Source organism: Neofelis nebulosa, chromosome 6 (genome assembly GCF_028018385.1).
Source record: "Neofelis nebulosa isolate mNeoNeb1 chromosome 6, mNeoNeb1.pri, whole genome shotgun sequence".
Taxonomy (NCBI): domain Eukaryota; kingdom Metazoa; phylum Chordata; class Mammalia; order Carnivora; family Felidae; genus Neofelis; species Neofelis nebulosa.
The window spans coordinates 54976529-55553244 of NC_080787.1; the positions used below are offsets into that span (position 1 = coordinate 54976529).

Sequence of the window (576716 nt, forward strand, 5' to 3'; positions counted from 1 at the left end):
TGTTCTTATCTATATTCCAGGAAGCATTCTTATTAGAACCATCTCCTAGAAGAAAGCAAGTTATATTAAAAGAGATTGAAACATGAGTCAGTTTTCAGTATTGCAGAAAGATGAAAAATCAAATATATGTATCTGGGAAAATTTGTGAGGAAAGGTATTAAAAAAAAAAAAGGAAAAGAAAACAGATGACCAGGAAGGGTTGGTTTTCTTTTCTGGGAGAAAGCCATTTTGATAATAATGTATGGATATAGTTCTGTCACAAAGCTGTGGTTCAAGTTTTAGTTGATAAATTGTTAAAGCTATTTGGCTCACTCTAATTTGCTGCTCTTCAATTTCCACTAATAAGTAAAAAGAAAAAGTTAAATATTTCTTACAAAATAAAAGTCGTTTTTCTCAGTGGTAATTTAAAGCATTCAAAAATATTTTCTCACAATGCCACTGATGGAAGAGTCTCAGAACTACACATTTTAAATTCTGATACATTTCCAGTATGTTTAACCCTGAAATGGAAGTTGTCTGTTTAAACAAAGTGGTGCTACGTTAGATTTGCTCAAATTGGTGGTACCGGTGTTTGGTCTGTTGGGCGTTAGGTTCTCACAGCATCTCCTCAACAGAATTAGTGGCTCCCACCATGCGTTGGCTGGCTTCTTTGTTAGGTCCATTCTACAAACATCCAAGAATGTTTAGTCCTCACTGGCCTCTCTAGAGCAAATACTTTCCCCCTTTCTCATTTCACTTTCAGCTCTGCACCCTATGTTTTCTTCTTTACGCTGCCATTAGTGTTCCTCTCCCCTATCTTGCCTGTCTTTTGTCCTATTATTTCTGGATTTTATTTGCCTTTTTGTGCAAATGCTTTTTTGTGTGTGTGTGTGTGTCTACCGAAAAGATAGCTTCCGGTGACACTTTTTAGAGGTCTTGATTGGACTTAATCCACATTTCAACTGCCAGTATTCTACTTAAAAAATGTTGTTGTTCAGTATTATGCTTTCTGAGAGATAGTAAGTTAGGAAGAAAAAGGACAAAAAATTTGGCAATTACCAAATCACAGGAAAATGTTCTTACTGGATCACCTGGGGGATATCCAGAACAGTTTGCAGAAGTATTTCTTCTCATTGTTTTTCTTTTTTCTTCTTCTTTCTTTTCTTTTCTTTTCTTTTCTTTTCTTTTCTTTTCTTTTCTTTTCTTTTTTTTATGCTTTGAGTGTCAGTGTTTAGAAGCTTTGAGTTCCTATCAAGGATGTTCTCATTTTGTCAAAAAACTTCAATTAAGTCTCTTAATTTTCTTTCTTAGATCTAATCACCCTAATGTCCAGATGAGTCATAAACTGTAAAGAGACCTCAGTCCTCTGTATATACCATCTCCTTTAGAATGCATTCATCAGAGATATTTGTGACTCTTCATAGCAGTAAAATACTGACATTAAGAAAGAGAATATCTCCTGAGGGCCCAAAGGAGCAACATGAGCCCAGGGGTTACCTGTCAAAAATTTGAAATGGAAGAACAAAACTGAATGTATGAACGTAATACATTGGAAAGATAACTAGTGCTTACTGGGGGCACTGGGTCTTCTGGAGTTGGAATGAAGAGTTCTCATGCTCCAGACACATGGACATTTTTTCTTTCCCTCCATCTGGGCTGGTGGGATAGCTCATTCCACTGGCTTTGATTTTAACACCTCTGGTAGTTTGACCTTTATCTTCTGATCTCAGTGAACATCCTAATCGCTTTTCCTTCGGTTCATTTTATCTACCTTTAGAGCCAACTACGAGACCAACGTTTTTAATACACAAATGTTTGTTATCATATACTGGTTATACTCTTCATATCATGAAATCCACTGGGAAGGCATCAAACATTTCTTGAGGGCATATGGGTATGTACATGTGTATGTATGTGTATATGTGCATATATATGTATAGAGAGATATTTTACTTATTTGGAAAGAATTGCAAGCTTACAGAAAAGTTACCTGAATAATAATCGTATGATGAACAGTTAACCCTTTCTCTACCTTCATCTATGGTTAACATTTTATGCAATTTGCTTGATCATTTGGGCATTCTCTCTTGTCTCTCTTTCTGTCTCCATCTATGCACATACATACATAATATCTGTACACACGTACATATATGCATATGTACATGTACATTTATATAATAATGTATATACACATCTACTATTTTATTTTACCTAAAGCATCTGAAATTAAGTTTCATACATCCTGGCCCTTTATCCCTAAATAGGTTCGTATTTTTAGGATAAGTATATTCTCTTACATAACCACAGGACAGTTGTCAACTTTGGTAATGTAACATTAATACTTTTCTCTCTAATTTGTATTTTAATTTTCCCATTGCCTCAGAAGGATTCTTTATAGCTTCTTTTTCCTCCAATGCAGGATTCAGTCAGGGACAGGTATTGCATTTAGTTGTTGAGTCTCTTTCATCTCTAAAACATTTCCCTAGTCTTTCTTTGTGTTTTCCGACCTTGACAATTTTGAAGACAGAGTATTCCCACTTTTTAAAAACAGGAGTCTCCTCATTTTGAGTTTGTCTGATGTTTCCTCTTGATGAGACTCAGTTATGTGTTCCTGCTGGAAGCTACACAGGTGAGGCTGTGTGCTTCTCACAGTCACATCTTTCACAGTGAGGATCCTAGCTTCCAAACACATCAACCCATTTATTCATTTACTCAATTTCACAACACATCTAGAGTAGTTTCAGAATACCTTCACCCATATCTACCACAAAAGCAAGTTATTAGAAAGAGTTCAGGGTCTCCAGTTTCCTGTCTCTCCACCTGCCCACGCCCAGGGGCCTGCAGGGCTTGGGTCAGAACTGTTGATAAGTCATTCAAATCAGTTTTGTTTCCCCTGCATTGTGGTTATGATATTCATCTGAAATATACTTCATTTGCTTCAGTTTCTTTCAGTTTTAGTTTTTCTCTCCTCCTATCCATGTTGATTTAATTCCTTTGAATGTCAAATATTTTTTTAAAGACATCAGCTGATTTTTTTTTTTTTAAGTTATTTTTGAGAGACAGAATGTGAGCAGGGTGGGGGCAGAGAGAGATGGGGACAGAGAATCCAAAGCGGGCTCTGTACTGACAGCAGAGAGCTTGATGCGGGGCTTGAACCCAGGAACTGTGAGATCATGACCTTAGCCAGAGTCAGACACTTAACTGGCTGAGCTGCCCTGGTGCCCCTTGAATGTCAAATATTAACTGCTTCCAAAAGTCAAAACTTATGAAAAAATATACTCAGAGAAGCATTCCTTTCTCCCACATCTCTTCAATTTCCTTCTCCTTCATTCCCTATAGGTAACCAACCTAATTGTTTCTGTTTTTCCTCTCCTGTGACTTAAAAGATAAACAGATATGTGTTTTCTTATTTCCTCTTCTTTCTTAAACAAAGGTATGGTACTAGATATGAATTTTCATGATTTGATTTTTTTTTTTAACTTTACAAGATCTCTTGGACATCATTCCACATAGTTCATAGAATGATTCCTCCTTCTTTTTCTACAGAGAGGTAGTATTCATTGTATGTTTGTGCCAGAGTTTATTCAACAATTTCTCCTGCTTGAATGTTTAGGCTGTTTCCGGTATTTGGCAATTACAAATAGTGCTGCAATGAATTGGTGGTGGGATTGCTGGGTTCAAGGGCAAATGTGGATGCAATTTTTGTTAGATATTGTCAAGTTCTCTTTCTTGGGGTTTGTATCATTTTGCGTTCCCAGCAGCAATGCATGAAAGTGTGTATTTCCCCACAGCCTCAGCAGCAATTGTATTGTGCAGCTTTTGAATATATTCCATTCCGATCAGTAAGAAGTGACACCATTGCAGTTTCAGTTTATATCTTATTATGAGTGAAGTTGAACATCTTTTTGCATGCTTAAAATCATTTTGATCTCTTTTGATAAGTTCCCTGTTCATATTTTTTTTGCCCATTTATCTATATAGTACTTTTGGTATTTTTTCCCTCCATTTTTAGAAGTTCTTTAGTCCTGCATCTCTAATATATGCTGCAAATAATTTCTCTTAGTTTATTCTTGGTTATTTGATGGTAGTATTTTTCGGCGGCGTCTTGCATAATTTCGATTAATTTTTATTTAACTTTATCGCCCTTTAGTTGCATTTGTATTTTTAGTTACAGTTAAAAAGACTTTTTGTGCACCCAGGTTATAGAGGAACTCACTAATTTTTTATCCCCTGTTACTTGTATTGTTTTAGTATTTACATTTATATGTCTGATTGTGAAATAATAAGATATCTATTTATATCTACATTTATATTTATGTCTGTAATCTTTTCCGGCTCCTGCTAATATTTGGTCTTTGACTCTGGTTTCTGACACAGAGCTTCTAAAAACCCTTGTAATTTCCTGAGTGATAGGAACATTTTTGTTCTAATGAGGTGACTCTTGGTGGGCTCCTAAATTGGGGCTGGTCATTAGAAAGGCCAAGCCATGATTAGAAGCCTAGCTTTCAGCCCCACCCCCACCGTAATTCTCCAGAAAGGGCTGGAAAATGAATTAATAAATGATCATGCCTCTGTGATGAGCCTCCAGAAGACTCCCTATAGTACTTGGTTTGGAGAGCTTCTAGGTTGGTGAACACATCTACGTACTGGGAGGGTGGTGCTTTCCAACCCACAGAGACAGAAGCTCCTGTGATCAGGACTGTTCCAGACCAGACCTTGGTCTATGTATCTCTTCATCTGGCCGCTCTTCTGTGTCTTTTATTTATTTTTATTTATGTATTTGTAAACTTTTAAAAAAAATGTTTATTTATTTTTGAGAGAGAGACAGAGACAGAGCATGAGTGGGGTGGTGGGCAGGGAGCAAGGGAGACACAGAATCCGAAGTAGGCTCGAGGCTCTGAGCTGTCAGCACAGAACCTGATGTGGGGCTTGAACTCACAAACGGCAAGATCGTGACCTGAGCTGAAGTCTTACGCTTAACTGACTGAGCCACCCAGGTGCCCCATATCTTTTAAAATATCCTTTATAATAAGTCAACATTAGTAAGTAAATGGTTTCCCTGAGTTCTGTAAGCCACTGTAATAAATTACTGAAGCTCGAGGAAGGGGTTGTGGGAACGTCTTATTTGTAGTCAAATCAGAAAGAAGTTGTGGGTAACCTGAGAACCCACTGCTTGTGATTGGCATCTGAAGTGGTGGGGGGCAATGTTGTAGACTGAGCCTTAACCTCTGGGACCTGCACTAACTCCAGGAAGTTAGTGTCAGAATTGCTTGGTGTGGAAAACTCACACATCTGATATCAGAAGTGTTGTGAGTATGGTAATCTTGTGAGAATAGATAGCAGTAAGAAAGAGGCATTTTTCCTCTTCACTGATTTATTTGGGATTTATTCTCATGTATGGTGTGAGAAATGGTTGTAGTTTTCTTTTTCCAAGTGGCTGATCAGTTGTCCAACATCATTTATTAGAAGGCCATCTCTGTTCTACTAATTCGCAATTTGGCCTATATCAGGTACTAGCTTTTCCACATGCAGTTAAGCCCTATCCTTTTTTTAGGTGCACTATACATCTATGGCAATCGCAATTGGGGTTAAGTAGGCCCTCTGAATTAAGTCAGTGGACTCTCTCAGCAAGGGAGGAGTTTTAAAATTAAAATTAAAATAGCAAAAGATGTTGATGGTATCCTTAGGAGATGGAATTAGGTGTCACAATTAAAGCAGGTCATTTGTTCTTACCCTCAGTTCTCAAACTTTGTTAAAGTGCAGATTTCTGAGCTCTTTCATTAAAATTCTAAGTACAAGCTGAAGTTAGGGCCTTGATACAGTATCTGCTTAACACAGATGGGTGGATAAGGTAGGGGGAGTCATTGCATCACTTTCATTCAAAAGCACAAGCTTTGAGGAAAGGGTCAGCCTACGTGGGATATATATGCAATGCAGCAATGCGTGTGAAGGGTGATAGTTAAATTATTGTGATAATGACAAAAGAAAATTCAGGCTTTCCACTATATACAAAACATGAGAGCTTTTCAAAAAGTTAGAAGTTTAAAACTGAGGCTGTTGGAAGTAAATCCACATTTTGTGATCTTTCTCCATTCTTTAGATTTTGTTCCCAGTTTCCTGGGCGTGAGATTTAGGTCTGGGATTCTCAGAGTTCTTTAGCTTTTACATATTGCTCAGGAAGATCAGGACTCTTCATGGGACTGGTGGTTCGGTTAAAGCTTTATTTGGGCCACAATGATAGGAAGGTTGCTCTGATCTTGTGAGGTTAGCAATGAGATTAAATAAATGAGTACTCAAGGGGCGCCTGGGTGGCGCAGTCGGTTAAGCGTCCGACTTCAGCCAGGTCACGATCTCGCGGTCCGTGAGTTTGAGCCCCGCGTCAGGCTCTGGGCTGATGGCTCGGAGCCTGGAGCCTGTTTCCGATTCTGTGTCTCCCTCTCTCTGCACCTCCCCTGTTCATGCTCTGTCTCTCTCTGTCCCAAAAATAAATAATAAAAAACGTTGAAAAAAAAAATTAAAAAAAAAATAAATGAGTACTCTTATTACAGTTTAATATTATGTATGTTATGATGGAAACATCAACATTGATTTATACACTGCCTCCCACCATCTGTAATGGTGAGTGATGAGTAATTCCGAAATGTTCTTTCAAGAGTCCTATGTGGTTGAGCTTGGAAACAATAATTGATACACCTCTCTATTATGCTTTGATTTTACATATTTGTCCATATTGTGTGTTAGAAAGTATAAGAAACACTTGCTTCCATTTTGTGGGGCTGTTTCACTGAATCTCCCCATCCAGACTTGTTTTCATCTGTCCATTTCTTTGTCTCACAGAATAGAGTCCATTGTGGTTCTAATCTCTGTTGTGCATGTTCTTTATGAATAAAATTTCAGGCACATGGAACATACCTGTGCACATTTTACTAGGAGATAGTGAAATCTCACTGTGCAGGGACCTCATTCCCAGTGTGATGTTATGGTTCCCACTCTTTTCTGTTTTAAAATATTATGTTAACCTAGTATTCTGGATGGGGGCTTTTTTTCCTTATGATGAGTCATAGTGATGTATGACAGACATAGGATGGCTAACTTAGACAGACTTGTTGGCAAAGGTGTGAATATCTGCCCTCTGGCCTTTCCTGGTTCTCATCTGTATTTTATAACAAAAAACTAACAAGGATTTCACTTTGGTGAAATATGCCTACTAAATTATGCTTGCAGATAACACATTTATCAATTAACATTTGGGATTTTGATTAAATCATTTTGTGAGTGATTCTGCTTTAGTGACTGTTAAAGAGTATATTTTGAAAGGGAAAATATGTTTTGGTATTGCGTACTTTGAGGTTGCTCTTAAGTTTATCAAAATCCATGCAAATTATAGAATGGCCTTTAAAAAAATTTTTTTTAATGTTTATTTATTTTTGGCAGAGAGAGAGACAGAGCATGAGCAGGGGAGGGGCAGAGAGAGAGGGAGACACAGAATCTGAAACAGGGTCCAGGCTCTGGACTGTCAGCACAGAGCCCAATGCGGGGCTGGAATTCACAGACCGCGAGATCATGACCTGAGCCGAAGTTGGATGCTCAACTGACTGAGCCACCCAGGCATCCCTAGAATGGCCTCTGAATGTACAAATGAATCCTTTTGATCCCAGCACTTACTACCATATGGATACACAAAATAAGGCACATATCAAACATTGCCGGTAAAATCTCAAAGTCAGGCTGATGCTCTCGAAGTCCACCCTTTTATTGGCTTCCTAATGGGATAATTGTCTCCTTTCCCCCATTCCACTGCCTAAAACATTTGCCCCATTGTTTTATATGGGCTTTAGTCACATCTCTATTGATGGTTGCATTTCATTGAGTACTCATCTTCTATGGGGATTCCTGGCATTTGGCTCACCTTTCTTCATTTAGTCTCCTCACTTTGCAAATCTCTAATCTCTTTGGTCATTAACCTCTTGTTGTCTCAAAGGCACCTTGGATTATCCTGACTCATCCTTCCACTTCAGATGAGGACCCTGTCCTATTATTACAAGACCCTGGTGGCTTCGAGAAGGAAGAGGGAGCCAGTGGTAGTGTTCTCCCCTATTCTGACTGTTGCAATAATGCTTTTTAGTCATCTCACTACTCTCCTAGAAAAACATGTAATGTTTTCCCCCTTATGTTTTTCTAATATTGTACTTTTGAGTCACACTGCCTTAGTCATAATTTAACAAGTTGTTGGAAATTATTTTAAACAGAACAAAGAAAATCCAACTCCATTTGGGTTAGCTTTCATTTGCAAATTTTATTTGAAATTTGAGTTAAAAATTGTGTAACTCAGAATCAAAGTCTTGAGGAAATAAAGTTGGCATGTTAAAAATCTCCCACGTTTCAAGTATATTTTATTTTAAGTATCTTTTATAAAAACTCCATATTCAGTGACTCTAAAGTAACAACGGAAGTGTTTCCATTCATTATCTTCACCTGGAAAAAAACACCTTTTTAAAAGTTATTGTATGGGTTTTTACCTTCCTCTTTTGCCTCATTGCTTTATTCATTTATCATGTATTCATTTTTTTAGTCCTGTGTGACTGATGGTTTGCTTTGTATACAAATGCCCTGGCTCTTAAAGTCTGTTAATTTCCTGTTGGAATAAAATACCTTTTGGGGCCCCTGGTTGGCTCAGTGGGTTAAGCCTCTGACTTCGGCTCAGGTCATGATCTCACGGTTTGTGGGTTTGAGCCCCGCGTCGGGCTCTGTGCTGACAGCTCAGAGCCTGGAACTGCTTCGAATTCTCTGTCTCCAACTCTTTCTGTCCCTCCTCTGCTCATTCTCTGCCTCTCTCTCTCAAGAATAAATAAACATTAAAAAAATAAAAAGAAAAAAAATACCTTTCCACTTTAGTGACTAACTTTGGATGAACATATATTTGTTTGGAGAACAAATAATAATAATTTAATCCATTATGTGTAGTTTTTCTCTGTAAGGTTCTTTATTAATTCATATGTGGTATTATATCTTTTATTCACCTTGACCAGAACAGATCTCTTCTCCTAGAATAAGCTCTTTTCTTGAACAAATGTTGCCATTCTTTAAAGTACTTTAGCTTAGAGTTAAAAAAAAAAAAACAAAAACAAAAAACAAAACAAAACAAAAAAAACAAACCAGGGCATTGTTTTCAAAAAGGAAGTCCAGACATTATTAGATGGCAGAGTTTGCTCAATGATTCAATGATGTCAGATATGACCTCTCTGCAAGTCTCTCAGCTTTTTCCTTATGGTCATAAGATGGCTGCCATCAATCCAACCATCATATCTACCTTCAAGGCCGGAAGAAAGGGAAAAGAACTGCTTTATTTTATAATTTAAGGAATAGCTGTGAAAGTATTCTCAGGAGGATCTGTAACCTGAAAATAGAAATGTCATAACTTTTCTATTTGGAACAATATTTTACCTTTCAAGTTGGTTATCTGAAAGTCTATAAAATATATGTTTATTACATCATTATTTAGCATAAATTCATTTAAGAAATACTGTGCACCAACTATATGCCAGCTAGTATTTTTAAAGTTGAGACTACAAACTTTAATAAAACAGAGAGTGTGCCTTCAAGTACCTTCTACCTCATCAGGAAGAAATGCAAGAGAATAGCCGTACAATGCTGTGTGACTGACAAACCGTAGAGCTTAGCACTGCAAAGTACAGGACTGGTGTAGAGTTGCTGACTGATATCTGGAACAGATGGACTTGGCCTGAGATCTGGAGCATGAAGATAAGAAAATCAATAAAAGTGAGGGGAGTTTGTGAAGGGTATCCAGGCATCAGGACCGGCATGTGCAAAGGCCTGGACGTGACAGAGCACATATTTTACTGAATTCTCTATGGGTGAGTCATAGACATGGGGGGTGGAAATTTAGGCAAACACTTGATTCAGTACTTTGGTCTCCATCCTATCATTGGCTAATTATGCTATTGTCCTTTACTTTGACATGATTCTACTTCCTTAGCACTCACTTTTGGTTCCACTAACCTGAAACCTTTGGACTAGCAAGTGAAATATTTTCTTATATTAACACTGCTATTCAGTAGAAGCTATATATTGGTGATTTGCTGGCCTAATCTGACCTGTAGACATAATGGTGTGTTTGTTTATTTTTTTCTTTTCCTGTACAGCATAAAAAATGAATTAGTTGCCGACATTTGAAAATCAGGAGTTTCCACAGAAGAGTCCGGTTTGTCTGGAAAACTCAGAAGACCTGGAAATACTGGGTCTGTGTTCTTATATAGCAGCAATAAGCTGCAGCTGAGTGAAGGCTGGCAGCATCTAGTTCATCACAGTCCTCATTTCTTATTGTTTTAAAACATGTTCACTCGAGTAATTTAAGGTTGGTTGGTTCCTGAAGACATTTATATTTGCTACCTCTAGTATAGTCCTTAAGCTCTGTATATAAGTACGTGTATTATAAACATATTAATATACATATACTTATATATATATATAGTGAGAGAGAAAGAGAGGGGAGATTATATAATTCATATATATAGTTTATATCATGTATATGTATATATGTATACAGTTTATATCTTGTATTGATAAACTTGTACACTAGCAATTATTATCAAGGGATAGTGACATAATTCTGTTTCCATTGGCACAAACTGACCTCTTGGTCAACAAGTTTACATTGGCCACCAGCCTGCCTGAGTTAACAGCAATAAAACACCTTTATGTTATGAATCTTGTTTCTAATTATCCTATGCAACTTTTGTGCCTTGCAAAATTATTGCTATCTGATAGGCATTATAATCCAAAAAATACCTGAGCAAGTTATAACAAGGGAACATAATAAAACCATGAGTCATAAAGCATGATGTCTAGTTGGCTTGTGCTAACCCATTTAATCTCCTTGGCCTGGAAAATAGAAAATATCTACAATGTCATTGGCTTTATCTACCTGATGAGGTTATTACTGATATTCAAATAAAACAGTCTATGTTAATGTCACGGGCACTACAGGTAACTACTGAGGACCTGTTGATGAAAGGGGATATTGTTTATTATCATTAGTGGTCTTGGGGGTCTTGAGAAAATGTCTTATCAAAAACCAAGTTTCAACCTCTATGACTTCATTTTTTCTTAAAAAAATTTTTTTTAATGCTTATTTATTTTTGAGAGAGAGAGAGAGAGCAAACGTGCAAGCGCAGGAGGGGCAGAGAGAGAGGGAGACACAGAATCCGAAGCAGTTTCCAGGCTCCAAGCTGTCAGCACAGAGCCCAGCGTGGGGTTCGAACTCACAAACCACAATATCATGAGCTGAGCCAAAGTCAGATGCTTTAACCAACTGAGCCACCCAGGCACCCCCAACCTCTGTGACTTCTAATAAGAAAAACAGGATGTCAAAGCGTGAGACTGTATACTTATGGAGTCTTTGGGGGCTGTGGCCATAGACAGGCAGTAGACAAGGGTTTAGAGACTTTGTGCATTATGTTTTGCTCAGAGGGTGGATGGCATTTATTGAACTTATTTCCTGGGCAGTATTAGACTTCCACAACAAGAAAAGGTAGAGATTATTTGGTCTAGTTCCCTCATTTTAATGAAGAACAAGTAGGTTTTCAGAGGGACAGAGTGACTAATTAGTACCAAAGACAGGACAAGAAGCATTGGATGCCACAGTTCTCAATCCAGCGACACTTCCGTTATGCTTGGGGTATCACTTACAAGAAAGTGATGCCCACATGGGTTTACATTGAAAGCTGTTTGTTTTGCTGTTTTTAAAGGAGACTAGAGAAGACCCTTTTCTCTTGTGCCCTTTAAGGTTCTTTTCTTTCTTGTGAGTCAAATAGAGTAACCTCAATAGTTGTTGGCCTAGGGGATCAATAGAACTTCTAATAAGGTTTCGTTTTCAGTGGTTGGAGGAAACAGGAGCAGAATTTCTGGATTGGCTCAAATTTTCTGGAAAGCAAAAATCCCAAGCGGGTCTTTATTTTGACTGCTGAGGTCATATGTCTTCCATCCTCCAAATACAAGAAGAATCTTTACAACTGATTCTTTACAAATCTTTACAAATGATTACAACTGAAAATCTGGTGTGATTTCTCACACTTAGAAGAAAACCTTTCAGAGGTGGCTCAAGTTGTGTATCATCTCTAAGAACTGTTCTCCTTCTAAAAAGTTGTGGTAGCACTTCCTATGAAAAGTATTTCCATATTTGAAAATTTTAAGATAATAATAATTCAAAGTCACGTTGTCAGTTTAATATGTTCCTGTTAGAAATGCTAAGTTTTGCTGTAAGCGGCAAAGTGCTCCCCCCAGTGTGTAGGCTTTGATAATGCTACAGTTGGACTATTCGTATAGTTTTATAAATTATTGTTGTAAATTATGACATATTTACAAATGATATTTTAATATTAGCTTATGCTAACTCTAAAAATGAATTCTTTATTTTTATTTCATTTTTAACTTTTTTAAATGTTTATTCTTGAGAGAGAGACAGACACAGAGCATGAGCAGGGGAGGGGCAGAGAGAGAACGAGACACAGAATCTGAAGCAGGCTCCAGGCTCTGAGCTGTCAGCACAGAGCCTGACACGGGGCTCGAACTCCAGAACCATGAGATCATGACCTGGGCCAAAGTCAGATGCTTAACTGACTGAGCTACCAGGTGCCGCAAAAAAAATGAATTCTTTATAATTGTTTAGTGAATTGTTAAGTCCTCTTTATTTTCTGTCTTTCCAATCATTTTTTTTTTTTCTGCCTCCACCATATCTTCCATGGACTTCTATAATATAGTTTCCTAACTGATTTTCCCGCATTTGTTCTTTGTGCTGAATTCTGCCCTTTGACAATGTGTTTAAGCTTGGGACTAAATTCCCTGAATCTGCTTCCCGTTGTGTTTCCTATAGAGTTGGTCAGGAGAGGAGCTTGTGTGGAAATCTTGAAGTGGAAGTCCTCCAGACTGAGAGATGAATAGATACAGAAGTGTCTGGGTGTCCCAGCTTGTCCTCCCTGTTCTTCACGTGGCCCTCTTACCTTCCTGACTGCTGGACCTGCTGACAAGCTGTGGCCTCACGCCCACCATCAGATGCTTGGCTCTGGACCCCACTGGCCATGATTCTCGTAGGACATTGGTCTCCTGAGAACCTCATGAAGTCTTTTCCTAGCCCTGCTTCAGAGGCTTAGCTGTGCTCAGTGCTGTCTGACGGATGGTTAAGGACTCTTCTGTCCTCCAGCTCTTCTAGACCTTTCTTCCTCTGTTCCTCCTGCAGCTGTGTAAGCTTTAATTCCTAGAGTAAATTCCTTATTCCTGTAACACTCATAGTGGTTCTGCTTCCCCAACTAAAGCCAGACTGATCCACTCTTGGGCTCATCCATTTCCTTTCCCAGAGCAAAATTTGTACACTGAAAACAATCCTGTACTGACCCAGCCCACCCTTTCCCCATTAATCCTTGATCCTCATCTTCTCTCTTTCAAAACCCCCACTTTGCAGATTTCAGAGCTTCACCTCTCTGGGTCCTGACCACCCTGGGTGTACTTCATCCATAACTGCATACTTCGCAGTGTGGGGTCCCTGCTCGGATCCACTCTAACACAGCAGACTAGGGTGGGTGGGTGGGGAACAGATCTCAATTCAAATTCTTGTTCTGCCCCTTTCTAGCTGGGGCCATGGCCAAGTCATTTGATATTTATTAGGCACAGTTTCCTAACTCACAAAAGGGAGATAATAGAATTGGAATTATGGAATTGGTGTGAGATTATGGAATTATGGAATTGGTGTGAGATGTCAATACAAAGCTCTCCACAAATATTGACTTCTTCTTTCTTCTACTTCTAGTCCTCCACTGCCCTCCAGGGAGGAGAAAGACATGGACTCCTTGTCCAGATATTTCACTGCCTCTAGCACTACATCAGCAGGGAAGGCCAGCATGTGGACCATGGACTAAAGTGCTGAGCACTAAGGTGGAGACAGCTCGGTTCAGGGATCAGGGAACACTCTGTCTTTTAATGTGAGTGATTGTTCTTGTGGGTGATGATATTGAAGCCACTTAAAAAACAAATTGTTGACAAAATGGGGAGACAGAAATTTTAAAACAGGACTTGACTCTAAAAGCAATACTAATTATAAATGCTTATATCCATAGCTTATTATTTATGCCTATTAGTAAGCATTCAGCACAGTGCCAATGACGTGATTCGTTAAATATATGACACCACTAACCTGTGTCATCCAATTCCAATAAGTGCCATCCATGGACACGTGCCCATTAAAATTCATGGTTCAGGTAACAAGTTCATGTGCTGACAACCTAGAACAATTAGGGGGAAAGAGTTCCCTTAAGGATAATATGGATAGGTAGTGATCCCTTTTTACATTTTATTCCTCAAAGAGTACTGTGAGAGAACTGTTTTTCTTATTCCCATTTTTCTGATGAGAAATGAAGTCTCAGGAATATAAATAAATGCCTAAAGGCACAAAGACATAAATGGGACTCAACTAATACTCTGTTCCAAGCTCTTATTTGGATCTAGGTGGCAAAGCCCATCTGTTGGAAGATGTTTGGTGATGCACATAAATAAATGTCTTAATTAGTGGCAGGAAAATGTGAAGAGAGATGGATTTGTGTCATTCAGGATTTGCAGGTCTATGCTTGAGTTTTAGGTCCTGGGGCAAGGGTGTGACTTATTTGTCCCCAGGCCCAATTTCCTCAGAGGCTTTTGCTTTTGACATTTGTGTCTCCCTGCACTTTGAAATCTGTAGACTTCTTAAAAGCTCCAAAAGTTTGAAAATAATTTTTTGGTCTCTCTGGAAAGTTCTAGCATCTTTGAGCTACTCAAATGGTCTACTGCTGTCTTTACTATTTCACAGATACCATAATCTGTTTCAAACAGTAGTCGTCCTTATCAGCAGTGTGATTCCGTGCACAGGGAGACGGGTGGGTCCTCATGATGGCTCCAGAGAAGGGGAGGCTATGAATGATCTGAATTCTGAAGACAAGACTCACACGTGCTCCATGTCTGTCTGATGTGATGGTACTGAAATTCATTTGCAAGGTGTGGAGGAGAATGAAAGTCATTTTATCACATTTCAAGAAGGGAAATGGGATCAAAGAGACTTGTACATGTTTTGAAATCTTGAGAAAGCTGGATTGCATTATCCTCTGCAAGGGGGTTTGAGTCACCCTTTTAACTTCCTGGTTTAGTAGTTCTTTCATGCCCCCTAAAAACAATGTATCAATCATCCAGTGAATAGTGTGCCAATTAATTTATGGACATGGGGATTAACATGCAATCTGCTAATGCTGTGTTAACAAGTTTATGATTTTCATAAAATACATAGACCAATTTTGAGTTTTATCAACCTCGGTGGTTGAAATTAAAATGGAAATAGCAACATTTGTTTTTTGTTCTCCCTACAAAGCAACTAATTATTTTCCTCTGGGTAATGATGATTAACAAAATTCCTCTCCTGTTCCTGATCAGTGCACAGCTGGTACTCAGATAATCACAAAGACTGGGTTTTATGTGGTGATATTAACACCCTGCCTAACTTGAGAAGTACATTAACTATGTACCGTTGTCTCGGTTCCTTAAATCTCAATGATGCCTTGATGAACTTCTCAAATTGGGAGCAACGTTTATATTAGTCAATTGTCATTGAGAGAGACAGAATGTTATCATGACGGTCTGCTATTGAGTGTACATTTTGTCTGCTTCAGACGTTGCAGGTGGGCTTGCAACTTTGATATATCTGAATAAGGCCCACAGGACATCTCGTCCTATCGTATTTGTTGGCATTCTTCTTTCAGTTAAGCCAGAATGTGCTTGATAGACCTGGGCTTTGGAGCTAGAATGTGTTCAGAGCTACTCACTCCCATTCCTTGGGCTTTCCTGGTGTGAGGTTTGGACGAAGGTGGGCCAGAGGACCCAGAGGGAGGTTATCACTGAAGAAGTTCCGGAGCTAAGCAAGGCAGCCCTCAGCAGAATCCAGGGTGCGTCTCTGTGTCTACAACATGTTCTCTTCATCCTTTGCGTAACAATCCCTTTAGAGACAGGGACCGTGTGTCACTTCCTTTTTATCACCAAGTTTCGCATCGTGCTCAGAAGTTAATAGGTGCTCAGGGTTTGCTGGATGAATGAAGTGTGGTACAAAGGGAAAATTACGTGTTTGATTCTGCTACCGAAGAAGGTTTGATGTTAGCTAATTGGCCAGTGTGTGGTGATTGTGTCTCAACAATCATATAGAAGAAGCCATGTTTGCACTCGTACTGCCTTCAGAATAACAGTAAATGTTATGTCTTTCTTAAGTGTCCTCTATGGCATATTTTAAAATACACTTTGTGCTGGTGAGGATATGTGAAGGGCACACTTCTGTAACCCTTTAGAAAAGAAATGTAGCACTATTTGTCAAAAACTTGTAATGCTTTTGTTGTTTGTTTTTTGTTTTTTTTCTTAGTCTGGGAAAATCCAGCGCCTGGAAGTCGGTTTTAATAAAATAATTGAAAATAAAGAGATAGATTTCTGCACACCGAGATGCTCATCTCAGATTTGTTGGCAACCACGGAAGGACTAGAAACAACCTAAGTTTCCAGCAACATGGGGATAGTGAAATGTGACATATCACTAAATGGGGCTTTTGATATAAAATGCTTTTCAAAATTTTATAGTAAGATCATACATTATTATGTTAAGTCCTAAAATTGTCACATCATTATCATAGTTAAAATATACTGTATATAAAAAAAAATGCCTGGAAGGAAATATTATTAAATCTAAGAATAGAAATAAAACTAGAAGAAAATCCACCAAAATATTAACATTGGCCTTACTTTTTATTTGTTTTATTTTCCCAATTTTTAGTAGACCCCCGCAATTATGTCTCCTCTAGTCTTTTGTGTTGAGAATTTGTGACCCTACTTGGCTTCTGTCTCCATATTCCACTGCCATGGCAGATTGGCTCAGAATGGACACCCGACTCTAGTTGGGCAAATTGGTTTCTCTCTGCTGGGAATGTAAAACTGAGAATTCAGGGAAAGGAAGTCAGTTTGTATGCACGAATTTTGAACTGGAGGTGCAGCCACCTCTCCCCTCTTGCACAAAGAAAACAAATTTTCAGAAAATGAAGAAGAAAGAAAAGACAAGAGATCAGGGGATCCTAGAGAAAAACTGGTTTCTGATGACTTTCTAGGTTTTAGTCTTAGCCCTCAAGAGGCCTGGCTGAATGCTATGAGATACCCTTGTGTCCTTATACTATTATTACCATTTTTAGAATTTTTTCTCAATTTGGTTTCTATTACCTGCAATCAAGTATAAGTAAATGAAATGCCTTTACTTTTTGGATATTTAAAAAAATATATAAAAAATGAGGATGTATTACTATTAAAGTATTATTATAATGAACATAATTTTTATTAGTTTTGAAGGACAGTAGATGTTTTATCAAGCACTTTTGCTGATACATTGTTTGTAAAAGTAAGAAGCATAGGTCATTCATGCCATAGAATTACAGTGCTTCTTCTGGTCCTATTTTACTGATTTTTGGGAGGTTTGATAATTTGATTTGACTCTAACATACACTTGTTATTTTAAGAAACCCTAATATGACAAATTTCAATTTTAAGATGATAAAGGACAGAACCATCCGTTAAGGCAGGTTACATCCAGCCACTTCTCCTTACCTTTGCCATTATCTGACCTGTGTCCCTGACTTTTGGCCAGGTCTGACAAAAATTGTGCTGGCCACCAGAACACCATTAGAAATGCTCATGGATAAAAAATTGATGACTGGATACATTGTTCATAATGTGTTATCCAATAAAAAAAATACAGGCTATAATCCTAGTTACACTAAAAATTATAAATACACGAGCAAACTTGGAAATAAATATACCTTAATGTTAACTGTGGTATATTTGAGTTACGGCTTTACAGGGAATTAAAAATTACCTTTTTGTATTTTTTGTATCTTCAAAATTTTCTACAGTGTGTATGAATTTAGTTAGTAATAATATTTTTTTAAAAGTTAAATTTTTAATGAAAAAATACCTTAGGTACCAAAACAATCTTGGAAGTCTTTTCTCCTGATTCTGTCAGGTGCAAGAGTTTAATAAAGAAGGAGGGGGGAGGTGCCTGGGAGGCTCAGTCCATTAAGAGTCTGACTCTTGGCTTTGGCTCAGGTCATGATCTCACGGTTCGTAAGTTTGACCCCTGCATTGTGCTCTGTGCTGACAGTGTGAAGCCTGCTTGGGATTCTCTCTCCCTCTCTCTGCCCCTTCCCTGCTTGTGCAGTATCTTTCTCTCTCTCTTTCTCAAAATAAGTAAATAAACTTAAAAAAAAAAAGAAAGAAGGAGGAAAGGAGGGATAGAGTTTGGGCTGCCTCAGATACTCTGTCCATTGGATTTGGGCCCTCTGGTTGCTCTCTAAGGGAACATTTATCAGGACAAAGTGGCCTGGGATATATGTTCCCAGTCCAGACAATGCAAGGCTTACAGCAGTTAGTTGCTGAGAGCTCTGGCTTAAGGGTAAGCCTGGCTCCACTCTTTTCTATGTATGCTTAGGCTCTGTCTCAGTCTCCCATTCTGTACAATGACGCAGATCCCTCGTGGGGTTGTTGAGAGCCTAAGATGAGATGGTACTATATCAATTGCTTAGCAGAGTCACTGGCTCATAGCAAGTGGTCATAGTGTTTCCTGTTGTCACTGATAAGTAACAGCTGTCAATTGCCCATTTGTAGTCAATAAACCTTCCATGTCCACCTACCATTCCTCAGACACGTTGTCCATATTCTGGCCTCCATTATTTTAGTTTGCACCTGACAAGTTCTTCTTCCTATTTTCTCTATCAATTCTAAAAGTAGTTACTGCTGCTTCAACTTTCATACCTATAGAAATCACCTGTGGGTATTGTTAAACTGTGGATTCTCAGTAGGTCTAGATTCTCAATCGGTCTGGGTTGGTATCCAAGATTTTGAATTTCTAACAAGGTAGGTCCCACATGAGGTCAGTGTTGCTGTCCAAAGACCACTCTTAGTAACAAGGACTAAGATGGCCCAGCTGAAATCCAACATCTGCGTGAAATCATCTCTAGTGTCTCTAACCAGAATGTCCTCTTCTTTGGCTTTCAAAGTAGGTCATTTATACTCTTAATTTAGCACTTAATACATTAAACCTGCTTTGGTGCATTGCTGTATGTGATTCTGTTCACTCTTTGATGTTTATTTATTTTTGAGAGAGAGAGAGAGAGAGAGAGAGAGAGAAACAGAGCATGAGTGGGGGAGGGGCAGAAAGAGAGGGAGACACAGAATCTGAAACAGTCTCCAGGCTTTGAGCTGTCAGCACAGAACCCCACGCAACGCTCGAACTCACGGACCGCGAGATCATGACCTGAGCCGAAGTCAGACGCTCAACTGACTGAGCCACCCAGGCGCCCTGTTCTGCCCACTCTTAACTAAGCTCCTGATGGTTGACTGTGAGCACCAGCATAGTGGTGTGGATGTGGTGTTCAACTGATAATTGTCAAATTATTAAACTGAATGAAAAAGAATGAAATGATAGCTTAATGAAAAAGAATGAAATGATAGCTTGTGTTTTACATGAATATTCACTTCGGAATTGTCAACATAAATCAATTTAATTAGTGGAAACAGTGAAAGAGAGTAGGTTGCCAAGATTTTTAAATGGCGAATATATGATTGCAATATTTCCTTTTTCTTAAAAATACATTATACGTTATAGAATTCAGGGTGAGGTGATGTACTGGATGGGATGACAAAGACAATCTAGGATGATACATTTTCCACCCATCAAATGAATGGGTAATAATTTGTTTTTCAAACTCTAAGTTTCTGGGGCCATGGTTTAAAAGCAGCCTCTTAAGTAAACCAGAAGCCAAAGTTGGATAACCCCGTATACAAGCTGGACGTTAATTAGTGGTCATTGGGGTAACATGGACTCACTCTGTTGAGAGTAATTAGGGAAAGGAATTTCTAGGAAATGAGGAAGGTACAATGGAGGTCTCTGTTGAAGGAGGTCATCAAGAGGACGTGACCTCTGCTTGACCTTCGGGCTGAACTCAGGCAATTAGAGGCTCCTCCCCTGTCCTTGGAATATATGTTCGGCCTATTGTTCCCACAGAAGGAGCCATTTCAAGGACACAGGGTTGAGGGAGCAATGTGTGGGGGAGACCAGCTGGACGGTACATGTTACTGAACCCCATTAAGGCTTCTGTATAATAAGCTTTTAAGATTCTGGTGGGCAGGTGCAGATACCTACTTATCTTGCAGACACACAAGTAGGACATACAAACCTGTATGTAAGTTCCCTTCCTTATTAAACTTTCCACCTATTGATCTGGAGTAGCCTGCCTCCTCCTTCAGTCTCTCCTTGCCCTCCACGTATGGGGGCCAGTTTGTGAACCAACAATCTTCCCCTCTCTGGAGATTCTCTGGTGGCTGGATAGCTCAGCAATTGTGCTGACCGTGGAGTTTGTTCAATCTTGCATAGGCACCTGCTACATAATTCTGACTTTCCTTCCCCAGAGCAATTGGCAGTTCATTTCAGGAGGACTTTCCATTGTATTTTAAAAACCCGGTCGATACAAATAGAAAAGAGACTCCATTTTCAGTAACCTTTTACTCTCCTACCACTCATGTCCTTAGGGAAGCTTAAAGAATTTTCATCAGTACGCTAAAAAGTAGATAGTTGGATATACTGCAAAACTTTTTCAACACTTAACTTTAAATCCCTGCTACTGCCAAGATATGCTTACAAAGAAATCATCTGGGGACACTTATCAACTACTGTTTTTGTGAAATGGTCCCCATGGGGATGAGGTTTACGCCTAACTTTTTTAAATTTAGTTTCTGTATCTTGTGCCTGATATCCAGCATTAGTTACAGAGTAAACAGTACTTTCCAAAGACTGACAGGGTCAGCTGCTCCGGGAATGTGGCCGGTGACCTCCCCGATGGATTATTGTCCTGCAGGCTGCTTCCAAGTCAGTTGAAAGGTAAGCATTCTTTCTGTATAAGTGCACACTGCTTTGGAACATGTTTCAATTTCAACTGAAAAATCTGAAAGTATATCCCGGGCACGCTGTTTCAAAGGGCATGGAGCTGTTACTGAGGGGGCAAAGTGATTTGTCATGTCAACACAATGGCCACAGTTAAGCTTCTGGGTTTAGGGGACGAGTGAACTACAGTGGTGCATCTGGTTGCTTTGATTAAGCCCTACAGACACAGGAAAACTTCCATCCAGAGCTCTTTTCTCAGCACACATTGTAATTCGAATATTCAAAAAGTAAAGCCTTCCATTCCTGAGTCCTTTTTTCTGAAGTCTCATCAGTTTAAGTTGGCTGTTGTCTCCACCCCTGAAACGGCAATGGTGGTGGTGTTTGTGTGTATGTGTGAGAGAAAGGGAGACAGAAAGAGACATTACTGGCAAGTATATCTACTATTCAGAAGATCTGGCAATATAGTGAGTGTTGCCAAGTGCGAGAGCAAAAGCTTGTTCAACCCACACATCATGGCTGTCACCATGAACAAGAGAAAATATCTCGTAAGTCCCTCGAAAATTTTAGATACTGAATACAGAATAGTGGAAACAATGGAACATGCTGGAATTGGATTCCCAAGGGCTTTTAATCAGCTTGTATGTTGTAGACTCTTAAGGTATGGATTTAGTTTTATAACAGAATTACGGTTATTTATAAATTATTATATTGGTATTAGTTTTTTGTACTTCACATTTTAGTTTTTGGTAAATATTGGTAAAAGGATTGTTTTTTGCAGATGCATGCATTCAAAAAGCTAGCACTTTCAAAGTTCTTGGAGCTCTCGCTTGATTGAACTATTTTCTAATGTTCCGAACAAATGCTCTGTCATCAAGAAATGATTTTATCAAGAAAATGTCTCTTTCCTTACATTGACTAAAATGTCTTCTCTACAGTCATTTTTTAAAACATGGCCCAGAACCAAAATAGGGGCACAAATAGTATCAGAAGATGTAAAAAAATATCATATTCCAGTAGAAAAGGTTTATGTTTCACTGAAGGGTGGCAATTACAAAGGTACAAATTTGTTAAGCTGCTATTATCGTAATTATCCTATACTGATATTTTAGGGTTTGCTTTTGTGTCCACTTGGCAGATTCAAATGACAGAAATGTTTATTATATAGTTATAATTTGATTTAAAAATTCCTCCGTAGACATCATCTTTTCATAAACTGTGAGCATGTACCGTAACTCTCAGCATCCTGTGCCTCTGGCCTGCAGAAGCCGGACGGGAGGCTTACAAGTGGTGATGGTGAAGATATTAAAAGTCTTCCTGTGTTTGCCTGTTTTCCAGATGCACAGACAGATGAGAAGATGAGAGGAAGTTTCTGGAAGAAGAGTTCACAGATGCTGCTTGAGAGTTTACAGTGGCCATACCTGATAAATAGACTCAGGTAGGGTTGCTGGGAAAACCAGAAAATTCTGGGAATCATTATCGTCCCTTTGTTTTCACCACCAACACCTCCTCCCTGCCCCAACCCATCCCATTTGAACATCAGACAGAGCCTTCCAGACACATGGGTGTAAATTCTGAACTAGGAGCAACACCAGTAGGTCAAAAGTTAGCTGTTGGAGATGAGTTTTCAGTGCCAGGTCTAAGCTAGATTTGTATTTGGCTGTTGAGTACCATGGGAAACACATTTCTGGCATGGTTTTGCAACAGGCTGAGTTACCTGCTTAGTGTAGTATCCTGGTGCACCTCTAAATGGGTATGGGGGTTACATGGGCTTCTGATTTGACTGTGGAGAGCGTACAGGACCTACCCGTGCCCCGCAGGTGCCATGTGGACTGATCAACCCATATAAAAGGCATTCATTGTCTCAGAAGAGGATCCCCTTTTTGATAAAAAGCTCTTTAGCCTCGGAGCACTCAACGAGGAAGAGCCTCAGTTGTCTACGCCAGGCTGTTATTTTTCCCAAAGAAAACAGCATTTGCTTTTCATGCCTCGTGAGTGTCTGTCTCCTTTGTGAGGTTTCAGAAGTAGAGCACCTACCTGTGCTTTTGCTGTGGAGGTGAAAGCTGCTTAAATGGCAGGGGCGGGGAAATCACCATTAAAAACAAAACCCAGTATATTTCATTCTCTGACCCTACAGGCGCACAGGCCATTTTAAGAGTTGCAAACCCCACTCTCCCCGTTTTTGAATATAGGCACAACATCACAAAATCCGATCAGCTGAGATTTCATCCACCATAAGAGGCGCATGACGCTGATGCAAAGTAATAGAAGAGGTGCCAGTATCTTGAAGTAAATATCATTTTCTGAGGGTTGTTTCACTTTTGAATGGAATTCTTGCTTGCCTATGGTGGCGTCGATTTTAATTTCCTGTTTGGAGTGACCTGTTACTCATATTATGTTTCTGGGAAAAAAGTGATAAATTTCCAGCTTGAAAAGGAATTACGGATCTTTCTCTGTTTTTTTTTTTTTTTAAATAATAGCTTTATTGAGATATAATTCACTCTTTTAAAGTACATACACAGTTCAGTGGTTTTTAGTATATTCAGAGTTGTGTAGTGATCCTGACTATCTGATTTCAGGATATTTTCATCACCTCAAGAGGAAGCCCCATGTCTGTTAGCAGTCACTCCTCACTCTGGTCCCCCCCAACCCCTGGCAAACACCAGTTATCTTTCTGTTCCTATGGACTTGCCGATTATTCCAGATGGTTCATATAAATAATCGCATAATATGTGACTGGCTTCTTTCGCTTATATTTTCAAGGTTCATCCATGTTGTGTGTGTGTGTCAATACTTCATTCCTTTTTATTGATGAATAATATGCCACATATGGCATTTCACATTATTTCACCGTTCAGGTGTTGTTTCCATTTTCTGTTATGAGTAATGCTGTCATGAACATGTGTGTGCAAGTTTTTGTGTGGACACATGTTATTCTTGTGTGTATGCCTAGAAGTGAAAATGCTGGGTCACATAACTATATAAAATGTTGGGGAACTGCCACACTGTTTTCTAAAATGGCTGTTTGTGGGGCGCCTGAGTGGTTCAGTCAGGAAAGCATCTGACTCTTGATTGCTACCCAGGTCACGATCTCATGAACCCATGAGTTGAAATCAAAAGTTAGACTCTGCACTGAAAATGTAGAGCCTGCTTTGGATTTTCTGTCTCCCGCCCCCCCCCCCCGCCCCTCACCCACTTGTGCTCGCTTTCTGTCTCGAAAATAAACATTAAAAATAATTTTAAGTGGCTGCTCAACTTTATAGTCCTACCAGCAACGTAGGAGGGTTCCAGCTTATCCACTTGTAACTAGTGCCTGTTACTGTCTGTTATTTGATTTTAGCCATCCTCGTGGGTGTGAAGTGTTCTCTCGTTGTGGTTTTGATTTGTGTTCCCTAATCACAACATCTTTCCATATGCGTGTTGGCCATTTGTTTTCTTTGGAGACATGTCTATTCAAATCCTTCAACTATTTTTAAACTGGGTTGTTTGTACTTTGTACTGTTGACTTGTAAGAGTTCTTTACAGAGTCGAAGGCTTCCTGCTTCTTAAGTCTGTTTATTTCTCCTTTGCTCCAATAGTTAGTCATTTGAGTAAGATAAGTGAACAGTCAATATTGTGTTAATCTGTAACATGATTTGTGTTGGATAAATGCATTTTGTTCCTTTGTTCCCTACCAAAAATTATATAAATAATAGTATATGAAATGTCTTAAGTCACATCCATTTAATACTTTCCTTCCTGCATCTCCTTTCCTCCCTTCATCCCTCCTCCCTCTTTCCTCTTTCCTTGTTTGCTTTTTTTCTTTCCTTCCTCTCCTTCTAGTCCTCTTTCCTTTACAAAAGTTTATTTGGTCCCTACTATGTTCTAAGTGCCTGGGTAAAGTGTTACATAAAGCGCCCTCTGGTGCTTATACTCTACTGGAAGAGACAAATGACAAATAAAGAGTTATGGATACACTTAAAATATCATGTGAAATAATATAATGCCAGAGGTGATAAGAGCTATTAAGAAGAACACAGCAAGTGAGTGGACACAGAGTTTGCTATTTTAGATGAGGTCCCTGGGGAAGATCTAGCTCAAGTGAGAAGGGAGCCACATGACTGTCTGGGGAGAGAGCATTCCTGTCAGAGGAAGGAAAATACTGGTAGTGACAGACAAGCGGAAAGGAGACCAGTGTGGTCTAGTCTGGGCTATTTGACCAGTAAATGGACAAGTGCTAGCTTTAGCATAGGCATACTTTCACCTAAAAAAGAAAAAAGAAAAAAAGCCCTTGTTTCTAACACATATCTAGAATATTTTTAGGGATACCTGAGTGGCTCAGTCAGTTAAGTGTCCAACTCTTGGTTTCGGCTCAGGTCATGATCCCAGGGTTCGTGGGTTCAAGCCCTGGAATTGGGGCTCTGCACTGATGGTGCTGAGCCTTCTTGGGATTCTCTCTCTCCCTCTTTCTCTGCCCCTCCCCCATGTGTGCCTGCTCTCTATCAAAATAAATAAGCATAAAAAAAGAGAAAATATCTTTAAGCCTACCTTTGTAAATGGATGGAGTAGATAGCATTCACCATAGAGTGCTGGTGTTATTCACCCACTTTCCCTGTCATGGCTGGGATGGACCTACTTGTTCAGAGGTGCTGATGCACACAGTGGTTAGGACCTTGGGCCAGCGAACTTGAGTGTCACCTGTTAGTTGTGTAATTGTCTTATTATTTTTTTAAATTTTTTAAATGTTTGTTTATTTTTGAGAGAGAGAGAGAGCAAGCATGAGTGGGAGAGGGGCAGAGAGAGAGGGAGGCACAGAATCTGAAGCAGGCTCTAGGCTCTGAGATGTCAGCACAGAGCCTGACATGGGGCTTGAACTCACAAACTGTGAAATCCTGACCTGAGCCGAAGTTGGACACTTAACTGACTGAGCCACCCGGGTGCCCCTGTCTTATTATTATATATGTTTAACTCAACAAATACCATAAGCTGGGTGACTTACTAGAAATATCTTTCCTCCTATCCTGGAGGCTGGAAGTCCAAGGTCAAGGTGCTGGCAGCATTGGTTTCCTCTGAAGGCCTCTCTCCTTGGCCTGTAGAATAGCTGCCTTCTCTCTGTGTCTTTACCTGGTCTTCTCTATTTTTTTGTATTTTTGTCTTAATCTCCTCTTCTTATAAGGACACAAGTCACACTGGATTAGTGCCTACCCTGATGACTTCATTTTACCTTCATTATCTCTTTAAATAGTCTATTTCCAAATATAGCCTTATTCTGAAATGCTGAGTAACAGGACTTCAACACGAATGTGTGTGTGTGTGTGTGTGGGGGGGGGTACAATTCAGCCCATCACAATGGTGAAGATAATAGTATCTACTATCTAGAATTGTTTTGAGAATTAATTGAGATAATACATGTAGAGCCTTAAAGGAGTTCCTGGCACAAGGTGAGTACTATTAAAGTGTGATAAGTAAAAGTATTATTATACTAGTTATATCCAGTCATGCCTACATTGAGAGTTTGTTGAGGAAAGAAAAGTAGAAATTATATCTTTTAATCCTATTATTTTTATTTATTATTTAAAAGAATCTGTCTGTACCTGGAATAATCTTCACCTGTTACAGGTTCTCAGGACATATTTGCTGAAGTGAAAATTTTCATCCCCGTTGGGGGACATCACTGGCACATCCCTCTAATTATCACTGTTCTTCCCCAACCAGTTCTGCACCCACCATTCCTCTGCTTCTAACTGGATCCCAGATTTCACCTTCAGGCATAAAACTAGCAAAGTGGAGTTTCCTTTTGCAGCCATAGCATGCTTTTTTATTTTCCTAGAGAGATTTTGGAAGTTCCATTTACATAAAATTTCAATGATTGCCTTGCTTTTGACACATACCAATCTTGCATGCTAGTCAACTTCTAAAACATCAGTTTTCAAACTTGTTAGGGCAACAGGCGTGTATGTTTCTTTTTCTGGAATGCAGAGTTGAGCCAAGAGGGAAGTCCCTTTTGCCCATGAGTCTGATACAGTGTTTCTGAAGCCATCATTCTGAGGCAGGGCTAGCTAGGCTTATTTCTTCCTAAATGTTTCACTTATGAGATCCTCAGCCCTTTCATCAAGATGCAGAATAAACTCCAGAGCAACTCTGCCTGGCAACAGAGAACCGACTGTAATCACTCTAAAGGGTGGAGCCTCACAATACTTTTCCTAAAATGTTTTCTTAAAAAGTAAAGGAAAAACTGATAGGAAATTTGAGTTAAGGTCAGAAACAGGTGTTAAAATGTTTCAAAGAGGCCGAGGGATTAGACTACCATAGAGATCAGTGTTAGCTTACTCCCAAAGCCATTTTTATTTTTTATTTCCATCCACATATCTGGTTTGCTGCAAAAAATATGGAGAGGTAATTACCATCAAGTTACATAATTAATTTTCTTTAAGACATGTAACAATTTTCAAAGAATTCTGTAAACATTTGTTACATTGGAAAAATGAATTTCATCTCCTATGTCCTGACTTTGTTCCCAGTAGAAAAGCCAAGATAATGAAGAGAATAATCATTTTTTTTTTTAATGAAGGGAAACACCACTTTTATTTTACGGTGTTTCTAAACATCATTTGCCAGCTTTTCAGAATAACATTAGCAATACCCCTTGAATATATATGTTGTGTGTTAATAGTTTTAACTAGCTATTTTTTTACCCCTGTAAGTAGCTTTTTAAACTTTTGAGCTACAAAATAATGCATAAATATCTGGACTATGAGGACCCAAACTGGAATTTGGAAGAACTAGGCTGGCTGATTCATATTGGCTACATGACGATTACATTTGTCCTTTGTAAACTGATTTATTAGGTCTGTGTTCTAGAGTATATTTTATTGTGCTCCAACGCTATGAATGAATTCTTTGATAGTGGCTTTTTGTCACATGCATCTTTCATGGTTCAAGGAACCTAACCTGTTGGAATATTCTCCTGTTGAAGAGTTTGCTTTTATATCTAGTGACATTTATCATTATCTAAGGCCAGCTGCCTGACTTCTCTTCAGTGCTCTGTTTATGGGGTTTGAACATCTATAAATGGAAACACTAGCTAACCAGAAATTATCGCCAGGGCTTTCTGATAGTGTCCTGAGCTCTCACAACTTGGAATGTCCTGCAATATCTAACATGTAAGCACGTCAAATCATTTTCTAGACAGAATCTGAATCTCTTTTTCTGTTTCTCTCTCTCTCTCTCTCCCACTGTCTCTCTGTCTCTCTCATTCTCTTGCAACATGGAATTTGAAAAGCATGAAAAAGGAAGCTTATTAAATGAGAATTTAGAGGAGAAACTGACGGTAAGATGTGTGAGATTTATCACAGATTTATAATGTAATTGACAGTAAAAAAGCAACTATCACAGACTGAAAAAGTTGTACTAACTAGCTTGTATTTCCATGTGTTTTTTTTTTTTTTTTTGTTTTTTGTTTTTTCTGGTCAACCGTCTTAAAATTAATGAGTTCATGGGTTTTGCTGAACACAGTGTGATAAAATTATTAATAAAATTTCAGTACTACAATGTGGGCAAAATGGATTTTAGTTGAACGATGTAGTTTACCTTCCTTTTTAAAACCAGAATCTATTTATTTTGAGCCCTTGTTGTGATTGTTCAATACTGGAAGATTATTTCATTAATTGAGATGAAGCTGAGCAAAGTCCAGTTTCTCTCAGAGATATTAGGAATGTGTAAAGAAAAATATATAAATATCCTAGTCTATTTTAATGTTTTATCAAATAAGTTAACAAACTTCTAGTGTAAGGGTAAAGTCTCTGAAAGTTTTAATTTTTTTGTTATGAAAGTTATAAAACAAGTTTACCTTGATGCTAAGAAATTACATGTCAATGAACAGTAGTGTTCACCTGTTTTTGCTCAAACACAAAATACACCATAAACTTGAATAGTAGAATGTGCTGTTCATGGCTCACCTGATGGGTGTAGGAGGCTAATTATGCTTGTAAGTTTACTGTGGCTATGGAGTTAACGTTACAACAGGGCATGGCTAATTTTAACAACAGTACAAGTAGCAAAACGTAAAACTATGTCAACTTTAAGACTGGGACTTCTGAAAGTCATGAGAATGCATTGTTCTGGATGTTTGAAATAGAGATTTATATACTCTTAATATGATGTTAAATCTTGAAAGAGGAAGAAATAAACCGGAGGGTTGAAAATTCTTGAAGTACATTAGAATTTCAAAGCTTTGAAGAAATATATTGACTACAATATAACTGAAAGGATTCAGATCATCATGTTAAATATTAGCAGTGGATCTCTGTTCTAGTGGTTGTCTAAACAAGTAATGGTCACTATTTGGCTTTTTGACTATTTTGGAAAACTATGGTTTATTATGAACTGACTGGGGTTTTGAGAGAAAAAGGTCTGGGTGACAGTTCTTACACCACAACTTCAAAATGTAGGACTGTGGGATTTTGTTGAGGCTTCTGAGTCTCTGTTAACTCACTAGTAAGATGGCGAGACATCATACTGATTTGAAGGGTGTCGTGAAGATGATAAACTATAATGTATGTGGATTCCCTGCTCTGAACTGTTATTTTCAAACTGGTGTAGGCTTGACTTGCTTAGAAAGTACATACCCAAAGTTTATTACTATGGAAAGAGAAATCTGAAATGTGATTCAAAGTAAAAGGAAAACTCAGATATACTAACCATCAAGGCTTAGTGGCTGTAAACCCATTATGCAAACAGAAAGAGAGTAAATAAATACATGAGTGAGAGTTGCTATGAATTATTGTGAAATTTGACCCAGAGGTTTTTGGCAATCTTTTATGGGAAGTTTTGCAAAATACGGTGGATGTGGGGCAAGTGAACAAAAATGAGAATGGTCTCTAATTTCACATTTTACTTTCTGGAGGGTCAGACATTCTGGATTCAGGACTCTATCTTGAACGCAGGTATAAATATAAAAGTGAGCAAAAACCTCTCCTTAGAGGAAGCAGCTATCACAAAGTTTATGAACATTTCCCTGGAGGAGAGCTCTAGGACCAGCCTCTGATTAAGTTCAAGAAGAGTGGAGGGAAACACGGGACAAATCAGAAGGCATGGGAATATCTAATCTGTACTGAGAAGAGATGGTTCTTGCAGAAGGGGGAACACATGAAAGTTTCGTAGTCTCTATAAGCACACAGAGCTACATCTGTAACTCAGATGTCTTTCAGATAAAGGAATTCTGCCACTGTTAGCAAGAAAATGTTACCTTATATTCAGTGTCTCTAAGAGAGCAGGAAAATATGTAACATATCTTTGAAAGTTTACTATAGAAATGTGGTTAATCCTGGTATAATATAGTATGACTGGCTAGGTTGCCAGATACAGTTAAAAATGTATTTTTGAGGGGTGCCTGGGTGGCTCAGTCAGTTGGGCGTCTGACTCTTCATTTCAGCTCAGGTCATGATCTCACAGTTTGTGAGTTTGAGTCCCGTGTTGGACTCTGTGCTGATGGTATAGAGCCTGCTTGGGATTCTCTCTCTGTTCCTCTTTCTCTGCCCACACACTATAAATAAATAAATAAATAAATAAATAAATAAATAAATAAATGTATGTATGTTTTTGTAGAGTTCACTAGGTTCTGAAAATTATTAAATTATTACAAACAGTAAAGTTTGTAAAAATATGGCTTTAAAAGGAGAGAATATTTTTCTATTAAAATATTTAAACATTGGCCCAGTATAATATTGCTGAATTATAATATGCGTCTTCTTTAAAATGAAAGGTGTACTTCTCATAAAGATCTGTATTATGAACAATGTTATGAAATATATGACACAATTAAGACATTTACATGATTGGCTGAATTTGAAAAAAAATTCCAAGGTGAGATCTATAGCAAATAAGAAAATCAAAAGTCTTACAGATTTTTTTTAAACAAAATTTTTTAATGTTTATTTATTATTGAGAGACAGAGACAGAGCATGAACATGGGAGGGGCAGAGAGAGGAGGAGACACAGAATCCAAGGCAGGCTCCAGGCTCTGAGCTGTCAGCACGGAGCCTGACGTGGGGTTCGAACTCACAAACTGTAATATCATGACCTGAGCTCAAGTTGGATGCCCAACCAACTGAGCCACCCAGGCGCCCCTGGTCTTACAGATTTTTAAAATTCATCAGTTTATTCTACTGAAGGATCTACACAAAAATAAAATAGGATTCTTTACTACATATCCATTATGGATCTCGCCTTATAGGGGGGAGAGAATTGCTACCTTTAGCTATTGACCTTTTTTTTTGCCCTGAATTCGTTGCTCTTTGGTGATTAAAATAAAGATTCCTGGGAGCTTGGCAATTAAAGGTGCATCAATAAATAATCAGATAAGAAATATGATACTCAAATCCTTCAAAATGTCCTAAATTTACCAAACCAATCTATTTTTCACAAATTGGTTGATATTATCACAATTTTTAAAATAATTTTTTAATGTTTATTTATTTTTGAGAAAGAAAGAGACATAGTATGAGTTGGGGAGGGGCAGAAAGAGAGGGAGACACAGAAATGGAAGCAGGCTCTAGGCTCCAAGCTGTCAACACAGAGCCCCACATGGGGTTTGAACCCACCAACCGCGAGATCATGACCAGAGCTGAAGTTGGACACTTAACTGACTGAGCCACCCAGGTGCCCCTGATATTGTTCCATTTTTTGACACATGAAAAGAAAAATCAATTAGCATGGGCTTAAAAGGACATTTCCATCCCTTGATAAACCAACAACATAGTAAGCTGTGGTAGATATTTTAGTCATCCCTGATTCTGCAAAATCCAAATTATTCTGAAGGTAGTTTTTGTGGGGGTGCAGGGAGGGAGAGAACTATTTTGTAACAATACAGTTTTGTTTGCTTGGTTCCACAATAACTGATGTTGGAACTGAATGGATCTTTTGTTTTTCCTGATGAGGCTTGAGTAACTATTGTATCGTGAGTTCCCCAAAGTACATTCCTTAAAATTCTGATTTTCCATACTGTTCCATGAAAAGAGGTTCTAATCTATGCTTAAGAATATTCATGAAACACTGTGTTCAGAATGAACTGCACAGTCTATTTCCTTTTGGAGACTCCTAATGTATTTTAACACACTGAAGGCCATGAGACCCTCTGGAGGTTAATCTAGTATTTCTTAAACTCCCTACCAGTGTAATGCATTTTAATGTGTTTACCATGACAATGAATATTCTAACTAGTGTTCTCTAGTTTAGGAAGTAGTGTGTCAGTATATTAATTGTCTGATTTTATTTATGAGCTTCATTTTCAGAATAATGATACACAAAATAATAAATTTAAGCTGGGTATCATATCTATAACATGAGGTTATTTCTGGAATAGTGTTGAAAGTAAATAATTTCTGTTTAGTACATTTTAATAAATAAGTAAAATTAAGGAAGGACATCCTATTTCCTCAAATCTTTTTCTTTTAGATTATTAAACAAATCAATGAAGCATTTAACTTCAACTATAATTTCTTAATGAAAAGGAACAATTCATGTATTAACATAGTAAAAATAGTCATGCACTTCAGGGTATTCTGAAATAATGATGGCTCTTTCTCTAACAGATGAAAGCACAAATAGACTTTATGCATAAATCTAATAATTTCTATCCCATAAGTATAATATGTCTCAAGAGACAATTGTATGTTTCCAAGTAATAAATGCTAAGTCTGACAAATATAATGATAATAAGAAGGGTAAGTCATCCAATTCATTTTATGTTGAAGCTTCGTAGAAGCGAAGTAACATAGTAGTCAACCTCTGAATGTCATAAATATTGCTTTTTTGAGTAAAAAAAAATATGAATACTGAGAAATTATGTCATCTGACAGATTTTTTTTAACATGATGTATCTAATTATAAGGAGATGAAACTTAAATTTTTAATAATTGAAATTTTACTTTTTATATTTAAAATTTTTCAACTTATTTTGAATTTTTTGGGGAAAAGTTTATCCAGTGATGTGTAAATTTACCTGTGATCTCACAAGAAACATTATTTTAGTTTCATAAAAAAAGAGATCACACCATTTCTTTTTGAGACAATGAAAGAAAAGAAACTGAAGAAAAAAACACAGAAAAACTGAAATTCTGTGACAATTCAGGGAGTGCACTTCTAAAGTAAGGTGCAATTAGTTATTTATAGCTTCATTAACACAAATAAAATTAATTATTTACTATGAAGAAGTTTGTTAGCAAACAAAAAACATGGGACCGGCACTTTGGTGATAGTTTCCAATGTTAGTATCTGATGACAAATGTGGCTTTTGTTGGGGGACATCTTCATAGGTGCAAGCTTGTGTCTATTAGGTAGAAATGTCCTCAGCAAAAGGAGGATGAGCCTTTCAAATCAGTGGACATTTCTGAATGCCTGTGTTGAACAAGACAGGGTCCTATGGACTATAGTGGACATGATAGAGTCTTGGCCACTGAAGAGATTATTATATTTTATCATTTTTTTAGTAGGTTATGAAATAATAATGGTAAATTTTAGTAGCTCGGAAATATTTTAAGTAGAGAAAACATAAACATCCCAATTCTCTTTTCTCACATAGACTTGAGACAGCAAGTCTGTAATTATTCATCAGAATGTCTTAACAATGGAGCTATTGTAAATCATTTTATATAGTAACATATTTTATTCTGTCATAATATTGACTATTAGCAGTCACTCAAAGGACGTGACCCCTGGTTGACCCACAATCTGGACCCCAGCAATTGGAGGCTCCTCCCCTTCCTACCACCACTTTCCTTGGAATATACATTCTGCCTATCATTCCACATGGGAGCTGTTTTTAAGGAGGTAGCCTTGAGAGAGTAAGGTGTTGTTGAGACCACCTGGATGATCGTGTCTGAACCCGGTTAAGGCCCCTATGCAAACTTTTATGATTACGCCAGTTGGGTGTGGAGATCTACTCATTTTGTGACGCCTAAGACAAGTTTAACAAGTAAGTTCCTTGCCTATTAAACCTGCCACCTAGCAGTCTGGAGCAGTCTGCCTATTTGGTCTCTCCTAGCTCTCCGTGTGTGGGGGACCAATTTCAAATTTCACCTGGGAAGCTCTCAAGATTTTGAATCAACACCACTTATCTACTTATTTTTCTAATTTTGTCTAACTAGAGTCATGGGTAACAGATACTCAGTAGGTGCTGACATACTTGAAAAAAAAACTTTAGACTATGGATGTTTCTGATGTGTCATTCAGAGCTGATTTTTAGTACAACTTGAGTGTTGATTTTGATCCATACCTAATTCCTGACAAGACAACATCATATAATAAAATAAGTGGTAAATTTAGATTCATAATCCTCTTGTGGTCAGGTCCTGGATCTATGTATCTTTATCATAATGGATTGCCCTGGATCCTTTTATGCTAATTTTTATAGTGACGAAAAGGAAAGAAAGATGTAAACAAACAAATGAACAGCTACATCTCCTTCTCTTTGGCATCTGATTATTTATTTTAGAAAACTCTTTCCATTTCTCTGCCATTTGTAAGACTGGACCAATGACTCTTGCTATGTTCTGGATTTTACTGATAAAGTTGCTTTGGGTGCCCATTTTGTTGGAGGGATCATTTTGACGGTAGAGGATATAAGTTAATTTGTCCCCAAACCATCTTTAAGAATGCTGCTGGTCTCCTTAACATGTTTGTGGTGTCTACAGTACATTCTGTGTCTCTGTGTGGCACCTCTCCCAGGATGGCCCATTCATGAAAAGTATATTTTGCATTGATTAATCCTTTTTCTCCAGAGAGGGCTAGAGTTCTGTAATTAGTTGACATCCAAAATACTCTGGAAATAATTATCTAAAAAAAAAGAGAAAACAGATGGGCATTAATAAGCAACATGTTATAGTGTTTCAGTGAGTATCCTTCAACTGGAAGGCAAATGCAGGAAATCCAGGACTAGGATTCTCTGCGTTTCTGAACTCAGTGTCACTTCTGAATTTTTAGTAAGATTAATTTATTCCCCTTTCTTATGGAGATAAGGACTCCCTAAGAAGTCAGTAAAGCGGTTGTAGGATTGATCAGTCAGCACCAGGTATTAGAGAGTTCACAGGTTAAGATAATGTTCTCCAAAGAACTGAGACATCCCTCCAGCATTATGAAGGATAAGAAGATTTTGATTTTACCCCAGGTGAAGTATAATCGCAAAGAATAACCATTAAATCTAATCATTTGGCAGATCAAAGTAAAAGTCTAAATAATTGCTCTTAAGTCTCATTTTGCATAAGAAGTAATTCCACCCTAACTTCTTTCTGGACTCCTTTTCATAGAGCTAGTAACAGAATTTTAATAATACTTGAAGACTCTGTAGCTTGGAATAAAAAAGAAAAAAGGAGGGAGGAGACAAGATGCCATGGATCATTGGGATCCATAGGAAATTACTAAGCAATAGGAATTGAAGTCTTAATGGGTATAATTGCAGAAAGAAGACTGGAAAAATGACGAGTTAGGGTAGGTGAGCCCATGCATGTGTTCTGAGTACCATCTTAACATCTATGAAAATCGAAACACAGAACCTGTGTGTGTGTGTGTGTGTGTGTGTGTGTGTGTACTTCTGACTCCAAAGAAGGGGTCTTCTCTCTTTTTCTAAGTGCCATCTAGTGTGGTAAAAAGTGTGTTGTATCTGAGTCGAGGAGACCATTATTGGTGTTCAAGTTGTGTTTGTGCGACTTTACTTCAATCACATAACCTTTGGTTTCCTTCTCTACAGCCTGAGAGATTGGGTTGGATTAGCATATATTCTCTAGCCTTTTATAAGTCTGTAGGAAGTATCCATTGGCTGTGTGGTTATTAAATCCTTTCCATACCAAACAATGCCTATTTACACAAACATTAGAAACCTTGAAAAATATTATATTTTTATGTCCTCACTGACCAAATGTAAAGTCGAAGTCCTTGTTATTAGTTTATTTAGACTGTGGTATAAAAAGTTCACAGTTCAGTACTCATGAGTTGAATTGCACAGATTTTTTATGTTTACGCGAAGAAGCCACAAAGATTTGAGAATGGGATCATGTGTGAACCTTATGGAATAGATTAAGAAAGTAGCATACAAGTGGCTTAATATTAATACCAAAATATTGTCAGAATAAAGCATTGTATGTTCTCATAATACTACGTAAAATAAAGTAGATGCTGTGTTTTCATCGGGAACAAAATTTTAGAATACATAAAGTCTGTGTTTTAAATGTTATTTCTAAGATGGGTTTCTTTAGCTCTTACTCATTCCTTTTTGTAGTTCTTACCACTCTCGGCAGTGTGCCTGACACAGATATCTTGCTTGGTCCCTGTGCAATTCTAATTTTAGTCCCTTTGCACTGCTGAAGGTTGAGGGAAAAAGTAGACTGCACCGAATGGCAAAATCCTCACCACCGTTTCCATTTTTCTTTTTCCTTTAAGAAAAATGAGGGCTGTGTCAGTTAACACCCAGGGACGGGAGGGGAGAGCAAAGTGAAACTGATAAGGAGCCAGATTTCTACTTTATGGTTCAAATGAAGTTCTTGAAGCCATCCAGTCCTTTGAAAACCACTGCTAATTAAAGCAGTGTCTGCTGATAATGTAAGTCTGAGATGCACTGTTTGAATGGATCTTTTGATGCAGCTCTGTGTGTTGGTGAATAACAGAAGGGAGATGGATTGCAGGCTTTAAGCGAACTGTGCTTTCACACTGACATTTATAACACACTGTACGTGTGGCGAAATATTTTCTAGGTTCTCATTGTGGGAATTACAATAACTTACATATCTAGTTCTGCCCCAACTACGGCTCCCCTCAGGGAATGACAAATAGACTGTTGTATTAGTGATGTAATTACATTACAGAGTTATGGGCTTTATTTTGCTACATGATCTTCATAAAAATAAGGAGGTGATTTTTTAAATGGTGAGAGGGTGTCTGTGGTTTAATTGCCAGTTTTCTCCTTTATTTACAATCTAAACATTTCTCAAGGGTACTTTCCTCAATTTTCTTCTCAGCTAATGGGTGTTGCCTTGTGTATGTAGCTTCTGGGGAAGACGTCACCCCCAGTTTGTTCTTCAAAATAGGCTTCCTGCCCTTGTGGATGTCAGAAGGCAGCAATTCAGAGACCACCTCATGCTTTTAAATACTAACTTGATGACATTCATCTCAGGAGCAGATGAGAGAGCCCCTAAGGTTGCTTTCCTAAACCTGTAATAATTTCTCTGGGATATCATGTCGTAGTGGGAGACCGAAGGAGGAAATGTCAGCATGAATTAATAAGCTTATCACAGAGAGTGGGGAGTTCTTTTAGAATATGTGAAGGAAACATGGGAAATAAAGTAGTTTTGTTCCAATTTTGTTTTTGTTCCAGTTGAGCTCAGCTTTAAATCTGGAAATTCCTGCATGTTTTGTTGTTTTATCTGCTTTTGCTTATCGATTCATCCATCCATCCATCCATCCATCCATCCATCCATCCATCCATCGATCCTGGGGGTCCTCTGCTTGCAGCTTGCTGACCTCCTGGTGGCCGGGACTCCTCTGCATGGTGTATGGAAGTAGAAGAGGGAGTTGGTCTTGGAGATTTGCAATGAATTCTCTTCTTTGCAACCCTATTAAAGTCATGACCCTAGTGGAATTTGCCTGCCTTGAGTCTGGTGCATCCTGCAGGGTTTGGAAAGATATTTATTAGGGTTCCTTCCCTGACTGTAGCTCTGTTTCATAGCATAGCCATATACCTTCATTTCCTTTTCATCTTCCAGAAATTTACGAGGTACTTTTTTGTGCTGACTGCTCTCCCCTTCCAAATCTTTTATTGTTGTGGGTTTATTCTTTTAAATTCCTTCTATTTTAATGGAGTCAAGAAAAGGATTTGAGAGAAACTGATGTATTCCATCAGCCATCTTGAACCAGAAGCCCCTGGATTTCTTTTGAAAGCTCGTCCTCAATGCTTTGTGTTTTCAGTAGGTGATGAGTGTTGTGGAATACCTTTATTCTTTATTGAGAGATACATGGCATTATGTGGAACTATTTAACATAGACTATGTTAAACGGAATGCCAAAAAATATTCTGAGCATATAACTAAAAGTATTTTATGCCATTTCTAAAAGTTTGAGTGTTGAAAATTAAGAAGTTTCTAGTTTTTACTCTTCTTTGTGCCATAGTGATTTTGGTGGTTAAATGCGAGGACTCTGGGGTAAGAATTCATATCTGGGCTCTCATGTGCTCAAACTATGTGAGCTACAGTTCCCTCATCTGTGAAATGGGATATGACTTACCTCCTGGGGCTGTTATAGGGACTGAAAATGAGGAAATATGTGGAAAGTGCTGTGCGTAATACACACTCAGTAACTGGTGGTCGTTAGAGATAGAATCATAGTGGTGCCCAAGTTATCCCTTGTGTCTGGGAAACCCTAGGTTATGATTGTAGTTTGTTTTCTTTAGACAGACCACGTGTGATTTCAAACTCACTCTCAGGCTAGAGGCCATGCTTACTTTCCCACAAGGAAGGGTGTTATCATCCAAGTTTTAATTATTTTTTTTTTTTAAGTTTATGTATTTTGAGAGGGAGATAGAGAAAAAGCGTAGGAGGGGCAGAGAGAGAGGGAGACAGAACCCCAAGTAGGCTCCACACTGTCAGTGCAGAGCCTGATGTGGGGCTTAAACTCACAAACCGTGAAATCACCACCTGGACTGAAGAGTTAGGTGCTTAACCAGCTGAACCATGGAGATGCCCCAAACTTTAAGTTTCAATTTTATGTCTGTCCTGTGAAGACTGACAAAGATTCAAAAATACATGGTGCCCTTTGTGAAAGACATTATGGCCCACTTTCCATGGGGAATAATTATGTTATATGAATGTAAGTACTATATAAACATAGGAATAAATGGCTACATTGTGAGTTGCAAATAATTAGGATCAGACCTAATATGTGACTCATATAATTAATAAAAATTATACTAGTAACAGCTAGACTTACCAAGTCAGGATAATTTTCAGGAGGGGAAGCATATAGGTAAGTAGAAGGAGAGTTGAGGAAGGCATCCTGATGCTTGTGTGTGTGCGTGTGTAAAATGTTCAAAAGAAGAACATAAATATGGTTGACAGTGCTGTCTGATTCAAAACAGTTGCAAATCTAGAAACTATTTCATTCAGGATATCATAGTTTGTATCTCTTACCTTCATCTGCACGTAAGATATTTTCCCAGGAAAGCAACACTTCCGACAATTGGTTAATTTTTTATTTAAGAAATTTTCTATACAACATACAGTTTCATACTCTACAAGTAGCACTGTAAATTAGTACCACTTTTCTGGAGCATGATACAGAGGTATTAAATAGTTACATGCTAGCCCGATAATTTTACTCTAGAAATCTGTTTGAAGTGAAGAACTATACAAACATTTGGTTATGATAATTATTACAACATTATGTACAAAAGTTAAAATACTGGGCACAGTAGGGGAATTAGTTACTAATCTACTATAGAATACAAGAAAATTTAAGAATAGTGGTATAGTGGAATATATATCACTTTCTTCCTACAAGGATACAGATGTTATGAATGATTCTTTTATGGACCCTCCATGTTGGCAGACCCACCAACATGCAATCAGTGAATATATTTGTGCAGCACATCTCTTGGAGCTAAGGCATAGAATCTTAATAATGCAAATAAAGGCTACAATACCACGGGTTGAGTTGAATTTTTCAGTTTTACTGAAATTTCAAACAGCGTGGTATTTTTCTTCACAATAATCTCACATATTTATGACTCTGCTGAATTGATGAGATCGTATCAGAGAAGAATTCAAGGTATGTCGTATTTGGTGCTCTATTCTTCATTTGACAGCAGATTTATAGAAACCTTGAGTGCTTTTGTCCCTTTGCCTGAACAGCTTTGGCCACCAGCAGACTGTAAAGTCCTCTAGGTCAGGAGCTGTATTTTCCTGGTACTTAGAACAGTGTCTGATACATGGGAAGTGGTGTTCATGGATGAACTGCATTGGCATGATGGTGACATGTCTCTGTGTGTGCATATGTCATTCACTTTATCTGATTTGATAAGTGACAGGGATCCCAAACTGATCAATCAAGTCAATCACTTTTTTTTTTAATGTTTATTTATTTATTTTGGAGAGAATGTGAACGCATGCTCCAGAGCCGGGGGAGGGGCAGAGAGAGAGAGAGAGAGAGAGAGAGAGAGAGAGAGGGAGAGAGAGAGAGAATCCCAAGCAGATTCCATGCTGTAGCACAGAGCCCATCATGGAGCTTGATCCTATGAACTGTGAGATCATTACCTGAGCTGAAATTAAGAGTCAGACGCTTAACCTACAGAGCCACCCATGTGCCCCCATGTCAATCACTTCTGATGGACTTGTAAGTCAACCTTATCAGTTTTGCTTGTGAGTAAAAATGGAAAGTATTGTCTTCCATGAAATCTCTGTGCAATGTGAGGAACATTAAATCTCAGGATGCTGGGTGCTCACACTTTTGGCAGAGGCATCAGCACCCTCCACTCAGAGTCCCAGACTTTGGTGTGGTGGCCATAGGCGTCCAAGACATTGGTGGCAGAATTGTAGATTTTTCCATTGGCAATAGCACTGAACAGTGTGACAGCCAGAATGTGACAGGAGGAAAATGGCAGACTCCATATGTTAGCCAAAGCACTAGTTCATGAAGCGATGACAGAGGTTGTGGAACTTTCTCAGAGTGGGTAGAAGTCCAGCCATAGAGATACTATTTTAATACCATTCATAATGATGAATTTGACCTCATTTTAGCACCCCCCCAAACAGGTTATATTACCAATTCCCTTGTGAAAATTAAGTACTACCAGAAAATGGTGTTTAAGTATTAGGTATTTTCAGATACCTGGAAATTCTTTACCACTGGCAGTTAGGATTAATGAGATACTTAGGAAATTGATAGAATCTGCATTTTCCTTTGAGGATTTTCATGTTTATTTTTGAGGAGCTTATACTTTTGCTTAGACCTTTTTTCTTATCCTACCAAATTCCGGTGCTGAGGGGTAGATTCTCCTCAGTCATACTCTGCAATGGTAGCTGCAGAGTATGGAGTATAATAGAGTGGAGGATTTCCAGATAGGTGGAATTTTTGTGCATTTGGTTTGGGTTTGTTTTTATAATACTTGAGATGTAAAGGGGATTATTTTTTGCTTCCCAGTATATTTAAATTCCCCAGGTACACTTTTAGGTTGATACTTAATAATAATTGTAGGAAGAAATGAGCTTATTTTCATTCTAAAGGCACTAAACATGCTGACATTTTTCTCATTACTCTGTTTTTGTTGATGTTTCACCATTGATAATGAGACAGCTATTGGTGGTTTAATCCAGTAGTCTAATATATGTTAAGACTTTATTCTTCCAGAGGATTTCAAGTTGAATTTTTAATGTGACACCCAGCTTGAAAACCAAGTATCTTTTGACTGATAGTTTATGATAAATGGGATAATCTGGCCCAGGTGATGATTGTGAAAATAGCTGGAGCATGTTTCACATTCCAAGAAGTAGACGAAGCACTTAACTTGCAGTCAGCACCGCAACTCTAGAAGGTAAAGGATATTGTTTTCATTTCACAGTTGAAATAACTAAGTCTTAAGTCAGTTTTCCAGGACATATAACAAGCCAGTGGAGGAGTTTCACCTCAGGATAATCTGGGTTTAGAACCTGCTCTCCTAACTGCACCTCTACCCCTCTCATTGACAGCTCCAGAACCTCGGCAAGTCTATTCACTTCTCTAAATATCAGAGTTTTTGACTCTAAAATGAAGATAACAGTAGTGACCATATCAAGGGGTTATTGTGAGAAATGACACATGCAATAATTTTGATAATTTCTTTCCCTGAAATTCCAACCAGTCACCAAAGTTTTAAAGGGAAAATGATTAGCCTAATTCATGTGAATTTGTAGAGCTGTTACAAATAAACCCAAATATATTGACTTAACACAGTAAAAACTTATTTTCTTCTGACTCGACAGCTCTGGGAGGTTCCAGGCCAGCCCTGGATGGAGGGATGAGGGAAGTGAGGCCTCAAATATGTTCTGCCCAGTAACTACAGAGTAGAAATCTCAACTTTGTCAACTGGGGGGTGAGGAATGGGGGAGGGGCACACACACATCCTTGAGAACTTGTGGATAATGCCAGGACTTAAAAAATGTTCATTTAACAGAGTAGAAAACTAGTTGCCAAGGAGTGGGGTGGGGGCACAGGTGAAGTAGGAAAAGTTGGTTAATATGAGGGAAACAAACTTTGTTACAAGATGAATATGTTCTGGGGATCTAATTTATAACATGGTGACTAGCTAACACTATATTGGATGATTGAAATGTGCTAAAGGGGTAGGACTTAAATGTTCTCACCAAAGGGAAAAAAAAAGGTAAATATGAGAGGTGATGGATGGGCTCATTAACTGGATGGGGGAATACCTTACACAATGTGTATGTATATTAAATCATAAACTTGATGTGTGGACTTTAAACACCATATAGTTTTATTGGTCAATTTTACCACAAAATAGGAAAAGACATCTCTCATAATACCTTGTGAGAGTCACAGGGGCATAGTAAGTGCTTGTAATACTTATTGATCTTGATTTTGGTTGACCCTTGAGATGATGAGTAATCAAAGGACTTGGGCAGTGAAAGGGGGTCTCTAATAGGTCACATTATTTTTTTCCCACACCGTGTTCTGCTTTTGTTTTTATTTGATTGGCAATGCAATGTGTACTCTGCAAAGGACTGGTGATAATATTCACCATGTTTCTATGCTGGGGGCATGTCACGCAGCTGTAGTTCCACCAGCATTAATCCTACATGTTTGGTGTCTGGAATCTTGCCAATCTTCCATGTCTCTCCTGGATTAACTCTATAGCCCAATGTGATTAAGTGGGTTCATATAGAGGATTTCTTCTCAAAGGACATTTGTAAGCCACTAAAACTGAGTAGATGCTTTTGTGTGTGTGTGCACGTGTATGTGAGAGAGAAAGAGATTTGTTGGTGCTTCTAACAAGAATATTGTTCTCTGTCATGATTTTGAATAAAGATGATGTAAATGGAAATGTTTAATAAAAGGGGAAGGATAGTATGTTAGTCCTTGGGAGGCTTAAGTTTATCAGATTTGTTGAGAAAGCAAAAGTCAGCAGCCTGGGGATACATTTTGAAAGGGGAAAGATCATTCTGAAAAAGAGATTGATGGATATCATAGAGAAGAATTGTGGGTAATGGTCAAGGCAAAGTTGCCAGTGCAGAGTGCTTAAAATGTCATGATGTCATGTTGGATTCAGAGATAGAATCATGATTCCAGTGCCTTCCAGCTGTGGACTTGTCTTTGGCAACTTCTCTTTAGTGAATCTTTGTTCTAAGTGTTGTTACTAATATTTGCTAATATTTTTATGATTTAGTGTGATATTAATAATTGCACCACCTAGATTAATGCATATGGTATTCAGAAAATGCTTGTTCACCACTCCCCTCACTCCCTGAATCCCTCAGAATTCTGCCAAGGGTCAGATGTGGTCCTAACATGTGGCATGAGTACCCATAAAATGAGCGAGAGTAAAAGAACATACTAGAGTATTGAATATGTCCTCTGATAACTCATCAGTACACATTTGTTCTCTGATATGGCTCCAGTCTGAGTTAAGGCTGTTGGTTTCATAGTGAGGACTTCTCTTCTGTATGGTCAGGGAAATTGAGCATGATCCTTCAAGTCAGGGAGTGCATGCCACGGGGGCACCTCATTCATTCATAATGGTTTCTAGAGGACTGAATGCTAAAAATGGTTTGTGGGTTACTGTTTCTCTGTGACAAGATTTCACGTACTATAAATGAGAAGAAGGAAAACAATGCAATCTCTGTAAAATAATTTATTAAGTATATTTAATGACTTATCCTTTTTTGATATTGTGCTCTTCCTGTTTTGCTTTTAAAATTTTCTTTATATTTATGAAATGATTATGAATCCTTAAAAAAGTTACTAATCTATGAATTACAAAAGTCTGGAAAACCACTTTTTCTAACATTTTCGTCTCTGCTTTCAGATGTCTTTAGAAAGGTCTGCTGGATTTTTTTTTTTTTTGTCATTACCAAACTGTGACTTCTTACCATGTATCATATCCCATTTTCTTTTGCTTCTTTCAGAGTCCTCATTTTCTCATCTAGCAAACAAATTGATCTTTGTCATATGCAAACACTAAAATTAAATTTTTTTCTATCTTATAATTCTTGTCCCATGTGTAAGTAAGTAGTCACATTTACTTTTCACATTAAGAAATTAGACTTAACACTAACAAAGGTTTTGAGCACATATTATGTAGATAGGCACAGTCCTTGGGATTTGTATATGCATTGTCTCATTTTTACGTCATCATAGCCTTGCTTCATGTTCCCTAAGACTCTGAAATTTCTTTTTCTCTTACAGAACTGGATGTGTTGTCAAGTGGTAACTGAGAAATTGTATTATATTAGGTGTTTAGAATTGTTTTTAGAGGAATTCTTATTTTTTAAAAAATATTTATTTTGAGAGAGAAAGTGCATGTGTGCATAAGTGCAAGAGGGACAGAGGGAAAGGGAGAAAGGGAATCTCAGGAAGGCTCTGTGCTGTCAGTGTGGAGCTTGACATGGGGCTCGACATCATGAACAATGAGATCACGACCTGAGCCAAAATCAATAGTCAGATGCTTAACCAACTGAGCCAGCCAGGTGCCCCTGGAGGAATTCTTATTAATGGAACTTCTGGTTAGAATTAAGATGTGTGTTTCATCAGAACTCAACTCAAAGAGAATCTCAAGAAGACCACGGTCCCATCATGTAAGTTAATAAAAGTAGAGTTACTTTTGGAAAATTTACCTCTGGTTGGTGTAGAAGATGCATAATAATCATAAAAATCTATACAACCAATTTGAATAAATTTTAAAGATTGACATGCTTTGGACTTTTGAACAATAAAAATATCACTAATAATGGATGTGAGCAAAATTGTATGAGATCTTTGGAAATTGATGTTTCTAGTAATTTTAGATCATGTTATATAAAAAGTTAAGTGGTTTATGTTTGACTTTCATCTTTGTTTCCTGGGTAGTTTGTTAGAGAAAGTGGTACTGTGTGATGACATTTTATGAACTTTAAATCATTCTCCTCTGAAAATCATGCTGGGAGCTGCCATTTAAAAACAAACAAACACAAATAAAATAGCTCAAGAGGAATAAATATGTTGGATTTAAAATGAGTGAATGTTATTGAATTGTATTAATGGCCCAGACTGATATTAAAGCCAGAATTTTACCTGTCTTTCCAAATGAAAAGCCTTCTTAACATGGTGTGAGTGGAGGCAATTGTGTCTCTCAGGTTTAAAGATGAAAAGAAATGAATACTAGTAACAAAAACACAAATTAGAAAATTTTCTTTGGCCTGGTGCTGAACTGTGAATTTGGTTTCATATGAGGGAATAGATGTTAGCTGCCTATATGAAACTGAGTGACGTTGGTTTACTCAGTGACCTAAACAAGCAAGATTATAATTAAGAGCATAATATTTTAATTCTGTCCTTAAATCTCCCAGTCTCTTTTGATTTATCTTATAGTCACCATGCTGCACATTACATCCTTAGAGCTTATTAATCTTATAACTGGAAATTTGTACCTTTTGACTGCCTTGACTCCTTTCCTCCAGCCCACACCCTCTAGAATGAACTATAAAATGAAATTTAAAAGAATAGAGGTAATGTAATATATACAGCATGAGTGCTGTGCTATAGTGAGTTATATGTTGACTGGTCAGCCATGATAAAATGCTAACCATCTTTAGCCCAAAACTGAACAATAACCACAGATTTCTTCACTTGAAGATAGCTAGAACGTTTACAAATAAGAAAATACCTGCTCAGCAGTGACTATGACAATGCAAACATCATACATTTGACCTGAAAGAGGGTTTGACAGCACAGACACTTGTTAGCAAGTTACATTTTGTGCATCGATATCTATCTATACATCTATATCTAACTCTGTCTCTATATATTGATATATTAATACAGTATAGAATATAGTATGTTAAAAGTTAAACTGAAGCATAAGGGTTTGAGCAGACATTGGTTTGAGTTTGGCAGTGCTAAAGTGGAAGTGGTTAGTGGTGCTCCACCTGCAGGAGCTGGGGAGACTTTTTTTTTTTTTTTATGAAATTTATTGTCAAACTGGTTTCCATACAACACCCAGTGCTCATCTGGAGAGACTTTTATAGCATGAGGTGGAAGCAAAGCAAGGAAATTATTTTATCAGTTAAAGCGTAAAAAGTTGCCTTACATGAGAAAATCTACTTGGCTCTATGTGAAGGGTTGTCCTTAGCTTTAGATTTCTTCACCTTGAGGCATGACAGGCTTAGGTTTTGGTTTGCTTACATGGGCTAATGCATGTCAGCCACCTGAGTCTAATGGCCTTCTTGTTAATTGATTGAACAAGTAAAATCATTGAGATTTAGATATTGCCTCTCATTATCATTTTTGAACACTTACAGTGTATAAGGCTATTTACTTTCATTCATTAGTAGTCCATTCATCTGTTTAAAAATATGTTTTGAGCATCTACTGTGTTCTTGGTCCTGAGCACATAGAGTGGAAATGACCAACTAGGTCACAGCCTTCGTGGGACCAGCATTACAGAAGAGGGGAATGATAGGGCTGGCAGTAATCCATGTAAAAAAATAGACAAGGTAATTTTAATTAACAATAATGGAAAAAGAAAACAGGATGAAGGAATAGAGATTGTTAGAAGTGAGAGGGTAGATGGTGGCTATTCTCTTTCTCAAAATAAGTAAATGAATTAAAAAAATAATAAAGGGACCAACAGTATCCAGAGTTGGTGAAGTATCTATCACAATATGAATGTAAGTGTTTTATAGTCTAGTGAGGCCACTTTCAACAAAATGTGGTAGGCTCCTTGTTCGTATGTAGCGAGTTGAATGGTGCCTCATGCTCCCAAAAGATAGGACGAGCCCGAACCTGGTAATTTGACCTTATTTGAAATAAAGGTCTTTGTGGGTGTAATTAAGTCAAGGAATTTCAGATGAGATCATCCTGGATTAGGGTGGACTCTAAAGGACACTCTTAGAGTGTCCTAAAAGAAGTGGAGAAGACAGACATGAAAGAAAGCCATCTGATGATGGAGGCAGAGGTTGTGTTCTGTTGCTACAAACCAAGTACCTGGAGCCACCTGGAACTGGAAGAGGCAAGGCTTTCCTCCTAGAGCCTTCAGAGAGAGCATAGCCCTGCCAACAGCTTCATTTTGCAATTCTGGCTTCCAGAAATGTGAAGGAACATATACACCTATTGTTTTAAGACCAAGTTTGCATTATGGCAGCCCTGTGAAACTAATTCACAAAATATATGAGCCTTTCATGTAATAGCATTGTAATGGCAAAAACTGGAAACTAAATGCTTGTTATTGTGTGGCAGGTTAACTATAGGTCATTAAAAAAAATGAAATCTAGTTATATTGGTAACTCATCAATAATGTATTGTTAAGAAAGATGTGAAAATAACACAACTATGTATATTTCATTTTTGTTAAATAAAACCAAAGCACTGTGTTTGAATATACATTTGACATAAAGTGGCCCTGAATGTGAGGTGATTCTCCATTTTTCTGATAGGGACACCAGAATTTTGGGGCTAACTTGAGTATGTAAATCTTTAGGGATATAGATGAAATATCAAAAGTCTATGCATACATTATTAATTTAGGTAAACATACCTTTTTGACAGCACATACATAAGATAATATTAACCTAGACACAGGTCCCTGGGTGGCTCAGTTGTTTACGCATCTGACTCTTGACTTCAGCTCAGGTCATGATCCCACGGTTCATAAGTTCGAGCCCTGCATCCGGCTCTGGACTGACAGTGCAGAGCCTGCTTGGGATTCTCTGTCCCTCTCCCTCTGCTCCTCCCCTGCTCATGCTCTCTCTCTCTCTCTCTCTCAAAATAAATAAATAAAGAAAGAAAATATTAACCTAGACAGCTTTGTTTTTTCTACTCTTGCATTTCTTTTCAATTTTTATTTTGTTTTCAAAATTTTAATTATTTTTCATTGAAGTATAATTATCATACAATGTTACATTAGTTTCAACTATATATTATTTTATTTTTGACATGTTAGGAATTACTTGAGATCATTTCAGGCTTTCTCTAAAAACTGCTGCTCTAAACAAACTTAGTGAGTTAGTTACAGTGGCTGAAGATCACCCCAAATTATGGAATCTTCTCAAGCTGTTTTTTAGGGGTAATATAGAGAAATCTGATGGAGAATGATTATAGACATTAGAGAAAAATAAAATCATTTCATGCCTGTAAAACAAAATCATTTTCACTGAGCTCAGTCTGGTCAATAAACTGTTATTTAGCATTTGTATATAAATTGAAAACTATTTGGGAGGATATAAACCAAGCTATGTCCAAGTTAACAATGGTTACCATGAGGAATTGGATTAGCAACGATCAGGTTGTGTTTGTGTGTATGTATGTGTGTGTTTGTGTGGCTTTCACCACTTAGTTACATACTTCTGTGTTGTGGGACTGTATTGCATGGCATACATTACTTCTGAAATACTAATAACGCTACAAAAATCACAAAAAAATTAAAAAATATACCAATCTTCCAAGATCCAAGCTCCTTTTAACCGTGTCCTCATTCTTATCCAGAAATGATTTCTCCCCACTAAATTCTCCCAGTGGATTTTCTGTCTCTCTTTTATGCTATTCCTTCCCAACACATGCATTTATCCTTTGCTAAATAACCTTAATTTGTTCCTGAGAACCCTGCTGCAGAGTGAAAAGTTATTGAATAAATATATCTAGTAATTATTTTTCTTACTCTTAATTTTATCTTAAATTAGCATACAGTATAATTGACTTTTGTATGCAGTTCTATGAATATAATACATCTCTAGAATTGTATACACTGCAACTGTATACATTGTAACAGAGCAATTCAATCTCTTTAAAAAACTCCCTTGTTGGGGATACGGTATGAAATTTCAGATTGCCCTTTTGTAGTTACATCTTCCTCTTCCTCTCAACCCCTGGCAACAAAATAAATCTGTGGATCTATTCTCTGAAACCATAGTTCTATCTTTATGACAATGTCCTATCAATAGAATGGAATAGTATGTAACATTTTGATACTGGCTTCTTCCACTCAGCATAATACCTTGGAGATCCATGTAAGTGGTTGCATGCCTCAAGAGATCAATACTTTGTTCCTTTACTGTTAGGTAAGATTACATTGTACAGGTGTTTCAGTCTGCTTAACCATTCACCTACTGAAGGGCATTTGGGTTGTTTCCAATTTGGGGCTATTATGGATAGGGCTGTTACAAACAGTAGTGTACAGATTTTTTGTGTGAATGTAAGCCCTTATTTCTCCAGGGTAAATAACTAGGAGAGGACTTTCTGGGTCCGAGAAGTGTACCTTTATAGGAAACTGTCAAACCGGTTTCTCATAGTGGAAAAACCATTTTGCCTTCCCACCGGCGATGTGTGAGAGTTCTGGTTGCTCTTTATCCCTACCTGCAGTTGATATTTTCAGAATTTTTTATTATAGCCATTTTAACAAGTGTGTGATGGTGTCTCATCATGGTTCTAACTTGCATGCCTAATAGCTAATGATGTTGATAATTTCCTGTGCAGATTTGACATTTGCGTATCATTGCTTAAGTGTCTCTTCAGGTAGTTTTGCCATTGCCAAAGGATTGGACCATTGATTAGTTTAGACTAGTGTTTTTCAAAGGCTCACTATTGGCATTTGAGTGGTTAATTCCTAGTTTTATAGGCTGTCCTACTCATTGCAGCTCATGTAGATTCCCCGGAGTTGGGACACAAAATCCTCAAGGCACATGCCATTGTGATGACCAAAAAATGTTTTCACATTTCCAAAACTCCACTAGGAAAATGGCAGCATCTTTGTGAAAACCACTAGTGTAGAAATTAAGATTTTTTTCACTGTTCCTGGAATCAGGTCAATTTTCTCCAATTCATGTGGAGTTTGTGGGGAAAGAGTGGGGACCTTAACACTATCAGCATTCTTCTAGGGAAGAAAGGGTATGAATGCTGATCAGACAACCAACATTGTCCACTGTGATTTAACTCAACTTCTTTCTCAACTTTCTCTGTGTCTGTGGTTTTTACTCACAGCCTTTCTGTGAATAAACAATTGACAACAACCTCTCTGGATGGTCCAAACATTGTCTGGATCAAGTTCTTCTCACTACCCATTACCTCAGGCAGTGTGTGTGTGTGTGTGTGTGTGTGTGTGTGTGTGTGTGTATGTGTGTGATTTTATAGCTAGGAGATGTATGAGAAGGGTCGACCAGCCCCTGTTGTCTTTCTCTTCCTCCTCTTCCTCCTCTTTTATTTCTTCTTCTTTTTGCCTTCAATAAATACATTTACTTATTTATGGCTGCATTTTCCATTTTCACTTATTCCCCTAGTAACCAATTTTAGGATCCCAAACAAATTATTCTTTTTAAAGTCATGACTCTTAATGACAATAGTAGGCAGAGAATTGAACAGTATAATAACTGAAGTTATCATCAGAAAGTTGTAGTCTAGTTGGGGATAAAATATGAAATTACATAGGGACATTTAGAAAAATGTCTACAAATGAATATTCTGTGATAAAAGCTAAATATGTTGGGGAAACACAGAGCAGAGGAATTGTAGACAAAGTGCAGGGTCAGCAGACCGAGAGTCACAGGCTCTGTCCTGACAAGGGGCAGCTTACTGAACCTCTCTCCCTCCACTTCCTCACTTACAAATTAGGAATGAAGTTCCTTCTCCTATAAACCTGACATGATGCCTGCTAAGGCACCATGGTAATATCTATATACAATTTACACAGACATGTGAATATACGTTATATATATGTACTGCATAAATGTATATATGTATATAGGTATGTGTATGTGTATATATAAACCTACACATAAACTGGTAATAGATATCACAATGTCTTAAAAGTTGGAAAGGTAGGAATCTATCCATTACCAGCATCATCATCATCATCATCATCATCATCATCATAATTTTATTAGTCAGTGTTCTCCAGAGAAATAGAACTAATAGGAAAATTATCTATTATCTATCTATCTATCTATCTATCTTCTACTTATTATCTATCTAGTCTATCTAGTCACCCTTCCTATCTGCCTGTCTTCATAAGCAGAGATGAATTATGGGGATTGGCTCATATGGTTATGGAGGCTGTGATATGCCACAGTATGCCATCCGCAGGCTGGAGAACCAGGAAAGGCAGTGGTAGAATTCAGTCCAAGTCTAAAGGCCGAAGAGCTGGGAGCTCTGATGTCTGAGGGCAGAAGAAGATAGGCATCCTAGCCTGAGAAGAGGGAGAGAATTCTCCCTTCCTCTGCTTTTTTGTGCTATTCAGCAGTCAAAGGATTGGATGATGCCTGCCTACCTTGGTGAGGGCGGATCTTCTTTCCTCAGTCCACTGATTCATATGCTAGTTTCCTTCAGAAACACCCTCACAGACACACCAACGAGTAACGTTTTGCTGGCTACCTAGACATTCCTTAATCCAGTTAAGCTGACATATAAAGGAATCATCACTATCATCCTCATCCTCATCAACCCTTAATAATGGATGTTTGTCTGGCTTGGGAGGCAGGAAAAAGATGATGAATGGGAAAAGAGACGTAAAATATAACAGGGAGTAAAGTATCATCTGGAAAGATTTAGAGCTGGTTATGCGTGTTTGGTATAAACTGTAGGCAAAAGCCTCAAGACACTGAGAGATTTTCTACCAGTGTGCTCTGAGATTTCTGCAAGCACAGCTCCTCACCACATCCCTTTTTTCTACAATACTCTTAAACCTTCTTTAGACCCAGCGCTGCTTCCTTTGAGGTAGCCTCAGTCAGAAGAATGGGAACATGTACTCCCAAATGCTTTGTGTAGCCCAATGCTGTCTCCTCCAAGCTGGACCTCTTTAGAAAATATCTTAGCTTTATCTTTTAAAAAGAAGGCATGTACATTTTTCATTTTACTACATGGCATGTTTGTATTCGTTTTAAAGTGAAAGTCATGTTTTAAATTAATAAGGGTTTTTACCTATCTCCCTTGTGATTAGTTTAACTGTAATGAATCAAAAAGATCAGTTTTGAAAAACTGAGCTGAATTGAAAAAGTTCAGCATAGCATGTCAGGCCTGGTGTCTGTAGAATTTCTCTTTTTGGTGTTTGAATTTATTCCAGATATTTTTATTCTTGCTTACCCTCAACCCTCTCTAAGGATAGCTGCTCTACTCACAGCTCTATGACTTTAGTGTTTTGTGCAAAGGATATTCTCCAACCATCTCTATGTAAAGCAAACTGATCCAGGGGACCCAGCCAACTCAGAGCCAGCACAGATGTGGGCTGGGTTCACTTTTAGTATTAGGGACTAGGATGCTAGTTTGGGATAAGCTACCATGTAGAAAGAAGTGAAGGAGTTCATATGGGAGACCAAACCTTGAGCAAGCAGTGGAAATCCAGTCTTAACTATTTTTTAAAATTTATTTATTTGTGTGTGTGTGATAGAGAGAGAGAGAGAGAGGGAGAGACAGACAGACAGACAGACAGACACAGAGTGCGAGTGGGGAAGGGGCAGAGAGAGAGAGAGGGAGACACAGAATCAGAAGCAGGCTCCAGGTTCTGAGCTGTCAGCACGGAGCCCGATGTGGGGTTTGAACCCACGAACTGTGAGATCATGACCTGGGCCAGAGTCAAGCCAAAGTCAGATGCTTAACCGACTGAGTCACCAGGTGCCCCCAGTCTTAACTAATTTAAGGGAAAGTCAGATGACAAAAATGCTAAAGATAGCATTATAGAAAACCTAGTATGGAAACAGTGTGTGGAATGGAAGAGGATAAAGAGAAACTGGAAGCTGAGAGCTGTGTAGAGCCTCACTTACCTCAAGACTGTGAAGTCAAGGTGGACTGGAATGGGGTATTGGCTGTGGCATCAAGGAGATTCAGATCTCTGAGAAGTTATGTGTTTTGCTACTTAATCTTGAAGGGTTACCAAATCGACGATGACATCAGTGCTTCTTTCTTCCTTTCCGAGTAGAACACAAGCCAAATTTCTTGGAATTTTTAGAAAGAGCACTTACATTATCATTATGTTGCTAGTACAGATTTAGCAATTGACAGCCAACACAGTAAACAGTCTGGTCATTTTAAGCATTTAGTCCTTAAATTTGACAAACGTGTCAATTACCTTGGTGGTTCCTTGTTCAAGAATTAAAAGCCACAGTCAATTTTAAATCCTGCCACAATTCTTTAGCAGCGAATGAAAACAGAATGCCAACTAGCCATCCTTCAATGCCTTGCCTTGAGTTGTTGTCCGTAAACATGATGTGTGTTATTGATGAGACGTGGAGCTCTATTTCTTTCCAATTAAGTGTGATCGCTCTGGCGCAAATAGGACACTGTGTGTCCCAGGATCTCTCAGTATTGTTTAAAGTGTACACTTCAGGTTGTTGTTTTTTTGTGTTTTTTTGAAAAATGGCAATGTTTAGGAAGTAATTCAAGCCAGTGGCCCCTTGCTGGTTATTGTTCATGGCTAACAATAACCATTGTTAAATGCATGGCTGCTTTTGCCAACTAAGTTTTGGATGTTTGAAAGCAATCTTTTCCATTAGTGAGTGGTAGGCTTTTTTTCCCCCCAACATAACATTATTTCCAAAAATGACCTTAAAGTTCATTCTAAAACCATTAATTAATTTGCACTTCCGTTATGAAGACTTTAGGGGGTATTGAGCCAGTGAAATGAATGCCACATATATTAGAAAGAAATAACCAGACCTGACCAGGGGAAAGGACTTAGGAACCAAGAATTTCTATTTGAAAGCTCCTTTAAAAGCTTTTCTTTAGCACTGCTTAAGGTGCATTAGTTTTCTTCCAATCTGCAATGGGATACAGTAGAATAAAATTTCCTGTTGAGGTTATATAACAGGAAATCATTTGTGGAATTATTCACAAAATTTGACCTGTAGGAAATTCTGGATTTTTATTTAAAAATGTTATATTTATTTTAAACCGTTATTTTAAACTTGGTTTCAAATTGTTCAGTTATACTTTCCTCATTAGAAATTCATGAGGCATGGTATCACAGTATCCATGACCAAATTTTGAGAGCTTTAAATTTCTCAAGGAGTATGTTCATGGCAAACATATAAATTTGATTTCCCAATGAATCATCATGACCTATTTTTATTATGCAGTTAGAGTTGCCGTGGATGCTGAGAGAATAATAGCATATTTAGCAGAGACCTCTAACTGCATTTTTTTAAAGGATCAGCTGTATTTGGTGGCAGGCTCTATCTAGGCAAGATTATTAAGTGAGGAAGCTGGTATTTTTATTCTTTCTTTGACCAGCCCAATCATTGGTACCTATATTTCCCTTATTTCCAGTGTCTTCAGAAACTCATATCTTCTTTTTCCCAAGAGTCCACCAACATATGCTTTTCACAAATGTTGGATAACTTAATTTATATTAGCTTTAAATGTTGACCAATGGAATGCTATTCTTAAGGGATAGGCGTTATTCTTTTGGGAGGAGTGGCTATCATTTCTAAGACAAAACCTTTTTTTTTCCTTTCCTAGAAGTTAATAACTTTCACTATGGAAAATACAGTCAAACAAAAAGAAAAATTCACATTATCTTATCTCTCTGAGACGACTTCTGCTAACCTTGATATCTATTCTTCCTGTAAAAAAATGGAATCATCGGGGCGCCTGGGTGGCGCAGTCGGTTAAGCGTCCGACTTCAGCCAGGTCACGATCTCGCGGTCCGTGAGTTCGAGCCCCGCATCAGGCTCTGGGCTGATGGCTCGGAGCCTGGAGCCTGTTTCCGATTCTGTGTCTCCCTCTCTCTCTGCCCCTCCCCTGTTCATGCTCTGTCTCTCTCTGTCCCAAAAATAAATAAAAAATGTTGAAAAAAAATTTAAAAAAAAAAAAAAATGGAATCATCTTGTTTGCAAGCTTTAAACTGTAGTTTTCTCTTAATTTATGATATTTTCTATATTTTCAAACATGTTGATAAGCTGTATTTAATATTTTCATGATTTTGTACTACATGACTATATTCTAAGTTATTTAAACAATCCACTATTATTTGACATTAAGATTGTGTCCATTATTTCACTATTATAAGTTGCCAAAATTAACATTCTTTTGCCTATGTTTTCAAATGATCATATGAGGGAACACCTTGGATATGATACCTCATTGTCAGTGAGTCAGGGACAGAGAAATTTCTTCACCCATGAAATCATATCTGCTTGTTGCAGATGATGGCCTTTGTCCACTCTTGAAAATTAACTAAAATTGAGCTAATTTGGCATGCATTGAGGGAGAACAGGAATAGCAAATGTTTGGAAGTGCCTTATGTTAGATTGAAAACAAAAAAAGTAAATTAACTGTTCCATGTTCAACCCAAATAACCATGATGTTTGGAAATAATGCAATAAAATGACTTTATAGAATGTGGAATTAGATGCAGAGTCATTCACATGAAAGTTACTCATGGATGAAACATTCATGTTTGTAGACTATTTCTTTGAAGCTGTAATTCATAATTGGTATCAAAGTTAGATAGTGGGTGGATCAGAAACTTTACTTGAAACAGGTGCGAGGGAACTGAACAAGATAAATGGTCCGTGAATGGAAAGGAGAGGGGTCTTACAGAGGCATGACCTGTGGGATTTGACACATCATTGGCCACTAGGAGAGGATAGAGGAGGCACGATATGAGCCTGGAGACAAGACGAGGGCTGTCTTATTCATTGAAGGAGAGCAAGGTGTGTGGATCTGAGACCATTTCTGCTGCAGGCAGTTAGCCTGAGTCTGCCAAATTAGCCATGTGAAGATATCCCAGCAGGGAGTTGGAAATACAAAATGGGAGGTAGAACAATAAGTAATAATTTTTACCCGTACAGGGAATAAGTACTTCCATAGAGAAAGAATGCCTACATTTGATGGCTGAAGTAAAAAAAAAAAAAAAAAATGATGGCCGATAGCAGGGAGTAAATAAGAGGGGAGCCCAAGGACAGAGCCCTGGAAATTGGTGAGGATTAAAACTTGCTGGCATATTGACTTGCTGTCAATGCTGAACTCCAGCAAAGGCCTTCCAACGGAATGTGGGTATAGAAACAGAGAATAATAAGAAAGTAATACCAACAACAAAAGGAAAGTATAGCATGTGTTGAGAGTTTACTGTGGGACAGCTACCGTGATAAGCATGTCAATCGCATTAGATCATTTAATCCTATCAGCAATAGTTATGAAGAAGAAGAGATTGTCATGGTCCTCCTTTTATAGAGGAAAACCAGTCGACAGAGATAAATATTTTTCCTAAGGTCACAACATATGCCACACATAAGATACAAACTCAGGACTGTGCTCTGAACTTCTCTAGTGACTGTATTGATTAGCTATACATCCTCCAAGGATTATACAATAAACAGCTGGTGAGAAAGTGGGGGCAGATGATCGGGCTCCTTTTGCAGAAGCTTAGCTCATTACTGAAGAAAACCATGCCAGTTCTGTAGGAATAAAGAAGATGATAATGTAAAAAAGAGGTACTTCCAGAGTTAGGCATTGAAAGAGGAATCATTCATTCCCAGTGAGAGTCCAAGATGGTGACATCTGTCAGTAGGTAGTAGAAGTACAGTGGAAATAAAAGTGATCTTGACTGAAAAGATCAGATTCTAACTTGAGGTCAGGGTTCTGAAAAGGTTATATTATATATGTCCCCCTTTAGGACATAGAAGAGACTAGCTTAAAGATGCCCAAATCATCAAGGATGGCAGGCAATGGTCCTGTAGCCAGAAGATGACAGATCTGTACCATCTGTCATAGGCTGGGAGGAGGTGATGCTTGTGGTGAATGTAGATTTTGAGAAAACAGAGTATTTTTAGAACAATGATCATCAATCAGCAACTGAGGGATGCCTTGACATGCCCCCAGTTTCCAGTAGGTGGGTGTTCACGAAAGAGGGTGATGGCAAAGTGTAAGAGCTGCTGTGTTCCATCACTCTATCAGAGAGACGTTTAAGGGGAAGGGGGCCAGGAGAGGACACAGGGCAGCTTTCAGTTATTGCAGAAGAAGTCAAAGGAATGATCAAGGCACAAGGTAAACATGTTTCTCCTCAAGAGAAGAGAGTTTCCACAGGGTACAGATGAAGGTGCCAGGCTGAGCCTCCAGGGGCATTGCTCTGTGTCAAGTATAGGCTGGTACGAGTTCCCCCTTACCCATGGTTTCACTTTCCACACTTTCAGTTAGCTGTGGTCAACTGCAGGCGGGAAGCAGATGATCCTCCTTCTGATGTATTGTCAGAAGGTTAATAGCAGCCTAATGCTGTGTCACAGGGCCTACCTCATTCACTTCATCTTGTCACGTAGGCATTTTGTCATCTCACGACATCACAAGAAGGGTGCGTATAGCACAGTAAGATATTTTGAGAGATACCCCAGTCACATGAGTTTTATCACAATGTATTGTTATAATTGTATTATTGGTTCTTGTTAATCTCTTACTGTGCCTAATTTATAAATTAAACTTTCTCATAAGTATGTTTGTGTAGGGAGGAAACACTCACTGTGTTTTCAGGCATCCACAGGGGGTCTTGGAACGGATCCTCTGTGGGGTATGGGGAGCTGCTGTACCTGTTAGTTATAGGAAAAGGGCAGGATGGAAGAGGAGTCCTGAATTGTCTGAGTTTCAGATGATACCTTTCTCTCTGAAATTGGCAGTCTGCTCTTCAACAGCCAAGACTCAGTATTGAGAGCCGCTCCCGGAGAGAATAGGGATAGCGAGGAAGGCTGGAATGTCATGCTTGAAAAGGAAATGCTGATGTTACCCTGGGTCATCTGGATAATTTTAGACTCTCCTTGAAGATCCATGGAATAAAATTACAAAATTTGTTTAAAAAGAATTAGACAACAATGGCTTGAATATGAGTAGACATGGTCTTAACATGGAATCAGGGTTCTCAACCTTGGCTATGAGTTATAATCTTCTGGGGCTTTCAGAAAATATCTGACACCTGAGCGCCTGGTTGGCTCAGTCGGTTAAGTGTCCAACTCTTCATTTCGGCTCAGGTCACGTTTGCATGGTTTGTGAGTTCAAGCCCTGCTTCGGGCTCTGCTCTATTAGCACGGGGCCCCCTTGGGATTCTCTCTCTCAGTCTTTCTCTCTCTCTGTCTCCAAATAAAGAAAGAAACTTAAAAGAAAAGAAATGCCTGGTACCACCAAAGACCAGTGGACAGAGAATCCTTGTGTATGGGGCTATGGCATTGGCATTTGAACAATCCTCTTCAGGTGGTTCTAATGTACTGTGAAGGCTGAAAGCATCTGCCTTCTCGAAAGAGCAGGGAACCAGGAGCGTAACTGAACACACCTTTTATAAATGTGAACCCCTGTGTGTGTGCTCACACTTCTGCTGGGTCAGAGGTCTAGTGTCAATAAGTCCAAATATCATTTGTTGGCTGGTATCATTGGCTCATTATTAAGCTGCGTAAGTGTTAACACACATTTCTGCTGGATTGGTGCTGATGGTATTTGTTTTTATGTCAGTATTACTCTAACCTTCATCTCCCACAAAAATAAATGTTAGATGAAAGGAAACAAATTGGGCAACGCCCTGTTTACTTGTAGGGAGAGGGTAAAGCATGATGAAGGTACAGGCTTAGCACGGAGAGAAGCTTCCTTACCCTATGGTGCTCAGCTGCATAGCACCACCCACCCCCAACACTACCTCCAGGTTGTCTTTAAGCTGTTATTCAGAATTGTGTAAATTCAGCTCTCATGTCAGTATACCTTGCATACAACTGATAGCCTGATATAAACTAGTTGTGGTTTCAATGAAGTGACCATTCATTTTGAAGAGTCCTTGTGAGGTAATGTCCAAAAGAAATGAAAATTCTTTTTCCTCCAGTTATTTAAAATGTATATTATATGAAATTTTATTATGCTCAAGTTCAACATTGCATGTATTCTCACTGGAATGTTGATGATTGCATAAGAATTGTCTCGGAATTAAATGAATTTACATTTGACTCTTGGTTTCTGGAGAGTGTGACTAAATTGTATAGTAGATACGGTTTTTCACAACGGGAAGTTTTGTTTTAGAACAAGAGAGCATTTATTCATTCATTTACTCATTTTTGTTCTGAGTAAATATCTGAATGCTGGTGTCCACATGAAATTCACTTTCTGCATTTAAAGAATTAAGCCCTGTACATACATAAGTACATACATGTATTTTTACTTTACCAAAGTAACATATTGTAACATACAGAGAACTCTGTAGTAAAGGTTTAAAGCACAAATAATCAAAAGAAAGAAAATAAAAACACTGTCAATTTTTTTACCTCACCATCTAGAAATAACTGCTGCTAATGCCTTGAGTACAGTCTTCTTGCTTTATACATACATGCACACATACATATACATGCATACGTATTAATTCTGTATATAGTGTTTACTAACCTGTTTTTTCCCCCCACTTAACATATTTGAACACTCTTGTTATTAAGTATTCTTCTATAAAATGAATTTGCAAGTATAGAATTCCATGGTTTGGATATTAGAATCTTTTTTTTAATAATGTAGGTTTTAAAAAAAAATTATTTTGAAAGAGAGAGAAAGAGCACAAGTGGGGGAGGGGCAGAGAGAGATGGAGACAGAGATTCCTAGTGAACTCGGTGCTGTCAGCACAGAGCCTGATGCAGGGCTTGATCTCACAAACTGTGAGACCATGACCTGAGTGGAAATCAAGAGCCAGACACTTACTCCACTGAGCTACCCAGAAGCCCCTGGATGTTATAACTTACTTGATAATCTGCTGCTTGACATCTAGATTGTTTAGAATTTTGTTTGTTGTTGATTTTGCTAATATAAACAGCACTGGATTGAATATCTTTGTGGTCCAACTCCAAGTTCTACCATTTTATGCCAGAACATAAAAATGGTAGAGAAAGTTGTCTTTTGCCCCAACATGGTTACAGTAGGCAATGGAGTACATTTTTTCTATCCTGTCTGGTTGCATGAGCATCATGGTATCAGTCCCCTAAACTCTGAGAGTCTAAGAATTCCAAAAGCCTACTGAAGACAGGAAGAACCCCTGGTATTCTTTGCCTCACACTATTTTTATGACTTATCTTTCACATGAATGCTTATGGATCTGTGACTGCTGTGTTTACTAACATACCCTGAACTTTCACGTTTCTGTACTCATGCTGTTGACCACACCTGAACGCTTTGGTTCTGCCATATTTCCAACTCAGGCTTTTGAAAGTCAGCCCATCAGTAAAGCCAGCTCAAAGGTCACTTTTTCAGGAAGTCTCCCCAAGTCCTTCAGGAGGAATTCATCTCTATCTCCTTTGTGCTCCTGGCTTCACTAACATCCCCCCACATCCACACCCCAGTCTCCTTATTGGACCTAGCACAGTCCAGTATTAATATGTAGTATTAACATTTTAAGTTATAACTAGTTAACATTTGAAGTTATTTAATAGCTAATGTGTAGTATTGACATTTGAAGAGATATATCCTACAGTAAATATGTTTTAGTCATCCTTTTTTTTTTGTCTATTATACATTGTATAGCACTTTTCCACTTTTTGGATGCTTGAGATCAATGTATGTTCATTGTTTTAAATTTTTTACTGTTTATTTATTTTTGAGAGAGAAAGAGAGAGAGAGAGAGACAGAGCATGAGTGGGGGAGGGCAGAGAGAGAAGGAGACACAGCATCCCAAGTGTCAGCACAGAGGCTGACACGGGGCTTGAACCCACTAGCCATGAGATCACAACCTGAGCCAAAGTCTGACGCTTAGCTGACTGAGCCGCCCAGGTGACCCTCAAGGTATGTTCTTTGTATTGAATTAATAATTTAATTTAAAATAAGCCATTTCAAATATTAATTTTTTTCCTTTCTTCACTGAAACACAGAAGAAGGGAACGGGTGGTAATAACAGAAATGGAAAAATCCTAATTTGTGGATTACCTTAATCTTGTCTGAACAAACTATAAAACCCAAAACATACAAAGCACTCAAACTCACCTTGAGAGCAGCCTATTCATTTTTGTTTCTCTTTACCTATTCCTGAGATCTTCCAATGCCTCTCTTAGGCCTTAATTATTCCTGATAGTGTCACCCATTTTGTAGATAATTTGGGGGGGAGTATAACATGCAGGAGAAAGAAAATCTGAATTCTGATCTCAGATACATAAATGAAGAAGAGTTTAATCATGAGAGACACTTTAACTGCCCTAAATCTCAGTTTCTCTAGAAACTAAGGGACCAAGAATAGATCTTTATGGTTTGATCTAATTATAAAAGTCTATAAGTTTTTAATGTTGTTAATTTCTATACCCATTTCTTTATGTATCTGTATTTAATGAGCACTTAACATGGACTAGGCACAATGCCAAGCATTTTACATGTTTGTTTTTAATTGTTGGTGACAGAAACCCAACTGAACTTTCTTTTGATAAAAGGAATTCATTGGTTTATTAAAAGGAATTCATTGGGGAGACTACAGGTATATGGGCTTCAGGCACAGCTGAATTCAGGAGTTCAAATGGTGTGTTCCGTGTTTTGACTTTCTCCCTCATTGCTGTTCTTTCTTCATCTTCTGGCTTTTCTGAGGTGGCTTCACTCTTAGGTAGGCTCATGGGATATGGTATGAAAGATGGATGGTGACAGTCTCAAGCTGGAAAATTATGAGTGAAGATTCTAAATTACCAAGTTTAGATCTGAGACATAACCCTGTGCCCAATCACTGGATCCTGGGAAAGAAATATATGATCGTCCTAGGCTGTGATGCATGTCAAATGGGGTGGTCCTGGGACAACTGTGATAAATAGTCATACCAGAACCAATGAGGTGTACAGGAACAATAGAGTCAAGATAGTATATTAATCTCCTCTCAAAATCATGACACTCCTGGGGCAGAAGAAAACTTAAAGTTCATCTATCTATTGTTTATCCATTGAGAACATCTATATTTTTTCTGCAAATCTGGCAAAAAAAAATTAGGCTATGTGTAATAACCTTGATTTCAGAGGGTTAATCAGAAGTTTTGCTTTTAAAAGACAGATATTTATTTTATATGAAATAACTGAAACAGTAAATACTTATCTATGTAAAAATGAATTCACATAGCCAGGAATATTTATATAATGTGTTAAAAATCTCTTGAGTTATAATCACTAGTCTTACCACACATTCATGAATGCTCTTCTCTTGCTGCTTTACAAAGAAATTAAAAGAAAAACTTGTTCTTCTTGAAAAGGAGAGAATGATGGTTCAAAATAGAAATGTGAAAAAATATTGTGACAAAGTTTTAAGTATATAGTTCTGGAATGAGAGAATAGAGTACAGAGCTGAATTTTTATTGGGTTCTAAGATGAATTTGACATATATTTTACAGAAAAAGGGATAGGTTTATAGATGAGACCTCATTAATATGCCAGCTTATTTTGATCCAAGAGGAAGGTACATGGACTGGGGGCTTGTATGCTTGGTTAAAATGTAAGTGGGTGCCATATGCAATGAATGGTCCCTCCAGAACATCATTGACTAGCAGCTCTAGGAGGGGTTCTCGGTAAGTGCTTTGTATTCATCAGCTTCTCACAAAGGTGAGCACTTTGAGTTACTCCTTTTTGCAATGAAAGGACCTACGACTCAGAGCAATAATGTGTCACAGAGCTAGAGAGTGGCAGTAGTAGGACTTGAACCTAGGTCTGCCTGGCCCTGAGCCCACATCCTTAAGCATCACTGTGTTATCTAGTGGGTTGAACCAGGCAGAATTTCCTTTTTTTTTTTTTTTTTTGTGGTTTAAAATAGTTATGTATCAATGATTTCATACGGCGAAAGAATGTGCATGGCACTAGAACTTTTAAATGTTAAAGAGATGATCTTTATATTTTCTCCCTTTAAAACCTCATGTGAGAAGGGTAAACATTCAAAAAGTCTCTTCTTTCATAGTTCAGAGAAAAAATTCTTTCTTTTCTCCTAATTTTCATTCTAGGTGAATGCAATATAAAGTTTGAATTAATAGTCTTACTTATCGTAAGCAGGGAATTGCGCAAAAATCTCATTATAAAGTTCAAGTGACATGATATTAATTTCTTGATTTACCATAGCAGTTGGTTGTGAAATTAAATGGAAGAAAGCAATGCCAAATTATAGAATGCTATCATGATTCCTTGTTTTGTGACTGTGGGCAAGTAACTGAACTTAATTCAGTCACACCAATTTAATATGGTTTATAGAGTTCCTGTGAAAATGAAATTAGAAAATTGAGGTAAAGGACTTAGTACAGTAGCTGAATAAATTTTCCCTATTATTGTTGTCATTTTATTTCCAGATTTTTAAGTGTGCATTTGGGAATTGTATCCATTTTTACGTGTGTATTTGGGATATTCTGCGATGGTTTGCTGATACATGTCAGCTAGGGGCTAATATAAAAACAACATAGGAATGAGCGCATAAGCACTCCCAGGCTGTTGAAGCTTGATTCTGCTACCTAAGCCGGTGGTGCTGTTTATGATCAAAGCTTCTTTCAGAGTTTAAATTTAATTTAATGGAAAGCATCCAACTTTGTTACCTGACCTGCATGTGAGAAATTTAGGCCCGTGCCATTCAATGATGCTCTGAAGTGTTGCCTATCTGCATGTTTGCTCTTTCTCCTAAAAAAGACCCAAGATGTGAAAGTTTGTAGCAGGCATAGCGACTTTAAAAGGCGCTCTCTCCTTCCCTTGCTGAAAGGCTCCTTCTTTATCAGGGCTCTCACTAGAATTTACATCCACAGTGAGTCAGGCTGTTAAGTTCCGTGCTTCCCGGCAAGAGGAAGAGTCAAGTTCTGCAAGCTATTCTTAGCTGTTCCCCACCCTGTAATGCAAGACACTGGATGAACTTGTGAATGACACGTTGTAATGAAGACAACCAGGGTGGATTGTGTCAGCTTGAGTTACCAAGTCTCTGTTTTCTTTGGTGTGATTAAGGAGGGTGGGGTGGGGGGAAGGAAAAAGAAAAAAACAACAACAAAGTCTTCTTGCAATCCAGTACCTTCGCCGACACAGCACCATGTGATGGAACGTGCACTCAAAGTCGAAACATGCTTCTTTGCAATCCGTTGGATTTCCACGCCACCATTCTTTACCTATAATGAGCACTAAATTGCAGATTCCAAAGCAGTTATAATCTGTATTTCATTTGCAAGATCTCATTGTGATTGAGAATAATTTTGATAGAAACAGTGGCGGTGCTTTTGAATGGCAAGTAGATTAGAAGATTACATCACCACATGCATCAACAAGATAACATTTTCCCTTGCAGTTTGGCCGTTAAAGTCAACACACACGTATAAACTGCCTTTTCTCTAAGGAGATAACCGTACCCTACCCATTTTCCCCAGAATCCAGACCTTTCCTAAATTTAGCAGAAGGAATGCACGTATATTCCTTTGTTATCTTTTTTTTTTTTTTAATGTTTATTTTTGACCGAGACAGAGCATGAGCTCGGGGGAGGGGCAGAGAGAGGGGGAGATACAGAATGGGAAGCAGGCTCTGAGCCAGTCAGCGCAGAGCCCGACGAAGGGCTCGAACTCACAGACCCCGAGATCTTGACCTGAGCCAAAGCCGAAGTTGAAGGCTCAACCGAAGTTGGAGGCTGAACCGACTGAGCCACCCAGGCGCCCCTCCTTCATTACATTTTTATGTCTGTTTCTTGAGTACACTTTTTTCGTTTATATGACTCTAGCACATATGCCAGACATATAGCAGGTACTATGTATCTGTACGAATATTCAAGTAAGTGTGTATCAATGGAAAATGGGATCATATTATGTATGTTCCTTTATAATCTGGCTTTCAGAATCTAGTAAACATCATGGAACATGATGTTTACATCTATTAATTGTAGGGATACATATTTTTAGTATGTGTCACTTCACAGCAGAATCATAATTTATTTATCCAGTCCTTTTTCTTGGACAGGGAGTTTATAATTATTAGAAAAAAGTTACATTGCAGTCTTTCTTTACTCATTAAGTCAGTTGGAAAACATTTACCAGTTGCCTTCTTTAGGCTAGACCCTGTTTAAACTCTGGGAATATCATAGCAAACCAACATCTTGGTGAGAATAGAGAGATAGTAAAGAAAATAAGTAAGAAGAATATATAATATGGGATCAAGCTGACCACTTATGAGCTGCTAGTTTTCTTAGTATGACACATGAATAAATGTAATTATTAAACATACATAAAGAAATGTTCAAATGTGATCAGTACTATGGAGAAAGTTAAACACAGAGTGTTGTCAAGAAATTTTAAATAGAGTGTTCAGGGAAAGCCTGTAAAGGTGACACTTGAAGGAGAAGAGCACCTTAAGGGCAGGGATCATGTGTCTTGCTCATCCTTATGTGGTGACCCCTGCCCTCATGAAGCTTAGAATCTAAGGTCTCATGTGATCTGGGTTATTTCCAAGTGGTGAGATTTAGGACGATTTCTGTATTGTGTGTGTGTGTGTGTGTGTGTGTGTGTGTGTGTGTGCATAAATATAAACATATAAATATTTTAAAATTTTTCTACAATAACCACATGCCACTTTTATAAGAAGAAAAATGACATCTTAAAAAAAAAAAAACGCCTACTTAAATTAGTTTGTTAGCATGTCACACTGTAGACACATGCCAGGACTGGAAGCCACCTCCTCCCTGAGCCTTATTCACCTGAACTGCTGTTGTGCTGAGGCTCATCCGTCACACGCACAGGCAATCCTGTCTTCGCTCTACGTGCAAGACTCTGCATTTGCATCTTTAAGTTTGGGCCCTCGGTTGACCAAGTTTGGGAAATTGTACGATTTCGTGAGAAAAACTGAAGCAGGACTCACTGCACGGCAGCTTGAACGTGAAAGGTCAAGCAGACCTTGGGGAGAAATTCACAGAGGCTTTTGCTCGTCTCTTTTATCTTTTCTCCCCACTTTGGGAGGACACTGCTTTCTCCCGTTGTTGGAGGTCATTCTGCTCCCTGCATCTCTGACAAGCTGCCCTAGGAACCCGTGTGCCAGAGAGTACTTGTGGAAGTAAACAATGGGAGACCCACGAGTGAGAGACCCATTCTGCTTCTGAGAGAATGCTTTTATATTTTTGGGTAGTGTGTTTTTAGTTCACTCTGTTATACTGAAAAAGCCCAAATCTCCTCTATGTAAAAAAGACTCTAAGCCCCGTCTCTGGCAGCTTACCAGTAAGAATGCCTTTATTTCTATAGCCATTGTTTAACTTTGATATAAAATTCCTAGTTCTTTTTAGTGAAATATTTCTTTTGCAGAGTGAAGAAGCAAGTTTAAAAAGTACTTTTAAGGAAGAAAGAAAGGAAAGAATTTGCTTAGCAGTTCATAATATGTATGAGTTTTATTCACTCCTGGGATTTGCATAGAAGCTGATAGATTCCAAATCAATTTTACATCTCTCCTGTGATTTTCACAATGGTCTAAGGTAGGAATGTTATTTTTGTATATGCTCTATAAATGAGAAAACTGAGATACTATAAAGATAAGAGAAGTGCTTAAAGGCATAAGGTTAACATTTATTGAGTACTTTCCTGTATCAGGTAGGATTCTGAGGACTTTATATGTATTTATTCATTTACTTCTCACAATAACCCAGATGCTTTTGGTATTATTTCTATTCTCATTTTATAGATCAGGAAATGAGGCATTGAGGAATTAAATGACTTGGCCCAGGGCATGCACAGCTGGTTAGTGGCCCAGAACTGGTTCTAACCCAGAACACTGGGAACTATTTAGTACGGCTGCTCCACTGGAGTTGATGGGAGACTGGGTCTATCTATGATCATGAGTCTTGGAAGGTCTCTAAGCTCTGGAGTTGTTATCCCTGGCATGGGTACTGCCTTGGGATGCATAAGGAAGCCAAATTAATTTTGGTATTTTTATAACTATTACAGTAAACTCACCATAAAATGTATTCGTAGCTACTCTATTACATTCTGTTATCCATGAAGGATAATGAATTAATGAAATACCTGTAAATGTGCATTCACAGGAATAGTAGTTGTTTTTTGGTAGTAAGACCAACATTCTTAGGAAATGTTGAGGATGCAGATTTCCTCAAAATTTCCTCCTTCCTGCAGGAATCTCTTTATGACAGCCATGACAGATAGAAACTTATCTCCACTTGATCAGTCATGGCAAGTCCCTTACTTTTGAAGCATTTTGTTCTATTTAGGGATAACTAGTTGTTGGGAATTTCATACATATCTATATCTCCCAACACACGCACACACACACACACACACACACACATGCACATAGGGTCAAAATTTACATCCTGAATTTAGTAAAATGTTTTGCTTTAAGGGTTCCAAGACACAGTTTGTAATCTCTGCAATTAAATAGAGCTCCAGTTGCTCTGGTTTTATCAAGAGGGTTTAGGAGATCTTCACACACGGAGACAGGGAGGTAAAAATAGAAACAAAATGATCAACAAATGTACTAATAGTTATTAACAGGAGAGAAAAATCTGACCTGTCACAATACACTGTTAACTTCCATAGTTACTTCCACTTTATCTCTGAAACTTTCGCTATAAAGCTAGGTTATAGAAATCAGACTAACGGCTTACAGGCTTGAAACAAAAAGAAATTTGCGCTGTATGTAAAAATGTGTGTGTTTGTGTGTGTGTGTGTGTGTGTGTGTGTGTGTGTGTAAGGGGAATGAAAAGAGAAAGATGTAGGAACATTAATTGCGCAAATTAATTGAAAGGCTATATTTATAACTGGGTCTTTCTTTTCAAATGCCAACATTTCAAGTATTAAAATTCAGGTTGATAAGTAATTATCAAGCATCTTCCAGACGTCAGACTTTGTGTTAGGTACTGGGAATGAAGTGGTAAAAACACAGATACGTTCTCTGTTCTCTGTCTTTAGGGCATTCATTGTGCTTGCGCATGTGCCTGCCAAGGGCATTGGTGGGACTGAAGTGTTGGCAACATTCCGCTTGATAAGCTTGTGCCTTGGCGTGGGGCCACACCTGCTCAGGGAAAAGGGGACCTTTATCTAAGCAGCTCAGATGTGCAGTATGGGTTTATGGCCACCTGCCTGCCTTTATAGGGCTTACATTCTAACAAGAGAGGCAGTCTTTAAACAAATAACTATGTGATTAGTTACAAAAGAGAAGCATAAGACACAGAGTTATTTACCTGAGGTCAAAAGGCCAGGGAAAGCCCCCTGCAGAAAGTGACATTTAAGATGACTACTAAAGAATATGAGTAGGAATTGAAGCCACATTGGTTTAGATAAAAATAGCCAGCTCCCTTCTCCATACCTCATATAGAAAGTTGTTGGTGGCACTGGCCCTTCAAACAAATACCAAATATTGGCTTAAAGACAGTTGTAATTCACAGTGAGTTAGGGTAGGAACCGGATATCGAGGGGAGGACAAAGAAAGATAGAAGGAGAAAAAGGAGGGACTAAAGAAAAAGTTACATGAACATTGACTTACCTACTTCTTTCACTGCAGTAAATTGGAGCTTAAAACCCTATAGCTGAACCTGGCTGGTTTCAACAATAACAACAACAACAATAACAACAAACAGGGAAAGTTCTACCAGTCAGTAATAGTATTATTATTATTATTATTATTATTATTATTATTATTATTATAATTTAGAAACTGATGTTTGGTTGGGTATGCTTTTTTTATTTTAAATAAGCTCCATGCCCAGTTTGGAGTTTGAACTCATGACCTTGAGATTAAGAGTCAGCCAGGCACCCCGGTTGGGTATACTTTTTTTAAGGCATGGAGGAAAAAGAGAGAATAAGAGGGAGAGGGGGAGGGACGGGGGGAGAGAGAGAGAGAGAGAGAGAGAGAGAGAGACAGAGAGACAGAGAGACAGAGACAGAGAGAAAGACAGAGAGAAGAATATGTTGACTACTGTATCTTCAAAGATATGCAGCAGTGTTCTCAGACACCTTTCTCCAGGGACCTAACTTGCTTTCTCTCCTTCCCTTCCTCTATTCCTTCCTACCCGAATGTGCTACTTCTCCTTTTTTGGATAGAGTACAAGACCGTGTTTAGGCCTCACATCAATGCACGCTTTTAATCGAAACCTGTCAGTGGGGAATCTGGTAGTTGGACAGTTATTAATAAAATGGCATTTTGATTTATCTTTGTGTGTGACGCTCCCTTGGAGTTCCTTGGAGTTGAGGTGATTGGCAAAACTCAGGCATTTTTGCCAAACACTAACAAAACACTGCTACTGAGTCCTGCTCATATCCCGTCTTTATTCTCAAAATTGAAAGGAGACTAATGCATGAGGAGGAAAAATACTTGAGTAAATAGGATATGGATTAAAACTTGATAGCAGTCATTAAAACTTTGGAATGTGAGTGTCAGAAGGGAAATCATAATCTGCAACATTTTCATTTTATGGAAATGTTATAGATACGAAGGTACAAAGTTGTACGATTAGTGAGCCAGTGACCCTGGATTCACCAGTACATATGGGTTTAAATATCTTGCTGACCATAAATAACTACGGTCGTATTTATTTTTAGGATTATTGGCATGTTTAAAGGCTAGCATTTATTTATGGTGATTGGTTTATTGACGTTAATGGTTGTTTAGAAAGTAAAAGAGAATGGTAGCATATGCCTAACTTTGTTCTTTATTACTTTGCTTCATGAATGGAGTGATCATTCTGTTAAACTGGTCAAATTTAGTTTCTTTTCTTCAATATGTGTTTCCTCATTTAGTTCTCAAAATATTTTGAAACTTGATAGAAAATGAGATACATTCATTCATAATGGTATGTATTGATTTCTGTGAAAGATCTGTTGAAAGAGTAGACTTTGGTTAAAGGTTTTTAAGACTATTTTTAATGCTCTTTTCCAATACTATTACACTCACTTCATAAACGTAGGGAATTAGAGTAGTGGAAAAATTTAAATGACATATGAAATTACTATGTGTCTGGAGAAATCTTGGATAGCTTCAAATATTCTCCCAGAAATGCCTAGATACCTCCAGAAACACTGAAAGCTATAGTTATCTGCTCTGCTTTTTAAAGATGACAATATTATGTCTTAAATATATGGCACTATTGCCAAAATTATAAAGTACGTCATGCCTAAATGACATTTTCTTGAATCACAGTTATTTTAGCAACTCTTTCTTCTTAACAAGTTCAACTGAGATGTAAGAAATCTTGAGAGACTTTATTTACCTGATTGTAATTTGACCTTTCACTGTTAAAGCCAATATTCATAAATGTCTCCTAAGGGCCAGGTCAGAAAAAAAAAGGAAGCAAATCTCAGCTGAAGGAGAATGTTCGTGGGCTACATGTTTAGTGATTATGTGTGGAGGTCAAACTTGTCAGATGTGACTCCCACTTTGAATTCTGACCTGAGCCATGCTACCTCTTTTACTCTGCCCCCAGTCATTCAGCTAATACATATTTTAATACCGTGTAGATATCTTTAGATGATATTTTAATGATTTATTTACTTTTGAGAGAGAGAGAGAGAGAGCGCACGCATGCAAGTGGAGGAGGGGCAGAGAGCGGGGGTGGGGGGAGGATAGAGGATCTGAAGCGGACTCTGTGCTGACAGCAGAGAGCCCCATGTGGGGCTCAAACTCACAAACCACAAGGTCACAAACCTGAGTGAAGTTGGATGCTCAACTAACTGAACCACCCAGGCGCCCTGATATCTTTAGTTGAAAATGAAATCTAAGGGATAGAGGTGGGAAACATTTTTACTATCAAGGGCAATATATTAGTCAAGGGCAATGTGAGTAACAATTATTCTAATTTCTTACTTTTGGAACTAGATAGCTGCCAAAGAGAATAGAGAACAAAAGTCATTTCACTAGGGCAGTACATTAGCAGGAAAGGACTTAGAAAAGAGGAGAGGGAAAAAAAGCAAAAGAAAGAGGATCAATCACAGTATGAGGATAGAAAGAAAGACACATCGAGAAAAGAATACAACATATGCTTGGTAGAGAAAGAAGACACAAACCAATGCATATTTAGCAGTAATGTTCTGGGGAGGAAAGTTGGTGGGCAAAGAGGAAAGAGCGCTAGTGACGTTCACTGGGGACATGGACTGAGGTTTAGACTTTTATCCATTCTTTGGGTAAGGGATTTTAAGTCTGTGTTGTGTTTCACATTTCTAGCCATAGGGGACAATGGTGACAGTGGTGGAATGTTTACAAAGTATCGAAAGGGGTTGGGATCTCTGGGAGAAGTATCTGGGATACGAGGAACAGAGGAACAGTCACCCACAATTTGTTAGCTTCACTCATCTAAGCAGCTTTCCCGACTTGGTTTTGTTTTGCAAATACCTTACCACATTAGTGGAAAATGGCTGACTCAGGAAGAAGATGGAGGCAGGAGCAAGGAGATGTTTCAGTTAATGGAAGACAAGGACCAGAGAAGCAATAGACCAAACGTTATCAGGAGGGCTGACTTCTAGACTGTACCTGCCAGCTGTATAGTTGGTTACTTAAAATGTGAGTTTATTCCCTTATCCATAAGGGAGAGTAAAACCTTGCTTTACTGGCTTGCCTTGAAAATCAAATGTAGCAGTGTATTTTTTTCCTAATTATAAAGTGGACAACATAAGAAAGTAACCACTGTCACTATTATTCCACTGGGCCTAGGGCTTTATACTGGGCACCAGGCTCCAACTTTTGAAGAGTTTATGTAATTCCAGAGACAAAACCTGCAAACTGAATTCAAATGGCATTGCATAAATGAGACTTTTATGTCTAGCGTCAGGATACAGGAATAAATAAGACATCACCTCTGCCCTCAGGGCGTTTAGATTGGGGAATTAGTGTAAAAATAAAATAAATACACGTTCTATTTTAATGATATTAATGTGGATGTGAAGGCCAAAGAGAAGTGATCAGAGTGTTCCAGGGTTAAACACGAAAATATTAAGGGACGTGGAAGTTAAAGAAAAAGTCAGTTTAGAAGTGTAGTTAGGTTATAGCACAAGGATTGCCTCGGGATTTGTGACAATCCCATTACTTGCTCAAGTTGGTTCCATATTTTTTAAACCACTGCCTTTTAAAACTCTCTCCTTTGAAATGTACTTACTTTTGGTCTACACATTTTAAACATTTCATTTTAGGAGATTTCTGAAATCTTTTCCAGCTGACCTGATTTTACATTAGACACCTTTGTGATCAAAAAGGTAATGGCATACATAGACATAAATTCCAATGCTTCCCTGTCTGAATAACAGGGACAAATGAACCAAAGCGGAGAACAAATTACTTTCAATATTAGAACTGTGTGGACTTTTTTGTAATGTTTCTTACTTCTAACCCCAATGCTATCCTAATGTGTTAGTTCTCCCCCACAAGCTGTTCTTCCTGGTTCTCTTTTTCTATTAAGGATATTCTTATTATTCCAATCACAAATTTCGCTTCCTTTTTTTACAACCCTTACTCCTTTCTGCCTTTCTGTTGTCAAATTCTGACTAAAGCTTTGTTTTAAATATTTTTGATTTCAATCCATCTATTCTCCACAGTTCCTATTTTTGGGATATTTTAAGGGACTTTTGCAAATCTCTCTCTCCATTCCATCATGCATATCACAGCCAGGTCAATAAATCAGGCTATTTACTTACTTAAAAACTTGATGGTTTTTCTCCATGGTTAAGTCAGAATTACTGTAGACTTTAAGATGATCTATGATCTAGACTAGTCACCAGTCACTCACCTTTCTGAAGCCTCTACTGTAATCTGATTTACACACTTTCCCTAAAAGGCAGGGGTGGGGAGAGAGAGAGAGAGAGAGAGAGAGAGAGAGAGAGAGAGAGAGAGACAGGCTTTTTCATTTTCCTTCCTAGGAGTGTCCTAGGATGAAGGGGAGGGAAGGGAGAGGTGAGGACGAAAAAACAGAGGTGGTACTTACCATCCCTCAAAAGAATTCTGCTCCAAGCCACGGTTGTTCCTGGCTTAACTTTAATATCTATTTCTCGTTTTTTTTTTTTTAAGTGGAAAAAAAATACTAAAGGAAATAAATGAAAGTAGAGAAAGTCAAGTTTAGAGTAGCTTTGTGAATAGTTATCAGATCCTGTGCCTGCCACGTAGTGGGTGCTCAATAAATATTTGTGGAATAAATAAATGAATGTTCAGGACCAGAATTGAAATGGGTGAAATTGTGAGTTTTTTTCCTTCTTTCCCTGATCACTCAGTTCCTCTACCTTTCCCCATCACCTTGTTTCTCCTTTATCCTGAGAACTCCTGATGCTGTCTGCATCAATGTGTACGCACTTGTGTGTGGGCATGTGCACTTTTAAAAGTTAACCGGAGAAAAAAATTACATTTAAAGCTTACTGATTTTGTGGGGTGCCTGGGTGGCTCGGTCAGTTAAGCAACCGAGTTCGGCTCAGGTCATGATCTCTCAGTCTGTGAGTTTGAGCCCTGCATTGGGCTCTGTGCTGATAGCTCAGAGCCTGGAGCCTGCTTCGGATTCTGTGTCTCCTTCTCTCTCTGCCCCTCCTCCACTCACACTCTGTCTCTGTCTCTCAAAAAGTAAATAAACATTAATTTTTTAAAAAATAAAGCTTGCTAATTTTGTAATATTTATAGGAAATATTTTGCATATGATAAAGATATTATGACTGGCATATTTAACAATGGTGTGTTAACTTTGTACATATAGTTAATTTTCTTGTTTATCATTTTGGTGTAAATGTACTGCAAATAGGAATTAAGCAATTTGAATTATTTGGATTTATGTAGTCAGATATTGTGAAAAATTGCTCAATATAGACTCACTCTAAAAATCAAAACCTTTTAAAAACATACATGATCAGATGGCTGGAGAAGGCAGATGTAGGGCAGTGATGTGTGTGTGTGTGTGTGTGAGAGAGAGAGAGAGAGAGAGAGAGAGAGAGAGAGAGAGAGAGAGAAAGCTTTCTTAGTACAGAGACTGAAAATCTTGGTCCAAATTTTATTGTCCAAGGCAGGTATTTGTGCTTAGAGAATCCATTTTTAGAATTCCACACTGAACTTAATTAGTACAAAGAGTTAGAAAAGACGTTCATAGGTTTAAATTAAATAATGTGTTTTTATCAGAACTTCTAATTAGTGTTTCAATGGAAACAAGTTAAATTTACTTTGGAATTGTTCTGTTTGGACATGCTTGCTGGAAGTTATAGTACTAATAAGTTCTGATTTTCCAATGACTAAAAACTGTTTTTAGTTTGGAAATAACTCAAATGTGTGGAGATAATTTTGACTTAAAAGACTGGAAGGAAAAGATAAAAAACAAGAGGGAGGCAAACCATAAGACCCTCTTAAATACAGAAAACAAACTGAGAGGTGCTTGGAGGGGAGGTGAATGGGGGGCTTACTAAATGGGTGATGGACATTAAGGAGGGCACTTGTTGGGATGAGCTCTGGGCGTTGTATGTAAGTGGTGAATCATGAAATTCTACTCCTGAAATCATTATTACACTCTATGCTAACTAACTTGGATTTAAATAAAATTAAAAAAAATACTAGAAGATCATAAAAATGGAAGCCTGAGAAATTATGGGGGACCCTGCCTAATTTTTACTCATCTATTTTTGCATGTTAGCTCCAGTCAATTCCCAGGGCCAAAGTTAACAAGGTACACATTTGTATGGAGGCCGGGGCATGTAATTGTGTTTATTCAATTCTGTGAAAAGGAGCATTAGAAGTTTGAAGATTTTCATAGTATGAGGCCACTGGCTGCTGACGGCTAAAAGAAAGCAGCCTGCAGTTTGTCTCCCTTCAACTTATTCCCCCATATCATCTTTGCCTGATAGCACGTGGGTATTTATTTTATCTGGATGATAAGGAAGGGTGTGTGCTACAAGAATCTTTAGACTCCCTAGTTTCTTTCAAAACTCTCAAACTTTGGTAACTGCAAGTTATACATTTGTCTCTTGTGTTGAGTTAAGGTCAGCTTGTGGCCAATATTCATTGTGTGTTTGCTATTGTTATTAGGACTAAATTAAAAAAAAATCATTTCTTCTTATGTCAAAGCTGCCTCTAGTTAAAAAGAATCGAGGGTAGAGTTCTCCTATTTCTTTTGAAGAGAATCTAGATGCATATTCAAATATAACTACTAAATATATAAAGAGAATAGTGCAAAGGGTGGATGCTTACTCTAAATCATTATTTCTTCCCAGAGAAAAGCAATCACAAAAATTCTAAACCTTAGCATAATGACATTAGAGAATCTATAAGGAAGGATGTACTAGTGAGACAGATTAATTCTAAGTGAGGTTATAAATGTGGGATGCTCCAGGCAGGTCAATCTTAGATAGCATTTGAGACAGATGGAGATTTGGGTGCCCTCCATTCTCTGGGTTTCCAGCTGTTCTTTCCACGGGTTGCCCAACCCCCACCCCCGGAACATCATCCAGACCACCTCTGACTTACCCCGTCAGTATACGTTTTTCACCCCTCCTTGTCCTCATGTCAAACTTTCTGAGAATTTAATATTTTTACCTATTTAAATAATCTTTTCGATAGTAACAAAATTGATTTCCGACTCTGATAACTTTATATGTAATCATTTTTTGATGATCTTTTCCAGTTTCCATATACACTAAATCATATACAGTTATAATCAAAAGATATCTTTTGATTATATATATAACATATATATTATTAATATATATATTAATTATATATATAGTTATTATATATATAATTTTGTATTTTACTTTGTCCATTCAGTATCATTCTCTGTATCCTTTCTACATTTGACTGTGGAGTCAGTCATTAAATTTCTATACACATCTTGAACAATTTTGCTATTCTTGATTATTTGGGTTGTTTTTATATTTTCTCTTAAAGTGCTCTTATAAATATCTTTGCTCTTTTTTTTTTTTTTTTACTTTCCGATTATTTTCTTAGAACAAATTCCAGAAGTTATTATTAGAACAAAGACATACGTGTTTTTTACGTATCAGGTCAAAAGGATAAACACTGTTATGTATCAGCATGCATGGATATACACATTAGCCAGGCATCCTTCTAAAAGTAACAAGCAAACTTCTATTTATTAGCATTAAATGTGTACAACATATTTGTCTCATAAACCCTCATTAGCCTAGTACCTGTGGTTTTAGGAAATAAGTAATTTGACTAACTCAAATTAATGTATGAATGACTGATGGTCTTTTCTTCCCTCATTTTAGAAAAAAAAAATGTAAGCAACATGTGTGTGCACATGGATGTACAACCCTCTGAATATTTACAGGCAAGAAACTTTCCTGGGTATTCAAATCACACCACATAGCAGAGTGCCAAATTTGCTTACTTAGGGAGGCCAGTTTATTTTATATTTTTATTTTTTTAAGATAATTTATTGTCAAATTGGCTAACATTCAATGTGTAAAGTGTGCTCTTGGTTTTTGGGGTAGATTCCCGTGGTTCATCGCTTCCATACCACATCCAGTGCTCATCCCAACAAGTGCCCTCCTCAATGCTCATCACCCATTTTCCCCTCCTCCTCTCCCCCCCCCCCCCCATCAACCGTCAGTTTGTTCTCTGTATGTAAGAGTCTTTTATGGTTTGTCAGGGAGGCCAATTTAAAGCAGAGTTTCAGTAGATACTTACCAAGGGAAGGCAATCAATGTTTCTTCCAGGGTTATATTATAATTTAATGAGAAATACACTGGTTTTGCAGGTGATCTGTTAGTTGCAAACACTTATGGAGACTTTTATGTGTCAGCAGCACTGAGCCAGGTGCTGTGACAGCTGCAAAAATGTAAAAATCACACCCTCAGCCTTTCACGACTTTTTAGTCAGATAAGGGAGATACCACATGGCCACAAATCAATATAGTACTAATTACAAAATGACGTCTCATCCAAAAAATAATGTGGGAGGTAAGTGGAGAAAGAGATTACTTCGATGAAGTGATAATTTATCTTAAACCTAAATATTCAATGTGAGTGATATACAGAGGAAGAAAATTCCATATTCATTTCCATTTTAAGGCCAATGAGATTTATTTTCAAAACTCATTATATAAAGTTTGTTGTTTTTTTTTTTTTTGCCTTTATCGGTGGCATTGACACATGAAAATATTTTGGAACCCTTATGAAATTCCAACATCCTTGTGGAAAGTGAACACACTATAATTTACCAAACACATTTATTTATCAAGGCATGATCTCTTCCGGGGAAGAGGAGGGCTGAGATTAATGGGAGAACTGCTCATGAATTTTAAAGTTCATTTGATTTTTAGCGTGTCATTAATTCAGTATATAGTATGTATTTGTAGATGAATTAATCAAATGTACTGAAATTAATAAAAAGATATGGACATCCTGTTTGATAGTTGTCATGGCATTAAATGTGGAGCCGAAACCGTACACAGTTTATTAAGGAATAAAACAAAGGGGGCAATTTGAAACTGGCACTTTAATTCTCTCTCTTAGAACCACCCCTAATTAATCTTCAGTAGCTACTGCAGAATCCTTAAAGTGGAGGGTTCTTTAGAAATAGACATAAACGTTTTCCTTCTTTAAAATCACTGGCTCATTCCAGTTCAATCCCTAGAATTTGATCATTTTTTCCAAGTTCCACGCTAACTTTTGCTGTTCTAAATGGTAATCAGCATTTTGGTATTCTCTTAGGTTGAAGGGCTAATTGCCTTAAGTGGATTCTGTATTTTAATACTCAAGTCACAGAATTAAAAGCTGTCCCACACATAGCATATACCTTAAAGTTGTAGGCAGAGACTGAGGAAATCCAGGATGCAAAGCAGACTTTGACTATTTCACTGTAATAATCAGGATAGATGTAAGGGGTGGGGAAAAAACCTTTGTACAGTTTGGATCAAAACAGTATTTGTTGACTCTGTCATCCAAGCCAATGTTGAAAACCTAGATTTCAGCTGAGATTGGGATACACTTGAAGCTGGGATTTATAGCAGCCAGGTTATTCTCTGGGTACTCGTCTCTGGTTCTTTTTTCCTGTCAGTGTCTTTCTTTCCCACCACAGACTGAGGTTGCCATGTGGCTAGAAGCAGGCCACCAGTGGCTTCTGAATTTTATGTCTTAAAACTCTGCCATCCAAGGTGGGGATGGGTTTCAACAATCCATTCCCCAATTAGAAAAATCCAGAAGGAAGCTCTCGTTGTGATCTAGCTTAGATCATCTGTTAGTTTTGAAAATGCTCCAGTGACATAATTAATGGAGCACTTTCTATCAGAAGCAATGTCAAACACTTTAAATGACTTTTTAACTTTGTTTCTCATAATAACTCTATGTATGAGTCAGGAATTATTATAATTTTTTATTTGATACATGATGTAATTGAGGTAGAAAGAGTTAAGTGACTTGCCTAAATCTCACAGCCAGGATTTGGGTTCAGGATTTGTTCCTGGGTCTTGAGCCCAGGAACAAATTGGCCTCCATTGCATCTGTGGTTAACCCCCTCTGGGTCAGGTGCGCTCCTCCTCGTCCATTGCCAGGTGGAGGGATGATGAAAGAACACATCAACTCCCAGAGTAGTCGAGGTGGAGGGAGTTGGAGGTGAAGACATGAGAGAGAAAGGACAATATTACAGATGTCCTCTATATTCCTACCATCACCTGCGGAGATTCAGGTGGCATTTGTTACCCCAGCTGGTGTTGATGCCCTTATTAATACAGGAACATACTTGATGAGTCCCTTTACGTTTAACAGTAAGAATCCTTATTGTGTCCCCAGGTCTGCAGCCCAGAGATCACAATTTCACCTAAGTTTTATTTTCTTTATCATTTCATTTATTTACGTATTAGAACTCAGAGATATGTTTGTTTCTTCTCGAGATAATTTCAGAGTTACTCATGAATGTTATCCTTCCCTTCTCAATTAAGTGAATTAATCGTTCTCATTGGGATATTTACAGATAAATAACCCAAATATATTTATATATACGTGTCTAGGTAGTGACCTTTACAATTGCTTGCTGATCAAAATAATGCTTCTTGTTTCAAAATTTATTAAAATACTAAAAGATTTCAGATAATTTGTCTTTTAAAAAAGACTCAAGGGTGCCTGGGTGGCTCAGTTGGTTAACATGTGACTTCGGCTCAGGTCATGATCTCACGGTTCATGAGCTCAAGCCTGGTGTTGGGTCCTGTGCTGACAGCCCAGAGCCTGGAACCTGCTTCACATTCTCTGTCTTCCTCTCTCTCTCTACCTCTTTCCCACTTGGGCTCTTTTTCTCTCTCAAAAATAAATAAATAAACATTTAAAAACTATGGAGGGCTAATGTTGCCTACATAAAAAAAATAATAAACATGAAAAAAGACTGAAATCAGCTATATTTATATTTCAAGCATAAGAGACTAAGCTACAGGGGGAGCTTGAATTGCATCTCATTGCTCTTTGGTACCATACTGTTTCATCAATATAATTCTTTGAAAAACTGTTGCAGAAAAAAACACTGGCAAAATGTGGAGCGGTTGAATTCGAAGTTTTGGCTTACTCAACAGTCTATTTTGCTAATTTTTAAATCTCTGTGGCAGTGTGTCCGCCACTATACAGTTCCTCATTTTGTTCCATTTTTCCTCCTCTCTGTACCTTTTAGAGGTAAATAACACCAAATGATTATTTTTACTCTTTAATGTTAACTATTTACAGGTGGACCATTCCTGACATTTTTGTACAATTGCTTTCCTGTTTTACCAAAGACAGCTATTCAACTCATCCCAAGTCAATTGCCCTGCCTCATTCATTATCTTTGCTGTTTCTTCCTATTTATTTATTGACTGGTTGATTTTTAATTCCAGTATGGTTAGCATGCAGTGTTATGTTAGTTTTAGGGGTACAATCTAGTGATTTGACAATTCTATATACTACTCAGTTCTCATCATGGTAAGTGTACTCTTAATCCCCTTCACCTATTTCACCAACCCCCCTCCCTCCCCTCCAGTAACCACAACTTTGTTCTCTGTGTTTAAGAGTCTGTTTTTTGTTTGTCTCTTTTTTCACCTTGTTTATTCTGTTTCTTAAATTCCACTTGTGAGTGAAATCATACGGTATTTGTCTTTCTCTGACTGATTTTTCTCACTTAGCATTTTCTCTTCTAGATCTATCCATGTTGTTGCAAATGACAAGATTTCATTCTTTTTTGTCGTTATTGTGAATTGTGCTGCAATCAACATAGAGGTGCATATATCTTTTTGAATTAGTGTTTTCTTATTCTTTGGGTAGATACCCAGCAGTGGAATTACTCGAACATATAGTAATTCTATATTTAGTATTTTGAGGAACCTCCATACTGTTTTCCACAGTGGCTGCACTACCAGTTTGTATTCCTACCAACAGTGCAAGAGGGTTCCTTTTTCTCCATATCCTTGCCAACCCTTGTTTCTTGTGTTTTTGATTTAAGCCATTCTGACAGGTGTGAAGTGGCATCTTGTAGTTTTGATTTGCATATCCTTGATGATGAGTGATGTTGAGCATCTTTTCATGTGTCTGTTGTTCATCTGGATGTCTTCTTTGGAGAAATGTCTATATTTTAATTGGATTATTTGTTTTTTGGTGTTGAGTTGTATAAATTCTTTATATATTTTGGATCCTAATCCCTTATCAGAAATATCATTTGCAAGTATCTTCTCTCATTCAGTAGGTTGTCTGTTGTTTCTTCTTCAGTTTTCTCATTTACTTAGTATCATGTCGAGACTCAGCTCAACATGTCAGATTTCCATTTCTTTCTTTCTTCACCTCCTCCATGGTTGATATTCTAGGTAATGGTAGGTTGCTAATTACACTTCTTTGAGCAGAGATTCTCTGCTAACTTTTTGGTGACAAAGACATAGTAGGTATATCAAACTAATGATTTCCAGGTTGACAGTTTATGTAATATGCTTCTAGGGCCATGTTGCTGCTTTTGTTTCTGGAAAAGGTCAAGTTTACTACATGTAAAATTTGCCTTCTAACCTTGAGGCACCCTTTACACAGTTATTATGGTATCTTGTAATCTTTTGCTGCCCTGATAAAAGAGAAAATAAATATAATAAACAAATTCAATGTATAAGGTAGTGATTTCTAATCTTTTTTGAGCCATGTACCCATTAGTCAGTTTGAGAAAACTGATGGTCCCCCTCTTAGCATATTGTTTTTGCATGCATACTATAAAATACATCCAATAAAGGAAACCACTTATATTGAAATACAGGCATCAAAATATTCTTATATTCCTCTTTATTCATTAAATAACAAGATTTGGAGATAGGTCTAATACCCATTGTAATTTCAAAGCAGTGAACAGTGATACTTTATATCTGTAATACTTGTGATATAAAAATACCTCTAATTTTTATAGGTATTCAAATCACAGGTAGTGGTTGATTGATTGCATTCATAATTGAAGGAAATGCACTTAGAGATTAATTAAAACAAAATGTAATATTTTCCCCATGATGGATACCTTGAATTCTATCCATGGATCTCCTGAATGGAGTTAAGATGAACACTTTGGATAGACTTAAGAACTGTTACAAATTGTAGGTGTCTTAGTGTTTTACTTCTCTCTTAGGAATTTGCATCTTAAAATAAGGCCAGGACAAGAAAAATTGCTTACAAAAAATAATAAATGTATAATAATAGAACTTCAAGCATTGTACAGTCTTTTTTTTATGGGCAGGACCTTTTTTTTTTTTTCTGTAACAGTGGTACATTTTTTTTTTTTAATGTTTATTATTGAGAGACAGAATGAGAATGAGCCAGAGCATGAGCATGGGAGGGGCACACAGAGGAGGAGACACAGAATTTGAAGCAGGCTCCAGGCTCTGAGCTGTCAGCACAGAGCCTGATGTAGGGCTTGAGCCCACCAACTGTGAGATCATGACCTGAGCTGAAGTTGGACGCCCAACCCACTGAGCCACCCAGGCGCCCCATCAGTGGTACATGTTTTAACAAACATGACAAACTGAAACACACATGAATGCTGTTTTTTATCAAAGTTGCACATCCATGGGCTATAATCACAGTTGCGTAATATTTCTAACTCCAGAACCTCTTTGGGAAAAATTCTTTCTCAACTTTCTTTGTAGAGAGAGTCCTAATCTTTTGAGTCCATGATAAATTTTTTTTCAGTAACAGATTTTATTTTTAGGAAGAGTCCAAGTCATGATGAAGTAAACTGTTTAGGATTAAAATTAAAAGGGTGTAACTTTTTTATATATAAATGTTTATTTATTTTGAGACAGAGAAAGAGAGAGAGAAAGAGAGAGAGAGAGTGAGGGAAAGAGCAAGCACGTGAATGCATGCATGAGCAGGGGAGGGGCAGAAAGAGAGGAGAGAGAGAATCCCAAGCAGACTTGTCAGCACAGAGCCTGATGCAGGGCTCAATCTCACCACTGGTGAGATCATAACCTAAGTTGATATCAAGAGTTGGACGTTTAGATGACTGAGCCACCTAGGGCCCCCTATAAATTTATTTTTAAGTTAATTCTAAAAGAGATTTCCAAAATATTTGAAGACTGGCAGAAACATTAAATAAACATATGGACTCTCCAAGGTAACTTCTTTGTAGATAACATTCGTCTGACCTCACAGGCTGTGTGTTATAATGTGGGAGCAGAGAGACCCTCCCACGGAATTTAAATTCCATGGTTTAGGCATCTGTCTTTTTGGCTTCAACATTAAACTAGTTCTGGTTACGTAAATTCTGCCAAATTCCAAATGAAATGATTCACAATTTATGGTCATGTCCATTAGTTAGGAACTGTGTTTCAGAATTTTCTAGGATTCTGATGCTTGAAGTGTACTGTGATTTACATTGAGATGCCACTGTGGTATTGTTTGAGAAGTCTTTAGCAGAACAGAAACAAAATCTTGTCTAAATTGGTCATCAGAAGTAATCATGCTCTCCTTCCCTCCATGAGTATTTTGTGTAGGTGTATTGAGTGATGGATTTCATTCCTCTCTGCTTCCAAATGCCTGAGTGACAAACAGCCCATAGAGGCAAACAGACCTCTCTCCAACCATTCCTTTCTCTCCTGCCCCAGGGGGTACTGATGATTTGTCAGCTTTTGGTGGACACTGGCAGCCTTGAAATCTCTGGAAATTTTTGACATCCCTCCCTCAAAACTTGCTGCAGATTATCAGAGGTAGCGGTCACTCTCCCTTCTTCTGCCAGAGAGGACTCAAGACACTCCCCCGCAACCTTGCCCAGTTTCTGATCTGTCTTCCTCTTCCAGTGTGGTCATCCCACAAGAAGGGGTAGGAGTGCCGTGGGAGTGGACTTGGAGTGTCTTCTTGAAGTAGCAAGTGGACCCTTCTCATGTGTCAGCTTTCTGCTTTGCACAGTTGCTTCTGCAAGAATATTCTATTACATGCCTATTAAATTGAATTTTCAGTACGATAGCTCTAATTTTATTATTTAAAAAAAAATTTTAAATATTTATTTTTGAGAGAGAGAGCGAGAGCGAGAGCGAGAGAGAGAGAGAGAGCGTGAGCAGGGGAGGAGCAGAAAGAGAGAGAGAGAGAGAGTTACAGAATCTGAAACAGGCTCCAGGCTCTGAGCTGTCAGCACAGAGCCTGACGTGAGGCTCAAACTCACAGACTGTGAGATCATGACCTGGGCCGAAGTCAGATGCTTAACCGACTGAGCCACCCACACACCCAGATAGCTCTAATTTCAAAAGGCAAATTGGCTTTGTGGATTTGACTGAGAATGTTAGTGTATTATTATGGAAAACAACAACAAAGTAATTGGCAAGTAAACTTTTAGTTTCTCCAAGTTGAGAATTGCTGTAGTTTACTTTTCCTCTGGTTAGTCTTCAAAGCACATTTTGTAATCAATTTCTGTAAACCAGATCACTGAGTCTGTGGGCTCTAGAATAGTGATTCTCAAATTTTAGAATTTCCTACAAATTTGTTAAAACATCCACTGCTGGGCTGCACCCCTAGAGTTTCTGATTTAACAAGTCTGTGGCAGGGCCTGAGAATTTGCATGATGTCATGCTGCTGGTCAGGAAGCAGATTTTGAGAACCACTGGCCTGGAGGATGGGCCACAGATCTAGAATTACTGTTAAACTCTAATATAATTTGAACCTCTAATTTTCACGGAGTATAAATTTTATTTTTTATTTTATTTAAAATTTTTTTTTTTAACATTTATTTATTTTTGAGAGACAGAGACAGAACATGAGCAGGGGAGGGGCAGAGAGAGAGAGAGAGAGAGATAGAGGGAGACACAAAATCCAAAGCCTGATTCACGTGGGCTTGAACTCATGAACTGTGAGATCATGACCTGAGCCTAAGTCTGCTTCTCAACTGACTGAGCCACCCAGGCATCCCAGGAGTATAAATTCAAAATTCTTCTAGCAAAGACACAACTGAATGTGGATGCGTCCACTTACAATTTATATTTCATTACTAATTTTCAGGCTTGTTATCAGATATTAACTCCATGATTTATTTAAAAAATTTTTTTTAATGTTTATTTATTTTTGAGACAGAGGGAAACAGCGTGAGTGGGGGAGGGGCAGAGAGAGACACACACACACACACACACACACACACACACACACACAGAACCCGAAACAGGCTCTAGGCTCTGGGCTGTCAGCACAGAGTCCGATGCGGGGCTTGAACCCATGAACTGTGAGATCATGACCTGAGCTGAAGTCGGACGCTCAACCAACTGAGCCACCCAGGTGCCCCAACTCCATGATTTATAATGAAACATTTTTACAAACTGGCAATAAGTGGGCGAGTATTCACGAATTCACATTTTTAATCTGTGCTAAACCAACCAAAGTCAACTTCCTCACAGCCATTACTTTTTTTTTTCTAATTTTTTTTTAAGGTTTATGCATTTTTCAGAGACAGAGAGAGACAGAGTGTGAGGGGGAGAGGGGCAGACAGAGAGGAGACACAGAATCCGAAGCAGGCTCCCGCCTCTGAGCTGTCAGCATAGACGTGGGGCTTGAACTCACAGAGTGTGAGATCATGACCTGAGCTGGAAGTCAGGTGCTCAACTGACTGAGTCACCCAGGTGCCCCTCCTCACAGCCATTCCTTTTGCTTTTGAGCCACACTCTTGTAGGTAATGTTTTTCAGCAGTTGTAAAATCTCAATTTCCACCAAGTTTGTTATCTTGTTAGTTTGAAGTTGATAATTTTTTTTTTTTTTGAAGCACTATTGATAAATGGCTCCCAAGATGTACCTGCTGTGATGGGTGGAAAACATAATTGATTTTATAGTAGTGTTGAGTGCTCAGCTCTGGGACCTGCTTACACTTTGCAGATGTGTGAATTGAATCAGAATGAAAAGTTCTGTTGCTAATCACCACAAGCCTCCAGACTTGGTTTGGGAAGTGAATGGACCTGGGATTGCTTTGCATTCTGGAGGAAAAATGAAATCAAAGCCATAACATGTTTTTTTGTTTTTTTCTTTTTGTTTGTTTTTTTTATGTTGGCTCTCATGTTCTCACTTTAAAAAACACATACCTTTTGATCACTGTGCAGGTATCTTAGTTCAGTTGTCTTCCTGAAAGATTAATGCTTTTGGGTTGAGGAGGTTTGCACCTAAGTAAAAGTAGCCTGGGTTAGGCCTAATTCATGCAAAGTAATGAGTATGTGTCTCTCTTTTTTTTAATGGTTATTTACTTTTGAGAGGGGAGGAGGGGCAAAGAGAGAGGAAGACAGAGGATCCGAAGCAAGCTCTGTGCTGAGAGTAGAGAGCCAGGTGTGGGGCTCGAACCCATGAACCATGAGCCCATAACCTGAGCCCAAGTTGGACGCTTAACAGACTCACCCACCCAGCTGCCCCAATGAGTATGTCTCTTTGTTCCAGTGTTCATACTGGAAACTTCTGCATGCTGTAAAGTATTCACACAGCTGGGAAAGCAGAGTGGCATCTATGAATGAGCCCAACCTTGGGGACAACGGTCTTGGGTTCAAAGGCCAACGGTGTCATTTGTTAGCAATGCTACCTTGGGCAGGTATTCAGTTTCCTTGTCTGTCAAATAATATACAGCCTACAGGCTCTGAGGGATTAGAAACTCTTGATGTAAAACACCTGGTGCACAGTGAAACAGCCAATAAATGGAACTTACTATTATAGACAGAAATTCTTAAATTTGCTCATAAATTTCAAATTTTCTGACTTCTTCATTTGCAAAAGCACAGCTGCTGTATTAATTGAGAAAAAAATGTCCTAAGTCCCTGAATGATAATCAGAGAAATACCTATGTGCTGCCTACTGAATTTTTTCAAGATAATTTATGCTTATTTTTCCTTACTCTCATCTACTGTGTACAGACGAATTTGTGATTGGTTTGTGGAATTTTAATAAGCACATTAGAACTTTCGCCAGTTTGAATTCTTTAAAGCAACTTTTAATGACATGACAGTTATAAAGGGAATTGCTATTAGGAGTCTGGTATATGTTGAAAATCCCTACCATGGTGCGTAGCACATACCATTTACCCAATAAATAGTGATTATTATTTGTGACTGTAATATTTAGAGGTTCCATCATACATGCCTCCAGACTGAAGATGTTTTAAAAAAGTTAGAGTGCTATTTTTTTCTGACCAATTCTTTTATTTTTTTTTTAATTATTTTTTTTAACGTTTATTTTTGAGACAGAGAGAGACAGAGCATGAACGGGGGAGGGGCAGAGAGAGAGGGAGACACAGAATCGGAAACAGGCTCCAGACTCTGAGCCATCAGCCCAGAGCCTGACGCGGGGCTCGAACTCACGGACCGCGAGATCGTGACCTGAGTCGAAGTCGGACGCTTAACCGACTGAGCCACCCAGGCGCCCCAGTGACCAATTCTTATATGGGTCCAGAGTCAGGATGCAAGATAAGGATACCACTTCAGAGAGATCTCCCAAAGAGCTGTTTCCTCTTATTCCTTATGGCTTCCTGGCCTCCTGGCCCATGAAGGCGGTTTTCCCAGTGACTGTGAGAGTCACCACCAAAACAGCTGCCTCACAGGTAACTCTCTAGTCTGCCGGGTAATACCTCCCAGAGGCCAGTCTGCAAAGTCCACTGAAGAGCTGCATTTATCATTCAAGTTTCACTACACTTAAAAGAAGAAATTTGATGGGGCGCCTGGGTGGCTCAGTGGGTTGAGTGTCCGACTTCAGCTCAGGTCATTATCTCGCAGATAGTGGGTTCGAGCCCTGCATCAGGCTCTGTGCTGACCGCTTGCTCAGAGCCTGGAGCCTGCTTCAGATTCTGTGTCTCCTTCTCTCTCTGCCCCTCCCCCACTCACACTTTGTCTCGCTGTTTCTCAAAAATAAATAAATGTAAAGAAAAATTAAAAGAAAGAAGAAATTTGAATATGGACATTTAACCCTGACAGAGCCATTTTATTATTATTATTAATAATATTATTATTATTTATAGCTGACAAATGGTACAAAGGACAGGAAGAAATTAACATGGATCCCAGTTAAGAATGTTGTTCAACAATAGGGTACATTATTTCACTGGTTTTTAGCCTACTTAAGCCTCCTGCTCTGGTGAGTCTCAGAATGATACGTTTCTGACTTCTCGAAAGAAACACTTAGCTCCATGCACCCGCTTATCCTTCCTCCCTCCATGAGCTCACAATGCATGGAGGTAACCAAGAGGGGTGACTTAGGGTGGAGAGCCCCAAGGCCCTTCACTATAATCCCCATTAGCCTTCCCCAAATCACCCCAAATAATTGGAAATGTCACTGAAAATCATGCTGAATGTGCACTTATCTGCAATGTGGGGACAATGTGTTTTTCTACTCAGTTTAAGTCAGGTTGGTGTCTCTGGGCTTTGTCCAAACAGAGCAGCATTTGGTACCTTACACTGCTCCTCCCTCTACAACTGCAGTGGAGGAATTTTGGATCTATAATTTAGAAAGTCTCCTGGACCAGCTTTTTGGAGGAAATCATCTCTAGGGCACTGCAAGTGGGATTTAATTAATAGAAATGCAATGTCACACACACATTTTCTGAAATAAGGCATGTTTGTAACTGATGTTTGGAAGATCTCCTGCTGGAAATGAAAAACAGGCCAATAGATTGTCTCTAGGTGGTCTTTTCCAAGCTTCAAAAAGTACATTTTGCATAGCGTCCTGGAGGTATTGCCAAGATCGAAGCCGGAATACAAGTTCATCTAATATAGCCCTGCATGAAAAATGTCCATCATGTGTATTCCCCAAATGAGGTAAAACAACCGATCATCAGGACTGGTTAGTATTGTCTCTAGGCTTGGTTTAGGCTACTATTTTCTGGGGGGAGGTTGGGATTTGTCAGATACAAGAACTTTAATGGATTTTTAGTTTTAAAAGGATAAAAGGAGAAAGAAAATCAAACTAAAACCTGCTTCTTATAGCAACTGGATTACTATTTCCTAGCTCTTCTATTTATGAGGATCAAAGGACTGAAGTTTATGATCTACTCAGAGTGCCTTTTGCATTAGCCTGAGTGAGGAAAGAGCCCCTTTCATCAGACTTACTCTTCATGTTGATTTGCCAGGCACTTTTACACTGACCGTATTTCAGACTTTGTCTCTCTCTGCTATACAAAGCCCAAATTATCAAAGCTGTGATATTATCCTGTACATATCCTAATCAGCTCCAAAAAAATGATCAATCCTCTTGACTGTTTGTAATTGTCTATTTATACCAGAGGTTGGCAAATCTCTTGTGTAAAGAGCCAGGTAGTCAATATTTTAGACTTTGTAGGTCATCACCGCTCAATCCTGTGGTCATAGTGAAAGACAATATGTAAATGAGTAAGTCCGACTGTGTTCCAATTACATTTCATTTTCCCAAATAGGTGGCAGGTCAGAATCGGTCTGTGGGCCTTAGTTGTAGATCACTGATTTAAACCATTACCGGCAAGTCTATAAAAAAGTAGGTTATCTTAAAAGCTTCAATACTCAAAATAATTATTAGGGGTAATAGTGCTTGAAATGCATAGCAAGCTCAACTTTTCCTTAAAAAAATTAAAAAGAGGGGTGCCTGGATAGCTCCGTTGGTTAAGCGGCCTACTGCTGTTCATGATCTCGTAGTTCGTGGGTTCGAGCCCTGCATCAGGCTCTGTGCTGACAGCTCAGAGCCTGGAACCTGCTTCTGATTCTGTTCTCCTTCTCTCTCGGCCCTCTCCCCAGTCACACGTGTCTCTCTCTTACTCAAAAATAAATAAGAAAAAAAAATTTTTTTTAAGTTAAAAAGAGTAGGAGGCTTTTAAAACCACATTGTCTACAGCAGCCAGAGACTGTGTGTCTTATTAATATTAGGGAAAGACGAATGCCATACATCAATACTCATTGATGAGAAAGGACAATCTCTCCTTAAACTTAGAACACTGACGGATCTTGGCACAGCATTTCTAAAGTTTGCGCGCAAGAGAATGCTTTAAGGAACAGATGGATCAAGCTCAATCAAGAGCATTTGTCTTTGAAATACATGGCTCAGGACATATGTTTTCCTGCCAGACATATAGTTGGATTGTTTAAACTATTATGGAGCATTTTTCCATTAATGAGAAAATAGCTTTACGTGTGGGTCAAAATGAATAGTTTTCTCTATCTGGAATCCACTTTGCTGTGGTCTAGGTTGTTCTCGTTTTCGCTCAGCCATTTAACAGAAAAATGCAATCGTGACCTGAATAGGTTGTGTGCCCACATGACCCACTGTCATTTTGGCAGAAATGTTGCAACCAGCTCCATCTGAGGCTCCTGACCGGCAGGGGGTTCCCTGTGAGTGTACGTGCTATGGCCTTTGAGACACCCACTCCTTCTGACTTTCACAGATTAGGTTACCGGTGCTTGAAAATGGATTTGTAATCAAGTCATTTTCTCTATTTTCTCCCTAAAAATTTGTGCTCCTAAAATGCCACACAGGTTCTAGGCAGTGGAAGCAGTGCCCTAGCATTTGTTATAGTCTTGGCACCATGCATAGAAATAGTGTTTCCAAATTTAGCAACTAGAAACACAGGAGGCCCAATGGGGTGTGAATTGCAGATAAGTGACAAATAAATTTTTTTTTTTAGTATAGGTATTTATGGCCAATGAAATACTTGGGACATACTTATACTAAAAATATTATACTAAATGTTTGTTGGGACATAATTATACCAAAAACTTACCTGGCATTTATCTGAAGTTCAAATTTAATCAGGCATACTAACATACTGAGGCATGTTCAAGTAAATGGAGTTTTAGCCCATACTAGGGTTTATACTGGACACTGCTACAATTTAAAATGCAAGTGCTTCTGGGGCGCCTGGGTGGCGCAGTCGGTTAAGCGTCCGACTTCAGCCAGGTCACGATCTCGCGGTCCGTGAGTTCGAGCCCCGCGTCAGGCTCTGGGCTGATGGCTCGGAGCCTGGAGCCTGCTTCCAATTCTGTGTCTCCCTCTCTCTGCCCCTCCCCCGTTCATGCTCTGTCTCTCTCTGTCCCAAAAAAAAAAAAAAAAAAAAAAAAAAACCGTTGTAAAATGCAAGTACTTCTAACAGACAATTCTTTTTTTTCCTTCCGTTCTGAACATGAATGTTTATGCTATGTATATAATTTTGTTCTTTTTGGAAGAAATCTAAATCATAGTAAAACATTATAAACTGAAACTTGACTACAGTCTGTATATTTATTGTCTCAAATTTAAAATACATGTAAAAAAATCACAAATTTCAGAGGATACAAAGTAATACATTACAAAGGATCACTACCTCTGTTGTGTATAACACATAAGTTGCATTCTCTCTTTTTTTTAGGATGATGGAATTTTAAAATTTATTTCATTTAGTTTTAATTATTTTTATTATTTTTTAAAATTTGCATACAAGTTAGTACATACTGCAACAATGATTTCAGGAGGAGATTCCAGTGGTTCATCCCCTATATATAACACACAGTGCTCATCCCAGCAAGTGTCCTCCTTAATCTAGCAGACAATTCTTAATACCTTGATGGTGAGTCTACCTTAGTTGAATGTCTACCTCTAAAACACCTTTTGAATGCAAAAATGGGAAGAAGGCTTTTATTGTGGGAATATTTTTCCATAATTCAGGATGGGCCAGAAAAGTTTAAAATGATTGAGTATACTCTCTATCTTAATGATATATTTTCTTTTTCATTCTAAGACTTATGGCATTTTTTTTTTGAAATTAGATAAAAGAAAAAAGAACAAATCAACGAAAGAACGAAGGACACTTATACTCATCCATACTGTGACTATCCAGAGAAAAGCACCATAAACCACTGTAAACAATTGGGGGTTTATCAGCACAGCCTTTTGCAAGTAATGTACATAATAAGTAGGGCAGTTAAGATATCTTGAATATTCAAAAGTACTTCAGCTCTGAAATTTCACCTTTACCTTTGATTTCCAAATAAGTAGGTTTGATTCTCCTTCCCCCATATTGTGGGAAGTCCAGGGCACCCAGAATCTTTGAAAAGATTCACCCAGAGCATGTAACCTCGGTTTCATAGAATCTCTTGCTCCCTGTTTCTCCTTTCAGGGACTCTCATCCATCCCTCTAGCTGTCACACCTCCTCTTTTCACGTTGTTTATTACCATTAAAAACTGTCCCTTGACCGCCTTCCTCTGAATAACGTTAACACAAAGATGCTGGATGCATATAAAAAAATATTTTATAATTATTATTGACTTGTACAGAAGGTTAGAAAGTTACTGGAGGTGAATTATACAGCATAGCACAGGACGGCAGGTAACTTAATACTGACTACTAGACATCCTGTTCTTAGAAGTTTCTCTGCCATCACCAGCTGTGGGGCTTTTTAACTTGGGCTCTGGCCACCTGCCTTATTATAATTCCTAACTCATTGCCCCTTTCCCATAGCCTCCTTCTGCTTTGTCATTATCGTTCTAGAGCCCTGACATACCCTTCCCCAGACTGTCTGCTTCCTTTCCCTTTAGATTGGAAGCCTGAAAATTCTCGTTACTTTATTATGCAGAACACCTAGTAGATTCTTTGTTTATCTTCTCCCTGCCCTGGTCTTTCTCAGTGCTCAGACTTTCTCAAAAAAAGATTCTATTTTCTTATATTTACATTTTAAATTTATATTTTTCGTACATTTATATTCTGACTTTTACAACCAAGTCAGATTAGTCCCTTTTATTAACCTTTAAATATCTACCTATCTCTAGAGATAGATATATAAATTTTTGAGAAAAATTTAATTTTGTATAAATTATTTATACATAATTTATTATATTTATGTAGGTATAAATTACATATAATTTAATTATATATAAATATGTATACACACACACACGTGTGTGTGTGTGTGTGTGTGTGTGTGTGTATGTGTATGTGTATGCCAGCTACCCAAAGAACCAGAGAAAACTTTGAAAGTATGCTTTTTCTTTAACTTGAGCCAAACTAATTATTCTTGAAGACCCTCTTCATGCCAGTCATACTTATGGGTGAAAGAACATTTATTCTCCTCCTTTTATGCCCTGCTTTTCCTGATCTTGCTCACCCCAGTCTCACAGAATCTGTTGCAAATGAACTATATTTCAACTGTCAGATTCATGGTATTATGATTCTGTCTAAAGTGCCCTTCAAGACTCAAGTGAGTCTTATTTTACTTTATTTTGGGGATCAGTCTCCCCACTGCCCTGATCCCCTCTGGCACTGGCACATCACTATGTGGTGGCCTTATTTATTTACTAGTCTTTCTGGGGTCTTCCTGCAAGCAAGGGTTACGTTTAACTCAACTCTCTCCGTTTGCTCACCACAGTGCCTAGAAAATAGTAGGTCCTCAGTAAATAACTTGACTGCATTGGTGAACCACTATATGGAGGAGTCAACAGACAGATAAAATCTCTGTCTTGCAACCTCTCTCCTTGACTACCTACTGATGTGATCAAGCATTGCTTAGTATCACAGGAAAGATTTTGTCCTGAAAGCAAGTTGCTGTTTAATTTTGAGGAGGAGGATTCTGGGGGAGGTGCTGTCTTCATAATCTGAAAACACTCCTAGATTTTCATTGGTAGCAGTGAGAAGGAGAACCTTCCATGCTTGTGAAAATTACATGGAGTATTTGATATTAGCACCTGTGTTTAGAGTTTCAGTTGTAAACAAAAGAGTAGAAAGCAGTGGAAGCTCTAAATCAGTGTTGCGGTCAAAATGTTTTTATAAGAAAATTTAAGACACTCTGACTTCTCCATGATAGATTTTTTTTTTTTTTTGATACCCATAATGAATCACAATGGTTCCAGTGTTATTTATCTTGAAGCAGAGCTGTTTGGTCCTTCACCTGTGTCTTCGAGCTTATTATTAATATGTTAATGTAGTTTGGACATACGACAAAGAGAAATAATGAACTTTCCGTATTAATGGAAACTTCTTATCTACCCCATTCTACCTTATTCTTCTCACTCTTGGCCAGAGATTACTATCCTGGATTTAATGTTTATAATTCTCATAAGAATTTTGTGATAACACTGCATATAATCTATACAATTATATACAATTGGTTTTGCATTAAAAATATTACACAAATTTTATCATGGGAGTTAATTTTTATAATTTGTTTATTTTCACAATATTATGTTTCTAAGAGATAGTTATGTTGATATGTATAATTTTGGTAACATTGCTTTGTACTATTTCAATGGAGAGATGTGTCTTATCTATTCTTAGGATGATGGGCATTTATTTTATTTTATTTTATTATTTTATTTTACCCTATTCAATTATTTTTTAAACTTTATTTATTTATTTTGAGAGAGAGAGAGACAGAGAGAGGAGAAAACAAGCACAAGCAGGGGAAGAGCAGAAAGGGAGAGAGAGAGAGAGAATCCCAAGCAAGCTCTGCAGTGTCAGCACAGAGCATGATGCAGGGCTTGAAATCATGAATGGTGAGAGCATGACCTGAGCTGAAATCAAGAGTTGGACTCTTAAATGACTGAGACACCTAGGCACCCCAAGTTGATAGTCATTTAGATTATTTTCTTCTTGTTTTCCTGTAACGTAAAGCATCAGTAAAATATTTACGTACATGATTTCTTGGGCCAGGTGCAAGAGTTTCTCTAGGGTATGTACTTAGGGATGGGGTTGCTAGGTTAAAGAGTATATTCATATTCTCCTTTTCTGGGATATTGCCAAATTACTTTCCAAAGTGGACTTACCAATTTACTCTCCTGTTAGCTATATATGACATTACCTGTTGTTCCACATCCTTGCCAGCATTTGGTATTGCCACTTTAGTGGATAGGAAATGATACTTCATTATGATTTTAATTTGTTTTTTCCTGATTACTAGTAAGAATGAATGCCTTTTTATGTTTTGTTTTTTTGGCAGTCATATTTCTTGTTCTGTGAATTTCCTACTCCTATAATTTGCTAATTATTCCATTTTTAAAAGATGATTTGTAGAGCCCTTAAAATATATTTTTGACTTACAAAACCTTTTTTTGATTTTGTGTTTTGCAAATATCCTTTTCCCATCTATGGGTTAGCATAGTAGTTTTGCCATCTACTGATTTCCATAGCAGTTAACTCATTGTGTAATATTTGGTGTTTGCCTGTCTCTCTCATAATGCTATGAAGGCAAGTGAGAGCAGGGACAGACTTTTTCATTTTTATTTCCTTAGTCCCTAGCATAGATAACACCCAGTAAAATTGCTTGAATTTACATGAGAGTGCTGCTTAACTTAATGTAGATGCTATTTTAGATTTGAGTTTTTTACTTAAGGCTTTCAATCTGAGGGCATTTATGTCAACATTGGCATGTGATACATACAGATGCTTGTTCATATACATATACACATATACATAACACACACGTACACACATACATACATTAATACCACTTGAAAGAGCAGCACTTGTGCAACCAAGTCAGATTAGTCTCTTTAATTACCTTAAAAACAGGGCGTCCCTCAATTTCCAGGCAAATAATCTCTTAGAACACTGCTCAGGTCAAGATAGGGAAATATATTCACATGGGATTGAAATAACAGACGCATTGCTATTTCTAGTCCAGCATTGTTGCAGAAGTAGAGACTAAGGAGGGCGTATTTGCACAATGCCTTGTCATCTTTGCAGCTCATCAATATCAGCAGCTGACACAGGCAAGTGTTTGTCAATGAGTTCTATTGGCTGACGCTGACCTTGCCGTTACAACCACTGCTTTCTTGACATCTGCTAGTTTGACACGTGGCCCCAGACTCTGTGTGCAGCTGGTATCTTGGACTTGAATGTACTGTGAGTTCTCTGGCACTGTTAGTGCAATTCCTTGCTTTTGTCACCATGTCACACCTTTGACATCAACGAGAGCTGTGTACTGTATCTGTGTTTTTTGTTTTGTATTGCAGTAGCTATGTTTTAGTTGATGTGACTGTTTTTAATGGAAGCAGACAACAGATGTTAAATTAGCTATGGGCTGATGCATGCTCAAATTTGGATTTGTCCCAGGAAAAGTTGGTTTTACTGTAACTTAAATAATAAAAAAAATATGTAAATTGTAGGCTGGAGTGAGCATTATGAATTCGAAGAATTGCTTTGCATTTAGGTCGTAACTATTTCTTAAGATTAAATTTGGGATTATAAACTTTAAAAATTTTTAAGAGTTATAAGTAGGAAGAACTTAGGAATGTAAAAATGTATCATGATTGAATGCTTTGCTATTGAAATACATTTGAAAATGCTTTTCTAACTTCTTAACATGTTCTTAGTTATATGTTGGGATTACGAAATACCGAAGTCATAGTTCTCAGTTTTCTCCCTTTGTCCTTCCTTGAACTTTCTCTCTCTCTCTCTTCTGGCCCCCCTTCCTATCCCTCTTTCCTAACTTGGCATCCAAACATCCCTACATTCTTCAGGTGAAACTTAGTGCTCCAATTATAAAGTTTCATTCCTTGTTCTGCACCCCCCAACCCCCCAATAATGTCCTTTGAAACTAAGGGTTATCCACAGTACTAACTGGAAATAGCATTGCTGTTTATGGTGCTCTACATAATTATGTTTACTGTTGGGTGTGGCAAGCCTTGATGACGGACTAATAAATGGGTACTGAATGTTCCTGCAGCTTTTATTTGTGAGGCATTGCTCATGCAGTCAGGGTCACATTACCTAGATGTAAGTGAAGTAAGACAGGGAGAAGATTTATCTAATCTACCATGAATGCATTCCTGAGTGATTTGATTGTTTCTCTATGCCTTCCAGCAGGTGGATGATAGCTAAGAACCTTTTTTTTTTATTTGGTTAAGAAGGAGAGAAAAGTACTCTTTGTCTTGCAAATTCAGGCATTTTTTTTCTTCTCTAGAATTTCTCAAATCAGGAAGATTAGCCCACTTTTAATTGCTTTTTCAGTGTATTCCCCCCAGGGTAGCACAGCCATAACCACTCCCCATATATCCTGGCCATTGAAAAAGCCTTTTTTTTTTTAATCTCAGAGTCATGGGGCAGTTGAATAGGGAATTTTTAGTCCACAAGTTCAGCCATCGTGAATTTCTGTAAAATTTTGTCTCCGTCTTACTTCTTTTCTGTATAAGAGTTATATGTTAAGACTTGATGCTTATTTAAGATGATGCCAGAAGTTACTCCAGAACTGTGTTCAGATTCTGTAGCCAACACCCACTTCCTGAAGATGCCATAGCATGGATAGATCTGATTTCAAGTCCGCTGCACTTCTCCTGTAGATAACGATTGACAAGGCATTTCATCCATGGGAGACTTTTCATTGTTAGTAAATCCCAAGCTCCAAATGCAAGTTCCTTAAATGGATGGTAGAAGGACCTGGGCAGGCTAACTGAGAGTCAGGTTCATCTCTACCTCCCTCCTTTCTCTAGATTCCAGCCTCACGGTTTCTACTGGCTCCTGTCCCAAGTGGCATCTCTGAGAAGCATTGTAGGATAACGGTTAAGATTACAGTGCCAGAAAGACCTGGATTTGAGTTCTAGATCTGTCATTTACTTGGTGTATGACCTTGTGAGAGGTTATTTAACCATTTCTCAAAATTATAAAGACTTTATTTTTTAGAGCAATTTAAGGCACACAGAAAAATTGAGGGAAGCTACAGACATTTCCCACATACCCACTGCCCTCACATATCCATAGCTTCTCCCATTTTTTATATTCCTCACCAGAGTGGTACATTTGTTATACTTGATTAATCTATATGGAGAGGTTATAATCACTCAAATCAATAGATTACCTAAGGGTTCACTCTTGGTGCTGTACATTCTGGGGGTTTGGACAAATATGTAATGAATGTATCAATCACTACTGTGTCATAGAGAGTACTTTTACTGCCTTTAAAAGCCTCTTTTTTTTTTTTTTTTTTAATTTTTTTTTTTTTTCAACGTTTTTTTATTTATTTTTGGGACAGAGAGAGACAGAGCATGAACGGGGGAGGGGCAGAGAGAGAGGGAGACACAGAATCGGAAACAGGCTCCAGGCTCCGAGCCATCGGCCCAGAGCCCGACGCGGGGCTCGAACTCACGGACCGCGAGATCGTGACCTGGCTGAAGTCGGACGCTTAACCGACTGCGCCACCCAGGCGCCCCGCCTCTTTGTTCTATCTATTCATCCCCTCCTTCTCCATCAACCCCTGGCAACTACAGATCTTTTTACTGTGTCCATAGTTTTGCATTTTCTAGAATGTCATATAGGTGGAATTATACAGTATATAGCCTTTTCAGATTGGATCCTTTCACTTTGTAATATACATTTAAGTTTCCTCCATGTTTCTTCATGGCTTGATAGTTCATTCCTTTTTGGCACTGAATAATAATATTCCATTTTTGTTGCTTCTAAGTTTCAGCAATTGTGAAGAAAGCTGCTATAAACATCTGTGTGCAGGTTTTTGTGTAGACTTTTTTTTTATTGACATATAGTCGACACAAAATGTTACGTTGGTTTCAGGTGTACCACATAATGATTCAACAAACTTATATGCTATGTTATGCTCATCACAAGTGTAGCTATCGTTTGTTACCATACAACGCTATTATAATACCATTATATATGCTATATACCAATATATACCATATATGCTATATACAATATATGCTATATTCCATATGCTGTACCTTTTATCCCTGTGACTTATACATCCCATAACTGGAAGCCTATGTCTCCCACTCACCTTTGATCCTTTTAGCCATCATCCTAACTGCCCTTCCCTCTGGCAACCATCAGTTTATTCTCGTACTTATCAGTCTGTTTCTGCTTTTTGTTCGTTTATTCATTTGTTTTGTTATTTAGATAACACATGCAAGTGAAATCATATAGTATTTGTCTTTTTCCCATTTATTTCACAAATGCAAATCAAAACCACGAGATTTTACCTTGTACCTATCAGAACAGCTAGAATCAAAAAGACAAGAAATGGCAAGTGTTGGTGAGGATGTGGAGAAAAAGGAACACTTGTGCACTATTAGTGGAATGTAAATTGGTACAGCTACTATGGAAAGCAGTACTGCATTTGGAGGTTCCTCCAAATATTATCCAGTGATTCCACTAATGGGTATTTACCCAAAGAAAATGAAAACACTAATTCAAAAAATATATGCACCCCTATGTTTACTGCAACATTATTTTCAATAGCCAAAATATGGAAACAACCTTGGTTTCCATTGTTAGATGAATGGATAAGAAAGAGGTGGTGTATATATATATACAATGGAATATTACTCACTCATAAACGAATGAGATTTTGTCATCAAACGTGTTTTTAACTCCTTTGCATAAATACCTCAGCCTGCAATTGCTGGATCATAGCAGAGTATGTTCAGTTTTGTAAGAAACCACCAGAGTATCTTCTTAAGTGGCCATGCCATTTTTCATTCATACCAGTGATAAATGAGCATATCTGTCGCTCTTCATCCTTGCCAGCATTTGGTGTTGCCAGTGTGTGTGTGTGTGTGTGTGTGTATTCATATGTATATATATATATATATATATATATATATATATATATATATATGTGTGTGTGTGTGTGTGTGTGTGTGTGTGTATACACATATATGTGTGTGTGTGTGTGTGTGTATATTTTTTTGTTTTGGTTGTTGTTTGTTTGTTTTGTATTTTGGGCATTGTAATAGGTATGTAGTAGTCTTTCATTGTCTTAATTTGAATTTTCCTGATGACATATGATGTGGAGTATCTTTTCATATGGTTATTTGCCTTCTGTATCTCTTTTGCTGAGATGTCTGTTAAGGTGCTCGGCCCGTTTTTTTACAATTGCTTTTAACATTTATTTATTTTTGAAGGAGAGAAAGGGAGAGCATGAATGGGGGAGGAACAGAGAGAGAGGGAGACACAGAATTCAAAGTAGGCTCCAGGCTCTGAGCTGTCAGCACAGAGACAGACACAGGGCTCCAACCCACGACCTGGGAGATCTGATGTGAGCCAAAGTCAGATGCTCAACCGACTGAGTCACCCAGGCACCCAATGTGTTTGGCCCATTTGGTGTTTTTTTTTTTTTTTTTTTTTTTTTTTTTTAATTTTTGAGTTTTCAGTGTTCTTTGTTTATTTTGAATAACTGTGCTTTATCAGATGTGTCTTTTGCAAATATTGTCTTTCAGTCTGTGGCTTATCTTCTCATCTTCTTGACCTTGTCTTTTGCAGAACAGAGGTTTTTAATTTTAATTGTCAGACATAGCAGTTATTTCTTTCATGGGTAATGTATTTGCTATTGTATCTAAAAATTGCTTACCATATTTGAGGTCATCTGGATTTTCTCCTATGTCATTCATTGTTTAGGAGTTTTATAGATTTGAGTTCTACATTTAGCTTTATGATTCATTTTGAGTTCATTTTTGTGAAGGGTGCAAGGTCTGGGTCTAGATTTTCTGTTTGTTTGTTTGCATGTGCATGTCCAGTTGTTCCAGCACCATTTGTTGAAAAGACCGTCTTTATTGCCTTTGCTCCTTTGTTAGAGAACAGTTGGCTGTATTTATGTGGGTCTATTTCTGGGATCTTTATTCTGCTATACTGATCTATTTCTCTAATCTTTCATCAATACCATACCAATTGATTACTAAAGCTTTGTGGTAAGTCTTGAAGTTAGGTAGTCCTCCAACTTGCTTCTTCTTCAATATTGTGTTGGTTATTCTGGGTCTTTGCCTCCCCATGTGAACTTTGGAATGAGTTTGTTGACGTCTACAAAATAACTGCCTTGGATTTTGATTGGGATCACACTGAATCTCTAAATCAAGTTTGCAAGAACTGACCTCTTTACAATATTGAGTCTTCCTTCTATGAACATAGAATATCTCTCCATTTATTTAGTTCTTTGATTTTGTTCATCAGAATTTGTAGATTTTCTCATATAGATCTTTTGCATATTTCAGTGGATTTATATATATATAATACATATATATATATGTATTATATATATATACACATATATACACATATATATATATTTCATTTTGGGGGTGCTAATGTACACGGTATTGTGTTTTTAATTTCAAATTCTTCTTGTTCATTGCTGTTATATAAGAAAACAATTGACTTTTGTATATTAATCTTTCATCCTGCCACCTTTCTATAATTGCTTATTAGTGCCAGGATTTTTTTTTTTTTGATTGATTTTTTTTTCTGACTAGACAATCATGGCACCTGTGAACAAAGACAGTTTTATTTTTTCCTTCTCAATCTGTATACCTTCTAGTTCCTTTTCCTCTCAAATTGCATTAACTAGAACTTCCAGTACAATGTTGAAAAGGCGTAGTGAGAAAGGACATCCTTACCTTGTACCTTGTACTTAGTTGGAAAACTGAGTTTCTCACCATTAAGTATGATATGAGCTGTAGAGTATTTTTGTAGATATTATTTATCAAGTTGAGGAAATTCCCCTCTATTCCTAGTTTACTGAGAGTTTTTATTTTTAATCATGAATGGGTGTTGGATTTTGTCAAATGCCTTTTCTGCATCTATTATTGATCTTGTGATTTTTCTTTTTCAGCCTATTGGTATGATGGATTACATTAATTGATTTTTGGATGTTGAGCTAGCCTTGCATAAGTGGGATAAATATCATTTGGTCATTGTGTATCATTATTTTTATACAATTTTAGATTCAATTTGCTAAATTTTGTTAAGGATTCTTGTATCCGTATTCATGAGAGATCTTGGTCTGTAGCTTCCTTCCCTTCCCTTCCCTTCCCTTTCCTTTCCTTTCCTTTCCTTTCCTTTCCTTTCCTTTCCTTTCCTTCCCTTCCCTTTCCTTTCCTTTCCTTTCTTTCCTTTCCTTTCCTTTCCTTTCCTTTCCTTTCCTTTCCTTTCCTTTCCTTTCCTTTCTCTTCATTTCTTTTTTTGTAATCTCTTTACCTAGTCTTGGTATTAATATAATGCTGGCCTCACAGACTGAGGTAGGAAGTATTCCCCCTGCTTATATCTTCTGAAAGAGATTATAGAGAATTGGTATAATTTATTCTTTAAGTGTTTGATAGAATTCATTAATGAACATACCTGGGCTTTCTGTTTTAGGTTATTAATGATTCAATTCCTTTAATAGATATAGGCCTATTCGGATCATCTGTTTCTTTTAACATAAATTTTGGCAAATTATCTATCCAGGAATTAGTCCATTTAACCTACATTATCAAATTTGTGGGCATTTGGTATTCATAATATTCCTTTATTATTCTTTTAATGTCCATAGGCTCTTTAGTGATGTCACCATAAACCATCTCCTAGATCAAGCAATAGAACCTCACCAACACCCCAGAAAACCCTTATTCTCCTTGCCTTTGAAGAGGTCATTGTGTACGGAGCTGCTTACCAGTGGTTGGCCTTATACAAGAATACATTTTCTTATTCAGGTTTAAAACTTTGGAACAACCTCTAACTCCTCTTTCTCTTTCATACTCCAAGTCCAGTTTATAAGCCTCATCATGGCTCTATTCTCAGAATATATCCAGTCTCTGCCCAATTCTCACTTCCTCTATAGCTACTCTCCTGGTCCCAAACTCATGCTTTCTTGCCTGGATTAGTGCAAAATCATTGCCTACTCTCCTTGCTTCCACCTTTGTCCCCTTTTGGAGTATTTTCTTCTTCTTTTGTTTTTTTTTAAATGCAAACTTTTATTCTCTTGCAAAGCTTCAGATTTCTCCATTCTTGTCCTTTCCCAGAATATTGAATCATAACAAGTCAGTTAAAATAAGTCAGTGCAATTAATACCTGTTGCCAAATAACTGTATGTTCAAAATAAGAAAGTAGTGATAATTCAGGTGCATTTTTGTTTCAGGCTAACAAAGAATTCATTACAGCACAGTAAGAAGTGACATTTGTGATTTGTTAGGACTAATATATTTTGTACAAAATTTTTAATGCATATATTCTTTTCATATTTTTATCTTTTTATTAAAAAAGTCAAAGCTTCAGAGAAGTTCCAAGAAAGGTACAATGGAGACAAAAGACTTTTCATCTAGATTTATCAGTTCTTTAAACATTTTGCCACAGTTGCTTTATATCTCTGTCTGTCTATCTATCTACCTACCTACCTATCTACCTGCCATCATCATCTTGTTCATTTTTTTTTAACCAGTTGAGAGTAAACAGTGGACATCATGATATTTGATCCTTGAATACTTCATCATGGATCTTCTAAGAATATTTTCTTGTGGCACCTGGGTGGCTCAGATGGTTAAGCATCTGACTCTTGGTCTTGACTTAGGTCATGATCTCATGGTTTGTGAGTTTGAACCCTGCATCAGTCTCTGCACTGATAGTGTAGAGCCTGCTTGGGATTCTCTGTCTTCCCCTCTCTCTGCCCCTCCCCTGCTCTCTCTCTGTCTCAAAATAAAGAAATAAACATTAAAAAATAATATTTTCTTGTATAACCCCAGCATAGTTGTCAAATTTAGGAAATTTAGCATAGATACAATACTGTTTTCCAACATAGTTTCTATATTAATTTCCTCCACAGCTGGTACCCCTGCTCCCAAAATCATCCTTTCTTGCCTGGATTCATGCAAAAGTAGTGTACTGTGCTTTCTAGCATTGTTTCTTTTCTTTTCTTTTTAAAAAGTTTTTAAAAAAAAGTTATTTAAACTCTTGGAGTGAGTTTACTCGGAGAGTAAACTCACAGAGTGTGAGTGGGGGAGGGGCAGAGAGAGAGAGGGAGACACAGAATCTGAAGCAGGCTCCAGGCTCTGAGCTGTCAGCACAGAGCCTGATGCGGGGCTCGAACCCATGAACTGTGAGACCATGACCTGAGCCAAAGTCGGGTGTTTAACCGACTGAGCCACTCAGGTGTCCCTAGAATTGTTTCTTTTCAATCCAGAATGCAATCCAGGGTCCTGTGTTATGTTTAGATGTCTTTTTTGTTTCCTTTATGCAGGACATTTTATCAGCTTTTCTGACATTGATATTTTGAAGGGTACAGAATTCTTTTTGCAGTCCTTTGATTTGAGTGTGGTTTTTTTGGATTGTTTCCTCATGATTAGATTGAGGCTATTATTTTTGTCCAGAATGAAATATAAGTGATATATTCTTCTTACCATATCACATTGGAAGACACATGGTTTTAGTTTGTTCACTTAATGTTAACATTGATCACTTGGTTAAGGTGATGTCTACCATATTTGTCTATTGCAAAGGTATTATTATTTTTTTTGTAATTAATAAGTGATCTGTGAGGAGATACTTTGAGACATACATCTGTTCTTAAATAAACTTTCACTTGGTGGCTTTGGCATTCATTGAAGAGTCTTTCCTGAATCATTTCTTATAGTGAGAGCTCTAAAGTTGTGATTTTTGTAACTGTAACATTGCTTCTATTTTTAGTTAGTGATCTGCTGCTAGGGAGTACAGAACTACTCCCTACCCCATCTAGTTATGTATGCGTGTGTAATTTTTAGTATCATTTTGCACCTCTCTTGACTCAACTTTGGAATCAGTCATTTTTCCAGATTTGGTTAGTTCTAGGGGGATATGGCATAGAGGAATCAAGATTTGGGTGCCTTGTGTGTTTACTGCTTCTTGGGTGTCGTTGCTTCTAGATCCTCTCAACAGACAAAGCTAGGAAAAACAAATGTCTTTAACGCTATCCCTAATAGCCAACAGATCAGGGTTCTTTCTTATTGTTCCTCTTCATATTTGTATCTGTTTTCTCTCACAGTGAAGGGTTTACAACTGCATGCATCACTATGGATTAATTTTACGAATAAAACATTTTAAAAGTTTGTACTGCATCCATTTATAGAGTAAAAAAAAAACACATGTGACACAAATCTATGCTCTTAGAAGTCAGAATAGCAATTAGCCTTAGCAAAGAGATGGTGACTGAAAGGAGGATGAAGGTTTTGGGGTCCTGGTGAGGTTCTGTTTCTTGAGCTGGGAGATGATTGTAAGGGTATGGTCAATTTTATAAATTCTTTGAGTTGTACACTTATATTTCCTGCATTTTTTTGATATCTAAATTCAACCTCAAAAATTACTTGGATTGCTTTCTTTTGTTTTCCTTTGTGTGATTATGTTGTCAGTTCTATTTCTGATTAGGTTAAATTTGTCGTTGTTTATATTCACTTTTTGAGTCCTTTCCCATTATTGTTAATTTTATTTTTTCAGACACATACAACATTAGCATGATTTCAAAAGTCAAAGCTATATAAAAATGTGTACTTGGAGAAGTACCCTTCCTCCAGTATCCCTCCTGCTTTTCCTTCCCCTCCCCAGTAATCAATTTGTTCATTTGTGTTTTATCATTTTCTGTTTTCTGTTCCTAATATAGCAGCCAGAATGATTCTTTCAAAGAATAGCGAGATCATGTTACAGCGTTGTTCCCAATATTCCAATAGTTTCCCATGCCACTCGGAGTGAAGATTAAAGCCTTTACAGGGGCTAAAATGACCCAAGCAGTCTGGCCCTATCTTCAAGTGCCACAGTCCTCATCTCTCTACAGCTCTTCCCCAGGATCACTCATCCTAAGCCACCAAGCTCTGCTCTTCACCCAGATATTCTCTCAACCTTGGGTCCTGCCTTTTGCTACCCTTTCTTCAATGAATATTTCCCCCTAGATAAATGCATGACTTTTCTCACTTCCTTCAAGTCTCTTCTTAAAAGTCACCTGGGTGGCTTTCCTGTCCAGTTTATTTAAATCTATTGTACTCCCACCTCTCCATTCTGGCACCCCAAATGCATCTTCACGCTTATTTTTTTCTCAGCACGATCACAGTCTAATACATAACTTATTTGTATTATTTATTGTTTCAAGAAAAGGAAGGGTTACTTGAAGAAAAAAAGAAATAGAAAGGAAGGAAATCAGGAAGGAAAGATAGGGCAAAGGGGGAATAAATGCAGTAAAAGGAGCCAAGGCATTTCAAATAAGTTGGGACACCCTTGAAAGCTCTTGGTGGCTTCCCCTGAGTGCACCTGCTTCTTCAACACGGGGCAACTGCTCTCTGAAGTGTGTGACAGTGAGAAGGAAGAGAATCCAAGCTCTCAACCCACATGGGTACATTTGTTGGAAGAACATTACCTCACCTTCAATAAAAGAAAGCAGATTTGGCCTGGGTGATGCTGTTATTTACTGAACTGATTAAGAAAACTTTAAAAAGCACACGATATATTCAGATGCTTATGACGGAAATTCCTTTTTTGGACTCTTCTGCAGTGTGAGATCCTTGCCCTTTGCCAGAAGGCCCATCTGCCAAATGGCAGCCAGACTTTCTATAGAGCCTAAACTCTCCTTGGGGAACGTGTCTAAAGAGAAAACACCTGGGTGGGCTGAACTTACTCTTTATTGAACTCAACTTCTTGATCGAGCTGAGCAGCTCTCTTTGGGAATTGTCAGAAAGGGCCAGGGTATTATTTTCACTTTAGCTCTTGTTCCAAAGAGGAAATGTTCATATGCTCATGCTCATGTGTTTCCCAAACTCCACTCATTTAGTTTATAGCAGGTGGTTTTAGAATTGAAGTAAAATAGCTTATCTTTTCTGAAGAAAATCCAAGGAAAAGAGAGAAACTTCTGTGCAGTCTCTGAGGCATCAATTTCCCTGATATGTCAAAGGTCAGATGCTGAAGGTTCAGGGAAGAAAGAGATGAGCATATGGCCTGCGTAGGAGATCTGAGAGACAGGGCAAGGCACATCCATATAGGACTGGCAAAGTGTTGACTTATTTTACCCTTCTTTGCTTCCCCTGGGGTTTTGGGGCAGATGACACAATCTTGAAGCCAGAATTGGATGAGGCCAAAGAGCGTGACCAGCCATAAAGACCGTGTCATGATTTAACCTTATACATGAAGATAAATGCCACTCACCCATCCTCCCTGCCTCTCTAGCCTCTTTTTCTAAATCACAGGGCATCAGAGAATGCCTCCTGAAGCACATCTGGCTCTCTGATGTCAGGCAAACCTGTTTCTCAACTTGGGTATTGTGTACCCATCCCTGTTAAGCTCAAAAAACGTTGTGGCATTAAAGTCCACTGCCATGCTTGAATAGCTAATTGTACCTATTGAAGTGGTTTCTAACTGGGTAAGCACATCTCAGTGGTGGTGCCCGGTTAACCATTAGGGCATCAGAAGAAATTATTAATCTGTAATAATTTTAATTTTCACCACTTCGTTATCCACTTAGGTACATGTTTTACGTGATACATCTGTGCAGGGATACAGGCACAAGATGATCAACAAACCAACAAAATATGCATGTATGTGTCCAAATTAATTTTTTTAGTGCGTGCATACTGTGGAAATCTTGGAGACCACTGTGTCAGTAATGATAGACTACCTCAATTTAAGTAACCTTTATGTACTGACACCTTGAGACTGAGACTTCCCCTTCAGTAAGTGTTTAACAAACACTTTAGTGCTTTCTGTATCCTTAACATGGCTGAGGATGCTGACTCACTGGGAGGGATTTTCTTCATTTATTTATATATTTATTTTAATTTTTTTTTTGATGTTTATTCATTTTTTGACAGAGTGTGAGTGGGGAGGGGCAGAGAGAGAGGGAGACACAGAATCTGAAGCAGGTTCCAGGCTCTGAGCTGTCAGCGCAGAGCCTGGCGCAGGGCTTGAACTCAAAAATCATGAGATCATGACCAGAGCCGAAGTTGGACACTTAACCAACTGCACCACCCAGGTGCCCCTCTTCATTTATTTTTTTAAATGGGCATGCTCATTCTTATGGGTGGCAACTCAATACATTTCCTCAAAATATTTTCATTAAGAGTTCCCCCTTGTCCCCAAAATAAACATTTATTTTTGAGGCCCATTGCAAAGAATCGGAATTGTTTCCAGTGGAACCCAGAGAGAAAAAAAAAAGAAAGGAAATAAAATATTTAGACAAAACTATGGTGATTTCAAAGAAAAAAGTATATTCAGAAGTGTAATGTGGCCACCTTTCTTTTCAAAGACAGCTGAGTGTCTCTAATGGTTTTAGTTGGATTAATAATAAATTGACTCAGGATTTAAGAGGCATCTACGAATTTGCAGAGATTGTCTACACCATTACCAACGCAGAGTTATATAACTTTAATTATTAAACAGAGAAGTCCTTTCACAATAATAACATTTCAACACAGCAAAAATGCCTATTTTCAGGACATAAATACTATGGGGAACTACCTTAGCTGAGCTTGAATTTTATATTGCCAGATTAGTTTTGTATTCCAAGGCCACATAATTTTACTCCAGGGGTTCAAAGCCTTACTTTGTCTCTTAATGGTGTGCAGAATGTGACTGAATATACATTTCAGCTCTGAGCAGTTACAGGTTAGCTCAAGTCCCTGGATTTCAGGACTAACTACCTCTGATGGACAGTGTATACAACACAGGTCTAATTTGGAGACTGTCCCTTCTATAGAATGTTCATCCCTGACCATTTGAATCTTTCAGGAACCAGACTCAGAATCCTCTTAAAACAACATCTCAACAAAACAAAACAAAACAAAACAAAACAAAACAAAACATTATGTCCCATAACACCAAATATACTTGAGGAATTTGCTAAAAGCCTAAATGAAACCCACATATTTGAGTTTATTTTTTAAATTCCAATTTCTATTGAACAAACTTATTAAAAAAAAATTTAGTTTGCACTGCTGTCAAACTTAAACAGTTTTAAAAACTATAAGACTGCAGTAAAATGAGAACTTTCTTATGGGAAAAACAAAGCAAAACAAAGCAAAACGATGGAACTGCAATAGAACAAGCCATCAGTATTTTCTCCCAATGTAATTAGACTTGACCCAGTACATTTGTCTTAAGTCTCTGAATTAAACAGCACTAAGGTCCTCATGGTGCCCATACTACCACATTTGATTTTCTCATTAATCTATACTGATAGCACCTCTCCCCACTAAAAAAAAAATGTTTAATGTTTACTTATTTTTGAGAGAGAGAGTGAGACAGAGTGTGAGCGGGGGAGGGCCAGAGAGAGGGAGACACAGAATCCCAAGCAGGCTCCAGGCTCTGAGCTGTCAGCACAGAGCCTGACACGGGGCTCGAACTCATGGACCTCGAATTTCTGGACCTCGAATTCATGGACCGCGAGATCATGACCTGAGCTGAAGTCGGAAGTCCAACCGACTGAACCACCCAAGTACCCCAAACCTCTCCCCATTTTAAATAACCTTGTCTCTATTTCAGAAGCAGCATTCACAGAGGGATGAAAATGAGTCCAATAATCTGTCGGTTCTTCTTTGTTTTCTGATTATTCTTTCCTTATGCTTTTGCATGCTCAATGTGTGAAGAAACATGAAGGCAGGGGTCACATTTTGACTTCCCATCATCAGAGGCAATCTGATCCTTGAGGGATTTAAATTTTCTCCTCAACTCTTCCATCAGTAATAATCCCTGTAGCATGTCTCTGCTGGCAGAAGTGCTCAGACAGCTGTATAAAGTGTGCCCGCCAGCTCAGAAAGCCATCTTAAGATACCAAAGATATGCCCAAGAGTTACATCAAGGATGTCTATTCTCTGTAGGAATAAACTAGACTTAAAAAAAATTACTCAGTCCCTTCTGGGAACATACTACTGCCTCCATTTTCCGCACGTTTGACGTTCTTCTGTTTTTCACTATAATTTGTTTTTATATTCACTTTACGTACAGAGCAACTTTCTTTGACCATTAATACTTCTGACTCCAAGTCAGTCATTTTAACCCTCTCTATCTGAGCAGCTGGCTGGAATGGGAATCAGTCTTCATAATGGAATAAGCACCACTTGTATACAGGGCACTCTATCTGGGCTAAGTGTTTGTGTGTACGTGTGTGTGCGTGAGAGAGAGAGAGAGAGAGAGAGAGAGAGAGAGAGAGAGAGAGAGAGGATCACAAATACACCACACACGTGGGTGGTAGTATGGCAGATTTTGGTGTTCATGACTTTAAAATTCTCAAGTAATCCCGAGGTGTCCAGTTGTGGAGTCATGACGTCATCTTCAATCATCTCCTCCTCAGATCAACGCTTGTGGTCCTTTTAAACCCGAGGCCTCCAGTTATACAGATCCCTTTTAATTATACTCACACGTGTTATTTGAGAACTTGAAAACATTCAGCACGTTCAAAAATTTGTATTTACTCTCCTACTTCTTCATGCTTAACTAACTTCATGACTCCTACTTTTAATACTTCAGTTTTCAGAGCCATATCCATATGGAGCAACATTGGCACTACACACAAATTGTGTTTCTGAATACTAATCCATGAAGATGGTTTTCAGAACGGAAATTGCAGCTAAGTGAAGCGCTGATAATTTGTCAACCGGGATACTTTTTACAACGTGACTCGACTCAGATCCGAAATTAAATACCTGGGAGAGAGGATTAAAAATAGAATGGGTTTCAGTTTCAGAAAGTGAATTCTTGAAGTGTCTTTCCTGTCCTTTTCATTCAATCTATCACACACCCTGGCACTACTATTTCTGCAAATGAGGGAGGGTTTCCTCTGGGGCTTCCAGATTGCAATGGAACCAAAAGGGCTGAATTCTTTTGGCTGGATTTTTTTTTCTGCAGACTGGTGATTTGCTGTTTCAGTGCAGATCATAATATATTGGCCTAGCCATAGCATATACTGTTTTATTTATGTGTAGGCAAATAGTACCAAGAAAATCAGGCAGTTTTTGAGAACTTATTTCTTTATTGATCGTATTTTCCCCATCAAAATATAATGTATCATTAATATTTATTAATATACTAATAGTGTTATAATAATGATATAAATAGCATTATCATGCATTCATAGTGTCCTAGTACCGAAGAATTCATGATACAAGAATAGAATGGTTTTAAACAGTTTCTTAACAATTGCAGAAATTTAAGGTGCTGAGAGGGTTTGTAAGAATTACAGTTCTATTGATTTTACAGTGCTTCAGTGTATGGTTTGAGCAGTTTTACTGTAGAACAGGTTACAGAATTATTGAATCTTAGAGCTGTGCAAAGCCCTCAGATCACCTTGTCTAATGGTATTTGAGTTTGTGAACTACAAATCTACTGTGTGTGTGTGTGTGTGTATGTGTGTGTGTGTGTGTGTTCATATAAATCTGAAACGGTCTCTGAAATAGTGCTTACTGGGATATTTTCTATTAAATTCGATTCTGTTCCATTCTCTTTTCTACTTCATTTAAACAATGCAGAGCAGAATTCATTCATAGCCCCACCATGCAGCTTGAAAAACACAGATTTAATAATCTAGCAGCTGTGTTTTACAGATAAGGAATCTGGGGTCCTCAAACATGAAGTGACTTGTCTAAGGTCAAACAGCTCATTAGCAGGTAACGTGACTGACTGTTCATTTAAAAACACATATGGAATTTCAGATTCAAGTCATTCAGCATTCGGCGCTTACGCGACGCTTTATGGCGAATCCAGAAAGTACTTCCAAACTGCTGTGCTGGAAGTCAGGGGGCGGGCATTTCCTAGTACCACTGCGCATGCACTCACACACTTCCTGATCTTTTACAGGCCCTGTGGCACCCCAGGTCTGGAAAACCTGACCCATATTGTTGGTTTTTGGTTACCTTCGGATCTTTAGTACAGCTGTGGGAGAAACAAGAAATTCCTGCGTTTGGCTGTATTTCTAACTCTAAGACTTGGGGAACCTTCATGGACTCCCAAGGCCGGAGAAGTTTCAAGAGCAGGTGCCAGGGGAACTTCCGGCTCTGCTCCAGGCCACTGTCACAGGGTGTGACTTTGGGCAAGTCTTTTAACATTTTGTACCTTAATTTTTCTCATCTGCAATATGGGGCTAATAGTATCACATCATTCTTCCTCCCCAGCTTTTATTTTGAGGACCAAATGAGAGAAGAGAATGGAAGCTTTTTCAAAGACCAAAATGATACGTACAAAAAAGAGGATTAAAAAAAATTAACTACTTGCCAAAATTCAGTATAATTTTTCCTTTATTTTTAGAAAAATAGGCATGAAAATGATTATTTGTGATTGTTCTTGTATCTGAAGAAATGACATTAGTAAAATCAAAAGCTGGGTTTGCTAGTTATATTTTTCCATACATACCAAAATAAATGGAGCTACTAAGATGTTTTTATGTATGTCTCCTAAAAGTATCTTGATAACAGCCAGGGGTACACGTATTGCACTGAAGGTGGTGGCGGTGAACAGCAGATGGGAAACTAGGATCTAGCCCCGCCCTCCGCCTGCTCCCTGTGTGAACATGGACAAATAGCTCCGTCTCAGACAGGCCTGGTTTCCTCACTGTAGAAATGAGGATCTTCACAGTGTTGTAAGGATGTTTAGGACGTAATGCAGGGGTTGGTAGACCAGCTCTACTAGGCCGCACCTGGCCCACCATCCGATTTTGTAAATAAAATTGAATGAGAACATCAGCATGCCCACTGACTTGCATATTTTTTATGGCTGCCTTTACCCTCAATGGCAGAGGTCAGTGGTTGTGACAGAGATGGTATGATCCAAAAAGCTTAAAATATTTGCTCTCTGGCTCCTTATAGAACAACTTTGCCAACTCCTGACGGTTATCTGATAAGGAACGTAAAGAACTTTACCGTTTCTGCCACATGGTAAATGAGCCTGGATAATTTTCTTATATCGATGGCCTAAAACTTTTTTCTTTTTCCTTGGTATCAAAATTAATTCTCAGGAAAGTACCTGAAACTTGCTATAAGATAAAAGAATGAACCTCAAGGTGTTTTAGGCTTAATCAGCAGGTGGAGGGAGGTATTTGAAGGGCAAATCAGAGTTGCTCTTTGTCCATTTCTGCAAAAGTGACCACTAATCTCTTCATCCTTCATTTTTTCATTCCTCAAACCCCTTTGAAAGTATCTGTGGAGTGTTCCTGAGGGATTTTTGCTTTTTCCTAAGAACACATTATCACTGTGGGCCAGACACCTTCACCTGGGTGGGTCTCTGGGATGAGTCCAAGTCATTTTCCTTTTCCCCATTGATTTCTTGGGGAAAATGTTTCCCTTGTCTGAAAAAATTTTTTTTGTTAGATTTACAAGCCTAAAGAAAGGGGAAGAAATAATTTCTGGTTTTTATTCATAATTTCTGAGCTATGCTAAGTTTTCCTATAAAGTGGGTACTTTTGCTATCTCTTTGGCCTAAAAAAATGTAACCCTTTCTTACCACCTATGGATCCCAGCTATGTCTCAAAGTAAATTAGACGCACTCAGAAGCTCAGCATCTGTTTCTTCTCCCAGTTATACATTCAGAAATAGGATCTGTCTCTCTTTTGAAAGCAGTTTCCCTAGCAACTAAACCACCCTTACATGATCAGAGCAGTTTGTCACTTTTGAAGTTTGACTTTCTGTCAAGGCCTTCTGGCTCAGGGGGATGAAGAATACAACATCCAAACACAAATATTTCAAAAACACTCACGTGGGGAATTACAAATGGCAACTGCATGTAGGTGACTTTTCTGTAGACTGTGTGTCAGTCCCCAACACCAGCACCCTCCCTAAGCGACCAGTGAAGATAGCGATCTCTTGAAGTAGCTATCTTTGTAATAGAGAAACAGATGGGAGTGATTCTTAAAGTGGCTAAATTACCATAAAGATATATTCTGGGAAACAGCGGGTAGACCAAGATAGGGGAAGATTTGCAGCAGGCAGCCACACAAAGTGAACTCACCTTGTGATTGTTCAATCATTCTTATCTCAAGGATAAAATAAAAGTAGCGGTCACAGCTCAGCTACATCCTTGGAACACAGACTCTTGCACCCTCTGCCAGTAAAGGGTATGGACAGAGCAAGAGGGTGGTGGGTCTTGGCTAAGGCTCAACTGGCTTTTCATTTATTATTTTTATTAGTTAGCCTTGGTTACTTGCCCTCTTGCTGCTGTCCTGTGTGCCACTGACCAGAGTCAGCACCTCATGCAATTCCAGGTCTCCTTCTCCTCCACCGTCTTCTTCCAGGTCCTGTATCTAATGTAACTAGAGTGCATTGGGGGGTGAACAGTGTTTGGGGCAGAAGCGGGGAGTAAACAGAAAAGTTGCCTGTTTTTTTTTTTTTTTTTTTTTTTTTTTGTCATTTTCTACTTACCCCTTTGCAAAGGGGAGAGAGAAACTTATGAGACATATAAAAATGTATGAGACTTTTGGAGTCCACCAGCTGAGCTTGGAGTGAAAGAGAATTGGGACATATGAGAGGAGGGTGGAAACAAAGTGGAAGCTTAGTTTCCTCACAATGAACTTGCTTTCCTGATCTCAAGACAAATGGCAGGCTTTCTTCCTTGGAAGACTGTCCACTGAGATCTTGGGGACTCATTATATGGAGTTCAATGAAAAAGGCATGTTCTGCAAAACAAGGGACTTAAATCTTTTGTAACATCAGTGTTGATTCAAAGCAACTTCTGAGTACCTTTCTAAGGCATGAGTGGATGCATTTTAAGAATGTCATACAGATTATATTTTTTAGGTTAGGCAATGAATAGGTTGTATAAAGTATTCTACAAATATTTATCACACCTCTTGTAGGTTTAATATTAAAAGTGGTATTGGGGGAAGAGAAGCATAAAGTCCAGACCCAGGGTGGTGGACACAGATGTGGCATCCTGCTTGCCCTTTGAGGCAGGTCTTGTTGCCAAGCAGTAGAAATTGTGGCTGGCAGATGGCCTGCAGCTGTGACCTCCTCCCAGGCCACCTCCTCCTGGGGAGATGCTTCACTGAGGTCACACCTCACTAAGGTAGCATTCATGGGGTGAAGACCTGGCTTCTTGGGCTGGATGTGGGATGCTCTTGGTAATACTCATTCCCCAGCTCCCTACCAAGCAGCCAGGGCTCTGTCGGATTTATATCATGGTTCAATTTCTTCCTCTGCCGGGTCCTGTTTCTGCCCCTTTCCTCTCACCAGTGTTCATCCCTCACAAATAACTGGCACCCCAAACTTTGTCTGGGGATCTATTTCTGGAGAACCCAGCCTGCAACACCTGGTTAAGAATGATCTTACAAAGAATTCAAAAGATGAGATTATCTGATGGGCACAACTGATAATGTGGAAAAGAATATAAATGCTACAACCTTCAGATGAGAGGGAGAGGGTTGAGCGCCTCAAAAATCAGATATAGGTTCCTGGTAGGTTGGAACCTCATAGGTTCAGCAAAGCCAAGATATGTGAGGGTGAGAAGAGAACCAGGTAAGAGGAAGAGTCTGAGCCAAAGCAGCTCAGGCAGACCATGCGGGAACCACTGGTTTGGCTACAATGAAGGATGCATGTGAGGTAAGAGTTAGACATTGAAATGTTAATTCACTTAAGGTTAGAGCTTCCTGTAGACCAGAAAGAAATTTCACAATAGATATTTACTTCTGTCTTGCATAACAAACAAACAAACAAAATAGTTGCGAGGTTGCCAGTCCTGACCTCTATTTGGGGCTCCTTCTGCCATTCTATCATCTCCAATGTAAAGCGGTAAGGGTCTAATATGGCTCTAGAGATCCAGCCATCACACCCAAATTATAGAGAACATGATGGAGACTGAAATCAAGAAGGAAATGCCACACTTTTTAAAAGAGATTTACTTGTAATTACATTTCATTGGCCATAGCTTAGTCACATGGCCACGCCTACCCATAAGGAAGGCTGCAGAATATAATCTTTAAACTAGGCAGCAATGTATATGGCTAAAAAAACTTTTTAAATTACAGATGAGGAAGACAATAATTATAGTTGAGGAAGACATATTTTCCTTCAGATGATGGAAACGATTGAGATAAAATAATCAAAAGGCTAAACTATGGTGTCTTGAAAGTGATGGTGGCAGTAAAACATTTCTAGAATTTATGGAGAAGGAATTATTTTATGTATGTGTATGGAATGTCAAAATATTTTGGATGTATTCAATTGGACATTAATATTAATAATCAATCGTCTAACATGCCAAGTCTTTTCTCTGTCCCAGGAACTATGTCAAATGCTTTATATCTGTTGTATTACTTAATGGAGGCAATGGGGTAAATTTTTTACATGATCCATTACAAATGAGGGAATGAAGATTTTGAGAAATTAAGAAAACGGATCAAGGTCATGCAACTTGTAAATGGCAGAGCCAGGACTCAAACCCTTGTTTGTCAAGCTCCCCAGTCCAACTACTTGCTTGTATTAGAGCCAGCTTGTATTAAAGCCAGCAAGTGAAACCCCAAAGAGAGGAAGCTGAAGCTGGGGGGAGAGAGAGAAGTGGGAGTGAACTTGGAGAGCCAACCAGCTCTCTGGAGTGTTGAAAGGACAGAATACAGGACAACCATCAGGGAGGAGAGAACTCAGGCCAAGGAGAAGAGGCATTAGGTGCTGAGTCTTTGAGCTCTTTCTCTTGGAGGACGAAGGGTAGGAGAAGCAAAGGAGTGACTGGAGAAGAACCAGGGCAAGGAGTGCTCAGAGAAGGCCAAGAGAAAAACTCTCTTAATGTTGAAAAGAGCCAACAATGTGTATACCACAGATATTCAGAAAAAAGTCAATGATTTGAGAAGCAAGAGGTCATTCATTGATTATCTTTAAGATTATCTGTAAGAGGGGGCACCTGGGTGGCTCAGTTAGTTAAGGGCTTGACTTTGGCTCAGGTTTATGGTTCGTGGGTTTGAATACCATATTGGGCTCTGTGCAGACAGCTCAGAACCTGGAGCCTGGTTCAGATTCTGTGTCTCCCTCTCTCTCTGCCCCTCCCCCACTCACGCTCTGCCTTTCTCTCTCTCTCTCTCTCAAAAAAGTAAACATTAAAAAAAGAGTGTTTTAAGTGGGATGCAAGAATGGGTGGAGGAAGGTTGGAAATAATGAATGACTGTTTAAACATCCATGGTCATCCTATTGTTAGTACTAGCTGATAACAACACTTAATATTTATAGAATGCTTACTCTCTGCCAGCTACTGTTCCCAGGGTTTACGAATTCATGTAACCACAGCCCTGTGAGGCAACTATTCTCATTATTCCTATTTTACAGATGAGAAAATTGAGGCAGCAAGAAGTTACATAATCTTTCTGGCTGCAAGCTCATGGTTACTACTCTAGAAAGGCCAAAGGTTTCTATCAAAAGTAATGAATTGGCAAAAGGCCACAGGTTATTATTTTTTTTTCATGTTTATTTTCAAAGGAAACGTTAAGTGTACTTAGTGATTATTCATTTTTCTTTCCTCAAAAAAAAACACCCTGTTTTGTAAAGGAAGCAGTTTTGCTTTATTTTTTCTGATGTCAGTCTCTAAAGGAAAATATTTTTAAAAATAATTTTAGTGAAATTTGAAATCCTAAGGGAAAACATGTTGTATTTTTCTAGTAAGCCTATTGAGAGAATTGAAATGATACATTATGGACCTTAGTAAATGTCTTCAGAAAGAAAGGGGGCATTCTATCTTTACAGGAAAACATTTTAGTAACTGCACTGGAACAATGATTTTTTTGTGTGTCTCAAATTCCTCTATGCCTACGGACTGCTCAACTGAATGTCATTAGAACCTTTAGAACTTATTTTTGCATAGTTTGAAGCTTTACGCATCTCCTACACAGTCACATGTTTATTTGAAAAAAAAAAGTATGTATACATATCTGTGCATAATACAGTATGGGTGGCGTCTCGGGAGCTAAGACTCACAGATCGTCACCTGCTCAGCGTCCCTAACCCTTTTCAGGTAACCAGACTTGTTCACGTCAATACGTGCTTTCAAAAGACTGAGAAGTGATTCCGAAGTATTTTTGCCAGCAACACTGTAGTTAGATTTTTGGATAAAATAATACTGTGATATCAACAAACAAAGACTCTTGAAAAGGGATTCTGTGTAGAATGTGTTGATAATTAGAGCAGGCAGATCTGAAGGGAATAGGTTTGCCTTTCTATGTAGACTTGCCAATTAACAAAATCAGAAGTAAAGATAGTTTCATTGTCTACAGAGATGTAAACTATAAAGGCAAAAAAAATTGATCAGAAAAAATAAAAGTACTGATTTTAATGAAAAGTACTTTGGAGTATATATTCAGCAGTAATAATTTTATGAAACTTAAAAATAATGATTATGTAACTGGCATTATTGGTTTTAAATATATAACTAATGTTAGATTGCTAGTTACTTTGTGCAACTGAATATTACACCATACAACTACTACAATAACTGGTTGTTATTGAAGATTTTATCAGATGGTTGGTATCATGTTGGAAATATTCCATGTATAGTTTTAGTTAATTATCACAAAATCCCTAAGAGTTAGATAATCTAGCTTCTTTATGGAAATGAGGGGGCTATTTTTCATTGTAAATTTTTTAATAGTCTTTTTTAATCTGTTGGCAAATTTAGTAAGTAGGTAAAGTGCTTTTTTCATGTAAGAAGGTTGTTATTTCAGTTTCCTTTTCACAATGTATAAAAGACCTTTAAATGATCTATGTTAGTGACTTGAAATTTTTCCTTCTTATATCCTATGTATTTTTCCATCACACACTGTGACAGGTAAATAAGAAAGAGTTTTTTCTTCATGTTGTCTTCTCTACTGCCTCTTAATATCTCAACTTTGAGATGGTAGCCATTTCTGACCTAGGAAGGTTCCTATCATCTAATGGGGTTTAGTCAGAGAAGTGACAGTGGAAGGTTAAATTTCAGTTGCATTACCATTGAGTAATGTGAGTCATGGGGAGAAAAACTTTGTGTTCTGTCTTCTATTTCTTTATACTTGACCCATAGCACCTTTATTTCTTACCTCTTACTTTTGTGAGGGTAAGCATATGCTATTAATTAATTCTTTCAACAATTACATAATAGTACCTACCAAATGTTAAGCACCAGGGATGCACTGGTGATCCAAGACCTCATTAACTCCTGTCTTCATGGAAGACTGCATAGGAGCATGGGGCCCAGGACATCTCTCATCTGGTGGGAATACATTGTAGTCATCAACTGCTTTTCCCTTGGTTGAAAATTACTAAGTGTCAACCCTGAAATCAAAAGGAAAGACCGTCCTAATATAATTTGACTCATATGCAACCCTTACCCACTAAATTAATTTTCTACAAATGCATATGCACCTTCTTTCAAGATAATCCTTAAGTCTCTAAGTGGTGATTGATTCTGGAGGCTATGGAGCTAATTTTGGGTCTATTAACTTGCTTGTTGACTGTTGTGTAACTCCTGATGAAGCTGGTTTTGAGCATTTGTGGGCAAGCCACAGGGTTTGTAGAATATCTTTAGGATGATGGTAGATGAGGGTCAAGATGGTTAAAATCCAGCTTTGTGTATTGTTTTGGAGTTAAGGGGAGGAGGAGGACAAGACTGTGCAAGTAAATGTGATAGTATTATGACACTTGCATCACTTAGAAATCTTTGTTAAACCTCATCCATTTTATCTATCCTAAAAAGACAGAAAGAAATCATACACATTGTGTGTCTCCTGTGTGGAGAGCCATACACTAGGGTTGTAACATGTCATCTCATTTTCACATTCACTCTGAGATTTGGATGCTTTCATCATTCCTATTTTATAGATGAAAAAACTGAAGTAGCTTATATAATATCACCGGTTAATTATAGGTAGATTTATTATTTGAATCTGATTCTGGCTCCAAACTCTATTGTTTCTATTAGTAGAATTAATCAATTCTAATAAGTTAGTAGCTCAAACATTGTTTTAGATGTTTCTGAAGATAACTATTGTCTAATAAATATATTGAAATACTTATCATAAACACAATTTGCCATATTTAAATATTCAACAATATTTTTCTGTGTCCATATTTTACTATCCATATTGAAATTTATGTAGCTTTAGCACTTATACCGATGACAGTACAATTGTATTTTCTGGTGATATCTCATTTCCATTTTAAAGTTGTGTTGCAAAGTAAGTATGCATTGCTTTTATTGTTAGAACTGACATAGACATCGTAAGAGAATAACAGCTATGAAAGGCAGAAAAGTCAGAGTATGTAGCCACATTTGGAGAATGAATACTGGAGGCTTGGAGAAAATGTTCACCGTTGCCCAGTTCTTCTGGGTAGAAATGATGTTAAAAACACAATCCTTGCTGGCTACTGCATTGTAATGTCCTGTCCTATCGCCTTCCTTATGATTTTTCTATGAACGAGTGTTTCTAAGGTAAAGCTGGCAGAGCAGTCAGCAAATAAGAGTCAATATTACCCTGGGTTCTAGCCAGGCAGACCCAAGTTCAAATCCAGCTGCATCACGTGCTGGGTTGAGCAAATAATTTAATCTCCCTTAGTCTCATTTTTCTTGTCTAACGGACATAATAATTCTTTTTCTGGTTTGCCGTGGGAAATACCAGCGATGGTGTATATTAAGTGTCAAGAGCAGCATCACATCAAACTTGTTCAGTGGTATTTACATGTATTGGAGGAAGGATAAAAACCTGTACTCAGGATGAGTGGGTGAAGTGTGTGAGGTAGCCAAGGTGACAGTCCATGGCTGCCAGGGGTGGGAGGGGAAATCTGGACCAGAGATACTTTTCCCTATTTTTCTTCATGCGCCCTGGCCCTTCACACACCCTGATAATGCTGATTCCTTCCATGTGCTCCTAAAACAGTCACAGTTCTTTTTTTAAAGTTTATTTATTTATTTATGTTGAGAGAGAGAGAGAGAGAGAGAGAGAGAGAGAGAGAGACAGAGTGAGAGGGAGAGAGAGAATCCCAAGCAAGCTGTGTGCTGTCAGCATGGAGCCTGAGGTGGGGTTCGATCTCGTGAATTCTGAGATCGTGACCTGAACTGAAATCAAGAGTTAGATGCTTAACCGACTGAGCCACCCAGGCTCCCCCAAACAGTCACAGCTTTGACATCCAGTGTGGGTTGCTATTTTTATATGTGCTCTATCTTCAAAGCAACAAAATTATCCAGTGATATGGATAAGTTGACTCTTATTTCTCTATGGGTCCTGACACTGTATGTTCCTTGAAGACAGAAATCTGTCTTGCCTTCTGTAAATCTTCCATACAACTATCATGAATGCACATAATAATTTTAATTGTTTAATGGACATTTATTGATCCCCTCTTATGTGTTAGGCACTACATTAGATACTTTGGGTACAGCAAGGAATAAAATAGAAAATTCCCATTGTCCTGGTGCTTATGTTTCAAATGGGGAATCGGATACTAAAGAATTCACTATATAATCCTGTAATTTTAATAGCAGCAAATGCCATGGAAAAGTACAAGTTGCTAAGAAAGTGTGCGACAAGAGGCTGTATCTAAACTCCGCAGTCAGGAAAGGAGTCTTTAGGTAGTGATTTTATGAAGTATATTGTGTTTCAGAAATTGTGTGGCCCTCATGTTGCAAATTAGAATGATTCATCTTGGAATCTCTGAGTTTCCTAGGACTCAGTGTGGTACAGAGTGGTTAACTAGGGAGGAGATTGCTGGAGAGTGTTCCAAGCAAAGTCGGGAGCACCGGTCAGTCACCATGCTCCATTTTTTCAAAGATAATACAATAAGCTCTTCATATCACCCCTACCCTCAACCAGTGCCCAATTTCTATTTATGAAAAAGGAGGAATAACTTACTGAACACATGAATTGACAAATTTCCTGTATGTCATATTATATCATGCCACTTTAATCTCACAACAGTACTGAGGTATTATATCTCAATATTGGAAATAAGTAGGCCGATTATGTTTGGTTTGCCCACAATAGTCCCATTTATGCCTGTTGTCCTAAAGTAATTACTAATAATGCCCTCCCCCTTACCCTTCAGGCTCAAGGGAGTCCCACTTTGTGTGATAAGTTCTATGGTCATAAATAAATGAAGGTCAGGAAGATCAAGGATCTACTTTGGGTCACATAGCTAGTAAGTGGGGAGGGGGATACCACACCAGTACTCTTACTTAAAGCTCATGTTCTCACTACTGTATTGAAAATGCAATTAGTTCTACACTTACATTGTTCTCTGTTTTATTCTTCCAATCAGTGGTAGGTAGCCCACGACAAAACTAACAGAAACTGGCTGACATCTTTGTGCAGTGATTCTGCTAAGAGTCATGTATTTCTATAGAGTTTATAGGAGAGGAAATGATGTATCAAGATAAAATATAAAATACGAGTAGTAAGTTGTAGTTATTGTTGTGATGTGCTTGTCTTTATACTTGTATTAAGCCTATTCTTTACATTGCTCAAGTATGAGAAAGCTAACTTAAAAAGCTGGGGTGCCTGGGTGGCTTAGTTGGTTGAGCCTCTGACTCTTGATTTTGGCTCATGTCATGATCCCAGGGTCGTGGGATTGAGCTCTGCCTCGGGCGTGGAGCCTGCTTAAGATTCTTTCTCTCCCTCTCCCTATGCCCCTCCCCTGAGCATATGCACACGCATGCTGTCTTTCTCTTTCAAAAAAATTCAGTTGCTTCTGAAAGTCAACATGTGGCTCTAATGATAAAACATTGGTAATTGATCTTTTCTCCAAAAAGATACCCTGTGGGTGGTGAGGGGGGTGCAGCCCATGACTTGCCCTGGTGGGTAGCACCTAACTGTAAAGATCGTAGAGTTTTTAAAATAATCAAATCCTTTTATGGTTGAGCCATTTTAATAAAACTTTGGAACACAGTTTTCCTCACTGTCTAAACTGAGGAATACAGATAAAATTTTCATCTGTAGCATATGATGAAGGCTTTTGAGAGCATTCTTCATACATAAAGATACTTGAAACATGGAATGCTATTGCTTCCTCTTTTATTTTAAATGAAAATGTGTATAAATCAAATTATACTAACAGTCATATTAAAAACAAATATTACTTTGTCATGTTTCTTTATGAAATTATAATGTAAACTGTAAAGATGCTGGTGTCACTCTCTGCACTTAGAAATAAGATTTTATGAGCTATATTCTGAGTCAAAATTTGTTTCTCTTATGATGTACACAGAAATGATTCACTATGGAATCTCTGAGTATATCTATTAAACAATATGTCTTATCTCTAAATGTTTACCTCACAGTTTGTTAGTGCTTCTTTGAATATATTTTGAGACCTTCTGGTCAATTCATCATTTATTTAATTCATATTCCTGTGCCCCTGAATGTTGCTAGTGAAGTAGGTGGGTTTGGCATAGGTGGGTTTATAGTTGGTAGACCTGGAATATATACAGTGCCTTATGTTTCTTTCTTTGTAACTCAGAGATCATCTGCTGATATCCATCTAGCTCATTGTGTTCTCCTTCCAGGTCATGAGTAGCACTTCATGTAGTAACTATGTGGAAACTCTTTTTTGTTTGTTTGTTTGCCCAAACTACCTTCTTTTTATAGATTTATTAACTATCACAGCAGAAAGAAGTCTGTATGGATTGTCCAGTTCAGTAGTTCACGCTATGAGTGGGATGTTGGTATACGTCAGGCAAGGAAGAGGTTCTGTGGCCAAATAAATGTGAGAAACTATGGGCTAAACCAAGCTTCAAAGGCCTCTTGATTGTGAGACTCCTTCTAAAGGAAGATATGGAATATACCAATTCCTAAATTTATTTTACCACAGAACCCCTTTGTTATCCTCCATCTTCAAGGCTGGTATTCTAAAGAAGGGGCATCAGGCAATACTAATTGGGGGTCTTATTTTATAAGGAAATTGTCCCTGAGAAGTTAAGTGACTTACCCAAGACCTCACAGCTATTTGGTGGAAAATGTGAGATCAGAACCTATTTTGTCTGCTTCTGACCTGACTTTAGTCAATCCATTGCTTTGAACATCCTGCCATCTTCTGTTACAGATATTTGTATGTAAGAGTCATGGGGAGGCAGCTGGCTGAAATTATCTCCATCTTGCTTCTTCCTTTAGCCCCTAAACCTTTGGTTCTCAGTAAGGACCTGTGAATACCAGCAACAACCGTTCCAGTGGAACTGAGAAACTTGAGGAGATTGGGCTGATTCTGTTTACTTTTGGACAGCTGATTCCAAGTTTACCAGAATTATTATCCTTCTCATTAGAAGAAAAGTATAAGAAATGTCCACAAATAAAGAGATCACTTTCAGTCAATAAGTTTATTGGAAAAATATCTATTGAATGCTTATGAGTGCCCCATACTATTCTAGCTGCTAGGAAAATAATAGTGATCAAAGCAAAAATCCTTGCTCTCATGGAGTTTAAAATCCAATAATGAAATCAGATAATGAGCAAGCATTAAAAGCTGGTTAGTGCTCTGGAGAAAAATAACATGGGCTAACAGGGACAGAGAGTGCTAGCAAGACCTTAGAATTGGGGTGGTAATTTATTACAGAGATTAGTGAGGAATGTTTTACAGTTTAACTAATGTTTGAGGAGAGACATGAAGAAGTGAAGGAACTCATGAGCTTGGGAAAAGCATCCCAGGGAATGGGATTAGTGTGCTCTAGGAATGCAGGGAAATCACTGCAGACAGATATGAGGGAGCAAGCTGAGTGTAGTAGTCGCCAGATCACGTTGGCTGTAGGCCATTACAAGGATACTGGCTTATCCTCTGGGTGACAAAGGAAGCCATTGGAGGGTATTGCATGGAAAAGCGGCATGGTCTGACTTCTGTTTTAAAGGCTCAGTCTTGCTCCCGTGTGGACAATAACTACAGGGAGGTGTGGCAACAGATTAGGTTCCCAGGAAGCAGACTCTGAGGTGGAGAGTAGCATGCAGGAAGTTTACCACACCTGTGGGAGTGGGAAGGCAGCAAGATTAGGCAGGGAGAGAATTGGGTTGCAAGGCAGACTGAACAAAAGCTTAACTGACCTCGTAAGATCGCTCTTTAGAGTTGCCCTAAATTGGAACGAGAGTGGCAGGCCTTTATATGGGTGTATCAAGTAGCCATTGGATGCAGGCTGCCCCGGAGAAGGGGGGAGTGGCTTTGGGCAAGACGCTTTATTCAACTGAGAGCAACACTTGGAGAGGACAGACAGCTGAGCACTGTTTCAGCACCTCCAGCAGCTGGGGAATAGTCCTTCAGCCTGAAGGGAGGTCTAGATGGTTTATCAGAGCATCCCTACAGGAGGCAAAGAGGAAGCAGGGGAGATTAGTTAGGAGGAAGTGATTTGGAAAGGAGATGATGGTAGGTTCTGTTACTAGGATGTTAGAAATAGAAGTAGGGTTCTGGATTTGTTTTGAAGGGAGACATACTGATAAATTGGTGGTGGGGGATTATGAGAAATCAAGAATATCAGAATATTCACCAATACTGATATATTGATGGGGGATAATGAGCAACCAAGAAAAGTGATGTAAGCTTATCATTTTTAGCCTAAGCAATGAGAAATAGGAATAGCTATATGCTGAGGCAGGGAAAACTTGGGGGCTGTGGCGGGCAACAGTTTCAGGAGAAAAACAAACAATTCAGTTTCAGATGTCCATGAGATATCCTAGTGAAGATGTTAGCTGGATACATGAGGGTATTACCCAGAGAAGCCATTCAGGCTGGGGATACAAATCTGGAACAAACGTTATTTAAGCTACAGAACTGGATGAAATTATCCAAGGAGTGACTTCTGGGCTACTTCAAAGCTTAAGGGTAGAATAGCACAAAGCAGACAGGGGAGTGTTTTAGGGGATGGGAACAGGACTAAAAGGAGATGGTGTGCCCGAAGCCAAGTCAAGAAAGTGATTCAACAAGGGGAGAGTGGTGACCAAACTCTTATTCCTGTTGGATAAATGTTTCTTATCATTGTCTCTTTTCCCTTCAAATTCTGCCATGTGTAAGGCCTATTCATTTTGTCTGAATATTTAACTATGTCACAGTCTTACTTAGGTGCTAGGTTTTCCTCAATACTTTGAAGCTCCTAGTGTATTTGAATTAAGGAGGGCTACTAGTATCCTATTAACTAAGAGTATAAACCCCAAAGAGGAGAGAATCTATGAGTGCGGTAGTACAAGGAATAGATGCAATCCAGATGAGACCAATACAAATGCTTGATATAGATGGAGCCAAACTTAGGCTGTGATGGAATCTCACGTATTTTTTATATAACTTTTTTAATGTTTATTTATTTTTTGAGACAGAGACAGAGCATGGGCAGGGGAGGGGCAGAGAGAGAAGGAGACACAAAATCCAAAGCAGGCTCCAGGTTCTGAGCTGTCAGCACAGAGCCTGACATGGGGCTCGACGCTATGGACAGTGGGATCATTATCTGAGGTGGATTTGGATGCTCAACCAACTGAGTTACCCGGGCTCCCCAGAAACTCACATATTTTTGATGAGAGGTCAGAATTCCCTTTAAATATAAGACACTCAGTTCTGAGTCTGTGAATTGGGATGGCCCTGATTAGCATCTCTGGAATCACCTATTGCCCTGGAGACAGGAATCCAAACCGCTGGTGATTCCCATTTGTGGAGGAAAAATTCCACCCACAGCTAAAACAGAATAAGTGTCCTCATATTGATCACCAGAAATAGGAAGTAAGAGTGCAGAAGCTAAGAGTGAAATCTCCCTGGGAATGGCTTGACACCACTTTCCCATACATCTATATTCAGCACATCGCCTTGCACTGTCCTCAGACCTCCCTCATGGCCCGTGTAACTTGTGTCTCTTCATAGGACTATAACACATGTTGAGAATAGAGTCCAAATCTTCTCTATCTTCATGTCCCTCAGAGCTTAGAATAGTCTCTGTACTCAATAGATATTTATTAAGATAAATAAATGGGTTTCTACTACCTCTTTTATCAAGCACAGAGCATAGGAACAGACAAATGGGTGTCTAGCCTTGGCAACTGGATCTGTTTAATTCCATGCTTCTTGGAAAACTTTTGTGTGCTAATCTACTTTCCCCTCAAATTTGTTTCCCATATCAAGAAGAGGGACTATTTATTCCATATTACTTATTTTAAAAGCAATACCTGAAGAGTCTTTTGGCTGGAAGTTACTGTAGTAATATCTGTTTAATAAGAAGGTGAAAGGTGTCCTAATTCAGCCATCAATAATGCCAAAACTTAAAGAGAAGTTGGAAACTGTTGCAAACTTTGACAAACTTTATTTACTTTGGGAAAAACATTATTCAATGGAGTATTTTTTGTTCTGCAGTGGAAGAGAGATCATTGAAAAGTGTGTGTTTATACAACAAGATGGAGAAATAAACATGTATGTTTATGTGATGCACAACTGGCTTAACCTAATTGAATAAATGCTTATATAGAGCTGTGAAAAAAAAGTTTGTATTTATAAATGCTTCAGGGTTTTGGGAAACCCTAACTGACATTCGTATACATAGGAAAGTGGTTGTAATTGGAGAATAGACTCTCTCCTCCTCCCCACCCTTCCATCCTGTGTAAGTAACTTACATGCTCTTCATCATCCAAGACTGGGGCCTGATTTTTGAACCATGCCATTATTTTCTATTCAAATGAGGATGGTTTCTATAGAAATTGTCCTAAATACATGTGCTCTTTGAGGCTATATGTAGTTACTAACCAGATGGCTAAAGCATGCTGCTAGAATGCATGACCATTATGTTTTTTTAACTAACAATTATTACTTCTATCAATATAACAAATAGTCTGTAACACCAACAATTATTAATAAAACAAGAGAAAGAAAATGACTAGAGAAAAGTTGCCAAGGAGACACAGAGCAAAATAGAGAAATAATGGGTGAATTTAATTGGTTCTCACGTTGTAAAATGATTCAAGGAAGAGTTTAAATAGGGCAAAAGATAAGGGCTAAAATATTTATTTCCTCTTCCAAAGTTGACTTGCCAACATGTGTAAGTATTGCTTTAGTTGGGGGAGGGAATGAGAGAGAAAAGACCAGAAGGTGGACAGAATGAGGTATGGGAGAAGAGCTTCATAGTTGTTTGAGTCTGCTTGGCATGAACAGATCGAAATATTGACAAGGGACTGGACTGCTACTTCCCCTTGGGGAACCACTCACTGGAACTGAGGTGTGTGGCCTTTAGGGTTTATATTATTTCACCTTCATCCTCGCCAGAACCCTGTGAGATAAGTACTCTTCTTATCCACATTTCACAGGTGAAAGGACTGCCTTTGAGAGGTCCCCCTGGGTCCCATAGCCAGTGAATGACCGACTCTAGGATTTCATCCTTTATGAATAGACTTGCTGCTTACTGCTGTTCTGATAGGTGCCTTCACTCAAGCTTTTATCTCTGCTTTGAAATAACTGTTATTCTATCCCACATTCCTAAGCCCCCACTCCCCAATGCTTCTAAGTGTGGCCCCAATGCCACTTTATCCTTGAATTAGTCCATGTGGCTGTGATCTCCCCTCCCTCCAAAAGTTTCTCCAAGTCTCTGCTACTCAAAGTGTCATGAACAAGCAGTGAAACATCAACTGGGAGCTTGTTAGAAATAGAGAATCTGGGGCCCATCCCTGATGTCCTCAAGCTCTCTAGGTGGTTTATGTGTAAAGCTTGAGAACTTCAATATGGAACTTCTCTTCTCTTCTCTTCTCTTCTCTTCTCTTCTCTTCTCTTCTCTTCTCTTCTCTTCTCTTCTCTTCTCTTCTCTTCCCTTCCCTTCCCTTCCCTTCCCTTCCCTTCCCTTCCCTCCCCTCCCCTCCCCTCCCTCCCCTCCCCTCCCCTCCCCTCCCCTCTCTTTCCCTTCCCTTCCCATCCCATCCCTTCCCTTCCCTTCTCCTCTCTTCTGTTCTTTTTTGCTTTGTATTTCTATTATTTGTATATCTGTTTTATATTCTTAATTGGACTGTAAGCTCTTTGAGGGCAGGAGAGTGTTATGTTTTTTTTTGAGTATCCATAATTATACTTGGCATAGAGGAACACATAAATTTGTTTAGTGACGTAACAGCACTTTTATTTGGAAATTTAGATAACTTTCTAGGTCAAAAAGTTCTATGTTATTTGGAAGAATTTTTGCCAGTGTGCTAGTAGAATCACTTTTGGCAATTACCTTACTTGTAATATTTCCAAAAATTCAGGCTTTTTTGTTTGTTTTGTGTTTTTTAGAACCTTTTTTGAATGTTTGTTTTTGAGGGAAAGAGCCCACAATCAAGTGGGGGAAGGGCAGAGAAAGAGGGAGACAGAGGGTCTAAAGCAGGCTCCAAGCTCTCAGAGCAGAGCCTGATGCATGGTTCAAACTCATGAACTATGAGACCATGTGCCCCTTCAGACTTTTGATAAGGTTGAAAATTAAGAGATATAATCCAGATCTCGAAAATAAAATCTTCATTGCTTTTCATAGCCTTTGGTCTATAATCAGCCCTTGGGCCACACCACCTTTCATTGCCAAAGCACAAACGTAGGTTTGTGCTTTCATTGCCAAATCCAAACAGATTTGGAGAAAAATCAATATATAAAAAATATAGAACTACTGAAATCTGAAGACTCCAATCAGTTTCGTGTGTGAAGTTTTGTCTGCAGTCAGGACACTCAGCATCTTCCAGGAACCTTGGAATGGAATTTTTTCCCCACAAATATTTGATTCCAAGTTTTATTCTAGAGCTGATTTGATTAATAGCAGAACTTCAGTCACTACAGATGCTCCCGCTGCTTGCATTTACATGCCCACGGCCGATCATATTATTGATTTTTTTGAAATGATCACTGTGTGTTGTGTCGTTCTTTATTTAGACACAGTGTTTGCATGTATTTGTGTCTCTAAATGTTCTCAGTGCGTGTGACCACCTGGTTCCTGAGATTGGCAGATGCTTGGGCCCTTCAATCAGCTTCTCGTTGCGGCACAATCTGGCTTCTCTCTTCTTTTTGCAGAATATGTAATTGGAATACTTGCGTGACAAGAAAAGAGGGCAAACACATATAGGTGGCATTTTTTTTTTTTTTAATTTCTACTGGCTCCATTTCAGCAGTCGGTATGACCTCTCATGAAGTGCCAAATCTAAAAATTGTCTAAACATAAATCTACTCTTGGGAGCTGACAGGATTCTTCAATTCAGGGAGGATTCCACTTTACCTCTTTTTAGAATTTTTTTTCCCTGTGTGAGTGTGTGTTGTTTTAGTGAGAGGCTCCCTTCCCACACCTCAGTCATCGGTTTGCTCACTCCCTTGTGTGATGAATCAATGCTTCCAGAACAGGGGCTTCCGAGGGACTGCGAGAACAATTACTTCCAAATGAACTCGTGCGTCTTAGCAGGGAGCATTCAGACCACACCCCAGGTAAAAGGAAGTCTTTCCTTAATGTTTTCAGGAACTTTTAAAGGCTGTGCACTTCGTTGTTTGCTGCAAGAGGGCTTGAGGGAGAGCTGCCTGGGTATAGATAAATTTGACTGTATGTCAAAATGAAATGTTATCTACAGTTCGTGGAAGGGGCCAGCAGATAAAAGCGAACTGCTCACTGGCTAACCAAGAAAATGCTCAGGACTGCCCTTGGCATAGTGTTGAAGCTGACACCCAGGGATGCCTCTGCTCAACAGGAGGCTGGTGGACATCTGTGAGTGTGGGTGTTGACATGGGAAGGAAGAGAACTTTTAGGGAAATAGTAGACAGGAGGGCATTGCAGCCTGAAACTGAGCAACGGAGCACTTAACCTGCGTGGTGTGGGAAAACACAATTTCCTAAGTTCCTATTCGCCTGTCCGGGGAGAAGGGGACAGTCTCAAGAGATGTCGAGTGCTTGAAACCATTTTTAGGGCGAGAGTTTAATCCATCTGGGTCTAATTCTATTATTAAGGTAGTTTCCCAAGAACAAGAACTAAGATACGTTTTTAAATGGCATTGGCAACTGAAAGTGTTAACTGGCATTTAACAAGTGCAGTGGTATTAACGTGCATCTGTTTCTGCTTTGTGTGGAAAATGATTTTTCATCACCATAGCGATTCATTTCTGGGCTCCCCTGGAACTTGGCCACCGTGTACAGGAAACAGAAAAAAAAATTTTTTTTCTTCTTTTCTGAACTGGGGATTCAGCAGTCTATCAACTAACACGTGGCTCTACATCTAAATGTTACATAATATAATTTCACATCCTTTTCCAACCTAAATTCTGTACAAAAAAAAATTTGTACATCATTGGTTAGATAAGAGGATGCTAGGTAATAGCGATGAAAAGAGCCCCATGCTAACACTGTACTCCCAGCTTAAAAGCAGATACCGAACCATTGCCCTTTTTGTGGCTGTGCTTCTGAGGATATGTGTGCAGACGGGAATTTATCCCTGATCTTTTTCTCCAACAGTAACCTTGGAAGATGAATACGTCTTTAGCCCTATTAGATTTTCCCTTTTATGTTATTCTTGAATGACATCATGTATTGGTTCAACTAAAATTAAAAAAAAAAAAAAGTTGTTCTCCTATACCGGGAAAGACATTTTATGTAGGATATGGCTATGTCTGTAGGAAAATATGGCAATAAAATAGAAAGGAATAATTTTATTTTGCTGTTGCTTTCATTGTCAACGTGTGGTTATGCTTAGAAATTCATTTGAGGGCATTGTATTAAAAGCATACCTTATGCACTGAAACGTTAGTGTTCACTCATACTTTGTTTCCATTTTATTCACTAAAGTTATAGCTATTACCCTTTAAAAAGTCTATAATTTATGGGGTATCAACAGTAGAGATCTATTTGTATTTTGGAGATTTAAGTGGGATTGCATTGTACAAATTGTACAAGGCTGGAGAAATGAATTTTCGTCATTGTGTGTGTTTTAGAAGGCAAAATCACTTACTGTTAGTAATGGTTGTATGTATTTCATACTCATGGGGCACTTAATACTGAACCCTTTCATACATTGGTATTTCAATTTCATGGGGATAGAGCATAAGACAGACTTGTAGTCATCATGTGGGGAGATGATGGGCCTATAGAACCTGGGGATAAGTTCACAGTTTCACTTCTTTTTTGACTCCTAAAGCACTGTCTTTATTTCCTACCCACATGAAATTCTGCGATGAATTATCTGAACTACCTCTAATGATTTTGTTGCTAAAACCGCTATCTATCATGATATTTATGAGATTAGTCATGTAAAGAAGCCTTCCTAGAAAATAATCTATCTAGTAAGTGTGTCATATTGTTGTTGCTGATAAGACTAATGGGCTTCCCAAATCTCACAAGGGATCTAATGTTCCTCACTACAGAGGAGAGTATTGATTTATTATTTTCGGATGGTTAGTTGCAACCTGGCAATTTTGACATGACTGCAATGAAGGAATAATGACAACTATCTTTAAAGGCATAAAAGAAGGTTAAAGAGTGAGAGATGGTTCAGAAAGGTTTGTCTGTGTGTTTTATATTCCCTAAAGAATTGTTTCTAGAAGGCATGGCTGTTTTAGTATTTTTAGTTATCAGAAAGCTGTACCCTATAATAAACTGGCCTACAGTTAGTTCATTAGACATATAACGTGGGTGAAATCTCCTGTAAGGATATCCACTTCTCTTTCTTTGATTACATACTCACAAAGAAAATACCTATTAATAATCTAGTGTGTCAGATAGCCTGATCCAGGTACCTCCTGACCCCAGGCTCACTGAGTGCCATCATGCTCTCAGTCTCTCTGTCCAGTCCAGTCTTGTCATCCATGGTGGCTTTCATTTTCACCAGAATGACTTTGTCAACCTTCTTGTCTCACAGTTACTTGAGCTTCCCAATCTCAGTGCCTTTTCTGTTTTTTTTTTCTTCTGAGATACTCAGTCTCAAGGTCAAAGCCTTAGACCACATAATTGTCCAGAATTACCATACATCTAAATCTTAAACTCTCACATACCATACTCTAAGCCCAAGTCATTCTCCCCAACACTCACCATGTTATCAAATCTGGTCTCTGAGTGTCAGAGACCACTGGTCCCCTGAATCTGAGGGTTCCTCTTCTGTACCTCTCCAAACTTCACTGCATGGTGTTCGCTTGCTCTACTCTCACTAGAGCCCTCAATTTCCTCATGCTCACAACATCCTTTTGCCAAAACTGCTTCTGAACACCAGCTCTGTAAGTGCTACCATTGTTTTTTCTGTTCCTGTGAGGGGTAGTTTGACACATCCCTGGAGAAGATATCAAATGTCCAAGCAAATTGCTTCACTACTACGGGCCCTCGGCATATTCTGTCTCTCCTTTTGTTTATAGTCAGGCATCTTTCCTATTGCTGTCAATGACATTCTAGTCTTTTCTGTTTTCCTTAAAATCCCCTGTGAGTTTTTCTAGTTCTTCCTTAGCTGCTTGATAACTTAGAGTTCCAACTCTGGAGGCTTCAACCTTGGACCTCTTCTTTTCCTATTTGTGCTTACTACCTTGGTGATCTGGTATTGTGGTTTTAAATACCATGTACAGGTTAACAATCCTAATAATTTTATCTTTAGCACAGACTTTCCTCTAAACTTGACTTCCATACCCACAATTCCTGTATTGGCATATTACATGGATCTGTATTTGGCATATTACATTTGATCTTTATTCTCAGACTAGCTTCACCTGTTGTTTTCCCCATTTTAGTGAATAAAATCTCATTTCTTGTGGTTATTCAGGTCAAAAATTTTGTACATGTCTTGATTCTTATCTATCTTTTATATCCCACATCTAATTTTTAAGATAATTCTAAGTTTTCCTTTGAAATCTAGCCAGAACCAAGGTACCTGGGAGGCTCAGTCGGTTGAACATCTGACTTTGGCTTAGGTCATGATCTCACAGTTCCTGAGTTTGAGCCCCACGTGGACTTGTTGCTGATAGCACAGATCCCACTTCAGATCTTCTGTCCCTCTCTCTCTCTGTGCCTGCCCCACTCATGCTCTCTCTCTCTCAAAAATAAATAAAACATTACAAAAAATTAAAAAAAAACTAAAATATAGTCAGACCCTTAACATTTCTTATTGTGATTACTGCAACAACCCAAGTTCAACCTACCATTTTCTCTCCCATGGGTTACTGCCATAGCCTTATAGCCAGTCTTCATAGCTTCTGCCTATTGAAAGTAATATATATTTTACATATTTATTTTGTTTACTTCTTTCTCCACAAGAATGTAAACTCTATTAGTGTGCTCACCATTACATCGCCAACACCTAGAGTGATGTCTTAGCATTTAGTAGACATTTAATAAGACCTTGTTGAAAAATTGAAAGTAAGTAGAAGGCATAATACTCAAGTGAGGGTTGATTTTAGTAGGATCATAGTGGCAGGACTGAAGGCCACTCGAAAGACAAGGATGTGGGTGGGTGAGTAGATGTAGTGATGGGGACCTTGGAAATTCTTGTCTGACTGCTCTAGTTATCTCAGTGACATAAGAAACCAAGTCATCGGGTCAGAGTTAGACCATGGAAGAAGATATTGAGGGTGTAAAAAAAGGAGAGGGTGTGAGTTTTCTAGGCAAGTGGGAGAGTGAATGGACTATAGAACTATAATATGTTTATAGAGCAACATTGAAGGGCCTGCTTGAGGCTCAGAGTCATAAATTTGAAGTGAAACCGGTAAGCACAGTTATGTGATTTCTTCCAATTACATACCTTTGTGGTGAAGGGGTAGATTAGGTAGCAGGTTAGATTTAGTGAGGACTGTGATTTGTCCAAATGGGAAGGATGATGTGAGAGAGGGAAGGGCACTTGAGGAGTATGCATGGGGTAAACGCAGTCACTGAGGCTGGCTAAAATAAAAAAGAAGTATGGGAAAACATAATGTTGGAGGGATCAGTAGATTTTCCTTCTGGTGGGGTCTGAGAAATGTTGCAGCTGGTGTATGAGAGAGAGGTGTGGAAAGAAAAGAAGTGGAGATCAGAGAATGGAAAATGTGACATTACAGAGGGCTGGTGTCTATTCGTTGAGGCTAGGGATTGAGGGGCAAGAAGGAGCAGAGGCCAGGTCAACACAATATGAGGAAAATTACCCATGGGCTGTGATACTGGGTATTAAGCAAAGCATAGTGTTAAAGGGAGTGGAATTGAGCCACGAACTAAATCTTCAAAGAAAGAAGAGCTTGCTTAATTTGGGTGTGGGCAGATGACAGTGAAGATGAGAGGTCATGAGTGGTATAGACTCTTGACATGAGATTCACATCTGGAAGTTTCTAGGTAGGAGGAAAGAAGAATGGTCTGGAAGTAGTAAAGGGGAGTGAGGAGGACACTCTTGTACTTCCAGGTCCAGTGTGAGGGAAAATAGCAACCATTGAACAAGCTTCTTAGAGACAAAGCCCCTCAGAGGAAGCAGTGGTTTGATTAGAGTGAGGATGGAGAAGAGCTTAAGGACATGGGAGATTGTATGATGGCTGACTGAATTTCAGAATGTGTGTGGTAGAAATACTTCATGAATTGGGATGGGGCACAGATGGGAAAAGAATGAGGGGGTGTGCATAGCACACAGGAATTGTGGGATGACTCCAGCCTGGGTTCCTCATAGGGGCTGACATGGATGGGGTTAAAGGGAAGGCCACAATGAAGCCTGAGAGGTCCAAGGCACAGAAAGTAGGCACAGTTTAAAGGGAGAGGAAAGTGAGGGTCCTGCCGGGGTGTATCATATTTCTTGTGACAGAGGCATGGAGGTAGCCGAGGGGCAGTGTTACTCTGATTAGATGAGGTTGATTTTACCATCAGTGTTGATTATGCCACCTTTCTGCTTCCACCACTGCACCACATTCGTGAGATTTTCTGTATCTTCATTCATTTTCTCTGGACTCAAAGGAGGCCATGTTCCTTCTCCCATTCTCTTAACATATTTTGCCTGCTTCCTCCAGGACCTTGTTTTGCTTTCCTTCTCTTCTGGCTCCTTTCCCAAGTCTACAGACATGTTCAGGTCCACCCTATTACATGCCAGCAGAGGCACCTCTTTGACTCTTCTTCCCTCACTAACTCCTCTCAACCTCCCTCTTTACTCTTTATCCAGATTTCTAGAAAGAGAAATTTACAGCTGCATCTTCTCTTTTTCCCTTTCATTTAGTCCTCAATCTATTGCTCTTGGTTTTCTGTGCTTGTCACTAGTCACATGTCTTTTAAAACCAGAGTTATTGGGGGCACCTAGGTAGGTGTGCGTCTGACTTCGGCTTGGGTCATGATCTTGCAGTTCATGAGTTCAAGCCCCTCATTGGGCTCTCTGCTGTCAGCACAGAGCCCACTTCAGATCCTCTGCCCCTCCACTGCTTGCACTCTCTCAAAAATAAATAAAATGTGGAACAAAAACCCAGAGTTATCTATCTAAAATTCTAATGTGACTACTTCATTTCCCAATCTACGGTGCTGTAATTGTTCTTTGTTGTCAATCATACAGAATCCAAGTTTGATATGTACCCCCCACTGCTGCTGCCCTTCCATGATTTCAATCATCTGGTTTTCTTAGCCTGGGATATCCTTATCTTCCTCTTCCCTGGGACCAAATTTCAGGTGTTGCCTTTTACAGAGCTTCCTAGATTGGGTAGGCAGGCACCGCTCAACACTTTTCCCTTAGTGGTTTGTGCATCCCCTTTTTTCTTCTTGTGTGTGGTCTACTGACTATTTCTTATTCATTATGGCATCCCTAGCTCCTTGAGTTCCTGCCACACAACAAATAGTAAACACAATCATTCTGGTGCAGCCACTCTGGGGAACAATATAGAGGTTCCTCAGAAAACTAAAGATAGAACTACCCTACAATCCAGCAATTGCACTATTAGATATTTACCCAAAGGATACAAAAATACAGATTTGAAGGGATACATGCACCCTAATGTTACAGCAGCATTATCAACAATAGCCAAATTATGGAGAAAGCCCAAATGTCCATTGACTGATGAATTGATCAAGAAAATGTGACACACACACACACACACACACACACACACACACACACAATGGAATATTACTCAGCCATCTAAAAGAATGAAATCTTGCCATTTGCAATGACATGGATGGAACTAGAATGTATTATGCTAAGCAAAATAAGTCAATCAGAGAAAGACAAATACCATATAATTTCACTCATATGTGGATATTAAGAAACAACTGAAGGTTGATGGAGGGGAAGTGGTGGGGAGATGGGCTAGATGGGTGATGGGTACTAAGGAGGGCATTTGGGATGAGCACTGGGTGTTGTCTGTAAATGATGAATCCCTGAAAACTACTTCTAAAACCAATATAGTACTGTATGTTAACTAAAATTTAAATAAATTAAAAAAATAAACACAATCATTCTTGAATTATTAAAGCATGAATGAAAGAGAAAGTGTGTCCTCAAGGAGAGACATTGGTGTTCTAATCGCTAAAAAAGCATTCTTTCAATTTTAAATCCAGTTTTTAGTATTCTCATTAGTGATACATGTTGGAAGTTTCTTGCATGGTTGTGATTATGAGTCAAATTGAAACCGTTAACCCGGGGTTAAATGAATAAAAATCAATTTTGAAACAGACTAGATGCTGTGTTTGTGATGATCCTACTGAGGTAGAAGTGCCCTATAATATTCCAAAAGACCACCTAGCCAATCTACTGTTTTGTTGCCATCCCCCTACAACAGAATCTTTCTGGGGTCGTACTGCTTTCTCTGATAAATGGAATCATAAAAAAAAGGGGGGGATCTGATCCACTGTGACTGTTTTTATAGCTGTTTTTTTTTGGCAACCATACACATGACCACAGGATAATAGGCAATTTATCAAAATAACTGAGATAAATATCATGGGGTATAGAAAACAAAGTCAAGATAAAGCTTTGACAGGACTGAAGGTCTAATTTATTACATGTCTCATAGGTCTCTTCTGGTGATTCTGAAGCCAAACCTCTGATCTTCACTTTTGTCCCCACTGTCAGAAGACTACCAACCCACTCTAAGTTGGCTGACACCTCTAAATTCCTTGTTAAAATTCCTGAGGAACCAAGTGATAAGAATCCAGAAACTGTAAATAGGGTAGGATTACTTTTATTCTTTTTTTTTTATATTAAGCAACTTTATATTAAACATTCAATTGTCCATAATAATGACTTGGAAATTTGTATGAATGTTTATTTCCTTTGCATAAAGTGAGATGTCTGTGAAATGTAAGGTTGACTAAAAATATAAGTGTGTAATAGAAACTGAAACATTATCATACCCCTGCTTCTCTCTAATACACTATTCTCAACTCATGAGTTGACACCCTGTTCTTTGCTATTCACATGACACATTCTGCCTCCTGGCATTTTCCCTTCTCCCAAACATGTCTTAAAATAATAAAAACAAAATTTCCCAAGAAGTTTGAATTTATCTTGATAGAAAATACAAAATAAAATGGTGAGACATTATTGTTTTACATGCAATAAATCAGCAAAATTTAAAAAGTGTCATATCCAGTACTGGGACAGTTGTGAAGGTATTGGCATGCTCATGCTTTGCAGCTAGCTCTATGAATTTATACAACTTTGGTGGAAAGCCCTTATCCATAGTTTTAAAACTGTCATAATTTTCAATAAATAACTCTTAGAAATGTAGTTAGCCTGGTGGCCTGGCTAGTTAGCCTGTAGTTAGCCTGGGTGGCTAGTTAGCCTGTAGTTAGCCTATAGTTAGCCTGACCTGTAGTTAGCCTGGGTGGCTCAATTGCTTGAGCATCTGGCTCTTGGTTTCGGCTCAGGTCATGATCTCACAGTTCATGGGCTTGATCCCTTCATTGGGTTCTGAGCTGACAGTGCAAAGCCTGGTTGGGATTCTCTCTCTTCCTCTCTCTCTCTGCCCATCCCTGGCTTGCTCTCTCTCTCTCTCTCTCTCAAAAAGTAAATAAATAAACATAAAAAAAAGAAATATATTTTAAGGAAATAGTACAAAGGCAGAAAAATGTCATTTAGGAAAACAATTAGGGAAAAATAAAAATAGTCTAATAGCTAATAATCAGAAAAAAAATTAAGAATATGATAATAAATTACTTTTACAAGGTTATAATTATAGTGATTATGTAATTCCATGGAAAGTATTAACTTTATAATAGTAAGCAACAACATAGGTTATAAAATTGTATTTATACACTGATTATGCTTATCCAAAATGAGACCAAAACTGGAAATAAAATTAAAACAGACAAAAAAACCCTGATAATGACTTGTGTTAGCACAATGACAGTTTGGCTAAAAAACCCTTTCTCTTTAAAAAATATATTTAAGGGGTGCCTGGGTGGCTCAGTTGGTTAAGTGTTCAACTCTTGATCTCACCTCAGGTCTTGATCTCAGGGTCCTGATTTCAAGCCCTGTGTTGGGCTCCGTGATGGGTGTGGAACCTACTTAAAAAAATGTATTTTAATACTGTCTTATTATGAATAAAATGTGACTGGGGGATTTTATGGTGTTCTTGATTCACTAAAAAGGGGCAAAATAATCTGATTCACCTTGGGTGTATGAAAACATCTTATCTAGAAAGCTATAAATATATCTGTGATCCTGAGATTTTTCAATGCTACTGCCTTATTTCAAAGACCATTAAGGCCACATTATTTCATGGAGATCCTACACACGACAATTGGAATGTCCAGGAAATTTCTCTCTAAGAGTTCTCAAATATGTACACACACACACACATAGTTATGGGATCCTTTGTTATAGGTGCTATGAGCATATGAGATGACTGTGGACATATATATTAATCTTGGTTGCAAACTTCCAGAGCTTCCTGAGACATTGATATGTATTTGCTGATTGCACTGAAATGCACACAACTATATCTTTAGAATATTCAAGATTTTTCTTCCTATTTTTTAAATAGTTCAATATTATAATAGGGCAGGCTAAATAACCCCTTGATAATTTATATATTCAACCACTGTTTACTGAACTCATTATGTGTTTGGTGCTGTGGATTCTGAATTAATAAAGTCAACTCCTGTAACTCATTATTGGGAAGGCATACAATAAACAAAGTGAAAAGCATATAATGAAATCTCAGATAATGATAAAGCTGTACAAAAGTACATCAAACTAAAGGAATAGAGAATGATGGACTATGGGGAAGGGAATTATTTTAGATCACTAATAAGGTTTTCGAAGACTAGTTCAATTTTTGCCATCTTTTTAGTTATTGTTACTTTTTATAATAAGCAATCTGTCTCTGAATCCTTAATTTTCTTAAAAGTTTATTTATTGTGATAAAGAGAGAGAACGAACAGGGGAGGAGCAGAGAGAGAGAGGGAGAGAGAATCTCAAGCAGGCTCTGCACTGTCAGCATGGAGCCCACCTTGGGGCTCAATCCCACAAACCGTGAGATCATTACCTGAGCTGACAATCAAGAGTCAGATGCTTAACTGTCTGAGCCACCCAGGCACTCCTGAATCCTTTTACATTTAATTTAAACTTCTTTCTAATTTGGGTTTTTATTATTGTATAGCATTATAATTTAATATATGAAATGACCATTGTCAGAGAAATCCTAATCAGAAGCAATTTATGTTTATCTTGACTAAATTATCATCAGCTGAGAAATGTACAGTGGGTATATAAAATCACCATTTTAGTTATATATAATCAGTAGTTTGACTTCTATTTTTACACATATGATATATATGCATATAATAGCACGTTAAGTTTACTACCACAGTTGAAATTTCATTTATTTTAGTTTATTTAGTGTCTTCTTTATTATTTTTTATTCTGCAGTAATTTTAGACCTAAAGAAATGTTGCAAAGAAAAGGATAGTGACCACAGCATGGTTATCAAAGCCAAGAAAATAAATGTTGGGTCTTTTAAATACAATCTTAATGTACAGTACAGCTATCATTTTAAAAAAAGATGCTTGATAGTTTGATAAAGCTATCGTACTTTGGTCTTGTAAACCCTCTCTGTACTCATAAAAAAAATGGATGGGAAAAGATTAGAATTACAAAATAAAACAGTGGTGAAAAATACTTTGTACTAAAAATACTTTTTTTTCCTGGTGTCTGATTCTTGAGTTCCTCCCAATTAGTTTAGATTGTTTTGTTTGAATACTTACGCATTTTGTTCTAGTTTTATTTTTCCTCTCAGACTTTCAGAGAGATTTGTACTATTTCAGGAACTTTCAGTGGGGTTTCCTTTCTCTCTGACTTATACAGGTTTTGCCTAACCATTAACTACACACTTGACCAACGCCCATTTGTTTCATGAATGCCTTCATGGGAAACATTGCTATCTCTATTTCTTTTTTAAGAAATTATATCATGATTTATTTTAAAGCAGGTTTACTTGATATTGATTCTGAGCTTGAAGTTGTTTGGGCTTGGACTAGGACAGACAACCGGGCTAGTAAAAGTAAGCCATTAACTTCAGGGGTGCCTGGGTGGCTCAGTTGATTAAGTGTCAACTTAATCGACTTCAGCTTGGGTCATGATCTCATGGTTTGTGGCTCAAGCCCCGCACTGGGCTCTGTGCTGACAACTCAGAGCCTGGAATCTCCTTCAGATTCTGTATCTACCTCTCGGCCCCTCCTGAGTTTGTGCTCTGTCTCTGTCTCTCTCTCTCAAAAATAAAAATAAACATTAAATTTTTTTTTTGAAAAAAAGTAAGCCATTAATTTCAATCCAGTCTCTCCTAAGTCAACCTGATTTTTAAATATATTCCTAAAAATTCTAGTCTTTGGAAATCATAAGCAGGTTAAACTTTTAAGAGTACAGGCAAAACAGAAGCCAGTGTCAAACCAATGTCAATGCTTTTATGTCTCTACATTAATTACAGTCTGATTCCAATGAGTACTTGACCTTGAATGCTGGGAGCCAACGGGAGAGAGACCAAGGAACATTGATTTATCCTTCAGAGGTCAGTGAAAATATTTCACAAGGAAGGGGACTCAAAGCAAACGAACTTCAAGGAATGCAGCAAAGTGACCTCTTTAAAGCTGAATATGTCTTTGTTGTGGACTCGGAAGGGGAAGATGAATCTACCAGTGGAAAAGGTGAACAAGGCCCCCCTGGAGGGATGGGCACCACAGCTTCTCGGCCCAAGTCTCTAGCAATTTCCTCCACTCTGGCCTCTGATGTGGTACGTCCCAAAACACGGGGGACAGACCTCCAGGCCCCATCACATCCTGAAATGTCTCATGGGATTGCCCCTCCACAAAAGCATGGGCAGGTAGGTTTTTCTTCTTGTCATAGAATAAAAGAAAATGTTTACGTACTCTTTATCCTAGGCTGTCTGCAAAGGCCTTCCTGTTTGAAGCAAATAAAACTCTCAAAGAGAAAAGATACTAAAAAACCAAAATCCCAAGATCATAAATCATCAGAGTAAATATAGATAATTAATTCATAAGACAAAAAAGATTATATAATTGTACTGCGAATTGGCTGAAGAGAAAATGTAAAATATTCAGCTGGAGTGGATCTGGGGGAATGTTATCTCTTACTTTTGAATAATTCTTGGAAGAGGTTGATACTGGGACTTTCTTAGGAGACAGTGCTGGGTTAGCTGGCTGCATCCAAAAGCATACTTCAGATAGGAGAAAGATCCTGTGGGAAGACATCAATTGAATATCAGATGTAGACACATTACTTTTAAACTGCTGAAAGAGTAGTAAAAGGACAGGCTAGGAAATAAGAGTGTGTAAGAAAAAAGAAATCTCACCTGTGTGTCTTATGGAGAGAATCTGTTGTAGTCCTGGAACCCACCAGTGCAGGGCTTGCCTCAGCGAAATGGGGAGAAGATTCCACCCCAAAACTTAGCAGCAAAATTGAAGAGTTTCTTTAAGATGGAGAACCTATTTAAGACCCATTTCTGTGACGGGCAGGAAAGAAAGGAGGTGGATAGAGAGGGATTTTGAAGGGAAAAATATGAAAGATTTGCCATTGGCTGGCTAATTGTCATAATGAAATTATAAAATGGTTTTGACAAGGCCTAGGTAGAATGTCAGGAATGCAAAGGCTGGCTTTGGGAGTGGATAGTGGATGCAAAGTTCTCTTTTGTAAAGCAGGAGTCAGTATCATGATGTCCTATTTAGGATCTGTTAGGCAAGGCACTTGCAAGCATCTCAAAGTAGTTGGGAGAACATTTTTATTGGTGAGTTGGCCCTTTGGGGCTGATAAGACCTACGCATAATTGTAGAGTAGGCATCTTATTTGGGTGTCACCCTATCTTCATTTCTGCAGCTTTCACTGACTTCCTGATGCTTAATTTATGTCACTTTTAAGTATCCAGTATCCTTAGGCTACTCTTTTGTGGTAGAAGACTCTCAGTAGGGTACCCTCATCTTGGTCTACTGGACTAAAACATTTATTTCCTCTCAAAATTTATTCTCAATGATTGGAAATGTTCTAATTATATAATTAAACATATTCTCAGCAAGCAGTGTTAGGCTTAAACATTTCTTACTTGCCTCAGGAAAGATGATGGAATCACCAAGTTGTAGACATGGGGGCTCTCATAGTCAGGGGAGGGTAATTTTATCTGCCCCCTGTGAAGAAGAACATAAAGGCATGATAATAAAAAATAGAAGAAAACAAAGAAAATATTCTTAATGAAGCAATTTTTGGATTTTTGATTCACTCCTTCCCCCAATTGTTAGATTTTTTCCCCCTGAGTTGGTCATTTAACTTGTTTTTATGTGATCAAATATATATAAGTCAAACTAGAGACTGGATACATACCTTGGGATCTTTTTTCCAAAATATATTATTTTGCAGTAGGTTATAGTTCATGTTATCAAAGCTCCTAATGAAAAGGCAAAGTTCAACCTAATTCACTAGTAGTGGCTGAAAATTACAGTTACCACTAATGGAGGAATAGTAGACCTTGGAAAGTTTGGGAATAGCCATTGTTCCTGTTTCCATTTCCTATAATAATCCATTTGAGTGATGAATAGTAGAACATCATCAAATAAAAATAAGATGAAATAAGGTAACTGTTACCCACAAATGTTTACATCATTTACAATGATCCAGGCACCAAAGAAGGCATTCAGAATTTTAATGTAGTCAGTAGTAGGAACAACAACTCTAAAGAATATCCTGATTGGATTACTTCATGCCAACAACGTCAATTTTTCAATCAGAAATGTAGTCATTTAAGTGAATTAACTGGTAAAAATGAATCCATGTATAGAACTGTCTACAAATTAGCACTATTAGCAACAATTTATTAAGCTATCCTAGAAAAATGCCTTCAGTTCCTGGTTTGGCTTTTACCTTTTCAAGAAACTAGCTTAGATGTCATTTTCTGTTCACATCTTGTACTTCTCTTCCTCGGTTCTTCTGAACTATCACAAGAGTACACACTTTGTAGCTTTCCATCCCTGAGCCCCTGATTCCTCTTTGTAAAGCTTATTTCTTCCCCAGACCCATCTCCGTTTTGGCCTGGGCTACTTAACACTAAGCTCAGCAGAAGGAGCACCTCTTCCACTTTCCATATATATTTTTAGCCTTTTTAGAAAATCTCTATTATAACTCCTTTTCGCTGTGTTGTAATGACACATTAGTTTTTCTTCCTCAGTAGGCAGAGAACAACTTAAGTCAAGCTCTATCTCATTTATTTCTGTGTTTCCAGCACTTACTACAGTGTCTTTCACATAGGTGAGGTTCAGTAAGGTGTGTAAAAGGAATAAATATTTAAGTATTCACAGCTTTGGAGTCCTTGCACAGATATTGACCCCTTCATGAAGTCAGCTTTGGTTCTCTGAGTCAGAATAAACTCTCCCTCAATATGATTCTGATAGCTTTTTCTTTTTGTCTTTTTTTCTTTTGGTACATCTTTTATAACAATTATCCTATTTCAGCATGTATTATAACTATTTAGGTGCATACCTTATCTCCCCTAGCAGATTGTAAAGTCTTTAGAGGTAAAAGTCCATGTTAAATCCATTTTTATTAAACATGTTGTTCCCTATAGTGATTATTATATTATCATGAATATAGTGAATATAAATATTGGGTTGAATATATTTATATCCCAAATACTTTCACTGAAGTGGCATGTTTAAATAAAAGCACATTATGTTAAAAAAATCACTAGACAATTAAAAACTTTAAAGTGTAGGTCAAAAGTAAAAATGCTGTATAAAATAAGCAATTGAATTAAAATCCTCTCAAATAAAATTCAGAAAGAAAGAGTAATATTTTTGAGTGTTGACATCTTGAATGATGATATAAAAGTCTAAGAATCGTTTTACCTAGAGATAGTATTAAGAGTTAACAGAGAAGTGAATATACACATAACAAACAGTGGTTTGGCTGAAAGACATATGATAAAGCCTGTAGCTGAGGCAAACAGTGGGAATTAAAAAAAGAACTTACAGGGTAAGCATTTTTCATTGACATATATGGGAAAAATCAAGGATGAACGAAATTTATAGCCAGGGAAATTGGATGAATGCTGATATCATTAGTTAAGGGAAATGTAATAGGTCTTGGGAAGGGATAGCAAGAGATAAGACATCTGATGCAGAGTTTGTGATGCCTTGGTGGCACAGCATGATTCCCTAGGAAGGAGCTGGAAGTATGAATCTGGAAAACAGAAGAGGAATGCGGGACTGGAGATTTTGCTATATAAATTGATGAGGGTGGAGGTATTTACTCATGGAAAGAATGTAGAACAAAAAGACATAAGATAAAAACCAGGAAAGGGGCGCCTGGGTGGTTCAGTCAGTTGAGCGCCTGACTCTTGATTTCAGCTCAGGTCATGATCCTGGGGTTGTGGGATTGAGGCCTGCATTGGGCTTTGCTCTGAGCCTGGAGCCTGCTTCATATTCTCTCTCTCTCTCTCTCTCTCTCTCTCTCTCTCTCTCTCTGCCCCTTTTGCCCACTTGTGCTCTCTCTCTCTCTAAAACAAACAAGATACAAACCAGGAAAGAGCAAAATGTGAAGGGTCTATGAAAGACTAGAAGCCAATGACAGGGACTGAGGTGACAAAGGAAGTTGCAGAAAGGGGTTTCATGCAATGAAAGCTGGAGGGATGTTGAACAAAAAGAATAGCCTATAAACAACATCAAATAAATTAAAAAAATAAAATATAAATAATGCATGAGGAAGAATAAAATACAAAACAAGGTCAGATAAAGTAGGACCCTCAAAGCCTATTAAATCTGGGAATCAGAAGGTCATTTGGTGACCTTAAGGAGAGCAGTATGAGGGGGGTGATAGGGACAGAAATGCAGCTAAGATAGGGATAGATGGTAAGGAAAAGAGACCATGTACTGGAGAGATGGTATGGGAAGGCAGGAATGACAGAGGCATCATACTGGCCATGCTCCTCTGGACAGTTACTTGGAATCTTAAACCTTAGTTTCCTCATTTGTAAAATGGGGTAATGATATTAACCTCCTTTGTGAAGATTAAATGAGATAATATATGTAATGTGCCTAGAACAGTGCCTGGCTCGTGGTATGTTCTCCACAGGTGATTTACTATATTTAAGAAGTTTGAGAGGGGCCCCTGGATGACGCGGTCAGTTAAGTATGCGACTTCTGCTCAGGTCATGACCTAGCAGGCAGGTTCATGAGTTCAAGCCCCATGTCAGGCTCTCTGCTGTCAGCACAGAGCCTGCTTCTGATCTTCTGTCCCCTCTCTCTCTGCCCCTCTCTCACTTGCACTCTCTCTCCGTCTCTCTCAAAAGAAATAAAAAATAAAGAATTTGAGATGGCAGCGTGTTTGGGGGTGCAGGGTAAGGAACTTGTAAGGAGGCAGAGGTTTTATATTGGTTCAACTGTAGTTTGGGCATAAGAACAAAGGAGAAGACATGGAAAATGAGGTAAAAAAACTGGCTGGGGTTAAATAAAGGCTGTTCTTACATAAAAGTGTGGGAAATTAGGACACTGGCATGCATATTTATTAAGTACCTAGATTTTATGGATCCATGGAAAAGAGATTACAACAAATTATTTGGCTAGGGCATTAGACATAGAAGCTTTCCTTATGCCCCCAGGCTTTAATCTGCTCTGTGCTGGCAGAACCCTTGAGATCCCCCCAGTGGTAGCAGGTTGTTTCCTCTGGATGAGATCAATTGTGCCATTAGCCTAAGCGGCAGAGAAAGCACATTAATGGAAAATCAAGTTGCTTTGACGATTCCAGCAGAAAGTTGATGGCTCCTATTAACAGGAGTGTCTCCTGACTTGATGTCAGAATTCAATTTTTTTTCCTTTTTGGCGAAATAAAGACTGAACCGGATGTCAGAGTCCCTGTTCTCCCCTTCCTCTGCTCATCTTCACTAATCAGAGTCTAGAGCAGAGCAGCATGGATGGCTCAGTCGGTTAAGCTCCTGACTTTGGTTCAGGTCATGATCTCACAGTTCATGAGTTTGAACCCCCATTGGGTTCTGTGCTGATAGCTTGGAGGCTGGACCCTGCCTTGGATTCTGTGTCTCCCTCTCTCTCTACCCCTCACCTGCTCACACGCTGTCTCTCTCTCATTCTCTCTCAAAATTAAATAAACATTAAAAAAATAATAAAAAAAGAACAAGGAGGGACAGTCACTGATGAGGCTTTCTTCAAAGAAAGGTGATGAGACTCTAGGTCCTAGCAGTCTGTCATTCTGTTCTTATATCCACTAGACACTTTGTTTCTTCATTCCTACATGAAGGTAATATGCCAGGTACAGGAGAGTAAGGGAATTAATTGTAAAAGACAGGACCTGTCTTCAGGGGATTTGAAAAAGTTGCACCTGAAAACAATGACAATGAAAAGTAACACGTTCTAGGAACAAGGGGAGATTCAGGGGGAGGATGCCTAGATCAGCCCGCACCATCAGGAAGGTTCACACTGTAGAAGCCCAATGTGAATGATGAATACAAGTTTTCTTGGCAGATACCTAGGGCCTGGACATTTCAGATAGTGCGAACAACCAGGGAAGTGCCAACTTAAAAGAAGCGGGTAGAAGAAGACAAGGACTCTGGAAAGGACTCATCAGAAGACAGGAGATAAAGTAGGAGACAGTGATGAAATAAAAGCCACAGATAAAACAGCTTTAAAAAGGAGAGAGAGATAGGAGGTCAGATTCTATAGAGAAATCAGAAACGATAAGGCATTTGTTTTGCCCTAGTGCCTCTTGGGCATAGAAAAAAAAATCACTGTAGACATTGGTGTTAACAGTTCCTGTGGAAGAGTAGGGGATAAAAACTCTTTAGAGGTCATTGGGAAGTGTGTTAGTTTTCTATTGCTGCATAACAGATGACCGTAAATTTATTGGCTTTAATAAAATACTATTTATTGTCTTAAGGCTTCCGTAGTCAGAAGTCTGTGCACAGCTGAACCTGTTCCTTGCTCAGGGCCTCCTGAGTTTGAAGTTAAGGGATCAGGCTGCCCTCTCATGTGGAGGCCCTGCAAAGGAAGGATCTGCTCCTCAACTCCCTCTTGTTATTGGCAGAATTCTTTTCCTAGAGGCTGTAGAACTCATGGGAGCTTACTTCTTAAAGCTGACAATGAGAAAGCAAATCTCTGACACTGTAATCTCTAAACTTTTGACCCTCTTTTAAAGAGCTCATTTGGAGCGCATCTGTGAAGCGTCTGACTCTTGGTTTCAACACAGGTCGTGATCTTATGGTTTCCCGAGTTCGAGTCCCACCATTGGACTTCATGCTGACAGTGCGGAGCCTGCCTGGGCTTCTCTGTCTCCCCCTCTGCTTCTGACCCTCTCCCACTTACGCTGCCTCTGTCTCTCTCAAAATAAATTAATAAACTTAAAAAATTAAAGAGCTCACTTAATGAGGTCATGCTTACGCAGGATAATCTGTTGGTTAACTTAAAGCCAGCTGACCAGGGACTTTAATTACATCTGAAAAATGCCTTCACCTTTGCCACATTCTATTAGAAGCAAGTCATGGATTCTGCTCCTTTGAAAAGAGGGGGGGATAATAAAAGGGTGGGGCTCGTTAGGAAGTCTCTTTAAGGTGTGTTGGGTGAAGTAAGGAAATCAATACAGTGAGTGTATGGTACAGGTGTCAGAAGAAAACAACATGGGTCTGAAATGAAGGGATATGCAGGATCCACAAAACTCTTGGTGCACATGTGTGCACATGTTTTTATCAGTTAGCATTTGCTGCATAACAAACCAAGCAAAATGTAGTGTTTTCAAACAGCTAACATTTATTTGGCTCAAATAGCTACAGGTCAGAAGTTTGGCTGTGTTCAGGTGGGTGGTTCTGCGTATCTGTGATAGGGTCAGCTAATCTTTGCTGTGGTTCACTTGTCTGCAATTGGCTGCTCGGTCAGCTGGTAGCTGGTTAGCTGAGATGTGGTTTTGTATCCTCCGGTAGACCAGCCTGGGCGCATTCACGTCATGGTGATGTTCTGTCCTCAGCAAGCCAGTAAGCTCCAAGGCATTTGTGTCTTTCAAGCCATTGCTTCTTGTGTCACATTTGCTAATGTCCCACTGGCCAAAACAAGTCTTAAGGCCAGTTGAGATGGAGGCAGGTGGGAAAGGAGGACTTTGCCTTTTTTATGAAAAGAGTAGAGAATCTGGGGCATTTTTATAATCTACCGCATAATATTTATTACTATGTTTTTAAAGTTTGGAAGCATTCTGCTTTATATTTATGAGACAAATGAGACAGCTAATAAAAAGGAAAAAGGATGGCTACGTAGCACAAGGGGCATAACTGATGAAATAAGATTCCAAAGAAGGCAAGAGCTGCTGTGATTCAGAGTACACAGGGAAAATTTACCTTTTAAACAATTGAAAAGTCAACATTTTCCCTTAGAAGGAAGGAGAAAGAGTAAGAATAGATGTAGAAAACAATAGATTTTCCTGTTAATCTCAGTTTTCCTTGGAGAAAGTGAATCTAGGTCATCTATTGAGTACAACAAGAGGAGTGGTGAGAACAGGGTTTATGGAGAGTGTTAACTTTTGGAAGACCTGTTGTTCAGGGCAGGATGGGAAGCTGAGGACAAAACAAAAGAAAACAACAACAACAACAACAACAACAAAATACTGAGAGACACAGGGCCCAGTTGAGACTGTAAGACCTTAACTTTATGATGACAATCTAAAGTGCCTTCTAGCTCATATGTGAGAGAAAGATGCCTTCCTCTGCACAGGTTCAGGGAATTCAGTTCCACTCTCAGCTGATATCTGCATAAGGGACAAGTTCCTAGGTCAAGTGTAGTGGCCCTGCCAATCAAAAGGGCTGTGTTATTTTTTATTTCTTTTTTTCTCCATTGTTTTTTTTTTCTTACATTCCAGCATAATTAATGTGCAGTGTTATATTGGTTTTGGGCGAGCGGTACAGTGATTCTACAATTCTAAACATTATTCAGAGCTCATATGATAAGTGTTCTCTTAATCTATTTCACCTATTTCACCCATCCCCCAGTCTCCCCAGCCCTACTTTCTCCCCTCTGGGAGAAATTTGTTCTCTGTAGTTCAGAGTCTGTTTTTTCTTTTTTATTATCTCTTTTTTGTTGTTGGTTTGTCTTGTTTCTTAAATTCCACGTATGAGTGAAATCACTTATTTCACTTAGCATTATACCCTCTAGATCCATCCATGTTCCATGTTGTTCCATCCATCCATGTCTTCTTGCAAATGGCAAGATTTCATTCTTTTTTGTGGCTGAGTAATATTCGTGTGTGTGTGTGTGTGTGTGTGTGTGTACCACTTCTTCTCTATCCATTCATCTATCTATCAGTGGACATTTGGGCTGCTTCTTTAATTTGTCTACTATAAATAATGCTGCAATAAACATAGACATGCATTTATCTTTTGCATTTAGTGTTCTCATATTCTCTGGGTAAATAACCAGTAGTAGAATTACTGGATCATATGCTGGTTTTATTTTTAAGTTTTTGAGAGACTTTTATACTGTTTTTCACAGTGACTGTACCAGTTTGCATTCCTACCAACAGTGCATGAGAGTTTCTTTTTTTCCAGTCCTCGGCAACACTTCTTTTTTCTCGTGTTTTTGATTTTAGCCATTCTGACGGGTATGAGGTGATATGTTATGGTGGTTTTGATTTGAATTTCCATGATGATGAGTGATGTGGAGCATTTTTTCATACGTCTGGATGTGTTGGAGAAATATCTGTGTATGTCTTCTGCCCATTTTTAATCGGCTTTTTTTTGGTGTTGAGTTGTATAAGTTCTTTATATATATTTTCTGGATCATAACCCCCTATCAGATATATCATTTTCAATTATCTTCTCACATTCCATAGGCTGTAAGTTAGTTTTGTTGATTATTTCCTTTCCTTTCCTTTGCAGAAGCTTTTTATTTTTATGTAGTCCCAATAGTTCATTTTTGCTTTTATTTCCCTTGGCTCAGGAGATACCTCTAGAAAAATGTTGCTATGGCCAATGCCAGAGTAATGACTACCTGTGCTCTCTTCTAGAATTTTCATGGTTTTGGGTCATTAATCCATTTTGAGTAAATTTTTGTGTAGGTGTGAGAAAGTGTCCAGTTTCATTCTTTTGCATGTAGCTGTCCTGTTTTACAAACACGATTTGTTGAAGAGACTGTCTTTTTCCCATTTCCCATTCTTGCCTCCTTTGTTGAAGATTAGCTGGTCATATAATTGTGAGTTTATTTCTGGGCTCTCTATCCTGTTCTTTTAGATTCATGTGTTTATTTTTGTGCCAGTGCCATACTGTTTTGAGTACTACTACTTTGTCGTATATCTTGATATCTGAGATTGTGATACTTCTAGTTTTGTTCTTTTTCAATATTGCTTTGGCTATTCAGGGTCTTTTGTGGTTCAATACAAATTTTAAGATTATTTGCTCTAGTTTTGTAAAACATGCTATTGGTATTTTGATAGGGATTGCATTAAATCTGTAGATTGTTTTGGGTAGTATAGACATTTAACAATATTTGTCCTTCTGACCCATGAGTGTGGAAGGTCTTTCCATTTCTTTGGGTCACCTGTTTCTTTTATCACTGTTTTGCAGTTTTCAGAGTACAGGTTTTTCACCTCCTTGGTTAAGTTTATTCCTAGGTATCTTATTATTTTTGTTTTTTTATCCATTTCATTACCCTATGTCTTTTGATTGGAGTGTTTAGTCCATTTACATACAAAATAATTATTGTTAGGTTCATACTCATTGCCATTTGTTACTTGTTTTATGGTTGTTTTCATAATTCTTCTCTGTTTCTTTCTTCCCTTGCTCTCTGCTCTCATGGTTTGCTGGGTTTCTTTAGTGGTATGCTTGGATTCCTTTCTCTCTATTTTCTGTATATCTATTACCAGTTTTTGCTTTGTGGTTACCATTAGAATTATATATAACATCTAATACATATAGAGTCTATATTAATTTGATGGTGGCTTAAGTTTGCACCCATTGCAAAAGCACTAAATTTCTACTTCTCTCCCCACCCCCACCCCCACATCTTAGGTATATGGTGTCATACTTCACATCCCTTTTTCTGTTAATCCCTTGACTGCTTTTTATAGATATACTTAATTTTACTGCTTTTATGCTTCCAGCTTTTCATACTCCTACTTATATCTTTCCTTTCCACTCAAAGAGTCCCCTTTATATTTCTTCTAAGGCTGGTTTAGTCGTAATGAATTCCTTTAACATTTGTTTGTCTGGGAAACTCTATCTCTCTATCTATTCTGAATGATAGCTTTGCTGGATAGAATATCGTTGGTTGTAGGGTTTTATTTCCTTTCAGCACTTGGAATATATCATGCCATTCCTTTCTGGCCTGCAACATTTCTGCTGAAAAATCCACTGATAGCTTTATGGGGTCTCTCTCATACATAACTGTTTTCTTTTCTCTTACTGCTTTTGAAATTCTCTCTTTATCACTACTTTTTGCCATTTTAATTACTATGTGTCTTGGTGTAGACCTCCTTGGGTTAATTTTTTGGGGGTCTCTCTGTATCTCCTTGATCTGAATTTCTGTTTCCTCTCCCAGATCTGGGAAGTTTTCAGCTGTTATTTCTTCAAGTTAATTTTCTTTCTCTTTTCTTTCTCTTCTCCTTCTGGGTTCCCTATAATGTGAATGTTATTATGCTTGATAGTGTCACTGAGTTCCCTTAATCTATTTTCATTTATTATTATTATTTTTTTTTCTCTCTCTTGTTCAGCTTGATTGCTTTCCATTACTCTTCCTCCAGGTTGCTGATCTGTTCTTCTTACTTCTTCTTGTCCACTATTTATTCCCTCTAATGTACTTTCAATTATAGTTATTGAGTTCTTCATCTCTGATTGGTTACTGTTTATATTTTCTGTCTTTTTGTGGAGGGTCACAATGAGATCCTCCACTTTTTTCTCAAGTTCAGTGACAGTCTTTATGACCATTACTTTAAATTCTCTGTTAAGCATATTCTTTTTTTTTTTTTTTTTTAAATTTTTTTTTTTTAATGTTTTTTATTTATTTTTGGGACAGACAGAGACAGAGCATGAACGGGGGAGGGGCAGAGAGAGAGGGAGACACAGAATCGGAAACAGGCTCCAGGCTCCGAGCCATCAGCCCAGAGCCCGACGCGGGGCTCGAACTCACGGACCGCGAGATCGTGACCTGGCTGAAGTCGGACGCTTAACCGACTGCGCCACCCAGGCGCCCCTGTTAAGCATATTCTTTATCTCTGTTTTATTCAGCTCTCTTGCTGTGATTTTGTCCTGTTTTTTTCATTTGGGATATATTCCTCTGTCTCCTCATTTTGTCTAACTCTCTGTCTGTTTCTCTGTGTTAGCAAAGTTGGCTATAAGTCTCCTAGTCTTGAAAGTAGTGGCCTTGAGAAAAAGAGGCCCCTCAGTGACCTACAGTGCAGTGTCCCTTGTTCACCAGAACCTGGAAATTCAGAACTGTCTTTTATATATGTTGCATGTTCCCCTGTTATTGTGACTGAGCCTTCAGCTTAGTCATTTTCAAAGGCTCTCTTTGCCTGTTGTGGACAGAATTAGGCCCCTATGTTGTTAGTGGGTTGGTCTGGTGTTGCCTTGGGCTTGAGTTGAGTCGGACAAGATGCTTGCCAGTGCTGTGGTGGTACTAAATAGCAGAGTGCTTTTGCTGTGTTATTCTCTGCAAAGCTTTGTTGATGGGCATTGCCTGCATTTAGAGAAGATATCTGCCTCCAGCCCATTGTTACGGCCAGAGTTGAATGTTGTGTGTGATTTTCTTCCCCCTCCCTGGGGAAGGAGGCATTTTGAGGTGGTGCTGGCCCCTTTCAAGGCTGCTTTCACACTGCCATGCTTGCAACATGGCTTTGCATGGACTCCCTCCAAGAGCATGTTGGATGAGGTGAGTTTGCAGAAGAGCAGGAGGGTGGGGCATCCTGTTAGTGAGCTAGGTGAATAGTGTTGGTTCTATGCTGGTTCCTGCACATATCCCTGTATGTAGGCTGGGGGGTAGGCTCTTTTGTTTTTAGAGGTGTCTCCTAAAGATACCTACCCCTCCAGCACATGCTCTCAGATTAGTAAGCAAATCTGTGTACCCCAGGAATCTTTCTGTTTCTTTTTTTAAATTAAAAAAAAGTTTATTTATCTTCAGAAAGAGCATGCAGGAGAAAGGCAGAAAGGCTCTGTACTGGCAGTGCAGAGCCTGACTTGGGGCTCAATCTTACAAAACCATGAGATCATGACCTGAGCCAAAATTGAGAGTCAGACACTTAACCTAGGTGGGACACTAACTAGGTGGGAGCCACCTAGGCATCCCAACTCCAGGCATTTTTCAAACTGCTGCTTTTATGCTGTGTCTAAGCAGGGCTATTGTTGTGCTGTCTCTTTAAGGGTTGGAACTCAGTTTCCTATTGTTTTTCTGTTCTCCCAGAGCTGAGCCTGCTGAGTCTTAAATTTCCAGGTGTCAAGCCCCTCTGATTGTAAGCACTCCTGAAGTTAGGCTTCCTAGTTTTCAAAGCCAGATATTATGGGGATTTTTCTTCCCACTGCAAGTACCTTGTGCCCAGGGCACGTGGTATGGGGTCTGCTCCTTTCCCCTCTCAGCACTCATGGTGTCCCTCCCTCCTAAGGACAGTCCCCTGGGTCAGTTTGGCTCCCAACTGTGTCTCTACTTTCCCTAATCTCTTTGGTGTGGCCTGTTCTCTACAATTAGCTGTGGAGAGTCTGTTCTGCCAGTCATCGGGTCTTTTTCTGGGTTATTGACACTGATGTGGGTGTTATCTAGGTGTATCCCTGGGATAAAGTGAGCCTAGGATCTTCCTACTTCACCATCTTCCCGGGAAGCCCTTTGTTATTATTATTATTTTCATAGCCGCTTTAAGTAGATTAGGTGTAGGAGCATAATGGCAGCAGGATTGATTTAAGATTGAAGATTTGGCAAGTGGATTAGAAAAAGAACAAGGTAGCTATAATGTTGACAATACTGGCCAGAAGATTGAGATTGAACAAAGTATTTCTAAAACCTGAGATGGAAAATAGTAGGAGATGAGAGAGATGAGATGAGATAGCAAGAGAGGGACTCTGTCATGAAGGAAAGTTACTTAGTTCACATTATACATGGAGAAAGTTTTGATGACATCTTGAGTGTAGGTGTGCTCTGATTAGATTTTAAAAAGTTGCTCTAATGCTAGGTTAAATGGGAGTGCAACTAGAGGTAGAAATACCAGAAATATTACTTAAATTGTTAAGGTTTGAAAGGCTGAGAATCTATCTGCCCAGTGATATTATGAGTGTTCATTAGTGAGATGACCCATAAATAGGTGTGTTTAGGAGGCCAAGGTGTTTTAATGTAATTACTGCATATAAGCTCAAAATGGAATCTAAAGTTTTACCTTGCATGGCTGTACAGATTTAGGAGCAAGATTTAGGAGCAAGTACTATATGGATCAATTTCTTGTGCCATCCTAATCTTGGGAACTATTCAGACAGCAGATCAATCACTCTTGCTTTTATTCAGATGCTTTGGAATCTAAGACTCATTAGAAAAAATTGAATATATACGGAAGCACTTAATTTAGGTTGACTAAAATTATAACAGCTCCACAAGAGAGATTGGTTGTTAGAATAACTGTTGGGTTCTGTTATACAGGATCCAAGAGTGGATTTAGCATTCAGATCATCCACTTGATGAGAGCAGAACACTACGAGAATCTTCTCTTACTGAGATTATTGGTGAATGTATTCCAGAATTCAGGATAGTCTTTCTAGAAGAAGAAGTTAGGAATAACTTTGGAAGAAGTATATGGTAAGGGAACTCAAGGAATCAGAATAAGGCTGTGAATTGGAGAACATAGTTGAAGGTAGCTTTGGAGAGGTGTTTAAAGCAAAGAGATCAACAAAGATCACGTTAGAAATAAATGATGAGGAAGACAGAGAATAGCCTTGAGGAGAAGGAATTAGAGCATCATTAACAAACCTAGAAAACAAAACAAGATGTTATAATGGAAGAGGATGAAGGGATAGAAATTTGTAGACATCATTAGAGAAGTTAACTATCACTGGTAAAGGATCTATAGGGTAGTGGTAAATGAAGGACCTATTCTGAGCTGACTGAGCATTTGAGAGGTATACATTCTTTCTTTCTGCACAAAGTTATTCATGTCTTTAACTACTTTTTTTTTTTTAGCCCATTGAGAGGAATTTAGGAAAATGAATCTTTTTCATTAAAAAAATAATTCTTCACTCCTGGGAATTTTATAAAAGTATGGTGCTGTATTTTTTAATTAATGTAAATTAGGGTAACATCTGCTGTATTTGCAAATTAGAAACAAATATATTGCAAATACTTGTTAATATATTGAATAGGAGAATACAATAAAAATGTATGTAGGTTAATACACACACAACAAACATTCTTAAACTTTTCAGAGTTGTTTACTTAGAAGTTCTTCAATAATCAACTATTCAAAAGTGCAACAAAATGGAATTATTTATATTAGGTAAAATATGACTCACTACAGTAGAATGTTTGGTAATTAGAAGCCATAGTCTTGAGAAAGTTGAAGGGAACAGTTTTTTCTTCTGAATGAGACCTTCAAAATTATAGCCTTATGATTTTAACATCATAATTTCATGGATAATCTGGATGAATTAATGAATTTGTTGTATAAATTGAAGTTATCTGGAAATATTACTGAAAAGGGAATGGAATTTTGTGACTGTTGTTATTAATTTACAAAATTCTTTACCAAAAACTATAGCACAACATGCAAAGACACCCTGCACAGTCTTGAAATTTCTTCATTCTTTTTGTGAGAAGAGCGCAATCATTGGAAATAATCACAGAAGAACTTTCACTTATGTCTAATCACATGAATCAGTTATATGAACACTGGCTAAGCAGAATTGTTTCTAAGTAAAGCTGATGTGAGGGAATTGTTAAGCTTCTTTCTCAATTTGATTGAATTCTGCTTGATTATCAAATTATCCCTGATTTTCAGATATTCTGGGTAATGCCAATGTATTCAAATATTAATTGTGTAATAAGAATTCTGCGTTGCAAGTACACATATGAATTTACACATAAAAAGAAAGGTCTATTTTAGGTATGTTTACTTGAAACTTAGAAGGTTAGGGTGAGTTGTTTGCATTTATCAGTTTTAAATATTTTTAGGATTCAAAAGTATATGATATGAAAATCTATCTTTACAGTAGATCTGATGGACACTTAACATATTACAAAAAAAATCAAGAAATATCTTTTACTGAATTTGTAAACCAGGCTTTTGCTAAGTTTAATTGTTGGGTCATATATTTTCTTTCCACGTAAGGCAATATATAGTATATACAATAAGATATTATATAGTATAATATCATTTAACAAATATTAGCATTTTGAATAACTGATATTTCCTAAATTCTCTTATAAGTTGATAGAATCAAAGAAATAATTTTGCAGGGAGACCTGTGTTTAAAGATTTGGCTTCGAATCATTTATAATTTTAGCATTTGTCTTTAGTACTGTCTTAAAGTACTGGATGATCTTTAAAATAGCACAAGAGTACATACACCCAGTTATTTCACAGGCCCTTACAGACTCTCTTGAAAATGATCGTTTCTTTCTTCCTTCCTCCCTCCCTCCCTCTCTTTTCTTTCTTTTCTTTTCTTTTTTCTTTTCTTTTCTTTTCTTTTCTTTTCTTTTCTTTTCTTTTCTTTTCCTTTTCTTTTCTTTTCTTTTCTTTTCTTTTCTTTTCTTTTCTTTTCCTTTTCTTTTCTTTTTTTCTTTTCTTTTCTTTTCTTTTCTTTTCTTTCTTTCTTCTTTCTCATTTTGTTTTGTTTTGTTTTTAATATGTCAGGTGATTGGTGGGTTGCATTGTTTAAGGCAGATTACATTTGTAAAATACTCTGGCTTCTTTTGATATGAAAGCATACCTATCTTTTTCCAGTAGAAGCCATATCATTTATTAAATGTTCATTCCGGCAAATAATTAGGGAAACATGTTTTTTGCTCTCTTATTTCAAGCCTTGGTTTCACTATCTCAATTTATCATTGTTGATGTTGATCTTGTTGATGTTGGGTGCTGCATCTTTTGAGTTCTGGTCATTTTTTTTAACTTGTACAACATGTAGAAGTACCTCAAGTTTTTAGAATTTTAAACATTTTAAGCATGTTAAACTTTTAGGGATTGTAATCATTATTATATTATTGTAGTCATTGTGTTATTATATGATTGTATTATATACTATTATATTTTTACAATGGAAGAAAATCTATTTCAGTTTTCAAAGTGAAGTTTGAAACTTACTTTGATGGTGATTTAAATCTTTTCAAGTCACACAATTCCAAGTCAAGATAACTATTTTAGATTTTGTCAGTGAATTATTTTCCAAATGGAAACATCCATATACAATTTTATATTAATGTCCTTACAGGGAATAAATGAGGCATAATATGTAACACTTCACAGTTTATTTATATTTTATTTCAAATTTAAAGCAATGAGCAATGCCTCATTTGCAAAACAGAATTTCTTCCATTTTTATGGAGGTTTAAGGGGCCTGTTTTGTGTAAACTAATAGGACTGTTTGCATTAAACACACAAGTGACAAGAATATTTTGATAGTTTCACAAGTAATCTCCTATTACAATCTGTCTATTTCTCTTTCCTCTAGTTAACTTCTCCCACTACCTCTGAGCAGCTTGCCTGTAAACCACCTGCTTTCTCCTTTGTTTCTCCAACTAATCAGAAAACGCCACCTGACCCAGTTAACCTCGACGGAGCCTCTGTGCTAGAGGAATTCCACACTAGGAGGCTGGATGTCAGTGGGGCCTTGGTGGAAGAAACAGCCACGTATTTTCAAACTTCTGCTCACTCTTCACCCTTTTATGCATCGAAGGGCACCTCCTCGACGTTACAGTTTCCCCATTCCACTCAGTTATCAGGTTCTAATTTATCCAGTCCGAGTGCAGCAGATCAGAAACCTGGACTGGCATCTGAAGCTCTGAAGAAGACAACAACTTTAAGTTCGCACGTCCTTAGCCCCAGAGAAAGCCCAGGAACCACTTCTCCTTCACCATCCTCCAGTGCTTCTCTGAAGTCAAATTCGGCCTCATACATACCAGTCCGTATTGTCACGCATTCACTCTCTCCAAGTCCAAAACCATTTACCTCCTCTTTCCATGGCTCTTCTTCCACTATCAGTAGCCAAGTGTCATCTAGTGGAAATCTCTCAAAGTCAGGGGTGAAATCCCCAGTGCCCTCCCGGCTTTCTCTTCTCACTGCCATCCTCAAGTCAAATCCTTCTCACCAAAGACCCTTTTCCCCTGCATCCTGTCCCACTTTCTCTCTTAACTCTCTGGCTTCTTCCACACTCACTCTGGATCAAAAAGCAAAACAAACCCCACCCACACCTAAGAAATCTCTCTCTAGTTGCTCCCTGAGAGCAGGGTCTCCAGAGCAGGGGGAACACCAGGTTTCCGAACTTAGGCAGCAATCCTTCCACTTACCTTTTCTGGCCAAATCTACTCCCCTTTCTCAGGCGTGCTCCCTTTCTCCCACAAAACATGACAGTAGCAGCCTCATTTCTTTGAATGTAGAAAAAATGTCACCCACTTCTTTGAAGAGCAACCCAACCCTCTCCCTGCTACAGACTGATACATCCAGTTCTGCAAGACTTCCTCCTGTTCCACCAAGTGTTCCTCCTGTTTCTTTGAAGGGCAAACACGATGTTGACCTCAGGGGCCCAGAAAAGCCCAGGAATATTCACATACATCCTACATCAGCCTCCTCTGCATTATCTTCTCTGTCTCCTCCCACTAACCAAAGAGCCATGCTCTCCTCTCCAGAGAAATGTTTCCATCCTTCCCCAGCTCTTTCAAACCTGATAAACAGATCCAAGAGAGCAGCCCCACAGCTAGGTGGCCAGGGGCAGAACCTTTCAACTCCTCTTTCAACCCCTGTCTCCAGTGCTAGCTCTGCCTCTCTTCCCAAACTGGGGTCCTCCCCTCTCCCTCGTGCTAATCTGCCGACCCAGGCGCTCCAGCTCAGTCCAACACTGTACCCAAATTGTGGCAGTGGTACCTTGCCTTCAAGACTTGGAAAATCTGAAAGCTCAGTATCCAACCACAGGTCATCTGTTTCAACCCGATTACCTCCCATCTCTCTAACAAGAACCAAGGAGCTGATTTCACCTTATGCATTGTCCATGACAACAGGCCCTGAAAATAAGAAACCCAAGGTATTCTTTTGCATGTTGCATGTTGCATGCTTATTTTGAAATATGGGAGAATCTTTTTTTCCAGAGGAAAAATAATTATGATATTCATTCTGCTCTTACAAGACTTATAGAAAGTGTAAGTAGAGCTAGGATTTGGTATATTTTAATGTGTAGGTGAATTATGATCTTTCTAACATGTGCATGTTTTGATAAAACTCTTTGATTTTGCAAATCCTCCTGTTACAGTAACTTCTTATATCTATGACTCCAAAGTATTTTTTTCTTCAGGCATAATGAGTTATATCATTGATCACAAAGATGGGATGGATATAAAGCAGTTGGTTTGAATTTGAGACTATGATAAATTTCTGATTATTTAATTTCATGGACCCTATTGTCCATCAAAACATCCTGTGCTGAGAATAGTAGACAGGATCAGTGTAAAAATTTCCCCCTTTACCAGGTTGATTTCTTTTTTGCTCCTCCTGAGCACCACCTAAAGTCCATACCAGTATGGATTTAGCTATATACATATAGAGCAAAAATAAATAGAAATTTCCTTTATATGTGAATATTATATTTGATTTATTTTGAACTCTAAATACTTAGTAATTATGAAATACTGAAAGGGTAGGTAGGCTGGGTATAAGAGAATAGAATTGAGAGAGGAGAAATACTGACTTCTAAATGCTCTGAAGCAGCCCGTTGAGCAAGAATGGGGTACCGGCATACATTCATTCATTTATTATTTTTATTTTTTATTTTCTACTTTTATTATTGAAGTGTAATTGACATACAGTGTTATATTAGCTTCAGCTGTACAACAAATTGATTCAAAAGTTTGATGCATTGCGCAGTGCTCACCACATAAGTGTAGTTACCATACAATGCTCTTAGACTATTACTGACTATATTTTCTATGCTGTATTTCCATCTCTGTGGTTTATATAACTTATAACCGGAAATTTGTACTTCACCTCCCCTCTGACAACCATCAATCTGTTCTCTATATTTAAGAATCTGTTTTTTTGTTTGTCTTTTCTTCCGCTTTGTTTTTAGATTCCACATATAGATGAAACAATGTGGTACCATGCACTGTTTGTGGAAATATAAATTGGTACGGTCACTGTGAAAAACAGTATGGCAGTTCCTCAAAAAATTAAAAATAGCAATACAATATGATCCACTAATTCCACTACTGGATATTTACCCAATGAATACAAAAATGCTAATTGAAAAGATATATACACCCCTATGTTTGCTACAGAATTATTTATAGTAGCCAAGATATGGAAGCAAGCTAAGTGTCCATTTACAGATGAAAGTACAAAGAAGATGCAACACACACACACACACACACACACACACACAGACATTATATAGTTGTAAAAAAGGAGGAGATCTTGCCATTTGCAGCAACATGAATGGACCTATATGGTATTATACTAAGTGAAATAAGTCAGACTGACAAAGAGAAATACCAAATTATTTCACTCGTATGTAGAATTTAAAAAGCAAAAGAAATGACAAAATAAATTAAAAAGAAGAATCAGACTTGTAAATACAGAGAACAAACTGATGGTTGTCAGAGGGAAGTGGGGAGGAGGTTGGGTGAAATGGGTGAGATACAGGCTTCCAGTTATAGAATGAGTAGATTATGAGAATGAAAGGAACAACATAGGGAATATAGTCCACGGTGTTGTTACAGTGTTTTTTGGTGGCACATGGTAGCTGGTGACACGTGGTAGGTGTAGCATAACAGATAGAGATGTTCAGACACCATATTGTACACCTGACACTAATGTGACATTGTGTATCGACCTTATTCAAGTGAAAAAACTTATTAAAAAAACCCATACTCTGAAGACTGGCATTTGTTTTAATACGAGAAGGGAAACATATGAAGATGTAATTCATAGAGTTCATTTTTCCTGGTAGAAGGGCAACTCTGCTCTAGAGCGTGCCAGCTTCCCAACTATTCTCAAGTACTTAGGATGTGGATCGTATAGAACCAGAATTTGGTTGTTGTGTGACTCAAATGAAATTCTGAAGTGCCTGTATGGGGGGGGTGGGGGTGGGTGGGGACTACAATTTTTAGGGCAGTGCAATCAAGTAGCAGTTCGAGAAGTTCCAAATTCCATGGAGATTGTGCTCAACTCTGTCATTGTTTGAATGATGAACTTAAGATGGGAAAGATAAAACAACCCTCAAGTCAAATCCTATCACGTCCAATCTATCGTATTAATGATGTTGCGGTACAATTCAACGTAACAAACATGCATAAAACTTCTGCTGTATGCCTACCGCCATACTAGCTTTTTTGGGGATGTGTGTTTGTGTGTATGTGTGTTTTAAGGAAAGTAAGAGATAATTCTTTGTCCTTAAAAAAGAAATTTTATTCAGCAGAAGAAAATATACAGATACATGATGTGGAGAAGCTATATAGAGTTATTAAATCCATAATAAAACTAAAAAACAAGTATATAAGGTAGTATTAATATAGTATAGTACATATTATGTACAATTGCTCACTGAATTCAATGTAATAGAACTATTATTATGGGATATGGTTAGTGAGGGAACTTATAACAAATGGCAGGCCTGTGGGAAATGTTTAGGATTTAGCTTAATGAGGAGGGAAGGAGCTGGCATTTCAGAAATAGTGAATAACCTGACCAAATATACAGAAGATGAACCCAGAGGAGTTTATGTGAAGACATAGGAAGATTGGGCTTATTATTAAACTGTGACAATTATAATAATAATTATTTTAAGAGCTACCACATGCTTTCTGTATATAAAATTTCTATATATAAAATATACAAAACAGTTAAAAATTAATTAGAAAAGATTATGTCAGGGGCACCTGGGTGGCTCAGTCTGTTGAGCATCCAACTTCGGCTCAGGTCATGATTTCATGGCTTGTGAGTTCAAGCCCCATGTCGGGCTCTGTGCTGATAGCTCAGAGCCTGGCGCCTGCTTCGGATTCTGTGTCTGTCTCTTTCTCTCTGCCCCTCCCTCACTCATGCTTTGTCTCTCTCTCTATCTCTCAAAAAAGAATAAACATTAAAAAAAATTGGAAACAATTATGTCAGTTAACTTTTATGACAATATGAGGTTGGTAGTACTATGTTCTTCATATTATATACCAAACACAAAGCAATAACTCCTATTAATAATCATGTTAGCCTGATTTAATAATTCTCATGAAGGAAATCATCATTATGGAATCATCAGAATTATAAATTTCTATAATGTTTGGGTCATTTAAAAATGTATTTTTAGGGCTCCTGGTGGCTCAGTCAGTTAAGTTTCCGGTTTCAGCTGAGGTCATGATCTTCATGAGTTCAAGCCCCACGTCTGGCTCTGTGCTCCGGCTTAGAGCCTGGAACCTGCTTCAGATTCTGTGTCTCCCTCTATCTCCGCCCTTCCCCTGCTTGTACTCTGTCTCTGTCTTTCAAAAATAAATAGTAAAAAAAAAAAACCACAAAAAAACAAACAAAAAAAAAAACCAAACCCCAAAACATTAAAAACTGTGTTTTTAGAAATTATTTAGTCCTTGTATTTTACATTTTCAAAGCAAATGGGATGGAGAAAAATCTAACATTTTCTATAATTCTGAATCAAAACTTCTTATTTATTTGAGGTAAAATGACCTGGTGATTATCTAAAAATACATTTGTGTGATTACGGAATTCATTTGTGATATATTAAAAACAACCTGGTGATGTAAACAGTACTGTCTCCTGAATTTATTAACAATTATTTCTTAAACCATACTGCCAATATGTTTAAATTATTCATTACCTTTGTCAAAAGTGATTTTACTTGAGAGGCTTCTTCTGAGTGTTTCTCTTTGTGGTTTATTCTGCTTAGTTCACGTTTTGTCTTGTTTTTTTTTGGAGAGTTGGAAAAGGGTGAGCTCAGAGGGCTTTTGATCAAGTCAAGTTCTTTTTTGTCCTAAAATCAAGTTTGTTGAAGATCTGTTCTCCCACATCTCACTTACTGTTCCCAATATTAAAGAATTTTCAACATTTGCTTTATTTTTAGTTTTAATTCCTAAGTTAAAAACATCATGCTTATAGAAGTGCATTATAAATTTGCTGAACATGAAAATATGAGGAATCATGATAATTTATCTATTTTTACCCTTTTTATTGAACAAAAAATGTTTCTTATAATGGGCAAAATTCATGATAACTTCTGCAAAAAATAGTTGCTCCCTGAGACATGCTGTTCTTAGTTATATTTATTTCTTCCTTGCTTCTTGCTCTTATCTCTCCAGGTAAAAATCAGCCTACTTTTTTTTTTTTTAATTGCAAACTATTATTTGCAGGATTTGTAACTTCAGTATAAAAAATTCATTAAAATGGATGCTGGAATAGATAAATCTTATCCCAGTTTCCTTTGATGTTTGACTAGTTTTGCTTGAATTGCTAAGATTATTTTACAGATTGATAAGAGGAAACAGACAAAAGCTTTGGGATATCAAAGAACTCATATGCTCCTATGGATTGTTTCTTGTCTTGTTCCTTCCACTGTGGTGCTAATCCAAGCACAGGGCTCTCTTTGAAATCAAAGAGCTTCAGATTTAGATCAGCTTCACTCAGCGCCAGATCCCAAAAGGAAAGAGGTCCTGGAATACAAATGGCCATCAAATTAAAACACGAATGCTTGAAGGGTATTAGTTCAAAGTGTGGGCCCTACTGTCCTTTGATATTGAAATAGAACGGAACAGCTAGAGTATACTGAGCTAATTTCAGATATAAAGCATGCTTGATATTTCTTTTTTATAGATAGAATCTTAAGGTTCTGAATCTGTTTACATTAGTATGGTATAATTGATATACTTTAATTTCAGATACAGTTTTAAAATATTAATTCACATTATAATCATGGTCCTAGACAGGATGAGCATCTCTCTGGATGTTGTTCAGTCTACTCTTTGATTAACATCTTATATTGTTTGAGACGTTTCTGCCCCTTGGGAAAGGGAATATCATAAAATTAATTCCCGGAGTTGTATTTGGGTTCCCAATATATTTGGCCTTCATTTATAACTTAATTTAAAGTTTTCTCCTAGGGAGTTAGCATGGTGTTCCCTAAGGGGATTTGAGGCCCTTACCTCAAAACTTTAAACATCTTGCTACTTACTGAAGATGGTTTGAAGCTCTTTTCTGACTATGAGAGCTCCAGTGATGTGCCTGTCTTGGCCTTACAGCTATTTGGACACATAGTTTAGGGATCAGTTGGGAGCTTTTAAATGTTTCATGACCTTTTATAGTTGGTGTTTTATTTATAAACCTCATTCCTTGAAGACATCAAAACATTTCCAATTACATCACCCTGAAAACTTGGTGACAATAGTCTCCATGTGACTGTCTCCATTTCTGCTGATCCACATGTAATCTGAGACATGAGCAATATGGAATGTACCCCCATGAGCTAAAATGGTCAATCTGGTTCAAGCAATCAATGTGCATTGAGTGCTTATTATGTTCAAGACACGTTACAAAGTCAGGAGGATGTTGCAACAAATAAAATTGCAAAAATGCTTCCTCACAGAAAGGTCTTGGGCGGAAGAGAAACAGTCAGCAATTACGACTTCCACCTCCCCGACTGCCATAAGTAAATTTTCTTGTGTGTGAGATAGTCATACACGGTATGGAGAAAAGTGTAGCAGGGTATGGGGTAGTGTCACAAATTTATACTGGCGGTCATGACAGGTTCCTTTGGGAAGGTGACATTGGGGGGTGATGCTCCTTAAGAGAGTATAGCCAGGAAAAATACCTGATGCCAGAGAGTGCTTGGCAGGTACAAAGGTAAGAGAGCCAGTATCACAAGACTGGAGTTAGTATAAGGAGACTGTCAGAGGGACATGTAACTGCGAGCTGGGTCCTGTGAGGTCTTGCGTGCCACTTCTTAGTCACTGATTTTTAATTTGAGTAAGAAGCCATCAGAGGGTTTTGAGTAGATAATTGGCACAATCTTGTCTATCTTGCGGCCGTGTTAAGAATAGACTGTAAGAGGGTGAAAGCTGAAGGAAGGAGAATTTAGGGGTCTGTTGGAACAATCCAGGCAAGCGACGATGATGGCTCCGGTGAGGTTCTAGCAGTGAAGGTGAAGATGATGTATCCGTATATATTTTGTAGGTAGGGTAACAAACCTTCACAATCATAGGTGAAATGATAGAACAGCTGAAACTAGGTATATGTATCTTCTTGTTTGCTTTTCTCCTTTTGTTCCTCCTCCACCTCTTTACTTCACCTCTTCTACAGAATTCTTGGTGCCTTTGTGGAGATTCTAGATTTTCTATGATTCTCCCATCCCTGCTATGTGTCACTTACATTTCTGTACTAACCAATTCTGGGTCCCATTCCCTTTGTTTCTCTCCAGCTAGCCTTTGTTAATTGTGCTTAGCAGTGATTCACACTCAAGTGTCAGTAATTGACAAAAACCTTTTTTATCCCTTGAGGAATTTTTGCATTTTAATTCAGGGAGGGACTTGTGCAGTTTAACTTAAGCAAGGTATTAAGAAAAAACATAGGGATGGGGTGTCTGGGTGGCTCAGTGGGTTAAGTGTCCCACTTAGGCCTAGGTCATGATCTTGCTGGTCTGGAGTTCAAGCCCTGTATCAGGTTCTGTGTTGACAGCTTAAGACCTGGAGCCTGTTTTAGATGCTGTGTCTCCCTGTCTCTCTGCCCCTCCCCCACTCATGCTGTCTCTGTCAAAAACAAACATTAAAAAATAAAACTGAAAATAAATAAATAAAATAGGGATTCAAGGTCAAGAGTTCAAATCCTGAAACTTCGTTTCATTGAAGGGCTTTGACAATTTAATATATTAGAAATGCCTTCAGGGCATACTTTGAAGTGGGAAGAGGGTCTCTAATCAGCCAGGCTTGTCTAAGACTTGAACAGTAGATGAGGAACTAAAATTTTGTTTTTTCATGTCCTCTGAATCTTTCTGCAATTTTCAATAAAATACTTCAGGTTAGGTCAACAAATATGTGCTGAATATCTGTTCTTTGCCAGGTTGGTATACGATATTGGAAATTGTATAAAATATCTTCTCTAAAAAGACCTCTCAGGCTAATAGGGATGGCAAAATATTGTAATACAATAATATATTGCATATTTAGAGTACTAGAAACACAGACAGATAAATCAGCCATGGAGACCGCTACTGGGAAGAGAGTTGTTCAAGGAAATTTCTCCCTCTCCCTGCCCTGCCACCCCTTCCCCACTGCTTCAGTTCTCAGGATCATCATAGAGATTATACTCTGCCAGTAATCCAGATGTAAGGGAGGTCTCTGGGCAATTGGATCAGGGCTTGGGTTAAGCTTTTGTCTCAGGGAGATTCTGACTCAGGCAGTACATGCATGGTCACTGATGAGCAGGAAGGGCTCTCTTGGAGTGCCTGGGTGACTCAGTAGGTTGAGCGTCTAACTTCTGCTTAGGTCATGATCTCACAGTTCGGTTTCTGTGTTCAAGCCCCGTGTCTGGCTATGTGCTGAGAGCTTGGAGCCTGGAGCCTACTTTGGATTCTGTGTCTCCCTCCCTCTCTGCCCTTCCCCCACTCATTCTTTCTTTCTCTCTCTCTCTCTCTCAAAAACAAATAAACATTAAAAAATTAAAAAAAAAATTTAGAATGATGATGCTCTCATTTATACTTGTGGATGCTTCAGGAAAGAGAAGTTGGCCCTGGTGGTAGGGAAGCTCTTTTGTTCAGGATTCTCTCTTGTTCATGTAATCTGAGGTTCTGCCCTTCACCTATGCTTAAAGTGTAACCATGAGTTCAAATTTCTAATTATCAAGGCAACTAATATAGTTTGCTTTGAAATCTCATGGGTCCTTATTACTGGAGCCTGTGGTGGAATTTTAGCCATCAACAATAGTGGATGTGATAATGGTGAGAAATATTTTCTGAAGGGCAAAGGTGTGTTTTTGCTGTTCTCACTTTCATACCTGGGATTTATGTTGTAATTATCTAGGATAAATAGAATTTATAAATAGGATTAGCTCTGAAAAAACTTCTAGGGTAAAATACCATTTCCTTTTCCTAAACCTAAACTTTACTCTGCCCCTTTATGTGGTAGATATTTAAGAAATATTTATTGAATGTTGACCAAAAACATAGATTACAAATTGAAGAGATACAATAGGTATCACTGAATGTTTTCTGGATTCAGGGTCAGGCTGGTCAGTTCTACCTTCTACGATTAGCTGATGGTGATTCCAGCCGGTATTACTACAACTTACTATTCAAGTTATATTTACCTTGACTAGAGTGATTTGTAATTTTAAAACAAGGAAAGGGAACCAGTGAATTTAATTTAACACCTGGAAGACTTGGAGTGCTAAAGAAAAACTATATTCCAAATTAGAATATTGTTAAGAGAAACCTGAAGAGATATGGTGAACCCAAAAAGTATCTCTAATGGCAACAAGAATGATTTTCAGACTGAAAAGGAAAGACTACATATGTCTTAGGCACACATAAAACCCCACAGATGGGAACTAGAAGGAAATATCTATATGCTCTACGTTCCTATCTCCTGGTTTAGATAAACTGTATCTCAAACAAACCAAATTTCTACTTCTATTGTAAATGATGGGAGATAAGAGATTTGCCAGAAAAAGAAACGAGCCATATGTTCTATTTATCACAAAAAAGAGGAAGGTAAATTCTGAAAATGATTGTCTATATTCTTAGTTTGTGATTGTTTATAGAAGCAGTTATGACTGAAAATCAGACATTTTTTTCAATCAACAGATGTCAGTTGGATTGCCTTCCAAATTCTAGCTTTTGTGATTTTTTTTTGCTATATCATGAATAAAGAGAGATATGTGAAGTGTAATGACATCTCCAAACTCAGATTTGTTCTGAGTGCCCAATCTAAAGCATCGTGCATGTTACTTTCTGTGCCATTATTCTATTTTAATTTTCTGTGTTATTACTTATCTCGCTAGGTTATTTCTTTTGCTTTCTTGTTTCTTGGCTTATGGTTTGTCTCTTTGGGTGTAAGCTTAGTGTTAAGCTCTAGAGAGCAAAGGCTTTGGATGTTTTGTTCACTGCTGAATCTGTAGTACTTAGAGCAATATAAGTCACAAAGTAGATAATCATTAATATTTTGTTGAATGAATCCATTAGTTGAACTGCCATATCCAAATAGATTTACAGGATAGATTGATGTCCACCAGGTTGGTAGAACCCAGGAGGCAAGAGGTCCTGATCCTTGGTATATGACTTGAATGAATAAAAATGACATGCCTAACAAAATGGTTGATGAAATAATTATAAAAATTCTTATCTTCATAGTTTACAATAACAAACCAAAACTGATCAGATGAAATGGGATAGAGATAATGCCTGAAGTACTATTTTGGGATCTAGAGAAGAATAACATAACTGCAGGATGGGGTTTAATTTCAACAAATGTTAAACAAAAAAGATGAAAGGATTAGGGATTTTAGGTGGTAGCATACTCAGTGTGATCCAACAATATGAAATGACTCCAACTTCACTCTCCTGTATGTATATTCTTCACTTATGACAAAAGCAAGGAGACAGTTCCAGTTACTATCATCTTCATTGTATTAATTGAGTTTATTATCAATAGATGTCACGGAGGTGATGATTATATTCTATTTTGTGTTAAAAATACATCTCGCTAAGTGCACACATTTTCAAAATGTAAAGGAATGTTGACAGAAGAAAGTTATGAGGATAATGAAATCTTCAACTGAGGATCAGTGAGGATGGGTTGGAGGAAACAGCAATACCACTCTCGTGCAGAAGGGAGCTCTTCACATGTGTCATCATTCTAAGGTGGGGAGAAAGGACCAATGGAGTAAGGTAGCAGGAAGTACATCTGGCTCAGTATAAGGGAGAGTTTTGTACTGATTCCAACAATGAGGCCTAAACATGTCTTGGGAGATAGACAAGTGTTCATGTGGTAGCTGAACAGAGGATTGATCAAAGAGATACATGTCTTAGATGAGGGTGTTAAGCCAGATGGCCCTCAAGATCACATCTAATTCTAAGATTCGGTGGCATTATGTGTGTGATAACAATATATCTCTTTGTAAAGGCTTGTCCAACTATATACTTTAGGGCATTTGGGGATAGAAGAACATTGTAAATTATTGTGTGTCCTGCAATGAGAGGCAAGGGCATATGGTAGATAATTGCACAATTGTTGACTAGTGTGTCTGCATCCAAATCCCAGCTATGACTTACTACCTAGTGACCTTAAATAAGTTACTTAACATCTGTGTACTTTAGTTTCCATATATAAACTGGATATAATATAATCTACCTAATAGCTTGGTTGTGATAATTAAAAGAGATAATACACATAAAGCTTTTAGAATGGTGCCTGGCTCATAGTGATTATTAGCTATTATTATTATTATTATTATTATTATTACAACTATTATTAGAGTTAAGTATTCATAAAACCATCATGGAGTATTAATGATACAATGTTATGTATTACTTGTCTGCTTAGGTATACTTTGAGAGAAAATGTTATCTTCTAGAGGAAGCAAATATATCTTCTAAAGGAGGCAAAAAGGCCTGAGTTCCATACCTGTTTCTGTTCTTTATGGACTATCTTAGGCAAGTCACTTAGCCACACTATGCCTCCTTTCCCTAATGGTTCTGTAGTTACAGGGCTTCTGTAAAAGTAAATGTAAAATTAATTTGCTTAGTAATAAGTGCCAGCTGTTATTCTGCACAAAGAGATGACATTTCATTTTCAGTTCTTATCCAAAATATGTCCTATGTAGATTATAGCAGTGCAAGGTCAGTATAGAGCCCGGGGCTTGAAGGGCCCTGAGACTTTTTTCCTCCAAGTCTGGCATTTTGATTTTTCTCTACTTCACCCTCTTTATAAGGAAAATGAATGTGCCAGCCTCTTACCTTCCTCACACTATTTTAATGGAAGATTACTTCAATTATATCTATAAAACTCACAGGTTTTATTTTATTTGACTATCATGTCTTCTTCTGTAGATCCTGTGGTCTGCTTTCCAGGGGACTAAGACAGCTTAGAGCTGCGTGCCAATTTCTAGCTGGGTCTGGGCCCTCTGGGGAAGCTGCCTGAGACAGGGGCTTTTGAAGTGATAGGAGCCTTGAACTTAGTTAAGCAGCTTGGGACTCAGAGCAATATCAAAACTGGGCTTTTGATTATGCATAGTATCCTGATGCATACAACTTCCTCATGCTCTACCCTCTCTCTCAAATACTCCCAAACTATATTACTCTGAGTTTTATTAAAAGCTCAGGATGTTTTAGCATTTGATTCATTAATATAATTGTATTAGAAAGAGCAGGAGATGATGAAGTTTAAAAAGGTGAATTTATGGGGCACCTGAATGGCTCAGTTGGTTGAGCGTCCGACTTCAGCTCAGGTCATGATCTCACGGTTTGTGGGTTCGAGCCCCGCGTTGGGCTCTGTGCTGATGGCTCGGGGCCTGGAGCCTGCTTCAGATTCTGTGTCTCCCTCTCTCTCTGCTCCTTCCCTGCTCACACTGTTTCTCTCTCAAAAATGAAAAAAAGATTAAAAATTTTTTTTTAATAAAAAAAATAAAAAGGTGAATTTATGATCAGAAGTTTGGCCTTCTAGCTTTTTCATTATGGAATTAAATTGCTGATATTACCTCTATTCACAATATGCTACTTAATAAACACTGATGGTAAATTTTATGTGTTCTGACCCTTGTTTTTATGAATGATGCAAGAGAATGTATCAAGAGTGCAATTAAATTTGTTGGAAGAATGTTTGTTAATTATGGCACTATAAAAAAGAACCAATTTCCTTTGAGGATCAAGGAAAAAAAGCCCACTCACATTTATAGACTATGAGGGGCACACTACTCATGAGATATTTATATATAACTTTGCAGAAATGGATGTTTTTAAGTTCTGAAACTGTATAGCACATAATTGCCTATAATCCCTAGGCTGATATTTTACTGTGATGTTTCTTTTTTTCTCATTCTAATAAAATATTAACATGGTAAGCTAATTTGTTTTCTGTCAAAAACAAGTTGTAATAACTGTTTTCTTCATTTGATAACCTGTCATTTAACTTGGTAGCACTAGTCTAAAATTATGTTCTATTCTTCCCTCTTTTCATCTCCACTCTTGCTTTCTGGTTACTCATTCTAGCAATACAAGACCAAGTCAAGCTACAAGGCTTTTGCAGCAATCCCTACAAACACATTGCTTTTGGAACAGAAGGTCAGTGTTGGTTCAAAAGCAGAGGGCATTTTATGTTTCTAGTGTCAGTTTTGTTATATGTTCTAGAAATGTCTGTTTTAAAGTTCTGCTTTTACTAAAATTTGCTTAGTTTAGGGTGACATGATGAAAGCATCTTGGTGAATAGAATTTACACATCATTGTTTTATCACCAGCTGTTAAATATGAGCCTAGAATTTATCACCAGAGGCTAAATATGAGCCCAGAATTGTCCAGTTCATTGTAAAGCAGTCATGGAAAACCTGATGCAGATTTTGATACATCCCTGTCCTTTGGAATTTTAAGTGATTGTTGTATTCAAGAGCTTCCACCTCTTTTCACATTGATCAAAAGAGTGGAGGTAAAATGGGGTTACATGTGGGCGACTTGGTCAAGACTTGGTCACTAGTAGTGGCTTCCATAGGGTGGAAATGTATTAGCTGAGTATCCAACGTAACGGCTTTGATCCCGGCATGGGCTAAACCTCTTTGTCCATTCTCACCAGCCATTGATCCTCCTTCCATGAACGGGAGGGAGGATTGAGATCACTTCCAGTGACCCAGCTGCTTTCACATGCCTTTAGGGCATTTTTGCTTTGCTATTAAAAGTCATTAATTATAAAATTATAGGCTCCTGCTTCAGTAGGTAAATTAAATTAAAGCCTCTTGTTTAATAAGCACATTACATATGCTCAAATGAAAGCCACATGGAGGATTATATCAGAATGGAAGTGAAATCAATTACCAAGTGTATGAAATTATTCATTCCATGTTATTTTTATGGTATTTATTTAAGCAATTTACCTCTCAGTGCATTAAGCCTATTTTCTTCAGCGTAATTATAGTATTTCAAATACTGTTATTATCATTTGTCAAAATGTTGATGTTTGCCAACCAGGTGGTATTTTGACCACTGATTTATGAATATACTTTCTTGTTATGTCAGTATGATCTGGGAAATAAAATCTTTGCATGATCTCGTCTAAAATGTAGTAACTGTTAGTGGGAGATGCTTTGTAGCATATAGGTGGGCATTGGTGGGCAGCACCTCTGCTGTCATATATCTCTGAGAGCTAATTCCCAATTATCCACATGTGGCCCAGAGTCTATGCTCTATATGTCTGAATGCTTTCAATTAGGGGGTTGAGGAGTTGCTGGGCTGCAGAGAATCTGCAACGTTTTCTCCAGCTTCTCTTCTGAATCTCTACCTTTCTTAGCTCATGAAAAGATGAGATGGGCCTAAAACACTGACTTTAGGAGGCTCAGGAGGATGCAGGAAGTGATACTTTTGCCAGTTGTCCCTTATCCTATTGTCTTGGGTTGTCACGTTGAGTCATAGCGGCAATATTTTCTCACCGCAGACCCTCTGCCCATTTTAGATGGACAGTTTCTGAAATCTGGTCACAGTGTCTCCCTCCACAGAAATGGGAGAAACTCTCCTCCCAGCAGCTGGCCAGCCAAAGAGAATAGACACCTGTCGGTGTCCCTCCATCATACTTGTCTTACCTACCCTAGCACATTCTCCTGTACCTGTGTGCTACCACTGTATCCATTTTCTGTTTAGAGAAATAACAGTTAATTCTTCTTGGAAGACTTTTGTAAGATAAGGCTGGATATCATTATTGGTTCCAGAATCTCTGTCTACCAGCTCTCTTTTCTTCCAATTAAATGGATTTTAGAGGTTATAACCTATTAGTTGGTCATTAAAACTGAAAAACCATTAGTTTAATTTCCAATTTCATCACAAACCCATTCCATAAATGTGTACTGTGGCATCACTATGTATTGAGCCTGATGCAGTTTCATATAGGAGAGGTTTTGTGTTTTATTTATGTATGTATTTATGTTTAAGGATATTGTCTACATAATTTATTCTTTTTAATGAAACAGAACTGCAATACCATTTTAAAATAGAAGTCTATGTTTCATAATATTTTTCTTCATTTATTTTTAAGTCAAAATTTATTTATTTATTTAATTTTTAAATTTTATAATTTATTGTCAAATTGGCTAATATACAGTGTGTAAAGTGTGCTCCTGGTTTTGGGGGTAGATTCCTGGGGTTCATCACTTACATACAACACCCAGTGCTCATCCTAACAAGTGCCCTCCTCAAGGTCCATCACCTGTTTTCCCCTCTGCCCTACCCTCACTCCCCAAAAGACCTACTCTTTTAGGAAGTATATTTTTATTTTTTATTTTTTAGCACAACAGAATATAAATGTCATGATGTCTAATTTAAAATAGTGTTTTTCTAGGGAGAATTGAAACACTAGTGTAGAAACACTAGTGTGGGTAATTGTCTTTTGGCTAAGATAAGTTGGTTTTGGACCATAAATTCTTGAATTGTTCAAAGGTCATGAAACTTGGCACATGTCTGTTTTTTCTTTAGAGCCTTTGTATAATTTAATTTATTTATTGTTGGCTTTTCCATGACGTGTGTTCCTTAATGAGGAATTTTAATTTGTAAGAATTTTTAAATAACAAAAGTCTTATCTTTATATTTTATCAGCATTTATTTCCATTTTCACTAATATTTCTTGAATGATATTATGGTGCTCCTTTCATGTTCTGTAGCTTTAAGAAAAAAAAAATCTGGGGTCACCTGGGTGGCTTAGTCGGTTAAGCATCCAGCTTCAGCCTAAGTCATGATCTCCTTTTGAGTTCCAGCTCCACATCCGGTTCTGTGCTGACCGCTCAGAACCTGGAGCCTGTTTGAGAGTCTGTGTCTCCCTTTCTCTCTCTGCCCCTCCCCCACTCACACTCTGTCTCTCTCAAAAATAGACATTAAAAAAATTAAAAAAAATAATAAATCTGATAATGTAGGTCTTTTTATCCATCTGTTTATGTAATAGAACTCTTTCTATGCCGTTAAAATCAAAAGGACTTATTTCTGAATTGAGTAGGAAAATTAAGACTATACTTAGCAGAAACTCATCTATTTTGGGAAGGATGAACACTTTGGAATATTTTCTGAGATCCCTTTACTATCACACAGAGTACCACAAAAGGAAGGGTGCTGCAGTCCCATTATAGTATTCTGTTAGGATTTATGCGGTGGAATGCCTTAAAGATAGAGCCAATGCATTTAATTTAGTTTAACAATTATTCTCTCCCCTAACCAGATTAAACTCATGGTTGATATTTTATACCACATTTTGTTTCACAGTATATGGTATAATTAATGAGGAATCAGAATCGCTTTAAAAAATAATGCTATCTTTTTAAAACGCAAGGTTTTCTCCACATTGAAATACAGGCATCCCTTTCAATCAGATATTAAATTCTCATGGAATCACTGGATTGGTTTCAGCTTTAATCACTCCTAGACGAAACCCATAATTTTCAAAAGAGTACATTTTGTTGGCAGCGGACCTGAGGTTTCTGGTATTTCTGTTTTGTAATTTATTGTCTGCATCACAACTTAAATTTATAGCTTATTCTGTATTCTATCATTTTTCTCCTTGTGAACATTTAGGAAGAAAGCGTTTTTAGCTTAACTAAGGCTTTATAAGAAGAGATAAATGTAAGACATATTTTAACGTGTTAGCTTCAGAGTCTCTGGCTTCATCTCCTGCCAATAATCATCCTCTCCAAGACTGAGATAAGGATGAAATACAAGTGATTACAAAGCAGGAACAAAGTAATCAGATCAGCTTACATTTGTGACTGTCCATGAACCTTATTATGATATATTCAACAATATAATAGAGGAAACAACATTAAACATTACTATTTCGTCTTGTTATGTGTACTATTGTTCTGTTCAGAGAGTGTCAAAGGTCTTTCTCTTATTGACTAATTTTTCTTCTTCTCATCTGAGCCTGATAGCAATAGGTAAAAAGTTAAAATTAAACTGAAGGACTCATGTTAGTATTCTAATTAATGGCTTTTTATTTTTATTCTGAAAATATATTAAGAAAAGGAAAGATGAATAAAGGAGTATTTCCACAAAATAAAATAGTATGCATCTTTATTGTTTCACAAGTGATTAATATTTTTCCAGGAAAGCACTTTTTTTTTTTTTTTTAGAGCAGCTGAAGTTCTCCGTTCCTTTCTGCACAAGTATTCCTCAGGATAAAATCAAGGTTAGAGTTAGGTACAATTTTCCAACAAATAGCATTACTATCTGCCAATTTCAAGACACATTTAATTCATAAGCTGTGTGAGTTTGAAAGAAGAATGATAGGGTAGCTCAATTTTATAAATAGCACATATAAATTGTAGGGTTAATTATTTAAATAAAAGTTAAGGTATAAAAATAATTTTATTTTTCCTGGTAGAAGGAAGTTAAAGAGAGCCATTTTGAAGGCGATTGTAAAAACTGTGCTATAAAAATGGAAAGGTAAAGATTTGAGATGTCTTGTCAGTTTTCAAATCAATTTATTCTAAATTGACAGCTTAAATTTTTTAAACATGAGTTGGTAAACTTTAATCTGATTAAGCATACGTCTTTGGGTGAGAATATTTTAAGGTCTCTGAATGTCTCAAAAATTTAACAAAATCTGGTTCCTAGCTTAGCATATGGCCTATACTAGAGAGACATCTCTTACTTGATGGAAAAGTGCCCAGGACCCACAACTATTCCAGTTGGTTCTCTTCAGGCAGTTGTATACCATGCACATATCTCTTTTAAAGCACTTGCCAAACCATAATTATGCATGTTGGTGTTTTTTTTTCCCCCACTACGAACTATTTGAGAAAATATAGTAGTTTTTTGTTAAATGTTCATTGAATGAATTACTTTGGTTTGCAACTGGGTAGGTCTCTAAAATTTCCAATTTTATTTCATAGGATTATAAGGCAAATTTTTGCTCAGAGGATTATAAAAATCAAGGAGCTTAGTGTTTGATAACTGAGACAATGATAATTAAAAATCTATCTTTAGGGTGGAATAAGCTTCATAAATTCTACTTCCATGGAAAAACTATAAAGAACTTTCTTCTATAAGGGAATTGAGTTGATTTTAGATTTGATAACTTTTAACAATTAGAAATACAATCACAATACTTGCCATATTGAATATTCTAGTGAATCTGGCACTCAGCTAAATACTTTACTGTCCTCACAACTCTGTGAAGATTTTGATGTTCAAAGATACCAAGTAAATTCCCCAAAGCATCAGAGCTCGTAAGTTACTGAATTGGACTTTATGTGATTATCTCCCAGCCTTTCCCTGTTCACCAGGCAACAGTGACAGTGACCAGCTAAAGTGAAATATTGACCAAGAAACGATGATTTTGGATTTCTGTCTACAATACTTTATTTTATTACTTGATAAAATATATTTAAATCCTCATCCAATTAGAAACCAAATCTTCTTTGTTTTTTAATGAGGAACAATTAAAGAGACTTGGAAATTACTTAGCTCTGAGACTTGAGTAAGGGAGGTTTACAAACTAGCTCAATCCCTTGAGTTACTGAAAGAGATGAAGCGCATTCCAGTGAAAGAGGTTTGGGCTGGAAACAGGCACACCTTTCTGATGTCCTTAATTAAATGAAGGAAAAGTATGAATTCTTCTGCCTCTGAGCCTAGATGAATGGGTTTTTAAAAGGCTGTAATGGTTTGCACAAACTCCCTTCCTTCTGTCTGGTAGGAACAGACAGTCAACCCTTCAAAGATTTTGGGATTATAAAAGCCAAGTAGATTTCCTCAATTGTTGAAGCTTTTACACCACTCATGAAAATAATGTAATGATAAATATCTCTATATCTTTAAAGAAGCTGTGCTTTTAAATATAAATAGAAAACCCTTTCGGCTTTCAGTGTACATTTCCCCTTTTTCTTCAGATCTGAATGCTATTCAGATCTGAATCTCCAACTATATAATCAAAGTGAGATTTATTTTCCTGAGACTATCTCTAATCCTACAAATGGTTTTGTACTAATGATTGAAAATCAAACAAGGCTTTTGTAGTCTTCAGAGGATTTATTCTACCAAATACATAGCTGGTCAGATTAACAAAGTATAGGAATGCTTAGGTTTAGCATGAATCATTTTGGCGGTGGTTAATTTGATTATGACTAAAACAGAGTCACGAGCCCATGAAATCTTTGAAATCCAAACTAATTAGATAGTTTAGGCATCACAAAAAGTTTATGAGCCCTGTTCGATTATTTTCCCTTTAGAAGTAGTTTACTTTCTAACTTCATTTAGAGTACAACTGATTCATTCTGTCTTCAGATTTTTAGACCTTAATCCTACTTCCAGAGTGGAGGTTAGACTGATTAAATATCTCTGACTTAACAGTGCTTAAAGTTCCATCAGAGATCTCCTTTCAGGTGAGAAACACCCATGATAGTTTATTGGCATAAATTCCCACAAGAACTTTGATTTACAGTGCTTGGTCACAGTCCTTGGCTCTTAGTTATAATGTAGTGCTGAGCTTAGAAACTATTTTCTACCAAAAATCCTATTTACTAGCTCTCATTTTGAAAACAGGGCCCCACGGTTGGTTATTCTGCACAAAATATAATGACTTTTAATGACAATATTACTGATAACTTACATTAGTTAAGAATCTTTAAAAATAGAATTCAAAGCATGTGCCATTTATGTCTCACTTGGTTGTAGTCCAATCTGGCAGAAAATATATGTTTTTAATAAAAATATTTTATTGGAGAATGTTCTGACACAACTTTATTCAAATTAATAAATCTAAAAAAAAACCATCAATACACTGCTGCTGGCTAAGGTGTCAAAAAGCAATCTATGATTACAGTTCTTTTTAATGGAGATTTAATATATTTTTATTAAAATATATTTTGTATTACAGAGAAAAAAACCCTACTCTTTGTGGCTGCTAGAAGGAGTGAATCAAGATGATACATTTGACAAATAACTACTCATCAATTAAAAAAAAATCAATTTTAGTAAACTTTTAAGCTATTTAAACTCAAAATAACCTTTCATCCAAATTTTAATGCAGTCTGAGTATTGCTCTATTTCACAGTTGCAGCATTATTCACCTAATACAGTTATCTTTCTTGATTTTCCAAGGGCTCTGAGTAGTTTTGTCATTTTTTGAGTAAATTTCAATATTTTAAACAGCCTATTGAAAGTTGTGTTTGCCTACTGTAAGTTCTCACAGAGTAACTAAGATGTTAACCTTATTTGATTTTGGCTGGAAAAATACCTGCTCATTACACTAACACGGATCATATGCTCAGATCTTTGATGGTAACAAATTTAACTGAAATTTAACTGAAAAACTAATGTATTCATTATTTAAAATATTCAAATAGTTTAAGCCATTTCTCTAGAGCATGTTGCTGAGTATTAAAATCGTATTATTTGTATGATTCATTTATTCATTTCATTCCATTCAGTTGTTAGTTTACCCTTTCAATTCATCCTAAAATCTTTATTGATTACATTTCATTGGCTGTAACCTGGGGCTGCAATGATAAATACCATATTTTTCTGACTGTGATGGAGACAAATGGTTGAGCTGGGTATAGATACTGTTGAAAAGTAATTATGCAATTATATGCTTAGAGTATGTCAGAAATGATATGGTGCCTGAGGAGGAAATGACAGACTTTTCCTGGTATGAAGTCCAAAAATACATCATAAGACAATTTGATTAGGATCTTTAGGATGCATACGAGTTTTCTAAGTGAGCTGGGAGTGAAGGAAGGACAATCTAGGTGGAGTTAGTAACATGAAGTTAGAAGGTGACCACAAGGTCAAAGAACTCCAGTGGTTTTTTGTGATTGAAGGACAGCATGCAAGTGAGGAGTAGGTAGAAGGCATGGCTGGAAAGGGGAGGAAGGGCTAGATCAAGCTTCTCTCCTGAGGAGTTTGTTCTTAGTCCTTGTCCTTAATTTCAGACTTTTTTCTTCTCCATAATTATCATTATAATTAGAAGCCATGTGTGACATGAAGTCTAAAATTAAGACCCCATCTTATGTGCCGTCTTGACATATAGTGAAAGAGGGGCCTCAAGTAGCCTAATTGCAAGTTCCCCTCCCACTTTCCACCCACAGATAAGGTCCCCTAACCCTCCTTATCAAGCTGACCAGGTGAAGTTCCTGCTGATTCAGACAAGCCAGTCACAGCCTTCTGCAAACCAGGGGACATGTATGTCACCCTCTGATCCTACAAAGCCTGCTTCTCCCTAGTTATATACTTTGTTCCTGAGCACAACCCTCATGTGGCTGAGCGTGCTGTGCAGCATTCCCTTCCCCTGGGCTGTGAGTACATGTGACTAATAAACTGTTGTTGATTCCATCTGCCCAGTGGTAGAGGTCAGGTATTTGGCCATCCCTATAACAGTAAGGTTGGGACCCTTCCTCCTTACTCACTGACAGGGTAAATAGATGATTGTAACGCTGTGTCAGGGAAAAATTAAACTCTCTGAACACCAGCTAGGAGTTATCTTTACAAAATTTTCTGTTCCTGCTCATTGCTCATGACTAGTAAGTTTAGGGGACAAAGGAGGAAAGCGAAATAGAAATTCTTATGATAAGAAAGAGGCAATCTCACATGTTTCTATTAAGTTATCATAGACAATGTTTTATATTTTGTTATTTAATGCAGAATAGTAAATTTTGCAAAGAAAAGTTCCAGACAATATTTTGCTTTGTGAGTTATTGAAATAAGAAGATGATAAATTCTTATTTTTAGAGGTAACTTTTCTGAATTCTTAGGAGGTATATCCTAGGCCAAAAAGACAACTAGCATGTGGACATGGTTCTTGTTGGTGAAGATTAATAGTTCTGGGTCTGTTATATCACTGGCTCTGTTAGAAGAGGAAAAATTGATTCTGCTGAGCCTTAGATTCCATGGTTCCACAGCTGATGTGACACTTTCTGGTCAGGAAATGGATATATCGACTGATAATGAAAAAGTGAGGAACAGAAGTAAATCTAAAGAAGAGGACAGGGCAGCCTATAATTTTCAGTTGAATACAACAGTTTTATGTGGTTCATCCCAAATATAACGCTGAATTCACAAAAAGTAGGGGAAATCCTCATGGGTCGAATACCAAAAGCAAGCTGAAATTCAGAATGTTTGGTTATTCTGCCAGTATCATGCTCACTAACTGTGGGGATTGGGTTTTACTATGAACTCAGTGAAGGGAGAGAAAGATTTGGAGCTGAGTGATATGAGGACTGGAATTGCCTCCTCTTCATAAAGCCAGGATCTTTGAAGGGTTACCCTCTAAATTACAAGATGGATAAGAAGAAAATTGCAAAGGGAAATGACAAGCAAATATTCTTATATCAATCTGGACTCAGTGTAGGAAAAAGGAATCTTTAACCCCAAGCCTACCCCGAAGTGGGTTTGAGATTTGAATTTACATAATCTCTGCTTATTAGCAGAAAATTTGTGCCGAAAAATTAAACTTAGTTTACCTCATGATGCTTATAGAAATTGAAGAGTAGCTTGAATTGGACCAGCTCTTGTGGATAACAATGATAAACTGTGGGCAAAATACAAAAAATAAAATTGTTTAAAAGTACTGGACCAAGTGATCAGTAGAAACTGCAGTAGAGTCCATGCTTGTAAAGACATAATGGAATTGAATGCTTTTTGAGATTTTATGAGTTTTGCACCTAAGGGAAGCTCTACCATGGAGCAACTAAAACTCAGCAAGAAACCAGCAGACTTACCGAATGAGGAATCAGAGAAGACAACATAAGGTTACACAGGAGCTAAAAAGTGAGGGGAGAAGCCAGGAAAAGAATGAGTCACAGAAAAGAAGCCCCGTATGTTGCATATAAACTCTGCCCATACCCGTGGATGACCACTGAGTTACACATGTGCCCATTAAGCCCAGCTAAGTCGAGGTAAGGATAAATTACCTGAATGGAGATTCTAGCTGCTGCCCATCAGCAGGAAGACAGAATTTGGAGCCAAATTAACCATCTGCTAAAACTAAGCAACAGTGACAAAAAGATTCTTCAGGGGACCATAATAGAATTTGGAGTCTTTATAACATGTCATTCAAGATAGCCAGGCTACAAACATTTCTAATCTCTGGACATACAAAGGAACAGGATAATGTAAACTATACTCACAGAGAAAGTATAAGTCACAAAGATTGACCCAAAGATGTTCCAGGTGTTGCAGTTAGCTAGCAAGGATTTTAAAGCTATTCTCAAGGGTATAAAGGAAAATATGTTAATAATGAATTATATAGGACTTTCCAAAACTAGAAACTATAAAATATACTCAAATGGAAATTCTAGGATTGAAAGATGAAATATTGATGAGGCAACTGGGTGGCTCAGTTGTTTAAACGTCCAGCTAGCTCTTGATTTCGGTTCAGGTCACAATCTCACAGTTCGTGAGTTCAAGCCCTGAGTCGGGTTCTGCACTGGCAGTGTGGAGCCTGATTGAGATTCTCTCTCTCTCTCTGTCTGTCTCTCTCTCTCTCTGCTCCTCTCCTGCTTGCTCTCTCTCTCTCTCAAAATAAATAAATAAACAGAAAAAAAGAAAAAAAAGAAAAAGGAAATATTGGAAATAGAAAATTCCCTGGATTGGTTTAAGATAAAACTGGAGAAGCAGATGTGTTGGTGAACTTGAAGATGAATTGCTAGAAATGATCTGATCTGAATAAAAAGGGAACACAATTAAGTAAATGAAAAGAGTTCCAATGACCTGTAGGATGGTATCAAAATGTAATTAGAGTCTCAGAGGGAGATGAGAGAGAGAATGGAGCAGAGAAAATATTTGAATAACTAATAATCAAAATCTCTCCAAATTTAGTAAAAGATATAAATGTATACTTTTAAGAAGCTCAGATAGTCTCCAAAGTGTTTAATTCAAAGAAAACCATGACTGAGCATATCACAATTCAACTTCTACAAATTAAATATAAAGAGGAGATCTTGGAAGCAATTAGGGGAAAATAATGCATTACATACAGAGGAAGAACAATACGATGATGGCTAACTTCTCCTAAGAAACAGTGGAGGCCAGAAGACAACAGAATGACACCTTTATTTTTTTTTTTTTAATTTTTTTTTCAAAGTTTTTTATTTATTTTTGGGACAGAGAGAGACAGAGCATGAACGGGGGAGGGGCAGAGAGAGAGGGAGACACAGAATCGGAAACAGGCTCCAGGCTCTGAGCCATCAGCCCAGAGCCCGACGCGGGGCTCGAACTCACGGACCGCGAGATCGTGACCTGGCTGAAGTCGGACGCTTAACCGACTGCGCCACCCAGGCGCCCCCAGAATGACACCTTTAAATGCTGAGAGAGAAAAAGAAAACTAAATTGTGTAGCCAGGGAAAATTCCTTCAAGAATGAAGACAAAATGAAGACATTTTCAACTAAAAGAAAACTAAAAAAATTTATTAATAAATTTTATAAATTAAATAAATTTTATAAGTAAAATTTATTAATCATACAGATTTGTATGACAAAGTATGCTGAAGGAAGTTTGCCAAGCTGAAGACAAATAATGTTGAATAGAAACTCAGAACTGCAGGAAGGAATGCAGAGCATGGAAAATAATAAATATGTGGGTAACCACAATTTTCAAAAATTCCTTTGAAATACCTATAACTGTTTAAAGCAAAAATTTTAACATGATGATATGTTTGTAGCATAATTAAATGTATTTAAGGCAACTGGAACATAAAAACCAGGGTAGGGGGTGAAGACTACACGTATTCTTGTATAGTACGTGAATTAAATTTAGATTTTGTATTGCTTAGTTTAGACCTTAGGACAAATGGAAAACTTTCCAAGACTAATTTGTAAAAACCAGCCTATAATATTTGTATTAGTTTTAATGTAAGCCATACTCACTGCCACAGTGGACAGACCCTGATATTTCAGTGGCTTAGCACAATCATTGCTTATTTCCTTCCCATGTCACAGTTTGGTAGAGTTCATTTTGGCTCTCTCACATAAGCCTCAGTAATTGAGTGATTTGGGGATGTAACCTGCTTCCATCTTGCATCTTAGTTATCTGAAGGTGAAAAGAGAGAAGCCATATCTGTTTCTAGCCGCCTTGTGCCAGAGGTAAGTAGGTAGATGCAACCTTAACAGAGGTTGTATATGACTTCTACTCACATTTATTTAGCAAGGATTAGTTACAAGCTCATACCTAAACTCTTGAGACCAAGGAAATGTATTTCTGTGTTCGAAAAAAATCAAAGTACTTGGTGAACACCTAACAGTGTCTGCCACAATGTCCAAGTTGGTGGAGGGAAAAATGAGTAAGTAAAAACCTCAAAAATTTAATCAGTTAAAACATTCAAAAATTGAATAAAAATGAAATAGAAAAAGTGAAACAAAAATAAAACAGATATGTTGGAAACATTTAAATGTGTAAATAACTGTAATAAAAGAAACGTTAACCTCTTTAATTAAAAAACAATGGAGATGAGACTGAATCAAAAAATGAATTCTAGACATCTGCTTTTTATAAACCACTGATTTTTAATGTTCGAATGCAGGATGTTGAAAATAAAGAGGCAAAAACTGATAAACTAGTAAAATGCTAATTAAAGCATTTGGTTGTATCAGGCAAAATAGATATTAAGACATCAAGCATTACTGGGGAGACAGAGGGTCACTTCATAATGGTAAATATTTAATTCATGAGGGAAGAATACTTCTAATTATGAATGTAGCTAATAAAATGGCTTCAAACTATGTTGAGCAAAAATTGCTGGTATCACAGGGAGAAATTAACAGACCCATTATAATTCCCTGAGATTTGATGATGACACTTTCAGTTACTGATAGAATAAGTATGTAGAAAGCCCAGTAAAACTAGAGATAATTTGAACAGAACAATGAATAATTTCGATCACACACACACACACACACACACACACACACATGCACAGAATCCCACAGACAACCTCTAGAAAATAGATATTTTCTTAAATATAAATGAAATATTTACAAACACTATGTCTTATGCCATAAATCCCAAACTTCACAGCAACTTACTATTATGAACAAATTCCTTGGCCATAACATAACTAAATTAGTAGGGAATTCTGAAATTGGAAAAAATCCTCATATTTTTAAAAATTAAAAGGGAAAACTACTTTTAAATAACCCATGAATCTAAGAAATCTTAGCAGTAATATTTAAAGATGTATTGAGAATGAATGGCAATGATCACACTACATATTTTAACTTGTGATATGAAACAAAAGGAATACAATGAGGAAAATCAGGATAAACCCAAAAATGATAGAAGGAAGGAAACAGTAAAGATGTGAACAGATATTACTGAAATGGGATATGAGTATGCCAAAGAAGATCAAAGCTAAAATTTAGTCTAAGAGAGTAGGAACTGATCATTCTCTGGAGAAATTGATTTTTTTTTAAAGTAGGTAGATGCAAATAAATATGAGAAATGATAAAGGTGTGGTGCCAAGATGGTGACCTCGGAGACTTCTGAACTTCCCTCCTCCCACAGACACACCCAATATACAGCTATACATGGAGCACTTTCTCTGAGAGAAGTCCAGAGATTCTGTGAGTGACTCCAACACACTGGATGAATGACACTATCAAAACAGGTAAAAAGAAAGAAAGAAAGAAAGAAAGAAAGAAAGAAAGAAAGAAAGAAAGCAAGCAAGCAGGCTGAAACACACTCTCCTTAAAAACTCTAATCCTGGCATAGCTTCATGCAATTGGGAGAGAACCCCCACCTCCCCACTGTGGCATGAAGGGTTTAGAACACATATCTAACACCCCTACTTTTAAGACTCTCGCCCAAGGGAGTGAGTGACTTATTAGATTAGGAAGGAGTTTCTGAAAGGAAACACCAACCACAACGGAAAATGATGAAAACTTGACCACACTGCAATGAAAACTTACATGTGTTGACAAAAGACATCATGACAATCATGAAAAGGGGAGCCAAGACTTTGAAGATGTTTACATGACATCTAATTGACAAGTATTTTGCATGCAGATTATATCACATTTTCCAACAAATGAATAAAAATCAGACCACCCAACAGAACAATGAGCAAATATATAAAAGAAAACATGAATAACCAGTAAATATATACTGGCCTCTAATATTTTGTAATGCTTTACTTCTCATTCTCAATGGAGTAGGTACACTATATAGAGGGCCATCTTATTTTCTCCATTTATATATCTGAAGTACATCACAATAAATAAAAAAGTGTGTTTCAAAAGAGGTTTGAGTGTCATTTGAGTCCAAATCTGGTAAATAAGGTAACCAAGACTTTTTGGATATAAATGATTAAAAATGAGGCAGGTTTGGGGCATCTGGGTGGCTCAGTCAGTTGAGCATCCAACTTCAGCTCAGGTCATGATCTCACAGTTTGTGAGTTCAAGTCCCGCGTCGGGCTCTGTGCTGACACCTCAGAGCCTGGAGCCTCCTTTGGATCCTGTGTCTCCCTCTCTCTCTGCCCCTCCCCTGCTCATGCTCTGTCTTCCTCTCAAAAATAAACATTTAAAATTTTTTAGAAATGAGGCAGGTTTTTTTTTTCTTGTGTGTGCATGTTTTTTGTAAACTGGCTCTGAAGCATTTCCTCAGACAGTTTTTATAATATAATAAGAAACGGCTACATCATTGTTTCTGTGTGTGGCTTCCCAAGGTGACTTCTTTGAAGGGGACAAGGCTCATTTGGATATACAAGATGTCCAAGTTCAAGTTTGTATGTTTAAAGTCTCAGCCACCTTTCTTTATTTCAGAAACTTATATTGGAGATATTAATTACGTTGGAGAAACTAGACAAATATGGAAAATGCTTCCATGCCAAATAATAGCGCATCAAATGATTCAAACATATTTTTTTTTTCTTTTTTGAGATGTTGAGAACTACAGGGCTTTCTTTGAAGATACTTTTCTACTACTTCTGTATTTGACTAAAAGCCTCACATGAGAACTATTTCATTTATGACTAGGCACTCGATGAGCCAGCCAAGACTGAAAGTGTCTTCAAGGACAACACACTAGACCCGCCTCTGGAGGTAATGACTTCAGACTACCCATGCTTTTGAAACAAAGATCCCGAAACTCATTGCTAACTCAGTACTGGTTTCAATTCTTCCAGTTTTGTTTCCCTGCACAGCTCAGACAGCAAACTGAAGAGCTCTGTGCTACCATTGATAAGGTCTTACAGGATTCCTTGTCTATGGTAATGCCTTAGACTAGAATGTGCAATTCAAACATTTGCTTTGCTTCTCTTCATTTTCCTCTTTTTGAGTAAGATGTATCATAGGCTTGTCCTTTTTTTTTTTTTTCCCAGAATTCTTCTGATTCTCCTTCAAGTTCCTCACAGACATTGTTGGTTTCTGACACAATGAAAGTATGTATATATTTAATTTAATTTACTGAAAATTAAGAGTTAGCAGATCAGTAGTTTTCAACTGCAGGTTGAGGCTCCATAGTGAATTGGGAAGTTAATTTAGTTGAATATCAACCAGCATTTTGAAAAAAGAACAGTAAGAATGTAAAATACCAGACTCTGTTCCAAGTAGTGAGTGGGTATTATTTACATATGTTTCAATTTGTTTACCTGTACGTATAGAAGTATGTGTGTACAGGGTTGCAAAGTAAATTTATTTCTAACTATGGCTTAAGTTCAAGACAGTTTGAAAGTCAAAGTATTAGACTATGTCCTTTTTGCTGGCATTTTAGAAAGCATCTTAAGAACAGCATATAGAATTTGTGGCTTATTCTTATCTCATACCATATTTTCAGTAGTTAGTAATTGATTATCACTTAGAATTACAGAAGTGGAAAAGGAAGTAGACTGAAGTTACATCAGGCTAAGAACTTTTGACACAGTTATTATTCCTGGAATTTTTTTTCTTTTCGTTGACTAAGTTTATTCATTGTTCTTTGACTCAGAGGGACAGAAACCTGGATGCTTTAGATGGTTAGGATACTACTAAGTCATTAATTGTTGTAATTGAGTATTTAATTATTTCCTTCTTGTAATGTAGCCATTTTCAATTGTTGGAATAAAAGACTACATTTCCCTAAATTACTATTTTCTGAATGCTTAATACAGATCTACTCATCACATTTTCAAAATGGCTGTGTTTTTTTTTTTTTTCCTTGTCAGGATTTTTTTCTTTTTTGTCAGTCTTATTTTTACTCTTGGAATTAGTATTAATGCTTTTTTCACGTTCCTCTTAAAACTTGTACATTGTGTATACAAAGCAGATTTTATTTATTAAAAAAAAATAATGAAGGAGGGGCAGAGAGAGAGGGAGACACAGAATATGAAGCAGGCTCTAGGCACTAAGCTGTCAGCACAGAGCCTGACGCAGGGCTTGAACCCATGGACTGCGAGATCATGACCTGAGCCAAAGTTGGACACTCAACCGACTGAGCCGCCCAGGCACCCCCAAAACAGGTTTTAAATGTACAGAATTTCTGGGGTGCCTGGGTGGCTCAGTCAGTTAAGCATCTGACTTGGTTTTGGCTCAGGTCATGATCTCACAGTTCATGAGTTCAAGCCCCGTGTCTGGCTCTGTGCTGACAGCATGAAGCCTGTTGGGGTTCTCCCTCTCCCTCTCTCTCTCTGCCCCTTCCCTGCTTGTGCTCTCTCTCTCTCAAAATAAATAAATAAACTTAAAAAAATAAATATACAGAATTGCTTATAACTAAAAGAGTAATTTTTAATTAGAATATCATAGACAATTATCCATTAATAATGACTTAGAAACTCAGTAACCTATAATCATCAATATTAAGAAATTATATTTTAGTGGGGAGTACCTACAAATGGAGAATTGTGATTTTGTATTTATCTATTTCATTGTGTATTCTTTAATCTAAAAATATGAAAAATATGAATTAAAAATATGAAAATTTTTAATCTAAAAATCATTTAATCTAAAAATATGAAACATTGATTTGCCAGAGACTATATAAATTTTAAAATATATTTTTGATTCCATTTGTTAGACATATAAAAAGTACTTTAGGGGCACCTGGGTGGCTCAGGTGGTTAAGCATCTGACTCTGGATTTCAACTCAGGTGATGATCTCATGGTTCATGAGTTTGAGCCCTGCATCAGGCTCTGCACTGACAGCACTGAATGTGCACTGATTCTCTGCCTCCCTTTGTCTCTGCCCCTCCCCTGCATGTGCTCCCTCTCTCTCTCTCTCTCTCTCTCTCCAAAATAAACATTTTTTTAAAAAAGGAAAAAAATATTTTATATTATATTTTATAATAAAAATAAGACTTAAGTGGTAATATGTGAATAATAATATATATTATTGATTTATTTAACAAACATTTAATGCTCATAGTATTAAAAATATTCTAGGTAACTAAATTTAAGATAACTATTTCATTCTAACAAGTATTTATTAAGTGCCTTCTGTGGGCCTGGTGCTGTGAGGCATTGGGGAGATAATGGTGAGCAAGACAAAGTAACCTAAGGGGAACCTGAGGGGGATACTTTGGCTATAGTGATCAGAAAGTAGACTTCAAGCTGACAGCAAAAATGAAAGCATCCTCCATAGAAAGATCAGGGAGATTAGTCCTCAAGCAGAGGTGTAAAGCATGTGCACATTTCCTGAGACAGGAAGGAACTTTGAGTGCATGAAGGGGAAGGCCAGCATGGCTTCAGTATAGTGAGCCAGGGATGAAGTGTGTCAGATGAGAAGGGTGGGCGAGGGATAGTGATAGTTAACGCACACCTTGGAGATATTGCTGGTTCAACTCCAGACCACTGCGATAAGGGGAATAGTACAGTAAAGTGAATCAAATCAATTTTTTAGTTCCCCAATGCATACAAAATTTATGTTCATACTATACCATAGTCTACTAAGCGTGCAAGAACATTATGTCTAAAAAACAATGTACCTATCTTAATTAAGAATACTTTATTGCTAAAAATGCTAACCATCCTTAGAACTTTCAGTGTGTCATAATCTTTTTGTGGGTAAAGGGTCTTGCCTTGATGTTCATGGTGGCTGACTGATCAAGGTGGTGGTTGCTGAAGACTGGGGCGGCTGCGGCAACTTCTCAAAATAGTACAACAATGAAGTTTGCTGCATCAACAGACTCTTGCTTTCACGAATGATTTCTCTGTAGCATGTGATGCCGTTTGATAGCATTTTACCCATGGTAGAATTTCTTTCAAAACGAGAGTCAGTCCTCTCAAATCCTGCCACAGCTTTATCAACTAAGTTTAGGTCACACTCTAAATCCTTTGTTGTCATTTCAACAGTCTTCCCGGCATCTTCACCAGGAGTAGATTCCATCTCAAGAAACCGCTTTCTGTGCTCATCCATAAGAAGCAGCTCTTCATCTGTTCAAGTTTGATCATAAGATTGCAGCAATTCAGGCACATCTTCAGGCTCCACTTTTTTTTTTTTTTTTTTTTTTTTTATTTTTGGGACAGAGAGAGACAGAGCATGAACGGGGGAGGGGCAGAGAGAGAGGGAGACACAGAATCGGAAACAGGCTCCAGGCTCCGAGCCATCAGCCCAGAGCCTGACGCGGGGCTCGAACTCACGGACCGCGAGATCGTGACCTGGCTGAAGTCGGACGCTTAACCGACTGCGCCACCCAGGCGCCCCCAGGCTCCACTTTTAATGCTCATTCTCTTGCTATTTGTACCACGTCTGCAGTCACTTCTTTTTGCTGGTGGAGGATCTTGCTTTGATGTTGATGGCTACTGACTGATCAGGTTGGTGGTTGCTGAAGGCTTTGGTGGCTGTGGCAATTTATTAATGTAAAATGATAGTGAGTTGGGGTGTCTGGGTGGCTCAGTCAGTTAAGCATCTGACTTCTGATATCGGCTCAGGTCATGATCTCGTGGTTCATGAGGTTGAGCCCGTGTCAGGCTCTGGGCTGAGCATAGAGCCTGCTTGGGATTCTCTCTCTCCTCTCTCTCTGCTCCTCCCCACCAGCACTCTTCCTCTCTCTCTCAAAATAAATTTAAAAAATAACCATTTAAAGTAAAATTAAATAAAATAAATTAATAGTGAAGTGTGGCACATCCATTAAGCCTACATTTCAGGAATGATTTCTCTGTGGCATGTGATGTTGTTTGACAGCATTGTCCCCATAGTGGAAATTATTTTAACATTGGAGTCAATCCTGTCAAGCCCTGCTACTGCTTTATCAACTAAGTTTAGGTCCTATTCTAATTCCTTAATTCTCGTTTCAACAATGTTCCTGGCATCTTCACCAGTAGTAGATTCCATTTCAAGAAACTGCTTTCTTTGCTCATCCATAGGAAGTAACTCCTTATCCACTCAGGTTTCATCATGAGCTGGCAGCATTTCAGTCACATCTTCAGGCTCAACTTCTAATTCTAGTTCTCTTGCTGTTTCTACCACATCTGCACTTACGTCCTCCACGGAAGTCTTGAACCCCTCAAAGTCATCTATGAGGGTTGGAATCCACTTCTTCCAAACTCTTGTGAATGTTGATAGTCTCGTCTCTTCCCATGAGTCACGGATATTCTTTTTTTTTTTTTTTTTTTTCCAACGTTTTTTTATTTTTGTTTTTGGGACAGAGAGAGACAGAGCATGAACGGGGGAGGGGCAGAGAGAGAGGGAGACACAGAATCGGAAACAGGCTCCAGGCTCCTAGCCATCAGCCCAGAGCCTGACGCGGGGCTCGAACTCACGGACTGCGAGATCGTGACCTGGCTGAAGTCGGATGCTTAACCGACTGCGCCACCCAGGCGCCCCAGTCACGGATATTCTTAAAGATACCAAGAATGGTGAATCCTTTCCGGAAAATTTTCTTTTCCCCCCCGCTTAAAAAAAAAATGCAACAGAGGTGATACATAGTATTACATTAATCTTGGGTTGCAACATCATGATTTGACAATTCTATATATTATGCTCTGTGACCACGAGAGTAGCTACCATCTGTCATCATACAATGCTGTTATGGTACCACTTACTGTATTTCCTGTGCTGTATCTTTTCTTCCGGTGATTTATTCATTCTATAACTGGAAGCCTGTATCTCCCACGCCCCTTAATCCATTCTGCCCTTCCCTCTTCCCCCTCCCCTCTGGCAACCATCAGTTTGTTCTCTGTATTTAAAAGTCTTTTGCTGCTTTTGTTTGTTTGTTCATTTGTTTTTTAAATTCCACATATGAATGAAATCATACGGTCTTTGTCTCATTTATTTCACTTAGCATAATACCCTCTAGGTCCATCCATATTGTTACAAATGACATAAGACTTTAAAGTCAACATTACTCCTTGATCCATGACCTAAAGAATGGATGTTATATTAGCAGTCATGACAACAGCATTCATCTTGTTGAACATCTTCATCAAAGCTCTTGGGTGACCAAGTACTTTGTCAATGAGTAGTGATATTTTGAAAGGAATCTTTCTTCCCGAGCAGTGGGTCTCAATAGTGGGCTTAAAATGTGCAGTAAGTCATGTTATAAACAGATGTGCTATCATCCAGGCCTTGTTGTTCTGTTTATAGAGCACAGCCAAAGTAAATTGAGCCTAATTTACTTCTCAAGAATTATTCCTAGAATTTTCAGAATCATCCATAAGCATAGTCTTCAGTTTAAAATCACCAGCTGCATTGGCCCCTAACAGAAGAGTCGGACTGTCCTTGGAAGCTTTGAAGCCAGACACTGACTTCTCCTCTCCAACTATGAAAGTCCTAGCTGGCACCTTCTTCCAATAGAAGCTGTTTTATCTACACTGAAAATCTGTGATTTGGTATGGCCACCATCATTAATTACCTCGGCTGGACCTCTGCATGACCCACAGCTTCTATATCAGCACCTGCTGCTTCACCTGGCACTTTAGTGTTATGGAGATGGCTTCTTTCCTTATATGTCATGAACCACTGGCTTCCAACTTTTCTGCTGCAGCTTCCTCACCTCTGCTGGCTTCCAACTTTTCTTCTGCAGCTTCCTCACCTCTCTCAGCCTTCACAGAATCGAAGAGAGTTAGGGCCTTGCTCTGGATTGGGCTATGATTTAAGGGAATGTGAATGGCTGGTTTGGTCTTTTATCCAGATCACAAACTCTTTCTCCACATCAGCAATAAGACTGTTTCTCTTTCTTATCCCTCATGTGTTCACTGGAGCAGCACTTTTAACTTCCTTCAAGAACATTTCCTTTGCAGTCACACCTTGGCTGTTTGGCACAAGGGGTCTAGCTTTTGTCCTATCCTGGCTTTTGACATGCCTTCCTCACTAAACTTAATCATTTCTAGCTTTGATTCAAAGTGAGAGATGTGCAACTCTCCCTTTCACCTGAACACATAGAGGTCATTGTAGGGTTTTCGGTTGGCCTAATTTCAGTAACGTTCATCTTGGGCAAGAGGGAGGCCCAAGAGGAGGGAGAGGTATTAGGGAATGGGTGTTGGTGGAGCGGTCAGAACACACTCAACATTTATAGATTAAGTTTGCCATCTTAAATGGGCATTGTTCGTGGCACCCCAAAACAAATATAATAGTGATACCAAAGATTACCGATCACAGATTGCCATAGAAAATATAATCATAATGAAAAAGTCTGAAGTATTGCAAGAGTTACCAATATGTGGCACAGAGACGCAAAGTAGCAAATGTTGGAAAATGGTGCTGATAGACTTGGGGTTCACAGAGCTGCCACAGACCTTCAATTTGTGAAGCACACAATATCTACAGAGAACAATGAAGTAAAGCACAATAAAACAAGGTATGCTTGTTTTTGTCATGGTGTGAAGTTTGGATTTCCAGGAAAATGGGAAGATATAAAAACATGGGGGAATAATATGAGGCCATATGGAAATGATCATGATGGCTACTGTGAGTAGGCCACTGAGGTTCGAGGGCTGTCAGTGAGGACGGCCTGGATGGGGTGGGCCCAGGAGAGCTAGAGAGAAGCATGTGGGTTTGTGAGAGACATTTTAGACTTTCTGTCGGTTTGGATGTGAGTGGTCAATGAGACAAGAATCGTGGATGGGCTCCAGGACTCTGCCTTGAGCATAGACGACTATGTGGAAGGCATGGTGAGATGGAGGGAAGAGGGTTATGTTCATTTTGGATACGCTGAGTTTGAAATGCGTATCGGAGAGACTTAAACTTTGTGTCTGGAGCTAGGAGGGAGCCGAGGATGACGTGCACATAATGTTGCAAGAGCCCTATGCAGAGCTCCAAGGAGCAAAACACGGCACGTCCAATGAAGGAGGTGGCGGGGAGCCAAAAGGGGACAATGAAAAGAAATGTCCATTGTTGTAAGAGGAAAATCAGAACAGTGTGGTAACATGGAAGCTACAAGAGGACAGTACTGAAGAGAATGTAATTGTGGTAACTTCTGCCAAGAGGAAGACAAAGAGAAAGCTGGAGTAGTGTTTATTAGGTTTGACTTGTATATTCTGAAGCTACATCGCTGTTGCTTATGTGTTGGTGTTCATTCTCGTCCTTTTGATTTTATTACCTTTACCAGCATATATAATCCTTTTGAATCTGAGGTTGTTCTTCTTAATCCAGTAAGAAAATGGTGACCCCTGGTAGGTTTTATACATATATATATATATATATATATATATATATATATATATATTATATCATGTTTTCTTAGATATAGCTTTTGTCACCATTTTCTATTACTTTTTTCCTTATTTTTTACTATTTTCTACTAGTTAAAAATCTTCTTGTCCCCTTTCATCTTATTATTTTCAGAACGACTTATTTCTGGATTTCACGTTTGTTCAATCCAAAAGTCTATTTACCTGGGAGCTTAATTTTTTTTTTTTTTTTTTTACTTTCCTGCTTTCCTTCTATATTTGACATTTACTAATTTGAATTTTTTTAATTTTTGACTATTTTCCTTACATTTTTGTTACTTTTCTTAGTTACACATACATTTTCAAAGGTAATAATTATGTTTATTTTCCTATTAATTTTAAAGCTTATAATATCTTTGTTTAAAGTTAGGAAAATACTATAGCACTTTTTCCTTCCATCCATTTTTAATTAAGATACACACAGACATCATTTAGTATTGTTTTGACTTTTTTAACTGAATTTTTATGGTTATGTTTCTTGATCTCGTCTTTATTTAGATCCTGATTTCTCACACATGCATAGCTTTCTCCCAGATTTATTTTTTTTCTTTGGTAGAATCTTGCTGAAAATTATATACAACAAGGTATTTTTGTGTTGATTCTATGGCCTATGTTTTTGAGAATATCTTTATTTTGCCCTTTCATTTAAATTATAGTTCTGTTGAACAGAAAAGTATAGGTCCCATCTCTTCAGCACTTTTTTTCCCTTGGTTCTTTTTCTTCAACAACATATTTGTAAAGTATTTTGCCAGGATGATATTTACTCCTCTGTTACAGAGTGGTGGCTTACAGAGGGGCTCTGTAATCTTTTAGATTTTTTTTTTTTTTTTTTGGCTATCCAGTTCTTACCTCTTATTAAGTTTTTTAATTTTAATTCCATTATAGTTAACATACAGTGTTATACTAGTTTTAGGTAAACATTGTAGGGTTTTTTTTTTAAATTTTTGTTACCTTTATCTATTTTTGACAGAGAAAGAGAGAGACAGAGTGAAAGCTGGGGAGGAACAGAGAGAGAGGGAGACACAGAATCCAAAGCAGGCTCCAGGCTCAAAGTCAGCACAGATCCCAAAGCAGGGCTCAAACTAGGCAACAGCGAGTTCATGACCTGAGCTGAAGTTGGACACGCAACCGACTGAGCCGCTCCATTTTTAATTTTTTTTAATCCTTATTTTTGACAGAGAGGAAGAGACAGAGTGCAAGCAGGAGAGGAACAGAGAGAGAGGGAGATACAGAATCCGAATATGTATACAATGTAGTTCTATACATTACTCAGTGGTCATCATGACAGGTGCCCTCCTTAATCCCCATCACCTATTTAACCCATTCCCCCACTCCCTTCCCCTCTGGTAACCATCAGTGTGTTCTCTGGAATTAAGAGTCTGTTTCTTGGTTTATAGAATTTTATCTTTATCTATAATGTTACTGATTTTTCCTATAATGCAAGTATGCATTTTTTCTCTTGTTTATCTGGATTGGTACTCTCTGTGACTTCTCCTATGAAGTCTTCAATCTTTTCTGCTCCTCAGATTCAGGATAAATTTTAGTCACTAATTTTTCAAATGTTTCTTCCTCCTGGGACTCATAAAGTGATTTTGTCACTTTTGCTTCTGTATTCTTTAAGTCTGAATCTTTATATATATTTTTTCTATTTATTGTTTCCTAATTCCTTCAAGGGGATTCCTTGATGTGATATTTCAGTTCTAGAATTTGTTCAGTGTGTCTCTTCTGTCCTTTAATCCCTGTGTTATTATGTTGGATATAGTTCTCCTTTTTTTTTTTAAGTTTATTTATTTATTTTGAGAGAGAGGCAGAGCACACAAGTCAGGGAGGGGCAGAGAGAGAGGGAGAGAGAGAATCCCAAGCAGGCTTCCCACTGTCAGCATGGAGCCCAATGTAGGGCTTGAACTCATAAACCCTGAGATCATGACCTGAGTCAAAACCAAGAGTCAGACTAACCAACTGAGCCACCCAGGTGCCCCTATAGTTTTCCTTTTTAAAGCCATGTTTAGGGGCACCTGGGTGGCTCAGTCAGTTAAGCATCTGACTTTGGCCTAGGTCATGATCTCGACGTTCCAGAGTTAAGCCCTATGTTTGGCTCTGTGCTGACAGCTCAGAGCCTGGGGCCTGTTTCAGGTTCTGTGTCTCCCTCTTTCTCTACCCCTCCCCTGCTCATGCTCTGTCTCTCTCAAAAATAAATAAACATTATTTTTTTTTAAAAAGTAATGTTTATTGAGGTATAGTTTACCCACTGTTAAATTTACCCTTTCAGTGTATAGTTCTATGCATTTTCACAAAGCATAATACAGTTGTGCAACCACTATCACGTCTGAGGTACAAAACACTTCCATCAAATGTAAAAGTTCTCTTGTGCTCCTTTATAGTACATCCCTCCCTGTAACCCAAGTTCTGTACAACTACTGATTTTTTCTCTGTTTCTATACTTTTGCCTTTGCAAGAATGTCATATAAATAGAATCATACAGCATGTAGTCTTTTGACAAGGCAGTTGAGATTCATCCATGTTTTTGCATGTATCAATAGTTCATTTGTATTCCACTGCTGAGTGGTATTCCATTGTATGGTTGTACCATATGTTAACTATTCACCAGTGATGGACAACTGGGATATTTCTACTTAGGTTCTATTATGAACAGAGCTGCTAAGAACACTTATCAACAAGGTTTTGTACGCACATGTGCTTTCATTTCTCTTGGGTAAAAACCTGGGAGAGGAATGACTGAACCATTGTTTTTTCCTGCAGTATTTCCATTTTTCAGATGTCTTACTGTTTTTCCTTGGGGACTCAAAGTTCTCTGAGCATATAAGCTACCTTGGCTGCAAATATGCCTGATGCCTGAGATGCCAGATACTAAAGCTTGGTGCCTAGGATTTACCAGTCCTGCTGAGTTTTGTCATTTGTTTATGTTTTATGAAGAACAGAAGGAACATGAGTCTCAGGCTGTAAAAAATATCTGATGTCAACCATTTCTCCCACACCGCGCTCCCACCACCCCGGTCACAGTATCCCTCATCTTTGCCCTCCCACCCCGGTACCTTCCAGACTCTCCTTCAAATAGCTGTTCCCATTGTCTTCCCTGAGAAAAGCATCAGGAGTTGACCAAACCTATGCTTAACTGTCCCCTTCTCCCCAGCCAAGCTGAAGGACCACCTTGATATTGTCCTCACAGATACTTCTTTTCACCACCCTCACATTTTGATCCCTCACATTACCCCTCTGCTCTCCTCACCTCTGATGTTGGAAAGTGTTGTGAGGTGAGAAGGCAGAGACACAGTATGTAAAACAAACACACAGACAAAAACAACCAGTTTGAAAGGTTGGGCTGTGAAAGGAGGAAGGAGATTGGGTCTGGGAGGGTGGGGAACAGGTCAAAGAAGAACTTTTGGTTTGCTTTTTAAAGCTGAAAATGGCAAGAGCAAGTTGGCATGCTAGTGGGGTAGATGCACTAGAGGGAGGTGCTGATTATGCAAAAGAAAGGGAGACCCTGAAGGATGAAAAGTCCTCAGAAGGACGTGGAACTTACAGCCTGATTAAAATAAATGTCCTTTGATAAAAAGGTGGAGGGGCACCTGGGTGGCCCAGTAGGTTAAGCGTCCCATTCTTGATTTCACCTCAGGTCATTATCTCATGGTTCCTGAGTGAGTTAGGCGCCACATCGGGCTCTGGGCTGACAGTGCTGAGCCTGCTTGGGATTCTATCTCCCTCTCTCTCTGCCCCTCCCCCGCTTGCTTGCTTTCTCTCTCTCTCTGAATAAAAATAAATAAATAAATAAACTTCAAATAAAAAAATCTGGGAATGTCCACTATGGTAATAGGACAGAAAACAGAGGACATGTCAGATACAGGTGCAAAGCATGTTTGTAGGTGGCTGATGGCAAAATGAAGAATTTTGTAACTCATATTTTTAGTTACTCAATAACTAATACTTTTCAGTGAAGAAAGGTTTAAGATTATTAACTGAGATTAAAAAGCAACCATATGATGGGGAAGAGCTTGAAAAAGGAAAAGTTGAAAACCATTATGTGTTCTGCTTTCGATTCTTCTCTCATTCCCTCATAAACCCTTCCATTCAGGCTTTGCCCCCACTGCGCTACCCAAACTACTTTCCCCAGGTTCCCATTACTATAAACTCAGCCCTGGTCGGGCTGTCATACCCACAGAAAATGAGACAGGTGATACTCCCTCCTCTTTGTCACACATTCCTCTAGTGCCTTCTAGGACACCCTGCTCTCTCAGCTTTTGTCCTACCTCACTCATCAGTATTATTTCTTAGGCTCCTTTGAAGATTCTTCCTCTTCTTCCCCAAACTATTAATGCTGGAGTGCTCCAGGACTCTATCTTTGGGCTTCTCCTTCCTCTCTACATTTACTCCTTTGGTGTTCTGAAGATCAACTGTATGCTGAGAACTCTCGACTTTACATCTCAAGTCCAGGATTATCTCCCAAACTCCAGCTCCCAAATACCCACTCTCCATTTTCATTTAGATTTCCAATCAATATCTGAAAAATTTAGTCTAGATTTCTTCGCACAAAAACTATTCCAGGGGCGCCTGGTTGGCTCCGTCAGTAAAGCATCTGACTTCAGCTCAGGTCATGATGTCACAGTTCGTAGGTTTAAGCCCGTGTCAGGCTCTGTGCTGACAGCTCAGAGCCTGGAGCCTGTTTCGGATTCTGTGTCTCCCTCTCTCTCTCTCTCTCTCTTCTGCTTGTGCTCTCTCTCTCTCTCAATAAACAAACAAACAAACATAAAAAAACCCCAACTATTCCATATCCTGCCTACCCATGTCTATCTATAGACTTCTCATCTTCCATTTGCTCAAGGCCAGAAACTTTGGTGTCAAGTTCTAATTTTCTCTTTCTCTCATATTCCACATCTCTATTAGAAACCCTGTTGCCATCGATTAAAAATACATGTAGAATATGATTATTTCATAACTTCTGTCCTGCTGAGCCATCGTCATGTTTTGCTGGATAGTGCAATAGTTTTTCCCCTTCAACCTTTGCCTCACTGTAATTCATTTTGAACACATCAAAGAGTGAGATCCTTTTAAAGCATAAGTCAGATTATGGCTCCCCTCGGCTTAAAACCAGCAGTACCTACACATTTTCTGTAGCTATAAACCAGAGTCCTTACAAGTTCTTGGAAGGGCCTCTATGCTCTAGTCTCTGGAACCTTCCATCAGCCCCTCCCCTGCTCTCCTGCTTTCCTCACAACACCCCAGCCCTGCCTGATTCCTTGCCGTGGCCTCGAATGTGCCAGGCATGCTCCTGCCTTGGCACATTTTGTTCTTTCTTCAAATCAGTTGTGTCACTTTTTATAGTTTTTAGTTCCTTGTAAACATTCGCAAGCTTAACTTTTATCTCAAAGGAAGCATGATTAAGTATGGTTGTTTTTGGTCTGGCTCAAAGAAAAGAAATTTCTGGATTCTCTGTGGGTGTTTTTTGGTTGTTCTTTACTTCTGCCCATTTTCACATTGTCTTACCTGTTTGTGTATCTGAATCCGATTGTGTGTTGGATATGCTACTTGGAAGTTTATTTAAATAAATTATTTGAGGGCTAATATGATATCATACTATGGATAGTCTTTTCTTTGCTTCTATTAGACACCAGGAGCATTAGCAAAGAAGGATAACTTAATTTAATTTAAAGTTTTGGGTTAATTTTTTATAAACAGTTGTCAATGGTTTGAGGCCAAGCTGAAGACTATATGAGGTCTTCGAGATCAGTCTTACTCCTGGGGCTCAATCTAATTTTGGTGGGTCATGGATTTTGACTTTTATCTCCCTACATCTCTGAAATTGTCGAAAGTTTGGATCAGCTTCTCGAGCAACTCATCGTTATTGTCAAACATCTCTAGGTCAAAAGCTGGTCTCAAATACTTGAGTCCTCTCTTTGGATTTCCATCTTCTCCTTATCTTGCCCCCATAAAGAGAATATAAAGAGAATATTCTTTATTCTCTTGTTAGTTCATTGACATTTTTAATAAATAATATGTCAATATTGTTTTGAATATTTTACCCATCTTTTGTCTATTTTGGAAGGATTGCTTTGAGTTCTTGAACCACCATTCTCAGATGTGGAAATTATCTTTGAGCACTTTTAATTTGCTCCATCTAGTTGAAATGCTCTTTGTTTAGATGTTCACATCTCCAGCTCCCTCAGTTCCTTCAAATCTTAGCCCAAATGTCACCTTCTCTAGACTGATCCTCCTATTTGAAATTGTAAACCCTCAGCACTCTTGACCTTCTTAGTATCTGGGTTGTCTAAAAGAAGTAAGCTATTTGGCAGAAACAAAGAAGATTTTCTCTGGAGGAATATATTACCTGAGGCTTCAAATTATTTCTATTCTTTTGTTGTTGTTGTAAACATACGATGTAATATGCGGTATGATTTTTTTCTAACATATGGTACAATTAACTTATTTATTATTATATTGTTTGTCTTCTCTCCTGCTAGAATGTAAGCTTACCAAGCATAGGGCATCTTTGTCTATTTTGTTTACTGATAAGATACAAGGTGTAGAATAGTTCCTGGCACACAGTAGATATACAGTAAGTATTTACTAAGGAGATGAATGAATCAAATAGGCCATCTCATGTCAAAAAGTGGGAAAGTGGGCCTACAAGAGAAAAATTATGGGCTCACTAGGCAGAATTAAATGCTCACTTAAGGCTAATGACCATTAATTTATAATGAAATCAATTAGCTTGGTTGAGAGTTTCCTCAGGAATGTTTTGCTTCTCAAGTTTAGAGAAAATGGATGATAAAGTCTATCCAGGGTTGTTGTTTTCTTTTCTTTTGCTTTCTTTTAAAGGTGAGTTTGTCACAAGGGGAGAGAGAGGCAAGAGAAATTAAGGTGTTAAAACAACTGAGAATATGAAATATATGTAAACTAAGAGGTAATAACACCACAATGGAACTGGTAAAGCTCATTAATTTCGAAGTCTCAATGAGGGACATTGCACTGGGGACATTTGAGAAGTCAAGTGGTGAATAGGAGCTAGAGTTCTCAGGGTAGGATGCTAAAAATTGAAATTTCACAGATTTCCCATTTTATTTGTGAAGGCAAAGTCTAGGAATGGCTTTGAGAGTGGAATGGAATGGATGAGAATACATTTGGAGTTGGGAAGCTCAAAATAAGTGAGAGGGGTAGAGACTTCCGTGTACATTTTGAAAATGGCAAAAATCACACGAGGGTCCATTATGATCCATGAATGGATGTAATCAATAAATAAGGCAAAATTTACCAGCAAGCTGGTAGATAATGGCACTAAAAAGAATAATGAAGTGACATAGTTTAATAAAATAATTTTCAAAGGGACAAGGCTTTTGTATAGAAAAGAGACAAGAATGTTTAGAAAGTCTTAATAGCAACAAAAGGTGAACGCTTATCCCAGAAGTTGAATTACTTTTAGTATTTTTGTGGTTACTTCAGTAGTATACTTATTTTTATTTTTTTACAGATGCCTACAACTCTTCCGAGAGCAGCTGGTCGAGAAACCAAATATGTAAGTCCCTTCATAATGATACATCCTGTTTTTTTAATGGGTACATGTGTATGCTTTGAAGGGAACTCAATTATACGGTCATTAAAATTGAATTAGTTGATTTTTTCTTAAGTGGAAAGGGATAGGATGGTGTGATCGGTCCAGATGTGGAATATCAGGTTATGTCAGGTAAGTTTATTGAATAAATTCCATCTTAAGTGAGGTCTAGTTTGATTAGCTTGGCTAAATAAAGCAGAACTCCAACACCTGCTTGCTGTCTTTCTAATTATCGAAGCTTAGACGACATTTTCATTTTTGTAATGGTTTATTGTGCTTATTATAAATGAGCCAGCACATATACTCGAAACATTAAGATTTGTCTATTTCCAATGGGATTGCCAGTTTTGTTGGTTTTGACTCATTTGTTGCTTTCTTGCATTTAAATTATTGTCAAATAAACTAATTTCTACTTATGAGCAAAAATTAACTAATAGATGGGTAGATACAGCCTCACCTACTTGATCAATTATATGGAGCTGTCCCTGAATGCCTTAGGAATACAGATGTAGCCTCACCTCATTCCTACTCTTTATTCACCTCATGCTCCATCATGTGGCCCACTTCTGTTTCTGATCAACTATATTCAACAGAAACAAGATTGTCTCCTAAGCAAGTGTTTAGTTTTTAGTTAAAAAAAAACAAGTAAATGTTTTCTTTTAGGTTATGCCTTATATTTTCTACTATGCTTTTTTCATCATCATCATCATCATCATCATCATCATCATCAAAGAATTAATATTTATTATATATTTTGTGATATATCTTCTTTCCAATTTATGTATTTCTGTCTTTATTTGGGTCTCCCTAAGGAAAATAATAAGTTGGATGAAATCACTGAATTTTATCCTACTCAGGAAATGACATATAGAAGGTATGGATAAGAACACTGCTTAGAGTATTTTCATTCTTATGTTTTGTTTTTATTGGAAGCCATTTGGAGTAACATAAGAGTAGAGACATTTGGTAGGCTGTAACCAAGTTTAAATCACAGCATGGCTGTTTGCTAACTGTCTGATCCTAGAAAGTCACTTAACTTCTATGCCTTAGTTTTTTCATCTATAAAATTGGGAAACTAATAATTGCCTGATGTACAATTTATATTGGTTAGTATATGAAAAGCCCTTAATGTGGTTCTGACATACAGGAATAAATAATAGTTCTTTCCTTTTTTCCTCTTATCTTCCTTTGATTTCCTCTGCATCTATGCCTCCCCCTTTCTCTTCTTCCTCCCTATCTTGGGAAGAGTAGAAGCACCATGATTTAGCAGACTTCCTTGATTCTAAAGTTGGGTGCAAGAAAAGAAAGTTCTCTAAAGATGTTTCAATACTTTTTGTGACTCACGCATGCTACAAGAGCCAGACCTAAGAAAAAATAGCTGAAATGTTTTACTCTCTCATCTTCCTTTCTCACCTATTCCTATCTGTCACCAAAGTGCCTCTGATTGAGACTCATTTACAGTAAGGTGGTAAGGGGCTGATACTTCCTCTCACCCCTCCCCAGGGGTGGTTAATTTGATAGCAGTTGGAATCAAAGTTGGAGGGGCTGCTTCAGTCTCCATAGTTAGAGTTTATTTCAAATTATTCTTCAATCAGTTATCAAACTTAATTAAAATAGGTTAACATTTGCCCCAAACTTTGTGAGAGCATCTGAGTCACTGAAAGTTAACATTGAGTCATCAAATAGATTGAGTGTAGACTAGAGCAAATATGAACTCTGATTCAGATAAGATTTTTGGCTTTGATTAAATTTGGTTTCTTGAGTGATAAGCTTTGTTTTTTGCTTTCTCTTACAATGTGACATTTGAATTGTTCTTTGTGACACCTCAAATGTGTCTGTCTCTTTTGGAAGATGATAAAGGATAATTTTACAATGGAATGTAAAACCCAGTTTTTTGGTGCCAAGGCATAAGGAAGTCACACTTGTAAATATTTGGCTGCAGTTATTACATTTACTAAGTGATGTCTGATACATTTATTTTGAGGAGAAAAAATGCAATTTCATCTATAAGTGTTGTTGGTCTTAGGTGAACAATCAATTTTAAATACAGTATGTTCTGATTTTATATGTTCTTTCTTCTAGAAATTCTAATATTCGTATTTGCTGAGCTACAAGATGCCTCACCTTAAGTGTGGCTTGAATAGATTTGACTTAATTAATTAATTAATTAATTAATCTTTTACTATATATTTCTCTTTCTCTCCCGTGGAAGCTCAAAAGCAAATCTGAGAGGTCTTTTCACAGTATCTCATGGTCTCTCTTCACACTTTGAAGCAACTAGACATCTTCACAGTATGTAGCTGCTGGGACTTGGTGTGTCATTGACTTCGTAGAAATTCTTAGATTAGATTCAAAAACAGAGATCACATAGTTTACCAACTCCTGCACCACAGAGGAAAAAAAGAGAAGACTTAAATTCAAGCCAAGAAACAAAGTTTTGTGACATTTCAGGGTATTCTCAAGTAGATTAGCACAGACTGCTCAAAATTCTGACCTCTGGGGGCTCTCTAAAAGTATAGTATACCATCTATGATTCATAACTAGTAGAAAATATAGTCAGAATTGTTCATCTCTATTATTCAATAAGCTTTTACTCATTGACTCAACAAATAGTTACTGAGTGTCTACTATGTCCTAGTACTCACTGAGAAGCTACTGGGGTGAGGGAGCAACCCAATAATAAGATCCCCATTTCTGCAGCGTATAATGGGGGAGATAGTAAACACTTACAATAGTAAATGAGCAAGATACTTTCTTGTAGAAATTAGAGAAGAGCTGGCCATAGAACTGACTGATGTGAAAGCAGACTTACAAAGTTACTAGTTTTCAATGTATTCATACATCTATTGGATTTCCAGTTTTCCTGGGAAGATTATAATGGCTTTATTCAATAACAAGAATTTGTATGACTAATTCCTCTTTCTTGGGCTTTTGGTGAAAGGGTGCCTTTTCTCCATGGGGAAAAAAAAAGAAGAAGAAGGAGAAACCAAAATGCAAATCATTTAGTTTCCTCTTCTTATTCTTCATTGTACATATTGTTACATTTCACATAGTCTGTTTTCTAGGATGAGACAGATGCAGGAAAAGCACCATCAATTCAGTCTAATTAGTCAAAGCTTTCTTCAATTCATGGTGTACTTGAATTGCAAGTTATTTTAAAGTAATTTAATTGAACTTTTCTTAAGTGTAATAGAATTTAAACTAGGTTAACAACATGTCGAGTCACAGTGATCTCCACAGGTCAATTGCAAGATTGATTATCTTAATTTGTTATTAATATTACTTTCAATTGGTTTGAGCTCTTATCTTTCAAGTGAAGTTTAAGTATTTCATTTAACCTTATACCAGTCTTATGAGGTGGGTATTATTATTTCAAGATATTCATATTATAAAGAAGGAAACCAAGTCTTAGAAGTCAGAGTAGGCAAAATCCTACCCAGGTCTCCCTCATGTCAAAGCCCTTACCATTAATACTTGTGTGAGAATTGGGGCCCCTGGATGGCTCAGTCAGTTGAGCATCCAACTTTGCTTCAGGTCGTGATCTCATGGTTCATGACTTTGAGCCCCGCGTCAGGCTCTGTGCTGACAGCTCAGAGCCTGGACCCTGCTTCAGAGTCTGTGTCTCACACTCTCTCTGTTCTTCCCCTGCTCATGCCTTGTCAATAATAAATAAAGATTGAAAACATTAAAAAAATACTTGCGTGAGAAGTACAGAGAATATGGGAATAGTTTGTTTTCCTTAAATATTTTATCCATTAGTATTTATATTCTGGGTCGAAATTATTTCTTCATGTTCAGTAATCTTCAGTGTAAACTTTGAATGTTTTCAAATTTAGTGACAATATCTAAAATGATGTTTACTATATTTCTAACGTTTTAAATCACTCTCATATAAATTAATTCATAGTTTATCAGATGTTTAAGAGGTACTGTTTTTTATGACACTTTAAAAAAATTTCTTTCCCTTTATGTAACAGAATGAATTTTCTATTTGAATTTCTATTTGATTCTGTTTTCACTTTACCACCTTTGAAGAGGAATGTCCTTTTTGCTTTTGCATTACATTTGTCTTAGTAAATATTTATTTTTCATTAACTACTACTGGTATAAATTCTTTCATTCAAGTAATTCAAAGTCACAGTATGCTTTCCTAATAAACAGCAAACTCAGAAAATAAGGCAAGTATTAGTCCTATTACTAGTTTATCAAAAAACCCTTAGTTGGAATCAAAATCTATAGATAAAAACTTATTTTATCAACTCTTTACATTTCATGAGTTACTTTTAAGAGCCAGAGAAATAACAGAGATAGGTCTATTGAATATTATATGGTAAACAGGTAAGATCCCATTTTAATGAGCCTGAGGGACAGAAAAAATTCATAACAATGGAAGCATATTGCTTTCAAAATATCACAATATATTAAAAAATGTGTCAAACTTTATTAAGAATATTCCCCACTATATATACAGGTATTCAAATAAAGGTCACAGTCTCCAATTTAGTCAGCTCACATACTCCCTTTGTTGGTATACTTGGAAATGTCGCTATGCGGGAGTGTTCCAGAGGCGCTGTATGCTTAATGCAGTCACAGAGCTTAAGGTAAGAGGAGACTTCAATCTAGTCCATTTCAATCCAGACCTCAGTCCAGATCTGCTTCCGTAGGATGTGACCAAAGATTTGATGAGTTACAGGAAGAATTGTGAACACTTCAAGCAAGAAATTCCACTCTTCTGATTATTCTCATTTACTTCTTTTTTTCGTTCAGAAATATTTCTAACGTATGCTTATGTGAAAAGGGATGAAGAAAGAATTAAAGATAATTATCTGTGTTCTAGTAAGTGAGGAGGAAGAGAGAAGATTTAACGAGACACTCTTTATGTCTTGCATCCTTCTCATCATCATTTTAGACTTTACCAAACACAAAGGTGCCATATTTCAGCCAAACTTCCCCTTGATGTGACCTTTTATCTCCTCATTTGCACATATAAACAGTGTCTGTCACTGGTCACTATGCCCACTTATCCTGCCTACTGATTATGTTCACGATAAGCTGGAATCATCATTCCTTAGCATAAAGACTCAAACTTTTTAAACACTTTCAAATCTACTTTTTGTATGTAGGTCTTTTAGGAATGTATTACTAACTTATAAAATGGTTTCTAATGAGATAGTCATACAGGGTAATGTCTATAGATAGTTAGAATAAATAATGTGAAGCAAGAAAGATATGATGCCTCATAATGTATGTCTAGGGGCTTGGTGCCTAACATGCATACCACTGGATTCATTCTTTTGTGTCCATCGCGACTTATGTACAAATAATAGGAACACTTGCTAGGTGAAGGGAAAGACAGTATTTTATCATTTTATCATTTCATATTTCCTCAATACCAATCTCAGTATTCAGTGATTATTAAGTGTTCCGTTAATATTTTAAAATTTGTCTTACTGCCTTGTGTAGAGTAGTCTTGCCTGGGAGAAGTATTTAGTTAACACATTATCACTAATTACAGTTCTTTGAGCCATGAGAAAAGGAAATACAAGTTAATTAGTCAACAGAGAAAAGGTAGAAGAAAGACATTTTAGTGAAATTGAACTGGTTGTTATATCAGGTGAGAGGGATGTGGCTGCTGAAAGGGGGGAAAAAGAAACAAACTAACAAAAAAAAAACCCCAACAAGCCAAAAGTGGAAGTGTAGAGTGTAGAAGGCAAAGGCAACTGGAACCACTTGATCTTGTTCCAGACCCTGGGGAGGGAGCTGGTGTGATACCAGCCAAAAGGACATGTGTCATGAATGGGGAAAAGCTGCACATTGCAAGCGAAAGCAATCTAGACACTGACAAAGGAGCTTCATTGTACTTCCTGGGCCTCGATATCAAGTCTTTGGAAAAGCAAAATGGTTTCTCCAAGGTTGGCTTGGCACAGTGGTGGCCTTCTGTAGGAATTTATTTTTCAGTGGACTTCAAATTCTCCTTTCTTTTCTTTGTCTAACTCTTTTGCTTTCCATATAATCTAACTCTTTAATACATTTTCTTTGAGGTAAGAAATTTTGACTTTCACATTTTTTTGACTGTTGGTTTCTCAGTTTTTAAGATGACGATATATTGGTTAACACGGATCCTCCTTTCTTACACTTTCCTTTCCTTTTATGGTTAAAATGATGTTAGAGGCCATAGAATAGATTATAGGATTTTGTTTCGCACAACAGCCATTCTTACATTCCACAGTATCATAGTTCCTCACAGTTAGTATTAATGTGGATAGACATGAATAACTAAAGTCTTTAGTGTTGTTCCAATACAATTTCCAGTTTAGTTTTAGGTACATCAAGTTGCTTCTCTACCTTCATTTAGCTAACCTGTGAACAGTGGTTCAGAGAGAGCTGCCTTCTCCCACCTTTCACTGCTCTAATCTCAGCTCACCAGACAATCTTTCCTCACTTTTCGGAAAATATTTGCTACAGTATTAATAACATAGTTATAGATGCAGCATTGAATAAACGCTGCTAACCTGTATTAGGAAAGCAAAGCAAGGCTTCTCAAAGGGCTTGACATGGTTAGGTTGGTTGAAAGAATCTGGTTGTACTCATTAAACACATAAGCCAATATTCTTTTTCTTGGATAAAGGATCCCTAGTGGCTTTATAAGTATTTACTCCACCCTGAGGTTCACATTTAATTCTATCCTTTCTCTAGGAATAGTTTCTCATAAAAGTGATGTGAAACCCATTATATTAGATAAAATAAAAATGGAATGGGGATGCCTAAAGCATCTTATTATAACATTGTAATTCCTAATGATGGAATTTGAGGGACTTATGGAGACTGAATACAAAGATATTTGGGTTTTCCCCTTATTTAATTAATGTTTTTCTTGAGCATTTTATTTTTTCCCTATGATCACTTCGTATTATTTAGCACCATATACTACTAAATGTTAGTAATGTAGTTAAATTGTACAAATATTTTGTTTTTAACATGTAACCTCTTCTTTCCTATATTTATCGAGATGAAAATTTAGCTGTGTTGTGCTTTAGTCAAGATACCCACATTCAATTTAGCATATTTCACAGGAGCTATTAATTTAACTTAGGGGATCCATAGATTATTCTCTCATTATTGCAATAATGAAAAATTAGCTATAGGGAAACAGTAAGACTTTAGAGGAAATAATTATTACTTATATTACATCGTGAGGTTAAAAGCAAATCCCCAGGTGAACTGAATGTGATGGGCATTCTAAAAGGCAGTTTTCTGCAGCACAGAATAGCCATAAACCTCAGCATACACTCGCCTGGTCACCAGCAATTAGAGATGGGAAACATTTAGCCAAGATACCCTGCTGCCATAGACCAACCATGGATGACAGCAAACAATGATAGTCCTTGTGAAGAAAGGCATGAGTGAAAAAGCAGAAAACAAACAATGCTGGGCACAGTGTGAGAAGGGCTGCAGGTGCCTTGTGAGTATGTTTGGTGATTCATACTTCTATATACTTGGCAATACCATAAGAACCACTAAGCTCTCAGTTTGCTGTTATCATTCATATCTCAGAGAGTAAAAACAATATTGACACACCTCTAACAAACCTTGAAAACATTTGCAATTTCAACAAGAATGTAAATATCTTAGGAACACAACTTTATCATATTTCAGCCAAGTATACTTGTAATTAAGCATTTGTATGTTGACTATTTCCTGTCAAAGTTGAAGGCTGTTGATGTGGAAGCTCAGCCTCCCATTTAAATGCTGAAATGCTTGATAAAATGTAATTATGAAAAATGTTTATGTGGAGTGCCTGGGTGTCTCAGTCTGTTGAACATCTAACTCTTGATTTTGGCTCAAGTCATGATCCCAGGGTCATAGGATTGAGCCCCACAGTGGGGTCTGTGCTGAGTGTGGAACCTGCTTAAGATTCTCTCCCTCCTTCCCTCTTCCCCTCTCCCCAACTCATACTCTCTCTCTCTCTCTCTCTCTCTCTCTCTCTCTCTCTCTCAAATTAAAAAAAAAAACAAGTTTATGTAACCCAATCTAAAGTAAAGAAAGAGAAATATTTGAATGCCATAAATGGAATGGTAACTCCAAGTGGGGGTGTTAAGATCTAGCAGGATGTAGGCACATCAGAACTTATGTGCTAGGAGCCAGGAGCTCAGATTTTAACTTTCAGTATTTAGTAAGTCTAAAACTTGTAAATGAATCCTTTGTGTACATTCAGGAGCCCAGAAGTCCACTTTGGCCATGAAGCATGGAATAAAAAAAAAAAGTATAAATGCTTCCACCATCTCATCCAACACTGTTAGTTGGTAAAAGAGCCATCAATGAGAAAATGGTTCTAAACTTCTGGAATGTGAAGATGTCAGGTTCTACCACTCTTTAAGTTTAGGAATATTAAGATGATGAAATACAATGGAAAGCAGTGAAAGTCCTAGAGTTCCCACAAGACAAACATAAAATGTACTGTAGGCACGGTTTCCCTGTCCAGGACTTCTCAGGTACATATAGGAATCATCACAAACATTATCTTGACTGAAAATGAGTTCAAAATCAAAAACAAATAGCCATAAAATGGCTAAAGAACATCACGGAGGAGAGGCATGAGGGAGAGTCAGCTGATATAAGAAATGGGAGATTTAGCAATAAGGAATTATAGGTAAATCTGAAATGAATTAATTGCTATAGTAAAAACGCTAAAAGAGTTAAAAGGAGTTATTGATGCCATCAAAATTACTTGAAAAAGAACCAAGTAGAACTTCCAGAAGTTAAAATAAAGTCATCAAAACATAAAATTCAATTGTCATGTTGAATGTATTAATATACAATGCAAGGGAAATTAGTTAACGGTTAAACTTGTATGAAGAAAGGATTCAGAATGCAGCATAAAGGGACAAAAAATATGAAAGGAAATTTTATAGAAATGGGGGATGGATTGAGCAGACTACATATATATTTATTAGAAACTTCATAAACAGAGATAAGCTATAATGTAAGCAAAGCAGTATTTGAAGAGGTATTCATGGAAGATTTTCCAGAATTGAAGGATATGCATATTCCAAATGAAGAACAACACCAAATCCCAAAAAAGACACATAAAAAGAAATCCACCCTCAGATACATCATAGTGAAGTTGCGGAATGTCATGGAGGAACATCTTAAACACTAACCAAATGTGAAGACAGATGATCCACCAAAGTTATGACATTTAGAATGACAGCTGTGACAGACGCCAGAGCTAGTGGGGTAGTGTCTTCAAAATGCTGCGAGATAATAACTATTCACCGAAAATAATGTGTCCAGAACTCTTGTCGAAGAATGAGAACAAAATAGAAACATTTTCAAAGTCAAGACAATAAGGTCTGAAAGAACGACCACAGCATTTACTTCCGTAAGAAGGAAACCAAATCCAGACGGAGTGAAATTCAGGAACCAAGGCTGAAGAAACAATATTAGCCTCCTATTTACTGGAAAACAATTTTAAAAACTAAATTGTTTTCTTTTCCAAAGCATGAAAACTTTCCTTTGTATATGAAGATACTTTAAGTGAACATCTGTTATTTGTGTCGATTTGCTGGAAACAAATATAAATATCCAACAATGCTAGTATGTTTAAGCAAAATGTGGAGTATATGCAGAGACTGAAATATTATGTCATCTTGAAGAATTTTTGATGTCTTGTGATTGTGCTTATGTTAAGATGTTAAGGAGAAGTAACACATAAAACATCATGCTATTATATGAGCTGCATAAGAAAACATAGGAAAAATATTGTAAGGCAATGTATGCAAAATGTTCACATCATTTTCTGGTGGCATAATGATACTTTTCCTTTTACCTCATTCTTTTCAAAATTCTACAATGGACATGTGTTCTTTAATAATAAAAGAACTTCAAAAAACTTAAAAATATGGATTTTTTGTGAAATTATGAAGTTCACTAAATAAACACCATGTTTCTAATTTTTCAGGCAAACCTGTCCTCCCCATCCTCTACAGTATCCGAGAGTCAGCTGGTATGTATCCTCTTATTAAGTCATGGACCTACTTTCGAAAATTCTCATCTCTCAAGACAGATTTTTCTGAGTGAAAGTGAACAGAGAACACATTTACTGCATATATTTGTTTGCCTGTCTAACAAAATTTTACTGATGCTTTACTGTAGTTGCATGGTGGTTGTTTTGTAGCTTACCAACATATATAAAAACCATACATAGACCTTATTTGCCAGGAACTTGCATCTTAGTAGTTTAGAGAGGGAGAGCGCTTACTTCCTGATAGGACAGAGGCAAAAAGCATTCAAGGACAGGTCATGTTTGATGATGTAGGGCAGGTTCTGGACTTTAAGAAATGAGAAATGGGATATTTCAGACAGGAAGGTTAGCATGTAAATGGTGTAGATCAGTAATGAGCAGGAGAAATATCATGTGAACCACAATGGCAAGCCACAAATGTAATTTAAAATTTTCTAGTAGCCACATTAAAAGAGTAAAAAGTAAAACACAGACCACATTTATTTCAATAATGTATTTTATTTAGTGATAGGCAAATACCATTTCACCAAATAATCAGTATAAATGAGATATTTTATATTCCTTTTGGGGAGCTAAGTCTTTGAAATATGCTATGTATTTCACATGTACAGCACATCTCAATTTGGAGTAACCACATTTCATTGGCTTAATAAAGGGCTACTGTGTTAGTACTGATCTAAACTCTAGAATCTGTTATTTATAGATACAAATTTGATTACATAGAATTACTTTTCATCATAGGGTTTTGTATTTTCTATTCTTTTACAGTGGTTAGCAAATTGAAACCATGAAGTAAGTTGCCTAGACATTACTAAAGATTTCTCTATATCTTTTAATCTTTATTATTTATAATTATGAATTCCTGAACAATAGTCACCTTCAGTAGAATTGCAAAAGTTGCTAGTAAAGCAGTTTGAGATACTAAGAAGGCAAAATCACTGTTTAATACTGATTTTTCCCCTTTTTAAGCAATTGTTTTTGTGTTCTACATCCATAGCCAACAACAAGTCATCTTGTCATTGTTATGCCAAAATGATATTATTTTCATTTGTAATACTGAAAACCCATAAAAAGTATAGTTTGACTCTTAAAAATAGCCTGATTAAACAAACTGCTTGGGTATATTCATGTTTATACATATGGTGTATATATGGGGTGTGTTTGCATGTGTATGTGTGTGTCCGTGTATAAATAGTGTCCATTAGTTTAGAAGAGTGGCTGGCAGCATAGTATAGGTGAAAGCATGCTAGAATGGGGGCCAGAAGAACCATCTTTTATTCCTTCTCTGGCACTAGCTACTGGGCTGACAGCGGATAAGTCACAAATCTGAAATCTAGTCCTCAGTTTCCTAAATGAGCAACAAGGGCATTCTATTACCTACTTTCCAAACCCTTCCAGCACTGTGAGTCTATGATTACTAACAGTGTGATGTGAAGGAGTTGCCATGGAAACAAGCATTGAAATAACATAATAAAGTTGAATGGTTTCCCAGTTTATATATGGAAATATTACCACAGCTATTTTAATATTTGAAATAATGATATACTTGTTTCTTGAGATAAATGAGTGAAATATATGTATACATATACACACATACACATATATCTCAGTTCTTGGCTTAATATTATAAGAAACAATTTCAAAGAGGCAAATATATATAATGACTTCATAAAAAGAGACACATAAAAACAACTCACTGTAAATATAATAAACCGTTTCTTGCCTAATAAAATAATTCTGTGAATTTTAAGTTTGTGTTCTTTAGGGAGAAAAATACAAAGCACTGTTTGACTGACTTTAATGATAATTTCTTTGCATTTGCTTTAGACTCTTTCTCTAAAGAGTTCAATGAATTTCTTAACCAAGTTTTAAATTAAATTTTAATCCCCAAATTCCCTTGAGATATAGGTTGGTTTGTGAAGGGATTATTATCAAGCAAGCTTATCACACACAAAAAGGAACATCTGGATTGATATAATCATTCAATTTAATCACTTTGACTTCTATTTCATGATACTAACCCTGTGTTTCGTTACTTGGGGACGGAATAGGATAAAAATAATTGTATGCAAGGAATGCCATATGACATTTGTTTCTTTAGGGATTTATGATATTTTTGCTCTTAAGTAATATATGAATGAAATTATAAGTTTTCATTTTTATGAATGAATTTCCAATATTTGCTATCTCAAACCCTCTTTAGTATTAACTTCTAAATAATTTGAGTAAGTGAGAATGCCTTTGGAAAACAAAACTACACACACACACACACACACACACACACACACACGTATATGTGCATTTGTTTATAGCATCACACATATAGGTACCATATAATAGGTAATTTGATATTATACATTGCTTTTTATAAAATATGTGTGTGTGTATGTAGCACATAAAAACAAAATTTTGGGAAACATATGATAGATTATAGTTAAATTATGTAAGTAAATATGTTTTATATAAAATAAGCCATTAGTTAAAATTATTTTAGTCCTATTTTAGGGAAAAAATATAATAAATTGGTTGATGTGAAAATATACGAGAAATCACTGTGGTGATACAAGCTTAATACAGAAACCATTTTGCTTTTGAGATTTGGCATTTTCAGGATATGCAAATTTTTTATACTTTTTTCTTTTAACTTGGCTACCTAGTTGTTTGTTTACACTGCAATTGTGCCAATTCAACATTTGAAAGAAAAAAAGAAATGACCATGTCCCTGTGTCCCTTATTCTTAAGATATTTCCATTGTTTACTCTGGAAGCCAAACTATTTAGTATTCGGCTCAGGAGAATGGAATGGATATGGAAAAAGTTCACCAACTGTGCCTCAGTTTCTCTTCTTCTGTTAAACAGCATCACAGTGCATGAAAACAGGAAAGGGGCTTAGAGATGAGGGTGTTGGAAACACCCATCTATAAAACAGGAGATTGGAATAACTACTCTGTCAACCCACAGGGGGACTGCAAGGCTCATGTATCATAATATGTGAGGTTGCTAATATAGCCTGGTACCTATGAGAGGTGTTATTACTGCACACATGACCTCTGAAGTATTATCTCAAAGATAATATTTTTTATGGATAAAGAAACAGAGGCCCACACAGAGTTTAAATGGATTATCTCACATCACAGTGATAGTGACCATTTTTGTTCTGGGTGACTTTCAAACAAATCATTATGAATTTTAGATAATTAAAAAAGAATAAGGAAAGGTTGATGAAGGAGTTGGGAAATTTGGCCTCCACAGAAGTATGAAATTCACTGGGCACTTCCAGTGTGGGCCCTGTTCTAGCATTTTCCCATAGCCTGAAAAGATATGATCACTTATGAAAGAGGAGGAGACTGGGTGGGGTCAATTTGGATGTGGATATTTCACACCTGTAAGTAGACTACTCCTAGCATAATAATGGGAGCAAAAGGAAAGGAGATATAGCATACAAAGCTTTGCTAATTCCTGAGCTGAGTCCTCACAATATTAACAGAGGCCAGTGGGGCCTTTTCTTTGGATGAGAAAATAGTTTAGGTTCTCCAGGATGGGTAGGACACTGGCCTCCCTTGGTGGTAGCTAGGGAAGCTTGGTTTAGAAGACATTTGGCTTTTGATTTTGATATTTAATGCCATTACCAAATGTTCATTGTTGCCCAAGATGAATACCGAATCTGGAGAGTACAAAACAATAGTTTAAAAAAATGAGCCACATGGCTATATACAGGTAAAAGCAAAACGCTGCTTACTGGAACATTATAAAGAGGAGTGCTTAAGCTTTCAGATACTTTGTTCCCAGTTCTGAATGCCAGCTGATGTGTCCTGCTTTAGTGGTGCATGAGTCATTGTTCTGAGGGCCCTTGAGGTCACTGTTGTTCAGAAAATGCAGCTCTGAAAGCTTTTGTGTAGAACTGATGTCTTCTTCAAGCTGAAAGGAGGTTTGTCCTTGACCAGTTTTCTTTGACACAACACACTTACGTGCTACAGCATTTATCATCTACACCTCTTACATTTTGAGTCATGCTATTGTCTTTTCTTCAACCATTGGAATACTTCAACCCAGCCAATCTGTGTTGTTGTACACATTTCATCAAATGTTTCTTGAGCTAGGGGATGTGGTTTATAGTAACTGGAGTCCTATGTATGTTTTTATTTTTTTAAAAATATTTTAGGTAGGTACTTTGCTGGATGGTGTAGATCATTTAGAATCAATACTTTATGTTATAAATGCAAAAAGAAGAGGAAAGTTTTTCCCTTTCAAATTTATTTTATGGTGTTTTTTTTTCTTGACAAAATTCTGTCATGAACATTATCCTGTTAGATTCTCGCAATTGGCAGGAATTGTTATTCCGTTATTCTGATGAAAAAAAACTGAAGTCCACATATCTACAGTTGTGTGTCAGTAGTCCCATAGCTAATGAGTGCTATGAAAATCTTTCTTTTTCCCTCAGTCTTGGAAATTTTGCTCTGCACTATAGTGTTTTGAAATATGGGATATTTATTCAAGGGGTAGAAAAGGCTTAATTGTTTGCTTCAAGCATATAATATTATTTATCTTAAAAGAATGAAAGCTAATCAACATTTATTAATTGAACGAGTGAACCAGCTAAATCATTTAGATAATATTGCTTTTGTCAACAGTTTTGACTGGTAGTATGTTTTTGAGTTTCTATGAGCTGGTTGCCACAGAAATTCTAAAATATATGCATATGTATAAAACACTGGGGACTAATGACAAGACGGAAACAAATGGGTAAAAGAAACACTGTGGTACTTTCACTAGCTCTTTGGATCCATCAAATTAGTAGAATTTCTAGCCAGTTCACAGAGTTTGCTATATGCTGTGTTTATTACGTTCTTGCTTTTTATTGTACATTTTATTTCTTCTAAAAGATAAAAATAGACCCGTAAGAATGGAGACCCTGTTCTTTATTTCTGTTCTTCCCTCATTACACCAGTGCAGGGCTTAATACTGTCATCAAAGGCAATTAAACACAGTCCAATAGTTGAAGTTACTAATTTAAGAAGAAGCTTGCTCTAAGAAGCCATTATTTTAAAATATTAATAATGGATTCTCCAGGTCAGTGCTGGCAGCTAATTTTCAACTCTGGTCTCCAGCCAGAGGCAGTACCAACTTGTTGTCCTAGAATTATGATTTCAAGTTCCAAAGGACAGAAATAATGTTTATTTTCACGGTGCCCTGGAGTAGCAATGTTCCAGCATAAGTGTACACTTGATGAGTTATAAAGACAAATTAACAGCAGGCTCAGACCAGTGTCCCATGGGCCGTTAAAACCTTTCACAGGCCCCAGGAACTCTACATACTCTGGACTTTTTCCCCCTCAAAATTAGCAGTAGGTTTAAATGTGATCTCCTTACTTCTACCCCACCCTCAAATTCTTCAAAAGAGCCGATATCTTTCTCTTTTGGTATTAAAACTTTTATCGGTATCGCTATAAGCAAATGGGAGGAACGACAACAATTGTTTTAAATGGAGAAGTTGAAAATCTTGTAAAGTTCCCAAACAAGTGATCTCTGGCTTTGACTTCTCATATCCATCAGAGATGGGAACTTCAGCCTCTACTCTTACCTCTGACGGTGGAACTCCTCAATCCACTTCCCTTCTTCTGGTCCTCTATTGGTGAAAGACCACATGGATCTTCTAGCCTGAGGATTTCTCTCTTCCTGAGTTATACTGAAATCAAAAAGTCAATCCAGAAAAAGTAATGGGAGACCCCAAGCTGACAGTCAACACCCCTTGAGGCCTTCATATTGGATAATAGGCAGCATCCTGAGCTCTTTCTGGCTGTCAATTAATTTATTCATTCTTCAAGTAATGATTTAGCTCCTTCTAGGTTCTAGGCACAGTTCTAGGTGTTGGAGATACAACAGTGAACAAAGTAATCATCTCTGTCCTCATAAAGCTTACATTCTAGTGAAGAAAGCAAAACAATAGACACATAAACAAATGTCATATTACAATAAGTTCTATGAAAAAAAATAATAGTAAGGGAGGGAAGGGGAAATTGGCATTCCAGGGAGAAAAGAGTTCTGGAAAAAGCAAAGAGCCCAAGTGTAAACTCCCTGGGGGGAGAGTATCATAGTGTCTGTGCTAGAGTGGGGAGAGTGGTGGGGACGTGACAGGGGTCACAGCAGCAGATAAGATTGGGAAGAGAGAAGCTAGTGGGGCATAGGAAAGATTAGGTCATATAGCACTTGGTAGGCATTACCTTACAGGCATGGCAAGGGTTTTGGCTTTCACTCTACGTGAGAAAGTGAGGCATTAGAGAGCTTGGAGAGGAGTCAAGTGACACGACTTGACTCATAGTGTGATTATTTGGTGACTTACTCAACTGAGTTGTCAGCCCTCTGAGAACAAGAGTTATACACACTATACTTCCTGACATAGATTAGGTCGCAATTGGCAAAATGGCTCCAGAGAACGTCTGATTGATGTGTACTTCAGAGATCCAAAACAATGGTTATTTTGTCTTTGAGGTGCTTCAAAAATGTCTTATATTCAGTGTAGATCAGTTCTCTCTCAGTAGGTTCATCATAAAGGATTGAAATTTGCCATTTAGAGAAATTTCTCATTATTCTTTCTGTTCCTTTTTTGTTAACTATGGGAGTCATTGCCCGTTTTTATTTCTCCACTTAGGCTGGTAAGGAAATTATGGAGTTGCTTTTCCTGGCATCATAAGAATAACAGTTACATGTATTAGTCATGAGTCTAGCTGGATCTATGGATTCTATTTAGAGAAAAATGAAAGAAGGGCCACTTTAGGCTTGTTTAGTTGCTGGCAATGACAATCTTATAGTACCTCACCTTAACAGACTCTTCCAACTTGATTAATGTAATTACCTTTATTTTTGTTTGGACACAAACTTATGCCAGAATTAGAGAACAAAAGTCTACTTGAAGTCTAAGGATATCAGGGGGCTATATGCAAGGATGCAATGTAGATTAGAAATCAATAAAAGACATTCGCCTCTAAAGGCTTTCTTTTAGTCTGGAGGCAAAGCTCAAAGTTAAGCAGATGTCTCTGGGATGGCAGACCAAGGAAGATCTATCTTTAGGTGGGTTGCACAACATTTTAGTGGAATGAGTTCTAGTTGAGGGCACATGAATCACCTAGAGATTTTGTTAAAATGAAGATTATGATTCAGTAGTTCTGGGGTAGGGCCTGAGATCCCGCACTTCTAACAGGTTCCCAAGTGAAGCAGATGCTGCTGGTTTACATACCCCATCTTGAGTGGCATAGTGCTAGCAGAACTCTTATTTGGATAGATCCATTAGTTTACTTTGTGTTGGTAATTTAATCTTCAACAGATACAGATTACATAAGCATTTGACACTGAGGAACCAGCAGACAAGAAGTGCAGAGAAGAAATTAACTAATATTCCAAGAGATCCTTACCTTGCCAGCAACAGCACTGGTTGCTTTACTTAGGCTATTTTATAGATGTTCTAAAAGGCACCTTGAGACACTTGTTTGGGTGATGGATTTGCATATGCAGAGGCAAGACTTATGTAAAAACTCTATGTGGTATGATGACGGAGAGGACAGGAATGTAAATAATAAATGTGCCATTACTCATTATTAAAGGACCTACTCATGGATGATTATAATCCTTTAGCTGAAAGTCCAGACAGGGAAAAGATGGAGAAGTTACCTTGAACAGCTTTTTTAAGGTCATACAGTCTATGAATACTATTGCAAAAATTAAAGTCTATAAGCTTGATGCCCTCCTCCTGGCAATATCATGCTGTTTTCTGTGAGTGTATTTTTAACCAAGTCCAGACAGAGACATCAGTACAAATTTTATGTCTTGGCCATGCAAACTACAGAGTGCTTTAGTAAATGCAATTTGGTATGGGGTGTGTGTGTGTGTGTGTGTGTGTCTGTGTGTGTGTGTGTGTTGTGTGTGTGGGGGGGTGAAAGGAGGATGTATGAATGTGTATATTGAATAAGAAAACATCATATCCTACAGTATTTTAGGAATGGTCTTTTGGCAGGAACTTTTTTATATGCCATATTTAAAGAAAGAAAAACCGGATTTAGTAAGACTAGTGAAAAGAAAGGTAAAATGACATCAAATGAAGTAATAGTGGCCAAAGCCAAGTATGTGTCAATGGACAGTAGAAATAAAACAGAAGCAATGAATTTAAAAGAAATCAAAAATTTAAAAATATTGGAACTTTGTTATTGATTGGACAGAAGAAATTATGGAGGTGGGTATTTAAAAATGATTTTAAGCCTCTGTCTATGCTGTTTCTCCATATGTTTCTGTCTTACAGTAGGCATAGGAGTAATTAAAATCATGGGTTTGATGATTAGATCTGACCTGGATTTAAATCTGACTTCTTCACATATTAACTGCATGACTTTGGCATGTAACTTATTTTCTCTAAGTCTCTCACAGGGTTGTTTGTAGGGAATTGATGAGATAATCTATCTAAAATACTGAATATAGAGCCTGATCACATATATAGGTAAGATATAGAATCTGGATATATGGGAGAATGATGGTGTCATTATCTGCAATGAGTCTTCAAGGATTTTGATATTGATTTCAAAGCATGTGAAATGGTATGAGCAAGGTGTAGAGGCTGTCATGAATATGACTTGTCCATGTACTATGATTTATGGATAGTGCATGAGGTTCAGAATTGGGCCACCAGTGTTCAATTTCCAACTTGACCATAGTGACCAAATACTGATCTCTGGGTGAGGAGGATATGGTTAAAATTTATAGAATGGGAAATGTGAACAATGTCCAAGGCAAACTATGTCTAGTTTTATGCTCAGAGTTGGCTTCCATCTCTATAAAATACTACTGAGTGACACCAAGTTAAGATGCAGGAGAAAAAACAGGACTGAGGAAAGAAGTGACAAATACAGTGTAAGAATCAGGACAACTCTACCAAGGCCAAGTAGGCAAACTAGAATGAGGAAGCCTCAGACTTCAGGGACACAGAGTCCAAGAAAAGAGCATGTGGGACATCCAATAGAGTAGAGGAAATAGGGAAATAATTATTGTCAAATTATCAGACAACCATCAAATTCAGGAAATTCATAGGAACTAAGGAGCATAAAGGCTGGTAAGGAAACATATATGAAACATGGGTGATGATTCTGATACTAAAGCTACTTGCTATCTAGAGGAGTCTCTTTTTTGGTCTCACCCTGGAGGTTGATGATCCCAAGAGAGAAGATCTGAGTGAAAGTCTCCAGGCTAGGATAACCCAGATTATCAGCCTGCCAGCAATACAAGGGTCAGGGTCTCTGGCAGAGGGATTCTCTTAGCATATCAAGTGAATTTGGTGACATTTCTCCTCTCTGCCTTCATCTTTTTGCCTACTCCCACCAAGCTTAGCTCCTAAAGCTCCATGTTGGTTTTAGAACCTGGTAGGCCCCGAGTACTAAAGTTGTTGCATTGATTTCCTACCTCACAAAGGAGCAGAAGAGAAGGAGAAGGTAGAGTAGGAGAAGGAAGGGGAAATAAAACAGGAAGTCAAGTGAAAAAGAGAGACAAGAAATCTGGACAACTTAGGATCATGACCCAAATATCAGGTGTCTCCCTCATTATAGGTGGTTATAGAAATCAGTAGCTGCTGAGGCTTTGTTCTTATGCTGAGTTACTGCAAGGATACTGCTCTCATACATATACTCCACTGTGCGACTTCATGCATAATTGGATGTTACTTGCTCATTTTTTCCCCTCTTGAGAGAAATCAGAGTTTCTTAAGTGGGAAATATTTCTCAGCCTGGGGAAAATAGAGACTTTTCTCACTCTGTACTTCCCTAGTTGACATAAATATGAAAGGCAACTGGGAAAATATCGATTGAAAAAGTATTGCAGAGTGGCATTTATTCAAGCCTCAAAATGTATCAGGTGGTTTATAGAGCAGAGAGATAGACATAGTCCCTTAAGGCTTAAATTGTGAGCATCAGTGTTGATTGAGGAGAGCTAATTTACTATATTCAGAAAGGAAATGGTGTTGAGAAGAATGATTACGGCAAAATGCTCAGCCAGAGAAAGTGTCACAACTTTTTATTGAATTGTTGTTTGGGATGTTTTTGTAAATTTATCAATCATTTTGTGACATTTTACAGTGTAACAAGGTTTTGGTGTTTGTGAAACATCATTCTGAAATTGCCCCAAAGTAGATTTCTCTGTCTCTCTCATCAAACTGACATTGCGTACAAGTTTACGAATCTTGAATGACTAGTCTAGCTAAAACTCTTTTGGTTGCAAGTTACAGAAGTAAATTTGAGTTTTAAAAAGTAGAAAATCTTGTGTTAAAAAAAGGAAAGTCTCAGGGAGCCTCAGGACAAGAAATTCAGCTGGGCCCCAGGAATGTTTTAGAATTCAGTTCTGGAAAGCCCCCTAGTGTCTCTTCTCTCTAGGCTCCATGCACTTTGCTCTCTTTCTTGATCTCATCTGATATGCTTTTTATGGCAGATTAAGTTCTTTCTTATAGTTCCCAAATTGACATATTATAATTTCAACCTTCCCAAGAAATTTCAGAATGGTCTATTCCTTTTTCACATTCTTAGAAGGGAAAATCTGGTTTCACCTCCCTAGCCTTTTAGGTCAGAAGGCCATCCCTGGTTTCATTATACATAAAATGAACATAGTTTCCAGGGACCCAGCTCTGTGGATGTTGGGGCATGGGGGGTAGTTTCCAGAAAAATAAATTGTTAAAGGCTTTGAGACTGTGCCAAATTCATCTCTCCTTACCAGAATGAGAATGCTGCCTGGTGCTAAGGACATTCTCCATAAATATTTGTCAGATGAAATATTTATTGGCTGAATGAACTGGTGAGGATATAGGAACACATTTGGCTAGATAAATGAGGAAGGTTTTTGCATTTTGAATGTCATGATAATAGATCTTTATGAGTTCATTGATGTAATGGTTAACTTTAAAGTTATTTTAGTTAAAATCATTTGATTTCTAAGCTGATCTATGTATCGGTAAAATCATTTTAAAAATAAAAATTATAATTTTTTGTGAGAACATTTGAATAACTTAACAATATACATATTCATTCATTTTAATGGTATTTATTTCTTTATTTTTAAAAATGTTATTTGACATTCATGAAGACTAAGCCTGGAGTGATTCGCCCAGTACCTGTAAAATCCAAAATATTACTGAAAAAAGAGGAGGAAATTTATGAACCCAACCCTTTCAGTAAATACCTGGAAGATGATAGCGACTTCTTTTCTGAGCAGGTGAGCATACATAAGACAAAGTCTTTGATATTTTGACAAATAACTGTATAAGTAATGGAAATGCCTCTTGAGTATAGTATGTGCAAGAAAATGTTCATTTGATTGGAGTATCCTTAGTAATAAGAAAAGCTCTAATTTTTGCATAATAAAAAGAAATTCATATATTCCTAGGATGATATCTTGAAGTATTTCAAATTAAAAAAAAAAGTTTTTTCTACCTACTGCTGGCATTGTTTTGGGAACCACTCTCCATAAAAAAAAGGCATCATGAAGTCACTGGTTGGATGGGTCATATAGGTGTTGCATTCTTATTTCTAAATTCCTGCATCTTTTTTTAAGAGCTGCAATATTTGATATTTAGCAAAGGATCTATTGTACAGATGCATAGTAACACAGTAGAGATGATACGAACCCCTAAATTGAGCAGTAATAGGGGATAGGAGTTTAATATATTTTAAGGCTTTTTTGGTCATTTGGTTTATATGTAAAAAAGGTATATTGTCTTCCTCTTATATATCTTATATGTTGGAGGAGGTATAATGGAAGATTTTTGATGGTAGTTTGTAAGCTATTAGGGAAACATATGAAAATACACATTTATGTAGTATAAAAGTCCATAAATTATTTCAGAGAGAAACTCTGCATCTTTATTTATCCTATTAAAATGCAACAAATAGGCATGGGTTGTATATTTTATATCTCAAATACCATTCTATGGATAAGCAGTGGAAGCAATCTAGAAACCTTTCCCAATACAACCAAGGAATGTAAAAACACTACCCTTGGTAATGTGTAATAAAATATACTGATGAAGGAATATAAGGTGATACACTCCTTTTAAATTTCACTTTGGAAATGATAATTAAGAATATTCTTGAAATATTTGTGGATCATAAGGAATATCTTATCTTCCACATACGAGCTCTATAACATCTCTCTAGCCGTCAGTTTCTTCGTGTATAACTTGAGGCATTCAGATCAGGTACTTTTTAAAGATCCTTCAAATTAAAAAATCTGAGTTTCTTAAAATCTAAGATTAACACTGATTGGGTCAGAGGTCCCTGAGTAGCCTTATAAAAATTCCATAAATTGTTATACTTTTTAATTATAAAATGGAGGTGATATTTCCTGTTTATTTATATGTATTTTGTAAAGACTGATATGATTTGATAATTAAACATTTTAGAAGGCACTAATATCATTGAACATGATAATTAAAGGCAGTTATTTTCATTATATAGAATAAAATGTAGTAGTCAATTTAAATTAGAGAAATCTTATTGATATAAATAGGATTGTTATCACTAATTCTACATGTAACAGAAATGAAAATTCATCATTAACAAAAACACTTGTTAAATATCTATTGCTTGCATGACACAAATATGTTAGAGGCTTAATGTGACATTTTAGACAGTATGGGATCATTATAAAAAGTATAAAAAATAATGTAGTCAAATGACAAAAATGCCAACAGTTAAAATAAACTTCACATATTATCCATGTAACTTACATTCTTCAAAATACCATCTAATGCTGTAAAATAATGATTTTGTCCTTTTATATTAGTATAATTTCAAATTTATGCATTTTACTTTAAACAAAACTCATTGTAGAATATCAGGTTATCTATTTATCACAATTTGCTGTCCTCAGAAATGATAAATTCTATTTTCAAGTTTAAGAAATTGTCACTAAAAGGAGTTGCCATTTCTTTTCATTGCTTTTCTTAACTATACAGCAAGTTTAAAGCTCTGTTTATGCACAACATAAGCCTATGAATTTCCAGATAATTTGTGGAAAATTTGAATTCTTTTGCAAATATGGAGGTGCCACAGACATAATCGTATTTATATATATTTTTTCAATCAATTTATTCTTGTTTATATCCCAACTTCCTTGTGGAACATAAAAAGGGGTCTGCAGGCTGTCAGAATTGAAAGAAGTATGGCATACTACTTAAAAGTGAATTCCAAACACTGTCTGGTCTTACTCATTAACCTTGCATGAGAGGGAAAATAATAGAAACTTGGGGTCCTTGCATACTGGGCAACTACATGTACTATCAACTGGTCTCTTTATATTGAGTTCTAACTACCATCTTGGTGTGTCCAGAATCTACAATGGAGAAAGATAGCAAAGGCACATCGCAAGCGTAGATGCTTAGATCTACTTAAACTATCAATTGAGTAAGAGCAATTTATAATCTCAGCATTGCCACTTCATTAGAAGTTGAATAGAAGACAGTGCACTCAAGTTCACCAGTCACTATTGTGTTCTCCTTTACTACTGCCACAGAATAAATTGAATGATTCTAAACTCAGTTGATCTCACCCACCCATGTAATGGAAAATTCTTTAGCCAGACATTTGGGCCAAATTGAAGCAGCTCACATTCACTAATCTGCCTTGTACTGGGGACAGTTCCACATGACAGGAGATGCTGGATGGGATTGTTAAGTCAATAAATTTCCCCTAACAGCTTCACTGCCATAAAATATGATTTCAAAACTCTCTGTTACAAAATGTCAGACACTAAAGATGATGAGACCAGACGGAAATGTATTTACTGTAGCTTAAGAAGGTACAAGCAGGCAGCCTTTTGAACTGATAATGAACTGAAAATGTGCCTGGAGACAGCCTCTGAGTACTAAAAGCAAAGTTTGAAACCAAATGCATAATCAAATAATTGAGACTTATTAATCAACAGCTTTTACATCAAAATGGCATAGGCCAGGAAGCATCATTCTGTATTAGATGGGTTTTGTAACAAAGACTCTTCAGAATGAAGCTTATGCTTTTTTGAAATTACCTTTAAATCCATTATTGTATCAATCTGTGGTCCTTTTGACTTATTGCAAAATATCTCACACTCCACATTTGTATTTAAAACTATGGTGATGTACTTTGAAGCATACTCTATGGATGATCAAGGTCAGAGTTGGAAAGTAATTAACAGAATTGATTGGACAAATGGGCATCCAGAAGACACTGAGGCTTAGAAAATCAATTCACTGATGAGAATTAAGATACTAAGGAGCCCAGTGATTTTTAGTTTATCTGACTATTTGTGAGTTGGCAAAATACATTGATTGTTTTCTGGTCATTTAGTGTATCTAATTACATAAAGGTGATTTCTTCACTTAAGATCCTCAATTTAGTATAAAGAGCAATTGCTAACCTCACTTGTATAGAATGTTATATGGAATATTCTCTTGCATTCTTTATAAATTAGTAACTGAATCCATAATATTAAATATGCCATTTTCTTCTTAAACCTTAGAGAATTATATAAAAGAAAGCTTTGAACAGAATTAAGGAGGAAATATTGTTAACTCATCTGATTTTCCTGGAAATTTTCTTTTTAATGAGGAAGAACACTTCCCAGATGTGTGCCTCTTCATTTTTATTTTCCTTCTAATTTGCTTCAATAAGCAAAAGAACATGTTTTGTGTGAAAATGACCATTTAGTGAATTTCCTCCACACCACTTCACAGAGAACATAAAGGAATAATTATAAGAAATTTTCTTTTTTGCAGTATTTTCAGTCTTTCTTTTCTTCTGATTTTTCTTAGACATCTGACTTCCCTACCAAACTCTCTGTTTGACATTCAGCTTTGATGATTATGTGGGTGACTTTCACATTTCTATCTAATTATTCATAAAGTTGGATTTCTACTGTGACCTTCCCCTTCACTTCCTTGTGTCGTGCACATGTTAATATTACAGAGCAAGTACTCACCGTTGTCCTAGGTGAAACTGACAATACCGCCTTTTATTCCAAATGACTTCTGGCTTTGTCATAAATTGCTGCTTTTTCAATAATTGTTTCTCAATCAAGATGGCTTGCTTTTTTTGTCATAAAAATATCTCTTATCATTGCTAACCTTTAATTAGAAATATTTTTGAATTTAAAATGTTTAACCTATTTAGGTCTAGAAGTGATTAAGTGGTTTTCTGAATTGTTTTAAGGGAGGGAGAATTGAAATTCCTTCTGTTACATTTCTTTTGGAAGGGTTAAGACCAGAGATTTGGTTTCTCCACATTTTAGCAAGTTTATTCAAGTAATGAAATCTTTGTGAATTTTTTCTTCTTTGTTTTGTCTTCCTCCCTCCCTTCCTTTCTTATTTCCTTCCTCCCTCCCTCCCTTCCTCTCTCCCTTCCTTCCTTTCTTCCTTCCTTCCTTCCTTCCTTCCTTCCTTCCTTCCTTCCTTCCTTCCTTCTTTCCTTCCTGTATATGTAATAGGTAATAGACAATTTATCATAAACAGGTAGTATACTGCATGTAATAGATAGTTTATCAATATAATAAACTGTTTTCTTTTAAAAAAAATGTTCTAGAGAGACGGTATTTGCTTTTTCTCTGGAATGTAATCAAATAGGATCACCTCTTCAAATTAAAAATTTCATCTCTCCCCCTTTTTTTTTTTTTTTTTGGTTTAAGCTTCCTCTTGACCTTGTGTAATTATTGAAGTTGGGAGACTGGAATCAGGGTTGCAATTTTCTGTTGCAGTTGTCTACAAGCTAAGAGAAACTTATTTTCCTGTCCCCCTTCCTTTGCCTTCTATAGGGTTAAAGTCTAGAAGAGAGTCTTACTTGCTTTAAAACAAGCAAACACACAAAGAAGACCCATTGCCGCTTTGATCATAATAGATAGAATTATTCTAATAATTCTAATAATTAGTTAAGCAACTGAATTCTAATAATTAAACTCTGAGGCAATAGTTGCTTAACAAATATTGGTAGATATGGGGTATCTGACCATACCCTAATCTACCAGGGAAACAAAGACAATCTGAAAGCTTTATGCAAATGTGGTCTTTGATGTTTTGTTAATTCACGATGTCCCCATCTATCTTTATTTAAGAGGAATGGCACTGTCTTATTTAGAAACTCTCATGTAAATCATGTTCCAGTTTTAAGATAAGGTCTTGTGAAAATTAAATATTCTGTGTTATTTTTCTCTGATGAATGTCAAAAGAGAGAAGGTAGCTGTGTAAAAATATTTTAAGTAATATCCAGAGTAAACGTTAGTTAGAGATTAGAAAATTGTATTTACTGGCAAGGAAAAAGATACCTTCTTATGCTTTACTTTACAGAAGTAAACTCCCTGAGCTTTGAGTCAAGGTCAGCCTGTAGGTAGAACTCTAGATGGTAACAATCACAGGCCTTTGGCATGGTTTTGTCTTCTGACATGCAAGACAGTCTGGAAAAACTAGTGCTCCTCAACCAGGACACTGTCTACAATACTCCCCTTCTTCTCTCCTTACAAACTTTCGGTTCTACAACTGCCTTAAAATGGTTTGGACGGTAGTTATTAATAGTGTTACAAACAAAAATAAAACCCGAGGCCCAAAATGGTATCACTTAGAGTTTCCAAACCCCTGCTTAACACGTAAGTGATTTGTAGTTTCAACCTCCCTGGAAAATGTAGTCTTACCTTGCCAGTCAAGAATTTTTCAATCTGTGTCAATGAGTGCCTCTGGAATCATTTCCACCCACCAATGAAAGGGGAAGTAATCTACATGATAAGGATACCTTGCTTTTCCCTTGAAAGCCACCTCCAAGGAACATTCCCTTTCTTTGCTAGTAATGTTCTTGCCCCACCCTTCTTATAAAAGGCTTCCCTTTTGTAGAACTCCTTAGAGCTCCCCTCTACTTGCTAGATGGAGTGCTGCCTGGTTCATGAATCATTTAATAAAGCCAACCAAATCTTTAAAATTTTCTTGATTGAATTTTGTTATTTAACAATAAATATCCTTAGGAAATGCAATCAGAGTGAGAGCCTTTTGATTTTCTTTTCTCTCTTGAACAATTTTCTTTGACCCATGACAAGTGGAATCAAGGTAGAAAGCATAGAGGGGGACCTAGTAAAAGTTGGATGTATTATCTGAATATAAGTGCTAAGATTGATGTGTTTGAAACACATTATACTCTCTAAAGCACTAGGGACATTGTTGCTTATTTTAACGTGTGGGTGAGATTAGACAGTCTTTGATGACAAATGTAAAGGTCACAGCAAGATATATAAGTCTGAAAATGAGTTATGTGAAGAGAGTTGGAAACCTTCTCTTTTCTGTGATCCAAGATAAAATAATTTAAGGTGGGTAATTTAGGCAGAGAAAACAACAAATCCAAATGAGAAGAGCAACCAAAAGAATGTTTGGAGAGAATGAATCAGAGATAAAAATGGTAAAAAAAAAAATGGTTTTTTTGAATTTCATTAAAGAGCCAAACACAGCCTGAGTGAGAAGTCCAGCATATGGAAAATTGAATTCCGGCTGGTGAAACAGGTCATTTACAAAAAAATATATAGGAAAAAGAAAATGGAATACATTATACAAATGCAAAAATGTAGTTTTCTTTATTTCAAAGTCTACATGGAAAGGAAGATCTGTAGTAAATTTATAAATTCAAAATTGGTGATTCCTTAGGGATGAAAGAGCTGGCAGGTTTTTTGACTTTTTTGAAATAATGTTCTAATCTCCAAATATGGACATCCTAAGAGAAATATAATCTCTTGTAGCCAGGCCATCCAAATATCAATTTGTCTAATGGACCTTTAGACGTGTAATATGTTTTTTTTTTTAAATCTTTACTCTTTCTTGAAAATAGAAAATTGCATTTGGTCTTAAAATAAACAACTCATGAGAAGCTGGATTGTTGGTTATCTTTATCTAGTAGAGCTGAGAGGCTTAACATACTTTACCTGTTCAAATAAAACCAAGTGTATATGATACCATTGCATTTGGTACGTTCGGAAAAATAGAGGTGGTTTTTTTTTTTTTTTTTTTTTCCAATCTTTGGCTAATCCATTTCTGGAAAATATTGGGTTCTCATGAATTGCATTTGATAGAAGAACTGGCCTTTTGCAGGGTATTGTAGGGTCAGGCTAGTTTCACCTCTGAATTTAGAATCCCCATCCAGGCAGGACCTGATGACCTTATTTGTTCTGATGTATAATTGAATCAAAAGAAAACTAGAACAGCTTGGTTTTGCTGGAAGAGTTCTGAAATCTGGTTTGTAGTTGTGGAAGTGTGATTAACCAGCTCTACCCTTTGCATTTGTGAATCAGGAAACTCATCCATGAAGTAAGGGGATTGGGTGAGCCCAGTGGTTCTCAACTAGGGTGACATTGCCCTAAACGTTATTGGTTGTCACAACCAGGGATGCCTCTGACATTTAGTGGGTAGAGACCAGAAATGCTATTAAACATTCTACAATATACAGGACAGTCTCCCACAACAAAGAATTTTCCTGCCTGAAATGTCAGTAGTGCTGAAATCGAGAAATCCTGGACCAGACCATTTCTTGGTTCCCTTCCAGCTTAAAGAATACTATGACTAATGAAGCTCAATTATACCCTGCTAAGGGCATTTCAGTTCAACTGACAGTGACTAGGTGTCTTCTTTTTTTGTCTTAACTAAGAATTTTTCCCTATTTGATTTGTACAAAGGAGGTAAGTAAGCCTCCATTTATGGAATCTCCCACGTTCCATGTAGCCTCTACTTGTAATGATAGCCCTGTTAGATAAAGGGAATACATTTTCATTGGCTCTAGATATTTCAGCAACGTTATGGCTTCCCCATCTTCCCAGACATTTATTCCTCATTCTTGTATTTCCCCACTTGTTAGATTTCAAGAAAATCAAACAAAAGGAGAAATTTTTGAATATCAGCCAGCCTGTATGAAAAATGCATGCTGTTAGATGGAGTCATTCCTGATCCTGGGCCTCATTACATACCTGCAAAACGTGGGCATTGTACAAAATACTTTCAACAGTGCCCTCTTACCCTGAAATTCTGTGTCTATGTCTTTAAATATTATTATAATATAATGAATAGTATTAAATATTACTTAAATATTATTATAATATGATAAATATTATTATTAAATACTATTTAAATACTATTGCATGATATTTCTCATCCTTAGGTGATTTGAAAAAGGAAAAGAAAAAAAGAGCAAGTGTTACTTAGGTCATACCTTTGGAGAGATGGAAAGTCTTCTACTCTCCTGCTTAGGTCAAAATCATAACAAATTGTTCTTATTGCCTGGCATGCAGTCCCTGCAGTGTTATGGTTTCCTGATGAATGGTGTTGCAGCTTCTCTCCACACTCATTCCTTTCTCTCTACTCATAGCATCCAACCTTTTAATGTTTGTGCCCGGCTCTGCAATAGATAGGAGTGACTCTACTGGAAAAGGAGCAGATAATATCCCTGCAGCATGAAGCTTAGATTCTAGGGGATTCTACATACTCTGAACTCTGACCTCAGCCTCTTTTTGCCACTCTTAACCTTCTCTGCAATCCTCCATACCTCTTCACTCATAACTGTCCACTGCACACTCAGGCTGCACCTGCCGTGGGCTGCTCCTCTGGTCCTCTGATCCATTAAGGGACTGATCTTGACTGCTAGTAACCGCAGTCCTTGACTCTTCTGCTTCCTGCAAAGGAAACTTTATGATAGAATGCAATGGAAAGAACATGGATTCTATGTGAGCCTAGAAACTGTGAACTTCAATTTCATCCTAGAAAAATGGGACTACAAGTTCCATTTGTAATGGTATGCATATTAATACCCATTTATGATTCCATGAAATAGTCACTGCAAAAGGGCTCTGGACACTTTCAAGGGAGTGCACATTTGAAATATTTATTGTTATTGTTTCCTTTAACATCACTATAATTTTGGAAGAAGGGCACTGACTCCTTGCTAAAGGGTCACCAAATAGCTTCTCCTTCTCCCCACTGTTGGGAGAAGTCACAGAAGTCTCTCTTCTATGTTGCTTTTTGACTTCTTCAATATAAGTTGTTCCTCTTCACCAAATACATGTAGGCGGGCAACCTAAGACAAGAATTAAACTATGTGTATAGAAAAACATAAGACTCAGCATGTTAACGCTCTAGTGCCCACTGCGATTGATTACAGAATATTTTCTTCCTTGTCCTTTGAACACGTCGCCATCAAATATCTTCACGCTGATCTAGTTCATCTGCTCTGTGAAGCTTGCTGTTAGACAGTCACAGACTCTAAGCCCTAAATAATCCAAAGCCTATCTTCAAAATTATATTTTAATCATTTAAGAACTTTTTTGGGTGAAGGGGATTTGAAAAAGCTAAGCATATGCTATGTCTTTTCATACTTCGCAAGTTTACATTTTTTTGGTTCAAATGAGGATTTGAAATAGATAAGTGTGGCTTTAAGTACGTCTGTTTTTAAAATGCATATGAATTCTTCAGAATTAGGACTGATAAACAAGAAGTTATGCCATATGTTCAAAATTAAGAGACCTAATTTATCTTGGCTTGATCTTCGGGGAATGTAGATAATTACTGTCTCTTCTTGGTAATTTGGGGTTTCTGTGACAGTGTCTGTAAAATGCTGATACGCCTTTGGCTGAAGGAGTCACTGGTTACGAAATACGTTGTAACTGTTCTTGACTTTATGAAGGGGGAGGGTGTTGTTTCAAACCGAAACTGTAGCACAAATGCTATAATTCTGATTTTTAAATTGTTACAAGCTCCAGGCAGGAAAGGAAAACTGAAAACAAGGGCTGTATTTAAAAATAAGAGGTAGAAGGGAGAGAGGATGTGGTTAAAGGCTCCAGCAATGTCACCCAGTGGTGCTCTGAGTTTCCAGGGGCACAAATAGCTGCATGTGTGAAGTGGGGACAGAGGGAGCAGAGAGAAAGTAGATTTTCACCCTTTACTTCGGAACCACAGAAAAGGGGGTAGCTTTCAAATGCCAGGATGGAACAAAAGAGTCTCAGATGTGCAGGCTTTAATGAAAAGAGTCCATAGTGCCTTAAAAATGCCCTTTGGTGTTGCAATGAAAACAGCTTTTGAAGTTAAATAGTTTGACTTGATGGCTGAATAGAAAGTAGGCTTTTTCTAGAGTTGCAAATGCAGTCGATATGGCTATAGCATTCATTTTTGGATGTCTGTGTCAATACTTAATTCTTCAGTATCTCCAGTTCTCTTAATAGACACAGCAAAATTCATGTATTCACTGCATATTGTCTGCTAAATTTTTCTCTAATGAACCAAGGTATTATTTGCTTCATAACTTCTTGTGATCTTTAAGGTTTTTAGGATATGATATAATCAACCAAAATAATTAATCCTTTTCTAAAAACCAAGCTCCTAAGTAAAGCTTATTTTACTCTCAAAAAATTTGTGCTGAGTATTTTTATATTGAAAATGACAATTCTCAAGTAAATGAAAAACAGCTTACAGCATTTTATTAGAAATAACTGTTAACATATCTCACTGATAGAAACACGTATGAGACAATTTTATGACTCCTGTCCTTCCCTCAAAAACTAGAACATTAAAAGATTCATCTATTGAATGCTAAAGCAGGGTAGATGATGTTCATTTTCAGGAATCATTTAGAATAGTGATCTCCAAAGTAGTATCTACCAACCTCAAGATAATTCATTGGGGTGGAGATAGGGTATGAGTCAGACATGGTAAAGATTTTATTGACTTTTTCAATCTAAAACAGGGGTCACAAACTATTACCTGTGGGCCAGATCTGGTCTACCGCCTGTTCCTATAAATACAATTTTCTTGGCATACAACTATGTCTACTCATTATGTATTACCCAAGGATGCTTTCATGCTACCATGGTAATTGTGACAGAATATATGGTTTGTAAAACCTACTACATATACTAAGTGGACCTTCACAGAAAGAGTTGGCCACTTCCTGACTTAGAATTATAGGAAATATTTTAAGCTTTGCTGATTTATATGGGTTTACGATGGTGTCCTTTGTAAGCCTGAGAGCCAGATAGTCACAACGTATGCATTTTTAAAGTGAGATTTCTGGGAAAGTGTCAGCTCTCCAGTTTGGTGCATTGAACAGAGAGCCCTCACTTGGCTGTTGCTTAAGCCTTTTGTCCTTGATGGAAGTTCATGTGCCCAGTTGGACATATGATTTATCACATTAACTATTTTTAAGTAAAATAATCCTCATAAAATTAACAAGTGATTTTACTTTAAAAAACCTCCCACAAAATAATCTAAATTGAATATACCACTAATATAGGAATACATAGCAAGACATGGTGGAGATGATATAATATCTATATGTAGTATAAGCTTTGTTAATAGCCATATTATTAATTCATTATTAATAATAATATACCCATTCCTACATTTATAGTTTTGAGTTTTAACTAATAATTATATGATGGCATCATAAGATAGTTACAGAGTAGGCATCAGGACATGGAGAAGCTGTGTAATTTCAGTACTGTTTAAAGACATGAGGTATTTAATATTACAATGTTTAAAGTTTTATGGAAGTCAGTGATAAGCATCTTTTTTGAGGAATATTCATAAAGGAAAAATTAAAAACCCAATTTAATTGGAAATATATATGTTCTTCCTGCTGCATAAAGTACTGTAAAATAATACACAGAAAACTATAGAATGATACACTGAAATTCATTCCTTTGATACCATTAGAAATGCTTTGAAAATGCTTTGAAAACAGCTCTGAATATTTAAAGCAGTAAGTAGTGAGCAAGTGACACTATATTGTAATTTTATGATGCAGTTAGATCAAAGTATAGATTTAAAACTAGTCTCATTATATAGCATTTGTGTTCTAGATATAAAATAAAAAGAAAGTGACACTTTGGGGACCTAAAAGAGAAATAAGTCAGAGAAAATTTACTCCCTAAAGTGAGTGACTTCTTTATAATAAAATTACAGTTCTATGGGAAAACTGTGAATGTATAATCAGCAATAGAGTATATGAAAACATTGTAGGTATGAAGTTGAAGTTACATCAACATCCACAGATAGTTATGATGACAAGGATGATGTAGGTGTGCACACGCGTGCACTATGTATACAGAGAGCCTGTTACATATGTTACATTAATATATAGTCAAGATTCCTATATATAGTAATAGAAACATAGGGATAAAGCTATGTGTGTATATATCTTTGTAATAATAAGATGGAGATTATATATGTAATATATATGAAATACATAATATTGTATATTTATAATAATGAGATGGAGAAGGACCAATAAAATCTTTGGAGTCATTCGGAGGTTCTAAAGTTATCTTATGACAAAGTATTTTAAAAAGCAACAAACTTCAAGATACATTATGACAATTTGGCTTTCCTAGCCATCTGTATAGTGAAAGATTTGTTTTTCAACAAAATTTTGATTAAAGAGGAAATTCAAAATAAAATTTCTACCTGGGAAGAAATGAAAAAAAAGTAATGAAACTATTGTCTATTAGAACTTATGGAATACAGTCAAAATAGTCCTTGGAAGAAAACGTGCAACTCTAAACATGGTTAATGAATTAAAAAGAGAATAAAAATAAATCAATAAGGTATACAATGTATAGAATTTAAGAACAATAAAGTTTCCTATGCATAAGGAAAACAAGAGAAATAAATTTATAAGAATTGGCAAAAGAAAACTGGAAATCAGAAAGGCCATAGAAATCATAAACATAAAATGTTTTGGGAAAATACCTATAAAATAGTAGCAGTAGAGTAACACAGAAATTGTAAAAATACTTTCAAAATTCTGAAAGAAATTATTCTGCAACTTAGAATCCTATATCCAGAAAATTAAATATAAGGGCAGAACAAAATTTTCAACATGCAAAGGTCAAAACTTTTCTTCTAATATTCCATTCCCCCCCCACACCCCCACCCCCGAAGCTCCTTTAGGGCCCAGTGAATATGAGAGGAAACCAAGAAAGGCCTGGCATACTGGAAACAGCAGATGGCACATAACAGATAGGCAAAGAACATTTCCAAGGTGATGGTAAAGAGAATTGCAGGATAACAACTTAAGAAAAGCATAGAAGACAACTAGCACAGATTGGTGCCTCAGGTGACATAGATGTGGAGGCTGTCACCACCAAGAATCCCTTCTCCTCTGCACTGTATTATCAACCAGACAGTGCTCAAGTGAGCCTGGCCAAGATTCTTAGCTCTCTATGACCTGTCCAAGTGCTGATACAATTCTGCTGTCCTCTCCCTGCCGAGCTGCCTGAAATAGCTGGTATCATCTGACCCCACAGAATTTCAGAGTTGACCGACTCCTGAGAGATGGAGGTTGGCCATAGTGAGCGTAGAAACAGGAAATGTTTGCTGCCTGATTGATTAGGCCTTAGCCCTGCCAGGTTTCCCCCATATAAGAAACCCTCTGCTTCCCCTGCATGACTACAGACTTGGCTTCTGACATCCTCACAATGGATCTTGAACCCTCCAAGAAAAGTTGAGGCCAGAATATAAACCAGATTGTTCTGATCACCTTTTCCTAAGCACTGTCAACTGTCAATAATAATGTCACCTTTTTTTTTTTTTTTTTTTTTTTTTTTTTTTTTTTTTTTTTTTTTACACAGCTAGTCTTTGTGTTTGCTACTCGGTTTTCAGATTAATCACTTCCCACCCTGATTAAGAAGTGTAATTAATTGTTGATAAAATAATGGAATAGTTGATTGAGAAATAAAACAAAATTAGAATACATTTCAATCTAAAAGCCATCTTTAATTCCATCTTTAATGGAATACTACAAGCATTCCATTAAAGTTGCACAATAACATGACTATTATTTAATAATGTTAGCAGTATTGGCCAATGGAATTAGACAAAAGAAAGGAATTACAAGTGTAAAACCTGGCAAAGAGGTGGTAAATTTATCACAATGTTAAGTGATTTGCTATTTTGGGTAATATACCTGGAGCTTCCACGAGAATTCACTGAGGGACAATTACATCCGTGAGATAACTCAGTAATGTGTTTTGGTAGGACATCCAAAGCTTTCATGTACTGACATAGAAATATACCAAAGCTGTTGTTAAGTTGGGGGAAAATACAGAGAAATAATATGTAGAATGTTGTAAATAGGATGCTATCTTTTTTTTTTATAATTATGTATGCTTGTAGGGTGTATGAGTGAAAATATTTGTATTTGCTTGATATGTAAAATAAATACTGCAGCACAAACAAGATACTAATTGGTCACCATTTCAAGGTTCAGAGGGTTATAACCTCTCATTTCTACAAAGTTAAAAGATCTAGGATTATAATTTTCTAACTGTTTAAATTTTCTGAGTTTTTTAAAGTCAGTTTTTGGGGCGCCTGGGTGGCGCAGTCGGTTAAGCGTCCGACTTCAGCCAGGTCACGATCTCGCGGTCCGTGAGTTCGAGCCCCGCGTCAGGCTCTGGGCTGATGGCTCGGAGCCTGGAGCCTGTTTCCGATTCTGTGTCTCCCTCTCTCTCTGCCCCTCCCCCGTTCATGCTCTGTCTCTCTCTGTCCCAAAAATAAATAAAAAAAAAAAAAAAAAAAAAAAAAATAAAGTCAGTTTTGAATTTAATGCTTAAAAAAAGAAATAATACATCTACTGATACAGCAAACACATCAATGTACATTTTAGAAAGCCAATCAGTGCCTTAAAAATACGTTATTGGAAAAATGAACTAAACCTACATAACAAAATATTAAGTGTACAGTTTTAAAGTTGAGTTTACTCGCATGCTAAATATAATTTTGAACAATGTGTATTATTTTGTACCAAATTTCCATTTCACACAAAACCAAATATACTCATTCATTGCTCATGGAGTAGAGAAATAACTGAATACATTATTGAACTCATAGAAAACATTATATGCCTCTGAAATTTCAGCCATTAATGCATTAAGCATCTATTGTATTAGGCATTGTACTTAACTCTGAGGCCACAAAAGTGAGTAAAGCAGATTTCATTTTATAAAATTCACGTCCTGAGGGTTTTTACTATAGAACAATCACTGCCAATTTACTTCCTTACATGAAATATTTCAGAAATATAAGAGGTGCTTATTTATCTGCAAAAAAGCAGCCCTATCTTTCACAGATACATACGTATCTGGGCCCTTTCTGCAGCTTTTCTTTGTAGGCTCAAGACTTCCCACTCTTATGGCTTCCTTGCCCCTTTCACAATGCCTGGTCTTCTCTCTGGTCCTACTTCCTCAAAGTCTTTCACATTCATCTCCTCTCCAGGTTAAAGACTAACCCAAGGTAAGGCCGCATTCCCTCTCTCTACACTTGAACTCATCTGTATGCACAATCTCCAGTTTCTCTCCAAAGCAACACACTGCCTGGCATAGAACTCATGGTTCTTTCCATTCTTGCCTATCCTGATCCCTTGCCGGTCCTCGGCCCAATTTGGCCACTTACTGTACCACTAATTAAACCAACACTTCCGCTCCGCTGCTTGCGCATTGATATCCTCTAAGATGCGCTCCTCTGTGTCCCCCATTTCTTCCCGACCAGATCACAAGTCCTCTTAAAATAACTTCCACTGTTACCTACCTCTTCAATGAAGACTTTTTAAATCTCATCCTATCACCTTTGGGATCTCTCTCCTTCCTTAAACTTTTCTCCTCTTGATACTTTCAAAAATAACGACCTTGACACCCTTCAGGCGACACTACAGGTGCTTGTTTAGTTTGGCAGAAGAGGCTGGAGGAGGAGACTGACAGGAATTATTGAAAGAGACAAACAATATACTATGAAAGCAGGTGTCTGGAGAAGGGTCCAACTTTGAGGAGAGGTTTCCTTCTTAGTAGTAAGAGATTCTTTTTTTTTTTTTCTTTTTAAGTTTATTTGTTTATTTTGAGAGAGAAAGAGAGTGAACAGGGGAGGGGCAGGGAGAGAGGGAGAGAGAGAGAGAATCCCAAGGAGACTCTTTGCTGTCAGCACAGAGCCAGACTCAGGGCTTGAACCCACGAACTGTAAGATCATGACCTGCGCCAGGATTAAGAGTTGGGACGCTTAACTGGCTGAGCCACCCAGGCTCCCCAGTAGTAAGAGATTCTGACATAACGTCTATTATACTTAGACTTAATTCCAAGTGAGCTTGACTTTTGTCCACTAACATGTTCTTTATACCTTTCTTGTTCCCAGGATGTGACAGTTCCTCACAAGCCTGTTTCTCTCCACCCTTTATATCAGACTAGACTCTATCCTTCTGCTAAGTCCCTGCTGCCTCCACAGACTCTCTCACATGCTGACTGTCTTACCCCAGGACCCTTCAGTCATTTGTCCTCCTTCTCACTGAGCGATGAACAGGGGAATTCTCACACCCTGTTTAGTGGCAACACATATAATAAGGTGAGAATTCCCTGCCAAGGTGGGAGCTGTTCTGTTCTGTGCTGTGAAACTTCTTTATGCTTAGCTTTTTAAAACTTAAGTGTAGAAACATATATATTAAGACTATTAATTATTTGTGTTAAAGCCCACGACCTTACAAAAAGATAATAATCAATCTTGAGAAGTTAGTAAGTATTTATTTTTGCTTTCAAAGTCATTTCCTGGTTTTGTATTCCTCCTTGCCTCTTGTGCAAACCCCAAAGTGGAAATCCTGAGAAATTTTCCAGAACCTTACAAGGTGCCATTATTAATTTACCTTATAGTCTCAGTTCAATGTTCTTTAAAAAGCTTCTTTAAATTGCGGTGCCTTAATCAGGAGGCACTATCACAGCTAATGAGCAATGAAATAATTAGAATTTCTACGAATATCTGTAAAGTAATATTAACATCTTATTTTATTTTATTTTATTTTATTTTTTATTTGAGTATAGTTGACACAATGTTACATTAGTTTCAGGTATACAACAGAGTGTTTCAACAAGTTTATACCTTGTGCTATTAACGTTTTATTTTAAAATGTGTCTATCTGCCTCACAACGCATAGTGATGGGATATGTAAAATGAGGTGTTTGATATTTTAAAATATGTATACATATTACACATGTATATATATTACATATATAAATATTTTGTATAACTATAAATATATACTTAAATACATATAATATATTTTATTTATTAATTAATTTATTTTTTAAGTGTTTATTTTTTGAGAGAGAAAGAGACAGAGTGGGAGTGGGAGAGGGGCAGAGAGAGAGAGGGAGACACAGAATCTGAAGCAGGCTCCAGGCTCTGAGCTGTCAGCACAGAGTCTGACGTGGGGCTCGAACCCCAAGCTGTGAGATCATGACCTGAGCTGAAGTCAGACGCTTAACTGACTGAGCCACCCAGGCGCCCCTAAATACATACAATGTATTTTAAGTGAAAAATATTTATAGTTGGCTTTGGAATGCAATCACAAATGTTTTATTAGAAGCAAGCAGTCAACGGTGCCGCACAAAGCTTTTATATAAAAGTACCTGTTGCTCTTCTGACCATTACCATAAGGCCATCCTGGCTACTTACAGACTCTCAGATTCTGAAAACTTTATAAAAGAATTGATTAGTTAAATTTAACCTGCAATTAATTTTTTTTTGTAAAACTCAAAATCTTGTTTAAAACCATTTATTTTGCAAATCCTCTATATCTAATGGAATATACCCCTGTACTTGGAAATCAATAAAGGCCAGAATCAATATGTTCCAGAGTGTAGTTGTACAATATTCCTTGGGCCCCCCTTTTTTTTTTTGAGGAAATGTTCATAAACTCAGTCTAAAGAGAGTCAGTCATCTAAAAAGTGAACATTACTATATGAATAATATTTTATCTTTCATATTTAATAGCATCTATCATTAGTGAATGATCAACCCTGAATTAAACTTTAAAATATCCATTTTCTGAAAACAGAATGTTTTTAGACAAGGTTCAGGATGACATTTTTATGACTTTTGTTTGTTTCTTATACTTGGTTTAGAAAAAACAAATATTTCAGGGAAAGTATAATATTCTTAAAATATTTTCTATTATTTGAAATTGTCCCTGATTTAATCCTTGCCAACATTAATGAAATCCTTTTAGCTATAGAGTTAATGATTCTCAAAATAACATAACAATTGTCTTATAAATTATCATCTATGATGGGATTATAATTGTATTTTATACATATCAATTGCATTAAGTAGCTCATTCTTTTGATATTTTGGTGCTGTTTTCTAGAACCATTCAACATTCACGGAGGTTCAAGGATAGGGTCAGTATTTCATCCGTATTTTAACCTGTACTAGTGAGGTTGTAAAGAACAATATAGAAAAGTGATATGAGGTTGGACAACTGTTTTCATTTTATACAGTCTTCATAATAGATTTTGTCTTTCAGAGTCTGAGATTTATTATACTGAATAAAGAAACAATAGCATCAGAAATAATAATAATATAATCATAGTGTAAGACAATATTTCTTGATGGAAGATTCAGAACATCTAATAGCCTTATACTTTAATTGTTCCCATCAAAATATACAGATTACCCAATTTGATATCTATGTTTACAAATTTTGTGTCATAAATATTGGGCCAGTAGCATACCAGGTTTCAAGAATTGTTTTTTTGACTTGAAATAGTTTCTTGCCTGCAACTGTAAAACATAATCTGCTATCTAAATTACCTTCTCTTCAATACCTAATGTCGTTGCCACACCTGGTTCCCAACATTAACTACTAGGTTTATCTCCAAACTCAAATCTTCCCATATATCCCCCTGGAGAGCCACACTGAACTTGACTTAACTACCTTTGATGGTCCCTCATCAACTGGGGCTACCAAAGGTGTTTAACAGGTTTTATTATTCTTCTGTTGAATCTGTACTACATTCTTTCTTCTAAATCTTCATCCCACTCCGAGTGTCCTATATCTTTACCTTAATCCCTATCTTCTCTTAGTTTCAAGATAGAGCTCCATCATATGATGTCATATTACATGTGATGATGCTCAGGTACTTTCCTTTTCATCTTGGAATAAATTAGGGGGTCCTCTTTTTCTTGAGGTCTCATGAAGGGAGTTATTACTCTTCTTTCTTTAATATCTCAAAGTAATATAGCCCAGTGGATAAGAGCAAGATGTCTCTGGACCGTCTGTCTAGGTTCATTTCTTGACCCCACTCCTTCCAGAGAGTGACGTTGGTTAAGTCATTTAGGCTATGCATGCCTCCATTTACTCACCTGCAAAATGAGGATACTAGTAAACACACCTTACTAGAGTATTATGAGATTAAGATGTACTAATTGATGCAAAGCACTGATACTGGTAGTATCTGGGACATAACAACCATATAAGAATTAGATTTTATTACACCTTCTTGGAGTGCCATTCTTAGCATGCTCTTGGATCTTCATTTGTCCTGTATTCACTGGACGCTTTCCCTTTTGTATGCAGAAACCTAAAAAAAAAAAGACAAAATGAACACATCTCCCTCCTTTTCCTTGATAGTGTTACAAGCGTAGTAATTTCAAGAGTTTCTTTCTCTCAAAGTGATCAATAGCCATTATCTTCATTCTCCCTCTATAAATTCGCGCTTTAACCCATTCTTGAAAGCATTCTGTCTCTTTGTTTCAACCACTCTATCGAAACTGCTCTCTGGAGATAAACTGCTTGTCAGCAAACTCAGCTGAATTTCCTCAGTCCTCTGTCTCTTTTATCCCTTGCGGCAGCTGACACAGTTGATCATGCCCTTTTGAATCTCCCTCCTCATCCCACTCTTGGGATCATGTCTACATTCCAACTCCCTGACTGCTCCTTCTTTGTTTTCTTGTGGACACTTCTTCTTCCTCTACCCCTTCTCTCTAATTGCCTCCCTTCAGATACCCACCCACTCACAGGCTTCTGTGATTATCTTAGTCCTGATCATTCTCAAATCCACATTTCCTATTCTGTTTCTCCTCTGAGATTTAGTTTTATATCTTCAGCTGCTCTCTTGTCAGTTCCCCTCGGATGTCATGTTGTCACTTCAAACTCATCATTCATTATGCCTCGAATGAGTTCTGTTCTGGCTTCCTTACTTCTGTCGTTAATAACACAGTACTCAGTCCTCAAACTCAAAACTTGATTCAGCCATTATCCTTTTTCTGCTTTGACCACATAGCTGATCATTCACCAAATTGAATGGATTCTTCTTTTGTTATGTCTGTCATGTTGTTATCTCTCCCTACTCTTTCTTATTATTCTACTTTCCTAACCAATCGACTTCTTTCCCTCCAGGCATGCCTTGGGAATTTCTTACTGTTTAACTTGCTCCTGCATTCTTCTCATGTAAAATACCTTCCTGTTTTTCACCTTACTTAGGCAAGGCAAACCATTCTTATCCTTTAGAGACTAGTCAAACCATCCCTGCTCATCTGTGAAGTTTCCCCATTCATCAACATTCAGGGATCTTTTTCTCCTTTTAATTTTTATAATCCTTGCCTGTGCCAACGTATCTCCTGTATATTACAAGTTACCTTGTATTCATTTGTTGTGATTGTCCTAGTGTCCATCTAGGGCGTGACATGCTTAATATGATACTTTTCACATTGTAGGTATAGCCATAAATAAATGTGTGTTCATGATGAACAAATCCTAAAATGATGCAGGTTATTCACTAGGAGCCTAAGATGCTTGAATATTTGGGATTATTTCCATTTTAAGTAGAAACTAAATATGAGTCAATTTATGGATTTATCAGTACATTTAATACAATTTCACTCAGTTGAGAAACTCCCTTTTTCTTGGGTTGTGTGCAATTTCCAGGGTGTTTATGGAGTGCTTCAACATAGGAACATAGGTGGGGTGGGGAGGTGGAGGCAGGGGGCATCTGATCTTTCTTTGCCATATGCGGGTTCTGGTATCTACTGGGGTGTTTTCAGTCCTGTCTGGTATATGACCATCAGTCATATAATACACTGCTGTTTCCTCCTTTCTTCACCTAAATGGCATGCCCTCATTGGTTCTAGATTAGTTACTTCTGAGCCCCTATAGTATACGTGGAAAACACAGTTACCTGCATCTTGGGAGCAGGTAAATTCTGTGAGGTCCTCTTAGAATCATCGATTTAGATAATCTACATATCCTTCTTTACTCTTCTTTTCCTGCCCCCTTGTTTGTAGAAAGTTCTAGGAGTCCGTACTTAAGAATTTGCCTGCTCACTAGAATTTATTGGTAACCCTGAAAACAATACTCACTGCACTTTACTGGTCATCTGTGGACATGTGAAGAACAATGCAATATTTGATTGGCCTGTGCACATGTTCCCAGTGGGGTGAACAAGGTGATGTTCTGTTTTCTTGTTTTAGCTCTCATGCTATAAGCAATCATTCTCTCCATGTCTTAGCACCACAGATTTTGAATTTCTGTGCTTTTTCTTGGTGATTTCACTATTTAAAATGGCCTCTCAGGCATAGTGCTGAAGTTCTGTTTGGCATTCTATACATTAGAAGGCTATGATGTGCCTCGCAGAGAAACTATACATGTCAGGTAAGCTTTCTTTAGGCATGAATTATAGGGCTGTTAGCTGTAGGTTCAATGTTAATGAATAATAATATATTAAATAAGATATCTTTAAACAGAAAGACACATTAAACAAGACTATATATGATTGACTGATGAAAACTAATCAGACTCGCAGGAACTTAATCTTATATTTCATCCTGGAGCAGTGGTTCAGGATTTGCTAATTCCATATTTGCAGTGACTTAATACAACATAACTATTGTGAATAATGAGAATCAATTGTGTCTTTTTTGATTTCCCTGAGAAGTTTCATGTATGAGGAGTTAGTTTGGGAGGTGGTTCTAGGAAACACCAGTTAAGGAAGTAGGGAACTGAGACAAGGAGAAGGTGTCGAATAAAGGGTGTATCATCAAACAAGTTACCATGTGGGAATTAGAGCTTGAATTTGCTGGTGAATTCTAGGAGCCAATATGGACAACTCAGTGAGGCAATCTGAGGTGGAGTGTGGGGGAGAGGGCGGGCAGGGTGGGGAATCCTGTTTGTCTTTGTTTGAGGGTTGTGCCTGTGGGATGGGAGCATTAATCCCAGAAGAGCCCTCAGGAAAAGAAAAGCAGGGACTAGTCAAATGAAGTTCAGAGTCTGGTAATAAAATGTTAAGGCCTGAGATGACATAGGTATGACAGTAATTTATATTATATATATATATTCACAAATCTTATGTTTATGTTCTAAATGTGGGGTCCAGGATCCTGTAAATCAAAACTTTGGCTATCAGAATGCAAGAGAATTTTCTTTAATTTTGACATATTATGCCGTGGGCCATATATCATTGCTGATACAATAAAGGGTACAGAGGAGTTATAGGTCTGGGTGTGGAGGGTCATTATCTTACAACTATCTCATCCCCAGTCATTTTACCAATTTTTCCTCTATTTTGTAATTTATATAAAAATGTTTATCTTCAAAGTTAATAACACCTTCCACAGCATATCTGCTGATGTCTAGGTCACAGCCTAGTGGATCCACCCTCTATTTTTTGTTTGTTTGTTTGTTTGTTTGTTTGTTATTTTTGAGAGAGATTGAGAAAGAGAGAGAGAGAGGCAGAGAGAGAGAGGGAGAAAGAATTCCAAGCAGGCTCCATGCTGTCGGCATGGAACTTGACACAGGGCTTGATCTCACAAACCATGAGATCATGACCTGAGCCAAAATCAAGGGTTGGTCACTTAGCTGACTGTGCTGTCAGGAACCCACACCCTCTATTTTTGAGAATTCAGTTCTTTTAGAAAGATTACTTTTTCTAAGCACCACTCAGACATCACCACAGAGGTCTCAACTACTCTCCTGGCCATCAAGTAAGAAAACTAATCTGCATATAAGGTATGTAACTGAAAGCTGATCACTCTTCATAACCTTTATTCTTTCTTCATCCTCTGCCTCATTTCTTCTGTGTTGTATTCCCATTATCTCTGAGGCGCAGCTCTCTTTTTAATTTTTAAGTCAAACCCAAATCCCCATTCTTCTGGCTTACTTTCGTTTTTCCCACTTATGCACTCAGTTTTCTGTATTTTTTCCTCTTTTCTTATCCCAGCTCCATTTTCTACCTTGTTTTTAGCACAACCACAGGCCATGTGGACAGGAAGTTATCTCTTACTGCCATCTCCCCTGGGTCGTTCTTCTTCCGACTTGCAGTAGAAACGAACAAGAAAACACATGGTGGACCTATGAATAGTACTGAGAGGAGGGAAGGAGAACTAGACCTTCACAGTCAGGATGATTTTTCTGATGTGCTGGCAGGAGTGAGGCTGGGATTTCTTACTCAGGAAGGCTCTATTTACAGTGAAAGCTTGCAAGGCTTTATCCGTGAGAACAGCATCTTTATAGACAGAGAGACAGCTTTGAAGCCCCAGGAGAACATTGACAGCCATTCTGAGGACATCTTCTCTTTCAGTTTTTGAAAAATTGTGTTATCTGGAGGACTAATTTGTGACTGTGCAGCCATTTTATTCACTTTTGGTTTCCTAAAACGCATGATCCTTGTACCTTGTTTGTGGCCATTTACCATTTTCTTTTATTTCTAGTCTGCTTCTGTCTCATCAAAGAGATAAGTGTGGCAGGTTTCCTCACATAGGCATCCCCCCATTGGTTCCACTGCTATTAAATTCTACTGTATATTTTCTTTCTTTCTTTTTTTTTTTTTAAACATTTATTTATTTTTGAGACAGAGAGAAGCAGAGCATGAACAGGGGAGGGTCAGAGAGAGGGAGACACAGAATCTGAAACAGGCTCCAGGCCCCGAGCTGTCAGCACAGAGCCTGATGCGGGGCTCGAACTCACGGACCATGAGATCATGACCTGAGCTGAAGTCAGCTGCTCAACCGACTGAGCCACCCAGGTGCCCCTCTACTGTATATTTTCTATGCATGTGTTGGAGCCAGCTTTTTCTAACACATTCAACTGGAGTATTTCAGTGCTTATCTCTGGAGTAGCCCCTTGAAAAAAAGCTTTCACTTCAGAACAGGAGAGCATTAGCTATTCATCTCCTACCTCTGTTTTTCCTGCCCAAGACCCTCCCAGCCCTGATCACTCCAGCTTGCAGACCCCAGGCTGTGATCAGGACTGCTGGGGGTCAGGGCAAGATGTGAAGATCTTTCACGGAGAGAGGAAAACATATATTCCTGTGTAAGATGACACCTGTCCTGATCCGTCCTGGACATTTTTGTAAAAGTGTATCTATTCTATTTTTCCTATTGTTTTGGAAAAAAAATACTTTTAAAAATAGTGTTTTTTTGAAAATAAATATCTTATAGATCTGCTAGTGTAACAAACCATTTGTTAATAAATAGTTTTAATATTATATGATTTCAATTATTTCTTTGCTCCTTGTCATTATTAGAAGTGTCCAGTTTGATCAGTAAGTAGACCTAGGGCAACAAAACTGTAGCCTCTAAAAAAGTAAGACATCAGTTGCTGAATTAATCTTGTTGAATAAATGAATTGTTCTATGGCCGTGTTTAGAAAAGTAACCCATACTCTTGTTTTAGTTTCCTTATTTATAAAATAGCAATAAAAATAGAATCTCTAGGGGCACCTGGCTGGCATAGTAGATAGAACATGCATCTGTTGATCTCGGGGTCATGAGTTCAAGCCCCACTTTGGGTGCAGAGATTACTTAAAGAAATTTAAAAAAATGTAAAAAAAAATAGAATCTCTATCATAGGATTTTTACCAAGATCAAGTGGCAACCTGAAACTTTCATGTTCCAACTTAAGTTCTCAGTTTTATATATTTTTTCAGCATGCTACCTGTTGTTTGTGGAATTTTGGTGCTGAAGTGAAGAAACAATCCATCGATATAACTGGGAGGACATTACTCTCATCTAAAATGTGTTTTTTCCTTGTATTACAACCTATTCCTTCCTTTAATGCTTTCAAGTTTATTCCCATATGTATTTGCTTTACCTCTGATTTCTCACTCCCCTTTCCTTTTTCTTCATAGTCTACTATACTATTTTTCATTTGTTTGCATATTTTCTTCCAAATATTGCATTATTATTTTGTGTACATTTAATTTGCAGAAATGATATTGTTGACACAGGTCACTCTTTTTCCATGAGTTTCTTTTTCCTCTGGAATAGTAGGATATTGGGTTTGGTTCTAAAACTCTTACTCTAAGATCAAAACTGGGCTATATTTCATGAGAATTACATGGGGAGCTTCAGAAGAATGCAGATTCCGGAGACTTACTTAAAACTCCTAAACTCAGGGGCACCTGAGTGGCTCAGTTGGTTAAGTTTCTGACTCTTGATTTTGGCTCAGGTCACAATCTCATGGTTTGAGCCCCTCATTGGACTCTGTGCTGGCAATGTAGAGCCTCTGTGGGATTCTCTCTCTCTCCCTCTCTCTCTGCCTCTCCCCTATTCGCACATACACTCTCTGTCTCTCTCCCTCTCCCTCTCTCTCTTTCCCAAAATAGATGAATAAGCTTAACAAAAAAAACCAAAAAGCAAAAACAAAAAATCAAAAAAACAAAACAAAACACTCCTAAACTCATAACTTCCACTGGACTGGATGATCTTAAAAGTTTTTACGTTTCTGAAAATTTTGAGCTTTCCCTATGGTAGCAAATTATTCCTCTTTCATCTTTTAAATTCCATCATGATTCAACAAGAAGATAAACTTCATTATGAGAAATAAATTTACAAAGAAAAACTATATCAACATGTTAAAAAGTGCTTGATTATAATGGTTGATTTTTCACATAAAACTTTTATCAAGTAAAAGGAGACACAAGTATTAAATGGTATATATACTACCTTAGGTCACAGGATTTTTTTTTCTTAATTAAAGAAAGTCATAAAATGTTAGGTTGAATTCTTAATCAAAATTGCTCCCATGTGCTTGTAACATCTACCATTGGGCTGAGTGTTTATACGTCCAGTATTCATGGACTTACTGAATCAGAAGGTACATTTTTTTTTCCCCAGAACACTGCTTCAATTATTAAAAGTCATTTCTCTTTGAAAAAGTACTGTAGCTGCCAACATGTACTTTATGATTTACTTTTTAAGAAATTAAAATGCCTTTTTCATAAAATGAGGTTTTAGAATATACTGATCCTTTATATTAGAATTATGTTCTTGCTAAGAGAGGTGAAACATTTAACTTGAAATGTATCTTATCTTTATGATGTGTCAACACAGTATTTACTGATCCGTTTTTATTAGCCTCTTTTCCAAGCAGCTGCTCTTGAGATTATAGATTAAGAATAAAGAGGAAATATAACTTGTCTGCAATGACAAAATGAGAGGAGAGTGAACACAATGGAGATATTTCAGTCCAATTCCATTCATTATTTGTTTTTTTCTACATTAAGGATCACTCAGAATAAGCCGAAAGTGAGAGACAGCTATTTGAATAGTGTCGGAACCTTTTTAGCCAAATGTTTTATGGTTAAGAAATATACAGTTTAGGGAATAGGCATAGGAATGTTACACCTAAATGTAATAGTGAACTTATCAGGAGATTCAAGTTCTATTGTCTTTTATTTTCACAAAATGGAGTATTAGGGGTTGGCAATGGACTCTGGAACCTCTGATGAGGTTTCCTGGTAGTGCTGTACTATGTGAATGAACTAGGAAGACAGAAGAAAGGAAGGCAACTTTTATATCCAGGATGGGTAGGTAGGAAAGGATCCTCCGTAAAATGGCTTTAGCTTGTTCCTAGGTCAAGAGCATGCTTCCTTTAAACCCGTTGGGTCATTCACCCTATAAACGTTGAATTTTCTCACTTTCTTTTCCTCCATTTGTTCTCCTACTTATTTATTTTCAAATTCAGTCAACTTGTAAAGTTTCTATTGTGTCCATTATTGAGACTATCTTAACTGGTGATATCATTGCATGGCTACTCAGAAAACTGACTTTATGAATCTACAGACATGTGATAAGTGAATTAAAATTTTAATATAGGGATGTTTCCAACGTGGGTTAAATTTTTTAATAGCTCATCTGAAAGGAGATTTTTTTTTTGAGACTTCCTCTGATATTTCAACAGAGATTAATCAACAGAAGTTAAAGCAGATTGTGATTTAGCTGCAGAAGGGAAAATCTAAAGCAATTCTAACCTTCACCTACTGGTTCAAAGGCTGAGGGGGCTTTGAAATAAAAATTTGTTTTTTTAAGGTAAGCTGTAAATATTTAGATCTAAAGATGTGAAAAGTCTTTTCCAGATGTATTTTAAGAATAAAGTAACACTCCTTTGAGAGAAGCCGTTTACAATTGCACCTAGCTTCAAAATGAGAAAATGAGCACTAAGTTAAGTGATTTGGTTCAAGGTTACAAAAACCTTGTCTAAGTAAGAGCCTAACTCCCTACTGGTAATAAGGAGCATAAATTTTGCAGCTTTTTTATTCCAACATGAGGTCTCGGAACCCTGGAGTCAGGAAGTTGACAAATTACTTATTTCACAAAGATTTACTAAGTATCCCTTAGGTGTCTCTGCTGGCCATACACGGAGATCAAGGTCAGAGAAATGTGAGGGGCCTTTGCCAGGTACGTTCTTCTCTACTTGGGAGAAGCAGAAATTAAATATGCAAAAAAAGCCCATTACTTAATGATAATTGTGGCAAGTGTCACGTAGAAGACAATCAAGTAGTTATGAGTATCTGTTACAGAAGTCCTGCTCTAGTCTGATGAATTCAGAAAGACGTAATGAGGCCACGATGTCTGAATCCAGGTCTAAAAAGAAGCCATTTGGGGACCTGCTGGGCACTCCAGTTAGAAGGAACAGCAGGAAGTTTTCCAGGCGGGAAAGAAAAGGAACAGGGCCAAGCGTGAGGAAATGGAAGCAGGCCAGCATATTGAAGAAGCAACTGGAACCAAGACCTATCGTTTGAAGTTAGCCAGAAGTAAGACTTTCAGACAGCTTCTGCATCCCTGGGGGCACTGGGTTAGCTGGATATGTGAGCAGAAGGCGGGGAGTGAGTTGAGGGGTCACTGAAGTTTTGTAAGAAAGAAATTCATACTGGGAAAAAGTAGGCATACGTTCCACTTTATTTATTTATGTTTATTTTATTTTATTATATTATTTTTTAATTTAACTTTTTAATTTCCGTATAGTTAACATACAGTCATATTAGTTTCAGGTATACACTTTAGTGATGCAACAGGTCTTACAGTACTCAGAGCTCACCACGCTGAGTGCACGCTTAATCGCCTTCACCTATTTCACCCCACCTCCTCTCTGGTAATCACCAGTTCTCTAATTTTTAGAGTTTTTGTTTTTCTTTCTTTTGTTTCTTATAACCCACATATTAGTGAAATCATATGGATTTGCCTTTCTCTGGCTGACTTATTTTACTAAGAATTATACCCTCAAGATCCATCCATGTCGTTGCAAATAACATGCCACTTTATAGACAGCATTTTAGTTAAATTTCAAAGCATAATAAAGTAGGTTTTATCCCCTTTATTTCACATACAAAGAAACTGGGCTCAGAAAGTGTAAATAATTTGTATAAAATTCCAGCAGACTAGCTCAAAAGCTGGCACTTGACTAATTTTTCTTAAGACTCTCCCTTCAAAACAAAACAAAACAAAACAAAACAAAACAAAACAAAACAAAACAAAAACTATCAAGGAAATAGCATCATCAGCTTTACCAACACCACCACTCTGGAATCATAGACTTCTGTCTGGCCAAATAACAGAGCCATTTACCTCAGGACAGGAACTAACCACTGAGGTCACGCGCCTTCCTTCAGTTCACAGATGAGGAAACTGGAGACAAATGTTGCAGAATAATACTCCTAACACACCCAAGGCCATGATGATGTGAGTTATTGGAAGAGACTGGGTTTATCATGAAAGGCCACAGTGCTTTTCACCTTACAACCCCAGGCTGCAACCATGTTTCTGCAGCAGACTCAAAGGTTAGTGCCTAAGAGAACCACTGTACATCTAATACTTTGACAGACTGAGGCCGCCATATTTACTGAAAGAAGTCATCTTGAGGGGCCCCTGGGTGGCTCAGTTGGTTAAGCATCTGACTTTGGCTCAGGTCATGATCTCGCATTTTGTGGGTTCCAGCCCTGTATCAGGCTCTGTGCTGACAGCTCAGAGCCTGGAGCCTGCTTCAGATTCTATGTCTCCCTCTGGCTCTCAGTACCTCCCCAACTCGTGCTCTCTCTCTCTTTCTCAAAAATAAATAAATGTTAAAAAAATTAAAAAAAAAAGAAGTCATCTTGAACTTTAGAGGCAAAAACCTCATTTTATCCTCCTCCTTGATAATATCTGTTTTTGTTTCATCTACATAATTAGAAATCCTTCTGTGTGAATAAACCAAGAAAATTTATTTTCTATCATCCCAGAGAGATAAGCCACCTTGCTCTCAATTCCAAAACTTTTCTGGAAACTTTGGGAGTTTCTGGGAATTGGATAACTATTCTGATATTGTAGAATAGAAAACCTTTGAGGTGGGTGGAATAGGAGAAAAAGCCAACTCAAAATTGGTTTTTAATGTTTTTAGATTTTTCAGGAAACCAAAACAGGGGCACTGTTTGCCTATGCCAAATTGTTTTCAGAATGGATGAATCTGTATATGTTCATAAAGAACATTCTGTTCAAAATGGGTAAATGCAAATTAATTGGGCTTTTAACATTAAAAATGAATGCCAGGGAGCAGGTATCTTAAGACAAACAGTTCTGAAAAATCAAGTATCAATCATATTTAGTTACGTTCTCCACTAGAGGGCAAGAAGGACATGTCAACACAACAGATGCCTTAATGACAGGCTGGCATTTGAGACCAGGCATGTTTCAGGTTATCTAATCACCAGTGTTCATTCTGAAAATGTACTTAGTGTAATCACAAACAGTTGACTTTTAAATTTCTTCTAGGAAATCAAGAACAATCAATTCTTATACCTCTGTCTCTGAGCTCATTTGTTGTCATCTATAGCTGAATTTTTTCATTGTAACATTTTTAATAAAATCATTTTAAAAATTAAGAACTTACTAATTCATAAGAACTGTGCAGTAGGAGGCAGGCTGGATGGCAATTTTAGTGAGGAAAGGTACACTTGGAGAAAGATGATTTTTAAAGCTCTTATAGAAAACATACTGGCTCCTTAGAATCTATTGACCATACTTGTGTTTTATAGGCATAAAGAAAATAAACTGCCATCAAGTTGCACCTTGTTCAGATAGAGGCACAAAGGAAAAATGAGTTCCTTGTATATCAGAGCACTCAGCTGCCACCTGCCTCTTCCCCAGTGCATGGTATCCAGAGCTGTTTCCTTGGAAACAGAGCCTGAGACAAGGGTTCAGGTGTTTGTGATTTACTGAGGTAGTGCTATTTCCTGTAAAAGAGAGAGTGAATCCTCATTGAGAAGGACAAGTAGCAGAGCAAATGTGTTCTCAGGTAGAGGTGAGCCTTGGCCTAACTCATAGGGAGGGTAGCATAGATTGCAAAGTTATCCGCCCTTGTGGAAAAGGTGCTGAACTTTGATCCCCACTGTCAGTCAATCTTTGGTTGTGGACCATGATGTGGGAGAGTGTCAAGAAACTCAGCTGAGGGCTAAGGGCTGGTATCCTCAACTGAGGGCAATGGTCTATAGAAGGAGGCAGCTGTAGGCCCTGAAATATGATAAAAACCCTTGTGGAGGCATTCATCTTTGTAAACCGAGTTTTTATAAATTGAGTCTACACACACACACACACACACACACACACACACACATATATGTTTACCTTTGAGCACAGGTATTTGTCTAAACTTCCTTTAATGCTATGACTTATTTTTCAGATGTCTTTTGTATGAGGTGGATCCACATCCAACAGTTCTTGACCTACAAGAACATCAATTTTATCAGTTTGATATGGTTCAACCTACTTTTTGTCTCATTGCTTTATTTCATTATTCTTTTACTCAATGTAACAAAAACCACATATACCATGTGGTATGTGCATCATGGAGGAGTCTCTTATTTTGAAACTTCAGGGAAGAATGTTCCTATGTGGCTTCATCTTGCTTAATGTGGTCACTGTTTTACTCCTTTCACTAAAATATAAGCAGAACATTTTTTCAGATTTTTCAATTTGTTGAAGTTTACCCACGTGTGACCGATTCAATACAACTCAGAACATTTTCTTTACAGCTATCAAATAATAGTACCCATTTGCCCTCAATAAGCCTTATGTTCCATATGTTCTGTGAATCAAGTAGAAACATTTTGTGGAAGGAAGATATGACCATGGGGTTGGACCCTTCTTTAGGTTGTTTAAAAATATTTACTTAGCTCCCATTGGTCATTGAAACACTATCTTAGTTCTATTGAAGCATTAAAATGAAGCATAAGGTCTCTCCTTTGCCCTCAAAGAATCAGAGGTCAAACACTAATCTCAATACTTTGTATTATTAAGAATATATACTTACGATGGTCAGATCTTCTTGTCCATTGAGGTTTTTTTTTACTAGTATATAATGTATTTTCTTGTCTCTTATAATTTTTTTCTTAAGGTCCATCCATTTATAAATATAACATTGCTATTCCAGTTTTATTTTGTCTCATTTTGGATAGATAAATCTTTTCCTCTTATTTTCAATTTTTATACGTTTTCTTGTGTGTGTGTATTTTTTATTGACCAAATATTCTCTGGTCTTGATTTTTAATTGTGCCTATAGAGATTTCTCTTAATGTATGAGATTATCTCACTACATGACCTTAATATTGTCATATTATTTTACATTTTCCATTACTACAATTTCTTTTCTCTCCAGCTTTCCACCCAAGAGATTTGGTTTTAGTTTACTAGTTTAAAAGTGATTCATTCTATTTTGTTGTTATGATTGCCCTTAATTTAGGGTCCACATTCATGTTCATATATCCTTATTAATATCTAAATCTTCTAGTAAGACAAGTCTCATCTTGCCCCTTCCATTACCTCTCATCATGTTGATATATTTCATTCTCAATTTTTATTTCTGCCATTTTATGGTTATAATTTCTGTCTTTTACATGGTCTTTCTTTTTCCTATTTTCTTTGTTTAATGGCAAAACCATACTCAGAGTGCTTTATTACCCTACCTTCCTGAATTTCCTACTTCACCCTCCTGCATTTGTTTCTCTTCTTGATCTAAGAAGGCCTTTAAAGCAGTCCTTATTTGGCAAATATTCTGAAGCTTCCTATGCCTGAGAATGCATTTTATGCTTCAAAATTTCAATAACATTTTAACAGTTTATCAAACTGTAGGTGATAAAAATATTAGACAAATATGTAGTATTATAAGCATTTTTATCCTAATTTGCAAAAGATCTCACTCTTTGGAATGGCTAAAACCTACTAACATAACATAACTAAACATAGGGGTTTTCTATGGACTTCTAACTTAGTAAATACCACATCCATTATGGTTTGAAGTTTGAATAAAAACTACCATGGCTATTAGGATGTGCTTTTGCCGGGAAGATAGCAAGGAGTAAAAGGAGACAGATTCTCCAGGGATGAGATTTTAGAGATGAGATTCTCCAGGGACGAGGGCTGCCTCCAGTATGTAGCCTGTCTGCCCCACTTCCTTGGAGGTGGACTCCATTCCTCCATCTTTATATACACTGCTTCACACTACATTTCAGGAATGACAGGAGCCCCTCCTAACACTCTTACCTTGTCTTCCATACACCTTGAAACTGTCACTACACTCACTCACTACCCCCATCTTGCCCCACCTACATCCTGCAGTGCCTATTGTAACTTGGTCTTAGATTGCAGCCATTCCTGACATATTCTGACAGCCTTGCTTTCCCGATCTTAAGTCATACAGTCCTCAGCTCATTTGCTCTCTTCCTCTTCAACCTCTCCTCCTTACATTCTCAAAGATGCTGCTGGGAGTGGAGTGTTAGGGGAGAGCAGAATGGGGTCTGGTAGGGGGGTGTTTGGAAGTCAGGGAGAACACAGTTTGACCCCATCATGTTTGTGCCTGCTCCTCCTAAGAAACACTTTTCCAAATTTTTGTAATACATCGATTGACATCTGTTGACACACTCCTGGGTCCTGGGATAGGTTTCTTGCAACTTGGGAATAACTAGTTGCAAATTAGGAACAGCTGGAATTGGACTGAAAAATATTTATGAGGCTGAATCTTAATACCGAGCTGTATTTTTTATTTGTCCCATTGGAATATAATAGCTAATAGCCCTTATGTTCTATGGAAAAGAAAGAACAGGGGAAAAAAATATTCCACCAACATTATCTTTTGTGAAGAAAGAGTCTTTTGGTTTATGATTGTATTAGAATTAGTATGATATCAACAATTGAAAGCAATGTTTTGCTTGTAGTACTAAGCAAATAATTGTGCCCTTGAAGGAAAGACAGAGAACAAATATGCTTCCTTGTCAATTCCAATTTCAGTTTCCCAAATTTGAATCCCGAATTTGAATGGTGTTGGAATATAGATGTTGTTCCATTTTCATTACAACCTGGAAGCTGTGCAATGAAAAAAGTGAATGGTGTAGTTCAACCCCTTAGGGAAGTCATTTTCTAGTTGAGAAAGAAGGAAATCTAGATGAAAAATGTGAATAAACACAGGGATGTGGTATTTGTTTTCAAAACAGGCTGAACACAGAGTAGATGAGAAAAAAAAATTCCATTAAACTGCCCTTTAGAAAGTGGTCTTTAGAGGAAGGAATTCTAACTGTCCCAAGTCTATCCCTCCTGGGATGGAAGAGAAAAGGCAAACAATAAAAATAGTTTAATTTGGAAATTTTCAACCATATCTAAAAAGACTTATTACAAAGATCAGAGCAGAAAATTCCTGTTTTCTTACTGGTATTAGATTTACTGGTACTTAGACCCCACAATAATGATATTAATGATCAACACTCAATAGGAAGTTTTCTCTGGGTTTATAAAACAATGAAAATATACCAAATGCCAACTGAGTATATGACAATACTCAGGGAATACACAGAGGAATGTTGTGAAACTTTGTAGTATTTATAAACGTTCATACATACAAGGAGCAAGTAGCACAGTTAAGAACTGATATTAAGGATTCCAGATAAGATTCTTTTTTAGTTTTAATTTTTAATGTTTATTTATTTTTGAGAGAGAGAGAGAGAGAGAAGGAGGGAGAGGGAGAGAGAGAGCACAAGTAGGGAGGGGCAGAGAGAGAGGGAGAGGGAGAATCTGACAGTGCGGAGACAGATGCGGGGCTCAATCCCGAGAACTGCGAGATCATGACGTGAGCTGAAATCAAGAGCTGGACGCTTAACCATCTGAGTCATCCAGGTGCCCCTCCAGTTGAGATTCTGTGGAGAGTTCATCTTTACCATTGACGGAGGTACAGCTTCTAGCTCAGCTGTGGCTCAGTGCGGGAGATTCCAAGAAAGAAGCACTTCTTTTTTTTTTTTTTTTTTCTGAGACAGCATCATTTATCCATCAACAGAGTTCCTTTTATATGTCACAGACTCACTGAGTTATCTGAGTAGAGGAGGTACCAGAACTCATCTAGTTAGGGCCCAGAGTTTAAAGATGAGGAAACCAAGGCCCAGAGCCAACGTGATGTTCCCTAAGTCACACAAGGAGTTAGTGGCATAGGAAAAAAAAAAAAAATTAAAGATTTTATTTTTGAGTAATCTCTACACCAGCATGGGACTTGAACTTACTACCCCAAGATCAAGAGTCACATGCTCTACCAGCTGAGCCAGCCAGTCACCCCTGGCATGGGAAAATTTTTAATACTTTTGGGCATCACCAAAAAAGAGATGCTGCATCTTTAAATTCTAAAAAGAAATATTTAAATTACTGATATTCTGTAGGTAATTTTTTATGCTAGTGCAGAAGAGCTCTTTAAGACATATGGGTAGGAGTAGTATGTTTCTCCCTGTCACTGAGAGCAGGTTTTTCCTCATAGCACATGCCATAAACTGCCCTCAGTAACAGAAAACTTGGATCACTCCCATGTTTTGTTCAAGGCATAGACTTTTTAAAAAATTTTTTTAATGTTTATTTATTTTTGGGAGAGAAAGACAAAGTGTGAGTGGGGGGAGGGGCGGAGAGAGAGGGAGACACGGAATCCAAAGCAGGCTCCAGGCTCTGAGCTGTCAGCACAGAGCCCAGTGTGGGGCTTGAATCCATGAACCACGAGATCATGATCTGAGCTCAACGAACCACGCTCAACCAACTGAGCCACGCAGATGCCAAAGGCATAGACTCGAGCAATAAGGCGGATCCAGTGTTTGGTATACAACTGCTAGGGTATGATGGGTCCTACCCTCCGGCAGCTCGAAGTCTTTATGGGAAATAAGACAAACCCATATTTCATACTCTTCATTCCCTTACCAAGCATTTTGAAGGACTTCCACCTTTACGTCGTAAGTGGAGGTGGTGCCTGAGAAGAAGTTTGCAAGACATTTAAGCAGTTCAAGAGAAACTAGAAATACAAACCTGCAGGTAGAGTTGGTAGCCTCAAACACAACTAAATTCATTTCCTTTTTGGGCAAAAGAATTGTGAGTGTTAGGGTGCCTGAGTGGCTCGGTCGGTTAAGTGTCCTACTTTGGATCACGTCATGATCTCAAGGTTCATGGGTTCGAGCCCCACATAAGTCTCTGTGTTGACAGCTCACAGCCTGGAGCCTGCTTTGGATTCTGTGTCTTCCTTTCTCTCTCTCTGCCCCTCCTCTGCTCATGCTCTTTCTCTCTCTGTCACTCAAAAATAAACATTAAAAAAAAATAAGAAAAAATTTAAAGAAAAAATTGTGAGGGTCAAATAGAACACATGTGCATGATACTTCTAGCTCAGAATTCCCTTGACTTGCAAAATTTCATACAAATGAGTTCTTTAGGAATGCAGTAAATGCGTCCTAATTCTTCACTAATTCAGAATTCTTTAATTTTGCAAGTCAGAAAATCCTCTTTTCCATAGCCATCTCATTCATTCTTTCTTTCCTTAATTTATTTACCCAGTAATCATTTGCTTGTACTCTGTGCTGAGCAGGTCCTGTGCCAAGTGTAAAGGTCCTAAAACTGAATGACACAATCCACGTGATGCCCAAAGGCTTACACTTTCATAATGACAGCATTATATACCTATGAAATACACGATTTGCTGTAGGTATTGCTAAAATAGTTTCTCACATCTATTTTGAGGGATGTTCTTCAGACGGTTACACTGTAACTTGAGTGGTTCACAAGTCTACACCAGGAAACGGAAGTGGAAGTTACCATTTACCAAAGATGAATGGAGTGAAGGAGATTTAGGAGAAGATATAGCTCAGCTAAGAAGCAATCTCAAAGGACTGAATTCTGAATAGCATTTGTAGCACTCTTGCCAATTTTAAAATGTTAACATTTCTCACAAATCTTCCTCTGCTTCATAATTTCTGGTAGCCAAGAAAACCACCTTCATCTTCATGTGGGAGGCCACCAAAGTTAGAGCTTTGAATTCCATTTCTCATGTGGAGTCAAGACTTAAAGAAGTGGTTTAACCACATTTTGCATGTTTTCTTTTTTTCTGGTTGTCGCGGTTCTGATTTCTTCAGTTGGCTTGAGCTCATTTATCTGTCTTTGTTAGAGAAGTTCGTGTTACCTTGGGAGAAGAAGTGACATTTATGAGAAAGCCCCACACTGGTGACAAACACTTCGTAAGGCTTTATATTAGTGTGGTGGCAGCTGGGATCAAGAGTGTAATAAAAATCAACTGAATATTGTATTCAAATACCACTTGTTGATTATCCCACAGTAGTGAGTGAGCAAAGGTCCAATTAATCTGTGATACAATATCCAGGACATGAGTTTGCATCCAGGATAAAAGTATGTTGTGTCTCATTTCACCTGAGCTTTCTATCTCACTCATCCTTCTATGCTGAATAATGCTCTGATGATAAAATTACTAACTTTTCAGTTTCTTTTTGAGGCATAATAGTAATATGCTTTCCAGAACACTTAGCACCAAATAAACAGTCTTGAATGACTCTGTCCTTCACCATACACCTACTCACTGCATAGCAAGCCACTCACCTATGTGGAATTTATTTTGTTTTATTTTTTAAGTAGGTTCTATGCCCAACACGGGGCTCAGACTCATGACCCTGAGATCAAGAGTCACACATTCTACCGACTGAGCTAGCCCAGGTAGCCCTGTAGAATTTATTTTAATGGTTTAGCTTCATTGTTACCATTCTTCTTGTGAGAAGATTTTCACACAATATTTTATTGTCCTCTGCACTTAGCATCTCTAGCCCTTATGCGGTACACAGTCTCTCTATTCAGCAGAGATAATCAACACTCAACATTAATTTTCTCCAAGGCTTCTCAGTGTGTCTTCCCTAATCAGTAGGGAAGTCATATCAACGTGTCTACCTGATGCTTCTTCACTCATCCTGGGACATAGGGGGTCTAGAGTTACCCAGGAAAATCTTGAGTCTGTTCCACACTGTAAGGCAATGCTTTAATATAAACCTTCTTTATTCTCTCTCTTGGATTATGTAAATCTTCCAAGCCCCCCGACCTCTCACTCCACTTCCACAACCTTCCATATTTTGCACATCACTCACAATGACTTTCTTTCTTTCTTTCTTTCTTTCTTTCTTTCTTTCTTTCTTTCTTTCTTTCTTTCTTTCTTTCTTTCTTTCTTTCTTTTTTTCTTTCTTTCTTTCTTTCTTTCTTTCTTTCTTTCTTTCTTTCTTTCTTTCTTTCTTTCTTTCTTTCTTTCTTTCTTTCTTTCTTTCTTTCTTTCTTAATGAAAATCTGATCACACATGCCCCTTTCTTGCTTAAAGTACTTCACTGGTTTCTCATTGCCTGGAGAATGAAGTCAGACTCCTCATCTGACACATAAGCTCCATTGTATTATGTCTCTGGTGTGGCCTTTCATAACTATACCAGACACTCCTGACTGCATCTGATCTCTGAATGAGGCACTCATGTCTTTAATATGTGGCTCTTCCTTTTGCAAAATGATGCACCCCACTCCCTTACCCTGGCACCACTGTCCTGTCTCCTGAGTAACTTCCTGGCATATTACCACTTTACCCTTGCTTTGAAAGCACCGTCTCTGAAACTTTCATCCTGGATTCCAGTCATGGCTCTGCCGCTTTCTAGTTCTGGACCTGGACTAAGTCATTCTGTCTCTGAGTGCTTTGATTTCCTCATCTGTGAAACAGGGTAATACCAGTGCTCACTAGGTTGTTGTGAAAAGTAAACTAATATGTGTAAGGAATTCTTCATATGAGTGCATAATAAATTGTTATGGCTAAATCCATTAACCTTCAAAGATATTATTATCACATTTTATTTTACATTTTTAGTCAGCTTGAGGATAATACAAAGGCAAACCCACTGTGATAAAAAAAATCATAAAGAGAAGAAAGCATTCCAAAGCCAAACATAAATGATTAGGGAAATACCAGTTAATTTGGATTCGTCATTTTCTGTTCTCGTCTGTTGATTAGGGTAGTTAACACACAGTTTCTGAAATTAAAGATTAAAATGAAATGGATATAAATGAATGAGTGCCTATATTGGAAAGAAGGAATGGAGTATAAAAATAGGTATTACATAATTATTCAATTACTTTTCTAATCTTAGCTGAAAATTTTATTGGAAGGTTTCCAACGTTTTTAAATTTTTGGATATTTATCCTATTATATCTTAAGCAACTAGGAGAATGAAAATTTGCCATTGTGCAACTCTACTGATTTATATAATTACCCTAGAGCTTGGCCTAGGTATGCTAAAGATTCTGCTGCCTCCAGGACCAATTACCTGGGTTTAAGGTTTGAAATGGTACATAAGTCCAGTCCTGAGCCATACTTAGGATCTCAGGAGACCTCAATGAATGAGAACTAAGCACTTCCAGATGATTTCTGGAATGCTATTTAGATCTCTAGTTGGCTCTGGGACCAGATCATGCTTCTATTTAAAGCGATGGTCTTAGGCAGCTAAGAGTCTTGATGTTATGATACCCAGAGGATTTCATAGTTGGGAACAGAGTGTAATGTTTGGGATTTAGTGAAACTATAGCTTTAAATAAAAGCAGGCTCCATTTGTGAAAATCTGCTGGAACAGAGGGAGGGAAGCCTGAGGAGATGTGGAACAGGACCTCCTTGGCTATCCTAGCAGCCAATGATGGCACCCTCCCTGGGCCAAGGCCAGATTGTTGGGCTCCTCTGAATTTTACTGGAGGATTAGGAACTAGTCACTGTTCTACTGATTTACTGATCAAAGCAGGACCCTAGTGAGAGTGAAAAGGGGGGGGGGGGCAATTATTTTCATAATCCTGATTTGCCCAGGACAATAGTAGGAACAAGGAGTGGTCTGGCAAATCAGGTACTGTGGTTCCCCCAAAGTTGAAATGAGGAGAGATGGTGAAAAAAGGGGGGCAGATTTATTATGAGTGATAGCTCGCCCCTGCCCTTCGTGTATGTGGGTCCCTTATTCTGCCTCTCTCTTTTCCTGTATTCCCTCTGCCTTTTTCTATCTTAATAGGTTTAAATGTATGTATAATGCTTAGAAGACCCCTGCAACAATAAACATTTCTACATAAGCAAAAAGCCTCTCTCCTATTAAAATGGCACTGTGTTGTAAACTAATTGTAATACCCTCATCCTGTAAGATTGCAATGCTTATGAAGTCCCTATACATTGAGATTCTTAATGTTTGCAATACACAATGCTTTATATTCTGAGGAAGCATTTACTCTCTGTAGACACATCTGCATATACTGGGATCTGAGCATGATTGGTTTCTTTCGCTTTGGAGCTTTTAAATTTGAGGCCTAATGTGAGGATTGAGACATAAATATAACTTTGTTTCCTCTCTGTGAAATCTGCCATGTGTTTTAACAATTCATTTATTCAATAAACAATTAATAACTATCTATGCTATATGCCAAACACTGTTAAGAGTTTATGTGAGACACAAAGATAAATAAGATACGGTCTCATGCTCAATGTATTCACCACTGACACCTTTTTTTTTTCTATGTCAAGAATATCTGCCCATGTTTTTAATAACAAATCAAATCAAATTTAAATTCAAATCAAATGTTTACATTTGGAAGAATCTACTGTGGTCAGCGATAATATACTTATGCCATTGCTTAAATATCTATTTAAATGAAATTTAAACATTTATTTCTCCTTACTCCTACCCCTGATCACATCCTGGGCAACTTTTCTGTGAAGCTGAGTCATCCAATGGTGGCTATTCCTGAACATGAAATTCTTGATTCCAAAGAGGTAAATGTAAGATACAATTAGAGATATAGTTATCCATTTCCATGTGATATTAGGTTGTGGAAATAAATCTTATTTTAAAAAATATTAATAGTTAAAGTATTTTTAATATTGAAATTATTTAAATATTATTAAATTATTTAAATATTAAATTTAAATATCTAAATTTTAATTTTTTAAATGTTTATTTTTTTTTGAGAGAGAGAGACAGAGGATGAGCAGGGGAGGGGCAGAGAGAGAGGGAGACACAGAATCCGAAGCAGGCTCCAGGCTCTGAGCTGTCAGTACAGAGCCCGACTCGGGGCTTGAACTCACGGACCACAAGATCATGACCTGAGCCAAAGTCGGAGGCCTAACCGACTGAGCCACCCAGGCACCCCAATATTTACATTTTTTAAAAAAGAAAAAAACTAACTGGCCCACTTTGTGTTGTTCAGAAGCAACTGATAGCTGAGTAAGTACATTCTTGCTGCTTGTCGATGTGAAAGGTGGTTCTAGAGGTCCCCATGTGTGTAGTACCTTGATCATAAACCAACTCTTTCTTTCCCAATATCTGTCTTTGTGATTTCCACTTTGGATACATATGTGAAACACTGTTGTCCTGTCTCGACCATCAAAGAGTGCCCATAATACTTATGGTGGGTGTTGTGAATCAGCGGCCCCAATGTCTCATGGTGTCTCAGTTATAGCTCATTGGAAGGTGTCTGGTGAGCTCACTGAGCACTGCCCCTGATCCTCTGGTAAATTCTGCTCATGGCAGGTAGCATATAGGCAAAAGCATACCAGTTGAAACATACCTGTCAATTTTCATACAAATGTGCAGTCACTTCACATTTTGTGCCCCTCTTCGTAGGGGCACCTGGGTGGCTCAGTCTGTTAAGCCTCTGACTCCTGATTTCAGCTCAGGTCATGATGTCACGATTCATGGGTTTTAGCCCAGGTTCAGACTCTGGGCTGACAGTGTGGAGCCTGCTTGGGATTCTCTGTCTCTCCTCTCTGTTTGCCCGTCCCCTGTTCTCTCTTACTCTCTCTCTCTGTCAAAATAAATAAAGTTAAAATTTTTTTTTGTATTTTTATAAATGCTGTGCCAAAGAGGCAAGGAAAAATTGTGTGCAGAAATTTTTAATTTTCTCTTAATCAAGAGCAAGGATAATTGAATAATGTTTTCTTCTTCTACATCCTCTAAAAGTGGTAAATGTGAGGGAAAATAAGTAATTTTTAAAGGGCTTTTAAGAAGGGGGTGAGATATCTCATGCTTTCATTTCAGATACCCTTGGATAGTGACTTCTGCAGCCTCCAAATTTAGAAAAAAATAAGCATAATACAAAAGAGAAGTATGAATAATACAACTGCAAATAAAATGTAACTTTTCCCAAAGCATATTTTGTACAATTTAGGGCACATTACCCACTTTTCGTAAACTGAAATTCCTATTCCTGCAAATTTGAAAACTTTCCTCATATGAGACCATGTGGCTCTCTGCTATAACATTAGTCGTTAAAACATAAAACTGTGTTATGAATAAGTATGGATTTCTACCCTTGATCACTTCTTTGATTATTTTTAAATAGGATTATTGGTTCAATGACTATGGACATATGGAAAAACTTTAATACATATAGCCAAATTGCGTTCCTAAAAAATTGTAACAATTTACCCTAGGAGGAGCCTGTTTTTATAGCTGTTTTCGCATATTCTTGCCAGCATTGAGAATTATCATAATTGCCAATTTCTTGAGAGCTTACTATACATTAAAAAGTATTATGCACTTTACATGCTTTATTTTACTTAATCTTCACAAAACAAACATAAGTACTATTATTGTTCCCATTTTACAGGTGAGGAAACTGAGGCTGAGGGAAATCATTATATTGCCTAGAACCAAATAGCTGGGAAGGGTCCGCTCCAACAGGAATTGAATCCAGATCTGACCGCCTAGAGCCTGAGCTCTTAAGTGCTCTACTACTCTGTCCAGCTTTCTACCTAAATCTCTCTATCCTATCGAAATCTTGCTTCCTTTTAAAGTCCTATTTTAGAATATTAATAATTTAAGAGAAGAAATTATCTTTCATCACATTATTTGCATTGTAAAAATTCTGTACTTTTCTGTGATTTTTGTCTGTTTTGTTTATGCATTATGCATTTATCTACTGGTATTCTTATTGACTTGTGAACTCCCTTCATATATTAAAGATATTCACTCTTTGTCAGTGTGCTAGCCCTTTTAGGGTGATAGTGGCAAATTGTGTAACAGTAAAAAATCAGACAAACCATTATGTCCAAAGGTGGAATGACTGAATAAATTTTACACTGATTTTGGTGAGTGTTTTCATAACTTTCCCATTTGGCCATTGAGTTGACAGCCTGCTCTGCATTTCTTGTCACTGATTAATTAGCTTCTTGACTTCAGTAACCTGCAGAGGCTTAGCTTCTCTCCAGCTTTTAAGCCATTCCTTCTGTCATCTGATCTTTTTTTCTTTTTTAAGTAATCTCTACATCCCTCTCTCTATGACCCTACCCACTCGCACTCTGTCTCTCTCCCTCAAAAATAAATAAACATTAAAAAAAGTTAAAAAAATAATCTCTACATTCAACGTGGGGCTCGAACTCACAACACCAAGATCAAGAGTCATGCACTCTACCAAATGAGCCAGCCAGGTACCCCCAAATTTTGCACATTTCAGAGGAATGTAAAAAACAATAGTGACAATCAAATGTTTTCTTTCTTTCTTTCAAACATAATAATTTTGGCTCCAACTCAAATAGCCTGTTTCTATGCAATAAGAGTGTTTCTACAGAGTAATAGAAAAATCAGCTGGTTATTTAAATAACAAAGGCATCCAGTTCAGCTAGTAAGTGCTGAATTAAGAACCTTTGAACGTGTTGCAGAAAAGGATAGCTTGGATATCATATTTGTATTTTTGCATCAAATATCATAATTCTAGGGACAAACTTAAAATCAAGCTAGTGGATAAGATTAACCAAAAGTGATTTCAACCTCAGATTTCAAACATATGGGAAACAACATAAAGGGAACTAAAGTTTGAAGTTTAACATTTGTGAGATAGTTACTGTTGGTGTTAAAAGACATGTAAATAATTAAGCAAAAGACCATTTTATGCTTCCAGTGTGCTGTGTTTTACTTGTTGGTAATACTGGCATGTTTGGAAGCAGTTTGACAACTTTTTATAACTCCTTATGATATGTGGTCAGACTGTAATATTGACCCATATATTTTCCTCAAACCCTCTCTTTTTATTTATTTACCTGCAAAGCACCAACCAAGAAAACGATCTGTTTTTATACAACAATTCCATTTTTGTTTTAAAAGTTTTTATTCATTTATTTTGAGAGGGGGAAGAGGGGCAGAGAGAGAAGGAGAGAGGGAATCCAAGCAGGCTCCGGGCTCAGCCTGGAGCCCAACATGGGGCTCGTTCTCATGAACCATGAGAACATGACCTAAGCTGAGCTCACGACAGTCACTCAACCAACTGAGCCACTCAGGTGCCCCTAAAACAATTCCATTCTTATGACTTTATGGCCTAAGGAGTAAACCATTCCAGTTATATATGCAGTGCAAATAACGAATTATGGAAGAACCTTGACTGGATCTCAGAATTTCCCCCTTGGTTTTTCCTTCATTTCTGAAGGTAGCGGCTTGTCTTTCTTACTGCCAGAGAATCCCACCTAGTATTTTCTTTCAATCATGTTATTTGTAGATACTAGTTTTTAAAATTTGCTTTGAAATTAATTTAAAAACAAACAGACCTCAAATATATCTGATTTGATTTGCTCCTTGTTTTTATAAATCATAAGATTTATAAAATAACTTTTAAAAGAACTAACTCAACACTTTCACTTACAATCTAATTCAGTGGTTCTCAACTCTGTCTGAACATTAGAATTCACTGGGACTTTTTAAAAGCCTCAGTAGCAGGGTTCCACTCCAGGCAAATTAAGTAAAGGATCTCTGGAGGTGGGAAAAGACATTGATTGTTTGAAAAATCTCTCCCGGTGATTCAAATGGACAACAGGAGTTGAGATCCTCAAATTCTAGCTCCTTTATTGGTAGTTTAAGGAGGGCAAATTGAATAAGTTATTCAATCTTGGAAACCAACATTTGAAAGTAAAAGCAGGAGAATCATAACAAAAGTTTGTTTTGGAGAATGCTTTGAATTAATTAAAAATCAGGTCACATCTTTCTGTCTAGTGTCATAAAGATTTAACCTGTGCTTTAACCTGGTAGATTAACTTTGAGATCTCTGCTCTATGTTGAGATTCACTGCAATTTCTTTAGTAAAACCTAATATTTCTTTCTATTTTCTTTGAGAGTCCCCACAAGCTTTGGAAAACCCATAGGCTGGGCAGGGGATAGCATTTGGCACAAGCTGAGTGTGAGGGTGGGGTGGGGGTATTACATTGCAAAGAATTTTTTTTGGCATTCTATATGGCACTTTTAAAAATAGTTGGCTAATGATGAGCTGTTATACAAGCAAAGGAGGTCACTTTCATACACGTCAATTGTTCACACCAATACAGTAGTTTCCAAGTAGGTGTATAACACCATCTAATTTATAGCAAACTCCCTGCGTGCGGTAAACGATTTCTGAGTAGAGTTACTTCAAAGAAATTAAATTCTAGTAGCAACAATTATTTCTGATTATATTCATCATGTCTTGTGAATTTGGCAACACTTTGATCCACAACCATTCCATGACCCACTTGTCCTTCCACAGGCTTAATTGTGAAAGTCATACTGGGGAATGAGATAGAAAGAGACCTGCTGCTCCTCACATCGCCTGCTACATGCAGCCCTAGGCCTATTTTATTTTTAACTTGAGGGTCGATTGATTTCCAAAAACATGATTAGATGCAGTTGATTCTGACCTTTTGGATCCACTTGCTAATAACACAACTTGAGAGCTAATCATTCACCAGCTGCCCATAAACACACACAAGGCAAATTCTTCTCCTATTTTCTCATTCCTTCTCTCTGCAGATTTTTTAGACATTTAAGACTTAGCAAGATAACAATAGTGCTAGCAAGGTGACTAAGACTTTCTGGCTGCTGTGGTGCATATAAGCCTTTTTGTGTTCATTTTATTTTGAATTCCAGAACCTCTGTTGATGTTTAAAGTTCTAATCTTAGGGAACACACATCTTGTTCCTTTATCTTTATCCTCCAGATGAGAACATAGAAAAGGGGAAGTCAGTGTCTTGTCCATGGAAGCCACTCTCATTTTCTGGTTTGATTCAAAGGTAAAAATGAAATTATCAAGAAGAATGGGCCCCCTCTACTCCCTTCAGGCAATTTCTCATAAATGTTATTTCTCAAAATCAGGCTTTGATAAATTTTGGATTGCTGAGTTCAAGGTTGTAATCTCAGGCAAGAACTCAGAATCTGGATATTATTAAGTGTTGATTAAAAAAAATTCCTATGCTTTGAAAGACAGCTGGCTAGAGGGCCAGGATAAATTTATCTTATAAACACACCTACTGTGAACACCTGAATGGGTAGCCCCCCTGCCCAGGCATCCAGGTAGACAAGGCAGTGATAACCAGAAGGACATTCCTACCTCCAGGCGTGGCAGAAATGGAACCCATCAAAATGACTTTCCTGGGTTGTAAGCCTCCTGCCTGTTTTAGGGAAACATAATTTTTAAAAATTCTGCCAATCCAGAAATCATCTTAAAGATAGTAGAGGAAGGAAACAATTTTGTTATTGAATAAGCATTAAACCAGAATGTGATATATATATCGCAATCACACGGAGATTGCAAAGACAGGAAGAAATCTCACGCTGCATACAGCCAAGTCGATATAACCCATTATATATATGTTCTCAAGATAAACCATAATTTTTTTTTTTTTTAATTTTTTTTTCAACATTTTTTATTTATTTTTGGGACAGAGAGAGACAGAGCATGAACGGGGGAGGGGCAGAGACAGAGGGAGACACAGAATCGGAAACAGGCTCCAGGCTCCGAGCCATCAGCCCAGAGCCTGACGCGGGGCTCGAACTCACGGACCGCGAGATCGTGACCTGGCTGAAGTCGGACGCTTAACCGACTGCGCCACCCAGGCGCCCCAAGATAAACCATAATTCAATTCATCCTCAAGTAAGATTGGTCAGTAGCAATTGGGGTTACTACCTGTGTTAGTTAATCAGCTTTACACAAAGCTACAATACACTTTTCACGTCTTTATTACAGGAGGTAGGAATCAGCTGGGTAGGCTCTTATCCTCTCTCAGAAACTAGGAAATGCGAGTGCTATCTCACTTGGACATTTACATTCAAAGGACATGGTTCTCAAAGTCTTGAGAAAGACATTCCTTGGTCTTAAAGCTGACAGAATTCCTGTCTAAATTTCAGAAGAATTTATATACATTTCAACAAGAGGAGAATGTATTTACAACAACAAGGTTTTTTTTAAAGATTTTTAAATTGTTTTTGAGAGAGAGAGAGAGAGAGAGAGAGAGACTGAGAGCAAGCAGAGAACAGGCAGAGAGAGAGGGAGACACAGAATCAGAAGCAGGCTCCTGGCTCTGAGTGCTCAGGACAGACCCGATATGAGGCTCAAACTCACAGACTGCGAGATCATGACCTGAGCTGTAGTTGGCCGCCCAACCAACTGAGCCACCCAGGCGCCCCTGCAACAAGTTTTTAAAGTAAATGCTCTATGAAGGAGAGATGGAAATTGCTTCCCTTATTTTCAACATGGAGAATGAAGTCTTTTCTTTTTCTTTTTTTTTGTTTTTATTAAAATTTTTTTTAATGTTTATTTATTTTTGAGACAGATGGAGAGAGAGAGAGAGAGAGAGAGAGAGAGAGAGAGAGAGTATGAGTGAGGAGGGGCAAAGAGAGAGGGAGACACAGAATCTGAGGCAGGTTCCAGGCTCTGAGCTGTCAGCCCAGAGCCTGACATGGGCCTTGAACTCAAGAACCATGAGATCATGACCTGAACTGCAGTTGGATGCTTAACCAACGAAGTCAGCCAGGCATCCCTGAAGTCTCTTTTTTTAATTTCTCTTTGTTCTTACACTTGGTTGACAAGGGGGCAGAACTGAAATCTGAGAGAGTATTACTCTAAGTAGTCATTAAAAAGACACAGGTCTTACTTATTATTTCTTCTCTAGGGATGCAGTTGAATATACTATGTGAGAGGTGCAGGTTTGACAATTTTGGGGGCTCTCCTTCCAAGTTGTCTCGATATATTCATGTTGGGTTTTGTATAGGAGTGAGTCATGGTAAAGCTGAGCAAGTCAGAAACTCCTTGGACTTCCATTCCTGCATGTGCTAATTTTTCAAGATAAACAAACAAAATAAGATCGGGCTAATCACTATTTGGAGCTAGGGTCATCCAGATATTAAGTGTTTTGACCTCAGATTCAATGTTTTGCTCTCTAGCCTCCCTTATACCTACCTTCTCTATCTATCAAGCTATGTTTATAGCACTGCTAATTACTGAACATTTTATAGTTTCTGGCTTCTGGATAATGAATTCTCATACTAGATCTTGTGTTCTCACACCAGAGTTAGTAGTTATGTCAATGTCCAAAACATATTTAAAATCTTTCAGAAAAAAAGTGAGTGTGCAGCAATAATATTATACACATTTCCCAGAAATGGCTTTTTTTCTGGATACATGAAATATGGCTTCATACTTACAAGGACACGTATGGAGGTCATTTTGCTTTCATTTGGCAGAGAAGAGTATACATGAATGGTTTTGTATAAAAAGGGAATAAAAAATTTACACAGCACATTCTTCTAAGAAATGCTTTCTGTAACATTAGCTTAAAGTTTTACAGCACTACATTACTTATTATCCAAAGTTCACTCAAAATAAATAAAACAATTGGAATTTGAGTCCCTTCACAATTATGATTTTTAAAAATGCCTTCAGCTCTTATTTATATTTTCTTATTTCCAAAATAAGTGTGTTGTTCAACTGGCAGCATGATAAAAAATCCTGAGACTTAGTGCTAGTCTGAAAAATAAGGATTGATTGATTTATTTTATTAATGAACTTCATCTTTCTGAAATGTTGGACCTCTGTTTTTCCCAAGTTACTTGACGCCTTGTATACTGAGATGGGCAAGGGAAACTAGAAACTTCATGAAATGTTGAAAATCCTGACTCCGCCTGTCATAGGATAATGTATCATTTCAAACCAGCTGCTTGACTGTGATGCCAAATGTTACTTTGATCTGCCAGTGGGTTCAGGAAGAACTGAGAAATAGTGCTGAGTTTGCCAGTGTGACAACAGACGATGGGCTACCTGTTCCTCTTCCATCTGACTCAACTATTTATGTGATGATGAATCTTATATTGGAAAGAGAATTCCAAGGGCATTTCGTCCAATATTTTACTGAATGTTATGATCCTGTCTGCAATTATATCCTTATGCATCTTCTGTTTAAATACTTCTGATGACAGACGGTTGATCATTTACAAGCCAAACATAATGTGGGTTTCCGTAGATGGCTGTAACAGACTAATAACTACACCAGCAGCAAAGACAAATAGAAAACACTGGATGGGCTAGGGTTTAGTTTCAAATGCTGTGGCTTGGCCATGATATTTAATCTTTGTGCGCCTCAGTTTCATTCTCTGTAAAATGAGATCAAGGGATAATGGAGAAGATCTGCATTTATGCATGCAAAGTGCTTAGCATATAAAATACATAACACTTCATAAGCATTAGCTAAAGGATGATGATTCCTTTAAATCTCTTGTAGTATTAGCTACCAAATGTCGGTGCTTTCAGGAAAATCAAATAAATGGTAGTTTTTCTTTGTTAGAAAGAAAAGGAGGAGATGCGATTTAGTCATTTTCTCCTTTTATTTTAAAGCTTCATAGAATTGCAGATGATGAAGGCTACAACTTACTTATTTTATGACTGATTTTCTGTAGCCAGAACAAATCAGTACATTAGTGCAGGTACTCCCTTGTTTTTGTAGCATTTTCCTTACTTCCTCCTTCTCATCTGACAAATGTGGTTTCTCCTAAATGATACAGACTGTAACCACGTTTCGCAATTCTGCCTAGCTGCCTGGCCATATTGTACTCAGGTTTTCTACCTGCTTTACTTACCTCTTACACATAGCTCGCATTTCTCTTGGAGCCAGCTTTCCCAGACCACTGTGTCATCACCCTATGATCCAGCCCAGAGCATAGCAGGCAGAGTTACTTATAGAAGAGCAGTGGACCTCTTTGCTTCTCCACCTGCCATTTTGGAATGCTCCACTGACACCTGGAAGTATAAACTTATGGTCATTTTCCTCCATTGGTACCATTCGGTCACAAAGTTGGTTCAGAGTAATGTTTGAGAAGTAAATTTTTCTTCTGCCCTCATCTCTGATACTTTCTTTTAAACTTTCTTTCTTGACTTGTATAATCTACTGATATCCAGCCCACTCAGTTTAGTTTACATCACCTGTTCGAGAGACTCTAACCCTGTCAAATAGGAACATGGAGAGATTGATGGATCAAGAGATTATGAAAATCCCTCCTGTGCCACACAGCAGCATTATCAAGCCAATTGACTCAATATATGAAACGAAAACAACAGAAGGTTCATTTGCGGTCTCTGTCTTTTGTAGTGTTCCATTTTGCAAAAGCTGGGACTTATTCCAGTCCCACTTCACTTTACCTCCTTGTTTGAGATGTTACATTCTAGGGAATGATGCAGTCATCAGTGCTAAAGGAAAGGGTAGCAGCCAAGTGATTGGCAGGTGACAGCTTGTGGGTGGAATATGGCAACGCTGTACCTTAAGGCTGCACCAGCCCCTCAAAGCCATTGTAACCCCTTGAACGAGGCCAGAGCTGCTCTTCTGAGCTCTCAAGAGATCAGTCTAATGTGAAGGTACAGCTGTACCTGTACAGCTACAGGTCTTTGTTATGCCATTAATTGTGGAATAAGAAAGCTCCCAAGGGGGAAAAATTCCTACTGTAAATATTTTTTAATATGAGACTCCATGCCCAAATATTAATATATAATATATAATTAATATATTAATATTAATATATAATTTTCAGATTTTTAACATGTTATTTATCTCATTAAGCTGACTATTATTTTCTCTTATCTTGCAGCAATGAAGTTGGAGCAGAAGCTGAAAACACAGGCCAAGCTGAAGTTTTGTGGAATGCTGGTGCTAATCACTTGCTAGATTTGATGTGTAATTTCTTTTTTTCCAGTATGACTGTTTCTTTGATGAACTGCAGTGCAGAAGTGGAAGTAAAAAAAAAAAAAAAAAAGGTCCTGCAGGCATATAGCTTCACAGTACCCTACTAACCTTCAGCACAGGAAAGATTTATCTACAGCTTCTTCCACCACTGTTAGAGCCTTTAATGCCTTCTATTAAGCTGACAGCAATACTAACATGGCCCTATATTTAGCAGCCGAATAAAGAAGAATCATGGGTAAATAGAAGAGCGGTTGTGACTATTTTTCAACACCAGTATTATTTAAAGCACACATTACTTACTGAATCCGGTCTTATTTCCCTTTTGATATATTTGTTTTACATGTAAAGAAAATGAACAACTTAAAAAAATAAGCCCATGCCTGCCTTCAGGAGATACTGATATTGAGGGGTTCATTGGGGTGACCTTGAACATGAGAAAGTCGGTATTTCACATAACACACCCTGGTTTCCTGTTGTGTTTGGGTTTAGGACAGACTCTGTGCTGGGGCAGCCCAGTGATGTTGAGCATCATGTTGTGGGGATGTCCTGAAATCCCTGGTTTCTTGGTTTGTTGTCACATGATTCTTGTGATTCAGAATCAGTTCCTACTGATAATCTTGGGAGCAGTAAAGACCGTAGAACAAACCCACACTGTGATGACAATCCTGGGAGCCCACCCTTCTGTGAACCCAGTGCTCACCATATTGGCCGTGCTCAAGTTCTTTCATCTCAAGTAGTCTGTCCTAGCCTTGTCTACATGGTTTCCTTTTTATAGCCTTCTGTCCAGCTGGGAAGCCTAGGGCAAAACACACTGATGGAGAAACCATGGCAATTTGAGACAGAGAGCTCCTGGTAGCAGGTGTGCCTTGCTATTGGCTCCTTTACTTACTTCTTGCACATAATCCTTGCTCCCTTGTAGCCAGCTCTGTTTGAGTCACAGCTCTCTCAGACAAGTGCTTCATTACCCCATTATCCTGGGATAAGGCAAGGCAGGGAAAGTTGTTTACAGACGAGTAACTGGCCTTTCTCACCAGTTTCTCATTCTCCACCTGCCATTTTGGAGTGATCTGTTGTCAGTCATCAACTGGCACCTGGAAATATAAAGTTCTCATATCTTCTCCATTAGTGTATGAGGCACAGGAGAGCTTTAGTAAAGGTCTCTGCTCACCTCTCTTCCCCAAACAAACAAGCAAACAAGCAAACAAAACTACTTCTCTATCAACCTGCTAAACTGTGTGAGGCATCACTTTAGATTATTAATAACAAATCTCTAGTATTCACTGTGTTCCATCATGTGTCAGCCTCACACCAAATGCTTCATGTGAATTTTTAAAGTTTATTTATTTATTTTCAGAGAGAGAGAGTGTGTATGTGTGAGCAGGGGAGGGGCAGAGAGAGAGAGAGAGAGAGAGAGAGAGAGAATCTCAAGCTGGCTCTGTGCTGTCAGCATGGAGCCTGACATGGGGCTTGAACTCATAAACTCTGAAATCACGACCTGAGCCAAAACCAAAAGCCAGGCACTTAACAGACTGAGCCTCCCAGGTGCCGCAGTGCTTCATATGAATTTAACTTAACCTTCACAATGAGCCTGCAAGGTAGGTAATATTATTACTCATATTTTACGTTTGCGAGAACGTTTTCCAAAAGATTAAATCAAGCTAGTAAGTGGTAGAGGCGGAATTCAAATCCAGATACTCTGACTTGAACACTAGCCATTTATTGAGCCATTCATTCCATTCATTCATTTTTGAAAAATGTTTATTTCTTTATTTTGAGAGAAAGAGAACATGAGCAGGGAAGGGGCAGAGAGGGAGGGAGAGAATCCCAAGCAGGCTCTGTGCTTTCAGTGTAGAGCTGCCCCCCCCAAATTTATGACAGACTGCTATTATAAGTTTGGGCAAGTCCTTCTATGCAGATGATCGATTATTTTTTTATAACTATCTTCCCTTCCCATGCTATAAGCACATGTTCTTATGTGTTTGATGTATATTCTCATCTTCTTTAATTACACATTTTGAAGATGTGCGTTGGTTTTGCCTGCATTTATAAGAAATGTAAATGATATGTTTATGTTCTGTTTCTTTTTTTTTTTTCATCCAGCACTATGGTTTTTAAGCTCTATTCACAATGCTCTGTAAATGTCAAGTGGATTGTTTTCCACCTGAAAACAATGTGGTATGCTTTCATCACATGTCACCTACCCACCTGTCCACTGGTGGTCTTTCAGGTTGTTTTCCTCTGCCAGATATGGTTGTGATGCACAACCTTGCATGTACTCCCTTGTAGATCTTTGTGAAGAATTTTCTGGAGTATATACGCAGGACTTGAATTGTTTAATCATAAATATACATGTATTTAATTTGACTAAGTCTGTTCAGAATGCTGCTCTTTAGAGTGGACATACCGACTAGGAACAATACATTAGGTCTGTTTATATCCCTGTGTTCTTCTCCACCTGTGAAGGTCTGAACTTTGAAATAAGCTATATTATCACTAAGGCATCCTCTAAGATGGGAGGTTGATTTTAAATGATGTCCTATTTATCCTAAGTTTTCCAAGTCTCAGAGACTTTTTATACTCCAACTCATTGCAATTGTCAGTCAGATATGGGCTCCATTTCTTTCTTTCCTTCCTTCCTTCCTTCCTTCCTTCCTTCCTTCCTTCCTTCCTTCCTTCCTTCCTTCCTTCCTCCCTCTTTCTTCTTTCTTTCTTTCTTTCTTTCTTTCTTTCTTTCTTTCTTTCTTTCTTTCTTTCTCTCTCTCTCTCTCTCTCTCTCTTCTTTCTTTCTTTCTGTCATATAATTTATTGTCAAATTGGCTTAACATACAACACCTAGTGCTCACAAAAAACTTGAACTGCAAGAGTTATTTGAGGTCACCAAATTAGAGAATGATAAACAAAGAACACAGTTTTTTGATTTTCTATTGTGTTGTTTCTGCCAAAAGTTGCAACTGAACATCATGGTCTAACCTATTTGATCAGTTTCTCAGCAAAATCAGTCTTAAGAGCATGAGTACAGGAGGGGCAAATGCTGATAGTGGAGAGAACTTGGAGAATTAATTGGGTGCTTTTTAGTTCAGTTAATACGAGCATTTAGTGCCCTGAGTTGCTTAGAGCACAATGGCTGTCTGTGAGGGGGAAGGGGGTGAGAACAATGATATGGAATGGACAGATATTGAGGCTGTCGATTTGGGTTCCCTGGGAAGCAGATTCTGAGACAAAGATTTAGTGTAAATAGTTTCTTTGGAAGATGATCACAGGGAATACTGGGGAGGGTATGATGAAGTAAGCCAGGGAAGAGAAGGAACCAGAATCCATTATGAAGCCAGTTATTGCAAAGGCAACTGGAGCTCATTCCCATGGGGACTGCAAAGATACAATGTTGAACATGTCTCCGAGTTAATTCAACTCAGAGGAAAGGAAATTGGGGTAATTATTCTAAAGTTTGACTCTCAACCTTTACAGAGCCATAACGTATTTCTTTGTAAAGCTTTTTTTTTTTTTTTGACTTTTCATTGTGCAAACCTAATAGGACTCATTATTTTCTTGTGGTATTTTAATTTGGAAAAAATGGAAAGTCTATTGAATATTGTTCTTTATGGTCTCTGAAGTAAAGTGCAAAAAAGAAGAGTTAGTTGAAAGCTTAAGTAATAAAGGAATATTTTCAGAATTTTATTTATTGGACAAACAAAAATTTCTACAATTAAGACTAGGAACAAAAATCCTTCTTTTACTAGACTGCCTTGGATTTCCACATTTGAAAGAATATTTATCTCCTAGAAATTAAATCAACTGTGTGAGAGGATAACTTCATTTGTAAGAAGAAAAGATTTTTTTGCTTAGAGCAAGTCTAGAGGTCTTGGAATAATTGAATAGTAATTAGGAAATATTAATGAATTTGTTTAAAATATATATTACATGTTGGGGACTTTCCATATGTTTCTGTGGTATGTTGTAAAATTAAACATAATTTTCCCCTCATGTTTTAGAATGTTATTATCAGTTTATTGAACCAGAAATTTATTTTTTTCCCTTTATTTTATACTTTAATGAGTACACCTTAATTTCTCATGAACATTTTCTAATGGGTTTATTTGGAATTGTTCAGCATCAGTTAAGCACTTAAGTCCAGATTTTCCTTAACTGAAAACTCTGGGGATACATTTAAAAACTGAAACTGCACAATAGGTCAAGGAAGTTTAGTAAATTAAAAAAAATACAAATGACAAAAATTTCCAGGGGGCTGCCAATGGTGACTCAGAAATATTGAACAGAAATTAGAAAATAAAAACAATGGATGATTCAACTAAGAAAAAAATAGAAGAAAGAAAGAAAAGTGAAATCCATATGTAATATTTAGCTAAGAACATGCTTTGTGGAAGTAGAAATAGTACTAACAGAAAGGCTAACAATTGAGGTAGTAATGGGAATGGGACTGGGACTGGAAATTATTGCTCACACAGTTGAGGAAGCATTTTTAAATAACCTTGAGCTGAACTATTTTACTCAAGAGTGTAGGGATTCCAGCAATTTTGCCAACTCTGTTTTTGGATCATAGTTCAGCATTTTTTAAAAATTTAAATCAATACTAGTTCAGGTAAAAACTGTAGCATTTTTAAAATTTAAATTGTTACAAGGGTAGGTAAAATTGTAGAAAATACGGAGAAATTAACGATAGTTTAATGACATGTGTTGTTTCCTGCTGTACAGATAAAGTATCTGTAAAACTTTTTACTTGAGTCATTTGATTAGAAAATTAGGGAGATTTGGAAGAGTATGTGGTAGGGGGTGCTCTGATTTTTTTTTTTTTTTGTAAAGTTGGTCTCCAGTTATAGGTGAATTCAACAGAATTTGGGGAAGTTATACCACCAAGAACTTAAGCTCTTGTTAATTATTATATTCTGAGTTTGTAATCCTAGGGGAATATTTCTTGTCTACACTTTTTTTTTTGCACAAAATTAATGACATTTTCGTAAGGGGGAGAAAATTTAAATATGTATGTTTCCTCCAAGTTTTCAGTCCTACCACTAAGCACAGATTTTACTTGCAAAAAAAGAGCTGAATCTCTAAATAGAAATGTATTGAACTGCTACAGTAATTTTTGTTGAAAGACCTGCCCTGACCTGGGGTAAATGGAGGAGTTTTAGAGTACAACATCTTTAGTGTTTCTAAAAACAAAAATTGAAAATTAGAGTTCCACTTAGTTTTATCTTTTACTCAAGGAGGAAAAGAAAAAAAAAATAACTTCATCATGTTGATAAAACAATGAAAAGGCATGTGAAGTAAGTCATTTGAAAGCAACATTTAGCTTAGAGCAGCCAATATTTATAGTATTAGAGTGCATTTTAAGTTGAAAATGTTTAATTATTTTTCATGTTTTGAGCTTGCCTAGAGATTTCACCTTTCACACACACACACGCACGCACGCACGCACACACAATTATTCCTGAGGTTCTATTTATTGCAAACATGGATGTTAAGATGCCATGCTCATGTAGGAAAGAAAATGGAGCAATCTTAGGTGAAAACTTTCAAGATAAACTAGCTGTGACTTCTTGGGTACTTATCAGTCTTTGTGAGGCTTGTTTTTCCATCTGCAAAATATGTTTCAGACTAGCTTTTTCTTCTCTTGGTTTCCTTTCAACTAAAATAATTATGCAAATTTGTCACTCAGTTTTAGGTAAATCACCTCTACATTCTAAAATTGAGGAACAGAATAATTTGGGGAACATGGCATTATGTTTCAGCTCTATGGGTCTGTTACAGTCCTAGCTTTATCTTTCAGAGTGATCAAGACCACTTGTATCAGAATGAGTGAGGGTACTTTTTTAAAAAGCCATTCCTTTTCCATAGCTATTGAATTAGAATATATTAAGTGGGGCCCAGAACTTGGCTTTTTAAATAAGATCTATGTGTTATTATCATGCAGGCAAACTTCTGATAACCGTAGATTCTTGGATCAGTAAATAGGTAAGCCGGAAGAATAAGGATGTTCCATATGATTAGGGTAAGCATGTTAGGACTTTGTTTTACTGGCAGCGGGAGGGCAAAAAGAGAGAACCTATATTAAGTGTTTTTACATCAGTCAAATAAGGGTGAATAATATAGTCAAACTGAGTACAGTTATGCTAAGTATATGATAGAACTAATAAGTGATCTAAAACTGTCAATGTAGTACTGAATTTTGCAGAAGAAAAAAGGACTCACCATTGTTTGGGTTGTAAATATTAATAATTTAGAATGGTTCTTAAGTCAAATATATACAACGGAAAACTGGAATAATTAGAAGGAACAGTTTATGTTCTTTATTATCCTTTGATATGCCAATTGGGACTAAGAAAGGAAAGAACTAACATCTAAGCCCAAGATCAGAGACAGAATCATCTATATATTTTACCTCATTTCAGTTTAATCATTCCCAGAATCATACAAGGTGAACAGTATTGCCTCAGTAACAATGAGAAGTAAGCTGAAGCTGAGTGAAATTAAATCTCAAAGCTACGTAGCACGTGGCAGGATTGGATTTGACTTTTGGTCTTTTTTTGGTTGTTCTTCCAAATTTCTTTACATTGTATACATGTTTTTCATTTTTTCCCTGCTACATGCCAGAGAATACTCCTTTGGAAAACATGCCGCCTTGTTTAAGGACACATCACCAGGAACTACTGAATAGAGATCATAACAGGTGGGAACCTCTCCACCAGCTTGGGTTGCAAATAGTTTCCAATTGGTAGCTCAAGTCTGCACTTGCCCTCTGTGTAAAAAAACCTGAATACCCATTTCTTGACATTGTGCTTTGGTTCCCTTTGCTCACAGTCTCCTTCAAGTAAGATGAACCCCCTTTGGGAACCTAGCTTTCACTTCTCTAAGCCCATCTTGATGGGCAGAATATTTGATCAAGCAGTTCTTCCCCAGTTAGCAAAATCTGCCTCACGGTGACTTGTTTCTTAAACTATGGAGAACTAATATATTTTATTTTGTTTTTAAAGAAATTCTGCCTCACTTAGCACTCCATCATGATAGAAGAGGATTTAGAGATTATATATATTTCAGTGGTGTGCCAGCTGTCTTTCACTCCTTTTTCTCAGATGCTTCACCACTCTGATGTTGAAAACTGCTGTTACACTACACTGTTCCGTGAAGAGTCAAGAAAGCCTGGTGTGATTCATTTACCATTTCAGAACACATTTGCAAAGTCAATCTCAATAGTATATATAGAATGCCACCTCTAGTTAAGCCTGGCTTGAACACATACCTACTTGAAAAAAGAAATTCAATGCCCTCTCCAAGATTTCTATAAATTCTCAAGGACATATATTTTTCATAACCTCCTCTAGAGCAAATTCCCAGCTTCTATGGAATATTCACGCTCTACTCTTTATCTTGCTGCTAGGCTCTTAACGTGTCTTCAGTGTGGGTCACAATCTATTTACTTGATAATGTCTGGCCAAAAAGTCCCCTCCGACAAGGTATGCAGTAGTGATTTACTGGAGATTTGTGGGTTAATGTTGAGGAATGGGGGAGACAAGGACATGTACCATGTTATCAAATGGCAGACTATTGAATTTTGGATTTTAGACTTCCCTGTTCCTGAAATGGAATAAACCACTTACACCAAATTGGTGTCTTCAGTTTCTACCTTGGAGTTTGGGGTCCTTCTTCCATTTTCTGTCCCCTTAGCCCCATTCCATGCTCAGATTTTTTTCTTCATTTTTATGCACCTATTTTAATATCTCTTTTACAGATCTTCTCCCCACCCAGCCAAATAACTTATTGATTTTCTTAAATAAATATGGTTTCTTTCCTCTGAGCCCCTCCCGGAGGTAAAATAATAATAATAATTTATACCATAAGTATGAAGAAAGTAGCATCCAAAAATTTCAGCCAGAAGTCTACCACAGCTTTTTCCCCTTCTTCTTCCTTTAGATAAAGTGAAAATATTACAAAATGTAAGTGAATCGGAACCTTCACAGTAAAAACAAAAACAAAAACAAAACTACTGTGTTTGTGTTCTCTGGAGTTGTTTGTTCGGGCATCCTCTGCCCAAGGAGGCAGTAAGTGGATACAGGGTTTCCATGACAAGTTGTTCTTCAGGCCCTTTCACCCTTAAACCTTCCACCTTCTTAATCCACTTGGTCACTGACATGTCCAGACTCTCTCTCATTGTCAGGCTTCCTTCCAATAGCAATTTGGGTCTGAATCGCATCCTGGGCTCTAAGCTGACACTTCCCTCAGGTGCTCATCCCTTAACACTGTGGACCTATAATCTAGAAAATTTGTCATATTCTGGTCTCTGATGCAGCTGTGGGGATTTCAGTCCCCAGCACCAACCCACACAGGAAAGGGGCAGGGGCTCATGAGACCTGAACCATTTGGGAGTCTCAATTGTGTACAGCAATATGTAACTGGAGTTACATATGAATAATAAGCTATGTTGAAGGTGACCCATGCTGTCCACTCTATCTTAGAAATAGGTAGTAATATTGGGAGAAACAGTGAAAAGTGCTGTTGAGTGAAAATGCACTTGACTTTCTGGAAAAATGCCCAGAAAACTTTTCAGTTTGTATTGACTGGCGACGCGAGAGTTGTACCTACTTTAGAGGATTTAAATGGAAGAGAATATGTGAGGCTAAGGTTTGCCTATCAGCTCTGCAACCCAAAGTTATTTTTGTTTCATGAGACACCTTTTTAGGCTTATTAAAAATATTACATGTCAGACCATTTCCTTGGTAAATGCTTTATCTCTACAATTAATAAAACATATAAATGGAAACCTGCAGCTGACTGAATGGTCCTTTCAGTTTGCATCCGACTTCCATTTATTCTTAGAGCCAGAACTTTACTAAGAAAATGTGCTCTGTTCACTTGATAAGCTTCTGTTGAACTACCCAAGAAAACGAGTTTCAGATATTTCCTACAAGGAGAACTTCTCTTTGAGGCCAGCCAGACACAAGCTCAGTGAAGGTTTTCCTGGCAAACACTTCCCAGCCACCTCTCAGGGCATGAGAGCTTATTAGTCAGTCATCTCATGACTGGGGCTCTGGCAGTGTCATGGCCTGTTAGCACCTTCACCAGATTCAGGGATGGGAGTTGAGTGGCCAAGGGAACAAAAGAAGGTGGGCTGTCAAGTGAGACTTTCATTTTTAATCCAGTCATATTCCACCAGTCTCTAAGTGCTTCCAAACTTACTTCCCAGTTCACACACACACACACACACACACACATACACACACACTTTCTTTTCCTCATATACACACACACACACACACACACAAATAGACACACTCCTATACTTTATCACTAGCAGCTGAATTGTAAGTACTTTTTTTTCATTCTGGTGGCTCTAGAATAATCCAAACTTCCTTTCAAATATTTTAGGACCGACCAGTGAACACCAGTGTGATGGTATATGTAAGTCTTTGAAGATATACAAGGTGTAAAGTTTTCAGATAACTCTTTTCTGCCAGAATGGTAAACCTCTGATATAATCTCCCCCCACCATCTCCCATTTGTTCTCATGGAAGAATCCTTTCCAGATCATTGTCTTGAGCTATTGAGTTTAGATTTGGCTTCAGAATCTCCATTAAGATTTCCAGGAAGCCATAATTAAATGGTAGTTTACATTCAAAATGAAATGTGTTATGGCCCATGCTCTGAAGTGTCTCAAGTTAGCCTTTTGACAGTTCTTCCCTCCGTACTCTTCTTTTTCTTCAAGAGTCATTCTCTCTGCTTGTCTAAACCAACTCAGATCCCCAGTACTCCGTTTATCCCTGGGCAAGTGGGGTTAATGACTTGGGCTCTGCACTGTAGGAAAATGAGCTTTGGGGTCCTTTCCTCAAAAAACATGTCTGAACTCCTGTTTCGTTGCTGCAATGAGTCAGAGTCATCATTTGATGACTCAAATGCCACTCAAGGCCACTCAAACCAGGCCTCCTAAATTTGTAGAAGAAACTTCATTCCCTTCATCCCTATTTTTTCTTTCCCCCATTCAGTGTATCTTGACTCTCTATCTTATGCTTGGGTCCACCAGGTACTCTGGGGTGCCTCACGGTCCTGTGGCAGACCCTAGTTGTAGGAGAGTGAACTGGTGAGCAGATCACTCTGGCTGCCTTATGTGTTATTTCTTTCACAGAATCATGCAAGATTGGATTCTTACATGGTGCTGAGATGCTGATTTTTGCTGACTCCAATTTCTTATTTAGATGAAGGCTTCCCCACAGCCTTCCTGTAATAACATCATTTGTGTTATACTGCATCTTTCCTTCCTACTAATTTCTAACCCCCCTTTTTACTGAAGAAAAGAAATATTCTTTCCCAATATTTTTGCTTCCAAAATTAAAACTTACTTGTCCTAGTTCTTGGTGTTATTGGAATCCACCATCATTGATTTCTTAAGAAGGGACATTGACCTAATTCAGGTCAATGAGATTAAGGAAAAAGTCTACTTGGGGCCTTCTAGTAAGGATTTTTTAGCTCTTAAAAAGGGAAACAAGTTACAACTTCCCTTGTTAGTTGAAAATATCCTAAGTTGAAATTGTATTTAATACACCTAATCTAGAAAACATCAAAGTTTAACCTAGTCTATCTTAAATGTGCTTTGAACACTTACATTAGCCTAAAATTGGGAAAGAACACCTAACACTGTGTGTTTTATAGTAAAGTGCTGAGTATCTCATGTAATTTATTGAATACTATACTAAAAGTGAAAAACAAAACTGTTGATGGGTACAGGCCTACCTCATATTATTGTTTTTTGCTTTATTGTACTCCACAGGTATTGTGTTTCTTAAAAATTGTAGGCTTGTGGCTACCCTGCATCAAGCAAGTCTCTTGTACCATTTTCCTAACAGCATTTGTTCACTTTGTGTCTCTGTGTAGCATTTTGGTAATTCTCACAATACTTCAAATGGTTTCATTATTTTTATATTTACTATGGTTATCTATGATCAGTGATCTTTGATGTTACTTTTGTAATTGTTTTGGGGTGCCATGAACCACACCCAAATAAGATGGCAAACTCAATCAATCAATGTTATATGTGTTCTGAGTGCTCCGCTGGCCTCTAAGTGTTCAGGTGAAAGGAAGAGTCATACATCTCTCACTTTAAATCAAAGCTAGAAATGAGTAAGCCATGTCAAAAATCAAGGTATGTTGAAAGTTAGGTCTCTGGCACCAAATAGTTGGCCAAGTTGTGAATGAATGTAAAGGAAAAGTTCTTGAAGGAAATAAAAAGTGCTACTTCAGCAAATACACTCATAATAAGAAAGCAAAGCAGCCTTATTGCTGATATAGAGAACATGTTTGTGGTCTGGATAGAAGATCAATCCAGCCACAGTGTTCCCTTAAGCCAAAGCCTAGGTTCAGAGCAAGGCCCTAACCCTCTTAAATTCTGTAAAAGTTGAGAGAGGTGAGGCAGCTGCAGAAGCAGAGTTTGAAGCTATCAGAGGTTGGTTCATGAGCGGTAAGGGAAGAACCCATCTCCATAACATCAAAGTACAAGGTGAAGCAACAAGTGTTGATGTAGATGTTGCAGCAAATTGTTCAGAAGATCTACCTAATTAATGGTGGTGGCTACAGTAAACAGCAGATTTTCAATGTAGAAAACGGCCTTATTTTGGAATAAGGTTCCATCTAGTACTTACATAGCTAGAGAGGAGAAGTCAATGCCTGGCTTCAAAGCTTCCAAGGACAGACCGACTCCCTTGTTAGGAGCTAATGCAGCTGATGACTTTAGGTTGAAGTCAGTGCTCATTGACCATTTGCAAAAATCCTAGGGCTCTTAAGAGTTATGCTAGATCTACTTTTCTTGTGCTCTATAAATGGAACAACAAAGCCTGAATGACAGCACATGTGTTTATGACATGGTTTACTTGATATTGAAATTATACTACTGAGACTAATACTCAGAAAGAAAAAAAAAAGATTTCTTTCAAAATATCACCACTCATTGACTATATACCTGGTTATCCAAGAGCTCTTATGAAAATGTACAATGAGATTAATACTATTTTCATGTCTGCTAACACCGCATTCTGCAGCCCATGGGTCAAGGAGTAATTTTGCCTTTCAAGTCTTTTTTAGTTTTTTTTTAACGTTTATTTATTTTTGAGACAGAGAGAGACAGGGCAGGAACAGGGGAGGGTCAGAGAGAGAGGGAGACACAGAATCTGAAACAGGCTCCAGGCTCTGAGCTGTCAGCACAGAGCCTGATGCGGGGCTCGAACTCACGGACCACAAGATCATGACCTGAGCCGAAGTCGGACACTTAACCGACTGAGCCACCCAGGCACCCGTCAAGTCTTACTATTTAAGAAATATATTTTGTAAGGATGTAGCTGCCATAGATAGTGATTTCTCTTATGTATCTGGGCAAATTAATTGAAAAACTTCTGGAAAGGATTCACCATTCTAGATGTCATTAAGAACATTTGTGATTCATGGGCAGAGGTAAAAATATCAAAACTAACAGGAGTTTGGAAAAAGTGGATTCCAACCATCATGGATGGCTTTGAGGGGTTCAGACTTCTATGGAGGAAGTAAGTGCAGATTTGGTAGAAACAGCAAGAGAACTAGGATTGGAAGTGGAGCCTGAAGATGTGCCTGAATTGTTGCAAGCTCTTGATGAAACTTGAGTGGATACAGAGTTGCTTTCTATGGGTGAGCAAAGAAAGCGGTATCTTGAGACGGAATATAGTCCTGGTGAAGGTGCCAAGAAGATTGTTGAGAGCTAAGTATTTAGAATAGTACCTAAACTTAGCTGATAAAGCAGTAGGTGGGGCTTGACAGGGTTGATTCCAATATTAAAATAATTTTCACTGTAGGGACAATGCTATCAAACAACATGACATGCTACAGAGAAATCATTCCTGAAACATAGAGTTAATCGATACGGCAAACTTCACTATTATTTTGTTTATTTTTTTAAATAAAATGATTATTTTTTATTTATTTTGAGAGACAGAGGAAGAATGCTGGTGGGCAAAGGGCAGAGTGAGAGGACACAGAGAATCCCAATCAGGCTCTACACTCAGCACAGAGCCTGATGGGGGGGGGGGGGCTCAATCTCACCAACCATGAGATCATGACCTGAGCCGAAATCAGGAGTTGGATGCTTAACCGACTGAACCACCAAGGCACCCCCCACTCAATGTTATTTTATATTAATACATTACAGCAGCCATCATAGTCTTTAGCAATCACCACCCTGATCAGTCAGTAGCTATCAAAATCAAGGCAAGACCCTCCACCAGCAAACAAAAAATATGACTTGCTGAAAACTCAGATGATGTTTGGAATTTTTTAGCAATAAGGTATTTTTAAACTAAGGTATGTACATTGTTTTCAGACATAAGGCTATTGCATACTTAATAGATACAGTATAAATACAACTTTTATATTCACTGGGAAACCAAAAAATTTATTTGACTCACTTAATTGTGATATTTGCTTCATTAACAGTGGTCTGGAATTGAATCTGCAGTATCTCTGAGGTGTACCTATATATCTAGACTTGTTCAATGTGGAACCAGAGGGCTGGATTAGTGCCAGAGTGAGGGAGTTCACACAGTCATGTTTTATTGTATCATTAAAAGGTTCAGAAGAGGGCACCTGGGTGGCTCAGTTTGTTAAGAATCTGACTCTTGATTTCTGCTCAGGTCATGTAAGATCGAGTCCTGTGTCTGGCTTCGTTCTGACAGCATGGAAACTTCTTGGGATTCTCTGTCTCCCTCTCTCTCTCTCAATCTCTACCACACTTGTTCTCTCTCTCTCAAAACAAACAAACAAACAACCAAACAAACAAAGAAACAAACATTAAAAACGTCTCAAAAGTGAGGGTTGTTGTAACAAGTTTTACCACTGGAGGGACTTGAGAGTCTGGATGGGTACATGGCAACAATTTGTATTGAGAAAGATTGCCCTTGGTAAATTGAAAGCTTCAATTTTTTTTTTACCAATATAAGAACATTAGACTATTCTCAGAACTGAACAAAAGTTGAACATGACAATTTCATAAAGTCTAAGTACATTTAGAGGCTGAATTGTATTTTAATAGCTTGCTTAAACTCAGGAGGCTAATTTGAGGGAAGTCCCCTCAGGCCACATGAAGGCTCACAAATCCAGGGGTCCCACCCCTGCTGGCACAGTCTTGCCCTCTATTTGGGGACACTCTTGTCCTGCCTTAGGCTCAGCCCTGATTGTGGTTTGGGCTTGTCTCCGAATACTTGACAGCCTGTCTCCGTCCTCTCACAGAGACCTCTTCTTGGTGGACTGGGTAGAAGTTAGGACACTGTACCTCTGATTCTTGGTGTGAGTGTGGCCAACTCACTGGCTCGACTTGGGCCTCAGTTGCCTTGTCTGTGAAGTGAGTATTCCACCCCTCCCTTATCAAGTGACACCTCAGAACCTTCCTGGAATTTATACTCTGAAATTATCTGATTAATATGTACTAACTACATTTTGCTAAACATAAATGATTGTATGAAGTTGTTAACCCTGTCCAGTAGGCTCAGGGAACTGTGGTCCAAGCTTCAAAGTTCACTAGAAACTATTCATTAACCAAGCTGTCCAAGTCTTGTGTTATATTACGTTATTTTCCTAGGCACTGTTTAATGGAATTTCTGAATAAGTATGTCTTAGAGGTTCCAACACTACACACAGTTACCCATCTGGTCACTCTTGCTTTTGAAGTTCTACTTCATGAGCCTTATTATCTCAGGGCTTTCCCCCCTCTCCTTCTTTGCTCAGATGCTGATATTTTCTTCCCCCATATGATTTATTATATTATTTGTATTTTATACTTTCTCCCCAAAATTCTTCAGAGCTTGAGTTTTTTTTCCCCCTTTTACATTCTACAGTGCATTTCTGTGGTCAAAACAATCAAAGCAGAAGGACAGTCTTTGGGCTAAGTCTGGACTGCATTTAAATTCTCTTTTTTTACTTATTAGATTTTGGGGAAGTTACTGTGTGTCTGAGTCTCTGTTTTCACATCTACTAAATGGAGATATTACAGAATACTTTTTAGTGTTGTTTGAGGATTAAGACTGGTTTTCTGTGCCTTTCTTTATATTACTAATAACATTACTAAGAACAAGCCCCAGTAGAAGTCTTTATCCTTTGTTTTTAATCGGGCCTTACTCATACTCAGCCAAATTCTGCATTAAGAGAGTAGCCCAAGTGAAGGAAGAGGAACCCTACGTAAATGCTCATTCATGCTCAGGAAAATGGTGTTTGAAGTTTTGCTTTAGAATATCATTCTTCTTTTACACCTCCAATATCTACAACATACCTAGGCATGTTTGAGAATTATAGGTGTACTTTCCTTTTCCCTGTTTGAGCGGAACACCTATTAATTTACTATCTCATACCCTCCTTTCTAGGAATTCCCCAACCCTTGTACACTGACTCACTACACAGTTATTGTGGGAGCTGTGGTGTGCATACATGTGTTATGATGATGTCCACAGGTCACCATTTGACTGTACAGAAATGAAACCCCCACTCAAGAACCTAGCTCAGTCCATATTTAATTGGTCATGATGGGTACACGTCTCAGGCCAGATCAATCAACTTCTCCAGAGATGTGGTGGCTAGATATCGAACAATCTCAAAAGTTTTCCGAGCTGTTTCTCACAGTGGATATAGGTAAATAAAACAACAAAAATGTGATTTGCAGTGAGAGTCAAAAGAAGGCAATGCATGGAAAGAAACAGAGATGAAAATAGTTCATCTGAATTGCTTCTAGCCTCCTAGTCACCAGTTCCATTGACTTCCAAAGGGCTACCTGGCTCCCTGCCTGCATAAGCTCTCCACGCACCCTTCTAATGAATGTCTTTATTTTTGCTTAAACTAGTTCAAGTTGAATTCTGTTACTTGTAACTAAAAGAAGTGAAACTGACTGATAAGATATTAAAACACAGCCTGCTAGTCTGGGTGGCCACTGCACACCTAGAGACAAAGGGTACCTTTTTGTAGATTTCATTGTGTATTTTTCCAGCATCATTCTTTACTCCTAGTAAGTATGGTTCTAGTGATGTTCAAATCAGGTTTTCCAGTGCACTTTAGCTTAGCTTAGACTTATTAAGGATTGAGGTTAGGAGTAAATTGGAATGCTTTGTGGAAAGTTCTGTTAAAGCATGCCCTAAGAAGAATTTGCCTAGGTTTAAAGCAGAAGACTCTAAATGGAGCTCAAGTACTATATTCTTAGGATCCATTTAAGCAACCATAGTGTGTGACAACCATAACCCTTCTCTCATGTTAGAAAACTAACATGATAGAAAGAGTAGAAAGAGTGTTTCATAGTAATAACAGGTCACTCAGATATGCAGAAAGTAGCTGGTGTTGTACTGCAGTAAAAGTATGAATTCTGGACCACCCTGTCTTAGTTTGAATTATGATTTTGACACTTAGCAACTGTGTTCTTTTGGACACGTTATTTCAACTCACCTGTAAAATGGGACCGTCTACAATAGTAATCTTCTAAGATGCTATGAGGTAGTATTCTTAATAAGTAGAGTGGCTCAGGGCACCTGGGTGGCTTAGTGGGTTAAGCTTCTGACTCTAGGTTTCAGCTCAGGTCATGATCTCCCGGTTCGTGAGTTTGAGCCCTGCATCAAACATCTGTCAGCACAGAGCCTGCTTGGGATTCTCTCTCTCCCTTTCTCCCTGCCCCTTTTCTGCTTACTTGTGCTCTACATAGATAAATAAATAAATAGTAGACAGGCTTATAGTAAGTCATAACTCAATCAATATTTGTTATTAATTTTATTATTACAACTATGTAGTCTTAGCCAGGGTTAAGAATTCTTGCATACCTCAGTACCTAATTGAAATAAATGTCTGGAAGTTATTTATAATTCTGAAGTCTAATCCCCATACATATATATTTCTGTGTGCTGGTTAACATTAGATTTTAAACTTAAAAAAAATTAGGGTCACCTGGGTGGTTCCATCTGTTAAGCCTCCAACTCTTGATTTTGGCTTAGGTCATGATCTCATACTTGATGAAACTGAGCTGCACGTCGGGCTCCATGCTGATAGCATGGAGCCTGCTTGGGATTTTCTGATTCCCTCTCTCTCTGTCCCTCCTCTGCTTGTGTCTTCTCTCTTTCTCTGTCTTTCTCTCAAAATAAATAAATAAACTTAAAAAAAATTATACCAGTGCACCTGGGTGGCTCAGTTGGTTAAGTGTCCCACTCTTGATTCCAGCTTGGGTTGTGAACTCATGATTCGTGAGTTCGAGCACCACTGTGGGCTCCATGCTGGCAGTGGGAAGCCTGTTTGGTATTCTGTCTATCCCTCTCTCTCTGCCCCTCCCCTGCTCCCTCTGCCTCGCTCTCTCTCTTTCAAAATAAATAAACTTCAAAAAATTTATACCACAGACAGATGATACAAAAGAAGAAAATTTAATTTTCTATCTTTAGCAGTTTAGAGTCGAATGGAAACTCTGATGCAATAGTTGAAGAAAATGAAAAAATAAATAATAAATATCAAAAATAAGTACATAAAATATATGCCACAAGTGTAAACCAGTGCTAAAAATTAACAGTGTGTTCACATATGTACAAAGATCTAGCCTACTTTTGTTACACTGTATATTCAAATGTGTGGATTGCTGGTGAAAACGGAGGAGACGTTGTCCACAGAGGATGAATTTTACTGAAATTAAAAGAGAATAGAGGCGAGAGTTTAAAAAGATAAACAGATGGAGGTCTTTGGGACAAGAGAAGCATCATACATAATAGACCCGCACTTGGAGGTAGAGATACTCTGAACGTCTTTCAACAAATAATGTTTGACCACCTGCCATGTGCTGTGCACTATATTAGTCACTGAATTTGCAAAGACAAATAAAAATACTTACAGCTGACAGGAAACACTCTGGAGTGGCAGACACATGAATAGATGTGATGGGGGGGGTAATTCTTGGCAAATATTAAACCCCCACATTTTCATATTATTTCTAAGTGTGTGTGTGTGTGTGTGTGTGTGTGTGTGTGTGTTTCCTGCAGCCTTCCCCCACATCAAGCTGAGCTACAGACTTCCTGCTCAGGGGAATGAAAAGGAGGGTATTGCTTAGAAAAGAGGCCACTGATTAGTCTTAAATTTTATAGTTGACTTTCTTGACCCTTTTTGGAAGTTAGTAGCTCTGTAACAGATCATAAGAGAGGAAATCATTATCTGAATTACTTTATCCTTTCCTTACGAACCAAGAGGTAAATGAAAGATTGGATTGAAAAGGTAGATTCTCTATGCCAGGGGCAGAGAGGTCTCAGCACGTTTGGGAGGATGTAGTGAGTCAGCCCCTGACCTTGAGGTCAGTGAGAGAAGAAAAGGGAAAGATGTAACATGGGCAAAGCTGAAGATTCTGAAGAATCCTAACCTTCAGCTTGTTGCCACATGGTCTGTAAGTGATTGGGTGGAGGTGGCTACAGAAGGAATCCAGGCAGAACTCCATCTCCCCAAGGCCCACTGCAGAGTTCAGGGGATTCAGAGGTTCCCAGATTAATAGGAGGTGCTAATGATCCTGGAGAGCTGTAAGGGACACACCAGAACAAAACAAACAAACAAACAAACAAACAAACAAACAACCTATGTATTCTGGGCTTCAAGGCCAGAGCCAAATAACTGGGATCTCAGGTTTTTATGGTAGGTCCATCACGTCGCCTAAAACTCGATGTCATTTTATATCTGAGAGTAGGGTTTTGCAGAGGGAAGATATATATGTAGTCCCTAATATGGACTTGACAAGAGGACTTCTTTGTAGATGGAATGTTCTTTGTTGACACGATGTGATGGCCAAGTCTTTAAGGATAAGTAGGAATTATTTGGGAAAAATTAGGGAGCTGGGATTGGCATTCCAGGTCTCAGACACCACATGAGCAAAGGTCTACAAGGAAGAACATATTCTTGGTGCTGCATTTCAATATTTATTTATTTTTGAGACACAGAGAGAGAGAGCATGAGTGGGGAGGAGCAGAGAGAGAGGGAGACACAGAATATGAAGCAGGCTCCAGGCTCTGAGCCATCAACACAGAGCTTGATGTAGGGCTCGAATTCACAAACCTTGAGATCATAATTTCAGCTAAAGTTGAAGGCTTGAACGACTGAGCCACCAGACGCCCTGGTACTGAATATCAAATGGTTGCAGCACAGAGTTTGAGGCATGTTTTAAGTTCTGCAGGAAACAGACTCTAGGACAGAGATGTCTGTATAGGAGGTTAAGGAGCAATGCTTTTAATTGACAACACATGTCAGGGAGTTGGGGGAGGGGTGGGTAGAGGTGGGAGAAGCTGAATCATGAGCAGTTAAGGCAGAAATCTCAGGCTGTCCGTTAGTGACTACTGGAACTGGGATGGCTCTTTAAATTAGTCACAAATTGAAGCAAGGGGAGGGCTTTTGCATTCTCCATTGACCTTGGATAAAGGTTGCCACAAAGATGAAGGCGTAACTTTGGGTGAGGCATCTTCCTTTGGTGGAAAACAATTTCTGGAAAAGGGTTTCAGCTGTGAGCTATCAGTTGGCAACATTTCAGTATTTGGAGAAATAAGTGCCTCAGAGTTGAAGGGGGAGCCTGGGCGGCACATCACTACAAAGGGTATGTTCGCAAAAGCTGAATTTAGAGAAGTAAGCCACTGACCAGGTAATGCAGGGCCTTAGAAATCATGTTTACAGATTTGGGCACTTTCTTTTTTTTTTTTTTTCTTTTTTTTAAAGAAACAGGGAGCTATGGAAAGGTTTTAAGCAGGAGCTTAAGTGTATACAATCATGTTTGCATTTGAAAAAGATCACTATGGCAGCTGTGTAGAGAATTGATTTGAGAGAGAATCCTGAATATGGGGAGGTCTGCAAGGAAGTTGTCGCAGTCATCAGAGAGAGACCTGAGGAGAGTTTGGATTTATAAAGTGCAGGTGGGAAGAAAAGTGAACTGATTCAGGAGATACAGAGAAAGCAGAATTAAAGAGAAAGCGGAATTAATGGTGCATACTTATTGATTGATGGAATGTGGGGGTGATGGAGAAAGATAGATGAAACCATAGTTTCTGACCTGGGAATCCAAACTAGGAAATTTGGCTAAAGACAATGCCATGTGGTGTTCATGCCCTATTCCTTCTTTCTGACACGCCAACATCTATATTTGGCCACAGCCTCGCAATAGAGAGGGACCATGTAACTATCTCTGGCTAAGGAAATATGGATGGAAGCGATGTATGCTATTTCCAGGATGAGGCAATGGAAACCCCTGTGCCATTCTCTCGTCTTTTAATTCCTCTTTGGTGAGAAGCAGGAGGGCCATATGTTGAGATGATTGAGCCACATAATCAACGCAGCTGAGACCCCTGAATCACTCCATGGAGGACAGCTGCTTTGGATTGTTGCCCAGTCAAGAGAGAAGGATCTTGTGTGAGCTGGCGATAAACTTTACAGTGGTATGCTTCTGAGATTTGGAGGCTGTTTGTACTCACAGAATAAGGCTAGTCTGTCCTGACAAATACTGCAACACCCAGTTCACCTGTGTCATGGTGTGTGTGTGTGTGTGTGTGTGTGTGTGGCAGGGGACACACAGGGGAGTGGATAAGGCAGAATGCAAATTGAGTTTTTAAAATGTTGAGTCCAAGGGGCGACTGGGTAGCTCAGTCAGATAAATGTCTGACTCTTGGTTTGGGCTCAGGTTATGATCTTACGGTTTCATGAGTTTGAGCCCTGCATTGAACTCTGTGCTAGCAGGTGAAACCTGCTTGGGATTCTCTCTCTCTCCCTCTCTCTTTGGTCCTCCCCCACTTGCACTGTCTCTGTCTCTCTCAAAATAAATAAACTTAAAAAATTACGATGTTGGGTTCAAGATAACTGAGAAATATTTAAGTAGACATGTCCAATATGCAGTTAAAGTGTGGACAAGGCATTTGAAGCAAAATCTATGCTGGAGAAACAGATTTTGAAAGGCACAATAGCCAATAAATGAAGTAATGTGAGGGATGAGATTCTTAAACACTGCAATCTAAAATGATCTGAGCATATTATTTTCCTCTGCATGGTCTTTTTGGTTCCTTTTAGAAAGCAATGGAATTCCAGAAAACTTTATCCTTTACTTTTAAAATTACATTTATTATATAAGCCAATCTCATTATCATCATACATTATACAGCTGTTTTTTTCCTACTTCATCATACCGTAGGCATCAGGGTGCCGTGCTTGAATGTAAGTAGAAGAGTCAACTTCATAGCAGAGCAAGCAAGCCAAACAATTATCATTAAAAACCCGCAATCAGTTTCTATCTTCCTTGAAGTGATGTCTCAAAGTCCAATTAGAAGTTGTTTTGAAAAATTATCTAAAGGGATCCTTTGGTTGCACAAATGTTAAATAAGTACCAATACATTGCTGTTGACAACTATAAATTCATCTGAATGTTGCTATTTTAGACACAGAAGCTATGAGAGGTTTTTGGTAATGTAAATTTTATATGATTGGAATAGGCTTTATAATGCTACCGATTTTTTTTTTTTTTTTTTGCTTTGGGGGGATAGAAATATAAGACCAGATCTGCTATAAATTCAGCCCGCACTGTTCTTGAACTCTTGCCTATTATTGTTCATATGTACATTTCATTCCTGCTTAACATTAGTCACTAGATGCTAAAATGACTCTGAGTTCAGCAGCAAAAATGTACGTGCATGAGATTTGCACCATGTTGCAAGAGTGGAAGAAACGAAGTCGTTTCTGCTTGGTTCACCCTAAATGTGGACTAAACTGTTGATGTCCCTGACACAGATAACCTACGTTTTTTATATTTATATTTTATATTTATATTTATTATCATTTCACTGAAAAATTGAGTCACAGGAAGATTAAGTGACCTGTAAAAGGAATGGAACAAAATATAACGGCCAAAGCTGGAGCTCAGGTTTGGTTTTCTTTGATTCCAAATCCCACAATTTCTTTTCTTGACCACACTGTTTTAAATGAAGTCATTTCACATGTGTTATGTATATCCCTCTATATTGCCGTAAGAGATGTGTTCCCCTCCCTCCCTCCCTCCCTCCCTCCCTCCCTCCCTTCCTTCCTTCCTTCCTTCCTTCCTTCCTTCCTTCCTTCCTTCCCTCCCATCCTTGGAGCTTTGAAACATTTTAGAAAGATGTGTTAGTTTCCATTTTGCCTTTTGTTTGCGATCATGGAAACACTTTCCTTCCCCCTCTTCTGGTCTTCGCTAGAGCAGCTGCTCAGAATGACTCAGCTTTTCCAGTCAGAAGTGGTTCCTGCCTCATGGTGTGGAGGAAAGATCCAACCCTGGAATAACGCACCAAAAGTTACCTCTTTCTGATGGGGGGAAAAAAAAGGAGCCCTGTCCTTGTCTGGAACCATCATCCCTTTCTCAACCCACACACATCTATCTCACTCCATGTTTCATGTCATTTTCGTCATTCTGTTCTGATTAAACATCATGCTTTTTGAATGGGTCGTTATCGCTGTCTCTGTGAGTAAATGGGATGTGAATACCCTGAGGATCCTCGCTCATGAATGCAAACTCTCTTCCATTCTACAAAGGGAAGAAATACAGTTGCTGAATATTAATAGCTCACCAGAGATTAGAATTCAGAGATTAGACAAGATCTGCCTTGTGCATTTATTATCCAAAAGTGAATGATAGGAAAGGGAGGGGCAGAGCAAGAAAATAATTTAGAGAGGAAACTAATATATATGGAGTGCCTGTTTGTATCTGGTACAAGAGCTTTTCTACTTATAAATTTTCAATTTATGGGCTCTTATTATGTGAACAAAATTATGCTGCAATTAAAAGAACCCACCACCAATAGATGGGGGAGGTAGTAATGTTAGGTCATGTTAGTCATTGTATTTCTTGAATCCTAGACAGGAAGTCTGCCTTGCATGTGTTAGTTTTGAGATAATTTATGATCATGATTAACCCCATCATAGCAGATAAATGCAAAATAAGTGCCAAAAAGAAAATTCATGATGGGATGGAAAGTAGATATAATTTTTATAAATTAAAAGTGATAAAGAGATCGATAAGTATTGCATAAGTGTATGAAATGACTCATTTTTCAGTTAAGGATGAATCCAAAGGATGTATCACAAATCATAAAATACTTGAAAGCCCTGTGTCTGTACCATTGAAATTAATAGACAAGAGATTAGGAAAAGTGATTGAAAAAAATGGAACAGTGTTTGGGCATATGGCTCCAGCAGTTGTTTTTCAGCCTGACCCTATCTCCCATCATAATTTCTCAGGATAAGACCTTCAGACTGGCTTGCTTTTATTCTTTATAATTTTTACTTTCCAGGTGACTGTAATCTGCAACCAACATGCAAACTACTGAGTTAGGAGTTCAGAAGTGAGGCCATGGATTTGTAAATGAAAGGGCTTTAAGCATTGAGCGTACTCTGTTGTAAAGTTAGGATGATCCCCGCAAGCTGGTAGAGATTCTACAGGCTTGAAGCTCCTTCAAATTTCACAATTTAAAACCAGTGATGAGGCAGTAAATACTATTGCCATATGCTAATAAATTTTCTTTCACCTGTGTACAGATCATCATGAAAGTGGTTCATCTTATTGACATATTTTCATATAGATTCAATAGTCATATTTTGAAAAAGATTTCCAATTGAATATATATATTGGCAAAGAAGGTAAGATTATGTTTAGTTTTAAGTTATTTTAGGGAAATGTGTCTAGGACTGCAAACTAAAACCTTCGAGTCTCTTTGGATTTTAAACACATTGACCTAAGATCAACGTTGTGCAACCTAATTCTTTGCAAGTAAAGGAGCTTCTGCATGATTACACTACTCTTATAGATCATTTTATTTAATCCTCAAAGCACCTTTGTAAGATTACTATTTTGATATTTGAGTTAAGCAAAATTATAAGAATTTGACCAATGTCTGGTAAGGAATTTCAATTTCATTCTGACTCGAATCCAAAGCTAAGAATCATTCTCATCTACCATGATGTCTCATAAAAATGCATCAGGGACATTTGGAATTTCTTATAGTTCATGAAAAAAAAAGTGATTAAGGAAACTTTTAGTGGGGTCCATGAAGTTCTAAAATAAAATTGTTTACAAACACATTTAGACTATTCAAATATCTTACAGAGTCATGCTTCAGCCCTGCCTGACGATAGGTGATGTCATTCACTTTCATGACTTTGACCATCAACTGTATGTTGATGACCTCCAGAATGACACTTAGCAAAGATGGAAGCCAGCGCCTCATTAGACATCTTCATCTGGATAACTCATCAGAAAATCAAACAGTAACTTGCAAACTGAGCTAAACTTTGCCCGAAACTGCTTCTTCTATAGCTAATGCTACTATCTGGTCATTTACACCAGAAATCTGAAACTCATGCTAGACAACCCCTATTACTTTATTCCCATATACATTTAGATAATTTATAAGCATTAGCTCCTTTATATGTCTCTTATTTACTTTCTATTTCAGAACCATTTCTCAAGGGCAAGTTCCCATGATCTTTTGCCCAGATGACTATGGTAGTTTCCGGACTAATCTCCCAGCCTTCAATGCCACCCTCATCCGATCCAACTTCTATTCTAACATAATTATCTACCAAAAATGCTATCCTGGCTACATCTTTGTCTTGTTATGGATCTGGAATAACTTCCTATTGCAAGGATTCTTTATTTACAAGTGTCAGACAATGACTGGTTAAAGTTCCCCCAAAAGGATTTTTGAAGGATAGTGATATTAACAGAAATTAAGGAAAAACTGATCAGGGATCTTAGTAATTCATGGGCAGTTTGGGGAGTCTCAGTATCTGAATGGCTCAGTTCCATCTGGCCTATATACCACCACTCCAGTCAAAATTCAAATTCTTAGGAGAAAGTGACTGGCTCAGCTTACATCGTTGGAGACCTCTGGGAGGTGGTGAAGTTAAAAAAGACTGATGGTTTCACCAGGACTACATGGAATGGGAGAAGAGCAGATCTCCAAAGGAAAGTTTACACTGTTACTTTATGAATTGTTGGGTGAGCAAAAACAACTGACTCCTATCCCCTTTCATTTTTAAAGTGAAGTCTATGCTTAGTAAATTCTTGTCATTCAAGGTCTAAAATGATCTGGCCCCTACCAGTTTTTCAAATATATCATGTGTTTTCTGTTTCTCAGTCTATAATTTTGAAACACTTTACATGACAGATATCCCTACTTGCTCTTTAAGACTCCCCTGAACTGTAATTTCCTCAGTATTGTCTTGCCTAATTCTACCTGGAAGGATTGACCACTACCTTCTTTTTACTCTCATTAAATCCTCTTTATGTCCCTATAACACTTAACAAGTCTCACTGCAATAAATGTTTGTTTGTTTGAACAAGTTAGCTTCCCTGGCAATACTGGGTTGTTCTTTAAGTATTGGGATTAGGTTTTATTAATCTGCATTTGCAGAATTTAGCTATATCTAGAATACATTTGGAGTTCAACATATATTTTTTTTAAGAGAGTGAGTGAATATAACTGCCTTTCCTCAAAGCTACACAGCTAGAAGTGCACTAAGAGAATGATCAGGCCTATGTGTTTTAAATGCCTATTGTGAAATAAAACTTTAATGTTTTATTAGTTCTAGAGGTAGTTTTTAGTATTCTCCATTGTTTCCTGTTTAAATATATTGAAATTAGAGTTTTTATGTGAAAGAAAAATTTGTTTTTACTCACATGCACAACTTCTTCATCTAATAACTTTTTTTTCCCTGTTAGCTTTTTTTCCATTGTAGTTTCTTACTATCCCCTTTGCCTTCATGCATTTTCCTTCATTTTTCCTTTTTTTTTTTTTTTAAGTTTATTTTTGGGTCTGGTCATTATAAGGTTCGGATGGCTCCTCTCTTGTCCACATCAAGACAAAGAACTGGCAACATAACCTATGTAGGAGGTCTTGAACCAGACGTGGTGGGGAGTAAAATAAGGCCTTCATCAGGACTTCTCTCTCTCTTGCTTCCAGGCCCAAATGGATGTATCTCATGGCTCATTAGAGGTTTCCTTTGGTGCCTGATGGTCTACATAAAATATCCTCTCTAGCTATCTTAATCTGCAAATACAATTCTATGTTTGAAAATTAAAAAAAAAAAACGGAAAAGGATGTTAAAATTGCTATTTTTCAAAAAAGTAAACAGCAAGAGAAAAGTAAGCGTATTTAATTACTGTAAAAGGTTAGAAGGTTTTGAGCAAAATTTCTAAAGCCTGGATTTGGGCCTAGAGTCAGTTGGGGACCTATTGCAAGATCCTCTTTTCCATTTCATGGATCTGCTACATTTTTCATTCTTTTCAGTGTTCTTAGTAATGTATCATTACAGACCAAATCTGCATTAATAGGTAAACTTCACAGAAGAGTGGAGTTTCACTTGAGTGTTTTTACAATGGACATTCAATCAGTGAGAAGCCCTATGATCCTTCCCTAGATCTTTACTCCCTCACATACTTTCTCCAGGATTTAGACAAGGTGAACATTTAGACAGAAAGGCTGGATAGGGCAGGGAAATATGCACTGAGCTTGGAGTCAAACACTCCATCACTGGCTGTGTGCCTTGCATAGTCACTTGAGCCTCAGGCCTTCATGTATTAAAAACTAATATGGGGCAGGGGGGTGCCTGGGCGGCTCAGCTGGTTGAGTGTCAGACTCAATTTCAACTCATGTCATGATCTCAGACTTGTGGGATAGAGCCCCACTTCAGGCTCTGCACTGAGCATGGAGCCTGCTTAAGATTCTCTGTCTCTCTCTCTCTTTCTCTCTCTGCCCCTCTCCCCCACTCACATTCTAAAAAATAAAAATAAAAATAAACTATTGTAAGGGTAATAATTATAACTGCTGCCATTAAGGATGGTTGCAAGGATCAAAGAAATTGTGTGCATACACTAACATACAATATGCATTGTGTTTTATACAGACATATATATGTATACTAAATGTATATGGTAATTATAATGTGTCAAATCCTCCAATATGTCTCACAGCCTGATCCAAAGACAACTGTACCTTGTAGTCAGAAGTTTTCTTTCTGTTTCTTTGAAATCCTTTATTCTAAAATTTAAATGAACTCAGTGGAGTAGAAATAAAAAGACGGTAATAATTCATTGATGGCCCAATGTGTGAAGAAAGAACACTTCATTTTTAGCAAGTCTTATCTCTACCCTTTCTTACATCCTCACCAGTCCCTCATGAGACCATCTAGGTCTCTTATCAAGGTGAAGGGTTCAAGCCCCAAACCCTCAAAGAGGAGTTAATGTTACTTAAGCACTTCACCAAAGAGCATTAATACCACTGGACAGATCCATAATTCACAGGAATAAATATCTAATGATAGAATTTAAGCCAATAAGATAAATTATTTTCAGCAAGCCCCCTTTCTGTTCTCTGTCTCTCCTCCCCTTTCTTCCCCTCTCCCATTCAAGTTTGTATTTCATGGATTTAAGCATACCTGCAAACTTTCATTTATGAAAATAACTAAAATTTCCAGTGTCCAGGCCATTTTCACAATATCCAAGATCTTGTGTTAAGAAAGTTATTTGATTTACTTCATTATTCCCAAGGAAAAATCAGAAGGTTCTGATTCTCTCCATTCTTCTTTGTGCAATGGAGGTTATAAAAATCACAAGAAGGAATGTGGCACTTTTCTTATCTAAAATATAGCTCATCCAAGGATAATGGTCAAGTTGGAAGAGGATGTGGCATTGTGGACTCTAACCTTTCTAGTTACACACACACTGAACCCAAAATTTTGAAATAACACCTCTCTCTCTCTCTCTCTATATATATATATATATATATATATATGTTATATATATATATATATATATAATATATATATATATATGTTATATATATATATATATAATATAACACCTGTCTCTATATATATACTGCTGTCATTAGCTGTTATCTCAAAGTGGCCATTTATTTGAGGTCCAAATGATCAACATTTATATCAATCCAAATTGCAAGTAAACATAATAATTTTACTTTTTCTGATTTCCTGTTCTCTGAAAATTTTTTGTAATATTATGATAGGAAAATATAGGATTCAGGAGGAAGAGAGGGAAAGGTTAGGACCTGGGGACCCTGGGTGGGGAAAAACACATATTTTGGAACAATGCTGGGAGCATCTGACCAAAACAAACCATCTCAGGCATAAAGTCCCTCTTAAGAATGTAACAGATACCAGCTATTCCCCCTCAGGTTACCCTCAGGAATTTGGCAATCAAAATATCTAACTAAAAAAGGAAACCATAAAACTTATGTTACATGAGGAACAGAATGACCAGTCTAACTCCTCACACAATGGAGTAGAGCCAATCAAGAAGGAACAACCCAGTACCCAGAGTTATCCATCCAGTCAGGGTAGAACCTGAGAAGGATCAAGGGGGAAGGGAATGAAGGGGTTGCCAGAACCTTATAAAACAAAAGCCCTTGCCTATAGTCGTGGGTATTCACCTTCCAATGCCCCCTCTTTATAAAGAGCTTTCATACTATTCTTACTTTCTGATCTTACATTCTAATAAACTTTTGCCTGCTGCTCATTTTGTGTCCATTCTCCAAAGTGGCGAGACACTGAACCCTGGGTATTGAGGTTAAAAAATCCTGCAACAATATCTGTAAATGTGATAAACAATATGTGTTTATCAATGGTGTCATTATTGATGGTTTTGGTCAGACAATTCTTTGTTGGGGGTTCAGTCCTGTGCATTCTAAGATGTTCAGCAGCATCCCTAGCCTCTACCCATTGGATGTTTGTGGAACCTCTTCAGTCAGGTCAGTAGAAACTATCTTTAGAAACTGTTAAACTTCTCCTGGGAGGCAAAGTTACCCCTGTTGGAACCACTGGTCTAAAAGAATACATTGGTAATAGAACTTGTGTCAAATATGTTCTTTCAGTGTGAAGTTACTTTGCAGAGATATTTTAAAGCTTTTGTCAACATAGAGAAGATGGGTTGGTAAAAGCAAGATATTATAATTCTGTTAGATAGACTCACCAGATGGTGGTAAAGTACAGTTATTTAGCCATATGCTATAAAGAAAAAGTTAAGGAGCCACCATCCATCTCTTCTGATTATGGAACTCCCACTCTTGCCTTAGGAGGAGGGCTATATACATGTAGATATCAGAGATAACTCTTCCAAAGAGTGAGGAAAGTAGGGTGCTTATACACCAACTCCTCTAGGCATTGTTTAGAGATTGCTTCTGGGTCACACCGAGGGTATTAATTCTTTGTTACTTCTGACTTGTTATGCAGTGGGGTGGTGGGGAAGGAGTGGGCTGTGGCCATTAACTCATATAGTGGGAATGTCAGCTCTCTTGTCCTAAAATGGTAAGGATGATAGGAATATGGGCAGAGTGAAAACAATGTATGATACAATCCTACTAACAAATTTAAGGAATTGGATGATAGACAGGTTGATGTATAGAAACCAAGAGATAAGGGAAGGAATAAGATAAAGGCAGCAGACTAAAAATTATAGGTGGAAGAATTGCCTAAGAACAGGATGATACTTTATGTTATGAGTCTGGAAGGAAGATGGGAAAGATGGCTGAAAATATAGATAGGTTTATGGGTTTGATTATAGGAAGGTGTGTGATGAACATTTTTTCTCTTTGTTTTCTTGGTAACCTCAGAGAGGAGGTCATCCCTAGAAAATGATGATCTCTAGTAAGTTAGGAAAGTAAGGTTTGTAATGGCCACTAAGGGAGATAGGTTAGGGAAATATGAATAGTATTTAAGAGCTTAGCTGAGACAACAATACAAAAATGTGTAGTGGCACCAATTCTATGGGCCCTTGATCATCTCCAACAATACTCAGTAGATGTGTGACAAGGGCAGAAAAAGCACATTGTAGGATTCATTGACTTATTGGATAAATATTTACTGAGTGCCTAATATGTGTCAAGCACAAAATGCTAGAGATAAGACAGTTAACAGGCAAATTACAGATAAATAAAAATTCTGTGATTTTTGTAGAACTTAACATTCTGGAGGGAAAATACAGAAAATAAGATCAGTGAATTAAATTATAGTATATTAGTGTTAAGCACAGAGAATGGGGATATTGAATGCGAGGGCTGGAGACAAAGTGTCATTTTATTTTATTTTATTTTTTTTAATGTTTATTCATTTTTGAGAGACAGAGAGCGAGAGACCATGGGTGGGGGAGGGACAGAGAGAGACCCACACACACAGAATCTGAAGCAGGCTCCAGGCTCTGAGCTGTCAGCACAGAGTCCAACGAGGGGCTCCAACCCACGACCGTGAGATCATTACCTGAGTCAAAGTTGCTTAACCGACTGAGCCACTCAGGCGCCTTGAGAAAGTGTCATTTTAGACAGTGTTGGCAAGGTTTTTCTGAAAAGCTATCATCTGAAAAAAATACTTGAAAGAGGTGAGCAATGGTGCCAAGTGGATATCTGCTAAGCATGTTTTAGGCAGAGAGAGAAACACAAGTGTAGAAATCCTAAGATAGGAGTGTGGTCCACATGTTGAGGAATGGCAAGGATAGTGTGATCATTTGGATGAAGATGAACAAGGGGTAAAGTGATATAAATTGAGCCAGAGAGACAGCAAAGGTAGAGGTCCATCTTGTAGAAGGTCTTATAGCCCATGGCTTTTAGGTTCATTTGGTTTTGGAATTGTTTGAGGGAAGATGAGGTATGAGGACTAGAGAAGAAAAGAATTGAGAACATTGATGAACACATAGTTTAAATCAACACTGAAGAGGCACTGTGTGGCTCAGTCAGTTGAGCGTCTGACTTTGGCCCAGGTCATGAACTCACCATTTGTGAGTTCGAGCCTCACATCGCGCTCTGTGTGGAAGTACAGAGTCCACTTCAGATCATCTGTCCCTCTCTCTGACCCTCCCCCACTTAGGCTGTCTCACTCAAAAATAAATTTATATCATCACTGAAAAGGAAAGGGAATTCAAGAGTAAGCAGCTATAAAGCCTTATAAATAATGGGAGGAGAGTCAGGAAAGAACGAGGTTAAGGGAGAAAAGAGTTCCTAGGCAGACAATATACTTATTAATGGTGGGTTTCATTTATTTAGCATGTGTGATTGTGCCAGATACTTTGGGTATTATTTCATTTAAATCTGCCACCCACATGACAATTTAAATACAAATTTTACAGGTGAGGAAACTGAGGCATAGAGAGATTAAGCCAAAGACGTGCTGCTAGTGTGGTGACACAAGATTTGAACTCCATTATTAGTCTCTTAGGCTCCAGTTTGTAATATAGTGTCAAATGCTGCAGAAGATTCATGTATGCTAATGACACAGGTGTATGGGAATTGGAAGTTAGGGGGTCCATTGGTCACATGTGGTGAGAACGTTGACAGAATTTTGCTGTAGTTTGGTGACTCATTTTGGGATATGAGAGTGATTATGGAGAGTGATGCCAAGATCATGTAAATTTGAAGCAAAAAACATAAAGGGACTTACACTAGTTTATAGCCAGAGAGGAAGGGGCAAGAAAATATGAGTGAATGTTGTGCGAATTGTATAATTTATGGGGCAAAGTCAGGGAACAAGTCTGAAGAGTTGGAATGATGAATTCGCTTTGGAGAAGATCCTTGTTTTATAGGAAAATAACTGAGGACCAGAGAAGGAAATTGTGAACCCAAAGTCATAAAGCCAATTAAACAGTAGCCAGGGACCATAGTCCAGGTTTCCTGATTGTCAAGACAAGTCCTTTCTGCTAGGCCATCCAGCCACTTGTGCTGAATCATCGTCCACTGGTTACTTATCCCAAATCCAAAGAGAGCTATTGTAGTTAATGAATAAACACAGCATAACAAAACCCACTGTAAATGCACAGCTCTACAGAAACACTAAAGACATCTTGACCTTTGGGTTCCCTTCATGACTCCCTCTCCTGGCAGTTTCTTTTTTTCTTTCTTCTTCTTTTTCTTTCGTTCTTTTTTTTAAGCAGCATAGAGATTGACTTTTCTTGACTATAACACGTCTTCCAGGTACTGCAGGTTCCTACACCAATGCCAAGTAGGAACCTGGGTGGAAAGAACTAAGGTCACCCTCAGGGAATTTCTAGCTGAATTAGGCTCCACTAAACCTTGAAATCAAAATGCTTCTGGTAGGTAAATGGGCTACAGATGGGAAATCAAGCCAGTGTGTGACGGCATGATTTAGAGCAACTGTTACTGATATGACAGATCCTAGCAGGCAGCCTCATGAAAGCCTGTATTTTAGTTGCAGTGCAAGTAGGTGAAATGAATAATTGTGTTTTTGACTTTCCAATTTCCTATACCTTGCCAGTGGTTATTGCAGCTATAATTTGGGCCATGTGTATTCCAGAGAGGTTTCTGATTTAAGAATCTAGATTTTTTTTTGAAGGCAAGCAATATTTGATGTATTTCATCTATGATAAGATTTTATGTATTTATTTTTATGGTGATGGATATTTTTTGTGTCATATAAAATACTACACATTTTTAACTGAAGAAATGACAAGGATCTATTTTTAACACTTACATTATCTTGGGCAAATATTGAAATTCTTGTTTAATGTTTAACTACAAGAAGTATACTCAGTTCAAGTAAAGGATCCATTTCAGGATTCAGGCTGAGTTGTCTTGATAATTAGAATTCAGGCTCCAAGGAGAAGCCCCAAAGCCAAGAGTATTGGATATAATACAAAGTGGGAGCCCTACCTGACCTCTAGAGAATGTGGACCGGATATAAGATCTTAATCTTTTCCTATCTTACCACAGAAATTTGGATGGAGAAACAGTATTTATCTCAAAGAGAAGGAGCTGATTTCACTAGGAATCACACCATTTTGGAAAGTCCTCGATTCAAAAGATCCACTTTCAAAGGACAATACTGTAGAAATTTTCGTTGTTGTAAGGATAGAGATGATGACTGTGCCACTCAGTTCCATGAGGCAAATGCACTGTGTTACTGTGATAAATTCTGTGAAAGGGAAAATTCTGATTGCTGTCCTGATTACAAGTCATTTTGCCATGAAGAGAAAGAATGGCCTCCTCACACAAAACCTTGGTATCCGGAAGGTAGGCTTTGGGAATGTGTTTAAGCAGTCTCCTAGTTCATTACAAGATCTGTCCAACTCTCTTTACCTCTTCTTCTTTCCTGTCTTCCTCCCTTTTTTAAGATGAAGTGAAAAATGAATATTATGATTAAATAAATTTCCTTTCAAATGTTAAAGTGCTTTGGTTTAGATGCAAGATACCGCATTGTACTAGCACCTTCAAGAAAGTTCTGGTGTGATGGCCATGAATGCTGGTCTGAATCATGTTGTGAATACTGACTCAGTGTATATAAAGGTTACTTAAAACTCTTTCTGTCTGTCTGTCTGTCTGTCTTTCTAAAATGTTTTGACAAAAGGACTCTTAAGCTCTGAAGTGTTTTTGTGTGTAACCTTTTAGGGGATCTCATGGTCACAGGCCTGGTCATTGGCAGATTTGTGTAACATTTTGCTTATTATGTCACAAAACCAATGGACCTCTTAGCATTAGAACCTGTGGTATAGCAATGCCAGTAAAACCAGTGCAAAAACAAAGTCAAGTCAGCTACCTGCCTAAGTAATACCAAATAGACTTTCATGTGTATTTCTATTTTGTTTTGTTTTGCTAATGTGGGAATTTTTACACCATTGAAACAAAGGAGAACTTCATATAGAATAAGTGTAAAAGTCGAAGATTGAGTGCATAACTGCAAATAACTCATAAGAGGGATGATGGTAGGTACTATATTGGTCTAATTATAGGAAAATGGTTATAGATGCTGAGCAATCAATATATCCAAGATTTGCAACAAAACACAAAGCAACACACTTTTTATACTTAAATAAAGCCTTATTTTGTTGTTGTTGTTGCCCATCACATCAAAGCTCCTCAGCAGAAATGCAGAGTTATGGTGACTAGAAATTACAGTTGAAGACAATTTAGGATCAACTAGGATTTGGTGTCCTTATTTCAAATTTCGGATGCTATTGCCTGCATTCTCAGTGATGTGAGTTTGCTGGTAAAACATGTATGTAATAGGTTAAAATTTCCACAGAACTATCATTTAGACAAGACCTTTGCCTCTACCAATGTACAGCTCAGAAAACATCAAGTATTTATTTTAGCCTAAAAAAGTGGCAGATCCTTTACCAAGAATGGTGACTCTAGTCATTCATAAAAAAATTATTCTAGAATATCTTCACTATGCCAGGCACCGTACTTAGTGCAGGGACCACAATGGGGAAGAAAAAGGCAAGATCTTACTCTCTTTAAATGGCAGTCACGTTGCCAGGGAGAGGGTAAGATTCACTATACCATTGTAAATTGTGATAAATTCTCTGAAGGAAATATTTAGGGTTCTGTGAAATATATGAGAATGCAACATTAATATGTAAAATACAACATCAGCCTGAGGAGAGTGGCAGTGAGGGAAGACATTTAACAGAGACTCCAGGAGTGAGGAGAAGTGAGCTGATTTCAAGGAATACTGACAGAAATGTGTTGTGGATCAGAGAACAAGGAGCTTGGCTTGGTCCAGGAACTGGAATGAGGCCACCATTTCTGGAGAGTAATGGTTAGCGGAGGTTTGGAGGTGACATGAGATGAGGTTTGAGAGGCAAGTAGAGGTCAGATTATGCCAAGATGTATAGGCTACATTAAAGATTTGAGATTTTATTCTGTTGTGAGGACTCATTGAAAGATGTTAAGTGGGAATAGGGGTGGCCTCATGGGTGTTGAGTCTCAATATTACGTATAAGCTGTAGTGCTTTTGATGCGCTACAGTGTATTTTAGCTTATATGAAACATGTAGCTCATTTAGGAAAGGAGCTTTGTTGTGAGGATAGAGATGATGACTGCTCCGTCAATGTCCATTTTTGCTGGAGAGCTAGAATTCTGCTACAGCTTTAATTTAGCATTATGATTTAGGTAGAATTTATATTCCAGGTATAGTTTTTATTCCATTTGTTATGAAGGGAAGCAATTAATCATTTTTATTTAGTAGTAAAAAGTTCACATTAGACTATACTTCTATGAAGGTAATTTGTTTTCTTTTGTTTTATCTTGTGAAAGTAGCTGGTTGAAAGAAAATAGCACTACACAATATTAAAAATCGTATAAAATTAAAATAAAAACACAGTGGTATATTATTTATACCAATTTGTGCATGTATAATGTGACTTTCCTCTGAGATGCTAAGTTGTTCATTCACTGATATACTAAATACTATTTTTCAGTTATCTAATTACATGGTGTTATATCTAGTTCTTTATACTGCAACTGTCCCAGGAGCTCTTTTTCAACCAGTGACTTAAAACTATGTACAATATCTTAAGAGTTATAAAAGTAAATATGTCCTTTTTGTATAAACTGGATTAGGGCATACTGGTAAATATCTCTCTTCTGTGTGTGTGTGTGTGTGTGTGTGTGTGTGTTTTCTTTTCCCCCTTCTCTGATAGTAACTCCTAGTAATTACAGGGTTTCAATGTCAAATACAGGAAAAAAAAAGTGGTAAGAGTTTGAAAAAGAACCAAAATGGATTTTTCAGATGAATCTTCTGGTGTAGCATATCTTAGAGAAAGAGTCTAGTATACCATCTGTTGTAAACAGACCTAAGTTAATTTGATTAACTTTTATGTTCATATTGGTAAAAAAAATGTGTGTAAGCCACTGACACATCTGAATTGGATAAGGGCTGTTTGCTCCTTAACCACATTGTAATGAAGAGAAGTCACAGTCCAAATTCTGCCATATACTGGTAGTTACAAAAATCTGTATTGGTAAGCAGACATAGACCAATTCATGCAACCTGTGTAAGCTTCATGAAGTCTCAAGACCCTGTCCTTAAGAGGTTCCCACATCTTCCTCACTTGAATAACTTATTGGAGGAACATGTGATAATAACAGCAGTATATCATAATATAATATAAGCAGTATAATAATAGCAGTAGGATTCTGTTACCTTTACAGTGGGTGTCAAGGAATGAGAATGCCTCCTACCCAGTGGCTGGAAGTGTAGAACTTTTTAAAGATCAATCTTAGGGTGGCACCAGGTCTATTAGTAAAGGCTTTTGACCTTAAGAGAAACATATACACTGTTGGGTATAAGAGTGGGGTATGATTTTTAAATATTTTAGTTAATCTGCATAAATTCAATACTATTAATTTAATCAACAACAGCTGATTACTTATATCCATCATGTTGATTCAAAGCCACTAATTTTACCAATGAAAGCCCATTTCTGATGTTCGTTACACTGATACTCTAGTGTGCATCCAAAAATGGATAATGGAAGCACTTGTAGCAGCTGCCCTGGAGTCTGGCCTTTCAGGGTGAATGCTAGTGTCCATGCCTGGGATGTGGATTCCTGATTGGAGCAAGTAACTGCCTTCCCTAAAATGAGGTTTAGACCAGTGCAGATATTATAATGCATTATGATGAATATTAAAATAAATTACAGACATCATATCATCTTTTTTTTTTAATCAGTGGGCCAATTATTTCACTCTCCAAATGTCTGATTTGCCTTATTTTGGATTAATGACTGTTCAGTTGCAAAACTCTATTAATTTCAACAGTCATTGGCTTTTTTTTTTCTTTTGTCGAGATGTTCTGTGGGTAACCAATTTGATTAACTCACTCTGAGGTGCTGCATACACGTGTCATTGAGAAAATAAAGCCACTGGTAATTCTCTCATCTCCATCATCCTAAATTTCAACCTCCCTCCCTCTGGGTTACTGCCTACACTGAGTCGGTTCCTCCTCTTGAGCTCTGAATCCTGTCCTGTCTTGTCTTTTCAAGATCTTCACTAGTAAAATCCCCTCTCTCTCCCTCTCTTTCTCTCTTTCTCTCCTAAAGCATCATTTTCACCTCCTTCTTTCTTGGATCAACGATCAATTCACAAAATATGTTTTTTCTAGTTCCCAGCTTTGAAAAAGCCCTCCCTTGGCTCCATGTTCTTAACTAGCATCTGTCTCATTTCCTTTTTTTCTTTTTTCTTTAATGGTAAAATAGCTAAAAGAAACATCTGCTTCCTGACTTCCAAGTCTCTATTCAATCCATTCCCACAGGATGCCATTCCTTGCTACTTCACCAAAATCCCTCTTGGCAGGGTCAAAGACTTTCACATTGTCAAATGCAACATTCACGTGCCTGTTCTCCTTTTCTTGACCTCTCAGTGGTACTTCACATAGCTGACCACCCCTGCTTATGAAATACTTTTTCTCTTGCTTCTAAGGTTCTACTCTCGCGTGAATTCCCTATTTCCTCACAGGCCACTGGTTACTTTGTTAACCCAGGTACTAATTTCACCTTATCTTATTGAAGCTTTTCATATAATGATAATATACCATTTATCTCTTTTGAGTAGTTTATATAATCTGGTAAACTAGTTAACAACTAGTTTTAGTTAACTGAGAAACGTGTGGATTTGGAACGCAAATGGCTACAATCTTACTGGGTCATGAACTTTTTTCCTGATCCAAATCCTGAACAAAAAAATAGAATTTATCTTTAAAGGGTGAATTCAATGAAACAATTTCACATTTTGGTCCAAAACTCTGAGCTCCTTAACCTTGTCATACATGATTAGTCATATTCACTTGAGACTTGTTTATAATTTTAAATGAGAAATGCCTTAAATTTATTCAAGTGCTGTTTTATTGCTCACCTATTTAAACACATTATTTTTTCAGTGTGGTTAGTAATTAATTCTGTTTTTTAATCTAGTTTTCATGCTTTATAAACCCTTTGTTGAAACATACTGTGCAGTTTTAAAGATAAAAGGTCATGGAAACAAGCTTAGAAAAATTCTATACGTAAACCTTGACACAAACCAGATGTGAATTTTCATCAGGTTGGCACCAAGTATTTTTGCATATTTGAGAAACTAAACTGAATTTTAGGTTACTTGTGCTAATGCACTTTATTATTCCATTTAGAATTTTCATTTGTTTACATGTTATGTTAACAGGTTGCCTCAGAGATGGCCAACCTTATGAAGAAGGATCAGTAATTAAGGAAAACTGCAATTCCTGGTAATGAATTTAAGTGGCACACAACTGAATTCTACTGTTGGTGTATGTTTTCTTCAAATAAAAGGAGTATTGTGAAATAAAACTGATATTTAAATACAGATAGAATCATATGTCCTAGGATATCACATATCTGTAGCTTTATATAAGCATGTTTCATTTTAATGAATGTTGAAACATCTAACCACAGATATGTCTTTGAATGCCATAGTTTGTTGTTCATGACAGTGGCCTTTATTATACAGCAGGCCTGCATTAAATTTACCTCTTAATTATAAGCATTCTACAGGCAAGATATGCTAGAGGCCAATCGTGTTTCTTTGATCACAGTAACAACATATAAAAACAGGCTGCCTTGAAATGATTATTCCACAGAAAGTTTCCGAATACAAATACACTGAATCTACTGTCTAAATTATCTTATGTTTTCAAAATTCATTGACTGTGTGGTCATTTCATTTATTAATTGCCTAGGGCAGAAGTTAAGAGTATATTGAGTGGTAGCTAATGCATGTATTATTATTTTATTTTTGTCAAGAATCAAATAGGCATGTGGCTATCATTAATCAAGAATATGTTTTATGCCTTAACAATGTACAATTCTGGTTACTCATTTTATAAATGTACTCCATAAAGGGTAGGCCACTTTTGTGATTTTTGTATCTTTGCAGCACATGCTCAGGACAGCAATGGAAATGTTCCCAGCTTGTATGCCTTGTTCAACCAGAACTAATTGAACGTGTCAATAAAGGAGACTATGGGTGAGAAAAATCTTGCTTTCTAGATTTTGGCAGTCTCAGTTACTTCTCAGGTTTCAAACAATGTATTTCTTATCATTTACTTCTAAAAATGGTCACTATTTCAAAAGAAAGAGTGGGAGAAAAATGGGAAGAGAAATAGAAAGACATGTAAGAGTGGAATGCATGTAGTTAGATCTTAAATAGTTAAAAATTAAAACGCACAAAGAAATATAGAACAGGGTCATAAATTGTCTAGGAAGGAGCAGTGTCGTGGTGTGAATGAGGGGAGTAGAGGAAGCTTTGGTTTGGATAAGTATTTGGGTAAAATTAGGAAGAAGGCAAAACATTGATTTATTCTTATAAACCATATATCTCCCTCTGGTGCTGTCCTGACCCAGCCAATCAGCCTGGGAGAATCAGAATGTAAGAGGTCAATATTCAATCTTGATGATTCCCCAAATAACCAGTCATCTATACAATTTCACTGACATGAGCTCTGTAGCCAATTTCACTTATAGTTGAATCACAAGACAAGTTGAGCCATTTTACTTTGCTAATAGAGTAAACATAAGGCTCACTGATGCTTAAACATAGGAAATAATGGTTTGATGCTCTCTGAAAGATTAATAAATTAGGTGGCTTCTCTGTTTACATAGAGGGAATTATGATGTCAGTGTTAACACTGGTTTTCTTTACTCAGCTGAAAGGAAGAGAGATAGCTGGGTGGTGTCCACCTCAGGATTTCTCCATTGCCATTGATCAAATCTCTATATTCCCTTAGTAACATTTTCCACATTCTGGAAAGGACTTCACATAAGAAGATCTATTATCAAGGAACTATAAAAATGATTAAATCCTGAAATACAATTTTAAAACTTAGAAGTATCAGTTTCCCCGAATGAGACGACAGGACAGATATTTCCCAACACAGTGATGACACTGAATTTCAACGTACCCCATATATCTTCTTGGAAGACATGAAATTTAGAAAGTTACAGTTTTTTTGACATTGTTACTCTTCAACCGTGCTCAATTCCTGTGTGTGTGTGTGTGTGTACATGTGTTTAACCAATATTTTAGGTGATAATATGACATTTTAAGTATTTCTAGGGAAAATATAATTTTCTGTGGCTAAGTGATACTTAAATCACTAAAACAACATAAGAGTGTGTGTCATCATAAAAAATGATCTGAATTGCCTTCTTAAAATAATTCAAATGCTTGGCCTATTGAGCACATATTTCCAAGAAGACATCAGCAGCAGCCTGCCTTTCCACCATCACAGAACTCACCGGGAACCACAGTCAAAGGCAATGTGGAAAATACACATAAGATACAGAAGCTGGTAGGAAGAGAATTCTTTTTCTATCATTTGTTCACTGTGAGATAACTCGAGGACTAGTTAGGAGGCCTGGGCTTCCCTTTTGTAGCAAACACAGATGACCTTAAAAGGACAAAAAGTGAAGTATAATTGGAGTGAAAGGACACATCCATTGTCCAAAGAACAAAAGTTGATAAAAGAGACAAGCTATGAAGAAAAGGAGTGAAACTAAAATTACTACCAGAGGAGAAAAAATGGCAGGGGGAGTCCTTGAATTTAAAAGCTTCTCTGGCACTTGGGTGGCTCAGTCTGTTAAGTGTCAGACTTCAGCTCAGGTCATGATCTCGCGGCTCGAGAGTTCAAGCCCCGCGTCGGGCTCTGTGCTCACAGCTCTGAGCCTGGAGCCTGCTTTGGATTCTCTGTCTCCCTCCTGTTCTCTACTCCTCCCCCACTCATGCTATCCCTCTCTCTCAAAAATATATAAATATTTAAAAAAAATCAAATAAAAGTTCTGGCACTCAGATTTTTTTCTGTTCCTGATGTTCAAGTTGTTTTCATGTGTGAAATGAGAATCCTATTATTCAACACTTACTAAGTGGTTTTCAAAATAGCCTACATGCAAATATATACTCTCTTTGCCTTAAAATACTTATTTTTTTCTCATCTTGGTGGTGTTTTAGATCCAAGTCTTTATTCATTCTACATAAGCTACTTGAGTGCGTACTTATTCCCTGTGTTATTTTTTCAATGCAATCAATTAATATTAGCAAAATGTGTTTCTTTTGGGGGCACTGCTGATGATACAAATAAATAATTTCTGTCTTACAAGGATTTACAGTCTAGGTGAGGAGTCAACATGTCATCAGTTTGTGAAAGGATTTCTAAAGATAGGGCCGTATGTAAGTGCCAAATTAGTACAGGTATAATAATCAGCAAGTTAGTGGAACAAAGGGAGATAGATAACTTTCAATTATCTGATGTAGTACAGCAAACCACTCCAGAATTTAACAGCTTAAAACCATGACTTTTTCACTTGTTCCCTTCGGGAACTTGGGACGGACTTAGCTGAGGCTCTTCTCCTGATCTCTGCCACAGTTACTCATATGTCTACAGGCATATGGAGCCTCCACTGGGGCCCAGCTGTGGAAGATGGCCTCATTCCCCTGCCTGGTGGTTGGTGCTGGCTGTCGCTGGGCCTGTGTGTCTCCAGCAGGCTAGCCGTGGCCTCTCTACATAATGCCAGGGTTCAAACAGGGCACAAGGGGAAGCTGACTGCTTTTCAGGCCTAAGTTTGCAAGTTGTACAGAATCAACTCTCTTGCCTTCTGTTGGGCATAGCAAGTCCCTATGCCTGCCCATATTCAAATGTTGGGGAAATAGATCCACTTCTTGAAAAAAATCACAAATTATTTGTGACCCTTTATGATCTACCACATCTCTAAGCTTGATTTTTTTTTATGAATTGAAAATTTAGTTTTTTGGATAAGTTACCTTTGATTTTTCAATAGTTTCTCAAATCAACATACCCCAAACCAAAAGGATTTACCACTTCCACCTGTCCTTGGTGACTGGATTCCCCTCTGCCTTGTCATCCAAGCCAGAAAATCAGAAATTAGTTTGATTCTTCTTTCCTCTTCACTGGCAGTCACTAGTCTCTCATAATATCTGCATTCATGGTTTCTTTAAGATATTTGTGTTCTCTGCCCCTCTGCTATATTCTAGTGCATTTATATTTTTTACATAGTTAAAAAAATTTTTAAGTATGTTAATTTTGAGAGAGCAAGAGAGAGAGTGTGAGTGGAGGAGAGGCAGAGAGAGAGTGAGAGAGAGAGGGAGAGAGAGAGAGAGAGAGAGAGAGAGAGAATCCCATGTAGGCTCCTTGCTATCAGCACAGAGCCCAGTGAGGCTCAAACCCATGAACCATGAGATCATGACCTGAGCCGAAATCAAAAGTTGGATGCTTCACCAACTGAGCCACCCAGGAACCCCTTAAGTGCAATTTTTTATCAGGCCTCATTTGAGATGACCTGATTTTTCTGTTTCAGTCTCATCAAACTGAAACCAATCCTTTATACCTTCATGGTTATCCCTCTAAGTCAAAGCTTTGATTCTGCTATTCACTTTTAAAAAAATCCTCAATGATACTCCATTGCTCATAGAATATCATTATACTCCTTGACAAAAGTAACATTCTGGCCCAAATACTGCTTTACTACCTTATTTTTTACAATCTTTCCCGTTTCTGTCTCTCTAGGCCCTTCTATAGGCTTAACATTAAACATATCTGCTCTTTGCTAAATGTGCTACCCAGTTTCAAACCTGTATACTTTGCCTTTTTTTTAAGAATAAATGTCCTCTTTGAAACCTGCTCATCAAACTCATTCTCATCCTTCCAGACTGGGCACGAAAGTCACTTTCTGTAAAAAAAAAAAAAAAAAAAAAAAAGCCAATTCCTTCAGGCAGAGTTGTATTTGAATCCTCTACTCTGATCATACCTTGACATACTGCTAATAAATGACACATACTGAAGTCATTTCTATCGTTGCAGTCTTTTTAGGGTCTGAGCTCCTGGAGAGAAATTTACTTATTACTAAGCTCTAAGAATAAGATAAACTAAGAATGTTCAGTAAATGCTAAATTGGATTGAAGGAAAAGTTATGAGTCTAGATCAAAGAGGATGGAATAGAATAGTAGTCTTTTCACACTGTTTTGAGCATAATTCACAGGAAAAAGTACATTTAACTTTGTGATTTAATATGCATACATGTGCACATGCATACCCGTACAAACAAATGCTATACATGCACACACTTACATATATAAAAATAGTACTTACCCTCACTATGTGCAATAAACTAATATTTCCCATTATTTCTCCTGTATTCTATTTATTTTTTAAAATAACAATCCCTGCTCATGAAATTGAGTAATTAATTAAATGACCACAAATGTATCTGAATATTTGAAAACTACCAGTTGTAGGGCACCAAAAACATACTTTACTGATGTCATGGTTTTGTCTATGGCTGGTCCTAATGGTCTCTTAAATGTGGGGCAGTATCTAACATAGTCAAAGATTTCCTTTGGTGGTGGAGATTGCACTCTAAAATTGTGGCTTACCAAGTGTTCGCAATGTTTTTTGCCCTAATGAATGGGCAAAAAAAAAATGTGACACATATGTACAATGGAATACCACTCAGACATCAAAAGGAATGACATCTTGCCATTTGCAACAACGTGGGTGGAACTAGAGGGTATTATGCCAGGCAAAAATAAGTCAGAGAAAGACAAATATATGATTTCACTTATATGTGGAATTTAAGAGGCAAAACAGATGAACATATGGGGAGGGAGGAAAAAAAGAGAGAGGGAAACAAACCATAAAAGACTTTTAATGATAGAGAACAGAGGGTTGATGGAGGGAGATGGGTGGGGGGATGGGCTAAATGGGCAATGTATTAAGGAGGGCACTTGCTGTGATGAGCACTGGGTGTTAAATGCAAGTAATGAATCATTAAATCCTACTCCTGAAATCAATATTATATTATATGTTAACGAACTAGAATCTAAATAAAAATTATAAAAAAATAAATAAGCTTGTGGCTCACAGTTGCTTAAGGTTTTATTAACAGATTTAAAAAGAGCATTAACTTGGTAGACATATTACTGAACATCGAGTTGTATTTTCCATCATGCATGATAGTATATCACATTATAAGCAATTTTGGTAATTAGCACAATAGGATTGAATTTAGTTTGATTTAACTACTGAAAATATATTGTCCTCAAGTTGTAAATAATTCAAACAAGCAATGACTAAATTACTATCATCTTTCTCATCTCCTTTCATCTCTAAAGAAAGTTTTTGTTGAGGAGTGCCTGGATGGCTCAGTTGGTCAAGCAGCCAACTTTAACTCAGGTCCTGACTCATAGTTCATGAGTTTGGCCCCGCGTTGGGCTCTGTGCCGACAGCTCAGAGCCTAGAGCCTGCTTTGGATTCTGTGCCTCCCTCTCTTTCTCTGTCCTTCCCCTGCTCATGCTGTCTCTTGCTCTCTCAAAAAATAAAATAATAAAATAAAATAAAATAAAATAAAATGACCCTTAAAAATAAATTTTTTTGTTGAATTTAAATTTCAATGTTAGATTTTGAAAACAAAGCTTCTTTTCCTATAAAAGGGCACAAACATTGTCTCTAAAAAAATAAGTACTTTTTGCTATTTAATTTCATATCATTTGAATTTATACCATCATTAATAATAATGAAGATTATTGAGCACTTATACAAATTAATTCTTTAATATATGATAGAATATTTCTGTATTTAAATAAAATATTTAATAAAATTAATAAGCACTGAAGTATGTTTTTAAGCATAATTATTTTATCCTCAATTTTTCATGGATACTTCCTTTTACATGGTCAAATTATTTTTAAATATAAATTATGTATAAAACAATTACCTTGTTTAATCTATAAGTACATTTCTGTACATCCAAGCTTCTTTATTTTGATGTTTATTTATTTATTTTGAGAGAGAGGGGGTGGAGACCAAGAGAGAGGAAGAGAGAATCCTAAGCAGGCTTCATGGTACCAGCACAGATCTTGATCTGATCCCATGAACAGCGAAATCATGACCTGAGCTGAAATCAAGATTTAGACACCTTACCGACTGAGCCACATAGGCACCCTTCAGGTTTCTTCCTAAAATTCATTTTATGACATTTAAATGAAACTGTATATATTGGTTTTTGCCACTTAATCCCATATGATATGTAAAGATTCATATTCTTAAATTTAGTGTATATTGATATAGCCTTAGGTTCCTCATCTAAGTCATGAAAATCTATTGAAATAGACATAATTTAAGAAATGCCTTATATGTTTTACTATAAGAGAAAGCAATAATGCATTCTTTATATAAAGGATATCTAGCTTACAGTAATAGTTCTGATGTTATGTAATTTCAGAAATATAAGCAAACATGTATTTATAAAAGTGATATTACATTACCTGTACCAATTTTTCTCTTTCATTTGGAATGCAGATGGACAGCCCAGAACTACAGCCAATTCTGGGGAATGACTTTAGAAGAAGGTTTCAAGTATCGTCTTGGCACCCTGCCACCTAGTCCTATGCTTCTGAGTATGAATGAAGTGACAGTAAGTGTTCTCTGTTTGATTCAAGTATATATGTGTTTGTACAGGCATGTTTGCATGTGCATTTGAAGATTTTTTAAATAACTAAAATCATGAATTTTGAGCTTTCAGAGTTAAATTTTGTCATAAAAATAGAAAATCTTTACCAAAATGGTTGTCACCTTCCTCAGAAGTTTCGTGTGAACTCTGAACATTCACCAATGTCTAATAGAGAAAGTCTCCTGCCTTTAACAATGATCGTGTATTCATTTGCACACTAATGATTTCATAGAATTTCATATTTCAGATTATTAGTCATTAAGTGACCCAGTGCTCAAGCAAGGCATTAGTTGTCCATATTTTTCTTTTTTTCAGTAAACACAGATATCTTTTGAATTCATCAAAACAGAGTTCTGCTGTCTTGGGGCTAGCCATTATCACATGAGGCTAAGGTAAATGGCAGTAACTGCAGACATGTATGTTATGGTAATTTGTAAAGGTGCATCCTCAAAATTTCCACTACAGGAGCACCTTCAAATTTTGCCAGATGACCTCACAAACTCCTTCGTGAAATTGCTGCATTTCCTACACTCTTACACTTTGCACTATTGTATTGGCTTTCCCCTTCATTTTTAAGAGATGTTGTCATCTGATAATAGGTATCTTATATAAGAGGCTTCTAGGTCTCCAGGGTCACAGACCTCTAACTCGTAGAACTGCAGATCGACTACCAGATGTGTGTTGTGTGGAGCACACATACTTTCCAGCTGAGATGTTGACTGTATTCAAAGGCCTGTACGACTGCCCTGGGCTGAGAGGTGCTCCTAAGTGGCTGGAGGCTTCAGTGCAGTGCAGGCTTCAGGTCCTGGCTGCCTGGAAGCTCTGTGTCTCCGGAGTGAGCAGGGCTGTTGTTTGCCATTGGATGAGGTGTAAATCCACAGGTTTCTCATGAAGCATTTAATGTACTTTGCTTTCAAGAGATGTGGTCCCCTGAGTTCCTATACCAATTCAAATTCCACAAATGCGTTCTACTAAATTATAACCAACATCAGAAAAGATCAAAATAGCCACCATGTATTGAGTAGTCGTGTGTTAAACGCTCTTAGAAACGCTATCATACGTTATCTCCTCTAATTTCCTCAGCAGCTTGATGAGGTGGGTACTATGATTATCTACATTTTAAAGAGAAGAAAAGTAAGATTGAGGGAGGTTAAGTCACACTGAGATTGGGAGAAGTGAAAAGCCACCACAGAATTACTTAAATTGCAGAGACAGGCCATCTTAAAATATCTGGGCTCCCAAATTGTCTCTTAACGTTCCAGTAGAATCAGTTAGCTTTGGCCAGCTCAGGTTCAAAATAACAAAAAGCAGAGCTAACTTGATGAAATGATCAGCTGTAGAGATACTTTTGGATCTTTCCTAGAATGAGTAAGATACAAAATATTTAGAGATGTGGCTCAGATTCATGGTTTTTAGTGACCTAATTCTATGATCAGTTGGAAGTGTTATTTATTTTTTTTCTGGCTGCTTTTTTTTTTTAATTTATCACCATCTGGGGAAAAAAAAGAGGCAGTATTATTCAAGAAAGAATAAATTCATTCCTTTTATAAGGATTGTTTTATCGCTTGCTTTTATTAAGGGCTCCAGTCAGTCAAATACTCATTTGGGTGTCTATATACATTTTCTCTGTATTATTTCTAACATTTCCTTTTTAAGATTTAATTTTTGCAACTTGGAATATTTTATATTCTAGACATGAGTTGTGTTCCTTTCCCAAGTTGCCACTCACCACAGTATAGAAAAGGAAATCTAATTCTAATTCATTTATTAGTTGCTGGGGATTTGTTTGCATAAAAATCGTTGTGGAGATATTTACATGAAAAATCTTAATGATTAGTACTTTGGGAGAATTAAAATTGCCCAATGCTCTGAATTAATGGAACACAGTTGCCAGCTTATTCCAGGAAAGCAATAAGGAAAATCTGGCTGATCTGTAAGAGTTCCATTACCCACTCATGATGTAAGGTAAGGAAATAGCTTCTTATTTCTAGGGTGTAGTAGCTTGAGGACTGAGGGCCTTTCAAAAAGTTTCCAAGTGTTGGAAGTGTCCTAATATATGGATATGGAAGAAAATCAGAAATATAACAAGTACTTCTAGGAAGTGAACTGAGTTGAATTGGTTGCTACAGAAAGAGCTACAAAATATGTCGATTCTCAGTCTGGTGACTACCTAGAAAATACCTCAAGACATCAACCTGCCTCTGAGTACAATGAATTGAATTTTTTTCTTTGTGGATATGCTTCTGGATAACTTCCCCCCCCCACTACCTTTCCCAGATATATACTTTTTAATATCATTTTCAACATAGGATGATCTATGGGTAGAGCTAGAGTAGGCAGTTGCCAATAGTGCGAATGATTTTAGTAAGAAACTCCACTGCATCCCCACTCCCAAAACTTCCTTTCCTTGACAGTTTTACCTGAATGAGAGTTAGGGTTTATAAAATTCTTTTTCCAGGGTGGAACAGATGAGCAATGAGTCATTCCTGGTTTCTGGGAAGGCTCTTCTGTTCCCTGGCTGGATTCCTGGTTTCATTCCTTGGTTTAATCCACTATTCCCATAATGTGTCTGCTGAGCACGAGTTAGAGAAATGCCAGTAGGCATTGTGCAGAGTGTTCCATGATCACATAAATATGCAAAATTTGTTTAATCTATAGGAGCTTATTCAATTCAAATGAATATTTGTAGAGTGTGGTTAGTAACAATGAAGAATAAAAAGATGTTGAGAGTGTAGGATTGGAAAAAGTTAGCTTCAGGGTTTTAGGGAGCCCTTCCTGGATGGCAATCTTAAGTGAGGACAGACAGAAGAAAACATAAACTTACTGTTTTCTCTGGGTACAGTCAGAGTAGATGGGAGGAAGTGAAAAAGGGAAAGAAAGAAGGCAGTTTAGACCATACAACTCCTTGATGTTGAGAAAGACTCACTTCACCCACATTAGAATTAATTATGTTTGATGTCAGGTCAACAAAAGCTGGCTGGTGAATGCATGCATATTTTTATTTTTTTTTTCTTGATGTTTTTCTTAGATTGGTATTGTTCAAAGCAATACCTTGATGGAACAGTTCTGTTCATAATGGTTCTACGCTAAAAATTTTATGAACGATTAGATGAATCAACAATTCTCTGGCAGTCCATTGAAGCTGTGTATGTTGTATGAATAGAATCACAATGTGACTGATTGGAAGCTGGCCATCAGAAAGCTCCCCACAAGAACTTCAAATTCTGCCCATTGAGTCTTTTGTCTCCTTGTAGTATAAAGCAGGCTGTGACACAGCTTGACCCTTATTTCAATATTTCTTGACATTTGTTCCACGGACCACCAATCTTCCAAGATTGGGAGTAAAGATGTACCATCTGGTGGCATTTGGGTGGCTCAGATGGTTAAGCATCTGACTCTTTTTTTTTTTTTTTAATTTTTAATGCTTATTTTTGAGAGAGAGAGAGAGAGAGAGAGAGAGAGAGAGCAAGTGGGGAAGGGGCAGAGAGAGAAGGAGGCACAGATTCTGAAGCAGGCTCCAGGCTGTCAGCCCAGAGTTCGATGTGGGGCTTGAACTCACAAACGGTGAGATCGTGACCTGAGCCCAAGTCAGACATTTAACCAACTGAACCACCCAGGCACCCCAAGCATCTGACTTGATCTCAGCTCAGGTCATGATCTGGTGGTTTGTGAGTTCCATCCCTGCACTGTCAGTGCAGAGCCTGCTTGGGATTCTCTCTCTGCCCCTCCCCACCTCTTTCTCTCTCAAAATAAATAAATAAACTTTAAAACAATAAGTTAAAAGATGTCCCATCTGTGGTCAAATAAATTTGTGAAATTGTGCATTATATTTTCCTTCTGAAAATTCACACTAGAGGAGAAGTACATTTAGGGATAAATTAGAACTTTCTCAGTGTCTCAGAAAGCAAACAATGGAAACAACCAGCTATTATGACTATATGCAAAGCTGGCAATGGCTGAGGTCCTTTTGAGCCAGCAGAAACATCACTATTGAAGTCTGTTAATAGGCACGAGTAAGCCAGTGTGTTTACCCATGTGGGCACCATTCCATACACCAAACATGATGAACATGAGCTTTGGAGCCAGTGTACTTGGGTCTCAATCTGGCTCCTTCACTTATTGTCTCCATTTTCTCCTCTTTGAAATAATGACAGCAGTACTACCTTGCTCATAACAGTTGTAAGAAGCCATGAATTCTGAAAGAGAAGTAGTTATTATATACTATATTGCATATATAACAGAAATGTTATTCTATACTGTATAAAGTTGTTCTTTCTCCTTTAGTTTAACCATGGGAGAAGAGTAGGGTCAATTTCATAAGAAAAAGTTATCCAAAACTTCATCACTTGGAGATTTTTATTTCATAAAGAAAAGGTATAGTTCTGGAAATATTGGCCCTATTGGACTTTACATATTTCTGGCGAACCTGAAAATTTTTCTACTATGCTCCTAAATCAAATCAAATCAAGTCAAATTAAATCTAATCTAATCTGATATGATCTAATCATCAGCTTTGTACCTGATTGTTTTTCTAGACATAATGTCCAAGTGCTTTTGAATTTGGGAGATAACTTCAAGAAGCTTCATTGCATTATATTCTATTATAAATATTACAAATATTTTGATTTAAAAATAGTATTTTCAGACAGAAATGGGGAAATTGAGAGTTCATTTGTATACTTGGCATAGTTCAAAAAAATTTTAAATAGTTTTGTTGTTGTTGATTCCCCAGGGAGAACAATAAAGTTAACCAAGTTATGATAGATGTTTAAAAAAATTTTTTGTGAACCTTATACCTTACTAGTATAACATCTTTTCTCAGTCATTCAATATAAATGATTTTGGTGTATTTTAGTTGGTATTAATAATAAAGGAAAAACGATGTCTTTCTCTATGGTTTGTTGGAAGTTAAAAGTAAAATAATATTTTATATAGTAACTTTTAAAGCCACCAATCACTGAAATGAGAAATGAAAATTTACTTAATCATCTGGATACCTGACCATTCTAGCTAAAACACAGTATTAACTGACTGGATTTATTTCTCTAAGTGATTCGTTATAACAGGAGGAATTTGTTTTTTCCTGTCTGAAATATATTCAACAACAGCAAGTACTGGAGGGATGAGAATTACCTTTGCAAAAAAATCAAAGTGAATATAATGAAGTGTAGCTTTTAACCCTTCATAGGCTATAGAAATTTTTTATTTCATTAAAAATAATCTACTTGATTCCAGAAGTGTTTGTCACCTGTGTGAACAGAAACCTCTGTAGAAAATGAAACACTATCTAGAAACATGAAGAACAGAGTTACATGTTTTTGTTCTTTCCATAATTTTAAACAAAAATGAACATTTGCCCCATAAAAATGATGGTTAGCTCCCACATACATGAATATAGGCAAATGGCATCAGGCTTGAATAATAACTGTAAAATGCAGGTGTCAGTGATGCTGCATAAGAGGGGCACGGCCAGATATCTATCTGGTGGAGTCTGTTTACGTGTATATTTTCGTCAGTTCATCTCAGAATCATCTCATCTATGTAGGTAAAGAGCCTGGGACAGATTAGGATGCCAGTTCTTTCTGTCTCCAAATTAAGAGTTTTAAAATTCAAAGAGCACCAAAGCATGTGCTTATGTCTCCTTCCTTTCCCTCCGTCTCAGAATGGAACCCCACAGCCTTCGAGAAACTTTAGAAAATACGCATACTGCCTCTCTCCTTATTCAGCTGAACTTGTGGTAGAATGAGTGTCTTATCTCTCAAGTCAGTTTTTGAGTTTTTAGTTCTCAGTTTTATTTTTCTGTGCTAGTTACAATCTGGTGTGTAACACTGTGATATAATTGAATGTGACTCGAACAACATTGGGAGGCTGAATTGATCACTGCAAGGCAGCTCTCCAAAAAGAAATGTGAAAATTTATTTCTCCCTCCTTGTGAATAAATATTTGGTGCTGTCACAAGAGTAGATTCCTGAGGCGATCTGGTGTGTTGGTAGAGCAAGCACCTGCTCTCTGGGTTACCCTCAAACCTGGGTTATCTAGTCCATTCTGTGCTTCTTCCCAGAGCACGTTCTTTGCTCTGCTTCACAAGCAAAATGATGTGAAATGAAATGAAATAAGATAAAATACTTTGCATTGGGTCATGGGCATTTAACATCATGCATGTTATTTCCATTTCCTAGAGTCTCACAGCACTTAGGTAGCTTGTAAAAAAAAAGTAATGAGAAAAAAATCTATTTAATTTTCAAAACCGGTGTTTCTCAGAACTGTTAGATTAACCAACTCCTTCTTTTATAATTATCTATTACAATTCCCCAGAATTAGTGTTCTAAGAAACTCATTTTAGGAAGTATCATAGTTCATCAATTTCTAGATGCTTATTTTCTTCACTTTTTTGCACCTCTGAAATTGGGATGCTTCTTACATTTGATAATGTCCTGGCTTCAGTGAAATATGGGACTGTTGTGGCAACTTTAATGTCTGTTATGTGTGCTATTATAATTATGATTAAACTCATCTGAGAATGACAAAAATTCAAAAGGATAGTGGCTTAAATATCATGGAAATTGACCTATCACCAGCAAATCTGGAAATGGGTGGTCTTCCTCTAGAATTGCACTCCATGGTGTTGGATACCCAGGCTTCTTCTTTCTTGTTCTGTTTTCCAGAGTGTTTCTATCCAAGGCCATGTAATCATTCAAGAAGGCTTCTCCATGTCTAATTTCTGCTAGCAGGAAAATAAAAAAGAGCAATAAAAAGAAGTAAAAGTGAAGTATCATTTATCTCTGAAAGAAAATTCTCAGAAACTGCCGATGACTCTTAGGCTTATATCCCATAAGGACAGAACTTAGTAAGGGGACATGCCTAGAAGCCAACGGGGGCTAGGGAAGGCAGTCATTTTTGTGACCTGCACGTGATGAGCTAAAACTGTTATTTCTTTTTCTTTTTAAAAATTTTTTAATGTTTATTTTTGAGAGAGAGAGAGAGAGAGACAGAGAGAGAGAGCGAGCATGAGCAGGGGAAGGGCAGAGAGAGAGGGAGGCACAGAATCCGAAGCAGGCTCCAGGCTCTGAGATGTCAGCACAGAGCCCCAATGTGAAGCTTGAACCCACAGATGTGAGATCATGACCTGAACCAAAGTTGGACGCTTAACCGACTGAATCACTCAGGCACCTCTAAAGTTGTTATTTCTCTGAATGAAGGGAATCCTATGGAAAGGGGGAGGATTGGAGAATTAGCACTACCTCCATAGTGTTATCATGGAATACTGATATTTATAAGTAGATCACTAAATAAATTACCGTATAAATAGAAACTAGAGAAATATCCAAGCTAATTCTTCCAGAGTTAAAGGACTGATGACAAATATTGCTAAAGTTGAAAAATTCATTTTGCTGTTAGCAACCAGAAAATTTGCCTATCCTCTCCAACATCAAATAGTTTAGAGGAAATTTCTTGGTATTCATGGCCTTGGATTGTGAAGGTCAGAACAAAATGATATTCTCTGTTGCCTTCTTTTGATTCTCAGATCACTCTGATTATCCAAATTTAAGTGGAGGAAAGTGCCAGAAATAGAGGCAGTAACTCACATAGTGGATATTGTAGAGATATGGGCTTCTAGTAAGAATGTCCAGAATGTCTAGAATTTGACTAGAGTGTTCTCAAGCTGGTCTGTGATTATGTTTGCATTACTCTTTCAGAGATTTTGATTCAGTTAAATGCAGGAAATACTATAAAAAATTCTCCAGTGTTCACCATTGCATTTGACTTTTGTATTTGTTCACAAGATCTTTAATTTTTAACTTTAAATAGAAATATTGAAGCAGGGAGACCGTTCAAATTTAACTTCAAATTTGACTAATGTTAATTTAAAAAATGGCTATATTATGACCGAAACTTTTTCATCATTACAGTTAAAAAATTTAAAAATGCCCACTTGCAAAAGTGTAAATATTTTTAAAAATAAATTTCTATCTTATTTAAGCCACTGTCACTTTGAAATTTCTGTCACTCACAGCTGATAGTCTTGCTTTTTTTGCTTTATTAAGCATCCTTTAACAAAAAAATTAGCATTTGTTAAAGCTCAACCTCTATTATCAATTCCTAAAAGTTATTATTCTCTGATGCCTACCTTAGTTTATAAGCCCTTAAAAACACTTTTACATCACAGACATGCAATAATCATGGAATAATGGGATAAAAAATTTGCTTTTTGTTTATTATATCAGATTAGCTGATATCATAAGGCAAATAAAATTGTAAGATAGTATTTGCCTGTTGATCTTCAAAGCCTACTGGCTTATTCTTTGGAAAAGCAATAGTAAATAAGTGATAAATTTCTGAAAGATCCAATAGGTGAGCTTTATGAATTGGATCTGGCTTAGTGGGTTGGTAAATATGTTTTCAATAAAAATGTCATTTTGCTTGTTATTTCTCTATTGCCTTATTTTATTGAGGAAGATTGACAATTAGTATTATCTTAAAATTTTATTCAAATCCAAGGTAGTTAACATAGAGTGTAATAATGGTTTCAGGAGCAGATTTAGTGATTCATCACTTACATATGACATCCAGTGCTCATCCTAACAAGTGCCCCCCCTTAATGTCCATCACCTATTTAGCCCATCCCCCCACCCAGCACCCTCCTGCACCCCTCAGTTTGTTCTCTGTATTTGTGAGTCTCTTCTGGCTTGACTCCTTCTCTGTTTTTATCTTATTTTTCCTTCCCTTCCCCTATGTTCATCTGTTTTGTTTCTTTTCTTTTTAAAGTTTTTTTTAATGTTTGTTTATTTATTTTGAGTGAGAGAGAGAGAGAGAGCGCAAGTGGGGGTGGGGCAGAGAGAAAGTGGCGGGGAGAGACTCCCAAGCAGGCTCAATGCTGTCAGCACAGAGCCTGGCATGGATCTTGAACTCCAAACCATGAGAGCATGACCTGAACTGAAACCAAGAATTGGACGCTTAATGGACTGAGCCACCCAGGCACCCGTATTCATCTATTTTGTTTCTTAAATTCCATGTATGAGTGAAATCATGTGATATTTATCTTTCTCTGACTTATCTTGCTTATTATAATACATTCTAGTTCCATTCATGTTGTTGCAAATGGCAAGATTTCATTCTTTTTGATCGCCAACTAATATTCCATTGTATGTGTATGTATATATATATGTATATACAGTATACACACACACACACACACACACACCCCGTACACCCCATATCTTCTTTATTCATTCATCAGTCAATGGACATTTGGGCTCTTTCCATACTTTGGCTATTTTTGATAGTGCTGCTATAAACATCGGAGTGAATGTGCCTCTTCAAATATGCATTTTTGTATCCTTTGGATAAATACCAAGTAGTGCAATTGCTGGGTCATAGGGTAGTTTTATTTTTAATTTTTTGAGGAACCTCCATATTGTTCTCCAGAGTGGCTGTACCAGTTTGCATTCCCACCAGGAGTGAAAAAGTGTTCCCCTTTCTCTGCCTCCTTGCCAACACTTGTTCGTTTCCCAAGTTGTTAATTTTAGCCATCCTACAGGTATGAGGTAGCATCTCATTGTGATTTTGATTTGTATTTCCCTGATGATGAGTGATGTTGTATTTCCCTGATGATGAGTGATGAGATGATGAGCATCTTTTCATGTGTCTGTTAGCCATCTAGATGTCTTCTTTGGAAAAGTGTCTGTTCATGTCTTTTGCCCATTTTTTCACTGAATTATTTGGTTTTTTGGGGATATTGAGTTTGATAAGTTCTGTACAGATTTTGGATATTAACCCTTTATCTGATATGTCATTTGAAAATATCTTCCCCCATTCCTTTGGTTGCCTTTTAGTTTTGTTGATTGTTTCCTTTACTGTGCAGAAGGTTTTGTCTTGCAGAAGATTTGTCCCAATAGTTCATTTTTGCTTTTGTTTCTCTTGCCTCTGGAGACATGTCTAGTAAGAAGTTGCTGTGGCCTAGGTCAAAGAGGTTGTTACCTGTTTTCTTCTTTAGGATTTGATGGTTTTCTGTCTCACACTTAAGTCTCTCATTTATTTTGAGTTTATTTTTGTGTATGGTGTAAGAAAGTGGTCCAGGTTCATTCTTATGCATGTCACTGTCCAGTTTTCCCAACACCATTTGCTGAAGAGACTGTCTTTTTCCCATTGGATATTCTTTCCTGCTTTGTCAAAGATTAGTTGACCATATGTTTGTGGCTCCATTTCTGGTTTTTCTATTTTGTTCCATTGATATGTTTGTCTGTTTTTGTGCAAGTACCATACTGTCTGAATAATTACAGCTTTGTAATACAGCTTGAAGTCCAGATTGTGATGCTTCCAGGTTTGGTTCTTTTTTTCAACATTACTTTGCCCATTTGGAGTCTTTTCTGATTCCATACAAATTTTTAGAATTGTTTTTTCTAGTTCTGTGAAGAATGCTGGTGTTGCATTGAATGTATAGATTGCTTTGGTTGTATAGACACTTTAACAATATTTGTTCTTCCTATCTATGAGCATTGAATTCTTTCCCATTTCTTTGTGTCTTCTTCAGATTCTTTCATGAGCTTTCTATTGTTTTCAGGGTACAGATCTTTTATCTCTTTGGTTACTTTATTGCTAGGTATTTTATGGTTTTTGGTACAATTGTAAATTGGATTGATTTCTTGATTTTCTCCTGCTTCATTACCGATATGTAGAAATGCAACCAATTTCTATACATTGATTTTGTATCTGGTGACTTTGCTGAATTCATGTATCAGTTCTAGCAGTTTTTTGGTGGAGTCTTTTGGGTTTTCCATGTAGAGTATCATGTCATCTGTGAAGAGTGAAAGTGTAATTTCTTCCTCTATGATATGGATGCCTTTTCTTTCTTTTTGTTGTCTGATTGCTGAGGCTAGGACTTCCAACAATATGTTGAGCAACAGTGGTGAGAGTGAACATCGCTGTCGTGTTCCTGACCTATCAGGAAGCTCACAGTATTTGCCCATTGAGGAGGATATTAGCTGAAGGTCTTTTGTATATGGCCTTTCTGATCTTGAGGTTTATTCCTTCTATCCCTAACTTCTTGAGGATTTTTACAAAGAAAGGATGCTGTATTTTGTCAAATGCTTTTTCTGCTTCTGTTGAAAAAGAAGCAGAAAGAAGCATTAATTCTTTTATTAATGTGATGTATCACGTTGATTGATTTGTTGATATTGAATCACCTTTGCAGCCCAGGAATAAATCCCACTTGATTGTGGTGAATAATTCTTTTAATGTATTGTTGGATTTTATTTGCTAGTATCTTGGTAAGAATTTTTGCAAATATGTGCATGAGGGAAATTGGTCTGTAATTCTCCTTTTTAGTGGAGTCTTTGACTGGTTTTGGAATCAAAGTAATGCCTGTCTCATAGAATGACTTTGGAAGTTTTCCTTCCTTTTATATTTTTTGGAACAGTTTCAAATGAATAGGTGTTAACTCTTCTTAAAATGTTTGGTAGAATTCCCCTGGAAAGCTATCAAACCCTGAACTCTTGTTTGGTGGGAGATTTTTGATTACTGGTTCAATTTCTTTACTGGTTATGTGTCTCTTCACATTTTCTACTTCTTCCTATTTCAATTTTAGTAGTTTATATGTTTCTAGGAATTTGTCCATTTCTTTCAGATTGCCCAATTTGTTGTCATATTATTGCTTATAATAGTTTCTTATTATTGTTTGTATTTCTTTGGTGTTGGTTGTGATCTCTCCCCTTTCATTTGTGATTTAATTTATTTGGGTCCTTTCCTTTTCCTTTTTGACCAGTCTGGCTAGGGGTTTATCAATTTTGTTAATTCCTTCAATGAACAAGCTCCTGTTTTTATGGATGTGTCCTACTGTTTTTTTCTTTTATTTGATTTCGATATCATTGATTTCTGTTCTAATCATTATGTCCCTTCTTCTTCTGGTTTTGGGCTTTATTTGTTGTTCTTTTCCCGGCTCCATTAGGTGTAACATTAGATTGTGTATTTGAGACCTTTATTCCTTCTTTAGGAAGGCCTAGATTGCTATATACTTCCCTTTTATGACTGCCTTTGCTTCACACCAGAGGTTTCAGACTGCTGTGTTCTTGTTTTCATTGGCTTCCATGTACTTTTTAATTTCCTCTTTAATTTCTTGGCTAACCTATTCGTTCTTTAGTAGGATGTCTTTAATCTCCAAGTATTTATGGTCTTTCCAATTTTTTTTTGCTTGTGGTTGATTTCAAGTTTCATAGCATTATGGTCTGAAAATACGCATGGTACGATATTGATCTTTTTTGTACTTGTTGAGGGCTGATTTGTGACCCAGTATGTGATCTATTCTGGAGAATGTTTCATGTGCACTTGAGAAAAATGTGCATTCTGCTGCTTTAGGATGGAATGTTCTAAATATATCTGTTAAGTCCATCTGGTCCAGTGTGTCATTCAAAGACATTATATCTTTGTTGATTTTCTGCCTAGATGATCTGTTCGTTGTAGTAAGTGGGGTATTGAAGTCCCCTACTATTATGGTATTAATGTCAATGAGTTTCTTTATGTTTGTGATTAATTGATTTATATATTTGCATGCTATCAAGTTGGGTGCATAAATATTTACAATTGTTAGATCTTCTTGGTGGATAGACCTCTTAATTATGATATAATGCCCTTCTTCATCTTTTATTACAGTCTTTATTCTAAAGTCTAGTTTTTCTGATATAAGTATGGCTACTCCAGCTTTCTTTTGACATCCGTTAGCATGATAGATGGCTCTGCATCCCCTTACTTTCAATCTGCAGGTGTCTTTATGTCTAAAATGAGTCTTTTGTGGGCAGCATACAGACAGGTTGTGTTTTTTTTTGTTTTTTGTCATTGTTGTCGTTTTTGTTTTTTTTTTTTATCCATCCTGATACTCTATGTCTTTTGATTGGAACATTTAGTGCATTTACATTCAGAGTGATTATTCAAAGATATGAATTTAGTGCCATTGTGTCACCTGTAGAGTTGGTTCTCTGGTCCTTTCTAGTCTTCTGGTGTTTGTCTTGTTTTGTTTTTCTCCATTCAAAGAGTTCCCCTTAAAATTTCTTGCAGGGCTAGTTTAGTGGTCATGAACTTCTTTAATTTTTGTTTGGGAAACTCTATCTTTCCTTCTATTCTGAATGACAGCCTTGTTGGATAAAGAATTCTTGGCTGCATATTTTTCTGATTCAGCACGTTGAATACATCCTGCCACTCCTTTCTGGCCTGCCAAGTTTCTGTGGATAGGTCTGCTGCAAACCTTATCTGTCTTCCCTTGTAGGTTGAGGACTTTTTTCCCTTGCTGCCTTTGTAATTCTTTCCTTGTCTGTGTATTTTGTGGATTTGATTATGATATGCCTTGATGATGGTTAGTTTTTGTTGAATCTAATGGGAGTTCTCTGTGCTCCTTGGATTTTGATGTCTGTACCCTTTTCCTGATTAGGAAAGTTTCCAGCTATAGTTTGCTCATGTAAACCTTTTCCCCCTTTTTCTCTCTCTGTCTTCTCTGGGACTCCTATGATTCAAATGCTATTCATTTTTAATAAGTCACTGTGTTCTCTAAGTCTTGTATATTGATCTTTTTCCTTTGTTTCCCTCTTTTCTGCTTCATTATTTTCCATAATTTCATCTTCTATATCACTGACTAACTGCTCTATTTTGCCATCCTTGCTGTCATGGCATCCATTAGAGATTGAATCTTGGTTACAGCATGTTTAATTTTGGCATGACTAGCTTGTAGTTCTTTTATCTCCAAAGAAAGGGATTCTCTGGTGTCATCTATGCTTTTTTTAACTCTAGCTAGTACTCTTATAATTGTGGTTTTAAATTCCAATTCAGACTTCTTACTTATATCAGTATTGATTAAATACATGGCTGTCATTTCTTCCTGTTCTTTCTTTTTTTTTTAAATGTTTATTTATTTTTGATAGAGAGATAGAAATGGGGGGATGGGCAGAGAAAGAGGGAGAATTTGAAGCAGGCTCCAGTCTCTGAACAATCAGCATGGAGCCTGGCACAGGGCTCAAACCCACAATCTGCGAGATCATGACCTGAGCTGAAGTTGGATGCTTAACCAACTCAGCCACCCAGATGCCCCCTTCCTGTTCTTTCTTTTGGGGTGAATTCCTCCATCTTTTCACTTTGGAGGAAGAAAAAAATAATAAAATTAAAATTTAAAAATTAAAAAAAAACACAAATAAATCAAATAAAGGATGCAAGATCCTAGGTGTGTTTTGGTCTGCTTGTTGAGAGCAACTTGACAGAACAGAGAAAAAAGAGAAAGGAAAAACCTAGTTAAAATTAAAAAAAAAATTAAGTACTAAAATAGGATAAAATAAAATAAAGAAAGTAAAATAGAATAAAACAATTAAAAAATAAGAACATAAAAATAATTTTTTTTCTTTTGGTATCCAAGAAAGGGAAAGAAAAGAAAGAAAAAAGAAAACAACCTGAGCAAAAACAGAAGTGAAGAAAACGAATAAATAAAGGAGCCAGCAGACAGAATGAAAACTGAATGCAGTTACATCATTTCCCCTAGAAATGAAACTTTGAAGCACACTATAGTCTGTAGACTAATCAGCAGGTGGAAGGGATTTGTCCTGGTCTTTTGGGGGATGTACCACAGATGGGCAGGGCTTGGTGTAACAGCTCCCTTTTCCACTTGATGACACTGCATAGCTTATTGGGGTCAATCCCTGTGTGTATTCACACGCTAGAGGTGAAAATGGCTTCACCCAGTTCCTTACTCTTGGTGCAGGAATGCCACACCTTCACTGACCTGCGATCAGGCACCCCTCCTTTGTCTCAGGCCTCCGTCTATCCCACTTCTCCCCTATCCATGTCCAAGCTGTCTGCCTGCACCTCTCTCCAGAGTTTTATCTTAGATGGCGTGTCAAAACTCCACACTTTAGAGACCCCTGTGGTTTGGATGCATGCAAATTCTCTGGGGAAAGTCCTCACTGAGCAGTGGCTGGTGTTGGCTTGTCTCAGAAAATGTTTGCACGATGGCACAGCAGCAGAGGTTTATGGTAAATCACCCCACACAGCCCTCTGTGGTTTGGTTTTGGTGCCCTCTGGCATCTTTGTTCCAGTGTCAGTAAATGTGGCTTCTCTCCAGGGTCCACTGGGAATTTTGCTAGTGGGAAGGCCATATGGCCTCTACTAAATGCACTCCAAGCAGGGAAACCGCTTCTCGCTGTGTGGCACATGGACCCCTCAGTCCCTGCTGCCTGCTACTGGGGATTAGCCCTGCTTCCTCACCAGAGCATCACCAGGCACTGAAATCTGAACCTTCAGACTCTGCACTCCACTGTTTATAGAATCCTGGTGCTATTGAAACTCTCTTCTTTCTCCCAAAGGTTTTGGGGAACAAGTTTCTTGTTCAGTCCACTGAAAGTGTTTTTACTCTTTCTCTCTTTCTCACCAGATACTTTTGGTGGGAGTGCTTTTCTTGCATGATCCTGTTGTGCTTTATTCTCTCCCTTTCTCTTTCTCTCTCTCTGTCCTCTCTCCATGAAAAGGGCTCCCTACCCTTCACAGGTCTTCCTCCTTCACCTCTCCACAACCATGTACCTGCCAAGCTCTGGCTCAAGTTATGCAGATTGTTGCATTAATCCTTAGATCTATTTCCAGGGTGGTCAAAATGGTTTGATGTTCATCTAGCTGTGTTTCAGGGATGAGACAAACTCGGGGCCCCTATACTACTCCACTATCTTAACCCCCGACCAGTATTTTTTAAAGCAATAAATTGTAAAAGCAATAAAAGCAGACTGGTATTTATAATTTAACTTAATGTGCCTAAAGAGGAAAATCATTTTTTAAGAGATGAAATCCACCAGTTAGATCTATATCTCCTCATTATTATGAGGTATTTATTGAATACCTCCTGTGTGCAAAGAATTCTGGTAGGCTTTGGAATATGGAAGTCAAATTCTAAATAATTCAACCAGGCTGAAATGTGTTCAATGTAATGGTTGTATATTGCCTTAACAGAGTAGAGGGGAAATGTCCTAGCTATGTTATTAAATTGTAATTCTGAAGTGGTAAAGTAACAACTCACACTGCACCTATTTTTCTGAAAACTTGAGACAACTTAGTATTATAAATGTTTAAGAGCTCATTGATGAGCCAATGATAATAAAATTGGGAAGTATTAGTAATTAATAAGATAGGTATATTTCCATTTTAGTTAGAAAGACTCTTTTGGAGACTGAAGCTCTATCTCTGGAACTCTCTATTCAGAGCATAAATTGATTGAGCTTCAACTCTAGGTTTCTGCAGTGTGGTCAGTCTAATGGTATAAGGATCTAACATCACCTGGATTTCCATGATACTTCTCTTAAAGGTATCATGCAGACACTCTACTGTGATCTGCTTGGCATTTTCTGTACTTTTCTTCCATCATCTAAATAATATTTTTAGTAATGGAACTCAAGATTTAATAACTTTCTTATCAGGTGATAGTAGTTTCTTTAAATCAAAACTGAACTCTCTAATCAAAATTCAAGTTTATAAATATTTTGGATGGGTACCTTTTTAGGCCGACATGTAAATTCCAAATCTTTCTTTAGTCTTTGAAGCAATTATATACTTGTCAGAAGTAATTTTGTTTGCAAGATCTTGGATCAGTAACCTGACTTGCTGAATGCAATGCACAATTATAAAACTTTTAAATAGGTAAAATTTTAGCTTTTATAAACATTTTATTTCTCTTTCAAAATATCAATATATTTCTGATAAAGTAAGGAAATGATAAATGGAGCTTAGTTCTAAATTCCAAAACCTGAATCTAGTTTCAGGGATATTTCTTATTTAATTTTAGCATGTCATTTAACTTTTGGAAGTTTGTCTCTTAATTGATAAAATAGAATAAAAATTATTTGCCATGGTTATACAACTTAGAGCTATTGCGAAGATAAAATACTGATTGTTAGAACACTTTGAAAACTTTAAAGCACTATCAAAAATGTGTGTGAATGTGTGTGTATGCTTAAGTGATAAAAATTAATAAATCCTTATTTGGTTTGAGTCATTATTTTTCAAGTGAAGGTTATCACTCTTTAGAAAGTTTGGGGAAAAAAACAGGGTATTGTGTTTGAGATTTTCTTTGAGTGACTTGAACAGAGCAAGGTATAACATTTAATTTACATTCTTGGAAAGACAGCAGCTGAAATCGACTCTGTCAGGACTCGAACATGGGCTCTGAAGAAACAATGGTATTGTACATTTGGCATTCCACACTTTCTGAAACCCTTTCAATCTTCAAGGATTTTATAAATGTCAACCAATTCATCCCAGTTTTGCTTCTTAATGTCTTGTGTAAAATTGGTGTGCCTTAGGGCTCCAAGTACATTGCCACATATGCATTGTTTCAAAATTAATTTCATACAGAGTCACACTCTCCAACATAAAAGAGACCTAAAGGTAAATGTTATTTATGAAGTCAAATTTAAATAACACCATGCATCTTTCATATGAGTGACTCAAACTCTGATTCAAGAAGAAGAAACATTGGCCAAAATTATTGCTCTGCATGGTAACCCAGAAAAATTCTACATCTTTGTTCTTATGATTTTGCACTATGTTCGGATTCCCTGCATTGAATTAATTTTTAAACATCTATGAAATAGAAATGCCACATTACTAATGCTTTTCAGGGGTGTCATTCAGAAAACGTGAATGTACAAAATTAAAAAAAATAATGATAAATGTTATAAAAGTTCATGTCATTTTCTTAAAATGATTATTGGGATACATTTGAAGAAATCTGACACGTCTGCCTCTCTTCCTTAGGCTTCTTTACCTGCAACAACTGACCTTCCGGAGTTTTTTATTGCTTCTTATAAATGGCCTGGATGGACTCATGGCCCATTGGATCAAAAAAATTGTGCTGCATCATGGGCATTTTCTACTGCAAGTAATAAAGTCATTTTGATTACTTCATTCTAATTCTCCATTTGATTCAAGATTCTGGGACAGTAGTTAAAAGATTTTTAAATTTAGAATATTTAAATGTTAACATTTGGTCAATTTAAATAAAGTTTTATTCTGACCAGAGAAAGCAACCTGAAAATTATATAAATATCCATTTTCACTCTGAAAATTGGTCTTGATTTTTAGGGTATAATTTTAAATGGAGAATAAATCAAACGAACAACAAAGAAAAGTTTCCAAAACTTGTTTGTCCTTTGAGAGTTAAATCCACATGATAAGAGTAGAAGATACCTCTTTATTCATAGTGTTATGGGTAATATTAATATGAACTTGCACATACCTATGTAATTCTCCTATTCTTTTCTCTTTATACAATTTGCAATAATATGCTTAATTATTAAACTACTTTGATGTAAGGAAACACTTCAGAACAAAATAATAATGGATTAAATAGGTTTTATCTCATTTGAGATAAAAGCAAATTTGTAACTTCTGACTCTAAATTGATAAGAGTAGTTTCCAAATTAATATTGCTGTTACTTCAAAAGTGTAAGGAATACTTCTTTTATAGCTACTTTCATATAAGTTCACAAGTCCAGTAAATCAATACTCAGGTTAATTTCAAGATTTAGTCTCTAAATTATCCTCAAAGGAGTGTTGGTTAGATTCCAGCAAATAACATAAGCCTAACATGATGTTGGTTGGCTACTATCAAAGATCTTTATAAAACTATGTTCTAGGCTTTGAAGATGATTCCAAGAATTGTAAAAGCATTGTAAAATAAGAGCATAGGCTCTTAGAGAAGTCAGCTCTGAAGGGTCATACTCCTTGGGACAGAAAAGTACTGATAAATTGGTCCACATATCACTGCTTCATAGTATCAGCTAATTTGTTTTAGAAATGATGCCTTTCGCCAGGCTTACCTCTGGAGTGGCTCCATCTGTTAAGTCTATGCTACTTCCTACTCTAGAACAAATGCTCCCTGGATTTCTGATATTTGTCCTTGCTTGTTAGGGATCCGCATGGAGGACCTATTTGAGACTTGTTTCACATGGGTGGAAAAATATTTAATAATATAAATATTTTATCATTTTATGTTCATGTGGTTCATGTATTACACCTCTTAGGTGATGTGTAAGAATTTTGCTTTAAATTTAAGTTACACTGGAATTTCTGAAGATGTCTTAGAAAAGATATTGGTGGTTAGATAGTGACAGCAACTTGCTAGGCTGATTTGAATGGTGTATTTTGGTGTCCCCTAGTCACATCCCCAGAGATGGGCGCAGGTCAGGGCTAACTCTGGATTTGTCCCCCTTCCTAATATACCAAAATACCAGGAAGAGGGTTTTCAACACTTTTGTGGTTTCAGATGCAATGGTTTTATATCCTGTGTATTCAGTATGACAAATCAGGCACATATTATTTGTTTATTTATTGTTTTGAGTGTGTTAAGCATAGCAAAGAGTAAACTAGGTTCTCTTAAAGATCTAGAAAATTATGACAGAAAATATAGTTACAATAAAAACGTGTTTTTGCAAAGAATCTAAAAACTATAAAATGGAATAAATAAGATATTTAAAAATAAACACATATGAAACAATAGTTATGCAACCAACAAAATTCAAGCAAGATTCAGAAGCTGAAGTGGTGAAGGAGTTTGGAATGGCAGGGGTGATACCTGTCACAGAGCAAATGTAGAGAGAGAGTAAAATAAGCAGGTCAAATGATAGGGTGTCTCACGGGTAAAGGCCAATAAAAGTTTTCACAAAGAGGTGGAAAACAATTTGCTGAACTGAGCCATTCTTAAGTCTGACTTATTTTAACTATTTCAAGTTAATTTGTACTAAACATTCACTGAGGTTCAGAAATGTCTGTATAAGAGGAACATACTGTGTCCAATTGGAATTCAAAATATTTATCCTTGAGTTGAAATCTACAGATTCATAGGGCTAGAAGGAATCTTAGAGGTCACATTTTTCAAGACTCTGGTTTTATAAAATAGGCACAAATAGATAAAATGACCTACCCAATCTCAGAAATGATCCTGGAAGCCAGGTTACTGACTCCTTGACTACTGTTGTCAAAGTGTTCTTTGAACTGGAGAATAGTTACACTAATATTTTCAAGTTTACATTTGATTCTGAGCCCTGTACTGAAAGTCAAAGCATCAGAAAATTTCTATTTTCTTCAATGAAATAGGGAATTATTTCCTTGAGAATAGCAGAGGTGATAGTAGAATGTCATTTTCTCTTATGAAATTTATCCCAACACAGTAAGAGATGGGAATCGAGAAGGAAGTAGGAGGTTATAGATTGGACAGATATTGAGCATTTAAAATGTGCCAGCAATTGCATTACAGAATTATACATATGCTATAGTTACATAAAAACCACGTACATACAGAAATACATATGTAAGTGAATTTTTTAAAAATGAATTATTTTAGGATAATTCTAAATTAGCACCTTGAGAAATTCCATTATATGGACAAGTTTGATGAGCAAAAGCTATAACATCTCCTGAAAACATTGGATGGATAGAAGAAAGCCTATGGCATTGTTGCCTTTAAATAAAAGTAAGTTTAAATATCAAGAACAAACTATACCAGCCATCCAAGAACAACAAAAATTTGTACCAAAATGGCACCCATCCCAATTTTCTCATGATCTTGTCATTCTTATTAGTTTATCGAGGTAACATAATTGAAATGATAATGGATTATCATTTTATCCAATGGTGGATTAATTTCCCTAGCCTATTATTCTATGAGGGTATCATTATGATTTTTGTTCATCACTGTAATTTCTATACTTAGTTCAGTGCCTATCACCTAGCAGGCAGCCAGTAATATGTTGGGAAAAGGAATGAACTGATTAGCCACAACCATGCTAGAGAATTTTATATTGATATAAATTTATACCATGTATAAATAAGGTGAATTATGCTCTGTAGTTTTTAGATATTGTATAAGATTTATATAAGTATGGATTAGTTTATGAATGGTTTCCCAAGTGGTTAACATGGATACCAGTTTAAAAACCAAGGATTCAATTCATTCCAATATATCATATTAATATCGATGAATTTCCAGTTAATATTTCTATAAGCTTTTCTGATTTCCTCAGTTTAGTTTCACTCATTTCAAAAGTTATATATTTATCCATGACTGTACATGAGGTACAGGAGATAAAAATGTAACTGAGATGTGATTCTTGCCCTCAAGGAGTTATACTTGAAAGATTCCTTAATGAAAAATTCATAAGTATATAGAACGTGAAAGGAACAACGAACTAGAAAAGAACAAGGAACTAGAAAAGTCTTTGAATTTAATAAGACGATTGAGCAATACCACAACTGGATAAAAATTATGACCAAAATTATGACCCTGTTGACTTTGCTGGTATGCATGATATATTAAGGACATTGGCCTTAATTTTAAATTATATAAAGCTCTGGCAACTAGGATTCAAAAAAAAAAGGCTATGTAAATTATTAAAAATGTCATATGCCCTTTGAATATTAATCACTATTCTGTTTGAAACAGGTGTGGCAGCTGACCGAATAGCAATTCAGTCCAAAGGTCGATACACAGCTAATCTATCCCCTCAGAATTTGATCTCTTGCTGTCCCAAGAACCGTCACGGATGCAATAGTGGAAGCATCGATAGGGCTTGGTGGTTCCTGAGAAAACGTGGGTAAATAGCTGCCCAACATATGTTTGTAGTATTCTTCTGAGTTCTGTTCGGAGTTAAAAGAAGGAAACAAATGAATGTTAAGATTTTACCAAAAAACATATGTGCTACACGTATATAAATGCCTGTATTACATTTAAATATACACTGTATTTGGTGTCTACTAAGATTATAAGCTATTGGAAGCCATTACTTGAAGAATGTATATATTTCCTGGCCAAATGAATAGAAGGATTCAAGGAAGCATTGTCTCCTGGTTGCTCTGAGCCAAATGGCTTTACTGAGTCCCCACGGGAATAGAGTAGTTGATATTGCTCATACCTCTGCCGAGTCTTCATTTACCCAGGTAGATGGGTAATGCCAGAGAAAAATTAGATTAAGAACGAGATGAATAAAATTAGTAATTTATCGTTGGGTTACCATCCCATTTAATGAGGAAAGGCAGGTTGTTTTTTATGTATCTCATGTAATCTGATATCTGCTGCACAAGGGCTAATCTACTTAAAACCCAAGTTATCAAGGTAAGGACACTGCAGCTGATAACGAGTAGTGTACATATGTATTGCTCACCTGTATTTTTATCATCCACTGAGTGCTCTCGGTTTGCTCTAGACCAGTCAGGTAGTATGAAAGTGTGGGTGTCAGATATTGATGGGTGGCAATAAATTTCTTTAAAAATTTTTCATGCATGTTGCTTAATAAGGTGGTGCTTCGAATGGACAACTTGGACTGATACCTTTTGGTACAGTGGTGCTTGATTGGCTTCTGTTTTACACTGTGGCAAAAATTAACACCCTTTAGAAGCTTCCAAACATAAATGAACTTTGAGACCAAACTAAATCTTACTGTATTGGTCTGCTTAGGTTACCATAACAAAATACCATAGACTGGGAAGCTTGAACAACAACCATTTATTTCTCACAGTTCTGGAGGCTGAGAAGTCCAAGATCAAGATATTAGCTTATCTAGTCGTGGTGAGAAAACCTCTTCCTAACTTGCCTTTTTGCGTCTTCAAATGGCAGAAAGAGAGCACCAATATCTCTTCCTCTTCTTATAAGGGCACTAAAGCCAGTGTCAGGGCACCACCTCATTGTTTCATTTAAAGCTAGTTATCTCCCAAAGGCCCCCTCCAAATACCATCACCTTAGAATTAGGGCTTTAACACATGAATTGGGGGTGACACAATTCAATCCATGGCACTTATTATCCCAAAGTAATACATATTATGCAAGAATTTTTTAAGCGTTCTTTAACAGCTTTCCTTTCATCATGTTCCTTGCTCACATTCTCTTACTCTGTTGAACACTACTGAATTTTTTTGAAGCAATCATATTTGATACTTCTATGGCTAATTCAAGCTAAATATGTATAAAAGCAATTTTATTATTTTCCTTATGATCTTCTTCTATATTCAATAAATTACATAGCTTTGGTATCAAATAATTTTTGCTTTTTACTATGTTCAATTTCAAAATCAGAAATAAAAATTATTTTCTTTATCTTTTGTACAATGTATGCATCTGATAACTTTCTACTTACTATATAGTATTTCTCCCAAAATGAACCACATAAACATAATTTAGATCTTATGAGAAGGTGTTTATAACTTCATAAAAATGTAAAAGCAAAAACAGAAACAAAACAGCTTTAACTCTGAAACTTACATAATTCATCAAAATACCCCATCTCAACATAATAAAATCCTTGGTTTTTTTCATATTAAGTTTGGCTCTTCTACATTATAACTAAATATTCAGAATGAAGAAGCCTTTCCTGTATGAATATTACCATAGATTTTATTGACAGTCACTTTTCATTTTCAGGAAATTCTATACCATAGATAAATTATTTATTAAAGTAGGTTGAAACAAGACTTTTAAAATTGTAATAAAGAAAAATGAGGGAGCAGGGAAGAGTGTAATATATTGAACTGGTGTATTAGATTTAATCAACCCATTGAAAGTTACACATGTAACTTAGTAAACTTCTGGAAAATTTATAAATATTTAATTAAGTAAACTTGTGCATAGATTCGATATTAGGGCATTTTCCTAAGTACTACTTTCACTTCTTTGCTTATTCCTCATAGACTGGTATCCCATGCATGCTATCCACTTTTCAAGAACCAAAATGCTACCAATCATGGTTGTGCCATGGCGAGTAGGTCTGATGGGCGGGGAAAACGGCATGCCACAAAGCCATGTCCCAACAACATTGAGAAATCAAACAGGATCTACCAATGTTCTCCCCCATACAGAGTCTCTTCCAATGTAAGTCTAAATGGCAAGAATTAACAATGGTTAACTTTCTCAAAAATATATAGCTCTGCTGTTATTAAAACTATTTAAAAACTATTATATTCTAAAATGATGCTATGTTTCGAGGGATAATTTTTTATATTCTTAAAGTGTCCATTAAAGACTCTCAGATTTCTGATCTTTGTAATATTAGCAGCATGAATGATTATATGATTTATATTTCCATACTTGACAAATAAGAGCTAAATCATACCTTTTTTTCAGTGACTTTTTTGTGGCAGTAGCTCATTGTATCAATCCTTTGCCTTACTCCACAAAATGATTGAAGTAGGTACAGCCAAAATGGGAACATGACTCCCTTAGATTCTAGTTTTTCATGTTGAAAGCCCGGACAAATTTAACTCCATCATATCAGTCTTACCCAGACTTGCTCACTTTCAGAATATCTGAACCTTCAGTGGCTTCTAGTTACTTGCAGAATAAGTTTGGTATTCTTTTTTTTTTTTTTTTTTAAGACAAAGTTTATTTATTTATTTATTTTGAGAGAGAGAGAAAGTGAGAGTGGGGGAGGTGCTGAGAGAGAATCCCAAGCAGGCTCCTGCACCATCAGTGCAGAGCCTGACGAGGGGCTAGATATCATGAACCGTCAGATATGACCTGAGATGAAATCAAGAGTCGGATGCTTAACTGTCTGAGCCATTCAGGCGACCCTACGGTTCGGTATTCTTATAATGGCATATAGGTCTTCCATGATTCGGTTCTGACCGAATCCTTTACACACTCTGTCCTGCCAGCATCTACCCCTACACCTGCTCCTAATGCTCTTGATAAATAGGATTACTGTCCACTCCATAAATACATCATGCTCTCTCATGCTTCCTTCTTAGCTGCACGATCATTCCTCTGACCCAAGTGGGTATCCCACGTGTTTCCATCTGGTAAAAGCCCACACATGTGTCAAGGCCCAGGTCAAAACTTCATCTTCTCTGTGAACTTTTATTAACTCCTACATAACATTAATTTCCCTTTTCATTTGCACCCCTAGGAACTTTGTGCTTATCTCTGTAATGTAACTTATTATATCATAATGCAATTAGTTGTGCTATTCTCCATCTACTCCACCAAAATGTAAATCCTTTGAGGACAAGGGTCAATATTTGTTTCTGTTCCAGTTTTTGGTATATACTCTGTGACCAATGTGCATATATGAATGAATTAAAGAGTAAATGAATGACCTGCGTTCTTACTAGGTGCTGCATTACACAGCACTTAGTAACAACGTAGAAATATTTATATACTAACCTACACTGAGGTACCTCACTAAACAATCACCTGAGGTTGTTCCTGTGATCAAAATAATGGATAAACTGATAAAACATGGTTTTAATTAATTATTTCTTATTTGTGACCACAAAAGTTATTATTTCAAATAACAATTAAAAATTAGTATTGGTGAAAATATTATTGGTGAAAGTCAGTAAAACACATGGGTGCATCTTGTCTTTAGCAACTTGATCAAAGTGGTATTTCACATGTGAGTATTTCAAGCCATGATTAAGAGTAAATTATAAGTGGTTAAGGCACACTGGATTGTAGAATTCTTAAATTGATTACATAATATCTAACATTATACACCAAATAGTAGGTTTAGTATGCTCTGATAACAATAATGATGTTCAATGATGTTTCTCCTTCTAGGAAACTGAGATAATGAAAGAAATCATGCAAAATGGACCAGTTCAAGGTAAGCTTGGATGAAATATGGTTGTGTCTTATTTCTTTCTTTAATAAACAGCATTACATTTTATTTCATGTAAAAGGAGCTAAATAAAAGAAATTTTTTACTTTTAGAGTGTTCATAAAGTTTCAACAGTTCTAAGATCAGTGCAATTATAGGATATATGCTCACCAAATGACTTCATTATTTGCCATTTCATTTTAAGAAGATAGACACATTCATAAATTGAATTTCTAAATACTAGTGGCACATTTCATGAAAGTCTGCTAAGTCTTTCCAAAAGGGATCATGGACCAAACAGGCAAACAGGCAGTCAAACATGAAATGCTTAGTGGCAGAGCTCACTTAATTATTCAGTCATATTTAAGTATTAAGTATTAGAAATTTTCCCATCTTCATGTTAAAGGGGTTAGGTAATGGATTGGAAAAAAAAATTAAGAATTAGCAGTAGAAAAAAATATAAATACTTTCCTTTTTCTATAAAGCCAAAAGAAATCAAAGAAGCCAGTGTGCTTTTGTGTTTTATAACATGCCTTCTGTTTTGATCAATTTTGTAAATGTGTTAGGGATAGTAAATTAACAGTAAATAAGAAAATAATACCCTGACTTTATATTGACTTTGATTTTTAAGATATCATCTCCGAGACATAGTTCCTCTGCTTATCTATTTCATTTTGCATCACTGCAATGGATGAAGATAAGTTTATAGAGCATGTTCCCTGTGCTAAACATTGCCTGGAAATGCATGGAAGGACAAACCTAGCGAGGCCTACAATGGAATTTCAGGTTGTGAACACATGAAGGGCCCAAAATGTATTATCAGTGCAGTGGAATGAATCAAATAAATTTAAATTAACCAAAGTTAAATTAAAACATTTGATATATACTTAAGGAATTATTGGCCAGCACCTGCTTTTGTTTTCCTGAATGCTGACCTAATTAGTATTGGTTCAACATCTAGCAGGAACCATGGGTTTCAAAGTTATTTTGGAAGAATTATTACTGATCATTATCACCACTTAACATTTATTGGGAAGCCAGAGCTTCCACTAAACATGTCCTGAATTTAAGTCGAAAAATCCTGAGACCTTACACAAAACATGAAACGAATGAAGAGAATTGTTTTTCCTTGTAATTATGTAACTTTTATTGACTGTTATAAGAGTGGGAGATTCATGTATGATTTACATGCATGCTTCATTAAGGTGAGTTCTTGTGACAAATTTAAAAGGAGCACAGGCATTAGAACTCAAGGCTGAATACAAAATTCCACCTTTGACCTTTGCTCCTTAAATGATTTGGGGCAAGTTATTTAAGCTCTCTTTATCTTCAGATCATTGTAGTAATGTTTCCAGTTTCTCTCTCTTTTAATCAGTCAGAAGAAATTTGGAGCATAATTCTTTTTTTTTTTTTTTTTTTTTTTTTTTAATTTTTTTTTTCAACATTTTTTATTTATTTTTGGGACAGAGAGAGACAGAGCATGAACGGGGGAGGGGCAGAGAGAGAGGGAGACACAGAATCGGAAACAGGATCCAGGCTCCGAGCCATCAGCCCAGAGCCTGACGCGGGGCTCGAACTCACGGACCGCGAGATCGTGACCTGGCTGAAGTCGGACGCTTAACCGACTGCGCCACCCAGGCGCCCCTGGAGCATAATTCTTTAAAATTGAGAACAACTTAGGTTTGTTTTTTAAGGCTCAAGTACGTTAATGTTCATGAATTTCACATATGAATCAAAAATGATCAAAAGTAAGAATCAAAAATAAAAATCTGAAAACAGTGAAGTTGAAATCCAAATTATTCCACAGTCATTCAACAAATGTTTGTCAAGACCCTTCCTCCTGCCAGCCTGAGTCAGGAGCGGAAGATAGAGCTGAATCAATGTGGACTCCTTCCTGCGCTCATACCTTGTTATAATTCTGTGTGCTAAAGTTGGCCGCAGTTTTCCCAAAGTGGAATTGCACTACAGTAACATACAGTCATGTCTTTATGGGTTTATCAAGTCTGAAGGAAGGAGCCACCCTCAAGTTGATCATGATCTCTCACCCATGCTACTTCGCTTGGCACTCTTTTTTTTAGCAATGAAGTGTATATTTTTTCATGGTGCTTAGGCAGAGTTGAGAAGAGCTGAAGGGGTCAATGGTTCTCTAGAAGGGAAAAACCCCTGGCAGTATCTTCACATTTAGATAAATGCTGGTTGACTCATCTTGCTGTACATGCAACATGTTGCCTCATTTTCTCCTCTCTCACTACAAAAGAATGTAAAACGCAATAGAATGCTGAATAAATAATACTGTGTGCAGCCCTCTAAAATCTATAGAATTGCAAGTAATTTTAGGTGCTGAAAAGAGAACTAAAGAAGATCTGCATTAAGTACAGTTACATAAATTCTTAAAATCCTATGGGAAAGTATTGTAAAGCAGATAAAAAAGAGTTAACTGCTTTTGAGAATATTTAAACAGCATCAGGAAAGGTATGAAACATTAAAAAAAGAAATAAAAGGTGGAACATTAAAAAGTTATATTTGACTTTGGAGTTAAAGCTTCATTTTAAGATCTATCAAATGCCTGTGACCTTAGTTTTTATTTTATTTAAAAAGCATGTCAAACTAATACAGACAAGCATTGTGCACTTATCAACATATGCTTATCTAGTCCCAACTAAAAATATTTTCAGTGCATGTCTTCTAAAACTTTAACGCCTTCACCCTAAATTATCCTAGCCATTCAACAAAGCAGCGCGTGATACAGAAAAGAAGTAATCTAAGCGAGGGAATGAAGGAGAGCTTTATCAAGTATAAGCTCTTACTTTCTAAAAAAATACAACAGTGGCTTAGCTCTTCAGAGCCGGGAGGATGAAATCTTGTCAGAGCATTCTTTTGCCAAGGGTTTGCTTTTTATTCAAACTCACCAAGGAAAGGTTTGTATTTACTTGCAGGGATTAAGGACAATTACTTTAAGCCCTGTTTGCTGGGTTCACCCTTCACTGCCAGGTTAATTGGAGTTTTAAGAGGCTCCTGGTGAAGCCCCAAGTTCATGGAGAAACAGCAATCACTAGCCAAGTGTAGGGGGGCTTGCCTGCAAGGGTCTCAATTCCTGGTAATAGTGCTTCTGTCAATTAGGAATAGATGGTGTTTTAAAGGTAGAATGTGTACTTAAGTAATATTCTAAATAGCTAAAAGCTGTTTTTATAAGAGAACCAAAAAAAAATACTGCAGCAATTAAACTAAGTACGAAAGAAAATTAGGCTGAATTGCAAAGTTTCTTCTTTAGACTCTCATGGCAATTGAACCACTGATTGTTCTGTGAGAATTTTAGAGGTTTTTAAAGAGAATTGTGTCAAACTGTTGCATTTATTTTGTTGGGTTTTATTTTAGCCATAATGCAAGTCCATGAGGATTTCTTCCATTATAAGACAGGGATATATAGACATATTACCAAAAAAGCAAATGAAGAATCAGGAAAATATCGAAAGCTTCAGACACATGCCGTCAAACTCACTGGGTAAGACAATTCCTTAAAAATCTTCATTTAATGCTTTTGGAAAATGAAACTGAAAATAAGTGTATATAGTGCATACAGGTACCAGAATTCACCTTGGTATGAGAGGTTTCCATACAAATTAAAAATTATCCAAACCTTGGCACTATTTACTTGTTATTTTAAAGTCCAATTAAGGGGTCACTCAGGGGGTAAAGATGACCATTTCCTGTCTCTCACTTGTGAGCGTGTTCTAAAGATCTGTTTTAAGGGCAAGGAAAATATATTATTGGAATGAATTCTGTATATGGCATAAGCAAAGGAAGGGTACAAATCCAAAGTATATTAGAATTTGGGGAGATGGTTTTAGATGGAATTACAAATGGTAACGATTAAACAGAAAGAATAGGGTCACCTTTAATTCAGTACAAAATTATTTTTTAAGTTTATTTACTTATTTTGAGAGAGAGAGAGAGAGAGAAGGAAAGAGAGCGTGGAGGAGGGGAAGAGAGAAAGGGAGACAGAGAGAATCTCAATCAGGCTCTGCACTGTCAGTGCAGAACCCCCACATGGGGCTCAAACTTGCAAACTGTGAGATCATGGCCCAATCAAGAGTTGAATGCTTGACCCACTGAGCCACCCAGGCACCCCCAAAATTATTTTTTATATTTATGTGAGAATTGTAGAAATTACACTCACCAGTTTGAGAGTAAAATATATTCATCTCCACCAGGGCAAGAAATAACTTCAAAATTTGGTTGCATTTCAAGAGTAAGTAATTTCACAAATGGACCCTAGTCAAAAGGAGAGTGTGGTCATCTGAGGCCACTTTCCCCAGTGTCTTCTCCAACTCATTCTGACTCTGCCCCATCTTTAAGCTCTTTCTCCTAATGTCTCACTCCAATTCAAATGAAATACTACAGGAAAGGTTTTTGTGTCTTTTTCTTTCATTTCCATCCAAACCCTCACGTTTCTCATTTTGCCATCATAGTAAATGACTTTATTCCTGTTGAACATGTTCTTCCTCTCTAAATTTGTTTAAGCTTGCACAAAAACAACCTGAGCTACAACCAAATCACCACCTCCTTCTTACTGATCTTTCAAATATTCTGAGTCAACTCTAAGGACTGTAGACAAGTTATCTTCTGTGATGTCTCTTTGTCATCTCTCCTTCATTTTAAATACTCTTATATTTCAATTATAAAGTTACCATATTTCTTTGAATCTAAGCTACTACTAATTTTATGACTTGTCTTGATTTCCAGGATGTGAAAATATGTGTATATTAGAATTGAAATATATGGCATTTCATGTTAATATAGGATATTGAGAAACTACAGTTGGGAAAATGTAACGATAATTTCACCATCCAGAGGTAACTTTTCTTGAGAGTTTGGAATATTTTTATGTTCCTCCTAGGTGTGTGTATGTATATGTATATGTATATGTATATGTATATGTATATGTATATGTGTACACACACACACACACACACACACACACACACACAGGGAGAGAGGTGGCTAGGTAATTAAATGTCTATCAGAAGAAAATGAGATAGGGAAGTTCTTAAAATTTTATGACAAATGAAACATTGCTAGAGTATTCATTAGCAACATATATGAATGCATTTCTCAGTATCCCTTTAAATCCTGGCTGTTTTGCTTTTCCATTTTAATAGATTATTCTGTATAGTTTTGGTCACTCAACACTGCTCTTCTTTCGAGGGTAAGATAGTTTCTGATTACCCTACATTTTAGGTTATATGGAACAAGGTGTTTGCCTTTCAAAAGTCACTTAAAAAATAGGGGCAACTGGGTGGCTCAGTTGGTTGAGCATCGGACTTTGGCTCAGGTCATGATCTCACGGTTGGTAAATTTGAGCCCCGCATTGGACTCTGCTGTCAGCATGGAGCCCACTCTGGATCCTCTATTCCCCTCTCTCTGCACCTCCCCCAATTGTGCTCTCTCTCTCAAAGATAAACATTTTAAAAAAAGGTAAAATACAGGGGCTTCTGGGTGTTTTAGTTGGCTCTCTAAAATAAAATTTTTAAAAAATGCATACATGCTCATTAAATTATTATACAGTATATATATGATAAAAAATGTATTACCTAAAAAGAAGACAGTAAAAAAAAATCCTCCCAAATTAGATTAATCTCACTATTAACGTTTGGTGAGGAGCATGTCAAGTAATTCTCTGTTTCTCTCTGTGTTGATGAAAAGAGAGACAAACAAAAATAGACAATATAGGATAATGACACTTAAAAATACTAATATTCAGGGGCCTGGGTGCCTGGGTGGATCAGTTGGTTGGGCATCAGACTTTGGCTCAGGTCATGATCTCACAGCTCATGAGTTCAAGCCGCGCTTCAGATTCTGTGTCTCTCTACCTCTTCCCTGCTCATGCTCTCTCTCTGTCTCAAAAATAAATAAACATTAAAAAATTAAAAATACTAATATTCAGGTTACTTTTTCTTGAATTTAATGAAATGAGACTTTTTGGTACTTCAACACAAGAAATGCTAGTTCCTAAAAGAACCATTTACACTTAAGAAAAAATATATGTTAAGAGAATTACAGATTGGAGCAATAATTCATTTTTTTTTTTAAATTTTTTTTTCAACGTTTTTTATTTATTTTTTGGGACAGAGAGAGACAGAGCATGAACAGGGGAGGGGCAGAGAGAGAGGGAGACACAGAATCGGAAACAGGCTCCAGGCTCCGAGCCATCAGCTCAGAGCCTGACGCGGGGCTCGAACTCACGGACCGCGAGATCGTGACCTGGCTGAAGTCGGACGCTTAACCGACTGCGCCACCCAGGCGCCCCAATAATTCATTTTTAATTACACATTTCAATTTAGGATTATATCTGTTATTAACAAAATGAGGAAATTTTTAATTTTTTCTTTTTTGAGAGAGAGAGAGAGAGAGAGAGAGCGAGCGAGCGAGCTTGGGGGAAAGGGGTAGAGGGGGGGAGAGAAGGAAAGAATCCTAAGCAGGCTCCATGTTTAGTACAGAGCCTGCCATAGGGTTCAATCTCATGAACCGTGAGATCGTGATGTGAGCCAAAATCAAAAGTTGGATGTCTAACCGACTAAGCCACCCAGGCACCCAGGAAATTTATCATTCTTATACTTCTCCCCATCTCTCTTGCTCTCGTACATCTTATATTTATTAGTAGTCTTATTATTTTTACATATTGCAGGATTATAGAATTTACATTCTGCTCTGAAATCATACTATTAATGGTTGTTTAAACTTTGTTGTATGTTAATAGAATCAATGATAAGCACATATTTTTTATGATGGCTTTTCTGTCCTTGAATTTAATTTGTATCAGGTATTTTGTTATTTAATACTACCAGACAATCATATTCTGGATTCCTGTTCTGTTTATTGCCCCTCCCTTCGGTTGATTATCTCAAAACTTTTCCTTTTTTCTTGAATTCCCAATTCCTACATCCTTGTGTTCTTAGCCCATAACCCTGAATTCTATTTCACCAAAAAGATTAAAGCAATCCGAGAACAACCCCCAGTATCACAGATACCACACACCCACATAGCTTTCCTTCCACTCTTTCTTCCCACTTCTTACATAGAAAATGCTCCTACCTCAATCCCTCTTGCTGTATTGTAGACCCCAGGCCCTCTCCACTATTCAACAATATGCAGAAGCAATTTTCCCTTTTTTTCTCTCCAGTCCAGATCTCTCTCCTGAACTCCAGATTCATACATTCCATGGTCTACTTGACACCCCCACCTAGATTCCTAATAAATGATTCAAATTCAGCCCTTCCAATACTGAACTCCCAATCTTCCCCTTTCTACTTTCTGAACAGTATCTATCATCTATCGTCATCTGTCATCTACTGATGACAATGACATCTTTCCATATGCTCTGGCTGGAAACTTTGGAACCCTTGAAATTATCTTTTATTCCTTTCCTTGCAACTCACTTCAAATTTCAGAAACTCTGTTGGATGTTCCAACTTACATCTAGAATCCAACCAATTTTCATTGTCTGAACTACCCCCACCCTTGCCTGAACCACCATTACTCATTATCTTATACATGGGTCTCCCTGCACTTACCTTTGCCCTCAATAGTCTATTCTCAACAGAGAAATGTTCCTTTTAGAACATTAGATCTTGTCACTCCATTTCTCAAAACTCTGTAATTTTCTCAGTTCCCACAGAGTAAAAGCCAAGGTCTTTACAAAGGTCTACCTGATCTGAGGACTCCCCCATCTGCCTGCCAACACCCCCCTCAACTTTCTGGTCTCAATTTCTGTTAATCTGTATCTTGTTCTTCCTGATCTGGTATCCTTTAATGTTTCAGGAATCCACACCCCATCTCTCTCCCTCTGCCTAAAATGCTTTCTATCGTTTCCATGTCACCATCTACTCTTTGCTTAGATCTCATCCTCTCAGTGTGGCTTCCTGACTGTCCTATTCATTGCTGCTACCTGCCCTCTCCTTTAGCACTTCTGATACCCTTTCCCTAATGTATTTATTTTTTTAATAACAATGATCACTTTCTCATCTACTATTTAACTTAACCAGCTTTTGATGTTCATTGTGATCTCTGTCTCCCCTTTCATGAAACTCTGTGAGAGGAGGTGCCTATATTATTCATCAGTGTTGTCAAACCACCTAATCCACTGCTGACCCATCATGCATTTAATGGTTTTCCTATCCAAAGAATGAATATTTTTACCATATGTTCAACGCTAGTTCTTGTTCAGGCCTCATCTTTAAATGAAGCAGGTCTTTGTTGAGAAATAGAGTGAGGGGAAGTTGCAGGAACGAGCTGAGGCACTCCTCTGCTTTAACCTGAAGTTTGTAATTCTTGGGCCCACGCTCGTCAGATCAACTCTGTCCTTAGTCCACAGCCCAGAGAGTTTGGTGGGACTCAGAATAAATCCCTTGTGAATATCTTTGCTGCCATATGCTACTCTTTGACTTTATTTTTGTTTCATCTGGCTCCATCTTTCAACCATTGTCTCTGGCGGTTTGCCCAGGACTTCAGCAGCCCATTGAGCTTCCAGTGTGATTTCTTGTTGAGCTGACTTTCTATGGGTCTAGTGGGAAGGGACTGAAGTGTGATCTCCATGGCCTGCTCATGGCCCTCATTATAAAGATCTTGAGAGGTATTTCTGGACTGCCTGGCATACTTTTAAGGGGAAAATGTACTTGTGAAGGTCTGGAGACGAACGGGAGAGTAGTGGCAAGGGTTGTTACTCAGTATCTACTCTAGTTTGGGTACAGAAAAAAATGTATTTTTCATTATTACTCAAAATTGCTATTTGGGATTATAGCTCTTTGGCTCACTAAAGATAGAAAGTAGGTACTGATATTTAAAAGTCTATTTTGTCTACTTTGTTTTTTCATTCCTAATTGATGTATGAGTTTTCAGGAAGGCAAATGACATACAAATGCCTTTGCACTTCCACTATAACTAGAAATTCAGCTTTGCTTGAGTTCCGTTTGCCTTTAGTTTGAAAGTCATATTCCTTCAAAACCTCCCTTTCCTATGTATTTTCATTATTAATTTTTGTCTTTTCTAGTAATGTTCTTGATTTGGAAAAATTTTCCTAGCACATATTTGGTGATTGAAATGATGTTTATTCTCATTTAGAGAACTCTGAAAATGCCAACATTGATGCAGAGCCTTTGTTGATTTATTGGAGCTGATGACTTATCATCTGTACTCCCTATTTTAGCCATGCTGGTCATGTTTTCTTCACTCTACTCTTAAATTCATTCATGCTGGGGTTGAACAAGATATAAATGTGTTTATATTTAATTACACAGACACTGTTTGTGTATCTTCCATGTTCAGTATGTCAGTTGCAGTAATGTGTTCACTTTTATAAACTCCTAGGAAATGGAGACCTTTGTAAATTTCCCTCACATGTGTGGCAATTAGCAAGGCTTATTCTTCCGGTAGGCAAATTGCTTTTGGAGAATATGTTTATTTTTTGGAAATATTTCAGGTCACCTGGGCATTGTTAGGTGCCCTGGAACAGTAGATTTTAATTCATTTCTCCATTAGTAATTCCTGACGGTAATTACTGCATTCAGAAAATTAATGCATCAGTGAATTAGAGAGTAATCAAATAGCCCAAGTAAGTTAATGTTCCTTATCAGAGAGCTTAATATTCTCCTATGAAGTACCTTACAAATTTATCACAACAAATTCTATTTGCTGCCCTTTCTGTAGAAGACAAAGCTATTAGATTTAACTTACTTGAACAAATGAATTTAAACTTCTATCAAGTGCCCAGCTCTAGGGAATACAAGGAGGATTAACACATAGTCCTGCTCTTAAGGAGTTTAAGGAATGAAGTAGACATATTCATGATTGACTTTAGCATATGGTAATAAAAGCTATGTATTTCCATACATATAAACACAGAATTGTGGTAGATAGAAAAACACTTGTAATGCCTTCCTTTGCTCCTTATAATCTTATTTAACTCCTCTCTCTTCCCTTTCCGAAACATTTGTTCACCCCCATTATGGATACTATGTTGTAAAAGGACTTAATTGAAAAAAAAATGCCATGTGTTTTGAGATATGGCATTATTTATACACCAATACGAAGAAGAAAATATTACCACTTAAACTAAGAAACCCACTGATTGTTAGATGTATTTCAACTTTAGAGGTGTTAAAATGTGGGGTGTGTGTGTGTGTGTGTGTAGTATTTGAGATTTTTTTATCGTGGCCAATGTTCTTTATATTATGATCTTATTCCACATCTACATATCATTACACTATCTTATGTCTCTGTCTATCAAAGGTCCTGAGCTTTCTTTAATCCCTCAGTCAGAGGTTGATAAAGTAGTGTAGTTAACACATTTACATATGATCTCAAGAATCACTACTAGAACTAAAATTTTAAAAATATCCAGGAGTTATAAACTTTAGAAAATTAAAGGAAATTATTGGGATAAACATTGACTTTTCCTCATATTGTCATCCTGCTATGGGAAAGAATTTTCACGAGGATACAGTGGTCTATATGTCACCAAAAGAGAAGGATAAAATAATTCTAGGATGTATTTTGCCATTGTTCAATAATGTCTTAGGTGAAAGTTCATTTATTCAACAAATATTTATTGATTATCTGAATGTTCTAAGAATTGTTTTATGTGCTAGTGATATATCAGTAGACACAGATCCTGAACCTCATTAAACTTATAGTCTACTAATTGACATTTAGCTATTAGGCAAAAAAAAAAAAGTGTTTTGGTGCTAAACATTGTGTGTGTGTGTGTGAGTGTGTGTGTGTGTGTGTGTGTGTGTGTGTGTGTATTTGGTGTCATTGATTTTTGTTTTTGTTTTTTGAGGTCTTCTCATTTGTAACAACTTGGATGGATCTTAGGGGTAAAACACTAAGTGAAGTAAGTCAGACAGAGAAAGAGAAATACCATATGGTTTCACTCATATGTGGAATTTAAGAAAGAAAAAAAGGAAACAGAGACAAACAAGAACCAAACTCTGAAATACAGGGAACAAACTGGTGGTTACCAGAGGAGAGCTTGGTGTGGGACAGGTGATATAGATAAAGGGGATTGAGAATACACTTAGTGTATGAGCACTGAGTAATGTATAGAAATGTTGAATCATACTGTACATCCGAAACTAATGTAACTCTGTTAATTATGCTTAAATTAAAAAGTCATATCAACTTTTTTACTTAAAAATATTATATAGTAACCCAGAGAGAAAGGAAACAAACTAGTGCGAAATGGTAGCTGGAAGAAAAGCAAACACAGCAACAGTCCAAGAAGAATAGATTGAAGAATAACAAAGGTGGTTTGTGAGTAGATTGTCAATGATAACTTCAAATTTTTTTAAATTAAATTGAACGTGTAAGAAATTAGGCAAAATGATAGAAATTGGGCATATCTCCCATACATAACTGTGAAGACATCTGGTTTGAGTGAATCATCAAAAAAAATCAAGTCAGAGCTGTCTGTAAACTTTAATGCAAATTCATTATATGACTTAAACTGGGTACAAATAGAATGCTTTCTAAATTTCTTGTTTCTAAAAAATGTTGAAAAAAAAAATTAAAAAAAAATAAATAAATAAATTTCTTGTTTCTATATAGTCAATAAATATTGTTGTTCCTGATTCTGTGCTGAATAGGACACATGGTGAGAAAAACTAAAAAACAAACAAACACTCCTTGTCTTCACACTACAACCAGATATTAAAGAAAAACCCATATGATAGATTTTACAAAGACAGGGTAGAGAGTGGTAAGAGAACTTACAATGCTTGAAATAGACTTGAAGATCTGAGAAATGTCCCTGAGGCAGAAATGTATGAACTGAGATGTATGGGCTGAATAGATCCAGGCTAAGGGGCAACTTGTAAAAAGACTCTACATTCAGAAAGATGCAAAATGTTATATAAATACAAAGAGCATCATGTTTGCTGAGTCGCAGAAGGCAGGGATTTGTAGCCCACTTTACAGAATGTAGTCAAGTATGTTAAGAATTTGGTTAAGGATCTTGAGCAGTGGGAAGTCACTGAAGTGTTTTAAATAGTAAGGTGGTAAGATGGTGGAGGAGTTGAAGAGACATGAATGGATCAAGAAATACTTAAAGAAAGGGACGTCTGGGTGGCTCAGTTGGTTAAGTGTCTGACCTCGGCTCAGGTCATGATCTCATGACCCGAGAGTCATGATCCGAGTCATGGTCCGAGAGTTTGAGCCCTGCATTGGGGGCTCTGTGCTGACAGCTCAGAGCCTGGAATCTGCTTTGAATTCTGTGTCACCCTCTCTCTCTGCCCCTCTCCTGCTCACACTCTGTCTCTCTCTCTGAAAAATAAACAAACATTAAGAAATTAAGGAAAAAAAGAAGGATTTAGGGAGAAAAGATGGCAGGTGTGATAGTTTTGTAATAGAACATGGAGAGTGAGATGAGGAAGGAGTTCACTATTGGGCCTGATGATTTTGAGGTGTCTTTAAGATATAAATATGCAGATAGGCATCAGAGAAGCAGATATACTGATCTCAATGTCATAGGAGAGATAAGGTTTAAAGATGGATGAGACTAAACAGAATAAGAAAAAAAGCAAAGATTGATTAAGATTACACCATGGGAAAATCCAATATTTAATGACTGGCTAGAAAATGATGCATCTACAAAGAAAGAAAAGGAGAGGCCAGCACATTTTTTAATCCTTTTGTTTGTTTGTTTGTTTGTTTAAATATATCCAAGAAAGCTATAAAGCTGTAAGAATTCGAATCCAGAGTAAGTGAAGAGATTGGTCTTAGAAAGAGACTGGGTGGCAACCCTCTTACATGAGGAAAGAAGGCAGAGAATCTGAAATTAGATGAAACTGTTTTAACGTTTAAGATAGTGGTAAGTTGAGCAAAATTCCTATAAAATTATCCTTTCTAAATTTTTTATTTATCTCCAGGATGTAGAAGGTAAGTTTATCTGTAGAGGGAAGAGGTGGTAGAAGGGTCACATTATCAGACATTTGAGGTATAGAATGGTGATATATGGCAATGGTCTTCTAAATGTTTAGGAGAAGCAGTTGCCCAGAGGAACCTGAAGAAATCACTACACATTGATAACGGTACCCTTCAGCCCTCTCGTGTATGTTACTGCAGTTGTAGTCAGCTAAGTGTTTGCAGGGAGAAACAGATAGTTGAATTCATTCAGTATGGGCAGTTTTCCAGATGAGTATAATGAATGAAGAGTCAGAAAAAAACAAGGGATTTAGGTATGAGTATTGACCTAAGTATGGGTCAAACGGCAGAAGACTTAAGACCGATGAAAAGGGAGGGTTGATGGACTTGGAGAAAATAGAAAAATCGGGATGAGAGGTCATGATGATTTTAATTTCAGTGATTTTTATGATTCTCTAATTTATTCTTTTAGATTTTTAAATCATTATTTATGAGAAAAAATATTACCATGTAACAGTAAGGCAATAATATTTTACAGATTATGAATACAGTGTTAAAGGGTAATTAAAAGTCATAATTTTTATGTTGGTGACTAATTATGTTAATAATGATTGTCTACTTTGTAGTAATAAGCCTTTGATTTATATATAGCTGTCCATCCACTGATCCCTCCATCCAGTCAAAGATACTTGCCATATAGGAAAGTATAAAAATGTTTCAGAGTGAGGTTTCTAGTATATTTTTCCATATTTTCTATACATATCATAAATAACAAGATTCTGTGAGCATTTTTCCATATATTCTATGCATATCATAAATAATAAGGATTCCATGAGCATTATTTAGTGCTATTACAAATTATTTGACATAGCTTTAGGGGGGCCACCACTCGTTTTTCCCCATTCATCCTTCCTTTTTTTTTTTTTTGCCTCTTCCTTTCTGAATAAAAACTAAATATTAAGCCTGAATTTTCTTGCTTTAACCTATGGCAAATTGAGAAATTCTGAGCAGATGTTTTAATTAGAGGTTTTTAATGCATGGCAAAGTCTAAGACAGTTGAAAGAACATTTCAACAGCACTTATTTCAAAAATCCAAATAAATATGTGATAATTAGTATAGACAAAAAAAAACATTTCATTTGGGGGTTAGGATATCTTTGAACTGCCAAATGCTTAGTTCTTTTTTGTTTTTTGTTTTTTTTGGTGGGGGGGGCTACTGGTTTGAATAACAGTAGTTGTTGCAACAAATAGATGTTCAAAATTTCTTGTTCACATAATAGTTCGAGATGGGTGATCCCAGTTTCTGTGTAGCTCTCTTCCACATGGTCTCGGGGCCCAAGCTCTCTACACGTTGTCACTCTGCCATCTCTTAGGGTCACATGTGATCTTATTCAGCTGATGGAAAATGAAGAACATGAGGAGGGCTTCTTATATTTACTTAAAGCCTTGGCTTAGTATTGACACTTATCACTTCATTCACGCTTCTTTGGCTAGAACTCATTCACATGGCTCCCCCTGACTGCAAAAATGGCTGAAGACTGTAAAAAAAATGACAGGAACATTTTAATATCAGAATAAATAGAGTTATATTTTGGAATAGAATTCCAAATTTTCATAAATCTTAAAGAAAAGAAAAAACCAAAGGCACAAATTCTGAGTTTGTGGAGAGCTGATGTCGTCCACATCTGCCAGACCCTCTGTGATTTTGTGTTCTGTTTTTAGAAAATATTCATTGAAAAATTTTGACAATCACTGCTTCATATTGAATAAATTAATACATGTATTTGGTACCAACTTTACCCATAATCACTAAAGTAGTACTATTGCATAACCCTCATACTTAAAAATCTTTATGAGATGAGAATTATCATTCTATTCTACCAGAAGTCAGAGACAGAATGTTAAAACAAAACAAAACAAAACAAAACAAAACTTTCAGTTCCTTTTGGCTTCAATAAGAATATCCTACCAATACTACAAGGAAAGTCCAGTGCCAAGATTCATTCGATGTATTTTTACCACATAGGTTTTCTGAAGCAATTGCTATATTTTATTTTACTAAAACTTCTCTCTTGTTTTAAGTTTTTATTTTTTAAGTAATCTCTACACCCAATGTGAAGCTCGAACTTAAAACCCCAATATCAAGAGTCTCATGGTCTACTGACTGGGCCAGCCAGGTGCCCCATTACTAAAAATTTTCTTAGGATAAAAATAAATGTATCCTTTTTTCCTAACCTCACTTACTTTGACCACACATATTTAATCTGTACATAAAGACTTCTGCTTGATTTTTCAACAAGAAACTTTTTTTAAGTCTGTAATATGTGTCAGGTGCCGTGTTAACGGCATTAAGAATACAAATACCAATTATATACTGCCCTGTCCTCAAGTAAATTGAGAGAGAAAGAGAGAGGAGAGAGAAGCAGGTGCTAACACACAGTGTCTTAAGTGTAGAGATGGAAATAGGATAGGAATTTATATTGAGTAGTGAGGATGTGCATCATATAGGAAGGCTCATAGCTCCCAATTCAGAGGCCAGAGAAGACTCCCTGGAAGAGGTAGCTCCTTCTGTAGAGCAAGTGGGGGTTACTAAAAGTATATGGGAAGGGAAGATCATGTTTCAGGAAAAGTAGGTAGCAAATGAATAATCTCACAGTGAGAATATTTAAGGAATTGGAAGGACTTTAATATGGGTTGAGTGTAGAACAAGGAGGAATCCAGTAAAAATATAAGACTAAAATGTAGCCAAATGAGAGGGTCATTCTATTTAACCATAAATTTTCTTGGGGCACCTGGGCGGCTCAGTTGGTTAAGCATCCGACTCTTGATTTCAGCTTAGTTGATGATCTCATGGTCCATGGATTCGAGGTCCGCGTCTGGCTCTATGCTGACAGCACGGAGCCTGCTTGGGATTTTGGCTGTCTCCTTCTCCTCTACCCCTCCCCTGCTTGTTCTCTCTCTCACCCTCAAAATAAATAAAAATAAACTTTAGAAAAAAAAATCATAAAGTTTCTTACTTATCCCAAGAAGCCCAGCCTGGCTCTGACTGCTTCACCCTCTGAGTTTGTTTCACATTCCACCATTATCTCTATGTTAATTTACGTGTCTTTTCAGTTTCAGCAACATTGCTTCCTTTACAATAAAATTTCCCAAAAGTGTCTATGTGACATCTCTACACCCCATATCCTGTGAAATGGTGTTCCCAGTACAGAGACTAAGATAAGTCTTTCACATTTACAAACAGTTCAGTTTAGCATCTTAGTTCTGAGTCATTCTACTCTGAGATGAGATAGATTTGAGAGCAGCAACGCCAGAGAAAAGAAATGGGATTTCAATGGGATTTAAAACAGGGTTTAAAAAGGAAAAGTAATCTTTCTTTCTTTGCACTCTATGGCCAAGCTGAGCTCTAGGAAATACATACATACACTTGGCTGACCTTCAAGTGTTTACAGTCCAGTGGTGGAGACATTCCTGTAACCATAAGTTATTGGTTATGCACCTGTAAGTGCATTGGTTCTGAAATGAATGGAACAGGAAAGTACAGAGGAGCACAGAGGAAGGGAGCCTCACCCAGGGGGAGGCAGGTTCATTGGAGATAGCACAAGTGAGGAGCAAAGTAGGAAATGACCTTAAAATAAAAGTGAATAAATAAATTGTCCCTTTGCATTTCCCTGTGAACTCTTTACTCTTGCCCTTTATTCATTTTTTCTAATAGTCTTAATTTTTTAAAATCTGAATGTGTATGAGCTCGTCATGCATTGAAAGCATTGATCCTTTTACATTATTGACTAAACTCAGGTTTATTGTTGGCTTTTAGAAATTTATATTTAATGGTTTTGACCTGGACAATACTTTTAGCTTTTATTCTACCCCTTTAAAGTTTTATTTTTAGGGGCGCCTGGGTGGCTCAGTTGGTTGGGCGTCCGACTTCAGCTCAGGTCATGATCTCACGGTTTGTGAGTTTGAGCCCCGCGTCAGGCTCTGTGCTGACAGCTCAGAGCCTGGAGCCTGCTTTGGATTCTGTGTATCCTTCTCTCTCTGCCCCTCCCCAACTTGTGCTCTGTCTCTCTATGTCTCTCAAAGAATAAATAAATGTAAAAGAAAAAAATTTAAAAAAATGGTTTTTAAATTAATTAAGTGAAAAACATACCTGAAAGATATTTAGGTAAATGATGTATGGTGACGATTTAATTTTTTCTCCTCCAAACTCTGAGCTAAAAATATCAAGGCCATGTAATGAACTACCCACTTCTTCTTTACTCTTTATAATGTATTTTTATTGCTTATCAAATTCTTATATAAATTGCTTATATAGGTTGTGCTGTTCAAAATACTCATCTTCTATTATTCAACATCTACCAGTTTATTTTAATACCAGATGGTGTTTGCATTGCTTCATTGATCTCATTTTTTCAATATTTACCCAGTTATTTTTCCTGTTTATTTTTTCCAATGAGATAAAAAAAAAACAAACCTCAGAGCATCTTAAATTAGAACTTGTTTTATTTATAAAGAATATAGCATAGGTTTGCTTGTTTTTACTTTTTAAAGGCTATTATTAAGAACCCTGTATTTATTTTTCTTTAGGGAAATGCTATTCTTCAAGAATTTTGTTTTTATAATATTCCTTTTTTCTCTTCTATATATCCTGAGATTTTCATATATTTCATAAATGCAACTTTCAGAGATGAGGCTATTTGGCTGCTAAGCTGTTATTCTATTTCACTTATATTCCCCAGGTTGAATTATTTATTTATCAAAAGTTTATTTTGAAAGAGAAGGAGAGGGAAAAGGAGAGGGGGAGTGAGAGAGAGACAGAAAGAGAGAGAGAGCATGCAAGTGGGGGAAGGACATAGAGAAAGAGGGAAAGAGAGAATCCCAAGCAGGCTCCGTGCTATCAGCACAAAGCCCAGTGCAGGCTCTAACTCATGAACCATGAGATCATGACCTGAGCCAATATCAGGAGTCAGATGCTAAACTGACTGAGCCACCCAGGCGCCCCTTAAGTATTTCAATAGTACGTAAGGTTAAAAATAAAAGAAATGTTAAAATAATAATTTGATTAAACTGACTAAAGAATTTACTAATTTCCAAACTTAAAATATTTTGTCCATCTAAGATCTACAAAAGACCATGGATTTTATATACAAAATAACCTAATGTAAAAGAAGAGGACATAGGGATATAGATTTTCCAGAGATTACATGCTGGTTAGCTGCAGAACCAACCCTAAGTTCAAGCCACTTCAATACTAATCTTCTTTGATAAACTACTGGGACACAGCATAGTGTTAAGAGTATGTGTGTTGAAGTCAGGCACATCTGAATCATAGGACTGACATTTGTTTAGCTCTATTTAGCCTTTTAGAAGCTGAGGATAAAAGGGTGTTTGTGAGGAATAAATGAGACGTGGATGCAGTATTTGTACACTTGGTATCTGAAAGCATTTAATAAATGTTAACTACTATTAGTGAATAATATCAAAAGTAGGAATCATTTGGGCTATATTTGTAAATGGATATATATATATTGTAATGACTTTTTAAATTTGCTATACTTTGCCCCAAATCTATAACATTTTGAAATAGGTTAAAATTTTTATATTTTTATTAAAAAATTTTCTTAATGTTTATTTATTTTTGACAGACAGAGAGAGACAGAGAAGGAGCAGGGGAGGGGCAGAAAGAGAGAAAGACACAGAATCCAAAGCAGGCTGCAGGCTCTAAGCTGTCAGCAGCAGGCTTTAGCCTGACGCGGGGCTCAAACTCACCAGCTGTGAGATCATGACCTGAGCTGAAGTCAGACGCTTAACCAACTGAGCCACCCAGGCACCCCTGAAATAGGTTAAAATCTTTAAATGACACTCTCAAATTATGTTATTCAGATTCCTCCCTTGTGAATGAAAGATGAACTTCTCATCTGAGAAATTTACCTGATTATATGGAAAATAAAACCATCATGCACATAATAAACAAGTGAAATCATCTAAAAAATTCTTTATTTTATTTTATTTTTTTTTAATTTTTTTTTTTCAACTTTTTTTATTTTTTTTTTATTTTTTTTTTTATTTTTGGGACAGAGAGACAGAGCATGAACGGGGGAGGGGCAGAGAGAGAGAGAGACACAGAATCGGAAACAGGCTCCAGGCTCCGAGCCATCAGCCCAGAGCCCGACGCGGGGCTCGAACTCACGGACCGCGAGATCGTGACCTGGCTGAAGTCGGACGCTTAACCGACTGCGCCACCCAGGCGCCCCTAAAAAATTCTTTAAAAACTGACTCAATGTTCCTTTTCTAATGCTTTCAAAAATGTTAAATTTATGCATTATAATATAACATTGCGCAAGTTTATTTCAAGATTTCTCAAGCAAAGCCACGATTGCTATTTCTTTTTAAAGTTTATTTGTTTATTATTTATTTATTTTATTTTATTATTATTTTTTTTTTTTTGAGAGAGAGAGAGAGAGAGAGAGAGCAGGAAAGGGGCAGAGACAGAGGGAGAGCAAGAGAATCCCAACATGGGGCTTGATCTCACAAACTGTGAGATTATGACCTCAGCCAAAATCGAGAGCTGGAGGCTTAACCCACTGGGCCACCCAGGCCCCTCCCAATTGCTACTTGGTAATTGACTTCAGAATGAATTTTGCTGGGGAATGGAATGTGGAATTACATTGTGCAATTTGATGTTTTCCAAAATTTGGATGAATTTCATTGAAAATATTAGCTTCAGTGATACTACTTGGTTTCTATAAATACTTTTACTTTCCTAAAAGTAAATACTTTTACTTTCCTAAAAGATACAAAAGTTTTAGAGAAAATTAGGTAAAATATCTTTTATGTGTTAGAAATATAATTGGAGGTTTCTTGGGTTCTAGCAAAGACATCTGATTAAATACTATTCCTTGATTTTCTTGGGGGAAACCTGGGCAGAACATGGATTTACATTTTTTGAATAACAGTTAAAAACCCTTGATTTTCGTGTGAAAAAAAGATTATATTAGGTAATAGAGAAAACTAGTGAAATTTGGAAAGGAAATTAGCTTTGGTGTACTGATAGATACAGAAAGTATTCTATTGTGCACATCAAACTGACTCAAAAAAAAAGCTTATTTCATGTGTATTAAATTGTCCAGGATTTCGAGAACTCTCTAGCTTGGATAGAGGACTCGCCATTTTTTATTTCCTTTAAATTAAATACTTCTGAAGTTAAATCTTTATGTGTTGGTTCTTGAATAAAGATCAGGGTGTTTTGTTTTGTTTTGTTTTGTTTTGTTTTTGTTTTTAAAGCCAGGAAGCATCTTTCTATCCTGAGTTTTAAAAGTTTTGGTTAGGGGTGCCTGACTGGCTCAGCCTGTAGAGCATACAATTCTTGATCTCAGGGTCTTGAGTTTAAGCCCTACATTGGGTTAGAGATTACTTTTAAAAAAATACTTTTGATCATAATGAGTTTTAAAAATGTATTAGAAATTGTTAATATATGTTGAGATAAGTGAATGCTTTTCAATAGATGTAATGTTATATTCTATCAACGAATTTATGAAGTTAACCAGTTATATTTCTAGAATTTATTCTAGAATGCTCATAGGCTTTATAAACCAATGTGCATGATTTGTTAGCATTTTATTTCAAGTTTTACAATTTTAGTTATCAAGAAACCAAAAATAAAGTTTGTTTTATATTATCACCTTTTCAGATTTTGGTAACATTACCATAGTCTCATAAAATAAATTGGATGATTCTCAGCAACTTTCAAACTTCTGGAGATAAATATAAGGAAACTTTTCCTTAAAACTATCTGATTCTAAAGCTATTTGGGGGGTAATAATTATTTTATACCTTTACTAGTGTATCTTACATTCATTTACTTAATCTGGCTTTCAACTCTTTGATTAAATTGATATTTTTTCCATAAAATTAACTCTTTGAGTTTGGTGAATTGATTATCATAATATTATGCTGGCAAAATAGTTATAGTTGTTGCTAACTGTTTTTTCTAGTGTTTAAATTATTGGCCCTGTTCTAATGTTTCACATACATGAACTCAACAGCATAATCCTACCCTTTATACAGTTAAAAATATTCTCAAAAGATGTATAACTAAAAAAGCATTTTAATAACAAGATTCTGATATTTTGGCTCAAAAACAGTGGATTATATTTATGTTTATATTTACTTATATAATATATAGAGAGCTTCCTATATATGTTTATGCTTTTTTTCAAAAAGTTATTATATGGAATTCTTAAAATAAAATTATACACAAAGTTGAATCATTCGAGTGTGAAGAAAAAGATAATAAAGGAGAAGTTACCCAATTTCATAAAGTGTGAAATCAAAACCAACAAATTTTTTTAAGTAACAGAATTAAATATTAATCTTATAAAAATGGAGTCCTCAACCATCAAATTTATATAAAGTAAAAAGCATAATAAATTATCAGGAAAACTGTCGTAAAATACTTGCTGAGGAAAACAACAATATTTGCTGAAGTTCTGGTGTCTTGTTTCAAGATACCATGGAGCATTGTGTGAAGTTTTATCAAATGAACACTTTATACCTTTATTTTATTTTCCTGAAGAATCAGTTCTGACTCACCATAACCTTAGACTCACGTGTGAAATATGCTATTGAAACTAGTTTCCTTGTCTTACCTGCTTTCCTTTTAACTTGTTCATAATACTTACACTTTATTTATCTTGTTACCCATATGTCTCATGTCATCAGTGGATAAAAGCCAAATTTTCTTTCAATCCACTGAGAATACAAATTCAATTGCATAAGAGAGTTCTCTTAGTTAATAATTTTTCTGAGGTATTGTCTTTTTTCTAAGAGCATAGGATAATGTTTTATATACCATGAATATGTGTTTGCTCTCACGTAATTTTTCCCTTTTACCTTCTCCATGAACTAAAAGAAATCTATCCAGACTCTGTGGTTGCCAACAGACAGGGTCGTAGGTCACTCTTCGCCTCACTCACTATCTTCGTCTCTGGTACAATCCCCAGTCTGTATTCTGAATTGAAGTACAGGTTGACATGTGCAGCTCCTTGCTCCATTGTTGTGTTATGTTGACGCTTCTGCTCAAGCTCTACCGCACCAATATGGGACATGGTGCTAAGTGCCTATCGGTGTTCATCACTACTGGATAAATGTTCCTGCTCTACAGCCAATTATTACACTTTCTTTTAAGGATTATGTTGCCTCAAATGTTTTGCTTCACTATCTCCTCTTAGTCACCATCCTTATGTCTTTTGGGAATTTCTAGGAATGGCTTAGGATAAACACAAATATGGATAATGCAGTTGAAAGACAAGTCTTTACATACACAAGTAGGTATAGAACAAAGATTGCAGAGCCTTGTAGTTATGGTTAGACTTTTGAACCTCACCTGAAGCTTTAGAGAAGTTATTTTCAAGGGCTTTCAACAGGAAAATTCCAAAATTTGCATTTTTTAAAAAAGGTCACTATATGTGATGCTTAGAGAATGAAATTATGGGGTTGAAGGTGAAACAGGAAGATCATTTAGGAAATTAATGTCAGAAGCTCTGATCAAGAAATAATGGTAGCTTGGACTGGGTTGGTAGTTCTAAATATGAATCAATGAGTGTGAGATATATCTTTTTTGTACAATTGGCAAGACTTGGTAATTTGTTGAAATGGATGTTGATTGGAGAGGTAGGTGTCACAAACAAGTCCCAAGTAACCTTCAAGAGGAAGAGATTGCACAGATGCTCCATTTATTGGAAACAGAAGAAGGATCAAGAATTCAACTTAGATTACTGAATTCGAGATTTCTGGAGACATTGAAATGGAAAGGTGAAATAAGCAATGATGTGTATTTCTGGAGTGAAACCATAGATTTTATGAACTCATAGAGAAGCCATTGAAAATGACTAGCATTTAGATGGTAGCTGAAACCGTGGGAAGGGATAGAAGGGTTGCAGATCAAAACCTGAGTAACTCCAGTATTTCAAGGTGAAATAGAGAAGGAGGGGCTAGTCAAGGAGACTAGGCAGAAATCATGAGATGGGGGACCAAGCTAGCTATCACACACACCTGGGGAAGAGAATGTTCCAAGAAGGCAGGAATGGTTAATAGTATAAAATGTTTAGAGGTTACAGAAAACAGATACTGAAAAATGCCCTTTGGGCTTGGTGATATCATAGTCTTCAGAAAAAGAAAGAATAAATAGCGGTTGGTTCTTCTTGCTAAATCTTTGCATTTGTGTCCATGATTATAATTGCAGGTGCAAATCACATTAAAATATTTTTGATCTCCATCTTAAGTGCTGCCAGATTTGACTTCTCCTATGTGGGTTTACTTAGCATTCATATATGTTTTTTTTTTAATTGTATGTGAATTAAACTTGATGATTAAAACCCCTAATTAGTTAAGATTATACAAAGGCTAAAAGAATCCTTTGGCTATTATATTGAATGGCTTCCAAGAATATTTTAACTTTTTGAAAAAAAGTGTAATTATTTGAATTACTTAAAAATGCCTCCCACATGGATTCTTTTTTTTTTTAAGTTTTTTTAATAAAACATTTTAATGTTTATTTATTTTTGAGAGAGAGACAGAGTCACAGAGCAAGCAAGGGAGGGACAAAAAGAGAGGGATACACAGAATCCAAAACAGGCTGTCTGTGCTGTCAGCATAGACCCCAATGTGGGGCTCGAATTCACCAACTGCAAGATCATTACTGGAGGCAAAGTCGGGTGCTTTATCAACTGAGCCACCCAGGTGCCCCTCCCACATTGATTCTTAACTGAACATTTATACCAATTTTATTGTGCAATGATTATTTACTAGACACCTGGCTAGATGCTGAGGATAATGATATGAATAACATGAAGAGCCTTAATAAGTAAAATAAAAATAAGACCTACTAATTTGGTGCAACGATGAAAACTATCAATCAATCATTCAAAAACACCACTGGGAGGTTCTGTAGAAAGGGACCTGGGGATGGTGAAACTGATAAATGAGTTTTATTTTTCTTCTATTTTCAGTCCTGATTGAATCGTGTTGCCTTTGTATGTCAGTACTGAATCAAAGTGACAGAACTGTTTGTGCTCCATTTGTTTTCTCTTGTTTGACATTGGTGTCTCATTGATTTGACATCTCAAACACTGACCAGGTCCATTCTACTCTATAACTGCTATTACTACAAACTGACCTTTTTAAAAACAAAACAACAGTAGCCAAAAAAAAAAAAAAAAGCCCAATTCTTATTTAGGTGCAGGCATGGTAGGAGCATTGTTTTAAAAAGAATTCTTAGAGGGGTGCCTGGGTGGCTCAGTTTGTTAAGTGTGGGACTTCAGCTAAGGTTATGATCTCACGGTTCATGAATTCCAGCCCTGTGTTGCACTCTGTGAGGACAGCTCAGAGCCTGCTTCAGATTCTGTGTCTCCCTCTCTCTCTACCCCTCCCCAGCTTGCACTCAGTCTCTCTCTTTCTCTCTCAAAAATAAATAAATGTAAAAAAAAATAAAATAAAATAAATAAATTCTTAGAAAGCTCACTTGACATACATAAGAACATGGTTTATAAAACATATATAATAGGGGTGCTGGGGTGGCTCAGTCAGTTAAGCTCCAGGTTAGGCTCAGGTTGTGATCTCGTGGTTTGTGAGTTCAAGTCTTGCATCAGGCTCTGTGCTGACAGCTCAGAGCCTGGAGCCTGCTTCAGATTCTGTGTCTCCCTCTCTCTCTGCCTGACCCCTGCTCATGCTCTGTCTCTCTCCTTCAAAAATAAATAAACACTAAAAAAAATAAAACATATATTACATTGTATATGTACACACACACACACACACACACACACACACACACACACCCATACTCACATAGACACATAAAGGTCTCTAAAATAATTTTTGCTTCAGTACAGTTTGTGGGGGTAATGCTACAGAGCATAAAGAACTGTGTTTTGGAGTCAAGTTTAGATACAAATGCTAATGCTGTCCTTCTCTTTGGGTGATATCTGGCAAGTTACTTAATCTCTATACATCTGTTTGCTCATCGATTACATTGGACAATAATTTAATCAAAAGACAGGATTAAATATGACACAGCCTGTGTGCCACCTAGTCAACTACTCACTTCATACTTTGTTTAATTTTTTTTAAGTTCATACTTTTCTTTTTTTTATTACTCTGAACCTGTTTTCAGAGTTATTTTTAGAAACTATAATTTGGAGCTGATTTAAGTATGGCATTAATGAGTACTTATCTATGATATACCCCTTTACACTTATTATTTCAATTTATTATTAAGAAAATTTTTTTGATCCAGTTTACTTGGGAAACACAAGTAGGTGAATAAGGATGAGATGGGAAGGAGAAATGTGATTGTAAGAGCAAATGATTAATTTCGTTGGTAAATGTGATAAAAGTGTCATGGCCTTAGATAATATGATTGTTTTTGTACCAAGAAGGCCATATAAGTAGTAGGAGTTTGGTCACAGACCCTTTAACTCTATTGGATTGTGTAAAATCAGCATGCTTGGAAAGAATAATTTCTTTGTTAGTAAACATGAAGGAAAGACAGTATATAAACAAATGGTTCCATTGAGGGAAATGATTATAGGCAATTTATTAGATTTATGAAGAACTGGGGCAATGGGTTATGCCAGGGCTGAGAATGGCTTTTAGTAATCGGGAAAGTATACTTTACCTTCTTGGTGAATGAGTGTTAATGTCTGCGGATACTTCGAGCTTGGGGGGCCTATGTGATGGCATTTTACTAGCCCCCAGTAGAGTGCTTCCTTCTAAATTTAGCTTCAATTCTTTTTTGTGATTTTGTTTTATAAACTAATACCTTCTTTGGTAGGTGTTCGCCTCAAAATTTCAAATGTGACAGAATTTACATGGAGGTTAAGTAAAATAAATGTTTATGGATTTCTAGAGATGTGTGGTGGGGGAGGGGATATCAGGAATAGGAAGTACAGTGGCTTCTGACTTCTTTCTGTCAGCTGGAGTATGGAACAGTTGTTCCTTGAAAAAGAGAGCACTTTCAGGGTAATCACTGTAATTTTTAGAAAGCAAATTATTAAACGCTTACCTCTTCAGAATCTAGGATCAAGATTTTATCCTGTGTTCCAGGAATATGATACATATGACAATTCTGATGAATGAATGGATTGGCAGGTTTTTTTAAAAGGCATGTGTTGCTATGGCAATTTACAATGTCTTCTCTAAACAGAAACATGTAGGATATAACAGACTACTTTAGTAAGACTAAAAAGAAAGTCAGGCCAAGTCTACATTACAATAAAAAGGGAAAGGTTGCAGAAATATAAATTTAAATATAAATTTCTGAATGAATACTACTTGTGATATTAAGTGACAGGTTTGATGATTTATTTTGAGCCTCAAATGAATGCAGTAAATATTATTTTCCATCCCCATTATTGTTATGATTATATTCATTAAATTTCAGGATACAAGTGAGATGGTTAGGTATGATGAACACAACATTGACTGGATTATTGTTATAATGGCCAAACTGTTCTTTGTGCCTTCAACCCTATACTTTTCCATTTTAATCTATCTTTATTCACCATCACCAGTTTTACCTTTTTATGGTTGTTTACAATCCTCCTCCTTCCAAACCTTTCGTGATACCTCTTTGAATGCGCACGGAGTAGCTCTAGGCGTTATTTCATGCTCTTTTCTCAGGCCTCTCCTCCTTTTCTCTTGGCATTATCTACAAGCTATTCAAGGCCTGTATGCCTTCTCTCATTTCAACTGTAAATGATTCCACCCATTTCTGTCTTCTGCTAGTCCTATTGTTTATTGCTTGTGTTATTAGTTGTGCTTGTACCAATTTATTCACTTTCTGTATAGCTTGAAATGTTACTTAACCTCCTTAAGCCTTAGTTACTTTACCTATGAAGCAAAGAAATTGGAGTGGAGGGGCACCTGGATGGCTCAGTTGGTGAAGTGTCTAACTCTTGATTTCAGCTCAGGTCATGATCTCTGGTTTGTGGGATTGAGCCCCATGCCCAGCTCCACACTGACAGCAGGGAGTCTGCTTGCGATTCTCTCTCTCTCCCTCTCTCTCTGCCCCTCTCTCTCTCTCTCTCTCCCTCTCTCTGCCTCTCAAATTAAATGCATAAAGTTTAAAAAAAAGAAATTGGAGGAGAGTCAGATTAATTCTTTGTGCCTTTTGGTCTTGACAACTCAACTCTGCCATTAGCTCACAGAGATAATATGTAAATAAATGAGCTTTATTTTTCCCATAAAATTTTATTTATGAAACAGGCAGTGGGTCAAATTTAGCTTGAGTCATAGCCTGGATTATACTATAATCTCCGAGTCTCCTTAAGTGCTGAGATTTTATGAGAAGATCAACCATTTCTATTCCTAACATCTAAAGGACTGAAGTTTTCCCTTGAAGTATATCTTCATAAGATACTACCCTAGTTAATTGTCATTGTTGATGATGGATAGTTTTGATCTTGTACTCTCTCTCCTAAGGACATTTCACATGATTGTGAACATCTTTACCTGTATTCTGTCAATATATTATATACAGGGCTTTCATTCTCTTAGTACCCCAGCAGACCATTATGACCAGAGCATATCTGGGCACAACTGTGTTGTTATTTTCTTCTATACTCCTTTTTATAGGTCAAATTATGTGTGGTATTATACTTACAATATTTTTGCTTCCTGAAATATCAGGATAGAATAGGATAAGCAATATATCAGCAACTCAGTAAATAGTATTGGTAAAATGATTAATTAATATTAGGAATGCACAATCATCTCTGACATTTTCATGCAAAAAATATTTGATTTTTCACAAATCTCCATCTGCTTCTCCAAACTATGACAAAATTGGTAGTCCCTTGGCAGAACATATCAATAAAAGTATCTGATCTTAGATTGAGTAAACCTGACTTGACTTAATTTTGCTTCAGTAGAAAATGAAGGGAGATGGGGAATGCCCTCATCTGATTTTGCTTTCCTGTACAATCTATTTTGTTTCATCTTTGAGCTAGCATTAATTAGTACCCCCTAAATCTCTCTATCTTGTTCAACATTGCTATACTCACTAGGCATGAGTATTTTTCTGAATGAAGTTACAAAGTGTCTCTGGTAGAACATTCATAAGGCAACAAAAGTCTGCTTATCTTTGCCTCATTCTTACTGTACTAATCTTCCAAATGTTTGTGTAAAGGGAGCTGAGAGTCTATCTATCTACAATCTCACCTTTAAAAACAAAATTCTATATCCAGAGTAGTCATATCATTGTTACTGGTTTGAGGCTCATCTGGTGGGTTTTTTTATACTTATATCCTATCTGACTTTCATTTCCTTAATAAGAAGTGTTCCATATCAGGCTCTCTTATATATTTGTTCCCTGTTTTCCTCCTAAATTTCCTGTTCTAGTAGGATGTACTGCATAAGATTTCTTTACACATTCACTGTCCAAAACTTTCTTTTTTATCTGTGTGGATCTATAATCACTAATACAGAATTGGTCTGCCCAGAAAACATGAATTTGAATTCCTATTGTCAGTCTACTGGGCCCAGAATAGACTGGGCTGGGATCCCAGAAGTGGTAAATTGTCAGATGCATTGCAACATTTCGGTCTAGATGATTCTGCTACAGTGTATTACACCTACCATCAATATAAAATAAAACTTTTTTTTTTCCTTGCAACTCCAGATTCTTAGATGAATGTTAGATCTGCTTTAAACAACTTGATTCTTGAACAGAGGTGATCTTGACATGTGAGTTAAGAGATAATATTCTCAGAGAAGAATTCCACAATCTTTAGAAAGGCTCTTTCACAATTTCTTTATATAATAAGCTTTCTTTGGTTCTTACACTATTTTACCTGTCAGAAGCCCTGAAAAGTCATGCATTTAAAGGTTAATATGCAGAATCACTGTAAGTAGAGAGAACTCAAAAGTAGATGAAGCCACTCTGTAATTACAGTCTTAGGCAATGACACGTTGACCTGATCATCAGGAACACATCTCTGTGCAATGTGAAGTGCACATAACAACACTTTGGATGCACCTGTTCATTCAACGTTGAAATCCTAGAGTTAATCTTGACTCTGTCTTCTCCCTATCAATATGAACTGGCCAACAAATTCCATCACTTTTTTAAAGTTTTTGTTTAAATTCCAGTTAGTTAACACACAGTGTACTATTATTTTCAGGTGTACAATTCAGTGATTCATCACTTACCTACAACGCCCGGTGCTTGTCACAAGTGCCCTCCTTAATCCCCATCACCTATTTAATCTACCCTCCCCCATAACCCTGGCCCACCTCCCCATCTGTTTCTTCCCTATAGCTAAGAGTCTTGGTTTGCTTCTCTACTTTTTACCCCTATGTTCGTTTGTTTTGTTTCTTCAATTCCACATATGAGTGAAATCCTGTGGTATTTGTCTTTCTCTGACTGACTTGTTTCACTTAGCATAATAGTATCCACCACTTTTATCTACAAAATAGCTCTTGAATATGTGTCCTCCTGTTCATTCAATTCACGTCAATTCACTTGCTGCCAGTGTAGTTCAATTCACTTGCTCAACAAATATATATTTAGGGTTGACTCTGAATGTCAGTCACTGTTCTAGGTGTTGGAGATACAGGGGTTAAAAGAATGAACAATATTTCATTTATGGATCTTACATTCACATTCAGAATTTCATTATATCTTGCATTAATGACCAACATTCATCTAATGCTGCCTTCCTTCCTCTGGAATCTATCTCCATGCTAACACCACAGTTGTCTCTCTGAAAGACTATCTGGATAATGTCATTACCATATTAGAATGACTCTTGGCCCCAACTTTATAAATGCTAAGGTTGGTGGTTATGAGTTCTCATGATGGCCTGAGATAAATGTGCTTTCCTAACTTGATTTCCTGCTGCTCCCTTCACTGTTCTCCAGTCCCACAGGACTAAGTGCTGCTCTTAGAATAGGCTAAGATGAAGTTTTACTGGCTCTTGCTTGACTTTGCACTTACTGTGCCTAAAACTCTACACTTCCATTTGTACCTCAAGAATTTCTACTCAGTTCTGTGAAGGGAGCTGTCTTTGCCTTCTGCAGACAGCTAATTTCTATGTCTGCAACCAGTAGAAAAATAAAAATAAAACATGCTTTTATAAAAGCAGCAATTATGGATTCAAATGAATTTTGGGTTCAAATTATTTTCTACTTATGTTTTATTTGCCTCCCATTAGATATATTTCTCATTCCGTACTGGAAGCCAATAGGTCTCAGACATCCTCAGGGAACGTGTTATGACAGCAGCCCAGATTTTTTCAAAACAAGCATTTTCCCAGGTATCACTCAATTTTTAGAGAAAAGAAGTATCAATGGGTCTTAAATAATTGAAACAATCACTCTCATTAGATTGTCAGCTTCTTGAAGGCAACAGATATATCTTCTTTGTACTACACAATAGTTTGCTGAATAAAGGCAGAAATAAGTGGATGAAGTACACAAGACACCCTGTGTTTTTTTTTTTTTGAAAGAGATATTTATGGGAATATACATATTACTTTAAGAAATTTGTACCTTCGGCTCTCTTAGTTACCATATCCAATATGACCACCACTGAATGTATGGCCCTCAAACAAAAAAATCAACCAAAACCAAGGGACAAACAACAACAGCAACAACAACAGCAACAGCAACAGCAAGACTATGATTTAAAATCCTATTCAAAGTAGTTATAGTAGTTATTCAGGTCCAATAATTTTAGTATCTAGAAATAGCTTAAAATATGGTTTTCAGAAAATGTAGTATTGATTAGCACAGTTATCTGAAAAGAACAAAATCCTTGTTAAAGAGAACATGTATAATGAAATTCATAACATTAGTACCTGAGCGATACAAAATTTTACATCATTCTTTAATGGGTTTTAAGTTTCACTCCACAGAATTTATGGTCTCTCCAGAAAGACTCTTGATATTAGGCAAAAAGTAGTATTTCCAGAGCTATCTAAAAGTGGGCAAATAAGATGAATACAACAGGAAGAGCTTAAATGATCACATGCTTGAAGTGAGAAATGTAAACATAGACTCACCATCCATTCTCAGGCGTCCTCAACAAATGCAGTACAATAGTTGGCCAGATTTTTCTCAATAGTAGCATTTTTCCAGATGTCACTAAAGTTTGTGAGAAAAGAAGTATTAATGGGTATTAAATAATTGGAACAGTTTAACTTAATGGGGTAGAAAAATGCAAAAGAACAATCTAAAGTTCATGTGAAGTAGAAGTTTTTGAAGAAAAGCTACTATCAAGATCTTTGAAACTTGTGACCCTATTGTATAATTTGTTTTAAATTAGCAGGGTTAAGGAAACATTCTCAACAGATTAAGGTTATGGTCCTGGTCTAACTAAAATGTTTATGAATAGTCCTTAAAATGAAATTGTATAACTGAATAAAGAAGAGTATAAATAATTTAGAGTCTGTATGAATGTAATGAAGACCCTTATGTCCTCAAAGATAGCCATTGGTTTACAAGAGGATATCTGTGAAAATAAATACTATTTCTAGAAATTTCAGCCTACTGGTATAATGGCAAGCCAAAGTCTAGTACCACAATTCAGAAATATAACTGTAACTATATACATATACATATATACAGAGAGAAAGAGAGAGAGGGAGAGAGAGAGAGAGAGAGAGAGAGAGAGAGAGAGAGAGAGAGAGAGAGAGAGAGAGAGAGAAATGCCCTTCATAGACCAAGAAGAGAGGAACTCTCTCCTATAAATGAACAATATAAGTAGTCTTCTTGCTTTGTACTAATTAACCTTTATTTTTGTTTGGGTAAAGGTTTTAATTACATGAACTTGCTATGATAGTAGTGGGAATTCTCCTAGGGCAAAGTGATCTTTCCCAGCCTTTCAGAGGCCATGAGATATTTAGAAAACAACCCATAGGTGTATTTCTCTGTAATACCCCACTGCGACTTTATGGGTTGATTACCATCTTAGAAACTGTGTAAAAAAGATACAGGCAAGAAAAGATAACTGAAATTTGCAGTGCAAACATTAGACCCAGTGATGGATGGACCTTGCTTGTCACTTGACATAGAGGCTGTAACATAGGGAACTGTACAATAGCTTCCTTGGTGAGGTGTGATATTTTCTCTTTATCTGAATTTTGCATAATGGTTAGTATCTTTTGTATATAATTTCCTTTCACAAGCATCCTAGTTTCTGAAACTCTGAAAGTCAGCGGCCTTCCTTTCTTCTTCCTCTCTCGCCTCTATTTCAAGACTTCATTTTCTTCTCTGTCCATTTTGAGAATGTTTGTAATACTCTGAATGTTGGCATTCTCTCTGAGCTACAAAAGTATTTTAACTAATGCCTGTAAAGTTGTAACAAGCAGTAGTGTTTCCTGAGGCGTATAGCAACCCCAAGACATTGATAGATTTGCAAAACAAGAATTATTGCTGTCTATTATATCATTGAAAATATTATTTAGATAATCTCAACAAAATGTAGGGAATGTATGAAAAACACGAGCCATTGAACAAAAGTTAAAATAGTCATTTGTATTTCTTAGATGTCTCTAAACTGAGGTAGTTTACTTGAGTTTAGCCTGGGTGGCTCAGTCAGTTAAGCGTCCGACTCTTGATTTGTTTGGTGATACTAGAATAAGACAAACAATTACATTATTTTTTTTAATTTTAATTTTTTTTAACATTTACTTATTTTTGAGACAGAGAGAGACAGCACGAACAGGGGAGGGTAAGGGAGAGAGGGAGACACAGAATCTGAAACAGGCTCCAGGCTCTGAGCCATCAGCACAGAGCCTGACACGGGGCTTGAACTCACGAACCGCAAGATCATGACCTGAGCCGAAGTCGGACGCTTAACCGACTGAGCCACCCAGGCGCCCCCAAACAATTACATTCTTAAGTGTCTTCTCCCTTTTGAGAAAATGTTCTGTTTGCTTAAATTTAGTCTCTGATCTGTTGGTAGTGGAATTATGTGTAGTTATTATTTTGCTAAATCTTAACCCCACGTGCATTTGTCAATTTTCTGTCCCCAGTGTCTCAGTAGTTCTGGGAGTGTGAAGGGGCCTCTGAAATGGACTAGATAACAAACGCAGTACTCATCTTAGGGCATATTATTCTTGTGTGTCTTTTTACCTCCCTCTGTTGAGGACTACTTTGTCTTCCCACGCACAGTCGTCAATGCGTTGGAGCCCAAGAAGTTAGAAAGATCTTAGAAAAGGGGAAGGACACATTTGGGTATTCCCTTCTGAGTGGTATTTAGTGTGTTTTATGCAATATGTATCTGTAGTGCAGTAGCCGTCTCTGGTTTTTAAATTTACCTGAATCCAGTGTGAGAGCTGAGCTTGGACAGATCTGAGTGACAGAGAATTATCCTTTCAATTGTTCCTCCTGCCTTTTTTTTAATGTTTCTTTATTTATTTTTGAGAGAGAGAGAGAGCACACGTGAGGGAGGGGCAGAGAGAGAGAGAGAGAGAGAGGGAGACACAGAATCCAAAGCAGACTCCAGGCTCCCAGCTGTCAGTGTGGGGCTTGAACCCATGAACCATGAGATCATGACTTCAGCCCAAGTAGGACACTTAACTGACTGAGCCACCCAGATGCCCCAACTCCTACTGTTTCTTGATCACGGCTTAATTACTGGATCAAGCTTGTCCTGTCTGGATACCTCTTTTTTGCTTGGGCTTGCTTTCTTAGAAGGCTCTATCTTTCCTCAAACCAAAGTGCCCTGAACTTCTCACCGTATTTGGTGGAATCTCAGATATGGGATTCCTCTCCTGCCTGTTTTATTTTGGAGAGATACATCTTAGATGTCCTTAGATACATCTAATTTTTTCTTGTATTTTATGTAAATAGCTAAAGTAACTAGTAGCCGGAGCACCTGGAAGGAAGTTTGATTGAGGTAAATGCTTTCTGAAATTGTTAGGATAGTTACGATGAATGAGTAGAAAATGGGCAACTTGAAGTTTCAGATATGACCTACTCCTTGAAGTACGGGAATGACCTTTGAAGATCTGGAGGCACTTATAATTTTCACTGGTGATAGCTTTTTTTTTTTTAATTTTTTTTTAACATTTTATTTATTTTTGAGACAGAGAGAGACAGAGCATGAACGGGGGAGGGGCAGAGAGAGAGAGAGACACAGAATCGGAAGCAGGCTCCAGGTTCCGAGCCATCAGCCCAGAGCCCGACACGGGGCTCGAACTCAACGGACCGCGAGATGGTGACCTGAGCTGAAGTCGGACGCCCAACCGACTGAGCCACCCAGGCGCCCCTCGTGATAGCTTTTTATACAAAAGTTACAAGCATGTAAATACAATTTTAAAACTGCAGAATAGGGGCACCTGAGTGGCTCAGTCAGTTAAGCGTCCGACTCTTCAGCTCAGGACATGATCTCATGGTTTGTGAATTCAGACCCTGCGTTGGTCTCTGGGCTGACAGTGTGGAGCTTGCTTGAGATTCTGTCTTTCCCTCTCTCTGTGCCCCTCTCCTGCTTGTTCTCTATCTCTCTTAAAATAATTAAAAAATTTTAAAAATTAATTAAAAAAAACCCCTGCAAAATGTTTTTCAGAATTAAACTAGCTTGAACTTACCCATTAAACTGCCCAGAATATTTGAAAGCTTAAACTATTCCAGTCTACTATCCCTGTGTGTAGCAGAAAACCAAGAGAGAGATGGGGACCAGGGCAATGAACACTCCTAGCCTCGATCGGAAAAAAAATGAAGGAAATTTGTTCTTCAGTGTTATCCCAACTTCCACATCATTTTTCCCCCTCCTTTTTTGTGTCAAATGATCTAAATGCACTAATGTATTTTCTTGAATGCCATGATCTCCACCATAAACCTGCTTTCTTAAGGCAATACCTCTGTGCTATGGTGCCATCATTTTATTCTGTACCCTATTAAAAGCAGCTTTCTGGCAAATGGACATGTTGAAAATATTTGAATGGATGTGTATCTCTTCCAGATATAGGATACAGGGATTTAACTTTAAGGAACTCTGATGTTGAGATCTGGACTACTAGAGATGGACTGGCAGGGCTGTATGTGGGCAGAATTGTAGTCTCACAATCCATCAGAGCACATGAACATGGTAGTCCACATGGTTCCTCCACATACCACTGTTGCTGTTCAGGACATGCTGCAGTTGGGGACTGTACATTTATTAGAGAGAAACATGCATTAGAGAGAAATATAACATGAAGGAGAACATGGGATTTGGAGCCTGTGCCTAACACCTCCCACTTTGTGATATCAGACAAGTCTTGTTATGTCATTAGTAGACGGAACATGTTACTAACATCTCCATCACTGGATTTAGTCAAGAGAAAACATGAGATATTTGGGAAGTTTGGATTCTTTGTGGGTTGTTACATGCCACACTGAAAATGGACCAGTGCTAGGAGTAAAACATTGGCTTTCCATACCTACATGTGTGAACAGAAAGTCCACATTAGGTACCTACCCATTTTATAAAATAAGACACACACATACATATTTCATGAAAAATTATTTTATTGAGGACATTCATCTGTATTTATATTATGCTTGTTGGCCATCTTGGAGATTTTTAGTTTATGCCATTTAGAGTAGAGTTTCAGGGAGCTAGATGTGAAGGGGAGACATCTTTAAATACTTTAAAAACCTCCATGCCCCAGTTGTCCTACAGTTTATTTTCTTTGACAAATGAGTATGATTTTAAGCCATTTGGACATAGAGGAATATATTGTGAGCAAGTAAATAAGGTTATGGTAAAAATGAAAACTGTGCAGCCACATTTTTGTAGGACAATGATGGCACTTCCATAGTAAAACAAGATGGAAACATTTTATCAAAATGCAAATCAAATATTTTTAACCATGTCAATATGTTTTTATTATTATCTGTAGATGGGGCACACTGAAAGGGGCACAAGGACGGAAAGAAAAATTCTGGGTAGGTGCCTCTTTCCAACTGCATTTCTACTGTGATGTGACTATTTTAGAATCATCTGTGTCTCTACCTCCTGGTTTGTGTTATTTAGTCACTCTAAGTTACAGTGATATTACTTGTAATAATGGTATTTTCTCCGGCAGAAAATTCTTTATAATCATTTGTATTAAAGTAACAGTTTTCCTCAGTTCCTCTTATTTCACATTATAGAAGAAGAAAAAGTGTTTTTTCTTCAAAGCAAGAATCAACAGGAAAACATTTTGTTTTGTTTTCATCCATGTTAAAGTAATGGCTAGACTTCTATCATATGTCAGTTTTGTGTTCTCACATTATTTTTGCTATGGATGGTGCCTTTGTAATGTTAGTATCAATATTAGGTACTGATATAAAGTATACATATTTCTCATAGTGGTAAAGTGCTTTATTTTTGCTTTTGCCAATTATAACAAATACATGTTCCTTCACTGAGAAAGAAACAATGTCTAGTATAAAAATTAATAGAAGGTTACACATAAGAAACATTTTAAAGAGGACTGGAACATATTATCTCAAATATCCAATTAATTACAATGAACTTTGATGAATTGTTCCAGGTCCTTATATTATATGCATTTTAATTTTAATTTCTGCAAAAAGGCAGAAATAGAATGAATAGGTAATGGTAATTATTATGAAATTCGAATTTGAATATATACAGTAGAGAGCATATTATAACTTATAGACCTAAATATTAGGAGTGATAGTCATCACAGTGACTCATATGTGGTCACCTCTTATATTTGTCTTGTTGACAAATCGAAGTATTTTGCTTTTAAGTAGAATGATGCTTCTTTGTATTTAAACTGAGATTTCTTGGAGCGCCTGGGTGGCTCAGTCAGTTAAGCATCTGACTCTTGATTTCAGTTCAGGTCATGATCTCATGATTGGTGAGTTTGAGCCCTGCATTGGGCTTTGTACTGACAGTGTGGAGCCTGTGTGGGATTCTCTCTTCCTCTCTCTCTCTCTCTGCCCCTCCCCTGCTCTCGCTCACGTGCTCTCTGTCTCAAAATAAATAAACTTAAAATAACCTTAACTTTCTTAAATATCATTATCTTCAAGAAAAGAAAATTTGCAGTAGCCAATAATTAACATTAATGCTACATAGTTAAAATTCATAATTTGTGAAAGGGGATATGTTGTTTGAATGCCTACAATTAAGTTTCTATATAGGATTACTACTAAATGAGTTTAAACAGTTATTCAGTATCATAATAATATAATATTTACAGGCAAAAACAAATAATTTGGTTAATGTATTGAATTCACAACAGTTTTTAGCATTTAGCACCTGACACACCTGATAGCTATTTGTGGAGTGAATATGAATGAAAGTGCAAACAAACAAACAAACAAACAACTTTCTGTGACCCTCTCACCTTCAACCTCATCATTTCCTCCCTAGAGCCTCATGGATGGTGTACACAAACATGCACATGCATGCATACACAGACACACACACACACAGACATACACAAATGCACATATACTCGCTCATTCTCATATATTCAACACATACATGCATGCCATCCTTTTAGATTACTTTTGTTGCAATTCCTATCAATTCTGAACTTACTACTTATCTAAAATTTTCTAAGAAAACTATTTCATGGGCATAAAATCAGGATTCCTTTCTGCTGTGACTCTTTTAGATAAATTGATTAATATCAGTGGTAGGAATATAAGAATCAAATTTAAAAATTATCATATTTTATTAAATTGAACATTTTAGTTAATATTTTCTCCACCTAACTGTATCCTCATCTTGGGCCAGTATTGTGTCTGCCTTACTAACTACTGTATCCAAAGGACAGAGCAGAGTGACTGATACATAATGGGTATCTACGCAATGCTTGTTGCTTGACTGAATGAATAACATTGATCTATGCAATCAGGAAAAATTAGTCAGGTCACTAAAATAGTTTTCATTTTATATAAAAATTAATATTTGGGTTAATTAAAATATGAAATTCTTACTTAGTACTACTGTTTTGCTAGAATTATGAAGGGTCTGAGATGTTATCCTACTTGAATTAAGAAACATGGGTCAGAAGAAAAGAGTACTTTACTGATGCTTACATCCAGATCAGTAGCCAGATGTCACCACATAAGTCCTCACACTTCAGTCTGGCAGTGATAAGAGGCAACAATGTTTTTCCATACAAGTAGCAGCTGATACCTCATAAATGAGGGACAGAGAACAATGGATTTTCTCCATTTATATAGTGGAGACAGGCAATCTCCTCCTTTTCTGCAAGGAACAAAAAAAAATATTCTATTAAAATGAGATGGAAAGGGTCCTATGTTCTTACCCTTTCCCTTAGGAATAAAATATGTCTTTGCAAGGGTCAGATGAATACAGATAATGTCTCCAAATGCTGAACTTCATCCTTTTTTAACATGTAAAAACCAAGAGAGATAATATTCCAGTACTTCTGGCACCATGGGGCTTAATTTAAGACCTTGTCTGGTCTCTGACTCTTTGGCCCTCTTGGGGAGATAAGAGAAGTTTTATTACCCTTTTGGATCAGATCAATTAACTAGACAAATGGCTACAGATCTTATTCTCATTGAATGTGAAGATAAAATATTTCTGGCAGAAGTGAAAGCAAATATTCTGTGTCTCTATATCATATACACCCTTTGTGTACCAGTAGATTAGAGGTTTTTTTTGCAAGGGCACTGAGAAGTTCAGAAAAGTTTTATTGCCCCACAATTATATATGAACATTTTAAAATATTTACATGTAGGCCTATGATATAGTAAATTAAAATTTTAAAAAGAGATGACTTCCACTACTGAGTAAAATTTAATACATAACAATAAGCCATATATACCACTAAATAAGTTGAAAATAGTATCAGAATTAATTTTCCAAACCATATTTTTATTTTATTTTTATTTTTTTTTAAATATATGAAATTTATTGTCAAATTGGTTTCCATACAACACCCAGTGCTCATCCCAAAAGATGCCCTCTTCAATACCCATCACCCACCCTCCCCTCCCTCCCACCCCCCATCAGCCCTCAGTTTGTTCTCATTTTTTAAGAATCTCTTATGCTTTGGATCTCTCCCACTCTAACCTCTTTTTTTTTCCTTCCCCTCCCCCATGGGTTCCTGTTAAGTTTCTCAGGAACCACGTAAGAGTGAAAACATAGAGAAAGACAGATGCCAAACCATATTTTTATAGAAAAGAGAGAGCTGAATATGGGGACAATTTTCCATACTGTGAACATTCGGTAGGTCTGGGTTTAAGCTGAAGGTTACATTTCAAATAAGAGGGGAGAGAGAGAGAGAGAGAGAGAGAGAGAGAGAGAGAGAGAGAGAGAGATACCTCTGGGAGATAGAAAATCCAGCTGAATTAGAATTTAGATGAACCCCAAACACAAAGCCATCTCTTTCCATGGAATATTTAATAAGTTGCTAGAACAGTGTGAGTAGCTAAGGAGGGGAATGAGAAGGCAGAGTGAAATCTGCAGCCTTGAAGATATTGTAGTAGGAGTCCCACTGGAAGAGAGCCTGAAACACACACATCATAGGCATAAACCCCAAATATAGGAAGAAAACCAGGAGTGGAATGAGTTTAACAAAAGCTTATCTCCAGCCCTGACCTGACTCAGTTTCTGCACAAATTGAGGTGATTAATTCCTCACCATATCTCTTTAGGAGAAGAAAGGGCTAAACTTCTTAGGAAAATAATACCCAGGTCAATCTATAATTATTAGGACAACATGTCCAGCTTACATTTAAAAATTCTGAAATATGTGAAGGAGAAAAATGTAACCAATAACTAAGGGGAAAAACTATCAATAGATAATACTTTAGATGTTGGCTTTAAAAGAGCCATTGTAAAAATCATTTTAAAAATATGGATGAAAGATGGAGACTTAAAAAAATTAATATTCATTTTTTGAGAGACAGAAAGACGGAGTGTGAGCAGTGGAGGGGTGGAGATAGAGGAAGACACAGAATCCAAAGAAGGCTCCAGTCTCCAAGCTGTCAGTGCAGAGCCCAACATGGGGCCCAAACTTACAAACCACAAGATCATGACCTGAGTTGAAGTCAGCTGCTTAACTGATTGAGCTATGCAGGTGCCCCATGAAAGATGGAGACTTTTAACAAAGGACTTAAATATATATATATATAAATGGATTATTGAATTTGTGAGTGCAATGTTTGAAATTAAGAACTTGCTGGATGGGTTAAATGGTAAACAGAATTAGTGATCTTAAATAAAAGTCAATGAAATTTGTAGTACATAGAGAAAAACAATGAAAGAAGGAAATACAGAACAATGTGAATACAAAGGGTAGGACACAATCAACAGTTTAACAGACGTGTAATTGTATTCTCAGAAGGATTAAGAGAGAGAGAGAAAGAGAGAGAGAGAGAGGGAGAGAATGAGTCAAAATCAATATTTATTTATTTATTTATTTAATTTTTTTTAACGTTTATTTTTGAGACAGAGAGAGACAGAGCGTGAACGGGGGAGGGTCAGAGAGGGAGGGAGACATAGAATCGGAAACAAGCTCCAGGCTCTGAGCTGTCAGCACAGAGCCCAATGCGGGGCTCGAACTCACGGACCGCGAGATCATGACCTGAGCTGAAGTCGGACCCTTAACCGACTGAGCCACCCAGGCGCCCCGATATTTAACAACTTAATAGCCAATAGTTTTCCAAAACTGAAGGACATGAACCCAAAAATTCAGAGAGCTCAATAAACTCCAGGAAGGAGAAATAAAAAAAAAACCAAAAAACAAAAAACAAAAAACAAAAAAACTATGCCCAGGCATTTAATAATAAAACAATTGAAAGTAAATGATAAAAAGGAAAATTTAAAAATGGTAGAGCTTTTTAAATGATAGGTTAACCTCAGAAAAAATAGCCTAACTGATGGCTGGCTGGGGAAAGGATATCTTTAATAAATGATGTTGAGAAAAGTGTATTCACAAGCAAAAGAATGAAAGTGGACCCCTTTTTCACACCATTTACAAAGATTAACACAAAATGGGTTAAAGATTTAAGTGTAAGACCTGAAACTGTGAAGACAACAGGGAATCACTCCTTAACATTGATCTTTGCAATGACTTCCAGGATAGGACACCAAAAGCACAAGTGGCAAAAACAAAAATAAACAAGTGGATTACATCAAACTAGAAAGCTTCCACACAGCAAGACAAAAACAAAACCAAAAGTAACAATAAAAGTCAACCTGGAATGGAGAAATTACTTGTAAATTATGTATTCGACAAGGGGTTAATACCCAAAATATTTAAGGAACTCATACAATTCAGTAGCAAGAAAACAAATAATGAGATTAAAAACAAGCAAAGAATCTGAATACGCTTAGTTCCAAAGAAGATATAAAAATGGCCAACAGGTACATGAAACGTGCTCAATAGCACTAGTCATTATGGAACTGTAAACCAAAAAAACTACCATCAAATATCACTTCACACCATCAGAATGGCTAAAATCAACAACACAAGAAACAACAAATGTTGGTGAGGATGTGGAGAAACGGGAACCCTCTTGTACTGTTTGGTGGGAATTCAAACTGGTGCAGCTACTCGGGAAAACAGTATGGAGACTTCTCAAAAGTTAAAAATAGAACTACCCTGTGATCCAGCAATTACACTACTAGGTATTTACCTAAAGAATACAAAAATACTAATTCAAAGGGATACATGAACCCCAATATTTATAGCAGCATTATCTACAATAGCCAAATTATGGAAACAGCCCAGTGTCCATCAATAAATAGATAAAAAATATGTGCTATATATGTGTAATGGAATATTAACCATGAAAAAAGAATGAATTCTTGCCATTTGCTTTATAGCTAGGGAGTATTATGATAAGGAAAAAGTCAGCCAGAGAAAGACAAATACCATATCATTTTACTCATGTGTAGAATTTAAAAAACAAAACAAATGAGCAAAGGGGAAAAAGGGAGGGAGCAAACTAAGAAACAGACTCTTAACTATAGAGAACAAACTGATAGTTATCAGAGGGGAGGCGGATGGGGTGATGGGAAAATAGGTGATGGGGATTAAGGAGTGCACTTGTGATGAGCACCAGGTGTTGTATCAAAGTTTTGGATCACTATATTGTATACCTGAAACTGGTATTAAATTGTATGTTAACTAACTGGAATTTAAATGCAAACATTTAAAAAATTAACACCAAATCCTTCTCAAACTTTTTCAAAAATTTGAAGAGGAGGGAACCCTCTGAAACTCTTTTTACAAGGCCAGCATTACCCTGATACCAAAGCCAGAAAAGGTCACTACAAGAAAATAAAATATCCCTGATGAATAAAGATTCAAAAGTCCCCCCCCCCCAAATAGTACTAGCAAACTGAATTCAACAGTACATTAAAGTGATCATAATTGTGAACAAAAGGATTCATGCCTGGGGTGTAAGTATGGTTTGGCATAAGCAAATCAATAAGTGTGATACATTACATTAATAAAATGAAAGATAAAAATTATATGATCATGTCAATAGATATAGACAAAGCATTTGACAAAATTCACATTCTTTACTGATTAAAAAATCTCAAAAATTTGGTTTAGAAGGAATATACCTCAACATAATAAAGGCCATATGTGATAAACACAGAGTAAATATCATATTCAATAGTGAAAGATTGAAAGCATTCACCCTATGATCAGGAACAAAACAAAGATGTCCACTCTTATCCTATTCAAGATAGTACTGGAAGTCCTAGAAAGAGCAATTAGACAAGAGAAAGAAACAAAAGGCATCCAAATCAGAATAGAAGAAATAAGCTGTCTCTCTTTGCAGATGATATGATCATATATATATAAAATCCTAAAGACTCCATCAAAAAAACTATTAGAAGTAATAAATCAACAAAGTGGAAGGATACAAAATCAACATACAAAAATCAGTTGTATTTTTATATGCTAATGGTGAACTATTCTAAAAAATGTTTCATTTATGATAAAATAAAAAATATGTATTAGTATGCACTTAACCAAGGATGTGAAAGATCTGTATAATAAAAAATTATAAGAAATTGATAAAAGAAATTAAAGAAGACACAAATAATGAAATGATATCCCATGTTCATGGATCAAAAGAATTAATATTGTTAAAATGTCCATACTACCCAAAACCATCTATAAATTCAATGCAATCCCTATCAAATTTCCAATGACAATTTTTACAAAAATGAAAAATATCCTAAAAGTTGTTTGGAGCCACAAGAGACTCTGAACTGCCAAAGTAATCCTGAGAAAGATTACTGGAGGCATCACAAATTTTGATTTCAAATTTTACTTCAAAATTTTAATAGTCAAAACAGTACATTACTGGCATAAGAATAGACACACGGACCAATAGAACAAGATCAAGAGCCCAGGAAAAAACCCACTTACATATAATCAACTGATATTTGACAAAAAGACCAAGAAGAGGCAATGGAGAAAGGATAGTCTTTTCAATAACTGGTGTTGAGAAAGGTGTTTAACCATATGCAGAAGAATGGAATTGAAACCCTATTGTACTCCACTCATAAAAATGAACTCAAAATGGATGAAAGACTTAAATGTAAGACTAGAAATTACAAAGATACAGGAAGAAAGCACAGGGGAAAATCTCCTTGATGTTGATCCTTGCAAAGATTGTTTGGATATGACACCAAAGATGCAAAGATAAAAGCAAAAATCAACAAGTGGAACAAGGGCTTCTGCCTAGCAAAACAGTAAGTAAACTAAAAAGGCAACCAATGGGAGGAAACATTTGCAAACCATCTATCTGATATGGGGTTACTATCCAAAATATATATATAGGAACTCATGCAACTTAATAGCAAAAACCACACATAATCCAACTAAAAATGGGCAAAATAAATGAATAGACAATTTCTCCCTGAAATAATACAAATGGCCAATAGATAGGTGAAAATGTATTCAATATCATTAGTCATCAGGGAAATGAAAATTAAAACCACAATGAAATATTACTTCTCACCTGTTAGAATAGCTAATATCAAAAAGACGGGAGAAAACAAGTGTTAGCGAGGATGTGGGGAAAAAGGAACACTCATGCACTGTTGATGGGAATGGAAATTGGTGTGGCCACTATGGAAAACAATTTGGAGTTCCCTCAGAAAGTTAAAAAATAGAATTACCATATGATCCAGTAATCCCACTTTTGGGAATACATCCTTCAGGGCTTTTTCTGCTACATTTACTTAGGGACTAACTCCCTTCCAGTCTTCAGGTTAATCGTTATATACTCCATTAATGTTTTTCACCCCCTACCCCAAACACTTATTCAGGCGAGCTCTAAACCCCAGGAGACATTCTGGACCTAGTCTAACTTTTTAGTTAATCTCATATTTTAAAATAAAAAATAAAAGTAGAAAGAAAATGTTTAATTCTTATTGAATTTACTTCCTGAATATTTCTCAAATACTTTCTCTATTTCTCTTCCTAGTCCTCCCGCCCCTGTTAAGACATCAGACTTAGTGGCTAGTTTACTAGCTAGTCTCCCTGCCTCTTGTGTTTACCCTCTTAAATCCATCCTTCTCATATCACATGGAGTAATATCATCAAAATATAAATTTGTCCACCTTGCTCTCCTACTGGAAGTACCTTAAGACCTTGTCATCATTTTCACCATTATTTTCTCAGTATGTATTTCCTTAACTCCCTTTCAGCCTCATAACCCACCAGCCTGCTTCTGTTTTATGATCTAATTACAATAATTTCATTGCTTCATTTCAGGGCTTCATGCTGCTCCATGCTTTGCTGTTGTTTATGCTTTTACTGTTTTCCTTTACCTGAATCTCCTTTCCTCCTGTTTTTATCTGGTTCATTTGTTCCCAGGTTTTAATATGGATCACATATAGCACTTCTTCCATGATGACTTTTCTGAACCACCCAAATAAATGAGATGGCCCTCAGCTGTCTTCAGTTGCACCCTGTGCATAGTTCTACCCAAGTACTTGGCTTATGTTGTTGTCCTTCATTAGTTTAGCTTAAGCTCCCTGAACACAGAATAAGATATTATTTATCTTTGTTCCCCTGGTGCTTAGCACAGAGCAAATCACATAGGAGACACTATAATTGCAGCTTGTCTGACATCTTTTGATATGGCATTACAAATATATGTTACCATTATACGCATGGGAACTGAGAGGTTTTATACCAAGTCTAGTTATTGTGAACTTGAGTGTGCATGCATATTAAAGTAACTGATAAATAGTATAACTGTTTTATTCTTATTTAGAAAATATTTAGGCTCTTAATAATTGTGATCTATAATAAGTCAAAAGTATTTAAAGCTACATGAGTTCCTTGTGTTTTTATAGTCAGGATTAAATATCCAACTATGATATTCATCTTCTCTCTCTCTCTCTCTCTCTCTCTCTCTCTCTCTCTCTCTTTTCTGCAGATTGCTGCCAATTCCTGGGGAAAGTCATGGGGAGAGAATGGCTATTTCAGGATTCTTCGAGGAGTAAATGAATCTGACATTGAAAAGTTGATTATCGCAGCTTGGGGCCAACTGACAAGTTCAGATGAACCATAACATATCATTAAATTTCCATAAGGCCGTGCACTTAAGTAACCCCTCAAATTGAAATTAAGCAAAGTAAGGTTCTCTGTGACAGTGGAATCTTTGTCTCTCCACATTGTTATTATAATGTGCCTATTTTCTTGTTTCACCCCAGGCTCCCTGCTTCTGCTTCCTTCATATCACTAAGTATATAAAAACACTAACAGAGGACAGCAGAGTAGCTAAATGGCTTTACGGTTCTCTGGCTGTCTTTTTCTTCCTCTCAAGATAGTATTCTTTTTGACTTTGATAGTTCACAAAAGTGTAATAGTGCTTGTCTTTTTTTTTATTTTTTTTTTATTATTTTTTTTTTTTTTAAATTTTTTTTTTTCAACGCTTTTTATTTATTTTTTTGGGACAGAGAGAGACAGAGCATGAACGGGGGAGGGGCAGAGAGAGAGGGACACACAGAATCGGAAACAGGCTCCAGGCTCCGAGCCATCAGCCCAGAGCCTGACGCGGGGCTCGAACTCACGGACCGCGAGATCGTGACCTGGCTGAAGTCGGACGCTTAACCGACTGCGCCACCCAGGCGCCCCAATAGTGCTTGTCTTAAAAGTTCATGGTATTCCTTTGTAGAAATGAAGTAGTTTCTGTCTTTAACAAATGAGGATTTCAGACCAAAAAAAGCAATGGAAATACCAATTTACCATTTTCATGATTTTGTTTTCAGGCAAATAGTGCTGTCTTTATTCAAATCTTGCTGATAATTTGCCAAAAGCAATGGAAATAGATTAATTGTTTCTCTCAAAAAGCTAACATTTTGTTTCTTTTCATTTGTCTTAACCTAACTTGCAATCTTAGCTAAAAAGGAAAGTAACTCTCCATAGGAAATAACTATTCTTTATGGTAGTTTACTCATTATACTGTGTAATGGCCTGTGCTCTAAAGAAGTTGGTGTCTGGGAGGGAAAATTCACACCTCCTCTCTTGGTTCTTTTGGTTGGTGTACTAATTAAATTAAAAAGGACAGAGCAACAGAAAAACAAATGGAATTATGTATATACAGGGGCCCCATAAGAATATGAGACTCAAACAGGGGACTGAAGCAGGCAGCTTTTATACCTCTTAGACAATATAAATACATACATACATACATACATACATACGTACGTACATAAATTTCTGAAGAATTGACAAGACAAAGAAACCTAAGTTTGGGTACTAATTAGTGAAGAAACTAAACAGACCTTGTTCACATCATTTGCTCAGCCCTGAATATCCCATCCCTGGTGATCAGAATGTCTGTTTATTTCCTGGTTCAAGAGGGTATTTTTCACATAGGAGATTAATTTGCTTTTTTCAGGGGGACAGAGAGGAGTGTCATTGTACTGGCTATTCTCAAACAACTTTAATTCAAAGTAATCTGTATGTCAAAGTAGTATATTCTGGCCTGAACCCCATCACTGGTTAAGTAATGGGAAATCTTAGAGGCTAACAATGGAAGTAGAGTGTTAACACACACACACACACACACACACACACACACACACACAATTTTAGAAGACAGTACACTTTGTATAAGGTCTATTTAAAACGAGTTGCAAAGCTGTATTTGGAAATATAACATATTTACCCCTGAAAACAGCAACCTGATGCCATGAGTCAGAAAGAATAAATAGACTTTTATCACAACCATTTCACAGTTCAGTACTCGAGATTCTAAAAAGTAAGCTAAATTGGCACTAATTTGCATCTAATTTTTATTTTAGTTCTCTATAGTCAGAGAAACAAAAATAGCATCCTCATAACGGTTGGGAAAGGATAAAATCTTTTAATAATTCACTGGCATCTTAAATGGCAAACTCATAAATGAAAAAGCAAAGCTGATCAGTAAGTGAGCATGGCCAATTATTATTACAACGGTGGGCTATCCATGGTCTTCAACTTCTGGACACTCTGTCATCTGAATTTTCATTGTGGAACTTTTCTGTGCTTTTGTGCCCAAAGGTGTCCTGATTAGATAAGCCATACAAGTTGAAAATGTAAGGAAGCAGAGCACAGAACGGTGAGTGTAGCTGCGGATTCTTTCTCCATTAATCATTGCAGCTTCATCAGAAGCAGTTCTATGCATGTAGTTCCCCCCTAGATTATACCCACAGGACTGATTCCCCTTGTTAGGATTGGCCAAATTTACCCCAGTGGGCTGAGAAATAATCTGGTTTTGTCTCTGTTTGGATTCCTCTAGAAGCAGCCCCTGAGGCAAAGGTTTGAGTGCATATAATTAGAGCAGGGAAGGGAACACTGAAGAGAGTGGGTAGTGATGTAGGATCACCGAAGGCAGACAACAAAGGCTATGTTACCAAGCAGATGGTACCACAGGTAATGTGTTCTGATCTCACCCAGGAAGGATGTGTGTTGGTTGAGCACTGCTCCACAAGGCCATGAATTTCCTGGTTGGTCTGGTCTGGCAGGTTGTGCAGTTAAGAGAAAAACCAACAGGCAAAGAAAAGCAGTTCTGGTGTTGGATGTCAGGCTGATGGCCACTGAAATGGCACAGGTGAGGTGATGTGTCTCTGCCACAGGTGTTAACACATTTTAAAACATTCTTCAGATGATAAAGACTAAGGAAATAACAAATGACAATGCATTACAATGCCAGATGACTAACCTCGCTAGTAAAAACACCTACGGGAATGTGTTGATACAACCTTTTCCCTGTTAGGTAAATGGATAAAAGTTGTTGGAATTGATTTTCTCATTGTGGTTTGTGAGTCTAGATTATAGGCCTAGATTGTGCTGTTTTAGAATTTACCACCTTTCTGAGGATCCCAATTGATAATGAAATTAATCCCAGAGATTTGAAGAAAAAAAAAAGAAAATATCACAATAGTAAGCCCCATAGGAAGACACAAGATATGTTTTTCCAGCAGTAAGACTAAGATCTAAAGAAGAGGCCAAGACTAGTTGGGACAGAAGCACACCGGTGAGACAAGGAAAATACTATTCCTGAGGTTTGTGGAGTCAGTGTCGTTCTCTGAGTGATGCTTCTTCTCGTTTTTACAACTTAAAAAAATTTTTTTTAAATGTTTATTTTTGAGAGAGAGAGAGAGAGAGAGAGAGAGAGAGAGAGAGAATGTGAGTGGGGCAGGAACAGAGAGAGAGGGAGACACAGAATCTGAAGCAATCTCCAGGCTCTGAGCTGTCAGCACAGAGCCCGATGCGGGGCTTGAACTCACGAGCTGTGAGATCATGACCTGAGCTGAAGCTGGATGTTTAACCAACTGAACCATCCAGGGGCCCCTCATTTTTATAACTTTAAAGAGCATGTTTGGCTCTCTTTATTATCCAAAGGCCCTGAATCAACCTTCAGAAAATAGTGGTTGGCATAGTATTTCACCAATTGTTGGGACTATTTGCAGAATTGATTTGATTGATGACTGGATGGTTTCTCCTTTACTGTGGCTTTCTAGGCCCATGGGTATACCTACTTGCCTCAGCTTGGAATAAGCAATGAGAAAGACCTCACGTTTGGTGCATATTTGTATATGTACCATATGTACCATATTTGTATATATGTAGTCTTTTTGTTTTGTGTTAAGAGTATATGAGGGAAACATTGTTCATAAAGATTACTTAACTCATCCAGAACAATATATCTCAGATTGGATAACACTGTGAGCACTATGACCTTGTTTTCTTCCTGTTCAATCAGAAGTTTGTGCCATTTACACACTTTTTGTGGGTTCCAGTTGAAACTTGCTATTGTGTATAGTGTTTCCTGGAAAAAGAGGAGATCGTTCCAATATGGCACATTGAATTAAAACTTGCTCTCTCCACCCAGTTGAATAATGCTTTTTTCTTTGGGTGTCATTAGGAAACGTACTCAAGAAAGAAGTGGGAAAGACTTTGAAGATAGAGCTCATGCCTTGTCCTGCTTTACAATGTTTGAGTCTTATCTCGTTCTATTGTAAACAATGAGAAGGCTTCCCCAGGTTTTAAAATACATATTCACAAATTGTCTTAAGGCATAAAGTGAAAAAAGAAGCATAAAATGGAATTAAATTTGGTATTCACCTGAAAAGAAAGGGAAATTCTTGTAAGTGTTTTTAACAGAAGGAATATAATGAAAGGAATTGGTTACATAGGCAATGGAGGAGCAGAGAAGACAATAGAGGATGGTGAACCAGTCCAAGATGAACAACAGTGGGAAGCTGTCATCATCCCCCGAAGGAAGAAAGTCAAGCAGTGACTACTGGAATCTAGGGGCTGGTTTTCTTGCTGGCAAATGGAAACATGACTGACCAGTACGATGGGAGGGGAAGTTATGAAAAGACATGGAATTGCCCGTTTGCCACCTTAGACAGAAAGGAAGGGCGATGAACACTGAGGCATATCCCTTGCTCACACCTTCCAAACTGTCATCATTGCCTCTCACTGGCTGATGCTGCTGAAAGATAACCGTTACAGGAGGTTATGAAACTAAACTAAGCTGTCAGGGCCAGATTTTACCCTTTACCAGATGCAGAAGAGAATAAAGGCAAAGGACAAATAAGAAGATAAACACAAAAAATACATATTTGATTAGTTCCATATAGATATGGAAATTAAGATTACGTAAAGAACAGTTTCCCAGTGATTGATTAGCTCATGAACTCAGTTCCTCTGTTAACACATGTATCTTAAGTACTGAAATGCTTGATGCTATGTGCTTTTGTTGTTGTTGTTCTTGTTGTTGTTAAACTCTTTGACCTCTAGGGAATATGCTATATTCCCTATAGGGAAAAATTCCCATTTTCTTCCCAGTAATTTCTGGGGACTTTGTATGTTGTTTTAACGTCATTGTCTACGATTATGGTAATCTGATCTCAAGACACTTATTTTTCTTTGGGTGGAAGTTGATTCCATTTTCAAAATAAACAAAAAGGAGGAAAAAGTGAGTTTTATCTCACAAACTGCCATTTTATGAAATGTTTCAAGAGAGAAAAGCATTAGTCTGTCAGGTGCCACCAAATCAGAAAGGGCACACAGACATTCCCTCCCCAGAAAAGTCAAGGAAGGTGGAAAAGAAAAAAAAAAGTCTAATGCTATCAAGAATGGATGATTGAATGAAGGGAGAAAGCTTTTCTATCTTAAGCCATGAACAATATTGAACATCACTTTGCTACCATATCTGATAGAAATAATTAAAAAGTCATTGACAGATATATCCAATAGAGGGCGATTTCTCCTGAGACACCACCAGTAAAACTCCCATTATTTAGAAAAAGAGTGGCTGGCAATACTCTTCCCTCTATCTTCTGTCCCCTCTCTGTAACCACCACCCCTGTAAAAACAAGCTGTTTTTGTTTCTTCTGAGATCGTAAGGGGAATAAGTGTCTGTCTAGTTGCATAGAATTTAAGATTCATCTTGCATTATAGCCACCATTTTAAAGATTCACAGTTCACAGGCCACTGTAAAGTCTGGCAAAGCAGTACCTGGATTCAGTCCTCATTCACCTTGGCCAGGTACTCTTCTGCAGTGACCAACAAGTATACTTAGATACAGTGGCTCCACATATGACCACAGACTCAGGGACAGTTCCTGCCCTGTCTTATCTCACAAATGACTCTTTTCACAAAATGAACTTTGGCAGACACCGACCTAAATACAGTTTTGAATGATAAGTTCCACAATCAGCTTTTAGGGAGAAATTGGTATACCCTAATCTCTGAGTATTAATATGGCAGGAACATTTAAACAATTTTTTTAACGTTTATTTATTTTTGAGACAGAGAGAGACAGAGCATGAGCAGGGGAGAGTCAGAGAGAGAGAGAGAGGGAGACACAGAATCTGAAACAGGCTCCAGGCTCTGAGCTGTCAGCACAGAGCCAAACGCGGGGCTTGAACTCATGAACCACGAGATCATGACCTGAGCCAAAGTCAGACGCTTAACCGACTGAGCCACCCAGGCGCCCTGATGGAACATTTACCTTTATCTACAAATCAGCTTTGGTGCTGCTCTCAGAAATCAGTCTTAGGCTGGGTGTACCTTAGGTCTGAGCCAGTCTGAAATGTCTTATGACAGTGCACTGGTATAGAAAGCCCAAGATTGTGGTGTATTAATATCACTAAAATATGTGAGAAAACTGTGCTTCAATGAAGCGTGTTTTAAGGACAGCCCAAGATTCCAGTGATCCTTACAAAGATTTCCTACACTTACCCAGTGAAGGACAAAAATTATTGTCTGTGAGGGATACATCTCAAGAAGGTTATGAATGTCCAACTCTTCATACTAGACCTCATTTGATAGTATGGTACAGAACCCTGAGTCCAACTAGCTTAGGCCAGAAAGGAATGACATTGACCTATGAAATGAAGGTGACCAAGAGGGGGATCTAGCTTTACACATGGTTGGTTCCAGGTGTTTAAATGATTCCATTAGCAATCTGTCTTTTTCTCAAGGTCTCAGCTCTGTTTGACTCCATATGGCTTCTTTCCAGGGACATTTCCTCTGCAGGGCAGTAAGATAGATGCTGGAAGCCCCCTGTCAACAAATTATAGTCATTGAGACTCAGTTTTTGAATCTTTAAAGTGGAGTTGTAAATACTTATAACCCTTGCTGTCATGAGCCATAATTGAGAGTATGTGCAAAGTATTTTGTGTGATTCCTGTCATGGAGTCACTTGTAAATAGATGATAGCTATTATCATCACCAATATCATCATTACCCTTATGATAATTATGGTAGAAGGAATCTTAGAATCTAAGCTACCAATAATTCCAATCCTCCACTGTATAAGTTATAGATGATGATTTTTTTTAGAGAGAATGGTATATAAATGGAATATAATGCTAATTTATATAGTGATAATTAAAAACGAGTTCTTTTCAGATATCAGCATATGGCATCCTTCCCTTAGCTCAGCTTTGTACATGAGAGTTCTTACAAATCAAATAGCCATCAGGATACGGAGCACACATGGGGGAGGAGCTGAGCGGGGGGTGCGGGGAGAGAGAGAGAATTTCAAGCAGACTCCACACTCAACGCAGAGCCCAGTGTGGGGCTGGATCCCACAGTTGTGAGATTATGACCTGAGCCGAAATCAGGAGTCAGTCACTCAATGGACTCAGCCACCAAGGGGACCCATAGACTTCTGGTTAATGACTAAGAGCCATCATCTTTCTAGACTGCTCACTTTTTCTTCAGGTCAGTCAAATCTTACAAAGCTAGATTCCCTCTTGATTACCCCTACTTTATAGGTCAGCGTTAGTAGGTGGCTTTCTTTTAGTATATGCCATAATTATTCTCACAACTGGGTCATACTTTGCAGTACTTAAATCCTTGCATCAGGGATATCAAAACTGTACAAGTCATTGACCTACAACTTTCTTTGGAATAACAAAAGCATAAATGTTAAATCTTCCAATTTTAAGAACATATTTTGTGTATGTTGATCATCACAAGAGTTTGGTAAGATGATATCCAGTAAACTATAAGTTGCTCTAAGGTAAAGACTATGTCTTATTCCTCAGTATTCCTGTGAACAGTACAAACACAGATTATATACAACAGATGTTTGCTAAGTGAATTATTAAGTGAATGAACATCGAAAGCATCGTTTTGGAACAAATCTGCTTTTTACTTATTCTACTTTGTCATTCCTGCTTTACTTCCCTGTATCCCCCACTACAGTATCATTTCCCGGAGGGCATGGAACAAACTCATGTAATTCCCAGCCCTAGCACAGTGGCTGGAGTAAATAATTTTTACTGACCAATTTTTTTAAAATTTATATATATTATATATATAATATTTTGAGGAGGTTTTGTTTCTATTTACAAAAATCATTAACATTTTTTTCTTTAGAAAGTGTATAACTTTCTTTTGGTTTACCACAAATCGTTTCTTAACTCATTAAACATAGAAAATCTTTTTGAATGCAGTGAAGTTTAGTTCCTTATGTACTCAGTGTTTTGAATTATTTGCCTTGTCTGTTCACTTCCTTATCCTGTCTTTTGGTGAGCAGTGTTCTAAATTTCATGTAGCAAAATGAAGCAAACTTACTCATTTCATGGTTAATGCTTTCTGTGTCTTATGATCTATTTGATCTTGAGTCACTTAATTTTCATATATACATATACACAAATTTACATATTTATATAATTTGTATAAAATTATATTAATATATATCATGTAACTTATATAATTATATAATATATATCTGTATAAATAACATATTTATGTTATATATGATGAATATAATATATGAATATAAATATGATGGCGATATATATAATAAATATGTATAATATACATAACAAAGTGACTTAAGAACAAATAGTTGGTAAGACACAGAAAGCATTAACCATGAAATTAATAAGTTTGCTTCATTTTGCTACATGAAAGTTAGAACACTGCTTCCATAAATAAACAATATATAAAGGAAACAGACAAGACAAATGAGAAAAATATATTTGTAGCAAATACAAGTAATAAATGTATATGTGTATATATATGTATGTGTGTATACATGTATATGTATTTCATGTTTTTGTATTGTTGGAATATATTAGTTTATATTATTCATATTATTAATATTTTAATCTCTCCAGATCTTCATTTACTTCTTACTTTTCCTTCCTAATATTATTCATTCTTTAATTTATGCATCTCTCTTTCTCTTACTTTCTTAAACAAGTTTATCAGAGACTTGTCTGTTTCATTTTCCTTTTCAAAGAAACAAATTTTGGTTTGATTGTATTCTCTTCTGTGCCTTTGTTTTCTGTTTAATTAATGACTGCTCTCATCTTTATTGTCTTCTTCCTAATTATTTGCATTTATAAAGTTTTTAAAATTTATAACTATTTTGTATCTTCTTAGATTGGATTTTTAGTTTTTTAATTTTGAGCTTTTCTTGTATTCTAATTTAAGTATTTATTAAGTACGGTGCTCTCTAAATGATGCCTCTCAGTATAATCATTGCTTCCTTTAACTGTTTATAATTGCTTGTTTTAAAAGAAAACACATTTTTGGGGTACCTGAGTGTCTCAGTTAAGCATCTGACTTTGGCTCAGGTCATGATCTCATGGTTCATGGGTTTAAGCCCTGCAGGGCTAACAGTGTGGAGCCTGCTTAGGATTCTCTCTCTCCCTCTGTCTCTCTGCACCTCCCAAGCTTACTCTGTCTCTCTCTCTCTCACAAAATAAATAAACTTTATATAAATATATAAATACATAAATAAATAAAACATATTTTTTAGATAATCAAATGTGAGAAAAATTGCATCAACACCAATTATATTTTATTTCTCATGTACTATCTAAGATCATCTCTATTCAGTGAGTTTACAAATGTAATGCAGAAATAATTTTATAGCATAATATCAACACTGTGACTTGATAACTAGCTTCACTGAGGTAACTTGTGTTGCAAGAAACATGTTTTACTCATTTAGATTCTAATATATATTTGAAACTAGAAAACTCACAACAGGTTACTTCACAGATACATTTACTCATGAAAGCCGTGTTCCCAGGGAGAATCATTCTCCATGCGCAGGCTATTACGTGTTAGTTCTCGATTTTCAGGTGATAACCTCTTTTTCAAGAAGTACAAGCTATAGATCATTCCCTCCTTAGCCCACTAGTTTCCTACAGTGACAAAGAAAATAAAATAGCAAGAAAGGCAGCCAAGATGTAAATGACTTTGGCATTTAAAAGTCAGTTTCAGATTTTGTAATATGTTATATCTCCCTTTAAGGTATTTTTCTTTTATTTGGTATGTTGAGCTCCCAGGTAAGTTCTCAGTAAAGAAAAGAGATATTTACTCAAAGGAAGGAAACTTTATTCTTATCACTGCAATTACTATTGATAATTGCCATTTATAATCTCTTTAGCATTTGACCAACTCTGTCTAATCTATGTTTTTGATTAATGAATTAACATGACATATCTTTCTTTGAAATAAATATTAATTTGAAATTGAAATAAGTCCATGGTTGAAAAAAAATCCATTTTGGTTACTTGTCAGAATACTTTACATATTGTTATGCATATGAACACTACTTAAAAGGATTATAGAATGATTAAGATGATGTACTTACTAGTTGAAAATAAGAATAGCATTTTTCCTATTTTAATGTAGTGTTGACAGGCACCTGTGAAATAAATTATCAGGTAAAGTAGCTTTAAGAGCTTTGGGAAGTTACAAATCTCTATTATTTTATTTTTTCATATTCAACCGTTAATATATTAATCCTACTAACATTCATTTGAGCCTTTGCTATGGACTGAGTGGTAGAATAAGTGCTATTCATACAGTCTCTTACTTTAGTAGGTGTTCTATGCAGCTCAAGAAGATACAATGTAAAGGGGGCATAGGTTATATCTCCTTTAATCACAGAGTGTCTTTCTTTGTGTCCTAACATGTTGCCAGATACCAGGAAGGCAGAGGGGAGAGAACACAGATCTCCCCATATCTTTGAAGCTGTTTTCTCACTCCTGAAGAGCCAATCCCGCAGGTGGCTAAGAGTAGGCAGCTTGCCTTCAGAGTAATTGTTTGTAAGTCCAGTGTCTGTATTCTCTGAACCAGCCATCAGAATGCCCAGTTACAAGTGCACTTAGCGAGGTAATGAAATAGTCTATTAGACATTATGACTGTTCCAGAAAATCTGGGATCCATGGATACTGTGTGTGTAGGCCTCTAAAAAGGCAGAATTAAATCTCTGCCAATTTTCAAGTTATCTTCCAAAGATTACCTGGGACAGGAGTAGGGTGGGAGTGGGAGGTGTGTGTGTGTGTGTGTGTGTGTTTGCATGTGTGTGTGCGTTTGTGTGTGTGTGTTTGTGTGTGTGTGGTGAGGGGAGGAGGGTTTTAATTGCCAGATAGAGTTTGTAAGTAAATACATATGATGTTATTTGAGGAGATGGAAATGGAAGTATCCATTTTCCGGGATTCTCAGGGCTTGCTGCTGTAGGGAGGATGGCCTCAACATTCATTTGTTGCCAGTGGTTTCCATATTGTGATGTCTCCTATGGTGAGAGCACACACATGCGCACACACGTATATGCACGCATGTACACAGGCTTTTTGGAACATTGAAGGTAGGGGTTCTTTCATGTTTAAGTCTGGGAGTTTATTATTTAAATAGAAATTTATTGAGGGCCTGCTCTGTGTTAGACTCTGCCAGGTACTAGGGATATTTTGGGCAAAAAGTCAGATTTCATTCTGTCACGAAAGCAATAGACGTTAAATAAATAATTATAATACATTCTGAGGAGTATTTTGATGGAAAATTCTACATGACCAGGGGCTGTAGCAGGAGAAACTAGTAGAATTTAGTGTTGGTGTTTCCCAAGGGATACAGGAGTGCTGATGCAGAGGGGCACTTGTACCCCAATGTTTATAGCAGCACTTTCAATAGCCAAATTATGGAAAGAGCCTAAATGTCCATCAGCTGATGAATGGATAAAGAAGTTGTGGTTTATACATACAATGGAATACTACTTAGAAATGAAACAGAATGAAATCTGGCTTTTTGTAACATTGTGGACGGAACTGGAGAGTGTTATGCTAAGTGAAATAAGTCATACAGAGAAAGACATATACCATATGTTTTCACTGTTATGTGGATCCTGAGAAACTTAACAGAAAACCAGTGGGGAGGGAAAGGAAAAAAAAAAAAGCTTAGAGAGGGAGGGAGCCAAAACATAAGAGACTCATAAAAACTGAGAACAAACTGAGGTTTGATGGGGGGTGGGAGGGAGGGGAGCGTGGGTGATGGGCATTGAGGAGGGCACCTGTTGAGATGAGCACTGTTTGTTGTATGGAAACCAATTTGCCAATAAATTGCATATTAAAAAAAAAAAGAATTTAGTGTTGGTGAAGGTGTCTTCAAGAGGAATGTTTAGGTTGATACCTGAAGGAAAAGTAGGAGTAGGCCAGAGAAAGTAGGCCTACATGGCAAATAATTACGTTTTAGGCAGGGCTGGAGGGAGGAGTTATGTCAAAGAAGTCCAGTAGTGGTGCTTTGTAAGTGGGTGAGAGAGACCAGCATCGAGGCTTCCAGAAATGAAGACAGCAAGCAGACTGTAAAGGGCTGTAAAAATTATGTTATGGAGTTTTGCCTTTATTCCCAAAACAATTTGTGTGTGTGTTGGGGGGGGGGGATGTTACAAGATTTAAAAAGTCACCCTAACTGCTGTTTGGAGAGTGGATTTGAGGAGGGCAAGACTAGGGACAAGAACACTGGTCAGCAGTCCACTGTGAAGCGTGGGGCTAAAGATGGCAATAGTTCAGACTAGGGAAGTAGAGAAGAGAAATGTCCAGGTCTGCAAAATGTTTAAGGATCTTGACTGAGGACCAGTGTGGTGAGTGAGGGAGAGAGGAGATTCTAGAATGACTCTCAAGTTTTGGGTTACTCAACAAAATTAAACCTCAGGGATTTTCAGAGTGACTCTCCAGGATTTCTTGAATTTGTCCTTGAAATACTGCTTTGAAGGAAGAATGTTAATTTGCTGAGTGTGATTCTTCTGCATCAGCCCATCTGGTACGTACTTCAACAGATACTTTTGAGGGCCTACTTTATTGCAGAGTGTTGAGAACAGTCCTAGTCACATAGGGATGAAGAAAATGGACATGGTTTTTATCATCTAGTGAGAAAACAGATAAACAAACAAACAAAAAACAGCAAATATGCTTACCATTTAAGGACCATAAAGAAAACAGGCTTCAATGAGGAAAAGTAATGGAAACAGAGGAAGGAGGACCCACCCGACAGTGTGGGCATACATAGAAAACTTTTTGGAGGGGAGGCAGAGTGTGGAGTGGGGTGGGTTGTGATGGGGGATGGACCAGCATAATTTTGGTAACGTAGCAGAGGACAAATTCATGTGGATTGGTGGAGGCCTCTGCAAAGAGGTTGAACGTTATTCTCAGTGCAGTGGGAAATCACTGAGCAACTATTATCACTTTAACTGCTCTGTGGGAATGGGCTGGAGACAACTAAAGACAAGGAAGGAGAACCAGTAAACAAGCTATCGCAGTAGTCCTGGTGAGAAGTAATAGAGGCTCAGTTCAGGGCAGAAACTAAAGACTGGGAAATAAGGAGAAGTAGAAAGAAAGAAGAGTTAGGTATGTCATTAGGCAAGACCTCTAGGTTTTTCCTGGAGGAAAATCAATTGGATTTTCAATCAATTGGATTGATAGTGGTGTCACTCACTGAGCTGTGGAGGAATGAGGAAAAGCAGGCAATGACATAAAACCAAGAGTTGACGTTCGGTTTTGTTAAATTGGTATGGCCACATTTACTGGCCACTCCACAGTCCTGGAGTGACATAGGAGAGACTGAAAGACTCCCTGTCCCATTTACAGGCAAGAGAAGTTAGTAAAAGTGGCCTCTAAGTTTGGATGAATCAGACAAAATGAGAATAGACTGGAGACTGACAGTGAGATGGACATATCAAAAGACTGAGGGATGATTCTGCCTGAGACCAGATAAGAGAATGAGCATCATTTCAGCATATGCCAGGATGAACAGATACAGATGATGAGGTCTAAATACCTTTCTCCCCATCCCCCTACCATACAATGCTCCAAGGCAGACTAAATGAGTCCTAGGAATTAGTTAGTTTCCAGAAAGCAATCAGGAAAGAGAAAAATAATCAACTGATTTTGAAATAGAAATGATTGTGTACAAAGAATTGATTAATATTACATTATTTACCCATATATTGGATGGACAATTGAGTAAAAATTAAACAGTATCACAAAAGTACTAAAAATGTGCTTTATGTATATATGTGTACGTATGTGTGTGTGTGTGTGTGTGTGTGTGTGTGTGTGCCTGTGTGTGTTTGCATGTATAGTGTATATTGTTTTCATTGTTGATTGGAACTTTCTTGAAAGGGAAACTTTTATATCCTCAACTGTTTTTAATATAATGTTAATTCTAAACGGATATTTCATATATGTTTGCTGATGAATGGCCAACATTTTAAAGCACTGAATGTTAAAGAACTGATGCAAAATTCTGATGCGCATTCCAGTATATGGCCAAGTTTAGTACCAGCAATGTCTGTAGAATGAGATGATTTTATTTAATCAAAACCCCAGAACAACAAGAAACCAATAAAAAGTGGGTTTTAATAGCACATGGTGGAATTTAGTAGAGTCTCATATGATGCAAATACACAGAAGGTTTTTGCTAAAATTTAGATGGCTTTCCTTGGCCACATACACAAATATTCTCTATTGAATGAAAGTCTATGTATTCTTTGTAATCTATGCAGGAAAAACAGTCTAATGATAAAAATAGTCAAAACTGACCACTTGTGCTATTTTTGCTCTAACAAATGCTAAGTTAACTACAAAAATTTGATTTAAAAAAGGAAAAGAAAATAAAAAAGCAAACTTCTGAAACTCCATGCTTCTTAGTTTGTATAAACCCTAGGTAAAATAGCAGAGCAGCATGAGTTCTGCCTTTTGACTTTGTAATGCTCTGTATGAAACCTAATTTAGACTTGGAAAAAATTATATCATCACCCGAGCTGGCTTTGTACTCAAAGCATTAATGAGAAATGGAGGACTTTTCAGTAAAGTGTAAAGAAAAGATCCTTAGAAATGGGGGCAAAATAAAAGATGAAAAGTCTTTGATTTTGGCTCTGTAGGGCGATTGAGAGCTCATGCAAAGAAGGCATTGCTTATTGTGTTAATTACCTAGCAGTATGATCAAAATTCTTCTGCACCTTCCCTGCACCACTCTCTTATGCCCTTCTACTTTTATTTTTGGAAAGGAATTTAAACTTCTGAATAGATTCAGATGGGAGTCATTCAAGAATTAGTAAAATGGAGAGGGCAAATATGCAAAAAATGATAGATTCTCCCCTCCTTTTGGGTATTTTCCAAGTGAGAGCCCTAGAAGTGTGTTTGTGAGTGAGTGAAATATTATGTTGCCCCTATATTATTATAATTTGAACTCTGTTGATGAACTATTTCAAAACCCAACTGAGAATGTTGATCAGAGAAAAAGCTGTGCTGAAATTAAATATCATCTTTAATGGTAATTCAAAATAATTACGTGTATCTATTTCTTAAGAAACCAATCAGGGGTGCACTGATCCTGTGGACTATCTAATATATTCCAGCATATGACACATGAAGTGGCAAACCTACTTGAAAAACTTTGGTACAAAATATTATAATATAGAAAGCTGCCTGAACATTTTTTTCCTGCATAGTCAAACAGGGCCTCAGTGCCATACATTTTTCCAGAGCTTTACTTAAATTAACTTGTGTCATTAAATGATCTTACCAAATTAAATTTCCTTTTATTTTTTGGAAACCAAGGGAATATGAATTTTTGTTTATCTTCAAAAACTAGAATGTCAGCGCAAATTAGAACAACCTAGACAAGACACTTAATTATTTACATCACTGGGAAAAGTAGAGATGGAACCAGGTATTGGGTCAACTGGATCCAGAGCCTAAGTGGTGACCTCACCATTCTCTTTCCTTTTTTTTTTTTTTTTTTTTCAACGTTTTTTATTTATTTTTGGGACAGAGAGAGACAGAGCATGAACGGGGGAGAGGCAGAGAGAGAGGGAGACACAGAATCGGAAACAGGCTCCAGGCTCCGAGCCATCAGCCCAGAGCCCGACGCGGGGCTCGAACTCACGGACCGCGAGATCGTGACCTGGCTGAAGTCGGACGCCTAACCGACTGCGCCACCCAGGCGCCCCATCACCATTCTCTTTCTATCTCGTGTCTTCTTTGCTTTCTTTTCCTCCACCTCTATAAGCTTTGGCCTCAGTACATGCCAAAAAAGTGAACAGACTTTATCCGTGTAGCAGAGGAATTGATCATTAGTAGTTTTAGGCTCACAGCATCTTAGTGATCCCAGGGGAGTGGTTCTCAAAAACGTTTCCCTGGAACTAGTAGCATCAGCAACACCTGGAAACTTATTAGAACTGCAAATGTCAAGTCACATCCTAGACCTACTGACTCAGAAACCCTGGACCTGCACTCCCCATCCTCAATCTGTGTCTTAATATACCCTCCAGGTGATCCTGAAGTTTACTGACGTTTGGAGAGAACCGTTGCCCTAGAAGAAAGAGACAGTCTCCCCCAGCATACAACAATCTCAGGGAGAGGCTCACATTGACTTGGCTTTAGTTATGTCTCAAACCTTTGGATGGATGAGTAGAGTCATGGAACTAGAAAAAAAAATGTAATAAACTTGGCCTGAAGTATATGTTCACACCCCTGACCACGGCAATGAGATTCTGTCTTTGGTAACCCCTTCAGAAATATATGAAGCATGAAAGATGATATCCTCAAAGACAAGGATGAATGCCGTTACCCAGGAAAAGAGGGAGGATGCAGGGTCGACAGAAACACGGAAGAATGGACCTTCTTTTCCAACCCAAAGGTGATCACAGTTCAGTATTTGTCTTATACATTCCTTGAAAAGAACACAGAACATGTGCTCATGCTATCGATTCCATCTTACCAACATTCTTGGGAAGCAAAAGTCACGCATATCAGCTTTAGCTTTTACTGCCCTAGAAAAATATAACAAAATTTAAATGATTTGTCCAATGTTATTCATGTAATAATGGAATGAAACTAGCATCCAAAAGTACAAACGAGCAACTCAGGAAACATACTCTGCCAGTTAGACAAGGCAGACCTCCTAGCAAAACAAGATTTTGCTGGTATGATCCCATGGTTGATAGTATCTGGATAGTAATATTCTCCCCTTTCCCTCATTATTTAACTTTATTTATTTTTAAAAATATTTATTTATTTTGAGAGAGAGAGAGAACACAAATGGGGGATGGGCATAGAGAGAGACAGGGAGAGGGGGAGAGAGAGAGAGAGAGACAGAGAGAGACTACTAAGAGAAACTATGCTGAGCATGGAGCCCACTGGCAGGGCTGGATCTCATGAACCATGAGATTATGACCTGAGCTGAAACCAAGAGTCAGATGCTTAACCTACTGAGGCACTCAGGCATCCCTGATTATTCAACTTTATGTGTTCAAACCAACATGTAGGAGAGAGAGAAAATAGATCACAGATTAGATTAATTAGTAAGGCAAAATAACATCTCTTCATTGATGAAGAATATCTTCCAAAACAAACTACTTGGAAATAGCAGTTTGTTAAAGTAAAAAAAAAAAAAATTGCTTACTCTCTCTCTTTCTCTCAAAATAAATAAATAAACATTAAAAAACACAGAGGGGTACACGGGTGGCTTAGTTGGTTAAGCGTCCAACTCCTGATATCAGTTCAGGTTGTGATCTTATGGTTTGTGAGTTTGAGCCCCATGTCAGGCTCTACGCTGACAGCGTGGAACCTGCTTGGGATTCTTTCTCTCCTTCTGTCTCTGCCCCTCCCTCTCTATATCCCTTTCAAAATAAAGAAATATACATTAAAAAACTCTGGGGAGCCTGGGTGGCTCAGTAGGTTAAGCGGCCGACTTTGGCTCAGGTCATGATCTCGCGGTCCGTGAGTTCTAGCCCCACGCTGGGCTCTGTGCTGACGGCTCAGAGCCTGGAGCCTGCTTCAGATTCTTTGTCTCCCTCTCTCTGACCCTCCCCTGTTCATGCTCTGTCTCTCCCTGTCTCAAAAATAAGTAAACGTTAAAAAAAATAAAAAAAAATAAAAAACTTTTACCCCCCCAAAAATGTGCAAGCTTAGAAGTCTATAGTGAAGGAAAGCAAATAAAGTTTAGCACTGTACCTTAAGCCTAACAAAAGTGCAACTGTGAAAGCTGAGAAAGCAATATGCCTCATTAACCATATCCCTGTCAAACAGATTTGTTTCGACTAATTCCAGAGATACTTTGACGCTTTGAAGAACGTTAAGTTTAGAAGTCTCCTTTGATTACTCTCTGAAATAACTACAACTAAAACATATGAACACCTTTTACAATTTTAAAATAAAGCTTGCTTCAGAATTTCTTGCTAAGGGAAGATTTGACAGCCAATGGGCTATGGGTAATCTACATGCAAAAACTTAGTAGATGGTTAGTACTTAATTTTTTCTTCCTATTCTATATACATCTACAAATGAGAGCAGTATTTTTGCACAGTTGTAAAGGACCATTTGTCAAAAGTCTTTTAAACATTTTCCTCACATTTTGATAGCCTTATTGAATGCTGCCTTCTCAAGGTAGAATGCACAAACTTATATTCCTCAGCTTCCCTTCCCATTAGTGTGAGACAGATGATATAGTTTCCTCCAATGAGACAAAATCTCCCTGACCTTTGGTTTGTAATTGGGTTCGGTGAACAAACAGACTCGAAGTGGAAAATGTCCTTTGCTGGCTTAGGTAGTAGAATCAGATGGTTGTTTCTGGGGTCGACAGAGTGACGAGTTCCTAATCGAGCCTGTTAAGCATGGTGTTTCTGGGGCTGGAAGTGGGTAATACGCAGCATCTTAAATTAAAAATTTCAATTATAGCAGAATCAAAATTGTTGCGCCATCATTAGAGTCTGAAGCAATCTGCTCAGGTCAGGTCTGTAGTAGATGTTTCTGATGTTCCTAATGATTCTTTGTGATGGTTCAGTATAGCTCTATAGATGCCTTACTGCTTAAACTAGCTAAGGTGGATTCTGTTGTCAGAAACTAAGAGCCCTGGAACAACACAAAGAAATAAGGCATTCTTAAAGATGGTTGCATGTTGAACTATGTTGTAATCTGACCATTATTTTTTTACTTCTTTTAATACTCTGTAAATGCATACCTTTTCATTAATTATATTGGTTTTACAAGCTGGACATTTACAGGATGCCAAGGTGATTTGTATGTCTTCAACTGTACCGTACTACAAGGAACTTCCCCCTATTCTACTAAGGAGATATATATTGTATATTAATTTTGCCTCTTCTATGAGATTGGTCTAATATGCCATTCTTAAATGTTTATCATAGGTATGGATCAAAAATAATTATTACAGAAGGAACAAAAGGACCCAGAATGATAGTGCTGTAAATATAATGCCTTCAAGAGTTAAGAGGAAATGAGATTTCATAAAATACTAGTTTAGGGATGATAAATTATATTCTCCTCCCTGCTACATGCTTTTGAGCAAGTGACTTAACCTTCCTGGGAGTTAGTGTGCTCTTTCTTTTATAAAGTAAGGAAAATAACATATTTTTTCCTATCATATTGGAACTCTGTGTTGAGAACTCAGTTTTAGAGTATATGGAGTCAAAAAGTAATACAAATTACCTTTGGTTTGAGCATTGCATCGTGCATAAAACAAAAGGCTGTTTCTCAAAGAAAAAATAAACAGGAAAAGGAATTGCTATAATAGGAAACTGCAGGCAGATACTCTACATTGTGTTTTGAAATGTAAATAATTTATATTAAGGCAAGAGAACATGAGCTGTTCCAAATAGAAAAAAAAAAAAAGAAACTATTTGCTTGAATATAAGAACTGATTGGAGCAAAAGTAATTAGACAATGTTAAAAAAAAAAAAAAAAAGGACTCCTGAGTGGCTCGGTTTGTTAAGTGTCCAACTCTTGGTTTCAGCTCAGGTCACGATCTCGCAGTTTCGAGAGTTGGAGCCCCGCATTGGGCTCTACGCTGATCGCGCAGAGCCTGCTTGGGATTCTCTCTCTTCCCTCTCTCTGCCGCTCCTCTGCTCACCCTGTCCCCATCTCTCTCAAAATGAACAAACCTAAACAATATTTAAAACAAACAAACCTGCTTTAAATACTGCTATCTGATTTCAGATCTGAGGTCTGGACTAGAAAGTCAAAACCGCAATCAATAATCTTTTATGTGTTGATTTTTCTGTCGCAAAGATAAAAAAATATCAGGATTATACTTCGCTCCAGGTAATTTCTGTTTAAGGAAGCAGGCTTCAGGCTGTGAGCTGTCAGCACAGAGCCCGACGCGGGGCTCAAACCCACAAGCAGTGAGATAATGACCTGAACCAAAGTTGGATGCTAAATCAATTGAGCCACCCAGGCACCCCAAAATATTTCTACCTGTTGACCAACCATGACACTGTGATGTATTTCTTCATGAATACGTTCTGTATTATCAAATAAAAATCTATTGGCTCCTGAGATAACCTATGTTAATGTATAGGCTACATAGTTTTAGCTATTCCCACTTACTCTCTCTTGTTTGTTTGTATGAAATATGAACACTTATTGGAAGAGCATGTAAAGGGATGTGTGAACTCATCTTATGACTCACTCTCTTTCTCATCTGTCCATGTGCCATGCCATGTGCCATGATGGGAGGTCAGTTTCTTCTATTTAATTGTTAGGATTTTTTTCCCGCATTCTTTATAGTCCCTTCCTTAAATCCTGTTCTGGATCTCTCTATTCTTGAATTTTTCCCCTTTCACCAAGTCCTTATGGGATGGTGGGACATGAATCAGGCTAGAAAAGAATCAAACCTAATGTTGTTTTTTCACAAAAAAGAACAGAAGTCTTTCCCCAGATACACTGTTCATAGGAAGCAGCTGACTGCTTGTAGGAGTTTTCATCTGCTTTCCAAATATAGCTTCTTTCCCATCTTTCATCTAACTCTGACAGAGATTTCCTGGGGATTTGACACACTTAAGATTGTACTTATTTAGGAATATATGCTTTTTATATATTTGTGATATGAAAGGAATTATATGTATTGGCAATTACCAATTTCTTTTTCTGCATTTAAAAATTGCCTTTCTAGCTTTATGAAATCAGAAACAGTTTAATAAATACTATTCACATTCTTCATTTTATGTAATGGGGCAGACACCATGCATTAGAAAACACAACGAAATGGACATTGATTATCCATAAATGTGAGGAGAGAGAACAGCATGGGATCCTGTTTGCCCTTTGATGAAGTCGTATTTCTCACAGGATTTAGGATTTATATGGAGCTAAGAGGTCCACACAGTTGTGGATAAAGACTTCAATACAAAGGGACAAAGTGGAGGCAGTTAGCACCCTGCAGACCAGCGAAACCTCCATCAGGCCCACAAATACTAATCACCATGGCTTTTGGCAACCGTAAATGCAGAAAGGGAAAAGATGACTGAGTCCCAGTGAAAATTTACACAGCAATCTTGAAATCCAGCGATAGTTTTTGGACAGCACATTATCACAGTACAGCCCACTCACTGAATTAAATCTTTTTTTTTTTCATATCATTGTCTTAAGAGAGTTCTCACATTTTTCTGATATAATTTTAAGACAGTTAAATGAATCATTGAAATAATTTGCCTATCCATGTTCCCAATGGTTGGCAATAAAAGCTACAATGAACTGTACAACTGGCTTCTGTTCACAATTTAGAGTAAAATATATATAAGTGTGCCATGGACTGAATTACACTTGGACTAATCTGACATTTTTTTTTTTTTGCCAGTAACATAAGAGAATATTTTGATTTTTTTCTTTTGATCTCATTGAACTACAGATGTCTCATATAGTTTAGTTTGTATCTCTTGAACACAGCTGAAAATAATTGGAATGAGGGACAATTACAAAATTTCATTTGACTTTACAGATAATCAGAAGAATTAGTAAGTTCTGTCAGTGGAAGCCAAAAAAAAATTCTCAGATGGATGCATAGCACGTTCTTTATCATCAACTGGTCAGGTTATTGCTGTTCTTTGCAAATAATAGTAGTCACGACAATTATACGTGACTTACTGTATTTGCTGATCATATAGGAAACACTACATGAAGTGAACTGGTGCTTTATACTGATTATTTCTCTCTTAATTTTCATGGCACCTCTTCTTTAATGATAGCCATTTTACTGGTAAGAAAAGTGGGGTTAAGTAACTTATCAAAGTTGCATGGCTTACATGTGACAGGTCACGATTTGCACTGGATTTGCTTTATTCTCATTTTCATATACTTAATCATTTTGTTATACTACATCAGAAAGTAAAGAACTCTATTTAGATCCTTCATGTTATGAGGGTTCAGTATAATTTTATATGTCCATTATTTCTCCTAATGGCTCTCTATAAATATTTAGCATTTAAATATATTAAGAAGTGATCTCACTGAGTGGCTCATACAGACCATAAGAACAGCATACAAATTGGATATTGTCCACCCCACAAACTACTGCTCACACAGACCACTAATCAAGTATTAAGTGTACGCTGAGTATATGCACTATTGCAAAATCCTCTCCTTATTCATCCATTTACCCATGCATTCATATTCCCCCTCAAGAAATACTCTATGCAAAGCACCTTGTTATGCCGTGAGGTGCTTGCATGTTGCAAAGTCCCTCACTCTTTCTTCAAGGAGCTAGGATTGTCTTGAGAAAAATGGACATTCCCTCAAATAACTGGCATACAAGTGCAATGGAGGAATACGTTATTTAAAACCAAAACTTACCCTACCTCTCGCGGCCATCTAAGATGGGAGCAGGGGCAAAATTTTCATCAGTGAGAAAATAAATCTCCCTATTGCTCTCTTTCCTGTGCAGAGACTGGTGGAGGAAGGGGGCCAGCAATGCCCCTGACAGTTCTTCTTGGCTATTAAAGGAAGAGACATTAATGGGTTTTTGGATCTACAAAAGTAAACCCTACTACCCCGATGAGGTGGCCAAGAGCTAAATTACTGGGCCCGGTAACAGGAAAGTGAATGAGTTTCCTAGCAGAGCCAGAGGATCTCTGGTAATCCAAGGCTGCAAGGAGAGGACTGAGGGCAGGGGGTTGAACAACCTGCAGGTCTGGAACAGTCAAGTCTGCCTACAAAATGCTGGTATATCATTTAAACTTCTTTTTTTGAGCAGGGTAAAGCAAAGAGAGGGATCATGGAAAAGTGACAAAGTTTTCCATGTGGGTCAGGACTGAAAAGAGGGAAACAGATTGAGATGCACTCACGGAGCTCCAAGTTCACCAAAACAGAGACTGGGCAGAAGTTCCTGTGAGAGAATGTGCCTTAGGTAAATACACAGAAGTTTTCACAAGGGACTTCTTAGACCATGCACTGAATGTGGAATGACAAACATACTAGCTTTACATTTTAAAGGGTAAGGTGACCTCTTAGTACATACAAAAGTCATAGATGGCAAGTGCCAAAGGAGAGAGAAAGAAGGTTCTATATTTTAGGGAAGCATAAAAAAAAAGCAATGTTCTTTAGACTGTACTTGGCAGAGTAGGTCTACCTCAGACCATGTAATGAGATTCAAGAAATCCTGATAGACCCCTTGTCTATGTCCAGGAGCTGACTTCGAGGGCCGCGGCATTTTTATTTACTTATTTTTATTTACAGAATCAGGAGAGTGAAGGCTATATAATAATCCTCATTACTATTTTCTTCTAGTTGGGAAAGAGAGGCAGAAGTGGAATGGGAGAATATTGAATCTTGAGGTAGGACGCCCAGATCCATAAACTGGATGTTCAGAAAAGGGATGTAGAGCCAGGCAGGCCTGGACAAGATTCAGTGCTTCATGCTGCTGCTGAGGGGGGAGAGGTGCCCTCAGAGTCAGGAGGTACCAAAGGAATGGAGTAGAGGTTTCAGACCTAAACTAGTTTACGTTCCCTTGAATACCTAGAAATGGTTCCTCATAATTTTTTTAAATTTTCATTTAATGTTAAAATTGGAACATGAATATTTATTTTCACCATGAAAACGGCCATAACTTTTGATTCTTTGTAACCAAGATAAATATTTGCTTTGTGGAGTTCAAAAACAGAATGCATCTTGATTCATATTCATTTATCCTTTATAAAATTGATGCTTTCTTTGAAATACTTTTTTTAATTTTTTTAACGTTTTATTTATTTTTGAGACAGGGAGAGACAGAGCATGAACAGGGGAGGGTCAGAAAGAGGGAGAAACAGAATCTGAAACAGGCTCCAGGCTCTGAGCTGTCAGCACAGAGCCTGACGCGGGGCTCGAACTCATGGACAGCGAGATCATGACCTGAGCCAAAGTTGGCCGCTTAACCCACTGAGCCACCCAGGCACCCCTCTTTAAAATACTTCTAATCTGAGTGCAATTATGAGGAAATTGGAACTTTCACAGGCTGTGACTTTTTATGTCTGTCAGAAATGCAATACTGGTGGAAAGACAGTGATTTGATGTATCTGATTGCTCATACACTCAGCATCACTAGTGAGCCAGGTAATATTTTAGTAAAACTTTGTAATTAAAATTATAATTTTGTTTTTCAGGTACAGATTTAATTGCCTGCTCATAAAAATGTTGGGTCAGGATATTAGTTTAAATTAGTAAAGCCTGCCAAAATGTTATGTTTCAATGTGAACCATACATTTAATAACTCATTACATAATTTGATATTACATGTTATCAAGTATATTTGTTACCTCAGAAAGAAACGTCCAGGCATTATTATGCTACAGTCTTCCAAAATGCCTTACGCTGTCCACCTTTCTCAGGCTATCTTCTTCTTTTTTTTTTTTTTTTTTAACTGCCATTTGAATTCTCTTTGATTGTTGCCTAGTGAAAGCTGCTTATCTTGCAATATCCTATGTAAATGGCATTTCTTCCAGAAAAACTTCCCTGCTCACCATTGATCACGAACCATCCCCTGTTGTACATCCCTTCTAATCATACCCCGTCTCCCGTTATGGTAATTGACAGATATTGTCAAATCTCTTATTTTTCTGTAAACTCTTTTGGGGACAGATGTCCTCTCCATCTCAGAGTCTTTTATAGTGCTTTCTATATAACTGTCATCAAAAACGTTTATTACAAAAATGAATACATTTTTATCGTTTTGATAATTAGTGAACCATTAAATCAAGTTATTGAATAAACCTTTATAGCTTTCAAATTACTAATTTGAATGCAACAACAGTGGTAAAGGTTTCACATGTCTGGAATAGGTTGTATTTCCAAAAAAAGACTCCATTTGTTTGATTGGTGGGAGTATTCTCACAAAGTCAGCTGTAACTAACTACATTCTCCTAGCTTGCTTCCAGTGATATTAGGGAGGAGAAGCTGCACTGGATTGAGTATCAAAAAAACTAAATTCATCTAGCCAGCTTTTGTTAAATTATCTTTTAAAATATTGTTTTGTAATCTATTCAGAAGCTATTAGCTTCAAGTAGAAGATACGAATAATATATTCCGCAAGCACCTGGATATAGCAGAGTTATTTGTATTTTATTCCCCTTCTTATCGAGAGAATTCTTTGCCATCATGTATGCTCCTAGTGTATGTTGATTTCTTTACAAACACAGCAAAAGGAGACATCTGTACCTTCACTGTTCATGGCAGTTAGAAAGTACATACCTACTACTCATAAGTCAAACCGAAAAGTGGGCTCCTAGCCTTAAAAATCAGAAGTGAAGCAGTAAAGCAGGCATCAGTTCAGATCAGCCTTTTTCTAAATATAAGAGCAGTGACCAGAAATTACTCCTTCACCAAATACTTAGGCACTTGCCATCTCTGTAACTATGCCCTGGTTTGTGAAGAAGTATCAGTTACAATGAGGCTTTTCCTCTGTTGATAACTTCACTTCATGTTCAGTGTGTAAAATGTAAATTATAAGCCCTCTACAACCATGCCCAGATTATTTTCTTGGAAAAGAAAAACCTGAGAAATCCTTACATCAAATCAGGAGACGGTGGACATACATTGCCGAATAAAAATTTTAACTTTAAAAAGACTGAGTTCTGCCATACTTTTTGCTCCTTCTTAGTTACGTGATCCTAGACAAGCAAGCTACTGAATATCTCTGGATTTCTATTTACTTTTCTGAAAATAGAAGAAACTAACCATTCTGGCGCATTCACAGTTCTGAGGATCAACTAATATAATTGACATGGAAAGTGTTATGAATTGTATCTCCCTTACAAATGTAAGGTTTTCTTCTTCCATTTCCTCATTTTCCACGTGTGTGGGCCATGGGATAGGACACATGTTGGCATATTCAAGACACAGGATAAATCTGAAAGTTCAGAACTTCATTTTTTGACTGAAACTGTGACTATTTATTAAAATTTCAGAATCAACGGTGATTAAAAAAAAAAAACTACCCACTTCAAATGTCATGGAATTGCCTGAAGGGATTATTGAATGGAATAGATGAGCTAATCACTCTTTAAATTTTTCTCCAACTCTAATTTCTATTATGCTTGCCAAGTATTGTTAAAAATTTACAGAAATGGGCAAAATTTTTGCATTTAAGACTTCGTGATTTTTTTAATTCCTTTATTTAATTTTTTTTTTTTAGTTTTTATTTAAACTCCAATTAACATACACTGTAATATTAGATTCAGTTGTACAATATAGTGATTCAACATTTCATAACCACCCCCACCCCCTGCTCCTGGGCTCATCACAAGTGCTCTCCTTAATCCCCATCACATATTTCACTCATCCCCCCCACCTCCCCTCCAGCAACCCTCAGTTTGTTCTCTACTTTTAAGAGTTTGCTTCTTGGTTTGCCTCCCTCTCTCGCTCGCTCTCTTTTTTCCCTTTGCTCATTTGTTTTATTTCTTAACGTCCATATGTGAATGAAGTCATATCATTATTTGTCTTTCTCTGACTGACGTATTTCACTTAGCATAATACTCTTTAGCTCCATTCATGTCATTGCAAATGGCAAGATTTTTCTTTTTTATGGTGGAGATATATGTACATATCACAACTTCTTTATTCATTCATCAGTCAGTGCACACTTGGATTGGTTCCATAATGTGGCTATTGTAGGTAATGTTGCTAAAAACATCGGGGTGCACGTATTCCTCTGAATTAGTATTTTGTGTATTCTTTACGTAAATACCAAGTGGCAAAATTGCTGGATTGTAGTGTAGTTCTATTTTTAGCTTTTTGAGGAAACTCCATACTGTTTTCCAGAGTGTTGGGAGAAGTTTGCATTCCCACCAAACATGCAAGAGAGTTCCCCTTTCTCCACATCCTGGCCAACACCTTTGTTTCTTGTGTTTTTGATTTTAGCCATTCTGACAGGTGCCAAGTGATATATCATTGCAATTTTGATTTGTATTTCCTTGGTGATCTGTGATGTTGAGCATTTTTTCATGTATACTGGACATCTGGATATCTTCTTTGCAAAAGTGTGTATTCATGTCTTCTGACCATTTTTAATTGGATTATTCATTTTGGAGAGTTGGGTTTTATAAGTTTGCTATATGTTTTGGATACTATCCCTTTATCAGATAATCATTTGCAAATATCTTCTCCCATTCTGTATGTTGCCTTTTAACTTTTTTTATTGTTTCCTTCACTGTGCAGAAGCTTTTTATTTTGATGATTTCTCAAAAGTTTATTTTTGCTTTTGTTTCCCTTGCCCAAAAACTAGTAACCAAAATAAAGAATGCTAGATGTGCCTGGGTGGCTCAGTTGGTTAGGCGTCCAACTGTTGGTTTTGTCTCAGGTCACGATTTCATGGTTAGTGGTTTGTGAGGTTCAGCCCTGCGTTGGGCTTTGCACTGACAGTGCAGAGCCTGCTTGGGATTCTCTCCCTCTTTGCCCCTCTTCCACTCATGCACACTCCTGCTCTCCCTTTCTCTAAAAATAAGTAAATAAACATTAAAAGAAAAGAATTCTAGTATTTTTAATGGAAATTATACATATATTTATTGTAAGACATCCAGTTTTTAGAGAACCCTGGGTACTTCTATACCCAATTGCAACAATTATTTTGCAAAATGTATCACGTACCAGATATTTGTAGAGGTACTAATATTACAGGCCATTAGATCTGGAATCTGATAAGGACTAGAAATCATTGCTTTTGGGAGAAAACATTGGCAACGTTTAGAGGCAGAAAGGTTTAGTTATTAAAAGCAGGGCTTCCTGAGTTCTAGCCCCACATCTGTCACTTACTAGCTATCTGATCCTAGACAAGTTACTCTAAGCCATACTTTCCATAGCAGTAAAATGGTACAAGAACAATAAGGGGGAGTAATAACATGTATTGATTTGTGATTACTTTCTCTTATAATGCCTTCATCTGATTTTGGTATTAGGGTAATGCTAGCCTCATAAAATACATTGGAAAGCATTGCCTCTTTTTTTTATTTTATGAAAGAAATTTTGAACTGTTAAAGCTTTCTTAGATTTGTGATAGAATTAATAGTGAGACCATCCAGACTTAAGTTTTCTTTTTTTCTTTTTGAGGGGAATTTCAATTACAGTCCAATTTCTTCAATAATACAGGGATATTCATATGTTCTATTTCTTTCAGTGTCAGCTTAGAAATTTGTGTCTTTCAAAGGCTTTGTCCATTTCATTCAGGTCATCAATTTTATTGGTATAATGTGGTTCACGGTATTTCCTTATTATCCTTGTAATATTTTTGGCCTTTCTGGCCAAGTAGCTTCACTCAGTCTTGATAGTGGTATCATTTATATCTTGCTAGTATGTTTTCTTTTTTCATGATAAATCTATTCAGAGGCTTATAAATTTTACTAATCTTTAAGAAACAAATTCCTGTTTCATTAATTTTCTCTATTGTTATTTTCTAGGTAGTTTGTTTTCAGTCTTTATTTCCTTCCTTCTATGTATTTTGGATGTACTTTAAATTTCTTTTCTAGCTCTTTAAGGTGAAAGCATAATCTATGATTTTAGAACTTTTTCTTTTTTAATATAAGCATTCAGGGTTATATATTTTCTTTTAAACAGTTTTATATACATCCCACCACTTGCCTTTTCTGGAGTTTTCATTTTCATTTCATTTGAAATAATTTATTTCCTTTGTTTTTTTCATCTTTGATTCATGGCTTATTTAGAAGTATTACTCAATTTCCAAATATTTTCTGCTTTCCAGGTGGTCTTTTGTAATTGATTTTAAACTTAATCTCACCCAACCCCTAGCTAATTTTCAGATTTGTGAACTAAATAGATACAAGTTATTTTGAGCCACTGAGCTGTGATATAGGCTTCCTGCAGTATCCAGCTACTTCAATCAATTAATCGCCAATCCTTTGCTTATTTATTTCTATTAAATTTTTATGAAAATAAATTAAATATTTCCCCTTCTAAGTTTTATCTTTCCACTATCCACTTGTGCTCTAGATCTCATTTTCTTCAACCTTCTCTGGAACCTCATTCTAGATGTTGTCACAACTTCTTTGGCATCTCTAATCTCACCCTAATAGTGAATCACTATCTGCATTTTGACATGCTCAAGTATGTTTCATCCTGAAACCATAACCCTGCTTGATTCCATGTCCTCTTTCACTTAATTCTCTTGATTCTCACCTTTCCTTCATATCGAATTGCATGAAAGACTTATCTATACTCATGGTTTCCACTATTCAGTCTTCAGACCACGAGGCAGTCTGGATTCCCCTCTGACAAGTTCACCATTAGGCAAACATTTAACCTCATGCAAATAGTCTTGGAATGAAGAAGAAACAAATACATGAAAAAACTTATGTTGCCTAAAAAGCTCAAATATGGAAAAACAAAAACTACCATCAAAAAATTATCTATGACCTCCCATGCTTACATCAATAGATTATATAATATAAGCTTTTCAAATATTTATAAAATTTAAATTTTTAAGAGAAAATTTAGTTAAAAGAATATGGCTTAACTTTTAACAGATAAAGAGTCAAAATTCCAGAGGAGTAAATGACTGTGTTTTAATACCGTAGAAAAAATGGAATATAATTTTTATTTACAAGAATCCGGGGAAGATGTTTTCTTATCCTTTGAAGCTATGCGTGTTCATAACAAACACTCATGAGACACATAATAACATTTGATAACTAAACATATTTATAACATATAAAGCAGTTACATAGGTGATAAGGCAGATCAATCCATTGTAAAATTCATTTAAATAGGATGCATTTTGATAGTATTTAAATAGAGAGCACTTCAGATGTTTGAATAAAAACACTTGCCTTTTCACTCTTTCCATCCTCTTCAACAAAGTATAGATGTACAAAAAGAAATAAGCTCCTAATGGCAAAGAGAATAAGTATCATCAGTAAATGAAAGATTTGAAAAAAATTACTAGAAGATTAAAATTAAGTGGGAAGATATAGACCAATGAAACAGGTAGAGCAAGCAGTTGTTAAGACTATATTATAAAGGACTGTGAAGGGGTAGAAGCCAAGTACGTTAGAGAACGTAAAACAGAAAGTTCAAATAATTTATAATAATCAGATAATTTAGATAAATATCAGAAAATAATCAGACACAAAAAATATGTTTAAAATATTTAAAGACATAAAGGTAAATGTTGAATATATGATGTAGGATAGAGGTTATCAATATTGTCCTGACAGTTTTGAAAAATACCCCCAAATTAAGTATATAATTATGTCATAATGAAGAAGAGTAGATGAGTTAAAAAACAAGTTAGACACAATTGAAGAAAGTATTAACAAATTGGATGAAAGATCTGAAGAAAATACTAAGAAAAAGAGATGGGATATTAAAAAGAGGTTAAATCAAGTTAATAATAGAACGAAACATTTCGACAATTATTTAATCTCAATTCCAGAAGAAGTGTATGTAGAAAAATATAACATGCAGAGTGATAATGGCTCAAAAAATTCCAGAACTGATTGAAGATTCAGATTCAGGCACTCTATGAAATTTTAAACATGATACACACAAGGGCATTCAAAGGTAGATGCATCAGAGTGAGCATGCAGAAAATCATATACAAACAGAAGATCTTAAAGGCTGCCATAGAGAAAAGACAAATTATCTACAAAGGAGAAGCAGTTAGACAGATGACTTTAAATAAATAATAGAAATAATAACTAAATAATATGCTTTAAATAATAGAAACTAAAAACAAACAAACAAAAAACTGTGGGATAATAACTTCAAAACAATGAGAGAAAACCCCTACAACCTAGAAATGCTAGAGTATTATAAAATGAAATAATATGTTTAAAATGGGAGTAAAACAAAGATTTTCAGACAAACAAAAATGAGTTAGTTACCCACATACTCTTACTAAAGGAAATACCTCAGAAGAAATAAAACGGATTTCATAAGGAAAGCCTTTAATGCAAGAAAGGATGGTGAACAAAACTCGTATCTATGTGAATAAATACAAACACTGACTATATAAATTAGTAACTGTATCTAATTTGAAGTTAAATTTAAACAAGATAAACCTAAAATACTAGTTATTAGAATATAAGGGAGAAAGGGTGATGAGTTAAAGCTTCTAATAGTTTTGACTGTAGGTAAACATGCTGACTGTTTCTAAATTTTGTTGACTTAAATATATATGTTAAACATACCAAATTAATGCTAACATATGGAAATATATTTTATAACTGACAAACCTGTAGAAGGGGGAAAAAAGAAAATTCATTATAGAAAAAGGTAAATAGGAATGGAAAATGCCAAAAGAAAAACAGAAGAATAGAAAGTTCATTATAAGATAACAAAATCAAACACACCAGTTTTCTTATTAAACAACCTCAATTTTTCAATTGAAAAATCGAATTTGGGGTGCCTGGGTGGCTCAATCTGTTAGGCATTAGTGTCTTGGTCTTGGCTCTGGTCACAACCTCACGATTCATGAGATCAAGCTCTTACTTGGACTCTGTGCTGGCAGTGGAGCCTGCTTGGGATTCTCTCTCTCCCTCTCTCTCTGCCCCTCCCTTGCCCACACTCTCTCCCTCTCAAAAATAAATAAGTAAAAACTTAAAAAAAATAAAAATCAAATTTGACAGGCTGTTATAGAGAGTATTGAATGCCTACAATGTGCAAGAAAATATGGAAGTAAGCAAGCATGGCTAGCATGCACAGAGACATAAGACTTAATCCCTAACTAGGCATAAAAAAAATTCTATTCACAATTAACCATCTTTTTATATGAGTAGGGTCCATTCTGTATCTTCTGGCATTTCAGCCAGAGTAGGTTCTAAAGAATGATAATGGAGCCACTTCTGGGAGCTCATGGACCACAGTAAATCACACTTTGCATCCTTTGTACTAAAATACATCGCAGTAAAACAGAGTAAAATAAACTTCAAGAGGTTTCTTTGAAGCAGAAAGAAAACCTCTATAGGGCAGTCTGAATGATGAATATGGTGGTTGCCTCAACCACACTTCTGGGAGCTCCCTAGTTCTTTACCTTCAGGTCTCCTCCACCTTCCCTGACACCCAACTTGAGTACAGATGTTAAATAAAGGAAAATTATTTTAGAAGAGGAGAAAGGAGGCCAGAAAATGTGACCATATTAACATTTACACAGAACTTCATAAAACAAGTTGTCTTAAATTTCTTGAATAAAATATCTTGTATCTAAAATGAAAGTCCAATGAGTCAGAGCTCCCCATGGAATTTTGGCTCCTGTCGAAAGCACACAGAGTATGACAAACCATCTTAGAAATTTTTGCTTTCATATGATGCAATAGCTATTGGACTCTTGCTGGACTCGCCATTGCACATGTAATAGGGCGATGCTCTAATCCAGCATGACAAATCCTATTTTCCTATGTGCAGGTGATTTGGACAGAAAATATGGGTCATCCCAAGCAAAAATAGAGATAGGTGATTTTTAATAAGACTTCTGCTTTTTATCTACCTTCCATCATTTTAATGTGCACAGAGTGTATCTTCCTGTAATAACTTACTCACTAGAGCTTTCAATCACATCCAGTGGATGTTCATCGATACAATGAAGTCTGCTTTAAAAAACAAATCCTGAATTTTCACTATTATATAACACAAATGTGTCTTTTACATTACCTTCATTTCCTTTGAGTTTTGCCACCCTCGTTTGTGCTTAGTTTCTTTCTAAACTTTTTTAAATGCCAAAATGTTTTTGGTTTACATTGAATGATAGCTGAATACTTAAAGTGGAAAATTTAATCAGGTCTTAGCTAAGCGTACTTCCTGAGAGAGACCTTCCCTGACACTTCTGTTCATAGTAAGCTCTTACTCTCGGTCCAGCCCCTCATTATACTGACAGGCATTTTTATTTCCTTTGTAGACTTCATCATATTCTGAATTTTTTTCAATATATGAAATTTATTGTCAAATTGGTTTCCATACAACACCCAGCGCTCATCCCAAAAGGTGCCCTCCTCTATACCCATCACCCACCCTCCCCTCCCTCCCATCCCCCATCAACCCTGTTTGTTCTGAATTTTTTAAATCTATTTTTATTAGACTTTTCCTCCCACAGTGTATAAATTTCTTGAGATCAAGAACATTGTCTTTCTTGTTGATTTAGTACCCTCAGAACCACAGGCAATGCCTGATACATACTTGGTTTTCAACAAATATTTATGGAAAGAATGGAAAATATATATATATTTGTCCTACCAATACACTGCAAAAGAATTAGTTGTCATTGCATATAAATATGATACTTTATTTTTTTAATTTTTTAAGTTTATTTATTTTGAGAGATTGAGACAGTGTGAGTGGGGGAGGGGCAGAGAGAGAGAGAGAGAGAGAGAGAGAGAATCCCAAGCAGGCTCCACACCACTAGCACTGAGCTCGATATGGGGCTCGAACTCCCAAAATCATGAGATCATGACACGAGCCAAAACCAAGAGTTGGATGCCTAACCAAATGAGCCACCCAGGTGTCCCCTAAATATGCTATTTTAAATTATACTGGTTGCAAAACATTTTTCTAAAATTTAGATGAAGCCTCCTAAAATCCTAATGTTACATGTTTCAATTAGACCAGCTGGTCTGAGTCTTCTTGGAATTTATAGAAATACAGGTTACCTGTAAGGATGTCAGTATTTGATCTTTGAACCTAAAATAATGTTTATGTATTTTGAGACAGGGAGACAGAGAGCATGAGTAGGGTAGGGGAAGAAAGAGAGGGAGAGAAAGAATCCCAACCAGGCTCCACAATGTCAGCATGGAGTCTGACATAGGGATGGAACCCACAAACTGTGAGATCACAACATGAGCTGAAATCAAGAGTCAGACGCTTAATCAACTAAGCCACCCAGGAACCCCAAGTATTTGACTTTTAGTGGTCTAGTTTAGTAGTCTCTCAGTTACAGTCTGGAATAAGTCTTTATGCGAAATGTAATGATATAGCTTTGACTGCCATGTTATCTAGCAGTGTTTGGAATTTAGAAAATTCTCAACCACTGTCCATTTGTGTTCTCACAAGTAGATAGAAAAACTAAAGAAACAGCTATCATAAAGCCCATAAAGTTTATTTTGCAGATAAAATATGAAGTAACTTGAGGGTCTTGCCTAAAATGTTTTGAACTGGAATCCAACATTATATAAAGTTGTTGATTTATTTGATGGGAGTGAAGGGTGGATTGAGACAAGAAGGCACTAGTACAAGAGTGGAATACAGACAGATGCAGCAATGTCTCATCATATTGAGAAAAATATATATCAATGAAAAATTAAGAGTTACAATGTATTCAAAAATAGTCTAGCACAAAAATTGGAGGGGTTTTGTTGTTGTTGTTGTTGTTGTTGTTGTTGTTTTAACTTTCATCAGTAGCCTATCCATAGTAATGACTGTTTAGGGTCTGGAGTAGGAGTTGAATGAGGTGTCTCTAAATTTTAGAGTTTTGGATCTCGTTATCCTAATGATGTCCAGCTATAACATAAGAAGAGAGCCAATTCTGTTTCCAGATTAATTCAAGGAAATAATCTTTCCCAAAGAATTTTACACATGATTCCCTTTCTATATAGATCTGTTTGTGTCATTTATAATTTTCATCAATAATCATATCCTAAAATTTGAGCAGACTTGGGGTGCCTGGGTGGCTCAGTCGGTTGAGTGTCCAACTTCGGCTCAGGTCATGATCTTGCGGTCCATGAGTTCGAGCCCCGTGTCGGGCTGTGTGCTCACAGCTCAGAGCCTGGAGCCTGTTTCGGATTCTGTGTCTCCCTGTCTCTCTGACTAACCCTCCCCCACCCCGTTCATGCTCTGTCACTCTCTGTCTCAAAAATAAATAAATGCTAACAAAAAAATTAAATTTGAGCAGACTCACTGGGACAAAAAGCCATAGGGAAGCTTCTAATGTTGTTATTTCAGAGTCCTACCTTCTTTTTGACATTTCAGGACTACACCACATCAAGGAAGTCTTGTGGATTATTGAGGTCTTTCGATATTCCAAGCTTTTCCTACTTTATGTTTTAATTGTATATGTGTCCTCCCAAAGCCCAGCAGCCATTTGTCAAAAATGCTAGGGAGAGGTGAAATTCCTTCTCCAGAGAGCAGTAAACATTACAAATAAGAAGAAATGTAGAAAGTGGTGGAAACAAACAAGGGCATTATGCAAATGATGGATTACCCTTGTCCATTCAGCTTTCTGCAGATTCCTGGTTAAGACACAGAAATGGGAGAAACCTTTTTGGGAGGAGAGTGTGATATCTTCTGCCCATCAACATAAAGAATTACAAATTGTTTTAAGCATATGAACTCTATATAGTACTATTATGCTGCTATAATGTTAATAGCTTTCACAATGAAGACTCACATCACTGAAAAAAAGACTAATTTCTTTTAGCTAGCTTCTATTTAATATTTGTAATATTAACAGCACTATTTGTAATATAAACCTTTTAGCTTAATAAGAGGAAGCCCTGAGCTTTTAATATATACCAATGGTAGTTTATAACATTATTTATTTTCTGTTAGAGAGCTGTATGATGTTATGTAAGTTATTAATTAAAGAGAAGTATGATCTATCATGCAAAATTGCTGGGAGGGTTAGATATAACATATACATAGCTCATGGCATAGTGACATATACCACATTGATGTAGTAATCACCTCTATCATCACCCTTACCAATTCATCTGCTTTTATGAATATATGACAACTTAAGTGTTTTTCAGTTAGTCATTCAACATTTTGTTTATTTATTAGCAGTGAACCCATTATGTCTCTTGAAGCTCCCGTTATTAAAAACAATCCAGGAGCATATTCCACCAAAAGGGGGTTAGTACTATTTTCAGACACGAGGAAGACAGAAGAATAAGTGATCCATTGTTGCCATCAGTTCCTTTCTGTCAAACAGCTTGGAAGCTGATGGATGGCCTAGTATGTGGGATGATGCTTCTTGATAGCAGTGGGGATATTCCTGCTGGTCCAACCCCTGCCAGCACCGCAGTGATGTTCCACAGTGAGTATCCACAAAACACAGCCACTATGCCTGGGATGCTAATGAAATCTCTCCTACTTTGTACTTTGGTTTTTACAGTGTCAGACTTGCTGCTATTCAAGTACATTGTTGGAGTTCTCCTCTGACAGCCGACTTGGCCAGGAGCCGAAGGCAGGACCATTGTCCATTGCGGTGTCCCTAGCACCTAGATAGATCTGTACTTGGTCCTTCAGATGGATGAATGAATGAAGGCATGAATTAATGAATGAATGAATTCACTCAGCTCTCACTGAAATTGAATCTTAATGGCACATGACTAAAGGTCTTGAGTGTTTCTCTTCCAAAATGCCTTAGGCAAATCGGTCCGTCTCTTCCCCCATGATGAGCTCTGAACACTATAAGAGGCCTGCTCATTTCCAGCTGTGAAAGTTTTGCACCACATCCTCTTTAGTGTTATTAATAACAGGGAAATTTTTATTTACCTGGAAATTCCACAGTAGACTAATATCTCATATTTAATGAGGCTAGCTAGCTGCTGCACTAAAATATTGTTTCAAGAAAGAGAATGTCAAGAGATTTCTTAGAACTTTCAAAACACCACAACCTCAAGCAGCTACACATACACTCAAAAGTTATGACCATTTGTGGCTAAATTACATGAAAGCAAAACGAATAAGCAATAGGAAATATGCAAACAGGACCCTTGTTTTAATACCATATTGTAGGAAATTCCATTTGTGACCAGGCTTTGAGAGGTGCTTAAAATGGGGGAGATTGTTGACAAAAGAGTGTATCAAGGTAGCTTTATAAGTTCAAATTAAAAAAAAAAAGATTTCCGATCATTAGTCTTAATCAAACTGTCTCTTCTCTCTATAAAATATTCAACCAGAAACCTGGATCGCTTACAATGGATGCTGGAAAAGGGGTTTCTACACTGGATTAGAATCCATGACCAATAATATGCCTCCCAATGTAAAGAATCTACCTACAACTGGTATTGTGGTTTTAGTGTAGTTAGTATTCATTTTCTTGTGTAAATTGCTATTACACACTTCAAATCAATTTCTGCTTAAAATTAAAAACAAATAAAAGATGTTAACAAAGGCACATTTGAATCTTCGCCCAATGTAGTCATCTATAGGGCAACCACATTGCCGAATGCTTCTGTGGTTGGCTATCAATAACAACTGCTTCTTATGAAAAAAAGGATACCTGGGGGAAAAATTTGAATTTTTTTCTTCCATCATTTCCTTTTTTTATTTGTTAATGCTTCATTTCCATCACCCCCCGCCCCTTTTCTAAATGCTTGAGGACATTTCTATAAGAGCAAGAAGCTTTTCTCTCACTTTTCTTCCATGGTCAGAATGTGCTCAGAAAATGATTATGGTTGAGTTATGAGAGGAAAGGTTTCATTGACTCCAACTGAGAGGAGACTGGGCTAAGACGGCAGGTCATACACTTGAGTATAAATCAAAATCATCTGGGGGTCTTGTTAAACTACAGCGTGGGGAGGCCCCTCCCTGGAGTTTTTGATTTAGTAGGTATGCCTAATGAGTGCCTAGGTGCTGCTGCTGCTGGTGGTGGTCTGGAATATTCTCTGAGAACTACTTCGGTAAGGACTTTCATCTCACAGTTTTGTCTGGGACTAGTTTGAGCTGTAGCTGTGGGGCAAGTGTACTTTCCAGGTTCTATCCAGGTCGCGATACCTTTAAAATATTCACCTCTTTCCTTAATCGCACATGCATTGACAGTAAATTTAAGTCATGTCTTTATTTTTTTTTGTGAAGCAGTCAATGCCAAATACATTTTATGTTAGGAGGGAGTGGGTAGGTAGAGAGAAGTGGCAAAATACGACTTTCATCTTGTACTTTGATTGCTTTCAGTGATTCAGTTGCAGGTCATAGAGAATTACCATTTCATCAATAGGGAGTGTTTTTCTACATGGAGATATTCCTCCTTTCAAAGTAATGTTGCCTTGGGGATTTGAAGGTCTACTGAATTCTGAATATTTTACTTGGCCTGGATACATAACTGAATATTTTATTTTGTCAAGCATATGTGTGTCTATTCAGTGCCTTCAATGATTCCCTCTTTACCTCTGCTGACTCCAGAGGTGACCTATACTGCAGCTAATCCCCAAGTTATCAAGCACCCCTTTCAAGTCTGACCTTTTTAATAACCATTTCAAACCTTTTTCATGTTTGGATGTCCTCGTGGTCTTTTGTCTCTTGGTTGTACTCTGACTTAATAACTGGCCTCTGTGATGTGATGCTTCTGTTGGATTGTTTACTTGGCTCTAGCATTCAGGTGTTCCCCTGGTTCTGTGCTCTGAAGACTGTATCAGTCTCATTTCCTCCTGTCCAGCTCAGGCCCCAGCACTCTATCCAAAGTCTGGGTCTCTGTGTTCCTATTTCTCTGTGGGTTGGGACAGAGCTTGCTAATTTTATTTTATGTTAACTTACAGTTTTACATTTGCCAGGTGAGAAGACATGTTGCCTACTGTTTAGGATAATAAAGTTATATCTAGTGTTATATGTTATTGAATTTAGCATTCATACACACTTCAAGATTGTTTGAACTCAATATATATTCATTACCACATTTTTAGTTTCAAGTGACAGAAAACCAAACCAAATCTAACTTAAAATTAATTTTATGGCTCACCTAAGGGGAAAAATTGAGAGAAAGAATGGCTTCAGGTGAAATTCAAGTCAAAATTTAAAGTAATAACACCAAGACCTGGTTTGTCTCTTTGAGTTTTATTAGTTCCATTCTTCTGGTTCATTCTTTTCTCCAGGAAGCTCCGAGTTATTGCACCAAGTCTAGCCATATAAACTCACACTTAGATGTTCATTGGAAAGAGAGAGCATTCTTTCTCTCAGGTTTCTATAATCTTTGAGATCTGCTCCAAAAGGCTTGACTGGGATCCTGTGCTCACCCCTAAACCAATAGCTGTAGCCACTGCGGACAGCAGACTGACAGTGACTCATTAGTGCTAATGAGTCAGGCCTAGGAGTCTGACCTGGTTGCCAAGCTAGGAAGATTCTCAGTGATACCACCTGATGAACTGACTGCTGATGAGTGAATCCTACACAAAAATAGAGGTTCCCCTCCCACGTATGGTAATCAGAAGATGGCTGAAGGTTTTAAAACCTCCTCGTTACCTCTTGATCCTTTATTCTTTCAGTCTCAGACCACAAAATGATACCCCTCTCATTTTTTAGAATGCAAAAAAAAAAAAAAATGTTCCTTGTTACCAAGATTTATAAGATATATTCGATTTAGAGATAAATTTTTCACACAACAGAATTTTTTGATTATTTTTTCGGCTATGCATACTTAAAATGTAATCAATCAGAAGTAGAGTTTGGATGTGAGAATTTGGGGAAGAAAATAATTACATCAGTGGCAGTTTGAAAAAAAAAGAACAATATTGTTGGAATCAATAGACCATCATGAAAACTGTAGGATCTCTCCTGTCAAAAATTTATAAAAGAGGAGATAAAAAATTAACTGAACAATCAGAAATAAGGATAACACACTTAATGTGCCGATTATAAATTGTTCTAAGAGCATATTCTTGCATCTTTTTTTTAATGACATATACTTGACTTACAACATTCTGTAAATTTAAGTAAGGTGTACCTCGTGTTGATTTTGATAGATGTATATATTACAATTACCACCATCGCCTTGGCGAACATTTTCATCATGTCATATAATTATTCCTTTTTTGTGTGTGGTGAGAACATTTAAGATCTAGTCTCCTAGCAACAGTGAAGTATATAATACAGTATTGTTGACTACAATTTCACTGCTGTACATCAGATCTCCAGAACTGACTCATCTTCTAATGGCCTTTGGACACTTTGACCCACATTTTCCTAATTCCCTTACCACCACCACTCCTGCCCCTGGCCAGCTCTGGTTACCACCCTCTATTCTCTGTTTTAGATTCCACATATAGATGATATCATACATTATAAATCATATTCTTTTTAAGGTGTTTTTCACATCCCCGCATAGCTTCATTTGAAGAGTCTATTTTAAAATAAAGTCGGAAGCGCCTGGGGCTCATCCTGTTGAGCTTCTGATTTCGACACAGGTCATGATGTCGCGGTTTTTGATTTCGAGCTCGCCATCAGGCTCTTTGCTGTCAGCGCAGAACCTGCTTCTGAGCCTCCACCCCCGTTTCTCTCTGCCCCTCCCCACTTGGGTACCCACCCTCTCTTTCTCTCAAAAGTAAACGTTAAAAAAAAGACTCTTTACTACCCTGTTGAAATTTCCCCATTTCATATCCCATATCAATCCCATATCTATCCCATAGAATTTAATCCCAAGTCCTTATGTGGCCTACACATCCCTGAATGGTCTGGTCTTCTACTTACACAGCTGAAGTTTCTGCTTCCCTCCTGTTTACTCTCTCAGCTTGAGCTGTATCAGCTGGCTCTCAACATCTCCCAGTGTCACACCCACCATACGGGTGGCTGCCATAAAGCTTCACAGGCCCTGCTCCTTGTCCCCTGACATATCTATTTGGCTGACTCCCTCGGTTCCTCCTTCATTGCATGAGTCTCCACTCCACTTTCATCTCTTCTGAGCCCCCTTCTATGTCCACCATATTTAATGTGACACCCCTCCCCGCAACTGCTGGCTCCTTATCCTTGAAATCTGCTTTATTCCCCTCCCACCCCCGCCACGGACCTAAATATATGACATTATAATCTATGCAATTTTTCCTTTAATCAATGCTCTCCCATAACTAAGATTGTCAGCTCTAGAGAAGCAAGGGATCTGTCAATTATTTTAGTGCTGTGCCCTCGGCTAAGAGAACAATTCCTAGCCTGGAGTTGCCTCTCTTTAATTATTTGTTGAGTAAATCAGTGAATTAGCTTCATGCTTCACCTTCTTTCTTAGTAGTTTGTGCAGATTTTCAAAGTGAAATTTTACCACAAGGTGGTAATTGGCGAGTTGTATAAAAACATCTCTGGCAGTTAAAGAGTGTTAGAATTCTGGTTCATGTACGTTTCCTAGGAGACAGATATTTTCTTCAGCAACATGGTTGAGTCACAGTTTAAGCCTCTGCTGTCATGTTGACATCCAGACCTGGAAAATGCTTGTTTTCTCCTTTTGAAGATGTTGGTAGTCCAGTCCTTCTTTACTGTGAGGAACCAAGAAATGTTAATACTAATAAAAACATTATAACTGTTTTGATTATATATATTTTTTCAATTTGTGCCTCCATAAAGCCTGTGAATCTTTAAAAGGAATGATTATGAGCTTAGTAAGGATGAGAACTTTTATAAGACACATCTTTTTAAAAAATTTATTTATTTTGAGAGAGAAAGAGAGCATGTGAATGTGCATGCGCACACACGCAAGTGAGGGGGTTGGGGCAGAGACCCAGGCAAGCTCTCTGAGCATGGAGCCCAACTGGGGACTTGATCACACTACCATGAGATCATGACCTGGGCCGAAATCAAGAGTCAGTGCTTAACTGACTGAACCACTCATGCACCCCTGTAAAACCATTCTTGGAACAAAAAAATGATAACATGGTAGAACACTGCCTTTCCAAAATTCATTTGTAAATTGAGTTGTTTCGGAGTTGGAATACTTTCCCGCATGCAGACAAGACATATATACTAGTTAGGGGCACAGCCTGGTGAAGCTGTCTACGCCTTAGTTACCTGAAGTATCGTTGCTATGATGTAATTTATACTTGATGCTATTCATCATATTGTTTCTGTGAGGTATTTCATTGCTCATTATAGGCTTCAGAATTAAGACGTTCAGCTTCCCCCATTTGGGCTTCAGGGAACTGGGATTAGAAACTCGCATAAAACACTTCACATGTTTATCCCTTATATCTGGGTGTTCTGCATTAATTAATAAGCCAGTTGCATTTCTCTCCCCCACCCCCAATGGAGAAATTGGGTGAGAGATAGTCAATATGGAATTTTCTCTTGTGGGAAGGTCTAGATTTGAACCCACATAGATAAGGATTAGTTGCTTTATAATATTGGAGGATTTGGGTCACCTGGGTGGCTCAGTCGATTAAGTATCCTACTTTTGACTCTTCATCCAGCTGAGGTCATGATTTCATGGTTCGTGAGATCAAGCTCCAAATAGGAACTCTGTGTTGACAGCGCAGAGCCTGCTTAGGATTCTCAATCTCTCTCTCTCTCTCTCTCTCTCTCTCTCTCTCTCTCTCTCCCTCTTTCCCTCCCCCCTCCTTTGTCCCTTACCCCTCTCAAAATAAATAACATTTTAAAAATATATTTGAGGATTTGACTATGCATGTGAACATTAAACCAAAAAATTGTCACGGATTCAAGAGACATAGCACTGCCTCGTACAAATTTTCATTGTCATACAAGTTACACAGAAGAATGAGACTGGGGGTGGGGGAGACATGAAGTAGGAAGATGAGAGGGATAAGCTTGTTGAAAGCGCAGAGCTGTAAAGGAAAATGGAGGTTTAGCTACCTTTTCAAACTTTTAGGATGTATCTATTATTAGATAGTATCTCCAACCCTGTTGCAGACCTAAATTCTTAAGGAAAAGAAACATAAATTTCAGAAAATCAGTTAATCATTTGTCTAGAGTTTAGATCTTTGTGAAACTAGTTCGTAAAGATTGGGGGGGAAAAGCCTTAGGCAAAGATCTGCCAGAAACTTTCTTTTCCTTTATCCTACAAATCCATGAGGGCAAGGACATCTTGTTTTGTATACCACTCTACCCCGGTGCCTAGAATTGGCCCACATGATACATACTCAATGAATATTTGTTGAGTATTTTCATAAGACGCAATGCCTTTCCCTCACTAGAGGCCAAAGAGGGGTGACAGTCTCTGTTTCTATACCTGACATCAAATATATGAGCAGGTACTTGTACTTGCCCTAGGTACAGCCAGAGAACAGCCTGACAAGGAGTTTGAACCTAGAGAAAATGATGCCAGTCAGTTTAGATTTTATTCCCAGTAACATTTGTGGTATCAAATGTCTGGAATGGTGGTTTCAAGTCTCTGCCATGGTGGCCTGAAAGTCCTGCAGTATCATGGTGAAGCTGAATCTTAACCCTTTTCATGGTCTTGGGCTGTGTTTCTCACCATCTATCCTTCCTTGGGTTCTAACAGTTGTTTAAAGCTGCTTTTCTAGCTTTCCTATGGGGTTTTTGTGGTACCTATATGATTATTTTACTGAATAAGTTAGCCAGGATTGGTTTCTGTTACCCACATCCAAGAACTTTAATAGATTTAAAACAGGAGAGAAGAGATCCACAGAAATGAGGAGTTAAAATTAGAGGATGAACAGGAACTGACGCTTTTCACCGGAGCTGTGGGGATTAGAGAAAGCATCTCAGTCTTCGGAACTGGAGAAAAATCTGAGAGAAACGGGTTTACAGGTGGTGGGTACTTGATAACAGGGTCAGTTAGGTAAAAGGCTATTTATAGAATCCAGCTACTAGGTTAAGGCAGAACTAGGGGAAATTTTTTATTATGACTGACTCATTATGAGTTTCTGTTTGCACCTCTGGAGTTCTGATTCCTGAGATGCTTCAAATCAATATGTAGACAAACCTTCTCTGTTTCACTTCCAGGGATAGTGTTACTATCATCTTCCAGTTACCCTACATCAAAGCCCCAACATCTTTAACAGCCTCCCACCTCTACTTCCTTGAGTCTTTTATTCAATTTATCATTTCTCAATCCCTGCTCTGCCTTGGATCAAGTAATTATCATCTCTCCTTTAAATTATTACAATAGTTCCTTAGCAAGAATTGCCACACCTTCCAAACAAGTTCCCAAACATACAATAAATGCTCATTAATTTAAGAATCATTATTCTGACATATTAATGGGATCTTTTTCTCAACTGCTCTGAAAAATTTTCAAAGTGTGCTTATTTTTTAATAGAAAGTAATGGAAAAACTTTATAATGAAATTTAAAGTTCTTGTCATTTTCAAAGTAAGAGTTGGGAAGACCATGTTGGGAACATCATGGACACTTAAATTTTTGATACTGATAGAAATATATATGGTTAAATGTATTTAAATATCTTCGATATTTATAAGACCCTTTTATGAAATGAAATAACCAGACTGTTGGAACGCATGAAGTAGCAAAAGCTCTAAGAGATAGATGTATGAAAATGCAGAACAGAGACCTTACTAATATTAAAAAAGAATTCAATATACAATGATTAAAAAGGTACAGAAAGAGTACATATTCGGGGGGGGGGGGAGTACAATAAACCATGAAGAAATAAAGATAAAATGTTATATAGCAGAGAAAATAGCCAAGGCAAAATTGTTAGATGCACAAAGAGAAACTGACAAGATGAAAATCCTAGTGGAAAGCTTTAACTCTGCCCTCAGAATTTATAATTCATGTAGAAAAATAAAGAATACCTTGCTCCATTTTCTTCAAGCTTCTGATGCCACTGAGAAATCGTAAGTTGTTCTGGTGTAAAGTATTTAAATGTGAACTACTTTTCTTCTCTCTCTGGAAGTGTTTGAGTTCTGTTTATGCCTGGTTTTGTCTGTTTTAATGATGATGTTTATTGATGTGGGTCTTTCTGCATTCATTGTGCTGGTTGCTAGTGGAGTCTGTTCATTTTAGAAACTTACCTCCTTTAGTTCTGAAAAATTGTCTTAAATTATTCATTTGAAAAATTTTGGCTCTTCTGATATATGTTGAATTTTTAAATCTTTCTATATTATTACCATTTTCTATTATTGCCATGTTGTTATTTTTGTTCTTGTTGTTTTATTTTCCCTATTTCTTCTGATTTTGTTATGCCCTTATAGTCTCATTTTCCAAAACCTATTTCTTATGCTTTGAATATCCTTTCTTTTAAAAAATAGTTGTTCTATTAGTGTTTCATAGATAAAACATCTTTTTCTTATTTTCCAATGTAGCATCTATGGGTATTTATAAGTTTTCTTCGATCTCTTTAATGAGTTTCTTTGTGTTTGCTTGTTTCCATGTTAGAATGTTTCCTTAAATATTCAATATATCCTTATATCTGGTCATATTTAAGAGTAAGGCACTTAAAAATCATTTGAAAGCTTCATTTATGTGGGTATTGTTTGTTTACAATAGAATGGAATAATGTAGGCTGATTAAACAGAGACCCTACAGTTATTTTCTGTATGACCCTGAACAAGTGACCTAACCTTTCTTCTCCTCATCTGTAAAGTGGTAGATAATAGAGCTCAGTCCAAAAAGTTGTTTTGAAGATCAAATGGAATAATAAGTATAAATTTCTGAGAATAGGGGCACCTGGGTGGCTCAGTCAGCTAAGCATCTGGCTCTGGATTTGGCTCATATCATGATCTCACAGTTTGTGAGTTCAAGTCCCACGCTGCGCTCTGTACTAACAGTGTGGAGTCCGCTTGGGATTCTCTCTCTCTCTCTCTCTCTCTCTCTCTCTCTGCCTTGCCCCTGTTTGTGTTTGCTCTCTCTCTCTCTCTCCCTCTCTAAATTAATTAATTAATTAACGTTTAAATTTCTGAGAATAGTGCCTACCAAAATTCTATATAGATTTTTATGATGTATATGTTTTGTCTGTAACACATTTAGAAGCTTGTTGAAGGATGGGTGGAGGCTAAATCTTCTATATTTCTTTTTTTCCCTCCCTAGTCCATGGGGTTGTGTGGTGAATATGGTGGTTGAGAATATGCATTGTAGAGAATAGATATGTTTCTAACTCCTGTCCTGCCTATCCCTATCCCTTTTTCTGCCTGTTTCTTTGGGCAAGTTACCCTAGCTCACCGCTCTTCAGTTTCATCATTTCCAAAACCGAGATTACATAGTACCTATGTCACAAAGTCATTTGTGAGGAATAAATGAGATACTACCTCTAAAGTGTTTGGCACACCATAAATGCTCAATAACCTTCACCAATGATAATATAATAATAGTGGAAATTATAACAGCAAGTATGTGTGCTTGGTAAGACTTACTTGTTAACTCATTACATTTTCAGCTCCAGTGTCCTTTTTTCAGATTCTTCAAAGCCATTGATAAGGACAGAGATGGCATGTATTTATCAGGTAAATGGGAGAATAAGAATTGTAAATCATATAGTGTAGACTAGAGATTTGCAAACCTTTTCTGTAAGAAACAGATAGTAAAAATTTTAGATGGAGGCCATATGGTGTCTGTCACAATCACTCAACTCTGCCACTGTACCTTGAGAGGAGGCCAAGATACTATGAGAATGAATGGATGTGTCTATGTTAAAAATAAAACTGTATTTACAAAATCAGGTGAGAGAGGAAGGAATTTGGCCTGTGGACCTTAGTTTGCCAACCTCTTTATACCACAACACTCAAGCCAAGAATGGAAACAAGCAACATAGTCCTGCCACTGTACCAACAAAGAAGCAAATGTTCTGGACACTGTTTTGCATAAGGGAGTATTTGGCTTTTGTTCCGTACCTCATGTAAAGAACTTCAACTCTTCCCTTTCTAATAGTCCTGGAGTATCTTCCTCTAAGGGTACTTTCGGAACCTGTTTACATGAAGACCCTGTGGTGTGGCACCGATACGTCCATGGTAGGATGATTAGCACACAAATTTTGTTTTGTTTTGTTTTGTTTTTTCACTTGATTGTTTCATCTCTAAAGTTGAAGTCAAATTCACATATCTCAACAACCACTTTGAATCTATTTACAAATGATGAGAGATGTACTAAAGGCTTTTCCCCCTCAAATTAGTCTTTTAAAAGACATTGTGATTTTAAGGGACTCTGGAAAAGGAGATTATGAATCATTATGAAAAGATGACTCACCTAGAGGAAAGCAAATCCCCTGTAAAGGAGCAATTTGGGAAAACATTCTTTTTTTTTTTTTTTAAAGTAAAATGCATTTATAAAACCTAGTAAGTGTCTGTAGTATATGTAGAGGAAATTATATAACATTAGTGAAATATTTTGCTCATTCAATATATATTTTGGCAGAATATCTTTTAACAAATGATTATAAGTTCATTTGGTGTTTAATAAGGATATGCTAACTCTATTTACCACAGGCCAAGGGCATGATTTTTTCTTTCCAATTATTCCTTATGGTAATAATAATTCTTAAGCTGCACTTTTATTAAATGGAAATATGAGGAAATAAAAAAGCAATTGTTCTTAATCATCAATCAAATAAGCAATTGGTATTCATTATTAAGTCCTAGACAGTGTTAAGTGCCTCACGGGATTTAGAAGTGCATATTATGGCCCCTGCAGTGATCACATAAGAATAATAAGTGCAGGATTTCAGAGGAGAGAGGATATCAGGGTTAAAATATTTGAGTAGATTTGGGACCTATGGGACAGAGTTCAAATGAATAGAGAAGGAAGGACATTACAGAATCACCATGAGCTAATACCTGTGTATGTCCTAGCGGCGAGAATGACAATGACTGCAGCATTTGTAGCAGGTGAGGAGGAGCAGGAAATAAAATACATAAATTGTCTGATTTGGAAATCAGCTGTAGGAGTATTTTGTTTTAGGAATGCCTGTGTGTCTGTGTGTGTGTCCACATACATCCAAATATACACATGTATGTGCATATATATGTTACATTCCAAAATTTTTAGAGCTTCCGACAGATAATCAATAAAAACGGACAAGAAAAAATAATTGGGGGAGTCAGGACAAAGGGAAAATACATGGGAAGATAATGACTCAGACATGGTCACTGTTCCTAAATATTTATTAAATATATGACATAATAAAATTGAGGCACTATAAATAGCATTATGATATTAGACATGTCATTTAACCTTTTTTCATTTGTGACACAAGGAACATGATAATGACTATTAACTGTGCTAATACATGAAGGGCTCATAGAACAATGCCTACTGCAGAGTAGACTCTATATAAGTATCAACCATTGTTATTTTTATAACATTTTTTAGAAAATGTAAGGGGAAAAAAGTTGGATGGAAAGGAGTTGATTTCCATGCAAAATAATTTAGTTTTGTGTCATTTACTAGATTTAGGGACTTTATAGAGCCCCCTGTACAGCTTTAAAATAATTCCCATAGAAATATCTCTAAAGAAGTGTAACCTGGCAAAATACACTATAACCTAAGATAATTATTCATAATATTTGACATTCACGTGTATCCCATTGTCAGCACATTCCTCACTGCTTCAGATGATGTTTGCATTTTTAAATTTTTTTTTATTTTTATTTTTTAACATTTATTTTTGAGACAGAGAGACAGAGCATGAACGGGGGAGGGTCACAGAGAGAGGGAGACACAGAATCTGAAACAGGCTCCAGGCTCTGAGCTGTCAGCACAGAGCCCGACGCGGGGCTCGAACCCACCGACCGCGAGATCGTGACCTGAGCCGAAGTCGGACGCTTAACCGATCAAGCAACCCAGGCGCCCCGATGTTTCCATTTTTATACCTGGTAAGATCAACCTGAAGTGCACTAAAAGAGGCCTATAATAAATATTCAAGCCATATGTTGGAGTATAATACCATGAGACAGAAAAAGGATAACATGGTCAACAGTTACATTTTCCCCTGCATTTAAAAGGTGCTCTTTCAGTTTAGGCTGATTAGTGATCAGATGCAGGGAGTATCAAACAGACAACCCTTGGGACAAAACAGAAGACCCAAAATTAATTGCTGTTCATGAGCTCGTTCTGACTATACGTGTGAGAGTGTGTGTGCACATGGGTTTTACTTGTGTGGACACTACTGTTGGCTGGCTTTAAATAAGGAGGTGAGTCGCATACTTGCTGAACACAGGTGGCAAAGGTTACAGTTCTATCTGTGGTTGTGTCTAATTTTATGGGAAAAGTTTTTGTTTCGTTTGTTTGTTTGTTTTTTTTTTTTTAAGAAACATTATGTCACAGGAAAAGTAACTGCTATTTGTCTCTCAGTATCTTAAGACATTACAGAAATTTGGCAATCTGTACATATATAAAGTATGTATTGACATAGCTCATATCAGAAATATGAACATGTGCCCTGGGTACAAGTAAAACATCCTATGTTTATAGCCTGTTCATGAACTTCAATGAATTAACCAATGAATTAGTAGTAAAATATGTACAAAGTACAGAAAGTAGTGAAGAGAAGATACACCTCTTCCTGTCCTCAAGAAGCTTAGATTCTGGCTAGAGAGAGACAAACTGCCTATTCTGGAACCATGAGCAACAAAGTACAGAATCTCATGTGAGTCAACTGAGTAACACAAAAATAAGTTTACTTCTTAAATGATATCAGAATAGGGAGAACCCATTCACTGTAAAAACAAACAAGTGAAAATAAATAAGGTGAGTACTCTAGGCAAAGCTAGACTGAGATCATAATTTTGAAGAATGAATAGAATTTCATTATTTAAAGAGGTGAACAGTCATGTAAAGTGTAGGTAATTATGTGGGAAAAGGAACTGGTGCCTAGGTGTGCTAGGCAGACTTGGAGGATGGTGAGTAGGCCTGACTGCTGGAGGGGAAGCTGTGTTTGAGAAATGAATGACCACCATTTATTGAGCAGTTGCTATAGTTACTATATGCCAGGTATGCACTTTATCTCACTTAATCTGGCCGTCCGTGCAGGAATTGGAGTACCTTATCCCTGTCGACATGTGAAAACACTGAGATTCAGAGGAGTTGGAGCACCGTTGTCCAGTTTGCACCTCTAGCTGAGATGTGAGATAAGGGGGTCCGTCTTCAGATCCCAAATCACGTCCATCACAAGCTTTCATGTGTCTCCCTAGAGTGGCAGGTCCAGAAATGTGGATGTTATCTTGTATAAATTTAGGAACAGAGGAATGACAAATAATTTATTTAGGAAGAGTTGACTGTCACAAGTTTCTAAAAAGGTTTCCTACACAAGGGAAATCAAATTATTATCAGAATCAAATTATTTAAGGCACAAACAAGGGCTTTGGGTCAAAGACAGAATGGAACCAAGACTGTTGGCTGGTATAGGAATCAAAATTAGTGGTAAAATAAAAGCTGAAAGAAATGAAACTCAATTAAGTTGAGTTTAAGTTGATAACAGGATGTCCAGTAAAATGGTCTTTATATAATTGTAAATATATCATTGAATTTTGAAATGATGTGTGGTTTGCAAATATAAATGGGGAAATCGCCATTAAGGAATCCATTTTGTGCTATGAAATGAGATGAAAGCAGCTTGAGCACTGAGTTTTGGAAAAGGCACAGAGTTAAAGGAGAAGCATTAGATGGTAGAGGAGGAAGAGGGTGGTGGCTGGAAAAGTGGGAAGAGGACGAACCTTAATGGCGACAGAAAACAATCTTTTAGGAAGGAAAGGTAAGAGTTAACCAGAGTTAAATGAAATGCAAAGGAAATATACCAACGACAGCAACACACAGGCATAAAACCACTGGGCTATTTAGCAAGGCTGTCATCAAAGACCATTTTGAGAGCCAAAGCATAGGAAATGAAAAAAGAAACTTTCAGGAAATTAGAATCCTGACATTAGGGATAGGTGGAAATAAAAAGCAAATTAAGATTAATATGTAGCCTAGAAGAACATCAAGGTCAGATGAAATTCTTTCTGACCACCTTCAACTCGCTCAGATTACAGGAGACTTTAGCTTGTTTATGTATAGCAGGAAAAGAGTGTGTGGAGGTGAAATAGAATAGCCATAGTAGCAGCAGTAACAGTAATAGAAATAATAATTTGAGCACAATCCACTTCCCTGGACAGAGAACAAAGGAAAGCTGTGTGAGGACTGGCTGTCTAATTTACAAGCTTTGAGATATTGTACAAACTCTTTGATTACTTTTGAGTCTTAATTTCCTCATCTATAAAAATAAAATAAAAATATCCATTCACTTATTTACTCATGAAGTGTTAATTAAGCAACCAGTGTATCAGACACGGTGTTAAGGATCAGGATACGGTCTTCAGGGGATTAATAATTTAGAGAAGAAGATGAGGAATAAATTACTAATTAGATTATAGAGTTAAGATTAACAATCCAGAGTTGAATAGGGTGTTGTGAGAACACAGGAGCGTGACATTTAAAATAAATGTCTAGAGGTAATTAGAAAAAGAAAAAAACAGAAGTATGCATTCTTTTTTTTTTTAATTTTTTTTTTCAACATTTTTTATTTATTTTTGGGACAGAGAGAGACAGAGCATGAACGGGGGAGGGGCAGAGAGAGAGGGAGACACAGAATCGGAAACAGGCTCCAGGCTCCGAGCCATCAGCCCAGAGCCTGACGCGGGGCTCGAACTCACGGACCGCGAGATCGTGACCTGGCTGAAGTCGGACGCTTAACCGACTGCGCCACCCAGGCGCCCCGAAGTATGCATTCTTTAATGAAATTTCTCCTCCCTCACTTTTCCTACTCCCTCATTTGTGCCTTCTGGGATAACATCCTGAATAAACTGACTGCACCTGAGTCTTTGTCTCAGGGTCTCAGCGTTAGACTTTGAAAGCCTCATATTGGAAGTAATTGAAGAGCAATCAGACAGAAGCCAGTGAAATTGGTTATGCAGGAATTAGAGTAACCAGAGTGAAGACCAATGAGAACCTGAAGTAAGATAATGGCAGTAGGAATACAAAAGGCGATATTCATTTATTTTATTTTTTTAGAAAGAGAGGGCATGAATAGGGACAGGGGGAGAGAGAGAGACAGAGAGAATCTTAAACAGGCTCCACACTCAGCACAGAGCCCCATGTGGGGTTTGATCCCACAACCCTGGGAATATTACCTGAACTGAAACCAAGAGTCAGGTGCTCCACCGACGGAACCACCCGTGGACCCCAGGAAGAAATTAATTTAAAAGCTATTCAGGAGATAAGTCTCAAGGGGAAATTGTAAAATATGAAATTAAAATATCAAAAAGGAAGGAGGAATCAGGGATGAGTTCATATTTTATGGCTTAGGCCGGTTGGTAGATGATAATGGAGAGGCTATAGCAGGAGCAGGTGTGTGTTTGTGCGTGTCTGTGTGTGTTTATTAGTGGAGAGTACATAATGACAAGCTGGTTTTTGGCATGTTGAGTCTCAGATGCCCGTGGAAATTCTAAGAGGAGATGCTCAGTAGACTACTGACCACTCAGTGGGACACTCTTGAGACAATTTAGAGATATATATTAGAGAGCTGTTGCCTATGGGACCACTCTTGCCCAACTCGGGATGAGAGCTGAACAAGAAATATTTTGATTTTTGTCTTCTTGATAGACACTTGTTATAATTTTTAAGGCTTCTGAGAAGATTGCAGGTGACCAAGAAATATTGTTTTGTCCATGTGGTCAAGTCGAAAGTTAATCCTTGCATTAATTTTCCCTTATTTCCTATTTCATCCTATTTCATTCTCTGTTCCTCATACCCGCTCTCTGGGATCACATTCCTCATAAGTTGCCTGCACACCATCTTTTTCCTCAGTGTAAATTTGTAATTTATAATAAAAAAAGTATATAGATAGATAGATAGATAGTCTTTGCCCCCATTTCTGACACAGAAGTCCTAAAACCCTTGATTTTCCTAAGTGGTGAGACATAATGAAGGTGTCTTTTGTTACATTAATGAGGTGATTTTTAGACCTTACTTACTTACTTACTAGGTGCCTGGGCACCTAGGTGGCTCAGTGGGCTGAGTCTGACTTTGGCTCAGATCATGATCTCCTAGTTCCTGAGTTTGAGCCCTAAGTTAGGCTCTGTGCTGAAAGCTCAGAGGCTAGAGCCTGTTGTGGATTCTGTGTCTTCCTCTCTCTCTCTCTCTCTCTCTCAAAAATAAATAAACATTAAAAAAATCATTTAAAAAAATGGGACAAGTTCTCTGGAGACCCAACCTTGTGATCAGAGAGTTGGAATTTTCAGTCCCATCCCCTCCCCCTACCTCCAGTGTGACAGGGGTGGAGCTGCAAGTAGACTCTGTCACCAATGGCCAAGGACTCAATCAGTTAGGCCTATGTAAGGAAGCCTCCATAAAAACCCCAAAGTATGGGATCTGGAGAGTTTCTGGGTTGGCAAACATCTCAGGTGCCAGAAGAGTGGTGTCTGGAGAGGGCATGGAAGCTCCACACACTTTACCCATTTCTTGTCCTATGCAGTTCTGCCATCTGGCTGTTTATATCCTTTTATAATCAACTGGTAATCTAGTAAGTACAATCTTTCTCTGAGCCACTCTACCAAATCAATCAAATATGAGGAAGTCATTCAAACCTTCAATGTATAGGGAGTCAGCCAGAAGCACAGATAACAACCAAGACTTGATATTGGCATCTGGAGTTGGGGGAGGGACAGTATTAAAGGACGGAGCCCTTACTTAACTTGTGAGATCTGAGGCCATTTCCAGGTAGATAGTGTCAGCATTGAGTGTAATTGTAGGCATGCAGCTCGTGTCATAAAATTGCTTGGTGTGTGATAAAACCCCACACTTCTGGTGTTACAAGTGTTGTGTGAGAGTAAAGGAGACACACACAGGAGCAGTGTACATGTTTCTAAGACAGATACCTAGGCGAAAAGGAGGAGCGTAGACATAGGTAATTTTGTAAGGGAGAAAATGATTTTTATTCCAGCTAAATGCTCTTGGTTAAATATAAGGCAAGTTGATGTGTTGAGGTTGAGGGAGGATGTGGCTGAACAATGGTTTTCTGGGAAACGCAAAAGTTGAGACTAGCAACTGAGGAGAAAGGAGTATGTGCTACTTAGTGATGCTTAGGAGGCTTCCCGGGAGGCTTTTGAGATCCAGCTGGGCTAGAAACCATGAATTTTGTGTGACATACATCCTCCCTATTAGGTGCTTTTCTGCAGCAGAAACATGAATAACTAGGACATAGCTTGCTCGGGGGATGAAATTTTAAAAGGTTTGTGTGATGGCCAGAAAACAGTGCATAGAGAAGGGATGTGGAGTTTAATGATCTGGGTGTTGGGCCAAGATTGAATGGAAAAGGGAGTGAGTCAAGAACAAAGCTGATAGATCTGTAATAAATGATGTAGTTGAGAGACTGCAGAGTCTGCTATGGCCCTCAGCTGAATGACTTATAAGGTTGGTAGAGACAGGCAAATATGAGTCAAAGATTTTAGAAGTAGAGCAGATTTGAGTTGTGATAAGGTCCAGGGTGTGACTATGCAAGTGCACTGAGGATGGTCACTGGAGATTAAGGTAGGCTGCTGAAGAAGCCCTCACCATAGACTTTGACATCCCCCTGGACCACTATGAGACCAGAAGAGGAGTGGGTGACTCCAGGCCACGTGCAGACCATATGTCCTGGTACAGAAAGTTGGTAGATTATGATAGCAATAAAAAAAGAAGACAACAGTGATTCGGTCAGACAACAACCTTGATGAGGTTTAGAGATGGAAGACCAAGAAGAGATGTAGATTTCCATTCTGTTGATTTCTGGTCTCTGCAGAGTTCAGTGACAGGAAATGTACAATCAAGCCTGATCTAGGATATAGGAGACTAGCATTCTTTCTACCTTCAGAATTGTTAAGAGGACTCGATTTGTGTGAAAACATTTGCCGACAGCGGGTTATATATCCTTATGTAAGTTAATAAAATGCAGAGAGGGAGAAATTGAGGAAAGAAGGTCAAAAGGGATACTGGATGAGATCAGGGTACATAAATAGAATTTGAGAGCAATGCTGGAAAGAAGGATGACGTCTTTCTCTCCGGGACTGGAAGGTGATTTGAGAATGTAAGAGTAGAAATAGACACCACTGTCCTCGTCCATCCAAGAACACCTTTCAGGTCAAGTCTGTGCAATTTGCATATACCTGTTAAAGTGACTAGTTTATGAAATCCATAAACTAAAACTTTAGTTTAGTCCAAAAGACTGGCTTAGATTTTAAAGCCATTCAGCTTTTGCATTGATCTCTAATAGGACATTTCTACTTAGAAGGACAACAAAATGGCTCTGGCCTACAGCTGTCCAGATATTTAGGTAACAATATTTAAACATGTTTTCTAGTTTTCTAGAAAACCGCACCTGATCATTAAGCACCAACAGGACTGTAACAATAAAATGGAAACTTGTGCTCTTGGCTGATGCTGAGCAGCAGGGTGAAACTTGTCCTTTCCAAAATTATAGTCTTGGCTCATTGTATATCCCTTTACACTTTGTTTTGCAATTGTAAAAGTAAAATTAAATGGAAGGAGTTGAATTCTGGAAAGAACATTAAACGATTCAGAACTACCTATGTTTCTCTATTTCTTGGTATTTCAAAGGAAGGTAAAATATTTTTTAACGTGCTGAAATGATTTTGAACTCAACATGTGTTTATTTCACACGTTATTACTGTCATTCAAAATATGAATTATGGGATTGGGCAAACACATTTTCTTTGGAGATTTCCTCGCAAAGATTTGAATTTTAAATGAAGCCTTGCTTTCTTGCTGTCGGCAGAGTAGAGGTGTGAGACACTAAGGGAGATCTTAGTATAAGATGCCTATTTTTCACATGTGTAAATGCCCTATCTTGATAAAGACTGGCCAAAGTGCAGAACGTATACAGTTAGGTCTATAGGGAATTGACACTCAACTTAGATATGACTGTGACTATGAGGCCTTGCATCATGGTGATTAAGATTGGAAACAAGTGGAATTGCCCTGCCTGGAACTGCATGATATATAACCCAGAGCAAGTTAATTTCTTTGTGCTAGAGTTTGCTCATCTACAAAATACAGCACTATCAACTCATAGTGCTGTGATATGTGTAAACTGAGAAAGAAGACATGACAAGGCACTGGAAACAGTATCTAGCACATACAAGTACTCAGTCAGTGTTATTTTTATTAACTTGAATGTCCAGTAGGCTCTTATGCAATGTCTTATTAGAGATTTTTTTTTAATATGTGAAATTTATTGTCAAATTGGTTTCCATACAACACCCAGTGCTCATCCCAAAAGGTGCCCTCCTCAATACCCATCACCCACCCTCCCCTCCCTCCCACCCCCCATCAACCCTATGAGAGATATTTTAAAACTATTTGTATCCTTGACTTCCATCACCCCATTCCCCCCTCCCCATAGTACCCACAACCACCAATTTGGTCTGTGTTTCTGTGAAATCATTTAAAAAATATTTTAGACTCCATCTTTATACCAAACAGAATTTGTCTTTCTCTGTTTTATTTCCCATAGCATAATTCCCTCGAGTTTCATCCATGTTTATCCATTAAATCACAGGATCTTTTTCTATACCACATTTTCATTATTCATTCATCTGTCATAGGACACATAGATTGTTTCCATATCTTGACTGCTATGAATAATGCTGTAATGAGCATGGGTGTGCAGATAAGTGTTTGAGATACTGATTTTAAATCCTTAGGATATATACCCGGGAGTGAGATTACTGGATTATATAATAGCTCAATTTTTAATAATGTAATATGGCTTAAGGAACCATAATACAATTTTACATAATGGCTTCATCAATTTATATTCACACCATCGGTGTGTAAAGTTTCACTTTTCTCCACATTCTCAGAAACATTTGTTACCACTTGTCTTTTTGATTATAGCCAGCCTAACATGGATGAAGTAGTATCATATTGTAGTTTGGATTTGTTTTCCTCAGATGATAATTGATGTTGGGCAACTTGCATATACCTATTGGTCATTTATCTGTCTTCTTTGTAAAAATGTGTATTTGCCCATTTTTAATTGAGTTATTTGCTTTTTTTTTCTGTTGAATTACATGAGTTCTTTATAAATTTTATTAAATCCCTAACAGATATATGGTTTGCAAATATTTTCTCCCAATCAGTGTGTTGACAGTTTCCTTTGTTGTGCATAAGTTCTTTAGTTTGGTCTGATTCCACTAACTAATTTTAACTTTTGTTGCCTGTATGTTTGGTATCTTATCTGAGAAATCATTGCCATGACCAATGTCAAGGATGTTTGAGCTTATGTTTTATTCTAGGAGTTGTATGGTTTTGGGTCTTATATTTAAATCTTTGATTCATTTTGACTTAATCATCTGAGTGGTGTAAAATAGGGGTTCATTTACATGTTTAGGATGTGGATATTTAATTCCTTAGCATCATTTACTGAACAGACTATTCTTTTCCTTTTGTGTGATCTTGGTGCCCTTGTCAAAAATTAGTTGACCATATATGCATGAATGTATGCCTGGGCTCTTCATTCTGTCCCACAGGTCTATATGGCTTTTTATTCTAGGACCATATGACTTTTATTTATTTGTAATTTTCTTAATGTTCAATATTTTAATATTATATATCTATTAAATGATATTATGCTGAGTGCTTAAACACTTAGAAAACTGTCATAAGCTGAAGACAAAATTTTTCAGTTATTTAGATCTTGATTACATTGTAATCAGATTTCCCAAACATGTAATTAAAATTAACAGCATACCGGGGCTCCTGGGTGGCTCAATCAGTTAAGAGTCCAACTCTTGATTTCAGTTCAGGTCATGATCTCACAGTTGATGAGTTTAAACCCTGCATGGGGCTTTGCACTGATAGTGTATAGCCTGCTTAGGATTCTCTCTCTTCCTCTCTCTATGCCTCTCCCCACTCTCACTCTCTCTTTCTCTGTATCTGTCTCTCAAAATAAATAAATAAATAAATAAATAAATAAATAAATAAAATTAAAAGCATACTGTAATAGATTTAATCCTTGTAGTCACTTAAAAGACACTTAAAAGTTTAAATTTTTTAAATAAAAATTGTAAAGATATTAGTTACTATTTAATCTAATTTAAAAATCATCAGTATAGTGCATATAGATCTGTTTTCTAATGATCTTTTTTATTCTCATTATTGGTAAACATGCTTAAACTGCTTCTTATGCCTCCTTGGGTAACAGTCATTTCATCAAACACATTGCTGTATTTTCCTTAGGATATAGCTATAGCCATCTTCTAAGCTAGGAAGAAATAAAAGATTATTGTCTCACTGAAGCTGAGGTTGCAAGTTCTGGCCAATCGATTGATTCTGGGTTGGCATATAGAGCTAATTGTATTTTCCAAACCTTAGCAGGAGTGCTTCAGGCTAGGCACTTATACTTTTTTTTTTTAAATAACTTCACTGCTCATCTGAGGGACTCTGTAAGCCCAGATATGTCCATTGAGGCTTAGCTTTGCAGATCCTGCTCCCTTTTCTACAATCATGCTGAGAAATTTTCCTTAGCCCATATTACATTAACACTGTTAGTGTAACTATTGAAAAATTAGGCTGGACTAGTTACTATCTCATTACTAATAATTTAGGGGTTTTACCTCCAGAAAACAAAAGGTTGAGTACAAAATTACCTCTCTTCTTGAGAACATTTGTCCAAGCCACCATTTGAGGACATGTTGCTAGTCCCTCTTTTATTTGGTCATTGTGTGACCTATTGTGCTGATCAGCCATGGTTCTTACTTGTGATTACTCAGTTGGCCAGTCCTGTCTGTTCTTTCACAGGACTTTACAACTTAGAGTTTCCTCTTATTATTCCTTTATTTAATTGACAGAGAAAGGTTTATACCTTATAAGTGAAATGTACTTAATAGTAGAACAGAATACTCAAATACTACCACTTATTAAAAAATAAGTATAGTTATATATTAAAAATCAGTATAATTATACATAATACATATATATAATGCCATTCTTTTGCATTATAAACAATTGCTTAAAAACATGGCATTTATTTTCTTATTTTGAGTATCCTTTTGTATGTATGGCTTTTCATAAATTCAACCTGTTCCATTTACATATGTATATATGTATATATATATATTTTTTTTTCTTTTTTTCATTTAGCATCACCATCTGAAAGTGGTAGTTATGAAAGGTGATTCCCTTTCTCTAAACTTGTGAAAAGATTCTTGCTTTTTCTCAATATGGTCCTGGTCCACCTTGAGTTTTCCCTGTAGTGAGAAATAGAATGAGTTTCTCTCCTTGTTTTCTCTCTTGTAGTTGTATTAGAGGTGCACATGGGATTGCCTTGGTTATACCATGGTAGGTAGTCAATATGACATTGTATTAGAGTACTTTAGTGAGAAGAGCTGCAAATGACATTTCTTTTTTAAATCATGAGTTCATAATGTTCTCAATTTTATAGTTGTTGTCTTCCTATATCCCTCTTTCTTTGTTGTAAGATACCAGTTTTCCATTTCCTTTCTTTACAAGATACCTATCACAATTTTTACCTCATTACACAAATTTTAATTATACTTCCTTCTTTTTAAAATCATTATAGATTTAATTAACCATTTTTTAAAAATACTTTATTGTGTTTACTAAAGAAACTCCATATTTTATAATTTGTGGTTTTCTCTATTATGTTCCAGGTTTATACATCAAGACAGTTCAGTTAGATGTCATAAAATAGGAAATCATAATAATTGCTAATTTTCCCCAAACTGCTATATATACTAATGCATTCTTTCACAAACATATTTACCAAAAGGAATGAAATGTTCTATATATTATATATATTTTGAAGGTCAAAGGACTTTTATTATCTGTATATTATTGGTTGACTATGCATTTTGTTAAACTATATTTCATGTAGTATTAGCAGTATATCCTATCTGTGTAAGTGAATGAATAAAACTTGTACACTCTCTACACTTCAATTTATCAGCAACTTGAAACAGTTTGGGATTGAAATTGTGTAATTAGTTTGGCTTCATCACAAACACGTTTTAGACATGAAAGAACAGATCTCACCAAGAGTAATAACAAGTCCGTGACAGCCCTATCAGTTGGGCAGACGACAATAATTCTGGCTAAGTGTCCTCTTCTAGACCACTTGGAAACACAGTGGGTATAAAATTAAAAACTGGAATGAAACATGAAATCTCAGAATTAGCTGGATGTCGAAAATAACAGAATAAGAAACTAGCATGATGCTAAGTTTAATTTATAAATTTTAAAGCATTATTCTGGGGCACAGATGGTTGGTTTACAAATTCAGCAGAAGTGGTTTTGTCTGGTGAAGAGAATTTCCTATAGTTGTAGCATTTGTAGCCTTTTAAGTTTAAATGTCATTTAGGATCTTAAAACATACAACAAGAAAATCTTAGACTGGCCCTTATTTTCTTCACTGAGAAGTATAATTTGACTTGAATTACATTTTGCTTTGAGATAAGGTAAGTTTTAATAGGTCTTGTACCTAACAGGATGAGTATGAGATGACCTCATACTCTCTCTCCTTCCACCTCCTTCGTCTCTCTCTTTTGTTAAATTAGTAAGACATATCACTGGGGAAAATGGCATACCACTCTGACTTCATTTGTGATACAGAAAATTAATGGACACATATTGACATGTAAGTGTTATAGAGAGAATTTCTACAGTTAGAAAAAAAAAAAACTAGCAGCCAAATTTGCACCCATTCCCATCCTAACAGTAGAAAGCATATAGAAATCTCTTCAGAAGAAGTGCAATACATATTCAATATATAACAAATATTGTATATTAGAGAGTTTGCCGTGTCAACATTTTAGTGATTTTTCTGCTATAGTTACTTGTGGTTGTAAAAATTATATTCTCATTTACTCTTTGCCTTTTCACAGCTGTTCACCAAAAGCTAACAAATGACAGAATAAACTATTTGTCATGAGGTCAATGCATCTACATCATACAGAAAGCCATGTTTTTCCTTAGGAACAGAAAAGAGCTAAATCTCCTTTTGGTTAGGGGCATTATAAAAAACAATTCTTCATATTTGTTTGTTTTTTGTTTGTTTGTTTGTTTGTTTGTTTTTGAGCAGCCAGTGTGCTGAAAATGTGTGGTCACTTTCCTCTCCTGCACAGACTCTCTTGCACCATGGTATTCAGGCACTGTACAGTTATTTGTAAAAGGAAGTCTGTGTTCTTTCCTATACGTTCAGGGAAGGGACTATGCTTTTTTAGACCATTGGAGCCAATATAGATTACCCATGACTTTCTGAGAAGTCCTATATAATCTAGGAGGAAGAAAAAGGAACATATTTAAATTGTAAGTAATTCCCAGTTAGCTTAGAAAATGGGTTCTAATTAGCAGATTCAGCAGAGTAGGAAATAAAGAAGTGGTTCTCAAACGTTGGCATGCGTCAGCGTCGCCGAGAGTGTTTTTAAAACACAAAAAGCTTAGCCACCTCCCAAACCCATCAGGTCTAGGGTAAAACCTGAGGAATTGTGTTTCTCACAAGTACTAGGTGGCTCTGAGGCTGCTGGTCTGGAGACCACCTTTTGAGAAACATTGCATTCAAAAATTGGTGCTCTGTGAATCCATTTGATTGTGGTCCCCAAAGATTAGTAACTTTTTCTTATCATTCTTCAACTCACTGAACACAATTATTGAACACAACAAACTCTCACTAAACTTGTATTTGTTAAACATTTAACTCAGGTGTTATGTAGATAGCCCCTAGATTCCTATGTCCATGTCAAGTTCTAATTTCCACCATTTGCCCTTATTATATTAGCCAGTTTTATTTTCTTCATAGCATTTATCAATATCTAAAATCACCTTGATTATGTGTTCACCTTTTATTTTCTATCTCTACTCACACGTTTGCACTGGTATTTAAAACCTGCATCTATCTTATTTGTTGTACTCCAGTGTAACATCTAATAGTAGATATTAAATAAATAGTTGGGGAATGAATTAACTAGCTAATGAGTTGGTGTAAAATCTATCTCTCATATCAATTTTATCAATCTAACAGTGTTGCAGCTTATGTAGTTTTGACTTAAGCAAAGTCAATTCAGCCTTAAATAATATTGAAAAGTAGGTAAATAGCTCGACTGGGTTTAAAGTATGCAAAGAAAAGTATTTCTGGGGAAAAGGATTATGGTAAATATGTAAATATTTATTACAGCTCTTTCCCTAACCCCATCCCTATTTTATAGAAACTTCCTGTGCCCTAATACACTTTCACTACCTTCCTATCTTCTCCCTCCCTACTGCTCCACTGTCACCTTTACCAACCTGGTACTTACTTCTTTATTCCCACTGGGATATAAAGCAGCTGATTGCACCTTGATATGTTAACTTTTCCAGAGAATACATGGATTTTATTTTATTTTGTTTTATTTTAAGTTTATTTATTTATTTGAGGGTGGGGGGAAGGGCAGAGAGAGGAGAGAGAATCCCAAGCAGGCTCTGCACTGCTAAGGCAGAGCCCGACGGGGGGACTCTAACCCATGAACCATGAGATCATGATCTGAGCTGAAACCAGGAGTCAGAGACTCAACTGATTGAGCCACCAGGGCACCCCCGCCCCCCACCAGAGAATACATGGATTTTGAAATCAAGGTTTATTCATTATGTTATGAAGTTAACACATATTTATTTTGAAAACAGTAAAAAATAAAATTACATTAAAAGGAAGAAATAAATGAGCTCTTTGTATACAGCCAGAGATGACTAACAGCACCACTGTGGTTTTTTGTTTCTCTCAAGTTTCTTGCTCTGCATTATTCTAGCTAGTAATGATCAAATAGTGTGTGCATGTATATTTAGATTTTATTATATATTATATATTTAATAAAATTAATATATATTTATATATATTTATATATAATTATATATTTATAAAATATATATAAATATTTCATATATGTTTGATTTTAAAATCAAGGTTTATTCATTCTTATTAAAGTTACACATATTTATTTTGAAAATTAATTTTAAAAATTACATTAAAGGAAGAAAAAAATCAGCTCTTTGTGTACAACCAGAGACGACCAGCATCAATACTGTGGTTTCTTTTCTCTCAAGTCTACTGCTATGCATTTTTCTTATGATCAAATTGTGTGTGTGTGTGTGTGTGTGTGTGTGTGTGTAATATACCATACATAAAGACTTCCAACTGATTATAAACACAGTGATGGTCAAGTCATATTATAAAAATTCAGAAAATTTTAAAGATGAAATTATTTATAATTTTCTCATTCAGTCGGGATACCAATATGTTGGTTAATTTCCTTGCAGCCTTTTGTCTTTGCATGTATTTAACATGTTTAAGATCATTTCCATTTAGTATTGTTAATGAAGGAACATTCATAGTCAATGACATAGCAAGTGACATAAAGAAAGTCTTGTTGATGACAACATCTGCCACAAAACGATTTATTAGTCTTCCCCGGTTAAAATAAAAATAACTTATTGCTGGAGGTCATTCAAAGATAATGAAAATTATTACTTAAGTTCTTAGGTAATGAAAATTGCCATTGTAGAGCTCTATGAATCTCATCTTCTGTGGAAAGAGGGAGAAAGAGATTAATTTTACTTTACAACTCACTCAGCATAGTGTCACAATGGCAAAAATACTTGAAGTTTGGAATTGAGTAGAACCAATTATTATTTTAATTGGTTATCATGATTAACAAGGTATTTCATTTGAATAAAGCATGTGGGATGATACACATGATTCCTGGTATGCAAAAGAGGTTGTAGGAAAGGATAAAGTGCTAATATAAGCTCTGAGCCATATTTTATAAATCTCTAATATGTACATAACAACATGTATTCCACTGAGCTCCTAAAGTTATAAAAAAATGATTTTGAGTTGCTGATTTTTTAATTTATCCCTTGTTTTTAGGTTACTTTATTATTATTTTTTAATCCAAAGAGTTGGTTGCAAACATCCTAAGCCATAATATACCTGAGAGTATCTTTCAGTAGCATTCCATATGAAAGAAAATTAAGCTGGTTATATACTTCCTGAAGTAACAACCATCCCTTTCCATAGTTCCTATTGTTGCAGTTGAAAAACTTGAGCAATTCTGTCTTTTTTTTACTGGCAAATTTTTCAAAAATTTGTTCTGACTATATGAAGGATTTTTTAATATACTTGGACACTTCGAATCTGGAAATTCAGATGATTTTTCAGCTCTGAAAAGTTTTGTTTTAATTATACAATTTATTTACTTGCATTTTCTATTATGAATTTGCTGGTTTCTTATTAAATAGCAGCCAGTCTTTAGCAGGCACCATTATAGTTGTTGGAGATGATCGTGTACAAGATAGAAAGATCCTTGTTTTAGTAGATCTCACATTCATTCGATCATGAGGAGATGAAAAACAAGGTGAGGGAAATAGGGTAAATTGATCGAAAGTGATGATGACAGAAGAGGGAGGAGGTGGTCAATTTTAAACAGAGTCATAAGAAAAATCCTCTCTGAAAAGGTAGCATTTGAATGGAGGCATGAGGGTGTGGTAGACTGTCCAAATAAATGAAATACAGTCATAAAGTGAAATGAAATAAAAATCAAAAGCCATCAAATGAAGGATGTCACGTACGGTAAATGAGACATACCATGGTAGGAGCTGAGGTCTGAGAGGTAGGATCACAAAGGATCGAATAGGGAGAAAGAGTATGAAATGAGAAGCCCCTGAAGAGTTTGAAAAAGTGGAAAGATGTGATTCTGGCTTCATTTTCTAAATATTTGCCCTTGTTACTATGTCATGAATGTTTATAAAGAGGCAAAAATATATGCAGGAAATCCAGTTAGGGGTTTCATGCAGCAATTCAGGTGACACATAATGGTGGCTTGCACCAGGGTGATGGTAGGCAAGAGAGAGCAGTAGATGGATTGGGGGACATATTTGGGAGGTAGGACTGACAAGATTTGCTGATGCATTGACTATGGCAGTTGAGGGAAAGAAACGTTAAAAATTGCTACTCGGTTGCTTATTTGTACAAAGGGATGGGTAATGGACACTAGAGGAGGGAAAAGTTTGGGTCGATGGAAAGCCAAGAGTTTTGGAATGTGGGCAGAGTGTGGAGTGGAATGGTAAGATGACATGAGAGGCATTACTAACATTGAAAATGCAGTTGGGTGAATACATTGGTGCTCCTGGCATCTTGAAGGATTAAGGACATGGTGATTCCAGGTTGGGCAAACTGGAAGAATTGAGGTGGGTAATCAGCAAAAGAAATACCAACTGTGATTTTGAAGTTGGGCAGTTGTCGCTTTAAGAAAATTAAGGGTATGACCATACACTTGGCCATTATGAGATGAAAAAAATTATCACAAGCACCTAGAAAGCCAAATGAAAGGTAAAAAAAAATGACTGAAATGAGTGTTGATATGATGAGAAATAATTTCAGAAACACTGGTGAGAGAGGAGACACTTCCCTGTACAAATAAATATGACAAGTACGAGGGGATGGCAAATGGCAGAGTTGCAGAACCTGACTTTCAAAACAGTTCCGATTTATGAAAGTAAAAGACTTAAAATGGTTTGTAAATGGTAGTCGGGAACAAAGAGAAACTTGGCTTATCTCTCTGCACCGGGATACATGGTTGTATGAAATAAAGAGCAGCCTCAACATGAGTTATTAGTTAGTTAATTAGTTAATATTTCCCAGGAAAAATTTCAGTAAGGACTGCATATAGTGAAGATGTTAGTGACTGACCATGAATCCCAGAGGGTGTGGAGGGAAGATTTGAAAGGGCTTGGACTTGAGCCACTATTTTCTGTTTTTCATAAATACCACCTTTTCCCATTTCCATTACCTTATACTTTTGACTTTCACATCGAATATTTACACTTTATAACATTAATTATGCTTTTTACTCCTTGTATGTTTGATTTATACTATGTATTTTTTATTTATGCCATTGTATTTTTTATTCCTTGAAAACCTCTCTTCTTTTATTTCATCCTACTTCCCCACCCCCTCTCATTTTGACATTTTCACTTCTTAAGGATATCTACTTTTACCAATAAGTAATATCTTCTGGAATCCCACTGAGAGTGCCCAGTGTTTTTCTATAACTATCTTGTGCTTCTTTCAGAAGACAATTTTCAGATATTTACTTTTCACTATTTTCAGAATGATGCTTATTTTATTATTATTATTTTTTTTTTTACTTTTGTAAAATATCTGGTATCTACGGTAGTAATTTAGAATATTTATAGATGGGAAAGTACTGACTCAGCAAATTCCGTGTCTAAACGGCTATCTTGGGCATCTATGTTGGTTCAAAATGGGGCCTTCGCATATTTTCATTTTCAAGAATCATGATACACTAGAGTAAAATAAAGAAGTATATAAATAACTCCAATTCTGGAAGTAAGCTGTATTTAGAAACTTTTCCTCTTTCTGCTATATCTACCCTGCACTACAGGGACTGACTCCCGTGAAGCAATGTGCCAGTTCCAATCTAATCCCCACCAAGTTCAGTCTCCTTGTTTTGTTGTTGTTTTGTTTTATTTTCTTTTGTTTTCAAGCATTTCTGTCTCTAAGTGGTACAGACAGAGAGGATTGATCGAAGTATAAAAAGGGAAAGAATCTACTAGTTGCCTTAAACATGTAGCCATGAGTTGCAAAAATGGCTGCCTTTCTTTTGGTTTATCTGAACAAGAGTTCAAAAAAGAGAAAAGCAGATAGGATCTTTCAAAGTATTTTAAAGCAATAGATTAAATGGCATCATATCACAGGTTCCTCTACTTATTGAACTTTACAATCCAGTTCCACTGACTTCAAATTTTGCAAAACTGCGGCCATGATTCTGTGATTTAGAGGATGATCAGTCTCAATATAGGAGTCAGATTTCAGATTGTATGTGTGTGTGTGTTTGTGTAACTTCTGAAGTATTTCAGAGAAATATTGCAGGATTTGTGTATAAGTGCCCGTCAAACAAATTGGCAAATTGGACAATTGGAATTCTCACCTGGGACCTGCTTATCAGTGGAAACATTTTAAGTCTGAAAACTGAGACTCTGATTATGTACTTTTACATATAAAAGAATAGATGGAGAGTTGTAAATATAAGATAGGGTGGTCTCAAAAGATCTGAAAATATACCACATGGGTGGTTACATACACACATCCCATCCCACAAATATAGACATAATATTTTGTGGGTGTATAGAAGGGAATGCATGTTCACACAAACTAATTCTTTTATAGTATTTCCTTACATCCAGAAACAATCAAATCAAGAAAATGATTATTAAAATTACACAATAAAGAAATAAAACTCGGGGCACCAGGGTTGCTCCTCAGGTGAGCACCTGAGTCTTGATTTCAGCTCAGGTCATGCCCTCCGAGTCATGGGATCGAGCCACATGTTGGGCTCCATGCTGAGTGTGGAGACCACTTGGGATTCTCCTCTCTCTCACTCTGCCCCTCTCCCCCACTTGTGCATTCTCTCTCTCTCTAAAATAATAAGGAAAAAAAAATCAAAAAGGAAGAAAGAAAACCCAAACTATCAGTGGATGTTAGGTAATGAAAAAAAAAAACTGGAATGATTAAAAAACCTGAGATAAGATTTAAGAAATAACACAAAAATCCAGTGAGAAACAAGAAAAATAAAATCAATGCAACAGTTTCTCTTTGTGAATTCAACATATTTTCCTGTGTTGCAACTTAGAGCCTGAACTTAGAATATTTTTGGCTAGAATATAAAACTAATCCATTGCTTTGACAGCATAGGCAAACCAGTTACTCCTCAAGTAATCTCAGCAAAGGAAGCCTTGTGGGAAATGGGAAAGGGGGGCCTGGGGGTAACAAGTTACTTCTATACCAGAAAAAGTATATGAGTTGTTTTAGTGTTGCATATTTAAGTAAGAATATTCTTGAAATTCCCATGAGACATTGTGTAAAGTAAGTTAAAATGTCCATGACTTACCAAAACATAGAAAAATGTGTTTTCTATATAGTTACAGTTTAAAATAATTAAACTATCTGCAATTTGTTTTTTAAGGATTACCTTTTACCATTGGGCTTTTCTGAGAAGGCATAAGAAAGAGTCGTGAAGTTCTTGGGCCAGCTGTTACTAAAAAACACCAGGGGGACACCAGGGTGGCTCAGTGGTTAAGCCTGGACTTCAACCCAGGAGTGCAGAGCCTGCTTAGGATCCTGTCTCTCTTTCTCAAAAGTAAAAAAAAAAAAAACAAAACAAACAAACAAAAAAAAAAACATTAAAAAAAATACCAGGGACTATGTTTTGGTGTACCTCCAGTTTCCTCTGAGCTCTCTAGGGATTCAATGGGAACTGGGTAACATGAGAGAAAATAAGTGAGGACTTTCTTTCCAAGCACATTCAGGAAGATAACACTTTTATTTACCCGAAGTTCACGTAGCATGGGATGTCATTCTCTACTCTCCCTTTCCCTCCACCTCATGTGGCTTCAAGTGAAGGCAAAGAGCAAAAACAGTAACACTACCATAGCCTGCTCATCGGATTCAGTGAAATAAAGCATTTCTGTGGATGATTACAAGATGTTTCTATGGAATGTAGAGGATAGACATCATCAGAAACATTTTTTAAAATACTCTTTCTTTGGTTAATGAAGCACTATTGACCATTCATATGAGCTGAAATATGAGCTGAAGCACTATTGGCCATTCATATGAGCTGTTTCCCTAGAAGGAATTTCTGGATCCTACATAAAAGCCATAAGGAAGCGGGCACCTGGTTAGTTCAGTCAGTTAAGCATCTGACTTTGGATCAGGTCATGATCTCACAGTTTTTGAGTTCGAACCCCACACTGGGCTCTCTGCTGTCAGCAGAGTCTACTTCGGATCCTTTGTCCCTCGCTCCCTGCCCTCCCCCCGCACGTGCACTCTCTCTCTCAAAAATAAACATTTAAAAGAATTAAAACAAACATTAAAAGAATTGTAAGCCATGAGGAGAATGTAAATGTGGAAACTATACAATAACCCTTGTAGTAACTTATCTATGTCTCCTCAACCCTCACTTGTCATTTCAATATCCAGCAGGAAAAATATTGAACATACCACTCTCATATCAGCTTATATTCTTTGCCAGAGATACCACCACTTTAGTCACTCAGAAAAAATGACTATCAGACAAAAAAAAATGTAATATTATTTATTGGGTGTCATGCCCTATTCTAAGTACTTTATACAAATATGTTTTTTTAGAAAACATCAACCCAGAGAGGTATGTATTGTTGTTATTCCAATGTGGATGTTCCTGAAGTTTCCTTTCCCAGGTGTCCACCTTTGTGTGTAATCCCCTCTCAGTGAGTACAGGTGGAACCCATGATTTGCTTCTAACTAAGAATAGGCAAAAGTGAAGGGAGTTGCAGGTGAAATTAAGATCCCTCATCAGTTGACATTAAGTTAGAAGGAAGAATAGGATAGGTAGACCTGATCATATCAGGTGAGCCCATTAAAAGAGTTTCCATCCTTCACGTGAGAGAAGAGACCAGAAGTAGGAGAGCAGCACTCCTGCTTGCCTCCAAGCAAGCAGCCGTTTGCGTACTGCCTGTGGAGAGTGGTCGTCTTCAGAACTGAAGGTTTTGGTCTTACATCAAGAAGCCGAATTCTGCCAACAACTTGAATTAAGATGTGACGATGGCTCCAAACTCCAGAAGAGAATGGAGGCTGGTCGGCCCTAGGTTTGTGGTAACTTGTTACGTACTGTTGGGTAATTGATAATCCCATTTTACAGATAAGGAAACTAAAATAATTTGTTCTTGACTGTAGCTAGTTCTTGAAACCAAGAATAAGTCCCAGGCAGCCTGAATCCAGAGCTGCATAGACAACCACTTTGTTATCATTTTTTAAAGTTTATTTCTATTTATTTTGAAAGAGAGAGTTAGAGAGCAAGTGGGGAAGGGGCAGAAAGACGATGCTCTGCAAGGCTCCCAAACAGGCTGCCCTGTCAACACAGAACCAATGTAGGCTTGGACTCACCTGAGATCATGACCTGAGCCAAAGTCAAAAGTCTGAGGCTTAACCGACTGAGCCACCCAGGCACCCCTTGCTATCGTTTTTAAAAACTTGACTGAAGACTAACAGGCAACATGAGCAGCAATATGAAATAGGTAAAGTTGAATGTATAGTGTATGTATTTTTAATTTTTTTTACATTTATTTATTTTTGAGAAACAGAGTAAGACAAAGCGTGAGCAGGGGAGGGGCAGAGAGAGAAGGAGACTCTGAAGCAGGCTCCAGGCTCTAAGCAAGAGGTCAGCACAGAGCCTGATGCGGGGCTCAAACCCACAAACTGTGAGATCATGACCTGAGCCAAAGTCAGACGCTCAACTGACTGAGCCACCCAGGTGCCCCGAATGTATAGTATATATTAAAGACTGTATATCCAAGTAGTAAAGTCTTCCAGTAAAGCCAAATTATTAAGGAAAAATGGATTCATTTTTTTAAACAAATTGATTTGAGAAGATTTTTCCGATTGTAGACTATTGTGATCTAAAATAGAATGGTCTGCAAATCAATTGCTAATTTAATTATTACAGCTTCTTTTTCTCCAAGTGTTTTTGCTTTCTATAGATAAAACCTCATTTAACAGTTTTAATGGAAGTAAAATTTTTGCTTAAAGAGGTATTTTATAATAAAGCAGAAATCAAAATTTTCAAAATAGAAAATATTTATGGTAGAATTGCAAAGTTAAGGAGCAAGTGGGTTTATTTGGGAACGAAACAGTTAACTACGATGGAAGTAATTTTAAATAGTAAAATTTTCGAAAGGAACTTGAGTTTCACAAGGGATTGTTCTTGACATTTAATATTCCTTCATATCTAAAAATTGAAAGACCTATTTTTAAGTCCTTTGGTATGTTAGAGAAAGTCTTAGTTAATTAAAATTTAAAGGTCTATTGTAAACCGATAGGCTGTGAGTGATTTTTGACTATAAATTGCTTTCTTGTGAGTTAGTATCTAATGCTTTTGTGCTAGCCTGTTAATTAGAGCAAGACATCTTGATATATATATATGACAATTACGGTTAGTGAATCTGTTTGGAAAAAAAAAATCTAACATTTCAAGGACTCAACTTGAGTACTAGGATAGTTTGGATAAGCCAACCAGTGTAAAAAAATAACTCCAAGACACTGGTACAATTGTCTTAAAGCACATGTGTTTAAAGCCATATTCTAGTTCCTGACTAATACACTTTTGATAAACCACTAACCCCCATTCTACTTGCTATAAAATACTAATTAAACACTTGTGGAATACCTCATTCCTTTAAATGATCACTATAAAGAAGTCACCAAGTGAATTGCAATAAGATAGTATATCAAGCAAGTAGGCAACGTACTGAAATACTATAGGAACACAATTGTATGTCCCTCAGACACCACTGGAAGGAAATAATTTGCTAATAGAGAGTGCTTGGCTTGATATCTTATTTATCAAATTAACAAGTTGTTTTATAACCTCTGCATAGCATTATGTTTGGATTCTTTTTGCATAGCATCATTGGAATAGGTAGAAACCACATAAAGTAACTAGTATTTCAATTTGTACTCAATTAGTTAGGTCTATCACAAATATACAAAATAAATCATTCACATGGTCTAAAATACTAAGAATGGTTGGTATTGTCGACTTACCTCATCTTCAATCTTTTTCTCCAAATTTTCTTCCCTCTCTTTTCCCACTCACTCATCTGTTCCCCACCCCTAATGTCTAGGACAATGTTCTTTGGCTATCATGGCCCTACATTAGGTATAAGTAGTGAATAAAAATAAATCCTGAAGTTGAATTAATGGGGATGAAATTTGTCCACATCATTTGAGGATAACACTGAGGCCTCTTGTTACACGGGCCATGAGGGGGCTTTCTGATCAATAACTCTGTAGGACTAACATGTACAATGGACCACTTCTTTTTGACTTCTGTGTTCAACTGTGGCTGATCTCAGGCCACTGAAGTCTTTTATCAATTCCTCTCCTCATTTGGTGCAACAGACTCATGGCCTTGACTGCTTTTTATTCATTTTTAATGCCTTGGAGATGTTGGTGAGGATGATAGCTTGGACTCTGGCCAGGTCTTTGTCATTTAATACTTGCAGTCAATCAATGTTAAGTCTCCAAATGAAATGGCATGATGCAACTTTAAAATAAAACAAGGCTCATTTGCACAGCCAAATGCAGAGATAAAGTGAGATTATGCACAAGTGGTTTCTAGTTCTCAAGTACTTTTCACAATTGTATTAAATGAGGCTGTTCTTAAGTGAGGGCTAAGCCTAGAATATGAATGGCTTATATAAATCTTAGAGCAGTGTAGTTCCTCCTATGACCTTTCCTCTTTCAGAAAAAAAAAAATTCAGGGGAGATACCAGAAATCACACTATTGTCTTTGATTAACTTAAAAAATTTTTATGCTAAATAGACCTGTCTTATTTTATTTGCCTATAGAAGACTTCTATGTTTCTCCTATTCATCACTGGCATAAAGTTAAACACCAATTAGTTTATAGGCTATTTCTACTTTTGTATTTACTACAAAAGCTCCATTTTCATTTATTTACATAAGCAAATTACTAAGCAGAAAGCTCAATGTTCCATGTCAAGAATTCACCAAACATTGCCTATTTATGAAGATGGCCTCCTTCACAAGCCTGCTCTCTTTTTTTTTTTTTTTTTTTTTTTTTTTCTGTGTTTACTTACTTTGAGAGCAAGAGAGAGCAGGCATGAGCCAGGGGCAGAGAGAGAATCCCAAACAGGCTCCATGTTGTCATTGTGAAGCCCCACACGGGGCTCAAACTCAGGAACTGTGAGATCAAGATCTGAGCTAAAATGAAGAGTCAGAATCTTAATCGACTAAGCCACCCAAGTGGCCCCTGCCTTTCATTTTTAATAGTTTCAAACAAGAGTGTGTAGGAAAATTACCTGCAAGGCTTGTTAAAACACTGATTACTGAGCCTCACCCCCAGAGAGCTGATTCATCTGGTCTGGGGTAGAGCTCAAGAATTGGCATGCATAACAAATTTCAGATGTTGCTGATGGTGCTGGTGTGACACTAAATTGAGAACCACTGCTACATTAGCTTCCCTGTACTTCTCCAAGGAAATATTTTAAAACGAATTTCTACTCAACAGTACATTGACTAATCAAATCTGTTTTTAGAAAGATTATCCTTTATGGGAGAGAATTATTCTTGTGATATAGCCTAGTATTAATAATAGCTAAAATTTATTTTTAAATTACCATCTATTATAGCTACATTTTTGGTAAGCGTAGCATAATGTATAAACCTGTTGAATGACTTGTATGCCTGAAAACTAGTGTAACATTGTCAACTACACAAAAATTTCAATATGGACAATGAAATTACATCTATCTCAAAGATAAATGTACCCCCCCCATGTTCATTGCAGCATTATTTATAACAGGCAATACATGGAAACAACTTGAGTGTTGATTGATGGATAAATGGGTAGAGCAAATGTGTGTGTGTGTGTGTGTGTGTGTGTGTGTGTGTGTGTGTACTTGCACATACACACGCATAGGAATATTCAGCTATAAAAAAGAAGGAAAACCTGCTATTTGTAATAACACAAATGGCCCTTGAGGGTTTTATGTTAAATAAGTCAGACAAGGAAATACAAATACTATATAATCTCATGTGGAATCTTTGGGGGCAGGGGTGGGGGCGGAGGAACTCAGAACAGACTGATGGTTGCCAGTGGCAGAGGGTAAGGGTTTGGGATAGGTGAAATGGGTGAAGTTGCTTAAAATGTACAAATTTCCGGTTAAAGGATAAAAAAGTTCTGGAATATAATGTACAGTATAGTGACTGTAGTTAATATTTTATTTCATATTTGGAAGTTGCTAAGAACATAGATCTTAAAAAATCTCAAGAAAAAAATGTAACTGTAAAGATGGTTGTTAACTCGTTAGGGTAATCATTTTTCAATATGTACCCAAATCATTGTGTTGTACACTTAAAACTGATAAAATACATCTATTATATCTCAATTGAAAAAATAACCATCTGCTATGCAGTGTTCTAAATATCCTGTGTGTTCATTTATCACAATAATCCTGAGCTTAGTACTATTATCCAATTTACAAGTGAGAAAAGTATATCTTCAGAATTTCAGACCACACAGTTAGATGTGGTACATCAGACATTTGAAATTGATTGCTTGATTACTAACTCTAGAGCTCCCACTTTTAATGACTAGACTATTGCTATGGATTGAATTATGCCCCTCTAAAATGCATATGTATTGAAGCTTTACCCCTGCCCCCATGAACTGTATTTAGAGATAGGATTTATAGGAGACAGGTGAGGCTGGGTGCAATCCTAATCTGATAGGTTTGGTAGCCTTCGAAGAAGAGGGAGAGGAAGGTCTCTCACTCTCCAAAGTGCATAGCTTTAAGGCAGAAAACTTGACCATAGGGGCACTCATATCAGAATTCTAGTCTTTAAGACCTGTGGAAAAATAGATTGCTGAATTTTGTAGCCACACAATCTATGGTATTTTGTTACAGTAGCCCAATCTGACTGACAACTATTTTGCTTTAAAATGTAGATTATATTTTAATGTATGCTCCAAAAATGTATTTTTTTAAAAAATTCCTTGAACAGTATTAGTCTATCTCTAGTTTGTATATATTTGTCTTCAATTAAGTAAGGGCAAAAGGCACACAAAACTCTCATTTTTTCTTGTTTTTTTTTAATGTTTATTTTTGAGAGAGAGAGAGAAAGAAAGACAGAGTGTGAGTGGGGAAAGAAACAGGAAGAGAGGGAAACATGGAATCTGAAGCAGGCTCCAGGCTCTGAGCTTGAACCCACCAACCTTAAGATCAGGACCTAAGTGGAAGTCAGATGCTTAATGTACTGGGCCACCCAGGTGCCCCACAGCACTATTTTTTAAGAAAAGTTTGTGCTTGGTTTCCTTAGCTCCTTGGGGTATGGAATTATTTGAGTCATAAAGTTACTCAAGATAATTTTAATCTTGAATAAAAGATACTATTATTAGATTAATTTTCTATCACATAACTTTACTATGAATTTGATTATTGCTTCTGCTATAATTTAAATCATGTTCTTGACACAAAAATGCTTGGTCATTCAAGCATTTGATTTGGATTTGGATTTTTGAACTTTTGTTTTGTTTTAAGTTTTTATTTATTGTGAAAGAGAGACCACAAGCTGGGGAGGGGCAGAGAGAGGGAGGGGGAGAGGGAGGGATGGAGAGGGAGAATCCCAAGCAGGCTCCATGCTGTCACTGCAGAGCCCGATGTGAGGCTCCATCTCAGGAACCATGAGCTCATGACCTTAGCCAAAATCAAGAGTCTGGTTCTTAACCAACTAAACCACCTAGGAACCCCTGGACTTTTGAATTTTAAAGTGATACTTTGGTTGAGGCAAATTTTATTAGGGCAACTCTAAGTGTTTGTTGGGTTGTTCAGAATTGGAAAGTAGTTCCCAGAGGAAACAGAACTGGCTAATGAAATAGCAGAATGATCAAAATTAGTAAGATTTCCTACATGCAAGTAGGTAGCAAGAGGGGAAACTGACAGTGTTTATGAAATATAGATAGAAACTACTTAGGGCAATATAAATTAGCCTGAACACAGCATTAACAGGACATATTTTAGTTAGCACATACTTTATTGTCCATAAATTAAAAGTTTTCATTAAAGAATATCTATAGCAATGTGCATAAATGTTAAGCATACAGCTCAGCAAATTGTACTTTCAAGTTAATTTATAGAATATTACTATAGAACATTCCCTTTTAAATTTCCCAATCAATAACCCCAAATACCCCAATTACTATTACCATTGATTGATTTTTGCTTGTATTTGAATTTCACATAAGTACTCTTGTGTCTGGCTTCTTTTTTTTCCTTTTCTTATTTAATTATTATTTAAATTTACATCCAAGTTAGTTAGCATATAGTACAACAGTGATTTCAGGAGTAGATCACTTAAAGCCCCTTACCCATTTAGCCCATCCCCCCTCTCACAACTCCTCCAATAACCCTCTGTTCTCCATGTTTAAGAGTCTCTTATGTTTTGTCCCCTCCCTGTTTTTATATTATTTTTGCTTCCCTTCTCTTATGTTTATCTGTTCTGTGTCCTAAAGTCCTCATATGAGTGAAGTCCTATGATATTTGTCTTTCTCTGACTAATTTCACTTAGCATAATACCCTCCAGTTCCATCCATGTAGTTGCAAATAGAAAGATCTCATTCTCTTTTTTAAGTTGTATTTATTTTTAAGACAGAGGGAGACAGAATATGAGTGGGGATGGGGCAGAGAGAGAGGGGGACAAAGATTCTGAAGCAGATTCCAGGCTCTGAGCTGTCAGCACAGAGCCCGATGTGGGGCTCGAACTCATGAATTGTGAGATGATGACCTGAGCCGAAGTTGGACGCTTAACCAACTGAGCCACCCACATGCACCAAGATTTTATTCTTTTTGATTGTTTAGTAATACTCCATTGTGTGTGTGTATGTGTGTACACACCACATCTTCTTTATCTCTTGATCCATCAATGGACATTTGGGCTCTTTCCATACTTTGGCTATTGTTGATAGTGCTGCTATAAACATTGAGGTGCATGTGTTGTGTCTGGCTTCTTTTGTTCAAAGTAAAATTTGTGAGATTTGTGCATGTTTTCACATGTAGTGGTGGTTCCTTTTTTTTTAATGTTTGAGAGAGCACCCATGAGCAGAGGAAGGGCAGAGAGAGAAGAGAATCTCCAACAGGCTCCATGCTGAGCAATGTGGGTCTCATTCTCACAACTGTGAGATCAGGTTCATTCCTTTATTTATTTATTTATTTATTTATTTATTTATTTATTTATTTATTTATTTTATTGTCCTGTAGTTGTCAATTGTGTGACTATCCCACATTTTATTTATTTCAGTCTAGATGATATTTCCAGTTTGGGGATTTTTATTAATTGCCTGTTTGAAAACATTTAAGTTTTTACTCTTGTAGTAATTTCCATGTATACAATACATCAGCTATAGTCACCATGTTATATGTTAGATCCTTAGACTTTATTAATCTTGCAGCTGAAAGCTTACACCCTTTTACCGACTTCTTCCTATTTCCCTCATCCCCCGGCTATCACTTTACTACTCTTAGTATAGATTGCACTTTGGTTTTTGTTGGTTTATCTTTGTGTGTGTTTTTAACTTCATCTACAAATGATATAATGTAGTATTTGTTTTTCTCTGTCTGAATTATTTCACATAGCATAATACCCTCAGAGTCCATTTTGTCACCAGTGGCAAAATTTCCTCACTCATGAAAGAATGATACTTCACTGTATATATGCTACATCTTTATATGTTGATGGACACTGGGGTTGTTTCCTTACCTTGGTTATTGTAAATAACATTGCAATAAACAGGAAGGTGCAAATAATCTTGCTTTCATTTCCTTTGGATGTATACCCAGAAGTGGGATCACTGGATCATATCATAGTTTAATTTTTTGAGGAAACTTCAAACTGTTACCATAGCAGCTGCACCAATTCATATTACCACCAACAGTGCACAAAAGTGCCCTTTTCTCTACATCCTTGCCAACATTTCTTTTTGATGACAGCCATTCGAACAGGTATAAAATGACATGTCCTTGCAGTTTTGATTTGGATTTCCCTATTGACGAGTGATGTTGAGCCCCTTTTCACATACCTGTATGTTTTCTTAAGAAAAGTGTTTATTCAGGGGCACCTGGGTGGCTCAGTGGGTTAAGCGTCCGACTTCAGCTCAGGTCACAATCTCTCAGTCCGCGAGTTCGAGCCCCGCGTCGGGCTCTGGGCTAATGGCTCAGAGCCTGGAGCCTGCTTCCGATTCTGTGTCTCCCTCTCTCTCTGCCCCTCCCCCGTTCATGCTGTGTCTCTCTCTGTCTCAAAAATAAATAAACGTTAAAAAAAATTAAAAAAAAAAGAAAGAAAAGTGTTTATTCAGTCCCTATGCCTATATTTTGATGAGGTTGTCTTTCTGCTATTAAGTTGTCTGAGTTCTTTATATATCTGAAATATTAACCCCTTGCCAGATAAATGATTTGCAATTTTTTTGTCCCATTTAGATTTCTTTTCACGTTGATGGTTTCCTGTAATGTACAGAAGCTTCTTAGTTTGATGTCATCCCTCCTGATTATTTCTCCTTTTGTTGCCTTTGCTTTTGGTATCAAATCCAACAATTCATTGTCAAGACCAATTTCAAGGAGATTACCCTCTCTTTTCTTCTATGTTTCTATAGTTTGGGCTTTGTTGGTTTCTTCAGATTACATGTATAAGGGATCCTATACAGGTTTCAGGTCATAAATTTAATTTTTCATAAATTTTGACTTGATTTTTGTGTATAGTGCACGATAGTCCATTTTCATTCTTTCACATGTGAATATCTGATTTTTTTTTTCCACCACCATTTATTCAAGACCCTATACTTTCCCTGTTGTATATTCTTGGCTATTTTGTTGTAAATTAATTTACCATATATGCACAGGTATATTTCTGGACTCTGTTCTATTGGTCTATATGGTTTTATGTCAGTAATATAATACTGTAGCTTTGTAATACAGTTTGAAATCAGGAAGTATGATGCCTCCAGCTTTGTTCTTCTTTCTCAAGATTGTTTTTGCTATTTGGAGTCTTCTATGGTTCCATATAAATTTTAGTATTTTCTGTATTTCTGTGAAAATGCTGTTGGAATAATGATACACATTACACTGAATCTTTATATTGCCAAGTATAGACATTTTAACAATATTAGTTATTCCAATCCATGAGCACAAAATATCTTTCCATTTATTTTGTGTCTTCAATTCCTTTCATCAAAGTCTTGTGCTTTTCAGTGGATAGCTCTTTCACTTCTTGGGTTATGATTATTTCTAAGGATTGTGTTTTTTAAGTGGTACTGTAAATGAGATTATTTCTTTTTAAAAATATTTTGCTATTAGTGTATAGACATGAAAGCAACTGTTTTCTGTATGTCTCTTTAATAAATTGTGGTGGGAAAAGTTTGTACTCATATACCAAACAATGAAATTGAACTCCCATCTTACATGACTCAAATTAACTTGAAATAGATGAAAGACTTAAATGTTTTTTTCTACTGCTACCTGAAGCTGCCTAGTCCTTAGCAATGATATTTTTCCTCTGTGGTCTCTTTTGATATTCATCAATTATTCCTGATGTTGGCTGCATTGCTTACAGGGAAATAATTGAACTTTCATGGCTGTTGGGCAGGAAGAAGCAGTTTTGATACTTGGTTGTTTTTTTTTCTGAAACCCCATACAAAGCTTCATAATTTTTGGAAACAGGAACCCTACAATACTCTTTGCTTTCAATTACGGGGTAATGTCAATTCAGTGTTGTATTCTCATGCTCTGTTTGATGTACACCCACATTAATTCATTCAAATATACAAAGTTACTGCACTGATCAAGGCAATAGAGATAGAGCTATGGTTAAATAGTCACTCTGAGCTGAAACTTACATCCTAGTGAAATGAGGCAGGCAATGAGGAAACACATGAGTAGATAATATTTTAGATTGTGATGAGTGCTAGAAAGAACCACAAAGCAGAAGAAAATCAAGATGGGGGAGGGCAAGAAAGGATGACTATTTGATACAAATCAGGGAAGACGGCTCTAATAAAATACTTGGACAGAAGCTTCAACAAAGGACCCTGTAATTCTCTAGTGGAAAACTGATACAGCCCGAGGAGATGTCAAAAGGCCTGAGCCAGCAGTGTCTGTCTGGGTGGTTGTACAGTGGGGAGAAATGGGACACACATGGAGTCCGAGTAGTAGCCAGGGACCAGATAATGAGGGTCATAAACTTCTTGGGTTTTCTTGAGCAGGATGTTTCACTTGGTATCTGATTTTTCTCCAAGTGACCCAAATTTAAATATCCATGGCTGAAACAATTAGAAGTTTATTTTTCTCCCATGTGGAAGTCTCTAGGCACACAATCCAAGGTTGAAATTTTAGCTCTGAAAGTCCTCTTGGGGTGATGTCCTTCTACTTCATCATTTGAGCCTCCTTCAGACTCTAGGCAGCCAGATGGAGGAAGCAATTTAATACAAATCATAGAGCAACCCGAATTTCCTGTATGTAGAAATGACTTGAACGTGTTGGTAGAATGGACCCTTTCTTTGTCTATTGTTGGGGAGAGTGGCTCTTCAGTTAGAAAACCGCACACCATCACAAAACACACATGTAAACACATCTTTTCCACTTATTTCTGGGCTGTTTTCTACAAAAAACTTAGAGGTAATATAACACACATAGGAGTGAATGATTGATAAACTATCACTTCAGAAGTTATCTGAATTGCTAAAAAAGTATGCAAATATTACTATGCAAATAAATATTTCTGATTAGAAGAATATCTGAGAAATTAAATACACGTAATAGGTGTATATATGTATATATACACAATATATAAATTATATATGATTTTATATGTATGGTATCTGAAATACTTAGGTTTATGTATAGATAGAAATACTTATCAGAAGGCTTTTGGGTTGCCATCTCTCACTTCTGGCTATTTTCTGTGACAACATAACATCCAGAATAGGATTAAATGCCTAGAATTGGTGTCCTTTTGCAAAAGGCAAACTTCCTTAACCTTGAACTAGTTTTCTATTTCATGGGTCCATAAAATTTAAGTAACATCTTTGTGGAGTAAGAGTGTGTTAGTATGGAAAGTATTTAAAAACATGAATAGCAGTCCTGGAAGATCACCTATTTACATTGTATTTGTTATAAAACTTTTAGTCTTGAGGTCAGATGTGTCAGAACAATGTACCAGATAATGTTTTTGATACTTTACACTTTATAATATATCAATGTTTCTGTTCCACTTAACTTGCTAAAGTGTAACCTATCTCAGTAGCTATTTACATCCTTCTAAAAGTGGTATGATTTTTCAGTGTGGTATCTTGTTTGGATTTCTAGGTGTGCTCTATTACTAAATCTAACAACATCCTGAAAATGGTGAAGTTAGAGTGTGTGTGTGTGTGTGTGTGTGTGTGTGTGTGTGTGTATTTTTTGTCAACTTTCCATATGAAGGAAGGCCACTCCTAGAATTCTTTTATTGTTGACAGTGAAGCACTCTTTCTTATTCCACTCAGATTAAAGGGAGAGGTGGCAAACCAGAAGGAGCAAGCTAAGGAGGCTCTTGAACTCTATTGGAAAGAGTTTCCCATGCAGATTGTGGGGCAAGTTACATATCAGCTTAATGGCTTAGCTTTACAGAAAGGGTGTTCTGTTCCATGTCAAGTGTTCCAGAATGATTCAGAAAATACATGTAGAACTTTAAGATGGGTTAGAATTCTTAGCATTTTTTTTGCAAGGACTATGCTTATGAACCATGAAAAAGTAACAGGCATGAAACACGATAATTATGAAATGCAGTACGCCATTTTTTGACTGAGGTACATTCTTGCTCATTTGTCCACACATTAATTAAGTGTGCAATCCTGGAAGGCTTCCTGTGTGCAGGGCACTGTGCTGGGTCCTTCCCTCAGGCTCCTTAGATTTTGTAGGGAGACAGGACATTTGTAAGGCTAAACAGGAATAACTAAAACTCCAGAGTGTGTAAATGCTGTGAAAGATAGGCCACTCCGTTTGCTGTATGACCCTATTTTAGGCTGTTTATTAGGGAAAACAGTGTTTTTATGCAATGACATTTAACACTCCAAGGACTTCATTAATAAAATTGGCAGAGGTGGAAATATGGTTCTTAGAATCTCTCTGTCTATGAAGGGAGAACTTGTTAGTGAACATGCAGAAGGAAAACATGGGCTTGGTGATTGCAGTGTAACTGGAATAGCGTTCCATCGTGGTGGTCTCAAAGCAGCTGTAATTATGTTGTGAAAAGGAGAGATGGTATAAGGAAGCAAAAGGATAAATCAGATGTGCAAATCATGTCTAAGAAAAATTTTCACTGTGCCTACTGAAACTAGAAACTAAAAGTTAATAAAGCAAACACCTACTACTTTCTTCAAAGAATGGGTTTGCTAAAGAAACCACAAGCCTAAGCAAAACAAAACCTTCATCCTAGCATCAAAACAACACGAAGGCTCCACTTCTGCATTAGCAAGAGTCAAGTTATGAAAGTTCGAGAAGCCCCCACGAAGAAATTTCCAGGAGACCCTAAATAGTATGCCTCCAAATATCATACCCCCCAACCGTCAAGGAGAAAAATGAATAAGAAAGAACCTTCCAGAAGGTGGATCAAGAGTCACAGAAAACAGATTTCTGATTAGAACCTTATTAAAGCCATTTGCAGTTGAATAATCATTGCTAGATGTCTCTCTATTCTATTGGGAACTCTTATTGAAAATGTTGTCCCAGGGTGCCTGGGTGACTTAGTCAGTTAAGCATCTGACTTTGGCTCAGGTCATGATCTCATGGTCTGTGAGTTTGAGTCCCACGTTGGGCTCTGTGCTGACAGCTCAGCTGGAGCCTGCTTCAGATTCTGTGTCTCCCTTTCTCTCTGCCCCTTCCCCACTCACACTCTGTCTCTCTCAAAAAGAAATAAAGTTAAAAAATGAATTGAAAAAATGTTGCCCCTGTTATTGCATAGTATATGGAAAAACAGAAAATTTGATTTATTTTTAGAAGTTCATAGGTCACCATATCTAAACCTGAAGGATAGAATGTTTCATTTAAAGATCCAGGATTGTGCTAGGTGCAGGAACTATATGGGGCTATGTTTTTTTTCTTCCTTCGGGTAGTTTCTATGGGTTTGAAGAAGGGAGGCATGAACATATTGTAGCCAGAGGTATAATCATTGGCTTTATTGATGGATAAGTTCGACTGTGATGAGGATTGTTCAGAATTTTGTTAGGGCCTAAAGTAGTCAGTACTCTAAGTCTATAGTAGGCCCACCCTAAAGTGTTTGGAGAGCCTCAGTCAGACACGGAGGGTGCTCTGGGCAGTGTCCCTACTGTGGCAGATCTGCACGGCTCTGTCTGCCAGCATTGTGTGCCCTCTCGAATCTCATAACTTTTGAAGGAGTTTTTCTGTTGGGTGTTCTTGGAGTCTCCCATCCCACATTTGCAGAGGTACCCGAATAGCCCAGGAATCAATCTGAAAATGCCAGAGCCTTTTAAAAACAGAGAAAAGTAAAAAAAAAAAAAAAAAAAAAAAGTAACAGAATTCCCCAAAACCCATATGCTGGTCTAGAAGATGGAGAAGGTTCTGACTTCAAAGTACCTACTATAGGAAAATAAACACCTTAGTGAGCCATCACCTGTGCTACCAGGGTCAGCCTCCACAGAGAAGAATGGTTTAGGAAAAAATAAAAGTGCATGGGAGAGAGAAATGAAGTAGTGTTCACCTTAAGATTGACATTCTCCCTCACCCCCAAAGGAGGGACATTGAAAGTCCACCTAAATTGGTGTTCAGATTCCAGAAAGCATCCTGGTAGTTGTTAGTAGTGCCCAAAGGAAAAGGCCTTGTGCACAGAGAGGCAGTCTTGGAAAGGTAACGTAGAGGGAGAAGCAGAGGTAAAAGGGAGAGATGCTTGTGGAGACTGAGTAGTGAGGGGAAAGGCAGGGAAAATTTTAGAATACTATAAAAAAAATGAAAGCACATTGAACTGTATCAGGCCTCTCTTCCAACTATTCTTCTAAAGCAAGATAATTGGGGTATCTGGGTGGCTCTGTCGGTGAAGCAGCTGACTGTTGATTTTGGATCAGGTCATTATCTCACAGTCTTGAGGTCAAGCCCCATGTTGGGCTCTGCGCTGAATGTAGACCCTGCGTGGAATTCTGTGTCTCTCTGCCCCTCCCCAGCATGTACTTGTGCACACACACACTCTCAAAAAAAAAAAAAAAAAGGCATCAGTAAAGAAATAACACTACTATACTGACAAAAAGGGATACTTTCGAACTACTGTGATTTATTGTGGTTTATAAGATTAAATTGTGTATATAACTTGCATATATATATATATATATATATATAGTCTAGATAATTATAATAGAACAAAATGAGAATGCAAACAATTCAGCTGATGAGAATTCTAAAGAAAAAATTGAAGAGCAGAAGAAAATTAGGACATTTTAGACTGAATTAAATAACTTTACACACACACTTGAATGTATATTTAAAAATACAGATTTGTAAATCAAAAATTCAAAAACTGGAGAAACAGAAATGAGAGGACATGAGGATTGCTCCAATTCAGGAAAAAAAAATTAGAGAACAAACAATGATACTAGATACTTAAGGAAGAATAAATGTAAGTATAAGCTTCAAGTTATTTAAGGCTAGGACAATTCCATGGGGGAAAGAATAGTCTTTTCTACAAATAGGGTTGGAATAATTGGATATCCATGTACAAAAGAATGAAGTTGGATCCCTATAGTGCACCACATATAAAAATTCAAAGTGGATAAAAGACTTAAATGCAAGAGCTAATATATAAAAATCTTAGATGAAAATAGGCATAAATCTCTGTGACCTGGGATTAGACAGTGATTTCTTAGATATGATACCAAAGGCATGGTCAACAAAAGAAAAATTAGTGAACTGGGCATCATCAAAATCGAACGTTTTCATGCAGCAAGGAACATTATCGAAAGATTGCAAATATAACCTGCAGGATGAGTGAATGTATTTGTACATCATGTATCTGATATGTGTTTAATATCCAGCATTTGTAAATCACTTCTGTTCAACAGTAAAAAGTCAAATGGAGAAGACCTTGAACAGACATTTTTCAAAGAAGATGTACAAATGCTCAGTAAACACATGAAAATATACCATTAGAGAAATACTAGCCACTTGGCAAATCAAGAGGACAGTGATGTCATTTCAGATACTGTGTAATAAAAAATATACGGATAATATTGGTAAAGATGCAAAGAAATCAGGACTCCTATATGCTGGTGATGGAAATGTAAAATAGTTCAGCCACTTGGGAAACAGTCTGGTAGTTTCTCAAATGACTAAATGTAGAATTATTACATACTTTCTCTTCTGGGTATAAAGCCCAAGAGAAATGAAAAGTATATGTTTGTGCAAAAATGTGTGCCTGAATGTTCATAGCTGCAGTATTCCCAATAGCCCCAAACTGGAAAACACAAATGTCTATCAGCTCATGAATGGATAAACAAAATAGGTAAATTACTACAATGGAATATTCAACAATAAAAAGAATTGAAGTATTGACACATGCTAAACACAGATGAACCTTGGAATCACTATGCTAAGAGAAATCAATCACGAAGGGCTTCCTGTCATGTGCACTTACAGGAAATGTCCAGAATAAGTAAATCTATAGAGACAAAGTTTATTGGTTAACCTGGGTCTGGGAAACAGGGAACTGATGACTAAGGTGTGCAGGGTTTCTTTTTGGAGTAATGGAATTGTTCTAAAATTGTGACGATGGATGTACGACTCTGAATATACTAGAGGTCACTGAAGAGTACACTTTATTTTCTTAAATTTTTTTTAACATTTATTTTGTTTTGAAAGGCAGAGAGAGAAAGCATGAGCAGGGGAGGGGGCAGAGAGAGGGAGACCATCCAAATCGGGCTCCAGGCTCTGAGCTGTCAGAACAGAGCCTGACATGGGACTCAAACCCAGGAAAAAAAAATTAGAGAACAAACAATGATACTAGATACTTAAGGAAGAATAAATGTAAGTATAAGCTTCAAGTTATTTAAGGCTAGGACAATTCCATGGGGGGAAGAATAGTCTTTTCTACAAATAGGGTTGGAATAATTGGATATCCATGTACAAAAGAATGAAGACCATGAGAACCATGAGAACCATGAGAACATGACCTGAGCCGAAGTTGGATGCTTAACTGACTGAGCCCCCCCGGGAGCGCCTGAATTGTATACTTTAAATGGGCAAATTATGCAGTATGTGAATTGTATTTCAAAGCTGCTAACAACAAGTTTTAGGAAAAAGAACAGGAAACAGTTAAGGTAGTGAAGAGGAGATAGGAAAAGAAGTAAAAAGGTGAGAGAAAATGTGGCTGAAAAAGAAGACAGGAAAGAAAATCCAATTTTTATATATTTGGAGTCTCTTATGAAGAATGACAAAACAATGGACCAGACTTTAGTTTTCAAACTATAATCCAAAAGAAATTCTAAAGAAAAAGTGACCAAAACCTACATATTGACAGGATTTGCAGGGGACTGGTGAAAACTGATTCAGAGTAATCTACTTTGAGACCTATTCTAGCAAAACAATTAGATGTTGAAGATTAAAAAAAATTCTCAGGGCTATCAGAGAATATAATCAAATAGCCTTACAAGAGCAAGAGAATTAAACAGGCATCAGATTTCTGGAAAAAAATGTGCAGAGCAAAGCCAAAGCTGGACATTGTTTTCAAAGCAAAGCTTGCAATAAAGTTTGCCAATTTTATGGATGCCATTTGATCAGTTTTGATAAGTATATACAGTTATGTGACATTACCACATTCATGCTAGAGTACATTTCCATCACACAAGAAAGTTCCTTTGTCTCTTTGCAGTTAATCCCATACTGTACCGCTTAGCCCTGGCAACCATTACTGTGCATTTTGTCTCTATAATTCTGTATTTTACTAGAATTTTATGTAAGTGGTATCTTGTTGTATGTAGATTTTTGTCTCTGACTTCTTCTTTTGCTTAATGTAATGTTGCCTATATGCTACTTCATTTCACACCACAAAGTATTCTACCGTATGAATTAGCACACCTGTTAATATGTTCTTTACGTTTTGAACATTTGAGTTATTTCTAATTTGGGGGTTATTATGGATAAAGCTGCTTGTATAAGTGTTCTCCTGTATATCTTTTGTGTTCTCTTGGATCATTACATAAGAGTAATTTTGCTAGGTCATAGGTTAAGTGTATGTTCAACTTTAGAAGAAACTGCCAAATAGTCCTTCAAAGTGGCTGTTGCTTTTTGCAATTATACCAATAGTCCATCAAAGTCCAAGTTTCTCCACATCCTCTATACTATTTGGTAGTATCCATCATTTTGATATGAACTACTCTAAAGGTTACATGATAGTAACCTCATTATGTATAGTGATAGTAACCTCTCCTTATGGTTTCAATTTGCATTTCCATAATGATTAATGATGTTTAGCATCTTTTTCTTACTGGTCATTTTTTATGTCCTTTTTGGTGGAGTCTTTGCCTATTTTTTAAATTCAGTTGTCTTACTGAAGCATGAGATTACATATGCTGGATACAAGTTACTCATTAAACATTTTGCAAATATTTTCTTCTAGTCAGTTGCTAGCCTTTTCATTTTCTTACTGGTATCTCTTTTTCAAGATCCTGAGGTATATTTTACATAACATATTAATGCATTGTGAATAAGCAGTTTTAATAAATTCACACTTGTCATTCATTACTGTAATGTGGTTTAGTAACACTAACATTGTATCAGGAAATTCCAGTATGCCAATTTGTTGTTAATTCCTGTTCCCACCTGTAGCCCTAGGCAATTACTGACCTGCTTTCTCTTCCTCTAGTTCCCTTCCTTAGACATTTCATGTAAATGGAATCACACAATACCTAGTCTTGGTTTCTGACTTTTTATATTTTTTATATAACATAAAATGTTTTTATAGTTTTAATTGTTGGAAAAATCAAAAGAATGAGATAACTTTAAAATTTTATGAAATTTTGAATTTCAAGATTTTTAAAAATCTTATGAAATTTGAATTTCAGGATGTGTTAACAACACAACCATACCTGTTCATTTATTTCTTGACTGTGCCTACTTTTGAACTATAGTGGCAGAGTTTAGTGGTTACCGTCCAGGCTCTAAGAGCCATAAAATCTAAAATCTTTGCTATATAGTCTTTTACAGGAAAAGTTTGCTCTTCATGGCTTCTTTGTTCCATATTCTTGGCAAAACTTCGTATCGTCAATCATTTTTACAGCAACTCTCATAGTGGTTTTCACTTGCCATTCCCTAATGAGTTGGTATTAAACACCCATTTTATGTGCTTATCAGTCATTTGTATTTACATATGCCTATATGTGTACGTGTGTAAAGTGTTTATGAAGATCCTTTGCCTGTTTATTATTTTGGTTTTGTTATATTGAGTTATAAGATGAACATTCTGGGAGTTCCGGAAGATGGCGGCGTAGGAGGACGCTGGGCTCACCGCGCGTCCTGCTGATCACTTAGATTCCACCTACACCTGCCTAAAGAACCCAGAAAACCGCCAGAGGATTAGCAGAACGGAGTCTCCGGAGCCAAGCGCAGACGAGAGGCCCACGGAAGAGGGTAGGAAGGGCGGCGAGGCGGTGCGCGCTCCACGGACTGGCGGGAGGGAGCCGGGGCGGAGGGGCGGCTCGCCGGCCAAGCAGAGCCCCCGAGTCGGGCTGGCAAAAGCGGAGGGGCCGGACGGACTGTGTTCCGCAAGCGCGACTTAGCGTCTGGGAGGTCAGAAGTTAACAGCTCTGCTCAGAAAGCGGGAAGGCTGGAGGACAAAGGGAGGGAGAGCTGCTGAGCCCCCGGACGGACGGCAGAGCTCAGCTTGGCGGGGAACAAAGGCGCTCGCCAGCGCCATCTCCCCCGCCCATCCCCCAGCCAAAATCCCAAAGAGAACCAGTTCCTGCCAGGGAACTTGCTCGCTCCGCGCAAACACCCAACTCTGTGCTTCTGCGGAGCCAAACCTCCGGCAGCGGATCTGACTCCCTCCCGCTGCCACAGGGCCCCTCCTGAAGTGGATCACCTAAGGAGAAGCGAGCTAAGCCTGCCCCTCCCGCCCCCGTGCACCTTGCCTACCCACCCCAGCTAATATGCCAGCTCCCCAGCACCACAAGCCTGGCAGTGTGCAAGTAGACCAGACGGGCCACACCACGCCACAGTGAATCCCGCCCCTAGGAGAGGGGAAGAGAAGGCACACACCAGTCTGACTGTGGCCCCAGCGGGGGGCTGGGGGCAGACATCAGGTCGGACTGCGGCCCCGCCCACCAACTCCAGTTATACACCACAGCACGGGGGAAGTGCCCTTCGGGTCCTCACCACTCCAGGGACTGTCCAAAATGACCAAACGGAAGAATTCCCCACAGAAGAATCTCCAGGAAATAACAACAGCTAATGAACTGATCAAAAAGGATTTAAATAATATAACAGAAAGTGAATTTAGAATAATAGTCATAAAATTAATCGCTGGGCTTGAAAACAGTATACAGGACAGCAGAGAATCTCTTGCTACAGAGATCAAGGGACTAAGGAACAGTCACGAGGACCTGAAAAACGCTTTAAACGAAATGCAAAACAAAATGGAAACCACGACGGCTCGGATTGAAGAGGCAGAGGAGAGAATAGGTGAACTAGAAGATAAAGTTATGGAGAAAGAGGAAACTGAAAGAAAGAGAGATAAAAAAATCCAGGAGTATGAGGGGAAAATTAGAGAACTAAGTGATACACTAAAAAGAAATAATATACGCATAATTGGTATCCCAGAGGAGGAAGAGAGAGGGAAAGGTGCTGAAGGGGTACTTGAAGAAATTATAGTTGAGAACTTCCCTGAACTGGGGAAGGAAAAAGGCATTGAAATCCAAGAGGCACAGAGAACTCCCTTCAGACGTAACTTGAATTGATCTTCTGCACGACATATCATAGTGAAACTGGCAAAATACAAGGATAAAGAGAAAATTCTGAAAGCAGCAAGGGGTAAACGTGCCCTCACATATAAAGGGAGACCTATAAGACTCGTGACTGATCTCTCCTTTGAAACTTGGCAGGCCAGAAAGGCTTGGCACGATATCTTCAGTGTGCTAAACAGAAAAAATATGCAGCCGAGAATCCTTTATCCAGCAAGTCTGTCATTTAGAATAGAAGGAGAGATAAAGGTCTTCCCAAACAAACAAAAACTGAAGGAATTTGTCACCACGAAACCAGCCCTACAAGAGATCCTAAGGGGGATCCTGTGAGACAAAGTACCAGAGACATCACTACAAGCATAAAACATACAGACATCACAATGACTCTAAACCCGTATCTTTCTATAATAACACTGAATGTAAATGGATTAAATGCGCCAACCAAAAGACATAGGGTATCAGAATGGATAAAAAAACAAGACCCATCTATTTGCTGTCTACAAGAGACTCATTTGAGATCTGAGGACACCTTTAGATTGAGAGTGAGGGGATGGAGAACTATTTATCATGCTACTGGAAGCCAAAAGAAAGCTGGAGTAGCCATACTTATATCAGACAAACTAGACTTTAAATTAAAGGCTGTAACAAGAGATGAAGAAGGGCATTATATAATAATTACAGGGTCTATCCATCAGGAAGAGCTAACAATTATAAATGTCTATGCACCAAATACCGGAGCCCCCAGATATATAAAACAGTTACTCATAAACATAAGCAACCTTATTGATAAGAATGTGGTCATTGCAGGGGACTTTAACACCCCACTTACAGAAATGGATAGATCATCTAGACACACAGTCAATAAAGAAACAAGGGCCCTGAATGATACATTGGATCAGATGGACTTGACAGATATATTTAGAACTCTGCATCCCAAAGCAACAGAATATACTTTCTTCTCGAGTGCACATGGAACATTCTCCAAGATAGATCATATACTGGGTCACAAAACAGCCCTTCATAAGTTTACAAGAATTGAAATTATACCATGCATACTTTCAGACCACAATGCTATGAAGCTTGAAATCAACCACAGGAAAAAGTCTAGAAAACCTCCAAAAGCATGGAGGTTAAAGAACACCCTACTAACGAATGAGTGGGTCAACCAGGCAATTAGAGAAGAAATTAAAAAATATATGGAAACAAACGAAAATGAAAATACAACAATCCAAACGCTTTGGGACGCAGCGAAGGCAGTCCTGAGAGGAAAATACATTGCAATCCAGGCCTATCTCAAGAAACAAGAAAAATCCCAAATACAAAATCTAACAGCACACCTAAAGGAAATAGAAGCAGAACAGCAAAGGCAGCCTAAACCCAGCAGAAGAAGAGAAATCATAAAGATCAGAGCAGAAATAAACAATATAGAATCTAAAAAAACTGTAGAGCAGATCAACGAAACCAAGAGTTGGTTTTTTGAAAAAATAAACAAAATTGACAAACCTCTAGCCAGGCTTCTCAAAAAGAAAAGGGAGATGACCCAAATAGATAAAATCATGAATGAAAATGGAATTATTACAACCAATCCCTCAGAGATACAAACAATTATCAGGGAATACTATGAAAAATTATATGCCAACAAATTGGACAACCTGGAAGAAATGGACAAATTCCTAAACACCCACATTCTTCCAAAACTCAATCAGGAGGAAATAGAAAGCTTGAACAGACCCATAACCAGTGAAGAAATTGAATCGGTTATCAAAAATCTCCCAACAAATAAGAGTCCAGGACCAGATGGCTTCCCAGGGGAGTTCTACCAGACGTTTAAAGCAGAGATAATACCTATCCTTCTCAAGCTATTCCAAGAAATAGAAAGGGAAGGAAAACTTCCAGACTCATTCTATGAAGCCAGTATTACTTTGATTCCTAAACCAGACAGAGACCCAGGAAAAAAAGAGAACTACAGGCCAATATCCCTGATGAATATGGATGCAAAAATTCTCAATAAGATACTAGCAAATCGAATTCAACAGCATATAAAAAGAATTATTCACCATGATCAAGTGGGATTCATTCCTGGGATGCAGGGCTGGTTCAACATTCGCAAATCGATCAACGTGATACATCACATAAAGAAAAAAAAAGAGAAGAACCATATGATCCTGTCAATCGATGCAGAAAAGGCCTTTGACAAAATCCAGCACCCTTTCTTAATAAAAACCCTTGAGAAAGTCGGGATAGAAGGAACATACTTAAAGATCATAAAAGCCATTTATGAAAAGCCCACAGCTAACATCATCCTCAATGGGGAAAAACTGAGAGCTTTTTCCCTGAGATCAGGAACACGACAGGGATGCCCACTCTCACCGCTGCTGTTTAATATAGTGCTGGAAGTTCTAGCATCAGCAATCAGACAACAAAAGGAAATCAAAGGCATCCAAATTGGCAAAGATGAAGTCAAGCTTTCGCTTTTTGCAGATGACATGATATTATACATGGAAAATCCGATAGACTCCACCAAAAGTCTGCTAGAACTGATACATGAATTCAGCAAAGTTGCCGGATACAAAATCAATGTACAGAAATCAGTTGCATTCTTATACACTAACAATGAAGCAACAGAAAGACAAATAAAGAAACTGATCCCATTCACAATTGCACCAAGAAGCATAAAATACCTAGGAATAAATCTAACCAAAGATGTAAAAGATCTGTATGCTGAAAACTATAGAAAGTTTATGCAGGTAATTGAAGAAGATATAAAGAAATGGAAAGACATTCCCTGCTCATGGATTGGAAGAATAAATATTGTGAAAATGTCAATACTACCCAAAGCTATCTACACATTCAATGCAATCCCAATCAAAATTGCACCAGCATTCTTCTCGAAACTAGAACAAGCAATCCTAAAATTCATATGGAACCACAAAAGGCCCCGAATAGCCAAAGTAATTTTGAAGAAGAAGACCAAAGCAGGAGGCATCACAATCCCAGACTTTAGCCTCTACTACAAAGCTGTCATCATCAAGACAGCATGGTATTGGCACAAAAACAGACACATAGACCAATGGAATAGAATAGAAACCCCAGAACTAGACCCACAAACGTATGGCCAACTCATCTTTGACAAAGCAGGAAAGAACATCCAATGGAAAAAAGACAGTCTCTTTAACAAATGGTGCTGGGAGAACTGGACAGCAACATGCAGAAGGTTGAAACTAGACCACTTTCTCACACCATTCACAAAAATAAACTCAAAATGGATAAAGGACCTGAATGTGAGACAGGAAACCATCAAAACCTTAGAGGAGAAAGCAGGAAAAGACCTCTCTGACCTCAGCCGTAGCAATCTCTTACTCGGCACATCCCCAAAGGCAAGGGAATTAAAAGCAAGAGTGAATTACTGGGACCTTATGAAGATAAAAAGCTTCTGCACAGCAAAGGAAACAACCAACAAAACTAAAAGGCAACCAACGGAATGGGAAAAGATATTTGCAAATGACACATCGGACAAAGGGCTAGTATCCAAAATCTATAAAGAGCTCATCAAACTCCACACCCGAAAAACAAATAACCCAGTGAAGAAATGGGCAGAAAACATGAATAGACACTTCTCTAAAGAAGACATCCGGATGGCCAACAGGCACATGAAAAGATGTTCAACGTCGCTCCTCATCAGGGAAATACAAATCAAAACCACACTCAGATACCACCTCACGCCAGTCAGAGTGGCCAAAATGAAGAAATCAGGAGACTATAGATGCTGGAGAGGATGTGGAGAGACGGGAACCCTCTTGCACTGTTGGTGGGAATGCAAATTGGTGCAGCCGCTCTGGAAAGCAGTGTGGAGGTCCCTCAGAAAATTAAAAATAGACCTACCCTATGACCCAGCAATAGCACTGCTAGGAATTTATCCAAGGGATACAGGAGTACTGATGCATAGGGGCACTTGTACCCCAATGTTTATAGCAGCACTCTCAACAATCGCCAAATTATGGAAAGAGCCTAAATGTCCATCAACTGATGAATGGATAAAGAAATTGTGGTTTATATACACAATGGAATACTACGTGGCAATGAGAAAGAATGAAATATGGCCTTTTGTAGCAACGTGGATGGAACTGGAGAGTGTGATGCTAAGTGAAATAAGCCATACAGAGAAAGACAGATACCATATGGTTTCACTCTTATGTGGATCCTGAGAAACGTAACAGAAACCCATGGGGGAGGGGAAGGGAAAAAAAAAAAAAAAGAGGTTAGAGTGGGAGAGAGCCAAAGCATAAGAGACTGTTAAAAACTGAGAACAAACTGAGGGTTGATGGGGGGTGGGAGGGAGGGCAGGGTGGGTGATGGGTATTGAGGAGGGCACCTTTTGGGATGAGCACTGGGTGTTGTATGGAAACCAATTTGACAGTAAATTTCATATATTAAAAAATAAATTAATTAATTAATTAAAAAAAAAAAACATTCTGGATATAAGTCCTTTATTAGATAAATCATTTGCAAATATTTTCTTCCAGTCTTGGGTTTTTCACTGTTTTGGAATAGTGACTTGAAAAGCAATAGTTTAAAATTTTTAAGATGTGTAATTTATTCATATTTTTCTTTTATCCTTTGTGATTTTTGTGTCGTTTTTAGGAAGTCTTTGCCCATTTTATGCTTTTTCTTTTTAAAAATGTTTAACATTTATTTTTGAGAGAGAGAGAGAGAGAGAGAGAGAGAGAGAGAGAGAGGAAGGGAGGGAGGGAGACACAGAATTTGAAGGAAGCTCCAGGCTCTCAGCTGTTAGCACAAAGCCTGATGAGGGGCTTGAACCCACAAACTGGGATCATGACCTGAGCTGAAGTCAGACACTTAACTGACTGAGCCACCCAGGTGGCCCAATGATTACCTATTTTAAAGTCACAAATAGTTTTTCCTACTTTGTGTCCTACATAACATACAGTTTTAAAATTAGGTTTGAATTTTTGCATGAGAAGTGAAACTACGGCCAAAGTTCATGGTTTTTGCACACAAATATTCAGTTTTTTTAGCACCACTTGTTCAAAGAATATACTTTCTCCATCAAATTACCTCGACACTTTTTTTTTAAATTGATTTATTATGTGTGTCGGTCTTCTGTATCAGAACTCTGCATTCTTTTTTATTGACCTGTTTGTTTCTTAGCCCAGTGATACTTTCTTAACAAAATAAAAAATCCTAACTAAAATGGTATTAATTCCAAAATTAGTGTCTTAATAGGGAAGCACTAGAGGTATTTGCACTAAGATCAAGAAGATGATGGGCATCTGGGTGACTCAGTTGGCTGACCTTCGGAACTCTTGATCTTGGCTCAGTTCATGATCCCAGAGTCATGGAATGGAGGCCCATGTCAGGCTACATGCATGAAGCCTCTTTAAGGTTCTCTCTGCCTCTGCTCTTTTCCCCCACTCGGGAACTCTCTCTCTCTCCAAAACAAAAAGTGGGGGGGGGGGGGGAGATGACAAGAACTATCTTCACTACTATTCAGCATTTTACCGAGATAGTAGTTAACATCCTTAGACAAACGGGGAAAAATATTGGCAGACTATCTGGGGGGGGGGGGGGGGGGAACAAAATAGAAATAGTTCGGTTTACAGATTATATGATTGTGTACCTGGAAAGCCCTAGAGAATTTTTAAAACTCATTCTGACTATGAAGAAAGCCAGTAAATTAGCAAGATCTAAAGTTAACACACAGAAATTTATAGCATTCATGTACAAAACAATAACCAGATATTTTCTCTAAAGGACTGAATGGAGGCTTTTCTATAAAGTATCTTATATTAAGTATTTTAGGTTTTGAAGGCCATACATTCTCTACTGCAATTACTCATTACGTCATTATAGTATAGGAGTAGCTACAGACAACATACAAATAAAAGAGCTCAGCTTTGTCCCAATAACATCTCATTTACAAGAATAGGCCAGATTTGGCCTTCAGGCCATAGTTTGGCAACACTTGAGATAGAGATACAGAAAGAAAAACCTTTACAATAATATAAAAAATAATAAAATTTTTGTGTAAGAAAAGAGGAAATAAAACATTTTGCACATAGTGACGAATTTGTGCAAAATAAAATACAAGGCAAGTAGAATAGAGTAATGAGATCGGTTATCTGCAGGAGATGGTTGAGGACAGGATAGAAAAGACGAAAGGAAGAAGGGAGAAAAGACCTCTCAAGACTATACCTCTTTGTACAGATCTGATATTTGGAATCTTGTTCATGTTTCACATAATGGACAAGTGAAAATAAGTGAAATCAAGAATAGGGAAGAATCCCAAATTGAAATACAGACAGAAACAAATGAACTGAGCTATATTAACAAAGGAACAGCATAACCACACAAAGAAGAAAAAAAACTAACCTTTAGAAAAATTTAAACATAGAATTCAGATAATATATTCCCATGTTAAAGACACAAAAGAACTCTGGATAAACATTGAAATCCAGTTGGTAGGCTTTTTTTTTTTTTTCTCTTAGAAGCATGGGTTAGAAATTCTGGAACTATGTTTTGTATATTTTAGGATTGAGCAAACTAGATATATTGTGGATAATGAGATGGGTTTCTCACTGTTGGCAAAATAATTTACATATACAGAAAGAGAAAGAATGAACCCTCTGCGGTGATGAATTAAAGTTGGAGATAACAAAATCTCATATTTTTTATTTTATTAATTTTTAACGTTTATTTTTGAGAGAGAGAACACAAGATGGGAAGGGACAGAGAGAGAGAGAGGGAGACACAGAGTCTGAAGCAGGCTCCAGGCTCCGAGCTGTCAGCACAGAGCCCGACTTGGGGTTCAAACTCAAGAATTGGGAGATCATTACCTGAGCCAAAGTCAAATGCTTAACTGAGCCACCCAGGTGCCCGATGACTCATGTTTTTTAAATAGACAAATATAGAAATAGATACAGGTGTGCCTTTGCATCATGTGTGTTTGTATTTCCCAGTTGCTCTGCTCTGCTGAGAGGATCTAGAAATGACAATCAAGTAGCAATTAACACATCTCACCTAGATCTCAGACCTTGGTTTCTAAACATCTTTTCCATTAAAAAAAATAATAAATAGATCGTTTTGGAGAAATAACAGATTCCAGTGCTGCACAGCAGGAAGTTCATGATGAGCATGGAATATTTTAATTTGCCAGAATACAACAAAATATTAAAAGAATGATGAAAAATGTCAAAAGGATTCTGGAGCTAATTTCAGGGGATTCTCACTAAATATAAGAAAATCAAAATAAATAATACTAAAGAAAACCCACAAAATAAAACCAGGATCCATGAGCCCACAAAGAAAGAGAGGGAGGAAGAGATGGAAGAAAGGGAGGAGGAGAGAAAGGAAGACAAAAACCTTCTATTAGAGTACCAAATAATAGCTGTGACAGAATGTAACTGTAAAAATCACCATTTTGCAAACATTATAACAATGACTTATTCAGGGAAGAATCATGAATGGATGGTAAAAAAGTTGAAAGTTTGTGTAGTAACAGATACGCAATCTCAGATTATCTTCCCACGACATGCTTGTTAATTACAAAAAGAAAAGTAGTACCATAATAGCGCACCTGACAAACACCACTTTTACTAAGTGACCAAAATTAACATCAGCAGTCATGGGACAGATCAGCATGTGCTTCTGGATAGAATGCACTAAGAGCATAGGATCACGTTTGTGGGATGCCTGCCAGGTAGGTATCTGACTCAGGATGTTTCCACATCAGACAAGCTCAAATGAAGTACATTTTACAAAACTACCGGCCCATGTCTCGAAACACACTGAAGGTCTGAGGAACCTGTCAAGTTGAATGTAGACTGAAGAAACATGACCCCTAAATGCAGTATGTGACCTGGGAGTTTCGTTTGCTATAAAGGATGCTATTGTGACAATTAACAAACCCAGAAGATGGGCTGTAGGGTTGGTTGTAGTGTTGTATGGATAGTATGATCCTGCTTTTGAAAATAATACTGAAGTTCTATGAGAACAGTTTCCTCCCACCATAGGAAATAGACCCTGAAGCATTTAAGAACAAAGAGGCAGGATGGCTGCAAGTTATTCTCAAATGATTTAGGAAGAAATTCTATAGAGACAAAGTAGAAGAAGATGGATACAGTAAAATAGTTATTTTAACATTTGTTTAACCTCAGTGAGGGGTATAAGAATTGTTTTTGTTTTTGTATTCTGGTCATGTTTCCATAAATCTGATGTGTCAAAAAAAATTAGAAAAAGGAGAGCCAGGATAGCCCCTTCCATAGTTCTCCCTGAAGGCAGGCAGCCTGCCTACCATAGGCCCTTGCTGGGAGGTTGAAAAGTCCATTCTTTGAATACAGATTGAAATATTGTTTAATATATGAGTCTAGACAATGTAATTTGAGTCCAGATTGTTTACAACTTAAAGTGACCAAAGGATTTTCTATTCCCTCCAACTCACCAGAAAAGTCATAGGTCCTACAGGGTTTTTTTCTTCTGGTGGAGAAAACTTTCTCCACTGAAAAGATTTTAAATAGATGGTAGAAGACAAATAAAGTTACGTTTCGATTTCAAAAATAAATAGAATACTGATGCCAAGCAGATGTCATTTCCAGGTTCTGTCACTAAAGTGATAACACTGGAAAATTCCTCAAAACTTGTGTACAAGTTGATGAATTCTTCAAAAAAAAGTTACTATAACCACTATCCACACAGTTTACATTTATACCAAGTAATACGAATTAATTATTTTTGCCCTATTTAAGGAAACTGAAACCATGCCATGGAAATTTGATACTTTATAAAATTAAGGTATATAATCCATGAAGGCTGGATCTTTTATGGAGGTGTTTACTCAAATATAACCACATATCTTATTACTTTAAACTCTACTTCTATTTCTCATTTCCATGGGAGGTTTGTCAAACCAGAAAAGAAAATAAGAAAAAAAAAAGCGCCCCCTTTCTCAGAAAAATTGTTCCTGACAAAGAAAGAAGCAGTTTCCCATTCATTTTATCCAAAGTAACATAAGCAAAATTTGACTTTCCAGAGAGTAGGTAATGTGTGTTGTTAAATCTCTTGTTTTTGTGTTCTTGTTCTAAAAGTTGGTTTTGTTCTATTTCAGTGTTCTATTTTGAATATAATAATCTATATCCCAGTTGAAGACATCTACTTTAATGTCTATGCTGTGACTTATTTAAATACAGTTTTAAAACTGTGAAGGGAGTTTGAGAGTTGTAGGTATCTTTAAGTAAATAGGGGTTATTTTTGGATGTTGTTTATCTAAATGTAAAAAAAAAAGTCCATGTTTTCATTAATGACTACATTAGCCATCTGTCCATGTCTTGGCTCAAAGCATTCATTTTCATATTAAATAAAAAATCTTCATCAGTTAGTTTGCATTCTAATTTTGTTTGATTCTTTTAAGGACTGAGGCAGTTGGCACATCAAAAAGTCTTAAAGTATGGGATGGGAATAAACAGCTAGCTCACAGATGATTTTATGTACATTGTGTTTTTATTTACCATACTTTGAGGAATGTCATTTTAGAAATCTCCTCTGCAAAATAAGATAACTAGTAAGAAAATCTGGTATCATATTGATAATGAAATCCAGTTTAAAATTAAAAATGGGGGCACCTGCGTGGTTCAGTCGGTTGGGCTTCTAGCTTCAGCTCAGGTCATGATCATGCAGGTTGTGAGTTCGAACCCCACATTGGGCTCTGTGCTGACAGCTGAGAGCATGGAGCCTGCTTCGCATTCTGTGTCTCCGTCTCTCTCTACCCTCCCCTGCTTCTCTTTGTCTCTGTCAAAAAATAAACATTAATTTAAAAAAAATTAAATTAAAAATGCATTTTGAAACTCAAATCTTTTGTTTTTACCAGACTTATATTGACAATATAGTTCTATCTTAAAAGTGAGATAAAACTCTTGTATTTATTAGTATGTATAATATTTGCAACAGAATAAACAATAGAAGTATTAACATGGAAAAATATTTGGGACAATTTAATACAATTTCAAAAAGAAAAGATTTCTTGAAGAATAAAAGTGCCTCTTTTTCCAAAATAATCTGTGTAGTTACCTTATTGCAATGGAAATCTTTTTCTAATCAAAGTATTTCAATGAATCCATCAATGGAAGAGGGTGTATAACTGGTATACTTTTATTTGGTAAATTCAAATTTGGAATAGTCACTTCTAAAGATAGTCGATGGAAAAAATAAAGGTTTTTACATATACTCAAAACTTTGTATGTAGGATTTTGGCTGACAGGACATTCATTGTTATACTATTTTTAACATCTCTTTTTCACGTGTGCAGGTTGTTTTGCTTGTACAGCATATTTTGCCATATAACCCAATTAAGATGAGGTGGTATGAATAATGATAAGTGAGCACAGTGACTGGGACAAGGCTTTGATCACCTGAAAAGCGCAGTCTGTCTAAACCGTGTCAAGAAAAATGTATCCTTAGCTATCAAACATAAATAAGTACAGACAGACAAAGGAATATTTTATTACTGGGTGATATTCTTTATTCTCAGAGCAGACCTCTAAAGAGCTAGACTGGATGTTAATGAAAACTCTTTGTTTACTTTAACTTCCAGTCTACCCCCATGCTTAAACTAAAATTCCTTTCAGTGCAATCACTTTCAAGCCTTTCTGCTTTTGGGGCACTACACTCTAATTTTTTTCCTCCCCACTCCAGTCTGCTGCATACACACACACACACACACACACACACACACACACACACACACACTACACTGCAAATTTCTCAGTCATCTTTATTGATTTCTTCTTCTTTACCCAATTTCTAAGTGTTTGAGTTTCCCACCTTTGGAAGGCCTAGACCCTGGGTGTTTGTTTCACTTAAATCCATTCTTTCTCCTATAGTTACCCCTTTATCCAGGTATCTGATACTAAACACTTCCTCAGTGCACACAACTTCCACACTTTTATGTAGTCCTAGTGTCTCCCTGGCATCCAATCTCCTAATCAGGTTCATTGCCAAAGAGACAACTTCACTGCCAACTTTTCAAAAAGGAATTTTTGATATTTTGTTTCTCCATATTGTTTTCCATCATCTTGGTTGTTCTCTGTTTCCATGACTCCACAATCCAGCTGGAAGTTCAAGCACAAACATAAATAAGGACTTCTTCTTTATTCCTTTTTCCCATCTCCTAGTGACAGTCCAGCTCTAACAGTCTCCAATTCTACCTTCAAAATACAACTCCTATCTATGTTTATCTCTGCTGACAGGGTGCTAGTCCAAGCCATCTTTCTTCTTCACTGCCCTTGTTGTTCCCTCTTTCATCACCTTACCAGCTGGCAGGATTCTGGAAGGAAACAGGTGGTATAGAACAAGATATAAATATATTTAAGGAACCAACAAGGGATGGGAAAACATGTCTGGGCCAGACCAAGGTCATATGGAGGAAGGCAAGAGAGTGGTCCCTTGAGCCTGTTGTGAGCAGTTAACAGCAGTTACCCCCCAGTACAGCTAAGTTTTTGGGAAAGAACAGGGGGCTGCAAACTTCAGCTCAGCAGGTATGTTGTTGAAGGCAAAAGCTCCCCCGATTTATCTCTCCTTCCACCCTCTGAACTCTTCCATTGACCAAATTTAATGGAATCCAAAAACCCAGAGGATCTGATTGACACTGTCTATAAAGATCAACCTCCAAGGATAGACTAGAAAGGAAGTGGATAAGGAGTCTTGGAAAATAACCAACACACTTCACCACAGTCCTTTTTCCACACGGTAAAGTGACTTTTCAGTAACCCCGTTCATACCTTGTGAATTAAACATGTCAACCACCCATTCCTCTTAAAATGAAATTCAAACTTCTCGCCCAGGCTCCATTTGCTTCTCTTTTCATTTAGACTAAGTAGTGTTTGGAGGCGATGTAAAGACATTGGCTTTTATAGTGAATGAAATGGGAGGTTACTGGCAGATTTTTATCAGGGGAATTTCGTGACCTAATTTAAATTTTAAGCAGATCACTGTTAGAGTTGCATTGAGAATAGGCTGTACAGAGATGAAGAGAGAAGCTGGGTGACTATATAGGTACCTACTACTGTGGCTAGGTTGGAGATCACGGTGGCTCAGACAAGGGCAATGATGAGAGGCATTTGGATTTGGGATATTTTGAAGGAAGAACATGCAAGATTTCTTGATGGATTGGCTACAGAATGTGAGGAAAAGATGTCAAGGATTGCGCTGGTGTTTGAGCACCAGATTACAAATCGTGCTTGGTTATGTACTTTCCTTAACAGTTTTCAAATTGTTTCACATGAAAGGATTTTTATCTCCAATATCAAGGCTAGCATCTTGAAATAAAGGTCTTAATGGGATTGGCTTCAGTTTGCTTATCAATGTGTCTGGCACTTCATAGGCATTCTGTAATTATTTGCTACATGGGGGAATGTGCTTTATTCTTTTTAATGTCAGCCTTGATGATGCACTAGTCCTGACATATCAGTAGGGCTGTCTCAGATTATGAGCCAACAAAGAAACCAACACAAATTTTCGGCTGATGTACAGAGGAGACATTGCAATTTACCAGCTCTTTCAGGATATAGGAAGTTTTCAGTAGGGGAAACAGAAAGCTCTAAAAGTGTGACTTTTGTTTCTCCTGATGCATTCAGCCACATACCAGGCTCAGAGAAGGTATACAACTATTATTTAGTTGCATTTAAACAAAGGAGTTAATATTTAGAAATTTTAAAATGCTTTCAACACATATTTTGGTGAATTTCTTTGAAATAAATCTTTGGGCTTCTTTCTGGATCCCTACCTGTGATTCATACTTGATACTTAACTGCTTAAGGGACAAGCAATGCATATGTCACCCTGATCTGGTTAAATAAAATTAGCATTAGGTATGGGTGCAATTGTAATAGATCCAAATAAATGTATTTATTTTAAAAATCACATAAATATTCTTTGGGAAATAAAATATTCTAACGTTTTTCATCTGAAAAAGTTCTTGTAGCCATTAGCAAAATACATGAACGTATCTAAGATTATTTTGAAAGCTTTCCATGGCTACTTTGGGTTGTTAAAAAAAAATAGACTTTCTACTTGGTGTTACTGAGTATACACACTTCTTAAAAATTTACAAAATTCTGTCCCATATTTAAAAAACATTATGGTTGTAAAACTACATATAGTTTTCAAAATTATACAGTTATAGGGGCTCCTGGGTGGTTCAGTCGGTTGAGCCTCCGACTTCCGCTTAGGTCATGATCTCATGGTTGATGAGTTCGAGCCCTGCGTCAGGCTCTGTGCTGACAGCTCAGAGCCTGGAGACTGCTTCCGATTCTGTGTCTCCCTCTGTCTCTGCTTCTCCCCTGTTCATGCTCTGTCTCAAAAATAAAGATAAACATTAAAATTTTTTTTTAATTATACAGTTATATATGTACAACTATACAAAAATATACATATATATATAACAGCAAAAGAATATTGTGCACATGATATTAATAGTTTTAATTTTATTCAGTTAATTCAGAAATTATACAGATGATGTTTAAAATTTAGTTATAATTGAATTTTTTAAAACAAAAAGACCTGATGTGTAAATGAGTTTGGATCTAGTCCTGTTGAACAGAAATTAATAATGCTTAATATATTTTTTTACTCAAAATAATCTCAAGAGTTTTAGTCTAACATAGCAATCACATAAGACTCTTGTTACTAAAATTACATGAGACCATTAATGTATTTAAAATGCATAATAAATGTGTCCTATTTCTTCACTATATTATGAACTATTTTTATTATAATATTATATAATAATATATATTATATATATAATTATATATATTATATATTATTATATTATATTATTATATTATATATATGATATATAATTATATTTTTAATATAATTAAAATTATTCACATTTTCACATTTTCAGCACACAATATATATTCCCTTTTTGAAAGTGTATTTCTTTTCATTATGCAGCTGATTGTTCAGTGTCATACAGGTATGAGGGGGATGCATTTAGTTCAATTCACTGCTTACTATTGATTCCAGGCCTGAGATTTAGTGAAGTCACACGTGAGCTTCAAGATTTTTATCCTATAGAGGTACAGATAATTTCTGCCTGGTGGAATAGAAAATCCCAAAGGTTACAGTTGGACCCTAGGAAATTTAACCAGTTTTGTATCTACATCAATAGTCTTATTCTGATATTGCCTGTTAATATTAAGCTTCACAGCTTCACAAATGCTCTTTGAATCAGGTGTGCATGTGTGCATGTTCCTTCCAATAGAACTACCTCTGTGAGGCAGGCAGTGGGCTGGATTTGGCCTGTAGTTTGTCAATCCCTGCTACACAGTATTTCACTGTAGCACAAGGCTTTTAGCAACCATGTGAAAATAGTCACCTTCTCACTACCCAGGTTTTCTCCCTGTTACCAGGCAGGTAAGGTAATTTAGCTTTCTTCTGGACTCAGGAGCTCAGAACTGAGTTCTGAATGAAAAACATTGATGAGCTCTAGGTCATCTATGACTTTTAGATACCAAATCTCCAAAGTACCTTGATGTTAACATCTGTCCTTTGTCTGCCCTTCTGTCCCCACTTCAGCCATATTGAAAGCAATGTCACCTGTCCTGAAGCTTGGAAATCTCTTTGAACCAGTTTTAGCATACTACTGTTTCTTAATTAAGTGATTTAAATAAAATATTTGATGTATTTATTGTGCATTTACTTAAGATTTATGAACTTACCTACTTAAAATTATTCTGCACCAGTGTAAAAAAAAATTGATATAAAGCTGTTGTTAAATGTATCGTGCATAATCTCTTAGTGCAAAGATAGCCACATTTTTTATTAGAATTATTTTCCTTTTTTCTTGTCCTTCCAGAAATGGGTTGATAAGTGTCCTATCAAAATCCATGTCCATCTGGAACCTCAGAATGTGATCTTATTTGGAAATAGAGTCTTTACAGACGTAATTAGTTAAGAATCTTGAGGTAAAATTATCTTGGATTGAGAGTGGGCCCCGAATCCCGTGAATGGTTTCCTTCTAAGAAGAGATGAAGACACAGACACAAGAAGAAAAGCCATGTGAAGGTGGAGGTGCAGAGTGGACCGTAAGTCAACAAAGTCAGGAAACACCAGGTGCTGGAAGAGGCAGGGAAGGACCCTTTCCTAGAGCCTTCAGATGGAGGATGGTCCTGCCAAAACCTTAGTTTTGAACTTCTGACCTCCAGAACTGTGAGTAAATAAATTTTGGTTGTTTTAAGCCTCCCCATTTATGGTAATTTGTTATGGCAGCTCTGGGAAACTAATATACTTTCTATTTTGATTCTTCTTCTTTATATGGGTTTCATGAGGAAGCTTTAGGAGCTTCCTTATCTGTAAAATAATCCCCACGTGCCTCAAAACAGCCACTTTTCACATTTAAAAATGACTTCCACCTATTTCCTTCAAATGAAGTTTTATGTAGCAAAACTTATAATTGTGAATTTATATATAATTAGGAGCTTTTCTTTTTTAAAAGAAAATGAGTTTCCCCCAGTAGTATTTTTAAAATATTTTTTAAATGTTTACTTATTTTTGAGAGTGGGGTGGGAAGAGGGGCAGAAAGAGGGGAGATGCAGAATCTGAAGCAGGCTCCAGGCTCCAAGCTATAAGCACAGAGCCTGATGCAGGGTTCAGAATTCACAAAACATGAGATCATGACCTGAGCCAAAGTCAGTCCATTAACCAACTGAGCCACCTAGGCACCCCTCCCCAGTAGTCTTAAAAACAATTTTAATATCATTTTAATATGTATAAATTAGTCCCTCCTATAAAGTTACTGTAGTCCCTTTGAATTTTTCCCTATTTTTGTGCAGTCACATTTTGCAATTACTTGCTTTTTTAGGTAATGTCAAATATATTTGTCTATTTCCTTAAAGGGTTATTTAGACAAATGTAAAATGCCCGGTCAAGAGTAAGAACATTTGTGGGGGGTTTTGGCCTCTTGATTTATAATGAAAATCTCTTCCCTTGTATATACCAAAAAGCATTCAATTTTAGCATTTTAGTTGCTGATTTATTTTATGAAAAAGAAAATTGTGTTATTTATGCATTTAAAAATTATTAGCAAATTTTAATTATTTAAAAACATTTATTAGCTCTTTGTATAGGCTACTTTTAAAATTTATCTGCTTGTGATGTTTGCCAATTTATAATTTGGGGTTTGTATCTGTTTCCTGCCCCCCCAAAAGTAGCATACGCTGCTTGGCTTGACCAGCAGAAATCATTGACTCACAGTTTTAAAGGCTAGAAGAACCCTATCAAATTGTTGACAGGGTTAGTTGTTCTGAAGACTATGAAGGAGAATCTGTTCCATGCCTCCCCTCTAGCTTTCAGTAGTTAGCTGACAATCTTTTGTGTTCCTTTGCTTGTAAAAGCATCACCTGTTGTGTGACTGCATGTTCGTAAGGACTTTCTTTGTGTAGGCATGTCTGCCTCTGTGCCTCAGTTTCCCCTTTTTATAAGGACACCAAGAATATTGGATTAGGGCACACCCTAATGATTTTATTGTAACTTGATTACTTCTGTAAAGGCCCCATGTTCACATAGTCATGTTCTGAGTTAATAGGGGTTAGGGGCTCCAACATATCTTTTTTAGAGGGACATAATTTAATGAAGAACAGAGTCGTAGTGCTTTTCTTTTCTTTATAAATATTAAAAATATTAACTATCAGTAATAGTTTTACAAATATATTTTCCAGGCTTGTATGATTTTTTAAATTCTCTATGATTGGCACTTATTGTGTTTCATTTTTGCTTCTGTGATCTTGTTTGTATATATTTTACAAAGAGATGTTTTATATTTTTCATGGTCAAATTAATTTTTTCCTTATTGTTTTAACAATTGGTCTTAGAAAAACCTTTAGTTAGATATTTAAAAGTTATTAAATTCTATTTTATACTTTTTAAATAAAATTTTAGCTTTTGTTACCTTTAAAATTTATTCTGGGGCACTTGGGTGGCTCCATTAGTTGAGCATCTGACTTCAGCTTAGGTTGTGCTCTCATGGTGAGTTTCAACCCCGCATTTGGCCGTCTCCTGTCAACGTGGAGCTTGTTTCAGATCCTCTGTCCCCCTCTCTCTGCCCCTCCCCTGCTTACACTCTCTCAAAAATAAACATTAAACAATTGTTTAAAATTTACTCTTCTGTTCATCTGCAGTAACAAAGGTCCAGTAACACATATAAGCTTTTCCCCTTTAACCTAGATTCTATTTTTTAGTCCATATTTCAACTGATCTGACATGGGAGTCTTGGACCTGTCCCCATGTAGGTGTGTTTGAGGTTATCGAACTTGTATGGATTTTCGTTTCTCCCTTTGAAAAAATGATGACTGTAAAAAGTATTTTCACAGAAGGATGTCTTGAAAGCTAAACTTGTATGACTCTACCAAGCCAGCCTCATGTAAAATGCAGACAGTACAATTGTTTGTAGCCAAAATCAGAAGGAGGCTATTGCATGATTAAAAAAAAAAAAAAAAAAAAATGAGGAGGACTGGCAGTCACATGGCAGTTTCAGCTGCCTTCATGTCAGTTTTCAGAAAATACATTTATCCCTTTTAGAGCTTCCAATTTAAATAAGTTGAGCTGTTTAAAATATTATGATCTTGGGGTTCCTGGCTAACTAGTTGGAAAAGCATGCAACTCTTGGTTTTGGGGTCATGAATTCAAGCACTATGTTGGGTGTAGGGGTTACTTAAATAAACAAACAAATGTTAAAAAATATATTATCACCTAAGCAGATGAGGAATATTATTGGAAAATACAGGGAGAAGGAGATGTGATAGAAGCATTAAATGTTTCAATGATCCCTGTGGGATGGTTGATAGAAAAACAAAACTGGTGGACGGTAAACAGGAAAAACACCTTTTCAACATTTTAAGGGTTGATTTCGTATTTTAACTACAGAATTTATTGGTATTGCACGTTAAGTTGGTGTATTTATCACAAATCAATTTCTCCTGCTGTGTGACATTGATATTGCTGTGGCCAAATATAAACAAGAATAAACAGAAATCAGTAGTCAGATTTTGCCATGTCTGTCAGAAAAGCTATTAGTAATTATAAAATTAAAAATTCAAATTGCATAGATTTCCTCCAGTTATGGAGGGAAAAGATACAAATGTGAACAAGTTATCTAAATGGATGTTCATTCTCTTTTTTTTTTTTTGTCACCATTAAAAACAGAACCCCAACCTTAAGGAGTACCTTCTGTGCTGTTCCAGGGGTTGGATCTCAGCATAATGGCTCCATCACTGGATGTCAGTCCTAACTCCTTTCCTATGGTAGAGCCGGCTCTATGTATGCCCTTCCTTGTGTTTTTCCCTCATGAAAGGGGTGACTCAGCGGAAAGTCCTTAAAATAGAATAAGTGTGATTAAATGGAAGAAAGTTTTGTGCTTACAATTGGTTAGGTTTTCTGCTTTCCCATTTTAATTTCCAATTACCTCTGAAGTACTATTCCTGAAATTATTTTTGTTCTTTTTCATTGACTCAAGTGAGGGGAAGGAAAAGACTGGACAAATCAAGTAATACCTGTTTGCTCCTTTATTTCCCTGTGTACATGACCTTTTCCTTAGCATGAGATCCATTATTTTTTGTGGCTGTTGGGTTGGGGATAGATTAGGATTTATTGAAGCAAAAATGAAAAGAGAAAGAAATCATTCATATTCAGTTTCAGACACCCAAAATAGGATTGTCAAAACTTTAGCAATAAAATCGGCTTGGATTCCATAGTGTATGAATGTGACTTGTCCTTTATTAAATCACAAACAGACTTAAAATATGTCATTTTATGTAAGGGAGGTTATAGAGGGAAAATAAAATCATGGTCTCCATGGATTGAAGAAATGGAAACTAGGTTAAGTTTTGTAATTGTCACTATTTGTGCTAAATTATGAGGCAGTGATCTCCAGAAATGTACAGATTTTTAAAGGTGATTTTAGAAGCACACTTCTTGGTGTTTTCTACGAGGATCCATGACCCTCCGGGAGAAGCCCTACTCCTGTTAGGGAGTCCCTTCCACCTTTGTGCAGAAACAGTGGTATTAGTGAGAGACCGCTCTCTCAGAGAATCTGAAGCATGGCTCTTCCTCCTCCTCCATGGCTGGTGTGCAGTGTGGAAAGGGAACCCCAAAACATCTGCATACCCTCTTGTTAGATGTGGGGCGCTATAGAGCTGGCCAGGGGAACAGAAGAGGGTTGGAGTTGCAGCAAAAAGAACAAAGTGGCCATAGTGTTGGAGATCAAGAACTCCTGTAATGGAGCCAGAAGGTTGTCCCCAAAGGCCAGGTGGAGCCATTCACACTAATTTATATCAGGAGCTGTCCAGCCCACAAAGACCCCATAGCATCTGAGGCCTCCATCCCAGCTGGAGCTGCAAGTTCACATTCGCCACACCCAAGGGAGGTGTTTCCTGAAACGTAAATGATTTTTGGAACTTTACTAAAAAAAAAAATACAAGTAAAAATTTAGAGAGTGAAAAGGAACATGTATTCTCAGAATGGGAAACAATTTACAAAAATATATTTGAATTTTCAAAAGCTATCAAATGCTCCAAAACATATAGGAGGAAAAGGATATAACTTTTATCATTTAGCTACCTGACTCACCTCTATAACACATTTCATCCCTACATTGTCGATGGCTTATACTTTACTTTGCTTCTTCATATGCATTTGTAGAACCTCCCTATAAAGATGAGAAAAAGAACTCGGTCTTTCTTCTGGCATGGTTAAGAGAAATTGGCTTTTTAAAAATTAGCAATTTAAAATTAATTTCTTAAAAAAATAATATCATTTTAAGAAAAGTTATTTTGGCTTCACAACTTGTCATTGGTAATGCCATATAGGTTTTTACCATTGCTGTCAAATCTGGGAAGCTCTCTGTCAAGCTTCTGTCATAGATGCACTTTAAAATCTTGGGACATTTTATGTCTCCTTAAATACTTAAATACTCTTTAAGCTGACTACATTATTCCTAGAAGCCTTTCAAGACTGCTGGCAATAATTTAATTTACACAGAAATAACTGCAAACTATGAACACTTTTACTCTAAATTTAGACAATATGTATTCTCAGTTAAATGTCCCCATAGGCTGATTCCAAAACTTCCCACAGCCATGGCAACCTACCAAACAAAAGGGGATCCATGACAGAGAAGAAATCAGAGTGGAAACACCTAATCTCTCTAATCAGTTGTGGCTAATATGTATTAATATCACACATTTCTATAATGCATTACCTTATGAATAAATTCCTCTGCAAGGGAGATACTTGAGAACATAAGTTTTGTGGCTTTTACAGCCAGTTTAGGTCCTCACATTTGCAGAAGGGCAGGGGAAATGATAGATCTAAGACAACTGAATGATCTAAAAAAGAATATGTGTTTATTATTTTTTTAATATTTATTTACTTTTGAGAGAGAGAGAGAGAGATAAGAATCTAAAACAGACTCCAGGCTCCATGCTGTCAGCACAGAGCCGCTTGAACCCACAAACTGCGGGATCATGACCTGAGCTGAAGTCAGACACTTAACTGACTGAGCCACCCAGGTACCCCAAGAATACTTATGTTGAAAATACTTTTTTTTAAAGCAGGCTCCAGCGGCACCTGGGTGGCTCAGTTGGTTAAGCGTTGACTTCGGCTCAGTTGATGATTTCATGGTTCATGGGTTCGAACCCCCCATTGGGTTCTGTGCTGACAGCTCAGAGCCTGGAACCGGTTTCAGATTCTGTGTCTCCCTCTCTCTCTGCCCCTCCCCCACTTGTGCTCTGTCTCCCTCGGTCTCTAAAATAAATGAACATTAAAACAAATTTTTTTTTAAATAAAATAAAGCAGGCTCCAGGCTCAGCATAGAGTCCGATGCAGGACTCGATCTCATAGTTGTGAGATTAGGACCCAAGCCAAAATTAAGAGTTGGACGCTTAACTGACTGAACCACCCAGGTGCCCTTAAAATACTTGCAATTTATTATAGTGTACCAATGTTATGTTGAAATAAACTTACTATTATCTACTTTGACTCTAGGATCTGCCTGTTACCTATCCCTCAGGAGGTAGGGCTCAGGTGAACATCCCATCTTTTGAGTGAAAATAAAGAAGCTGCATTATCCTTGTGCTTCTTAGTATTCAATAAATGTGGGATAGTATTACATTTTTTCAAGTTAGCATTTATTTACTTTTAATATAATAGTTAATTATAATTATACTATCCAATATTTTCTAAATTATCATTCGATTTATTATTAGACCTATAGGAGAAAGGCTTTACATTGCTCAGAATTTACTGATATGATTCTAGTCACTGTCAAGGGCTGGTACCAAATCACATGCAAGAATTGTAATGGTAACTGATCTATAAGCTTCCAGGTGCAGAAATTCCAGTAGTCCACTGTTTTTTGTAGCTGCTCATGCCATCATCTTTTTCACTCAAGATCACAATCAGGCCTAGATAAATTGATAGTGTAGGCTTAGTGGTTTTTCCTAACTTCTCTCTTTGCTACTCTGAACTTTGTGCCAATGGACTTGACAGGTAGGTTAGACTCCAAAACACGTGATAAGCTTGTAACATCACATTGATTTATCCTCAGAAGTCTTCAGATTGGGTTGCTGACTCAACACATTCCATTTGCAGATAATAGACAAAAAGATAGGAAAAGGGGTCAGTAGTGGTATGGGAATGGAGTCAGTTAAGGAGTGCTGAGTACCTCACATGTGCTCCTCTTTATTGAGCATCTCCTCTCCCCACCCCCCCCCCCCCCCCATGACTAGAGAGTAGAAGATAGAATTGTAAGTTTATTTTGTTTGGGGAGGTCATGATGTTCTGGTAAGGCCTGTTAGGGCAGATCTTACCTAGGTTGAGATGGAAGGTAGAGGAATTAGGTAATAGGAGAATAGAGGATTCGAGGCAAAGGCAATAACATTGCAAAAATGGAGGGGTGCCAACATGAACGTTTGCAGTTATAAAACTTGGACTGTGAGGTAGACAGTGTGTTGAAGGCAAAGATTAGGAGCAACAGCAAGGGGGGAGGGTCCTCAGTGGCTTCTGGAAAGTCCTTCTACCCCTTAGAGACAGGGATACTTGATTAAATAATTAAAGAGAAGGCAGAGTAACACTTAGAGCTTACCGGGATCCTCCTTTACCTTGAAATCCAACATTTATCCACAGAGTGAAAAGAAAATGGTTAGCATATACATTTTTTTTTCACGAACTCTAAGTTCCCTTGATCTTGGTGGTTTATGTAATTCATGTAGCATTTAAACATATTAATCCTTTGCAAAAACAAAACATAGAAACCTTCACACAAGCCTACCTTGGACTAGGTGCTTTTACATCTGTTGCCTCACAATCCCCAGAAAAAATACTCTGAATTATTATTGGATTTTCTAGGTTTGACAAGAGGCTTAAAAAGCCTGAATATGAGGTTAAACAAGCCCGAAGGAGGAGAGTTTGAACACAGGTCATCTGCATTTACCTCACCAAGAAAAATGTAAATTTTGAATAATGTTTTCTTTAAGCTGATATGATACCATAAAGCAAATCCTGAATACTTGACTTTTTTGGTGTTCTAAATGCATATGCTTTTGAACTGAAGGGTATCCATAAGAATAAACTGCCAGCCTAATAATTTCCAAAATGTTTGCATTTTGACTGCACAGCCACAATTCAAAAGAAATCTTAACTAGGGAAAAATGCATTATGTATACAAGATTGAGTTGCAAATTTCCAATTATTTTGATGCAGTAGGCACTCTGTCTTCAGAACAATCAATTAGATTCTTGCTTCCTGATGTGAATATCTGAATACAAATTAAAAATGAAGAGCATGTACACAACATCAGAATATAGATCAAAATCATTACCCAGGTCAGTTTGTAATGTTCCATTTCAAGCACGTATAATCAGGGAAAAAATTACATGTGCTCTTGGGAACAATGACAAACACCTGTAATTGCTTTTGAAAAACCATAATTTATGTATTTGGAGATATTTCAGAGATGCCTTAAAGTTCTCAGTGAAATGATATAATGTAATACTTAAATGTATATATTAAGGAAGCTTCATTAAGATTTATGTCATTGTAACCTATTTCTGGAATCAGTGGGGAAGTACTTATTTCACCTATGAAATAAGTAAGACTATTAATAAAATTCAGTGACCTGGTGGGCACAAAGCACCTGAACTCATGTCTGGCTTCCAGTAGTCACAGTAGAGTTAGTTTCCTTCTAGTTTGACAGATGTGCAAAGCAACATTTAAAAATCATCTGAAACAAACAAAAAATAAAGGAAAATTATCTAAAACTCAACTACAAAATGTGTTTAAGAATCTGAGGCTCTAAGTAGAATTCTATTAGGATGAAGTTTATTACCAAAATTCAGGCATATGTTACTCTCACTTAGTTTTACTTAATTAAAGACAGCTTGAAAAAATATTAGCCATAAACATTGAAAATCTAATACATTGCTGTCTCCTTATGTTTTGTGTTTTTTTGTTTTTGTTTTTGTTTTTGTTTTTTTTACATGTGCCTTATGTGAGGGGCGACCAAATTTAAATGACTTTCTTCTAACTTCTCACTATCTTCTTTCAAGCTATTCAAAGTCAGGTAATTCAGTCAGTATAGCTAGTCTTCTCTTTTGCCTACTAGTGGAGAAGTCACTTCCTGACTGTGTTCCTTCATTGGTTCAATGGGGTTAGTACTACCTCTCTGCTGATGAAATACGGAAAACACTTAGTATGTTGACTGGCATGAAACTGCATTTGGTGTTTTGAATTGGCCCAGAAATAAAGTCTAATAAAGAACATTTGAAATTCACTGTATCCTTCTAATATTTTTTTTATTTTAATAATAAACTGTTGAGGATTATGCCACCTGTGTTGAAGGAAAGTAACCCTGCTGGTCTAGCCACAGATGACAGGGGCACAATTATAGTACATGATTCAAACGTGTCCACTGACATCTGCTCTTGGTAAAGGACAATTCCTCCTGTGGTAGCCCAAATGGAATTCTGCTTAGTAATATCCATATTGAATGGTGTTAAAATGATCATTCTTAGGGTATATAACTACTAAATAAACACAAAGAAGCAGGCCACTTGATCTCACTATGAATAGTCTAGTACACATCTTAGCTCTTATGGAAACTGGGAGGCAAACCCAGATAATAGCATGGCTAAAAAGGCATGTGAAGATTCTTGAACACTCTTATAACAAATCCCTGATGCCAAAGCCACCCAAATTTTGTCTCTTCCATACAGGCTTTCTGTAACATTATTGGTAAAATCTGATAGGTTTTTAAGGAATAGACCTCAGACTTGAAATGGAGTTAGGTGGGAAAAAAATAGGGAGCATGAGGTGTTTCCATTAATTTGGTTTTGGGGAGTAAATCAAAAATTAAGGTATCAACCCACTATGCTGTTGTTTCAGGATTATATACCCAACAAAGTCAAGGCTTCAGGCCACATAGTAGGCATGATATTAAAGTATTATGATATGGAAGAATAATAGATAAGCCATTCTGCTGACCCTATGTTTTCTATATGGAGAAAGCAATATACTCAATCTGACTGTAGACAACTAACAAAACTGACTTCCAGCGTTGTGTCAAATATGCTGGATTGCTCACCCAACTGACAACCTCTCCTCTTCTGCATCTTTAAAACACTTTTTAGTCAAAGATTAAAATGCCAAATACTCATTTTTTTCTGCTTTATCTGCAACTAGATCATGACCAAGCATCTCTGACCATTGAAGGTAGAACGTGGTTTGGACCTGAAGGGTAGTCTTCTTGGCTTATGGGAAAGATTTTCAACCATGAACATACACATTTTGGATAAATGCCTCTTTCCTTTAACTGGATACTATATTGTCTATCATGATGCTGACATCTGCAATAGCCATCTTCTGACCATGAGAGGTGAAACTAAAGCTGAGCCAATATGTTGAGTATGGTAGAGGAGGAAGATGAGAAAAGTCTCAGTCTTGGAATGACACTGGAACTCCCTTCAGATTTTTGTTGCATATATATATATATATATATATATATATATATATACACACACATACATATTTTTATATATACATACATATATATATATGTATATACATATATATACATACATATATGTATGTATATATAAAATAGGGAGCATGAGGTTGTGTGTGTGTGTGTGTGTGTGTGTGTGTGTGTGTGTGTATTTAGTTAGGTCTATTGTCCTTTGTACTGAAAGATGTCCTAACTGGTATAACCATGTGACTATGTAGAAGGAAACACTTTGAACTTGACTTGTCTGGGTAGCAGTGGCATAGGGCATTTAAGGCAATGTAAGAGAAAACTGAATTCCCAGTTCCATTAACTTTTTATGGTTAAGTTAGGGTTCTGATTGGTAAAAACAGGATTTTTTTTCACTGAAGTGGACTTTTAGAAGTATTGAGGTTTCAGCTTGAGTACCTCACATACCAAGACCTTTCTAATCATCTCTCTACCACCAGAACCCTTCCCTATACCTTCCTTTTTTTTTTCCAGTTAAAATGATCTGCCCTGTAGCCTCCCACCCCACCAAATGATATTCCCAATTATGAGGCACATCTGTTAATTAGAGTTGGAATTTGTCACTGACCCTGTTAGCGTCACTATGCAAAACTATACTTAGAAAGAGTGGAAACGTACCCAGGAGTTGTACAAGTTGTCAGAGTACTGCCAGAAGATAGAAGAGATGACGTGATCTTGATTTTAAAGTTACTTTGTCCAGGAGACAAGAGCACCTACTTAAAATATGCTTTATGCTTCATTTGTGTTTCTTGGACCCATTAGGAAGGCACATTAAAGCACAATCATGGACAGCTCTCAAGTGTTTTAAGAACTTGCTGTTTTAACTCATGTACAATTATATTAAGCCCTGAGTCATGATGAATGTTGTGAAGAGCCAGTATCTGACATAATTTAGGAATTCAATGGTTTGGGAGGAAAGAACTTACATAGTAGGTCTATAACCTATAACTAGAGCCCCCATTATGTTCCCTACATGGTGTTTCCTGGTTGTTAGAGGCCAGAAGGTGAGGCGGACAAAGGAAAGCCTGAGGAAGGCTAGCATGACCTTTTGTCTTTTCTCCATTGGTGGGAGAGGCTGTAAACACAAAAGAGTTGTTGATTATAATGGGATTGGTCAAAGTGGGTAGGCACAGGTAGTGATTGTCAGCAAGAGCAAGAAGTGGGTGTGATGCTTTAGGAGGTGATAATACCAGATATACTTGATTATGATTTAGATAATATAGGATGAAATTTTAAAGTATTTCCTAACATTATATTTGATATATATAACTAAGGAAATGGCACTGGCCTGATAAAAATAGGAGCTGTGCTTCTCTCATAATGACAAGATAGTATATCAACAATATGGTGAAGACAGCCTGGATTCAAATACTGGGCCCCTTTACACTTGCTGTGTGATTTGGGGTCTCAGTCTCTTCAAAAGAAATGTAAAATGGTGATAAGAATACTACCCAAAAGGGTTATTGTGAGAATAAATATAATGTATATGAAATACTCAAAGTTCTAGACATAGTAAATATTAAATTTCTAGACAGAGTAAATATTAAATTTCAAGAAGACAGATCCTTGGGCTCTTTGGTTATTACAAGACAAGACAAGCAAAATCAGGAGTGTCTGGTAAAGGCTGCTATAAATGCTTTTATACATACTATGCTACCTTACTATTCTTCAGAAACTCAAAAAAAATTATAAAGACACTGGGTTATTATTTAGAGAAGTGATACTTTAAAAGTTTTCAAACATTGACCCCAGTGGTCCACTGAAGGCTTGCAGTATCAAGTTATCAATGATGATGATTGAGTTGATCTCACAGTAGGTGGGACAAATGGTTTTATATTGTTCTAAAAGTTATGTTCCAAATCCAAGAGTATGTACTTAGGAAGTGTATTTAGTAATTTAAAAACAAAACAAAACAAAAACACTGTTGGTTCCCTAACCCATGGAGTAAATGACGTTGGAATTACGAATATGATGTTGCTGACTGGGAGGAAGCCATTTGTGCTTCTTCTATTTTGTATGTTATGTTTACAAACCAAAGTCACCTTCTACCTCCAGAAACATCCTTGAAATTTCAGTCACTACCAAAGATTTCCTACGTACTGTGATTCTGTTAGCTCTCTTTTATTTCTCTACTTTGGCCTGGGAAAACATACTGAGTTCTAGAATATGAATGCAGTTTCACTAATATTTAACTTATTAGTTATTTATGCAGGTGTTTAGACACTTCTTTTTTGGACAATACTAAATGCCAAACTCATATATGACAGAGGAAAATCTCTATCATAAATTAATCATCAAAAATATGGACCACCTTTCCTCCCCGGGCCATCACACTTCTCTATCAATGTGATGTTATACTTGGCACTAGGAAAATGGAAGTTGTAAGTGTTTTGATAAAATAAAAAAAAACGATAGGTGTTAGAAGTGAAGCTTATAGGGATATGTATCTTAGGGAAGTTTTTATCAGTCTAAAGACATGGAGTTAATTGTAATCCCCTCCTAGGTTGGGGATGTTTTTTTTACTCTAATTCAGAAGGAGGTGTAGCATTTAATTGACTTCTTATTTTGAAGGTATCTTATTTTTCATCCTAGATATCCTTCACTACTTAATAATTTATTTTAGCTCTTCTACCGTACGTTGTAGACTTTATAGAACCATTGAAGAATTTTAGGTTGGCTTGCGATGAGCTGCCCTTCCAGTTAGTTCATATGATACTACTGAGTTTTCAGAGGTCTGAAGTCTGTAAGGGAGAAGAATTCTAAAGTGGTAAAACTGCAAAGGACATTTAAATGTGCCCCCTGTCATGTGTGATAGATCTTGCAGCAGAAAGGTACTTCCCTTCAAGAAAGAATGTCTGATTTTGTACAGGTCTCTAGAGTACAAATGACTGATCATGAAATACAAGTTACCTTGAGACATGAACATTGTGATCTATTATCTACTATATTATCCTCCAAACTAAATGTTTGGATACGTCCAGATAAAGTCCATTATTACATGGAAGTGGTCTGTTTACGATCAAGCCCCTATGTACACTGAATAAATTTTCTCTATATTCACTGACTTTATATAGGTCGCATTCCCATTCTTCCTAGCTCAACCTATGCCTATGGCTTCATAAAAATTCTGTCCAACTTAAAAGGGACAAAAGTCTTAAGAGATACTTGCAGGGAATTCCTCAGAGCCTGAAAGCACTATTCAAAAGCAGATTGCTAGAGCATTGGAGCACTCCTTAAGAGTGAGTTTGCAAGATAATGAAGTGAGAAAATCCTCCCATTCAGCAGTTATGCCTGGAAGGAAGTCTAGATTGAGATCCAAATTTACCTTGATTTGGGGAGAGTGGCAGACTTTTGGCTAAAATGTCAGAGATTAGGGAGAAGTACAATTGGAGGATTTGTGCCCTTGGGTTTTGGAGAGAGACTATGTGGATGAATCTCTTAAAAGAAAGGTCTGAACTTAGTGATTTCACTAGAAAAGAACAGGGACTAGGTTTGGGTTCAGTTGACTTGTTCTCTCCTAGCTAAGGTAATTTGACTATAGCCATTACTGAGAACCAAATTTGTCAGCAACAAGAAGGTTTGAATTTCTTTTTTTTTTTTTTTTAATTTTTTTTCCTCAACGTTTTTTATTTATTTTTGGGACAGAGAGAGACAGAGCATGAACGGGGGAGGGGCAGAGAGAGAGGGAGACACAGAATCGGAAACAGGCTCCAGGCTCCGAGCCATCAGCCCAGAGCCTGACGCGGGGCTCGAACTCACGGACCACGAGATCGTGACCTGGCTGAAGTCGGACGCTTAACCGACTGCGCCACCCAGGCGCCCCAGAAGGTTTGAATTTCTAATAAAGCACTGTACTCTAGTTGAAAACAGCAAGCCAATGCTAGCATGTTGATTACATCAGTGTGTGTGTGTGTGTATGTGTGTGTGTGTGTGTGTGGCATTAATGTGATAGTTGTTTACCTTTAATGAAAAATACTATTTGGAATCTAAATTTCCTTCTTGTCACCATCTTCTTTCTATGACATGGATTTGCTGAGTATTTCATGCGCCACCAAGTTCTTCCATCAATATCACTTTTGTCCATGGCAATCACTTCCCAGGAATAGAAGCAGTAAACTGAAGCCCACGAAAGGAACTACTCTTATCATATGCAGCTGGCCTTAAATATGATAACCTGATCTATTAAAAACTCACTTACAGTGTCCCTTCATTGACCATAATGGACTGAAGGTCTCCCTTGTCTTATGTTGTGTGGTACATGATCCAAGAGAACTTATACATAATGCTGCCTCTTCCCTAGTTAATTATAGAGGTCTAAGAATTGAGAAGTAGTAGAAATGGTGTCTTTTAAAATCTTACCTGATGTATCACTTTCAAAATATTCTTCTGATTTCTGCATTATGGGCTCATGGCCATGAAACTAATAATATCCAAAGGCAGCATGCTTAGATTTATATTCTATGTAAAATAAAAAAATGCTTCCACTAAATTGTAAACTGTGGTTGGTATGTGACAATCTTGGACATCTCATGTCATAAGAATAGTTAGTAAAAAGGATCATCACCATATTGACAGGAGCAATAAGTTCTGTACCCCAAAAGTTTGAAGTTTGGAAAAATTACAGATGAACTAAGGGACTTTTGGAGAAACTCTTAATTTGCTATTGAATGTCGTTGAGAGAATATGATATTTCTAGACCTCTTAGAAATGATGGTTCCGTGCTATTCCATGAGGTAAGAATTCCAGGCCAACTAAGAAATTAGCTAAAGGTAAAAAGAAGGAGACTATTTCTTTTGTTAGGTTTATTCCTAGCTGTCTTACTGTTTTTGGTACAATTGTAAATGGGACTGATTCCTGGATTTCCTTTTCTGCTGCTTTGTTAGTGGTGTATAGAAATGCAACAACATATTTCTGCATGTTGAATTTATATCCTGCAACTTTGCTGAATTCATCTATTTGTTCTAGAGACTTTTTGGTGGAATCTTTCAGGTTTTCTACATAGAATATCATATCAGCTGCAAATAATGAAAGTTTGCCAATTTGTATGCCCTTTATTTCATTTTGTTGTCTGATTGCCAAGGGTAAAACTTGCAGTACTATGTTATATAGTAATGGTGAGAGTGGGCATTCTTGTCTTTTTCCTGACCTTTTTCCAAAGGCTCTCAGTTCTTCCCCATTGAGGTATTTACACAAAGAATGCAAAAATACAGATTTGAAGGGGTACATGCACCCCAATGTTCATAGCAGAATTATTAACAATAGTCAAACTATGGAAAGAGCTCACATGTCCATCAGCTGATGAATGGATAAAGAAGGTATGGTATGTATATATATATATATATATATATATATATATATATATATATATACATATATATATATGTGTGTGTGTGTGTGTATACATGTATATACATGTATATACATATATACATATATATGCATACATATATGATAACTTGTATGTATGTATATATACACACACACATATATATACACACATACAGTGGAATATTACTGTCAAAAAGAATGATATCTTGCCATTTGCAATGATATGGATGGAACTAGAGTGTATTATGCTAAGCAAAATAAGTCAGAGAAAGACAAATATATGATTTCACTCATATGTGAAATTTAAGAAACAAAACAAATGAAGTTACAGGAAGTGCGGGAAAAGACAAGAAAGGGTAACAAACCACAAGAGACTCTTAAGGATAGAAAACAAACTGAGGGTTGATGGAGGGAGGTGGGTGGGAAATGGGCTTGATGGGTGATGGGTACGAAGGAGAGCACTTGTGATGAGCACTGGGTGTTTTATGTAAATGATGAATCACTTAATTCTACTTCTGAAACCAATATTGCACTGTATATTGACTAAAATTTAAATTAAAAAATAAAAGAAGAAAAGTCTAATACTGAAAATGACCCTCTGGTAACAAGGTTACATAAATAGGTACTATCCAAAAAATCAGTAAGTGAATGTCAATAGGTAGAGTAGATTGTGACATTAGAAATTAGCTTCAAAAACAATTTGAAGATGTCATCTTTGGTTTCAGAAATAAGTAACAGTTTTGGTAGCTACTCATTTAGGAAGTGGATGGGAGTGATTTTGGTTTGGTGTGAACTAGAGATATTACAAAAAAATTGATGACATGTTTGGAGATGTAGACTTAAAAAGATGTTCCATCCAGCAAGTGAAGTTTTTCATGTAAGAAAAAAAAAAGCGTGAAATATTTGCCAATCACACTGCTCCATTCTTAGGAAAAATTTCAAAACAGAACTCCTCTGTTTAAGTAATTACGATTCTTGTCATGTTTTTGTTGAATGAGTCCAAAGTCATTGTCCTAGGCAACATTGATTTAGAGGGGGCTCAGAGTGAGATTAAAAGCCAAACAAATTTTATTAAACACAGTTTCTCTGCACTGCTTGGCTTCAATATCAAACAGGTTCTCTTTACCCAACAAGCAAGGTGGCCAGGAGTTGGTCACAACTTCCTCTTTGATAACACACTTTCCTGATTTGCCTCTTACCTCATTGATGGTTCCTTCCTTAGTCTTTTATGTTTCTTTCTTCCATGTCGCCTTAACCTCTTATGGTTGAAAGATTAAAAACTCAGCTCTTTTCCCTTTCCTCTCTTTCATAATATCATTTTGTTCTCATAGCCGAGACACTTTACAACCCAGATAAATGCATGACTAACTCCTTCACCTCTTTCAAAGCATTGCTCAAATGTTACCTTCTTTTTTTTTTTTAATATTTTTAATGTTTATTTATTTTTGAGAGAGAGGGAGATAGAGGGTGAGCAAGTGGGGAAGGGGCGGAGGGAGACACAGAATCTGAAGCAGGCTCCAGGCCCCAAGCTGTCAGCACAGAGCCTGATATGGGGCTTGAACCCACGTGCCATGAGATCATGATCTGAGCTGAAGTCAGGTGCTTAATCAACTGAGCCACCCAGATGCCCCTCAAATATTACCTTCTTTTTTTTTTTTTAATTTCTTTTTTCCAACGTTTTTTATTTATTTTTGGGACAGAGAGAGACAGAGCATGAACGGGGTAGGGCAGAGAGAGAGGGAGACACAGAATCGGAAACAGGCTCCAGGCTCCGAGCCATCAGCCCAGAGCCTGACGCGGGGCTCGAACTCACGGACCGCGAGATCGTGACCTGGCTGAAGTCGGACGCTTAACCGACTGCGCCACCCAGGCGCCCCTCAAATATTACCTTCTTAATAAGAGCTATCCTGACCATCCAACTTACTATTGCATCCTGTCAAACTGGTACCCACAAACCCACTTCCTTGCTCTGTTTTCCCTTTTGTCCATGGCTCTTATTCCTTTCTAGCTGTACAAAATGTTAGTGATACAAACTGAGTATTATCAATCTCCCTCTTCAGTTAGAAGGTAAACTCTATAGGGTAGGAGGGTTTTGTTCTGTTGGGATTCACTGATTTATTTCAACAGTCTAGACAAAAGCCTGGTATATAAAGATACTCATTAATATTTAATGAATGAACTAATTAAGAGCCTGAACCCCCCTCCCCCAAAATTAAAGACTGTGCCTTTCTGACAACAAAATTAGTGTCAAAGATTCCAACTCCTAGGATATGGCCCTATGGTTATCTCTGAACTAATCAAAGGACAAGGATATTGGACTGGTCTGGATCACATGACTACTTCAGGCATTAGAGTGATAGAGTCAATTATAACCAAACTAAGTACACAGAATAGTGTTACTGTGGAAGAACAAGGTGAATGACACCCCAAAGAAGCACCTGTGTAATGTGAAGGTTAAGTATCTCTAAGTAGCTTGAATGAAACTTTACTTCATACTGGCACTCCATATGGGTTGGTAAAACACAAACACAAACACACACACACACACACACACACACACACGCACGCACACAAAGTGATCCGGTTAAATTATCTCCCCTGGAAACAAAAGTAGTAGATGGACAAAAAAAATATTAAGGTCTCTGGTAGTAACCTAAATATATCCAAAGTAGTCTTTTAATTACGCATGGAACTTGTATACCTCAGGCTCAGAAACAGAGTCTATGATATTACCAGAATGAACACACAAAAAAAGTATGTACTTTACTGTGTTATATATGTATTTGGTAACAAATACTTAATACAGTACACCAAGTGTATCCCTTCAAAACTTGAAGATATTCTTAAGGTAGTCTCCAGATTATGGTAAGTAGACTTTTCAATGACTGATTTCTGTGCCTTCTGATTTCTGTTCCTTATCACACCAAAATCTCCCACAATTTTGAAAGCTAAAGGAAGCTAAGGAGTTGGTGATGATCTTGCCTTGTGGGATGAAGAAATGTAATGTGAACTTTACAATTGTTTATACATTGAAAACACTGGGATAAAAAACTGGTCATCAGTGACTGCTGGCAGTAAGCAGGGCCTCTAGACTTTATCTCATTAATTAAGATAAATCAGTAAGACAAGAAGAAGAAGCCATTAATTTCTAAACTAGCCTTAAAAATAAATAGGCAAATTGAAAAGAAGAATTTAAAAAAACCTGATAGTGCAGTGATGATCTCACCTTGGAATAAAGAGATCATGGAAAGTAAATGATACTTTTGGCTAGAGCACTCTTTTCAATAAAGGCGATGGAAAAAATGGTTTACTCTTTAGCAGATGCCTCCCTAATAGCTTTAGTTTTACTGAATTTTCCTTTATTATTCAACATAGAGCAGCTGGACAAATTAAAAAATAAGCTTCCATTCTGGTACGTTAATCTTACATTGAATAAACCAAAGAGGAGCACATTTTCCATTCCAAAATATCAACATAGAAGAGATGGACCAAGGAGGACCAGCCCATGATGCTGATATCAAAAGTGAGATGAAGAGATGAAACCAAGGGTCAGCAATATTTTTCTATAAAGAGTTAGAGAGTATTTTAGACTTTCCAGGCCACCCAGTTTTTGTCTCAGTGACGTGTAGCATGAAAATGGCTATAGCTGCTATATAAATGATTATGTTGGCTGTTTCAATAAAACTTAATGATAATGAAATTTGAGTTCACATAATTTTGAGATATTCTAAGATATTTTTCTTCTGACTTCTATGTAACCATGTAAAAATTTAAAAACAACTTTTAGCTCACGAGCAATATGGCAATAGGCAGCAGGCTGAATGTGTCCCACAGGCCATAGGTTGCCAACCCATTAATTAAACCATGGATGGTCTCAGGCTGAGAATGATTGCACATCCTACTTGTTTAGATGACTTTCCTAACTTGAAATGATGGTTAGTGGTTTGAGATACACACATTATTTGTCCAAAATGAGTCACTGGTTTCCCGTTCATATCCAGTTGTATCTTTTCCAAGGAAAAAATGTTGTGGAGGCAAGATGAAGAATTGAAGGAAACAGGTAGTTTCCACATGTTTGTTTCCACCCTTGTTACTCACCCCTTCCATCTGTAATACAGGTCTTTGTGTTGAATCTGGGTATTTCAGTGCTTATTCTGATAAGCTGTATGGGAAGCTTTGGTCTATCTTTAATCCTCAGGTTTACTCAGAATACTTAGAAAAAGAGCTCATTTCTGATTTATTTGTATGTTCAAATCATGCAGTTCTTTTTTTTAAATGCAGTAAACATATTATTCATAAAAACTAGAATAAAAATGTAAACAGTGGCTATCTTTGACTTTTGGGATTATGGTTCCAAGTTCTTATCTTTTTTCCCTTGTTTTTGCTCATCTGTATTTTTACCAAATCGATATATATTGTCTAGTAATACATTATTAAAGAATTGATTAACCAAATTTGTTGCACTCCAAATATACCAGTTTTTTTAATATTTTCAAAAGTTGGAAATTTTCACACATTTCTGGCAAAATGATGTTTTTTACTTGAAAGAGAAAGGGAAGCCTCCTTAATCAGAGGAGAGTCAAGCAAACTACATTTTATTTTGACTTGCAAATGCCATCTGCACAGTATCTCATATCTTAGTTTAAATTGAAATTGATCTCAGCAAAGGGGAAAAAAACCTGAATGCAAAAATGCAGTCTATTAAATTTTTTCAGAGGTGTTTTTTCAAGTATTTAATATCCTTAAGAGTGAAATACATGCAAAGTTGTTATCCAAGCACCATGAAAGAGATAAGGATAAAGAAGACATGGCCTTTGTTGTGAATGGATTTTTCAGTGTCATGAATCATGATTGATTAATTAGCTAGCTCATGACTGCTTTGCAAGTGTTGTTGTTTGTGAGCCATGGAAAGTGAAACTATAGAGAAGCAATCAATAACACTTCTCATTTTCTCCATTCTATGGGAGTTTTTGTTTTTACCTTTATTAAGCGATTTATTTGTACAGACAACAATTACCACTTTTCAGAGTTTAAGTCTTCATGTTGTGCTCTCTAATGTTTGTAAACATCTTCTGGAAAAATAGCAATAGTTGAAGAGATATACTTGATGCTCTAACAGGGAGCTTCATTCCATTAAATGGTAAACTGGCTTTGGAAGGTGTCTTTTACCTTTCAATTCCTTTGGTGCAATCTCTCGATTTTGCTAGATAAAGTCTTGAGGCCCTGGGTAGTTTAACAATTAACTTTAGGTCAACGAGACAAAATGAGAACAAATATGTCAATTAAGAATATGTACTGTAAGAGTGATTACCTCAGAGTGATAGGATTCTGGATTTTTTTTTTAATTAAAAAAAAATTTAATGTTTTTATTTATTTTTGAGACAGAGAGAGACAGAGCATGAGCAGGGGAGGGGCAGAGAGAGATAAACAGAATCTGAGCTCTGAGCTGTCAGCACAGAGCCTGATGCGGGCCTTGAACTCACAGACTGTAAGATCATGACCTGAGCTGAAGTCAGATGCTCAACCGACTGAGCCACCCGGGCACCCGGGTTCTGGATTTTTTTAATTATTTATATTCTTTAAAATCTAGATGTTTTAGCTTATAAATATATGTATTAATGTTATTAAAAATGTACTATATATATAAACCAGCATTACAATTTCAAAAAAGTAGAGTCAACATAGCTTTCCCCTTCTCCTTCAAAATGTTATCCCAGAGCATCAAGGAGAAGAACAAAAATACCAATTCTGAATTCAGATGAAACTAGGAGACTTCTGTAATCCTCTTCTCCCAGTGTATGATGATGAAAGGCAGATGGGGGAAAATACATGATTTACCAAAGTTCCTGAAATTGCTGGAGTGGTTTGGTGAGAAGACAGGCAGTCTGCTCCATGGAATCCTGGAAAGCTGCATGGAGGTTGATATAACCTGCAAGGGAGAAGAGAGCATGTAAGGACCTTCAGGCTTCCACCCTAAGCATAACCCCCCTTAACATCTCCGCCCCCCCCCCCACACACACACCTGACATAAATCCAGACATAAAGAGATAAGCACACAGCAGGGCAAAGAACAAAGTTGTACACAGATTAGGTAAAGATGTGCACACAAAATCATGAGAAAATTTCCTCTCTTGTTCCTAAACTATCTTTAAAACTTCCTGTGGTAATACTAGATCTTCCTCTGAAAAAAATCAACCAAAGGAAGAAGGACTTAAAAATAGCTACATGGGAAGGTAGAAAAAAGCCAGTTGTTTACCCTGTCAGCCTTCAGGGAAGACTTGAAGCCCATGAAACTTATCCACTCATGCAGAGCTACTGACTAACTTGGATGTCTCCCTCTTCAGTGTCACAAATACCATATAACCAGGCAGTTGAGGAAATCCCTCAACATCAAAGATAGCTACAAAATAAGTTAACAGAAAAAGTGCTTGAGGAAAATGTAAATCAATGTAACTGTAATCAATACCTTTAAAAAGTTAGAGAAAATACTGCATCCATTAGAAAAAAAAGTGGTATAAAAAGGAATGGTTACAACATAAAAATCACTCAAAATTATAAAAATAATATCCAAAATAAGGAATTGAGTACAGAAAATGAAAGGCAAAATTAAGTGAGTGAAAAAGAACAAAATGGGGCCCCTGAGTGGCTCAGATGATTGAGCATCCAATTCTTGATTGCATCTCAGGTCATGATTCCGGGATTGTGGGATCAAGCCCCGCATCAGGCACCACACTAAGTGCGGAGCCTGCTTCAGATTCTCTGTCCTTTGTCCCTCTCTCCTGTTCATGTGCGCGCGCGCTCTCTCTCTCTCTCTCTCTCTCTCTCTCTCTCTCTCAAATAAAAATAAATAAATAAAAAAGTAAAAATCAAAGCAATGAAGTCACTTTAAAAAAGTAGAACAAATGAAGAAATTAGAACAAAAACAGAAGACAAAGATCTGAACAGAAGAGACCTAGTCATGGCTGCTGACTTCAAGCCCAAAGGGAAAAAAAAAGTCTCCAAGATGTCTCAGCTTGAGAAGTTCAAAGGTGTATGCCTTGAATCTCAAATGAGACTTTTCCAACTTCAACCATGTTAATATTCAGTCCTAATCAGGCAACTGGCTATATTAAACACAAGCAAGCAATTTTTTATAAAATTGTCTCTAAACTAAAAATGAGTAATTTTTTACAAACCTAATTCAATAAAAACAGAGTAATAAATTTTAACTCATACTAGAACTAAGACGTTGAGAAAATGTAATATTTCTAATGTTACATATAACTAAATCTTTCTTCCAAGCCCCTCACTTTGGGTAGCAAATATATAAATATTAGTAAGTAACCCAACCCAGCTTACAATGTAGTTTATACTAATAATGTTCAAGGTTTTCATAGCTTTTTATAACATTCAGAATCTCTAATCTCTCAGATTTCTCATCTTTCACCCCACATTACCACTCTTGGTACTTCCAACAGATGGCTCCTGGGAAGAAGAGTGTGGCTTTTACAACTTCATGGAGTAAGGGAGAAGTAACAGTTCCAGGGATTTGTATATTCTGGCGCTGCATCACATTGTATTTTCAAAAGATGGCCTCACCAAGACATACCATCCCATGTGGTGTTCTCATAATGTTCCCTCTTCTTGGACCAGAGTGGGCCTTTGAAATTGTCTTGACCAGTTGTGCTGTAGATAATACCATGTCACTTAACACAGCTAGTTGCTAGTGCATAAAGGCAAGGTGAGTTCTTTGTGGTTCTGTCTTTCTCTCTTGATGCCTGTCCATGGCGGCTAGAGCTTAGCCACCGGGTTGTAAGGAAATCCAGGGCACATGCAAAGGTCACATATAGACCTTCGAAGTGGCACTCTATGCCTTCAGATCATAACTAACATCAACTGCAGGCAGTACATAAAGGAGACTCCGAAAGATTATAACCTCTAGCCTCAAGTGTTGGATTTCAGTTAAGGCTCCAGATAACATGAACAGTTATCCCCTCTGTGCCTAGTTTGAATTCCTAACCCTCAGAAACAGTGAAAAGACAGTTAATGGCTGTTTAAATTATGGAGTATAATTTGTAATGTAGCAATAGAGAAAAAAAACACAACTGCTTCCTCCCTTCCTTTCAGTAATAACTGCTTCTCTGGCTGACACATGGGCAGAAGCCTATGGCTGGCCAGAACATTGTGCAGCTCCCTGACCTATTGGGCCACCTGTGTGCTCCTGTGGATATTGTAGACACCCTCTGAAGTCTCACTGTGCCTTCTGTTTAGCTCTGACCTGACTGAAACTCTCTGATATATATATTTCTAAGTACTCCATGTACTTTGTTGCATATTGATCCTTACATATGAGAAGCTGCTAGACAGGTATTATTTATTCCAATTTTAAAGATGATGAAAAGGGTTGGTAGAGATCAATGCCTTACTTGAGAGATTCTAGCAATAAATGACATTGCAGGAGTTTGATCCAGATCATTTGATCTTAATCTTAGTACTTTCTCATCTATTGCCAACTTGATTAGCCTAATATGTGTATAAAATACGGTATTGAGAAGTAGTAAAGTCACTGCCATTTACCTTTATTTTAATATACAATTTCTTATACTTCCTCATCAATAAATTACTAAAAATAAGACTTTAACAGCTGAGGTGATGAGAAAAAAAAAAAGCCTTAAAAAGGTGCATAGACTGGGACCCAGAATTTGTACTTCTGGGGTTTACTTGGAGCAAAGAGTAATGTATTAAAATATTGGGGCTGAAACATTAGAATTTTAACAATAGTTTGATAGTGGGGCACATGGGTGGTTCAGTCAGTTAAGCGTCTGACTTTGGCTCAGGTCATGATCTCACGGGTTGTGGGTTCGAGCCCCACGTTGGGCTCTGTGCTGACAGCTCAACACAGAGCCTGGAGCCTGCTTTGGATTCTGGGTCTCCCTCTCTCTCTGCCCCTCCCCCGCTCATGTTCTGTCTCTCACTCTTTTCTCTCTCTCTCTCTCTCTCTCTGTCCAAAAAAAACGCTTAAAATTTTTTTAAAAACAAAAAAACACAATAGTTTGATAGTTAATTACGATCCAACCCAGTCTCTATAAAGATGTTAGAAATTATTGATGAATATTTTTGAGAAATGTTAATATACATAGTTTAAAAGGTTATAAAACACTAGATACATATTATACCAATGTTGTTATGTATCTGTATCTACATACACAAAATCTGGGGGCCTATATACTAAAATACTAGCAAATGTTTTTATCTCATGTTGACATTTGAGTGTCCCAACTCATTATACATCTTTGCTGGTTTTGCTATTAATTCCACCAGTATCATAAAACAAGAAATAATTTGTAATGGGATATATAATAAAAATATGCCAGAGGCCTAACCTATGATATGTCATATATTATAGTTGCATTTGAACTTGCAGTTTGGCTCCAGGCCTCTAGAGCTGGTGTCAATAATGTACCTTTGCTCAACTGCTGTGTGACTTTCTCTAATTCTTTATTGCCTCAAACCAGACATGTCCCAGGCCCCATGATCTGCTCGAAAATGGATCACAAGCACATATAGTGAACTTTATTATTAAAGTCTAGCTTTCTTTATCTTAAATATGGGAGTTTGAAGTTAAGTCAAAACACTTTAAGGATTTTGACTGTTAACCACATACCCCCATGGATGTAATGCCCTGTCCAGTTTTCCAGCTCAGTGTCTTTTCTTCATATCGTACATGTAATTTTAAAGACCTTTGTGGCTAAGTTCAATTTTAAAATTATTTTTATTTTTGAGGGGCAAATTCAGGCTTATTAGGAATTTTAGATTTACTTTCTAGACACTTCTGTCATCCCATTCACTCTTGGTCATCTTCCATATGTGCCCTTTAAAAATCCAAACTTATCAATCACAAATATCCCTATTTGTCTTTTGGGTATTTACTCCAGTGTTTCTTCCTCCTCAGACCATTCTTGACTGAATTTACCCCCATCTCCCTCATTTTGTTTGGATAAGCTCTTTATCTTCTTGAATATTTTCCCCTTTGGAACTTCAGTTCATGGACTGTAACATATTTTCTCTGGAATTTTTGAAATTTATATCTAAAGTCAGGCATAGGTTTAGAATTGAGAAATAATAATATTAAGCTATGTCTGTGTAAAATAAACAGTTTCTTTCAAAAGAGAAAAAGATTAAGCTGAAGTAAGTGCCCTAATTGCCTAATTGCCTCAAATACTATTTTCCTAATCAGCTTAGAACATATATTAATAGATGGGAACGGCTACAGAATGACCCCTCATAAGGAAAATAATCAGGGATTGTCTAGTTTTGGGAGAAAAATGGCTCTTGCACAGATTAAGGTTTTCAGGAGAAAATGCAACTCAGAAAGTTTTGACAGGTGAAGGTGTTAAACTAGGATGTTCTGGGATACCACACGTTGTCACATTGCCAGAGCTTCCCCCAGGAATAAAATTATCCGTGGATGGGAAAAACCAAGGGAATATCTGCAAAAATGCCAAATTAACTCAAGTCATCAGTCTGTAGCTAGGTGGTTTATGCTGTTCAGTCAAACTCCGCATTTTATTTTTTAAAATGTAGTGATTTTTCTATAATTTAGGCAACCAAATGATAATGATTTAACTATGACTTCCAACTCCTCAAAAATACCTATTGATCAATCATAGCTAAGTTTATTAGAAACACTGCCATCAGGGAGAGCACCACCTCAACAGAGTCTTAGAGATTTTTCAAGGGAAGGATCGTCAAGGAGGATATTAGGGTCTGGGCTGGGGCATTTAAAAGTCAGTTTATAAGGTGAGAAGTACACAAGATTTAGCAAATTTTATCACATAATAGCTTTGAACTTGTAGGCACAATGAGGCAAGGGTCTTGAAGTCAGGGTTTTTTTTAATGTTTATTTATTTTGAGAGAGACAGAGAGGTGGGGGGTGCAGGGAGAGAGGGGCTCAATACCATAAACTGTGAGATCATGACCTGAGCCAAAACTAAGAGTACGATACTCAACCAACCGAGTCACCCAGGCACCCCTTGAAGTCAGTTTTGATGAGTAAACTGTTAGTCTTAAAAAATAAGCTGTTTTACTTGGTTCACCAACTTATCTTCTAAGAGCAAATACTTCCTGAAATAAGTAGCTATATTATTTTTGATTAATCCCAGTATTTTTTTAACATAGAGCTAGGAAAGTTTGCCTTGTCTCAATATAATTTAACACAGAAAAAATTACGTTGATTTTAGTCTCACTTGCATTCTTGAAAGTTGGTCTACACATGAGAATCACCGGTACCACTCCAAGTAAACTATGGGTGTAATGGCCCCTTCTGTGAAGATTATGATTCAGTAAGTCTGGATAAGGCTTCTGTATGTTTAAAACCCTCCATACTTAATTCTGACGAACAACCAGAGTTGAGAACATCCAGATACTGCAGGTGGCAATCCAGGAACTAAGAAGTGAGCTCTCACCAACCCCCAAATCTGCCGTTGCCTTGATAATGGACTTCCTAGCCTCCAAAATTATAAGCCCTAATTTTTGTAGTTTATAAACCACCTAATCTACAGTATTGTGTCATAGCAGCCCAAAGCAACTAAGACACCAGGCCACACCTAAGATTTCTGCAGTGTGTGGATGTTCTCAATTCTGGTTGTTCATCAGAATTAAGTATAGAGGCACCGATCCCATTCATAAGGACTCCAGTTTCATGACCCAATCACTTCCCAAAGTCTCCACCTTCAAATATCATGGGCTTTAGGATCTTACATATGACTTTTGGGGGGACACAAACATTCAGTCTACAGTACTTATTATCAGCTAAGTCACTTGCAGACGTGGAGACAAAACAGCCTCTATTAAATGTGCTACTGTGGCCAAATGCATTACGTGATGGTGTATGTAAAGTTGAAGAAAGATATATTTTCAAGTGATAAGTACTCAACACTTACCAGAAAAGAGATATCAGTTGCAGTAACGTAAGACATTACTGACCTTCCTTTTTCCAAAAATTATTTTCAATGAAGATAAATGATAGGTGAGTGCTTTCCATAATTTCTTTTCCAGTAAGCATTACAGAACTTTTATTAATTCAAACATAGCTGATCAACTGTCATTTTATTCTTTGATAATATTCACCCACTCCTAAAATTTTTTATCAGCTTCTGAAATAAATTACATTTTTCTTCTTTCAGAATCTGATTTTATTCCTCAATGTTTGAAGATCACCCACCAAAAAATAACCAACGAATATTCCAGATTTTCAGAAAAGATGCACATACTGCGGTTCCATGTTCTCTTCATTATGTTACTGCATATAATAGGCATCTAAATATCCATTAAAATTAAGTGATCCGGTTTAGTGCCTCAAGTTTTCATCAACTAATGTTTTCCATTCTTTTCTTTGTAGCATGTTCTACAATAACAAGGCTTAACTCGCTGCTTCTGGTAATTATTTTATATCTGCTCACAAACCGTATGCAGATTGTAAAATGTTACACTCTTGGAAGGTATAGTCCTTTCAAATCTACAGAGTGCTGAGAATTTCTGTGAATGAGTTGCTTAGGGCCCATTCAGTTCAAATTAATTAGTAAGCATCTAGCATATCTACTGGGAAGGGAGCTTAAGGCAATTTAGAAACTCTGCCAGAGAACTTGTTGGTTGGAAAAAGACAATCACAGAGTTTTCATTCAGGCCAGAGGCTTCATGCTGCTGCATAATTCTTGTCTCTTTCTGTTTTGCCAAGAGGAGAGGGAAAGAAACAAGGACATCAGAGGGAACACAGCAGGGATGCTTGGTATTCAGCAATCTAATTGAGAATGCTAAAGAGACAAGTTCATGCCTACTCTCTGATTAAGATGGAACCAATAGGTTCTCTCCCTCCAGTGAAGAGTAAAGAAGGAAGGGAAGCTACCTTTCAGAAGTTGAAAAGAGATTCTGGAAACATGGAAAAAGTTAGGCAAAGAATGTGTTAGGAAGTGAAAATAGATTTTAAAAGCCAGGGTACTTGAACAGGAAACAAGAATGTGGTTTAAAAATAAATGAGTAAAATTCAGAGAGTACTGAAATGTATATATTTTTACTTTTACAAGACTTAATGTTGTTATATTACCTGTTTTAAAAAAGAGCATTTTTTCTAGTTTATAAATGTCTAACTGTTGTAATAAGAACAACAAAAAAGGCTACCTGTGCTGAAGGCAAAAAAGTAATTTTCTAAGGCTCCTGACATCCTGGCTACTTAGACTTCCAAACCATGTCTTATCAAATAGCATCGTATCTGTGTTCTAGTTGACATCTCATTGTTGTTTGAGACTCCCACTGTAGTGGGGGTACTTTACGCTTGCTGCAGTACTTTACGCTTAGAGGCTCAGTGCACATTCTTTTATCTATATGTACATAGGGAGGTAAAGTTGACATACAGTGACATATATATTCAGATCTGAAACATATAATTCAGTGAGTTCTGGCAGTTGTCTACACCCATGTAACCAACACTCAGTCAAGATACAGAACAATTTGGGGGCATCTGGGTGGCTCAGAGAAGTGTCTGACTCTTGGTTTTGGCTCAGGTCATGATCTTACAGTTTATGGGTTCAAGCCCCACATCAGGCTCGGTGTTAACGGTGAACGACTTCTTGGGATTCTCTCTGTCTGTGCCTCTTCCCTGTTTCTCTCTCTCTCTCTCTCAAAATAAATAAACAAACAAACAAACAAACAAACTTAAAAAAAAAAAAGATGCAGAACAATTTCATCACCAAGCAAGTTCCTTCCTATCACTTGCTAGCCAGTCATCACTATCCAATAGACAACAACCACTGCTCTGATTTCTATAGCCATAGATTAATTCTGCCTGCTTTTGAGTGTCATCTAAATGGAGTTATTAGTATTTTTTGGCTCTTTTCACTCCTAGGCTTTTGAGATATATCCATGTTATTGTTTTTATTAGTTCCTTATATTTTACTGCTGAGTAAAAAAATTTTTTTTATTTTTTTTAATGTTTATTTATTTTTGAGACAGAGAGAGACAGAGCATGAAAAGGGAGGGATAGAGAGAGGGGGAACAGAATCTGAAACAAGCTCCAGACACTGAGCAGTCAGCACAGAGCCCGACATGGGGCTCGAACTCATGGACCATGAAATCATGACCTGAGCCAAAGTCGGCCGTTTAACCGATGGTGCCACCCAGGCACCCCTACTGCTGAGTAAAATTTTATATGAGTATACCACAATCTGTCTTTTCATTCCTTGTTGATGGTTATCATCTCAGCAGTTTCTTCTCAGTTTTGGATCATTTTAAATAAAGCTGCTACAAATATTCTTGTATTTCGTGTGTGTGAACACATACTTTCACTTCCCCTTGGTAGATACCTATGATTGGAATTATGAGGTGGTAGGGTACATTTATGCTTAACTGTATAAGAAACTTCCAAAGAGTCTTCCAAAGAGGTGGTACCATTTTACATTCCCACTAGAAGTGCAAGAGAGTTCCAGATTTTCCATATCCTTGCTAACGTTTTTTTTTTTTTAATTTTGGCCATTCTAGAGGTTATGAAAGTGAATAAAAATTTCACTGTGGTATTATTTCTCAAACCCATAATGACAAAGACATTGAGCACATTTTCATGCACTTAGTGGCCATTTCAGAAACATTGTTTTGTTAAGTGTTTTTCTACATCCTCTTCTTTTTAATTAGGTTGTTTGTCTTCTGTTACTGAGTTGTAAAACTTCTTTATATATTCATGAAACCAGTTTTTTCTTGTCAAATACATGTATTTACATTATATATATGTATATATATATATATATATATATATACACACACATACACATATAAATGCTTTGCTTTTTTGTTAATGATAATTTTTAATGAGCATAGGTTTTTATTTTTGATCAAGTCTAATTAAACATTGTTTTTCACCCATTATAGGGTTTTTTGGTATTCTCTCTAAAAATAGCATAAAGATATTCTATGCTTTCTTTTAGAAGAATTAGAACTTGTACTTTTATCTTTGGGTCTACACTTTATACTGAATTAATTTTGGGAATGGTGTAAGTTAAGGAAATCTACTTGGTCCAGTATCATTTGCTGAATTCATTTCTCCTCTGAATTTGTCTCAGTGCTTTTGTTGAAAATCAACTAATGATGATCGTTTTTTCTCTTCTGTGAATCCTTATATCCATTATATATTATTTTGCCAATACTACAATGTCTTGATTATTGTAGATGTATAGTAAGCCTAGAAATCAGGAAATGTGATTCTCCCGACTCTGATCCTCTCTTATTAAAATTGTTTTAGTTATTTTTTCATAGATTTCTTTTCTCTGCTGATTATTCATACCTTCACTTATTAGGGTCATCTTTTTAAGTCCTGAAAAATATTTATAATAACTTTTTGAAAATACTTATCTGATACTTCTAACATCTAAGTAATCTCAGTCTCTTTTCACTCACACCTATTTCCTCTAATTATGGGTCACCATTTCCTGTTTCTTTGTCTAGTAATTTTTATTGTAGACTCATTGCAGCCAATTCATTGAAGAGAGTCAGCATTATGTTGTCTTTAAAGTTTGTTCTTACAGGAAGTGAAAAATGCTTTTGATTCTCTCAGTTTTGATTTTACGTTGTTAGGGTAAGTCTGTTTCAATTTTTTGTAGCCCTTTTTCAGAGTATGATTCTTTAAGTCATGTGTTTTGTTTTGTTTTGTTTTGTTTTGTTTTGTTTTTTCAGGGTTTTCAGCTGAATGCCCACGTTAACCAGTGAGGTCTCTCACCTGTAGCTGAGTTCAAATTCTGATGTCTCTTAGTCCTATAAATCTTCTGGTATACAGGTCAGTTCTCCAATGAACTGCAATCACCCTATTTTAGGCATTGTAGAGTCTTGTCCTGAATATGTACAACCAGCTCTCAGAACTCATGGGGGATTCACTAGGCTTCCGGGAGCATCCATTATAAGCACATTTATAATGCAGTCTTGTTCATTCTAGCCATAGTTCTCTGGCATATACTGTTTATTACTTTTGTTTTTTTTCCCTTCTCTACAAGTCAAAGGCTTGCTTTTTATCTCTTTGTTTCATACATGTATTGTTGCAAAGTTGGACTATTTGCAAAGCCATAAAATACATTTCCTTTGCTTTTTACAGCCTGCCAAATTTCTAGAGCACCTTCTGTGAGGATTGCTCATGTTTGGTTTATATCCCACATAGTCTAGCCACTTCTCCAGGCCTGAACTCCAATCGGTGATTCCTTCTCTGAATGAAGGCCTCTGCTCACTGCTTGAGACTGCTTCCCTTTGTGCAGTTTGGGAGATTGCTCCCAGATAGAAAGCTTGGGTGAATGTGGGGTTGATTTCTTTTATTTCCATTCTCTTAGAAACTAAACTGCCCATATTCAGTGTCTGAAAACTAGTGCCTCATATACTTCATCCAGTTTTTTGCTTTTTAACACTGTAAGAATAAGTCCTTCACCAATTACTTCATTCTGGTGAGAGACGATAATAAACGTGTTGCTCATTTTAAGTGAATCAGTGCTCTAATTGCAAGTGAAGACTCCGGAGGAAAGTAACTAGGCTTCTGGGAGCATCCATTATAAGCACATTTATATAGCAGCTGAGTGTACACTGAACTTGTCTTGTTCATTCTAACCATAATATACTGTTTATTACTTTCATTTTCCCCCTTTCCTACAAGTCAAAGGACTGCTTTTTATCTCTTTGTTTCATACACGGTTTGTTGCAAAATTCAACTATTTGCAAAGCCATAAAATACATTTACTTTGCTTTTTATAGCCTGAACTTATCTATCAAGAGGGGTCACCAAGTGGAATATTTGTCAAAAGGGTAGTTGTAATTTTTCTTCATTCCTGTGACCATTGCAATAATTTTGGATGCTTCATTTGGCTGGAAGCAAGTAAAAGTAATTCCCTTTTTTTAACGAGTGCTGATAATTAGAAAATTCACAAGTGCTTATCTCTAGATTGCACCTTTCTCTAGAGCTGCAGATGGAGATTTCTAAATATGCTGGATGTTCTATTGGCACTTTTAACTCAAAAGTCCCAAACCAAAATTTTCTCTGTCTTTCCTCTTGCGATTTCTATTACCTCTCCTTCACAACTCAAATTAGAAATCACAGAATCTTTTTTTTAATTTCCTCTCCTCTTGCAGTATGATTTATTCATTGTATTTTGGCATCATTTTTTTCATCCATTCTCCTTCCATTCCTACAGACATAATCATATTTGAAGCCTTATCACTACTCCCAGCAGGATCATAGCAATAATTTCCTAAATAAATTTGTACCTCCATCTTCCACATGCTGCCAGAGTTATGCTTCTAAAATAGATTTATAATATCTATTCACCCAAAAACCATTATTAGCTCCGTGTTACTTATGGAAAAAATGGCCAAGTTTCAGAACAGGTGTATTATGTCACATATCCCCCATTTTCAGGCTCATCCACCCGGAGAACCCGGTGTTCTCCCTGTTTGTGATGGTACATTCTTGTTGTGCCTGTCTTCAGTTTAATGTTCTCTCTCCAGAGCAGGTATTAAGCATCACAGCACACTTTTTCTACATTCTGGGAATTCACTATCGGCACTATTCATTTCGTCACAAACTACCACCCAGGCACTTCTACCCATCCCCTCTACTCTGGTTAAACTCATCAACTTGATGACACAGATGTTCTGGAATTTTGGGCATTACACTTCTCCTTGTGCTGTCATCTTATACCAAAAATGTTGTTTCCTGGTGCACTTGGGTGGCTCAGTAAGTTAAGTATCCGACTTCGGTTCAGGTCATGATCTCATGGTTCGTGAGTTTGAGCTGTGCATCAGGCTCTGTCCTGACAGCTCGGAGTCTAGAGCCTGCTTTGGATTCCGTGTCGCCCTCTCTCTCTCTCTGCCTCTCCCTTGCTTGCATTCTGTCTCTCTCTTAAAAATAAATAAATATTTAAAAAATTGTTTTTTAGTTTTGTTTCTTCCTTGTATTCCTGCTCTAAAAAACTCCATAGTAGTTTTAAATGTTTATGGCTTATTTACGACTTTCACTATTTTTTTAAAAACAGGAATCACTACATTTATTGAGTTTCATGTGTGGGGGTAATATACAAAAAGCTTCACATACTTTTATTAATTCATTAAATTCTCAGAAGCATACAAGGTACATCTCAATGCTTTTCACTCAATATTTGAGTTTATTAAGTAAATCTCTTTAATTATAGATTCCTCAAAAGCAGGATTCAGGTCAAGTTCATTTTTTTTTCCTCCTCATCATTGTACCTTGCAACATCCTGAACTAAATTTAACTTTTCTCTTTTTCTTTGCTTCTTTTGGCTTTCTCTCTCTCCCCGTATAATTTGTTCTTCTATCCCTGCCACAGTTATCATTTGTGGGTTTTGTCCATTTTAATCAAAGCTTCTGTAGTTTCACAGGATGCAACCAGCAGATGCAACCTGAGAATTTTTTTTTTCAGTTTTACTGAGAAATAATTGACATGCATCACTGTATAAGTTAAAGGCCAAGAGCATTATGGTCCGATTTACATATATTGGAAATGATTACCATAATAGGTTCAGCTAACATCCATCTTCTCATATAGACTGAATAAAAAGAGGGAAGCAAAAAAAAAAAAAAAAAAGGAAAACAAATTCTCCTTGTGATAAGAACTCTTAGAATATACTCTCTGAACAACTTTCCTGTATATCATGCAGCAGTGTTAGCCGTGGTCATCACATTGTACATTATTTCCCTGGATCATGTTTATTTTGTAACTGAAAGTTTGTATCTTTTAATCACCTTCCTTCAATTCCCCCTCCCTTAACCCTCTATCTCTGGTAACCACAAGTCTGGGTGATTTTTTTGATGAGGTTTTGTTTTTGTTTCTATGTTTAACTTTCCACAAATAAGTGAGAGCATACAATATTTGTCTTTCTCTCACTTATTTTCCTTAACATAATTCCCTCAGTGTCCACCCATGTTGTTGCAAATAGCAGGATTTCCTTTTTTTGTGTGTGGCTGAATAGTATTTTGTGTAAATATACACAAATTCATTGTCCATTCATCCATCAGTGTCCACTTAGTTTGTTTCCATGACTTGGCTGTTATAAATAATGCCATTATGAAGATAAGTACAGATATCTTTTCAAATTACTGTATTTGTTTCATTTGGATATAGTTCCAGAAGCTGAATTGCTGGATTATATGGCAGTTCTATTTTTAATTTTTTGAGGACCCTCCATACTGTTTTCTATAGTGGCTTTACCAATTTTTATTCCTACCAATAGTGCCCCAGTGTTTCCTTTCTTTACATCTTCCCCAGAATTCATTATCTCTTGTCTTTTTAGTGATGGCCATTCTAATGAGTGTGAGCTGATATCTCATTGTGATTTTAATTTGCATTTCTCTAGAAATTCATGATTTTAAACATCTTTTCTTGCACCTGTTGGCCTTTTCTGTATCTTCTTTGGAGAAATGTCTATTGTGGTCCTTTGTCCATTTTTTAATTTGGTTATTTGTATTTTTGCTAGTGAGTTGTATGAATTCATTATATTTTGGATTTTAACTCCTTATCATATATATGGTTTGCAAAGATATTCCCCATTCCATACAACTTGAGAAACTTTAAGTTGAAAAATCATTTTCACTGGCTCTATCACAGTTTGATTGAAATCACTAATTTCTAGGAGTACCAGACAAGACTCATGAGTTTTTTTAATAGTCCTCTCCCGCTGTCCTCTATTATTCTCTGTGAAGCTTTTTAGGGACACCTTCTTCTACAGATGCTTTCAGAACGCTTCAGTTCCTGACACTACTGAAGCCACAGATCTTTGTTTTGCCAATATAAAATTGCATTTCTCAATCCCTCAATGTGGTGAAGGTAAATGGAATTCTGGGAAGATGAGTGGAGAACATGCTCTGTTCTTCCTTCTGGGACCCACCCTGTCACTTGACAGCAAAGTAGCTCTGCTTTTGTTTCTAAAAAAGTACCCTATCTTTCTCTGTATGACTTATTTCATTTAGCATAACACTCTACAGTTCCATCCACATTGCTACAAAAGGCCATATTTCATTCTTTCTCATTGCCACATAGTATTCCATTGTGTATATAAACCACAATTTCTTTATCCATTCTATAATTTGGCTATTGTTGAAAGTGCTGCTATAAACATACCATATGTTTCCATTCTTATGTGGATCCTGAGAAACTGAACAGAAGACCATGGGGGAGGGGAAGGAAAAAAAAAAGGCTAGAGAGGGAGGGAGCTAAAACATAAGTGACTCTTAAAAACTGAGAATAAACTGAGGGTTGATGAGGGGTGGGAGGGAGGGGAAAGTGGGTGATGGGCATTGAGGAGGGCACCTGTTGGGATGAGCACTGAGTGCTGTATGGAAACCAATTTGACAATAAATTTCATATAAATAAATAAATAAATAAATAAATAAATAAATACCCTATTAGAGCAACCTCTTTACCTTCTGCCTCTTCTTCTCCAGAGGTATTATTCATAGACATTTATTATTAGTTTCCCTAGTCTCCATTCCACCAAATTCTGGCTGCAACCACAGGTTTTAGGGTGAAGATCCATGCCTTAAAAACCTTTCAGTGTTATATGAGTGGAGCTTTGTACCTCGGCTCCACAGTTGAACACCTGACTTAAGCCTATGTCACCTTAAACCACTATGTTATCTTAGCCCTACTATTTATTTCATATGTTGAAAAGTGACTTAAGTCAATCTAATCAACATAAACATTTACATTGGGACTACCAGAAAAGAGAAGCTCACAACGTCCAGTGTCAACTAAAAAGATGGAGCTCATGAAGTCATTTTGGCACTAGGATGGAAGTTTCTATATAAGGTAAAGGAAGTTACCCCCCTCCTCTGCAAAAAAAAAAAAAAAAAAAAAAAAAAAAAAAAAAAAAAAAGTGAAGCAAAGAAGTGGGGAGAGAGAAAATGAGACTGGATGATAACATATTAAATGCTACAGGTGAGCCTAAAGCCTGGCAGTTGTTGGATTTCTCAGGTCAGGTAATCAATACTTTTTTTTTTTTTTTTTTTTTTTTTTGGTCCTGAGTCCATTTGGGTTTGGAATTCTCTCACTTACACCCAACGGAGCTAACCAAAATGGGTTTAGGCACAAATGAGTACGTGGGACCATTTCTAATACTGAAGCCATTGTGACCAAGAAGTACAAATTAAAAATGCCATATTCTTTTTTTTTTTTAACCACACATAGATTTTTTTTTACTTATGATGAGAACTTCTTCAATTTACTCTCCTGGCAATTTTAGAATATATAATACAGTATTGTTAACTATAGTCACCATGCAATACATTACATCCCCAGGACTTATTTATCTTATATTTGGACGTTTGTACTTTTTGACCCTGTTAGCCCATTTTGTCCACCCATATCCCCCACTTCTATTTTTGTATCTATGAGCTTATTTGGTTTTTTTTAATTACATATATAAGTAAGACCATATGATATTTGTCTTTCTCTATCTGACTTACTGTATTTATCATGATCCCCTCAAGGTCCATCCATATTATCGCAAAAGGCAGGATTTCCTTTTTTAAGGGCTGAATAATGATTAATAATCCGTTATATTTTTTCTTCATTCATTCATCCTTGGACACTTAGGTTGTTTCCATGTCTTGGCTATTGTAAATAATGGTGCAACAAACAGGTGTACATGTATCTTTTCAACTTAGTGTTTTCATTTTCTTTGGTTAAATACCCCACAGTGGAGTTGCTGGATCATATGATAATTCAATTTGTAATTTTTTGAGAAAACCCCATACTGTTTTTATAGTGACTATACCAATTTACATTGCCACCAACTGTGCACAAGGATTCCACTTTCTCCACATCCTCACTAACACTTATTTATTATCTTTTTGATAACAGTCATTCTAAAAAAATTCTAAAGGTGTAAAATGATAGCTCATTATGGTTTTGATTTGCATTTCCCTGATACTTATTAATGCTGAGCACCTTTTCACGTTCCTGTTGCCTATCTGTATGTCTTCTTTGGAAAAATACCTATTCAAGTCCTTTTGCTTTTTTTTTTTTTTTTTTTTTTTTTTTTTGCTATTGAGTTCTATGAGTTCTTTATATATTTTTTTATATTAACCTCTTCTCAGATGTATGATTTGCACATCCTTTCTTCTATCCCATAGGTTGTCTTTTGATTTGGTTGATGGTTTCCTTTGCTGGCAGAGGCTTCGGTTTAATGTAGCCCTACTAGTGTATTTTGCCTCTTTTGCCTTTGCTTTTGGTATCAAATCCAAATAAATCATTGCCAAGATTTATGTCCACCTATTTTTACCACCTATTTTTTTCTAGGAGTTTAAGGTCTTTACATTCGGGTCTTTAATCTGTTTTGTGTTGATTTTTGTGTATGGTGAAAATTGTGGCCTAATTTCATTCTTTTACATGTGGCTGTCCAGCTTTCCCAGCATAATTTATTCAAGAGATTGTCTTTTCCATATTGTTGTTTTGGCTTCTTTGTTGTAATTAAATGACCATATATGGGTGGGTTTGTTTCTGGTTCTCTATTTTGTTTCACTGATATGTGTGTTTGTGTTTATGCTAGCATCATACTCTTTTGGTTACTATAGCTTTGTCATATAGGTTGAAATCACGAAGCATGATATTCCCACTTTCGTTCTTTCTTAAGATTACTTTGGTTCTTTGGTTCTTTGTGGTTCCAAAAAAATTTGGGGTTATTTAGTCTATTTCTGTGAAAAACACACTGAAATGTTGATAGGAATTGCACAAATGCATTCTTCTTGTAAATACCTTACCCTGATCTCCCACCTCTTGTCTGTGGTTTTAGACCTTGACTTAAAATCAAGCACTGATAAACCCTTTGGAGAATTTTGAATTAGGGACCAAACAAAGATGATGAAACAAAAGCATCCCTTGTGACAATGTTTTCAGTCATATGGCACAAGCCAATCTAATTGAATTAGACCTAGAAGGCCACAAGAAACAGCTCTAGAAGCATGTTTCAATGAATTGAATAAAAGCAAACTTTTCAATAAATTTCTCCTCTTTTCTTAATCAGCTTGAGTACAGACAGATTAAGATAAATAAGGAAGTGATGAACACAAAACTTAAATCCAGGTCTGTTGGACTCCAGAGCCTTATCATACCCCCACTGTTAAGTATTATAATACTTTTCTTATGTTCCCTTAGTGCCTGATACTGTGCTTTGCACTGTGAATACACTTTTGTTGGTTAGACTCATGATAAAAATCCATATTTGATAAATACTTTTCAAAGAGATTTATTTAAAAATGAAGACGAACCCCTTGAGCCAATGCCACTTTATTTGTTGTTTCCTATGACCCACTTCATCTGAGAATCTGCTTGGCCGTAAGGATATTGTTTGTATCTGAGCTGTGCTGGGAAAGATCTGTTTGGCCCTTTGGCTTCCCCTGCACTGTAAGCTGAGATCCCCCTCTCAGGTAAAACTTCATCTATTGAATAGTACCAAGTACATCTATATTGAGATGCAAATGAATGTAATGAGAAAAAAAAAGATCTAGAAGGAGAGTTCTTTATGTCCTTTGCTGAAAGATCATAACTGTTAATAAAGCACTCTTTCTTCACAAATATTTTTTCTCCTCTAGAAGTAATTTTAAAGTTTAATTATTTAAGTAATCTCTATACCCAATGCAGGGCTCAAACCCAGCCCCTGGAGATCAAGAGTCATATACTTTTCCACCTGAGTTGTCCAGGTGCCCCCTCCTCTGTAAGAAGTTTTATTTATTTATTTTTTTAATGTTTATTTATTTTTGAGACAGAGAGAGACAGAGCATGAACAGGAGAGGGGCAGAGAGAGAAGGAGACACAGAATCTGAAACAGGCTCCAGGCTCTGAGCTGTCAACACAGAGCCCGACGCGGGGCTCGAACTCACAGACTGCGAGATCGTGACCTGAGCCGAAGTCGGCCGCTTAACTGACTGAGCCACCCAGGCGCCCCTGTAAGTAGTTTTAAAAGGTACTTTCAGTTTGAACTTCTAGCAGTGGTAGATTCTGCATAGATGTGTATCATTTTTACACCCGTGTTTCTAAATCCAGTAATAAGGTACAATGTAATTTCTGAAGGTCATTTCCTTTGCCATTTCAGTTCCTGATGATTTGGTGAAGAGAGTTAAAAAATCCATTTACTTGAAACTTCTAACCTACATACCCTATTTATGTTGTTGGAGAAAGAATGAAAATCCCTGAAAATGACAGTGACTAATGCTTCCAAGAAAGATATATTGAGGGGTCAGTTCACCAAAAGGCATTTTTATAGGGAAGGTCTGCAATATGTTTTCAGAACCTCCTTCTGTCTCAGTTTTAACAGTAACAAAATGGGTTAAGTAATATATTTAATCCAAGAGGTATAGACCCAGTGTGTCTTCATTTGCTGTAGTAACTTGTACAGGACTTGGAAGATGAACAGAAGTAAATACAAGTGCTACATTCTCTGCCCTTTGGGTCAGTAATCCTCACCCATTCCTACTTAAGAGGGAGGGTGTCAATAAGGAAACCCATTTCCTCTCTAAGAAGATTAATAATAGGAGCATAGGGTCTGGGTCTGGTAGGTTCAAGTGCAAAAGCTGATGGGGATCCTCAGGATGGGATCTCCCACTTGGTGAGCTTATCAACAATCCATGTGTTGGGTTGATACTTTGGATATAGTGTTTGATGGAGGGAAATTTTTCAGAAAGGAATATTATGTAATGAATTTCATGAGACTCCTATTCTATCATATTTTTTCCTTCCAAATTAACTTTGAGCAGGCATGATGCAGGAGATAACATGAATAAAAAGAACTGCTGACTTTATTTAACAGAAACCAAGATATGTAGTTTATAGGGGAATGATTCCATTTCTCATTTCTGACTAATCTACATTAGCTACTTATTTAATATCCTCTTTCATTAAGTCTTGAAATATCTCTATTAGTATAACTGAAATGAAATTATACAGAAGGAAATATTAGAAGAGGCTTTGAATGTGCTGCAGAAGCTATTTTCATTGTTGTCTGGTTTTCCAAAGGGAACTAAAAAATAAAGATGAGAAGAGCATCTTTTCCTTTGTGAATTCTTAACATCTGCATCATAAAGCAATTGATTTTCACCTAATGGCAGTTAATTCTGGTCTAATAAAGATCGTAAAAATAATTACTGTTAACCTTTAAGTTTTGATAGGACTCCCTTAAAAAAAAAGTCTATGTTCCAGTATACTGTCTCAGTCCTAATTTCTGCTATTATAATTTGAAATAAAAAAAAAAATACAGCATTGGCAAGAAAGTTAACATGACATCCAGAAATAGGCATTGGACTTCTCTTTTACAACTCCCACCTCCAGCAGCCCCAGGCCACTGGCAGGATTAAAGCTATCTCCCTGGAGATAGAAAGTTAATCAGAAAAGCTGAAGTCACATATTCAATTCCTTCCGTGTCACAGCCCTCCCTAAAGACATTCAGCTGTACTTTTTCTCAACATTGCAATACACAAAGGAACCAAGGGCTTCCCTGGGGCTCCTCTTGTCTGGGGGTTCATCTTGAAGCTCCCCTGCCACTAGAAAGTGGGGATGTATAGATTTCACCTGCCTACTTGCTGACAATCTCTTCCAGAACCCTAGGTCTCTTACAGACCTTTCCCAGATTCACGCAGACTTAAAGATGTGCTAAAGGAACTCATATGTGATAATGGTAATAATTCATATATATTTTAGTCTAGAAAGAGATATTATATATAATAATAATAATAGCTAACACTTTTATAGCTATTACTATGGGTCAGACAATGTTCTAGCACACACAAAAAAATTAGAGATTTAAAAAAAAATATTTGGACTATAACTATTCATATAACATGACTAAGATTGATAGGATCAGCATTTTCCCCCCTCCCTTTTAGTGCTTTTCTGTACTTCAGAGTACAGAAAGCTAAGAACTACATTTCCCAGACACCTATAGCCAAAGTTTTGGTTGAGAACTAACTTCTACTTTTATATGAGACTTGGAAGACATAAATGAGGCTTAAGCCCTGTTTCTGCTACGGCTTCTACAAGCAAACCCAGTTGTGGAGTTATGAATATTGATGACAGTTATTCCTTTGATACCGGACTTATTGTTAAATGGTACACCCTTGAATTCAGCAGTTTCACTGGTATGCTCCTAATCCCTACTCTTTCACTCTTGCAACTTCTTCTGTGAAGTACATTCCTTTCTTCTTCAAAATTTCAAGTGGCTTCTGTTTCTTGAACTGGAACTTGACTGATACCATATTTGAAACCATAAATACCAGCATACCATAGACCTGCAGAGAGGGAAATCTGTAATTATTATCTTACCTGGTAGGGTCTGAAGACGACAGTGATCTGCTTAAGATTGGAAAATGAAATACAAGCACAACCTCAGAGATATTGCTGGTTCAGTTCCAGACCACCACAGTAAAGCAAATATTGCAATAAAGTGAGATAAATGAATTTTTTGGTTTCCCAGTGTATATAAAAGCTATGTTTATACTATAGTCTATTGAGCATGATGTAGCATAGTAGACATTTTTTATGTCTAAAAAACAAAATACAGTACTGGCAGTCCATTGATGGCAAAGGCAACATGATTTACTTAAGTTATTATTACATAATGATTGTTTCCAACATGTACACGGAAGGCAGGACTTGGTGAACCAAGTGGTGCCAAAAATAGGAATCAGTGTGAGTGCGAATCACAGGCACTATGGAGTGGGCAGACTAATTCTGACAGCCCTGGGGACATTATCAACGACTTAAAGATAAACTCCTTCAAGAGAATGAGAAAACAAGCCACAAATTGTAAGACAATATTTCCAAAAGATCTATCTGAATAAAGGAGTATTATCCAAAATATCTAATAAATTTTTATAATAAGAAAATTAACAACCCCATTAAAAAATTATCAAAGTTTTGAATAGACATCTCACCAGAGAAGATATATGGATGGCAAATTGGCATATGAAAAGAAGCTCAACGTTATATATCATTAGGGAATGGCAAATTAAAACAGCAATGAGATACCGCTTCATACCTATTAAAATGGCCAAAATTCAAAACACTGACAATACTAAATGCTGGTGAATATTCTTGTTCATTGCTGATGGAAATGCAAAATGGTACAGCCACCTTGAAAGATGTGCAGAAATTAAAAGATTAGTAGAAGGGAGGAAGGTATGAATAGGTGAAGTTTTATTTATTTATGGAAAGGATCTAGTCTTTTTTTTTAAAGAAGTTATTTGTTGCCTTGGGCATTTTAGGTATTAAAAATAGAAAAACAACTGGTATGCATTTGATTTTTCTCCTTAAAAATGGAATACAAGGGTGCCTATGTGGGTAACGTGGTTGAGTGTCCAAGTCTTGATTTCTGCTCAGTTCATGATCTTATGCTCAGTGGGGAGCCCGCTTAAGACTCTCTCTGGAAATGCAAGCTGGTGCAGCCACCCTGGAAAACAGGATGGAGTTTCCTCAAAAAACTAAAAATAGAACTACCCTATGACCCAGCAATTGCACTACTAGGCATTTATCCACGGGATACAGGTGTGCTGTTTCAAAGGGACACATGCACCCCCATATTTATAGCAGCACTATCAACAATAGCCAAAGTATGGAAAGAGCCCAAATATCCTTCGATGGATGAATGGATAAAGAAGATGTGTGTGTGTGTGTGCGCGTATGTGTGTATGTGTGTGTGTATACACACATATATACACACACACACACACATACATACATACATACATACATACACACACACACAACGGAGTATTACTCAGCAATCAAAAAGAATGAAATCTTTCCATTTGCAACTCCATGGATGGAACTGGAGGGTATTATTCTAAGTGATATTAGTCAGAGAAAGACAAGAATCATATGACTTCATTCATATGAGGACTTTAAGAGACAAACCAGATGAACATAAGGGAAGGGAAACAAAAAGAATATAAAAACAGGGAGGGGGACAAAACAGAAAAGACTCATAAATATGGAGAACAAAGTGAGGGTTACTGGAGGGGTTGTAGGAGGGGGGATGGGCTAAATGGGTAACGGGCACTAAGGAATCTACTCCTGAAATCATTGTTGCGCTATATGTTAACTAATTTGGATGTAAATTTTAAATAATAAAAAATTAAAAAAATAACAAGAAATGAACTGGGATGATATTTTAAAAATCAAGTTTTCTGAAAAAACAAAAGACAGTGTGGACACATAAATTAAAAGATGAGACCAAGCATTGTATATGATACCAAATTTCCTGAAATTAAGCTGTAATTTTAATATAACACCATTATGAATAAAGTAAAAGAAAGAGAGATAACAAAGTCATAGGAAAATGAAATTAATGTTGCAGAATGGGAAGTGTCAAGAATATAAACATGTATTATTTCCAAAATGTAAACTGAATGAAGTTTCTTTCAAATGTCTGTAAGGTTAGTTTTCTTTTTTTTTATTTCTTTCCTTCCTTCCTTCTGTTCTTCCTTCCCAACTTCCTTCCTTCCATTGTCTCTTTTTCCTTCTTTTGAGTTGAGAGATGTGGCAAAATAATTACTCAGTTCATCTGGATGAATATATTTATTGAGTAACCCAGATGAAATTGAGAAAATACTATAGTGTGCTAGCAAATATATAATTATGGCACACTGATGTAAAACAAGAAAAAATAAAATGCAAATTCCAGAAGCTTCTGGTAGGAAATTGGAAATGTAATGTTGGATATATGTGACATTAGAAATCAGCGAGTTACAGGGAGTTCCGGAAGATGGCGGCTTAGGAGGACGCTGGGCTCACCGCGCGTCCTGCTGATCACTTAGATTCCACCTACACCTGCCTAAAGAACCCAGAAAACCACCAGAGGATTAGCAGAACAGAGTCTCTAGAGCCAAGCGCAGACGAGAGGCCCACGGAAGAGGGTAGGAAGGGCGGTGCGGCGGTGCGCGCTCCACGGACTGGCGGGAGGGAGCCGGGGCGGAGGGGCGGCTCGCCAGCCAAGCAGAGCCCCCGAGTCTGGCTGGCAAAAGCGGAGGGGCCGGACAGACTGCGTTCCGACAGCAAGCGCGACTTAGCGTCTGGGAGGTCATAAGTTAACAGCTCTGCTCAGAAAGCGGGAAGGCTGGAGGACAAAGGGAGGGAGAGCTGCTGAGCCCCCGGACGGCAGAGCTCAGCTTGACGGGGAACAAAGGCGCTCGCCAGCGCCATCTCCCCCGCCCATCCCCCAGCCAAAATCCCAAAGAGAACCAGTTCCTGCCAGGGAACTTGTTCGCTCCGTGCAAACACCCAACTCTGTGCTTCTGCGGAGCCAAACCTCCGGCAGCGGATCTGACTCCCTCCCACTGCCACAGGGCTCCTCCTGAAGTGGATCACCTAAGGAGAAGCGAGCTAAGCCTGCCCCTCCTGCCCCCGTGCACCTTGCCTACCCACCCCAGCTAATACGCCAGATCCCCAGCACCACAAGCCTGGCAGGGTGCAAGTAGCCCATACGGGCCATGCCACCCCACAGTGAATCCCGCCCCTAGGAGAGGAGAAGAGAAGGCACACACCAGTCTGACTGTGGCCCCAGTGGTGGGCTGGGGGCAGACATCAGGTCGGACTGCGGCCCCGCCTACCAACTCCAGTTATACACCACAGCACGGGGGAAGTGCCCTGTGGGTCCTCACCACTCCAGGGACTCTCCAAAATGACCAAACGGAAGAATTCCCCTCAGAAGAATCTCCAGGAAGTAACAACAGCTAATAAACTGATCAAAAAGGATTTAAATAATATAACAGAAAGTGAATTTAGAATAATAGTCATAAAATTAATCGCTGGGCTTGAAAACAGTATACAGGACAGCAGAGAATCTCTTGCCACAGAGATCAAGGGACTAAGGAACAGTCACGAGGAGCTGAAAAACGCTTTAAACGAAATGCAAAACAAAATGGAAACCAGGACGGCTCGGATTGAAGAGGCAGAGGAGAGAATAGGTGAACTAGAAGATAAAGTTATGGAGAAAGAGGAAGCTGAAAGAAAGAGAGAGAAAAAAATCCAGGAGTATGAGGGGAAAATTAGAGAACTAAGTGATACGCTAAAAAGAAATAATATACGCATAATTGGTATCCCAGAGGAGGAAGAGAGAGGGAAAGGTGCTGAAGGGGTACTTGAAGAAATTATAGCTGAGAACTTCCCTGAACTGGGGAAGGAAAAAGGCATTGAAATCCAAGAGGCACAGAGAACTCCCTTCAGACGTAACTTGAATCGATCTTCTGCACGACATATCATAGTGAAACTGGCAAAATACAAGGATAAAGAGAAAATTCTGAAAGCAGCAAGGGATAAACGTGCCCTCACATATAAAGGGAGACCTATAAGACTCGTGACTGATCTCTCCTTTGAAACTTGGCAGGCCAGAAAGGCTTGGCACGATATCTTCAGTGTGCTAAACAGAAAAATATGCAGCCGAGAATCCTTTATCCAGCAAGTCTGTCATTTAGAATAGAAGGAGAGATAAAGGTCTTCCCAAACAAACAAAAACTGAAGGAATTTGTCACCACGAAACCAGCCCTACAAGAGATCCTAAGGGGGATCCTGTGAGACAAAGTACCAGAGACATCACTACAAGCATAAAACATACAGACATCACAATGACTCTAAACCCATATCTTTCTATAATAACACTGAATGTAAATGGATTAAATGCGCCAACCAAAAGACATAGGGTATCAGAATGGATAAAAAAACAAGACCCATCTATTTGCTGTCTACAAGAGACTCATTTTAGATCTGAGGACACCTTTAGATTGAGAGTGAGGGGATGGAGAACTATTTATCATGCTACTGGAAGCCAAAAGAAAGCTGGAGTAGCCATACTTCTATCAGACAAACTAGACTTTAAATTAAAGGCTGTAACAAGAGATGAAGAAGGGCATTATATAATGATTACAGGGTCTATCCATCAGGAAGAGCTAACAATTATAAATGTCTATGCGCCGAATACCGGAGCCCCCAGATATATAAAACAATTACTCATAAACATAAGCAACCTTATTGATAAGAATGTGGTCATTGCAGGGAACTTTAACACCCCACTTACAGAAATGGATAGATCATCTAGACACACAGTCAATAAAGAAACAAGGGCCCTGAGTGATACATTGGATCAGATGGACTTGACATTATATTTAGAACTCTGCATCCCAAAGCAACAGAATATACTTTCTTCTCGAGTGCACATGGAACATTCTCCAAGATAGATCATATACTGGGTCACAAAACAGCCCTTCATAAGTTTACAAGAATTGAAATTATACCATGCATACTTTCAGACCACAATGCTATGAAGCTTGAAATCAACCACAGGAAAAAGTCTGGAAAACCTCCAAAAGCATGGAGGTTAAAGAACACCCTACTAACGAATGAGTGGGTCAACCAGGCAATTAGAGAAGAAATTAAAAAATATATGGAAACAAACGAAAATGAAAATACAACAATCCAAACGCTTTGGGACGCAGCAAAGGCAGTCCTGAGAAGAAAATACATTGCAATCCAGGCCTATCTCAAGAAACAAGAAAAATCCCAAATACAAAATCTAACAGCACACCTAAAGGAAATAGAAGCAGAACAGCAAAGGCAGCCTAAACCCAGCAGAAGAAGAGAAATCATAAAGATCAGAGCAGAAATAAACAATATAGAATCTAAAAAAACTGTAGAGCAGATCAACGAAACCAAGAGTTGGTTTTTTGAAAAAATAAACAAAATTGACAAACCTCTAGCCAGGCTTCTCAAAAAGAAAAGGGAGATGACCCAAATAGATAAAATCATGAATGAAAATGGAATTATTACAACCAATCCCTCAGAGATACAAACAATTATCAGGGAATACTATGAAAAATTATATGCCAACAAATTGGACAACCTGGAAGAAATGGACAAATGCCTAAACACCCACACCCTTCCAAAACTCAATCAGGAGGAAACAGAAAGCTTGAACAGACCCATAACCAGCGAAGAAATTGAATCGATTATCAAAAATCTCCCAACAAATAAGAGTCCAGGACCAGATGGCTTCCCAGGGGAGTTCTACCAGACGTTTAAAGCAGAGATAATACCTATCCTTCTCAAGCTATTCCAAGAAATAGAAAGGGAAGGAAAACTTCCAGACTCATTCTATGAAGCCAGTATTACTTTGATTCCTAAACCAGACAGAGACCCAGTAAAAAAAGAGAACTACAGGCCAATATCCCTGATGAATATGGATGCAAAAATTCTCAATAAGATACTAGCAAATCGAATTCAACAGCATATAAAAAGAATTATTCACCATGATCAAGTGGGATTCATTCCTGGGATGCAGGGCTGGTTCAACATTTGCAAATCGATCAACGTGATACATCACATTAACAAAAAAAAAGAGAAGAACCATATGATCCTGTCAATCGATGCAGAAAAGGCCTTTGACAAAATCCAGCACCCTTTCTTAATAAAAACCCTTGAGAAAGTCGGGATAGAAGGAACATACTTAAAGATCATAAAAGCCATTTATGAAAAGCCCACAGCTAACATCATCCTCAATGGGGAAAAACTGAGAGCTTTTTCCCTGAGATCAGGAACACGACAGGGATGCCCACTCTCACCGCTGTTGTTTAATATAGTGCTGGAAGTTCTAGCATCAGCAATCAGACAACAAAAGGAAATCAAAGGCATCCAAATTGGCAAAGATGAAGTCAAGCTTTCGCTTTTTGCAGATGACATGATATTATACATGGAAAATCCGATAGACTCCACCAAAAGTCTGCTAGAACTGATACATGAATTCAGCAAAGTTGCCGGATACAAAATCAATGTACAGAAATCAGTTGCATTCTTATACACTAACAATGAAGCAACAGAAAGACAAATAAAGAAACTGATCCCATTCACAATTGCACCAAGAAGCATAAAATACTTAGGAATAAATCTAACCAAAGATGTAAAAGATCTGTATGCTGAAAACTATAGAAAGCTTATGCAGGTAATTGAAGAAGATATAAAGAAATGGAAAGACATTCCTAGCTCATGGATTGGAAGAATAAATATTGTCAAAATGTCAATACTACCCAAAGCTATCTACACATTCAATGCAATCCCAATCAAAATTGCACCAGCATTCTTCTCGAAACTAGAACAAGCAATCCTAAAATTCATATGGAACCACAAAAGGCCCCAAATAGCCAAAGTAATTTTGAAGAAGAAGACCAAAGCAGGAGGCATCACAATCCCAGACTTTAGCCTCTACTACAAAGCTGTCATCATCAAGACAGCATGGTATTGGCACAAAAACAGACACATAGACCAATGGAATAGAATAGAAACCCCAGAACTAGACCCACAAACGTATGGCCAACTCATCTTTGACAAAGCAGGAAAGAACATCCAATGGAAAAAAGACAGTCTCTTTAACAAATGGTGCTGGGAGAACTGGACAGCAACATGCAGAAGGTTGAAACTAGACCACTTTCTCACACCATTCACAAAAATAAACTCAAAATGGATAAAGGACCTGAATGTGAGACAGGAAACCATCAAAACCTTAGAGGAGAAAGCAGGAAAAGACCTCTCTGACCTCAGCCGTAGCAATCTCTTACTCGGCACATCCCCAAAGGCAAGGGAATTAAAAGCAAGAGTGAATTACTGGGACCTTATGAAGATAAAAAGCTTCTGCACAGCAAAGGAAACAACCAACAAAACTAAAAGGCAACCAACGGAATGGGAAAAGATATTTGCAAATGACACATCGGACAAAGGGCTAGTATCCAAAATCTATAAAGAGCTCATCAAACTCCACACCCGAAAAACAAATAACCCAGTGAAGAAATGGGCAGAAAACATGAATAGACACTTCTCTAAAGAAGACATCCGGATGGCCAACAGGCACATGAAAAGATGTTCAACGTCGCTCCTCATCAGGGAAATACAAATCAAAACCACACTCAGATACCACCTCACGCCAGTCAGAGTGGCCAAAATGAAGAAATCAGGAGACTATAGATGCTGGAGAGGATGTGGAGAAACAGGAACCCTCTTGGACTGTTGGTGGGAATGCAAATTGGTGCAGCTGCTCTGGAAAGCAGTGTGGAGGTTCCTCAGAAAATTAAAAATAGACCTACCCTATGACCCAGCAATAGCACTGCTAGGAATTTATCCAAGGGATACAGGAGTACTGATGCATAGGGGCACTTGTACCCCAATGTTTATAGCAGCACTCTCAACAATCGCCAAATTATGGAAAGAGCCTAAATGTCCATCAACTGATGAATGGATAAAGAAATTGTGGTTTATATACACAATGGAATACTACGTGGCAATGAGAAAGAATGAAATATGGCCTTTTGTAGCAACGTGGATGGAACTGGAGAGTGTGATGCTAAGTGAAATAAGCCATACAGAGAAAGACAGATACCATATGGTTTCACTCTTATGTGGATCCTGAGAAACATAACAGAAACCCATGGGGGAGGGGAAGGGAAAAAAAAAAAAAAGAGGTTAGAGTGGGAGAGAGCCAAAGCATAAGAGACTGTTAAAAACTGAGAACAAACTGAGGGTTGATGGGGTGTGGGAGGGAGGGCAGGGTGGGTGATGGGTATTGAGGAGGACACCTTTTGGGATGAGCACTGGGTGTTGTATGGAAACCAATTTGACAGTAAATTTCATATATTAAAAAATAAAAAAAATAAAATAAAAAATAAAAAAGAAATCAGCGAGTTACAGATGGATTATTGAATATATGGCAGTGGAATATTTGACCATCTAAAGGAGAGGAAACATGTCTCAGCCAAATACAAAAAGAAAAATGAATTTTAGGTGAATTAAAACTTTAAAGACAGAAGGAGAGATGTAACTATAAAAGAAGTGAATGCTGAAGGATATTTTTATAATCCAATCTTAGAAAAGGCCTTTTTTAGCATGACTTAGAGGTGACTGAGCATTAACCAACTGTATTTAATTTCATATTTTAAGATTATTACTCAGAAAACATTTTGAATCAAGTTGAAAAACCAATGACAGAGTGAAAAAAAAAGTCTTGTTCTGCATCTGATCACATGTGACTCTCAAAATGTAGAGAGTCTCTGCAAATTTAAAAAAGAATGATGACATACTCACTTATATGTGGATCTTGAGGAACTTAACAGAAGACCATGGGGGAAGGGAAGGGGAAAAAAATAGTTACAAACAGAGAGGGAGGGAGGCAAACCACAAGAGACTCTTAAATACAGAGAACACACTGAGGGTGGATTGGGGGGTAGGGGAGAGGAGAAAATGGGTGATGGGCATTGAGGAGGGCACTTGTTGGGATGAGCACTGGGTGTTGCATGTAAGCGATGAACCATGGGAACCTACCCCAAAAACTAAGAGCACACTTTACACACACTGTATGTTAGCCAATTTGACAAATGATATTTAAACAAACAAACAAACAAACAAACAAAAAAAGATGAAAAACAGCCCCAAAGCAAAATAGACAAAGAATTTTACCTTTGGGAGGTTTGTCTTCTTTTTTTTTTTTTTTTAATAAATGAGTTAAAATAACAAAATTAATCAAATAGCAAGCAGATATGTGAAGTTAGAATAATTTATAAAAAGCAATGAAATACAATTTTAGTCTGTAAAATTGGCAAAAATAGATTATACTTTTAAGCCTGGATAATAGTAAGTGACACTCCTACACAGTGAGTGGGTATATAATTAGCCTAAAAAATTTAGAGAATAATTTTGATTAGGATGTAAAATTTAATATCAATTATAGATTTAGGAATTTCTGTTACAAAGATACTTATAAAAAATGTGCCCAAAATGTTGAGAATTATTCATTGTGGCACTCATTGTGATAGTGAAAAAATTGAAATATCCATCAAATGAGAATTAAACAATTTATAATATATCTTTAAAATGGATTAATCTGCAGCAGTGAAAAAAATAAGGTGCATTTGTGCTGTATGTGCATAATTGAAGAGATATGTACAACAAATAAGGCAAAAATAAGATGCAGAATAGTATATATGATCACATGTATTTCATATAAGGAAATCTATATACATATGTCTCATGAACATATTTATATGTATAAAATTCTAGAATGACATATATTGGAAATAATTCTTGTGGGATTTGGGGGTACATATTACATATTTACTTTTATTAAAATAGGCATTAAATTTATAATAAACTAAGAACAATTAAAAATTCCAATTATTGGGAAACAAACCTCATTTCTGACTAATTAATGTAAAACTGCTGAGAATGTTAGTAAACATATATTGATATCTAATTGCCAGATATTCATCTCAAATGTTTTCCATGCCTAATCTCATTTACTCTTCAAAATGGCACTCTGAGTACTCTCCAGGTTTCAGATGAGGAAGCAGAGTCAAACAAGTAAAACTTACTTAGCCAAACAGCTATAAAGTTGTAGGACTCAGGATTCAAAACCAGGCAGTTTGACCCAAGAATTCCTATTCTTAACATCTGATAATGATAGTAAGAATACTTTGTACTAAGAGTGAATAGAAAAGAAACTCATACTTTATCGTATAAAAGGAAGAGGTATTCTGTCCCTACCCTAAAGAAGAATCTTTTATTCAGACAATTCCAAAGCCTTTGTTAGAAAATTTGCAGGAAAACTAGAGCCTACCTAGTCACATGGTAAGACTGATAGGTTTAATTGTTCATAGTGTTAAGCTAAATCTTTCTCCTTATAATTCCCACCTATTCATCTAAGTTCTGGTGTCTGGAACAACAATGAATAGAAAACAAATATACTCCTCTTTTATATGATAATATTTCAAACTCTTGATGAATTTTTAAAGGGTCTTTTCTTTGTCTTAAGTGCAGTTTAAATAAACAAAGTCTCTTTAACAACTTCTCATATAACATGATTTCAGCATATTTAACATCCTGGTGTCCCTCCTGGATATACCAGTTTGTTAAGTCAGTATTCGGGAGGAGGAGGCAGTGTCCTTTCACTAGTCCTTAGGCTGAACAGAGCAAGTAGGATAGTGAGCAGATGGGAAAAAAGAAAGAAATACACTGCCAGAGTCATATGACAATGAAGTTGACAACACCCCTAAATTGGAAAATACACAAACACAAAAGTTCTCTGGCTCATAATCTTAGAAGTAACGTGTGACAGCCATTGGTGTACATTAGGATTTGCAGTGAGTGTTTTCTGGAGTCAAGAGAGACTAAGTATTGAAGACATTCATTCATTTAAAGGCCAGTAAGAAAGCACTTTGTGTAGTGCAGTGGCATTGGGATATACAAGGAAATGAAGAGCAATACCAAGCATATAGCTAGTAGAACTGTGATAGGAGTAAGTATTCGTGTTAGAAATCACTCATGTCTTCACTAACCAGCCGCTGATTGTCTTTTTTTTTTTTTTCTTTTTAATTTTTTTTTTAATTTTTTTTTTAATTTTTTTTTAATTTTTTAATATATGAAATTTACTGTCAAATTGGTTTCCATACAACACCCAGTGCTCATCCCAAAAGGTGCCCTCCTCAATACCCATCACCCACCCTGCCCTCCCTCCCACCCCCCATCAACCCTCAGTTTGTTCTCAGTTTTTAACAGTCTCTTATGCTTTGGCTCTCTCCCACTCTAACCTCTTTTTTTTTTTTTTTTTTCCCTTCCCCTCCCCCATGGGTTTCTGTTACGTTTCTCAGGATCCACATAAGAGTGAAACCATATGGTATCTGTCTTTCTCTGTATGGCTTATTTCACTTAGCATCACACTCTCCAGTTCCATCCACGTTGCTACAAAAGGCCATATTTCATTCTTTCTCATTGCCACGTAGTATTCCATTGTGTATATAAACCACAATTTCTTTATCCATTCATCAGTTGATGGACATTTAGGCTCTTTCCATAATTTGGCTATTGTTGAGAGTGCTGCTATAAACATTGGGGTACAAGTGCCCCTATGCATCAGTACTCCTGTATCCCTTGGATAAATTCCTAGCAGTGCTATTGCTGGGTCATAGGGTAGGTCTATTTTTAATTTTCTGAGGAACCTCCACACTGCTTTCCAGAGCAGCTGCACCAATTTGCATTCCCACCAACAGTCCAAGAGGGTTCCTGTTTCTCCACATCCTCTCCAGCATCTATAGTCTCCTGATTTCTTCATTTTGGCCACTCTGACTGGCGTGAGGTGGTATCTGAGTGTGGTTTTGATTTGTATTTCCCTGATGAGGAGCGACGTTGAACATCTTTTCATGTGCCTGTTGGCCATCCGGATGTCTTCTTTAGAGAAGTGTCTATTCATGTTTTCTGCCCATTTCTTCACTGGGTTATTTGTTTTTCGGGTGTGGAGTTTGATGAGCTCTTTATAGATTTTGGATACTAGCCCTTTGTCCGATGTGTCATTTGCAAATATCTTTTCCCATTCCGTTGGTTGCCTTTTAGTTTTGTTGGTTGTTTCCTTTGCTGTGCAGAAGCTTTTTATCTTCATAAGGTCCCAGTAATTCACTCTTGCTTTTAATTCCCTTGCCTTTGGGGATGTGCCGAGTAAGAGATTGCTACGGCTGAGGTCAGAGAGGTCTTTTCCTGCTTTCTCCTCTAAGGTTTTGATGGTTTCCTGTCTCACATTCAGGTCCTTTATCCATTTTGAGTTTATTTTTGTGAATGGTGTGAGAAAGTGGTCTAGTTTCAACCTTCTGCATGTTGCTGTCCAGTTCTCCCAGCACCATTTGTTAAAGAGACTGTCTTTTTTCCATTGGATGTTCTTTCCTGCTTTGTCAAAGATGAGTTGGCCATACGTTTGTGGGTCTAGTTCTGGGGTTTCTATTCTATTCCATTGGTCTATGTGTCTGTTTTTGTGCCAATACCATGCTGTCTTGATGATGACAGCTTTGTAGTAGAGGCTAAAGTCTGGGATTGTGATGCCTCCTGCTTTGGTCTTCTTCTTCAAAATTACTTTGGCTATTTGGGGCCTTTTGTGGTTCCATATGAATTTTAGGATTGCTTGTTCTAGTTTCGAGAAGAATGCTGGTGCAATTTTGATTGGGATTGCATTGAATGTGTAGATAGCTTTGGGTAGTATTGACATTTTGACAATATTTATTCTTCCAATCCATGAGCTAGGAATGTCTTTCCATTTCTTTATATCTTCTTCAATTACCTGCATAAGCTTTCTATAGTTTTCAGCATACAGATCTTTTACATCTTTGGTTAGATTTATTCCTAGGTATTTTATGCTTCTTGGTGCAATTGTGAATGGGGTCAGTTTCTTTATTTGTCTTTCTGTTGCTTCATTGTTAGTGTATAAGAATGCAACTGATTTCTGTACATTGATTTTGTATCCGGCAACTTTGCTGAATTCATGTATCAGTTCTAGCAGACTTTTGGTGGAGTCTATCGGATTTTCCATGTATAATATCATGTCATCTGCAAAAAGCGAAACCACTGATTGTCTTTATGTTCCATACAACACGCTGATCTTCCAAAGAGCTGGTGGTCCAGTGGGGCAGACAGAGGTGAACAATGGAACCAAAAAAGTGCAGGTGAGGGTTGGAGCCCTAAGTAGATAACACGTGTATTTTCCTACGAGGTTGGGTTTTGTTGATAGTGGAGTGAGAACTCATAAAGAAGGATTATGAGGGGCGCCTGGGTGGCGCAGTCGGTTAAGCGTCCGACTTCAGCCAGGTCACGATCTCGCGGTCTGTGAGTTCGAGCCCCGCGTCAGGCTCTGGGCTGATGGCTCGGAGCCTGGAGCCTGTTTCCGATTCTGTGTCTCCCTCTCTCTCTGCCCCTCCCCCGTTCATGCTCTGTCTCTCTCTGTCCCAAAAATAAATAAAAAACGTGGAAAAAAAAATTAAAAAAAAAAAAAAGAAGGATTATGATTACATAGACAGCAAGTTGGAAGGTTGTGAGAAAAGAAGTAATGACATTAAACTTGCAACTGCGAGGAGGGAAGCAAATGCTCACTAGAAATTGAACTGGAGCTCTGTAAATGGAGAAAAATTGTAGGGTCAAGAATCAGAATCAGAAAAACCCAGAAAAAATATATTTAAACTCATCTAAGTAGCATAGGATTGAAATCTAAACTTTTATAGATAATCAAAGTACCAACTGTGTTAGTTTTCTACTGCTACTTTAATAAATTACCATAAATCAACACATATCTTGTAGTTAAAAAACACATTTTATTGTCTTTTGAATTAGATCTGTGGATGAGAAATCTGACATGGATCTTAGTGGGGTAAGATCAAGATGTCAATAAGGCCATGTTCCTTTCTGGAGGCTTTAGGGAGAGAATCCATGTCCTTGTCTTTTCCTTCTCTAGAAATCATCCACTTTCCTACTCATGGCTCTTTCTCTATTAACAGGGAGTGAGTCCTCACACTGTCATCTTCTGACTCTCCCACTCCTGACTTCCACTTTTAAGGCCCCCCTGGATAATCTTGATACTTTAACACCAGCTAATTAACAACTTTAATTCTATCAGCAACCTTAATTTCTTTTTTTATTTTATTTTATAAATGTTTATTTTTGAGAAAGAGCACACATGTGTGTGCGTGTGCCAGCCGGGGAGGGGCAGAGAGAGAGAGGGAAATAGAAGATCCAAAGCAAGTTCTGCACTGACAGCTGTGAGCCTGATATGGGGCTCGAACACAGGAACCATGAGATCACGACTCGAGCCAAAGTTGGACGCTCAACTGGCTGAGCTGCCCAGGCTCCCCAACCTTAATTTTCTTTTGCCAACTAACCATGAGTTACAATCTGGATATCATTAGGGACAATTATTTTGCCTTTCATACCAACAAATGAATAGATTTTGATCATTCTGTCCTAGGCTAAATATATAAACGTGGACATTCCAGAAAAAATCTTGACTTTCTCTTTATAAAACTGAAGTTAAGTGATATTTAAAATACTAGCTCAACTAATAATTTTGAAAGATTAGTGAAAAAAAAAGACTTCTGAGAAAATGATTGTGCAGAATGCATTGTTCCCGTACAAATGAAATCACAGAAGGGTTTGGGATTTCTGCAAGATGTTTGAAGTTCTTAATATCTTTATTAAGCAAGCTAATTTTATTCCAAGATTCTAAGAGTTTCACATTTAAGACTGTTTACAAAGAGAAATAAAAGTCTGTGAGTCTAGAAAGAAGGAATTTTACAATGTTAAATCTATTTCTCCACCAACATTGACAAATCTCAGTTATTAGTATTTAGAATGCAAAGGTTAAAGAAAGCAAATTTCAACTTGGGCATTCAATAATTGCCAGGATTTGTTTAATGTGTCTTCTGGGTAATCCATCCTGAAAAATGTCATGTAATTATATTTACATAAAAGGTAGGCAACGAGATGAATTTAGTGCAATACAATGCATAGTGGAGTCATTTCAGCAAGCCTCTTATCAAATGATAGTATAAGATAAAAACTTTATATTAATACATATTGGTAGATAAAAATAATTACATGACTTTTATAATTTGAAGTTCTATCCAAAATATCTCATTTCCAAGTCAGGGTCAAATGGAATGTGGTTGAAGGAATATTTAAGGAATTTAAATCCAGAGGTTTTAGTCCAAGGAAAAGTACACTATATGATCTGACCAGCATAAAAGCATGAGTTTAGAATTCTTGAGGGATGTTGGGAGGCCTAGAAAGGAAAACTGTAGGATTAATAGGTAATAATGTGTAGATTGATAAGAACATAAGCTAAAATCAGATTTGATAATTAAGATTTGAAAATTGGTTTAGAAGAAAGAAGAAATACATTGCGTCCAGGAACGGGAAGAATGTGGCTCAGAGACTTGCTAAGTAGAGTACAGAGGCTGGTTTGCATTTAAAGGTATTGAAGGAAATAGTTTCCATCTGAAACTAAGAAGTGAGCCTGAATCTGAGGATAAATGAGCTAAAAGACTTCTCCCCATAAGAACAAGGGTTGGAAAATAGCACATTCTCTCTTTGTCTCCATAGGAACATGCTTTTAATCTGTGCCCAGTCAATCGAGCAATAGGTTTCTGATTTTGTAAATTATCTAATCTGTATTCTACACATTATTTTGCAATCTAGTAACAATAGACTAAGTGCACCCTGTGTTCTGAGGACAACAGGGAGGAGAGGTAATTTCAATAAACTAAATGGGATTATGAACAATTATTATTTGTAATATTACCTATGTTGGCATAGGTTTTCATAGCCTTAATAAGTGCTTTTGTAGTCAGGCTCTTGGGAAAACAAATCAACCCTAACACACCAAAATTCTGTTAAAGTTCCCCTAGAGAACCCATGATAGGAAATTTGCTGGAAAGTCCAGAAGGAGACTCATAGGGGCGCACGCATGTAACGAAGTGACATTGGAAATCATTCTTTCAAAGGACACTTCTCTTTGTTCAGCAGTGACTTCACAGAGTTGTGATGTATCCAACATTTGGAAGTTGTGGCTTCCTTTTCTCCCTATTTCCACTCTCCCTCTGCTCCCCACCCTGATTATGCATTTTCCCATTTTTTTTTTTATCAGTACTGGTAAGTGCTGATGAGGGTTCAACATAAAAAAGGACCCTTAAGCATACTTAGTGGAAGTGTAAATTGATTCTATTTTTCTGAAGAGCAATTTGTATGTGTTAAAAATGTTTAAAATGTTCTTGCATATTGCTCTGCAAATTACTGTTCTGGATTATACCAAAATAATCAGGATTTGGGGTAACATTTAGCTACAATGATGCTCATCACAAAATTGCTTATAAAGCCACAAGTTGGAAACAACCTAAATGTCTATAAATAGAATCAAGGTAGCAAAGCCATGACCAAGTGTCTATACTTACTCTCAATTGCCAGAAGCAATGGTGTAGACATTGAGTGGGCCTGGTGTGGATTAAATATAAGTTGGGATTTTTAGTAAACAATGCACATGATTTTCAATAATGGCAAGCTGTAATTAATAAAGAAGAAATGTGTGAATACTTATACTTACCTAAACTCACGTAAAATTCAGTCTGGTGAAAAGTTGTTCTTGATTATTATTTCCTTTCGTGCAGAATGAACTGCAACACAAATCTTAGAGTATGTGAAGCTAAATTAGCATTGTACTCATAAGAAAAAAAACAAAAATGAACTTTCTCTTTATCAAGCATCTCAATTGTGATTCATATGTATTCAGACAAAATGAAAACCGAGTTTGATTACATTGCTATTTTCCACTCTATTAAAAAACATAGTTGTCAGTTGCTGTTGCTAGTAATGAGATAGCCATAGTTAAGATTTATCCTCCAGAATATCCCCAAAACAATATTGTGAAGGTAAATATTGACAGATCTTATGTGGTGGAACTACTAAAAGGTTGATAACTAATATAGAAACAGAAGCATAGGAGTAATGTATTGTTAGAAGCCAGCTTCATAAAAAAAGATTTTTTAACATTAAAGACATTAATTAAATTTATTCAATATTAAGGACATATTTTGGCTATGAAAATATGATCACATTACTATCTCCTACCTCACTGTCTAACTTTAGTGAACCATAGTAACCAAGGTACTACATGTGTGACGTATTACTGCAAACCAGTCTGTCTGCTCAGAATAATCAGGTATAAATAATTCATCAGTGATGCTGCACATGTCCAGGGCATCCTCTGTTGTGCCCATCCTTTAACAAAAACAAACTTGAAAGTTGCTTGACTTGCTTCTAGTTCCTCCTCCAAAGAAAAAAACCAGCTAGGAACTGCAATTGATTTTTTTATAGCTAGTTGTGAAGATAGATCGATGTTAGGAAGAATAAAAACTGATCTAAATTTGAATAGTGCAGAAAGCATTAGTTCTCAAAGTAATAGACCTTACAGATATTACTACCACCCATAGGCATTTTTCTTACTAATGTGGTACTAATGTATAAAGTCAACTCAGTAACGGGAATACTTCCTTTACCAGCCAAGGCTTGAGTGTAAAGTTTCTACTCCCTCTTTCCTGAAATTCTTAGAGTATCATAATCCCAAAGGGTTTGTTCTATTCTGTCTCTGCTAGTGATTTAACTTTTGGCTCAATATTAAAATAAGGTTTTGGCTTGTCTTTTACGGCAGGCACTATGGCACAAAACACTAGCATAGGATACTTATGGGTTCATTGTCAGCCCATTCTTATTTCTGTCTGGAGACTTGTAGATTTCCAGGGATTAAGTCACCTGTCAGCCCAAGTTCACAATGCTGTTAAATGATGGATTCATATTTACCTGCCTTTAAAACCTTTTTCAAAATATAATTCTTTTTATTTTATTCATGAAATTAATGATTTTTACACATTTAAGTTTCCTCAGTGTTTGCTGTATGTGTGTGTATGTATATTTTGTGGGTGTTATCTCTCCCTACCTGTCAGCCAATGGAGGAGGGGTGTTATGTGACTCAGTTGGGGAACAGTATAACCTTGATAATTAGGTGGCTGGTCAGGTTCACTCAGCTTTTGGTATTTATCATGATGCCAGTATTTCCCCCAGCGCTTTCCCAGCCCTGCATCTAGATGAAGCTACATGCCTACCTCATGCCAGTGGTAAGCAGAAGAAATGTTTTACCTGCAGGCCAAGAGGATTAAAAAGGTTTACTTTCTCCCCAGTTTTTTTTAGACCACTGTTTCTGGCTTGTTACAGGTATAGTGAACTCATAAGCTGCATGGAAAGTACTCGCAAAAGTCAAGGAAAACCAGTCCTAAAAAACAATTTGGAGGGAAGCTAGGCACCAGTTGGGAATATCTGTTTTATGTTCTCCCCTAATAAGAAACTTCTATCTGTTGAAGTCATTTTACAACCTATTTGTTATGATAGCAGCCATCACACGGATTTGGTCCTCAAAATATTTTCATGCTGGGCACTTTGTTATTACTTTGTTGGGTGGTCGTCGCTGAGTACGTTCTATCTGCTCATTTTTCACAGTGTTTGACATAGGGCCCTTTTCTGCACCTATTACCTACTTAAAAGTGACAGCTGTGTGGAGTAGTTTTGGGGTCCTGTTTTTCCCTAGTTAGCCGCAGAGAGTTTCCTTTAATTCAAATTGAAAAGGTTGGGCTTTGTGCCAAGGTTGCCAGGAACTCCACCTGATATTGGACAAAAGAAGCCTTGGTCTCTCCATTCACGCATGCATGCTGCATCACAGAGAGAGCAGCTGAGCACCTGGTGTATGCTAAATATTGTACCATGTTCTCAACTTAAAAATAAATAAGACAGGGTTCCTCTCTCAAAGAGCCTACAACCGAATATTCCAAGTGAAGAATTACAATGGAACATTCTGATGAGCCAGCAATGTGAGCTCTTTATTCAGAATGACTGAGTTTTAATTTTGGCTTCTGGACATATTCAGAGTGATCTGAGTAAAATTTACATAGCTTCTTTGTGCTTTTATTTCCTTATATGTAAAGGAAATAATAAAAGAAATGTTACAGGGCTCTTGTGAGGTTTGAGGTGGTTTTTTGTTGTTGTTGTTGTTTTGTTTTTTTGAGCAGCAGGCAAAAGTTTATTAGAATGTAAGATTAGAAAGGAAGGATAAAAGGAAAGTTCTCTTTACAGAGAGGGGACATTCGACAGTGAATGCCCCTGAGGGTTTCTTTTTAATGCTTATCTATTTATTTTGAGAGAGAGAGAGGGAGAGAGAAAATCTCAAACAGGCTCCACACTGAGCATGGAGCTCACCATGTAGCTCGATCACACAAACTGTGAGATTATGACATGAGCTGAAATCAAGAGTCAGATGCTTTATCAACTGAGTCACCCAGATGCCCCAGGATTAACACTTTTGTAAAGTTCTTGGAATAATTTTTAGTAACTTGGTAGACATCAGTAAATATTAGCATTACTAAATGTTGAGGCCAAGGTATATGCAGGACCAAAACATATACAGCACTGTACCTCAAACATTAGGATTTATATTAATCACCTGGGGCTCATTAGAATTCAGAGTTTGATTCAGAAATCTGCAGTGGAACGTGAGATCCTGCATTTCTAACAAGCCCAGGTAATGCTGGATGTTTTTGGTCCAAGGACCACTTTTTGTGTAGCAAAGTCTAGATGAAAAGAAGTTTTTATAATGATGAAATGCCCTGTTTATATTTGCTATTTCTAACATGGTAGCCACTAACCACATGTGGCTATTGAAATGTGGCTGGTGGAACTGAGGAGCTGAATTTTTAAATTTTTATTTAATGTTAGGAAATGTTAATTTAGTTAGACACATAAAGCTAGCAGCTACTGTGTTCGACAACAGAGGTCCAGACTAATGATTCTTCTTTTTAATGTTTATTATTTTTGAGAGAGAGGGGGAGAAGGCACACGTGTGTGCACACATGCTCGTAAGCAGAGGAGGGGCAGAGAGAGGGAAGGAGACAGTGGATCCACAGAAGATCCGTAGCAGGCTCTGCACTGACAGCAGGGAGCCCAATGCGATCATGATCATGCAGGGATGACACTCACAAACCATGAGATCAAGACCTTAGCTGAAGTTGGGCACAGAGCCAACTAAGTCACCCAGGCACCCGTAGACCAGTGATTCTTAAGACTGACCATAGGTTCAAGAAAGGATTGGTAGCTAAGAATCATTGTGGAGGATCAGGTTATATGATCATCAGCATAATGAAAATATTTCCAGAAGTTTGAAATTAGCTTGAAGACTGCTAGGATAACTGTTAATCCTTAGAGATTCCGTTTACACTATTTGGGTCAAATAGTGGGCCACTTTAAGTCTGGCTATATTCTTTGTCAAACTGTATCATAATTGAAAACCCAAATTACTGTGGCTTACCCCATAAGTTTTTCTTCCACTCCTCAAGTAACAAGAGGTTCTGGGGCAGGCAGTGCTGATACTTGACCCAGCTGATTAACAATGACCTCAGAGGCACAGATGTTAGATTTCTTCTTCAACACTTTTAACCTGTTAGCTTTTGTTTTCAAGCTTTTAGCATTGTGGCCCACAATTGCTAAATAGTTTTCAGTGTCCACGTTCAAGAGAAGGTTGGGAGTGCAGTCCACCTGCATATGTACCCTCTTATCAGAGTACCTACACCCTACTGTCAAGGAAGGCTGGGCAAATTAATATTTAGCTGGGTGCAATGTTGTTCCAAAAAAACCCCTGAAATTTTGGTAGCAAGCAAGAAGGGGGAATTGATAATGATTAGGCAACCAACAGTGTCTGTCACACACACGAAATTATTATTCATATGTGAACATGAATAAATACATTTTTCCAAATAAGGAACACCTAAGTAAGGTATACCAATCATCCATATGCGATATGAATTAAAAAGACAAACTCCTGAATGATAAAACTATGGCATGAAAGAATTGGTGGTAAACATTGAATCTATTCGAATAATAAATAAATATAAATAAGTGAAATGATTATGGTTACTATATTGAATACAAATGTTAAAACTTTTTATTAAAAGCCTCATAATGTCAATGGGGAAACATTACCCAACCGACAAATATCAGTAGATCAGTAAAGTGGTAAGGAGGAAAAATGTAATTCATTATTCTGTTTATGTGAAAAACAAGGTTTTTTTTTAATAGTTATTTATTTGGAGAGGGAGAGAGAGTGCATGTGAGTGGGGGAGAGGCAGAAAGAGAGCGGGAGTTAGAGAATACCAAGCAGGCTCCACACTGTCACCACAGAGCTTGATGCAGGGCTTAATCCCACAAACTGCTAGATCATGACTAGAGCTGAAATCAAAAGTCTGATACTTAACTGACTGAGCCACCCAGGCACCCCAAAAAACATGTTTAATAATTATTTTAAGAGAGGAAAGGAGGAGCAAATATGATTTAAAAAGAGGCTGTGTACCTTCTAAATTACTGCAGGGTTTGGGAAGCTCAGAACAGGGATCAGAAATGGATCAGAGTTTTGAAAAATAGAAAAAAAAAAAAAAAAGGAGGGTGCCTAGGTGGGTCAGTTGGTTAAGCCTCTGAATGTTTTTCTTTATAGTTGAGCATAATGTTTAATATAAGAAATAATTATTGAATTATGTTTATATTACTATATTTTGCTTAGATATAATTAGCCTAAGAATATGAAATTTTTCTATTATTTTTCACATATTTATTTAATATCAGTAACAGTAATTTTTTTAATGTTTGTTTTTGAGAGGGAGGGGGAAGGGGTAGAGAGAGAGAGAGGGAGACACAGAATCTAAAATAGACTCCAGGCTCTAAGCTGTCAGTAAAGAGCCTTCTGTGGTGCTTGAACTCATGGACCGTGAGATCATGACCTGAGCCAAAGGTCAGATCTGACTGAGCCACCCAGGCACCCCAACAGTAATTTTTAATAAAAATTTTGAGAATGATAAACCCTAACTATTCCTATTATCACTTCTTTTATAAGTGAAAAGGAAGTCTTTGTATTAGTTTACATAAGATATATAAACTTTGTGTAAGTTTCTATAAGATACTTTAGGCAGCTAAAGTACTAGAAGATATCTTGGGTATTTTATTATTCTGGATTTGGCATTTGGATCAGGAGTTTGTCAAAGGAGATGAAGCATGAACATACGTTTAGTATCCAAACAGGCAATATTTTTTTAAAACTGTAGCATTGAGAAACCATGATCATTAGTAACCTTTAACCTTTTTTCAAAAATAACTATTTGTTGTTGTCATAATGATTCAGGGGTATGCTGAAAGTATAGAAATATAACATAGTGTGTGGCATAACATAGTGTGTGTAATCTACGTACAGAATAATTGAATCACTATATAGGACAAAATCTAACTTCATTCCATCTGAATATTATCCATCTAACAATATAGAACAAAACATTAATGAGTATATTTGATAGATATATATTTAGATCGGTATGAGCTGAATTGTGTTCCCCCAAAAGAAACCCGAAGCCCAGTATAACTGTATTTGACATAAGGACATAATGAAGGTTAAATGATATTGGAGCCCTAATTTGATAGAACTAGGATCCTTTTAAGAAGAGTTATCAGAGAGCTTGCTTTCTTTTTACATGATAGAGAAAGCCTCCAACTCCTGATTTCTGCTCAAGTCATGATCTATGGTTTGTGAGATGGAGCCCTGCATCCGCTCTGAACTGACAGTGCAGATCCTACTTGAGATTCTCTCTCTCCCTCACTCTGCCTTTCTCTCTTTGCATGTGCTTTATCTCTCTCAAAATAAACAAACAAACATTAAAGAAGAAGAAAAAAAACCAAGGAAGCATTAAGCCAAAAGCTTGACATTAGAATTACAATACAAAAAGCCTGCCCAATTGTTATAACAATAAATGTAATCAGAAAGTAGCCCATAAAATTACATAGCTTGGCTCAAAAAGAAAACCTTGTTGTTACATGTAATAACCACACTGCAGAGATTTAAATATGTAGACAGTAAAAGAATACGCAAAGAAATACCAGGCAAACCTATACACAAAATAAAAACTCATACTAATAAAGTTATATCTTATAATATACAATATGTATATTTAGTGTTAGCTATATATATGCTATATGTAATAAAATATTAACTAGGATAAAGCTTTTTTTGGAATGAAGCTATTTTGGAATGACTCTGAGATGACTTTGCAAAAATTATAATTATCCTGAAATTTTATGCACTGTTTGACATAATACTGAACCAGAGATTACAAACTACTAAAAATACAAGAAGAATTTAGTAAAAACACCATTAATGAAATATTTTTTTTATCATTCTCTTCTTAGTTTTCATTGAACCAAGTAGATAAAAGGTCAGTAATATAGAGGAGTTCTGAATATTTAAAAAAAAATTTAATGTTTATTTTTGAGAGAGAGACAGAGCGTGAGTGGGGTAGACGCCGAGAGAGAGGGAGACACAGAATTCAGAGCAGGCTCCAGGCTCTGAGCTGTCAGCACAGAGCCTGATGCAGGGCTCGAACTTAGGAACTGTGAGATCATGACCTGAGCCAAGGTCAGATGCTTCACTGACTGAGCCATCCAGGCATCCCAGGAGTTCCGAATATATATATTTTTTTAACATTTATTTATTTTTGAGACAGAGAGAGACATAGCATGAACGGGGGAGGGGCAGAGAGAGAGGGAGACACAGAATCTGAAGCAGGCTCCAGGCCCTGAGCCATCAGCCCAGAGCCCGACGCGGGGCTCGAACTCAAGGACCGCGAGATCGTGACCTGAGCTGAAGTCGGACGCTTAACCGACTGAGCCACCCAGGCGCCCCAGGAGTTCCGAATATTTTAATTGATGACTTAACAGATATGTATCCTGGGAACAAAGACACATGATGGGATACACAGAGCATGAATTTCAATTAGTCATATTTATGAAATGTATAAAAAAATGATAATATCTCAAAACTAGACAAAGATCATTTTCACAACTTTATAAAGTCAAATAATAAAACTTAAGGGAAAAATCATCCATCCATTGGAAATTTAATTTCTTTTTCTTGAGAAAACTAGAATCAAGGGCCAAAATGAAATTGCAATGTGGAATACAGAGAAAAGCTAAATATTAAGAGCGTACATATTAGGTTTATGAAATAAAATGCAGAATTTATTCAGAGGAAAAATGTGTAGTCATATTTTTATTACATGACAAAAAAAAACAGGTGAATTTAGCACTAAGAAGGTAGAAAATAGATAAAATATTTTTAATTGTAGGATAAAAAATAAGAATAAAAGAGAGCTGACAAATTAGAACACAGAGAATTAGAAATTAGATATGCCAGGAAGACCCAAAATAAAACCATTTCATTGTTTCCTCTTATGGAAGGAGACATATGAAAGTATTCAATTTGATGAAATTTTGCTCCTTGTTTGTATACATTGGAGAGGTTTTCTAGAACCATGACATTACATAAGATTTTATAAAGGAATTCTCTATTTTCATATGTTTCAAAACAAAGCAGATTCGCATCTCAAACTTAGGGAAATGCCAAACTGTTCTTTCAGGGAGGATTTATCATTGCATCTCACTTTAGCTCTCATTGTGCCTTGTGATGCACCACAGAGAAGTCTGCAGCCCAGTCCCCAGCAGACCACAATTGTTGCACGTGCTCCCACATGGGACAGTGACAGTAATAACTCTGTTTGGAATAACACCTGCTATCATCTAACAATAAGCACGCTGAAGTGAAATTTTCCTTTACCTATCTGGCTTTATACATTTCCATTTTTAAATTGGTAAAGAGCCCTCTTCACTGATTTTGAAGAAAATATTTTTTTATTCAATACATTGGAATCTCTTGATATTTTGCAAATGAATCACAGCAGACAACATGAATTGCTAATTGGTACTATTGAGAAAATGGTTTATGTGATCAAAATGATTTATGTGAATGAAATGGAAATCTTGCATACTTTTGTTACTAATGTTAAATACGCCAGATAAGATATCTGATGTATGTAACTAAATAATCATTAGAGACTCTTAACAAAGTAAAGCCACAAAGTGCATCAGGCCGTTATTTTTTTGACAGTGTGTACTGTGTGACTTTTAAACGTAGAACAATCTATAAAGCATTTGTCATTCAAATCACTATGCAGCCTCCTTATGTTCTGTATCCAGAGGTCAACACATGGTAAAACAAAGAAACCCAGTCTCTAATTCCAAGCTTCCCTTTGCAGCCTGGCAAGTTCTCTGTATTTAAACATGCAGTTAAATTTCTTCCCAAACTATGGCTCTATCATATGCTCTGTTGATTTCATGTTTGGGGGGAGGAAAGCCACATTACCCATCTGTACGATAATGTCTCTGTTAGTAATCAGGGTTAATTATTGTCAGTGCATGTATATTAATAAGATAATTCCCTCATTGTTATATGCAGACAAGTTTAGCTCTTTCAGACTAGCATGCTTACAAAACTGTTCTATGGACAAGCACTTCTAGTAATATGCATATTTTCGGTAGCGTAATATGAAAGTTTAGGACTCTTTATGTTGTATTTATGTTCTTAAACTAAAGTGATATGGGGTTTATCACAATGCAGGAGAAACACCAGAAAGTCTCACGTCAGAAGCCTGAATTCAGCCTCAATTTTACCAACTAGCTCTGTAAACTTCTATGAACCATTAAGTTCTTTATATACAGTATTGAGATGATACTCTTAACCTTTCTATGTTATTTTTCTGTATTGAATTTTCCAAACTCTAATAAGCTGTTTGAAATTTTACATACTGTTATTGCCATCATTGGTTTTGTTAGTAATAGTCATAGGAATGGTTGACAGTCTAATAGGGGTACTAAATGTTTTGTTTTGCTCAAATAAGATCATACCATTAAAATAAAAGCCTAGTTCTGGACAAAAAATAACACTGAGGTTACTTTGATTTTAATACCAATATCTTAAGGTCTTTTTAGTTCGTATCTATAGAATGAAAGAGCCTAACCAGCATGAAATGAAGTTTTCCAGCCCAAGAGATATAATTACTACTAATGTCAAGGTCTTTTTATCAGGAGTCTGCACACTCCCTTGATTGCTGGGTCTTTTCCCACCTGGGCTGGGATCATGCTGGCAGTGGTGTGGAGCAGGTAGGGTGAGTCAAATGAGGGAGCAGAGTGAGTGTCCTTGACTATGCTCTGGAAAGAGTGTTCATTGAAGACTTAAAATGCAGAATGGAGATGGGTTGCAGGTTCTCTGGAGAGCAAAAACTGAGTTGGGGTTTAACTGAAAGGTGTTTATCAAAGTGTCCCTAGAATCAATCTCTCTGGAAAGAGGGGGAAGGAAGCAGCAATGGGCAGAGGCAGAAGTTGAACTGGAAATCAGACAATGATAGATTCAGAGACATGCAGAAAAGCTCTGGAGCTATATGACCTTTCAGAGATGTTAGGATTTGTGTGGATGTAACCAGACCTCTTTATCCAAGGATTGGTCTGTCATTTCTGTGGACTGTCCTGGGAAGGGTGTGACTTCAATGAAAGCAGCGAGCAGTGTCCCAGGCAATCCTGGAAGGGGCTGATGATGCAGGCTGATTGCCAGCAGTGTCCCCAGCCGTCAGGACAATAAGTCCCAGAGGGAATCTGGGCACATCACAGCGTCCACAACAAGCCCCCACTAGCAACAGAGAGGTAAAGGAGTGGGAAGAAAAGAAAATTAATGATTATTGAATATTTATGTTCCAGGCACTGGACTAGACATTCTCTTGGTTATCTCGTTTAACTATTACAACTCTTTGTGTTTAAGGGTTACATTATTTTACACACAGAAAAACTAAAGCGCAGAGAAGCCAAGTAGTTTTCCCCAAATGACACAGCTAGGTGGTGGCCAAAGAAGGCTTGAGTACAGGGTTCACATCATTAACTAATACCCACAATAGGAGAGACAGAAAAACAAAGAAGTCAGGGCCCAAGGCTAAATAGGATTAGCTCACAAACATCCTTTCCCATTTGTCACAATGTAACTAAACATCCTATCTTATACTTTTGACTTGAAGATCGTCATTAAATAGAGAACAAATGTTTAATGGCCATTCAGCCGAACACACATTCTGGCATAGATTTTAGCATGCCTTTATGATACAGAGATTATCTAAAATTGCTAAAATAGTAAGCAAAAAATATAACATAGTATTATAAATGAGGATAAATACCTTGGTATTTTGGAGAATTTCAAGCAAAGTCTAATGGAAAAATAATGAGGAAAAGGCTGATTTAAACACTCACAGTCCAAAAGCCAATTAACATTGCTGTCCTGTTTTTCACTGTTTAATATAGCAGAAGAGTTTTATATTTCTGAGTGAAGTTATGTTTTATGAAATGAAAAAGATTGTTATCAGTTAAATCAAATGAGTTCCAAATTGCAAGCTTCCAATATATTATAGCTTTCATAATGTGTCTTCAGTAACACAAGGAAATGGGAGAGGAAATATTTTCGTGTGAAAATTGCAGTAAACTTCAGCAACTCAAAATAATTATCTCTCTCAAAAGCTGGTTCAATGCCAGATAATAAATTGTTTCAAAACTACACTTCCTTTTTCCACGTATTTTATTTAAACTAATCATTTATCATGCTAATAAAGCATTTCCACTGAGCAGATTCTTTGAAACACCTAAATAAGAATTACTAACCCAAAGCTTTCAAGCAATATACTTAGAAACATATCTTTAAAACAAACAAAAACACTTAAAAATAGAAACACTTCTTCAAGGAAAAAGAAAAATGCCCTAGTATTTTCTCGCCTACTTAATACTTCTCTTGCTGTAGATATTCTGCCAACTCTGGAATAAGGGTGACGTCAGTACATTACCTGTCTTCATGTTAATAAACTGGAGCATCTTTCATATTCATTGTATGAAATAGTGACACACCTTACTGTACAAAACACTTGTGTTTCAAGGTAAGTCAATTCTGATTAATGGAAATGTAACTGAACTTCACACCCAAAGGCATGGGCTTTAAACCTGGCTGTGCCACTTACTAGTCATTTGACGTAACTTGACGTGGTCTCTCTTTGAGCTTCAATTTTATTTGTAGAATGTATATGTAAAATAACTGACTGTCATGGATGTTGGGAAGATAAATTTAGTTAGTATGTGTGAAATAAATTTGTAAACATCACATCCTAATGCCTATGATAATGTAAATTGCGTACCACTGGGAGAATACCAATTAATATGGCCATGAGAGGCTTTTGCCAATAATAGAATATAACCATAAATTTTCTATTTGCCTCTCTGAAGAAAAATGACATATTTTGTTTTAATTTACATTTTATTAATTTTAAGTGAGGGTGGGCAACTGTATACAGGTTTAAAATGTCTTCTTGCTGTGAACTGTCGGCTCTTGACCTTTGTTGAATTCTTGCCTTTAACACATTAATTTACAGGAGCTCTTTAATGATTAAAGATATTAACTACTTGCCAAAGGCAAATATTTTTGGCCAATTTGCTTTTCTCTCCTTGCTTCATGTATACTATTTTTGTCATATAGATACTTTAAGTTGTATGAAGTCAACTTTTCTTTATAGCATCAAGTTTTCACTATCACTTAGAAATGGTTTCTTTTGTTCTTACAAAATATATTCCACATTTTCCTCTAGTGCTTTTGTGGTTTCTTTTTTTTTTTTTTAATGTTTACTTATTTTTGAGAGTGACAGAGACAGAATGCAAGTGGGTTAGGGGCAGAGAGAGAGGGAGACACAGAAACAGAAGCAGGCTCCAGGCTCTGAGCCATCAGCACAGAGCCCGACGCAGGGCTCGAACTGGTGAAATGTGAGATCATGACCTGAGCCAAAGTCAACCGACTGAGCCACCCAGGCGCCCCAATGTGGTTTCCTTTTTTAAACTGAGATCACTTACCACAGATTTTTGTTAATACCCAAGATGAACACCACAGCCAATCTCTCCCATTGATTGTTACTAAAAACTATGTAGAAGTTACAAAAGTATGGTACTGGCATAAAGACATATATATAAATGAATGGAAGAGAATAAAAAGCCCAGAAATAAATCCATGCATATACAGTCAACTCATCTTTGATAAAAGTTCCAACAATACACAGTGGGGGAATAATAGTGTCTTCAACAAATGACTGGGAAAACTGGATGTCCACATGTAAAAAATGAAATTGGAATCATGTCTTCACACAAAACTTAAAATAGATTGAAGATTTAAATGTTAAGACAGGAAACTGTAAAACTTTTAGGAAAATCATAGAGGAAAACTTCATGGCAGTAGTTTTCACAGTGATTTCATGGATGTGGCACTAAAGGCATAGGCAACAAGAGCAAAACTAAGCAAGTAGATTATATCAAACCAAAAAGGAAATAATCCATAGAATGAAAAGGCAAAGTATGGAATGAGAGAAAATATGTGCAAATCATGAATTTGATAAGGGGTTAATCTTCACAATATATAAGAAACTCTTTAAAACTCAATAGCAAAAAACATAATAACCTGCTTTTAAAAATAGGTGAAGGGTTTGAACAGATACTTCTCCAAAGACATATACATGGCCAGTAGGTATATGAAAAGCTGCTCAACATTACTAATTATCAGGAAATGAAAATCAAAACCACAATAGCCAAGATGTGAAAACAACTTAAATCTCCCTTGTCAGATAAATGGATAAAGAGAATGTGCTATATACACACAGCAGAATAGTATATGGCCTTTGAAAAGAAGAATGTTCTCTTATATGTGACAGCATGGGTGAAACTTGAGGACGTTACGCTAAGTGCTAAGCCAGTCACTCAAAGACAAATACTGCATAATTCCACTTACAAGAGGTATCTAAAATAGTCAAATGGATAAAAATCAGAGTAGACTAATGTTTGCTAAGAGCTAAGGAGGAAAGGAATTGGGGAGTCACTAATGAAGGCACGAAGTTTCACATAAACAAGATGAATAAGCAAGCGACTAAAAACAGTGAAGAGCTTGCTGGCCCCATTGTTGCTGACCTACAGACAGTAGCAGGCTTGACCAACATATTTTAGCATGATCCATATTGTGGTGATTGTCTAGAACACCAACAGACACTAAAATGGGCGACTCATGTGGCTATTTTTTAAATATTGAGAACTAATTATTGAACTGAAAAGTGTAAGAGTAGAGAAAGCCATGTTAGAAAACTAAGAAAAAAATGAAATTAAACCTTTTTTCAAGTTTTTACTTAATTTCCACTTAATTAACATACAATGTAATATCAGTTTCAGGTGTAGAGTATAGTGGTTCCTCACTTGCATACAATACTCAGGAGTATTAGGCCAATAAATGAAGTTACCAATAACCATTACTCCTAATCACTGCATAAGTAGACATATCCCTATTATTTAGTAAATAGAAGTCAGAGTCCATTTAACAGAGTTTCCTGAGGATTATGGAGACCAAACATTACTGCTTGCATAATTCCAACCCTACCATAGTCCCATACTATAGCAAATGTATATTAAAGAGAATTATGAGAAGAATAAAATAAATACGTCTGAAACAGATATACTTTTCCAGACTTAAGTTTGGAGTTTCCTACACCTACACCTTTAAGCAAAGTTCCTTTTATTCATGCACTTTATTTATTATTTGCTTTTGCACTTCAAACACTTTCAGGGTTCAAAATAAGTAGATCATTGTGAGATAGAGGAATGGAAAAAATATGTAAAATTATACACACAAGCACACACACGCATCTTACATATATTCCTGGAAAGGTATTGTTAAACTTTTTGATTGATGTATTAACAGCAGGTAGAATAAAATCATTGTAACAACGCGAGGATTGAGGCAACATTTCATTTTCAGGAAATTTATTGTCAATGAGTTGTTCCTTTAAATAGAAGTTTAACTATGATTAGTGTTTTCTACACTTTCATTGCTTTCACAGTAGGCAATATATACATTTCACACTTAAACTGAAGAAAGATTGTATTTGTAGTAAATGGGTCAGTTGGGCCAGATTGGGCATAGGTCCACAGGATGAGGGGCAGAAAGCTGCCATGTGAAACCATCCAGCAGATTTTGTTTTAAGAAAGAGGAAGCAAGAGTGGGGGAGGGAAGAATGAGAGAGAGAATCCCAAGCAGGCTCCATGCTCAGTGCAGAGCCCACACGGGACTGAATCCCACAACCCTGGAATCATGCATGACCTGAGCCAAAACCAAGAGTTGGATGCTCTTGGTTCCGACTGAGGCACCCAGGTGCCCTTTAGGCCGGTGTCATTTTTAACTTAGAAGTAGAGGTCCAAAAATGAAATATGCCAAGAATGAGCTAATTATACATGTGCAGGAGATGTGTAGAAATGAAAAGAAGAATAGGATTTTAGATATAGAGGTTCTAAAGGCTAATGAAAGACTTTTACACTACTAATCTGGGGGCCCCGTGTTTATATTTGTAAGCAGTATGAGTGGAGTAAGGCAGGCATGGAAACGGAGCCTGTGGGTATGTGTGTAAGTGCAGAGGATTGTGGAAGAAGGGCCACTCCAGTAAGGAGGAACATCAGACCAAAGCCGAACTTTTTTAAATGACCTCGCCACATTTTAACTACCCATGACACTTTATGTTAATTTTGAATGTGCTTTGAAATATTTTTATAAGTGTAGATTGTGACATATAAAGATTATAAAGCAAGAAATATATACTAGTAATATATATTTATATATATAAATTTTATATACCCAGTGTATTATATACTACATAATATATTACATATTTATTGTGTTATATAACATATTTATTCTATTCTATATGTTATATATTATGTATCAGATCTATTATTTATATATAAAAATCTTATATACAATTATATGTGTGTATACACCCACACACATACATATATGCGTACTGTTTCAGGTTGAACTGGATCCTCCAAAAAGATAGGTTGACATTTGTACACCTGGTACCTGCAAATGTGAACTTACTGCAAACTCTTTGCATGTATAATTGAGATCTAAGTTAAGACAAGGTGGTGTGAAAGTAGGGTGGGTCCCAAATCCAGTGTTACTAGAGTCCTTATAAGAAAAGAGGAGACACAGAAGCACACACAGAGGTAAGAAAATGTCTTGTGAAAACACAGACAGACACACAGGGAGAACACTATGTATGGGTGGAGCATGCAGAGACTGGAGAACTGCATTCACAAAATGAGGAATGCCAAAGATTGCCGGCAACACCAGAAGTTAAGAGGAAGGCACAGAGCGTATTTTCCCTTAGAGCCATCAGACCAAGGCCCTGCCAACCACTTGATTTCAAATTTTTAGTCTTCAGAACTATGAGAGAATAAATTTCTATCATTTCTATTGTCTACCTAACTTGTGGTACCTTGTTATGCTCTAGGAAATTAATACCTCTGCTAAAGTAAATATACACACACATATATATAATAATATAATTTCAGTATACATATATTTATGTGTTATTTATAAATTATAGTTATATATATAAATATATAGTAAAATTATAAGTTGTACATTTTAAATGTATAATATATATACAAATGTACATACTCACATTTTTATCTTTTATGATGATAGATTTGCACATTTTACAGACACTGTGCTACCTGCTTACATGTACATTGATGTACTATTTTTTGTCGCTATACCCTATTTGAAATGTTTCCTATTGAAATGTTCATATTTTATTCATTCAGGAACATTGTTTTAATTAATGATTATGAAATATGTGTCAGACATTTGCTTTGATTTTGTTCCAGTGGACACTGTAGTCTTTTGTCATGTAATGCATAAGACTATGTCACACAGGCTTGTTTTATTTTTTTTTATTTTTTATTTTTTTTAACATTTTTTATTTATTTTTGGGACAGAGAGAGACAGAGCATGAACGGGGGAGGGGCAGAGAGAGAGGGAGACACAGAATCGGAAACAGGCTCCAGGCTCCGAGCCATCAGCCCAGAGCCTGACGCGGGGCTCGAACTCACGGACCGCGAGATCGTGACCTGGCTGAAGTCGGACGCTTAACCGACTGCGCCACCCAGGCGCCCCCACACAGGCTTGTTTTAATTCGTAGTGGCTGAACCCAGTCAAGAATCCCTCAGTCATGGAGTCCGTAATTTCTAAGTTTCATTTTAATTATAAACCCATCAGATTCTTTGTGTTGGATTTATAATCAGTGACCATTTCTAAATTGGCTTTATGATACATGAACCCTCCAATACTTGTTTTCTAGTCAATAATCACTCCCAAATGACTGTTGATCACTTTTTAAATGCTATTCTTTCTAAATTTGTATAATTATATTAGTATAAATGGTCTAGGCCTGGCTGCCCAGCCATTAGGTAGGCCTATTAGGTGTGGGAAAAGGCAGGCCTCCAATTTGAAAAAAAATAAGTTCCAAAATGGAGGGAGGCCAAATCAAGTACTGAGACAAAATGTTAAGTACTCTAGCTGACAATACCTGGAATTAAGAAAGGATGTTGGTTAGAAAGGCTTTATATGACATGGAGAAGTTTACAATCTCACCTGAATGCAGGGCATTATCATTTCTCACTCATGTGAGGCTATCCAAACTAAGAAATTTGGCTAATTTTGAAGTTTTATGTAGTCCCTGGTATATTACCCTGTTATATAAATATGAAAATTGATTATCTTGTTTGGTAGCAATTTACTCTAATTCTGAGTGGATATTTTAAATTGTCTTGTTTATAAAATGACCTTAAAAGAGATTTTTTTAGACAAACATTTGTAGGAAAATAAAGCCAGATCTGGCATTGTTGGAGAAAAATCCTGAGAGACATTGAAAAGGTGACCTTACTTAACATATTGTTCCATTTGGCTCAAGCAGGTTCTCATAAAGGTACATTTTTTTTTGTTCAGAATAAAAACAAAATGTCACATCATTTATATTAGTCCTCCTCTTGTTTAAAAAGCTTGTTGACATGTCTTCATTCTTTGGGTGAGGTTAGAATTCCAAGATATAATCATGCCATATTATATGTATATAGCATGATAACATTTATATAATGTGAGGCTAAAGATTAGTTTTTCAACACTAAATCCCATATAAAATATCTTCTATACTGAACCTTTAAGGAATGAATCAATTATTGGATAACAAAATTGTCAGTTCCTTTCTTTTCATCCAGACCTTTTCTTCTCACTTAATTTATTATTTCTAATATGCTATGACCTGGGAAATCAGAAAGCTAAGCCTGATGAAATTTTTTGTAAAACAAGAGTAAGAAAGTTCTGAATGCTGATCTTAAGAACTATCCTATGACTACAATATGAACTACAGGATATGAATATCCTAGGAACTATGAAATGCACATGTATTTAAGATATCTGTTGTCTGCTCAGAAGAATTTCAGAGCTGTTATCAGATTCCTCAGAGGGTTTTTCTGCAGTTCCACTGATAGGAGACAGACACAATTTGTGCTTGCAATATTTATACCTGTTTGACATCAGCATTTTGTTGCTCTTAAAGCTATTTTTTCCAGGATATAAGAAAAACAGCTTTGTGGTTTTAGCTGTACATCATTTTGTTCCTTGTTCTATATTGTTCAGCTACAATTTAAAAAGGAACTGCTATGACTAATCCTATTCTAATACTCTCAATGATTCTGCACAATAAGAATATTTTCCTCTTTTATAAACAATAAAACTGAGCTTCCATGATTTTAAGTAATTTTCCCAGCAAGATATAACGTAGTGATGGTATTGGGATTCATGCCCTGCTCTGTCCAAACAAAAGCTCATATTCTCCCCTGTGTGCAGCCCCACCCTGTCTAACCAGTTTCTCTGGATTTAGAGGGTATATTGCCGCCTTTGATCAGTCTCTACTAACAGGACAATATCTCTAGGGAAGTCTTTAGGGAGCCATTTAGAAAGATGAATCTCTAAATTTTTCCTTTAAAGAGGAAAAAAAAAAAAAAAGGAATATCTCAGATATGTAAATGCTGCCTTCTGTAGCGCCAGACCCAGATGTGTATACTCCTACCAAAGACAACCCCAGAAACTCAGAATAAGCGCTGCAGACAAGTTGGCTGGACAACAAGGCTCAAATACTGGAGAGGCAAAGTACAAATAAGAGGTGCTGCTACAAAAAGCAGGAATCTAGTTGGTGGCTCAGGGTCAAGAAGATGAAACCAATAAAGAAGTTGGATTAGGGTAAACTGGTCAATGAGTAGGAGTGGGATCCAGAACTCTTCTCAGAAAAGTCATATCCAAAACAAAAAAAAAAACAAAAAACAAAAAAACACCTCAGTAGCTCAGTGGATTGACTGTCCGAGTTCGCTCAGGTCATAGCCTCACCATTTGTGAATTCAATCTCTGCCTCGGAATTGCTGCTGTCAGTACAGAGCCCCCTTCAGATCCTCTATTCCCTCTCTCCCTGCACCTCCCCCAGGCGTGTGTGTGCACTCTCTCTTCTCCAAAATAAGACATTTTTTTTAAAAAAGGAAAAGTCATATGCATCTGCTCTGGGCTAAGATCTTTGAGGAAAAGATTCTGTCTCATTTTTTTCAGTGATTCTACAACAATCAAAACGGTGTCTTGTGTTCATTGCTATCCCTAAGGGCTACCATGGGATTGCACTGAACTGCAAACAAGCTGTCAAAATCTACTGGGCCTAGATCACCATTGACAGAGTAGATCAGACACCATGCTAGATGAAAACAGAAATGTCTAGGTGGGGTGGGGCAGGGCAAGAGCATGCTGCTTCAATCTTCTCTTTTCATTCTGTTATGCTCAGAGGAATTTGTATGGACTCTGTTCAGGGTGACATTGACACTAACTAACCTACCAACTCTTGGTAGCATTGGTCAGATACTGGAAATTTTCCTCATTCCATGATAGCTGGTTTATCCACGAATACTGATTGTTTTGCTTGCTTTCGGTATTTTTTTCTTTCTTCTTATTAGGAAAACATAGCAACTGGATGACTAGAGGCTCTGCAAACCCATGCCTGTGCTTGCAGTGGAAAGAATGAGTGGTCAGCTTTTTACTCATGTCAGTGCTGGTGCCCTGGGCTATAATTTGTATTTCTGCTAAGACTGTCACAGTCATTTTTCTTGTCTCGGCTTAGCCCGGGACCCACAGGCCTTTAATGACATGTATAACTCTATGCGGTAGGAAGAAACAAATGCTTCGGCGTGAGTAGTCACCCTGTGATGATTCTAATACACTACTTTCCCTGAAGTAAACGGCCAAAATTTAGAATTACCATCTTTTCCAGAGCTAACAAATGATCAGGTGGCATAGGACATGATTATGTGGCTTAATCTGGTCAAATGTGATGCCAAACTTTGTCTGGCTCGAGCCTGGCTTTTTTCCAAAATGAAACCGCACTTCACTATAAACCAATTCCTCAGAGACCTTTGATTAAAGGAAACAAGTAAGGATAGGTCTTGGGCAGTATACTTTTATAAGACGTTCGAGATATAAGACCTTATTTCTGAAAGCACCTGTTGATAGTTCATAATGGTCAAAAATAATTCTCTATGTCAAAGTACAACTCTTGTAATTTACATGCACATTTTCCTGTGAGTTTGAAAACAAAATTGCACCACCTTGCAAAGTTTTGAGGCTCTCTACACAGCATTTTAAAATAATGATATTTTATGAGAAGAAGCTGGGTGCTTCTTTATTGTGCTGAATGAGTCACCAGGATGTTCCCTAGACACCCATCATACTCCCTGCAATAAAGTGATGACATAAGCCAGCATCATTATAATTTTATCTTAATTAGTTTTTTATAGGTTTTAAGATTTTTCCTTCATTTTTATTTTTTTATTTAAAAAAATATTGTTTTCTACCTAGCATTTTTCCATATTTTAAAATGCTACGAATGCCCTGTGAATAAAGCAAAATAAGCTTTCTGTAAGCTATTGTGTTCATTTGAAGACTTGGTCTGAATTTACAAAAGCTGATACTGTCCCCCCCCAACCCCCCCAGATCATCCCCATTCTCCTGATGAAAAAGAGAACCAAGGAAGATTTTGTTCTATAATTTTATTTTTGGTACTAAGGAATAGTTGTGAGAGAGTCCTTCTTCTCCAGGAAGAAGGAAATGGGGTGTAAGATGTTGGAAGACAAAGGAAAAAGCAATGGGTGGTGACCCTTTAGGTGTGATTGCTTCTGTATTGCTTCTGTCTCTAATGCTGTATAACAAATTGCTGCACATTTAGCAGTTTATAACAATATGAATGATTACATCACCTTTTCCATGCATCTAGTATTTTAGCGGGTCCTCTGCTTAGTGTCTCCTCAGATTAAGTCCAAGTGTCAGTTGGTTTCATCCTCACTTTGGAGACTTGAGTGGGGAAAGATCTACTTCCAAGTTTTCTCAGGTTTGGGCAGAGTTCATTTCCTGTGGTTGTACAACTGAGGTCCTGCTGTCTCAGTGGCTGATCATCAAAGATTATTCTCAACATTTAGAGATGGTGTTCAGGTTCTTGCCTTGTGGATGTATCCACAACATGGCAATTTGTTCCTTCAAGACAAACAAGGCATTTCTTCTCATGCTTTAAATTACTTCTCTCAGGTAATTTCTTCTCATGCTTTAAATTACTTCTCTCACACCCTTTTAAGGGGTCACACGATTAGATCAAGTTCATCCAGAATAATATCCCTTTTAATTAACTCAAAGTTAATTGATTTGGGACCTTAATTACATTTGCAAAATCTCTTCACCTTTGTCATACAGTGTGATCTAGTCATGAGAATGAAGTGTATCACATTCATAGTCTTATCCTCACTCAGGGAGGGAGGGTAATACAGAGCATGGACACTAAGGGGACACCAAGGGAAACCACAGGGCCATCTCAGAATTCTGCCTACCACAGCTTCTTTAATTCCTTGTTCCAAAAACAGCCAATTCTGCCAACTTATGTGCTTGAAGTAATAAGAATTTCTTCCAGAGTTCGGGGTAGCTATTTGAAAGCTGAAGTAAATGTATGTGATAAAGGGCAAATAAGAATAACACTGAGAAAAATCTTTATCATCCTGTTTCTGGTTGTATGGCTATTCTGACTAATCTCCTGGTAACCCCCAAAACTAAAAAGTTACATCTAAAAATGATAGCTATACTACTTTAAAATATCTCCAATGCATCAATGAGCTAGAAATTTAGCAAGAAATACTTAAAGACCTAGGACTAAAAATAGACACCCAGGATGGGAAGCTGAGCACTGATGTTGGTGTTATCATGAAGATGGCATTGACCTTAGGGCTTGGCAGACAGGAGACCATGCTCAAGCCCCCCCCCCCCCCCCATGATGGCAAGTCTAATAAGAAACTCTTCACACAAAGCTGGGATTCCTCCATGAAACAGGGCTATTCCCTCCAAGTTAGAGTCAGCTAGAATTAAACAGCCAACTTTGGAAAACTACAAGAAAAATGGTCTGTCTCAAACTCTGCTGCTGAGCTGAAGAAGTACAAAACCTTAGAATATTTATTATATTATGCTCAGGAAGATTTTTAGTCCAAATTCACCTTAGCTTCAGACTGAATATATTTCAAATTAAAAATTTAAATTAACTCGAGGTGCTTAGTAGAAAAAAATTACAATCTCCTCCCCAAAGCAACTCTCCTTCACATGGGCCTCAAAGTGTTTTACATAATAAGGTTTCCCAAAATAGGAAATCATTGTCACAAATCTCTCTCTCTCTCTCTCTCTCTCTCTCTCTGACACACACACACACGCACACACACACACACCAGGAAGCATAAAAGAGAATAGGGGAAAAAAATACAAAATAAAATCGGAGGCCTGACCATTACTATAAAAGCAGTAATTAGAACAAAACAGATATAGTTTAGAATGGAAGAATCAAAATTCTCATTATTTTGGATGATATGATTTTTATATAAAATACCCTAAGGAATCTACAGATAATTTTCAGCAATTTACGGGAGTAAAACAATGTTGCTGAATATATATTATCATTCTACAGGAATCACTTGAATTTCTCTACCTCAACAACAAACAGGTAGAAAATATAAACATAAGAATATATTATTTACATTATCATAAAAATATAAAATAGAAACAAATCTAAAACATTTTAAGAGGTTCATGAAAAAAAAAACTTTACTAAAAGGCATTCAAAAATGCCTAAATAATGAAGAGATATAACAAATTCATACATTGAAAAATCAATGGTGAAAGATCTGTTTTCCAAACAGAATCAATGCAATTGCAATTAAAATCCTAACATTCTTAGAATTCTTTTAATGAGATAGTAGTGAACACTGTAGAGTATGTGTAGAGATATAAGCGTTTATAAATGGACTGAGGAGTCTCTAAACAGCGCTCTAAATATATAGAAATTTGACTTCTGAAGAAATTATACTGTAGATCAGTGATGAAAGTATTTTTACTGAATGCCAAAATAAATTGAGCCCCATCTACATACTCACGTTCATGATGGATGAAAGTCTAAATGTGAACAGTAAAGCCATAAAACTTTTAGAAGATATATAGAATAATAATCTCAGGGCAACAAAAATATCTTAAGAAATAAAAACATAAAACATAAGAGAAATGATTGATACATTAAAATTAAAAAAAATACTCATTAAGATATTAGAGAATCAACTAACATACTGGGAAACAATGGTTACAATGCAAATAATTTACAGAGGATTATTATCCAAGATAAACAACTACATCAGTAAGAAAAAGATAAGCAATAAAAGTGGGCAAAATAATTGGATGGATGCTTAGCAAGTGTGGTTAATACCAGATGATTAAACTTATCGGTAACTAGAGAGATGCAAATTAAAAACACACTTTCAAGATTGCCAAAATTAAAAACAAGAAAATGTCAAGTGTTGCCAAGGATTTGGAATAAGAACACTTGTACTTTGCTATTTGTGGTGTAAACTGGAAAACAATTAAGCACCATCTAGTAAAGAGTATGCTCGTACCATGTAACACAGAATTTCATGTCTAAATATATACTCCGTGCGTTCCAGAATTTTAAAAGTATGACACATGTAAACATTGCAAATATACACATGGTATATACTAAAGTAAATTTTAGGCATCATGAGAGCATCCATAATGAGGCTTAGATTTTTAAGACTTCATTAGATTCTCCTTTTTTATATTTACTTGTTATTTTAAAAGTAAAAAGTATTTTAGAGTGAATTTAATATTAAGTTTACATAAAACTTCCAAATATGTTTTCAAAATATTTATGGGAATGTTGATTTGTTTGCATGAATATAAATGTATGTGCCCTACACTTGCAATTTCCATGTCAGCTCTTGATCATGACTCTTGCATAATAAATATGCAAGATATTTTGACCAGATAATTGGTCAAACGTTATTTTGGGTGTGTTCATGACAGTGTTTTTGGATGAGATGAACATAACTTGGTAGACTGAGTAAAGCAGATCATCTTCCCTAACGTGAACAGTCCCCATCTAATTAGTTGAAGGTCTGGCTAGCACAAAAAAAGTGTGACCCTTCCTCAACTAAGAGAATTCCTTCTGCCTGATTATTTGAGCTGGAATATTAATATTTTCCTGCCCTTCGGATTCAAGCTGACATCCCCTCTTCTTGGGTCTTAACTGTGCCAGCCTTTGATCTAGAACTTACACTATCATTCTTCTGGTTCTCAGACCTTTAGACTTGGACTGAATCTACACCATTGGCTACTATTGTCTTTCCTGGGTCCCCAACTTGCCAATTGCATATCTTGAAACTTATCTGCCTCCATAATTGCATTAGCTAATTCCTTATAAGAAGTCTCATTATATGAATATACAGGCATACTTTGTTTTATTGTACTTCACTTTACTGTGCTTCACAGATTATGCTTTTTTTTTTAATTTTTACAAATTGCAAGTTTGTGGCAACTCCGTGTTGAGCAGGTGTATCGATGCCATTTTTCTAATAACACTTGCCCACTTCATGTCTCTGTGTCACACTTTGGTAATTGAAATATTTCAAACTTTTTCATTATTGTATTTGTTATGCTGATCATATGGTAGCATTTTTTTTAAATTTTTTTTAACGTTTTTATTTATTTTTGAGACAGAGAGAGACAGAGCATGAACGGGGGAGGGGCAGAAAGAGAGGGAGACACAGAATCTGGAACAGGGTAGCATTTTTAACAAAGTATGTTTTACTTAAGATGTATACATTGGTTTGTAGGCATAATACTACTGCACACAATAGACTATGATACAGTATAAATAATTTTACTGTGCAGTGGGAAACCCAGACTCCATTTGACTCACTTTATTGCAGTATTCGCTCTGGTATTCTAAAACCAAATCTAAAAAATCTCTGAGGTATGTCTAGGTGTATTATCTTTTTAGAGAACTCTTATTGATAGATCATTTATTTCAAAATGATGCAGAAGCCCTAATATTCA

At 37.1% G+C, this 576716-nt stretch overlaps 2 protein-coding genes across 14 annotated transcripts; both read left to right on the top strand.

Moving 5' to 3' along the window:
* The first annotated feature begins 28118 nt into the window (after nucleotides 1–28118).
* On the top strand, nucleotides 28119–273393 carry MLIP (muscular LMNA interacting protein). Of its 13 annotated transcripts, none has more exons than XM_058734280.1 (14): nucleotides 28119–28279; nucleotides 136840–136995; nucleotides 140755–141147; nucleotides 157945–159510; nucleotides 171667–171738; nucleotides 186601–186666; nucleotides 186750–186833; nucleotides 186945–187004; nucleotides 201686–201730; nucleotides 211728–211772; nucleotides 222895–223023; nucleotides 238964–239170; nucleotides 262904–262957; nucleotides 264793–264978. In XM_058734280.1, exons 1-14 carry the CDS (start codon nucleotides 28217–28219, stop codon nucleotides 264841–264843), a joined length of 2991 nt encoding a protein of 996 aa, XP_058590263.1. In that variant the 5' UTR covers nucleotides 28119–28216; the 3' UTR covers nucleotides 264844–264978. The 13 variants fall into 13 exon arrangements, with proteins under 13 accessions (XP_058590263.1, XP_058590264.1, XP_058590262.1 ...); XM_058734281.1 differs by lacking the exons at nucleotides 28119–28279; nucleotides 264793–264978 and adding exons at nucleotides 129234–129364; nucleotides 273054–273393; XM_058734279.1 differs by lacking the exon at nucleotides 28119–28279 and adding an exon at nucleotides 129234–129364 and having other exon boundaries at nucleotides 264793–264996.
* Nucleotides 273394–305674: 32281 nt separating this feature from the next.
* TINAG (tubulointerstitial nephritis antigen) lies at nucleotides 305675–389774 on the top strand. The gene is made up of 11 exons (XM_058734292.1): nucleotides 305675–306183; nucleotides 311110–311173; nucleotides 311842–311931; nucleotides 318275–318389; nucleotides 336192–336315; nucleotides 339877–340027; nucleotides 342114–342294; nucleotides 343981–344026; nucleotides 347396–347522; nucleotides 379822–379867; nucleotides 389332–389774. Exons 1-11 carry the CDS (start codon nucleotides 305838–305840, stop codon nucleotides 389464–389466), a joined length of 1425 nt encoding a protein of 474 aa, XP_058590275.1. The 5' UTR covers nucleotides 305675–305837; the 3' UTR covers nucleotides 389467–389774.
* Nucleotides 389775–576716: the final 186942 nt, after the last annotated feature.

Bases quoted from the DNA above. Each gene is read 5' to 3' on its own strand.
- TINAG (XM_058734292.1), top strand. From the start codon at position 305,838: ATGTGGACCGGATATAAGATCTTAATCTTTTCCTATCTTACCACAGAA. The intron at 340,028-342,113 runs GTAAATAGCTGC...TATTCCTCATAG, and splicing joins TGGTTCCTGAGAAAACGTGG to ACTGGTATCCCATGCATGCT. The intron at 347,523-379,821 runs GTAAGACAATTC...TATTATCTGTAG, and splicing joins CATGCCGTCAAACTCACTGG to ATGGGGCACACTGAAAGGGG.
- MLIP (XM_058734279.1), top strand. From the start codon at position 129,269: ATGCTTCCAGAACAGGGGCTTCCGAGGGACTGCGAGAACAATTACTTC. The intron at 136,996-140,754 runs GTAGGATTACTT...CATTAATTACAG, and splicing joins ATCCAGAAACTGTAAATAGG to TCTGATTCCAATGAGTACTT. The intron at 141,148-157,944 runs GTAGGTTTTTCT...TCTTTCCTCTAG, and splicing joins CTCCACAAAAGCATGGGCAG to TTAACTTCTCCCACTACCTC.